Source organism: Vitis vinifera, chromosome 3, assembly GCF_030704535.1.
Source record: "Vitis vinifera cultivar Pinot Noir 40024 chromosome 3, ASM3070453v1".
NCBI classification, from domain to species: Eukaryota; Viridiplantae; Streptophyta; class Magnoliopsida; order Vitales; family Vitaceae; genus Vitis; species Vitis vinifera.
The window spans coordinates 915,454-1,480,334 of record NC_081807.1 but is presented as its reverse complement, the minus strand read 5'-3'; the positions used below and the strand labels follow the sequence as shown (position 1 = coordinate 1,480,334).

The window sequence follows — 564,881 nt, the reverse complement described above, 5'->3', positions numbered from 1 at the left end:
AATTTGAGGGAAAATGTGAGGGAAAGAAAATACAAATGAAAAGTAGAAGGAAAGAAAAAATGAAGGAAAATAAAAAAATAGATTAAAAGTTGATAAATTATTTTTTTTGTTACTTCAAACTCATTTTATTTATTTTAACTCATCAATATAAAGATTAAATAATTTAAAAATACATAAGTTTTTAATTAGTTTTAATTATATTTGATTTTCTTTGATATTTTTCATAGGACAACTAAACATGAGAAAATCATTTTCCTTAACATTTTTTTTCTTTCCTTTGTACTTTCCGGGAACCAAACATAGCCTTAGATTACGGAACATGATACTCAAAACTAATGTAAGATGATTATTTTTTTACCTCAAATTATATTAAAAGTGAGTTTGAAAGTGATTTTGAAAAGTGTTTCTAATATTTCTAATATTTGAATGATAAAAATTTTCAAGTATTAAAAATATTAGAAGTGCTTCTTAGAATCACTAACAAATGAGTTTTAAATCAATTTTATGAACAACAAGATAGGAGGTGTTTATTTCTAGTATAAAGCGATCGAGGGGATAAGATTCTACCATTTTACTTTTTGGGACAAAGCCATTTTCATTTCTCTTTCTTGTCTCCTCTTCAATCCTTGTTCTTCAAAAAGAAACCTGCAATTCTGCATCATGTTGAAGAGAGTGAAAACAACCCCCTTGTTTTTCTCCAAAGGTTCCTGCTATTCCCATTGAATGCATCTGCCTTTTTATACTTTATTGCTCCTAATTATTCATGTTGTTCATCTGCAATTTACATTTGAATTGGGGGGCCTGCAATTTATTTTTTCAACATGAAATTAATAGAATTTTGTAGCCCTAGAATGGGAAATTTTATAAAAATAACATGGTATAAGTTTCCCGTTTAATAGAACAAAGGTTTGATATTATGTTAAACTACTAATTTTATTTCGAAATTTAAATAATTAATAATGATGGACCGATGTAAAGTTAACCTTAAAGAGTAATATCGCAATTAACAACATCATCATCAATCACAAGTTAAAATTATTTGTGTTCAACGGTTACTATATTCTTTTAAATCAAGCATAGAAACTTAGAACTTACATTCCCCTCCCTTTATTGAGATCTTTTTCCCTTAACCATGATGACAAATGATTATGTTGAAGGAAAGGTAAAATAGCACTGTGTTAAGAGTCCTTCCCAAGTTTGAATTTTGTCTTCATTTTGGTGTTTCTTTGTGGAAATGGAAATTCATTTCTCACTTGCAGCAACTGTTTGCAACTCTCTAAGAAAAGACTTGTGGTAGCCCTTGGCATGGCTCTTCTTGAAACAGCCTTTTAGTATTTTTGGCTATCTAATAGTTCTAGGTTTCTGCAATGGGCTTAGTTCAAATTCTATGACTTCGAAGAGAAAAAACTTTGTTTCAAGATTCTTGATTTGGGCTTTAAATCAATCAATACTTTAATGAGATAGATTAATTTTTTAAATATCAATATTTTCAGAACCAGATCGATAATTGAATCGAAAAATTATTGATTTACGGTTCACAGTTCACGATTCATTGATTGGACCGATGGTTGAATCATGATTGAACGAGTGATGTCATAAATAATAATTTATATATTATATAAAATTTTAAATAATTATAAGAAATTAAAATTATATATAATTAAATTTTTTAATAATATTTCATTTTTGTTAAATAGAACATTTATAATATTTAAATATATCTTTATATTTAAAATAAAAAATATAATATTTAATTTTATTTACATGTCTTTTGTATTTTATTATTTTGAAATTATTATACTAATTAATTTATATCATTTTTTAATTACATTATATAATTATTATAAAAATAAATGTGAAAGTGGTTTACACTTTTATACAATAAAAATTTAAAAAAAAAAAAAATTTGTTATATATTTTATTTGCACATATAATACAACGAAGAAACTTCATAACTTAATAGTTAAACTTCAATTTTTACACTTGAAGGTCCCAACTCAAGCTCTCCAACTTGCAAAATTTTTTTCTTACAACTAACTACATCCAAAATAGATAAAAAATATGTAGGGATTATGAGATATAAAAAACATACAAGAATCATTAACTTGTAAGATTAAAAGCTTATTGGGTTTGATGACAAATGGAGTAGATGGACTCCTCAAAGAGTGAACTGGTTCCCTTAGAAAACGTTGTCGTTAAACCGTCCGATACTGAGGGAACCGATCAATTTGCCTAGTTCACTAATCTGACTGTCGGTTCAACCGACATGATTCCAGTTCAACCCTTGGCCGGTTTAATTAGTCAGACCAAAACCGTAACCGACTAGTGGTTGAACTGGTCGGACTGGCTAGGTGTTTAAAACCATGCTTTTTAAGACATCAGGAACTGATTTGATTGAGAGTCGTCCTTAAGTGTCGCCACAGTGTTGCCCTTATCCTAGGCATCTTTAACAATTCCTCCCTTTGATGGTATTAGATATCACATCATTTAAACAAGCAAACGAAATCTTGAGTGACAGCGTCTCAGAAGAATCTCAGACTCAAACAGATCTGATTTCAAACCTTGCAATAAGAAGGTTAAAATGGGCTTAATAATTGATCCAAGCCATCTTCACTTAGAAGCGGCCATTTGGAATCTGTAATCCAAATCAAATCCCCTCAAAGCCAAGGCCCAAAACCCTATCTGGAGACAGACACTAGCAACTGAATTTGCATCAATTCCTGTAGTGTGCAAATATAACAAGAAACAAACTCCTTCTGAGGATCAAATGACGCTACTGTCTTCCCACTTCTCCTAGGACCCATATCATCTTCTACACATTAAATGAGGGTTAAATAGCTGATTAATCATTGAAAACTCGTGTATACAACAAAGAAAAAGAAGCCAAAAAACATTAAAACATTACAGGAAGGTATGTACAAGAGGCTCGTGGCATTACCAATATTATGTGGCCAGCATATTTCCTTGCATTTTAGCTGCAACATCCTTTGCCAGCCCAATGAGGACTGGTACAACAATGGGGTCGTCCAGAAGATGACACCCACCTTTCAGCTAGAGTTTCCGTGGCAATTTCTGAAACTGTTACAAAAATAGCAAGAGGAGCAATAGCGACACCACAATGGAGGCACCATGAGCTATGATTTGCTCTTGAACCCGACCTGGGGATGAAGTGCCACTCGCATATTTTCTTCCTATGTACATCATGGTTTTGTTCACTAGTGGCAGCTCTGCTGCTTCTCTCCGCAACGCCAACACTTTTTGGCTGCACAATTTTCCCAAATTGACACATTTACAGATAATCTAAGTTCTTATTAGCTATTTCACCAATGATAGACTAAAATCTCATTGAAAACCCATATGATCAATGTAGTCCAATGTGATCACATTTAACACCTATATGATGCCATGAGTTCAAATTTAAGAGTAAAAAAACTAGGAATATCCATTTAGTTTGGTATAAGTTGTTTTGAGTCCATTTCTGAGAAACTAGCTATGTCATGCATCACTGAATCCTCGCTGAATTCCTTGAGCCACAGCCCATGACTAGGCCTTCTTCCGAGCCCAGTCCAGCCCAAGGCTCAATGCCCTATTCTATTGACCCACATGTGTGGTTCTTTTTAACAAAAAGATCGAAATTATTGCTTTTGTATAAGTAATTCGGCGTTACTTTTTCAATATTCATCCTTCCAGCACGGTAACATGATAGATTATTAGCTGTATTCATGAATCCTACCGAAATTTCAGTTGTTTTCATGTGCATAGATTTATATATATATATATATATTAAGTATCTAGCGAATTTACCAAGCCACCCTCCAACACAGATGAGTGAAACTATTGAAAAGTGATAATAAAACAAATATATTATAAGGTTTGATTGTAATTTTACCTGGTGAAAGGGGATGGACAAAAGATGATAATGTAATCTGCAGAGGCACAAGTGAAGGTGCTCGTCTTATCATCATACGCGTAGCTATAGGAGCGTGGGCAAGCATGTTTAAAGAACTGAGAGTACACTGATGGTTGACATGTGTCGGGCGTAGAATAAGCCTGACTGCAGCAATACATCGGATCTCCGAAAGCCTCACACGCGCTTTTACACGCGACACTCGCGCCGCGGCTGCCGTTCGTCGCCGAAGCCACCACCCTCAGCTCCTTCGGGCACGCGCCGTTCAGGTCGACGAGACACCCGGTGGCGCTGCAGTCACCGCCGTGGCCACCCCTTGCCACCACCAGCATGGGGAGATTGTACCCATCAACCAAGCTCACGTCGTAAAAGTCCAAACCTTGGTCGCCGTTCAACGTGAACTCCGCCAAAGTCGCCGGCGGTTCGGCGTTGCCTCCATCGCACTCCACCTTCCCGGAGCCACAATCGGCGGTGGCGCAAGAAAACTTCCCGGAATCGTCTTCGGCACAAAGGGTTCGACCCCACATCCGACCGGACCATGATCTGGGCACCGAGATGGTCCTGGATTTGCCACTCTTGAGAACAAAGCCTGTGGAAGCGAGGGGCGCCGTGTTGGCGCCAGACAAAAATCCCGGCCAGATTGTGTGGCGGCACTTGTTGACGAGTCTGAACGTTGCTGAATCAACTTCTGTGATAAAAAAGAAATCACAGCACAAGATTAAAGACAGAAAAAACGAGAGTCAATCAAAGAATTAAGGGTTTTTGAAGGTGGCAAGTGAAAATACCTGAGACACAGAGGAGGGCCAGAATGGTGGCAACAAAGATGACGGGACGATCCATTGAGAGAGATTATGAATTCAAGATGATGATAAAGAGGAACTTGAAGATGGGTTTTTGAGAATTGTAACTACTTTTTCTTTCACTTTCTTTACTTCCTTTCTTTTTTTTTTTTTATTCCCTTACGGAATCGTTTCTGTGTATGCGAAGAGAGCATATTGATTGTTGACAAGCTCATCGGTCGCTGTCTCCTTTTTGCATGGAGGCCACTCGAATTCTATGGAACCCACTTAAAATTGTTCTTTTTATTTTCAATTATTTCTATGTTTTTCCTTTCACTTCTGTAGTTTTGCAGTTCTACACAGTTGGGTAAGACTACAATAGTATCCAATTGCTTTGGATACGAAGAGGAGAAAAAACTGTCTATACCCCTCAAAAATTTCACCAATTGGGGTACACACAGGATGAAGAAAATAGCTCTAATATAAACAAATAGGATTATTATGCAATCTACATAGATCAGTTTTCAAAACATAATATGCATTTTTTTTCACATGCCATGTAACTCTTCAGAAAAATCTAACAATATTCATAATGACAAACTGTTTTCACCAAAAAAAAAAAAAAAAAAATGAAGGTTAAGAGCATGATTGGCAATACTGTTTTTCTGTATGCATTTTGAAGGCAGATAACTGTCGTTCAAAACGTCGCACTCCATAGCAACCATCGGACCGCAAATCATGCAAGTGTTCAAATAATGTACTTGGGTACGGGACCCAGTAATGGACTGTACTGGTGGGAGATTAATCAACATATCTAAGTGTAACATTGCAGATACAAGAAGCTATCTATGAAACCTAACTATAGTATTACCCGTCATTGTTCACCAACCATGACATAAATGCCTGCCAGAGGTCCTCGTCCACATGCACAAACTGCCAGTATCCTCCACGAAACAGTGTGAAAGCTATTTCTGCAATCACAACACATCCAAACATTCCGAGCAAAACATCCTGACCACCCATAAATGTAAAGATGTGGATCTAGAATATGCAACATAAGGACCATGGTAACATATCCATCAACAAAATGCAAGTGAATAATAAGGTTAATCGATTAAAGGAACAATGCCTTTGTGTACACATATATAGAACAGAATATCATCCAGGGCAAAATAAATAAGACTGTATAAAAGAGAATGGAAGTTTCCTGGATTTGTGGATAAGACATGAAATGAAGTGGGCAAGATGGTGTGAATGAGGTTGTTTACTATGTTTGCCATAGAGACCTCAACCAGGTCAACCTCCTTGGTCCTTTAATTGTCATGAAAGCAATTGCATTCTTATCATCTCTAAGGACATTAACAGCCTTTGTAAACTCTGAGTCATCCAACTCTTCTAATCCCTGCAACTCCTCTAAGCACTTCTGGTACATTGTTTGTTCTTTTATTGCATTCCTTTGCAAACATTTGAAACTGGCTGCTGAGAACATCTCATACAAGACATTTTCTAACTTATCTCCAACCCTGTCGCATGCTCTTCTCTTACGACTAGAAGTTACTGGACCAGTAGATTTGCGTTTCTTGGGTTGCACGTCATTTATATGGAATATTGAATCAGAATCAAGGGCACCATCAACGACTTGTGTTGGTAGGTTGCTGGGCTCTGAGGATCGAACCGTTTCTGTGTTGCTATTTTCCTCTTCAGGTTCCAAAAGAACTCCGCTTGGAAATTGGTATCTGCCACTGGGTCTTTCCCCTATAGACAATACAACACATGACACTAATTTTATATTTTTCAAACATATCACACAAATAAAACAATGAGTACCTTCAAAAATAATGGACATCTGTTTATACAGAGGAAAGCTTTTGCGTCGAAAGGGCCTTGCATCACTTCGTACCTATAAATGTACGAGGTAAGCTTAATTCAATGCATTCAAATCAACTGATATAAAATTATTACATACCGCAATATAGCTGTCCCAAATTTTATCATCAGCCACAACCATTTGTCGAATGTCATCCCAGGCAAACCCAGGATGACTAAGTAAGGTTTTAACAATACCGTAATCTTTCTTCATAACGTTGTACCGGTTCTTAATCTGGTTCTCTTCTAGATTCATGCCAAACTTCCTATTAAAATCATTTGTGACTGATTTATACACTTCAACTTTAAATTCATTATACGCGGTTCTTCCACAATTGTGTTGCTCAATAAAAAGTTCAACCAAATAAGCATCTCGGGATGGTGTCCATTCGGCTTTTGGTCGGCCTAGGATTCCATCCTGTGTGGCAGACATGTTGCCTTCAGCTCACTGAAAAGGAAAGAAATAAGTGAGACACTGCCGTTTGTAAACTCAAGCAACAAAGTTGCACAACAAGATGGGTGAAATTCTCTAAATCCATCAACTATGATGAAAAGAGAAACAAACATACAAAATCCATGCATCGAAATATCCCCTGTTCAGAAAAACAAATCTTTCTCAACATCATTTTAAAAAAAAAAAAATGCAATTATAGAGAATAAACAAATTTGGACCACCAAACAAAAAAAAGAAAAAACAAAAAAAATCAAGTTTCATGTCTCTCATTTCATTGACATCCCCTTTAAGTCCAAATATACTCAACTGTAGATTGATGATCGATTGTATAGTGGTGGAATAATCTGTACAGAGATAGAGAGAAAGAGCAGAGTTGATATATTTAACATTATTGGTATCCATCAAGTTTACCTAGCATTGATTTAGACCTAAGTATCATGCCTGCACAATAAACCAACTAGTATTTAGAGAGGGATGGAAGATTCTAGAGACAGTCTCAACGTTCCAAGGAAACTGGTTAGAACCCATTTTGGAGCTTCCTGGAGATGACAGGAACATTCTAAAATCCTTATTCCTAGATTTAAGACTCTTTCAAAGAACAAAGTTGTAATATATTAAGTGGCCACTACATTTCCCTTTTAAGAACTCAAACATTAAATTTATCTACAACCTCTGGCAACCGCTAATCTTCTTATAATCCCCTTAAACAAGAGGTTTTTGTTTATATAATAAAAGAAAGAAAGAAAGAGAGGAAAGCAAAACACCAAAAATAGCTTCCGAAAATAATCAATTTTCTAGTAAATTCCTGCAATTTTTTTTTTCTTTCCTTTCCCTTCCTCCTTTCCCAAATCCAATCTCAGCACAAATTCATGATCTCTCACATTCTTCAGAGCACGAACCTTGATCATATTTAAAGATAAAATTCCATCAGTCACTCCATCCAAATTAGTAATTTCAATAATTGTTCAAGAAGATAGAACTTGAAAATACTTCCACTCTGCTCAAACTGAACCTAAAGTCCTACAAATTCTTATTGTGTTTCCAAGAAAAGCACAGAACTCGTTCGCATTACACACTATCTCACCAAAACTTGACCACAAAGCATGATTATGACTGAAGAGCATGCAAAATCCATACATGAATATTCATGGATCAACTGAAATATATTGATATATATTCAAATTCAATGAAATAACTTCGATAACACATTTCAGAATTTACAGAAAAAGCTCAAGCAGCCTGAAATGGATCCCGAGAATCCATAGCAGCATGAATGCTAATTTTCAAAGAATCTTACCTATTATCAGTAGCTGAGCTTCGTCCGATCACGACGGTGTTGGAGATCTGAGCTGTCCTATCCGGAAAACGGAGCTCCGATGACCGGAGAGAAGCGAAGAGAGAGGTACGGACTTGGCATTTGAGGGCAGCAAGGCGATGGTAAGAAAGGAGAGAAAGGAGATGATTTTGTTGCGCGGGAGTACGGTTTTAAAATACTACGGCACGTGGCGGATGCACAAAGGTACACGTATCCTTCCACTCTTGCTTTATTGTCTCGAAGTATTTTCACTATTTGTAAAAAAAGAAAAGAAAATATAAATAATGTTTTAATTATATTTTAAATTTATATATATATATATATATATATATATTAAATATTGTTTTATTAATTTAAATTTATTTTTTTGTTTTTTTTTTAAATATATTTAATTAATGGGATTAATTAAAATTATTCTAGAAAATGCATATATGATGTCATAATTGCGTAAAATATGGGTCATGGACATGGCCCATTGAAGATATCCATGGCCTAAATGGAGTCTTGATTGTGGGAATTTTATGAAGGCTTGGAGCTATGTATTTCAAAGACACATGGTAGTAAGGCTTATAAAATTAAAGACCCACTCATAATGCCTCATAATTAATTTAGGCACCCATTCCATTCCATTCTCCTAACCACAAATTGAAGTTTGCCACACTATGTATCTTAATTATATCGCTAAGTACTAAAGTTAGTTTGATCACTCGGGTTCTACCAACAATTTAATTAAGAATTTTTTATATTTAATTAGCTTACACATGCAACATATTGATTCTGTTTGGATTTACTTACGAGAAGTCAAAAGTGTTTTTTTTTTTCTTTTTTGAGCTTAATAATAGCTTATACATGTGTTTGATTAATTTTATTTAAAAAAAAACTTTAATATCAAAGGAAGTTCTTTATACTCATTTCCTCGATTATTTTCTTTTCTTTATTCTATTTTTCATTACACTTATAATATACTTAACTTTCAAAAAATTGGACATGGGATTTAGGTGGATTCAAATGGGATTGAAAAAAGAGGGAAAAAAGAACAAAATAAGCTTTAGAGATTACATATTACAACCTAGGGGAATACTTTTGGCTTTCTTTTCCACACTAGCAAGGCTATGCTTTAGTGGGACAAATTCACTTTCAAGATAGGATTCTCTGGTCCTAAATATGGCTCCCAATATAGAGGCCAAAAAGGGAACCCACCATGATGGTGTTTGTTGTTAATTAAAATGAGATGGATTTCAAATTATAATGCACCCATAAATATGAGCAAAATCCAATGCTCTCCTAATGGAGTTGACCATCATTGTATGGATTTCTAGCAAAAGGGTAATGACCCACACTGAGTAATTGCATTCTAGGTCAATGCAGGTTTCAAATTTCATGCCCCTCTTTTGAGTGCCAAATGGCATAAAAAAGAGAAGGGTTTGTTACCAAAAGATTGACCCCCCAACAAGTGAAGCTTTAATCATTTCAAGTGATACCCCTTTGCCCCTTTGCCCCTTTGCCCATATGCCCAAAGGTCCTCTCTTAGTTCCACTTTCACTAAATTTATACCCAAAAGAATGCCCTTAAAAGAAGCGTATCTAAAGAACCCTAATGGAGATATGAGATTGTGGGGTTGTTTCAATTTGTATTCACATCATTGAGATTGAATACCATGATGATGTTGTGCTTTAGAGTTGTTCTTGCATTCCCTCTTGGATTTGGGGTATCATTTTTGAGGAATTATTATTGTTCATCATAGGTTGACTTGGTGTGAAAATTTATCATACCTCCTCTACATGTCCACCGCCCTCTGCCCTCGCGTGATGATTTTTAGACCACGCATAGGATTATTAGTTTGCGAGTTCATTATTAGTATTACTAGCAACATTTGGAAAATTTTCATTCTTTGTTAGTATGAAATACTAAAAGATAAGAAAACTAAAGAAAAAGATCCCCATATGGAGGGCTCCAAGCATTATTGATAGATATAAAATCTACCGCATTACAATGACCCCCATCTATTCACTTTGTCCATGATCATGTCTTCCAATTTTGATATTCAAACTTTATGAACAAAAACAAATCATAGTCATTTTATGAAAGTCATGTTTGTCATTATATTCTTGAGTCGTATTCATATCGTATTAGGATAAAAACATATATTCAAACATGATTAATTATTAAAAAAGTATTATATCATGCAACTTATTTAATAATTAGATCTTATTTAGTAATTAAATTGAGTTAAGTTTTGTTTGAATAAATAAGATAGACTTCCTAATATGATCTTTTTATGACTATTGACTTGTTCATTCAAAATCAGAACTTAAATGAATCAAATATGGTTTAAATAGGTTATGGTTATAATAATGTTAATTAGTAACATGATTAAATAGGTCAAATTCATGTTATAGAGGGAATACAAAATTATATTTGTTAACAGGTCATATAGATTCACAAGAATTTGACCAAAATATAATTATACTTAATTTAAATCTATATATATATAAACAGGTCGAATTTGAGTTGTACTGGTGAATCATTCAAACTTTATCATATTGGGTTCTCACAACTTAAAAAGTTTAAATTACTAAAAAAAAAAAAGATAATATAAAAAAAACTTAATTGGAAAGTATCTATTAAGAAATCTTTCTTTGTCAAAGTGATGAATAGATTAGTTAAAATGATAAGTATATCTTGTCAAACAAGCATTGTGTTCCTAAAAAAAAACGTTTAAGTTTTCGAGTTAAATTGATGGCAAAACATGATATCAAGAGTTTTAGTTAACTTTTGAATAGTAAATTAGTATACATTTTCGGCTCATTATGTAATAGTTTAAGCTTTTAATTAGAAAAAATCTTAAGAGAAGCTTTTTTTCACCAAAGCAACTTCAAAACAAGAGCATGATGAGAATGATAATGCAAAATAGAAAGTGATGGATGGAGGGCATAGGTTAGTTAGAAGAATAAGCATGCAGGAATGTGTTGGGTGTGCAGTGAGGTAGATGCAATGTTAGTCAAGGAGACAGAGGCACAGGGCATGTTTCTGGTCCCAGTGACTGGAAAGCATAGGAGTGGGGATGTGGTCTCCCAACAAACCCCATGAATATGTTGCACTGCAGCAAAGCAAAATTTGCTTTTTAAGTCTTCTCCCCTCCTCCCTCCCCTGAATTTATGTTTTCTATAATAATAATCAATACCGCATACATGGGTTTTCCCTTTGTTTCTTTTCAAAATAAGAACAAACCCATCATACATCATCATCATTATATCAAATATATAATCAATCAACCCTCTTGGTCACACATTCAAATTCAAAAAACAACACCCATTTGGACCCTCATGGCCATGTACATAATAATATAGTTTTTGCTAGTAATTATACCCTTAATTTTGGTTTTAATTAGCGTAGTAAACGATCGATTAAGGAAAAACCCGAAAAGGGTATTATAAAAATATGAAAATGACATGGAATGGAATTAAAATAAGGGGTATCAAGGAGAAGGGTTAGATGGGGTTTCCCAAGGAGCACATGACCTAAAAACTCTCCAATGGCTAATACAAAAATGGGCATGTGAGCAAGGGACTTTGGGAGGGCTTTGGGCTGATTCTCGAGTCCACAAAGCTTTCACCATGTGAGAAAAGCAGCTTTCTTCTTCTTGTAAAGAGACCACGCCCGTTTGGCTGCAATCATGTGGTCTACTTTGTTATAATTTCCTTCACTCCTTCCCTTGCTTATTCTCCCTTTTTTATTACCCAACTCTCCCTTGTTCTTCTACAAAATGCTCTCTCCAATATACCATCTCTCCTCCCCATACTATTCCTTTTGTGGTAAACAACCAACCCATTTTTGGTATATATAGTCTTAAAACCCTAAAACCAACCCAATTAATGGTATGGTAGTTGCAAGTCACAACTCACTAGGAGATGATAAAGGTCATGGTGTACAAGAAGTCATCACCCTTATATGGTTATGTCCATTTTTTGACAATAATATCACACCAAAACAATATTAGCTCAAAAATCATTCTATAAGACCTACTTTACCATCATTTTGAAATTTCTTTTAGTACACTTCAAGTATCTAGGCCTAAAAATGAATAATATTTTGTTCATAAAAGGAGCCAACTTTCCTAGAATAAGATATTTTAAAAGGGTGATAGTGGATTACTAAAGGAAAAATCGATAGTGGTATGGTAGAGAAAAATATTATTGTGATTATGAGCTTGGGAAGTGTGGAGACCCGCTCGTGCACACAAGCCGCTCACGCTCCCTTAATTATTGGATTTTATAGTGGTACAAAATGCAATTATGGGATATTAAATTATGAGCTAAACAACAAAAAAATTAATTACAAAAAGGGGCTCGAAAACCAGTGGTATTCCATCAAACCCACAGACCAAAAAGAAAAAAGAAAAATGAGAGTGGATTTTATTGGCTTCCCCAAAAGGCCAATGCCCTGTAAAATGCCTTTGAAAAACAGCCTTTTCCCACCCTTAAAGGAGTCTCAGTGTCTAGTATAAATACCACTGCACAAGCCATTCATATTCATTTCTAAGAGAAACACACACAAACACAACCAGATAGCTAGCTTTGATTTGGAGAGAGTTATGGCTTCTGATAAGGTGGTGGAGACAGTGATGGTGGGGAATTATGTGGAGATGGAGACTGAAGGCAAGCCCCAGGATGTGAAGACAAGGCTGTCCAAGTTCTTCTGGCATGGTGGCTCTGTGTATGATGCCTGGTTTAGCTGTGCTTCAAACCAGGTCTCACCATGAAAAATTTTGTATTTTGAGTTGAGAAAAAATGAAAAAAAGGAACTTTAGTCACCCACTTCATTTGGGTTTGGTTTGTTTCAGGTGGCTCAGGTTCTGCTGACTTTGCCATACTCATTTTCCCAGCTGGGGATGCTGTCTGGGATTCTATTCCAGCTGTTCTATGGCTTGATGGGAAGCTGGACAGCCTATCTCATCAGCATCCTCTATGTGGAATACAGAACCAGAAAGGAAAGAGAGAAAGCTGATTTCAGAAACCATGTCATTCAGGTCTTGATCAGTACTACTCCCCATTTCTTCTCTCCTACCACTGTTCCATCTTTTTGATCCATTTCCCACATGGGGTTCTCACACTTTCATGTGTTTTCTTGTCAAAAGTGGTTTGAAGTTCTTGATGGGCTGCTTGGCAAACACTGGAGGAACGTGGGGTTGGCTTTCAACTGCACTTTTCTTCTGTTTGGATCCGTGATTCAACTCATAGCTTGTGCCAGGCATCTCCCTCTCTCCCTCCCTATCCTCCTCCTACTACTACTCTCTCTCTCTCTCTCTCTCTTTCTCTGTCTCTTGTTTTTTCTTCACCCACCACATTTTTTTTTCCTTTCTTTACAATAAACAAAGATCTGAGGCATTTTCTGCAACTGGGCATGTCGTTTGTTGCAGCAACATATATTACATAAATGATAATCTGGACAAGAGGACATGGACTTACATCTTCGGAGCCTGCTGTGCCACCACAGTCTTTATTCCTTCATTCCACAACTACAGAATCTGGTCCTTCTTGGGCTTGATCATGACCACTTACACTGCCTGGTACCTCACTGTTGCATCCCTCCTCCATGGCCAGGTACTATACATATATCTCATTCAACCAAATATCCAAAACATATGATATTAAAATTAGTAAATGATTTTATTTATTTATTTATTTATTTATTTGTTAATGGGCAGATGGAAGGAGTGAAACACTCAGGTCCATCCAAGCTGGTGCTATACTTCACAGGGGCTACAAACATTCTCTACACATTCGGGGGACATGCTGTGACTGTGTAAGACACTGCCCTTAACTTACCAAATGGTCCATGTTTTTATTATAGGGTTAATAAATCAGAAGAGGGCAGCGCCCTTAAGCCCCTTTGAAAATGACTGTACAGTCTCTCTCTTTTTTGTCTTTTCTTTTTCTTGATTTGATCTGGGCCATCCGATCTGATGACCAATCTTTGTCTAAAAGCCTATTATTCCCCAGGTACACATCATTCTCATGAAATTTTTTAATCCCCAAACTGCCCTCCCCAGGCGTGGGAGGCAAAAGGTCTTTTATTCTTTAGTTTTTATCTCCTTGGGAACCCCTTTTCTCCCTTTCCATAGTGTAGAAAGCCAACTCTCTTTTTCTTGTCCCCTTTTGCTTTTATCTGAATGGGGTCCATCATCATCAGTGAATCCTAGATTTTGGATTTGTGGGTCAGGCAGGTGTGTCACTTCTTGGGTTTTGTCTCAAAAGCCCATTACCACCACCCAATTACCATTACCTCTTGCTCCATAGCTTAAACTTTTGTATTGATGTTTGATAGAAAAAGCTCAAGGATTTGATGGGTAATAATTTAGAAAAACAGTTTGTTTTGAAAAACAAATCATATTTAAAAACTAAAATATGAAAAACAGTTTCGACTTATTCCCTATATGTAATACATTGCTTATAGCTTAAACTTTTGGATTGGTGTTTGGTGGAAAAAACTTTAAGGGTTTGATGGATAATGATTTCAAAAAACAGTTTTGTTTTGAAAAACAGTTTCCACTTATTCCAAAATTTTAATTATTGTTTAGAAAATTCTAAATCAAGTGTATAAAAACATAAGGTTTTGATTTTTTTTTGCAGAGAGATAATGCATGCAATGTGGAAACCACAGAAATTCAAGGCCATATACCTGCTGGCTACCGTGTATGTGCTGACACTGACACTTCCGTCCGCGGCAGCAGTCTATTGGGCATTTGGTGATGCACTTCTCAGTCACTCCAACGCCTTTGCCCTCCTTCCCAGATCACACTTCAGGGACATGGCTGTCGTGCTGATGCTCATCCACCAGGCAACCACCCTATCAAACCCCCATATTTTCTTTGATCAATTTAATTAAATTAATAATCAGAGTTTTCGAGTTGTATTCCTGTGCGGAATAGTCACAGCATGTTGTGGTGTTGCTGCAGTTCATCACCTTTGGATTCGCATGCACACCTCTGTACTTCGTGTGGGAGAAAGCGATAGGGATGCACGAGTGCAAGAGCCTTTGCAAGCGTGCGGCGGCGAGATTGCCTGTGGTCGTCCCCATCTGGTTTCTTGCCATCATCTTCCCTTTCTTTGGGCCCATCAACTCCACCGTCGGATCTCTCCTTGTGAGTTTCACTGTCTATATCATCCCCGCTCTGGCCCACATCTTCACCTTCAAATCAGCGGCTGCCCGTGAGGTAAAACTCCACTTTCTTATCCTGCTACCTACACACCAGATTGAAAGGCATGCTTTCAATAAGTGCATTTGCTTTTTTTACCATTATTTTTTTTTATTAATTACGGATAAAAAGTCAAATTTTTTTTATTAAATATGAAAAGGTTTTTTAATATTAATATTAAATGTGGTAAATTCCACCATTTGGTGGGAAAATATTACTTTTCAACTTGAAATATTTTCACCATATACAGAAGTTTAGCCAGGAAGAGAAAGGTGGCAGGTAGGACATCTGAGGACACAGCTTTGGCTGATCTCTGGAGGGTGTCAGAAGTTTGACTCAACAGTTGTATTTATTCGTTTATATATTTATTTATTAATTAAAAAAAAAAGGGGGGGGATGGCGTGTGGTCACAGTCTAGCAGACCGCTAGCGGTTATTTCTCCAATACAGAAAAATACTTTTGGGGGTAGAATTGAATGTTGGTGTGTTTTGTGGGTGCAGAACGCAGTGGAGCAACCACCAAAGTACTTGGGAAGATGGGCTGGTGCCTATACAATCAACATCTTTGTGGTGGTTTGGGTGTTTGTGGTTGGTTTTGGGTTTGGTGGGTGGGCCAGTATGATCAATTTTGTACACCAGATTGACACTTTTGGGCTCTTCACCAAGTGTTACCAGTGCCCACCATCATCACCACCGCAACACCCTCTCAACACCACCAGCGCCTCCGTCTCTCCACCGCCTCCTCTCCACCATCTCCACCACCACTGAACTCCTTTGGAAGCCATGGTCAGTACACCACATTTGGGGTGGAATTCAGTGCAGTCAGTAGGTATATACTCAAAAATCTATCTTCCACCCCATACACTCCTTTTATATCTCTTTGTCTCTTTTGAGAAGTTGTTTTTAGGTAGGGGGAGTGAGTCCTTGTACTGCTTTTCAGAAAGGAAAGAAAAGAGAAGGATGTAGTATTATTGAGATATTTGAGAAATTTGTACCTTAGCTATGATGCCAAATGCTTAAATGTTCCCACATAATGGATTTTTCACTTTCTCTGACTTGTGTTAAATCTGCTTCTAATATCTTATTCATACTTTCTTTTTTTCCCTTAGACAAAGGAAAATCCATCCAATTGTCAACAAAGCAAATTATAGGGTAATATCAATATGACTCCTTCTAATTGTTGGCATTACGAAGAACACGAAGAAACATAAATCTTAAGATCAAAATGTACAAGAAGAAAAGTTGTCAAATGAATAGGAACCAACAACTGTCATTGAAGGCGCACTTGATTGTTTCCAACTATTGGTTGGGACAACCCTGATCAAATCTTTAATATGATCATGTGCCACCTTAAAAGCCATAATGTCTCACTAGTGACAGCTATGCCCAATACTTGTGTTTTCAACCAAGGTTGGACGAGCATGGATAGAGCATACTTTGGGACCTCAATAGAGGAGGCATAGTCTCTCCTACACATCAATCAACCGTGATCCCTTGATCCAAGAGTCGATCGATTTTTGATAACTTCCCGTGGAATTTCTACTAACTTCAACCGAGGTACCCTTGTTCATAGGAGCCCACTCCTGAGAAAATGGACGGTTTCACCAGGCAATTGGGCGAGGCTCGAACTCCAGAGCTGTGCTTCATATGCAGTGTCGTTGATACTCAATGCCACTTGTCTTTGTTTAAAAGATTTATGGAATCCAGTGAGAAAGATTGAGGTGTTACATATACGAGGACTTGACATGCACTTCTCTGGCCTGAGGCTGAACTGCTGCTCACAATCCACTCAACCCTCGTTGTATGGTGGTCCCATCATCTTCTCAAAAGACTAGAAGCCAGGAATATCCATAGATTTCAATGCTGTAGAAACCAGAAACTTTGCATTAGGAATTCAGATTCAGCGATCTGTTTACCAGGATCAGGCCCTGCCTAAAACCTTCATAATAATCGCACTGAAACTTCATCATCTATAACCAAGTAAGCCTGAGATGGCAAAAGCAAGACATAACTTCATTTTCATCCCTTCTTGTGAGACTAATCGGCTCCCAATATCTAGGACGACATGGGTGATTGAGTCCTGAAAATGAGAAGTCATGAAACAAAAGCCACCACCACCATATGCAGCAGCAGGAGTAGCAGGAGCAGTAGGCAGAGAATATCAGCAAAGCATCTTTTGCTTTCCATTTCATATGTTCACCACACCCCATTCCATGATTATGAGAGGTGAATTCATGATTAAAGGCCGAGAAGAGAAGCCCAAATGATTAAAGATGAAGAGAAATAAAGGGGGTTGTCTGACGTCAAGCTTGGGGGTTGGTGCTTGGGGGGTGTTTGGCTGAGAAGCCTGCCAGACATTGTCACAGTGATACAATTTTATGAGGGAATCTATACGGGGCATCAAAGGTGTCCGAACCACCCTTTATAAGAGCATGCTATACACCCATTGAAATAAAGCCTTGAATCTTTTCAGGTAAAGCCCCATGGAGTCTGTTATTCGGTTCCCTCCTTTATTCGCTGCACAACAAGACAATGATATCAGCTTGGGAGACATGCTCTTTTGCCATGCTGTGGGTACTAATTCCCAATGTCAACAACAACATTATTACCTGCAACGACTATTGTATCAATGATTAGTGTTCTTCACTCTCTGAATATGCTCACCCAACACTTCAAATCTATATACCAAGTAATCATCCATCAATACAAATTTCTTGGTTCATGTTGGCTGATGAATTCACAACCTCGAGTTCAATAGAAAATGGGTAATCCTTGCTGAGGTTGGCTTCGAAATCCATGTCCTACCTCTGGTTTTGAGATCCATTTTGAACCCAAGTGAGTTTGTTTGCTTGGTTCTGAAGTGACCAAACAGAACCAAGACTGGCGATGGCTGACGGCTTTGGCTCTAATAGAATAGGTTTGAAGAGGTGTAACTAGGTTAAGGGCAGATTTGAATTCTTATTTTAAAAGGGGTGGGATGGGTTCGGGCATTATAAGAAAATTAGATTCAAACTATGCAGATTTGCGGAGGGATTATAACCAAGATCTGCTTAATGTTCAAGTCTGACTGCTTAGTGAGCAAAGGCTGGGTCTTGAAAGCTATTGCAAGCCCAGCCACATTGCACTCAAGGCTCATCACCCCTTGAACCAAAAGGCAGCTTCTAGACCCAACTCCAAGCATTGGGTCAATCAACTGAACTCATTGGAATAGAATGCATTTACATACCCAATTCTACAAACAGAGCTGTGGTCTTCTAGAAGAAGAATTTTTTGGATTAGCGTTGACAATACAGTATTATAGAGGAATTAAAATGCACATACTTCAAAGATCGACTGGGCTTAGTGGGATGCCCATGTGAAAGGCATCACCAAATTACCAAGTCTCTTTGACCGCCATTGGTGAAATGAAATGATCCATTCATAAAAAATCCACAGTTCTCCAAACAAAATACCTTTAGTGCTCAAAGAATCGAGTATTAAGAATGAAGCCACCAAAAAGAACCCAGAAGGCACATTCTGGTTAGGTAGAAGAAGCAAATTTGATTCCGCTGTTACAACACCAAATGTTTCAAAAACATTGGAAACCGGGGAACCCATCTTTGAACACATGGGAACATATTTTTCAAAGCAGCAAATGAGTGGAATGTTCCCCCATCAAGAAAAGCTCAAAAGAAAGCCTCAACGTCCATGGTCTATGCTAGTAGAATATGTTCACATTATAATTGAAATATGTAAAGTAATTGACAAATATGCAAAGGTGGAAAAGGAGCATATTCCTTCCAATGGGGCTACGTAACCACTGGTTGGGTCAATGACACCCCATAACATCAACCAACTTTACCCACGAAAAGATGAAACCACCACCACCACCCATGGTATGGAAGAACATCCAAGAACCATTCTGGGTCATGGTCCCTGGAATGGTGGACCATTCACCAGGCCAAAAAAGACTCAAAAACAGTGAAGGGGGGCTCTTCCCATTACTATTATTGGGTGACTTTAGGTTGCATTATTCAAAGACGCTTCTGCATCAATCAGTTTCAATCTTTTTCAAGAGAAAGGCAAAACCCTTCTGAGCCTGACCCCACCACCACATAACACTATATAGCTGGGGAAAAATCAAAAGCAGAACAGTAACAGGGAGATAAAAGGGAAACCCTAATTCATTGCAATTGAAAACCACAATGTATATATATGTATAGGAACAGACAGAGCTTAATATTTGTGAACAAAAACACCATTCTCTTGCTACTCTGTAACTCAACATAGTAGAAACAACCAACCCCAATGTCAATTCAAGAAAAAGAGGGGGGAGAGAGGGGAAAAGAGAGAGCAAATCACCATATCCGATCCAAGAAAAACCCTATGAAAGATAGGCCCAAACAGTTGCAAAACATAACTTGAAATGAGAAAGGTGGGCTATACGAAGATGACCCACTAAGAAACAAACCATGACAGTAACTGAAAAAGAAGAACGACAGGTATGATGAGAGGAAGGAAAAAAACATGTGAAAATACACGTTTACCCCCCACCAATCATCGCCTTTTTGCTCGCACTTTAACGGGCATTGTTAGGGCACTCGCGAGCGAAATGGCCTGCTTCTCCGCACCTGTAGCAGCCACCGCCACCGCCACCGCCGCCTCCACCGCCTCCGCCTCCGCCACTGTATCGGCCACCGCCTCCTCCGCCGCCGCTACTCTGACTGCAGTCCCTTGCGAGATGGCCCTCCTCTCCGCAGTTGTAACAAGCTCCGCCTCCGCCTCCACCTCCATATCCGCCTCCGCCTCCATATCCGCCGCCGCCATAGCCGCCACTACTCCTTCCACCTCCACCGCCACCGCGGCCTCCTCTACCACCACCGCGTCCTCCACCGCCGTTATAACCATACCCACCGCCCCCGCCGCCGTATCCACCACCACCACCATAACCCCCACCGCCTCGCCCACCTCTTCCGCCACCTCCTCCGCGGCTGCCCTGAACAGGGTTGCCATCCGGTCCAGTAACATCTACCGCCTTGGTCCTCCCGTCGTCGCTGGACTCCACCACGAACTCAACCGCCTCGCCTTCTCCTAAGCTCCGAAAGCCTTCGGATCTGATCGAGGACTGGTGCACAAACAGATCATCGCCGCCGTCGTCGGGGGTGATGAACCCAAACCCCTTCTGGTCATTGAACCACTTCACAGTCCCGGTCACTCTACTCATCTGCTTCGATCTGACGCCTCCAAAACTCCAAAGAAAAAATTAATTTATAAAAACCCAAAAAAAAAAAAAGGAAAATTCAAAACCCTAACCCTAAGAGAGAGAAAACGCTGCTCACTTTCTCTCTCTAAGTATGCTCTCTTAGCGCCGGGGTACGAATACTTATATCCAAAACCTTGCCGAAAATCGAGACCACGTCAGCATAATAAATAAAAATATTACCTTTTTAAGTGTTTTTCTGGGTCCCGCTTTTGTCCAAAAGACGGTTGGCTTATCCTCCTAGCATCCGACGGCTGGGGATTCATCAGACGACGAATACATACCGTCGGATTGGAGACACAGGTTTGGGAATGTGTACCGTTTTCACCCGCTCCCAGCCAAACCAAGGGCAGTTTTGGAATAGGGAAACGAATACATAGTGTGAAATTACCATATCAGCCCTAGTTTGAACACGTGGAGTAATTGGAGGGGGTGGGGGCTCTTTTAACCAATAGACTTAGCAACTTTCCGGTGAAAAGGACTGCCCTTTTAGTGAACAACTTTTTGAATATTTTAATTTAAATATTGGAAAAACTTCAAAAAAAGTAAACAAAATGATTTTTAAAAATAAAAGTGGGAAAAAAAAGATGATTGGTGGAAGTAGTCAAATGGTCAAATGACAGTCAAAGGATGTGTGGGATGGGACTCATCAATGTGTCTTGTCCTTCCAACAAAAAGAAACCAAGGCTTCTACAAATCAAGGCAATATTATTTTTTATAAATTTATTTATTTATTTATTTATTTATCACCACCCAAAAAAAAAAATATTATTTATTATAATTTTAAATCTAAATTATTTTGTCCAATTTCATAATTTTTTGACCGTTTGGATTTCTGTCCAATGCCATCAGCTAGTTTTGCTAATAACTTATTTGGATATTTGTATTAATAAGTCCCTCTAACATTTCGCTTTCTATTTTCTTAATTTATATTTTTATTAAATTATTCCTATATAAAATTATCATTAAGAATATAGACAAATTAATAAAAATCCATTATTTATTTATTTATTTAAAAAATTACTATAATAAATACATTTTTTAATGCTAAAACCCTAATATCTATTTTTTCTTTTTCTTTTTTATTTCTTAAATCCCAAAATGATGGCAAATGGAGTGGTGCAATGACACTTTTGTAAAGGGTTGATGGAAGCTATGATAATGATAATTATTAGATTTTTTTTTTTTTTTTTGTATTATAAAGAAAACTTCTTTGAGATGTTATTTTTTCTCTTCAAGGAAAATGGTTCCTTATGTAATAAGGAATTAAGTTATACGCTTCATTTTTTAAATATTTGAATTTGGTCAAAGGTTAAAATGGAAATTAATGTAACCTATCATTTGAGAAAAGGACTTAAAATTATAAATAAAAAGAATAAAAAAAACAAAAAACAACGCTCATCGAACAAGTTGTAGAGTATACGGGTTCGTTAGGTAAAGGTTTTTGAAAATAATTATAAAAAATAATTTTTTTAGAACAATTTTTGAAAGTTGTTATGTGAGATTTGTAAAACTAAAGTCTATTTGAAAACTTAAAATATTTTTAAAAATAATTTTTAAATCTAATGTTTTATTTTTAATCATTCTATATGTTTATATAATCATTTCTTAAAATAACTATAAAAAAACAAGTGAAAATAATAAAAATCAACTAAAATATGTTATCTGAAAACATCATATTTTTTATTTTAAGACTAGAAAATATAAAACAGTTTTTTATTGTTAAACGAATTTTCTTTATTATTTATTCTAGATAACATAAAACAATTCCAAATAGGCCCTAGGTAATTATTTTTATTTTTATTTCCCACTCTTAAAATTAGAAATATGAAAATATTTTCAAACTTTCAACAAAAGGAAAATTGATTTTTCTTTAGATAAAACATTAGAAGGTCACTTGTTTCAAAAAATAATAATTGAATTATTGAAAATAAAATACTATAAATAATTTATTTTAAAAAAAATTAAAAAATATTTCAATATTCCAAATAGATTTTATTCCAAAAACTATTATAAAATTATCTTTAAAAACTTTTCTAAAAAATTATTTTTAAAAAACCTTGCCACATAGAGTAACACCTTTTATCATTTTCAAATAATAATTTACTAAACTAAAAAAATAATCATTTTAAAAATTAGGATATTATCTAAAATTTTAAAATTTTTAAAGATATAAATTACATTAATTTTTTTATATAAGATTTTCTACAGTTCTACTTTTATGCATATATAAGTTTTTAATTTTAAAATAAACCCAACTTAGTTTTTTTTTTTTTAATTCTATTTAATATTCAATTAAAATCCAACATTTCTCACAAGTCAATAATGTCCCACAGTGGTTAATGAGACAAACTTGGTGGTACCAACAATTGCCCTGGAGACAAACTTGATGGTACCCATAATTGCCCTAGGGACAAACTTGATGGGTACCTGTAATTGCCCTATGATTAGCTTAGAAAGTGTAGCCATTAGACCTAAAGCCTCAACCCCATCTCTTTCACTACATAACCTGCCAACAAAAATGCCCCAACCTACTACTTCTTTTATCATTAATTTTCTTTTCAATTTACTTATTATTATTATTGAACTTTTTTCTTATTTACTAGGATATCCCACATCTATGTATTATACATATGAGTATTTTTAATTTTATTTATTATTTATTATTATTATTATTATTATTATTATTTGAAATATTATTATAAATGATTATTTCTTATTAAAATTTTATGAATAATATTTATATTAATATGCATGCAATTGCATTATATAAATAGTGTCTTTGGTAAACATACAATGACGATAATAACAACAATAATAACAATAATAATAATATTTCGTGGGATGTTAGTGAACACATTGCACATTTATTGTGTATTAAAATACCTTTTATGCATCTAAAAATCATATACACGATAATTATGATACTTGTACAAGGTCAAAACATTACAAATAATATATTCAAGACATTGTTTTCTTGGTGCAAGCTCATACTGGTCCAATGAATTGTATGAAATATGACTATACCTCTATTTTATTTAAATTTTTATTGCATGTCAAAGATATCTTTATGGTTTAAGATATTATTCATATGTGTGCTTAAGTGTTATGTTCAACTTATTTGTATGTGCACACCATGTACAAAGTAGTTGAACTAAATGTAAAACATACACAAGACGACTACTTTTTGCTCTATATAAGGTCGCTCGAACCAAGGGACACATGTCATACTAAGAGGAGTGGGTCGAATTGGGATTGGACTATTTGACAGTGATGCATGTGAGGCTACTATCCCCTCCAAAAGTGATGTCTAGACCAATAGTCATAACATCAAATGCAACAAGACAAACTTTAAATGCGATTAGGCAATACAGAGAAGGAAGACAATGGACAAAGATCACATTTAAATGAAATTGTCCTCACCTTTATAATTACAACATGCATGGCCCCTTACCCCTCAAATCAAGGGTTTTGTAATTATTACTTGATGATATAGTAACAAGGTATAGGATAACATGTGTCGTTCAACAACCAATATGGTCAAACTTACCAAACTAACCAAAACTAACAACTATACAACCATAAGATTGGAGCAAACAAAAATGATCTTAGTTTTTACCCCTTCTTGCACTATTTTTATTTGTTCATTATCTTATTATTTGCTCATCACTGCTTTAATTATTGGAAAATGGTTAGCCACACCAACCTCTTTACTTTAATTAGACTCCTTTTATATCACAAAAAAGGTCACATTTCTGAATAGACCTACTATTTTTTGAAGAGGGCATAATAGATTGGCACTGTTTATGGGAACCATAGAAAAACCTAAAACAATGGTCATAGTGCTCCCTTGCACAAGTAGCAAGCTATTATACGAGGACTTTCCTTCTTCGATACAACATCAAGAGAAGAAAATTACAACAAAAAGATGATGAGTGAAGAAAATAAGGAAACCTTGTTGAGAATAAAAGAGTTAGAGAAATGAAACGAGACATTAGACTAAGAAAATACATGACTCGAAAGGTGAGTAGATTATGTTAGTTGGTAACTTATTTCAGAACCATCCAAGAGAAGTTACTTGTAAGAAAATGAACAACATGAGAGGGAAAGGGATTTCAAAAATTCTAAGTGATCAAAGCACAATTAGAGGTACATGAACCCATAATTATGAAGAGAGGCCTTATTGGGTAATTCGAACATACCTCAACAAGGTCCCTAACTTAATGCAAGGAAGGATTTTAGAGCCTATGACCTTTTGTTCCATACCAGGGATCACCTTGACATTGTTTACTAATGATATCCTCCATGAGAAGGCCCTCAAGGGGTTTGTTATCCTAAAGTTTAATATGGTTAATAGGATTGGTGACCCCTTGAGCATCTAATGCACATCTGCCATATTATGGTATTAGTGCAGTATCATAATCACTTTTCATGCTAAGCCCTCCCCTCAAGCTTAGTATAGTTTCATCGAGTTCATTAGATTTACAACAATAACTATAAGATATTTGTATTGAATGTACAAACAAGGTTATACCCACTAAGATTTGGGTAATTGGACTAGGCTAGGCCCATTCATTAAGGTCCCATGTATCATGGGCATCTGGTCTGTTTTCAACATGTTGTACACCACTTAAAAACCCCCTAAAGGCCCACTAATTTACCTAGCAGGCTCATTGCTGGGCTTGTACCCTTCTTGGGCTCTTTCAGTGGGCCTCAAACATGGATTCAGAATTTGAAATGTTCCCCACCAAAGGCCCAAGACACGATGTCCTTGCCCTCCCTGCTGTTCCCAAAAGATTCCATGGTTCTTTCAGTTACAGTGGTCACAGAGCCCTATGAATTCTGAGTGATATTCCAAGGTAGGGGAGGACCGACACCATCGTTCTCTTTGCCAGAGATGATGAGCTTTGAGTGGAATTCCATCGTGGGCCAGGACCCACATATCAATTTTCATTTCCATATTTGGGCCCAATAACCTAGGAGTCAACTAATTCACAGTTCCTAATGAGTGTGCACTGTTTCCTGAATCCGGATAGGGCTGTTCTCGACTCTTTTAACCCTTCATTATTACCAATCTCCTTTTTCTATTACCCCACCGACTACAACTTCACTCCTAACTAGGGTTTAGCATTTCTCCGTCGCAGCAGAAAAGTACATTGGATCAAAAAAGACCTGGACCTGCAGTATGATAAATGCTACCTCATAAACTATACTTACAAAATTAGTTCGAGTGAACTAATTTAGCCCCGATACTTGCAGATAAGAGTCCTGCTAAGGTACACATCTTTTTCAATATGTTTCGTAAGTGCTCCTTTGCCTTACGTTGTCTATTTCAATCATTATTACCTTCCCTCTTCTTTCATAAAATGTGGACTCTTAGTAACATTTCGATTGGGAAAGTTGTGTTTTCGGAGGCCCATTTGTTAATAATATTATTTTTAAAACCTAAGTTTGCATAACCAAGATATGTCCATTATTTGAAATTTTTTTCCTTTTCATGCACTTTGGTGTGAGGTGTTATTTCATATCAAAAATGTCTTCCTCTTAGGCCAGTTCAGCGTCCGTATCAAAAACCTAAAAAAGTCCAAAAAAAAAAAAAATTAAGCAGGAAAGGAAAATATGAAGGAAAGTCATTTTAGTCTCATTCTCACCCTAACAAACAAACGAGATAACAATCTGGTGCACCAACGATCGCTCGACCTGTTAACATGGAGACCGGTTCATATTTAAATATTTACTAAATACGGTGCTGCTCACAGGAAAAACTAAAGAGCAAATTTGGAATAGCTCATCGAAATAGTATATAGTGCATAGAAAGAATAATAATTTGGTCGACAAAGCCCCATTTTTGTGGGTTGGATTTGCATATTACCTTTAAATGGGCCTCCCGAAACACATCTATACCATTTTGATTTCTCGTCTCTCTTATTTTAGAGGGTCTTTGCCCTGTATGAAACGTTTACCAAGACTATCCTATAATATCCTAGAGGGGTATCTCATTGATGGCTTGGGTCGGCCTTCTTCGTCCTCGACCTAACCCTAGTAGGAATGACCCAGAGCCAATGCCCAGGGAACACCGAAGCATTGTACGCTCCATTGTGCAGAGAAATGGAGGAATAATTTTCCTACGTGTCCAAATTATTTTTCTAAAATGTTATTTATGCGGATCCGGATAGCAAGTTGGAAACGTAAAGATGATGCACAGATGATGATGGTCAATTTATTTTGAGGTGACATGGATGGGACGCCACCTTTTTCTTTGTTATACGTACTAATGCATACATGCATGTGTTTTAGCACTGTCCGTTCAGAAGATTCGTGCGACGAAACATTTTGGAGTGATACATTAACTTAATCACAGTTTGAAAAATCATGACACTTACTGTGTAACTTGAAGATTCATGGCTAGGTACTTAATTTCAACACTTTTCTCATCATCCAAACAAGCTCTCTGATCAACCCCAGAGCAGCAATAGTGCAAACTGCGGAATAAGGATGAAATACAACTTCTAGAGCAAAGAAATATGCTGGAAAGCAACAGGAAAAGGCCACTGAAAACCGGAAAAAGAAAGGGATTTAGATTATTGTCTAAACAATTTGCAAAGCTAACTTTATATACAGTCTAGTGGGAGATTAAACAAAGGAAAAGAAAAGAAAAGAGAAGCAAAGAAAAGAAAAGGGAAAATTTTGTTTTGAGATTCCTCCTGGAAATATTGACATATTGTACAGACGGATGGAATCAGGGGTGTCCTCTTGAAGAGCTGGCTTGATAGAGTTCGAGCCTGCTTTTGGCTTCGTTTATCAGTGTCTCAATCTCTGGATCCTGCATCATACTCCCCTGCTTTGATGCCCACTCCAGAACTATTCGGATCTTTTCCTCTGCCAGTACCTCACTGTCAGGGACATGCATGGCAACATAGCATAGGAGGATCAGTGCAGGAAACTGAACCATTTGTTCCCCAAAGTAGACCAGCTGAATCAGATGCTTAATCCCAGCTGCTTGTATGATTGCTTTGGAGTGATTGAGGTGGAGATAATTCTCAGTGCTGGCAAACTTAATGAGTGCAATGGCTGCCTCCTTTGAAACCTCTGGTTCTCTTTCGTCCAGAAGTCTCACTAATGGTCCAATGATTCTGGTTTCAGTTGCCCTGAAAGTCCTGGCCAAATTCCCAACGGATTTGATGCAGGGGATGAGAAGATCCGAGTCTGCCTTTTCAATTATTTTTAGTAGCTGCTCAACCACAGCTCTTGCAGCTGGGGAGGTGGGCTTGAAGGCAGAGCGCCTCAGGTCAGAGTTTTGCTCAGCAACTGCTGTGATTTCCATCAATGCCATGGCTGAATTGAACTGAACATCATCATGGCCCTTCTCTAGTAAAACTGCAAAGCATAGAAGTGCTTTTGATTCAGTGATTATATGGCATATAGGGGCATTTCCCTCACAGAGGTGCCACAGGGCTCTTGCTGCCATTGCCTTCATTTCAGCCTTGGTGGCTGGATCCTCAAACTCCCTCCCCTTGATGCTTGTCCCAGCTAAAGCATGTTGCTGATGATGGTTGTTCGACTTCGGGTTGCTGTTGTTTGCCTTGGCTTGGTTTGGGTTGTTGTTCATTGCATGGTTTTGCCCCTGCGGTTGCTGTGGCATAGGCGGCGGTTTGGATACTGATCTCATTGCCATGGTGTTAGTAACCACATTTTGCATCTGGCTCGGGTTTTGGTTTCCAGTTGGATGAGGGATGTGGGCGGTGACCTCATCTTCATTTCCCTTGTTACAGTTGGGATTAGGATTGGGATTGGGGTTATTACTTGCCATCACAACTGAATGAATCGACATCGTCTGTTTGCTGGCAATGGCATATTTGCTGTGTTCTTGAACAGTCTCGAATGCTAGATGGCTAACAAGCAACCGGATTATATTGTTTTGTGCGAAGTGATCCTGGCATTTGGGGTGATGGGCAGCCAATTCTGAGACAGCCCAAGCCACCACCGCCTGAACCTTCATCCTACCTTCTTTGAGGATTTTCGCAAACACTGAGCACACACCTGCATTCACAATGTGTTCTACGCTTTCCGGGTCGCGTCCTAGAAGACCAAGAGCCTTTGCAGCACTCTCCTGACCTTCCATCTTTCCCTCCTTGGCCAGTTTTAGAAGGGGTGGAACCCCTCCTTCCTCAATAATGAGCTTTCCATACCGATCATTGTCGCGGGCCAAGGAGACCAGAGACACAGCAGCATCAGACCTATCCTCAAGTGAACCCGTGTGAAGAATAGCAATCTGTTCCCATATCAGGCATAGAATGGGCTCATTGGCAGCGATTGGAGGGAGACCCAGGTACTCATCATCGCGATCATCGGCAGATGCCGACACGCGGAGCAGCCAGGACACGTCACCAATCGAATTCTCCAGCTGCAGTGATGTTTTCCGGAATGCAGCTGCAGGAATGATGGTGAACACCCGCTTCATGAGGCCATTGGCACGACACTTTATCACCAGCGCAAGCGCCTTATCCAGGACCTGCTCAGTATCCTCAATGATGCGGCGCATGGGGCGCTCATACGAGCTAGCACGCGCAGCCTGGCGGAGGAGGACCGCCAACTTATCGGTCTTGGACTTAAGCTCCAAGCAATCCTGTTTAAACGAGTTGGCCCCTTCTGCCGCCTTAGACACCTGCTCTGCCAATTGTATCGGCCTCGTCAAGATTTGCTTAACTATGTCCGCCATGGCCAGTAGCGGACCCAAACCCCCGGAAGCTTCACAACCCCTTCCAATCAAAGAGCCTAAAGCTCAAAGCCCAGGTGCAGAAATGAACTCTGTATCAATGAAGCCTGAAATACAAGGTTAGCTGGCAAATTTTGGTATCATTTTCAATGGGAAGCCTCTTGGAAATTGGAAATGGAAATGTTGCTTCTTTTGTTTTATTCCCATCCACATGGGGGATAGTGGGTGGCGGACCTAGGTGGTGTTTGGTGGTGGTGGTGGTGGTGGTAGTGGTGGAGGGGGTGGGGTTTGGAGGCGGCAGATAATTGGGGAGAGGCTTCTGCAATGGCTCAACGCCTTTTTCTCCAACTTTTGTGTAAACTACATTTCCTATTTATAGGATGTTAATTGGTTGGCCTAAACCATTGAAAACAGGCAGTGGACTCTACGCTCCCAAAATGAGAATGAAAATAGGCTTGAGAATCTTCGAAAATATGATGAGCCAACGTATTTTTCGCATTAGATTTCATTGTCACCAATCCTTTTGGCTCATCCCCACATCCCAATTTTATTTAGTAAATCAAGTGTATTAAAAATCCCAGCAGTTGTTTACAATTTACCATTCTCACGTGCACATTTTGTTTTAGTCCAGAAGCTCACAATCCCACCTCACAAACATCTAAACATCCCTCTTCATACCAAGTTCCTTTCTCTTTTACCTAAACATCATCTGTCCTCTTCCCAATTTCTTGTCGCTCTACTCTATTTTTTCTTCATATTGTTAACTAGCTGAAGTATGAAAAATCTCCAAAAGCGAGATTGTTAACTAGCACTCATTTAGTGCTATTGGCACAATCTTCATGAAAACGATGGATCAGCTTCGTCTGGATTCCTCATTCTACAATGGCATAAAACCTTTTGCGGGCTGATCAAGCTACTGCTTAAAACTAATCATTCTCCAACACTACAAAACACAGTCACCTTACAACTAATGGTGATTTGGATTCGAACCCGGGTTTACTTTCAATAAAGATGAATGGAATGGGGTTGTAGTTTGTTAGGTTTGTCTAATATCACTTCCTTGCATGGAAGATGAAGAAGACTAGGGACCATATGTAAGGGGGCCCTTATCGGTAATGTCTAATGTTGTGGCAGAAGCTTTTGTTTCATACACACAAATGATGGTTACTTAGTCTGTTCACATGGAGATATTAAGTCCAAAGGGCATGCCTATATAGGCCTGCTTGGAGTATTGAAGTTTGATTAGTTTGAAAACCAAGCTAAATCTTAGTTTAAGGGAATCTAAACCACTCTGTGCTTTATTTTTCTGCTTACATTATTGATGAGCATAGTAGTATTTAGCAGTTGAGTGGACGACAAAAGTGAAAAGAGCTATCTGCTAATACAAAAGAAAACAAAGGCGAGAATAGACCATCAAGTCATCAACTACCTGCACTAACGCAAGTAATTATTTCACAAGAAAGTTCAATTAAAGTTGAAGATATCTAACAGTGTGAATGAATGAAAAGTCGAAGAACCTAAAGTAGTACAAATAATTGTGCCAAATAAAGCATGGATTCCGTGCAATGGATGAAAAACGTGAGCAAGATGAAGTAACATAAATTAATCATGCGAGTAACTTTTTTTCCATTTTTTTATTTTTTTTCATTTTTAACTTAAGGGTTATCGTCTTCTCCATACCCCAACTCAATCAGCCATCTTATCACTGGAGGGAAAAAAAAACAAGTATGGATAGATGCTCAAGGCTCTGAGAGGTGGTTCCAAATCAAGGGATATGCTGAAAATTTCTAGGCGAAGAGCATTTTTTTGGGCACTCAATTATCTAAGGTAGGATAAGACTGGTTGCAGTTGCAGGTACTTGAAGCAGAGAAGCATGTCTGTCGGTGAAATTATTGGATGAAAACCTTGTCATAAGGTCCTCCTTCTCATTGGCATGAATAAAATCTACGGCCGAAAAAAATTGAAAAAGCTGAAAAAAGGTCTTTCAACATTGTATTCCTGCAATAGTTAGCAGATGGAATTTCCCCATGAAAAAGCTGGATAGCTTCTAGGAAAGAATCGGGATGAATGTAAGGCAAAAAAATGTCTGTCAATGATGTTACATGCTTAATCATCAAGAATATGCCTACTGCCCATGAATCCAACTCATGTTACTCTACTCTTTGTTCTGATTCAACTGTTTCTCAGTACACTGGGGGAAAAAATCTTGGTTTCTTTGACAGAAACCTTGTAGATTTCAATCTCCATGAATGCAGAGGAGAAAAAAATATGAGGGTCTGGAATGATAATGGAGTTAGGTCCAATCAATTTTCTTTTCACCCTTTCTCCAACTAGCCATCATTTTCCTTTTCCTTCCCTTACTCTTGCAGAGCGTTTATATTAACAACTTGTGATCAATGAATCCCAAAAATTCAAAGATCAAGCTTGATTCTATCTAGTTTTGCTTTGATTTTACGGTTTGAATGTTCCAAAATTTAGCATACATAAATGTTAGCTGCAATTTCCCCTTCAAGGGTCAAATCCAATTGATGAAGTGTTGAAAATCCACACGAAAAAAAGATTTGATGGAGAGTTGAAATGGAGTACTAATGATACAAATTCAACAAGGTGACAGAAGGATTATATTTATGGGTGGTAAGCATCATGGATAGAGCACCTAAAAAAGAAAATGTGGAAATGGTTTTTCTTAAGGTTCCAAATGAACTCAGCGGTATGAGTATAACATTCAAAGAGACTCAATTAGGAAAAGAAAAGTATATTATACTGTGTCTAAATTTAGAGGGGTCTGCACTCCATCTTGTTCCATGCCTTGCACAGTGACATAGGACAAGATTCACTAAAGATTCAAATCGAACGAGGAGGCATGGGACAAAAGGACTTTGATGGGGTGGAAGCAGCTATATCAACTCTATATTCATTACTTTCTCTTTCTTTGAATGAAATGTTTCATCTTTTTGCACCATGGCTGCTAGTAACCAAGGCCTGTCCTATCTCCATATGTACCTTTCAAGTGTTCTTAAAGAAGAAATTTTACAGGCGTAATTGAATCATAATCCAATTCACCCTGACCCCACTTGTAAATTTTGAAGAAAGAAGCACGTGATCATTGTATGATGTAGCCTTTTTCATGTTGTACGGAAGACTTATTATATTTATAAGCTTTCATAAAGAGAATAATAGTGTAAAATGTTATAACACATGTAAAGATTAAGGGAAAAAGCTGAGTTATTGCTTCTCCAAACCGACACTTGCGTACCTTACATGTCATTTGTTGGAAAGGATCGAGTCCAAAAAAGAATTTAAGTTCTTAAAATCTAACATTACTAGGATCTAATAAATTATCTTTGACACTTTGATTTTGTTTCCTTCTTACTTCTGAAATTCAGTCTTTAAGTGATGGAAATGATAAAGAGACAACTGTTCTTGGATGGGAGAATTATAAGTATTGTTTGAAAATGGACACTAGCCTAGCTCCATTGAAGAAGCAACTATTCACCAAGCTAGCATATGACTTATTTCATGAGTTTGTCAAGCCTGCAACTTGCTCAACCGGCGTCATTCCTACGCTCATCGATACTAATTTGATAGTACATACCACCGATCAATGACATAACCTATCTGGTTGGCATGTTTCAAACCCTAATAATGGATGGATGAGCTTGGCCACAGATCATGAAGCCAATAGTACTGTAACACTCTGATGATGCCTGTTATTCTCATTTTGTCGGTCCATGCAAGCATTGAGGGATCAGTGGATGCTTTTGTGAGTATGGTGGAGGTTCTTCAAAGCAGTTGCCTATAATAGTAACTGCCATTTTCTTCCATGTGTGGATTAATGGGTCATGCAGGTACATGCCCCTGCAGGTACATATCAAATGCTGCATATCACATGGGGGGTCCAGATTTTAATTAACCAACAAGTCAGCCTCAGTTCATGTGGTAATTTCAGCTTTGCGAGGACCTTGGTCCCCCAATCTCCCCACCTCTCCACCACCACAAAAATTGTCCTAAGAAAAGAAAAGGACAGGTCAAGACTTGGATGCTAGTTGAGTGAAATACACTGGCCCTCCATCTTGTCTGAAAAAGTCTAGTGCCAGGAAACAACAAGCCAACATAGTTTTTAGTCCCACTGGCATTTTAAGCCTCTTTTACGCTGAAGTTTTGGGGTTTGGGATGGGAATCTAAACTAATCCATCCACCATGTGTCCCACGAAAAAGAAAAAGGTAAAACCAAGGAGTTGAGTATAGCAGCATTTTTCCAACTAAGTGTGGTCAAATTCGGCTAAAGAAGACATGAAATGAAGACCATGAACACGTTCAAATCCACATAAAATATACGTTAAAGATTCGTTTTTGTAAAGAATATTGATTAAGATGGTATATTTTTATAAATATTTTAGATTATAAATGGAAAAAAATTATGAATCATGCATAAGTGGACCATCCACTGTGAAAACCAGAATTTTCCTGAGGGATTGTCACGGGTGTGTTTAGGTGAAGGTAAAAGAAAAGAGGATGATGAAATGAGGATGGTGATGAATGATTCAACTTTGAAAATGGAGATGGAACTTTTCCTGTTTCCCGGATTTGGTTCATTTGTTTTTTTTTATTCTCAACAGGAATCCATGGAAAGTGCAGTGAAGATTCGAAGATAGGACAAAACTAGGATAATCCAACAAGAATTCAATGCCATGGGGTACAAGCGATCCATTTCACCACCTTTCTCCTGCCTTATCTCTAACCTGACTCCATGATTACACACCTCTTAACCCCTCCTTTTCCTGTCATCATGCGTATGGACCAGCTCCGGGTTTACAACTTTTTTCAATTATTCCTTGTAACACCCTTGTCTTAATATCCTCATCACCACGTCACTTTATGATACTTTTCCCTTCCATTTCAAGGCTGTAATAAGTATTAATATTAATTATTTCTCTTGCTTTATTTTCAAAAATATCTGACTTTCAGAGGGAAAGGAAAGAGCAGACATGAGTCAGTGGGTGTACCATCGTGGTCCCCAAGAACATTTTTGAGTTTTCACTGTCTATAGTTTCGAGGTTTTTTTCTCTCTCCATCTTGTTCTTAGGGTTTTGATCAGAGTTTTGTTTGGTTCACTAGAAAGCAAAGAGAAAGCTCCAATGCTTTTACTCCCTTTACTATAGTTTGGCTTGTTTGGAAAGGGGGAGAATTTGTGTGGCTAGGACTTACCAGAAGAAAATGCTTGAAATGCTCCAAACTTTTGCCGAAAAGCCTCCAAACATGGTAAAAGCAATCTTCTAAAATTTTTGTTTCTTTTGCCTTTGTTCTTTAGGGAAAAAAAAACCAATTGTTTCTTGAAGATTTTATTTCTTTTCAACTTAGTATGAAAATGGAAACCAATTGCGTTCTCATTCATTAATGTATTTAGATTATTGTTTTAGAATGAAAATACGAAAAGAAGTTTATCAGTATAGAAACCAAATCTCGTTGTCATAGACACTTTTACTCCTCTCTTTTACATGGTATAGTAATTCACCTTAATTCCTGACCTATTTTCATTCTTATTTCCACGTATCAAATATATCGTTGAAGGTTGAGATAATTAGGAATAAAAAAATTATTTTCTTGAAAATCAAAACTTGGATCTCATTATTAAATTCATATTAATTTCTATTTTTATTCTTGAGAAACCAAAACAGCATAAAGAGCATTACGTCCAATAGCACAATTCAGTGGGCTAAGAGTGAGCCCACTTGGGCAAACCTTACTGGGTCTGTTGATCTGGACTTCAAGTCTCCAGTTCAGGCCCAAATTGCAGCCCTGCTTGTATTGGATTACAAAAAGCCTTGTGAGTTATGACCTTCAAACTTCTTGTAGATTGGGCCATGAATGCCATATTAACATTGAAGGTATGCCCTTTGTACACACTGTATGTCGCTCCTACCAATTGAATGATCCATTGAAGTGTTCGGATTGCAATGACGTGGACAATCTACCGCCACTCCACCCCCAATTTGGGAGGCCCTGAGGACCCCACCCGCCATCGTGCCTCGTGCATGGGTGGAGGACGACTCGTGGCAGAGTTCTCAAGTAAACTTATCGCCTTGGATAAAACATGCTCATGGGTCACAACAAGAGTGGGTCACCACATGCTGGTTGGAGGATGAATTGCTTGATTTTATATATAACAGGAGATGATAAGTTATCTCATCAGTTATTATATTTCATATTCAACTAAATATATAATATAATAAATAATGAAATAATTTATCTAACCTCTTTTTTCATATTTGGGGAGTATAATAATCTTAAGAGATCTAGTGTATACATATCATATCCGTCGTAAATTTATTTCCATCAATTTTTCAAATTATTTATATTACTCCATTTGCAAAACAAATTTTGATTAAAAAATAATTTTTAATTTAAAAAGGAATAAAAAATTTAAAAGTATGTATATTAAGCAATCCAAAATAATTATCAAATTGAACATTTAACATATAGAAAATAATTTTATATATTTAACAACATAAGGGGATTTTTTTTTATTTGCAAATTTTAAATCTTTTAATCATGAATATTATTTAAAAATAAAAAATAAAAATAGACTAACTTCTAAATAATAATAAATATTAGATAGATTTTATATTTTTAATAATAAACATTAGAATACAATATTATTTTATTTTAAAAATATGAAATATTGAAATGTAATATATTTTCTATTTCATTTTTTGTTCCTTCTATAAATTAAATATTAGCATGGTATAACATAATCCATTGAATATAATGCCTTAAGATATCATTTTCATAAAATGTAATATACAAAGATATTATACTATATAGGAGATGATATTTTATGATACATATATCTTATAATATAGCCTAAAAAAAGAAAAAGAAAAAAAACTCTTTTAATGTGATTTAAAGCAACTTTTCTTGATAAAAATTTAGAATTTATGTTAAAAATTCTTTTATGTAAAAATTTGTAATTTTAAAAATATATAAAAAATAATAAAATTATTCATATTTTTTTTTATTTTTAAAATGCATAAAAAATTTAAAATTCTTTTATGTGAAAATGTATAATTTTATAAATTTATAAAATAAAAAACCATTCATTTATTATTTAAAAGTTTCTATAAAAATATGATATCATTTAAAAAAATATATTTTATATGAAATTTTATAGTTCATAAGTTTACAAAATATAAAATTATTCAATTATTTATTTACAAGTTTTTTTATTAAAAAAAAAAAAATATGGCATCCATACATGTAGAAATTTTATATATATATGTTTTTTTTTTTTTTTTTTTTTTTTACCAATAGTCTTTTTTCCAAAGAACAATATTAGAATCCAATGCAACATATCTAAGTCAAATTTCCCTCACGTATCACTAAATCAAGAAAATTGTTACTTGTATCACCTTTTTGTATCATCATTATTATTTATCAACTCCATAAGCTAATGTGAAAACCCAATTAAAATATTCCCTGTTATCATTTAGGCTCAAAAAAATTTAGTAAAAGAAAATAGAAAGAAAAAAAAAAGTAAAAGAAAAAATTATAATTTTTTTATTTGGATTATTGAAGAATGATTTTTTTCTCAAAATTTTCCCAAGAAAAATAGGGAGGAAAATCTTTTATGATTTCACTCTTCATTTTTTAGTATTTTTTTTAATGGTATCTAAATATAAGAAAATAATTCCTTTTTAACATTTTTTTTCTTTTTTTAATACTTCCTAACAACCAAACATAGTATAAACTTTTCTAACAAACCAAACATAACACAAACTTTTTCATAAGAAGCCACACTGTTCTTTTAATAGACTTTCAATGGTGGAACCTTATTTTTTGTTTGGTTCACTAGAAAGGGAGTACTCATTTTTCTAGTTTGGTTTGCTCTTAAAGATGACAAAGTGAAAAAGCCAAGAGAAAGTCTTTGATAGGCACACAGAGACACAGAAGGCCTTAGTTGGATGAGGATCCTCCAATTAGCCCATACTTCTAGATTGTAATGTTTATGATATGGAAAGTGGGCTGGGCTTGTTTTGAACTTGGGTTGAAGCTTTCATTAAGATGGGCCAAAACCCAAATTTTCATGTCGGGCTTGGGTCGGGTTTTGGCATCTGAACAATGGGCTTGATTTTGACAAACAGAAACCAATCATTCTGTGTGATGATAAAAAAAAAAGGCATACAACCACCTCTAGGTGGAGTGAAGCTCAATTGGCGTACAAATCACATACCTAAGGACCATTGAAATGACCCAAATCATGAGTCTCCCACATGTTTTGTTGCAATAAATCAATGAAAATTGGATAACAAGCATCCAAAAGTGCTTAATTTTGTTAAAACCAAGTGCTTTCCCTTTGGGTAATCATCTTAATTTGAAAATTTTGAGTATTGGGTTCACTTTTGGTGAAGACAAACCCATATGCTAACCTCCACCTAAAACTCCAAACCACTGAATTTGGACCCTTTATCTTTATACCGTCTTTTTGAATTTACTTAAAAGCAAGGTTTTAGGTTGATGGATTGATGTGTTGTGAGTTTTTAACTAACAAAGACGAAACAATCCATATGACCATGAACATGATTGAAACACGAATCTCTGTCACGACCTAAAATCATATAAAGATCACCATATTTATATCAATAAAATTATTACTAAAAACTTGAACTTGACGCCTTTAATTAATCACCACCATAAAGTTCAAAGATGGTTAGATGTATGCCAATAAAATTGTTACTTTACCATTGAGCAATAGTTTAAAAGGATCGGTGTATTCCTTTTTGTTGATTTTCATGCAACGATTCCTGACAAAAAATTAAAGAAAAACAAAAACAGAAACATACAGATTTAACTTGGTTTGATAGATTGTCTATATATACGGGAATAAGGAAGAAGACTTTCATGATACTCAAATTAGGGTTACATAAAAGGGTATTTATATTAATCATTCGCTCCGCTCCGCACAAGTATTTGCCCATTTTATCTTCATATATCTTTCACTCAATAAGAGTCACATATTACAACACTTGTCATATAATATGAGGGAGACTAGTAGTTGGTGGCTAAAGGACAAAATTTTGAGAAGATTTTTTTGGTTCTTTGTTATCTTTGAGGTTCACACAAAGTAGGGAGACTATTAGTTATTGGTGGTTACTCTAGCCCGAGAGTGAGACCGTTAGTTGTTTTGTTTGATTTATAAAAAGCCAGTTCATCCCATTAAAGTAACACCCTCTTTAAGGTTTTCAAACATTGCCATGTGACCAGCCTTATCCACAAGCTGTGATAGTGTGATTGCTAGTCATTGTAACCACTCTTTATTTTTTATGGACAATAGATTAAAGAACAAAGGAAATGGAAATCATAGAATGAGATAGTACCAGGAGCGTTTGGTAGTGATTTTGAAAAATGTTTTTAATTTTTTTAATATTTAAAAATTTTTATTTTTTAAATATAAAAAAGACTACAAACACCTATAAAAATTACTGTCAAACGCACTCAAAATTTTTATAAAATTTATCGAGTATTGTAACCACTCTGATTAATCAAGTGCTACTTAAATTTCGGACATATAATTAATTTACAAAGCATATTATAAAAGCGACAAGACAAAGAAAAAGAAACAATTAGACATGCATGCATACACACACGTGAACATGAAAAATAACATTTTTAGAAAGGGTAATAATAAAATTTTACCCTGAACCAAGAAAATTCAACCTTATGACAAAAAGGTTTTCAAATTTTTGAATTTCCTTCTTTTATCTGCTCCATCACTTCTACTATGAACATGGTGATAAAACAAACAAATGATTAAGACAAAAAATAGCCGTGTGCTGCTACCAGCACTGGTCAGTCTCCCAAGTCCGGCGAGAAAAGCCCGAAAAAGAGGAACCGCCGGTTCTCATGGCGGTGGCCATCACCGGCCGGCGCCGCCTGAAAAGATCCTGGTCATAATTTGCTCGCTTATCAGGGTCCGACAAGGTGGAGTAGGCTGCATGTATCTTCATAAACTCGTTAGCTGAAGTCTCCTTCTGGTTCATCGCTACAACATCCGGATGGCACACTCTCGCCAGCCTCCGGTACGCCGCCTTTATCTCGTTCCCGGAGGCGCTCACCGGAATCCCAAGAACCTCATAAAGCGATGAAGACGAAGCCATGAATAGCCCCACAAAAATTATCAGTAGTATGATCAGTTCAGTTACCGGAGCTGAATGTAGAGGTGGACAAAATCTTATGAAGAACCAAGAAATGGGCAATGGGTGGATGAAATCACAGAGAATGGGGAAGTGACGGTGGGTGCTTGAGGCCATGCCTATATATAGGGAGAGAGAAAAAACCAGGGGATAATGAAACTAGCAAGGGATTCCAAATGCTTATCCATTGGATGCTGTACTCTGCTGAGTCACCACACAACTCATGACTTCATGTGGATAGGCTCTTACACTTCTGGCCATGGACCCACCTCCCCAACTTTACGAATCTCTCTGAATGATCATCCATGGTTCCATGGATTTCTATGAAGTTAATTCACTGGTCACCATTGACATATCTACTGCAGCTGTGTCATTCGAAAAGGTTGGATAAGAAGACAAAAGAAAGCAGCTATGTGTAAAGCAGAAAATGACATTGATGGTGGTGACAATACCAATGATTCTCCTCAAGAAAACATTCAAAATTAGATTCATTCAATATTTTGAATTTTGTAATTAACCCAATGTAATATACAAATTTCCTCTAAATAAAAAATTTATTTTATTTTATTAATCTATATAAATAAAAAAACACATTTTAAAAAAGAATTATAAAATATATAATATTTATTTATTTATAAATCATATTTATTTCAACGGGTTAAAATAAGTAGGAAAGATTTTCGATATCCATTTAATTTTTATCTTTTTGGTGGGATTGGGATAAGGTTGACAAGTCTTTGATATTTTCTTACGTCATCTCTTCCGTATGACAGTGTAATAAAATTGATTTAATTTTAATAGCAAAAATACTCAAAAAAAATAAATATATAGGATAAATAGAACAACATGGTATGATTGAGAAAGAGAAAAGGAAACCAATTTAATGTAGGAAAAACAAATTGGAGTTAAAAACATGATCCTTTAGTGGTGACACCTGCATAAATTTTTTTTAATGCCTGTTTTAATTAATTATTTATTTTTATTTTTATTTTTAACTTTTGGGACTTTTAGTTATGGAAGTTAAGACCATGGTGGGACATACCAAATCAATGGAGATCCCATTGTGTAAATGGGAATTTTTTTTTCTTTTATAGAATATTTATCTGATATGACTAGGATCCACATCAACTATTGTAAAAACCTGTCAGTCTTATCTGCAAATGGAGGGATACAAAAGCAGATTTTATTTCAAATATGGGGTCACTTTTTTCTTGATTTCTTATATGGATAAAACATTGAAATAATACCTTTTTTTTTTTTTTTTACAAGAATTTCTTGTTTTTTTGACAAGGAATTCAAACTAAAAACATAACATTTTAGAACAGGGCTGCCAAGTGTAATGTTTTATGCCATAAAAAGTTTGGTCTATCATAATTGACATTTCAAATGAGATGGTAAAAGTCCAATCCTATAATTCTCAATATAACAAATTCTTGAAAAATAATGTTTTTCAAATTAGAGAGCATGTTTGACTTTTTTTTTTTAATAGAAAATAGTTTTCTTCTAATGAATTACTTTTATGAATAAAATTGAGATGTTTTCAAATTTTGTACAACGTCCTGACAAATAATTGAAAAGATGGAGAGTAGTTTGAAGAAAATTGTTTTCCATATTTTGAGTTTTGAAATATAATTTTGTTTTTGAAAATAATTAAAAACTGTTTTTAAAAATCATTTTTAAAGAATGATAAACATTGCCAAACACATAGATAATTAGACCAGAGTACTTTTCAAATAGAACAAGTGGAAAAATCCAACTTAATTTGGGAAGCTATTTTGAGCCCAAAAGCCGAAAAACTCGGCCCAATTCAACCCCAAAGGCAGAAGTAGAACCAAGCTCGAAGAATTTTTTGGGCCCAGGGCTATTCTTGGGCTTGGGCTTGAATATAATTTCTATGCGATAATTTTCAATAACCTCTGGTTTTTCTTACGTTACTTCTCCAGAACAACCTGAAAATTTCAAATATTGGGTGCGAACCGGCCGAAAAATTTGAAAATTTCCCGCTGAGTATCGTCCGGAATTTCCGATTTTCGGTTTGTTACGGTTCGAATCAGAGATGGGTGGCAAGAAGAGGAGGAGAGTGGAGCGGCCGTCGATACATCCCAGAAACAAGTACTCCGAAAACCCGCCCGATTTCGCCCTCTTGGCTTCCCTCTACCCATCCTTCAAGCCCTTCGTTTTCTTGAACCGCGCTGGTCGACCCACAATCGATTGGACCGATTTCAACGCCACCCGAGAGCTGACCCGAGTGCTTCTCCTCCACGACCATGGCCTAAATTGGTAATTTCCCTCAGCTTGTTAAGGTTTTAGGGTAGTAGGGTTTTGATTTGTTTTCCTCATTTCTAGGGTTTTTTAAATCTTGTTTTTCAATCATAAATTTTCGTAAAGTTGTAATTCTTAACCTGTTTGGTTTCTGAGAAAACTGAGGAAGGGAAATGAAAAGTTTTCGATGTTGGGGTTTCATGTTAGTACTAGGTTCACTTACTCAATGCCGAAAGATCTGATTTTAGGGTTATAATTTGTTTTTCCTAATTTTCACATATAGTACCATAAATTATCAAATGGCTAATTGTTTGGAGTGTGTGTTCCATCATTAGAAAACTTTTGCAGGAAACTTTCAAATCGATCTCTTAGTTGTTTGTTTCAATCGATAATGGTGGTTTCCTGAAAAAAAAAAACAAGGACTTTTTTGAGGTTTCGGTTATCTTGATGGTTTTTCCAATTTAATGATAATGGGAAATTTAATGTCTCCTCAGTTCAATACTGAAGTAAGGCATTTATACGCACTTGGTATTAGTCTTTTTGATGGGTGAAATATTCCCTGAAAGTCTTGTCCAATGAAACAAACAGAGTGAAGAACGCATTACCACTAGTGTTTACTTGATAAGGTAAAGTATCTAAAATTCTTGAGAGGGCATGCCTTATTTAGTGTGTCTTGTCTTCTGATGGGCTTCCCTTACATTAAATGTTCTTTCATTTTATTTAATTTTTTTAAACGTTTATATTGAAAATATCATAGGGTTGACAATTTCAGTTTGAAATTTAGAATATTTGGCTTTGAAGAGATGTGTAATCTCATTAAGAGGAGGGCATGATTTTTCAGTTTTGTGATATGAAGATTAGGTCTTTATTATTCGCCAAGCTTTTTGTCATAGAAATTTCCAAAGTTCAGGCTTATGTGTTAATGGGATATGTGTTTGTGGTTGATTTAGTGAAAATATGAGTTGTGCAGGTGGATTCCTGATGGGCAGCTTTGCCCTACAGTTCCAAACAGATCAAACTATATCCATTGGATTGAAGATCTTCTGTCTTCTGACATTATTCCTAAGACAAGCACTGATGGAAATAATGTGAGGGGTTTTGACATTGGAACTGGAGCCAATTGCATTTACCCACTTCTTGGTGCATCTCTTTTGGGATGGAGCTTTGTTGGGACAGGTAGCACTTTTAGTTTCAGTCTTAGTTCTCATATACACAGGTCTTACCAATTTGTTCATTTCTTGCATAAAAATTAGGTATTCAATGTTGCAATCTTGGTTGCAGATGTGACAGATGTAGCGCTGGAGTGGGCAGAGAAGAATGTTAAAAGTAATCCGCATATTTCAGAATTAATTGAAATTAGAAAGGTTGAAAGTGATGGCAGCACCCCTTCTGGGGAGGGGTTGCATATTGGTGAGTCATTCATTGTTGAAGGTGAAAAAGATTTAAGTGGAATTAATGCGGGGGACACAGAGCCTTTGCCCTCATGTTCACTTGATGCAGATTTGGGTTCAAATAAAAGTTATCATGGGCCTCCTGTGCTCCTTGGCATCCTGAAGGATGGTGAGAATCTTGACTTCTGTATGTGTAATCCTCCATTTTTTGAGACCATGGAGGAAGCAGGACTTAACCCAAAAACTTCATGTGGGGGGACCCCAGAGGAGATGGTTTGCCCTGGAGGAGAGAAGGCTTTTATAACACGTATCATTGACGATAGTGTGATTTTGAAGCAATCTTTTCGGTATGATCCTTTTCTACACATGTTTTTGTGTAATGTTGAAGTAATCTTTTCTATCTTATCCTTCCTGCACATGTTTTAGTGTAATGTTGACACAATCTTTCCTATCCTTTCTACACCATGTTTTCACTATATCTCACATTTCAATGTTCGATTCCATGAAATTAGCCCTTATGTATTACAAATTGGTTGTAGGTGGTACACTTCGATGGTTGGGAAGAAAACAAACCTGAAGATCCTTGTATCAAAGCTTCGGAATGTTGGAGTGACCATAGTTAAGACAACTGAATTTGTCCAAGGCCAAACATGTCGTTGGGGGATTGCTTGGTCTTTTGTGCCTTCTGCCAGGAAGTTGATATTGCCTCATGTAGCCAAGAAGAACAATCAGTCTTTCATGCTTGAGGTTTGAATATCATCTTCTCTTAGATTCACCAATCAGGTCACATTTTTTTAACATCTCATTTTTTACGATTTCAAGATCTGCATCTAGGTGGATGTTTTATGTTGGGACTATTGGTAAGATAAATCACCAGTCCATCACAGGCTTCTATTGCATCATTTTATATCTTCACACCCTTCATTTGCTATGCTTGGTCCTGCCAATATGCAATTTCTCACTCTAACCTCTGCTTCTGAAGGGTCTTCAACGCCAATTTAGTGCCATAAATGTGCTACAATCAGTTGAGTCCTTTTTCTGCACTATCGGTGCATCCTGTAAATCCAATGCTTCCTCGTTTACAGTTGATGTAAGATATTTTCACTGTCAATAGATTACAGTTTTGTCATATTGTTGTGTGCTTAATGGAGTACAATCTCATTTTAACAGGTTGCTATATCAAATGATCACTGTAATGCAATCCTGAAGACTGAAGTGCAAGGTTACAATGAACTCAACAATTACCAGTATATGCAAGAGATTTGCGATGGTTCAAGTTTCCCCCCTTCGTTTGAAGAACTATGCTTCCGCATTTTGGTATACCTCCTTGTTGGCTTGAATACAATGCCTTCTATTGTTAGAAACCTAAAACTTACATTGATTGTATCATCTGTTCCCCTTTTTGTTCTTTAGGTTTTTCAGCAAATTCCTGGGACGCTTTTGGTGAGAGGATCATTAAAAGATAGAGAAAGCCCAGGCTCAGGTTCTGATCTGCCTATTTACCATTTCCTACTTAAACTGTATATTCTTTACCATTCTAGACAAATAAAGAATTTTTGATAACTGGTTCGATAAAAAGCTATTGTAACAGACAGCTCTATAGTGTGTGTGTGTGTTTTCTTCTTAGTTTTCAACTCCGAATGTTAACTCTAGAAATATGCCTTTAAACCTAATTCTAGATTCTCAATGACTATATCTTGTCTGGTTGGGGTTTAATGAAAATCATTATCAACAGGAATCCCTAGAACATTGAGAAATTTGTTATGTCATAATACCTATTTAAAATGCTATATTCGTAAATATGGCAAAGATCCTGTATTTACTGCCAGAGCCAACATTATTAAAATCTTGTATTTGCATCTATTCGTACTATTCCTCAGAGCAATTTTATTAAGTTGTGGACTATTTTTGATGCAGGAGTTTTTTGGTCAATATTCCAACAACTAGAGGAAGTACTAAAAAATAAGTTTTGTAGAGAAAAGGCTTCTTAGATTTGTCGTACTCTTATCTGGGAACACAAGTCTGAAGCTTGCGAGCTTGCTCAATTTCTCTTTCCCTTGATAGATTATGCTAGGAGGGTGACTCTTCTATCCACATTTCATCAGTCAAGAGCAACAGCTTCTAAGGAAGATTGCACCATCAATATGGGATATTATTGCCAGCCTAGCTTTGTTATGCCATTCCAAGCTCGCCTCTACAAAAGATCAGCAGATGTTCCAGCTCATTGGGTGGATTCTAAAATCAGATTTTCTCAGACCTCATTTCAGTTTCCTATTTTGGAATTGTGGCTTGCTCTATCATGGTCTCCGATAGGGCCTTAGTCAATTTAGATTGTCGATTTGGGGCAGTACAAGCTTTAAGATAGGGATGAAATGTACCAGCCAATGAAAATGTGATGCATCATGGTCCCAACAAGGCTTGGAGGGTTGCCAATACAAGCTTATTATATAGTGTGTCCAATTTTGAGTCCTATACGTGCCTGAGGATACAGGAACTGTGTTTTCTCGAAACTTTGCAATCACATGGTGGGGTTGCATATTATCTGTGTTTCATGTATTCACAGGTGTTGTGGTCCATTAATAACATGTGGCTATCATGAAATGGACTTGATTGAATTCAGTTTTAATAAGTTGGAATGTGAAAACTCTATCGGCGATATCTTACTGATTTTTTTTTTAAAAATTTTTGGACAAAAAAGTATTCTCTTTCCCTTCCTTTTTGCTCCTCTTTTCAGCTTGATTTTGGAATGAACTCTGAAACTTAGGCCTCAAAGAACATATGCCTAAGTTTATATGATAATATAGATAGAAAGCATGGTGCCTTCTCCTAGCTGGCAGCATACTTGATTCATAGCCCTGTGGACTAACAAAATTTTATGGATCATTTAGCAGAACTAATCTCATTTATATCAATAAGTTTTGAATCTTTCCTGAATTCACAGGTATTTTGATTGCCTCAGATTTCATGCCTGCTGTTGGGCATTGCCCTTGAAGTTTGGAGAATAGGAGCCTTCTCTTGCTCTTCCATCCGGTACTGTATACATTTATTCCCAAAATATATCATCTGCTGCTTCTCTCATGTACTGATCTCTTCTATTTTTTTTTTTTAATTTGTAACATGCAGACAATTGATATTGTTTACTGCTCTTCCAATCTCCACTGAGCAGTGAAATTTGTAACAGTAATGGAACCTGTGAAAAGCGTTGAAATTGAGAAAAGAACGCAGAGATTAACACAAGATTTATTCAAAACAAACGTGCTCTCACCCTTTAATACATATGATGAATCTCTACACATCCTATCTTGCAAGCGAACAAATTTGTGCAACAGCAAACAAATTCACAGAACAACTGCTGAAAACAGAAAGGAAGGAAACTGCTTTCTACAGGGGAGATTCTAGAAAATGAACAAGGCGAAGAAAAACACAGCACTGCAATATCTTCAGGCCTTCCCTTCTATTCTTGCATATGTCAACCCAACACATGCATCAACGAAATCCTCATCAATAAAATCTGTTGAGAAGATCTGCAGCCGATCAGCACAACCTTGAGAGACACATTTAGCTATGAAAAGCCTAGCATATCCATGGATCCGCCTTGTCACAGGTTTGACACACAAGACTGGGTTATCTGCCTGTGGAGTAACTGTATTCTCGACCCTGTAAAAGAATTTCCTGGATGTAACAGGTGCTTGCTCGCTCAAATGCTTTATGTTGCTATCAAATTTTGTGGACGGTAAATCTGTGTCGATCCAGTTATCTTTCAGGTGCCCTGCATTCCATAATGGCCCTCCTGCCTTCGGTTGAGGTGACTTCCTTGGCTTCCATACACAGATAATTCTCTTTGGCAACAGTTCTGCAATTGTCTTTCCGAACACACGATCATCCTGGTGGATTAGAAACTCGCCAAGCTGATCCTCCAAGTACTTCTCGAATTCAGGTGGGTCTTGGTGTCCAAACTCAGTGCGGATCTCCAGGATAATAATCTCTGACTGGGTCTCAGCCAAGAACTTCTTGATGTCTTTGATGACACTATCAATACTATATGTCACAAGGATTCCATGGCAGACCCGGCGATCCTCCTGGACCCGGATGTCAAGAACTCTGGTGCCTCTTACAAGCTGGTGATAGATGGACAAGGATTGGCATTGAGCAAAGGGCCGGCTGACGAGTGGGATTCCAATCTTGTTGGTTGCAGAATCATGGGTCCCTGGCCATACAATCTTGTTTATGTGAACTTTCTCAGGGCCAAGGCCAGACATCCAATTCTTCCGATCAGGAGGATGGTAGTCTGAACCTGGGAACACATCACCACAGGTTTGATTGAGCTCACAGAGAGTTTTCTTCTGAGTGGAGAGTGCCTTCCGTCGTGCCAACTGCTTAGAAGCCTGAGAACCCATTGTTGGAATCAGAGAAGAAGAGGAAGAATTGAGAAGAAGGGGAAGAAGAATTGAGAAGGAGAAGTATTCTCAATTCTTCCTCTTTTTTCTTCTTCTTGTTCTTGTTTCTGGAGTGGGCTTTGCAGAGAACATATATTGCTTTTAATATATGGCATTGTAATGGAGGTTAGACTTTTTTGGATTGTTGGAAAACTGTTGAAAAATTGTTACCCCTTCTCTTCATTTTCTTCTCAATTATCTTCAATTAATTAGTTTTTAGATTGGATTTCCTTGTTTGTCTTCTATCTGGTGGGCCGCCTGGGTAGAATTATTGGTGGAGAGTTATAATCGATTGTTCTCTTTGGCAGGTCCACTTGTGTGGCTGTCCAAAGCTGTCTGGGTAGTTGGGTTTTTGTTTTTTTGGTTTCTCTGTTTTTTTTTTCTTTTCCTTCCCAGATATTTGTACAGAGAGGTATGCCAAGGCCACCAGGCTTAAAAGAGGCTTTTCAAACCTCCAAGGACCCAAGAAGAAGCTGCCACCTGCTATTACCTGGTGTCACCCTCTGGATGTGGCCTATGCAGCATTATGACCTTTTAATGGTGGCTCAACCACCAAGGTGGGTCCAATCTCCTAATCATGCCCATAATTTAAGGAAATTTCCATTATTATTGGCCTTCAGGCCATACTTGATAAAATGTGGGTGAGGCTAACCAAAGTCTTGGGAAGATTTTCCTTTGCCGTGGATGGGTAAAATTTAACCTTGTGTGAATTTTTTTTGTTTGTTATTCGGCAAAAGCCTCTTAACTTTTAGTTGGTAGGGCACATAGAATTTGGTGACTTTGATAACACATGTGCCGGGGTGCTAGAGAGCCTTTGTTCTCAAAATTCTCGATTTGATCACGTTTGAAAAATCAAACACCATCCCCAAATAACAATATTTCTTTTAATAGTGAGTGTGTTTGGAAGAATACAGTTGAATCTAAATTTTTTTGAACAAAAATATACATGAGGTGGGGATCTTTGTGCATGGATGAATGATCGTTATCCTACTTTGGTAAAAATATATTACTCTATTAATAACAAGTTCATTTTAGCTGTATTGGACGACGTTAATAAGTTACTTTTAACTGAATAGAAAAAATTTACTCAGCCAAAAAAAAAATACCATCGAAGTATTTGATTAAACTAACAAGTAAGATATTCCGATGGAGCTCATAATTGCTTGTAAAATAAAATATTCAAAAATTATTAAATTTAAGATGAACCAATAAGAAAATTAACCAAAAAAATGTATTCATTTAGAAATTGTGAAAGTCAAAATTTGTATAAAAAAATTAAAATTAAGTGCTAAAATTATTTGTAAATATTAAAAAATGGAGTGAAATTAAGATAAACATTTCATGAAAATTTTAAAAAAGAAAAAATGAAGACATGAGAAAAGAAAGATGAATATAATATTATGGATCAAACCTTCAAATGATTACAAACTCCAATTCTACAGCATGCATTATGGATAATAACAATGTCCTGCTCTGTGGTTGAAAAGAGGAACCAACCTAAAGAAGATAAGAACCCATGATATAATATGAGTAAATGAGCTGGAAGCCACATGAACAGTACAGGCTGCTGTATTTAGGTCACATTCCCGATCAGAAAACATGACAAGTGTGAAACCGAACAAAGAGCTTGAATCCCAATTTTTCCTGGTCCACCTTAAAGCAATTTTTTTCCCCTTTTTTTCTTGGCAATTCACATTAAGAATAGATAAAAGCCTAAGCATACACTAGAGTGTATTACATGTAGGAATTTGCACCCTATAAAAATCATGACAGAGATTGAGTAATGACATTCCACCGTTTTGTTGAAACTGTAATTTGCAGCAACAAGGGAAAGATCAAGGCATGACAGCTCAGAGAATTGTGAAGTCATACGAGTAGAAATCATTATACAAAGAAAAAGAATGATAAAAATCATGAGAAGTTCAGACAGGCAGCTGCCCCACATAGGGAAAATAGAGACAAATAATCATGCTTCTCATTCATATTATCAATAACATATCAAAGTAATGGCTATGGACAAGTTTATCATAGCCAAACCCAACCTCAATCCTGGTTGGAGTTGTTCATAACCTCATATCGACAAATTATACATACAAATAATACTATTAACTGTGCATGAGAATGGTTTGTGTTAGGTTGTTCGAGGCCTCAATACAAGGCCAGCCTGACTCAAGTTCTGTTAGAATTTTTCAATCCGAGCCCAACTCTGTCTAGAAACTTCAGCTCCATCTTGGTCATTGGTTAAGTTAGGCTTGGGTTAGATTGTGTTGAGCCTGCCAAAGTTGTAGCTTTACATGTTATATGCATCACCCTGTTAGAAGACGCTGTAAATTCTTGTACTACAAATAAATGCCCCATAATTTGGAAAAATGATGAACCAATTTAACAGTTTTATTGGAGAAACAGAGCGGAACAACAATGACTCAAGGAAGAAAAATATCCTCCATAGTCATCTATCAAATATGTGGCTTAAAAACATCCTCCATGTTCATCGTGAAGATCTGGTTCTACAGAATATACACGATGATAAAAAAGGGAAAGAAAAATGTTACAAGCTGCTGAAATTGAATAGAGACATTATTCTTTCAGGCTTCCCTTGATATAACCTGGCAAGGAGAAAAAATGACAAATCTTTACCTTTGAGCGATAAATAATGAAGCATCTTCTTCCATCTGGCCAGCTAACTGTTCCAAAACCGAGTATATTTGTTCTTTCAGAGGGTGTGAACTATCTGATACACTAAAACTATGCACCTTATTTTCAATTTCAAGCCAACTAATGGCTCGCTCTTTCTTGACCTGTCTCTCATTCATAAGCTGTCTAACCTTCTGTACTGACTCCCACCTCCCAAGTACAGCATATATACTTGAAAGTAATACATAGGCTGTGGAGGATTGAGGTTCCAACTCAATAAGGCGTTCAGCTGCTTTTCTTCCCAACTCTATATGTCCATGAATCCTACAAACACCTAGTAAGGCATTCCAAACACGATCATCAGGCTTATAAGGCATCTTCTCAAGCTGGTCCATTACCTCCTCAAAACATCCAGCTCGACCCAACAGATCAATTAAGCATGCATAATGTTCCTGACTGGGAACAATGCCATAATCACAAGACATGGACTCAAAGAAATTAAGCCCTTGCTGCACAAGGCCTGAATGACTACATGCATTAAGAATGACGACAAAGGTAATTTTATCTGGCTTTGCTCCTGATCTTACCATGTCATCAAGCATCTGTATTGCCTCTTCTCCACAACCATGCTGTGCCAAAGCAGATATAATCGTGTTCCACAATACAACATCTAGCTTATTACCCATAAGATCAAAAACCTTCCTTCCAATTCCCAAGCTTCCACATTTTGAGTACATGTCGATGAGTGCGCTAACAACTATGGTATTAGGTTGGAAATTAATTCGTAACAAATAGGCATGAATTTGTTTACCATGCTTAAGTGAAGCTATACTAGCACAAGCACAAAGGCAACTACTGAACGTGAATTGATCAGGTCTAACATGAAACAGCATCATCTTTGTGAACAATTCAAGGGCCTTGTGCCCCATACCATTTCTGGCATACCCAGAAATCAAAGCAGTCCATGAGACTGGATTCTTCTCAGGCATCTCAACAAATAATTCATTAGCTGATTTCATATCACCCCATTTGGCATATCCTGAAACCATGGTAGTCCATGCAAGAACGTCTCTAGCAGACATCTCATCAAACAACTTCCTCGCATCACCCATCAACCCGCATTTCACATAAGCATCGAGAACTGAGCTTGAAAGCACAACATTAGACAAAAACCCAGCTACCAGAATCTGCCCATGAACCTGCCTAGTAAGCCCTACTTCCTTCAACTTTACACAAACAGTCAAGACGCCAGCGAAACTAAACCCGTTACACTGAATACCCAACTGCCGAAACTCACTGTAAAACCTCAATGCTTCATCCCAATAACCACACTGAGCATGGGCGATTACCATAGTATTCCATGACACAACATCCTTCTCAGGCATTTTGTCAAACAACTTCCTAGCTGGCTTTATCATTCCCAATTTAGCATACCCAGAAAGCATATTGTTCCAAGAATACAGATTTCTAGCAGACATTTTATCAAACACTTTACGAGCTTCAACCTCTTTGCCACATTTCGCATACATATTAATTAAATGATTAGATAAAAATGTACCGGGCCTCTTCAGACCCGTAAGCTTCAAATGGAGGTGGACCCTTTTGCCTTCTCTGAGAGCCCTGGAATCCGCGCAGTGTTGCAAGAGGGACGCAAGTGTTCGAGAATCGAGGCGCAGGCCTCGCCGTGCGAGGTTTTCCAGAGACGAAACGGCTTCGTTTAGCTTGTTTTTCTTGCAGAGCTTGACGATGGCTTCTACGAGACAGGGACGGCGTCTGGGCTTCCTGGGATTTGTACGGAACGGTGAGAAATTGAGATTTGGAGAGGAGAGAGAGGGCATTGCAGAAGCGAACCATGGGGTTTTGTGTCTTCATCTATGATGGTTCGTCGGCACCGTGAACAATGGCGGTGGAGTCAGCAGCGGCAGTCATCGCCGGCGGTGATGAATGGCGGCGCGGGCCTGCCTATGGTTTAATGGCTGTGACCGAATTTGGGTGCACCGTACTCCCTTGTAAAGCCTAACTTGATAGCCAATTACATTGTGCCACGACAGCATATAGGCGATTTTAAATCTTAACCGCTGTACAATAACAATATTTAGGAAAAATTTACAGCATAGAAGGAGCTTAAGAAAGGAGAAAAAAATAAAATGTGTTTGAAAAAATTTGCAAATCACTTTTAAAAAATAGAAAAATCATTTTAATGGGTTCTAAAAAAACAATTAATAAGACATCGTCTCAAAATCCAGAAAACTTTTTAATTAAAAGTTAATAAATGATATTAATAAATTTTGTTAAATATATTAGTGTCAGTTTGGTTAAATCTAAAATTTGTTGATAACAAAATAAATTCGGATTTAACATGAGAAGAAAATCAGTTTGAATTAATCAAGAAAAAGCTGAAATCAATGATTAAGCAATCGATTGGTCATTGGGAGATTGACTGATTAATTGGTTCACCTTGATTGATTATTAAAATAATTTAATTTTGGCGGTCTCTAGCGAATGACCTATTAACTAAGCAAGTGGCTGATATATGAATTAAGAGGTTGAGCAAGTTGAGTCTCAATAGCCACATATAATGTAATTAATATTCAACAACTAGTTAGGTCGTTGATCGATTTGTTGATTGGTTCATAGACAATATGTTCCTAATAGCTATATTGTATAAAAATCTCATATAAAATACCCTTGAACCTCATTTATAAATAGATTACCTCTAGCATATCATTACATTGATCAAACCTTGAGTCTTTAATAAACTTTGAATGCAATTACTCTTTAACTTGTAAATCTCATTTATTTCTTTTTGAGATCAACTATCGTTACTATTTTACTTATTAGTGTCAAGCTAGTTCTTATGTTCTTTTGATTCCAAATTCATTATAATATATATGTGAGAAAGTGATTTTAACTTTTAAGTGTTAAAAGAATAATTGTATGGTTGTTGTTAGAAAATTTAGGCTAATCCAATCTATAGTAATCACCCTAGAGGGGGGGGGGGGGGGGGTGAATAGGGTGATGGTCTCTTTTTGCAAATTTAAACTATGCGAAAGTAAGAGACAATTTATATGCAAGTATATAATAACTAATATAACGACAATTGCATATAAATTAAATAGTAGGGAAGAGATAATGCAAACACAAGAGTTTATAATGGTTCGGCGCAACCCGGCCTATGTCCACTCTCCTCTAGCTTCAATTCCAAGCTTGAGGTTCCACTAATTTAAGGCTTCCAAACCAAGCTTTTAAGCAATACAATTGGATTATGGTTCTGATTCACCCTCTTAGAATTTTGGCTCCAAGCACCCTTTACACTTCTTAAGAGATACCACATTCTTGAGAAACTTCCTCTCAAAGGTTTACAAATCAATGATTTCACAAAAATCCTAACACAAGAATTTTAATCTCAAATGATACAAGAAAACTAGGATTAAAAGGTGCACTAAGGATATGCAAGTTTTAGAACAATGGTGCACTCAAAAACACTCTTTCAACGCTCAAATAATATCAAGAAAAGTTTGGGAAGGTTAAGTTCATAAAATAATGAAGATTGAAGCCTTTTTATAGAAAATAAAAGTCAAACTAGCCGTTTGGGGGTTCGACCAGTATAGCTAAGGGTCAACCGGTTGACTAGCCGTCAGCATTTAATGCTTGATAGGTGACCATTGAACCTCAACCGGACCTCAACCGGTTGAGGTTCAACCTTGACTGATTGAACAACCGTTTTGGAAGAAAGAGAAAGTTTTTTGCACCATCGACCGGTTGAGCTGGGGGTCTACCCGGGCCTTGACCAGTTGAGTTGTGGGTCGACTCGGACCTCGACCAATTGAGTTGGGGGTTGACTCGGACCTCGATCGATTGAGCTTGCGGTCGACCAGTTCCTTATCCGGTTCAACCGGCTGAGTCGTTTTTTGGCTCAACAACCAACTTTTTCAACTTAAAACCTTTTAAAACAAGTTTGATAAACATTTAACACAAGGTTTTAGTTGAAAAATATGAAATCATCCAATTTTTAAAATATTTAAAACAAAATAACTCTTGGATGATTTTGGTGCATAAGTAAAGAATGTAATGCATGAAAATCCTAGTGCATCAACAACTTTACAAAGAGATCTTATAAAGTTTGGGTCTTGAAAAACACTTCTTTTTTAGGTGGTCTTCTTCTTCATGATTTCTCGATGACATAATTTGTCTTTGTGATTGCCACTTTGGAAATCATCTTGCCTAATTACACTTGAAATATAATCATTAGTTCTAAACCTTGTTTTGTTATCATCAAAATCAAGATTAACCAAATCTTGGTTTCACAATTGTAAATGTTCATTAATACCTAGAAACAAAGTGTAAAAATTGAATGATTCTTTGGTTTGGAGGATCCTTTACATAGTGAAGCACTTCTAAGCTTGGATTGAAGTTTGAGGTTATGGATGTAGGTGAGATTACGTCGAACCATGTTGGAATCGTTATTTGCATTCTCTAATCTTCACTTTTTACTGCTTGCTTACTTTTATTATTCATCGTTGCATTATGCTGTAATTCTTGTTAAAATATATTACATTTTGACAAATTTTTTTTTAAAAAAAACCATCATCTAATTCATTATTTCTTTTAGGTGATTATCTTAGGTTTGTTAGTCAAATATCTTAAAATTTAGCAAATTTTAACATAATCAATATATGGTTGTAAAAAAAATGATTTTATCATGATTCAATAACTTGCATACGTCTATGTATTCTAGTTGCTCCAGAAGTCTTAAAGTATTTCACTATTTCAAAAGTTTTCTCAATCAGGACTTTCATTGTCTCATTATTATTTCTTACACTTGAATTACTTAACTTTCAATTTTACAACTTCGATTGTCACCCACATTACCCACATACCTTTCTCACAACTTTATAACAATTACAATAAATGAACAATACAAGAAAATTCTCTCAAAGAATAGGTGGGCAAGTTAAGGCTCAAGTATAGGTGCTTTAAAAATATAGGTTCAAAGCACTCTACATATCTTAAAGAAGACTTGCAATGACTTACCAAATATTTATGTGTGTTAGATGTATATTAAATGTGTCTAAGACGTTACATTTATAATTTTTGAAGTCAAACTAATCGCTAGACACCAATTCTTTGTAAGACATCAACCACATGATCAATCACATGCACAAAAAGTCAAACACATGACGAAATGGGACAATTTTTTCCATATTTAGTATGATACAAAGAGATTTGACCTATAGGTTGGTCACATGTATTATGACAATGCTTTTGCTACTATCCAAACTTCATTTGAGAACTTTTGATACCTTAAAACCTCCTAAATTTTGAAGTCATCTTTTAAGGGCTTAAATCAACTTTCTAATACGGTTTTTAAGTTGCAAAGTCTCAATTTAATCTTTTATATTCTCAACAACCATACAATTGATTATTCATAAAAATTAGGTTCAAGGTAGTCTTCTATTACTTAGGTTAGGTGTTGGTCATCCTCATAGAATATGCTATCATTTAGCTTACAAGAACAATGATTAATAAATACTCTTTCTAAAGTTTTCACTTTGATATTTTAAGTCTTGTTAAAAAATTCACCATCTTCTTAAATTACACTTTATTTGATGGGTAGAGATGTGAAAATTACTTGGATTTTGACATATGGAATGATATAATCTTTTTGAGTCTATACACTTAGTAATAAAATCGTTAATATTCTTGATATTTTGTTTTAATTTGTTTATGGATGACAAAAAGGTTGGTTTAAGACTAATCACACTCATCCCAACTTTGTTCCTTTTATGAAAGTCTATTTTCATTCTCATCCCAATTAAAAATTTAAATTGAGTGAGAATGGGATAGGGCAAATAATTTATAGCTATATATGTATATATAATAAATGCATAAATATTAAAATTTTTATAATTTATTTTTTTAAAAAATAGATTTTTTTTTTTTATGTGTCACGAAGGAAAAAATGAAAAAAATAATTTAAGTAATATACATAATTAGCACAAGGTGGAGCCGTATAAACCAATACTCAAACCCACTTACCCTAACTCAAGTTTAAAAAAAAAAACCTTAAATTCGTCCTTAATTTGTTTATCTTCATCCCAAATCTATCTTTTATATATTGGAATGCTCTCGACCTTATTTTATTACATGGAAAGCTACTCTAGAAATGTTGCTGTTGTTGTTGGTTTTTTTATTTTTTCTATTTTTTATGTCCTTATCTTTTAAGGAAAAAAAAATCCATTTTTCAATAAATTTTATTTTTTTAGAATGAAATCAATTAAACTTTTAATTTGAAATTAATGCTTTATTTTTTAATTTTTAATAATATTAATTTAGACATTTATTGTTGTGAAATTAAAGGGACTATTTATTCGCATTGACACTAATCTTGTCTTCTTTATTCATCTTATTGTTGACTACACTTGCAAAGGTTGATAAAAAAAATCAAAAAGTACAAAATACCTTTTATTGTATTTAATAAGACACTGCTTGATAAAATTGAAAATTAAATGTTTTAATAATAAATTATAAGTGTTATATGAAATTTAAGTGCCAATTATTAGATCAAAATTAAAAAAAATTAAAGTCTAGAAATCATCAAAGTCCTTTTCTTTGGACTTTTCTACATGGAATTACTCCAAAAAAATTTCAATTTCTTCAATAAGCAAACTTTTGAAAATTTTCATATCTTCCAACTTTTCCAACACACAATCTTCTCAAATTCCACACCCTTCAACTTCTTTCCATGTTCCCACAACTTTTTAAATTCATTCAAATTAAAAACTATGAGAACATAGAATTAATCACTCAAAACCTCATTCATTGAATCTAGCTCTCATCCTCCCACTTCTATGCCCAATTTATAATACCAAAAAGGGTACTACCATCTTGATGGGATGAGCATACCAATAAATAAATTAAGGGACTTTGATTTAAATAATATTATTTTTAAAAATATGATCCTTTTTAAAATCATTAAAAAAAATTATAATTTTACTTGCAGAAATCTCATTTTTCAAAAATATAATCTTACATTTTTTTTATTAATAGATATCTTGTCTTTCATTTTTTATTCTTTTCTTAGAGGGTATTTATTTTTTTAGTCTTTTTTTATTAAAAACAATTTACTTTTAAATTGTAGGTTGTTTATTTTTCTGTTTTTTTATGACTAATTCTAAAGTTTTGACTGAATAGAAAAAGTTAAAATATTTTACTTTTTTTAAATAGAAAAAGAAACATGTTGACTTTATTTATTTATTTAATATTTAATAAAAATAAAATATTATAAAAACAAATAACCTAATACTTAATACTTAATATGAATGTTAAGTATTAAATTCTATTTAGAATTAACATTATTAAGTAGATACTTATTTATTTTTAGTTTTTTGCTGAAAGTAATTTATTTTTAGATTTTAGGTTGTTTGTTTTTCTAATTTTTTTTTTATGATTTATTATAAATTGTTGACCGAATAGAAAAAGTTAAAATATTTAGTTTTCTTTAAATAGAAAAAGTAATATATTGATTTTTCTTTATTTTTCAATCCTTAATAAAAATAAAATATTATAAAAATATGCAATCTAATATGTAACACTATTTAGTTTTAAATTTAATTTAAAATTAAGTAGAAAAAATAAACACCACCAATTTTAAGTTATATTTAGAATTAAATAAAAAAAAATAAACGCCACCTTAATTAAGATAGTTGTCTTTTCAAAGTGAGATTTTAGTATGAGTGTGGATTTATGAATTTGTATTGAGACGATTTTTTTTAAAGACATTTTTAACATGAATGTGAAGTATCGTATTTTTTAAAATAAATTCATAACTATGTAAAAAAAAAAAAAAAACCAATACATTAAGATACTATATGATATTAATAAGTCCTACCCAACTCAACCTTATATGTGGTGACAAGAGAGGACCACAAATAAGTGACATTACATATAAATGGAGGGAAGTGAAGCCCCATGGGGAAGCTCTACTTCTCATACCCTAGCTAACTTTCATGCACATTGAAAGTGTGGAGATCTACCTAATATTGAAGGGGAAGTGTCTCCTATAGGAGTAGGTTATACCTTAAAAGGAAGAGGAAAATAAATAAATAAATAAATAAATAAATAAATAAAATGAAAAAGAAAAAAGAAAAAAGAAAAAAGAAAAAGAAAAAGAAAAAGAAAGTAGATCTATCACACCCATGAAAGTCCAAAGAAGTGGCCCATCCATCCCATTTAGTAATGTTTACTCAAACTTCTCCTTTGCTTGCTATATATGTTTGTTTTCTTTGCCATTCAAGAATATTCCTCTTGCTCTATGGGGTTGAATGAAAATAATTTATGATTTTGTGAAAGTATTTTTAATTTTTTTTTTTACTCTAATTTCTTATTCATGTTGATTTTGGATAACACTTTGTATGTATTGGTGTGGGTCAAATGTTTTTCCACAATTTATTTTCTAAATTAAGTCTTAATTTTAGATAGTTTGTCGCAAATTTATGTTTAAATGATATTTTAAAGTGATTTTCTATTCAAATATTAACAAAATTAAGAATTATTTTAATATTGTGATTAAAAAAGCAAACATTGCTTAAGTGTGTTCATAATATAGCTTTTAAGTAATAAAAAGAATGGGAAATTATTTTTGGATGATATCATTTTCGATATGAATTTTTATTTATTTATAAAATATAATAAATTAGGAAATAAATGTGATTTGTTTTTAAAAAAAATAAAAAAACTTTAAATTATTTAATTTTAATATAAGATGATTAAAATAAATGTAATGTGTTTAAAATATTATAAAATATAATTTATTAATTTTAAATCTATATTTTTATTTTTTTATTTTTCTTTAGTTTTCCTTTTTAGGAATTAAATACAGCTTAAAAATTAGTTGAGGTTTAAATGGTAATTTTAAACATCGAAAATCTATTAATTTCATAAAATAATATAATTTTTCTTATTTATTTTCAATATTATCATAATTATAAATTTAAAATTATTAAAACCAACGCTCTAGATTTGTCCCGTGATCTTCTGTCACGTGACAGCACGGATCTTCACCGTTGCTGAAAACCCACCAAATCACATCAACGGTCTATTCACCCTCCTTAATCTCTGCACGTGACACCTTGTTAAAACAGGTGACCTTTTTTCCCTTCATTCGACGTCACCATGATTGGCGTTTTCCATGATGAAACCATTACATCCTTCTACGCCGTCCGATCAGAACCCCCTACGACTCTCAGCCGCCCATTCTCCCTTATCTGCATTTCATCTCCTGGTAAGCGAAGAAGATCCTCATTCTACTGCTTGACAACTCTCTCTCTCCTCCTCTCTTTCTCTCTCTAGCGTCCACAAAACCAGGTACGCTTTTTCTGCTTGTTGTTTGTTTACTTAATTATTAGTTATTGCTTTGGTTTTTCTTTTTCACTTTCTGTAAAACCCTAAGACGAAGTATAGAGAACATAGTGAAGATCTGAATTTTTTGTGCATGTTTGTATGTAGTATAAGGATCCATTTCTGGGTTCACTTGTTTTGTGATTTTAGAAGGTGGGTTTTACTTTGATTTTGATTTTGATGGTTATTAGTGGTTTTTCTTGACTAGGGTTTTTGTTGGGTGTGATTGGTTCTAGGGTTTTGAAGCGGTATTCGAGGATTTTGTGATGGAAAATGGGGTGGAAGCTATTGATATAAGCCATTTGGGGGAGATGAAGGGCGTGGATGATAGGGTTTTTGAGGAGAGAGTCGGAGAGGGTGTAGTGTCTGGGTCGGATGAGTCGAAGGATTCGGAAGGGGATGAGATTTTTGAGGAGGCGGTGGATCATCCAATGAAATTGGAATCGGGAAATGTTGTTGTAGATGAAGATGGGGATGGTAAAGTAATTGATGATTCAGAGTCAGTGGGGATTGACGGGAATTTGAATGTAGGGCATGAGGGGGAGACGTTTGAAGAGGCAATTGGGGTTTCTGGTGAAGTTAGGAATAGTGAGCAGGCTGTGGCGGGAGGTGTTGAAGCGGAAGTGGAAGGTTTAGTGGATAGGGAGGGTGTTGATGGGGTTGGGAAGGTAAACAACATTGATCAGGAAAGTATTTCCAAGGAAGTGGTGACAGATGATTTGACTGGGTTGGTGGATAGTGAAGAAGATAAGGGGAAGGAGGTGTCTGATGCAGGTATGGATGGAGGGATGGACCTTTTGAAGGATGGGAATAAGGTGGATGAGGTGTTTAGTGTGGTACTTGAGAAGTCTGAAAACAAGGATTCAGATGATTTGAATTTGGAGGCAAGGCCGGCTTATGAAAACTCTGAAAATGGAGAATCCAATAAGGTGGGTAAAAATGGCATTGATTCTGATCATGAGCATGAAGCCAATGGAGGGTTTCTGCATGAAGATAATAAAAGTGAGGACTTGAAGACGAGCACCTTGAATACTGAACATCAAGATGGTGAGAGCGGGGAGCCAAAAAACACTTCATCTGGCGTCTCTAAGGGGGAAAACCAGAAGGAAGATCAACCTGTCTTAGACATGGAATGTAAAAATGAGGAGAGTGGAGAGCTAAAAGGTGCTTCATCTAATGCTGAATATGTGGATGGTAAGTATCAAGAAGCAAATGATAGTTTGACTAGCTTGGATGCGGATCATCAAGATGATAACAATGTGGAATTGAGGGTTAGCCTTGGTTCAAGGCATGGAGAGGATAAGGGTGAGGAACAGGGGGAAACTTTGGCTAACTTAGTTACAGAACATCAAGATAGCCAGAGTAGGGAGCCGGAAGAGAGTCCTGTGAGGTGGGAATCAGAGCATCACGGTGAAAGTGCTGAACCAAAAGTCATTTCAGCTAATATGTACACTCCTGTGGATGAAGGGGTTTCCGCTTCAGGGACAGGAAGGTCACCTTCTGTAGAAGATTCTGCTATTGAAAAGAGTGAGATGGAGCAATGTGCCATAGAAGATTCTACTATTGAGAAGAGTGAGACAAAGCAAGGTGTCACATCTGAATTGGCAGCAGCCGATAATATAAGTCCTCAGCCGGAGCGTGCTGTGGAAAATGTAGCTGAAGTTAAAAACAAATATGTTGTGTTTGAGGAGCAGGAGACAAAAGAACCAAACATGGAGAAGGAGGATCAAAAAATTCAAGGGAATAGGGAACGAGAAATTCGTCCCGCAGAACAGGTTGCTTCATCATCTGGAAGATCTTCAAATCCTGGTCCTCCTCCTGCTCATCCTGCTGGCCTTGGGCGTGCTGCCCCGCTGTTGGAACCTGCTTCGCGTGTGGTGCAGCAGCCTCGAGTGAATGGAACCACATCCCAGGTACAAGCTCAACTCATTGAAGATGCTGGAAATGGGGAGGCTGAGGAAAATGATGAGACCCGTGAAAAACTCCAGATGATACGGGTGAAGTTTTTGCGGCTTGCTCATAGGCTTGGGCAGACTCCCCATAACGTTGTCGTGGCTCAAGTCTTGTACAGACTTGGATTGGCTGAACAGCTACGAGGGAGGAATGGGGGCCGTGTTGGTGCCTTCAGCTTTGACCGTGCTAGTGCCATGGCTGAGCAGCTTGAGGCAGCAGGGCAAGAGCCCCTCGATTTCTCTTGCACAATCATGGTTCTTGGAAAGACAGGAGTGGGTAAAAGTGCAACTATCAACTCAATATTTGATGAAGTGAAGTTTAGTACTGATGCTTTTCAGGTGGGTACAAAGAAGGTTCAGGATGTTGTGGGAACAGTTCAGGGAATTAAGGTAAGGGTCATTGACACTCCGGGCCTTCTACCATCCTGGTCAGACCAACGCCAGAATGAGAAGATCCTCCACTCTGTTAAAAGGTTTATCAAGAAAACCCCTCCAGATATTGTTCTGTATCTTGATAGGTTGGACATGCAGAGCAGGGATTTTGGTGACATGCCGCTGTTGCGCACAATAACTGAAATATTTGGACCATCAATATGGTTCAATGCAATTGTGGTTCTTACTCATGCAGCATCTGCTCCACCTGATGGCCCAAACGGTACTGCTTCAAGTTATGATATGTTTGTCACTCAGAGGTCTCATGTTGTCCAGCAAGCAATTCGTCAGGCAGCTGGGGATATGCGGCTCATGAACCCTGTGTCCTTGGTAGAGAACCACTCTGCATGCAGAACAAATAGGGCCGGGCAGAGAGTTTTACCAAATGGTCAGATTTGGAAGCCTCATTTGTTATTGCTCTCCTTTGCGTCAAAGATTTTGGCTGAAGCAAACACGCTTCTAAAGTTGCAAGATAGTCCACCTGGAAAGCCTTTTACAACACGATCAAGATCACCTCCTTTACCCTTCCTTCTCTCATCTCTTCTCCAATCAAGACCACAGGTAAGACTGCCAGAGGAGCAGGTTGGTGATGAGGACACTTTAGATGAGGATTTGGATGACTCGTCTGATTCAGATGATGAATCAGAATATGACGAATTGCCACCATTTAGACGATTGACAAAAGCCCAGCTGTCAAAGCTTACTAGAGCTCAGAAGAAGGCTTATTATGATGAGCTGGAATATAGGGAAAAACTTTTTATGAAGAAACAGTTGAAAGAAGAGAAAGAGCGACGGAAGATGATGAAGAAAATGGCAGCTTCTTCTAAGGATTTACCAAGTGACTACAGCGAGAACGCAGAAGAAGAAAGTGGTGGTGCTGCATCTGTGCCAGTTCCCATGCCAGATTGGGCCTTGCCTGCTTCTTTTGATTCTGATAATCCAACTCACCGTTATCGATATCTTGATTCATCCAACCAGTGGCTTGTGAGGCCTGTTCTGGAAACTCATGGTTGGGATCACGACGTTGGTTATGAAGGCATAAATGTGGAAAGAGTGTTTGCTATTAAGGACAAGATACCTGTTTCTTTTTCAGGCCAGGTTACAAAGGATAAAAAGGATGCCAATCTCCAAATGGAAATAGCCAGTTCAGTTAAGCATGGGGAAGGAAAAGCAACTTCTGTAGGTTTTGATATGCAGACGGTTGGAAAGGACATGGCATATACTCTGCGCAGTGAGACAAGATTTTGTAACTTTAGGAAAAATAAGGCAACAGCTGGTCTTTCTATTACTGCCCTGGGTGATGCCATAACAGCTGGATTAAAACTTGAAGACAAATTGATTGTTAACAAACGGATCCGGCTGGTTATGACTGGTGGTGCCATGACTGGCCGTGGTGATGTTGCTTATGGTGGTAGCTTGGAGGCCACCCTAAGAGATAAAGATCATCCTCTGGGTCGTTCGCTATCAACTCTTGGGCTCTCCATCATGGATTGGCATGGAGATCTTGCTATTGGATGCAACATACAGTCCCAGATCCCTATTGGCAGGTTTACAAACATGATTGGTCGTGTCAATTTGAATAATAGGGGAGCGGGGCAGGTCAGCATACGCTTGAATAGCTCAGAACAGCTTCAAATAGCTTTAATTGGTCTGGTTCCTCTACTCCGGAAGCTACTTGGTTATTCTCAACAAGGACAGTTTGGACAATGATGAAAAATAGGTTATATATGGTGCTGCAACAGCTTTGCGGTAATAGGAAAAAGTGTCTACAAAGGTTATCTCCTTATGGTCTGCAACAGATGTGAGTGAAATGAAGCTCTGCAGTTTTCCCCTTCTCACATCCCCACAATGTCTTAGTTTACAGTGATTAGAGTTTCCTTGTTAGATATCTGCAATTTGTGATTTTTGTTCTCTGAAAAGCGTAATGTTTAATGCTTAATGCTGAACCATCTATTTCTAGTTGTTCAATTGTGTCTTCTTCTAAATCATTCAACTCCTATGGGTGAGGAATTGATTTACATTGCAGAAATTGTCAACTGCTTTGCTCTCTTCCCCTCAAAATATATTTTCAGGTTCTGATGATAGCCTTGGCATTCAACTTTTTGCTCCATTAAAAATGAGTTTCCAGTTGAGATGATAGGGGATGGAATATGATGAATTCTACTTTCAATTAGATCATCCTGTTTCCTTATTGTCTATGCTTTTGGGATGAACTGCAAAATTCCTGGTATGTATCAAAAGGGGTTGTCCTTTTTCCTATATTTGTACTCATGGATTACTTCTGCAGGGGCTAATGAAACTTTGGGCTCGATGCTCTTGGGCTATGTAAATATCTGCAATACTTACGAAAGTTTCTCTTGATTTTCATGGTCCATCGATCTTTATGTTTTCTGGGTTTGCTCCCTGGAGTGCCTGTAGTCAACTGGGTCACCATTAGTCCAATTCAATCTGAGATCAACTCACAAACCGCTCTCCTTCTTTAGCTCTCATTTTTTAGAGGTGGGAAAATGCTAAGGTTACCATGGTGCTACTTATCAAGCAAAAAGGTCATTGAATATGTTTAACGAGATTTAGGTAATTGAAGGAGGGTACAAATAAATAAGATGGTAGAAATGAATGGGGCTAAGATTATATAGGTAGAAGCAAATGGACTTCATTATTTAAGATGTATTCTCGACATCACTTAGTTGATGCCTTTTCATTAGATATGGAAAAAGTATGGATCAAGACCATGTCTAATTTTCTTAAAAATTCTGAAGTAGTGATGTTGGGTCATGGAAAGCATATCCACATGTGTGACAAGACCTCCGGCTTGGCGTGTTGTCAATGAATGATATTTTTTCTAAATCACATCCCCAAAATCCGTGTCCACAAAAGTAGAACAGAAGGGTCCAAGGACAACGAACAAATCTCTCTGATGAAGTCAACAACAACTAAACCAAAGGAACCCGGACAAAACCAGATAAAGATGACTCCATCACTATTACTACTCAATAATGAATGGATATAACATTGCACTCAACCCTTGAACGCATACGGCCTTCCGGTTGCAATCCCCATGAGCCCGCGAGGCCCATCAGCCCATGGGCAGCTCTCGGGGCATGTCCATTGCGCCATTGTAACTCTCCAGTCTCCACTAGTGGAGCAGAATTTCGATTTGGTCCAGCCCGGCCAAGGCATAGAGCCCCTGGGCCCGGTCCACTTGCTCAGAAATGAGTTCGGGTCTTTGGGTTAACCAGGTCTCTCATGATCAACAGCATCACATTTATATGGCAAATTCAAATACAAGGAAAAAACACAGGGGAAACAGCAATTGTTGTTCTATTGTGCATCACATGGCAATGATAACGGGTAGCTTATTTTACCTACCAAATATTACCAAAGATTCTTGAATTTGATTCTCTTTGTATGTTTATTTATTCATGAAAGAGTCTTCATTTCAATGACTGATGTTATAGAAATGGAGCCTTCTTCTTTCCTTCTCCTTCCATGTTCGGGAACCAAATCCTAGAACCCCATTTCGTGGATCTACGAACACCCTTGCAAGACTATTATGGGATGATTCTTGGTGGTCCCATGGAGATTGATGTCTACGGAATTGATGAGTTGATTCTCTGCCATAGCTGCTTTATCACCAAAAGGGGATTATCTTAAATAATAAGGTTAAGATTATTTAGTATGTTCTTACATAATATCTTGCTGTTTGGAGAAGCTCATAACAAGGGTCCTAGGGCTGATTTAAGAGAGCCGTCATGGGCTGGACCCCAAGTGGAACTTGGTTGTAGTGTGCAACTTTCCTACATTGATCAGAATTGGTGAGTTTAGATGAAAATGAAAATGGCTTTCTTACCGTTTTGGTATTTGTTGAGTTGAAAATGAAATCAAGTAGTTAATTAACTGCTAGCTGCTAGAGTTCCTAGCCATAATGCTCAGATCTAGAGTGCTACCATTAATGTTGGAGGCCAAACCAACCCAGCTGAGCCATAGAAAGAATGAGAGACACTCAATAAATCAACGGGCTCTTGTTTTAGGAACCTAATAGTTGTATTTGTTTTTGTCTTTTTTAATATTCTTTATAATGTGAACTAATTTTCTCTTATCCATGAATGTAAACATGTTTGTCTTCTTTAATATTCTTTATAATAATTTTCTCTTATCCATAAATGCATACTTTGGCCGAATCTCGTTAAAACTCCATATGCTTTTGTGTGAATTGTTTTATTTTTGTTTTTGCCGACACAACAAACTTAATGTTAATTATGCATCTTTTATGGATGCAGACCCAATTTTCAAAGTATGAATAACTTCAAACATAATTGTCCCTTTAATTAATTGAATATATACAACATAATATTGCTAATCTCTTAATATTGAATCTTATTATAATGAATTATCTTGTGACTCATAGCTAGGTTAGTTGTTATTTTGTTTTGGTTTGAGATCTCGGGGCATTCTATGGACTTGTACCAACGAAAACATGTGGAAAAGGAGGGCATGTGTCTAATCTCTAGTCAATTAGTTAGAAACATCTACTAATTATAAGGGGATAGAAAGGATGATCCTCTACTATAGTAGCCTTCAATGCAAAGTCTATCAAAACATTTAATTAATGCAATACAATAGACATTAAATCTGAGTACAATACTCTCCTATGATTATGACAAGCACAGAACCTTACCCATGCATAAAAATAAAAAGTTGGTATCATTGTTTCACAAAGCATTAATAAGGTTGTAGGGCTGATTTTTGAGAGCCATCATGGAGTAGACCCCAAGTGGGACTTGGCTGTAGTGTGCAAATCCAACATTGATTAGAATTAGGGATTTTAGTTGAAAATGGCTTTCAATAGGTTATGTTTGGTTATGAAAATACGAAAGAAAAAAAATACTAAAAAAAAATTATTTTCTTATGTTTGATTGTTATGTGAAAATACAAAAAAATAAAATAAGAATTCAAATGTAATTAAAACTAGTTAAAAACTTAGATATATTTAAATTATTTAATATTTATATGGATGAATTAAAATAAATGAAATAAAAAATAAAAATTATTTATTGATTTTAAATATATTTCATTTTATTTTATTTTTTTCTCTATTTTTTTCCTTTACATTTTCCTTCAAATATTTCAAAAACGAAATATAGACTTACTGTTTTGGTATTTATTGAGTTGAAAATGAAATCTAATATGTTGTTTAGTAAATCAATTTAATGACTTAAAGTGATTTAATGACTTAGAGTGCGATTCTAGAAAGTGTTTATATCATTTTTAACACTTGAATGATAAAAATTTTCAAGTATAATAAATATTAAAAACGCTTCCTAAGATTACTACCAAACGAGGTCTTAATGACTTAATAACACTTTTATCCTAAAATTATTAAAAACATTAGTTCCAAATATCAACATGTCATCAACATAAAGGCAAATGACTATACATGTGTTATCCTTATACTTGCTATAGATACACTTATCAGCATCATTAATGGAATATCCATTAGTTACTAACACATTATCAAACTTGTTGTGCCACTGTTTGGGAGCTTGTTTTAACCCATATAGTGATTTAACCAACTTACACACCTTTTACTCCTTCCCTAGAACTACACAACCCTTAGGTTGTTCCATATAAATTTCCTTTTCCAAATCCCCATTCAAGAATGCAGTTTTGACATCCATTTGGTGTATCACCAAATTATGAATGAAAACTAGAACGATCAATACTCTAATTGATGCAATTCTAGTCACAAGGGCAAAGGTGTCAAAGTAATCTACATCCTTTCTTTGTTTAAAGTCTTTGACAACTAAACGAGCTTTATACTTCTCTATGAACCCATCTTGTTTTAACTTTCTTTTAAAGATCCATTTACAACCAATAGTATTTGCACTAGGAGGTAAATCTATTAACTTCCATGTATGGTTATGCATGATTGATTCGATTTCACTGTTAATGGCCTCCTTCCAGATTGGTGCATTAGGAGAAGTTATAGTTTCTTTGTAGGATCTAGGGTCCTCATATATTAGGAAGGTGTAGAAACCATCTCCAAGGTTTGTTTCTTTCCTATTTATTTTACTTATTCTAGGTTCAAATTTAGAAGGTTCAATAGACTTGTCTCTACTTGTTTTCTGAACCTGTTGTTCACCATTTAGTTTCATAAGAAAGATGTTTTCAAAGAAATTTGCATTCTTTGTTTCTATTATAGTATTGACATCTACAAGATTGTTTTTTGACTTAGTAACAAGAAACCTATATGTCGCACTATTCTCAACATAGCCAATGAACATTACATCAAAGGTTTTAGGACCTAGTTTTCGTTTTTTAGGTTCAGGGAGAAGAACTTTAGCTAAACACCCCCAAACTTTCAAGTATGCTATATTAGGTGCATAACCCTTCCATAACTCATAAGGAGTTTTACCAGTTTTCTTGTAAGGTATTCTATTTTGAATATGACTTGCGAATAAGATAGCTTCCCCCACAAGTTCAAGGGTACTCGTGAACTTACCAACATTACATTCATCATTTCTTTTAAGGTCCTATTTGTCATTTCTGCTACTCCAACACACTCAGGGGAATAAGGAGGAGTGGTTTCGTGAATGATCCCATGATCTTCACAAAAAGAATTAAAAGGGTTGGATTCATACTCTCCTCCCATATCAGTTCTAAATCTTTTAATTTTCTTACTTAGTTGATTTTCTACTTCATTTTTGTACTTGATGAAAGTATCTCTTGTTTCATCTTTGTTTCTCAAAAGATATACCCTTGTATACATTGAGTAGTCATATATGAAAGTTATGTAGAATCGTTTATCACCTCTAGTCATTGTATTTTTTTGTCTCCTAAGTCACTATATATTAAACTTAGTAGACCTGATTCTCTTTCAACTGATTTGCAAAATTTCTTTGTGGTTTTAGATTCTACACAAGATTCACATTTTCCATGGTTTTCTAAGGACAGTTTAGGGATTAAACTCAATTCAACCATTTTTTTTTTCATATATGAAAAGTTCACATGTCCTAGTCTACTATGATAAATATCACAAGAATCAACTATGTAAGGAGAAGAAGAAGATGCATTATTATTGATAATATTAAAAACATTCAACATAAATAAACCTTGATTACAATAGCCCTTCCTCACAAATGCATCATTCTTGGTTAAAACTATTTTATCAGATTCAAACAAAATCCTCATTCCTACTTTCCTAAGCAAAGATACTGAAACTAGGTTCTAGCAGATATTTGGCATATGAAGAACATCACTGAAGGCAAGTATTTTTCCAGAGGTTAGCTTGAGGAGAACTTTCCCTTTGCCAATCACTGGAATAGATCTAGAATCACCCATGAACACTTGTTCATCTCCTTCCTTTACAGTGGTATAGGAAGTAAATGCACTTCTATTCCCACAGATGTGCCTAGTAGCTCTAGAGTCTACCACCTAGTCCTTCATATTGGTGACCATGCTCACCTCAGAAGAGATTACTACATTAATCACCTCTGCCTCTGCCATATTTTCCTTTGAATTGGACTTCTCAGTTCTCTTCCTGTGGCGACATTGAGCTGCATGGTGTCCAGACTTGCCACAAACAAAGCAATTACCCTGTTTTTTAATAGTTGAGTTCTGGACCTTGTTTGATGCATTGGGCTTGGTCCTAAAGTTTTGTTTCATGGACCTATTGTTTTTGGGTTTAGGTTTTTCTTCTACTACATTAGCCTTAGAAGACAATTTCTTAGCTTTCTCAACATTGTCCCTATTTCGATTTTGTTCCTCAATCCTAATATGGATTATGACATCCTCTAGGGACATTTGTTTCCTTTTATGTTTCATGTTATTTTTGTAGTCTTTCCAAGACTCTGGAAGAGTCTCTACTAAATAACCAACCACAAAAGGTTTGGGTAATTTAATGTCTTCAATAGTTAAATCATTAATCAATAAGTGATAGTCATGAATTTGAGATGATACATCTTTATTCTCGGTCATTTGGAAATTTCTAAAATTCCCTATGACATATTTATGAGTTTTTGCATATTTCAAAATATATTTTTTATTCATTGCATCCCAAATTTCGTTTGCAACTTTAAATTGACAATAAATATCAAAAAGTTCATTAGAAATGGCACTCAGAATAACATGTCTAACTTGTTTATTTCCAGTTTCCTAGGTTGGTAATATATGAGAACCATCTTCTGGTTTTGGGTCAGTCAAAATGTGTCTCAAGTTCACTACATCAATTGCAGAGAAAACCCTTTCATGCTATCTTTTAAAGAATGTCCCATTGAAGGGATCAATTTTAGAGGTGTCAGGATGGGTGTGAACTAGAAAAGCTTCCATTTGGATCTAATTCAAGATTGCTGGTTTTAAGGATATGGAAACAAATGACTAACCCAAAAGACACAAACAAAGAATAGAATTAATAAGAAGAAAAACTTATCGGCTGAGGTGTGACAAACGCTATCCTTGAAATAGATCCATCCTCCTCGAAGACGAATTCGGTTCACTAGGGTACCAGTGGTTTACTTCTAGGATTTAATAGGCAGATCTCACCTTGGGTGCACTTTGTAAGCGAGACGTGTACAACTCGGGTTTTGAAAAAAATCCTCTAGATAGATGTATGAAAAGACTTTGAAAAACTCTCTAAAAAATTGATATTCGTATATAAAGAGTGAAGGGTGACCTGCTTTTATAGGCCATTAAAACAGTTCCAATGGGACTCTATTTGTAATCAGAATATGACTCAAAGTGGAAGGAGATTTTACTTATAAAAAGAATGAGACTTCACTATCACAATCTCAATAGGATTCTTCCAAAAAATATAAGATTAATATAATAAAATAAAATAAAAATAATTCCCAATAGGATTCTTTCCAAAAATGAAATAAAAATAAAAATTATTTACACTCTTCCTACATCTTCTCCATGCCTAGCTAGCTCCTTCTTATGGAAGTTGAAGAGACTATATAGGGGCTTTTATAAGTGCAGAAACTTGAAAAGAAGAGTCCTTAGATGCTCTCCAGAGGAGGCAGGCAGCACATGATCAACAGCATCAAGCTGGAAGAAAACCAAGGAAAAAAGTAGGTATGTGTTGTTCTATTGTCCACAATTTTTGGGTACTGTGGCTGCCATTGATATTGGTAATCTATTTTACCTACCAAATATTTTTCTGCTTGTCTTTGCTATTCTATGCTAATTGCTGTAATAATGTGAATTGGGAACCAATCCAGTTCCTTAATCCAATTCAATTAGAAGGATTCATCATATCATTTGCTATATACTAATTAAAGCTCATTCTAAAATATCCTATTTTCCATGTTATTGGGTGTCCGTATGTGCTGCCCTATCCCACCCTATCCTTAACGGGACGTGTTTAAAAATAAAATAAATATTTCTAATAATATTTATTTTGACAAATAAATACTAATATACAAAATATCTTATACAATATTAGAAATTTGACATACTTTTTAATAAAAAATAATAATAATAATACTAATTATAAAAAATAACAAAAGATAATACTAGCAAAGATGGCTTACAAGCTATCATTCAATTAGAATAGAATTATTATAACCCTAATAATCCCTCCTATGCTCTTGAGAACATTATTATGAATTTCAAGGCATTAGTCATAATTTGAGTAAAAAAAAAAATAAATAAATAAAAGACCCACATGATTTCATAAACCATACAAACAATTATTAACCACTAAATGACAATTATGAATAGGAAAAAATTTGTGGCCCAGAGTTGCCTCAGTTTGTGGCAGCTTTGAAGCAATAGTTCCAATGTAGCTTGGCAGATCCATATGTGGATGGGCGTGCACGTAGGACGTACTGTGGGGAAAATAATTCGTATGATTCTCCAACAAATATTAATTAGTTTATTGTGTAATTTTTACACAAAAAGTATCATTAATAATGTGATGTTGCATTTGTAATCAAATTTTATTGCTTTATAACACATCTAATTTCATTGTCTTGTATCTTGTCTTTATTATTTTGCACTTTAGGCTCATTATTAATGTTTATACCCTCATTCTTTCTTGGTGATGTTGGAGTCTTGAGGACACGAATTTCATATATATAACACAAACTATTATAGGGTAATGTTTTTAATAAAAATTATGTTAAAGTTTTGAAGTATATAATAAAATAAGTGCTAACTGAATGTTCTAATAGACTATTAAGATGATAAAAATAATGTTACTATTGACTAAGAAAATGATTTTTGACATATAAAAGACAATTCATCCACCATAAATAAATGAGACTCAGTTTATCAAGTACTGCAAATTTGTGAATTTGAGTCATTTCGTGTTCCTTGTGGCATGATTCGATGTTAAAATTGTAATGATTCATTCTTAATTATGTAGATGTTAAAATTGTAATGATTCATTCTTAATTATGTAGATGTTATTGATCTGATTAGACTCTTAAAATTTCAAAACCACGATAAATTGTATTTGGAACTTTTTTCAAATAAGACATGAGATTCATCCAAAATAACATGAGACTCTCCTATTTTAGACTACTCTTGAAACAATCAACTAACAACCATCCATGCACTTCACTCGGTACTCAGTAGTGAATAGCCACAACATCAACTTGAACGACAGCTACACCGGCACTAGAATTAAAGAAATATGTCTTGAGAGTCACTACTCCACGGGCCATTCGGAAAACACCAGTGCCACCCACAATGGACATCTCACGGAGGGGATGGGTAGTGGGGTTTCGACCGAGAATGGTTAGAGAGCTGCCATTGTAGTCCCCACTCTTGAAGATTACGTTCCAGGCCATAAGGAGGCTCAACTCATCCAACCCAGATGAGGCATACAGCCCCTGCCCACGACCCACTAGCTTGGAAGTCGCCTCGGGCCCTTCCGTGAGTGGGTCGTCCATCATGTTTATGAGGCCGAAGAAGGTGGGGGATTTGTTAGTTGAAGGGGCTTGAGCTACGCGCCTTGCGCTCGGGTTCTTGCCTGAGGTTGTGTCGTGGAAGTAGAAGTGGAGACGGGTGGTCCTCTCCTTTGCATGCTGGAGGTTACCAAACCATTCATCAACTTCATTGCTGTCGGCCATGGCCATGGATATGGCTAGTGAGAAAAGGATTAGGAAAAGAGGTAGCTTCTCCATCTGATTGATATTCTGGTTGTCTGTGAGGAAAATGGGGGAGTTGATGGTGGGTTTTATAGGGGAGGAAAGGAGAAAAGGAGGGTTGAAAATAGTGGCATTGGCCCATCTCTTTTGAGAAAAATGGTCGATTACTTTTGCGTTGCAGGTGAGTAAGTTTTGAGCTGCAGGTGGGTAATCAATTACCCACTTGCGTGCAGCTTTTCCATTTTCCCAATACACAGTAATGCATACGTGATCATGATTCGAAAGTGAAGTCGGGAAAATAATGAGTTCCCGGAATTAGAATGGCATGTGATTCTCTCTTACAAAATGGAGAATCTTCTGAAATATCCATACCAAAATAAGATTGGGAGAAATGATTGTAGACACAAATTTTTGCTCAAACCCATCTTGAAGAGAAATAGAGATTTTTATCAATTTGAAAAAAAAAAAATAATGTGGTCATAATTTTTTTATTTATTTTATATAACCTCTTGATAATCAAGAGGTTAAAAAGCTTGATGACTTTGAATTATTTTAATTTTGATTTGGGCTCTACTGCAATTTGGACCTTGATTTAATTTGAACCTTGTGGCATGTGGGTCTTGGTGTGAGTTGGATCATGAGATGGCTGAAGTCTTGTTATGATCCCGGTCTCCTTGTGATTTATGTTTTGGCTTGACTCCAATAACATTGATTGAGGGCCTGAGTAGTTTTTTCATCTTAGGTTTTAAAGATTTTCACAATTTGAAGACACTTTGATGAAGTTGGAGATCACTGAGAACATTTTTTAAAATTGTTTCTAAAAAATAGTTTTTAAAAATGATTTTAGATGAAAAGATATTAGACTTGAATGGATGAATGGTTTTATTGGTGTATTTGAAGAGAGTGTAACAATCAATTGAACATTTAAATTAAACCAATGAAAAAGGGCATTCACATTAAAGTTTAAGACTAATCTTATTTGATCCCTTCAAGAGTAGTCTAAAATAGGAGTGACAATTTCCGTGGGTAAGTTATTTGCACGTTTGGTTAAAATCTCAATATTCTACTAAATAGATTAATTCAAGTTCGACATAAATAATAATCATATTAAAAATATAAATTCAAATACTATCTAATTATTAAATAAATAGTAAATTAAGTTAGATATTGTATAAACCAATATCATTGATATCTCAATCAAATCTGTTTATAGTTTAGTTGATATTGTTATTTAAAAATAAATTTAAAATGAGTTAAATTATTAAATAAGTCACGTAAGTTAACAAAAAAACTATCTATTTATTAAATAGATTATGTAAGTTGATGTGAATTTGATCTAAATTCGATTATATTCATCTCAATCCCACGAAAAACTCGCACGAATACTATAATTTCATTTTAAAATGATAATTTTATTTAAGATAAAAAATGTTAAGAATGGAAAAGAAGAATAATTTCTATTAACAAAACATCGTTTTTTTTTTTAAAAAAAAGAAGATTTTCATAAATGTCATGGATGGAAAATTTTCAACCAATAGCATCCCACCATGAGCATCCAATTAAAATTCAACCTTATTCACACCGAAATTTGAGAAATTTTCATCCAAGTACGTACTGAATCAACTCCAATAATGAATCAATAATGAGACTTGTGGGCTGGGAACCGGTGAGAAATAAAAATTCGTAGCAAAAGTCCTCCAATAATTTACTCATGGGTTGGGCCGGTTTCGAGACGCTGCTTTTATGAGCTCGTACATATAAATTAATTCTTATCATCTTTCTATTTTTGACAAATTTAAGAAAAATGTAATATTTTTCAGACTCAGGCCAATTATTGAACCGAAATTTGGTTGGATAATCGTCATAAATATATAAATTATTTAAATTTAAAATACTTATAAAAATAAAAATAATAATTTATATATTATTTAAAAATTAAAAAATTAGTTTCAAATTTAAAATTAAAATTAAAATTATAAGTTTTAAACATTATGAAGTAAAAAATAATGAATATAAAATAAAATAAATAATAGTGATATGAGGTAAAAATAATTTTAAAAAAAAAATCTGGAAGAATGGAGAAGGACGGGCAAAAGGGAATAGCTTTTTCAGCATGGGAGGTTCTAGCGGGGTCGCTGGGAGAGGGGGGAGTTTTCCAGCATGGGGTGGGGACAGGGGGGAGATGGTTTGTGTTTTCTGGCGCGAGGTGGGGGGTTCCAGCGGGGTCGCGGGGGTCTTGCCGAGGGAGGAGGGTTTCCAGCACGGGGTGGGGGCAAGGAGGGGGGTTTGTGTTTTCCTGCGTGGGGTGGGGGTTCCAGTGGGGTCGCGGGGTCTTGCCGGGGTGGGGGTGCAGTGGTAAAAAAAAAAAAAAAAGTTGTGAATCGAAAAATAAAATAAAATAATAAAAAAAAGGTGAGTTTTGAATTGCTAATTTAATTATCCATTTAAAATATTTTAAAATATATATACTTTTTCACAAATTGAAAAATAATTTTTTATTTATTAGATTAATAAAATTAATTGATAATTTTTTTTATTGTGAGAATCAAGTTGAAAGAGCAATAAAATAAGAAATCCTAAAAATTAAAATTAAAAAAATTAAAGTTAAAAAATATATGAAAAGAAAATATTTACTTTCATTTTACTAAATCACCTAATAAAAAAAAATAGATTTGAAAAAGAGTTGGAAATACAAATGAAAGATTTTAAGTGGAATCCAAACACAATAAAATCAATTCCAAAGAATTATTGGTTAATGACTAAGTATTGAACTTGTGATTCTCCACATAAGCTAGAAGTTATCTCAAACCCTAGAATTATAATCAGGTATACATAAACCCCACAAGCCCACGAAAAACAAATATGTCCCAATCAATCACCAAAAGCCCACAAAAAGTTGTTCACTTTTTGACATGCCAACTATTCTTGGACCCTTTTCCTGGACCTAGAAAAGGTGTACAAGAATCCCAAGAAAGTGTGAGAAAAGGAAAGAAAATAAAAATCATAAAGCTTACAACCTTTAATTCAACTTAGTGTAATAATTAATATAACGTTGACACACCGACACGATAGAAAATCATAAAAATGGAAATTAATACAAATACAAATTTAATAATTAATCATCAATAATGAAATACGGTCACATTGTAGGCAACGATAGCGTCACCCGTGGCAGGATCAAACCAGTGAGTCCTCGCCTCCGCAAATCCACGAGCCATCCGGAAGACCCCGGTTCCGCCCACCACCGGCAGCTCCCGGACCGGGTTCAGAGCCTGGTTCAACCCAAGAACGCTAATGGAGCTGCCATTGTAGATTCCATCGCAGAACCCATAACTCAGAGCCATTATCAGACCAAACCCCTCCTGACTCGCCGACCCGTACAGCCCCTGGGCGCGACCCACGAGTTTGGAACTCAGGTCGGGTCCTTCTGTGAGGGGGTCGTCCGCCATTAACAAGGCTCCAAAGAGAGTTGGAGACTTGTCAGTTTGTGAGGCCTGAGCCACGCGAACTGCAGTTGGGGTTTTGCCGCTGAGTGTGTCGTGGAAGTAGAACTGGAGATTGGTGGTGGGTTGGCCGCCGGAGTCGAGCCTCTTGGCCCACTTGAGGTCTTGGGGTTGAGCCCATGGCATGGCCATGGCCATGGAGATGAGCAGCAGAGCCAGAGCTAGCTTTGCCATTTCTTTGTGAAGTTCAGAGCAGAAAGGAGGGCTGTGGAGGGAGGGTTTTATAGGGGTTTTGTCTGTAGCACATGTCCTAGATTTTCAAGGGTGGTTACCTAATCGGAAAGATCATCATGCATTCAAGAGCTGTACCAACCCTGTTGGTGAACAACCTTTGGTCCATTTTTTGAATAGGGAAAGTGGCTCCTTTTTTGCAGGGGAGGAATGGTTGGAGTTGCCTTTTCAATGGCTTTGGTAACATGCAATGATGCAAACCAGGAGACGAATTGGAATAGTTGGAGTTGTCTTTTTAATGGATTTGGTTAAAATGCAAACAAGGAAGTGTTTAAAGGGAGAAAACATCCCATTCCGTTACAAGCAAAAAAGTAATTTACTTTTAGGGTTTAGAGTTTTTTTTTTTTTTTTTTAACTTATTATTTATTTTTTAAAATTTTTAAACGAATATATATAAAAAATAAAAATATTGACTTTTTATAATGCTAAAACATACATACTAATTTTTTTTACTTAGAAATAAAATATTAAAAAAATAAAATAATGCTTAATATTATTAAACGTTATTTAGTTTTAAATTCTATTTAAAATTAAATCCAAAACACAAACATAACCTAAATATAACTAAAATTATTTAAAATTTATATATTCTTAAATTGTTTAATCTTTATATGATTAATATTAAGTATAAAATTTCATATTTTCCCTCATTCTTTTTAAGAATCAAAGGTACTATGCAATTCATTAATATATATATTAATTATTTTGAAATCTAATTTTTTTATAAAATTGACTTTCACGATGTTCTCATGTTTGATTTTTTTTTTTTTTTTAATTCTTATTTCTTCTTTACTCCTTTTCAATGATTTATATTTACTAAATTATTGATTCCCTAAAAACTTAAATTTGCAAGATTTTGGTTGACATTCTTTTAATAGCATGGACCCATACTCATGTGGAAAGATGCGCAAGCCCGAAGGTAAATAATTGCAAATAGCCATTTTTGGACTTACAAACATGCAATTTTTGAAAAGGTAATCGAATAAATGAACTCCAACCAAACAAAGTATTGGATATATATATATATATATATTATGAATCCAAATTCTTTTTGGCAGGACTTCATGTGTTCCTCTTGTGTATTTCTCTATGTACGGGCATGAGACTATGTGTGAGGGAGGGTGTTAAAAAAAATGATATATATAAAACTAAATCTTATAAGTTTAAATTTTTAAGAAATTTGATAGTTTAACAATATTTAGTTGTCTTGTTTGGTTGGTGTAGGAATAAAAATTATATTTTTCAAAATAAATTTATAAAAAATTGAAACTTTTATCAAATTTTATTTTTATTACAACATTAGGTAATTACTCAAGAATTAATGTAAATTTATATAATAAATTTCAACAATATTTGTAAAAATTGGATCTAGTTATAACTATAAATAAATAAAAATAAGCTTTTTATTTTCATTCCTTGGAGCTGAGTTTGTTAACAAGAAAGCAAGGCTTAATAATAGTTTTATGACGGTGATTTTAGGAAACATTTTTAAAAAACAATTCATTAACATCTGAGCTGATCAGTAGAAGAGAGTACTGGACTACTCTCCAATGGCCTCACCTGTAGTCTCATTGAAGTAATACCTTTTAAGCTCTACAAACCCACTGGCCATCCTAAACTTTTCTCTTCCACCAACCGCTGCAAGCTCAGCAAAGTCTGCCGCCACCGGAAACATTGAAGCCACCACAATGGAACTCCCATCAAACTCCCCAGTAGTAATCCCAAAATCCAATTACACAGCAAGGGACAATTCCTTTAGACCTGACAATACTAGAAGACCATGGGCATTTCCAATTACTTTTGATGTGGGTTCTGGGCCTTCTGTCAAGGGCTCATCAAGCACATGCACTGTGCCGAATGGTGACAGCAGGCCATTATTGCCTGTGCTGCTGTTTGCCCCTGCAACAATGACTGAACTGGGTTTACTGCTTTTGAAGGAGTGGTGGAGGAAGAAGTGGAGGCTGGTCTTTTCCTGTGTTTGGCGTAGAGGGATTTCTGTGGTGCTGTGGAATTGGCAATGCACCAGACCTATGGCTGAAAACAGAGTAAAAGCCCAGAGGCAAAGCAACATTGATTTCATGTTTTTCATGTTCCTTTCCTTGAAGAATCCTAGGCCTTCATCTCCATAGAGAAGTGGCTGAGAGGGTTTTTGTAGGCATCAAGGCCACAGGCCCCTGTAATGCTTTGCTCCTTTGGTAAATGAGTGATGATCTCAGGCGAGTTCTTGTCAGTCTATAAAACTACAGGTTGGGAGCCAGAGATGGCTGTGAAAGCCACCAGAGCAGGCAGAATGGTTCATGTGCCAAATGGATTGTCCCTTATTCTTAGAGCACATTAGGCAGGCTGATGAACTGTCATGTGGGTGAACATTTAGGAGAGATATCATCTTGATATTGCCTAAAAATGTTCTATGGAAAGGAAAATTTGTACAGATAACTTGAAAGAGTGTATTTAGTCCTTTCTCTCTTTGGTTACTTATATTTTGAGTTGTTGCATATCAGTATTTATCATCTATTCTCTCTCTGCCTCTCTGAGAAAATGAGTCCCTTTATCAGGCTCTAATGCCTACTTTTCTGTGAGACGTTGAATCAAGAGACTGAAACAAATACTCAAACCCCAACCTTCATTTCCATGTCAAGACGGAGAACCTCATGAGTTGATTTTAGAACACGACAAAACCAGGAAATTTGCTCCATTTTGGATTATAGTCACTTGGTGATAACTGATAACTTCAGGTTGTAAAATCAAAAGCCTTGTTCCCTGTTGTGGGTGGTTTTTCGGGTAAATGTAGATGTTGCTTCTCCACTTGTAGAATCATTGATAATTTGAGCTCAGCCAGCAATACTGTTGCTTCTCCACTTGAATTAACATTTAAGATAAGCGTAGATGTCGGATATTTCTAAATGGTCTACCAAAAACTTCACCTACTTGCCTTTTTTGCAGAAAATTTTCATATATTAGGACATGGCCATCTGAGGTCTGAAACCTAAGTTGTTAAGAGCACAATGGGTGAGCTTGTTTTATTACCTTATTGTGTAGAAATGGAGGTATAATTCAATGAACAGAAACCTTGTAAATGACAACTGGGAACCTCCAAAACAATGCTTATGGAGCTGCCACGAAACTCACCAGTACTAAACCAAAAATATAAGTACTAAACCGAGTCTGTATTTCTTGATTTTTCTTTTTTCAGGGTTCCATGTTTGTTTCTTAATTTATATGCATCCATGGCAGCAATTAGTCTTAGTTTGGCCAGAAGTTATGCCCACTTTCTGACTATTAGTGTGGTTTCTTTTCCGGTTTCATTAGTGCTCCAAAACAGGAGTTAATGTATATTAATTTGCAGGAATAGAGCTGTCTAAATGCAGATTTAAATCTTACAGCTGAAGATCTTCCTTGGCTATGAGTTTCTTCTCCAGTATTTTCTCTGTATTCCATTCCAAAATACCAGCAATCTTCAAAGAGTCTTTGATCTTATTTGATGATCTCTTGATGTTGGAACAAGCAGTGAAACTACAAAGGGAACTCTGTTAAACCTTCAAGGTTTAAATGAAGGAGGCTTCCTAATCTTAGTAGCTTGCTCAAAGCCATATGCGATCTCGATCAGCTTTGGCTCTGAGCCCTTTAGGCCCCCAAAACAAATGCCAAAGGGCACCCCTTTGTAATCATATCCAGCAGGGACACTAATTCCTGGGAACCCCCCTATGGCAAGAACTGGAGCAACATCTGAACCAGGAGTCACCAATGCATCTAGCTTATTCTCTATCATCAATTTCTCGAATCCATCCCTAGTCAGTCTTGCTAAATTCGACAAAGCTTTCTTCTCTACGTCACCAATTCCATTTGTGGCCTGGGCTGCCAGAAAGATGTCTTGTCCAAACTCCTTGATCATTTCCTGTAATGTGATAAAAGTAAGTCATCAGTCATCTTTAAAACTCTGATTCAGCAATCTTATTTGAATCAAGACGAATGGATGTCTGTACTTACCAAATCTGAGAATTTCTGGTTGAAGGCTATGACATCTGCCAGAGATCGGACTGGAGATGCCACCAGATCTTTTAGATAGGAATTCAATGATAGCTTGAACTCAGCCAGCAATGCTGTTGCTTCTCCACTTGAAGTGGCATTTAAGATAACATTGATATTGGCTATTTCCAAATCATCTACCAAAACTGCTCCTTCTTGCCTTATTTTGCAGATATGATCACAGTTGTTAGGTTATGCCCATTGAGTTTGAAGCATTAAGGTTGCTAAGAGTGGTATTTTGAAGCTTGTTTGGTTACCTTAATGTGTAGAAATGGTGCTCAAAAGCTTGAGTAAGGGCAGCTCCACTGCCAGTAGTGAAGAAAGGATTCCTCACTATTCCCAGTCTCTTCCCTTTGAGCCCATATGGCTTGAGAAATTGCTTATACCCACCATATGGTATGTACTTTGATGCTTCTCTGGTTGCTTCAGCATCGTTGTAGTCGAAACCTACAATGGCATCCAGTACCTGAACCGCATCCAACACTGTCCTACAGATAGGCCTGTTCCATATCCAACATCAAGCAAATTTGTAGCAGGAACCTTGCAAGTGAACATACAATTATTTGATAGTATTGAATTGGATGCCATAGAGTAATTTAGTAATGAAAGTTGTATCGCTTACCCAATGGTGTCCTGTCTAGGAGAGACGGGAACAACCCCAGCTCGGCTAGTAAGACCAACGGTTGGTTTGATGCCCACTACTGAATTAAAACTGGCTGGACATAGGATGGAACCATCGGTTTCGGTCCCCAGTGACACTGCTACCAAATTTGCTGCTACTGATATAGCTGAACCACTGCTAGAGCCACAAGGCGTTGCTGATAGAACATAAGGGTTCTGAAAGGATTGCAGCACTAACCTTTAATTTCATAAATTATTCATGCAAATCATTGGAGCCAACCTAAATATTACCTACATATTTACCATATACATGGATTAGGATACTAACTCACCAGGCCTTGGCCACCTCTGGCACTCCAACCAGGTGGTGCATTTAGGGACCGAAAATTAGCCCACTCACTCAGGCTAGCCTTTCCCAGTATGATAGCCCCAGCCTTCCTCAACTTCATCACCACACCTGCATCTCGAGGTACCACTGATTTTAGCAGTGCAAATGACCCTGCAGTCGTGTTTAGCTTATCCTTGGTTCCAATGTTATCCTTGAGCAAAATAGGAATACCATGAAGAACAGACCGCGACACAGGGGACTTAGCCTTCCGCTCCCTGTCTGCCTTATCAGCTTGGTAGAGAGCATCCGGGTTCACCTCTATTACCCCATGAAGAAGTGGACTCAGTCTAAAGATCTCGCCAAGGTAAAACTCAACCAGTTGTCTTGAGGTGAGCTTGTTTTGAAGGAAAGCAGTGTGAAGATCATCCACACTTGCTTCTTTTATATAGAATCCATGGCCTTGGCCTCTGATGGTGTACGATCCAAGAGACAGCAAAGCTAGCAGAAGTATCAAGAAATGGGAATGGGTAGACATAGCTGTAGTACTGGGGAACTGAGTTAGATTCACCAGTAATTCACTTTGGACATGGATTAATAATAAATAGTACTGTGAGCTTTGGCATTGTACTGAATTTGGAAATAAACAAATAGTAGTTGGGGAAGGGTTTTGCCACTTGCTATGAAAATTATTGTTGGCTGCAAGTGATAAGAAGTATAAACACTGGATTCATTGCAAAATACAAAGATATAATTCATGGAAAGAAGCAAAAGCGCCCAAGTATTATATCTCTTGTTTGACTTGTTCCGAGATGGACTTCTGCCTTAGGAATATTCCAACTGAAGCTAACCAGCAGAGATACATAAAGAAATGGTGTATGATCAGTACTTCACCTCCTCTGCCGTCCATTTCCAGTTTCTTTCTCTAATTCCTTCTCATTCTCATTTGAACAAGAAGTATATTTTTAGTAGTACCACCTTTCCACGTACACCCAAACCTTGCTCATACTCATTCTCATTCTCATTTGGATCTTACATACTCAAACCTTGGCTTGCTGTGGGGCACAAACCAGAAGAACACTAAACTGAAAACCAGCCTGCTTGCTCATACTAGTTAGGACTATGTTTCTCCTTACCTTCAGCCTCAACAATTGAATATACTTGAAATTGCATTTGGGGTATGCAGCACTGTAATTAAATTTTTTGCCCCTCTAAAAGCTCACCTAAAATTAGTAATTGGAAATAATTTCAGCGGCTGCATTTAGTTGTGTAAACCATCTTAAGGATAATCAATCTACAGAAAATTTTTTACATTTGTTTTGATATAAATATTTCCATTTTTATTGGGTCTTTGTTGCTCATATATCTCTACATTGATCACTAAGATGTACGTATGAATGCTGCATGTTTGCATAAAGCACACCAGACAGTGAAAGAGAGGAACCAGCCTCCATATCATTTGTCATTCAAAACCTTAAGCAGTTTATTATTTATTATAAACATCCTTGCTAGTGCAGGATTACCAGCTAGAGAGAAGAGTTCTTGATGCTGATACTTGGAGTAGAACTCTGCTAGGACTTGTTCTAAACCTTCAAGGTTTAAATGAAGGTGGCTTCCTAATCTTAGTTGCCTGCTCGAAGCTATATGCAATCTCGATCAGCTTTGGCTCAGAGCCCTTTAGGCCCCCAAAACAAATGCCAAATGGTACTCCTTTTCCATCATATCCAGCTGGAACATCAATTCCTGGGAATCCTCCAATGGCGAGAACATGAATAATATCTGCAGTAGGAGCTACCATTGCGTCCAGCTTATGCTTCTTCATCAACTTCTCGAATCCATTCCTTGAAAATCTTGCTAATTTTAACAAAGTTTTCTTGTTTATTCCTTTTGTGGCTTGGGCTTGCAGAAACAGATCTTGTCCATACTCCTTGACCTTTTCCTGCAGTTACCCAAGTAATTGACTTGGTCATCTTTTCCGAATGTGATTTTAAAAATCTCGAATGAATCTAGAATAGAAAATAAGGGTATCTTTTCAAAAATTGTTTTATGTTCTTAAAAATAAAAAACACAAAAAACTTATTTGGGGAAGGGGGAGTGTTTTTATTTTTTGTGTTTTCCGTGTTCTTAAAAACCATTTTTTTTAGAATAATAAAAAGATATTTTTCACTATTCAAAAATAGATTGTTTTTCGTGTTTTGTTTTCCTTCTTTTTGTATTTTCTTAGATGATTTTTGTGTTTTTATAAAGGTGAACTCTATTCAACCACCATACCCCCACCCGCAAACCCTTTCTTTTTCTTTAAATTATTGAAATTAATATACTTACATATGGTTATAAATTCATAATTTGTTTAATAAAATTATAACTAGTGTAAAAATTTCAAAATTAAATATTTTTTTAAAAATTTAAATGAATTATACATATGAAATTTATTGATATATTTATAATATCAAATTAATGAAAGAAAACACCTTATTAATTAAAAAAATAATTTTCAAATATGTTTTTTGTTTTATTTATTCTAAATTTTTTTATTGACTCAATGAAACATGGTTTTTTTTTAGAACAAAAACTATTTTCCAAAATTCAGTTTCCAAATACAATTTTTTTTTTCCGAAAACACAAAAAACTGTTCTCAAAAACTGTTTTTCAGAACAATTTTAAAAAACAGAAACCAAATAGGCCCTAAGGCTTTATTTGATAACTATTTTTGAAAACAATTTTCTACTCTTTACAATGAAAAAATAAAAAAAATACTTTTAATAGTAAGAAAACAAAGTGTTTTCAGATAGTATCTTTTAAATATTTTTAGTTTTTTCACCTATTTTTATGAGCTGTTTTAAAATGTAATTATACAAATACAGAGAATCATTAAATATAAAGTAATTTCTAAAACATATTTAAAAACCATTTTAGGTTACCAAATAAATTTTTGCTTTACAAAACATTAAATAACGATTTAAAAAATTGTTTAAATTTAGAACTGTTTTCGGAAACGCTTCCTAAACAGAGCCTAAATGATGAAAACAAAAAAACCCCTTCCGATTATACTTACTAAATGTGAGAATTTGTTGTTGAAGGCTATCACATCAGCCAAAGTTCTTACTGGGGATGCTACCAGCTCTTTCAGGTAAGCATTCAAGGATATTTTTAACTCAGCCTCTAGTGCTTCTACTCCGGTGGAGCCAAAGAAAACATCGATGTTTGCTATTTTCAGGTGGTCTACCAAAACCGCACCTCCTTGCCTTGTAGCATGATGAAATGACAATAGGTTAGTTTAGGTTGTAAGAATCATTAGGGCATTAAGCACTGTACTTAGATAGTTTGTTACCTTAGTGTGTGGAAATGATGCTCAAAAACTTGAGGCTGGACAGAGACATTCTCAAACATATAGGGAGGATTCCTCACTATTCCTAATCTCTTCCCCTTGAGCCCATTTGCATTGAGAAATTGCTTGTAGCCACCCCTTGGTATGTACTTGGATGCTGTCCTGGTTGCTTTATCCCTCTTGTCAAAACCTACAATGACATCCAGTACCTCTACAGCGTCGGAGACTGTCCTGCAGATGGGCCTGTTGCATCAAATTGTTTGAGCAGTCTGCCCAACAGATGGGGGTTTCAAATTTGTATTTAGGAAGATGAAACATCACCTACCCAACAGTGTCCTGCCTGGGAGAGATTGGAACCACCCCAGCTCGGCTGGTGAGACCTACTGTTGGTTTGATGCCCACTACTGAATTAAAATGGGATGGACATAAGATGGATCCCATAGTTTCCGTCCCTAATGAAACTGCTGCTAAATTTGCTGCTACTGATATAGCTGATCCACTACTTGACCCACAAGGAGTTGCTGACAGAACATAAGGGTTCTGCACATCATTGAAGCCATATACTTCAGAGTTATAAAACTGTTTATGCGATTGAAACCTATTTAAAAACCAGTGTGAATGCTCACTGGAAAGTGGGTTTCAATCCACACCTCCTTTTCACCTTCTCCTTTGGCAAACATGTCTACGATTTGTTTTTTTCCCTTTTGGCATAAAGCATCATAGTGCAGACTCACGTGTTCAGATTCCAAAATTTTTCATATTTTTTGGCATGTAGCAGAATAAGTACAGATTCAAGAGTTAAAGTTCAAGAGGGGACTGACTCTGACTAGAATGAGAAACTGGAAATTAACAAATTCCATTTTCTACATTTTAATATGCTAGAGATCAAAGAGTTAGCCTGCTTTCCCTGACAACCAAACACAAACATAAATGCAAAGCAATAGAAATTTCCCAGGAGGACACAAGTTCTACTCAGACAGAAAATCTTTTCCCCTTCTGAGAATTTGATTGAAATAATTGAAAATAATTTCCATCCAGCTATATCTGTTCATGTGTGCTGGACTTTTCTGGGGAGGATGAGAACCAAAATGTAAGCTTAAAACCATCAGAAAAATCGAGTTTTGGATCCTAACTTACCCGACCTTGGCCAGTTCTGGCACACCAGCCATAAGGAAAAACAAAGCGCAAACCAGTCCACTCACTCAGGCTAGCCTTTCCCAGTATGATAGCCCCAGCCTTCCTCAACTTCCTCACCACGCCTGCATCCCTTGGCACCACCGATTTAAGCAGTGCAAATGACCCAGCTGTTGTGTTCATCTTGTCCTTGGTTGCAATATTATCCTTAAGCAGAATAGGAATGCCATGCAGCCCCTCCAGCGACCGAAGTGACTTAGCCTTCTTCTCTTTGTCAGCCTTATCTGCTTGGAGGAGTGCATCTGGGTTCACCTCTATCACCCCACGAAGAATTGGGTTGAGTTTGTGAATTTCACCCAGGTAGAACCTAACAAGCTTCCGTGAGGTGAGTTTGTTTTGTTGGAAAGCCATGCGAAAGTCGTGGACAGTTGCTTCTTTGATTGAGAATTCATGGCCTGTGATGGGTATGGATGCAGATAGTAGTAAGGCAAGAAGAAGGAGAAATAGTGTGAAGATATGGGAATGGATGGACATTGTTGTATTGACCTGATTTCACCAGTTATTCAATTTGGATGTAGGCTGGATGAGAGGGTGTGCGTATATATATATAAGGTTGAGTACATTAGTTACTAGGGTTAAGAATTTATTGGTTATAAATTAAATGATTAAATAATAAATGGTCGGTGGATAATTGGGTAAGGTTGAAATATTTGAAAAATAGAAGATTACATTGGCAAATATGAAATTTAATTAATCTAGTAAAATTGTAAGATATATTTATTTAGGATCTAAATTTAATTTGTGAATAATAAATGAAAGATAAAAATATAAATAAAATAAAATAAAATTCATTTGAGAGAAATCAGAAAATTATACATGTGGATTTGAGATTAAAATAAATTGGATAAGTAATGTAGAGATTTAATTGTAGAGATTGGAAATATAAAAAAGAAAGAAGGAAAAGAATAAACGAAGAGGAAAAATGAAAAAATAATTAATTAGTTAAAAGGATGAAATAATATCTAAATTTGTGAATTTAACATTTCTCATATTTTTACTTGAAAAACACCTATTTTGGACATAAATGCCTTTTGCCATTTCTCATATTTTCGTGCTTACTTTGTCGAGGTAAACATAGCTATGGAGTCGGATTTTGAATTTAATGGGTGAATTTTTGGATTTTAGGAGGGTGGTTTGTTCCAAAAATCAGCGAGTATTACTTTTGTAAGCAATACCCACTTATTTCCATGATATTTTGCATCTACTTATGTTTTATGTTTTAACTTATGGGTGATTATGTGAATTTTGTTGTTGATTATTAGTGGAAATAATGCTAGAAAAAAATTTAGTAGTTATTTGTTGATTATATCATTTATATGAATGAAAGAGAAATATTTGTGTAGAATATTGGAAAGATTTTGTTTGAAAGATGAAATTGAAATCTAGGATATGTGAAAAAACAAACTTGTGTGATATACGTGTTTTTCCATTTTGATCGTGTCCTTGTTGCTCATGTTTCTATACATTGATCATAGGATACATGTATGAACTCTGCATGATTCAGTGCAGACAAATGAGTGGTTAGCCAGAGGGCAGTGCACTCTAATGGTACCAAACACACCAGTAAATGGTAGAGGGGAACTTCATAATTTAGATGATTTCCAGGAAACCAGCCTCCATATCATCTTAGTTTATTCAAAACCTTAAAAAGTTTATACTAACATCCTTGCTAGTGCACGATCGCCAGCTAGAGAGAAGAGTTCTTGATCCTGATACATGGAGTAGAACTCTGCAAGGAGCCCTTCAAGGTTTAAATGAAGGCGGCTTCCTAATCTTAGTTGCTTGCTCGAAGCTATATGCAATCTCGATCAGCTTTGGCTCAGAGCCCTTTAGGCCCCCAAATTAAACAAATGCCAAATGGCACTCCTTCGCTATCATATCCAGCTGGAACAGTAATTCCGGGGAATCCTCCAAAACATCTGCACCAGGAGTCACCAATGCATCCAGCTTATGCTCATTCATCAACTTCTTGAATCCATTTCTTGACAATCTTGCTAATTTTAACAAAGTTTTCTTGCTTATTCCTTTTGTGGCTTCGGCTCGCAGAAAGCTGTCTTGTCCATATTCTTTGATTTTCTCCTGAAGTTGCCCAAGAAAATTGGTCATCTTTCCAGAATGTGATTTTGACAATCTTTATTTGAATCTAGAACATCAAATAAATTATGAAAACCCCTTCTGATTGTATTTACCAAATGTGAGAATTTGTTGTTGAAGGCGATCACATCAGCCAAAGTTCTTACTGGGGATGCTACCAGCTCTTTCAGGTAAGCATTCAAGGATATTTTGAACTCCGCCTCTAATGTTGCTTCTTCTCTGGAGGAGCCAAATATAACATCAATGTTGGCTATTTCCAGGTGGTCTACCAAAATAGCACCTCCTTGCCCTGTAGCATGATGTAATAACAATAGGTTAAATTAGGGCCAGCTCCTTAATCTAGAGTCATTAGGCCATTAAGCACTGTACTTAGAAAGCAGGTTTTAGTACCTTAGTGTGTGGAAATGATGCTCAAAAACTTTAGTCAGGACACAGCCATTCTCAAACATATAGAAGGGATTCCTTACTATCCCCAATCTCTTCCCCTTGAGCTAGCCCATTGGCATTGAGAAATTGCATATAGTGGTATGTACTTGGATGCTGTCCTGGTTGCTTCATCCCTCTTCTCAAAACCTACAATGACATCCAGTACCTCTACAGCATCGGAGACTGTCCTACAGATGGGCCTGTTGCATCCAACATGTTAAGAGTCCTTACTAGAATTAACACCATTGTGTTCTGATACCAGTGGATATAACAAAACTACAAAGTTTCTCCAGTCAAAAACCAAGTAGTGAAGCATATGTTGATGATTCAAAAGCAAGCAGATTTATACCAAAACCTACTAATTAACAGAAGCATGTGAAGATCTTGAATTGTATGCAACAGAATCCAGTTACATTCATTGATGCTTGATTGGCTCGTGGATGAAGAGAGGAAATACAGAATTTACTACTGAAAATCATCATTTGAAATCTTAAATAGTTGTATGATCCCAACTTTTCATCGTCATTTCTCCCTTTTCTGTTTGGCAATCAGATGGAGCAGTCTGGTCTCTTTGATTGCTCAACAGATGATAGTTTCATATTTGGATTTAGGAAGATGAAGCATCACCTACCCAACAGTGTCCTGCCTAGGAGAGATTGGAACCACACCAGCTCGGTTGGTGAGACAGTAGTGGTAGTGTTTGTTTTTTGGTTGAATAGAAAAAACCAAAATATTTGGTTTTTCCTATTAAGTTAAAAGTACCTCGTTGATATTAATCAATACAATTAAAGTGAACTTATTATCAATAAATTTAATTTAATTATGTTAGTTGATATCAATGAGTTACTTTTAGTTAAATAGAAAAAACTAAATATTTTGGCTTTTTTTATTCAGCCAAAAAACAAACATTGGTTTGATGCCCACTACTGAATTAATGTGGGATGGATATAAGATGGATCCATCAGTCTCCGTCCCTAGAGACACTGCTGCCAAATTTGCTGCTACTGATATAGCTGATCCACTACTTGAGCCACAAGGAGTTTCTGACAGAACATAAGGGTTCTGCACACCATTGAAATCATATATTTCAGAGTTATAAAACCGTTTATGCAACACGATACAACTGTTATATGTTGTTATGCAAGAAACATATATCGTAAAACAGATTGTTAGACAGAATCAGTGAGCACATTTGAGTGGGGCAGATCAAGAAGAGATACGATTCATATGACGAGTGGCTTGGTTCTTCCACTGATGGTGAGTTATTGATGCAGGACAAATCAATTGCAGATTGAAACCTATTTGAAAACCTTACTGTGAATGATCACTGGAAGGAAGCTTTATTGCTTCTCTAATGGTGACCCTGACCAAATGCTCCACGCATTTTCCACTATCTTGCTGGGTCCATTCTTAATCTAAAAAGTGGGTTTCAATTCACACCTCCTTTTCACCTTCTCCTTTGGCAAATACGTCTAAGATTTGTTTTTTTCCTTCTTTGGCATGCAGCATCATAGTGCAGACTCACGTGGTCAGATTCTAAAATGTTACATCCTTTTTGGCGTGTAGCTACATAAGTACAGATTCAAGTGTTCAAATTCACGGGGACTCTTACTCTGTCTAGATTGAGAAACTGGAAATGAGTACATTCCATTTTCTTCAATTTAATGTGCTAGATATCAAAGAGAAAATGTGCTTCCCTGACAACAGAAATTTCCCAGGAGGACACAAGTTCTACGCATACAGAAAAGCTTTGTCCCTTCTCAGAATTTGATTGAAAATAATTGGGTATAATTTCCATCCTCCTATATCTGTTCATGTTTACAGGACTTTTCTGGGCAGGACGAGAACCAAAATGTAAGCTAACAACCATCAGAAAAATCGAGTTTTGGATCCTAATTTACCCGACCTTGGCCAGCTCTGGCACACCAGCCATAAGGAGTAGCAAAGCGTGAACCAGCCCACTCACTCAGGCTAGCCTTTCCCAGTATGATAGCCCCAACCTTCCTCAACTTCCTCACCACGCCTGCATCCGTAGACAACGACTGATTTAAGCAGTGCAAATGACCCAGCTGTTGTGTTCATCTTGTCCTTGGTTGCATTATTATCCTTAAGCAGAATATGAATGCCATGTAGCCCCAGCAGTGATCCAGGTAACTTAGCCTTCCTGTCCCTGTCAGCCTTGTCGGCTTGGAGGAGTGCATCTGGGTTCACCTCTATTACCCCATGAAGAATTGGGTCGAGTTTGTGCATTTCACCCAGGTAGAACCTAACCATCTACCTTGAGGTGAGTTTGTTTTGTTTGAAAGCCATACGGAAGTCATGGACAGTCGCTTCTTTGATTGAGAATTCAGGGCCTGTGATGGCAGCAGATCCAGATAGAACTAAGGCTGGAAGGAGGAAAAATACTGTGGAGATAGTGGAATGGATGGACATTGTGTATTGATTTGATTTCACCAGTTGTTCAATTTGAAAGTAGGCTGGATGACAGTGCGTGTATATATATGGAGTACACGATGATCTTCTGTGAGAAGTGTTTTCGAAAAATAATTCTAAAAAAGGGTTTATATTTTGATATTTTGTGAAGTAAAAGTTCATTAAGTAATATAAAATATGCTTAACTTGTTTTTTATATTTTTAAAATAAATTCTATATATAGAGTTTTATTTTTAATTGTTCTTCGTATTTATAAAATTATTTTTTAATATGGTCCAAAAAAATAAGTGAAAATAATTGAAAATAATTTAAAAGTATTTTCTAAAAATACCATATTTTTTGTTTTCTGATTCTCAAACATGTTTTCCTATTTTTGTTATTTTAAATAATAGAAAATTATTCTTAAAAATAGTCATCAAACACACCTTAGTTTCTAAGGGCTTTGGGATGATATGATATGAACAAATTATATTAGTGGCCTTAAAGCTTTTGAAAGAGGTAAGCCAAATACTCATCTAGACAAATTATACCTATGTCATGATTGAACTTTTTCGCTCCCACCGAAGCACATCTGAAAATTGGTCATTAGAAGTCATTTGGTGGCCTTCAGAAGTTGTGATTAGCCACCTTATGATTAATTGATCTACAACATTTTTTAGCTTTTCCTTCTATAGGTGTGATTCTGTTTTTTCATGTCCTTGTTCGTCATGGATTCAACATTTGTCACTAGAAGAACATATATGAAAAGAAGATGCTACTGCATACACTTCTAGAGGAAGACTTGATTTATAATCAAAATCAATTGGGGTTAGGCTGGGTTACTTCCCCACTCGACGTAAAGAAGAGATTCCTCACTATATAGCCCAAGCCTTAACCTCCTCAGCACACCTGCATCCCAAGCAACAAGGCAGGTGACCTAGCCTTTTGCTCCCTGTCAGCTTTATCTGCTTGGAGGAGTGCGTCCGGGTTCACCTCTACTACCCCCATGAAGGATTGGGTTCAGTTTGTGAATTTCACTAATGTAGAACTCAACCAGCTGCCTTGAATTGAGTTTATTTTGTTTGAAAGCCTTATGGAAAACATGGAGAGTTGCTTCTTTGATTGAGAATGTATGGCCTGTGATGGTGATGGATACTGCTAGTCATAAGGTTAGAAGAAAGGATAAAAAGTCGGAAGACTTACGAATGGATGTTCATTGTTAACTTAATGGACATTCTAATTTTTTGCCCCATAAAAGGCTAATGAAACTTTTTGGCCCATAAAAGGACATCTGAAATTAGCAACTACAAATAATTTCAGTGCTGGCTGCTGTTAAAAGTTGTGTAAACCAACTTAAGAATAATCAAATCTGCATCTACTTTTACCTTAGTTTTGATACCCGTTTTACATTTTTATCTAGTCCTTTTTGCTCATGTATCTCTACATTGATCATAGGATATATGTATGAATTCTGCATGTTTCATTACAGATAAATGAGTGGTTATTCAGAGGACAGTGCACTGTAATGACACCAATCACAACAGTAAATGGTAGAGGGAAACTTCATAATTTAGATGATTTGGAGAAAACCAACATCCATATCATCTTAGTTTATTCAAAACATTGAGCAGTTTATTATAACATCCTTTCTAGTGCAGGATTACTATCTAGAGTGAAGAGTTCTTGATACTGATATATGTAGTACAGCTCTGATAGGAGTTGTTCTAAACCTTCAAGGTTTAAATGAAGGTGGCTTCCTAATCTTAGTTGCTTGCTCGAAGCTATATGCAATCTCGATCAGCTTTGGCTCAGAGCCCTTTAGGCCCCCAAAACAAATGCCAAATGGTACTCCTTCGCTGTCATATCCAGCTGGAACAGAAATTCCAGGGAATCCTCCAATAGCAAGAATAGTTCTAACATCTGAACCAGGTGTCACCAATGCATCCAGCTTATGCTCCTTCATCAACTTCTCAAACCCATTTCGTGACAATCTCGCTAATTTTAACAAAGTTTTCTTGTTTATCCCATTTGTGGCTTCGGCTTGCAGAAAGATATCTTGTCCATACTCCTTTATCTTTTCCTGCAGTTACCCAAGTAATTAAATTAGTCATCTTTTCAGAATGTGGTTTTAACAATCCTAGCGGAATCTAGAACAACAAGTAAATAATGAAAACCTCTCCTGAATGTACTAACCAAATGTGAGAATTTGTTGTTGAAGGCTATCACATCAGCCAAAGTTCTTACTGGGGATGCTACCAGCTCTTTCAGGTAAGCATTCAAGGATGTTTTGAACTCAGCCTCTAATGCTGCATATTCTCCGGAGGAGCCATAGATAACATCAATGTTGGCTATTTCCAGGTGATCTACCAAAATAGCACCTCCTTGCCTTTGTGGAATGATGTAATAAGAATATGTTAATTTAGTCAAGCACCTTAAGCTAGAGTCATTAGGGTATTAAGCACTGTACTTAGAAAGCAGGTTTTGTTACCTGAGTGTGTGGAAATGATGCTCAAAAACTTGAGGGAGGACAGAGCCATTCCCAAACATATAGAAGGGATTCCTCACTATCCCCAATCTCTTCCCCTTGAGCCCATTTGCATTGAGAAATTGCTTATAGCCACCTTGTGGTATGTACTTGGATGCTGTCCTGGTTGCTTCATCCCTGTAGTCAAAACCAACAATGACATCCAGTACCTCGACAGCATCGGAGACTGTCCTGCAGATGGGCCTGTTGCATCAAATATGTTTGAGCAGTCTGCTATCTTTGGTTGTTCAACAGATGATAGTTTCATATTTGGATTTAGGAAGATGAAGCATCACCTACCCAACAGTGTCCTGCCTAGGAGAGATTGGAACCACGCCAGCTCGGCTGGTGAGACCAAGTGTTGGTTTGATGCCCACTACTGAATTAATGTGGGATGGACATAAGATGGATCCATCAGTCTCCGTCCCTAGAGACACTGCCGCTAAATTTGCTGCTACTGATATAGCTGATCCACTACTTGAGCCACAGGGAGTTGCTGATAGAACATAAGGGTTCTGCACACCAATGAAATCGTAGGCTTAAGATTCATAAAACTGTTTATGCAACACATTGTAGTCCTATTTTCATCCTTAATCTTCTTCCCTTTTGCAATCAACGGTAGTTTGAGGCTTCTTGTTTTTGTTCAATCTCTTATCCCATATACTTAGTATTAGAAACACAAGAATGCTAGAGAAATATGACAACTCGAAACAGAATGTTGGGCAGAATCAATAGACCCTTAAAAAAATAAAATTTCCACACATTTGAGTGGGCAGATAAAAAAGATATGATTGATAGGAAGAATCTTTTGGTACACCCACTGATGGTGAATGATTGTTGTAGGACATAATGACAGACTGAAACCCATTTGACAACCATAGTGTGAATGCTAAATGGAAAGAAGCTTTTTTCCTTTTAATGGCGACTCCGGCCAGATGCTCCACACACTTTTCACTCCTTTGGCAAACGTGTCTAAACTCGTTATCTTTTTTGGCGTGCAGCATCATAGTGCAGATTCATGTATTCAGATTCTAATTTTTTTTTTTTTGATCTTTTTTGGCGTGTATGTTCAAGTTCACGAGGAGACTTACACTGACTGGAATGAGAAATTGGAAATTAGTAAATTCCACTTTCTACATTTAATATGCTATAGAAATCATAGAGTAACTCTGCTTTTCCTGACAAACAAACACAAACTTCTCAGGATAAATGCAAAACAGCAGAAATTTCCAACGAGTACACAAATTCTCCTTAAACAGAAAAGCTTTTCCCCTTCTAAGAATTTGATTAAAAAATTATTGGGTATAATTTCCATCTGCCTATATCTGTTCATATCTTTACCGGGGAGGATGAGAACCAAAATGTAAGCTAACTACCGTCGGAAAATTTGAGTTTTGGATCACAACTTACCTTACCTTGGCCAGTTCTAGCACACCAGCCCGAAGGAGTAGCAGTAGCACGAAAAGCAGCCCACTCGCTGAGGCTAGCCTTTCCCAGTATGATAGCTCCAGCCTTCCTCAACTTCCTCACCACGCCTGCATCCCTTGGCACCACTGATTTAAGCAATGCAAATGATCCTGCTGTTGTGTTCATCTTGTCCTTGGTTGCAATATTATCCTTAAGCAGAATATATAGGAATGCCGTGCAGCCCCAGCAGCGACCCAGGTAACTTAGCCTTCCTCTCCCTGTCGGCCTTATCAGCTTGGAGGAGTGCATCTGGGTTCACCTCTATTACCCCACGAAGAATTGGGTTGAGTTTGTGAATCTTGCCCAGGTAGAACTCAACCAGCTGCCTTGAGGTGAGTTTGTTTTGTTCGAAAGCCATATGGAAGTCATGGACAGTTGCTTCTTCGATTGAAAATGCATGGCCTGTGATGGCAATGGATCCAGACGGTAGTAAGACTAGAGGAAGGAGAAATAGTGTGGAGACATGGAAATGGATGGACATTATTGTATTGACTTGATTTCACCAGTTATTCAACTTGGAAGTAGGCTTGATAAGAGTGTATAAATATATCTAAGGTTGAGTATATTGGTGTCTTGGGGCTTCCGGATGATATGGCACTAACAAATTGTATCTATGGCCTTAAAACTGTTGAAAGTGGCAAAAAAATTCTTATCCAGACATTTAGCTTCAATAATGGAGCACATTAATGATAGCTCCTCTTGAAATTGCATAGCCCACATGTCCCACATGTCGTGACTCAAATTTTTCGTCCCCACACAAGTACATCCAAAAATTGGTCATTTGAAATCATTTTGTGGCCGTTAAGATTAATTGATCTGGTCCACTTCCTAAGTAAGGCTTTGTTTAAATCCACAATTCTATGAATTACAAGGCCCCCCTTTTTCTTATTGGTACAAACCAAGTTCCAATTCATCAAGTGAGATTTTTTTCTCTAAGTCACCACCATCCCACAAAAATAATTCTTAAAAATAGCTTCTGATAACAATATTTTGAAACCCTTTTTTGATATTTTGTAAAACAAAAGTTAATTACGTAACCTAAAATATGCTTAACTTGTTTCTTATACTTGTAAATATGTTTTTAAAATAATTTTTATATACAGAGCTTTATTTTTAATTATTCTTTCTATTTGTATAACTATTTTTTTAATATCGTCCTAAAAAAATAATTAAAAAGTATTATCTAAAAACATCATATCTTTTGTTTTCTGATTATCAAACATGTTTTCTTATTTTTGTTATTCTAAATAATAAAAATTAATTCTTAAAAATAGTCATCAAACATACCTTAGTTTCGTGGGGCTTTTGGATGATATGATATAAACATATTATATCTGTGACCTTGAAGCTTTGGAAAGAGGTAAACCAAATACTCATCTAGACGAATTGTATCTATGTCATGATTGAACTTTTTATCGCTCCTGAAAATTGGTCATTAGAAGTCATTTGGTGGCCTTCAGAAGTTGTGATTAGCCACCTCATGATTAATTGATCTGCAACATTTTTTAGCTTTTCCTTCTATAGGTATAATTTTGTTTTTTCATGTCCTTGTTCGTCATGGATTCAACCTTTGTCACTAGAAGAACATAAATGAAAAGAAGATGCTACTGCATACACTTCTAGAGGAAGTTAAGACTTTATTTATAATCAAAATCAGTTGGGGTTAGGCTGGGTTACTTCCCCACTCAACGTAAAGAAGAGATTCCTCACTATATAGCCCAAGCCTTAACCTCCTCATCACACCTGCATCCCAAGCAACAAGCCGGGTGACCCAGCCTTTTGCTCTCTGTCAGCATTATCTGCTTGGAGGAGTGGGTCCGGGTTCACCTCTACTACCCCCATGAAGGATTGGGTTCAATTTGTGAATTTCACTAATATAGAACTCAACCAGCTGCCTTGAATTGAGTTTATTTTGCTTGAAAGCCTTATGGAAAACATGGAGAGTTGCTTCTTTGATTGAGAATGCATGGCCTGTGATGGTGATGGATACTGCTAGTCATAAGGCTAGAAAAAAGGAGAAAAAGTTGGAAGACGTAGGAGTGGAAGTTCATTGTTAATTTAACGAACGTTCTAATTTTTTGCCCCATAAAAGGCTAATGAAACTTTTTGGCCCATAAAAGGACATCTAAAATTAGTAACTACAAATAATTTCAGTGGCTGGCTGCTGTTAGAAGTTGTGTAAACCAATTTAAGGATAATCAAATTTACAGCTACTTTTATCTTAGTATTGATACCCGTTTTACATTTTTATCTAATCCTTTTTGCTCATGTATCTCTACATTTATCATAGGATATATGTATGAATTCTGCATGTTTTATTGCAAATAAATGAGTGGTTATTCAGAGGGTAGTGCACTGTAATGGCACCAATCACAACAGTAAATGGTAGAGGGAAACTTCATAATTTAGATGATTTGGAGAAAACCAGCCTCTGTACCATCTTAGTTCATTCAAAACATTGAGCACTTTATTATAATATCCTTTCTAGTGCAGGATTACCAACTAGAGAGAAGAGTTCTTGATACTGATACATGTAGTACAACTCTGATAGGAGTTGTTCTAAACCTTCAAGGTTTAAATGAAGGTGGCTTCCTAATCTTAGTTGCTTGCTCGAAGCTATATGCAATCTCGATTAGCTTTGGCTCAGAGCCCTTTAGGCCCCCAAAACAAATGCCAAATGGTACTCCTTTGCTATCATATCCAGCTGGAACAGAAATTCCAGGGAATCCTCCAATAGCAAGAACAGGACTCACATTTGAACCAGGAGTCACCAATGCATCCAGCTTATGCTCCTTCATCAACTTCTCAAATCCATTTCGTGACAATCTTGCTAATTTTAACAAAGTTTTCTTGTTTATCCCATTTGTGGCTTCGGCCTGCAGAAAGGTATCTTGTCCATACTCCTTGATCTTTTCCTGCAGTTACTCAAGTAATTAAATTAGTCATCTTTTCAGAATGTGGTTTTAACAATCCTAGCGGAATCTAGAACAGCAAGTAAATAATTAAAACCCCTCCTGAATGTACTCACCAAATGTGAGAATTTGTTGTTGAAGGCTATCACATCAGCCAAAGTTCTTACTGGGGATGCTACCAGCTCTTTCAGGTAAGCATTCAAGGATATTTTGAACTCAGCCTCTAATGCTGCACCTTCTCCGGAGGAGCCATAGATAACATCAATGTTGGCTATTTCCAGGTGGTCTACCAAAATAGCACCTCCTTGCCTTGAAGCATGATGTAATAAGAATAGGTTAATTTAGTCAAGCACCTTAAGCTAGAGTAATTAGGACATTAAGCACTGTACTTAGAAAGCAGGTTTTGTTACCTTAGTGTGTGGAAATGATGCTCAAAAACTTGAGGCAGGACAGAGCCATTCTCAAACATATAGAAGGGATTCCTCACTATCCCCAATCTCTTCCCCTTGAGTCCATTTGCATTGAGAAATTGCTTATAGCCACCTTGTGGTATGTACTTGGATGATGTCCTGGTTGCTTCATCCCTGTAGTCAAAACCAACAATGACATCCAGTACCTCTACAGCATCGGAGACTGTCCTGCAGATGGGCCTGTTGCATCAAATATGTTTGAGCAGTCTGCTATCTTTGGTTGTTCAACAGATGATAGCTTCATATTTGGATTTAGGAAGATGAAGCATCACCTACCCAACAGTGTCCTGCCTAGGAGAGATTGGAACCACGCCAGCTCGGCTGGTGAGACCAAGTGTTGGTTTGATGCCCACTACTGAATTAACGTGGGATGGACATAAGATGGATCCATCAGTCTCCGTCCCTAGAGACACTGCCGCTAAATTTGCTGCTACTGATATAGCTGATCCACTACTTGAGCCACAGGGAGTTGCTGATAGAACATAAGGGTTCTGCACACCATTGAAATCATAGGCTTAAGATTCATAAAACTGTTTATGCAACACATTGTAGTCCTATTTTCATCCTTAATCTTCTTCCCTTTCGCAATCAACGGTAGCTTGAGGCTTCTTGTTTTTGTTCAATCTCTTATCCCATATACTTAGGATTAGAAACACAAGAATGCTAGAGAAATATGACAACTCGAAACAGAGTGTTGGGCAGAATCAATAGAGGCATGAAAAGGGTCCTTTTTTTTCATAAAAAAGGAGAAAAAAAAAAAAGGTAAAAACAAAATTTCCACACATTTGAGTGGCCAGATAAAAAAAGATATGATTGATAGGAAGAATCTTTTGGTACACCCACTGATGGTGAATGATTGATATAGGACATAATGACAGACAGAAACCGATTTGACAACCATAGTGTGAATGCTCAATGGAAAGAAGCTTTTTTTCCTTTTAATGGCGACCCCGGCCAGATGCTCCACACACTTTTCACTCCTTTGGCAAACATGTCTAAGCTTGTTATCTTTTTTGGCGTGCAGCATCATAGTGAAGATTCATGTATTCAGATTCTATGTTTTTTTTTTTATTATCTTTTTTGGTGTGTATGTTCAAGTTCACGAGGAGACTTACACTGACTGGAATGAGAAATTGGAAATTAATAAATTCCATTTTCTACATTTTACTATGCTATAGAGATCAAGGAGTAACTCTGCTTTTCCTGAAAACCAAACACAAACTTCTTACATGAATGCAAAACAATAGAAATTTCCAACGAGGCCACAAGTTCTCCTCATACAGAAAAGCTTTTCCCCTTCTAAGGATTTGAATGAAAATAATTGGGTATAATTTCCATCTGCCTATATCTGTTCATATCTTTACCGGGGAGGATGAGAACCAAAATGTAAGCTAACTACCGTCGGAAAATTTGAGTTTTGGATCATAACTTACCTTACCTTGGCCAGTTCTAGCACACCAGCCCGAAGGAATAACAGTAGCACGAAAATAAGCCCACTCGCTGAGGCTAGCCTTTCCCAGTATGATAGCTCCAGCCTTCCTCAACTTCCTCACCACGCCTGCATCCCTTGGCACCACTGATTTAAGCAATGCAAATGATCCTGCTGTTGTGTTCATCTTGTCCTTGGTTGCAATATTATCCTTAAGCAGAATAGGAATGCCGTGCAGCCCCAGCAGCGACCCAGGTAACTTAGCCTTCCTCTCCCTGTCGGCCTTATCAGCTTGGAGGAGTGCATCTGGGTTCACCTCTATTACCCCACGAAGAATTGGGTTGAGTTTGTGAATCTTGCCCAGGTAGAACTCAACCAGCTGCCTTGAGGTGAGTTTGTTTTGTTCGAAAGCCATATGGAAGTCATGGACAGTTGCTTCTTCGATTGAAAATGCATGGCCTGTGATGGCAATGGATCCAGACTGTAGTAAGACTAGAGGAAGGAGAAATAGTGTGGAGACATGGGAATGGATGGACATTATTGTATTGACTTGATTTCACCAGTTATTCAACTTGGAAGTAGGCTTGATAAGCGTGTATAAATATATCTAATTTGAGTACATTGGTGTCTTGGGGCTTCTGGATGATATGGCACTAACAAATTGTATCTATGGCCTTAAAACTGTTGAAAGTGGCAAGAAAATTCTTATCCAGACATTCAGCTTCAATAATGGAGCACATTAATGACAGCTCCTCTTGAAATTGCAGAGTCCACATGTCGTGCCTGAAATTTTTCGTCCCCACAAAAGTACATCCAAAAATTGATCATTTGAAATCATTTAGTGGCCGTTAAGATTAAGTGATCGGGAGCAATTTTTAGCTTTGTTTTGGTAGGTGTGATTCAGTTTGATAATGTCCCTGTTGCGTCATGTATTCAGCCTTTGTCACTAGCTAGAAGAACAAACATGAACCATTTCCTCTCTTATTAGTATACAAAAGAAGATGCTACTGCATATACTCCTAGAGGTAGCTAGGAAGGGTTATTTCACCACTTTGATAAGAGTTGAAGAATAACATCAACATTTTCTATTACCATATTTTCTATTAAAGTTGTACCTCTTTGCCTACATGCTGTTTTATTTCACAGTAAACCTAATTGTTAATCGAGATGTAGATGTGTGAATGTTTAGCTCGATTGGTAATTCCATACAAAAATTCCTAAGTTTCTCCTAACTCAAGTTTATCAAATCTTTCCTTGTGCTTCTTGCCTAATGGAGATTAAGATGTTAAAAATGCTTAGAGGCCAAGGAATGTAACTGATGGTGTAGGTGAATGTAAATCAATTGAGTTTTCAAATTGTGTTTTTTTCTTAAACTATTTAAAAAAAAGAAAAAAAAAGAAGAATTGAGGAAGTCAAAACAATGATTTTTTTTTATTAATTGTTTTTGTACCCTGTTCCAGAATTGATTCAAATTTAAGTAAAATCTCATAAATCTAAAATCGAGTAAGATCCCCAAAAAAATCTCTTTTTTTTTTTTTACCACATATATCACACTGCGAGCTTTTCAAATAAGACCAAATAGAATTCGAGTCATCAAACTCTAATAAATAGATAGACTTGAGTTAGGTAAAAGTTTGTATTCAGTTTGTTATTTTTCGTAGTGGAAGCTTTGATCATTGGTGGACCTTTGACTTTTTTTATCTCTTAGAAAATTTTCCACATTAAATGTGTTATTGTCTTTCTCTCATTCTTCTCTTTTGTTCATTTATATTTATTGATCTTAATTTCATACTTGGGCATATATATTGGATGAGTGAAAAATGAGTTGAAATGGGCCTAATTATCCTTTGAAAATATTGAAGAAATGTGTTGAGAAATTAATTGTTCTTATGAATTTAGGTTAAGGAGTGTTGATTATTGAGAGACCACCATTCTTAATTAGTGAAAATTATTCTCATTGGAAAGTAAGAATGCAGTATTTTTCTTAAAATGCAAATGAAAAGTTTGAAATGTTGTTGAATTTGGTTGGTCTTCATCTAAGGGATTGGATAGAGAAAGTAGACTAACAAATGTTATCAAACCTAAATTAGAATAGGATAGAGGTGAAAATGAAACTAATGAGAATAATGTTAAAACCATGTATTCCATTTTTAATGCAATTAGCACGAATGAATTTTGTAAGATTGCTACTCGTACTTTGGCTAAGGAGACTTAAAATATTTTTCAATTGACTCATGAAGGAACCAATGTCATTAAAGTGTCCAAATTTCAAATGATAGTCTTTAGGTTTGAGATTATTAGGATAGTTGATAACGAGAATTTTGAAGAGTTTCATACAAAATTGATGGATATTGTGAATTCTAGCTTTAATATTGATGAACTCATCCCTAATCCTAAAATATTAAGAAAAATTTTAAGGTCTCTCCGAATAGAGCAAAAGTAACCATCATTGAAGTGTCCAAAGATGTGAATTTATTGAAGATAAATGAACTTGTAAACCCTCTCCAAATTTTTGAAATGACATTTGCATCACTTAGGAAAACTAAGGGAATTACTTTAAAAGGTATTAAACAAATTTAGTCGTAACTATTTCTTAGTTATGATATAAAATAATTATTCAAAAATTTTTAATTATTTATTTATACGTATTTAAACACTGTTATTGCAGAAAACAAATTCCAACTCTTACAATGGCTCATAAGGACACAATAAGTTCTTAGGGGAAGCGGGAGGTCTCCGAATCTTTGTGGCTTGTTCAAATCCGTAAGCAACTTCAATAAGCTTTGGCTCCATCCCCTTCAGTCCTCCAAAACATATGCCAAAGGGCATTCCATCTCCATCATACCCAGCTGGAACACTAACTCCGGGGTAACCTCCAATGGCCAGTACAGTGGCCATGCCTGAACCCAGTGTCACCGTTGCATCGAGCTCATTCTCCATCATCAGCTTCTCAAACCCATCACGAGACAGATTTGCCATCATCTCCATTGCCATCCTCTCTTGCTTCCCAATCCCATTTGTCATCTCTGCTGCGATAAAGACTTCCTGGCCATTTTCATCAGTCTTTTCCTGCAATGGCACAAGGCGTAGTTCATATATATACATAACCAATTAGCAAATACCTAAGTTCTCATAACTCATTCCCCACTTGGGGATGTATTTACCAGATCAGAGTTGTTCAAGTTGAAGGCAATTATGCCTGCTAGGGACCTCACTGGAGAATGGGTGAGCTCTTTCAGGTATTCATTTATGTTGAGCTTGAACTCAGCCAACAAGGCCGTTGATTCACCACTTTCATAGGGGTTCAATATGATATCAACATTTTCTATTTCCAAATTGTCCACTAAAATTGCACCTCTTTGCCTGCAGCATTCCTCAAAGAAATTCACATGACAGGACACTAAATCAATGGTATGTTTATTACATGAGTTTAGACTATGTTTATATATATAACAAAGCATATATATCTTCTACCTTAATACGGTGAGATGAGCCTCAAAGGCTGAAATAGCTGTGGATCGGTTGTAAAATCCAGAAAATGGATTCCTCACAACACCCAATCTCTTTCCTGCAATCCCATCTTTGTTGAGAAATTGTTTGTAGCCACCAACAGGTATGAACTTGGATGCTTCTTTTGTTGCCTCACCGTCTCTAGGATCAAAACCCACTATAGCATCAAGCACATAAACTGCGTCCAACACACTCCTGCATATAGGTCTGTGGTAGAGAAACCTCTGATCAATGATATATATAGAACAAGCTCTACTTTCATAATTTATACGCCTGTATAAACATGGAGTTTACTAATAGCATAATGCTTATGTTAGAGATTCAATAATCAATTTCAAAGCTATGTAACTTATAGTACCCGACACTGTCTTGTCGGGGTGAAATTGGGATGACACCTGTCCGACTGGTGAGTCCAACAGTGGGTTTAAACCCAACAACGGAGTTCACATCAGCTGGGCAGATGATGGAACCATCAGTCTCCGTCCCAAGCGAGACAGCCACCATGTTGGCCGCTACAGATACTGCAGATCCGCTGCTTGACCCGCATGGCTCTCCCGATGCTACATATGGATTCTGCATGTCTCACAAGTCACAAAATTTAGACTTAATCTTCAAAATTACGAAACCAAATATAGGAAGAAGGAAAGCAATTAAGCTCACCACACCCTGTCCACTCCTTGGACACCAGCCGTTTCGAGTTTTCAAAGAACGAAACTGATACCACTCACTCATACTAGCCTTTCCCAGTATCACCGCCCCCGCCTTCCTCAGCCTCTCCACCACCGCCGCATCTCCACTCACCTCCGCCCCCAACAATGCATATGACCCAGCAGTTGTATTCAATTTATCTTTAGTATTTATACTGTCCTTCAGCAACACTGGTATGCCATGCAACTCCCCCAACTCCTTCTTGCTTTTAATTTCTGCATCGGCCTTGTCCGCTTGCTCTCGTGCATCTGGGTTCACCTCTATCACGCTGCGAAGCTCCGGATTCAGGGCCTCGATCTGGTGCAGGTAGAAGTCAACGAGCTGTCTGGAGGTGAGCTTGTTTTGAGAGAATGCCCATTGGATGTCCTGGATGTTGGCTTCTTCGATGACAAAGGAGTTGGAAAAGAAGAATCCGCAGAGGAGCAAAAGAGAAAGCATCTTAAACGCCATTGCCATTACCATTGTGTCCATGAGAAGTGAAAATTTTTCAGACTAGAAAGAATCAACCTATAGGAGAAACAATATTTGATTTATCAAGTCGCGTTCAATAAATGGGAGATTTTAATTGATTGAAGAAGCGTGAAGACTTTTTCAATTCAGATTATTCAAGGATTGTAAGATGCAAACAACATGCAATCAGCGAATTAGAAAGAAAAAAAAACCAGCAAAAGAAATGTAAAAATACTGACCAGAGCAAACCTTGAAGCGGAAGAGAGATTCATCTCATTAGCCTCTTTCTGAAACTTCTAAAGAAGCTTTGACGGCTCAAATCTAATACCTTCCCCAAAATCAAACCCACCAATTTTTTGATACTACTCAAATCCCCATAACTATTCTCCATATTTTTCAATGAATCCCTGATTTTTCCATTATCAAACCCGGCAAAACCACATGGACTAGAACCACAAAGAAGCAGAACATCGCCACTGTGCACACCCATTGGAGTAAATCTAGCAGCTTCCTGAAGAACAGAAACCTTGAAAATCTCAAAATGGGTCTCTGAAAAAGCTAGCCTTAGTTCGATCAAGAGCGAAGAAGAGGGTCTCTCTTCACCGGAACCCCGCTTTCCAGAGAACCCATTTACAGACCATTAAAGTAAAACACAGAAAAGCTTCAGGCAAAAAAAAAAAAAACACCAACAAACGAATCAAGATCAACAACAGGAGACTTCTCCAAAACTCAAAATACCCTTTTTCCAGTCCCACACTCCACCACAACTGGAACCCAGATTAGAAGTCAACGCAAAAAAAAAAAAAAAAAAAAATCTAGATGCTTGTGAATAGCGCAAAAGAACAGCTAGAGAGAAATGAAGAACACGTGAATGCACGGAGCTGTGACTTGGATGCTGTGTTCGTAGATTGTCAACGATTTGGATGGAATTTTAACAAATTTATCAACCGACAATTTTAAAAATTTAAAATTTAAAATTGGAATAAATAAATAAATGTATTAGATAAGGGCATGGTTTGAAATATCAAAAAATATCACGAAATTTCGATGAAATTTCATCGTGAAACGATATAGGCCACTAATTATTAATCAAATGAAAAATAGGTGAAAACGGTGAAAAATCATCGGTCTACCTGGTAAAGATCAAGATGCTAAAAATACTTAGAGACCAAAGTATCTAACTGATAGTGTAGATGAATGTGAATCAATTGCTTTTCTGTTTTTTTTTTTTTTTGAACTATTGATTTTTAAAAGGGTTAAGGAAGTTGAGCCAACAATTTTTTTATTAAGTGTTTTTGTACCCTATTCCAGGATTGATCAATATTTAAGAAAGATTAGTCTATCTTTTGTTGGATCTTTTTTTAGTCATTCGATCAAGGTTTCCTCTTCATATTTAACTCAAATGTTTCTAGTTTAGGAAAAAAAAAAACAACCGTTTTTCACTCCATTTGAGCTCTCTTTCTTATTCCAAATTGGAAGTGTTTGTTTTCTTGAGAAAATTTTCTTTTATCTTGATTTTCATATTGTTTTTCAATTGGATTTTCTTAAAAACGGGCTTATTCATTTATTTCATGTATCTATCGTGTTCTTGTTGATTTAGGTTTGAATGAAAACTCATTTTCTTCTTATGTAGATTAAGTTTGGTCTAGATTGTAAATGTGTTCCAAAAGAAGGTGTGAAGTTGAAGTTGGAAGCTACTGATCAAGTAGTTCGAGAATGATATATAAACTTGAGTTAGGTAAAGCATTGTGCTCAGTTTGTTATTTTTCATAGTGTAAACTTATGATCATTGGTAGACCCATAACTTTTTATTTCTTAGGAGATTTTTCACATTAAAATTTGGTGTTATCGTCACTCTCTTATTCTTCTCTCTTGTTTATTGATCTCAATTTCATACTTGAGCATATGTTGGATAGGTGAAAAATGAGTTTAAATGAGTTTGATTTTTGAAAATATTAAATAATTTTTTATTTAATTTGATTATGATATTAAGTAGTAATTAGAAATGTGTTGAGGAGCTAATTATTCTTACGAATTTAGGTTGGGGAATGTTAATTCATTTGCATGTGAATTGCATTCAATTCATCCTCAATTGGTATATGGACGGATTTTTACTATAAAAATCATTTTTCAATTCTTGAATCTTAATCATGAAATCTTATTAAGAAGGAGCTTTCATTAGGAGATCACAATTCTTAACCAGTGAAATTATTCTCATTGGAAAGTACACATGCAATATTTTTTCTCAAAATGCAAACAAAAAGTTTGGAATGCTATTGAATTTGGTTGGTCTCCACCTAAGGTATTTGATAGAGAAGGTAGACTAACAAATATTGTCAAACCTAAATTGGAACGAGATATAGGTGAAAATGAAACTAGTGAAAATAATGTTAGAGCCATATATTCCATTTTTAATGTTATTAGCACATATGAATTTTTTGGTATTGTTACATGTAGGCTAAGGAGGTTTGGGATATCTTCCAAGTGACTCATGAAAGAGCCAATGTCGTTAAAGTATCCAAACTTCAAATGTTAAGCTTTATGTTTGAGACTATTAGGATGGAGGATCATAAGAGTTTTAGAGAGTTCCATACAAAATTGATGGATTTTATGAATCCTACCTTTAATCTTGGTAAACTCATCCCTAACTCTAAAGTGATGAGAAAAATTTAAGGTCTCTACCATGAGTGATCTAGAGCAAAAGTGACTACCACTAAAGAGTCCAAGGATATAGACTTATTAAAGATAGATGAACTTATAGACCCTCACTAAAATTTTTCGGATGACCTTTGGATAACTTAGAAAAACTAAGAGAATTGCTTGAAAAGTTAATAAACAAATTTAGAAACATAACTATTTGTTAGTTATGATAAAAAATAGTTATTCAAAAATTTTAATTATTTATTTATACATATATAACCACTGTTATTGCGGAAAACAAAATCCAACTCTTACAATGGCTCATTAGGACACAATAAGTTATTAGGGGAAGTAGGAGGTCTCCGAATCTTTGTGGCTTGTTCAAATCCGTAAGCAACTTCAATAAGCTTTGGCTCCATCCCCTTCAGTCCTCCAAAACATATGCCAAAGGGCATTCCATCTCCATCATACCCAGCTGGAACACTAACTCCGGGGTAACCTCCAATGGCCAGTACAGTGGCCATGCCTGAACCCAGTGCCACCGTTGCATCAAGCTTATTCTCCATCATCAGTTTCTCAAACCCATCCTGAGACAGATTTGCCATCATTTCCATTGCCATCCTCTCTTGCTTCCCAATCCCATTTGTCATCTCTGCTGCGATAAAGACTTCCTGGCCATATTCATCAGTCTTTTCCTGCAATGGCACAAGGCTTAATTCATATATCTACAAAACCAATTAGCAAATGCCTGAGTTCTCATAACTCATTCCCCACTCTGGGGAGTATTTACCAGATCGGAGTTGTTCAAGTTGAAGGCAATTATGCCTGCTAGGGACCTCACTGGAGAATGGGTGAGCTCTTTCAGGTATTCATTTATGTTGAGCTTGAACTCAGCCAACAAGGCCGTTGATTCACCACTTTCATAGGGGTTCAATATGATATCAACATTTTCTATTTCCAAATTGTCCACTAAAATTGCACCTCTTTGCCTGCAGCATTCCTCAAAGAAATTCACATGACAGGACACTAAATCAATGGTATGTTTATTACATGAGTTTAGACTATGTTTATATATATAACAAAGCATATATATCTTCTACCTTAATACGGTGAGATGAGCTTCAAAGGCTGAAATAGCTGTGGATCGGTTGTAAAATCCAGAAAATGGATTCCTCACAACACCCAATCTCTTTCCTGCAATCCCATCTTTGTTGAGAAATTGTTTGTAGCCACCAACAGGTATGAACTTGGATGCTTCTTTTGTTGCCTCACCGTCTCTAGGATCAAAACCCACTATAGCATCAAGCACATAAACTGCGTCCAGCACACTCCAGCATATAGGTCTGTGGTAGAGAAACATCTGATCAACGCTATATATAGAACAAGCTCTACTTTCATAATTTATAGGCCTGTATAAACATAGAGTTTCCTAATAGCATAATGTTTGTGTTAGAGATTCAATAATCAATTTCAAAGCTATGTAACTTATAGTACCCGACACTGTCTTGTCGGGGTGAAATTGGGATGACACCTGTGTAGACCCTCAATTTTGTCCCTCGACACTGGCATTTATCCTTCGGGTGTCACATCCACCCATCGTTCGCATATGGCACCACTAGGGCCCCTTTTGGGCTTAGTCGGTGTCCGAGCCTCGTGTGGGTTTGTTTGTGGTCCATTGTGGTGTATATGTGGTTCATTTTGGAGGGTCACCATGGCCATTTTCCTAGTCGTTCACATCACGCTATAGGAAGGAAGTGGGGTCATCCCGATGTTTTAGCTTAGTTGGGGTTTATAGGGGCATGTTGAGGTTCGGAGCACTCGGGCTTGTTTTGATCGTATCTCCCTCATCCAAACTCGGAATCAAGAACCGTTTCTTTTTATGGATTCCCTATTCTTCCAAAAACATTCTGTAAAATTTTCAAAATTTTTTGCAACCGGTCGTCTGGTTGGCAGCCGGTTCAGCCGGTTCATCGAGTCAGCCGGTGTAGAACACTGATTTTTGGTAATTGTTTTTATCATATCTCCCTCTTCCGAACTTGGAATCACGCACCGTTTTTTTTTAATGAATTCCTTACTCTACTAGGAACATTCTGTCAAATTTTCAGAATTTTTTTCCATCGGTTCGACCAGTTGGCATCCGGTTCGGCCGGTTCATTGAGTAAACTGAGGTAAAACACTAATTCTAGTAATTTTGAGGCCCAAATCCTACATGGCTCAGGCCCGTAAGCTTCAGATCGGTTTTGGGAAATGTTTTGGGTCCATTTTAGGCCTTGGTTTGGGTTCCTTGCAGCCCACCACGAATCCATATGGATTCTTGGTGGTGAAGTAAGCTGAAAACTGAAGGAGTGAGCTGGTCTTGTAAGTTTAAGAGGAGTAATGAGGGGTGTGGTTCCCATGCTGATGAAAGGGATTTCGGTGCTGAAGGGAAAGGAACCCAGGAGGCTCAAATGCTGAGAGGGGTATGAGTATAAAAGGTGAGAGGATAGGAGAGCAAAATACCTTTTGGCATTTTTGAGAGAGAGGATATTTTGTTGGTGAGAAGAACAGAGGGTGGGGAGCATCTTCTGAGTTGAGAGCGTGGAGGAAAGCTACAACGTCTCGGTTTCTGGAAGTCATCATCAGCGTACATGGATCATATTTGGCGGAGATTCTGAGGTAAGTATGCTGAATTTTTTTTACCTACAGGTCATCTTCATCGTCTTCGTATGCTTTTTCTTCTTTCTCATCCTCTTTTATTTCCTTTGATGTGAAGATTATATTGCTTGGGTGTGGATAATAAAGGTCACACATGTTTGTTGTTGATTGGTTATGAATGGTTGAGGATTACTGTTGAGGATGATTGTTTTCTTGATGTGTTAGAATCACGTTTAGGCTCAAGTTTAATTCATTCATCATTTTCAATTTCGCACCATGGTTGGTTGACTCTGTCAGTCACGAGGAACATCTGACCTTGCTATGTTTGGTTCTCACTCATCCGGGCTCGAAATTGAGAACCATTTCTTTTGTTTGCTTTCTAAATCACTTAGGAACTTTATGACCGAATTTGGGATTTTTTTTACCAACCGGCTGAACCGGTTGGGAACCGGTTCAGCACCATAGCTGGCTGCCTCTGTCAGCCATGAAGAACACCTGCCTTTCTTTGTCCGGTTCTCACTCATCCGGGCTCGGAATTGAGAACCGTCTTTTTTGCCTCCTTAATCACTTAGGAACTTTCTGACCGAATTTGGGATTTTTTACCAACAGGCTAAACCAGTTTGGAACCAATTCAACCGATTCAGCACCATAGCTGGCAGCTTCTGTCAGCCATGAGGAACACTTGCCTTTCTTTGTCTGGTTCTCACTCATCCGGGCTCGAAATTGAGAACCGTCTCTTTTTTTTGCCTCCTTAATCACTTAGAAACTTTCTGACCGAATTTTGGATTTTTTACCAACCGGTTTGGAACCGGTTCAACTGATTCAGCACCATAGCTGGCAGCCTCTATCAGCCATGAGGAACACTTGCCTTTCTTTGTCTGATTCTCACTCATCCGAGCTCGGAATTGAGAATCGTTTCTTTTGTTTGCTTCCTTAATCACTTAGGAACTTTTTGACCGAATTTGGGATTTTTGACCAACCGTCTGAACTGGTTTGGAACCGGTTCAACCGGTTCAGCACCATAGCTGGCAGCCTCTATCAGCCATGAGGAACACTTGCCTTTCTTTGTCTGGTTCTCACTCATCCGGGCTCGGAATTGAGAACCGTTTCTTTTGTTTGCTTCCTTAATCACTTAGGAACTTTCTGACCAAATTTGGGATTTTTTACCAACCGGTTCAACCGGTTCAGCACCATAGCTGGCAGCCTCTATCAGCCATAAGGAACACTTGTCTTTCTTTGTCTGGTTCTCACTCATCCGGGCTCGGAATTGAGAACCGTTTCTTTTGTTCGCTTCCTTAATCACTTAGGAACTTTCTGACCGAATTTGGGATTTTTTATCAACCGGCTGAACTAGTTGGGAACCGGTTCAACCGGTTCAGCACCATAGCTGGCTGCCTCTGTCAGCCATGAGGAACACCTGTCTTTCTTTATCTGGTTCTCACTCGTCCGGGCTCGGGATTGAGTGTTGTTTCTTTTGTTTGAATCCTCACTCATTTAGGAGTTTTCTAGAAAAATTTGGGAATTCTTCTCAATAGTTGTACCAGTTCAACCTGTTCTGCTGGAGGACTTTAGGTAGCCCTCGATTTTGGCATTTTTCGAGCCCTTATCCATGGGGGCTCAAACCCATTTGCTATAGGGCACTTGTGAGCCATCTTGAAGGTTTAAGTCAGTGTTTGATTTCAGTTAGTATGGGCAATTTTGAAGTTATGGGTGGTGTGGTCTAGATGAGTCTAGTTCGATTTGTATGACATTTGGGGAGTCCCTTACCTCATTTCAACCAGCTATCTTCCTTTTTGGCACAAGTTTTGATGCTTGATTTTGAATACATGTTACGTGACTGACTCACCCTCTGCTGCAGCGCTTGGCTAGGGACCACAGGTACACATCGTTGGCTTTGGTTGTTGAATTCATATGCATGCATGGTGCTTAATCTTGAATGTTTGTTATGTGTTTATCTGTGTTTGGCTGACCTTTTATCCAACGCTTGGCTAGGGACCACAGGTACGCATCCATTGTTTTGTTTGGTTGAATTCATATGCATGCCAAATACCAATTAGGATTGTGTGATTCATGACATCTATTTAGCCTAGAGTTTCATTTGACCTTTGACCCATATGCTCCCACATACCCAATTCATTAGTAGAGACCGAGTTTCGGGCCTAGAGGGGTGCTACCTCGCATGAGGTACCTTCCCAACGGGTAACCTGATCCCCGGACCCAGAATCTAGTTTCGTAGACCGCTTTTTCCATATTGGGGTCATTAGGGGTTTTTGTTCTTACTTAATTTTCCCCATTTTAAAAACAAAAATAAAAAGTAAGTGGCGACTCCAAACAACACCGTTCCTCATCGGGGGCGGGTTTTTCAAAACTGGAAAACACCAACTTTTTCATTTCTTTCTTTTCTTTTAAAAGCGAGTCACGTCGGTCCGGTGGATCGGGTGAGGGTCCACAACCTACCCGACTGGTGAGTCCAATAGTGGGTTTAAACCCAACAACGGAGTTCACATCGGCTGGGCAGATGATGGAACCATCAGTCTCAGTCCCAAGCGAGACAGCCACCATGTTGGCCGCTACAGATATTGCAGATCCGCTGTTTGACTCGCATGGATCTCCCGATGGTACATATGGATTCTGCATGTCTCACAAGTCACAAAATTTAGACCTAATCTTCAAAATAACGAAACCAAGTATAGGAAGAAGGAAAGCAATTAAGCTCACCACACCCTGTCCACTCCTTGGACACCAGCCGTTTCGAGTTTTCAAAGAACGAAACTGATACCATTCACTCATACTAGCCTTTCCCAGTATCACCGCCCCTGCCTTCCTCAATCTCTCCACCACCGCCGCGTCTCCACCCACCTTCGCCCCCAACAACGCATATGACCCTACAGTTGTATTCAACTTATCTTTAGTATTTATACTGTCCTTCAACAACACAGTCTTCAGATTGATAAATGGTAGTTTTTTTCATTCATACTTTCATTCGTTCATGTACAGAGTATATATAGAGGGTAATCACCATTCTAAGAATGAGAAAGAATGATACAAGGAAAGAATGATATAAGGAAATAACAACTAATATCCTAATATCTCAACTTTCCTAATATCTCAATTTTCCTAATATCTCAATATTCCTAGTATCTCAATATTCCTAATATCTCAATATTCATAATATCTCAACTTTCCTAATATCTAAACATTTCTAATATCTCAACACTCCCCCTCAAGTTGGTGCATAGATGTCACACATACCCAACTTGTCTAAAAATTTTGAGAACACTTGACTTGAGACAACTTTGGTAAGGTTATCGGCCAATTGATCTTCTGATCGAATCTTAGGCAATTTCACAATCTTATCATCCAATTTTTCCTTAATGAAGAATCTATCCACCTCGACATGCTTTGTACGATCATGTTGTACTGGATTATGAGCAATGTCACATGCGGCTTTATTGTCACAAAAAAATCGGATTGGTTGCTTAGATAGGTAACCTAAATCCTGTAAGAGGAGTCTTAGCCATAATGCCTCACAAAGTCCTAGAGTCATACCTCTAAATTCCGCTTCTGCACTTGAACGAGCGACAACATTCTGCTTCTTACTTTTTCATGTCACAAGATTACCACCTACAAAGGTAAAGTAACCAGATGTAGATCGCCTATCATCCACTACACCAGCCCAATCAGCATCAGTATATACTTTTATACTCTGATGATCAACATTTTTAGCAAACAAAATTCCCTTCCTAGGAGCATTCTTCAAATACCTCAAAATACACATGACTGCATTCATATGTTACTCTCCAGGATTATGCATGTATTGACTCACTACACTCAATGCATAAGCAAGATCTGGTCTTGTATGAGCTAAGTACATTAATCTCCCCACAAGTCTCTAATATCTTCCCTTATCGGTTGATACTTGATTAGGCTTAACACACAATTTCAGACCTTCTTCTATTGGTGTATTAACAGGTTGACATCCCGACATTCCAGTCTCCTGTAAAAGATCTAAGACATACTTTCTTTGAGACAGAAAAATTCTTTCACTTGATCGAGAAACTTCAATCCCAAGAAAGTATTTCAGAGGGCCTAGATCTTTCATTTCAAATTCTCTAGATAGATAATTTTGCAGAGCTTTTCTTTCTTCAGGATCATTTCCTATAACTACCATGTCATCCACATATACGATGAGTGTCGTAATCTTACCATGTTGCTTTTTTAGGAATAAAGTGTGATCTGAATTACTTTGACGATAGCCAAAAGCTCTCATTGACTTTGTGAACCTTCCAAACCATGCTCTCGGGGATTGCTTCAACCCATATAATGACTTCTTCAATTTGCACACCTTCTGACATTGCTTTTCTGACACCATGCATCCTGGTGGAAGATCCATATATACTTCTTCAGATAACTCGCCATGCAGAAAGGCATTTTTCACATCGAATTGTTGTAATGGCCAATCTAGGTTTGCAGCTAAAGACAATAATACTCGAATTGTGTTGATCTTAGCTACAGGTGCAAATGTCTCTGTATAGTCAATTCCATAAGTTTAAATGTACCCTTTTGCTACCAGTCTTGCTTTAAATCGTTCAATACTACCATCTACCTTGTACTTCACAGTATAGATCCAACGACACCCAACTGGCTTCTTTCCTGGTAGACATTCTACGAGTTCCCATGTTTCATTCTTCTGCAATGATTTCATCTCTTCATTCATGGCTGCTTTCCACCTTGGATCAGCTAAGGCTTCCTGCACACTGTTAGGAATAGATACAGTAGATAATTGATTTACAAATGGCTTATTTGATTCAGACAAACGATGGGTAGACACATAGTTGCTCATGGGATATTCGACTATAGTAGACAATTCAGGTTCATATGTGGGTTTAGGAATACCTCTATTATGACGATGTGGTAACTGTTTCATGAAAGGATCAGGTTCCAAATTAAGAACACCCTCAACAGATGACGATTGGTTTGGTATTTTAGTGAAGACATCTTCAGACCCAAATTGTTGACCACCCATATCCAACTCACCCACTTCCTGGTTCACTAGTTCAGATTGTCCAGGTTGTCCAGATTCATCTTCCTCAGAGATATGATAATCATAATCGAGAATCTAAATTTCCTTATGGTACTCCCCCTGAAGTTCAGACTCAGATGAAAAATACATTGAATCTTCATGAAACACCACATCCATTGTAATATACATTTGTCGAGTTGGAGGATGGTAACATCGATATCCCTTTTTGTGCAATGCATATCCAACAAACACACATTGCAATGCATGGGAAGTTAACTTGGTGCGTTGGTGCTTGTGTAGATGCACAAATGCCACGCAACCAAAAACACGAGGAGGTAGATTTGGGACGGTTGGGGCAACTACGACATTAGTAAGAGCTTGGAGAGGTGTTTGAAAGTTAATTGAGTTAGAAGGTACCCGATTGATCAAGTATGCGGTAGATGTGATTGCTTCTTCCCAATAAGATATCGGTGTTTTTGCTGCTATCAAGGAAACACGAACAACCTCTAACAAGTGTCGATTTTTTCGTTCAGCGACTCCATTTTTCTGGGGTGTATTGGAACAAGTAGTCTGATGAATGATGTCATGTCCTTCCAAATACTTTTGAAGATCAGAACTTTGATATTCTCCACCATTATCACTACGCAGAACCCGAACCTTTGCATTGTACTGAGTTTCAATCATTTTATGAAAATTTTTAAACAACAAGTTCACTTCATCTTTGGTCTTCATCAAGCATAACCATCTCATTCTGGTACAATCATCAATAAAAGTAACAAACCAACGTGAGCCACTCAAAGTTGGGACTTTGGATGGGTCCCAAACATTAGAATGTATAACCATAAAAGGAAACGGACTTTTATTCAAAATTAACGAAAACGAAGCACGATGGCTTTTAGCCAATTCACAAATATCATAACGGAAACCAGAAATATCACTCTTTGCAAACAAACTAGGAAACAATTTTTTTAAATAACCAAAGGAAGCATGTCCCAGACGTCGATGCCACAACCAAATTTCAAACTTTTTCTTCTCCCCCTCAGATCCATCTGCCATCAAGGCTTGTTGCAACTTATTTGAATCCTTTGATTGCAAGTCCAAGTAATAGAGTTTTCCCCGTTTAATACCACAATCAATCGTCTGTCTTGTTTGGATGTCCTTAATCACACAAATTCAGGCCAAAAAATGACAATACAAGATAAGGTTGTAGTGATTTGAGAAACTGACAAAAGATTGTAATCTAAAGATGGAACAACTAAAACAGAATCCAAATTCAAAGTATCAGTAAGAGTTAAGGATCCTTCCCCAATGACTGGGGTTGTGTTACCATTGGCTGTGGAAATAATTTTTTGTGAGGAAGGTCTAAGGGGTGAAACCTGTCTAGAATCAAAAGTCATATGATCTGTAGCACCAGAATCAATTATCCATGCACTATTAATAACAGGTGTAAAAGTATTTAAAAACTTACCACCATGATCAGTAGCGGCTACCAATGCAGAGGCTTTCTCAGCAACATTAGCCTCTGTTTTTATTTCGGCAATAGTTGCAGTCAAGGTTTTCTTGGGATCCTTCTTCTGTTGATCACGATTATTATAATTAATAACAAAGTGTTGATAGCCTAAACATGATCTAAAGGTCCATGGTTCAAACCCTCGGTTCCTTATTGTTTTCCTGGTCATACCAAGAGTCGTTGCTTTAAAATTGTGGGATATCCAGACTGGTGGGACCAGTCTTATTGAAGTGAGTGCATTTGAAGGTTGACTTATCAATATTAGGGCTTGTCTTAGGATGGTTGATCGCTGTCGGACTACCATAGTGACAAAATATCCAGGATTTCAATTCCATGGCTCTGATACCATCTTCAAATTGATAAATGGTAGTTTTTTTCATTCATACTTTCATTCGTTCATGTACAGAGTATATATAGAGGGTAATCACCATTCTAAGAATGAGAAAGAATGATACAAGGAAAGAATGATATAAGGAAATAACAACTAATATCCTAATATCTCAACTTTCCTAATATCTCAATATTCCTAGTATCTCAATATTCCTAATATCTCAATATTCATAATATCTCAACTTTCCTAATATCTAAACATTCCTAATATCTCAACACTAAATGATATAAGGAAAGAATGATATAAGGAAAGCATTCCTAATATCTCAACACACAAGTACCCCATGCAGCTCCCCCAACTCCTTATTGCTTTTAATCTCTGCATTGGCCTTGTCCGTTTGCTCTCGTGCATCTGGGTTCACCTCTATGACGTTGCAAAGCTCTGGATTCAGGGCCTCGATCTGGTGCAAGTAGAAGTCAACGAGCTGTCTGGACACGAGCTTGTTTTGAGAGAATGTCCATTGGATGTCCTTGATGTTGGCTTCTTCGATGACAAAGGAGTTGGAAAAGAAGCATCCGCAGAGGAGCAAAAGAGAAAGCATCTTAAACGCCATTGCCATTGCCATTGTGTCCATGAGAAGTGCAAATTTTTCAGACTAGAAAGTATCAACCTATAGGAGAAACAATATTGGATTTATCAAGTCCACGTTTAATAAATGGGAGATTTTAATTGATCGAAGAAGAGCGAAGACTTTTTCAATTCACAGTATTAAGGATTGTAAGATGCATGCAACAGGCAATAAGCGAATTAGGGAAAGAGAAAAAAAAAAAAAAAACCCAGAAAAAGAAAAGTAAAAATACTGACCGAAGCAAGCCGGGGCTTTCTGCATCCAAAACGGTGTTGTAGCCTTGAAGCAGAAGAGATTCATCTCATCAGCCTGTCTCTGAAACTTCGGAATAAGCTTTGATGGCTCAAATCTAATACCTTCCCCAAAATCAAACCCACCAATATTCTTGATAAAACTCAAATCCCCACAACTATTCTCCCCTGATTTTTCCATTATCCCGGCAAAACCATATGGAAGAAGCTTAACATAGCCTCTGTGCACACCCATTGGAGCTAATCTAGTAGCTTCCTGAAGAACAAAATGTCAAAATACCCCTACTATATCATTTATTTTTATCTTTCCTCGATTTTATAACTTTCCTAATTATTTTTATTATTCAAATGTAACATCCATTTATTTAATACCACAAAACCATACAATCTTTACTATTATTTGTGTAACATTAACATTCAAATTGAATTTTTTTTTTTTTGGACTTTATCATTCACATATTTTATTTCTCTTATTTTCATTATAGTGGGGTGGGAAATCTTTGTCGATGTTTCCTCCTATAGTCAAATTATTGAACTATCTTTATAAAATAAATTCTTTTCACATATATTTTATCTTCCCGCTATTTAAAATTTATTATTATTTGACTCAACTTATTATCATTCTTATTATTACATGTGTTTTTTTTTTTCATCAAGCATAAAAATCCTTCAAATTGTTATCATTAAATATTCAAATATTAATGAAAAAAATATATCATATATAGTGTGTATCCAATGTTTTTTAATATAATGGTCATTAAACCGAAAAAGTTATTGTTCACGGTTCAGTAATCGAATCGGTAGTCGAACTAATGACGTCATAAAAATATAATTTATATTATTTAAAATAAAAAAAATTAAAAATTAAAATATATATATATATATATAATCAATATATTAATTTTTTATCTTTGATATTATAAAAAATAAGTATAAATGTATTAATATTTTGAATTTTATTAAATGAAATATGTATAATATTTAAATGTCAATATATTCAAAATGAAAAAAAATTAATTATTTAATTTTAACTAATTTTAGAAAATATTATATTATTTTTTTAATACTATAAATATTTTATAAACATATACATTTTTTTATTTGCATTGTAAGTGATAAAGTGCATGCAGCCTTAGCGGGTGTTTTGCTCGGTTGTAGGTCACATGGGATGTGGATTTCTAACTCAACAAGTCATGTCTACAACACGTGAATTAAGGTATGACACGTTAAGAGGTGTTTGGGTTGGGATTTTACTAAATATTAAATCCTTTAGGTGAGTTTTAATTCATTCATTTTTCTTATACTTCAAGTCATGAATCCCACATGAGACGTGGATTGCTAACTCAATAAGTCATGTCTAAATCAAGGTATGGCACATTAAGGGGTAATCGGGTTGAGTTTTTATCGAATATCATTAAATGGAAGACGGCTAGGTGTTTTTTTCTTAAAAGTCTGAGAGGAGGTGGGTTTTAAATTAGGCTCATTTAATGAAAGGAAGAGCAGAGGAGTTGAACTGTTCAATTCATATGGAATCACCCGGTCCAACAGTTCACCATTCTAACCATCGGTTCAATGCCTTTGGGGTTGGTTCAAATATCTGATTTAATAGAGAGAACCAAACCAGAAAATCCAATATGATTTTCAAAACAGTATATAGTAATTAAAAAGATTAAACAATATAAATACAATTTTAAATTGAAACAATTATGTAAGATTAATAACATGTTTGTTGGAATTTTTAAAAACAGTTTTAAAAATATAAAAAACAACTTTTAATTTATTTTTTTTTACATGTTTGGCAATTGTTTTGAAATTATAAATTTTTAAAACAAGATTGAAAAAAAAAAAAGACACAAGATTCAGAGAACAACCTCTATATTGTTTTTAAAAACAAAAGGATCTGAAGCTGATGAGAAGTAATGAAAGCATGGCAAAATTTGAAGACACCATTGCTTCTCTCTGCTTTGTCTGCTTTCTTAATCAGCTGTTTGTGCTGAGCTCAAGTGTTTGCAGTCTTATTTTTGTACAGAGAGGCCTGGTCACAGACTCACGTCTACTTGTGCTAATGCAAACGTCATTTTTGGACACACAGGCCTGGTGTTTCTGAGATCAATCAAGAAATAAATTGTAAAAAAGAATACTCATAATTAATTAAAAAGTTCAATCAAAACCCATTTGATCAGAATTTCAAAAAATAATTAGAAACACTTTTTATAATCACGAGCATGTTAACATCAATTATCACTAGAATTAACAACATATACGAACCATTCCTCTATTATTATCATCGGAAACAAAATACCCTTCATTAGGCCACCAGACATTACTTGAGAAAGACCTAATTTATGGCTAAATGATCATTTGGAGCTAAGCAGGAGGCCTCCGAATCATTGTAGGTTGTTCGAAACCGTAAGCAACTTCGATAAGCTTCGGCTCCATCCCCCTTAGTCCTCCAAAACATATGCCAAAGGGCATTCCATCCTCATCATACCCAGCTCGAACAGTAATTCCTGGGTAACCTCCAATGGTCAGCACAGGGGCCATGCCCGGACCCAGTGTCACAGTCGCATCAAGCTCATTCTCCTTCATCAGTTTCTCAAAGCCGTCACGTGACAGAATTGCCAGCATCTCCATTGTCGTCCTCTCTTCCTCCCCAATCCCATTTGTCATCTCTGATGCCATAAAGACTTCCTGTCCATATTCATCAGTCTTCTCTTGCAATGACACAAAGCTTATATAATGCATTAATTTATAACCTTCATAACTTGGAATAACACAATAATCCATTTTTCAGGTGTCTTTACTAGATCAGAGCTGTTCAAGTTGAAGGCAATAATGTCTGCTAAGGACCTCACTGGAGAGCTGGTGAGCTCTCTTAGATACCCATTTATGTTGAGCTTCAACTCAGCCAACAAGGCCGTTGATTCACCACATTCATTCGGGTCCATGATGATATCAATATTTTCTTTTTCCAGATTGTCCACTAAAATTGCACCCCTTTGCCTGCAATTTCCAAGAGAAAATTCTCGTGATCACTGGATGCCAAATCAATGTATGTTTATTACATGAGATCAGACTTTGTTTATATATGGAACAAAGCATATGTATCTTCTACCTTAATGTGTTCAGATGAGCCTCAAAGGCTAGAATAGCAGTGGATTCATTGTAAAAGTAAGAAAATGGATTCCTCACAACACCCAATCTCTTTCCAGTAAGCCCATCTTTGTTGAAAAATTGTTTGTAGCCACCATTCGGTATGAACTTTGATGCTTCTTCTATTGCCTGGCTATCTCTAGGGTCGAAACCTACTATAGCATCCAGCACATAAACCGCATCCGACACAGTCCTGCATGTAGGGACCCCCCCGACGACACGTGGCACGCACCGCTGTCCAGATCAACTCTATTTGTACCCCCCAAGAGGATACGTGGCGCGCACCCCTATCCGGGTCCCCTAGGGGGGGGGGGGCATATGGCACTCTCAAATATCATACCCGGGTGATGCTCTATCCTATCCGGATATATTGTCCGAATCATTGACTGCAAGGAGCAAGCCTTGTTGAGTCATCCCAGACAGCCTGTCACAACCCACGTTCCGTCGCCTGCAGAGCGAAAAGACAGGGGTGATGGCAAGTCACCTCTCACGAGCTTTGGCAGCCGCCTGCAAGGTGATGATGACTGTGTCACCACCTTGAGGACATCATGACAAGCCAAAAAGTCTTCCCACCATTAAAGAGGGGAGCAGAGCTTCTAACATTATATAAAAGGGTCTTCACACAAAGAAAAAGGTAAGTATGATATCCCAGAAAAATGACAATAGCTTGATCTCTGAAGCCATGACTAACAAAACCACCGGACATCTTTTGTAGGATCGATTGAGTCAAAACTCATTTTTGGTTGAAAGCGCGCATCCACTTGGCAGCAGCGTGGATCCCTGGGACGCGAGACATCAACACTGCATATGGGCCTACAGTAGAGAAATGTCTTACTAACTATTGAACAAAATTCATTTGACATAATATCCGACATATCCTCTGATTTAGGCCAAAGAAGCAATTGTTATAGTAGGTGTAGTAATCTACTTCTAATCATGTAAATATTATCTATTTAAATATTATTTGCTCTAAACTCATAGACCCATATGGATATTGTTTGTTGGTTTAATCGTATAGATATCGTCTATTTTGGATTCAAATAATTCATAAGATCTATGAGCTTAAAAAGAGAATGAATTCTTACACCCATGTGTAAGATCGTCTATAATAACATTTGTAACAATTCATTTTCAATCATATAGATATTATCCAAAAAATTCATACAACTCTAAAACATGTTTACGAGATTAAAAAAACCCATCATACACATACACCCATACAAACTTTTTTCACTATTTGACGTGGAATATAACTTATAAACATGTACCATACAAATGGCATAATGAATGTATTTGAGATTTTAATAAATTAATGATATCAGACATGAGGTAGCTTACAGTTACCCAACACTGTCTTGCCGGGGTGAAATAGGGATGACGCCTGCCCGACTGGTGAGTCCAACGGTGGGCTTAAACCCTATAACGGAGTTATGATCAGCTGGGCAGATGATGGAACCATTGGTCTCAGTCCCAAGCGAGACGGCCACCATGTTGGATGCCACTGATATTGCAGATCCGCTACTTGACCCATATGGATCTCCGGAATCAACATATGGATTCTGCACGTAATTCAGTAGTCACAGAGTAAATATTGGCTAAGAATCTGAGGCATTCTTTTTTTTTTCTTTTCTTTGAAATTTTTTTGAATTATTACTTCAACTTCTGGCCTAAATCACTCAAGAAGGGTTCTTGCGCCTCTAATCCTTTCAAATCGATCGTTAACTCCAACTTCTGATCGAAATTTAGCAAACTTTCTTTTGAACAAGATCAATAATAGTTTTGTCGAAATTCTTTAGAATCTACTTTAGAGTAGAAACAAATTTAAAAGGAGAAAATAGTGAAACCAAGATATGGAAAGAAATAAAGAAAGAAAGGAAATATGCAAGCTCACGACGCCTAGCTTGTCCACCTCTTGTGCACCAACCTCGGGGAATTTTCAAAGAACGAAACTAACACCACTCACTCATACTAGCCTTCCCCAGTATCAATGCTCCGGCGTTCCTCAACTTCTTCACCACCGTCGCATCTCCACTCACCTCCACCCCCAACAATGCGTATGACCCAGCAATTGAATTCAACATATCTTTGGTATTTATACTGTCCTTCAGCAACACCGGTATCCCATTCAACTCTCCCACCTTCGTCTTGCTTTTCATTCTTGAATCGGCTTTGTCAGCTTTGTGAGTGTTTAGCTAGGTTGGCAATTCCGGACAAAATTCCTAAGTGTCCCCTAACTCGGCTTTCCTATTCCTATTCGGACTACTTGACTTTGAAGACTAAGACTTTGCTAAGAGGTCGAGGTATGTAGTCGAGTTTGGGTGTTAATCAACCCGGTTTTTAATCTTTAAATGTGTTAGAAAGTTGGGAAGAATGGTTTTTGGTGCAAGGATTTCATTCCTCTGTTTCTGGATCGATCTAAGTGTAGGGGTGGATCTATCCAACTAATGTTTTTTTGATCAAATCTCAGCCATTAGATTAAGGGTTTCTTTTTACACTTTAAAAACCAATCTTCTCTCATTTTCTAAGTAGAGTGACTGCAGAAAATGGGGGAGAGCAGCCACACTCCAAGTGTTCTTCATTTCTCGTTTTTGCTTTCCTAAGTTGGGGTTTTTTATTGCAAAGAAAATCCATTTCTCTTAATGTTTTCCAAACTGGTTTTTAATGGATTTTCTTGAGCAACAAATGGGTTGATTCCTTTCTTCCTTCATATCTCAATCTCTCATTCTATTTGGGTTTGTGCAAAAACCCATTTTCTTCTTGTGTGGATTCAAGAAGAGGCCGAGATTGAGCTTGGTGCGGACTCCAAGTGTGCTTCAAAAGGAGAAGCTGAAAATGAAGGTACTAGTCAAGTATTCCAGGAAGGATTGGTTGGCTTGAGCTAGGTAAAACCTTGTACTCAGTTTTTATTCTTCATAGTGGAGTTTTCAATCGGTGATAGGCCCGTGGTTTTTGATCTCTTCGGAGGTTTTCCACGTTAAAAATCTGGTGTTCATTGTCTCTTTCTCTCACTTTATATTTTGATATTCTTGTCTTTCTTTTTGTCTTTTACATTTGATTTTCCCATTGAATTATTCCATTTTCTAGCATCTTCATTGGACTTCTTCTTATATTTCCTGAACTTCATGTATTTTTTGAATTTTCTAGGAAATTTAGCAACCTCTCCATCCAACATTTTCTCATTACCCTCACCTTTGAAACCTAAGGACTCCTCTTTAATGGCATTCAAGGCAATGCCCTTTGATTTCCTAGGTGATCCAAGAGTCATTTCAAAGGTTTGGAGTGAACCCACAAGTTCATCCACTTTCAAGGAATCCACATCCTTGGACTCTTCAATGGCAGTGACTTTTGCTCTAAATCTCTCCGGAAGAGATCTTAGAATTTTTCTAACCACTTTGGAATTAGGGATGGGCTCACCTAGATTAAAACTAGAATTCACTATGTCCATCAGTTTTGCATAGAACTCTCCAAAGTTCTCATGATCATCCATCCTAATGGTCTCAAACCTAGATGTCAACATTTGAAGCTTGGACACTTTCACGGCATTAGTTCCTTCATGAGTCACTTGGAGAATATCCCAAGCCTCCTTAGCCGAAGTACATGTGGCTATCCTACGAAATTCATCCGTGCTAATGGCATTAAAGATAGAATACATGGCTCTAGCATTGTTCTCACTAGCTTCATTGTCACCTCTATCCCATTCCAACTTAGGCTTGATAACATTAGTTGGTCTTCCTTCTCTATCCAACACCTTAGGTGGAGACCAACCAAATTCAACAGCATTGGATTTTTTTTCACTAGATTGACATGATTCTGAGTCACTCCAAGTGACTTGCATGGCTTTCTTTCCTTTTTTCTTTGAAGGACATTCGAATTTTTAAATTGTTCTACAACACCTATTCACCCCCCTCTAGGTGTAGTTCATTATTGAGATTCACATTTTCAAGCTTCATCTCCTGCATCTGGGTTCACCTCTATCACGCCATGAAGCTTGGGATTCAAGGCCTGGATCTGGTGCAGGTAGAAGTCGACGAGCTGTCTGGAGGTCAGTTGGTTTTGAGAGAATGCGTGTTGGATGTCCTTGATGGTGGCTTCTTGGATGACAAAGGAGTTGGCAAAGAAGAATCCGCAGAGCATGAATAAAGATTGCATTCTAAGCGCCATTGCCATTGCCATTGTAAGTGATGAAACATAGATCTGCAAATAAATTTTGTTTAGTTATTAAAGAGATTGTTCAAAATTTACATCTTGAATTTTGAACTCAAGGTCAAACACTTCCCTCAAATGAAATCCAATCATGGATGTACTGAAAGAGACATCCTACTGTAAGAGTTAGGCCCATTCGAATGTTTTTACATCCATTGGCCTTAGGAAGTTGGAAAAAGAGAAGAAAAGGTTCATTATTTATTGTGGGTGGAGAAATAGAGAAGAAACCATAGCTAGGTTCATGACTGGCTTTAGAGTATGGACAGATATTAGAGAGTTCTCCACCTGCACCATAACTTTTTCATTTTTAGGAAATCATTTACCAATTCATTTTTTTTTATTTGCCCACTAACCTTAATTTTTTTCACCAACCCAATCCTAAATTTCTCATTTTCTCAGCTACCCACTTAAATCAATAATCATTTGAAAGCCCTTTTAGGTCATTTAGATCTTCTTTTTCCCCTTGATGCTTCTTTCGATCTATCTACATTTATTTCAACCCTAAAAGCACATCTTTTTATCCATCAAAAACACTCATTGAAGTCTCCACAAAAACATCTGTCCATATTCCCACACATTTTGACTTTCAAATTTTTGGTTGAAAAATGAATGATCTTTCTTTTCACTATTAAAGTAGGCTTAGCAAGGTGGTGTACCGGTTTCTCCAAGAGAAACCGAAGAGGATCATTATTGTGCCTAGAGAAAAAAAGATGCGGCTAAATTCAAGATTGGCTTGATAGTATAGACATTAGTAGTTGGCCCTCCATCCTTTTTAATTCGAAACGCTTATATTTTAAATAAGGATGGGGCCCCAACTACTGAAAACCCTACCACTAGTCATCAAATTAGCATACTTTCTGTCACCCAAAGCCAAAAACAATATCAAATGTTCTACATATGGACTGCTAAAATCCTACAAATACTATAATAATTGATCATAATATGGAGACGTCAGTCAATTCAATACAAATACTAGTATACCCAAGAAGTAGAAATAAGGAAATAGCATACATATATATATATATATATATATATATAATATAGAGAGAGGATTGAAATAGGTCTAGCAATGGATGAATCACTTGCAGGCAGTGAACTTGCAGGTGAGGTTGCCGGAGCCAGAATTTGCCCTCTTGAAGCGTAGAGCTGTGAGGAGGACATTCTGTTGGGACCCCATCAAGGCCAAACTCATATGCTGGATGACACCAAGGGTATGGTATGGGAAGAGAAGACTATTGTAGGAGTTGAGCAGTGAAGTTATGGCCTCTCTGAGGAGGGTCCTGTAAGGGTCTCCTCTCCCTTGCAGGCCTTCCCGCAGGGTCATGTCTGTCCCATACTTCTGTGCTGCTAGCAGTCCAAACACAGATGCTACTTTCATATCTGGGTTCACCACCTTCCAGTAGCATTTGTACTCTGGAGCTGTCCATATCCTGGAAAAAGACAACCATTTAGTAATAGGAAACAGAGGATATGGACTATATTTGAAAGTTTCAGTGTTCTTCTATGGGAAGTTCTTCGTAATTTCCTTGACTTACTCGTGTGAACAGGCTGAGGCTTCCAGGAAGGGCACTGGTGGTGCTGGAGGCAATGGAGGCAATGGAGGCATTGGTGGCATTCGTGGAACTGGCGGAAGCTGAAATGATGGAGGCCTAGATGGAGTTCCTGGAGTAGGAACTGGGGTAGAGGATCTTGAGCAAAAGGACATGGGCTGAGCAGGCTGAGAAAGCAAGGAATCCACTGCATACATCTCCATATCAAACATCCTGAACATAAGTCTAACAGACTGGGCAGGACCAGCAGCTGCTCTACAACCTGTTGACCCCTGTCCACTGCCTGAAATTTGTGCATAACAACCAGTCAAATCTGGGGCACCATCAAACCTCATTGCATAGGTTCCAAACCAATTTGTAGTCTCTTCCCTCCACATTGTGATTTGTCCATTACTGTTGGCACATGCCATGGTAACCTTTATTCCTGCAGAAAAGGTAGCTGTTAAATTCTTTTGAACCCTAATCCATTCTTTCATCTCCCTGTTTGATTGCTAAGAAATTGAAGGAAACAGAAACAAATTCTTCTAATGGATTTTGGCATATGATAGGTAAACATGAACAACTGTATACAGTGAGGATGTTGGGGTAATCACCGTGAAAGTACTATCTACATTATGAGAGACAACATCCAAGGAACAAAACTTTGAAAAAAGAAAATGTAGTTGATCAAGGATCATACCATAGAGGGGATAATCGAAGAGGGATCTCTGTCCATCCTTGCATTGGTCGCAGAAGACGGTGCCCGTGACCATGGCATCTGCATGAGCCCCATCAATGGCTGCAGCAAGAATGAGAAAAGCTGTGAATAGGAGGTTGAGGGGCAAATCCATGAGAGGCCTGGGAGCAGTGGGAAAACCAAGCAAGAAAGTAGAACACTAAAAGAGAGAAAAGCTGGTGTGGATCAGAATGTGAATGAGCACAAACAAGATTCATAAGAAGTAAATAAGGAGTGTTGTCTTTTAACTCTCAACTGCCTCCATTTATGAGGTGTGGAAAGAAAAGGCTTGAAGACTCTGTTCTCCATGACCCAGTACGGTACATTCATTTAAGGCTGTCTAGAAGGCTCTGTCCTCCATTGCCATTTCTCCGCATTTGTTACAGAACTATTATACAGGTAATATTTAAGGAGTTAGGATATTACATAGGATTAAAAAAAAAAAAAAAAAGATCAAGAGGGTGGTGCCATGGATGCCCTTGACTGGCAAATAAACCATGGAGTTCAGCAGGCATGACGGAGGACTCTCTCATGCCACTGATTCAATGGAAGTTCGTCTAAGCTTTTGATCAAGAATTTCACTGGAATTAAGAGATGGGTATGAAAGAAGCATTCTGACAATAGATTGATTTTCAATTTAAAATTTTGTATTATTCATAAGTGAATAATTTTTTTGAAAGCGTCAATAAATGGAAGTCTGGTGGTAGAAGCAACTAGCTCCACAACATTAACAATCTACAACTTCGATTATGCGGATATGCCATCCAACTTTGAGACCAGCATATATTTTTTGAAATATTCCTCTCCGCTAAAAATCTACATATTTTGTTTACTGTTTGTTCACGGACCATATCAGAAATCAGAACCCATTCAACTTCGGCAGAAAAAGCATCATTCATATTAACTGAGCCATGGGCCATCCCCATTGACTGATATTACTTCACATCACCAAGACAATGAGACATAAACTAGTTTTTAGCTGGTTTTATGCTTCGTTTTGGAGAGAGATGTGAAGCGTATCTCACCTAACATCTTTAAAGCAAATGTTCCACATGGCTTTCGTACAGCTTCATAGCCGTTATATTTGAAGCTTCTGACAGTCTCAGTACCAATCTCTCACCTACAGCAAGGCAGAAGCAGAAGCAATCCAATTTTTGTCAAATGTTTCAGACCATATGGCCGTTATATTCGAACTTCTGGAAAGATGGCTCCACAAGCATTGATGAAGCCATGTGAAGAAGCAACAATTTGGGTTAGAGTAGAAAAATGATTGATAGCATCTAACAGATGATCCTCTATCAACCAAGATGCTGCATGTGCAATTCTCCGCTCTCTTTTTGACTGGTAAAAAGAGGTGAATGAGAAGAAATTACTGGAAAAGGGGATATATAACCATGAGCCATACTCTCCCTCAACAACATTATAATTCAAATACGTGGTTGGTTACACAATTTCTGTGACCATAACTCTATAAATTTAGGGATGCAGCAATCGCCTGCCACCAATGTTTACAGCCCCCATATGGAGATCTGCTTCCACCCTAGCCCCCTCATTTTAGGCTCATTCGGGAGCCTGCCTGTGATTTTCCTTTCTCTAAACTTAGTGAAAACAAAATCAATGAAAACAATCTCAAGGGGTGACTAGAAAAAAGGGATTAAATTGAGTCTTCCTACAACAAATAGTCATCCACTATCCCGTGAACCCGACCACCAACACCAGCACAAGGCAACGATGTATGGAAACAAATGAATATTGAAATGGTAGCAAGCCCTACCCATAATGAAAAGCATTAAAACAATACACAAGGTAAAGTCTCTTATTTATTTGTCACAAATTTATAGATTCCAAAATCTGCACTCGGATCAACATAAGAGAAAGAATTCGATGTCAAAAATAATAATAGAAATAGCACAGAATCCTGTGTGGCGATATCCATTACAAACAAAAGCCATTTAGGCCTAAAAACTGCAACTACTGAGAATGCCTACCAAAATTGTCTCCATACTGCATCATAGAAATAACAGTTAGGGCAAAACACTGAAAAGAAAACAGAGAAACCAATATAATCTCATCAATTCAACATCTTAGTCTTTAATAGGTTGATACTTTTCTTTCTTTTCTTTTTTTTCTTTTTTTTTTTTTTGAAATGTTCCTGTCAACCATCAGCATGCATCTCAATCTTGAGTTTTCTCTTCATGTTCATCCTCAGTTTTTGCAGCTCTACACCCAAAAGAAGAAAAACAAATTAGTTTCACAAAAAGAAATCAGCAGGGCCATCCAATTGAGCATAGCCACAACTTTCCCCCTGAAAGCTAACAGGATATTTTTTGCTACAATTTGTAATCTAACAACGATTAACAAGTGAGCTGCACCAATGAACAATCCAAAGCTTAGTCATTTTACAAACTTACAAATAAAGACATAAAACTTATTCATAGAAAATTATCATGCTTACAACAAATAAGCTCATATAATTTTGTTTTCAAGAGGGAATGCAAATAGAAACAACAATTCACAGACAGAAATAAATAGAACCTATTGAACAGAAATCTATTCACTAGTTACATCATGCCTTGCCCTATAAAAATTCACCACCAGACAAAACTTATGACATTTTAGGTGAAAGAATCTTGCAATCAAATAAAACCACTACTTCTAAGTTCAATGCTTATGAGGGATCCAATTTACATAAACTTCAACCAAACCCATCTCAATCATATCCCAAATAACAACCAGGGGTAGTGGAATAAGAAAATTTTTCTTTTGACCCTTCCCACTTATGAAGATGCTTATATAAATGCAACCTTCTAACACCCAAAGATCCACTGGCCAGTTAAACCTAATATCCATTTACTAATAGTATAATGAAGATTCAAATATGGTACAGGCATGTCAATTTTTTGGCCAAGATCCCACCTTTTCTTCACCAAGGAAGAGAATGGAATATTAAGCACTGATCAAAAACCACATTTTTTAAACAAAGCGAGTATTCCCATGAGGCAGCCGCATTAACATAGGTGGTGTTTATTAAAAGATTGATGCTTTAATAGAAGATTCAAAAGTGCTAATCAAGTATGAGTTTCCTTCTGTGGTTTAATCAAAGAAACTTGGAAGTGTTTAGTCAATAAAGATACACAAGCAAAGATATGCTAATCAAACTAAGCAGTTCAATGCTAATCAAACTAAGCAGTTCAATAATTGAAATATAAAACAACTAAGCGTTTGCCATTCGGATAATTAGATCAATCAAACAGCTGATTTCACAAACCTCACATCTTCAGATTCTGGCTTCCTCCAACTCTTCTCACTCCTACTTTCAGGCAAACTCGCCCTCGCATTACCACTTCCAAAACTCCTCTTCCCAAACGATGGCCCATCTGTTTGCCCCACGCCTGGCGAACCCACGTCCTTAAGCTTCACAGACTCCAGCTTCTCCTCAATTTCCTTCCAATCCTGCCCTTTCTCAGCCAATACCTCCTCCCTCGGCCGGGCCTCTCCAAAAGGATTTGGACCCTTGGGCTTCGCAACCGACCCAGACCCTGGTTGTTGTCCATCGTTCACCGGCACTGTCCGAGGCTGCAAAATAAGCTTTGGCCTCGATCCCGCACTGCCATTAGCATTCCCACTTCCCTCTTCCTTTTTCCGTCCCCAGGACTCGGAATCAGCACCACCACCACCATCCGAGGCAGAATCAAAACCCCCTCTTCTCTCTCTGAGACTCTCAAAGCCGCCGCCGCCGCCAAATCTTCGTCCCTCCGACGGAGTGAAGCTTTTATTCGACACCCAACTGGCCGATTCATCTGCTCGAGACTGCGAATCAAAGAACCCTCCTCTATCCCTCCTCTCAAACCCATTGCCCACCGTCGATTTCTTCGCCGCACCCCAATCGTCGATCTCATCAGCCCTAGAAGGCGCCAATTCCCTGCTCGAATCCCTCCCAAAGCCTCCCTGTCTCCTCTCCTCCGAACCCCTAGGACCCCATCTAGGGTTCGCCGAATCCTCGCCGCCCCCATACCGACTCCGCCCGCCTTCATACGAACCATTCGAACCGTACGACCTGAACCCTCCGCCGAGTCGGCCACGGTCCAGCTCCTCCGCGCTCCGCTGCCGCGGCCCAGTAGGCAGCATCATCAAATCCTCATGAGTCAGCCCCTTGGTTTGGCTTGGCTGAGCCGATTTCCCAGCGCCGAAGGCCGAAAACTCCGACAGCGACAAGGTCTGACCTTTCTTCTTCTTGGATTTCGTAGCGGCCGCCGTTGCCAAAGTCGGAAAATCTGCCGAAGCCTCCGGCGCCTGCCGTCCCTCACCGCCGGAAAATTCTCCATTAACTTTATCATCTCGTTGCTGTTGTAGAAGCTCGTCTTCATGCTCCTCTGAATCTAGGGCCCACGCGCCGGCCTTCCCCCACGGAGACACTGTTGCCGCCATTGTTTCTCTCTAAAACTCTCTCCCTTTCTCTCTCTATCGCAAAATCGCTAGGTTGAGGTTTGCGTCTGTTGGCAGCGGAGGTGGGGCCTTATATAGAGAAACGGGGACGTGATCCGACGGTTGGATTTCGATGGATCAAGCTCAACCCGACGGTGGTGATGAGGCTTGGTGGTTTCCTAATCAGAGTTTACTTTACGTTGTAAGCACGATCAACGGTTGTGATGGACGCTGGTATTTTAATTACAATAAGCGAGAAAGTTAACTCTTGTTGAAGTATGTTTGATGGATGGTGTATGGAGAGCGGAGCTTTTATAGGAAGTGGAAGGCCGTACCGTATTAGGAAGCACCTGGACTAAGGAAAAGTGATTGTCATGATACGGAGAAGTAATCTAAAAGAGCTTCTTATCACAAATCTGAAAAGTTATTTTCCTTTTTGAGAAGAGAAAATATGATAAAATTTATTAAAAGATTATGCATCTAATTTTTTTATTGATCCGATCTTCATAGACAAGCTTGGGATTTGCCATCCCCAAGTAATATCGATTCAAGATCATGGGATCCTTTTCTATCATATAGGAAAGGTCATTGCACAAAATGTACTTTTAAGTAATTGTCTCATAAATCTTATATCTATCTATATAAAGAAGAAATCGTTTTTATCTTTTTAAAAAAAAGAATATAATTTTGCGAATAAAAAATTTGTAAGGTATGTTAAAAAATGAATATTATTGTAAGAATATTCTTGCTTGGTAATAAAGGGATGGACATCTTAAAAAGGTGATTTAGGGAGAAAAAAATAACTAGATTATTATCTTTAAATTCTAAAAATAAAATTTTTCATGTATTTTATAATAAAAAAATACTTTAAAAAACATATTTTAGTTGATTTCTAAATATTATCTCTTCATGATAAAAATATATTAACCTAAACACCATTTCAGCATTTTACAATATTCACTTCCAAACTAGTCATTAGACTTGCAAATTTATATCAAAGAACACAAATTTGGCTGATCAATCATGGGCAACCATGCAAGGCCAAAAGTCTCTTCAAAGTTCAAACAGACTTAACTTAAACGTTAAGGCAATAGAATTCATGGGCAGTCAGGAACTCGATGCTTTCTCTATAGTCCATCAGGCACAATCACAAACCAAGGCAACCCCATTTGGTATAGAAAATAATATGTTTCCAAAAAATGCTTTTGGTAAAAAATTATCAAATATGTTTCATTAATTAGAAAACTGTTTTCAAGGCAACTACTGATGACTAAACATGAAGACTGAACTTGAAATCACACCATGAAAGCACACACAAGCAAAGATGATTCCATGTTTCTGCAGATCAGTGTTCATACAATTGATCTTTTTCAACTCTACAAGAGTATGTATCCACACCGATGATTTAGTGATTGACAAAACGAGTCAGTAATAATCTATGTACTACTACAATTCAACTAAAGAATAAACCCTATACTCAAATTATCATTGAATGGAAGCATGTGGATAAATATGTACAAATTTGAAGGCAATTATCGGACCAGCCATGAATGATAGGGAACTGCAGCCTCCTTTCCTAATTTCAAATGGTTTGGCAATTCCCATCTTCCAACCATCTTGCCCTGCAGCTTGTCAACAGGGTTGCATAGAAAAGAAATCGTCTGGAAAAATCCTGAATCTCCAAGTTTGTGAAGAGAAAGAGAGGAACTCTTTCACCCTGCAAATGCACTAGTGTAATGCTACATCACAGCATTGTGTTGCTTCATTGCCGGGGATCATTTTCTTTGTCCATCCATTTCAAAGCAAAAATTCATTGCTCAAAATAATCAGAATGGTGTAAAGTGATAAAATGTTCATCTTCAACACCCTTCATTGCATCCCCACTTAGATACCATGTTATGGTTCCTGCATTGAATAGGAAAGGTGTTAGCAATGTAAGTATAATTGAATAGTTTTTTTTATAGGTAAAAGCAAATATATTAAAAGCACAAAAAAAGGAGCACTAGACAAAGAGACAACCAACCATCCCACAACAAGGGGCCCTAGACAAAGACAAAGCCCTGTGAGACAAAGAAGCAGGCTCCCAAACCATAACCTTGTCCAATATCCACATAACCTTGCTTCACCAAGGCCCCTTGCAAAACAAACCAAAGTACAAAAACCTTACAAGCAACAGACAGAAACTCTTCTTCTCCACCTTCCAACCTAATAAATTGCAAGGTGTGTACAACCTAATAAATTGCATTATTCACCGGAAGAATAATCAGATTCAAAGGATTAGCACATTCGAGTAAAGCTCAACTATGTTAAAAGGAGGAAAGGCTCTCTCTCTCTCTCTGGAGTTAAATGCACAAGTGTACCTTATGATTTCATAGACGCCAGTTCTACAAGTAGTTTGATCAACAAAAAAAAAACTAGTACAAAACTCACTAATGATTCTGTTATTTCAGCTAGACCATCTGTGTCAAAGAGTCTGCCTATCATCCAATCTGAAGACCATTCAGTATAATGATCATTCTATTTCCAAACTTCCAGAATAAAGTGGGCTTAGATGGCTGTGTCCATCTTTTCATATGACTTGGATTGACGATAATGTTCACTAGCTGGACAACATGGAGGTGAATCCACAACTAGCCAGAATCTAGCCCTGGTTTAATACTCAGGCTTGAACCAGAACTGCCTGGTAAGCAAAGATGGAGAAAGAAATGAGACAAGTGTCTTTACCCCCATCTTTTGGAGGAAATACTTGTATGAATATTCTCTGGGCATAATTCCCCAGGCCAATCTGAGAAATTATTCAATACCTGAAAAGGCCCTTGCCTCAGCCCAAAAAATCATTTAAGAAATAAAAGAACAAAGCGAAGAGAACTCATATCTAAACAAACCACGTATCATTCTTTCAAGGAAAACATTTATGGACAGTTCCACAAAAAGGGGGGGGAAAGACGAAAAAAGAAAAGAATAAGGAGGAGAAGAAAATGCCCAACTAAAATCAGAACAGCCACACCAACTAAGACCTCAGGTAAAAAGACCAAAAAAAATACGGCACAAACTTGCAGTTTCTTCTCCATTAGATAGCATTTCTAGTGAGATATGCATGGTATAGTCATCCCAAAGGCATGCTTATGTGGTTAAAAATCCTTCATTAATTTCCTTCTCAAAAGAAAATAAGGAACTGTCCTTGTATGGAATTTTGTAATTTTTCAATTTCTTTTATCAGTACTACGGTTCCCATCAAAAGGAAAGTAGTTTTGCAACCTGAATTGGACCAAGCAGGTTGAAAGAATGAACTCAGCATCGATATTTTAGTCAACAGGCTAATTTGACAATGAACTCAGCTTGAAATTGTGCTGCACTCTGCTACCTCATTTGTAACTTATGTTCATAACTGCTTTATGAGAATGGCTTACAGATCTAACAGATAGATGCGTAAGAATTAGGCTGATCTGTATTTGGAGGATAAATATTTGGACTAACAAAGGACAATCCTTGGGACTAAAATCTTGGGTCTGTAAGATAAAAATAATAATAATAATAAAAATAAATTGGTCAATTTGTACCTGATGCAGTAGCTGGTTCCTGTTCCCTTGTTGCATGCAGTATGATTGTTCCTGAAAGGACAGTGATGAATCCACATATCTCTGAAGCTATGCTGCTTGCATTCTGACCTGACCAATCCTGCAGAGCACATGCAAAGAATAAGATTTATGCTCATTATTTCTTGTAATCATAAGAACCCGATAATGCAGCTTCAGAAACAACACCAAGTAAATAGATTCAGCAATCTACCTTGAACATTATTGCACTTGCACTTATAGTCAGAGTTGTGAACATGACATAATAAATTGGAGAAACAATTGCTGCATTAAATGTATCCAGCGCCTGGAACAAAGAAGCTATAAACATCAGCCAACACGAGAATTGCAAGAGCCTGTTCACTTAAACTACATTCACCAAATAGCTAACAAACCAATTAGGAGAAATGGCACACAACATAATCATTCAAGCTTGTGTAAGTTACACATCTCAGCTCAATAAAGTGGAATCACAGCTTTCAGATTTTTGTCAACATTAAGGGAGCTAGGGAAAGTTCAATCACAATGACTGAAAAGTTTTGCAGATTCCTAGATAAAATTTTAATTATGACTATTGCAAATGAAGTATCATGATGGTCATCAAGCACTTCTAGGTTCAAAATATTGTAAGCTTGAGAAATATATTTAATTAACATGGTGGTATTGAAAACTGGAAGTTGAAAACCAAAATGCATCAATCTTCTGTAAAGCCCTACAGGCTTGCAATATAATCAACAGGGTACAAAAATTGAATTAAATTGGATGGGCAAGCAAGAAGCAAATGGATTGGAAGTTTTTTGCTTTGTTAAGTTTCAGGAGATTTGGCAGTGCTAGAGATTGCAATCCTCTATACAACAATACATCATATATGGCATATAGTAGTCTCCTGGGAATGACTATTGCCTGCAACAATGCATAGGGTTCTTTGACCTAATTGTTCACTTGTTGTAAGTTTCCAAAACATGTCCAAAATCCAAGGAAAATATTTTAAATACAGCAATACGCTAACTAGCAAGCATGAGATGCATCCCAAGTATTTTTTTGACTTTGGACACATTGAAATCATCTATACCTTATATAATCAATGTAACTAACCCAAAATCTCAAAACATGATATATGATTTTTCATGTGTTAAATAGTGCGGGTAAGCATGCAACATAGCAGATAGGCATTTTAAGGCATGATTGTCAAGGTTTAATGAAAAATAATATGCTAAGTTGAGAATTAATGTCTTATAGAGAGACAGTCAAGTCATGATTCTCTGATAAGACTGCAGCTAGTCTAAGACGCAAATTGAGTATTGTGTAGTTCAATAGCAATTTAGTCCTAACTCGAATACGAATCACTCATCTTGGCTCACTCATGATAAAACTTGATGTAACAACTCAATTTGGATCCAATGCAAATGAGAGGGGGTAAAAATCCCGAGAATCTTTGCATTTCTCATAGAATCTCCACATTAATCAAGGAAAATGTCTCAATCCTTGACTAGGAACAAGAAAAAACACTTCAACAAATTATTATGAACAAGAAATTCATAATTACTTATTTTCAGACAATTATCAAGTTGTTATTAAACACATTTCTTTCTATTTTTTATCTTCTTTTTTTGACAGCACAAACTAATTTTTTTTTCAGCAAGTTAAAATTTCAATGTGTTGATATAACAGTAATCAAAAATCAGTATTGGGTGTAAAACTGGGATAACAGATGCTTTTATAACTATTGAATCAATCAAATATGATAGATGGTTTCTTTGCTATTAGTTGTCGAGTCAATCAAATTGTAATTATTTTTCTAAGAATTTTCACTACTCTTTTTATAAGTTTTTGAGCTTTTAACTAACATATTGCACATATAGCTCAATATAATCTGCCTTGGGACCTACTAAGTCAGTGAAAATACTGTAACTTTGAACCATAGGTCAAATACTCAAAAACAAGAAAGCAATGACTTACTAAAGAATAGAAATAAACATTATTAAAATCATAACACTTCCAGCATTGATAATGCTAGACTTGCCTTATTCAGATAGTTTAACTGCGTGATGACACAGACTGCTGCAACAGTAAGGAAAAACCAAGTTTGAGGATAAGCAACTTGACTTATCCCCTCCAGAGTAAGCTTTATAGCAATTCCAATAGCCTTTATGCTTACAACCTGCAGAACAGCAAGAGAAATGTTCCAAAGACTGAGCACCGAACAGAGTAGCAAATGTTACAATGAAATGAAAAGCCATAAACCTCCAAAAAACAGAGTGCCCCTAGCTACTTGGAGACTTAAAAAGGCAACATAATTACCGTAAGTGAACCCATTAATGAACAAATGCCCAAGTAAACCAGTATATTTGTCTGTCCATATCGAGGTTCAAAATACAAGATCAAAGCCAATACTGCGGATAATGTAGCTGCTACATATATTAGAAATGCTGTCAACAGAAAAAGAAAAGCAACAAAAGCATTAGTTATTTCTTCAACTAATAAGGTGAAAAAAAAGAGTAGAACTTAAGATAAAAAGAAATGTCTAAACCCGGAACCTGGTTGAGTTGCCAGAGCCCAGATTTCTTGTACCGAATTTGGAGTGTGTTCTTGAGGTGCATGGATTACAATCACTACTGATCCCACAATGCATGAAACACATCCCAGAACACCCATTTTCTGTAGCCGTTCCTTCAACATGAAATGCGCCAAAATGGCACTATTCACATATATCAAACATGTTAGTTCTAAAATAAAAGAGAAAAAGAAAATTCCACTTTTATTTTAATAATTTAGCACAAACAAGACCTTTGAAGCACCTGCATTATTACCTAATAATTATACTCAACGCACCAAGGGGGGTCACCAGAACTGCTGGAGCATAAACGTAGGCAACAAAGTTTGCAACCTCTCCAACAATCACTATTTGACAAGAAATTTCACAATCCAAGATTAATATACATTGACCGACTATCATTTCAGAGAATTTTTTTTCTTGATAGGCAAATAAGAGAGTATGTGTGTGTATATATATATATATATATAAAGAGTGTCAAACTAAAGTGGTGAACATAGTATACCGGAAGTATACAAGTAAGAAACAAAAAACCAGCTACAGAGATATAGTGGCAAACACAGTGCACCGGAAGTATCATTATCATTTAAGTGATATGATAATTGGAAGGGAAAAAAGAATTAACTAGCAGTGATGTTCAATATACTTACTCAAAACCATTCCTGCCCACCAAAGAGGCTCAAGCAAGTAAGTGTAACCTCCAACTCCTACATTATTAAAAAATGAAAGTTCATTATATGAACAAAAAGAAGCATGCAGCATTCAAATAAAATGATCCATTCGGTTCATAAACAAAGTAATTAATTTTAAACCAACATACTAAGTGCAAAACTTATTCATGTGTCAATTGATTTAGAAAGGCAGATATGACCTTATTGTATATGGTACTGAGAGTGGCCAAAATGGAACCCTCCCACCATCATGAAATCTTGAACCATCACAAAAATTTAAGATTCAAGTTTTGGGTAGTTTTAATTATCCAGCATTTCTCTAAAATGAAAATAAGGTTTCAATTGTCTTAGGGTACTTCTATATCGATAGAAACCAATCCTAGCTTCAGCTTGCTCAGAAGGAACACTTTTTTTTTTCCACTTTTCCTTTATTTTTTGAAGCGGAAGAATTACCCAGATACACACTAGTATTTCTAATTGACATAATGGACCCGATTAATAAACCAGATTGTGCCCCTGAACAAGAAAACAGTAAATATGAACACAATATTTGCCTTCAAATCAGTGAGTTTAGAATTATGTAGATTCCAATTTTCATTTCCTTCCTCGTCTTTCCCCATCTTACTGATAATAATGAAGGGAGCAACAACATTTTCATTTTCCTCCAATTCCCCAGTGAATGAGCTCCGGGAAGGTAGATTAGAAATTCGTATGATAAAATCCAACATCATAGACACATAGAACAACTGATATCACAATTGAATTACATAATCACAATCAAGCTCACCTGCGCGTGTACCGGAATCAGCAGCGCGCTTGAGACCCTTCTTCTTCAAGATGAAGCTGGAGCCAATGAAAGCGCTCGACGCCATTGCCAGTATCAATCCTCTCGTATTGTCCGACACCCCCATTTCTTTCTCCCACTCCCCAAAACCCCACCAATTCAAATAGTTGAGATCACCGACAACCACAGTTCTCCAAAAATAAGAAGCTGAAAATCCGATAAGAATTCCCGCCAAAACCGCAGTAACGTCGGCCGGCGGGTTCAGAATTAGCAGATACAGAGAGAGAGAGAGAGACAGACAGACAGACAGACAGAGAAAGAGAGAGTGTGCGTGTGTGGATGGGGATCTCAAATGGCGGAAGCGCCCTCTCTCTCTTCACCAAACACACGCAGTGGCAGTCGTCGTCATCGTCGTCTTGTTCGGAAGTTTCTCGCGTCCGTACAGTGATGCAGGTTGGGCTAGGGCGGGATCGCCTCCTTCGCGGCGTCGCTTAACTATGTTGCTACCGGATCCCTTGTCGTTCACTGTTTAACGCCCACGTGGCAATGTGGAGTCTGCTCCCGGTGGAATGTCAAAAACACCCTTAACAGATTGTAACAATAGACCAAATATAGGGTCAAATATGTAATTTCATAGAAGATTAGGATTCTAGAGCCATAATGGGACAACCAGGATGCCAACGAATGCAAAAACAAAAAAAAAAAAAAAAGAAAAAAAAAATGGGTGAGTAATGTCTGTCTTTAATTTTTTTTTTAAAAGAAAAAAATTTAAAGGTTTTCATTTTAATTTATTTATTTATTTAATTTTATTATTATTGAAAAAAATAAGAGTATTTTAAAAAACGTTTTTAATATTTAAATAATAATTTTTTAAATATTATAAATATTTTCTAAAATTATTATCGAGTCTAAATTTTTTTATTTTAAATAATTTATTAATTTTATATTTTATGTATTTATTTTTATATTTTATGTTTTTGAAAAAAAAAAAGTAATAATTATGTTAAATTTATACGATGGCTTGATTTGTTGTCAAATGATGTCGCTTGTTCCAGACGTTACTCTTTTTATCCCCGTGAGTGCGTCCTTCGGTTCTTTTAACCCAAAACTTAAAATAAATATATTAAAAAAAAAAAAATCTCCCATGTAATTGAAAAGAAAAAGAAAAAGGGTTTTTTTTTTTTTTTTCTCTACATTTTCTTCTACTACCCCATTTTGTTCTTTTCAACTTTCAAACGAGAACTTAATGATTAAGAATTAAGAAAGTGTTTGTTTTATTCGACTAGAAAATCTGCTTGAAAGTTTCTGGCTTTGACCCGAAGAATAGTTTTGTAGGTATACAACTATGACCTAAAATCCAATCTAAAACATCTAATCTGATGGAAAATCCAAATACCAAAACCAAAACCAAATGAAGCTTCCTTCTCCATTCTTTTTACTTATCCTTTGTTCTTTGTCAAGGGATTAGAGGAAGCTTCCCATGAAATACAGGCCTTGTGGTTGATTTTAAGTCTTTAACCATGTCTCAGACTTTGTGTAAAGATTTATCCGTGTGGGTCCACCATCGCAGGTGGTGCGCCACATTTATCCTTTCCGCCTTGATTTGATGGCCTGATCCTCCAAAAGGATTTTCGCCTCCATTTTTGTTTTATTTTCATTTGCTTCATTTTTCTAAAATTTTTATTTTGGATCATGCGAGAGAAGACAAGACAAGACGAGAGTTTTGTTACAAGTAGACCAAATGCACTAGCTTATTGAGGAGTTCACTGCAATACATAGAGATATGGAGGTTTGTGCAACCTACCAAACGACAGGGACAGACACATGAAACGTAAGGTGACAACCAGGACTCAGAGGCTAGACGAGACAGGCTAATACCGCAGAAATAGTAAAGAGAGTAGGGGATGAGGAACAGCATTTCAAGAGAGCTGACCACAGTCCTCGATCTTCACGGTCTTGGCGGTCCTTCCGGAGCCTGAGCCTACCTTCTCAACGGCCTTCACCACATCCATCCCCTCTACCACCTGGCCGAACACCACGTGCTTCCCATCCAGCCACTCCGTCTTATCCGTACATATGAAGAACTGCGATCCGTTTGTTCCAGGACCGGCGTTCGCCATCGACAGTATGCCGGGACCGGTGTGCTTCTTGATGAAGTTCTCGTCCTCGAACTTGGCACCGTAGATGGACTCGCCGCCGGTGCCGTCGCCCCTGGTGAAGTCGCCGCCCTGGCACATGAAACTTGGGATCACTCTGTGGAAGATTGAGCCTTTGAAGTGCAGAGGCTTGCCGCTCCGGCCGACGCCTTTCTCGCCGGTGCAGAGGGCGCGGAAGTTCTCGGCGGTTCGTGGAGTTGTGTCAGCGTACAACTCCATCACAATCCTACCGGCGGGAGCACCGCCGATGGAGACATCGAAGAAGACCCTAGGGTTCGTCATTTTTGCTGAGCTACGATTCTCTCTCTCTCTCCCTCTCTAAAACTGCGTCTAGAGCAACCTGGTCTGTTGGAGAAGGTGAGATTCATTATATAGTGGCCTTCCATTGGCAATATCTGCAGGGGGCGAATCGTGGCCGTTGGGTTTGGACACGTGTCCATATATTAAGATTAAGAAAGGTGGATTATTACAGCAACTATGGTCAACCTTTTTTTTTTTAACTCTGGTTAGTTGCGGATGAGGCGGTAGCATATATATATATGGGCACGTGGTATATGCTTTTGGATTATTCGGTGCCTACGTGGATTAGATCCAGATAATGAAAACGACGTCGTTGTACGGTTACAATTAAAGGTACTGACTGTTGTTTGTCGATCACGTGCTATCTAGGCCCAATTTAGTTCAGATTGGAGACATGGGTGCCATACTCGGGACCCATCTCATGAACCCAATATTCCACTTATATACATTCTTATCGAAGCAATTTAGAAATTGGGCTCCTACTTATATTATCAAACAATAAAATTCAATTGACTTATGAGGAAGCTCTGTTTGAATATTGGAGCTGTCTTTTTTTATTTCTTTATTTTTAAAATCATCCTTCATGCCAAGGTTTTTCATGAGAATTCTATTCAACCAGAACAAAAAGTATACACACAGGGCAGTGATTGAGATCGAAATCCTAGCTCCTGCAAACAAACAAAGAAAGGGGCAATTTGAAATTTTGGATTTGTTTAAAGATGAAACATGGGCCTTAATGGAGGGGAAATAATTATTACAAAAAAACAAAGCTGTGCAAGTGGTTTGACTGAAGAAAGATGTCTCCAACTGGAAATGGATTCATGGGTGGCTAGAGAGCTTACAGACCCCACTGGAGGGCATATGCTCGTTGTGGAAAAGAGCTCTTTATGAATTGGAATCACAAAAAGAAAGGCTGGGAAAGGGTCCAAAATTCATAAAGGGAAAAGGAATCTTTACACATTTTACATGAGTTTTTAAAGCTACAGAGTTCACCTAGATCTACAGGGGCACCTGACAGCTCACAAGAGGCCCTCAGTTTGTAATAGTCCAGGATACACAAGTGATATAATCTGCTTCAAGGACTTTACTGCTGCTTTCAAAAAGGAATGTCCTTCCGTTGCTGCAAAACATCCAAAAACAATCAAGATTTTAAGATCATGTTGAGGCATGGGAGTTTGAAAATTACATTATTATGATTGTTAGAAGTTAGCAGAATGAAAATTATGGTGTTACCTCTAATTAACAGGACGACTTCCTTGGAAAAATCCTCAACGCGTCCTAAAACAGGTCTGATTCCACAAATCTGTGAAACGCATTGTTCCAAGTACAAGGCCATTTCCATTATTTGCAGTAATAAGAGGCATGTGCTCTGGACTTCAGGCTCGATCTTCTTTAATTTGTTGGCCTCACAGAGTTCAGTGACAATGGCAATGGCTTGATCCTGCATCAGAGGAATAAGAACTCAACATAAGACTAACAATAAAGGTTTAATCCTTAATCCATTTACTGACTTTCAATCATTTCTTGGATTAAAATTTGGAAGACCAGATGTTTTTGCCCTGAGGAGGTGCTGGTAAGCCAGGCTTCAAATGTAAAACACTAACAAATCTATAAACATCCCATAATTTAGTAGGGTGGACATAATCCTAGTACAAGAATAAATGCTATCATTGTACCTGTAAGCCGTGCAAAATCTCAGGCATTGGAAGTTCAGGAAAATGAGCAAGATCTACAAATCCCACTTCCTCGGCCCTCCTAGCAGCACCCTCAGCTTGTAAACAGAGAAATTTCAATAGAAGAAATGTAATTCTATAGATCTGCAAGGCTACTATATCTGAGAAGTGTGTCTGAGAAACATCTAAATTTTCAGATGATTGATCCTTGACTACAAGAGCAGTTGACTTGATTGAGACAGATGAGAACTTAGATTTTGATAAACAACCACGAGGAGAAAGAGCAAACCATCCATTTTGGCTGTTAACAAATGCTGGTTTCTTGTAAAAATCAAAATCCTCTTTGAGCATAGGAGGACACAAGAGAGGTGGAATCCTGCTGGGTGATTCTCCATGGCGTTGAGTTCCCCGGCTAATGAAGGCCAAAAGATGAATACTTCTCTCCCTTAGCTCTGTATCCATTTCTTTCACAGCCTTAACCCATGAGTTCCAGTGCTTTGCTAGCACGCACATTAACATTAGAGTATGCTCTGTTTCCTTAAGAGCAGCAAGAGATGTCCTTGTCCTTTGAGCCCGAGCTCTTTTCTTGTCATGATCATCAGATGGGAAGTCTGGTGCATTAAGATAATATGATATCAAATAAGCTTTCTCAGAGAAGAAGTAAGGAATTACATTCTCAACAGTATTGACACACAAGGAACTGCCTCCCAAAGAATGAATAATTGCTGTGACTACAGCCAAGCCTAGACCCCAAACATGCTGAGGCTTTTCAAAATTCTCAGATGAGTTGGAGTGACTTGTACCATTTTGAATAACTGAAAATGGCCTACCAGCTGATAAGTCAGCAAACAACACTCTCAGAGATGAGAAAAAGCCAGCAGTAAGAAGCATCTCAGCACCTCCTCTCACACGTGCAAGGGTCAAAAGAAATCTCAAAATTATGGGAATGGAAGCAAGAGAGCTTTTATCTTGAAGTTTCAGAACAATATGCTGCAACTGGAGATGTTCTTGTATGATGGGGAACCAAGTGTTAGGTGTCAAGAAGCCTTTCAGTATTAAGTCAATAGTTGTCAGGGAGAGGACACAATTCTCAGCAGTTCCGATGCAGTTGCAGAGAATAGGTAATAGCCCCAAACTCACACTAGATGCTTCAGCTAAGTCTTCAACAGATTTCTTATCTGACAACCCACCTAAAAGTGAACTGAGAGAGCTGAACTCAAGTGATGAGAGAAGCAACATGAGTAAGAGCTTCATTGTTGTTCTAACCTCAGGAACAGATGGCTTAAAGTTACCCAACACTTTAAGGCCATGACCTGAGGTTTTTAAAACAAGTACACAAACAGGTAAAGGCAGACTTTTGTTTACAAATCTAATGAGACGGAGAAGTAGTTCAGCTTGGGCTGCAAGGAAATCAAGCATATCTTCAGGAGCATCGAGAACTGGAGCTAATGATTCTAGTGTGCCATGGAAACATTGGCACACATGATCTATGCACGATAGAATGAGTTGCTCAGGGATCGCCCCACCTATTGTAGTCTTTCTCTCACTTAACTGCACAAGGACCTTAAATCAATATTATATAATAATAAGACATTCAGAAAAAACAAAAATGCTTATGGTCCTTCAGACTGATAAGTTCAAAATATGACCAGCATACAAAGAGCTAAATCCAATCTGAGAACTTACATCTTCTTCATACATGGTCAAGATGGTTATCAATGCTTTCAATGAACAAAGCTTTGATCCAGTGAGCAACACCATTGAGTTAGCTTCCTTCATGCAAAGCAACATTGTTTCTGCAATTTCTTTAGTTGCTTTCCACTGTGAATGATCCCACATAGCTAATCCTAAATCTGCTTGTAAATGACTGGTGTCAAACAAGTGAACATCTTTAGCAGGTGCAAAAAGGTCACCATCATACTCATGTCGATAATTTTGCAAAAATTGTGAATCCAGTAGATACTGGGCAAGTTCTTTGAATGGCCCAGGATCAATTTTACGGCCTTTAAGCTCTCCTTGAAGATGATAATAAAGATCACTGAGTATTAAAATATTCAGCTCCTTCCCTTCACTGAAATTAAAAAGAAACGATGATTTGCCAACAGCACAAAATGAAAAGTTGTTTTAAAAATTACTACCAGGAAAAGCATTTCCTTCCTGAGAACTAAAATAATTTACTAAGGCACCAGCAGATGCAACAAAATGAATACACAGACTAATGAGGCTGAATAAACAAACAGAATCCACTGTATAAGCATTATGCCAGATGAATGCCTAGATAATTTGTCACTTATCAACAAAAAAAGCTTTGACAATTTGTCAGTCCAAGCATATGGCAGAGTGCCAAACAACTTTGCAGGGTAGCACATGACAAATAGAAATTAAGCATGAGGAATATAAGCTGCAACAATGTCTATCATCAGCAACAAAAGGCAAATAATATACAAAAATAAAATTAAATACACACGTGACTGCTAGGTGCACAAGAAACAATATGACATGAGAGAATAACAGAAACAACTCTAGATAACAAAAGGTAATTCCACTAGTCAGTGGATCATGGATATAATCATACTTTATAACCATTAAGCTGACTATTTTCCATGTGCTGCTTTACAAAGCAATGGATCATATATCACTCACCTAGCCTCAGGATTTAATGCAAAATCATTGACTTAGATCACTATAAGCAAAAGGAAATACTGTTTTATGACAGCTTTAAAAGGAAAAGGAAAAGGAAATTTCAATCAGGGGTAGAATATACTTCGCATGGAGGGGGATGAAGACCACATGGGGATTTGAGATAGTACTTTTTCAAAGGCCTAGTTGTTGATTTGGGTGAACTCATGGGTGTCTTATTTAGAAGTGACACACCAAAATAAAATACTGCACTAGAACATGAAAATATTATGTACATTGTACCTGTAACCCCGCTGGGAATATTGAGATAACAATTCAGAGAAAGCAGGCTGATTGCCCAGCTGCAAGCAGAAATACAACCAAATGCTGGAGTAAGATAAGATGTGACTTCAAAAGAGTATTGTCAAAATCAACAGAGAGAAGTTACAGGAAATAACAAAGTAACAGATTAGAGATAGGATTACACCTTTTTATTCATACTATGTAGCTTTTCAAGTAATGAGACAGACAAACTCCCCGCATCACCTGTTGCTAATTTTCCCATCACATGCACAATGAATAAACTGGCAGCAATCTACAAAGTTGTTCATCACTAGATATGATTATTACTTTTAGAATATGGAAAAGACAATAGTCAAGAGGAAACAACTAGCAATAATCCACAACAATGCTCATCAATAAAGAATGCAGTGTGCTTGCTAAGTAAAGAGAGGCACAGAGAACCCTAAGAGAGCACCTAGTAGGCACCCACTCACCCAGTCATGGAAAAGATCCCAGACAAGCCTAGTGACTTCCTAGGCTAGAACTTGACAACATTTGTTTGAATGAATCTAATAAATAGCGTTAATTCTAGACATTAGAAAAACAGTTTAATATATATTTCCCAGTAACTTGAAACACTTCAACAATATTCCATGAGAAATAGTTCACAATGGCCAACTAAAAATGGACCATCTTATATAACAAAATTAGTAGTGAAATATATAAAACATCAGAAATGGCAACCAAATGTCAAGACCTTGCACAAATAATGGGGCAGATGGATGGAAACTATTTGACCCATAGGGAAGAAGAACTGGTGCTAGGGATGAAAGTAAAAAGAAAGTTCTTCCTTTGTGGTTGTAGCTAAAAAAAGCAGCACCCATAAGTGGCTGTTTTGTGCACATACAGTGATACAAGCACCAATTTACTAGAAAACAGAAGTCTAATCCAGCAAGCAAAAGGAAAAACAATAAGGGGGCCAATACATATCAGCTAGGGAGGAATTCAAAGGAAATGATTGGAATCTGGAACCTGACATGGATGGTTTGGTATCATGAAAGTGCATGGGTACTTTCAGCCTATCAGCTTCAAAACAAAATACAAGAGCCATCTGCTCATCCTCATCACAACCCTTAATCTCAACAACCTGGGTCAGCAATGAGAGTCCATTTTTTCCATTCAATTATAATCATCAAGCCTTACAGACTACCAGTTAATGCATTTAAATAAAGGAGTATTCTGGCATTAATGTACACTATATCGAATAACCATGAAGTTGGTTTCAGCATTCTGATGTTAAGTTAAAGATCAAATTATTCGATTCTATGTAATGCAGTTTTTATATGATCAAAAGTGATTAACCCAAGAAAGGGAATAGCAGAGACTCATCCGAACAGCAATAGTGTTTAGTTATTGTTACTAGTAGCATTTATAGCTATAAAGAAAAGACGAGATAAAATTCACCTTTGCACGGAGATATATTTCAGTGTCATATTGACAAGATGCATATGACTTGATCAGGTCAACCAACACTGAATTCTCACACCAGGATGACAAAACATCCTTAAGATGGTGTAAATTTTCAGATCTTGATTTTTCCAAACCAACTGTGGTTCCTGTCTTTTCCTTTGATGATTCAGCAGCAAGTTTTACAAGAAATTCAGCATGCAGTAACTTCTTCTGCAGGAACAAGTCTTCTGCCATTATTTCCAATACAGCTGTTTGACACTGGTATTTGTATGCCAAGCTTAGAGCCTCCATTTCAGTAAGATTTTCAGGCAGGGGAGCTTTCATTCTAGCAATTAGAGAAATGGAGTTGCAAAATAGTTTCCAGAACTTTTCAGAGTTTTTCAGCCATTCCAAAATATCTGCATATTGAGCAGCCCCTTGCCACAATGCTTTCAGTAAGTTAAGCACATTCAGTAGTAAACGGGGATTGCTGGAAATAAAGGAAATTCACCAAATTAAAATATGTAACCTTTCAGATAGAGAAACTAGATTAAGCACACCAAACAAACATTCACAAAATCAGATGAAGCACAATTACAATGAAATACTAACAAATAGGCCATACTCATTAGACAATATACCTATTGATAAGATCATCAGATCTTTCAATAACTTGCAAGAGTGCATCCACCAAACTTGGTTTGACAGACCCCAGTGTTCCAAAGGAAGCTTCATTTACTGGCTGCTTCAAACCTAGATTGTCTTTGGCAGCAATTATGGCAACAAGAAAAGCAGGCTGCGCTAAGAAACCATTAGTATGGAAACAATGACTGGAAGTAGAAATTAATAACATTATTCACTTAACAAACATAAGGTTGAGAGGAAAAGACAATCTAAGTGGTCCTCAAACAGGAACAGATGCATGCCATAAGAAGGCTGAGCTTGGCTGCATTGTGCTTTCAAGTTAAAGGATTGAACCAAGTTGCCCTTGGATCATTTAGTATTCTCACAAAAAAAACTCACACAAGCAAACAAACTGTATAAAGCCTACAAAAATAGAAGCCCAAAACTAGAGAACCATACATAGTACTAACAGAATAATGTTTACTTCAGAAACCTGAAGCTATCATTGCTTTTGTGAATCCGCAAAGGTTGAAACCTCATTAAGAATATCATAAACACAAACTAATACATATTTGTGGCCCAAAAATTAATGTTTTCTCTGAGCTAATATCACCAGAATATTATTTGACATCATATTCAAGAGCCGGTCACTGAAAAATCAGAAAGAATACTTGCAATCTCAATTTATTTGGAAAATTTAAGCAGCAGTCTTAAGAGATGGCATATGAAAAAACAAACCTGATGAAGTGCAGCAGAAGTAAGCAATTTGACTGTAGCAACAAAGAGATCTTCATTCCAAGAAGACTGGTCACTTAGAATCTTATCAATAGAATGCCTTAAATCTGTAATCTGAAAACAAAGTAGTCAATCAAAGAACAAGAAAACTTAAAGAATAAGCTCAAAGACCAAAATACCATACCTGTTTATCATCCAAACCAAAGCATCTATTCCCAAATAAATATGGTTGTGAAGAATCTGCTATAATGAATAACATAGATAGTACTCTACTAGCACCCACTTGTATTCTCTGCACAGAAACACAATAGGCTTTTAGAAAGAAACTCAAGTCAATGAAGTTCCATCCGAACTACTGTGTATGGAAACCAGAAAAGAAAGAACTACAAAGATATATTAGACCATCTTCGTCGGGCTCAACAGAGGCATGTACAAGAACCCCAATATCGGAGACAACTACATAATGTACATGAAAATTTACATGAATTTACCATTTGTATAGTCTATCAGCATCACAAACATATAACATGTGTACAATTTATATTTCTCATAACTCCACAATCAGCAACCGACAAACCTAGTTACCATTGCACATCATGTTGTTCACTCTATTTAAAGTTGATGGTTGCAACTTAAGTCCAGTGATGCATGAAGAAATATAAATATTTAAGGATAGATATCATTCGGCATTCTCCTATACAAGCACCCACCAAACCACCCACAGAAACAGCCTCTGTAATTTCTATAAACAATGACATGATCACGTACAATAACACCCACACATTGGAACAGAAGCAATGCATTAAGAATCACTTACAAATGGCGGCGGAACCAAGAATTAAATTCAGGAAGGGCAACCTAATCCATGATAAATCTAACAAAAACTTTAAACTAATAATTAATACAACATTTTTTTTTACCTATTTTCATATTTTCATGTTTTGGAACTCTCAAATGATAACCTCCTTATCAATCAATAATTACATGTTTAAACATAGTAAAACATATTAAGCACATATGTTATACATGAAACAAGTAATTACAGTAAGATATTAATAGAGAATAATTTAAAGAAAAGTAAATAGTAAATACATTTGTCGTATACCAATTGCAAGTAATCAAAATAATAAGCAATTTTAGTATAAAAAAAAAATTAAATTTGATCAAAAACAATTTTAGAAAAATATTATAAATATAAATCTTATGAATTTTAGTAATTTTAAAAAGGAAATCAGCAAAAAAATTTAATAGAGCTTTTCGAAAAGTAGTTAGAACTTTTAATTAAAGAATTTGACAATTTCAACAATAAAATTTATAAATGTAGGTCTTTATTAATGTCTCTATTTTAAAAAGATAAATAAAAGTTTTAAAAGAGTTTTAAAAATAGCAATTACAATTTTTATTAAAAAAAAAGTTGGTAATTTCATCAATCCTTTTACCATAAAGGTCCTAGAAAAATTTAATATTTAATTGAAATCTCAAGATTTTTTACTCACAATAACTGAATGATAAAACAAATTAAAAAGATAAAAAAGAAATTGAAAAGGTAAGCATATTTGTTTAAGAGTTATATATGGTTTGAGAAACATTTTTTTAGGTCCTTAATTTTTATGGACTCTATAGATTTTCTTTACTAACAGTTTGTCTTGAGGTTACATCTTATTGATATATTCTTTTTCAGTTTTAGAGGGGTGGGTGGGGGTGTTGCACTTCCCCCCCTAAGCCCCTACTGGCTCTGCCAGTGCTTCCAAATCATCAAAAAACTTTTAGTAATTCCTAAAATACTAAGTCTGCATTTGTTAATGCAGCCCACAAATTGATTTCTTATTAATAAAATGACATTAAGTAAAAATATTATTTTACCTTGTCCAAACATTTTTAAATGGATGCAGAAGCATGAAAAGAGAAAAAAAAACAACAAACAATGAACAATTTAGGCTCTGCAGAAACATAAAAACATGCAGAAAACCAAACTAATTATATCAACAAAGGCAAGTAGGTGCTAACTGAAAAGGAAATTAAAAGAAAGTCATAATTCAAGCACGATAATTTGCAATTTGAATGTGGAAAAAGCCCATACAGGATTGTGGAAGTATGATATCAAGGATATCACAGCTGCAATAACAGAAATGGGTTTGGTTGTAGTTGACAGCACTGCTTGGTCAAAAACAGGCAGGCTTGATGTAATATCCTGAAAAATTAACACAGCAGAATAGTAACATTTTTAGTTCCTCACAAAATATATAACAAAATCTACCACAGTACATTATGCCATGGATGCATACTATCAGCAGATAAATATCCAAAAATAACATGGGTGTCTGAAAGCATGGAGTGAAATTGAGACTCTCAAACAACAATGGTGGAGGGAGAGAGAGAGAGAGAAGGTGGAGAGATAAAGAGAAAGGAAAAGAGGGGGGAGGGGGGCTGGAAGAGAGAGCATGAAAACCGACTTTTTGCACTACTCGTTAGAGCAATCCATATGTTCAATCAAATATAAAGGTTCATTGTGTGAAACTAACGGTCATGACAAGATGTACATCTGGCATGCCGCATCCACTTAACATTAAACCAAAAAATATAACATATTCCAACTTGAATATTCCTTCAAATTTAGCCTACCATAAGAACACAAATTTAAACCTCAGCACTTCCAGAAGATACCTTTGAAAGCTTGGATAGCATAGTGAAAAGAATGTCAAAAACAGAACATATTGCAAGTTCTAATCCTTCAATCTCCATTGCTTCACAAAGACGGCTCATGTAGAGTTTCTGTTAAAAAAATAATCTGCACTTTAAGAGGGAAAACAATGGTTTCTGATAGTTATACAATCAACAGGAAAGGAAGAATCCAAAGATAGCTGACCTCCAAGGCCTGTTTAGTTGTACAAATAATTCGAAAGAGTGCATTGTGGATAGAAGAATCACGGAGTAAAATATCCTGGACAATCTCACCCACTTTCTGAGAGTATGGGATTGTCATGATGCATTTTTTCATTACTTCAAGCACCTGAAAAACAAATAACATCAAAGGAATTGGTAGATCTAGCATTACTGCATCCATAACCATCACTTTCAAATCACCACAAGGCCAAAAGAAAAACTCGTCAATTTCAGTAGTTGTATGGAAAGATCAGAAAATAGAGATGTGAAAATTTTGAGGTGAATCAACAAAAAGAGTGCATAAAACCTACTTACCCAGTCTAGAACCAGATTTCAGACATCATAAACCCCATCAGATCCAAATAAGTAGTCTATGAAGCTACATTGGGTTGGAAATGTGCAAACATCAGGAATGTTTACCATGCACGTAATACATGACAACTAAGGTTACTTTCTCATTCATAAAAGTTGCCGACTTTCTCACTAGATTCTTTTATAGCATTTGGCAGCCAAGCCAATAACTAACAAAAGTAAAAAAGATAAAATGGAGCTAAAGATTACAATGCCATATGATCCCATCCACAGGAGTAGCATTTGGTTTGAGAAATAAGAGAATAATCAGAATAATACAGTTCTCACCTTCACTCACATGCATGCATGTGAAATCTGCTTCATTTATCATCTGATTTTATTTGATAGGCTTCATTTATCATTTGATTATAGAAAGATGATTCTTATTAGTGGGAAAAAGTACACATGATAGGATAACAATAAACGAGGCTCAATGTTCACTACAATAAATCAAAACTATAAACTTTAATTAGCCAGAGCGCACAAAAAACAGCCCATAAAGCATTATTCCATTTATAAACAAAACTAATTTCTAAGAAAAAATTCATCTTTAATATCCATATTCCAGAAATAATAAAAAAGAAATCCTCTGGTATTGAAAACTTTAACACTGTTTGTGATTTTTTTATGCTGTAGCAGTCTTAGTCAATTCACTTCCCTTGCCTTTGCTTTTATCTTCTTCATTTCAATGCTTAAGCTTGTCACTAACAATAAAAACGCAAATCAAAGCAAATCAATAATTTCCAACATTTCACAATGTTATAAACATTTCTAAAGTTAAAATAAAGCAGGATAGGAACAAATTTGTAGAAGCAGTGGGAAAGCAATATGCACCTTCAATGTTACTTTCCAGCGAACATGCTTCACCTTGTATTTCCAGTACTCATGATTGACTAAAACATACTGGAGGGAGAAAACAACAAGAGCCAGGGCAAAATCATTTTCTTCTCCAGTTTCCACAAGCTGTTTGGTAAAATCCAGCACTGCAAGATTCAAAACTACGCAAATTAGGATAACAGTACATAAATATAAATATTAAAGCATGTCTAAACAGAGAAAGTTAGAACCAAATTCCTGGGGGTTCCTCATACCCCAAGTCTCCCCCCATCTGGGAGCAGTTCTCAATGCAAAACAGCAAGCCATCAGAGGCTTTATTAGAAAGAGACTTTATAATCCCAATCCTCACAGTAAGTGGGCTTAGTCCTTTCCCAAATATATGCAGGCACACTGTCAAACCATTTCAATCTTCTTTGAGTTTTTACTAGTGTTGCCTGATTTATTGCTTTAGCACCTTCATTGTTTAAAACATGCCTAGAATCTGCCGGTTCTGGTTAGCAATAACCAATCAACAACAAGATCTAGGATCATGTGCCCTACTGGTCACAAGTTCTTTGGAAGGTGGATATAGTCTGAACAGGTATTTGGCGAAGAAACTTCCCACTAGAAAAACTGGTGAAAATTCTGAGAACATAGCAAATACGAAAAATGCTGACAACCATGCAGAATTATTACAGATAAAAGGTGTATTGCAATGAAAAAAACCATTAATAATAAGAAAATAAAAATAAAAAGGAAGCCACTGGTATACAAAAAGGCCTTAATAATGGTTAGCAAACAAATAAAAATGCAAAAGAAAAGATAACAGGGTAACAACAAAATTCAGGAAGATATTATTTAATATACCTGAAATTGTCAACTGGCAGCAGTTGTCATTTTGCTCACAGTCAATTAAGAGCATTTTTGCAAGTTTCCCAGATAGCAACCATGATCCACTGTAAGAGATAAACAGGGACAAAGAATAATTAGATGAACAGTTCATCAATGGAAATCAAACTATAATACAGCTCCACCTGCATATGTGGCACAAAACATCTAGTCAACACAGTATCCAGTACAAAGACACAAGAATTAAGCAGCAGATTAATGCAGAGATGAGTTGATTTGTTATGGAAACAGCAAAAATGAAAAAAAAGCCTCTAAAGCAGAATAGCTAGAAACAGTATGCATACCCATTAACAAATAGTACTTATAGGGACCTGAGGAGTGCATTTGTGCACACCCACACACCTTCTCTTTCTCCATTGAAAGGCTTTTTGGCTCTTAAGGTTGGTACAGCCTTTTGCTGCTATTAACTCTCTCTCCCTCTCTCTGTATGTGTGTGTGTGTGTGTGTGTGTGTGTGTGTGTCTGTGTGTGTGTGAGAGAGAGAGAGAGAGAGAAGCAGTAAAAGAAAAAGAAAACAATGCGTGGTAAGTTTAATTTCCATGTAATTACTATAATCAGAATCTTCTAATATGATGCCTGAATAAGAAAAGATGACCATAGAAAATCAGCTTCACAAAACATACAAATGAATAAGTAAAAGGTCTACACATCTGATAATTTAAATAAAAGCTTTTTAACCTAAACAAGTATGTAGTTTTCCTAATTTCTCAGAAATGTAGTTGGATAGTTTAATATACAACTGTAGAATTTCACCTTGTTGAACCAGTAAAGAGAGTTTCAAATGTACTTGTCTTAGAAGCCAAATCAAATATGTTTGCCTTCAGAGCCACGGCTGTAACATGAGATGGAGAACTGGAGCAACAAAACAAAAAGAAGTCATAAAACAAAACATACTAAAAACATCACACACAAAAGGAATAAGAAAATAAACCTTTAAACAAGGGAAGAGAAAGTTTTGGGTTAACTAAAAGCACCATATGTAATAGTTAGATTGACAATTTGGTTTCAAAAATGCATTGATTCAGAACTGTCTAATTTCCAATAAGACGTATCCTCCTCAAAAACAAATTAAAGACTTTCAAGATGGAGGCACAGGTAAGTAAGTTTTGACTTTAAATTTAGGTCAAAGTAATGGCAAATTGAAGTTCAATTTAAGTTGAGAAAGGACTAAAAAGTACACTAAGAATGAATGAACACTGATTAGAGTGTCAAAGCCAACTTATGGGGCAAAATTAAGGAAATTAGGATAGGACATTTGAATATCCAACTAGTGATGCTCGAGTGTCCTGAAGGGCACTTAAGCACTCCACTAGAGGACATTTAAGCTCCCCAGACTTTTTGTTCAGAAAAATTATTTTTAAAATTCCAAAAAGAAAACTTCTATTTTTCATATCAAGTGGTATCCTAATACAACTTGACCACAAAACTTAGTGATTTCCTACCAAATACCTAAAGCTGATTCTCTAGAAGTTGTCAAGAGAGTCCTAGAAAAAGAACGATCTTTAATGGTAGGCGCTTCAATTCTCTTTAGCCTCAGCACTGAGTTGAGTTGATCTACTAAGGAGCACAAGGGAATGTTGCATCAAGGACATGAAGAAGAAACGTAGGTGTTGGTCAATGTAAATCTATTGAGGATTGGTAGCCTCCACACCAAGTAAAACTATGTACTTTTCTTTCACATTTAGTAGAACTTGTTCTATGATCAATAAACTCATAGTTTTTATACCTGCAAAGGTTTTGGTTGAGGCTCTATAAGTGGTTTTCCATGTATATCTGGTGTCTTGTTGTATGTAATTGTTAATTTTCTGTACTTTTTTATATTTCTAAATACTAAGTTAAATCAATTAATTGAGAAATTAAGATCTTAGAAAATTAAATTTAGGGCCATAAAAGTAGGCAAAAGTTCAACTCCCTATTGCTGCGCACCCCCCCCCCCTCTTTCTCTCTCTCTCTCTCTCTCTCTCTCTCTCTCTCTCGGTAGTATTGTGAATCAAGAACAAAGAACCAACAAGTCCTACCAAAAACTCTTCACAAGCCATAGGTTAGTAAAAATACAATAATCAATAATATATAACTTCACCAAACTAACAGGAAAATCCAAGCATGTTACACCCATTGTGTTATTGTAACCACCACAAAAGACTAACTGCAAAATGTAAAATTTAATATAGCAAAGAACCACCACATATCTAGATACAAAACAATTCTTTCAAAAGCCATGACTAGATTCCATCATCATAAAAATGTCAAACCCACAATTAGTAAACAAACGCCTACTAATGCACATAATCCACCCAATGAAATTTTACCATTTTAACATTTTTTCTAAAATGCTGACACCCATGGCCATCATTGAAGAACTGCTCCAATTAGGGGATAAATTTCTTATCAAAGTGCAAATGATCTCCACCATATTAACCCTGCAGTCATAACAAGGAATGGATATGAAAAACTAAAGATAACTAAAAGCCACTGAAGTAAAAATAAAAAAATCAATAAAAAATGAACTTGTCTGGAAGGAAGAGATAAAGAGTTTGAATCAGTATATTACTGCATTTCCATGTGTGCATTCATGCGAGTTGCTTGAACATGCAGGGAGTTTCCAATGTCCATCAAAGCAAAAGAAACAGCCTAGACATCATAAATTCCACTTTGGTTAGACAAAATTGTCACAAGAAAATCAAGTTATCTATATATTAGGGGTAAAAAAGAATCTCCAACCCATTTGCCAGGTCAACCATAAAGAAGATAATTATGGCAGAAGGCATCCATATGGTAGCAGGTAAGAACAAGAATATTTATCCTTCACCATTTCCACATATGTTTGACAGCATCTTGTCACGAACTTAGTCTTTTCCTAAGCTCGTGCGGCACTTAGACAAGCCAAACCCTTGATCTTGCTAAGTTAGCCTTACTCAAAGGAAGCTTTTATTTCTCAAAGAAAGCTATAAGTCAACTCTAGTTAGATGGAGGAGAGAGAAAGACCTAGAGAGAGAGTGCGTGAGAGAGACGGTGAAGAGAGCTGGTTCCAAGGCGCGAATGGGGTCTCAGAGGGTTACCTCCATGTAGGGGGTCGGAAAAGGAGTTTTGGGGTTGAGTCAAAAACCTTTGAGGTCGAGACAGAGAAGAAGAAGGGCAGGACGCATATCTTCATAATGGAGAGAAAAGGAGGTGTCTCTTCTTGGATTAAGCTGGGGCCGGCAAGTTTGGGGCCACTCATTGAAGGCCTGGTCTTTTGCTCAAAGGACATGAGGACTGGCCATTGGGAGAAACGCTGGCAAGAGAATGGGAGATATTTCTCTTTAGTGCGCGGCGAAAACAAAGGGGGATGTTTCCTTCGACTGGGGGTTATAGATCGGGAAAAAAAGAGGTTTAATATCTTTGTTCCCAGGGGCAGAGGAGCAAAAGGGGGCTGGACTCTCTTGGTGGAGGCGCTGCGAGAGATGGAGTCATTTTCAGGCCGGCAAGCGAGACAGAAGGACAAGGATAAATGTTGGTCACCCATGAGGGGAAAGTCCTTTGCGGAGGTGGTAAAGCAGAACCACAGCACCGGAGAAGAGGTGGCTAGGGTGAAAGTGGATAACAGTGCCTTATGGGTGAACTTGGAGAAGCTAGCCCACTGCCTTGTCGGTTGCTAGAACCCAATGAGAGGAGGGGGGGAAGACTTAAGAAGTTGGGGGACCCAAATGGCAAAATTATGGGGGCTAAAGGGCAATTTAGGCTTGGCCAAATTGGAAGATGGCAAGGCATTATTGGAATTTGAGTTGATAACAGAAGCTGTGAAAGCCCTAGATATGGCGGAAATATCAGTCGGTGGCTTCGTCATACAACTGGAGAAATGGAGCCCAATGTCGGGATGTTTGATGGAGGAAGAGAAAGAAAGAGAGGCCTGGGTAAGGATAGTGGGTCTTCCCATTTCTTTATGGAATCGGGACATTTTGAGCAAGATAGGAGAGGTGGGCGGGGGTTTTTTGGGCATAGATGTTAAAACGGAGAGGATGGAGGAGCTACAGTGGGCTAGAATTCGGGTAAGGAGAGTCGAGGAGAAAACTCCTAATATGGTGGAAATATGGGTTGAGAATATGTGCTATTCCCTAACCTTGTGGTGGGAGACCAGGCCGACGCTGCGTGTGTTGCCGACGGGTGGGAAAGGAAAATCCCTTGTAACAGAGGGAGAGGTAAAGGGTGAGCCCCAGCCACGCGAGGGCAAGCGCGTGAGGGAGGCCGAAGGGGGCTCGAGGCTTGAGGTGCAGACGCAATCTGCGGATGTGACGCGAAGACTGACCTATGGGTCGGGGCGCCCCATGGAGTGCTATCGTGGGCTTAATGGGCCGCAGTTAAAGCCCCAGGGAGCAGAGATCGTGCAGAGTGGACCTGTAGAGTTGGGCTTTTTGGTGAAGCCTCGTGGGTCTAAGGGCTCTAATCCTTCCTCCTCCTCTATGGGCTCTTTTGGGCCAAAGGAAAAGGAGGACCTTAGACGGATCGAGGCTTGGAAGCCCACGGTGGAGGCGGGACTGATAGCTGATGGTCAAAATCCAATGAAGGTGCCCAGTGACCAACTTGCTGAGGCCCAGAGTTGCGGCCCAAGCCACGCGGGAAGCCCACTCTCTGATATGTCCCTGTTTTGGGAGAAGGATGGGATGCGTTGGCTGAGTGAGGCAGAGCTCCTCCACATAGAGCGATCGAAGACTGATCTCGCCCTTGTGGAGGAAGTGACGAGGTATGATATGGTCCCTTTTCAGTCCGATTGCTTGATCCCTGTGCCTCCTTCTTCCCCTCTTTCTTTTTTCGGTCGGACTCCAGTGGGGGAGTATTGCGACCTTTCTGGGCTTGAAGAGAAGCGTGACGAGGTTGAAAATCCGCTTCAAATGCTCATGGGCATGGAGCCACCCTTGAGTGAGAATGTCGAATGCTGGGATTTGGTGGAGGCCAGCAAGAGCAGAATTGATGATAATGGAAAGGAATTGGGATCTGATCAAATCGTGCCACATGGTAATAAGGCAGGAGGGGAGCTAAGCTGGGAGAAGAGTGATCTGGCCAAGCTTAGTAAATTCTTGGGGTTTTCAACAGAAGGTCTGGAAAAGGACATGATGGAATTCCTGGTTAAAATTCGTAAGAGAAGGGAAAGTGTCCATAGCAAAACCTTTCTGGAGAAATCCAAATTTGAGAGAGAGTTGAAAAGATTAGAGTGTTCCATCAACTATGAAAGGGGGAAAAAGCAAAATGGTAGTGTGCAAGTAAGGGGGTGCCAAATTACGGAATTTAAATGAAGCTAAGAATCATAAGTTGGAATGTTCGTGGAGCCAATGACAACTCCAAAAGAAGGGTTATTAAGGCAGTTATCAGAAGTCAGAGGGTGGACCTTTTTTGTATTCAGGAGACCAAAATTCAGACTTTGTCGGAGGGGTTGGTGAGAAGTTTGGGTTCTGGAAGGTGGTCTAATTGGGTGGCTTTAGACGCCTTGGGCTCTGCGAGAAGGATTCTGGTGTGTTGGGACAAAAGGTCTTTGGAGGTGATGGAGACGGAGGTAGGAAAGTTTTCAGTCTCCTGTAGGTTTAGGAATGTGGAAGATGGGATGTCCTGGATTTTTACTGGTGTGTATGGGCCTTTCTCCAAAGAAGATAGAGATTGTCTGTGGGAAGAGCTAGGGGCGATCAGAGGCTTGTGGGAAGATCCCTGGTGCTTAGGGGGGGACTTCAATGTCATATTGTCCCAGCGAGAAAGGAGTAGACAGGGAAGGTTGTCTGGTGCCATGAGAAGTTTTGCCCAAACTATTGATGATTTAGAACTCATTGATCTCCCTATGCAAGGGGGTATTGCCACTTGGAATGGGGGCAGGAATAACCAATCCTGGGCTAGACTAGATAGGTTTCTGGTGACTCAGCAGTGGCTAGATATGTTCAGTGGGGTAGCCCAATGCAGAATGCATAGACCCACTTCTGATCATTTTCCTATCTTGCTGATGGGTGGGGGGATAAGGAGGGGCCCCACTCCGTTTAGATTCGAGAATATGTGGCTGAAAGTGGATGGGTTCATTGACCTTCTCCGAGGGTGGTGGCAAGGGATTGAGGTGAGAGGAAGGGCCAATTTCAGATTGGCCTATAAGATGAAGGTTTTGAAACATAATATTAAAGTTTGGAATAGGGAGGTGTTTGGAAGGCTGAAAGTCAACAAAAATTCTGCCCTTCAGTATCTGGAGTATTGGGATGGAGTGGAGAGTGTAAGGAGCTTGACTTTAGCTGAAGCTGAGCAGAAAAAAGAAGCCAAGGATGCCTTCCATAAATGGGTGCAAATGGAAGAAGTTCATTGGAGGCAGAAATCTAGGGAGCTGTGGCTCAAGGAAGGGGATAGGAATACGGGTTATTTTCACCGTATGGCAAATGCCCACCGTAGGAATAACTCCCTGGACAGGATTATGATTAATGGGGAGTTGTTGACCGAGGATCAAGAGGTGGGATAGTGAATGAATTCCAGAAATTACTCTCAGAAGAGCAGGGGTGGAGAGCGGATATTGAGGGGCTGCAGCTCAACCAACTTAGTCCCAGGGATGCTGATGATCTGGAGGTGCCTTTCTCTGTGGAGGAAATCCATTTCGCTTTGATGGAGATGAGGGGTGACAAAGCTCCTGGCTCGGATGGTTTTTCAGTAGCCTTTTGGCAAGGTTGTTGGGATTTTGTGAAGGAGGAGGTGGTGGATCTGTTTAAGGAATTCTTTGCGCATGGGTCCTTTGCCAAGTCTCTCAATACCACTTTTTTGGTCCTTATTCCTAAGAAAGGAGGAGCCGAAGACTTGAGGGACTTCAGGCCAATCAGCTTGCTTGGGGGTTTGTATAAACTTTTAGCCAAAGTCCTAGCAAATAGGCTAAAGAAAGTGCTGGATAGGGTGGTCTCAGTTGACCAGAATGCCTTTGTGAGAGGGAGACAGATTTTGGATGCTTCTTTAGTAGCTAATGAGGTGATTGATTATTGGTATAAAAGAAAAGAGAAAGGGTTAAAATGCAAGTTGGACATTGAAAAAGCCTATGATAGCATCAACTGGAAGTTTCTTATGAAGGTTCTTCGGAAGATGGGCTTTGGGTCCCGCTGGATGGATTGGATGTGGTGGTGTATTTCTACTGCCAAATTCTCCATATTAATCAATGGGGTTCCAGCTGGCTTCTTTTCGAATTCAAAGGGGTTGAGGCAAGGAGACCCCCTCTCTCCATACCTTTTTGTCTTGGGTATGGAAGTGCTTAGCACTCTTATTAGACGGGTTGGTGAGGAGGGCTTCATTTCAGGCTGTAGACTGAGGGGGAGAGGGGGGGAAGAGCTGGCTGTCTCTCACCTTCTCTTCGCTGACGACACACTCATCTTTTGCAAAGCTAGAAGTGAGCAACTTACCAATCTAAGCTGGATTTTGGCGTGGTTTGAGGCGGCCTCCGGCCTCAGAATTAATCTGGCTAAGAGTGTTCTAATTCCTGTGGGGGAAGTGGATGAGCTGGAGGAGTTGGCGGCTGAGCTAGGATGCAGATTGGGGGCTTTACCCACTGTTTACTTGGGGCTGCCCCTTGGAGCCCACCATAAAACCTCTTCTTCTTGGGATGGGGTGAAAGAGAGAATGAGAAGAAGATTAGCCCAGTGGAAAAGGCAATATATTTCGAAGGGGGGAAGAATACCTCTTATCAAGAGCACTTTGGCCAGCATACCCATCTATCTTCTCTCCCTTATTCGCATTCCTAAGGCTGTGGCAAAAAGGATTGAAAAAATTCAAAGAGACTTCTTGTGGGGGGGGGGAAGCTTGGAGGGGAAAGTTCACTTGATTAATTGGAAGGTGGTCTGCAGCCCTAAGGAGGAGGAGGAGGGTTAAGGCATCCGAAAGATAGACTTGTTGAACAAAGCCTTGCTGGGCAAATGGGTTTGGAGATATGCCTATGAGAAGGATAACCTTTGGAAAACAGTGATAGGGGTGAAATATGGTCAAGAGGGATGCGGGTGGAAGACTAAGGAAGTGTGTGGGCCTTTTGGGGTGGGTTTGTGGAAAGAGATTATGAAGGAGGCGGATTGGTGCTGGGAGAGCATTATTTTTAAGGTTGGGAAGGGGAATAGAGTTATGTTTTGGACGGATAAGTGGTGTGGCAATGAGGCGCTTGCTCAATCTTATCCGCAGTTGTTTACTTTGGCGGGTCACAAGAATGCCAAAGTTTGTGAAGTGTGGGATTCTAGTATGGGTCAAGGAGGTTGGAATCTCAGGTTGGCTAGAGATTTCAATGATTGGGAGATGGATCAGATAGGAGATATGCTGAATCTTCTGAAGGACTTCAGGATTTCTCTTGAAGAGGACTCAGTGAGATGGAAGAGGGAAGGCAATGGAGTTTTTGGAGCCAAGGGGGCCTACAAAATTTTGAGTGGCTCTTCAGCCGGGGTTTTCCCGAATAGGCGCATTTGGATGGATAAGGTTCCAACAAAAGTGTCTTTTTTTGCTTGGGAAGCCTCGTGGGGGAAGATCCTTACTTTGGATAAGCTTCAGAGAAGGGGGTGGCAGCTCCCTAATCGGTGCTTCTTATACGGCTATGAAGAGGAAAGTGCGAATCATATTCTCTTACATTGTACAATGGTTAAAACTATTTGGGAGATTACCCTTGCCATTTTTGGAGTTCAATGGGTGTTCCCAGAGACAGTTATAGAGGTGTTACTTAGTTGGAGGGGTTCCTTTGTGGGGAAAAAAAGAAAAAAGATATGGAATTCCATTCCGGTGTGCATATTTTGGACGGTTTGGAAGGAAAGGAATAGGTTAGCTTTTAGGGGAGGGTCTTTAGATATTCAGAAATTCAAAAATTCTTTTGTATGTAACTTGTGGAGTTGGGCTAGGGTGTACAATGGTGAGGAAACCTACTCTCTTTTAGGTTTTTTGGAGTGGCTTGGGACCACATGAGGGTGGGTGAGGTTTTTTCCCTCTTTTTTTTTTTTGTTTTCTTCAGCCTTGTGTAGGGCTGTTCAGTATACCCCCTGTATACGTGCGGCTTTTTAGCCTTTTCTAATATATTTGGTTGTTTATCTATCAAAAAAAAAAAAAAAAAAGAAAGCTTTACAAGTGCTTTGGGAACTCACTTGCTTGGTACCTTGGCCAAATGAGGTCTCACCTATTTATAGGCACCAATGGAACTCTCTGGAACCTTGGAAGGTTCCTTACAAATCAAGAATATTCTAGAACACCCTACACAATTCTATGTACAAGCCTATGTACAAGAATATACAAGAGATCTCTAGAATTCTCTAGAAAGCCTTGGACTCCTCTCATGCCTTCCACCATAGTGTAAAGATGTGTGGACTTCTTTAGGCATCTCTAGAACCTTCCACACTCTCCCTACTAATGGCTAAGTGTAGGAGTCTCCAAAAGCTTCCCGGGCTCTATATAAACCCATGGGGAGGCTCATTTGAAACATCTTGTGACAATCTGCTCCCCTAGGAACAGTTAAAAGGTTGAATACTTTACCAAATGAATGGCTTGACAGTCAACACTTTATGCAGCTTCCCACCAGGGGCCTGGTTAGCTAGAGCAGATTATCTTTCACAAGTTGGCAGATATAATTGTTTTTTTGTTTTTTTTTTTTTTTTTGTGTAAGTGGTGGGAAATGGTTAATAGAAACACCTACAAAAATGAAGACAACTGCAAGAAGTTGAGCTTACTGGAGCATTCATAGCATCCAGGAGAAACCTAAGCAAAAAGGGTCTCAAGTGTCAAGATCAAACAGCTTGAGATTAGTTGAAGTATGCAGCCTGTTATACTTTAAACTTGGATCCAAGTAATGCAGGATCTAGTTCTAGCACACAGCAGTTAATGAAGGTGACATAAATGCATTTAAAGCTGATTAATTACAATGAGAAGAAACTCATCCAGGAATTAAAGAAAAAAAACTTTGGGAAAGAGAAGTTGAGGACAGTAGCCAATTTAACACACCAGAAACTGAGGCACAGTGGCAGCACAATTGGCACAAGGATCAATGGTAACAGAAATAAAAGTTTCAAAAACTTGATTCCATTTGAATAGACAAGCTACAAGTCTCATTTAGAATGCAAGGGAAATGGCAATTTAAGAAGATGACTTCCTTCAATTGAGTCTTTCCAAGTCAACTTGGTTACAGATGAGAAAATAGATGAAAACAAGGGGCATAACAGATTGAATTAATGTGTGTTAGCTCAATATGGAAAACTAGAATTAGAGGAAGGAGGTTGTTCACCCCATGGCAACACCATGTTATCCAATAGGAAAGGAATAATTATAACATAAAAATTAGGCTGCAAGTCTATTATAATCAAGCTAAGTAATGTATGACAGTTTTACATTTTTTTTTTTTTTTTGTGATAGGTGCATATGACAAGTTAATAAGAAGACTGGAATTAAACATTTAAGGAATGTTATTTGAGATTTTAAGCTGTTTTGGTCATTTGAGCAACCATCAAATGCAGTCCATTGCACACTTCCATATAAAACACTCAGAGTGCAATCATGTAGCTCTAGGATAGTTCTCAACATTTATAAGAGGATGATACATCCAAAAAATAACTAATCTTAATCCAAATCAAATCCACTGGTAGAGTAAGATATATTAGGCCCCATGGCCCCATAAGCAGCATAAAGTTGATAAATATAAAGTTATCATGCAAATGTTAAGGGAAGTTATAGCTCAATAATTTATGGAGTATTAATCGCATAAATCAATACAGAAGCAACATTAAGCAGAATAAATTGTTCAACTGCAAGCTCCGTATCACACTTGTGTATCTGTGCTTGTGTGGAGTTGGGGGCAAGTGATGAGATTAAAGCATTGATCCAAGAAATTGACAAGTGAGAAAATAATGCCAAAAGGAACTTCAATAACATATTACCGTGTTAAAGGATACCAGTCGACAGAGCAGATCCAGGGTAACAAGGACTTCTTCATTGCAATCTAAATACAACCTCTGGGCTAAACGCAGAAGCAACACCAACACCCCAGATTGTGTGTACTACAAAAAAACGATTCACATTATGAAATAAAGAGGATTGTTTAAAAAAATTCAAATGGAACACTCAATAATAAGCATATCACACTTTGTGTTGCTAGAGTAATGACTTTCATAATATATTAAAAGTGTATGAGCTGAGTTAGTGACTCAAATCATCACAACCAAGCATTGTCCTACTGAGGTCACCTTCACCAATAAAAATACACATGTTGAACCAATAATAGAAACACATTTTGAGATGTGGAATAACTGAATAAATAATCTGGAAGGGAAAGAACCTCCCCTATTCCAGTTAAAACTTCCAGGTATGATTTACCAAGGAAAAGTCCATAACTTTTAAACACAGAATTCAACATGGCAGGACAAAAATGAAGTGCTGAAAAAATAATTTAAAAAAAAAAAAAAAAAAATCACATGCAAGATGGTGTAAAATCCATCTTATTCATTAATACATGAACAAAGCTGCCAGAAGGAAAAGAGATGAAACCAATATCATTCTTTGTGAAATCACAGAACATTTCTGGTCAACACAAAAAACTAGCAAAAAACAGAATTGCTTATATCAATAGATGACATAAAACTTAGTTTAAAAGGATAGATTGCACCATGATGCACAATTGACACAATGAAATCAACGACTTCATGTAAATCAGAAAGTATCTTATACAAATTTCCCTTGACCCGATTCACAGGGAAACAATCAATAAACTTTAAGAGGGGCTCAGATTTCAACATCATACAACATAATACCATAAAAATATGAACAAAATCCTAGACCATTCAGCAGGATGGATCCTATAACTATTTGCATGAGCATCTCTACAGAATCATTGCATGCCTTCCACAAACAACCCCAACCACCCCCCAACCCACAACTACACAAGGAAGGTAGAAGAATAACAAAATATTGAAGACCAAAGAAGAAATGCAATGCACTAGAGTACTCACATCAAAGAGTACCTTTTAATTTCTATAAATGCACTCAAGAATATTTAAATGCATAGTATGAACAAATCTCCTTGCCAAGAAGAACAAAGGAATCAACATACAGAAATAAACAAATAATAAGTCATAAAGGTGAAAACTTCTGCCTATTTACCTCCCACCGTACTAGAGCAGTATTGCCATCAATCACTTTCAAAACATGACCACGTGTTTGACTAGGAATAATTAATCCTTCAACCCCAGGAACATGCAGTGGCACCCGTGTTTCAATAATCTGAGAAATGTTATCCACCAAGGAATCACTAGTAATCTCTAACAAGGATGATATGCCAACAGATTTATCAAGGAAATTATACCTGTGAACAAAATAAAGACAAAAAATGAGGACTACATATTAACAAATTATAAAATAACAGACCTTATTCCACATGTTGCTTGGGAAAATAGCCAAAGAAAGAGGTATGAAAAAAATTGGAAGTCTTATATGGAGAGGTTTGAGAATCCACACTAGAAAATCCATGCACCCAAGATCCAATGACCTCAATAGTTCATTCATTTTGCATAATATTTACTACTAGAAGTATGTAATATTACCATCAGCATTGAGCTGATTTATAGCCCCCTCAATAATCAATAGTGGGACGCATGGTTTATTGTGGATTACATAGCATAACAACTAATCCCAAATCCTCTGGTGACAAAAGGAAAATGATAACAGAAATGTGATTCTCATTTACTTTACTTTTTCCACTTTTTTACTATGAGATTTTACAATGTCTCACAGAATTTAACATACATTAAATAGTAGATAGTAGATAGTAGATGCAGCAAATCATCTAATCATAAATGCAAAAAAAACAAGGAATCTTATATATACACAGTCAATTCAACTCAGCATGCCTTTTATCCCAACCAAGGATGAAAATATCAGTTTTGACAGATATATTGGTAACTATTGGTGGATATTTTAACATAAAATATCGGTGAGTAAAAATTGATCAAAACTCGTGGAAATGTTGGAAAAACTCAATGATAAAACAAATAATAATAGACATTTTGAAATTATTTTTTTGAAAAAATTGATATATCTGATATAATTTGTCATATTCGAAAATAATATCTTATGCATTGATAAGAAATATGAATTTTGTAAATATAGATTTATTATTAAACTATATTTTAAATATTATTCAATAATAATATTATGATATTTGATAATTATATATCCAACTTGAAAATATATTTAACATTAAAATAACGATCTATTTAATTCAAATATATTCAATGGTGTAAAATAAAATGATGATATATGTATCATGTCATGATTTATAGTTTTTTATTCTTAACAACCAATTAAAAGAAATTTAAAAATAAAATAATTAAAATTAACATTTTATTATCTTGTTTTTCCATATATATATATATATATATCAAAGCTAAATCCTATAAAGAATAATATGATTTATATTTAAATTGTTACAAAAGGACTAAACTGCCCAGTTGGTTAACTACTTGGGAACTTGGCATGCAAACCGGGATTCAATTCCTCTCAATTCATTTTTGGGCATTTGACTGGATTTGAATGGTGTTGGCCCATGTTGACCGGTCAAAGCAGCGATAATTTCACCAAAAAATCCCAATAAATCAGGATAAAATCGATAAATTTGGAAACATCGCCAACAATTCTGGAAAAAAACTGAAATATCCACCAATCAATATATCCTTCTTGATATCATGTTGGGCTCCACCGCAGCACGATATTTCATGGAAATATCGCTGAATATCGACAACATTTTCATCCATGATCCCAACAAGGAAGGAGAAGATTGAAGGGGCGTTCTTCAGGGAGTGAAGCCTTTGAGAATAAGTCTCATTTGGTGAGATAGTTGATTCCTTGCATGGATGAGAAAAGAGAAGAGTTTGGCATTAGAGACTTATTTGTCTTTAACGAGGCTCTTCCTGGCAAATAGTGTTGGAGGTTTGCAGCAAAAAATGAGCCCTTGTGGAAGCAGGTCATTATGGGAAAGTTCGAGGAAGAACAGGTAGTCGGAGTTCACACGAAGTGAGGATGGGTATGGTTGTGTTGGGTTGTGGAAGGCCATAAAGGAAGGACAGGAGGTCTTTAAAAGCAGAACTAATTTTGCTGTGAAGGATAGTAGAAGAGTGAAGCTCTGGAAAGATATTTGGTATGGTGAATCTTGCTTAAGTGTCTCCTTCCCCTTTCTGTTGCCAATTGCCAACTCTAAGGATGATTGGACTGTGAATGTTTGAAAAGAACCAAGCAGAGAATATCCAGTATCAATTTAAGTGTATTGTCAAGTAGTATAAATAATATTGTTGTTTGTCTATCAAAAAGGAGGGAAAAAAAAAAAGATCCATGTAGATTACATTTCACCAAGTCATAGAAATAAGGGGGAGACCACAAGTCACACAACAATAGAAACTGACGCCCAAATCACTTATCTATAGGTAAAAAAAAATATAATTAAGACGCCAAAAGGGAACAAACCCCTAGTACATGGGAGGTCGACAAGTAACTACACAGAAATAAATAGCATTGATATCAAGTATAAACCGAATACAATCCAATGGGGAAAGAATTAGATGCCTAAGCTACATGGCATAACGCACATGCATAAACCCAAAGCAATGAGCTCCTGTAAAATATTTATTTTAAGGCTCAATTGCAGTCACAAGCTTTGAAAGACTAGTAAGGCAAAAGTCAAGACATCCCACCATAAACATATCAAAATTTCTGTTTAAATGTGTATGTGTGTGTGTGTGTATTGGAGTTTACAAAGTTAAATACCCCACCTCACCCTCCAGAAAACAAAAAAAAAAAGGGTTTCATGTCAGACAAGTTAGCATGGATGAAGCCAAGAGGCTCAAAAACCAAAGAAAAAAAAAATGTTTCATGGCAGACAAGTTAGCATGAATGAAGCCGAGAGGATGACCAATAAAATCATAACAAATTCTACTTACACGCATTCTGCTGGCCAAGTTCCTTCACAAAGAGCTGATAAAAAGCCAACAAGCTCCACAGTCCTGATCGGGAATTCACCTTCCAAGTTGCAAAGAAGACACCGAATAGGACCATCAACAAAACTCTCCCTATCCCAGAACTGATTGCAGAGAGATTCCTACATCATTCACAGAAAAGAATCTCCAATGGCTGAAAGATAAGCAGAAGATATAATGATGAAAGAAGCTTCTCTGAAATATCAACAGAAAAACATTGCACATCCAAACCTCTCCTCGATAAATTTTGCAAAGAATATCCAGTATCAATTTAAGTGTATTGTCCTCTAGCTGCACCGTAAACAGGTGGGATAAATTAGGAGATGTTTGATGAATTCTTTACAAGCTAAAGATGCATAATACAGCTACCTGAACATTTATCTCATAAGATGCAATAAATGCAGAGACAAAAGTTCTCAAGACACTCCTATAACCAGCAACAGGTCCCTGAAAAAAGACCAACAATAGAGAGAGAAATGAAATTTAAAACTGAAGATATGAAAATACCATTATATTATCACAATTGCAACAGCAAGCATCAGCATTATTCTTAGTCTAGGCAACAAATTGCATGCTTTAGCATGAGCAGAAGCATAAGCCAAACCGTAAACAAAATAAATAAATAAATAAAACTATTAACCAGTCACCACAAAAATTTAGAACTATCAACTGAGAATAACTTACATCTGAATCCTTCAATATGTCACTTTGAAGAAGTTCAAGAAAATAACTCAATGATGCAGCCTCAAAGGCTTGACGAACATAACCGACATGATCAATATCCTGGAAAACAAAATTAAAACAAAAAATGAAAAACATATTTATATTCTTTATACAATCCAGAATAGGAAACAAAAAGCCACATACCATTAGCACACTATTTTCCTGTTTTCCAGGAAGTGATGAAATAAGGCAGAGAAACACAGCCCATGTAAGAATTAGTGGGCCTGCTTCCTTTGTTTCAAAAGCATTGAAACCTGATATTATTGCATCTATTTCTTGGACATCAGTCAAGGAAAACAAAGTGCAACCCTCCCTGAGAAACAGTGCAACAGTGCAATCCACTTATCAATAGATTATCAATTACCACAAAGCAGTTTATTGCAATGAAACAATTGTTCCCTACAATTAGTAAAAATAAAATCCACAAAAATGAAAAAAAAATTAATTAATTAAACAAGGCCATCAAATTGCTAATATCATTTTTACAAGAATATGCAAAAGTGAAAATAATAAATAAATTAAACAAGGCCATCAAAGTGCAAGTATCTTTTTGCATATTCTTGTTTAACTTATTGCTAAGATTAAACCTCTCTCCAGTGAAAACAGTTCTTTAAATTTTTGAGGAATGTCTCAGTTTACTGAAGTAGTGGATTGGAATTCTAAAATCAAAGGTCAAGCACCACAAATAAAACCATACAAATAACAATTATGAAATGCTGAAAATATTTATGAGCAATGGTCAATGTAAAATGAAGTGCCAAAAGATCTTTTAGACATTTTAGCATATTAATAAAAATCAAGAAAAGGCAAACCACAAGGCATGAAGCATCTGCTTCACAAGTGGCTCATATTACAAGACATGAGTTTCAAGGCATTTCAACCTTGAGCCCTATGCCACAAAGGGTTTTCCCTGAGTTAAAAACCAAGGTAGCCCCACTCCCTTCAACAGTTTGATAAACTGTCAAACAAATGAGGTCTTCAAATATCATCTTACTGCTTAGTGGGTTTGAAGATTGCGTTGTAATGAATACCACCTTTTTTCCTTCTTCCTTTTTTTTTTTTTTCTTTATTTGGTTCTTTTGAGAAAATAAACAATCATTACTAGGATGAAAGAATGAACAAAAAGGAACAAGGAACATACTTTGAGACAAAAATAAAATAAGAACAAGGAATTCTTCATTTCAGAGATAAGAAAGATGCGTATAAAGTAATTTAGACATTTTCATGTAGCCAATCCATTTCACTATAAAGACAAACACAGACAACAAGAAAAGGAACTAACAACTTGCTTAAAACCTGAAAGGCATTTCATCATGAATCAATTGAAGAAGATTTTCCAGGTCCAGGGTTTCTATAAGGATGAGTAGCAGCTGAACTTTAGCGTGATAAAAAGAATGTGTTGCTTCAGGTGAAATTGCCAGCTTTCCGAAGTTAAAAGACCCAGAAATGATTCCCTGGAACACAGTGTCCTTCAGGAATGAATTGGATAAGAAAAGAAAATAGAAACCAACATCTACATAAGGATGACAAAATACCTTGTAAAGCAAGCACAATTTTTTCCACTGTGCACCATTACAAACACAAAATGACTCATAATAGGCAAGGAAAAGAATGTCCAAGATCAAATTGTCTTCAATAAGTGTCTCTTCAGCCCATAAAGTGAATAGGTCAATATCCTGAAGAGAATTGTCCATGATAGAAATTAAAAGTTATGAATAAAATGGAAGAACAAGTATCAGTGAAGTAACAATGATAACCAAATGGAAATTAAATTAGTCATAACTCCTTGTTTTCAAATAAGATGCACCTATATTCTTGAACCATATAATGTACACAATACGAGACAAAATAATTTATAACAAGAAAATGATGAAAGTCCAGTATTCCATGAAACCTTAACAGTTCTGTACCCAACAAACAGACACAAGACTTTTTTTATAACAGATGCATGTTCAGTCTATTGGAATAATTGAATCTTGCTGATGCACCAATATGTATATGCTTAAATATATCTACAATAATCTCAATGCGCTATCATTTCTGGGATGGAAAACCTTCAGGTGGGCCCTTTCTGGTGACAACATAAAATGGCATATACTTTGTTGGGATTTAGGCATCTAATATCCATTATCATATATTTCTAATTTTCCTACAATCACTTGTGCAGCAACATTAATTATATTATGGTTACAATGTCCTTTCCATTTCTCCTTTCTCATGATACCAAGTTCAACAGTAATGATTCAAAAAAGACCAGAACTGATGCTCAAACAGTTTTTTAATAATCCCCAGTTACTCAAGCCAATAAGTGTAGTTCCATTATAGTTGTTACTACTTGCTTTTCCTCAATTAGGTAGCTCTCCTCTACAAAATTTAACTATGTTAACACATGCTCAATAGTTCACTTCTTTGGCCAGGAGAAAACCTTTTTCTCGAAGGAGTTGAAGCCTCAGCATAACCTATTCTCAACTTTAACTACAGTGCCCAATAGCTCAAATAAATCAAATGCCATAAGTCTAGTTAGATTAAATGACAGGACACAATGGTAGACATCCTTAACTCCTTATCACATCCCTAAGGCGGCAAAATGTAACCATATTCCATTGTTTTTTTTTTTTCTTTTTTCTTTTTTGATAGATCCATATTCCATAGTTATCCTTCATAGTACTGTTAATATATTTTATTTTAACTATCCTTGATTGCAAACTTATGGTTGGACAGGACACACCGCACAGCAAAACTGTACGATGCTGAGAGTATTGTGGTTCAGCAAATGCTCAAAATATCAATATCAATGGAAATATCAATGATTGGATTTTACAGAAATATGAATGGCAATTTTGATATCAATGGAAATATCTGTAAAAGGTGAAAAAAAAAATGATGGAACTTTATCAAAAAAGAAACATAGAAATTTTGAATGAAACTTTAAAAATGATAAAAACAAGCAATACTTCATATGCTAAACTAGTTTTTTCAATAAAGTAATACATATGTGATAAAATTAGAGTGCATTGACAACAAATATGATTTTCAAACTAAATTGTGATTTATTTATTTTTTATAGGTGAAGAAAAGTCATATAAAAAATAAAGAGGAACACAAAAAACAGTGCCTTCAAAGTATATAGGAAGTATATAAAAGAAGCTTAAAGACTCAAACCAAAGGGGGAAGGAAAGAAGCAAAAAACATCACATGTCCTTACTTAGAGTTTAACCAATCAATGAAACTTACAAGAGAAATAGGACTCATATCTACAAACACCCTAGACCAAGACCACAGGTTACAAACAAAAGAATCTTTCAATCTTTGGATCGATAACTCCTCATTGTCAAATGCTATCAAATTCTTTTCCTTCCACACTGTCCAAAATATACATAAAGGGGTCGTTTGTCAAGCCTTTTTACGAACTTTACCCACAAACGACCCATGCCACCCAAGAAGAGTTTCCTTCACTGAATAAGAAAGAATCCAAGATAGACCAAAGAGGGAGAAAAGAATATTCCAAAACACTCGAGTCTTTGCACAGTGAAGAAGAAGGTGATTAACCGTCTCTGCTTCAAAGAGGCAAAGGAAACACCTATTTGCCAAAAAGTACCCCTTCCTTTGAAGTTGGTCTAGAGTTAAAACTTTCCCCCAAAAAGACTCCCAAGCAAAGAAAGCCACCTAAGGAGGCGCGCTCAATCTCTACATACTACCACTAGGGAACCAAGGAGGATCTCCGAGCTCCAAGATAGAATAGAGAGATTTAACTAAAAAGATCGCACACCTCGAAGCTGTTCAAACCACTCTATCTTCCGCATCCCTATGAACCCTAATTGCTTGAATCTTTTGCAGAAAACGCTCCACCAAATCCAACTCTCAATCATTAAAGGCTTTTGAGAAAAGAGGAGTCCATCCATCCCCTTCACCTTCAGGGTTCCAAACACCTGTCGCCCAAGCTTCCTTAGACAAAGAAGGGGTAAATAAGGAAGGAAATGATTCACAAAGTAGCTTATCTCCACACCACTTGTCTATCTAGAATCTCACTCTCTGCCCATTGCCCACATGGAAGGCCATCCTGCCACTCAAATAATTTCACTCCTTCCTAATAGTTTTCCACAACCCCACACCAAACCTCTCACTCACCTCGCGGGAACTCCACCCCCCATCATCTTCACCATACTTTTGATTGATGACATGTTTCCAAAATGCCTCCCTTTCATTGGCATACCGCCAACTCCACTTGCATTGCATAAAATGGTTGTAGTCATCAGAGAGAGATTTCTCACACCCAAACCACCTTTCCTTTTCTCCAAACAAGTCGTTTTCCACCTTACAAGATGCAGTTTTTGCACAAGAGCCCCACCACCCCAAAGAAAATCCCTCTGTATCTTTTCCAATCTCAACCTCACTTTTCTTGGCATGCAAAAGAGAGACATGAAATAGATAGGCATGCTAGACAAGTCATTCAAAGGACTCAACAGGTAACTTTGTTCCCCCCCTCCCATGCAATCACCAACAATATATACCAAACCTAGCAAAAAGTTCATCAAAGCAGACAGGAGCTATACAGAGGATGTCACGAGGCACTCAACAGGTAACTTAGTAAATCCAGCTGAACATCCTTTTTTTTTTTTTTATCAGAAACAATAAGGATGAGCTACCTTTCCACTGAAAGCACAGAACAGCATTGCGCAACAAAAGTTGAAAAGTATAGAATATGATTTCAAATCACCAAAATGAGTATCTTTCCTATCATACATACCATGTGCTCTGGATGGCTGGATGATAGAAGGTCATGGAGGACAGATAATAATTTGCTCTCTAATCCATCAGAAATCAGGCTTTGCGCCTCCTGCCTAATGGCATTACCCTCTTCAGAGCCACTTCCAACATATACTGCAACAGACCAAAGATGTATAATCATTAGGGGAACTGAACAATAAATGAATCAATGACCACCTCAAAAAGACCTCAAGCATCCATGTTACAATTATCTAAGCATGCAAGAAAATTTAATCTAGGATCCAGGAAATGCAACGAAACAGGTGAAGCAGATTTAGATTACGTCAGAGCTCACTCCAGTGGTAGCAACCTTAGCCTAGATTGAGGTCAGGTTGAGCTCAGAAGGAAACATGGAAGCCCAAATTGTAGGTACCCAGAACTATTTACTTAGTAAACTGATACTGTCCTTCAAGCATTGGTCAGCTCCCATCTGTTCAAGAAAATAAGGTCGACTAAGGTCCAACAAACTTTAACTTCTAACTTAAAACAACCATGGTAGCTCTAAAGGGAACTTCTGGATTAAAGCAATCCACAAGGCAAGAAACTTTACATGAACCAAGGATATATTTAATAAGAAGGGGTATATGGAATGGTTTCAGAACATAAGCCAATATAGTGGGAAGAGCTCACGAATCCCTTTCAGATGGAGAATATGCTGTTTAGCTTGGGACTAGGGTTTGTGATCCTTCTCTTAACGGTAGAACAAAAATAACAAAGGAGCTCCCCTAAACAAGCTGCGGAGTGGTAGACCATTGCTTGCTTTAAAGACGGGATGGTAATTTCCTAGGTCAAGATGGGTTCAGTGACCGAGGGTATCAATCTAAAGTAAAGAGCGCTTTCTTATCACAGTAGATTCGACTAGCTTTTACTTTCTTTCACGTCCTTCAACGCTTGTTGAAATGCTTTATTCTTTTCTTGCTCTACAGCCTTTCTTTCCTTGGTTCGCTATATCAGTCCACTAGGGTCTTCGAAGACCAATGCCTATAATATATAGTACGCCCCTTCCCTGCTCTTTCCAAGAATCTTTCTAGGAGCTAGTGGCATATCGGATAATATGAATATGTCTCGCCTCGAAGATAAAGGAAGAAAAATCCAATCCCTAAAGCAATTCATGTAAGAAGAGCTATCGGCATTACCACCGGGCTATTGGAGCTGTTAGCGCAATTGAATCAGAATATGCTCTGACTGTTGGAGAATACCCTGAAATAAGACTTTCTCGCATCCGGAGTTCAAATAGGCTAGGCCTCCTCGCACATAGAATGGAAGAATCCACTGTTAGGCCAAATGCCCTCTTTGTTGAAGGAATTGAATCAGTTGTCGGAAGCATTATCTTTTTCTTAAGTAAGCCTATAGTCCCCTATTTCTCCCTTGTACTATAAGACATCAGCCTATATTAAATGTTTGACCGGCAAAGCATTGAACGAAGAAAGACATGCCCTACTAGATCGAAGTTGAGCATGGTCAGTTTCATCTTGCCACCCATACAAGTCACAAGCCATCTCCGGACATTAGTCTTATATGGGAATGGATTTGACTAAGTAGTCGCAATTCCTCAATTAGTTAGACATGCTACCTTATCCATCTCTCGAGATAAACCACCTTTGTATACCACCCAAAGGGAATAAGAATATATTACAATGAATGTAAATGCATTCACCGCTGACGTCCACTTGTTATTTACTGTTGCTTTCCCACGTCCGGGCCTCCTTTGTTAAGAACCTAAATAGTCAATTTTATCCCTTTCCTAATATTGAAACTCCTCTTATTCTACTCATAAGAACCAGAACAGGCACTCGTAACCGTCCCTAACCTCTGTCTCTAACCTATTCCCTTTCCTATGTCCTTTTACCCTTTGAACAGCAACCGGAAACAGGCATACAAGCAGGTCAGCTGGTCACGTCACTTCTTTGGTCTGCTCTGGTCAGGAACACAATCAAAGGAAGAGGCAAAAAGCTCGAGTACGGTCACTGGTCTATTGTATGTAGTGAACAGGGCCCAGCGCAAGCAAGCTATTTTATAACCTCTCTCTTGTCCGGCAAGCAATCGCCATCTCCTACTGAAAGAACTGGATTGTACTAGTATCGATAAGTAGATTCGGGATGGGAATAGAGAATGCATTTTTTCCCTTAGAGCACATCGTTACCTACATCGAACTCCAAGTGTTAAGCAAATAGCCTTTCCAGCTGGTAACAGCTTATAGCACTTACAGCCGTTAAAGCAGTTATAGCTGAGAAGGCTATATTCATTCTGTTAAGGACCCGGACTGATCTTCGAGCGCTTCTTGATAATATTGACTATGAAGCCCATAGATATTCACATTTTCCCAGATTCCCTTTAGTGTGGGTATATCATTGGTCTTGTTGTTGTTATGGACCTGATTCATCACGTACGGAATTGTATAGCCTTCAGGCAAGTGTTGAAGTCCCTTCTCTTTGAGTAGAAATTCGAATCTATCAGAGAGTTGTCCCCTGAGAGTCTCGGTGCTTTAATCTGCATCTCCCTTAGTCTTTTCACTTCTACCTAGGATAGTAACAGGTTTAGGATCAAGCCCAACCTCAGCTATGGTCTCCCTGCACACTAGAGACTGTTCTCGATGAGCCGCAACCTCAGCATCAAAGAGGTTCTCACTCCCTTCCAACAAAGTTCAGCTTGATCAGAAATAGACCAAGAATGACCCAAGGGTCCGCCCATAACTTTAAGATATCTTGCTGGCCGACAACCTTTCATCCACAGCATTCACCACCAAAGGTTCAGCAAGAACAGTCCCAGAGTTTACATGGGTCTGCCTAGAGCTGGGATAAGAAAGAGACCCAACAAGATCACCTTGGGACTGCCCAGACCGAGAAGAGATCAAATGCTGTCCAACAATCTAACAGCAGCACTTTCCTCCTCAACTTTATTTTCAGGACTAGAAACTGGAATCTCAGTTGCAGTAATTGGATCAAGCAACCCAGAACCGCAATTTCTACCCCCCCCCCCCCCCCCCCATTATCCTCCTCTTCTAAGCTTTCCAGGACAGCAAACTTATTGGCACCTGATTTCTGCACTTTATCACGGTTCCCCGGAAGAATATCAAGGTTGTGAACAACATTAATCTCAGCAAAACTGTTAGGGGAGTCCCCATTACCATTTGGCCTTGTCCGTCCCAACAAGCAAGAAAGAGAAAGAACACCCATAACACTGTGTAATAACTCTGGAAGCAAGCTGTCCGATAGACCTTGACGTGACGCTGTCCTTTATGTAGGGACGGCTTGGACTAACCAGGGTTGTAGACCCTGTGTAGGGCTATATTATAAATAAATAAGAACTAATGAAACTCTTCCGACTTAATATGATAAAGCCTATAAAACAACGAGCTACTATCATTTCTTCATTATAGATTGAGATCTTCTTCGAACTTGATGCACAAATAGATGGAATAGCAGCAAATAGCATCTTTCTAGCCTGCATATTCGTGGAACTCAATCTCATTTAGAAAGCTTATCTCTATCTTTCAGAAACTGAACGGGAAGTGGTTTAGGAAAGGACTTTAGAATCGGATGTGCTCGCCCAGCGAGAAAGGCCCTGCCAACCAAGTCCAAATCAAAAAGAAAGAAGAGAACGAAAGGGGAAGAGAACTTCGTATTTTGGTAATTCTCTATCGAACTTCTTAATAGCATTATCTATTATAAATGCATTTTATAGCATTTGACTCCGTACCACTGAAGGATTTAGTCGCACACTTGAAAGATAGCCCAGAAAGTCGAGGGAATGCTTGGATAATTGGTTTATATGGATCCTTACTGGTTGAGACCACACGTAAAAATGACATTGCCAGAAATTGACAAGGTAATATTTCCATTTATTCATCAGAAGAGGCGCCCCTTTTGAAGCCAGAATGGATTTTCCTTGATACCTAACATAATGCATGAAAGGATTCTTGAACAACCATAAGATTGTCTGAAAATCATTAGCAAAGACTTCGACAAAATGCTCTATTTTTCCATAGAAAAATATTCGCCCAAGAAGGGCTCCATAAGATGTTGATCGTAAATGATAAGATTGATTGCGGATAAAAATGAAGATAGAGTCGTATTCACATACATGAAAATTATATAGGAATAAGAAAAATCTTTGATTCCTTTTTGAAAAAATGGAAATGGATTTCTTTGGAGTAATCATACTATTCCAATTATGATACTCGTGTAGAAAGAATCGTAATAAATGCAAAGAAGAGGTTTGGGGAACATGTGAAGTTGTTTCAAACATCATGAAAAAAAGGAAAGCATTGGTTCCTCAAAAACAATACCGACCCTGTATTTCCACCTCAGTTTATTTTTATATAAATCCCAATCTCCAAAAATTGGAGAGTGTCAAGGTAATCATGCAAGAGAAGACTGGAAAATACCCTGAAACAGTCCATGGATTCATGATATTAAATTCCAAAAGTTTCTTATGAACATCCAAGGCAATTCCAAATTTCTTCAGAAGAAAATCCACATGTAAATTTGAAATAGTATTGTTTCCATTCAATGGTGCATTCCAATTGACCTAAATTAGAAATTCTCAAAATAGATGCAGGTCATCCTCATTAGTTTTTTTGGTAGACAGGTCACAGCATCGTATGATGAGCATTGATATTATTTGCATAAGGTGATCATAGAGAATAAAGTTTTCAGTTCATTCATGGATTCTTATCATTATAAATTTTTTTGATAACATTTGTATCTTCATAAATTTCACATCACTGTCTAAGATAAAGTATCCTTCAAATTATTTATAAGGCATTAACTATAACATAAATAAACAAGTATATATACATACACACACAGATGTGTGTGTGTGTGTAAGCTGTTGCACTAATGTTATCAAAAACAAAAGCAGAAATAAATAGCATAATGCATATAGCATAGGACTAGAGAAAAATTTCAACACCTACTTAATAAAAGAAATTTCCACGAAATTTTTCAGAATTGCAGCCCACAAAAGGAAAATAGAATAAACAGGATTACAATATGTCATGATTGACTTACGAGCATGCATGAAAATCTGTCTGGTACACTTCAGCAAGCACTGTCGTTCAATGTAGTATTGAAACAATATCTTCATCACAGGAAAAGAAAAAGAAAGTAGAAGATGAGGCCAGATGATGGACTAGCAACAAAGAAGTGCACTGATAAATAACAATAATAGAATTTTGAACACCTATATTAATAGAGTGGCTACGTGATAAATAAAATAAAAAAAGATAAGAAAGCTAGAAACAAACAGTAATAGCTAACCTAGTGCCTAGAAGAAATGAAAGAAGTAAAAGAAAGGAAATAAATAAAAGAAAAATATTACTGATAAATATTATTTTCTTTTCTAGGAAATGGCATTCCTCATTTGTTTTGCTCTCATTTATGTTCCAATACAAATCATTTGCAGCCAATCCCTTTTAAAGATAGAATCAGAGGTGACCAAGAGGGAAGTCCCCAATAAAAGAAATTTGGGGAACATCAACTTCCACAGAAGTGCCTTTATTTGAGTAGAAATATGGGAAAGGATTTTCACAGTTAACCAATTTATGGGGATAGAGGATCCTAAAAAATTGGTGTTTTACCAAGACAGTCAATCACTATACTATCCCGTGTATTATTTTGCCAATGATCTTCACTCTATTGGGGGTCATGTGGACAATTCCAGAAATGTTTAGGGTTTTGCTAGCCAGCCATCATATGTCAAGTTCTCTTGAGGTGATAGAAAAAAGGCATAGAGGCAGCTCTACCTTGTGTCGCTTGGTTATATTGACTGAACTCAATGGAAGGATCTTTGAGGGGTTGAAGTATTTGATTGAAAGCTTAAAACAGATTGTTCTATAATCATTATACGTATGGGAAATAGACACAACAGTGGGTATGAGAGTTCCATTTTCAGATTCTATTGATAGAGCAGATGTAAACAAGATGACAGAGTGATTCTGTTCCTTATATTTTGCTTTTCTATCCAACCTCAGTTGGGTTTAGCTTGTATCCCCATGTTACTTGGGTCACCTCCCCTTTTGCTGTATTTTAACATATCATTGCATTTTAATGAAAAAAAAAAAAGTGTAGTATACGAAGGCTAAAAATATATGCATGGAACCAGGAGGGTAAAACAACATCAAAGATAAAGAACTATTATTATCATTGGGATTAATTCAATAATGGACTTTGATGGAAGAAAATCATATCGTGATGATAGCTATAACAAAAACAACATATACTGTTAAAATACCAACTCCCTATAAATGACTACATGAATCTAACATATCATGACAAGAACGTTCTTTAGACTACTAAGAGATCAACAATTTAAAAAATGATAGGTAGAGTGTGATTGTGGAATGAACAGTAAAAAGGATTAATATTACTAACCACATGAAGAAATTCTTGAACCATTAAATTAACAGCTACATTGTTGTGCTCAACAAACCTTTCGACAAGAAGGTATGACTGCACCTCATCTAAACACTGAAACAAGCAAGAAGTTACTTAACCAAAAGTCTTGTTACATTATATCCTTAAACAGGAATCAATACAAAAAATGAATATCAAGAAGAATAATAGCAGCATTTTCTTTATTATTCATATAGCGATTTCCTAAACTACATTTTTAAATGACAACAATATTTGGTTATACATGCCACACAATGTCAAAAAACATCACAGATGTTAATGCATTTTTACTGAAAAATCACTTTTCATTGTCAAGTTGAAAATGCATTATTGGATACTGAATCTCCAATCCATACAAAATTCCACAGTTTATACACACAAGCTTTTTGTTGCTTTGTATTGTCAACTTTGTAGCCCAGTGGTAACTTGTAGTCCTCACTAGCCGAATGAGTCCAACAAGAAGCCAAAAACAGTACTTATCAAAATTACAAAGAATGACAGCACTTATCAAAATTATGAAGAATGACTTATGGAGTTAATTTTCCACTAATAGAGTGAAAACCCAGAAGAATACTCACGGAGCTAATTTTCCACTAATCAAGTGAAAAGCCAAAAGAATACTCACCTAAGTCAAGCGAATTCTTTTGGTAAAGACACCAATACCACCATGGCTACACTAACATACCACCATTACCATCATTTTTTTTTTTTTTTTGATAGGTAAAATCAGAATAAAACATATAAATATGGAAAAAGGAAGCCCATAAGACATCCCAAGGCATATAGGAAGTATACAGTAGGCACCATAAGGCAAAGAAGAACAAGAAAAAAGGGGATACAAAAAACCTCACTCGCCCTCACCTAGAACCCAACCAATCAAAAAAGTCAATTAAAGGTAAAGGTCCAACATCTATATACAACTTTGTCCAAGGCCAAAAACTACACACAAAGAATTCTTCAACCTATGAACTGAAAACTCTTCATTGTCAAAAGTTATCATGTTTTTTTCCTTTCACACCGTCCAAAAAAGACATAAAGGAGTCAGCTTTTTTGCGCTTCTTGCCAACAAAGGACCCATACCAAGCAAGGAGAGCCTCCCTTGCCGAACAAGGGAGAACCCAAGTCACACCAAAAAGAGCAAATAATAACTCCCACAAAACCCTAATCTTCGTATAGTGGATTAAGATGTGATTAGTAGACTCTCCTTTGGTGAGACAAAAAAAACATCTATTAGCTAGGGTCCAGCCCCTATTCTTTAGCTGATACAATTTTAAAACTTTCCCTCACGAGGCTTCCCAAGCAAAAAAAAAACCCACTTTGGGAGGAACATAAGGACTCCAAATGATGTTCCTCGGAAACCAGACTGCATTTCCCGGCTCTACTGCACTGAAAAGGGCCTTAACTGAAAAAATCCCATTTTTTGTCTTTTTCCATAACACCCTATCCTCCAATTCTGTGCTAACCCTCTTCCCTTGAATTGTCATGAGCAGCCATTCCACCAAGACCACCTCTCAATCGTTGAAAACCCTAGAAAAACAAGGACTCCAACTCCCCCCCACCCAAAGGGTCCCAAACCTCTGCCACTCACTCCTCTTTTGAAACCGCCAAAGCATACAAAGAGGGAAAAGAGTTGCAAAAAGCCTCATCACCACACCAAGAATCCTTCCAAAATCTAACTCTTCTACCATTACCCACGGAAAACACAATATTGTTGTTCAACAATGAGCCTTCCTTCCTAATCTCTTTCCACAACCCCACTCCAAATCCCTCTCTTCCTTCGTGGGTATACCACCCCCCATCTTCTACTTCATACTTCCTACTAATGACTTGTTTCCAAAGAACTTCCCTTTCTTCCATAAAGCATCAACTCCATTTACACAAGAGGGCTTTATTAAGTGTATAAAGGCATCTAACACCCAATCCACCCTTACTTTTATTTGAGCATACAACCATCCATTTGACAAGATGAGTCTTCCACTCCAAAGCCCGCCCACCCCAAAGGAAATCTTTGGATTTCCTCGACACCAATACCACCATCCCTGCTGGCATGGCCATCATTGCCACTATTTTTGCTGCTAAAATTACAATAAGCCTCATAACTAAACTGACTTCCAGCTGAAGTACCGACATTTTGAACGCAGCCACAACTAACAGAAAAACATGTACCCTGCCCTATATAGTGCAAACAAAAGGACCACAATTCTCAAAATTTTACAGCTCATTTGAATTCATCAACATCTTTTCCTTCACCTTCACAAGCCACAATAATAAAGTGGCACCCTCAACAAATTCTAGGTTTCTACTCTGCTAGTCTTGACCTAAAACTCTCATTCCAAATCACCTACTTCAACCATTAAAGAAGAAAAAAATGGCAACCAAGATAGGAAGCTGGAAGAGTACTAATGCTAGTATTCAAATTGAATACTTGAAAACGCTCTAAAGCAACCACAATAGATCGGCAACCATTCCACAATATACCATAAACAAGATATAGCCTCTCCTGTAAGCCCACCCATCTTAACCAAAACCTTTGAAAATACCACAAACAGCCATAATAGTATAAAGAAGGGGAAAGAAAGAGGATCACCTTATCGATGACTCAAGCAACTAAACAACCCTAAAAGACAAATGTCAACCAAAAATTTCAAGTCTCCCTCAAATTTAAATGTCTCCTTTTTTGTGCCAGCCGTATTTTCTTTTCTTTATTTAGTTAAAATACATACATACATGCACGCGCACGCGCACAATATATATATATGAATATGTATGCACATGGATATCAGCCTTCTCAATGTCTGGTTTACCAACAACAAATGGCTCCTCCTGTTCAACCTAGGGTATAATCATTTATTAGCATCCAGGGATGGCACCCAAGAGTGGTCCACCTTCCATAAGTACAGTTTTTATGGATAGAAATAGAGACCATCATACCCACCACATTCTTCAATCTAAGAGCCATTATCCGAGCTAATGACTTATACATGTTTCCCTACAAAAATTATAGGCCTAAAATTCTCCAAAATCCATCCATCCGCCACTTTAAGGAGGAATCAAAAAATGAATTGGCAAGTACAAAGAAGAATGATGAGAAATCTTTTCAAAATACATGAATGTCAATCAAAAAGTAGAAAAATACACTAATCCATAGAAAACAAAACTATCTGCACAAACTGAGGGCGGAAAAAGCAGCATACAAACAATATAACCACTATACTCACAGAAGGTAAAAGGCCTCCACAAAAGAAAGCAGATTCTTTGATCTCCCTAGTAAAACTCCCCTCATAGAGGGTAAAAAGTCTCTACAAAAGAAAGCGGCTTCTTTGATCTCCCAAGTAAAAATCCCTGATGGAACTTTATTCTTTTAAGGAGATCCCAAATAACTGTAAATCCCGTTGGGCTTGCTCACAATGATTTCTTCCTTCATCATAATCATCATTGTATGACATTTTTTTTTCTTCTTTTTTTTTTGATAGGTAAAGAAAAATAAAAAGAATAAAAATAATAAAAATAAAAAACTATCAAAAAAGAGGCGTCAAAAGAGCAACTCAAGGTATAAATTACCTATACACCCACCATCATCATCATTGTATGACTATATTGCAAATAAGATTAATCTTTCCATGATAATTAGCAAGCCCATGGAAGAGCCTAATCGTCTTGCTCCCCTCAGCCACATATGTTCCAAACTAACTTCTCCATCTAGCCTCCTCCATCTCCCCAACCTCAAAAACTCAGTTTCTCCTCATCTCAACAGACAACCACAAGGGCCCATATATTCATGGACACAAAAATGACTATTAGCATTGCAGATGCTGATAGCACACTCAGCAGTTAGTCAGTTACCCAGACTCATGAGGATATCTCGAACCATCACTCAGAGGTTGCTGACCGCTTCGCAGCAACAGCCTGAACTCCCATGAGCACATTCATTGCCACTGCTACATCATACCATAAAATTGTCTATTGTTAGTGACTCTTCCGCAGCCTCACAGTCCATGGCAGGCCAGTGTCTCATGAGTCATGGCAGACAAACTATTCATTTTCTTCACTTTTAATAAGTTTATTCTTGCTTTAGATTTTTAATTTTTAACCTGTGATTTTATATTAAACTAATGTACCTTGCCTACCAGACTCTTGCAAAAAAATATCTAATACTATTGATACAGTGAAAATCTAAAATTAAATTCCAACCAGCACAAAGAACCCACAAAATCAGCCAAAGAACACTACAATCTCACCAACGAATTGCTGACTTTCAAAGCAGCCTCCTTCAACTCAGGCTGTACAGTCAATTGACGAGTTCCAATTTTCACTTGCTTAGAATCCAAAGCCTCCCTCGACTTCTTGTTGGGAGGCTTAAACAAAGAAAACATGTCCACAAACCACGCATGATTATCCTTCACCTTCTTCACCTAAACAAACACATCAATGGATTCAAATTAGAGAAGTTGCTAGAAAGAAGTTTCCAGAAGAGAACTAGGGTTTTACCAGAAATGGAGGGAGATCCGAGGAAGGGGAAACGCTCTCGAGCTCGGTGAGTAAGAGACTGAAGGAGTCCCACCAGAGCAAGCCATCGACGGAGCTAGGGTTTGGCGCTAGATCGACGGCGGAGGCGGAGGCGGAGGCCGCCATTGGAGGAGGAGATTGGGAGTTGAAACCCTAGCAGTCAAGCTCCGAACATGAGCTTGATCCCGCGCTTTTGTTGTTACAAATTTGACACCAAGAGGGCCACTGAAGTAGGGGAGAAGCAAACTCCTAAGCTGGTTTTGAATCTTTTGATTGTTTTTTTTTTTTTTTTTTTTTAACCTTAATAATTCTTTTTGAATTTTTTTTTTCCCAAAACCATTCAAAAAAATAGATGTGAATTATTTTTAGAAAAAAAATTCCAAAAAATAGTTAAAATTTATTTTTCAAAATGTTTATTTTGTAAAATAAAAGCATATTTAGCTATTTGAAATACTTTTAACTTATTTTTACGTTTTAAAAATAATTTTTAACTTTTAAAAATCTCAAATTCTTTTTATTATCAAACATATTTTTTTATTATTTTATTTCAAAAAATAAAAAAACTATTTTTAAAAACCAGTTACAAACCGGATTTATAATTTTATTTAGTTTTTTTAATTTTCCTAAATTTATCATTTTTTTAGGAAATAAAAATTTTAAAATAATAATTAAAATTTTCAATTAATTTGGAAGGATTAAAAACTGTTCAAAAATTGACTATTTACATCATTGTTTTATACCACCTTATTCATGTACGTTATTTTATTATTAATAAATTTTTTCATTTTAAAGCCAATTACATACCCTTAATTATTTTCATATGTTTTTTAAGAGAATGTTGAGTGAATATTGAGTGTATTTGAATTTATTTCATGATTTTTTCTTTTTTTTTGTAATATATTATTTAACAAAAAATAAGAATATTTTTGAAAAACTAATTTAAATTGATTTTTAAAAAAAATTCAAGGGAGGAAGTGCTTATAAACTATACATGTTATGGTTCAGGTTAGGCCAGGTTTACTCGGATGACTGGCCCTACCCCGACTTGAATTGAGTTTACATTCATCTTCTGATTTCTAGTCCATCAAAAGCGAGAGTGATGTAAATTTCAAACTCAGAGAGGACTATAACAGTCATGGAAAGAAAATCAAACCAGTAGAACAGAAAATGAAATGAATGCTTGGGTCCTTATTTTCCATAGTTTTCATCTGAAATTGTTTATACATAGAAAATTCAAGCAACTGATCACTCACAAGAATACGCTCAATTCAATCGATTGTGACCCATGTTTTTTCAAGGTTTTTCTCCGTCCACCATGAAGGCATATAAGCTTAGGAAGCTAGTATGGCAGCTTAAGGATGAGGGATATAAGGTGGTATAGGAGGATTGGGTCCAAACTTGGGGAGGGGGAAGTGCTTTGGAGGAAGCTTAGGAAGATAATGAGGAGGCTTAAGAATGGGTGGACATGGCTTCTTGTAAAGTGGAGGGATTGGAGGAAGAAGTTTGTAGACTGGTGGTATTATCTTGTGAATTGACCATTTATAGAATGGTGGTGGATTTGGCTTATTGTAGATTGGAGTGGGAGGCAGAAGCGGCTTTTTGTATATGGGGACATGGGGTGGAAGCAACTTCTTAGCTATGGGAACAGGCGGTGGACAAGGCTTCTGGAACACCGGAACTGGTGGTGGCAACCGTTTCTGATAAACGGGCGTAGGGGGCGGAGGAAGTCTCTTGTATACTGGAACAGGTGGTGGGATTGGTTTCTTAAAAACCGGTACAGATGGAGGAAAAGGCTTCTTGTAAACTGGCGAAGGTGGTGGGAATGGCTTATTGGGTTTCAGTACTTTTGGTGGAAGAGGCTTCTTGTGTATGAGTACCTTGGGTGGAAGCAGCTTCTTGTGGACTGGAGATGGGAGGGGCTTTTTGTATATTGGTATTGATGGTGGAAGTGGTTTCTTGTAGACATGGCCAAATTTCTTCCAAGGTGGAGGATAGGCCTTGGGGAAGGGCAGTGGCAGCTTGGGCAGGGGAGGATGCTTGTAGAAAGACCACCAAAGGGCTGAAGTGCAAGTTAGAGAAGAGAATTTTAGATTTTCGATTGGGCCAAAGTCGTTTTTCTTCCCAATAGTTTTCGCCTTCAAGACAATCTTGGAGGCCTTTAGGCCGCTCTGTGCATCAGAACATGGTGCTGCTGAGGCACTGTGAAGCTGTGCAAAGCATTCTTCTTTCAACTGATATCCATCCTTCACCATCTCCTCAGGGAGAGACACCTTGAATTTTCCTTCATTGCTGACCACTCCAAATGCCCTTGTTTTGAACTCTCCATTTGCTAGCTTGCAGTCAATGGTCACACCAAGTCCTGCTCAAGAGTAACGGCTATTAATCAATTAATGGTCTTGTGATCTTGTTTCTATGATGCAAATACTGAAAAGCCAACATACCTGAAAAGGCTTGGCTAGCCTTAATATGACTCTCAGAACAGTCTGCACATTCTACAATTCCAACTACCTGAACTTGATCAGCATTGCCATAGCAGAAGCTCACAGAAAAAAGCAAGAACACCCAGAAGCCCAGGTGTGATCCTTCACAGATGTGAAGTGATCCCATCAGGAAAATCGAAAATTAAACCTCCCCTCTATGCTTCCCAAGGAAAGTGAGAAAATAAAGCCAAGGTTCAGGAGTTGTGAAGCTACAAGCTTCTATGGTCTGATTCAAGGCTTGAGTGACTAGAGTCCTTCAGACCCTGTTATATAATGATCGCGAGGAGGCAGTTTAGGAGGCTTGCCTACGCCACATTTAAGAGCTCCATGTGAGGCTAAGGATCAGTTTAATTGGGTGATTTAATCTTGGGGGGGAAGAAATTAAGACTGCAATAGGGCTCAACTGTTTTGTTGATCAAAATGCCATAAACTACATTGAATGAGCTCTCCAATGCACAGCTGCATCTTTGGTGATCTCTTTATCTGTGAACCTACTTACCAATTCACCCATACAACCTTGCTTCTGTAAAGATGTAGGTTGAATTTCTGAAAAGCTCATGCTTCTTGTAAAACTATGAGTAATGTTTCATTGTTGATCTTTACGTTACATTGGGAAAGCTTGAAAGGAAGCCATAATATGGAAACCAAGATGAAAGTCGTTTGGATCACTAGTATTTCAAGTATTTTTCCCTTCTTTTTCCTTGAAATCAATAATGTTTTAGATCAATCCAACTTAATATAAATTATTGACCCATTACCTAACAACTTAAATTTTTTTTTTTTTTACCATATTGTCTTAAGGATTTTAGTTTATATAAGAAATCATGAGATAAAAGCCTCACCGATGTGGTCAATTGGACATTACCAATGTCACACCCCACCACTTTCTTCACTAATAGTACTTATATATACTTTTAAATGAGGTTGTAGGCCTAAAATCTTTAAGATACACCTTCCACCTCCTACGTGGGGAAACACCTTTCCAACTCATTTATAGGCATTATTGGATTAATTTCTCATTTTCTTTTTCTTTTTAAAAAAAAATTATATTATCGAATTAAGATGGGGGTGAAGTTTAACTTTCTTTGAATTTGTCATATGCTTTAATTGGATCATTAGGTTAACCATATACATCTAGGTAATTTGGACTATAACTTTAGTCTTTTACTAACAATTCAAATTCTCTAAGTTATTTTTATAGTAATATGTTTGAAGTTTAGAAATATTTATTTCTCAATTGACCGATAAAGAACATGCATATGAATCACTAGTTGATTTTTAGTGGCTTAATCAAGGTTGAAACGAGGGAATTAAAACAATGTTAATTGACTTGCTCTTCCTTGAGTTCAAAGCAACCTCTTTTATTTACTCTGTTATAACCCTATTATTGATACCGGACAACATTTATGTTTCTTCATTTTTCTATTTAAGTGTGAATCATAAAAGAACGATAATGTTTCTTTTTTTCTTTTTCCCTTAATCATGCCATTTTTATCAATACAATGCCGGATAGAGCTCTATTTTTTATACTATATGGTATGTGTGCTAAAAACAAACAATAAGAAGTATATCCAAATTAGAAGAATCACTTACAATGACTTGTTAAAGAATCACTTTAAATAATTCTTTAAAAATGATTTTTTTTAAATTTATTCATTACTTATACATTTTTTTTAAAGCTTTCAAACATTAAAAAGAGCTTATAGCAAGCCTCGAAATTATTCCCAGCCAGCTTTTAACAATATAAATTATGTAGGTTATGGTTCAGCTAAGGCCCGAGTTTCTCGCCTAGCCTAACTTGAATTGAGTTCATTCATCCTCTGATTTCTAGTCCACAAAAGCCTTTGAGGGTGATGGGAGAGTTCAAACCAGGGAGTATAACAGTCATGGAAAAAAAATCGAACCAGTAGAACATAAAATGAAATGAATGCTTGCTTCCTTCTTATTTTCCATACTTCTCCATCTGAAATTGTTTACACATAAAATTTACGAAAACAGATCACTGACAACTCTCAAGAATACGCTCAATTCAATTCATTTTGACCCATGTTTTTTCAATGGATTTCTCTGTCTACCATGAAGGCATTGTGCTTAGGAAGCTAGTATGGCAGCTTAAGGATGAGGGAAATAAGGTTGTATAGGAGGATAGGGTCCGAACTTGGGGAAGGGAAAGAGCTTTGGAGGAAGCTTAGGAAGATAATGAGGAGGCTTAAGAATGGGTGGACATGGCTTCTTGTAAAGTGGAGGGATTGGAGGAAGAAGTTTGTAGACTGGTGGTATTGGCTTGTGAATTGACCATTTATAGAATGGTGGTGGATTTGGCTTATTGTAGATTGGAGTGGGAGGCAGAAGCGGCTTTTTGTATATGGGGACATGGGGTGGAAGCAACTTCTTAGCTATGGGAACAGGCGGTGGACAAGGCTTCTTGAACACCGGAACTGGTGGCGGCAACCGTTTCTGATAAACGGGCGCAGGGGGCGGAGGAAGTCTTTTGTACACTGGAACAGGTGGTGGGATTGGTTTCTTAAAAACTGGTACAGATGGAGGAAAAGGCTTCTTGTAAACTGGCGAAGGTGGTGGGAATGGCTTATTGGGTTTCAGTACTTTTGGTGGAAGAGGCTTCTTGTGTATGAGTACCTTGGGTGGAAGCAGCTTCTTGTGGACTGGAGATGGGAGGGGCTTTTTGTATATTGGTATTGATGGTGGAAGTGGCTTCTTGTAGACATGGCCAAATTTCTTCCAAGGTGGAGGATAGGCCTTGGGAAAGGGCAGTGGCAGCTTGGGCAGGGGAGGATGCTTGTAGAAAGACCACCAAAGGGCTGAAGTGCAAGTTAGAGAAGAGAATTTTAGATTTGCGATTGGGCCAAATACGTTTTTCTTCCCAATAGTTTTCGCCTTCAAGACTATCTTGGAGGCCTCTAGGCCGCTCTGTGCATCAGGACATGGTGCTGCTGAGGCACTGTGAAGCTGTGCAAAGCATTCTTCTTTCAACTGATATCCATCCTTCACCATCTCCTCAGGGAGAGACACCTTGAATTTTCCTTCATTGCTGACATCTCCAACTGCCCTTGTTTTGAACTCTCCATTTGCTAGCTTGCAGTCAATGGTCACACCAAGCCCTGCTCAAGAGTAATGGATATTAATTAATCAATGGTCTTGTGATCTTGTTTCTATGATGCCAATACTGAAAAACCAACATACCTGAAAAGGCTGGGCTAGCCTTAATACGACTCTCAGAACAGTCTGCACATTCTACAACTCCAACTACCTCAAATTGATCAGCACTGCCATAGCAGAAGATCACAGAAAAAAGCAGGAACACCCAGAAGCCCAGAAGTGTTCCTCCACAAATGGGAGGTGATCCCATTAGGAAAACAGAAAATTAAACCTCCCCCTATGCTTCACAAAGAAAATGAGAAAACAAAGGCAAGGTTAAGGGATTTGGGAAGCTACAAGCTTTTATAGTTTGATCGAAGGCTTGAGTGACTAGAGTCCTTCAGACCCTGTTATATAATGATCATGAGGAGGCAGTTTAGGAGGCTCACCGACGCCACATTTAAGAGCTCCATGTGAGGTTAAGGATCGGTTTAATTAGGTGATTTATGCTAGAGGGGTAAGAAATTAAGACTGTAATAGAGCTCAACTGTTTTGTTGATCAAAATGCCATAAACTACATTGAATAAGCTCTCCAATGCACAGCTGCATCTTTGGTGATCTCCTTTATCTATCAACCTACTTACCAACACCCATAAAACTCTCAGTAATGCTTCATTGTTGATGTTTGTTACAGTTGGAAAGCCTCAAAGGACTGCATGATATGTAAACCAAGATGAAAGTAGTTTGGATCAATAGTATTTTAAGTATTTTCCTTGGCGTTTCCTCTAATTAGTAAGATTTCAGCCGCTAGACTCTGTACACATTATTTATCTATTATCTAAGGTGGTATTTGTTGTTTAACTGAATAGAAAAAGCCAAAATATTTTTTTTTTTCTATCAACTAAAAGTAACATGTTGACATCGTCCAACACAACTAAAATGAACTTGTTATTAATAGGTTCAATTTAGTTATGTTGGACGATGTCAGTAAGTTGCTTTTAGCTGAATAGAAAAAGCCAAATATTTTGGTTTTTTCTATTCAGTCAAAAAACAAACACCACCTAATACTTTAAAACTTTTGGATGAATTGGGTATATGAATCCCCTTTTGAAAACCATTCTTAGAAGCAGTTTTATGCTCTTTAAAACATAAAATATGTTTTGACAAACTTTTGATAGAATATAATTATTTTGAAATTTTGTTATGAAAATATGCTATATTTTAGAATAAATTTTAGATGTTTTCAATTGATTTTTTTTTTAATGCTATAATCAATGATTGAAAATATAGATAATGTTTTGAAAACTTTTGTATTATACATAAATGTATGAAACCATCAGGATGAATAAGTCATAGCATGCTAGAGCATAGTTAATTTTCTTTAATGAAGTATTTAGTCAAACTTCATAACTGAGTTCTAAAAGAGTTACAGTGTGTTTGGCAATGATTTTAGGAAATGTTTATAATCTTTCTAACACTTGAAAATTTTTATATTTCAAATATTAAAGATGTTAGAAACACTTCTTAGAATCACTGTCAAACATACTCTTAGGTGGTGTTTGTTTTTTTGGCTTTTTGCTGAAAGCAATTTAATTTTAGAATTTAGGTTATTTGTTTTTCTACTTTTTCATGACTTATTATAAACTTTTTACTAAATAGAAAAAGCCAAAATATGTAGCTTTTTCTAAATAGAAAAAATAACATATTGGTTTTTTTTACTTTTTAATACTTAATAGAAATAAAATACTACAAAAACAAACAATCTAATATTTAACACTATTAAGCATTAAGGTTCTATTTAGAATTAAGTAAAAAAACAAACACCACCTTAGTATTATAGGTTTATTAATCAATCTGACCTCAGCTCAGTTGGTAGAGTGGAGGACTATAGTGGGCTTAACTTAATTATAATCCTAAGGTAACTAGTTCGAATCCAATAGGTCGCAAGGAAATTGTTGTTTTTTTATATTTAAAATTTCGAATAGAATATTCCAAGGACTTATTATATATTTAAGTTTTCAAATAGAATATTCTAAGGGCTTTTTATGAAAAACCACTTTTTAAGAATTGTATATGAAAACATGGCTTAATTCACATGAGTGAGATCAAACCATTGATGTAGTTTTATCGGTTGAGCATTACCAATGTAACAACTTATTGGAGCCAAAATATGTACTCTAATGACACGTATTCGATATGATTTATGTACCATAAGACACTCAAATCATCCAACTTGATCAAAATTGTTGTTAATGCCTTAGTCATGAGTTTAACTTGCATTTTAAAGATTTATCTAAGGTTTAAGGAAGGAAAAAAGTGTAAGTTGAATCACTTTAGAATTTAAAAGATTAAGATAATGTTTAAATGAGGAAATGGACATGTCAAGACTCATGGACTATGAGGAAAGGCAAGCGAACATGGATAACGAGGCATGAAGCAATTTCATCAAGTTGAATGGGAATTTGGAATGCAAAATATGGTGGAAATATGTACTCCAACTTTGAAATAAAAATTGGAGCACTTTCTGAAGTCCATTTTAGGCAATCTATATATCGTTTCGAAACTCTAAAAGTCAGATCCAACGCTTTAAATGGTGTACAAATCGGAGCAAAAACAAAGAAGTTATGATTATTTGAAGATAACTATGCAGAGTTGAAAGATTATTTCGAAATGATTTTGAAATTCAACTCATGAATTAAAAATCCAATTTGAAATGACCCCAATTTCAGATTCACACATTGCCACATTGACATTTCGTCTCATCTACTTTGGGAATTGCATCTTGGGCACTTCATCCGCCCTGAGTGGGCCCCACACGACTAGAAATCACGATTTTATTATTTTTAGTCATTTTAGGTAATTATTTGTAAAATAAGTGGTTAATAGGAACATGCCACATGTTAAGTTTTTTGGAGGAAACTATAAAAACTCAATATTTAGGTTTTCTAGGGAGTTCTTGATTTTTTTTTTTTTTTTTTTATAGGAGTAGAGATGACTTGACGATCATAGGGAAATAGAAGAAGACCTTGAAGGTTTTTCTTGGTATGTTTTCTTTCTTCTTTTTATTATTGAATAAATTATTGTTTTTAATTTTTTTGAAATCAAGAATGATTCTTTCTTATTCTTTTATGGCCTATATATGTGAGGACATGCCCATAAGAGGCTAAAAAGTCATCTTGGGGTGAAACATGAAAACTTAGGGTTAGATCCAAAGGGAAACAATGGGTGAAATCGAATTAATAATAGAATGAATGAAAGGTTAGAGCACTAATATTAAAATCAAAATACTCTCTAAAGTTAGTTTGACTTAGGAAATGATACAATCCCATATTTCTTGATACTAAGGATTCTTGGTAATTCTTGATCTCTAGTTATCAAAGGTTTTGTCATTGTTATCTACCCTAAGGCAAATCTACATAGAGTGGTAAAAACCTAAAAACCTTAGACCTAAACTTAGATTTCATGTTCATTCATCTATTAGGTAATTTAATGAAATAAAATATTAAAAGTTAGGATATAGATCAACTCTGAGGTGTATAACTCAGGTTGATCTCGTTAAACCATGCATTTTGATTACCCTAAGATTATTAAATTATATAGCCTTGTTTTGCCTAAAAGTTTATACTTGATGTTGGATTGTGGAACCCCAATCTTGATTAATTAATTGAAGTAAAAATCAATAATTATTTTATAATTTCAATAGGTTTATTTAGGAAATTTTTCTTCCATGTTTTATTTTGATTTATTTGAATTAGATATTTTTTACCTTTAATAAATAATTAATCTTTTGAATCTAAGAACAAATAAAAGTATTACAACTAATCCTAGAGGACGACAACCCGGAATACTACAAAGTTGTGGTAACTCTATTTTTGGTTTTTTCTTGGTCAGAGTTATCATGTATTTAGGTTTTAGTATTTTATTTACAATAGAGATTTGCGATCAACAACCACCATTTTTATTCAATAATAACATAATTTGATCCATGTAGTTTGGTTGGTTGGGTATCACCAATGTAACATCCCACTACTTTTATTCACTTGTAACATAGGAAGTTCCAGTGAACCTGTAGACCTAAAATCTTTAAAACACAACTTCCACCACTTAAGGAATCAAATAGACAAATAAGGTTTCAAGTTTCTTTGATTTTATCATATGTTTTAATATGAATTGGGTTCTAAAGAAGCTAGTATTTTCATATGAGTCTAGTGGCACTCATATTCACAATCTTAGTTGCTATAAAGGTTTGATGAAAATTAGAGATTCAATCGTATGTGTGCATAAAAACGTTTAGATAAAAACATAAGGTTGTACAAAAGGTTATAGTTATTTATTTTAGTTAATACGTTTATATATTAATTATAGGCTTATTAATCAATCCGACCTTAGCTCAGTTGGTAGAGCGGAGGACTGTAGTGGGTTTAACCTTATAGTAATCCTTAGGTCACTGGTTCGAATCCGGTAGGTCGGATGGAAATTATTGTTTTTTTTAATAAATTTAAAATTTCAAATAGAATCTACTAAAGATCTATTACTCTGAAAACTAAAAACCATTGATGTGGTTTTGTTAGTTAGAAGTACCAATGTAACACCCCACCACTTTTATTCACTAATAACACAGGCAATTCCAATGAATTTGTAGGCGTAAAATCTTTTAAACACACCTTTCACCACTTTAGAAATCAAAGAGAAAGATAGGGTTTCAACTTTCGTTGACTTTATCATATGTTCTTTTATGGTCTAATACATATGAACGGGTTCTGAAGTAGCTATAGTTTTCCTATGGGTTTAGTGGTCCACTCTTGAAGTCACAATCTTTGTTGGCAGAAAGGTTTAAGAAAAATTGGAGATTTAATCATATGTGTGCATTGTAAACTAGATAGCAGTTTGAATTCAAGAGATTGAATCAGCAGACAAGAAAATGAAACCAATGGTTGCTTCATCAGCCTCCATAATTACCCATCACAGATGGGTTACAGGCCTTGAAGATTTAGTCACTGTCTAATGTAAAGGCACAATCAAGTAAAAAAAAAAAAAAAAAAAAGAATCGACACACACCCACATCCATTTTTCTTGTTCTTTTGACTGTTTTTTTATCTGCGATGGATGCTTAATTTATTGCAGAACCATTGTTTATTCCTAATTACACCTGGGAAGGACACTATGGTGACCTACGGATGAGATGAACTAGGTGGTTTGGCGTTACCCAGTCCATACTTTGGGTGGTAGAAGTACTTCGGAGGAGTTTTGGGCAGAGGAGGAAGCTTAGGAAGAGCGGGGGCTTTGGGAATGGGTGGAAGTGGCTTCTTGTAAACTGGAGGAGGATTTTGGGCTGCTGGTACTGGTTTTTGAATGGGAACAGGTGGTGGAAGTGGCTTTTTGGTTATGGGTACTGGCTGTGGTGGTGGTAGGACTTTTGGCTTTGGAGTAGGGTTGAGGATTGGAGGTTTTGGACTGTAAATTGGAGGTGGAGCAGGAAGGACCTCTGGAGTTGGGGCAGGCTTGGAGATTGGAGGAATTGGTTTGTGAATTGGAATTGGAGGTGGAAGTGGCTTCTCTACTATCGGAAGAGGCGGTGGATATGGCTTCTTGAAGGCTGGAACTGGAGGAGGCAATGGTTCCCCATAGACTGGAACAGGTGGTGGAGGTGGGGGAAGTGGCGGCTTCTTGTAGACAGGAACCGGGGGTGGAAGTGCTGGCTTCTTGAATATTGGCACAGGTGGTGGCAGTGGTTTCTCAACAATAGGTGGAATAGGCTTCTTGAGAACTGGAACTGGAGAAGGAGGAAGTGGTTCATTATACACTGGACTAGGTGGTGGGAGTGGCTCCTGAGAAACTGGAACTGGTGGTGGAAGTGGTGGTTTCTTGTATATTGGTACTGGTGGTGGAAGCGGTTGCTCAGGAAAAGGAGGTGGATAAGGCGTTTCATATACTGGAACTGGTGGAGGAAGTGACTTCTTATGAACTGGCACAGGTGGTGGAAGTGATGGAAGAGGCGGCTTCTTGTATATGGGCACTGGCGGTGGAAGTGGCTTCTTGTATACTGGCACTGGCGATGGAAATGGTTGTCCATACACTCGTACTGGTGGAGGAAGGGGCTTATGGTATATGGGCACTGGTGGTGGATGTGGCTCGTAGTATACTGGTTGTGGACTTGGTTGATCATAGACTTGAGGTGGAGATGGGGCTGTGTATGGTGGCACACTTGGTGGAATTTGTTGTTTATAGACTGGTGGGGGTGGGGGATGAGAGACTGGAGGATCAGCTTCTGGTGCAGGGTATGTAATTGGAGTAGGGACTGGAGAGAAAGGTGGAAGGTAGAACTTGGGCAGAGGCTTGGGCCAATGTGGAAGTGTGGGAAGAGGCGGGTACTTGTAGAAAGGCCATAAGAAGGCTGAAGTGCATGTCACTGGCGAGAATTTTAGTTTCCCAGCCGGGGCAAACACCTGTTTGCCATTGTTTGTGGTCTTCAAAATTATCTTGGAAGCCTCTGGGCCATTTCTGATTGGGCAAGGTTTTGCCGAGGCACTGTGAAGCTGTGCAAAGCATTCCTCCTTCAACTTTCCACCTTTTACTATCTCCTTAGGAAGAGGAAGTTTGAACTCCCCTTCTTCATCAAGCTCTCCAACTGCCCTTGTTTTGAACTCCCCGCTTTCTAGCTTGCATTCAATGGTTACACCGAGGCCTGCACAAAATAATCCACAAGTTCACTGTTATGATCTTCAGCATTAGTTGTTTATTCAGATCATGGCATTATAGAAAAAATCTGACGTGAAACTAGACAGTAAGAGAAGCCCAATTGAGTAGGTAGTAAAAAGATGACTGACTACCTGAAAATGCTTGGCTAGTCTTAATGTTACTGTGATCACAGTCTGCACATTCTCCTGTCCCAACGACCATGACTTCCTGGTTGTTGCCATGGCAGAAGCTCACAGCAAACAGCAGGGATATAAAGAAGCCTAGACCTGCCCATTGAAATATGGGAAGAACCTGCATTGGGAACCCTGCCCCTTATGGCTCACAATAAGAGAAGACAATGGCAAAATCTTAGTTGAGAGGCTACAAGCTTTACAAGCTTCTGTTGTTTGATACAGACCTTGAGTGACTTGAGTCCTACACTTGTTATATAATGATAGTAAATAACCGGTTTTGGAGGCTTACTGACATCTCTTTAAAAGCATCACATGGAGCTCTAGATGAATTGAGAAGGTTTGTGTTTGCAGGGAAAGAAAAGACTGTGACAAAGCCTACTAAGTTTGTACATCAAATAGCATTAACCTCATTGAATGAACCGTCCACTTGGCAGCTGCATTTTGGTGTTCTTGTATCAGTAAACCTACTCACCAAGCACTCATAAAACTCTGCTTCAATGAAAATAGTAGGTTGAGTTGCTGAAATGCCCATGCTCTAGTAAAACTCTTCCTAGCAATCCAACCTTATCATTTAGGTCCCATACCCCAAGTTTGATACAACAAAAACCTCTAATTCAAATTTTCCAACTTGGATTGAGCTTGGGCTAGGATCAAATCAGTTGAATTGATTGCACTCATCGTAGGAGGCTTGGTCAGGTCACTAAGCACAAATTCAAAGACTCATATGAGTTATGATCTAAATCCAAATATTTAGTTGCTCAGAAAGGTGAGAAAAAGAGTAGAGAAATCCAAACTTTAACCCAGATAATTATCTGGGTTTTTTTTTTCTCAACAATGATTTAGATAATCTTTCCATTTTGAAGGAGAAATTTATTGAAAACTTAGGTAAAAGCACTTAATGCAGATTATTAGAAGACCTCCACAAGAAAAATATATTCAGAACTGCTAGTAGCTATAGCAAAGACTACATCTAGGAAATTTTTGCTTCTAAAACTAATATGCAACTATATGTAATAGACTACATTTTTAAACCCAATTCACCCTAAACCAGGGACACCTTAAGTTTGAGCACAGGAATAAAGCCAGTCCATAGAAATAAACAAACAAATAAATAAATAAATAAGATCATTACATAAACAGAAATGGAGACCTGGGTTGGCCGATAAATGCCAAAACTGGGTTTCCCAAAATGCCACAAAAATCAAAACTTAAGCCCTACAAGATCGATCACAACACCAATTCTGACCTTCATGAATGCATAATTTGTTTACACATGCATGTTGTTATTATGGTTCACCTGCCTCCAAACCACCAGGCATCTTTGTGGGACTGCTTTGGATAACACCTTTCAAGTGCCACTTTTGTAGTGAAGATAAGTCCATTCTAATTCTTTTCATTTGCTGTTTCCTATCTGATTATTTATTTTAGCCACAAAGGTGTCATGAATGCAAATTAATGAGGGTTTTTCAAAATCATTGTAAAAATATTAATAGGGTAATGAACAGAAAGATCAAGCTCACATCTACCTTACCCTTGTAGCTAAGAGGCTTATACTAGTATATGAACCCAATTGAGACCAATCAGGATGCTAATAGTAGTTTATGCCCCTGTTGAAGATTGCTTATTTTGCTGCAGATAAAACAAGACTTTGGCCTTGGTTATATTAGCTAATTTTCTGATCGAGAAGGATCTTTCGTGGATAGGGGTGGCAGAAAATAAATGCCCAACTATCTCACCAAGATAAAATGTGGTCATTTATTGGTTCTACTCCACCAAACCTCTTCATTATTCTCTTGTACAACAAAAGGTGGTGAATTTTTCTGACTAATCAAATATTTATGTCATTCAGGATGATGGTTTTCATGCAGTGAATTAGGTTACTGATCAAAAGCAGAACCTGGGATCAGGGATCAGCACTCTGGAGAGTTTTATACCTGAAATTTCCTGCATGTATGGTTTTGCCATGCTAGAGATATGAGGCCTAATTCATGCTAAAACAAAAGGGGAGAAGGAGGGTGGATGGATTTTGGAGAGAGGAAATGGGCATTCATACTTGGGGGAGTAGAAAGCAGTCATATCTGATAAAATCAAACCAGTAATGAAGGAAAAAGAAAGAAATGATTGGTTGCTTCCCTCCCATTTTCCCTAGTTTTCCATCTGAAATTCTTTGCATATATAGAAATTGGTTATGCAGTCTTGATCCATTACTTTGACTTGGGGGTTCATATTTGTATAAATGAAAGTTAGATGTACCATCATTTGGATAGGTCCAGGCATATTAACTCAGAACATCCACCAGGTCCAAAAGTCACAGTGAAACAACCAGAACAATCCATACAGGTCTGATTGGTTCCCAAATATGCACTTCTAGAGATGGTAAATCACGTAGACACGACATGGGGCACTCACTACCTTTTTTAGGGTTGAAAAAATTAGAGATACAGAGAAAGATATTATACTATTATCCTTGATACTTCTGAAATTTGCTCTTTACTTCTCATTTTGCAATACATATAGATCTTTGTTTTCTTATAGTTTCTGTGAGTGAAAACCTGACTATTAGAAGCTAAGACCTTTCCATCTGGAATTATAGCATGAAGATAGAAGAGCAGGACAAGGAGGAGCAATGAGTGCCATAAAGTTAAATAAAAGGATTAGGGTTTACGTTTGATTTAATGGACAGAATAAATTCTCTGTATCCTTTGGATTAGAATACAATACGGTAGATATCTATTAGGTTGCTAGTGATGTTTAGTAATTCCTTGATCACTAGTCAATCAAATCTACTATGATCTATTTGAAACCTGAATCTACAAGATAGATGGCAGGTTTGACATATGAACCAAAAGCCTAATTGATTTATGTATTTGATTTAGTGATCAGAACAGGAAAGGATAAAACTAGGTTTCAAATGCAAATTTGTCTTAAGGATAGATTTGATCCTAAACTTCAGATCTTTGGATTGCTCACTCTCTGAATTCTAAAATTGGGTTTTTGAAAATTCTAGGATTTTAACTATAAATTTCCTTAAGTCAATTTTCCCTAGCTACTCAGTCTTCATTCAACGATTTGGAATATATTTAATCAAATATAGGGTTAGAGAGGTTTAGGAAGAAAATGGCTTCATATAAACTGGGGGGAGTGGAGGAAGAGGTTTATAGAAAGCTGGTATTGGTTTGTGAATTGGAAGGGGAAAGGAAAGTGGCTTCTTGTATATGGGAACAGAAGATGGAAGTGGCTTCTTAACAACAGGGACAGGAGGTGGCCAGGGCTTCTTGAATACTGGCTTTGCAGGAGGATGTGATTTCTTATGAACCATAACAGGTGGTGAAGGTGTTTTCTTATGAATTGGAACAGGTGATGAAAGTGGTTTCTTATGAACTGGAACAGACAGTGAAAGTGGTTTCTTATAAACTGAAATGTGGTGGAAGGGGCTTCTTGTATATTATTGCTGCTGGTGGTAGTGGCTTCTTGTACACTGGTAGTGGAAGTGGTTTCTTGTAGACCAGTGTTTGTTTGAGGATGAACCTTGGGCAAGGGCTTAAACCATGGGTGATTTTTGGGGAAAGGATGGCAACTTGGGCCAAGGTGGCAGCTTAGGTAGAGGTGGGTACTTATAGAAAGGCCATAAGAATGCAGAAGTGCATGTTTTTCATGAGAACTTCAGTTTCCAGCCAGGCCAAATATGTGTTTGCCTTCAATTTTGGACTTCAAAATTACCTTGGAGGCCTGCAGGCCACTCTGGGCAGGGCATGGTGCGGCTGATGCACTGAGAAACTGTGTAAGGTATTCCTCTTTGAACTGTCTTTTTACAGTCTCCTTAGGAAGAAAAACTTACAATTTCCCTTCTTGGTTGATGTCTCCAACTTTCCTTGTTTTAAACTCTCCATTTTCTAGCTTGCAGTCAATGGTTAAGCCAAGGCCTACAGAAAACAATGGATAAGTTCTTCAATATTAATTGTTCAGACCTGGGCTCGTATTAGATTTGGGCATTGCAGCCTTAGATGTTAACAACAGCTTTCAATGTCAAACATTCACTGGCTTGAGGAGCAGGTTTGGAGCGGTGAATTTCTTACTTTCAACCATCCTATTTTCATACAAAAACTGCTGAAATTGACAGAGGAAGGATAATGGGACTTGTAGAGCATTTGGATCATGAATATAAATACAGTATATTGCCATTGTCATTGTCACATCCTTGGAACATAAAAGACCACAAGGCCTTCATATCTGCGTTAGGAATCTTAAAGACAGGCCCATGGATCAACTATGCCCAAGGAAATGATATTTGGAAGTCTTGAAAGAATTGTATGCAGGAAAACATGGCATAGCATTGCAGCATATGGCAAGGACAACCCTAGACACTTAAAATTGACCATGTGCCCATCACAGGACAAGACAAATCTGTATATGGTAGCTTGAAAATAACATACCTGATAAGGCTTGGCTGGTGTTAATATTACTCTCTGCACAATCTGCACATTGCAATGGCAGAAGCTCACAGAAAATAGCAGTGCCACCCAGAGGCCGAGAAGTGCCCCTTTCACATATAGGTTGTGTCCATATTGGGAATCCTAGCCCCCTTATGATCCCCTATTATAATGACAAACAAAAAAATTGAAAAGACAATGAAATGAAGAAGCCATGAGCTTCTATAGGTTGATGTTAAGCTTCATTGACTTAGGCCCTTGAGATTTAAAGACCTTGTTGTATAATGATCTTGAGGAATCGATTTAATGGGCTCACCAACACCATGCTTTAGGGCCATACATGAGGTTAGATACCCTTTATTATGATTTGTGTAATAGGGGAGAGAAAAACAGTAACAGCCTCACCAGTTTTTTTTAATCAATTTAAGGCCATTCACTTCTTTGAATCAGCTCTCCACTGCACATCTGCAGTTTATATTATCTGTAAACCTACTTACCAGCATACTTTAAATTTTGCTTTTATAGAAAGCTGAATTGCTGAAATGCTTATGCTTTTGGTAAAACTCTGGACTGTACTTTACTGTTGATTTTTGTTACCATTGTTCCTTGACAGATCTCATGTTGCTTGTTCCATGAACACATAATTAATTTGCCTAACAAATGCTGCTATATGAACCACACAGCTATGTTGTGAACATGTAAAATTTCTGTTGTTGTCATAATGTTTCACCAGCCATTCTGGTGGGAGGACACTCTTTTGGTCACTCTCTTTCATGTGTTGTAAGGACGAATTTGTTCTATTCTTTCTGTTATTGTATCCAAGGTAAGTTGAGCTTTCCCCTGAGAAGCCTACACTTAGGTTGGACTGCTTATTAATTTTTCCATAAGGGTTTGCTCAGTATTCGGTTTCAGATTTGGTGCAACTAATAAAAGTATCACCAGGGCAATCTAATGGGTATTTCAAATCATTCTGCAATTTTAACAGAGCAATTAATGAACAGGCAAAAGAAAACAAGGATTATCACCACATTTAATTGTCAACCTGCCATTTTTAATTCACAACATGAGATCTAATTGTGATTTTTTTCAATAAAAGAAAAGCTTAATGAGTACAAACATTCTGGGGTCCATATATGAACCCAATTAAGGGCCTTGTAGAGAAAAAATCCCAAGATGCTAATATCATAACTGGGTTGCCCGTTGTTAGTCGGTCGTGGTGAGAGTTTGCTTACCTTACTAGACAAAACAACCTCTGTATTCTGACTAGCTTCTTTGGTAAATGGAAAAATGGCAGGTTGATGAATTGGTTTATCAGGTGCCCAAGGATAACCTTCAGTCTATCAAAGCTCTTTTATATTATTATTCTCTTCTTGTGAATATTCTTGAGAGTCTTGTAAATCAATAAGAAAATTACGATTTCTGCAGAATACATTCATGAATATGGAGATCAAAACAAAGTGGTAATGCATTTTTTAAAGTGAAATTTTCAGATGAAATGAAAGTGAAAATACTATTGTTTTCATTTAAGTGAACATATTAATATTCCATAGATGCATTCACAGACCATAGAACATTTACAAGGTTCAGAGGCCATAATGTGATAATAAGAACAATCCACACATACATATTCATTTCATTACTGGAAATAATTAACAACGATTCAGGTTTTGTCTTTCTCCCACTCTCAAGTACTCTCTACCATGGAGGCTTAACTTATTCTAGTACCAACAATGCATGCCAACCTCTTCCTTATGAAACAATGATCATGAAAAGTAAACTAGGATAACCTATGGATGAGAAGAATAAGGTGGTACAGGAGAACCAAATCCAAACTTGGGGTGGTGGAAGTACTTTGGAGGAAACTTGTGGACAGGAGGAAATTTAGGAAGAGGGACTTGAGGAATGGGTGGCCATGGCTTCTTATAAATTGGAGGAAATGGAGGAAGAGGTTTGGAGATAGGTGGAATTGGCTTGTAGATTGGAACAAAAGGTGGAAGCGGCTTTTTGTATATTGGTATTGGTGGTGGAAGGATCTTAGGAATTTCTGGAGGACACGGCTTCTTATATACTGGGACTGGCGGAGGAAGTGGCTTCTTATAAACTGGAACAGGTGGAGGAAGTGGCTTCTTATAAACTGGAACAGGTGGGGGAAGCGGCTTCTTGTACACTGGCACTGGGGGTGGTAGTGGCTTCTTGTATATTGGCACTGGGGGTGGTAGTGGCTTCTTGTATATTGGCACTGGGGGTGGGAGCGGCTTCTTGTATACTGGCACTGGGGGTGGGAGCGGCTTCTTGTATACTGGCACTGGGGGTGGGAGCGGCTTCTTGTATACTGGCACTGGGGGTGGGAGCGGCTTCTTGTATATTGGCACTGGGGGTGGGAGCGGCTTCTTGTATATTGGCACTGGGGGTGGGAGCGGCTTCTTGTATATTGGCACTGGGGGTGGGAGCGGCTTCTTGTATATTGGCACTGGGGGTGGAAGCGGCTTCTTGTATATTGGCACTGGGGGTGGAAGCGGCTTCTTGTATACTGGTACGGGGGGTGGTAACGGCTTCTTGTATACTGGTACTGGGGGTGGTAATGGCTTCTTGTACACTGGCACAGGGGGTGGTAGCGGTTTCTTATAGATTGGCACTGGTGGAGGGAAGACTTTTGGAGGGAGTGGAGGAAATGTGAAAGGAGGATAGACCTTTGGCGGGAGTGGAGGAAATTTGATAGGTGGAAGGTAGATCTTGGGCATGGGCTTATACCATGGATGAGATTTGGAATAGGGTGGCAATTTGGGCCATGAGACTTTGGGAAGCTGCGGGTGCTTGTAGTAAGGCCATAAGAAGGCTGAAGTGCAGGTAGCTGGTGAGAACTTCAGTTTTCCAGCAGGGCCAAATGTATGCTTGCCATCAACTTTAGTCTTCAAGATCAGCTTGGAGCTCTCTAGGCCATTGTGGGCAGGGCATGGTGTAGCTGATGCGCTGTGAAGCTGTGCAAAGCATTCCTCTTTTAACTCTCCATCTTTTACAATCTCCTCAGGGAGGGAGACCTTGAATTTTCCTTCTTCATCAAGCTCCCCAACTGCCCTTGTTTTGAACTCTCCATTTGCTAGCTTGCAGTCAATTGTAACACGAAGACCTGCACAAAAAATTCATGCAAAAGCTCATGGTTATGCTCTTCAGTATTAGTTGTATGTTTGGACTGTTGCAGTATAAGTAATTCACAGGGGGATTAACCAAATTCAACTATAGATATCATTCTTCCACCAGAAATTATGCTGGACTCCTAACCTGGAAGGACAAACCTAAAAGCCTTACATGTTACCATCAGGTGTTAGTATCACATTTTTCATATACTTGAATACAAACCAGGCAACATGGAGTATACTTCGGACTGGCCAAGATCTGAATGGAAGTAACTTTAAGTTGGCTTTTCTGTTAAGTTTCTGGCATGCCATTTTCATGCCAGAACTGTACTGATTTTGAATGTGAAAGGATAATGGGGACCATGAAGAAGTTATAGAGGTCATAATGCCTTCCATCTCTGTAGAATGCACAGCATGGAAGCTATCAAGCAAAGAACCAGCAAAACCCATTTGAAACCAAGCCATTCATTGGCTCTTTCCAAGGTTGAGGGCAAGAAATGCAATACATCATGAAGCTAAAGTTGGAGACTCAAAAAAGTATTACCATGTACCCATCTTAGGACAAGACTAATTTACATGGAAACCATAAGAAAAATTGTACCTGAAAAGGCTTGGCTAGTCTTAATATTCCTCTGCTTACAGTCTGCACATTCTCCAATTCCAACTACCTCAACTTTCTGAACACTTCCATGGCAGAAGCTTGCAGAAAATAGCAAGGACACCCAGAAGCACAGAAGTGCCCCTCGAGAAATGGGGAGAACCTGCATTGGAACCTCCTTATGGCTCCCAATGATTACAGGTATATAGAGAAGATAATGAAATTGAGAAGCTACAAGCTTCTCTAGTCTGATCGAAGGCTTGAGTGGTTTCAGTCCATTAGACCTTGTTATATAAAGATCATAGGAGGATGGTTTAAGAGGCTCACCGACATTGCACTTAAGGGCCTCACATGAGGCTAGGGTCCCATTGTGATGACTTGTGTATGAGGGGAGAGAAAGATAGTAACAACCCTCACCGGTTTTCTTGATAAAAGGCCATTATCCTCATTGAATGAGCTCTCAACTGCACAGCTGCATCTTTTGTGTTCTCTTTATCCGTAAACCTACTTACCAGCACTCATAAATACAAAGCTTTTACGAAACTAAGGGATGAATTACTCGAATTTTCATGGTTTTGGTATAACTGTACATGGTACTTACTGATCTTTCATTCCTTTCAGTTGTTAAAGTCCCAAAGAAAGGCATATGAAAGCACTGCACGTGAATCAACTCTACATGTCAACTGAAATTTATCCCAAAGCCCCTTATACATACTAAGATTGCTCATATGGTATATTCACGTGCTCTAGCCTCCAGACCAGGGATCATACCCCACCCCCACCCAACCCTGAGGCTGCTTAAAGCCCTTCACTCTGCTATTAACCAGATTTTTAGTTCACTAAGAAACCAATACAGTTTCCCAGGGTTAAAAAGACATTTCCTCAACTTCAAACGAATTTAAGACATGGGGTCAGAAAAAATCATTCAAAATTTCAAAACAAAGAGGAAAGAAAAGAATACCTGCACAAAAACTTGAAATGGGCTCTATTCTAAATTCAACTAGAAGTCTGCAACTCCAAATAGTATATATTTATGGTCTCAAAAGTTCAAAAGAATGAAAATTAGGAGTAGTAGGTAAAAATTTCCTAAAGTATAGGCGTCTCAGGTCATGTAAAAGAGCCTAAGTTCATAAAGTAGAACGGTTTTGCGCTTCTTTCCTAATTAGACTAATTTGGTTTTTATGGATCATAAGTACTCATTCTCTTTCAACCCATTTTGTTCTAATAGCTCTGCTGATCTTAATTATGTTGATTAGTTTGAAAACAATACAACCCCAAGTGAAGGTTTTGTCAATCTTGGGCAGTTTTCTTTGTCAAAAGTTAATAGTCCTTAAGTCTCCCAACCAACCCCACTGATTCAAAGACTACTGATCTTTTCATATTTCCTAATCAAAAGGTTTTTAAGGGGCAGAGTGATGTTGTGATGTTGTAGAAGCTACAACAGAAAGCTTTGTCCAAGACAACTTGTAGAGACTGATGTGGCACATCAGAAACCCTTCAGCTTCAAAACAGTATAGTTATCATTATCACTCTCAAATAAAATGGGTTCATTTTCAGCATACCAAATAAATCCATAATTCTTAAATGAAATGCATGCTAAAACAAAAAATTAAAAGGTGATTGGGATATTATGATTTGACCCCTATGATATCACACTCTCCAGCTTTTCTTTTGATGGAGAGTTGTTATCAAAGATAAGTTTGTCCTAATTCATGTCTAATAGATTTGTTTTTCTTCAATTATTTTGTCTTACTTAAATGTCCATATCCATTACTGAGATCCTTGGTAGTCGGTATAGAAAATCAAACACCTAGACACATACCCAGATCTGAAAACCACTTTCAACACCTATGCTTTAGTAAATGTGAAACAAATTACCCTGTTAACCAAAAGTGGAAGCAAGCAAAAATCAGCATTCAAATGATTTGATTTGTAACCATCCAAAGAATTTGCATCAAGTCACATAGCAAAAATGCATGAAAACCCAACATTTTTTTATCATCATTGTGCAGTGGCAACAAGTATGGCAGTTGAAATTTTCCATTTGAATCCTCCCCAACAAACCGTCCTTATCAGTCTACCCTTTGATTAAAGGGTTGATAGGGATTTTTCATAAAACAGAAGGCAAAAATGCAACCCAACCCACATCGCAGAAATGATGTTGCCTTTTTAGTGAAATAAAAAATAAAAAAAATCCCTATTTTAATGTTGGGCATTAGAATAAGATGTCCAATATTCTCAAACAGATTCAGATATGAAATTCTAATGTGAATGGTTGTCTGAGTTGAAGGTGATTTTTTGTGTGGGAATGTGTGGATGATAGCTCTCCAGAGATGCCCATGGTGGCCAGCAAAGCCCATGCTGTTTGGAGGTGGCTTTTGTCAAAAAGTATTAATGAAGCAACTTTAGTGGGTGATGGAGTTGATGCGCTGAAAATGCTGGTTTTATTGATGTCATTACCTTACACATTACATGCCCATAAAGGAATTGTGGTCACAATCCAATAAGGCAATCAGTTGAAAATGGAGCATTTCTAGGTTTGAAAATGGAGCATTTTTTGAGACCTATTTGAACGCTAAAAGTGAGACAATTTTGAAGATATTTGAATAAAAAATTTTAAAATTTGTCATCATAAATATAATTTTTAAAAATGTTTAAATCAAACTTAATTTACATCTAACAAAAATCAGAAAAACCCTCCTCCCCTCGACTGTGACCTCAAAATAGATTTTAACTTAAATTGTAAAAGCAGGCGATTACTTTCTTTGATTGCTAAAAGCTTTCTAAAATTGTGAACATCTTTTCCTATTTTTAGAATTAGAGTAATACAAGCATTTTTTTTTGCATATTAATCGAATTAATACTCATTTTAAGTGTATGATTTAATCCAATTGCATCATACCTAACGTACATCCCTTTTTTTAGTCTCATTTATTTGTATCATAATCATATATATTCATACCTTCATTCAATGACTTAAATTTCACCATGGTCGAAATTACAAGTTCAGTAGCCACCCTTCAGTCAACTGAATTCCTAATTCAGTCAACGTTAGCAGTCAAAAGAAGAAAAAAATATCAAACAAATGGCCCTAGGAAAAACCTGTTATTAGGTCGGATTTTTAATTTCGGGAGTCCTTAAATTGGTGAATTCAATCCCCATCCCACATTGTTCCCACTTGCTTCCCAGTTGAGGGGTTGGAACAGAAGGGAAGAGTTTCAACCAAATGGCTTCTCCAATCGGTCCCATCCTCGCCTAGTTTCTCAGCAAATCCGAACAAACGGGTTCTGGGATTTGTCCTGATGATAGTACCTTGAGGGCAAGGCCAAATCTTCTATCAGTCCCTGCTACAATGGGGTGACTGGGCAACAATACAATTTTCATTGCTTGCTTCTCCTATATCTGAAAGGGATATCCGGGGGGCTTTTTTTTCTGGCTTTAACAGCCTACCTTATAAATTCTAGGCACTGGCAATAACTATATGCCCGTATGCAAGACAACGAACCAGCCATACGTTGAACCAGGGCCTGAAGCACAGTGTGTATTTATGGTGCTGGTCCATACAATAGAGTGAAGAGTAAAGAGTAACATCAGAAATAAATGGAAGAGGCAGAAGCTAATCCATCCAACCCAAGAAGTACGGAGCAACATCTGGCACATAAACACAATTGAGTCTTGACATCACTGAGGCAAATGAGATTCGTCCAACATGGGAAGTATAGGGCAACAATGGCACCTAACACAGTCGAGCAATGACAATAGAGGATAAAGCAAACAAATAACAGCTTGTGATATTTATCATTACTATATAACAGAAAAACTGAAAAAGAACGAGCTTGCACTTGATCCTAAAGAACAGAATATGACCTGTCGATAAAAGGGCATTTTAACCTTACAAGAAAACCAACAACTACCTTGATTTTACTAAATTCCATGAACCAACCAAGGGTAAATGCAATTCTGGAGAAGACATGTTCCCTAATTATAATGGATAAATGTTCTTACCAGAATCATATGGATTCTGAACTTCCCTGTGAAAACACTCCTAAATAAAAATGGAAGTCTTCTTGAAAGAGGTGGGTGGCTTTTAACAGATTATAACAGGTATCACTCACTCTAATGAGTGGTCCTGCATCAGGTAAAACCATCTGCACCTGGGAAACAATTGAAATGTGCTATAGACACCCTCATTGAAAAAAATTGAAAGGTAAAAGCGCGTCTTATGAGTTATATGACACATCAAATGCAGTAAAAGCTGCAGCATTAATCAAAATAACATGTATCCTTCTTGGGCATTCTCAAAAAACAACTTTGCAGCTTCCAATTCATCAAGATAACAAGCCAATAATTATCAAATTGGAACAGAAGAATTAAGCACGATCTAAAAAAAAATTCCTATGTTCTAAGGAATCTGTGACATTTCTACCTCAAATATCCGTTAGTTTTTCTTCAAAAAAGGCTCAACTTTCAGTATCTCCAACAAAAATTTAAATGCAAAGTTTTGTCGACATGCTACAACAGCAAGGCAGGTCTTTTCTAGTCTAATTTCCCAAAACTATTTAAACCTTTGGGATAACTTAAAGATCTTCAAATGACTAATGTGAGTTACAGAAGTCCGCATTTTGGTGTAGTGAGCACATTCACTTCTTTTTCTTTGATTTGCTGGACAATGATTGAGTATACGCAGTCCCCTGAACAGTGAAAAGAAGGGAAAAAAATAAGATACCAGCAACAATTGTTCTCATCTCATTCTCGGCAATAATTTCATGATAATTAAACCTAACTTTTGTACCTAAAAGACAAAAAGGATTTTCATCCTCACTCCTTGCCAGCAGAAGGAAACTCAAAAAAATAACAAAGTAGAAATGCAAATCATGGAAAGAATGAAATGACAAAACAGTGGGGAATGATTCGTGTATGATGATGATGATGCAGAAACTACACACCTGAAGCCACTCATCCAGTGAGGCATCTGTAGTCCCAGTTCCAACTTCTACCTTTGGCGCCCTCTTAGTTTTCTTACGAATCAAACCATACACATTAAAGCAGAAAAGAATTAGAGATTTTTCTGAAGGAAAATGGAAAAGTAAGTGGACAAATAAAATAAATGAAAAGTCACAGGCAAATATCAAATAAGCTGTCTGCTTCTTTCTCATGTGTGTGTAGGCTTCTCTTGTACATGCAAGCATAGGGTGTGTGTGTGGTCGCCGGGGGGAGTCTAGGGAGAAATGCATGTCAAAGAATTCACAGAAACAGCAACCAAACTTGCTAAAACAAATAGGCAGTTTCCCATTCCTCAAATTAAAATCTCCATAATGAGGTAAATTCCAAATTCCACTGAACAGAGATCTCAACACAGGCAATTGCAATAGGACTGTTTCAAGCCAAAACTGGGATTGTCAAATTGGACAGGTACAATCATGAATATCAAATGAAGGTTAAATGAATCATAAATATGCCAGTTTGTATGACATGTAATGGAGTACATTGTTTACAATAAATGCATGTTAGAAAGAAAATACCTTGGATAAGTTTTGTATTTGGCCACGTATCCATACTCCAAAAAAGACAAGTAGGGCAATTCCAAGGAAGACAAGGAAAACAGACTCAATGCTGACAAAACCGCCAGCCTCAACAACTTCAATGGTTCCATTGTAGAAAACGCTTTGATAGGGATGCTGGTCTATCTCATAAACAATGGTGCCCACAAGATCAAATGTTCCGGGCTGAAAGAAGAAACGATATTATGCTTAAGGTCAACTATGTTTTTATTATTTCTATAGAGTTAAGGCTGAAATATTTATTTAAACAAACATGAAAAACTTCCATGTTAATGCTGGTACCTGCAAGTACTTGCTAACAGCAAATATGTATGGGAAAGTAGCCTGAGCTGAGGCTGGAACTGATGCATTGTTAAAACCCTACAATTTAGAACATGTGTAAATAAGTAATAACAAACCAGAGAAAAAAAAAAGAATAAAACAAGTTAGACAGTAGTTTTTATTCCTAAGCTGTGATAAAGGACAATTTCACAATGATATCAGATTGAATGATGAAGAATCAAAAAACCCTTCCCAGATATAGACAAACCAATGCAGTTTTAAATATAAGAATATTAAAAAAAGCTTAAGATGCATGGAAGATTCATATCAACCGTGAGCTAATGAGTGGTTCACTACTAAGATAATTGGAAATAACTATCCATGACATAATTAGGAGCAGATAATAATGGTTGTATAGCATGGGACACTTTTAGAAAATCTACACTGCATTACAAGCAGTTTCTTCAAAAGATTATCTGGAAGATGCAGATCCCAAACAAATCACAAAGTCAACAAGTGTTAGGCAGGAAATATGATCTTTTAAGCTCATATCAATACAAAAGACATCAGGCGGACTGTAATTTCAACTAAGCAACAGAATCATCAGACAAAAAATGAGCATACTGAAGATATTTTTCATCTCCACATTTTTAGTTTTATTTTTTTGATAGGTATATTTTTCATCTCCACATGTTTGAAAGCATCTAACAAAGCTGAGATTTTTGTGACATTAGAACTGGCTATTGGCAGATCTTTCACAGTCATTCAGGGGATCCAAAAGGTAGACATTCCTTGGTATAATTTCAGGCAATTAAACATCAAAATCAAGCCATGATGAAGTTTGATGGTGTTGGTCATAATGTCAGGATTGCTGATACTGTTTTGCAATGGTGGTGTTGCTGGAGATAACAGCAACAAAGGAGTTGATGGATTGATAGGTGGTTATGGTGGTGGCAGAGTGGTTCATAGCATTGGTGGTGACACCTTTACCATTTACCCATTTAAATTCACTTTGGTGAGATATTTTCATGGTTTTTTTCCACTTCAATATGAAAGAAGCAGAATTAAGTTCTCTAAATCATTCTCATAATTGCCAGAAATAACACTATTACCACATGTGAAAATTACAGAGATCCAATGAACCAAAGATAACTTACTCCAATGTTGCACCATAGACTAAAAAACCAACCACAATATTCATAGAATGTGTAGAACCAATCACAATATGTTTCCACAATGCAAAACAGAGTAATGTGATATCTTTAATAAAACAAACAAAAGCAAAAGCTAAGTAGAGGCAGTTCTTATATGTGATTGGGCACAAAATATAGGATTTAATTGATTTGGCGAAATTAGTAGCTGATTTAGACATCAGGAATGCACCAACATGACATGCCAAAGTAAGTAAACGTCTAGTTACCTGTGTAGAAAGGTTCTGGACCAGCAGCTGGTGATTAAAAGGAAGATGGACACTGGCCTTAACTGCAATTACATTCAAGCTAGACTCTCCTGTTTTTTAATCCAAAAGCAGAAAGTGAACTACTACCTTAATGATTTACAACCCACAAATGCAAAAATCAAGAAAACGATGGAAGAACAAGAAAATGGATAGGCACACTGAGTGACAAAATCACAAAAATAAGATTATAATCAGAGTTTCATACAGAACATAGGCATTGAACAATAAGAAATTGACTTAACTAGAACACGGCAATGCAAAACCAACCAATAGCTCTATAAACTAAGAATTTTACCATCATTTTTCATTCCAACTAATAGCTCAGCCTCTTCCCCTGCTGTCACCACTGCAAAAGGAGAGACAAACAAAATCAACCCACATCTTGTAAAGGAAGCAAGTTCACAAACATAAAATGATTGTTCCGTTCACTATAGAAAATATTCTTACATCGTGCCGAATTTTTGGGGAAAACACAGACTGTATCCACTCCCGGTGCCGGACTGAAACTCCCATCACCAAAGTCCTGGGCATCCTCGCCAACAATGCCAAGATCACCTCCTTCTTCAGCAGCTTCGGAAACTTCCACCTCCGATTGACATCTAGCAACTGCCAAGTAAAAGAACAGTTAATTACAAGGGGAAAAAAACCTCACAGAACTCATCCATAAGATCCCAACCACAAAGTCAAATCAAATTCACTAAGCAAGTGAATTCAATATAACACGACTCAGTATAGGACCTAGCCCATAAAGTCAACGAATTTCAAAACCTACGGCCCCGATTGCCTGCTGAGAAGACAAAAACAAATACAATCAAAGCAAATAATTCAACTATTATCTTCAGTTGACTTCAGTTTTCATATCTAACAGACAATAACAAGAGCCTCTATATCATTTTTGATAGCGAAAACTAATTTTTGCCTCGTATTCTAGTCATTCAGAATCAAACAATCAGATCCCATTTAGAGAGACCTCGTGTGATGAGAAAAGAAAACCCTAGGCAATGGATTCAGGCCCCCGATCTCAGGCAGCCAGGGAATCAAGAAGTTGTAAGGCGTGATTAATGGAAATGGATCTAGATCTGAAAATTGAGAAAGAAGAGAAGAGAACCTTGAAGGAAGGGAGAGCAGAGGAGGAGGAAAGCCAGAAAGAAAACCCTAATCGCCATTGAGAGAGAGCGCACGAAAGGAAAGGGACCCAAGGCGCTCGTACAAAAGGCCCGATAGCTGGCTATGGTTTTAAATCTCGGCTCTTGGGTCAATGGATATTCGAATTTTCGTATTTAATTTTTATTTATTGTTTTTTATCACATACCTCTAAACCTCACACATGTTTTTTTTTTCTTAATTAACATATAAATTACAACCACAATTTTGCAAGTTTAAATTAATATTAGTTTTTCATTTCTTCTATTATTTTTTTTTATAAAAAAGTCATGTGTCACGACGCGCCCAAATACAAAGGAATGGTAAAATTATTAAAAAATTTCAATTTTTTTTAAATAAAGCTTTATTAAAAATAAGCAATGGTAAAATTTAGGCGAATGGACAAATAATAAAAATTAAATTAAATTTTGGAAAAAAAAAAAAGAAGAAAAGAAAATTAATTGGAAATTTGAGGGAAATTCGGAAAATGAGACATGGGGTTTGAGGAAAATTTTGATCTGGTATTTATTTTTATTTTTATTTTTAATTCTTCAGCATTGAATTATTGAAACCTAGTGTCAAGTAAGCATCTTCAAAGTGAAAAGGGATGTGAAAGTTGGGATGAGACATGCCCAAAAAAGTTAGGACTTTTCTTTCTTTAAAGGGAAAATTGGATGCATGAATCAAAATAACAATTAAATCCTAAAAAGAAGCCCTCACTTTAATTTTGTAGAAAAATGGCTTTCTTTCTAGTCTTTTACACGCCAACTACACTAGAGTTAAAAATTGTTTTACAAAACAAAAAAATAAAAATAAATAAATAAACTAAATCATAATTAAGTTTAATTTATGAACTACGCTTAGACATCTGTAGAAGTATTCAAGAATCACACAACATTCTATCAACTAGGCTTTCCTCGTCGACTAGAATGGATAAATGTACCTATATAGATTAAAAGGTTATAAACAACAATGAGATTACCCCAGAGTCATCAATCTAAGCACTCTTTAATTAGTACAGAGAAGCCGGTATCTGATGAGGAAATAGACTTTAGCAAGTTGTAAGAAACATGTTACAGATACGCCAAATAATGTAAATATTTGTCTAGTAGATGATAATCAATCTCCATGGATGGTGTAGCGCTCCCATTTCTTCGTGGGGTCGTATATCTGCATTAAATAGAGTAGAAAAACTGTGATTAGAGAGAACATACAGAGAGGTATGGTTCCTGTTGAGAATGCTTTAACTTGAATGTTAATGATGATGAGTTCCATGGAAGAGGGAGAGAAGAAAGAGATGGCACCTCCCATCTTGAAGCAGGAAAGATGTGTTTGTTCTTTTCGTACCAGTGCCTTTCGACAACTTTCCCAGCATGGGACTGTAGAAGGTTGGAGACAAGATGAGTATTTAAGTTGATAAGAGAGACAGAAATTCAAGAAATATAAATAAATTCAGATATAATAAGGAACATCCTGACTAAATACCCAGTCTCAAGACATCAATAAACAGAATAAGAAAATCCCACCGTGTGTGTGTTTCTCGTTCAATCTAAATCCATAGGAAAAACCTCATCTGATAAAAGAATTCAAATCAACTATGAAATAAATTCATCAGATTATCATTTTCCTTGAAAATTTTCCTGAACTGTCAAAATCAATCACACCAATCAAGTGCTAAAAGACTTGAGATACTTGAGGATCCATATTTCATGGTTAAGTTTCTGATGCAAGCTGCTAGGAAGTAAAATGTGTAAAATCACAACCTTTTTTGTTTGAGGGGAAAATATCTTTCAAGAGAAGAATAAGTTTCAGGTGTAAAAGTTTATCACTGAAGTTCTGATTAATTTTACCTAAGTGAGTAAGATAACCACTAAAATAAATGGGTCCTTAAAGAACCAAGCAAGCCATGGTAGTCCATTGTGAACACCAATCTGCATTGGTGAAAGTAGCACTTTTGGATTCTCATGTTGGATTACATGAGCAAGCAAGCTTAAAATCAAACAGGGTTGTAAACACACTCCAACCAGCTTGGGAACAAGCTTGAATACAGCTAGACCTACAGAAAGAAAGATTCATCAGAACTTGACCTAGGGTCAAGCTCAAGCAGGACTGAAGAGCAACCAAGCAGGTCCAATATCAGATTGGCCTGTATGCAGTACTAAATGCTTAAATGCACAGAAAGATACATATACATACAATTGGATATATGTAGGTGATGGTAATATGAAACTTTTTATTTTTGGGTGAAAAAGAACAATGTGAAATTTAAAGTATGCTTCAGAAAGGCAATTTAATGCACTATATACGAATTAGTTTTAGCCACTCCGAACTTGCTTCTAAAATTCAGTCTTAAAGGTTGCTTAGCTTCTTCAAATATCTTCACAGAATTATATAATGATAAAGAATTAAGTTAAGGTAGGAAATGTACCTCATCCTTCTCTATTGTTGCATCAGCAATTGTTCGCACATCCTCATGCACATCGAAGTGGAAGAGCTAAGTAGAATAAAAGGAACACATAGCAAAATGCATTAGTCTAGCATATCTTGAGAGAGAGAGAGAGAGATAAAGAGAGATTTTAATCCTTTAATTGGTCTAAGTGAAAGGATGGGAGGAAGGAGTGAGAATGGCGGACCATGGCCCAGTCCGAAAACTGGCTTAGTTAAATTGACTTTTTCATTTTCTAGATAACCAAATAGAGGAAACACACATTTGTTTTTTTCTCTCTTCTTGTGTTATCTTGAGTGGGGAACCATAGACCAGGCAGAAAACAGGCTCAGTTAAGTTGACTCTTTCATCCTCTGGATAATCAAACAATGGTAATGCAAATTTCTTTTATTCTTCCCATGTAATCTTTGCTAACCAGATGAAGCATTGGAGAAAATACCACCAATATGATTAAAAGAAATACAAAGGATTGAACATTACCGGTCCACTTTTGCCCCTGGCCTTGTTAATGATTAGTTCATAGAAACTGTGTTGCTGAGCGTCCACAGGTATGAAAAAAGCAAAGCAGAATTAGTTAGCAGATACTCAGGAGAGAGAACAAAATTATTTAGCATATATTCAGGACAGAAAATAAAATAAGTTTAATTAAATCAAGTCATCTTACATGAGGAATGATAAGATCTTCTTTCACATAAAGCAGATTCTCCACAGAGGTGGTACGAATTTCCCTAAACTCTGGTGCAAGTTGCTGCTGAACAGCCCGAAGAAACTCCCCTATGGAATCACCTTTGCGTACCTAAATAGAAAGTGAAACAAACATAAATGCCAAGAAAAATCAAAGAATGAAGATAAATACATTATTTAATGAAAGAGACCTGAGAAAGACAAAATCAAGAGTGAAATATATTGATTAAGTGCAACAAAGGTAGTCTTTCCTTACTTGGATTACTCGCCTATGACCTGCCCCATCCCAGTAGCTGTAAGTGATCTCAAGTGGCTCATCTGAAATACAGGGGAAACTTATTGTTACAGGATAAAATACTATATCATGCATTGAAATCACACAGAAGAGGATCAGAATGTAGAATTACTTCGAATCTGTTCCTGCTCGCGAAGCCACAGTTTCCTTAACCTTTCCCTCTCAGCTTGTTCCTCTGCCTCTCGCTCACTGAAAGAGTATCCTCAGCACCCCTAAGCTCAGATGTTAACCCCAAGACCAGAGAGAGAGAGAGAGAGAGAGAGAGAGGGGAAGAGAGAGAGGGGGAGAGTGAGAGAGACAAGAAGAAGAGGGGGCGGGGGAGAGAGAGATTGATGCCACACCTGTCTGGTAGAAAGCTTGTTTCTACTGTGGGATCTTTTCCAAATTTTCCAAACTTCTTTGATTCTTTGCCTTCTGCAGATAACATAGGAGACACCCAGACTGCTTATATGGGAGAAGAGAGAATCAGCACTACAAGTTCTGATCATACTACACAACTACATCATTTTTAAAGTTGACTAGAAATCTGAATATGTGAAAGCTTCCTTCCGTTCATGTATGTATACACCATGAACAACTACTAAACTGAAAGTAATGCTATTAATCATGGAGAGCCTCTTGGAAGTGCATCTCAAATAGATACAGTGGCTGTTGGTTTTGTACAAAACCACTTATCACGCTACTGAGCATGTCAAAAAGGCAAATTGGAGTGTGTTCATGACACAAATCATTTTTCTTGAGCTAGAACCACAATCAAGGATTTGGAAGTTGAAACAATTACACTCAGCAGAGGGTTGAACAAATTTGTATAATTTCAGGCGGATGAAAAGGTTTAAATCCGTGCTAAAGAAATATGCTTACCGTTTTCTCCATCTTCCTCTTCACTTCCATTCTCAATATCATCAGAAAAAGACAATCGAGAATTTCCCTTTATTTTCCTCTTTTTTCGTTTTTGTAATTGCAGCTCCTCCTCCCTATAATCCAAGGGGCAAGTTAAAAAGAAAAAATCCAATCAATAAATAGAATATACCCCATGAAGGCAATCAGATTTAGAAACATAAATATGTTTAACTGAAATTTTAACTTACTCCTGTTGCAGCTTCTGCAATTTCTCCTTTTCTTCCTCTTCAATTTTATTCCGGATATTAACCCTCTATGGTAAATATAACCAAGATCACCAGCAAGATATCCATTATTAGGTCCATCAAGGTTTTGCAATGCAGATTAAGAAAAAAAAATCTATTATGCTTAATAGGCTCTTTTACCTTCTCAACATATTCCTCTCTAGTCACAAGACCAACAGTTTCCTTCTTAAATGCAGTATCAAGGATCTGGACAATGCATTCAAAAAATAAATTAACAAATAACACAAGTATGGAATCCTTTAAACACACAACTGATGAGGTATATTTATTCACACAATCATCATTCTACATATATTAATTCTCTGTTTGGTTGACAAAAAAAATACATGAAAATAATACAAAACCTCACAAACCCTATCCTTATCATTGTTTAAATCCAAGAAAACCAAACCTACCACCTTTGATGATTTTCAGAACTCAAATTCATATTTTCTTTTCCTTTCACTCAACTTATTGCCAAAAATAATAACCAAGTCTTGATTCTTCTAGAAACATAACTACTCCATTAGAATGAATTATGCAGTTCACAAGAGAGAATGCATTCAAACAACAAAATCCTAATTCACTGTTGTTTGGAAAATAATAAAAGTTGTTGAATATAATGTATTTATAGTATATTATCTTTCCTTGTTAATATAGGACACATGTATGGTAGTTAGGACTCCTAGCCTTGTATATATATATCTCTCAATTGTAAGTAGAAAATATATGAATGAGAATAAGGTTTTTCTCTTTTCTCTCTCTCTCTCAACATGGTATCAGAGCCAAAGGAGAAAACCTAATTTTTTTTTCGGTTTAGCCGTGTAATCAATTTCCGGCGAACCGTCCAGTGACCGTGTTTCACTCCGGTCCCCTCATTTTCTTCCCGACCCACTCCGAACAACCTCATCGTCGTCGGATCTCCACCACGCCGGCAACCTTTTCCGGCGAACTTTTCCGGCGACGTCTTTTTCCGACACCGACCACACCAAGAGGAGCGCCTGGAGGAGATCTCCAACTTCTTCAAAAGCATCGGAGCCAGAAAACCCTCCACGCGCCGGCCACGCGCACTTCTCCTGCCGGCGCGTGAGGACGCGTGAGACATTTTCCGGCGACGCGCCTCCTCCTCCAGACTCGCCTGACGCCGACCAGCATCCCTACCTACCTGGTTCTCCCATCCGAGCCCTGCACGTACCTCTTTTGGGGATTTTTGTCTCCGTCAGCCCTCCAAACAGCCTTTCCGGCGAAGTTCCGGTTACTTTTTCTCCACCCCAATCCCTGCACGTGCCTTGGGAAGTGTTCTTCTACCCTTCTGGTGGTACCACGTCGCGATCTGAGGCCGTCTCCCTTTTTCGGTGGTGCCACGCCGCAATCTGAAGCCGTATTAGGGCTCTCTTCGATCCAAATACGTGAATATGACCACCAAAAATCAGATCTTTACCTCTGTTATCTCTGGATCTCCTATGATTACCTCAGAGAAATTGGTTGGCAGTGAGAATTATCGCTCCTGGTCTGCCTCTGTTGAACTTTGGTTTATGGGTCAAGGATATGAGGATCACTTGGTTACCCAGGAGGCAGATATCCCTGAGGTTGACCGCGTACAATGGAGGAAGATAGATGCACAGTTATGTAGTGTATTATGGCAATCGGTTGATCCCAGGATTCTCCTTCATCTTCAGGCCTATAAAACTTGTTTTAAATTTTGGACTCAGGCCAAAGGATTATACACGAATGATATCCAACGTCTTTATAAGGTGGCTTCTGCTATTGTCCATCTCAGCCAACAGGACTTGGATCTATCTACTTATATTGGTCAGATTGCCTCTCTTAAGGAGGAGTTCTTGATTGTGATGCCTCTTACTCCTGATGTTGGGGCTCAACAAACACAGCTTGACAAGTTCTTCATGGTCCTTACTCTTATTGGCCTCCGTCCGGATCTTGAGTCTATTCGTGATCACATTCTTGGAAGTTCATCAATTCCGTCCTTGGATGATGTGTTTGCTCGCCTCCTCCGTATTTCGTCCACTCAGACTTTGTCATCTGATAGCGCTTCAGATTCTTCTGTGTTAGTTTCTCAAACTACCTCTCGAGGAGGACGCAGTGGTACCCGAGGTAGAGGCCAATGTCCTCATTGCACCTATTGCAATAAACTTGGCCACACTCGCGATCGTTGCTATCAGTTACATGGAAGACCTCCTCGCACTGCCCATATGGCCCAGTCCTCTGATTCTCCGCTGCCTCAGCCTCCGAGCTCCTCCGCATCTCAGACATCTCAGGCTTCTATTGCCTCTGTTGCCCAGCCTAGTAATGCCTCTGCCTGCCTTACCCACACATCTTCTCTTGGACCCTGAATTCTAGATTCTGGAGCATCTGATCACCTATCTGGTAATAAGGATCTTTTCTCCTCTATTACTACTACCTCTGATTTACCTACTGTTACCTTAGCTAATGGTTCTCAAACTGTGGCTAAAGGTATTGGTTTGGCCCTTCCTCTGCCTTCTCTACCTCTCACTTCTGTCCTTTATACTCCTGAATGTCCTTTTAATCTTATTTCCATCAGCAAAATCACTCGTACTCTTAATTGTTCTATTACCTTTTCTGATAAATTTGTGACCTTGCAGGACCGGAGTACGGGGAAGACGATTGGCATAGGACGTGAGTCTCAAGGCCTCTATCACCTCACCTCAGATTCATCTCCTGCAGTTTGCATTTCCACTGATGCTCCTCTCCTCATTCACAATCGTCTGGGCCACCCTAGTCTCTCCAAGTTCCAGAAGATGGTTCCTCGTTTTTCCACTTTGTCGTCGCTTCCGTGTGAGACATGTCAGCTTGGGAAACATACTCGTGTCTCGTTCCCAAAGCGTTTGAATAATCGGGCAAAGTCTCCTTTTGAGCTTGTCCACACTGATGTTTGGGCTCCTTGTCGGACTGCGTCTACTTTAGGATTTCAGTATTTTGTCACTTTCATTGATGACTATTCTCGATGTACTTGGTTATTCTTAATGAAAAATCAAGCTGAGTTATTCTCTATTTTCCAGAAATTTTATGCTGAAATCCAAACCCAATTCAATGTTTCTATTCGTGTGTTACGCAGTGACAATGTCAGGGAATATTTTTCAGCCCCATTTACTTCGTTTATGTCTCATCATGGGATTCTTCATTAGTCTTCTTGTGCTCATACTCCTCAACAAAATGGGGTAGTTGAACGCAAGAATCGACATCTTGTTGAGACAGCTCGTACTATCCTCCTCCATAGTAATGTTCCTTTTCGTTTTTGGGGGGACGCTGTTCTTACCGCTTGTTATTTGATTAATCGTATGCCCTCCTCTGTCTTACACAATCAGATTTCTCACTTCCTTCTCTTCCCTGACCAACCACTTTATTTCCTTCCTCCTCGTGTCTTTGGTTGTACTTGCTTTGTTCATATTCTCACTCCTGGACAGGACAAGCTTTCCGCCAAAGCCATGAAGTGCCTCTTCTTGGGATATTCTAGACTTCAAAAGGGTTATCGTTGTTATTCCCTTGAGACTCATCGATACTTTATCTCCACTGATGTCACCTTCTTTGAGGACTCACCATTCTTTTCCACCACTTCTGAGTCTCTTCCTGCTTCTGAAGTCTTGCCCATTCCCATTGTCTCCCCACCTGATGTTATGCCTCCTCGACCACTTCAGGTTTATCATTGTCGTCCTCGTGTCGTTGCTCCTCTCCCTTTTGCTGAGGCACCTGCTGACTCACTTCCTATCCCTTCGGCTTCACCTGCCCCGGCTCTGCCTTCTCCTAATGACTTACCCATTGCTGTTCGGAAAGGTACTCGCTCTACTCGTAATCCTCATCCTATTTACAATTTTTTGAGTTATCATCGATTATCTTCACCCTATTCTGCTTTTGTTTTTGCTATATCCTCTGTTTCTCTTTCAAAGAGCACCCATGAAGCTCTTTCCCATCCAGGCTGGCGACAGGCAATGGTGGATGAAATGGCTGCTCTGCACTCTAATGGCACTTGGGATCTTGTTGTTTTACCCTCTGGTAAATCTACCGTTGGCTGTCGTTGGGTCTACGCAGTTAAGGTTGGTCCTGATGGTCAGGTTGATCGCCTTAAGGCCCGCTTAGTTGCTAAAGGCTATAGTCAGTTTTATGGTTCTGATTATGGTGACACATTCTCCCCTGTTGCCAAGATTGCTTCTGTCCGTCTGCTTCTCTCCATGGCTGCTATGTGTTCTTGGCCTCTTTATCAGTTGGATATTAAAAATGCCTTCCTTCATGGTGATCTTGCCGAGGAAGTTTATATGGAACAACCTCCTGGTTTTGTTGCTCAGGGGGAGTCTGGTTTAGTGTGCAGGTTACGCCGTTCTCTATATGGCTTGAAACAATCTCCTCGAGCATGGTTTGGCCGTTTTAGTTCTGTTGTTCAAGAGTTTGGCATGCTTCGCAGTACATCAGACCATTCAGTTTTCTATCATCATAACTCCTTGGGGCAGTGTATTTATCTGGTTGTTTATGTGGACGACATCGTCATTACAGGTAGTGATCAGGATGGTATTCAGAAACTAAAGCAACATCTTTTTACCCACTTTCAGACCAAAGACTTGGGGAAACTCAAGTATTTCTTGGGAATTGAGATAGCTCAATCCAGTTCTGGTGTGGTCCTTTCCCAAAGGAAGTATGCTTTAGACATCCTGGAAGAAACCGGTATGTTAGACTGTAAACCGGTAGACACACCTATGGATCCGAATGTCAAACTTGTACCAGGACAGGGGGAGCCTTTAGGAGACCCCGGGAGATATCGACGGCTCGTAGGTAAATTGAACTATCTCACCATTACTCGTCCAGACATTTCTTTTCCTGTGAGTGTTGTTAGTCAATTCCTACAGTCACCATGTGATAGCCATTGGGATGCCGTAATCTGCATTCTTCGATATATCAAAAGTACACTAGGCCAAGGTGTGTTGTACGAGAACAGAGGTCATACTCAGGTTGTTGGTTACACAGATGCAGATTGGGCTGGCTCACCCACAGATAGACGTTCCACTTCAGGGTACTATGTTTTTATTGGAGGTAATCTAATATCTTGGAAGAGTAAGAAACAAGATGTAGTGGCCAGATCTAGCGCTGAAGCCGAGTATCGAGCTATGGCTTTGGCAACATGTGAACTCATATGGTTGAGACATCTTCTTCAGGAGTTGAGATTTGGAAAGGATGAACAGATGAAACTCATCTGTGATAACCAGGCCGCATTACATATTGCATCCAATCCAGTCTTTCATGAAAGGACCAAGCATATTGAAGTTGACTATCATTTCATTAGAGAGAAGATCGCATCAGGATGTGTTGCTACAAGTTTTGTTAATTCAAATGATCAACTAGCAAACATCTTCACTAAATCTCTCAGAGGTCCTAGGATTAAATATATTTGTAACAAGCTTGGTGCATATGACGTATATGCTCCAGCTTGAGGGGGAGTGTTGAATATAATGTATTTATAGTATATTATCTTTCCTTGTTAATATAGGTCACATGTATGGTAGTTAGGACTCCTAGCCTTGTATATATATATATATCTCTCAATTGTAAGTAGAAAATATATGAATGAGAATAAGGTTTTTCTCTTTTCTCTCTCTCTCTCAACAAAAGTAAAGCCCACCAACTCTTAATTTTCACATTTCATTTTTTTCCTTATATATTAGGAATTCCACTGCAAAGCAAATCACCAGTAATATGAGTCCACTCCTCTACCCTACACCACTTTTGGTGGGTTGCACCAAGGACCTATGGATCATTGCCAGAGGGCACCGCCATTGAGCAACATCTCTGTTGGCATTTTGGATTTGTATTTTTGTGCTTTTCTACTCATTTTCTCAGTGTCCAATAAATGGATAATAAAACAAGGGAAAATGAGCAATCAAGAAATAAATTAATAGACAACACAAAAGGCCCCATTTCTCTAAAAACACAACTAGTTGGTCCTATCAAAGAAAAAAAAAACACAGCTAGTTGATTATATATATTCACACAACAATCACCCTATGCGCATCAATCCTCTGTTTGATTGATGAGAAACAGCATAAAAATAGAATAAAACCAATCATCAATCCTATAATGAAAACCCACCAACTTTTAATTTTACATTTCAAATTTGTATTATCACGCTCTTTTATTCATTTCCTCAGCAACTAAAGGAGTTGATAAGAAAATAAAGGAAACTGAACCACAAGAACCCTAAAGGCATTCAAGCAACAAAGTGTAAAAAAGAAAAAAAACAAGGAGACACGGCTCCATTCCCCTAAAAACACAACTAATCCATTATATATATTCACACAATTATTATTCTGTACACATGAATCCTCTGCTTGATTGACTACAAAATGCATGAGAATAGCATAAAATTGAACAATCAATCCAACAACCAAACCCACCAAAAGCTAATTTTCACATTCGAAATTTGTATTTTCTTGATGTTTGACTAATTTCTCAAAAATAAATTAATAAAAAACACACAAGGCTTCATTCCTAAAAAAGCACAACTAAACCAATTGGCTATATTCCCACAACTATCATTCTACACACAACAATACTCTCCTTGATTGAAGAGGAACTGCATGAACACAACATAACCAAACTACCAATCTATGGTAAAGCTTGCCAACTGCTTATTTTCACATCCAAAATTGTATTTTCTTGATCTGTCACTAATTCTCTCAACAACCAAACAAATGGTTATGGAAAACGAGGAAAAATGGGCAATAAACAACCCTAAAAAATAAATATGACATTCAGGTAACAAAATAACAAACAATATCAAACATCCAGCGTTCCATCCTCTAAAAACAGAACTAAACCATTATACATATCTGATAAAATTATCATTCTACATTCATCAATCCTCTTTTTGATTGACAAAAAAGTGCATGATAGAAACATAAGACTCAATCACCAATCCTCTAATGGAACCTACCAACTGTTGATTTTCACATTCCAAATTCATACCTTTTTGTTGTTTCACTAATTTTATCAGATAACACCGCTAACCTATCATACATATTCAATTGAGTAGCGAGAAAATGCCTGAAAATGGTATAAAACCGAAACACTAATCCTATAACAAAAACCCGCCAACTGTCAGTTCTCACATTTCAAACCTACGTTCCCTGAAACGAAAGCAAAAAGAGGAACAATAAACCCTAGATTGGTGGAAACGTAAGGATTGGGCGAACAGAGAAATGGAAAACCCTATAGATAGAAAAAAAGGACCTCGGAGGTGCCGGAGCCGAACTGAAGGAGACCGGTCTGGCCTTTGGAAGAAGCGGACTTGTTCTTGAGCTCTTGGATTTTCCTCCTCTCCACCTCTCTCTGCTTCTCCAGTCTCCGGATCCTCACTGCATCCTGGGCCGTGCCCACGTACCCATCTCCCATGCCCGACATCTTTCTCTTCCCTCTTCAGTTTCTCCCAATCCACGATGCTCTGAAAAATTTGTGTGAAACGGAAGGCGGCTTATATTTATACTAGAGTCGGCATGGAATGTATCATGGATCATCCACCAAAATCCATATTGGTTTCGTAAGACTTTGTTAAAAAAATTAAAAAATAAAATAAAATTATATATTCCTTGGAAAAAGTATTTTTGTGTGTTTGAAAAAAAAAAAGTTCTTTGTATTTACAATAAGGGTTAATTTTTGGTGTAAATACTTCTCATCGTCATTGATTTCACATTTCATCGGACTATAATAAGTTTATTTTAGTTATAAAATTTAATTTTTAGAGGGATTTTAGGTTAACAAATTTTAGGTAGGCGTCTTTAATCATTCTTTAAAAAATAAATTTTATATTTAAAATAAATTTATAAGAATTCTAATTGATAAAATTTTAGGTAGCCTCATAAGACATGAAGGAAATTAATTCTATAATCAATAAAAAAAAATGTTAGTATCCTTGTATGTTTTTTAATACCCAAATTATTAGATTAAATAAAGTATGGTCAGATTGTTATTATCTATGAGAAAAACAATTTGGTATAATGTGAAATAGTAATAAGTTGTAAATGCATCATACTTAATGGGTCACATGGAATTTGTAGGTGTTTGATGGGTCATTCCACCAATTGATTCACCTCTTAAGCAAAATTGTGGTTAGATTTAGTGATATGCCATTATAATTGACCCACCTTCTTAACCCTTAGAAAGCATTGGATGTGAAATAAACAACCCATTAGATGAGATAAAGAGGTAACCTATGTTGCCCTGGAGCTAGGGTAATTGCCTACCCTTGGACTAAGAAACTCCAAGGAGATGATCTAGATCAACGACATGTACAAGTACCTTACTTCTCTCATATTTTTATAGATTTTGTGAGTTTTGATATAAGACACCTCGACCTTAATTAATGAGACAATAAAGAACCATATTCATATTTATTTTTGTCATAAAAATATGGATAAATTTGTTGTTAATATTGTGGGTACCAAACCCAATATAAACAAAATAATATTCCAATAATGATGGCAATGGAAGTAAGACTAATTTTAAAATACTACATTGAAGCATGATACTCCCTACTAATCACACAACCCACTTTTTTGGTATTGCATTAGTTGATAGAGAAAGGGATGCGAAAATCCCTAATCATCTAAGGGACACCGACCTTTGAGCTAGTTATGGAAAGCAAGTGATACCTTTGGAAAGGAAAGGAATGTGAAGAGAGATAAACTCAAAAAAATTTAAGAAATAAGAAAGGTAAGATCCAAATATTTTATATTAAATGTGTATTAAATGTTTTTAAGACACTTTGAATCACCTATAATCAACATTAGGATGCAAAATTTGGCAGGACAAGGGACATCTTTCTAGTATTTTGACCGGAACTTATTTGGACAAAGGAATTGGAAGGAAAGTTTATAGGTGCAATCTACAACGGTGACAAGGCACTTGTGGCCTTAGAAGTGGCCACCCCAACAATTGCTAGAACCATTAAGTAAAATAATTATAAATTGATCATTGTTGTAAAATAAGGACAAATACAATGCAAATCAAGGTAGTAGAGATGAAATATATCTTATTTTGATATATATATAATAGGGAAGAAGAAATCAGAGAAGAGAATTGATAAAGTTGAGAGAATGAGAGGAAGAGAATTTCTTTCTTTTTCTCAGGCTGTATATTATAGGAGACGGAAAGCCCTTTTATAGGCTTTCCAAATGGCTTCCATTAATATCCCCATTAATGAATATTAATGAAACTCATAAACAACATTAATGATTTCCATTAATGAGTGTTAATGAAAGTCATAAATAATACTTAATTAACATTAATGTGGTGGCATTCATTACTACAATTATAACACTCCCCCTTGGATGCCCACCACATTGAAAGAATATGTCTCATTAAAATCTTGCTAGTAAAAAACCCTATAGGAAAAACCTAGCAAAGGAAAAAGAGTACAATATTCTTTTCTTGGTATATTAGGACTGCCTCGTTAAAAACCTTGCCAGTAAAACCCAATAGGACAAAATCTAGACGAAGGAAAAAAGAGTACAGTACATTAACACCTTTTTACAAGCATACTCCCCCTCATGTCGATATCCTTGAGTTGACGCATTCCAATCCTATGTATTAACTTCTTGAATGTTGAGATTGACAATGATTTTATGAATAAATCTGCTAGATTATCACTTGAGTGTATTTGTTGCACATCAATTTCATCGCTTTTCTGGAGTTCATGTGTATAAAAGAATTTTGGTGAAATGTGTTTAGTTCTATCTCCTTTAATATAACCCCCTATTATTTGTGCAATGCATGCAGCATTATCTTCAAATAATATTGTCGGGTCACCTTTGATAGAGGAGAGTCCACATGATTCCCGAATATGCTGGATCATAGATCTTAGTCATATACATTCACGACTTGCTTCATGAATTGCCAGTATTTTTGAATGATTTGATGATGTGACCACCATTGTTTGTTTGACAGATCTCCATGAAATAGCAGTACCATTGCAATTAAACACATACCCTGTTTGTGACCTACCTTTATGTGGATTTGAAAGATATCCTGCATCTGCATATCCAAGCAATTGTTGTTTTGATTCCCTTGAGTAAAATAAACTCATATCAGTAGTTCCGCGAAGATAACACAATATATGTTTGATACCATTCCAATATCTTCAAGTTGGAGTGAAACTGTATCTTGCTAATAAATTGACAGAAAAAGCAATCTCTGGACGTGTACAATTGGCAAGATACATAAGTGCACCAATAACACTAAAATATGGTACTTCAGTTTCAAGTAACTCTTCATTTTTTTCGCAAGGACAAAATGAGTCTTTTTTCACATCAAGTGACCGGACAACCATTGGAGAACTTAAAGGATGTGCTTTATCCATATAAAAACACTTCAAAACTTTCTTAATGTATGTTGATTGATGTACTAAAACTCCATTTGGAAAATACTCGATCTGCAGGGCGAGACAAAATTTTGTTTTTCCAAGATCTTTCATCTCAAATTCCTTTTTCAAGTAATTTGTTGTTCTTGTGAGCTCTTCAGGAGTTCCAACAATATTTAAGTCATCAACATACACTGCAATAATTGCAAATCCGGTTTCTGATTTCTTAATGAAGATGCATGGGCATATAAGGTTATTCACATACCCTTTTTTTAGCAAGTATTCGCTAAGGCGATTGTACCACATGCATCCAAATTGCTTTAATCCATACAAGGATCGTTGTAACTTGATTGAGTACATGTTATGAGGCTTTGTACTATTTGCTCCAGGCAATTTAAATATTTTAGGGATTTTCATATACATATATATATATATCATTATCTATGGATCCGTATAAATATACTGTAATAACATCCATGAGATGCATATCCAATCCTTCTGAGACTGGCAAACTAATTAAGAAACGAAATGTGATTGCGTCCAAGACGAGAAAATATGTTTTCTCGTAGTCAATACCAGGTCTCTACGAGAAACCTTCTGCTAATCACGTTTTATATCTTATGATCTCATTATTCTCATTGCGCTTTCGTACAAATACCCATTTGTACCCAATAGGCTTTACATCTTCAGGTGTTTAGACTATAGGTCCAAAAACTTTTCGTTTTGTTAATGAGTTTAACTCTGCCTATATAGCTTCTTTCCATTTTGGCCAATCATTTCTATGTTCACATTCTTCCACATTTCGTGGTTCGGGATCTTCATCATTTCTTATGACTTTAGAGGCCACTTGGAAAGCAAAAATATTGTTAATAACAATATTATTTCGATTCCATTTTTCTCTCATGTGTACATAACTTATTGAGATCTCACAATTTTCGGGTACCTGTGCCTTTTCAGGGGCTTCTTGTTCAATATGTACCTCTTCGGAGGTTTCTTATTCAATATGTGCCTCTTCAGGGGCTTTTTGCATTATTTGTGCCTCTTCTAAGGGCTATCGATTTATCAATTTTAAACTGATCAGTCATTTTGATGGTCTCTTCTAGAGTGCCAAGTTTTTCTTGGGTTCTCTTATTCCGGGGAGTTACATCCTTTGAGCCGATAGGTCTACCATGCTTCAGGTGTATCTTAAATTTATTTGTTAACTGTCCTATAGGGACATCAATCCGTGCTGGAGTATTTGCAGCCGGGATATGTGACTTTGTCACTTTCTTTGTATCAATGAATGCATCTGGTAATTGATTTGCAAGATTTTGCAAATGAATGATCATTTGAACTTCTAGTTCACATTGATTTGTACGAGGATTAAGATGGGTCATAGTAGATGCCTTCCAACTAATTTCTCGTCGTTCTTCAGGTCTCCCCCTAATGACGGGAAAACACTCTCATTAAAATGACAATCCGTAAAGTGGCCTGTAAAAACATCGTCTGTCAAAGGTTCAAGATATCTTATAATAGATGGAGAATCAAAACCTACATAAATCTCAAGTCTTCGTTGGGGACCCATTTTAGTGCATTGTGTAGGTGCAATTAATATATATACTACAAAACCAAAGATTCATAAGTGAGAGATATTTGGTTGTTTTCCAAGCACAAGTTGTGAAAGGGAGTATTCATGGTGAGCTGTAGGTCGAATACGGACTAAAGTTGCAATATGCATAATAGCATGTCCCCAGGCGGAAGTAGGTAATTTGGTTTTCATTAGTAATGGTCGAGCTATTAATTGGAGATGTTTGATGAAGGATTTTGCTAAACCATTTTGGGTATGAGTATGAGCAACAAGATGCTCAATATTTATCCCTACTGACATGCAATAGTCAATGAATGTTTGAGAAGTAAATTCACCAGCATTATCAAGATGTATTGTCTTAATTGGATAATCTGGAAATTGTGCTCGTAATTTGATTATTTGTGCAAGAAGTCTAGCAAAGGCAACGTTACGTGTAAAAAGGAGACAAACATGTGACCACCTAGTATAAACATCTATTAAGATCATAAAATAACGAAATGGTCCACATGGTGGATGGATAGGCCCACATATGTCCCTATGTATTCTTTCTAAAAAGATTGGTGACTCAGATATGACTTTAGTAAAAGATGGTTTGATTATCAATTTACCTTGTGAGCAGGTAGCACAGGAGTATTCAATGGGTGAAAGAATCTTTTGGTTCTTTAGTGGATGCCCATGTGAGTGTTCGATTATTCGACGCATCATTGAAGACCCTGGGTGACCTAGCCTGTCATGCCAAAGAACAAAAACTTTTGGGTCGTTGAACTTCTGGTTCACGACAACATATGATTCAATAGGTTTTATAGTTGTATGATACAACCTAGAGGAGAAAGCCGAGAGTTTTTCCATTATAAGCTTTTGGCCATATATAATGGAAGTAATGTAAAAATATTCTACATTATCTTCATTCATAGTTTCAATATGATATCCATTTCTGCGGATATCTTTAAAGCTGAGCAAATTTCTTCTGGATTTGCTAGAATATAACGCGTCATTTATATGGAATCTAGTTCCATTTGGCAACGTTATGTTTGCTCTTCCAGAGCCTTCAACTAAGTTTGTAGTACCATATATGGTACTTAAATTAGCTTTTATTAATGTCAATTCGATGAAATATCTTTTACCTCGAAGAATTGTGTGCGTGGTCGCACAGTGTGCGTGGTCGCACAGTCTGCAAGACATACATCATCCTCATTCATCTTAAGACCAAATAACACATGGATTTTAGATATAACTAAAAAAAAACAAGGCATAATGTAAATAACAAAGTAAATTAGATGTAAATATAAGACATAATAATATGTTATTTCATATATAAAGTAACATCAATCAATGTTAATTTTCTCATCATTTATCAAATGGTCTGTTTTTTCATTGGGACCTCTAAAGAAATCAATGTCATAGTAGATTAGGTCCAATCCATCACCATCTGTAAAGTTCATCTCGATCTCTTTTCCTTTTGCTTTTATTGATGCTTGGTAAAGGTCGACCAAATATTTGGGCGTACGACAGGTACGTGACCAATGCCCCTTCATACCACATTTATAACAATTATTCTCATGGTTCTTATGAGGTTTATCTTGTAAACGCTTCCCATTTTCTTATTTTGCCTTAGTATTGTTCCACTTCTGGTGGTGCAATGAGGCTTTCATTTTTTAAGAATTTGATGAATTATTATTATAAGAACCATGGTATCGAGGATTTCTTCCACGACCACAACCACGTCTTCATCCACGTCCACGAGTTTGGGACGATATTGCATTCACTTTAGGGAATGATTTAGATCCAGTTGGACGAGACTGATGATTTCTTATCAATAACTCTTTTTTTTTTTAAAACTTTCATGGAGATAATGACGAAGTAAAATCAATGTTTTTACGCGATCCTGCAGGGATGCTTGATTTCCTTCTTTGATCATATCTCCAAGATTCATTGCATCAAGATGTATTTTAGTATCAAGGATCCAAGATAGATAATTCTTTCCCGAAATGTCATGTGCCACAAATTCGAGTTTGGTGATATTCGACATTGTCAAATAACTTCATATATATGACAAAACAATATTATTAGAATCAATTATAATAACTTGATAGCATTGGTATAACTTTGATTATAAACAAAATCAAATAATTTGTTTATAACTTTTAACAATATGTAACAAAACAAATCAACAATAATATAAATATGTAAAATTTAATTCTATATAAATAACTTCAAGTTCAAGATACAAGAATTACCTTCAGAGCAATTCGTGCTGATAACGTTTTGTAAAATAAGGACAAATACAATGCAAATCAAAGTAGTAAAGATGAAATATATTTTACTTTGATATATAATAGGAAAGAAGAAATCAGAGAAGAGAATTGAGAAAGTTGAGAGAATGAAAAACAGAGAGAATGAGAGAAAGAGAATTTCTTTCTTTTTCTCGGGATGTATATTATAGGAAACGGAAAGCCCTTTTATAGGCTTTCCAAATGGCTTCCATTAACATCCCCATTAATGAGTATTAATGGAAGTCATAAATAATACTTAATTAACATTAATGTGGTGACATTCATTACTACAATTATAACAATCATCAAGAAGCGTAGTAGTCCACTAGGTTTTAGTGAAATGGAAGACCGATCACAAGGAGCCAACCAAGAAGGAATCAAGCAATCATAGCAACATACTTAAAACTAAAATGCGTTGTATGCATGTTAACACAAAGATTCAAGATGATATTCTATAAACATTTTTGCATTTAATTAAATATGACATCGAATGCATAACATCACATCATTAGACACAACCAATGACGAGTATTGGGTTTGGGTGGTGAGGAAGTGAAGAGAGAGAGACAGAGATGTAACCAAAATTTCAAAGATCCATATTTTTTTTTTGTTTTTTCTTTAAACAACGCGTTAATATGGCGGCTGATACAAAGATTAGTGAGGGCATTTTGGGCAAAGAAAAAGGAGTAAGTAGCACAAAAGTCATATTATTTTTCACATTAAAGGGGAATATGAGATTCCCAAATCTTGGGTTTTGAAAAGCAATTATTTCCAGAACCCAATTATTTTCAAATGGACCTCCCAAACCTAAGTTACGCCAAAAATAAATAAAACCCAGGTAGAAAGAAACGGTTCAATTTTCATGAAAAAAAAGTGCAAGGTATCACAATTCTGTTCCATAGGAAGACTGGATCATGGCTTACAGATAAGCCTGGAGCCGGATCAAAAGCCAAGTATCATGCGGCCGCCATGGATCATCAGAACCCCGAAGCTTTCTGCCAGTCCACTCACTACCCACCTCCTGACCCGCGTGTCTCCTCCACTCGCTCACACCCAGACTCCAGGTTCGTCTGATGCCACAGTTCTACTGTGAGTTTATGTTGTATAAACAGAAATTTGCATCGTGGGTTGTATAAATTCTTGATTTTTTTTCCTTATGCTCCCACCCCAATTATTTTTTGAATGATTTGGGTATATTTTGTTTATGAGCAGCAAGAGGTCTGAGGGGGAATTCAAGGATTTTGTTACTGCAAGGAAGGTTCAGAAGGCTGATAGGGAGAAATTGAGGAGGGATCGGTTGAATGAGCAGTTTATAGAGTTGGGAAATGCCTTAGGTGAAGTGAAATAGCTTGTCTTTGTATAATACTGAACAGAATTTTCCCTTTCCTTTATGAGTTTTAGTTTCTGTGTTCCTCTTATTGAATTTTGGATTGAAATTATCTTACAATAGTTTTCTACGTCCAGTTCTGCAACCATGGGTCGTCTCCTATCATGCTACATTTGTAGAATTGACGACAATTTCTGCAGCTAAGAGGAATTTGATATATTGGGTTAATTATAGGAGATGTGTTCATTGTTCTAGCTCATTGTTCTCAGGAGATTTCACCATGGAGCCATGCTTCACTGTTAAAATGTTTTCCTAATTGGGTTCTGTTCTATTATGGCTAGTGCATGTAATTTATGTAATGGCTACATTTGTAGATAGATTGGATTGTTTGACGTGCTAAAATAATAATTGAATGAATAATTGGTGGCCAATTATCTGTTCTAAGTATCCACATTCAAAAAGTAGTTTGTTAAGTCTCATAACAAGGTATAATTGCTTGGCCTTCATTGGCTAGTTTTATCTTTCTCTTGTTCTTTATTGGTATTCCACAAGTGGACAGTAGCGGTAGTACAAGCAACAGATGTTGGTAGCTTACTTTCCTCCTTGCCGAGCTAACAGAAGATTTTGTAAACTGATTTTCGACTTGTCTATGTCATCACCCATCCTTTCATTTTTAGTAGGGACAAATTCCTTCCCTTTTTTGTTACTGATTTGCTGGTACAAGTGTTCCATTGAATTCCATTAGCCATCATAACCATGAGTTCTTTTGTTATTTTCAGGATATTCAAACCTTGTAGGCTTGGAATAATCTTGAACCTCCTGCTCTATTATGCTAGCCAAATAATTTTCATTGTGCTCCTTTATGGTTTTATGATTTATTTCTTTAAATACTTCTGTAAGTGGCATTGACATATGCACCCTCTGTGCATAATTGCTAATTGGTAAATTAGGCTTTAGTAGAAATATGCTATGTATCATGTTTACAATGTCTAGTGGTGTAATGGATAACAGTAAAAAATTCAAGCCAAGTTTGTTTTTCTTGTTTTTGGTTCTTTCAGTATTCTTTGATTGGTGATTGTTCTTTCAAGTATTTACTGTAATGCTTTCATTTGATCCCAAGCATCCCTTTTCTATTGATCTCTACAATTTCTTACCACCAAGTTATAGCTTTATCTTCCTTCATATGTTTTCAGGCTAATCTTTCTTCATTGTCTACAATTTTGTATCTTCTTCTTGGTCTTCTTATGCTATCACCCAAAGGGATCTCATAAAATGAGTGTAGGTGGGTAAGTTTTTACAGAAGCTGTGAATAGTTATCAAGTTGGGAACTAGATAAATGGGGCATCTGGTTAGGATTTTAGAAAACTTCGTGGAACTTCCTTTATGTGATTTGCACATTTGACTCATAATCAGTGTATGCATAATGACTCTTAGATCATTGTGAGAGCATTATTCTGTGACTCATTTCCTTTTGATGCTCAAAACATGAAACTAATTTTATTGAAAAGAATTATTAACCACCCATCAATTTGATCATGCAGATCCTGATAGGCCCAAAAATGATAAAGCAACCATTCTTTCTGATACAATTCAATTGCTCAAGGACTTGACAGCCCAAGTTGAGAAACTGAAAGCTGAGAATGCATCACTAAATGAAGAATCCCGTGAGGTGATTTTTTTTTTTTGTTAATTAATAGTGGACATTCAAGTTTGTGGGGCATTTTTTGACATGGTATATAATCATTTATTTTTGCTTTGATGCAGTTAACTCAGGAGAAGAATGATCTCAGAGAAGAGAAGGCATCCCTCAAATCGGCTACTGAGAACCTTAATGTTCAGTATCAACAGAGACTCAGAGCTATGTTCCCATGGTCTGCCATTGATCCCTCAGTTGTTGTAAGTCCACCTTCTTACCCGTTTCCAGTGCCAGTCCCAGTGCCTATCCCTACAGGTTCAATTCCCATGCATCCATCTATGCAGCCATATCCTTTCTTTGGAAGTCAGAACACTGGGATCATTCCTAACCCCTGTTCGACTTTTGTTCCATACTTTACTCCAAATACCCTGATTGAACCACAGTCAACACAACATGTATCTCCACCTATGCAACCAGGCAGTACGTCCAACATTTCAAGCAAACAGGATTCCAAGAATGAGTCACCAGGGGAGAGCAAGAGTGAAAAAGGTGAAGATTCTACTGATGTTGCAACAGACCTGCAGCTCAAGACACCTGGATCTAAATCTGATCAGGTCAAACATAACCTTCCTTATATGTTGCTCTCATGAAAGAAATAAAGCTTTTGTAAACCCTTGTACAAAACTACAATAACTATCTTTTCAAGGCATAACTGGAATTAAAATTTTTCATTCTTTCAGGAAGTATCATCAGGGCAACAGCAACACAAACCCAAGAGATCTCTGAGTAAGGAAAAGAACAGTACAGAAGGGAGCTCTTCAAGTAGGTGTTCTTCGTCTCCTAGTGTACAGGATAGCTCCTCAAATAGTGTAGTTGGTGGCAGAAAGGCTGACGACTGAGCAAGAAAATAATCGAAAAGAAAAAAATCCAGCCTCTTTTCTCTTCTGTATCTCCATTATTGATTTTGCACATTTTGTTTCCTGGAGTTGCTTTTCAGTTGCATTAATTTCTGATATACCTTCTAACCAAATCACTCCTAATATAACTAATAAGGAATGATTATGGTTGGATTTAGTCTTTATTGTCTTCTTTTAGTAGGTCAGAAAGAAAAATTCTTGGCTTGGGATTTAAATACATGCGAGTCTAAGCTTGTTGGTAGAGATGAAGAAAATGTTTGTGGAGTTCATTGATCTGTAATTTGTGTATCAGTGTATCTATGGTTCACCAAAAATAAAAATCTTTTACATAGCAGAGATGGATATAGCAATGTTAAAAAAAATGCCCACTGGTAGATCAGAGGAACCTTTTGTTTGCAGGGGATGATTAGCTATAATCCTCTTACCATGTTAAATGTCTATGGTTTTGTCAAGTTTTGAGTTTATTGTAAATTGTTGCCTGACAGTTACTGCAGATGACATTTTGATCAATGATTTGACTTCTAGTGCTTGTAGTTCACATGAATTGACAATTTTTATCATGCATTGTTCATTGTCAAAAACTCCTTGTTAAAGTTTTGTAGGATGAGAGATGCAATAGAGGATCTGGTGACAAACTACGTATCAGTAGGGAGAATATTTGACCTATTTTCCATCTTTTTCTAAACAAGGTTAAAATTAGTGCAATGTGAGGGAACCTGGAAATAACTCTGTCATGTGAGTTAAATGAGAATGGTTATAAACTAGATTTTTCAAGCCAGAGGTCTAAACAACATAGGAGACTAATACCTAATCCATATGAGTCATCAGGAGAAGGTAACATGCTGTTGGGAGTGAGAGTCTTGAGAGGCAGCCAATTTGTGTCGTGAGTTAATGAGGATCCTACCATTCAGGCTGTAGCTATCAGCCCTCTGGCCAGGGGTGCAACTAAAATGTCAATGAAGGTCAAGTGTGATACCACTGATTTGAGTAAGAGATCCAGAGGACTCAAATGAAGAAAAAGACTTTTGGGTAGGGAACTAACAAATGGCTAGGTATGGCAACGGCATCAAAATAATGTCAAAGATGGGCTCTGACCGGAAGATAGTGTCTGCAGGATTTGAATGCCAGAGGATAGGACTAGAAGAGCATTAGAAAGAGTCTTGAATGGTTTGTCTTTATGCTTATGGTTAGTATTCATCTTCCCGTGTGCCCTGGTCCATGTACATGTCAAAATGTGTGGGTTGCCTCCCAACCCACCACATCCCTTCCTCTTTACCATCACCATAATCAAGGTTTGGAACCTTGCAGCCCTAGCAGCTCCGTAGGAGGAGAAGCTCACTACTATAACCTTCGATTGAGAATGTAGAACTCAAAAGAAACACCTACTCCCCTCTGTAGGAATGCCAATTGTTTTCTATCTGGGGTGGCAGAGTAATATGAGGACTGTGTCAGTCTAAAATCTCGTAACACCCAAAGCTTACACAACTTGCCTGACTATGTTCAAGCTTGGCCACCATGAATCATTCTGGTGCCATGATTCTCCCCCAGGGCTCATCTGTTGAACAAGATATCATCTTGTAAACTAGGACCACCCACCAATTGGTTGTCATAGAAAGATCCATATCTGTATCATATGTGCCATTTCCATCAGGAAAGGAAACTGAAATCCAAATGTTGTTGTAGATGCAGTTAGGTCATGGGTGTGGTTCACAATAAAGATGCTGAAAGGAGAGACAAGGAAAGAGGTTAATGTGACTTCACTATCTCAACCATCTCAGCTGTTTTCTTGGACTTGTCTTGGAATCTTCAATGACAGTACAAGTGAACCCAATCTGCCTGTCCTCTTACAAATCTGTTTGGAAACTCTTCTTGAGAACAAGTTTTGGTTTTTTATCAGAAAATAGTTCATAATTCAAAAAATACTTCTGACAAATTTGAGAATATTTAAGTTCTCAAATAATATTTGCTTTCTAAAAACAAGTAAAAAATATTTTCAAGAATTATTCTCCCAAAAGTATTTTCAAAAACATTCCCCAACATCTTTGCCTGACCTTTTTGCTTGGTTTGAAGGAGTCTAGGATTGAAGGGTGAGAAGGTATAGATTTAGTTGTAGCTTACAAATAGAAGCTTGGATTTTATTAAACAAGAAAAAAATGTTGAAACATCAAATCAAAATGCATAGAAAATTTTGATTTATGTGACAAGTGCCTGTCCTTTTTGCCATTGGCATCAAATAGGAGTCACCAAACTTTGGTATATTTTTCATAAGATTAGGTGGACCACCTACTCATCAAAACTCCCTCTTCCTTTCTTCCTAAGACTGCCCAATCTGTTAGGTGCAACACTATTTTTATTCTTATTTAATTTTTGTTTTTTTTTTATCGAGTAGGAATGAAGGAAAATCAAATCCTTGTCTGTAGACCTTAATGGTCCAATCGAAAAAAGCAATTGGACCATGTTATTGATATCATACTTAGGTGACGTTTATTTTTTTGGCTTTTTGCTTAAAGTAATTTATTTTCAGAATTTAGGTTATTTGTTTTTTTTATTTTTTTCATGATTTATTATAAACTTTTTACTAAATAGAAAAAGTCAAAATATATAACTTTTTCTAAATAGAAAAAATAACATATTGGATTTTTTTTATTTTTTAATACTTAATAAAAATAAAATACTATAAAAACAAACAACCTAATATGTAACATTATTAAACATTATAGAATTAAGTAAAAAAACAAATACTACGTTAGTCTTTTAGATTTAAGGGTGATTTTAAGAAATGTTTTTAAATTTTTTTTAATATTAAGAATTTTTTTTTCAAAATATTATAAAAGTTTTTATAGAATCATTGTTAGACATATTCTTAATAAATTTATTTTATTTTTTAGGATCACATGAGAAATGTGTTTTTAGATTTGATAATGTTGTTTTCTATTTTGTAAAAAAATTACAACAAATTGCAAAACAAATTTTTTAAAAATTTGCTTTTAAACTATGTTTAATGAAATTATTAAAGAAAGAACAATATGTTTGGTTCGGAATGAAAAACAATTTTATTTTGATTCTGATTTTTATGTATTTTTAAATTATTAATATTTAAATGGAATAAAAAAGAAATTTTCTTTAAATTTTCCAAGAAATTTCCTTCAAATTAATATTTATTTTTATTTTTTATTTTTTATTTTTAAAGAACTCCATAAAAATTAATGTACCAAGGAATTTCTAGATTGCCTAATATCCTTAGATATTAATCCTATGATGGATAAGAGGGACCACGCGTACGGTCTACTTTTATCTTCACCACAGACTCCGTGATGTGCTGGGTCACTTTATCCACAACCACTCTTTTTCATGTTAGTCCACGTGGCGGCGCGGAGCCACACCCAGTATAATCTCCAGTAGAAAAAATAAAGAAAAGACGGTTGGTGTGGGGAAGGCGAAACGACGCCGTTTTGATAGGTTGTCACGCTCGTAGCGAAAGATTATCATCGCCCAAAATGTCTTTCCGTTGAAGGACAGCGACAACAACAATAACCACGAGTTTCGATATTTTTGGTAAGGAGAAACGATAACCCCATCGCCTTTAAAGCGCGTGAATAGACCTCTCCTAAAACCATCGAATTTAATTGTTAAATTTAATTACATGTATATTATTAAGAATTTAATAACTATTTAGAAGCCCGAATTTTTTTCTACTTTTATATTTTAAAAATAATTTTAATCTTTAAAAATTTTATTTATCTTTTTAATAATTTCTATTATAATGAGATTGCATTATTTTTTAGAAAGTTCATATGCCGTAAGGTGCAGTACACGCGCTATATGTAGGCATGAGTCAGTAATTTCATCGGTCCAAACCCACAAAAACCTCATCATAAAACAGGCGGCTAGACGTCCAAGGAGAAGCAGAAGCAGAAGCTAAGCTAGCCAGAAACTAGGCGATGGCGGCAGTGACCTCAACATCACTCGCATCTCAATTGTCGACCCCCAAGGCCACAACTCCCTCCTATTCCTATTCCTCCGCCACTCAATTTTCAGGCCTCCGCCGATCCTTCTCCAACCTCGACCACTCTCCCCAGCCTTTCTTCTCTTCCAATCTCCGAATCTCCTCCTCTCCCCGCAAGCCCTGCAGAGGCATCGTCGCCATGGCCGGCTCGGGAAAAGTAAGGGTTTTTTTTTTTTTTTAATTAGATACTTTGGATCTAGTGTGGAGGTTGAAGTTGTGTTTTATTTTATTTTAATTTTCTGGTGGATGGTTATGCGGTAGGTTTGGGCGGTGAGAGAATGTGGGATGGAGAATGAGAGCGCGGTGAGGCTTTTTTCGTTTTTTTTTGAGATGCGTTGGGAGTCGGGAATGGAAGTTGGTGATGTTTCATTTTCGTTTGGTTGGTGAGAAAATGCGGGAAAATAAAAAGGAAAGTGTTGGGATTGTTTGGCGGCGGATATGAAAATTGTATCTTTAGAAAATATATTATAATCTTTTAAAATAAAGTAGTGAAATCTTCTTTTTTTGCATTAGTTTTAATTGTTAAAACGGTTACATTCTTTTGAGCATCTTTCAAGAATTTGGTTTTGGATTTTCCTTTTTATTCTCAGGAATCAACTATTTAGCTCGTTAAATTCAGAATTATGGTGTCATTTTCTTTCTCTCAGTTTGCTTAGACTATAGTCTTTGTTTATGGCTATGCAACTTGGTTTGATGATTAGGAACCCTTTATGGAAGTTTTATACTGTGACTTTGATGAATGGTTGGAATCTCTGCGCTTTTCTGTTCGGTTGTGATTAGTTCTTGGGGAGAAAAAATGGGGTTGGTGGGTGGATGCATTACCTATGACTATGTTTAATGCACTTCCAAAAACATGTTTATAGCAATTATGCATATTTGAAACAACCTCCGTGCTGATCAAAATCAAGCTTCTGACTGCATTCAAAGTCATGTGTTGTTTGGGTAATTAGCAATTTGGCCGATGCTGTTTACCTGAATAATTATGAAAAGAAAACTTTACTACCACGTTTGTCTTTTCCTGATCAGCTTTTGCCAATGGTTACCTCACCATGTACAACATTGCCCTGTCAACTTGAGCCCTATGCCTGCTCCATCCAAATAACTCTATAGTTGACTTTCCTTGGTGGGGGTGAGGTGGTGTGGAGCCAGTGCAGTGTCCCTAAAATCTGTGACTTCGCGTATGTTGCTCAGCAAGACCTTATCCATTTTCCTTTTCATTTTTGGGTAATATGGGGCCTCATCAATTTTGAGCTCCTTTTGGTTTTCCAAGTGGCTGAAATCCTTTTTGGGGTTTTTGATGGTGACCCTTGTGAGTCCAGATCTACAGCTTCATTATTTTGGGTAAGTCTGGCTTATGTGTAACAAAATTTTGTAATTGAAACATCCTCTTTAGGATTTCTGAAGCTATAACTTCTAAACAGGTTAATGGTATCCCTAACCTTTTTAGAATGATGATTTGCTGCTTCAGATACCATGTCTACCTCCAATATCTAGCTGACCTCTCCAAATTATGTTTTGTTTTTCTTCACATCATTTTGAGAAAAGTGTGATTATAATGGGAGATTTTTTTACAATGAAATTTGGTAAGGCCATTTTATTTCCTTGAGATGGATGTGAAGCTAATGTGCTTATAACCTTGGTTATTTTGTTGTGCATTTAATGTTTCTGCCTCACTCTGTTTCTCTTCCTCTTTTGTTGATGTTCTAAGATGGTTGGCTTGAATTCATTCATTCACAAAAGTGTCATATGCTTCATCACAAAATCTGATCTCTAGAAATGAACTGGTTCATTACTCATAAAGTACAGACTGAATCTGATGAGATTTCTCAAAATTGTTTGCATACATATTTTACTTCATATGCATATTTTTTTGTTCCTTCACTTTACAAATTTTCACATTTAAACATTTATAATTTTTATCTTTTCTCTTGTGTTTGCAGTTCTTTGTCGGAGGAAATTGGAAGTGTGTAAGTACTTTTATTTTTTTGTTGATAATGTTGTGTTATGTTTTTCCCTTGTCATCAATGTTCTTCTTAATGATTTCTTGTCTCATCTATTATTTATTTTTACAGCTTCCAGAAATCCTTTCACTCTGCTGATAGAACTTTAGTTTTTAAGAGAATTATCATTTGATAGGCATATATAGGCTAGTATCCATGTTGCCCTGCTGTTGATGCAATCAACAAGTAAATAATTTCTATTTAAAATAAAAATCAGACTCCATAAAAAATTATTTCTCCTTATAAAAAAAGTGTTTTTAGGTATACATAATTGGGGGTAGTGGTATTTTTGAATTTATTACTTCATCTTACGGTATCTTCTTAAGTTAATATTATTTATTTATTTATTTTTTTGTGAGGGATCCTCTTTTTGGTACTTTTTAGTTTTAATCATAATTTCAGTGCAGTATTTGAGAATAACTTGAAGATAGAATGATGGAAGTACAAAGGAGGGGGAAGTCAAATCTGACATCTTTAATGGGAACACACCAAACCCTAAAATATGGTTAAAAAAGCTAGAGAAGAAAAGCTCAAATAGGTTCAACTGGCTACAGGTGTAAAAAAAGGATAATCTTTAAATGCAAAATATTTAACTGAGAGAGGAAAGAAAATTGTACTCTTTAAATTTCATCAGTTACTGAATTTCTCTTTTTTCTCTTATACCGACACCCAAAAAATGTGTCAGAGGCTAAACAGCCCCTGTCACTCAGTCCTAATCCCCTGTGATATGTAAACCGAGTTCAGAAGAAGAACAAGAAGTATGCTCTTCAAAAGCAAAATGTAAACCAACTAATTGCCAGGAGAAAGAAAAACAGAAAAAAAATCTATAAATTGTAACATTTTTCCAAACTCTCTTTTTGGCCCTTATCTCATATTTAATCAAATAGGTTTGTGAGCTCAACTACTTCCCATATTGTTACATTTCATTTTCCATGACACCATTTACACGAGCCCTTTGTTATGTTTGCAACTCCTCTATTCTTGAAATACATTCTTTCTTGAAGATGTCGACACCAACTTTCTTTAACTAGATCCATTTCCTTTACAAAGTAAAGGAGTTGATTTTGACTTAAAAGAATTTCTCACAACATATATCAAGATTAAAGTTTTAATTCATTAATCCTCCTAAAAAATGTGAACATCATTTTTATCGTATAGAAATTTGTTGCTTGGTTTGTCCATATGTGTGAAGAAAATAATGAGTGTTTATCATCCTTCTTGTTGACTAGAGACATTTTCAAACTTAAATTCTGCTCTGACCTATCGACCTTCCTATTAGAGTTGGAGACAACCATAACAAGAGAAATTGCTACCACCTTGTTAATTGATAAATTATTTTCTGTTGATAATATCTTCATTATTAACTGATGACTTCTTAGCCAAATGTTAAATGTGAGCAATGCTTGCCAAACCTCTCCTCATTATGATCGTTAGCCTTGCTGATCTCAACCTATTTACCTTTCATATCATACTGGAAGAACCCTCTTCCTTAATTCTAAAACTCCTGCACACCTTAATGCATCTCTATTTAGGTAAAACTGTGCATTTCTTTCACTTATCATACATTTTGCATATCAACTGTGTTACAGCAATAATGCTGCAAACTTCAATTCTGTCCCCTTCTGTTGCTTTTCTGCTTAAAACTGCAAATGCTGTACAGATATTTTTTGCCCTTTGCATGTCGTTTTAGTTTGTTATAATTGACATTTTTCATTTTTGTTTCATTTAGAATGGGACAAAAGACTCCATCAGTAAGCTTGTTTCTGACTTGAACAGTGCAAAATTGGAGGCTGATGTCGGTAAGATAAATTTTCTGTATTCACTATCATGTTTACCTGCTGGAATTTGCTGTAGAACTTCTGCTATTGGGTTTTACTTGCTTTTTCCTAAAAGTTTTAAATTATTTGGCAAGAATTTGGTAGGAGGCCAAATGTTTTGATGTTCTCATTTAGTTCTGCTTCTAGTTTTAGTTTGAGTTGCATAACGGTTTGAAACCTAAAAGTAAAGTCATTAGCTTATCAATTATCTATCGAGCCGTGAAAAAGATTCAACAAAAGACAAAAACAAATTAAATTATTTGGCAAGAGTTTGGTAGGAGGCCAAGCTTTTTGATGTTCTCATCTAGTTCTACTTCTACTTTTAGTTTGACTTGCATGATGGTTTGAAACTTTGTAGCTGTTAGAATTATGGGTCCATTTGCAAGAGCTTTTTTGTGTTTTTGATGTTTTGCATCTTGAGCAACAAATTTGAGCAGGGTCTCACCTTAAACGTGTGGGATTTGAATTTCTGAACTTCTGAGGAGTTGAATTATCTATCTTCTTCTTGTTAACCCATATGTTGTTAAATGGTTTTGATAAGGTTAGATGGCACTTTGGAAAGTGAAACCTTGTTCAAACAAAGAGAATTTGATTTAAGTTGTGATAACTGTGAAAATTATACATACATATCTGTTCATTGGCCATTTAAAATGAGTGCTTCCTTTTTTCCTTTTATGAACATGATAGAAGTTTAGCAATCACAAATTGTTGAGTTGGTTTCTTAAAAAAAATGTCTTTACTCATTATTTGTCACAAAAAGAAAAAGAAAAAGAAAAAGAGAAGTAGGATTACTGCCGATTTACTGCATTATGTTGTATGCTTCATCTAAAAGAACATGAACTGCTCAGTTACTACTCAATTTGTAGTAAGAGTTCAACTAGAAATAGTAGGTAAGCCAGTGTCTGGATTGTTGTTAGGAATACATATGGACAATCTAAGAAGGAAATTGATATGAGTTGTGGTGACCTCAAAACGAATTCAACTGGAATCAGTAAATGGAGGCCCAAATTGTGATTGAAATGTATGTTTTGGTCTGACATGGCTAGAAATTTTTAGATCAGGTGTTCACTTGTTACATTGAATGTAGGTTTTCTTGAAAATTTTGTTTGCTCTTCTGAATAGGAAATCCTGATGTGTTAGACATGGGGCTTTGTTTGAGCTTTAGTAAAACTCAGATTTTCCCTATTGATGAAGAGTGATTCCTCTTCTATTAGAGTCAATACCAGAATATAGTGAATGCAAGGTCTTTATGATTACACAGCTACAGCCCAATATTGCATTGTACACAACTTTTTCTGAAGTTTTAGAAGTGTGGCTATGATCTGTGGATTTGGACACAAGTTGTTGATATGTGTCAGATGTGATGATCCCTCAGTCCAGATGCTAGGTAATGCTGTATATTTGTGTGTGGGAATGGACTAAATCGAATAGATACACATGTATTATCTGTCTTTAAATCTGTTTACATATGCATAAGAACTATAGGGAATGCAAACAATGATAAAAGTATATCTATATATTCTTTAGCAAAAAGACATGATACCCACTCTTTTATGGGCAAAGTTGGCCCCTTTGTTAAGTTGTCCAATGCACTGATCTTTGATATGGAGAAGTTCCCTTTATATCCTATACCTTTGTTGATTTATTTCTATCTTATACTTTTGTTGATTTGTTTCCTATATCCTCTACACCTTCTTTGATTTATTTTTATTTTTATTTTTATTTACATAAATCAATCATTAAATCACGATGTTCCTAATATTTCTACTTTCCCTTGAATTATACAGATGTTGTTGTAGCACCTCCATTTGTTTACCTTGACCAGGTAAAGAATTCATTAACAGATCGGATTGAGATATCTGCTCAGAACTCTTGGGTTGGGAAAGGTGGTGCTTTCACAGGAGAAATCAGGTTAGTTTGCTCCTTCTTGTTAATTACCAAAAAAGAACAAAGTTGTTTCACAGTTTTCTAATACTTAAAAGAATTTAGCTTTTCCTTTTTTCTTGTGCTACTTAAAATATCAATCTTTGTTTGCATGAAGTATTTTCTTAATATGGCTAACCTTAAATTTCACAGACAATGGTTTATATGGAGAATGATTAAGAAATTAAGGGGGTTAAATTCTTAAGAGTTAGCAAGTCCCATGCTTTTTTGTTTGATTAATTTTCAATTTGAATGTTCTTGTAAGTTTATTCTTTGTAAAGACGCTTTTTTGAATGTCTTTTCTCAAGATTTAGCATCTCCCATGTTTTTTTTGTTTGATTAATTTTCATTGGGAATGTTTTTCTTACAATTTTATTATATTTGGAAAGATGCTTTTTTGAAGGTCTTTTTAGATATTTGCACCCGATTTCCAAATTGGGCTGACTCTAGTGCATGAGAACATCAATGAGATTTCTTCTTGTTTATCCTTTCAAGCTTGGCATTGAATCCTAAAGATCTTATCTTGGTAATTCATCGAAGCATTACTTCTGTCTGTTTATTGAACTAGTCTTATTGGGAACTGTCCTGTTTATAATGGTTGTGAAGCCAATCTAGTTTTAGTTAATGGTTTAACTTTCCTTAAAAGTAAGTTGAAATTGACATATGGGATTGGATGCATGTAGTTATCATGAACACGAGCACTACTTTGCGGCCCCAACTTCAATACCTTTTAAAATGATTCATAAATAGTGTCGTTAATGATCTTTTGGACTGTGGTTCTAGTTTTAGTTAATGGTTTAACTTTCCTTAAAAGTAAGTTGAAATTGACATATGGGATTGGATGCATGTAGTTATCATGAACACGAGCACTACTTTGCGGCCCCAACTTCAATACCTTTTAAAATGATTCATAAATAGTGTCGTTAATGATCTTTTGGACTGTGGTTCCCTGGACTAGCTTTTTTTGAGAATTGCAAATGTAAGTTTGTTGATAATGAATTTGTTGTTTAAGTGGTGTTTATTGACTTAAGACACCAATACAGAATTTGTCTTTCCAATTGGGAATAGGCACTGAGAACATTGTGGATTTTGTCATTTTTGATCCTTATTATGAAGATTTTTTAGACAATACCTTGAGAGTCGAAGTCTCTAGTTCAATCTTGACACCTAAAAGTAGTTTTACATTTTGAAATGTAATTTAACGAAGAAGTTCAAAAAATCATATGGTAGAATAGAATTCATTATTTATGTTTTTTTTTTATTGATAGGTAATTACTTTTTTTTTGCATATTTTCTTCCCATTGGGACTCATACCTGGAACGTCACTCAAACCCAAACCCACCCTCTACTACTTGAGGCCATGCCTCAAGGGCAGAATACTTTATTTACCTGGGAGTGGTTTTAGAGAACTTTGTTTATTCTTCTCTAATTGCGCATGCTAGGTCCTTAAGCTGCATCATCTTTATGATGTGCCATTTCTTCTTATTGGCTTAATATTAGGAATTCATTTATATTCTTGTTTATGAGCTTGTCCTGTTTTTCTTTTTCGTTGAATTCTATAACATATGGCCCATCTTCGGAAACATTATTTTTTCCAAGTGGATGTGGCTTCTGGCTCTAAATGAATTTTGAGACTGCATTCTTGAGAATGTGCAGTTCTTGCCATGAAAATACTGCATGGATTTCTGTACCTTATCGGACTTTTGTATTGTGGTTCTTTGCCCTCCAAATGGCTCTTGATACACATGTATGTTTTTATGTGTGTTTTAAAGTCTCTGTTCAGGATATGAGTTTCGGGCAGATGCCATCTTTTGTTCTTTGTAATTTGACATTATGGAAGCTTTCTGTTCACCTTTGCCTTTTCTAGTTTCTAATGCAATGAATCATGACTACCATGTTCCGATTACAGTTTTTTGCTTGCATTATTGCACTTCTCCCATGTCTTCACTCTAATGTTCTTGTACAGTTATCAATTTACCTTTATCCTGATGTAGTGTGGAACAATTGAAAGATATTGGCTGCAACTGGGTTATCCTTGGGCACTCTGAGAGGAGACATGTTATTGGTGAAGATGATCAGGTGAAAAACTCTAATATTAGATTGTTACTATTTATGTGAAACGTGAAGCTATATTCAGAACTTTTTTTTTTTGGATAAGTGAAGCTATATTCAGAACTTGACTGTGGGTCTGAAATTTTCAGTTCATAGGAAAGAAAGCTGCTTATGCCTTGAGCCAGGGTCTTAAAGTAATAGCTTGTATTGGAGAACTGTTACAAGAAAGGGAAGCAGGAAAAACTTTTGATGTCTGTTTTCAGCAAATGAAGGCTTTTGCAGGCAAGTTCTCTTGCTGATGTTCTCTTTCTCATGGAATGTACTGTCGTTTTGTGGTCCTCTTGTGAAAAGAGAACTTGTTGACTCTTTTGTAACATCGCTCTTGTTCAATCATGCGCAGATGCTGTACCCAGTTGGGATGATGTAGTTATTGCATATGAGCCGGTTTGGGCTATTGGAACTGGTAAAGTGGCCACACCCCTGCAGGCACAGGAAGTACACATAGCTGTTCGTGATTGGCTTAAAAAGAATGTCTCAGCTGAAGTTGCTTCTAAAACACGAATTATTTATGGAGGTATTTTATTTCTACTGCAGTTTTCTGAGTGGTAACTGCATGTACTTGAAATATTGATAATTTTTTATGTTCTTTCAAATACTTATTATATTACCTGTTATAGTGTGTGGTGGATCTCAATTAAGATAAGAAGACTCACCTCCCCATGTCTGCTTTGGATCACTGATCCATATTACAGTGTTCACTATCGCAATGTGGGCCTGATTATTATCTGCTTTTAACAGAAAAGCATGCCTGCATTTTCCTGGAAATAGGTGAATGAGATCATTTTTTACTTTCTAGACTGAGAAAGGAGTGGCATGGTGCCATGGTTGCTGGTTGAGTTGGGGCTGTTTCATGTCAACATGTGTTGGGAACTCTGTAACTTGGGGCAATACTAGCCTTTAGAGTTAGCAATATTAGCATCCTTCATTAGGCCATTATTGAAATCCTGCAATTGTAACAGAACCTGATTGAACCACAGTTTTGACCAGCATTGACCTTTTTGTTATTGGATGTCAAATGTAGTTTTATACTCTGTGTCTGAATGTTCTGGTTTTCTGGAGATGCTGTCCAGTGCATGCTGCATCTGATCAAACTCTCTTTTGCAGGTTCAGTGAATGGGAGCAATTGTTCAGAGCTCGCCAAACAAGAGGATATTGATGGATTTCTTGTTGGCGGTGCTTCCTTAAAGGTATATTTTTACTGTTGGGCTTAAAAATTAATAACTAGTTTGACTAAAAGTAATAAAGAAAAACTTATGATAAAAAACTTACAAAAAAATTTTAGGAGCTATTGGAAGTAATGAAGAAACTTTCTCGAAACTTTCTCTATTATTTGATATAATCCTTCTTTGTTTTGCCTATTAAAAAACCTTTTATATTATTATTATTTTCAAATTACAAATATAAGTGATAATCGGTGCTTGCTTTTAGTATATTTTTTCTTACTCTTTTTCCCCTTTCTGTTTGTGCGGGAGATTCTTGGGATGCTAAATCTGCCTTGTGATATTGGGGTTCCTTTTTTTCTGTTCATGATTACATTTGGATTTGGAGGTCCTAGTTGGAAACATTAAATCTGCCCTTGAAAACACTCACAATCTAAGGCTGTGTTTGGTTTAAAAAACCTTTTCTGGTTTTCATTTTCCATTTCATTTTATAAAAAATATTTTTATAAAATAAAGATTTAATATAGTTATTATTAATAAAAGAAATTATTTTAATATAAAGATATTTTCACTTGTACCATTCCATGATTCAGTAAATAAATGAAATATTTACGTCTTACTTTTAAGATAATATTTGATTTCAAATATATATGAAATAATGTTTTGTTCATATATATATTTGTATTTGTAATATTTGTATTCCTCTTATATAGTAGGTGTCACTAGGTTTATGTGATTTTATTTCCTTTTTTGTTTTCAAATTTTTTTGTCCAATTTTCTTAAGAAAAAATTGAAAAAATCAAATTGGTGTTTTGGCTTTTTCTTTTTTTTGAGTTCAGTTTTAAAAAAGAAAATGAAAATGGAAAAATGCATTCCAAACATGTTTTATCTGAAAGTGAACAGATAGCAGGGCCTAAATGTCTCACATTCTATGAAAAATTACAATATCACCTGACTGTTAGTGATGCTATTAAATGGCACAATTTGGTTTCCCAAGCAGTTTCGATAAAGATATTAATGTTTCTTTTTGGTGTTGATGATTACAACTTAGTATTCGGTGGTGCAGGGTCCTGAATTTGCTGTGATTGTCAATTCTGTAACATCCAAGAAAGTTGCTGCTTGATCACTCACACTGGTTTTTGCACTGGAAGAAAATAAAAGGCCGAGAGGAGTTTCTTCAGCTTCAAGCATAATATAATCAAGCTATGAGCCAGCTAGTTATGTTGGGATTTTGATCATTTTCCAGTTTTTTTGGCCTTCTAGGACTTACTCATTTTTAATGAGTTAAAACTTCTTGTGGTGGAAACCAGACCAGTGTAAGTCATTTTAATGGCATAGTGCATTTTCTAGATAAAGGAGTCTGTGTTGAAGAATTTGAAATTCATAATCTCATATTAATGATAAGCTTTTAATTATTTTCCGTGTTAAGCATTTGGATTGGTGCCGACGCATTGAATTAATTGGTCATTGTGTGCCACAAGAATTGTCCAACAAAACAAAGTAAGATGACCCATGTCCATGTGTAGATAGACATTTGGATTGGTGCCGACGCCTCGTCCATGTCCAGATAGGCATTTGAATTGGTGCGGACAACTTGAATTGATAGGTCATTGTGTGCCATGAGAATTGTCCAATAGATGGCCCATGTCCATGTGTGGATAGGCATTTAGATTGGTCCCGACACCTTGAATTAATTGGTCATTGTGTGCCATGGGAATTGTCCAATAGAGCAAAGCAAGATGGGCCATGTGTAGATAGGCATTTAGATCGCTGCCGACATCTTGAATTGATTGTTCATTGTGTGCCATAAGAATTGTTCAACTTTTATATAACTTTTTCTCATCCTTTGATTGAAGGGAAGCTCAAACAATATGCAACTATCCATTTGCATAATTTTCTCATCCCATTCAAATTTATCTTTTATATGAAAGGCAACTTCACTCACCTGAGTCCAACTGAACCCCTATACACTCGTATAATTTGGTTGGTTTACTGATTCGAAGATAATCTCTTTCTTTCTTTCTCCATGGAAGCAATAGTTTTTGAGATCATCATTTACCAGAGGATTGATGTCGTCATATCCAATTATCTTGGATAAATCAGTTGAAAAGCCCTGGCCAGGTGCATGAATGATTCTTAAATCTAGAGGCCCACACAAAGAACAGAACAAAGTAAGATGACCCATATGTAGATAAGCATTGGATTGGTGTGGACCAGGCCATTAATTTCATGATCGTTGTGCGCCACAAGAATTGTCCAGCTTTTGTTTTACTTTATCTCATCCTATAATTGTAGGTAATCTCATATAGTATGAAACTGTTCCAGTTGCATAATTTTTCTGACAGGCAATTACGAGTAATTGGCATTGAAAAGATGAAGCTTTTCTTTTCTAGGTGGCCTTCTCCAAAACCAGAAACGAAGCTCCGTGTTAGTTTTTAAAGGAAGGTGTTACCTGGGGGTTTGATAGCACCAAAACTTGAGTAGTTCCTTCTTGAGAGAATCAGTTCCATCCAGAGTTAAGAAAGGGTCAGTGAGAGAACACTACAATGGCGACAGAGGCTGTTGTTTCCTTTGCGGTTGAAAGGTTCGGTGACATGCTCATTCAAGAAGCAATTTTCTTGAAGGGGGTACGGAGGAAAGTTGAGAGGCTGAATAAAGATCTAGGGGCCATGAAATGCTTCTTGGAAGAAGCGGAGAAGAAGCAAGAAGAAGATTTAAGAGTGCGCAAGTGGGTTTCTGAAATCCGTGATGCGGTTTATGATGTTGAGGACATCATAGACATGTTCATTCTGAATGCAGAGTCCCTGAGAACAGACTACTTTCTCAAGCGTGTCTTCAAGAAGTTGATAAACCGCCATAAGGTTGGCAACAAAATTGAAGACATCCAACTTACCCTCCAAGACATCTCAAATAGGCGGGAGGCTCTCGGAATAAAAAATATTGGAGAAGTAACAAGCGGTTCGGGTCGAATGTTGCAGGATCTAAGACGCTCCTCTCCTCGTGCAGAAGAACGTGTCATCGTGGGCCTTACAGAGGAGGCAGATAAGCTAGTGAAGCAGCTCACCGTAGGAGACCAAAGGCGCCGCGTGATTTCTTTGGTAGGAATGGGCGGCATAGGCAAAACCACCCTTGCCAAGAAGGTCTATAATCATGAAAAATTGTGGAACACTTTCCAGATTGTCGTGCCTGGATTTATGTATCCCAAGATTGTAGACCCAGAGAGGTTTATATGCAAATTATTAACCAGGTTTCTGCACCAACTAAAGAGCAAGCAGAAATGATAGAGAAGTATGGAGAGAACGAGTTGGGGGATTTCCTTAATGATCATTTGAAGGAGAAAAGATATTTGATAGTTCTGGATGATGTATGGAAATGTGCCCATTGGAATATTCTTGCAAAAGTGAGCAGCAACGATCCTGATTGCCCTGGAAATGTTTTTCCCGATGGGAGTAACGGCAGCAGATTACTTCTTACAACTCGATATAAGGATGTTGCTTTGCATGCAGATGCTCGAAATATTCCCCATGAAATGCGGCTTCTTTCGAAACAACAGAGCTGGGACTTGTTTTGTAGGAAGGCGTTCCTTGATGCTGATAGCGAGAGCTATCCTCCAGATTTGAAGGAACTTGGGGAAGAGATGGTGGACAAATGTAATGGTTTGCCATTGGCCATCGTTGTACTGGGGGGTTTGCTGTCAAGAAATATGTCACATACAGAATGGAAGCAGGTGCACGATAACATTAGTGCATACCTTGCTAAAGAAGGCGAAATGGGAGTAATGGCAATGCTAAACCTGAGCTACATCGACTTGCCCCATTACTTGAAACCGTGCTTTCTTCATTTAAGCCTCTTCCCAGAAGATTATGTGGTCTCCTCGAGAAAATTGCTCCTTTTATGGACTGCTGAGGGTTTTGTGCCAGAACAAGATGACCGAAGAATGAAAGACGTGGCTGAGGTTTACTTGAATGAGTTAATCAATAGAAATTTGATTCTAGTAGTGAGAATGAGTGTTAATGCAAGGGTTACGAAATGTCGGGTTCATGACCTTGTACGAGAGTTGGCTATTGAAAAGGCAAAAGAACAAAACTTCATTGGAACTAATATTGCAGATCCTCCACCCTCCTCCACCAGTTCATCTCTCTTTTCATCTAAATCCCGAAGAATTTATTCTGACTTTGAGAGGTGCGCTTCCATTGAACATTTAACTCCATATCTTCGCTCTCTCTTATTTTTCAATTTGGGGAAAAATTGTAGAGCATCACAACTAGATTTCATTGTCAAATGCTTCAAAGTGCTTAGAGTGTTAGATTTGGAAGGTTTAGAAATTGAATGCATACCCAGTATGATTGGGGAACTGATTCATTTAAGGTACTTGGGATTAAGGCATACTGGTCTAAAAATGCTCCCACCATCTATAGGCAACCTGAGGAGTTTGCAGACTCTGGAGATAAACAATCTTAGACAAGTGCCAAATGTGATATGGAAGATTAAAAACATGAGATATCTTTACATGGAGAGGCAAGAGGGAGATGTTCCACTGCAAATCGATACATTGCAAAATCTTCAAATTCTATCAGGCATAACCTTCAACCAATGGATCAAGAACGATTCAAGCAACTTAACTTGTCTTGAGAAATTGAAATTAGAAGGAAGGTGTGAGGTAGAAGGGGCTATGTTTTCAAACTCCATTGCCAAGCTACCTAGTCTTAAATCCTTGTACCTTAAGGCATCAGATGATTCCAGCATTCCACCCTTTGCCATAAACTATTGCCTCCATCTTTCTAAGTTGGACATAAAGGGACACATGCAAAAATTGCCTGAAATTATTGAGTTCTCACCAAATCTCACACAATTGACATTGGAGGCATCTAGGCTAAATCATGATCCTATGGTCGTTTTGGAGAAGCTGCCAAAATTGTTGACTCTCAGATTGAGGGCTAAGTCATATCTTGAAAAGGAAATGCATGTATCTGCAAATGGGTTTCCTCAACTCAAAGTTCTTCAACTTTTTGGGTTGAGGGAATTGAACAAATTGAACATAGAGAAAGGCACGATGCCATGGCTTATGCAACTACAATTTTATTCTAAAACGAAGTTCTCGGGACTTGATGAGCTGCTAAATTTGGTAGAGGTAAAAATTAGGCTTCCCAGGTTCCAGCTTCTTCTCATGTTCAGAAGGTCTAGAATTCCTCTTTGGGATTATACATGGTAACTACCTTCACCTATCTGCTTTGGATCCCTTCAATTACCAATTTTGTTATACCTTAATATATTGGTTATTTAATTAACAGATAAGGAGTTCTTATACTGAAATTTTTTATATATCACTGATCACTCCCCCCCTTCCTATATAAATGAATGTAAAAAATGCAATAAACATAAAAAAGTGATAGAATATATGTTTATAAAAGTCTAGAATTACTACCTATCACTTATTTCTTGAATTAACATGTAAGACCAATATAATTACTCATGCTACATTTTTTAATTATAATTTTTTTTAAAAGAAATTTATAGCATATTTGAAAATGAAATACATGTTGGGAATCTTTAAGACCATACTCCCACTTCTCTAATTTGTACACATTGAGCCCTATGTCGTTCTCTCTCTCTCTCTCACACACATTTTTTTAGTTTCATCACTTTTGCACATGTAGTAATCTTAATTGCATCGACCGATTTAAAAAGTAAAACAAATGCAAATGTTATTTTATATATCCAATCCATACTAGGAAAATAGCACTAACATTAACTTTCCAAATATAAAGTAAGAAGTTCAAATAACTCAAATTATAACGATGATTTTTTTTTAAAATTCTTTTTATTGTTCTTTTTATTCAGCTAACATGTCTTATTTGGTTTTCTATTTATTTCACTTTAATCATTGGAAGCGGTTCCGATGGAATTCAGTTATGCCGTAAAAAAGGTAAGCCTGGAACCCCCTCTTACCCTGGATGATTGTTGGGTGTGTATATATGTTTTTATTCCCTTAGTTGGATGTGATTTCAATCAACCCAGCCTAGTAATTCATGGCCAAGTATTATTCGTTGTTCTTTAATTTGCATAACAATGATGCTAGAGAGAAGCCCAAGCTCCTATACTTACTATTAGATTCCTAGTTCATGTACGCATGTTTACTTCAATTACATAAAAAGGTGGACTTCCGATACTCAGACATGTGCTGCAACAGGTCAAACATCAGCGAGCTCTAGGCAGGCTGTCGAAGAGTTAGCTGCCTTCCTAAGCTACCTTTAGTGGTGAGAGGAAAGCTGCATCATGGCCACTGATTACACATGGTTAAATGAGGACCAGGCAAGTACTTGTGAAATACTAATACCCAAAAACCACACGTATGGCTAAAACTTGTTGGCTCTCTATTTTTCAAATACCATTGTTTGTAATGGGAGGATAGCAGAAGGATTATAATGCATGTTTGATCTCTGCAAACTGAGCATGACTGAATCAAGCTACACCATCCATTTATGATTGTAAAACTCCTGCTACAAATTGTGTTTGCCAATGAATAGTTGTTTTGGGATACATCCAGAACATGAAATCCCTTCATGGCACAAAGAGCTCTGCTTGGAGTTGCACGTAGTTGAAGAAACTCTTGAATGAACGTACTGAATTATTATATATTCTTATATATGGCTTTTATTATATATAGTATCTTCTGAGTTTCTTATATATAGTTTTTTTTGTTTGATTAATTTTCATTGTGAATGTTTTTCTTGCAAGTTTACTATATTTGGAAAGATGCTTTTTTGAAGGTCTTTTTAGATATTTGCACCCGATTTCCAATTTGGGCTGATTGTAGTGCTTGAAAACATCAATGAGATTTCTTCTTGTTTAAGCTTGGCATTGAATCCTAAAGATCTTGTCTCGGTAATTCATCTAAGCATTATTTCCATGTGTTTATTGAACTAGTCTTATTGGGAACTGTCCTGTTTGTAATGGTTGTGAAGCCAATCTTGTTTTAGTCAATGGTTTAACTTTCCTTAAAAGTAAGTCAAATAGTGCCGTTAATGATCTTTTGGACTGTGCATGGTTCCCTGGACTAGCTTTTTGAGCATTGCAAATGTAAGTTTGTAGATAATGAATTTGTTGTTTAAGTCGTGTTTATTGACTTGAGATACCAATACAGAATTTGTCTTTCCAATTGGGAATAGGCACTGAGAACATTCTGGATTTTTTTCATTTTTGATCCTTATTGCAAAGATTTTTTTTAGACAATACCTTGAGAGTTGAAGTCTCTAGTTCAATCTTGACACCTAAAAGCAGTTTTACAGTTTGAAATGTAATGTAATGAAGAAGTTCAAAAAATCGTATGGTAGAATCAAATTCTGTATTTCCCAAAGATTTTTTTTTAATTTTCAAATTACAAATCTAAGTGATGATAAAAAATTGCTTTTCGTATATTTTTTCTTACTTTTTTCCCTTTTTTGTTTGTGCGGAAGATTCTTGGGATGCTAAATCTGCCTTGTGATATAGTCAAAAAAATATATATTGGGGTATTTATGATTACATTTGGACTTGGAAGTCCTAGTTGGAAACATTAGATCTACCCTTGAAAACAATCACAATCTAAGGTTGTTTTTTTCCCTATTTGTAATATTTGTATTCCTCTTATGTTGTAGGTGTCACTAGGTTTATGTGATTTTATTTCTTTTTTTGTTTTCAATTTTTTTTTGTTCGGTTTTCTTGAGAAAAAAATTGAAAAATTCAAATTGGTGTTTTGGCTTTTTCTATTTTTTGAGTTCAGTTTTCCAGAAAATGAAAATGGAAAAATGCATTCCGAACATGTTTTCTCTGAAAGTGAAAACAGATAGCAGTCTAAATAAACAGGGCCTAAATGTCTCACATTCTATGAAAAATTATAATATCATCTGACTGTTAGTGAGGCTATTAAGTGGCACAATTTGGTTTCCCCAGCAGTTTCGATAAAGATATTAATGTTTCTTTTTGGAGTTGATGATTACAACTTAGTATTCGGTGGTGCAGGGTCCTGAATTTGCTGTGATTGTCAATTCTGTAACATCCAAGAAAGTTGCTGCTTGATCACTCATACTGGTTTTTGCACTGAAAGAAAATAAAGGGCCGAGAGGAGTTCCTTCAGTTTCAAGCATAATACAATCAAGCTATGAGCCAGCTAGTTAAGTTGGGATTTTGATCATTTTCCAGTTTTTTTGCCTCCCAGAAGGATTTATTCATTTTTAATGAGTTCAAAACTTCTTGTGGTGGAAACCAGACCAGTTTAAGTCATTTTAATGGCACAGTGCATTTTCTAGATTAAGGAGCCTGTGGTGAAGAATTTGAAATTCATAATCTTGTATTGATGTTAAGCTTTTAATTATTTTCTGTGTTATCGCATATCATGGTTCAGTTATTGATAATTCAAATTGGTAATGGGTTTAAGGGATTCCCTTTTTCTCTAAGGATGCGTAAAGGTCCATACAGCTGAATGGAATCCAAAGAAACTTGTGCTGATGAATGTTGACGGATTACAGGGATTCCCTTCTTCAGCACCCTTTGATGCCAAGTTTTCTAGAGTATCATGTGCTTAAACTCAAGCAGACGTTCTCTTCTCCAGGCCTACTTTTTCTTTTGCAAAAGGTAAGGTATACCTCTAGGCTTGATATCAATGGCAAGCAAATCCGACTAGTTGCGCAAGCAAGGTGTTTGATTCCAAGACAAGAAAGGAACCCCACAATGTTTGTATTAAAGGAAAGTGTCATGACCTTCGGTTTGAGCACAAAAACTTTCAAGTAAGCTGAGTAGCTCCTTGTTGAGTGTATCAGTTCAATTCAAGGAGGGTGTGCGGGCGAGCATTACAATGGCGACAGAGGCTGTGATTTCCTTTGCTGTCGAAAGGATCGGTGACATGCTCATTCAAGAAGCAATTTTCTTGAAGGGGGTACGGGGGAAAGTCGAGAGGCTGAACAAAGATCTAGGGGCCATGAAATGCTTCTTGGAAGAAGCGGAGAAGAAGCAAGAAGAAGATTTAAGAGTGCACAAGTGGGTTTCTAAAATCCGTGATGCGGTTTATGATGTTGAGGACATCATAGACATGTTCATCCTGAAGGCAGAGTCCCGGAGAACAGATTACTTTCTCAAGCGTGTCTTCAAGAAGTTGATAAACCGCCATAAGGTTGGCAAGAAAATTGAAGCCATCCAACTCAACCTCCAAGACATCTCAAATAGGCGGGAGGCTCTGGGAATAAAAAATATTGGAGAAGGAACAAGCGGTTCGGGTCAAATGTTGCAGTATCTAATAAAGGGAATTAAGTCGAATTCCCAACCTGTGAGAAACAAAAAATAGAGAAAACACAAGCCAAAGAAAAACAATCACACGCACAAGACAGTATTTACGTGGTTTGATAATTTGCCTACGTCCACGGAGTTGCAGGGATATCACTATTATCAGGGAAGAATACAGAGTATAACTCTCGGCTACAATATTTTTCTCTCTATATATAACACAACAACCACACCACACTAAAAAATCCTAATTACAAAAGGCGGTTCCACAATGGGCTAAATGGGCTTATCGGCCCAAGCCTTCACTCCATAGACTAAGCCTCAGTAAATCTCCCATTAAAAAACCACGCAATATTATTCGGGTAGGGTCGTCAAACCAGATCAAACAAAATTAGGCTCCACAAAGCCCAACAAATCTCCCACTTAGAGACTAGTTTAATCACCAACATCAAACCGCTATCCTCCAAGAGACAATCCCTCATCCCTGCAACTCATCCTCATGTCCTCAAGCTAGAAGACCAATTGAAGCTGCGCACAACTTCAACTTCTCAATAGTGACACCCTTAGTCAACATGTCTGCCGGGTTCTTAGATCCACAAATCTTCTCAAGTATTACCGGTTTATCTTCAACAAGGTAACAGATAAAGTGGTATTTTGTTTGTATATGCTTCTATTTTGAATGAAAAGTCGAATTTTTAGCAAGAAAAATTGCACTTTGACTGTCACTGTGTAGAATGCCCATCTCCTGCTTCTTACCCAATTCATCTAAGAAACCATGTAGCCAAATCATCTCCTTACCAAAATCACCTACAACATAATTCTGTATGATTTCTCGGTGTGGAGTGGTATGAAACAAAGCTCCTGAATCCAAAACCCAATCATCAAGTGGACTGTCTACTGCAAGAAGTAATGCATCTTGTACCTTTTCTGTTACAACATTAGCAGAATCTTCTTCATTCTTCTTCTTAGGACTTTTGCATTGCCTTATAAAGTGACCTATTTTCCTATAGTTATAGCATTGTACTTGTTGGCCTGATCTAGATTTGCTTCTGTTTCGATTAGAATTTCTGGATTTTCATCTACCCTGGTTTGAATTTCTGTCATTACCTCTGCCTCTTGTCTCAAGGTTTAGGGTAGAACCAAATCATGAGGTTTCACCTGCATCTCTTCGGCGAATCTCCTTAGCCAGAATTAAATCTCGTATATCATTGTACTTGAGCTTTTCTTTTCTTGTAGAATTGCTTATTGCCATCCTCATTGCCTCCCAACTGTTTGGCAAAGAAGCCAAGACGATCAGAGCACGAATCTCATAATCAAAATCAATTTTTACAGACGACAATTGATTTGTGATTGTATTAAATTCATTTAGATGTTGTGCTACTGATGCATTCTCTGCCATCTTCAAATTGAACAATTTCTTCATCAAATGCACCTTATTGTTTGCGGACGACTTTTCATACATACCGGACAAAGCCTTCATCATATCTGCTGTGGTCTTCTCCTTTACAACATTGTGTGCAACAGACCTAGACAAAGTTAACCTAATAACTCCTAGAACCTGTCTGTCAAGAGGCGTCCATTCCTCAGCCTTCATACTCTCAGGTTTTGTCTATAAAAGAGGTAGATGCAATTTCCTCCCATAGAGATAATCTTCAATCTGCATCCTTCAATACGCAAAGTCTGTGCCATCAAACTTTTCTATTCCAGACGCCTTTCCTGCTTCCTCTACCATTGCTCTCACTCAAACCTAACCTTAGGCTTTGATACCAGTTGAAGGGAATTAAGTCGAATTCCCAACCTGTGAGAAACAAAAAATAGAGAAAACACACGCCAAAGAAAAACAATCACACGCACAAGACAGTATTTACGTGATTCGGCAATTTGCCTACGTCCACGGAGTTGTAGAGATATCATTATTATCAGGGAAGAATACATAGTACAACTATCGGCTACAATATTTTTCTCTCTATATATAAAACAGCAACCACACCACACTAAAAAAATCCTAATTACAAAAGGCGGTTCCACAATTGGCTAAACGGGCCTATCGGCTCAAGCCTTCGCTCCATAGACTAAGCCTCAGTAAATCTCCCATTAAAAAACCATGCAATATTGTTCGGGTCAAGTCGTCAAACCGGATCAAACAAAACTAGGCTCCACAAAGCCCAACATCTAAGACGCTCCTCTCCTCGTGTAGAAGAACGTGTCATTGTGAGCCTTACAGAGGAGGCAGATAAGCTAGTGATGCAGCTCATCGTAGGAGACCAAAGGCACCGCGTGATTTCTTTGGTAGGAATGGGCGGCATAGGCAAAACCACCCTTGCCAAAAAGGTCTATAATCATGAAAAAAATTGTGGAACACTTTCCAAATTATCGTGCCTGGATTTATGTATCCCAAGATTGTAGACCTAGAGAGGTTTATATGCAAATTATTAACTAGGTTTCTGGACTAACTAAAGAGCAAGCAGAAATGATAGAGAAGTATGGAGAGAATGAGTTGGGGGATTTCCTTCATGATGATTTGAAGGAGAAAAGATATTTGATAGTTCTGGATGGTGTATGGAGCTGTGCCGATTGGGATTTTCTTGCAATAGTGAGCAGTAACGATCCTAATTGCCTTGGAAATGTTTTTCTCGATGGGAGTAACGATAGCAGATTACTTCTTACAACTCGATATAAGGATGTTGCTTTGCATGTAGATGCTCGAACTATTCCCTATGAAATGCGGCTTCTTTCGAAACAATAGAGCTGGGACTTGTTTTGTCGAAAGGTGTTCCTTGATGCTGATAGAGAGAGGTATCCTCCAGATTTGAAGGAACTTGGGGAAGAGATGGTGGACAAATGTAAAGGTTTGCCATTGGCCATCGTTGTATTGAGGGGTTTGTTGTCAAGAAATATGTCACATACAGAATGGAAGCAGGTGCACGATAACATTAGTGCATACCTTGCTAAAGAAGGCGAAATGGGAGTAATGGCAATGCTAAACCTGAGCTACATCGACTTGCCCCATTACTTGAAACCGTGCTTTCTTCATTTAAGCCTCTTCCCAGAAGATTATGTGATCTCCTCAAGAAAACTGCTCCTTTTATGGACTGCTGAGGGTTTTGTGCTTGAACAAGATGACCAAAGAATGAAATATGTGGCTGAGGTTTACTTGAATGAGTTAATCAATAGAAAATGGATTCAAGTAGTGAGAATGAGTGTTAACGCAAAGGTTATGGAATGTCGGGTTCATGACCTTGTACGAGAGTTGGCTATTGAAAAGGCAAAAGAACAAAACTTCATTGGAACTAATATTGCAGATCCTCCACCCTCCTCCACCAGTTCATCTCTCTTTTCATCTAAATCCCGTCGACGAAGTATTTATTCTGACTTTGAGAGGTGCGCTTCCATTGAACATTTAACTCCATATCTTCGATCTCTTTTATTTTTCAATTTGGGGAAAAATTGTAGAGCATCACAACTAGATTTCATTGCCAAATGCTTCAAAGTGCTTAGAGTGTTAGATTTGGAAGGTTTAAAAATTGAATGCCTACCTAGTATGATTGGGGAACTGATTCATTTAAGGTACTTGGGATTAAGGCATACTGGTCTAAAAATGCTTCCACCATCTATAGGCAACCTAAGGAGTTTTCAGACTTTGGAGATAAACAATCTTAGACAAGTGTCAAATGTGATACGGAAGATTAAGAACATGAGATATCTTTACATGGAGGGGCAAGAGGAAGATGTTCCACTGCAAATTCATACGTTGCAAAATCTTCAAATTCTATCAGGCATAACCTTCAACCAATGGATCAAGAACGATTCAAGCAACTTAACTTGTCTTGAGAAATTGAAATTAGAAGGAAAGTGTGAGGTAGAAGGGGCTGTGTTTTCAAACTCCATTTCCAAGCTACCTAGTCTTAAATCCTTGTACCTTAAGGCATCAGATGAGTTGAGCATTCCACCCCTTGCCATAAACTCTTGCCTCCATCTTTCTAAGTTGGACATAAAGGGACACATGCAAAAATTGCTTGAAACCGTTGAATTCTCACCAAATCTTACACAATTGACATTGGAAGCATCTAGGCTAGGTTGTGATCCTATGCCTGTTTTAGAGAAGCAACCAAAATTGTTGATTCTTAGATTAAGGGCAAACGCACACCTTGGAATGAAAATGCAAGTGTCTGCAAATGGGTTTCCTCAACTCAAAGTACTTCAACTTTCAGAGTTACAAGGATTGACTGAGTTGAATATAGGGAAAGGCGCAATGCCATGGCTTAAGCAATTGCAAATTCATAAACGAGTGAATATCTTAGGATTTATTGGGCTTCTAAAGCTAGTGGAGCTAAACATTATAGGTCAACCATTTCCTATTATGATGTATGGCTTCTGGCCAGATTGGCACCTCATCCTTGGCATCAAAGAAGGTACCTAAATTCATCTATCTACTTAGATCCCTTGAACTATCAATTTTTACTACTCGTCACTTCTTGAATTAACTTATAAGACCAATATAATTACTCTTTCTATATTTTTAATATTATTTTATTTAATTTATAGCGTACTTGAAAATGAAATACATGTTAGGATTCTGTATTTTCTCTTTTTATAAATTTGGAAAGTAACCTTTTCTTCTATTAAAACAAATCCATCTAGTGGCCTGATGACCATACTTCATCTTTCTTTGTAGACACATTGAGCCCTATGCATCGCTATTTCTCACATGTTTTTCAATTTCATCACTTTTGCACATTTGATAGGTTTTAAATGCATGTGCAGAACAATTATATATTTGAAAAAAAAATAAAACAGATGCAAATATTTTTCTATATATATTCAATTCATACTAGGATAATAGCAGTACCATTAAATGGTTACCCAACTCCATTGCTTTTGAACAAACTAGAACTTTAATTTTAAATATACAGTGGAAAGTTAAAACAACTCAAATTATCTCTCTTCAACATTGTAAGGATGATTTTTTTTTTAAATTTTTTTATTGTTCTTTTTATTCCGCTAACATGCTTTGTTTGATTTTTCTATTCATTTCAGAATCTTTATAAATGGTGAGATTGGAGGTCAATTTTACCGCGAAAAAGGTATGCCTGGAAGTTTGGAATTCACTTTTACCCTGGATTATTGTTGGGGTGTATAAATGCATGTTTTGTTCCTTTACTTGAATGTGATTTCTACCAAGCCAGCCTAGTAATTCATGGCCAAGTATTATTCCTTATTCTTCTGCATAACAATTAGTGACGCCAGAGAGAAGCCAAGATCTTTTCACTGAAATTTCTATTTAGCTAATGAATCCCACTTCAGAACCTATTATTAGATTCAACAAAACAAGTTTTTTTTTTTGTCAAATTAAATAACTTCAGCTTTTATTGAAGAGAAATCAATTACTTCTATAGTTTTCAGTTTCTTAACAAATCTATATTACTTCTTATGATTTTACTCTAAACGCATAAACCAATTGAAAAATGAAATTGCCAGTCTGGTGAAATTTTTTTCATTATATATGAACTAATGCTGAGATCCTTGCTACAACTTTGTACATATATGCATGTTTAGTTTAGGTACCTAAAAGTTGGCCATGTGATACTCAGATTTGTGTTGCAACAAGTCAAACAGCAGAAAGCTCTAGGAAAGCAGTTGAAATATTAGCCAACTTTCTCAACATTCTAAGAAGTCTTCTTGACCGAAATTACATGTATGACAAGTGAAAGGTTAAAACTTTTTGGCTATTTTTTTTTTTTTTTTTTGTCTATTGTCATTGTTTATAATGTATGTTTGATCTTTGCAAACAGATTCGATGACCGAAAGATTATACTGCCGTAGATTTGCCAGGGGCTTCTACCTCATGCTTGATTCCATAATGGAGTGATTGAAAGGAAACATAATGCCATGCTATTAAAATCTCATGTATTATAGTTAGCAATGTCTACTTTCAGTGATGGTCATACCAAGGTTGAACATATTTATATTGTATCTAAACTAAAACCAATGTGCTTATAAGTTTGTTGAATCAAATTATTAGATGTTTGTTTGTACAATTATATGTGTATTAAGTGACAATTAGGATGATGTATTTGAAGGCTTTGCTTGGCATGCAAAAGTGTTATTGTTATTGGTTTGAAAGTGGTAGGTTTGGGCTTTTTGCAGGGTGATATTATTTTTAAAAAAATCAATCCATTAATAGAATTTGTCTTCTAAAAAAAGTAATTAGTATAAAAATGAAAAATACAAGTTCACCGGTAAAGAAGTGGACTTAACCTTTGGAAAATGAGTTTAGTATAAAACTTTTCAATGTAAAAAAGTGAATTTATCTCTTCAAAAAAGTGAATTGCCCATTCTATCCAGAACATGAACTCCATTCACTGAACAGAGAGCTCTGCTTGTCCATCGTTGTATTGGGGGGTTTGCTGTAAAGAAATATGTCACATACAGAATGGAAGTAGGTGCACGATAACATTAGTGCATACCTTGCTAAAGAAGGCCAAATGGGAGTAATGGCAATGCTAAACCTCAGCTACATCGACTTGCCCCATTACTTGAAACCGTGCTTTCTTCATTTAAGCCTCTTCCCTGAAGATTATGTGATCTCCTCCAGAAAACTGCTCTTTTTATGGACTGTTGAGGGTTTTGTGCCATAACAAGATGACCGAAGAATGAAAGACATGGCTGAGGTTTACTTGAATGAGTTAATCAATAGAAATTTGATTCAAGTAGTGAGAAAGAGTGTTAATGCAAGGGTCACGGAATGTCAGGTTCATGACCTTGTATGAGAGTTGGCCATTAAAAAGGCAAAAGAGCAAAACTTCATCATAGATCCTCTATTCTCCTCCACCAGTTTATCTTTCTTTGGATCTAAATCCCATAAGTTTATCTCTCTTTTCATCTAAATCCCGTTGACGAAGTATTTATTCTGACATTGAGAGGTATGCTTCCATTGAAAATTTAACTCCATATCTTTGCTCTCTCTTATTTTTCAATTTGGGGAAAAATTGTAAAGCATCGCAACTAGATTTCATTGCCAAATGCTTCAAAGTGCTTAGAGTGTTGGATTTGGAAGGTTTAGAAATTGAATGCCTGCCAACTATAATTGGGAAATTAATTCATTTAAGGTACCTGGGATTAAGGCATACTGGTCTAAAAATGCTTCCACCATTTATAGGCAACCTAAGGAGTTTGCAGACTTTGGATATAAACAATCTTAAACAAGTGCCAAATGTGATATGGAAGATAAAAAACATGAGATATCTTTACATGGAAAGAGGAACTGATTTGGAAGATTAAAAACATGAGATATGGAAGATTTCATTGCCAAATGCTGCAAAGTGCTTAGAGTGTTAGATTTGGAAGGTTTAGAAATTGAATGCCTACCAAGTATAATTGGGGAACTGTTTCATTTAAGGTACCTGGGATTAAGGCATATTGGTCTAAAAAGGCTTCCAACCATTTATAGGTAACCTAAGGAGTTTGCAGACTTTGGATATAAACAATCTTAAACAAGTGCTAAATGTGATATGGAAGATTAAAAACATGAGACATCTTTACATTGAGGGGCAAGAGGAAGATGTTCCATTGCAAATTGATACGTTGCAAAATCTTCAAATTCTATCAGGCATAACCTTCAACCAATGGATCCAGAATAATTCAAGCAAGTTAACTTGTCTTGAGAGATTGAAATTATAAGGAAAGTGTGAGGTAGAAGGGGTTAAGTTTTCAAACTCCATTGCCAAGTTATGTAGTCTTAAATCCTTGTACCTCAAGGCATCAGATGAGTCCTACGTTCCATCCCTTGCCATGAACTCTTGCCTCCATCTCTCTAAGTTGGACATAAAGAGACACATGCAAAAATTGCTTGAAACTGTTGAATTCTCACCAAGTCTCACACAATTGACATTGGAAGCATCTAGGCTAGATTGTGATCCTATGCCTGTTTTAGAGAAGCAGCCAAACTTGTTGATTCTTAGATTAAGGATAAACTCATACCTTGGAAAGAAAATGGAAGTGTTTGCAAATGGGTTTCCTCAACTCAAAGTACTTCAACTTTCAGAGTTAACAAGATTGACCAAGTTGAATATAGGGCAAAATGCAATGTCATGGCTTATGCAATTAGAAATTCATCAACGAGTGAAAATCTTACGATTTAGTGGACTCCTAAATCTAGTGGATCTAAATATCATTTTTGATGATTGAGTATGAAATTGGCTCACAAAATCTGGTTAGCTATCTCCACTGGCAAACTACTTCCTTGGGATTTTACATGGTACCTACATTAATCTATTTACTCTAGATCCCTTGAACTACCAATTTTTACTACTTGTCACTTACTTCTTGAATTAACTTATAAGACCAATATAATTACTTTTGCTACATTTTTTTTAATGTTGTTTAATTTAATTTATAACATACTTGAAAATGAAATACATGTTAGGATTCTACATTTTCTCTTTCCATAAATTTGGAAAGCAACCTTTTCTTTTATCAAACGAATCCATCTAGTGGCCTGATGACCATACTCCACCTGTCTTTGTAGACACGTTGAGCCCTATGCATTGTTATTTCTCTCACATGTTTTTCAATTTAATCACTTTTGCACATTTGATAGGTTTTAGATGCATGTATAGAACCAATATATATTTGAAAAAGAAAAAACAAAACAAATGCAAATATTTTTCTATATTCAATCCATATTAGGAAAATAGTAGTAACATTAATGGTTACTCAACTCCATTACTTTCGAACTAATTTGAACTTTAATTTTAAATATACAGTGGAAAGTTAAAAGAACATAAATTATATCTCTTCAACATTGTAAGGACGATTTTCTTTTTCTTTTTATTGTTTTTTTTTTTATTCCACTAACATGCTTTGTTTGATTTTTCTATTCATTTCAGGATCAATATAAATGATGAGATTGGATTTCACTTGTACCGTAAAAAAGGTAAGCCTGAAGGCCTAGAATTCACTTTTACCCTAGGCGATTGGTGCGGTGAATACATAAATGCATGTTTTTGTTCCTTTACTTGGATGTGATTTCTACCAAGCCAGCCTAGTAATTCATGGCCAAGTATTATTCCTTGTTCTTTTGCATAACAATTATTGATGGCAGAGAGAAGCCCAAGATCTTTTCACTGGAATTTTTCTTTAGCTAATGAACCCCACTTCAGAACCTATTATTAGATTCAACAAAACAATTTTTTTTTTTGCCAAATTAAATAACTTCATCTATTTATTGAAGAGAAATTAATTACTCCTATAGTTTTTGGTTTCTTAACAATCATATATTACTTCTTACAATTTTACTCTAAATACATAAAACAATAGAAAAATGAAAATTGCCAGTTTGGCAATTTTTTTTTCATTATATATATATGAATTAATGTTGAGGTCCTTGCTACAACTTTGTACATATATTCATGTTTAGTTTAGGTACCTAAAATTTGGCCATGTGATACTCAGACGTGTGTTGCAACAGGTCAAACACCAGAAAGCTCTAGGCAAGCAGTTGAAGAATTAGCCACCTTTCTTATATATTGAAGAAATCCTCATGCCCAAAATGACAACATGTATGACTAGTGAAATGCTAAAACTTGTTGGCTCTCTTTTTGTCTATTATCATTAATGTATGTTTGGTCTTTGCAAACAGATAATCTGAGCATGCCAAACATGTCCGATAACCTGAAGATTATGCTGCAGCAGAATTGCCAGGAGCTTCTACATTCATGCTGGAGTCATTGAAAGGAAACATAAGGCCATGCAATTAAAATCTCATGTATTATAGTTAGCAATGTCTACTTTCAATAATGGTCATGCTAAGCTTGGACAATATTTATATTGTATCTAAATTAAACTAAGACCAGTGTGCTTTTAAATTTGTTGAACCAGATTATTAGATGTTTGTTTGTATAATTATATGTATATTAACTGACAATTAGGATGATGTATTTGATGGCTATGCATGGCCTGCAAAAGTGTTATTCTTATTGGTTTAAAAGTGGTAGGTTTGGGCTTTTTGCACTAGGTGATATAATTTTTTTAAAAATCAACCCATTAATAGAACTGTCTTTCAAAAAATAAAAAATAAAATGCAAGTTCAGCAGTAAAGAAGTGAACTTATCTTGTATAAAACTTTTCAATGTAAAAAAAAAGAACTTAAATTTTTAAAAAACAACTTTAATGTAAAAGTGATTTTTCATTTTTTCAAAATACAAGATCAATATAAAAAGTAAATTTGTTTTAAAGAAACAAATTTGATGCAAAAAAAAAAAAAATGATAAAAAGACTATTTTTATATTTATTTTTTAAATAATAATTTTGAATAATATATATATATATACATTTAAAAAAAATTGGTAGGTTTGGGATCTAAATAACCATGGTGGTGCCAATTTAAATAATTTTCTGGCGATATTGCTTATAAATTTTAGTATAGGGCATATGAAAATCAATTACTATTCCCAATACAGATATAAATTTTGTTCGTCATGAATGAGTAGTTTCAAATAATGGCAAATAATTGTTTTTGGACATGCTTCAAAAATTGAAGTCATTCACACATTTTTTCATTTTTTGTAATAATTTTTGCAAGTACATTTTGGCAGATGCTTCAAAGTACTTAGGGTGCTAGATTTGGAAGGTTGGGAAATTGAAAGCCTACCTAGTATAGTTGGGACACTAATTCATTTAAGGTACTTGAGATTAATGCATTATGGTTTAAAAATGCTTCCACCATCTATAGGCAACCTAAGGAGTTTGTAGTCTTTGGAGATAAATAATCTTAGACAAGTGCCAAATGTGATACTGAAGATTAAAAACATGAGATATCTTTATATTGAGGGTCAAAAGGAAGATGTTCCACTACAAATTGATACATTGCAAGATCTTCAAATTCTATTAGGCATAACCTCCAACCAATGGATCAAGAATGATTCAAGCAACTTAACTTGTCTTGAGAAATTGAAATTAGAAGAAAGGTGTGAGGTAGAAGGGGCTGTGTTTTCAGAACTCCATTGCCAAGCTACCTAGTCTTAAATCCTTGTACCTTAAGGCATCAGATGAGTCCAACATTCCACCTTTTGCCATAAACTCTTGCCTCCATCTCTCTAAGTTGGACATAAAGGGACACATGCAAAAATTGCCTGAAACCGTTGAATTCTCACCAAATCTTACACAATTGACATTGGAAGCATCTAGGCTAGGTTGTGATCCTATGCCTATATTGGAGAAGCTGCCAAAATTGTTGACTCTCAGATTAAGGGCTAAGTCATATCTTGGAAAGAAAATGCATGTATCTGCAAATGGATTTCCTCAACTCAAAGTACTTCAACTTTTAGAGTTACAAGGATTGACCAAGTTGAATATAGGGCAAGGCGCAATGCCATGGCTTATGCAATTACAAATTCATGGTAAGGTGAATATCTTAGGACTTAATGGGCTGCTAAATCTAGTGGAGCTAAACATTAAGGGTGGAACATTTCTTAACATGAGAATTGTGAAGTTGCTCTTATTGAATAGTGTACCTCATCCTTGGCATAGTACAAGGTACCTACATTCAACTATCTACTTAGATCCATTGAACTATCAATTTTTACTACTTGTCACTTCTTGAATTAACTTATAAGACCAATATAGTTACTCTTGCTACATTTTTTTAATATTATTTTATTTAATTTATAGTGTACTTGAAAATGAAATACATGTTAGGATTCTGTATTTTCTCCTTTTGTAAATTTGGAAAGCAACATTTTCTTCTATTAAAACGAATCCATCTAGTGGCCTGATGACCGTACTTCATCTTGCTTTGTAGACACATTGACCCCTATGCATCGCTATTTCTTTCACATGTTTTTTCAATTTCATCACTTTTGTACATTTGATAGGTTTTAAATGCATGTGCAAAACCAATATATATTTGAAAAATAAAATAAAATAGATGCAAATATTTTTCTATATATATTCAATCCATACTAGGAAAATAGCAGTACCATTAAATGGTTACCCAACTCCTTTTCTTTTGAACTAACTAGAACTTAAATTTTAAATATATAGTGGAAAGTTAAAACAACTCAAATTATCTCTCTTCAACATTGTAAGGATGATTTATTTTTCAATTTATTATTTTTTTTTATGCCGCTAACATGCTTTGTTTGATTTTTCTATTCATTTCAAACTCTTTATAACTTATGAGACTAGATTTCAAATTTGCCGCAAAAAAGGTAAGCCTGGAAGTCTAGAATTCACTTTTACCCTGGATGATTGTTGGGGTGTATAAATGCATGTTTTTGTTCCTTTACGTGGATGTGATTTCTACCAATTCAGCCTAGTAATTCATGGAAGTATTATTTGACTCGTCCCTAGCAGTGGAAGTGGCAATGGCACCATCTGATTCGGGGTTCGATCCTCGGCAACGGCGCCATTTGATTCGTGCCCAATTGGTGTCTCAGCTGATTCGTGTCCAGCTGGTGCTCCTTGATTGAGGGAGTAATCAACAAAATTTATAACCTATTACACCATATACTAGGGTAGCAAAGACAAAGCTACTATAGCATAGTGGCTCTAGGATCGTTCACTGGGATGAGTTTTCACTTCACAAATGATATTAATTCAAAGTTGAATTGATGCCTTTTCATTTCAAGGTTAGCTTTAAAAGAAAACATAAACTTGAGTTGGAAAAGGTTTGGTTTTAAACTAACCACAAATAGTAACAAATTTTACTTACAAAAAAAAAGATGTTTCTTGGAGTTCAGATCACTAGGCTCAGATTCCTCATACAAAAAGGGAGTTCCGGTCACTTGTTTCTTTTCCTCGCATTAGAGAATTAACATATAGTTAATTCTCTAACCGGTGTTGTACAGATACTTCCCATTAATGGGTTCAAACACTAAATCCCTCTCACTGATGCATCTTGCAATGACTCATGCCTCTCACCTAGCATTTGTCATTCAAGGTGATCTTTAACCTTGGATTACCCGTCAAAAGCTCGCAAGAGATAACTAATGGATGTCTCCTTGGAGTCCAAAAGCTTACCAAGTGTTGGCTATTCTAGAAAATCCTACCTTGAAGTCACCTCCCAGAGGCTCGCAAGGGGTAAACTAGTGAATCTCCATGGACGGAGATCACTTGCCTTACCAAGTGTTGGCCCAGGTGATTTAAAGGCGTTTTAAGTTAATTAAAAAGATAAAAACCATTAACGGGTCACACTTTCTCTTCATTAAAAACTAAAACAACAAAACTTCCAAATTATGCATGTGGAAACTTACCCGGCTTTCCTCACTCCAAGAGACAAAAAGCTTAGCTTCTCATCATCTGTGGAAAAATCCTCAGAGTTTGGTTGGCTAGAAAGAAAACTAACGAGAAAACAAGAATATATATGAAAAACAGAGCAAGTGCTCTGTTCGTTGATTCTATATATTAGATTACATTACATCCCCCCGAGCGTCTCCTGAGAGTGTTTACAAGAGAGTTTATATAGGAAGGTAATTTACCCTTCCTTGGATACTTCCTAGCTAAGGAATTACATGAGTGGTTGAATACAAGGAGAAAATGGAAATTATACAAAAATATCTAAAGAAAAGATCTAAAAGAGTCGGTGCAAAAATATCGGGAAGCTCCAGGAACATTTCGCAGGTGAAAAATGGTGTCTGCGAGATTTCGCAGGCACTCAAGAAGGCTGCGAAATATTTTCGCAATAACAAGTTAAACTCGCAGGGCTGTGAAATTGGCTTCCACCTTGAGGTTCTCAGCGTTCCAGCTTGCGGCATGTATCGGGTAGCTTCAGGAGGAATTCCATAGCACTGTACAAAAAGGCTGCGAAATTCTCGCAACAAAAGGCTGATTTCGCAACACTTTGGAGTGATCTGCTTGCAATGGCTGTAACTCCTTTGTTTCAACTCCAAATCGCGCACCATTTGAAGCATTGGATTCTTGACTTCCTGAGCTTTGAAATGGTATATAGAATGTAGAAAATGGACTTCGGGAAGTGCTCCAAAAGTGCAAAAGAAGACTGCAGCTAGCTTTCCTCTGTTTTCTTCACTCTGTTTTTCCTCTGTCCTTGCTTCTCTCCTTGCATACTTTGAACGACTTTGGCAAAGGGCTATGGAGCTCCAAAGCTTGGTTCTTCATGAATTTGAGCTCTTCATTGCTTTGCCATGGATTCCAAATAACTCTCCTCAATCTTGGATTGTTTTGGTGATCAAATTACTAACAAAAACACCAAAACTTACACAATTTGATTAGAAATGATTGCAAGGGTCCTTAACATGTTAATTGGGTTAAAAGGCAATAACTACTACTCAAAAGTGTTTAAAAGAGTTAATTACAAGCTATGAAATAGCACTTTTTGAGTAGTAATCATTATTCATTGTTCTTTTGCATAACAATTAGTGATGCCATAGAGAAGCCCAAGATCTTTTCACTGAAATTTCTCTTTAGCTAATGAATCCCACTTCAAAACCTATTATTAAATTCAACAAAACAAGTTTTTTTTTTTTTTTTGCCAAATTAAATAACTTCAGCTTTTATTGAAGAGAAATCAATTACTTCTATAGTTTTCAGTTTCTTAACAAACATATATTACTTCTTATGATTTTACTCTAAATGCATAAATCAATTGAAAAATGAAAATTGCCAGTCTAGTGATTTTTTTTTTTCATTATATATGAACTAATGCTTAGATTCATGCTACAACTTTGTACATATATGCATGTTTAGTTTAGGAACCTAAAAGTTGGCCATGTGATACTCAGATCTGTGTTGCAACAAGTCAAACAACAGAAAGCTCCTGACAAGCAGTTGAAAAATTAGCCGCCGTCCTCAGGCATCCAAGAAATTGTTAGGTCAAAAATGACAACATGTATGACAAGTGAAAGGCTAAAACTTGTTGGCTTTTTTTTTTTTTTTTTTCTATTGTCATTGTTTATAATGTATGTTTGATCTTTGCAAACAGATAATTTGAGCATGCCAAACATGTTCGATAACCTGAAGATTATGCTGCAGCAGATTTGCCAGGGGCTTCCACCTCGTGCTTGATTCCATGAAGTGATTGAAAAGAAACATAAGGCCATGCTATTAAAATCTCATGTATTATAGTTAGCAATGTCTACTTTCAGTGATGGTCAGACTAAGGTTGAACATATTTATATTGTATCTAAACTAAAACCAATGTGCTTATAAGTTTGTTGAATCAAATTATTAGATGTTTGTTTGTACAATTATATGTATATTAAGTGACAATTAGGATGATGTATTTGAAGGCTTAGCTTGGCATGCAAAAGTGTTATTGTTATTGGTTTGAAAGTGGTAGGTTTGGGCTTTTTGCACTAGGTGATATAATTTTTTTAAAAATCAATCCATTAATAGAATTGTCTTTCAAAAATAAAAATAAAAATGCAAGTTCAACAGTAAAGAAGTGAACTTATCTTGTATAAAACTTTTCAAAGTAAAAAAAATGAACTTATCTTTGAAAATGGCGATTTTGCATTTTTAATGCAAAAGTGATTTTGCATTTTTTTTCAAAATACGAGATCAATATAAAAAGTAAATTTTGTTCATCATGAATGAGTAGTTTCAAATAATGGCAAATAATTGTTTTGGGACATGCTATCTTGGCATTCAGAAATTGAAGTCATTCACCCATTTTTTCATTTTTGGTAATAATTTTTTTGCAAGTACATTTTGGCATATGCTTCAAAGTGCTTAGGGTGCTAGATTTGGAAGGTTTGGAAATTGAAAGCCTACCTAGTATAGTTGGGACACTAATTCATTTAAGGTACTTGAGATTAAGGCATTCAGGTTTAAAAATGCTTCCAACATCTATAGGCAACCTAAGGAGTTTAAAGACTTTGGATATGAACAATCTCAATGAAGTGACAAATATGATAAGGAAAATGGAAAACCTGCGATATCTTTATATAGAGGGGCAAGGGGATGATGCCCCATTGCAAATTGATACCCTATAAAATCTTTAGACTATATTAAGCATAAGGTTCAAGCAATGGAGCCAAAATGATTCAACCAAGTTAAATACCTGTTTTGAGAAGTTGAAATTAGAAGGAAGATATGTTATAGAAGAGGTTAGGTTTTCAAACTCCACTGCCAAGCTACATTGTCTTAAATCCTTTGTTCCTTAAGAAATCGGAAGGATCTATCATTCCATCATTTGCTATGAACTCTTGGCTCTATATCTCTAAGTTGAAAATGAAGGGACACATGCAAAAATTGCCTGAAGCCCTTCAATTCCCTCCAAGTCCCATCACTAGAATGTGATCCTATGCTTGTTTAGGAGAAGCTTTCGAAATTATTGATTCTTAGATTAAGGGCAAACTAATACCTTGGAAAGGAAATGCAAGTGTCAGTAAATGGGTTTTCTCGACTCAAGGTATTTCAACATTTGAAGTTAAAAAGATTGACCAAATTGAATATAGGGCGAGGTGCGATGTCATGGCTTACACAGTTACAAATTCTCTCAAAAGTGTAGATATTGGGATTTAAGGGGCTTCTAAATCTATTAGAGCTAAACTTTATGATTATAGCTATTTTTTCATTGGCATGGTTTTTGAGAATAAAGGGGGTTATCTCCACTCACAAGCTTTTTCCTTGGATGTTACAAGGTACTTGCATTCATCGATCTATTTTGAATTCCTTGAACTACCAATTTTGTTAGGATTAATTTCACCCTCTTCCTTTCAAGTTTTGATTAGATATGTTTGACTCTTCATTGATTTTAAATTTCATTAAATATCCACCTTATTTTGAGTGATAAGAAAAGTGAGTAAAATAATAAAAAGGATAAGGGAGTTATTTGATAAAATTTTAAGCCAATAAAAATTAAATGTATTTAACCAAAATCTCAAAAGAAGTGAATGATATTAACTTGTCTTATTATACGAAGATATTAATTATTTAGTACTCAACACGTAAGAAAGAGCTCTTGAGCAAAACATTTTTATATATCATTGGCCACTCTCTCTTTTTTTTTTTTTACATCAATGGATGTAAAAAATGTGGTAAACACAAAAAAGTAATAAAATTTGCTCATAAAATTAGTAGCATTACTATCACTTATTTCCTGAATTATCTTGTAAGGTTAATATGATTACTCTTGTTGAGTCTGAAGGGGTGATCTTTAGATACAACAAGAGGCAACAAGTTGTTAAGGGGAATTTTTCTCCATTAACGTGCAGTGCTTTAGGGAATGTGTAGAGCATTTGAAGTCATCATACCATGCATCCTTGGCACCATTATTGAACATCCTACTGGAATTTTTGGTGGAGGGTGGCCCATGCTTGTGTGAAAGAGTTAAGTTAATTCTTTTTATTTAAGTTTTGATTCATGAATATCAGTTTCAATTCATAGTTGTTCTAGAATTGTAGTTATTTAATTTAATTAATTCCAATGTCAATATATTCATGTTGTCAAGTTGTTAAGTTTAGTTTTAAATTATTCCCATTTAGCCTATGTGCTTTAAAATTTTTAATTGTTTCTTAGTTTAATTAATCCTATGTGGTTATATTCGTGTTTTCAAGTCTTTAAATTTAGTTTTGATTGCTTCTATTTAGTTCAAAAGTTTTGAGGTTTCTTTTTTTAGTTTATTAGGTTATTTGTTCCCTCATGAATAAGTTGATGAATTTCTATGTGAATGTTAAGAATTATGAAATGTTACTATATATTAAGATATAGTGGTTTGAATTAAAAAATAAAAATAAAAATAATAAGGGAACATAATTGTTGATATATATTAACTTAGTGGTTTGAATAAAAAAGAAAAAAAAAAGAAAAAAAAATCCTTGAATTGAAACAATCTGTGCTGCCATGGATAGCTTGGTGTTGGAGGCCTAGTTTGATTGAATAAAAAATAAAAATTTATAAACGGAAACAATACAATTACTCATGTAAAGAAATGCTTGGATGTATGCTTGAATAAAATAAAGTTAATGGGACTGAACATATGCAACCATGTAATGAGTATTTGGTGTTAGCATTTTAAAAAATAAAAATATTAAGCACATTGAGAAGAGCTAATTGTTGCTTTTTTATTTTTCTATTTAGTTAATAATTTAATTCTTTTTTTTAAAAAAAGAAAAAAATTATTTGTTGTTAATTTTGAATACCCAGGTTAGTGTGCGCATTTCATAAAATCATTTGTTATTAACTTTGAATATTCATATTAATTTATGTTGCTCCTTAAATTGTTAGTTTTTGGTTTTGATTGATCCATAAATTTGTGTTGTCCTTAAAATTAAAAATTGTTATTTTGATTGATCCATGTTGATTTTCATTTTTCTCAGAATCCTTAGTTGTTGGTTTTAAAGATCTATGTTAATTTATGTTTGTCTCTGAGTAGTTAGTTATTGATTTGTGATAGTCTATACCAGTTTATGTTGTTCTTTAAATTATTAGATGTTGTTTTGATGATCCCGACGATGTTTATTATTTATTTGAAACTTAGTTGGCAATTTGTAATAATCCCATATTATTAGTCTCATTTTAAAACTCATTTATTGGCTCTTGATTGATTTATCTTAAATCTAAATGCTTTTAAAGTTTCAGTGGTTAGTTCTTGATTGGTATCTTGTGATCTTGCTTAAGGCCATTGGAAACCCATGATGGTTGAGCCTACTCTCACCATATTGGTTTGCTTGGTTATAAAAAATTTTTACATTGTGATTTTGTTTTCTTTAGTCTTGCTTGGTATCTTGTTTCTTATGTTTTATTGTTTTCAAATTTATTTCTTTTATTTTAAAACAAAACACTTTTCTCAAAAGATCCATTTGAAAATCTATTTTAAAAAATTCATTTAGAGTCCTTAGAAACAAAATCTCATTTTCTTAAATAATATGCAACCATGTTTTGATCGGTTCGCATCTTTCTCAGTTTTCAATAAAAACTACGGTTTTGAGTAAGACATGAATCCAAGCTTGTGGTCTCAAATAAATGGAATTTGTGTATATCAATTGGGGAATTGTTGAAACCCCTATATAAAATCATTTTTTCAAAACTCATCTTTGCTGCCACCTTTACTACTTGTTGTAATTATATCTATCTATATATTTTTTAGGAATTGTATACAAGATGTATGAGATAATTGGTGTTTTGTATACTCTTGATAATTTTTTCTATGTTATTTAGATACCAAACATGTTAAGATTCTTTCCTTTACTAATTATTATTATAACTATGATCTAACCCCCATGTCTTGTGGAAGCGCATTATAAGTTAGTTTGCTATCCAAGTACGCTCCTTCTCACTTATTTTCAAGAATTCTATGAACACGTATACTATTGATGACTATACCCATGCTTGATATAATCCTTGGATGCCTAGAAGTATGCTTGATTTGCTTGGATAAAACACATGTTGTGTATTATATTTCTATACTAACTTTGATGTTTTATGATAGTGCTTGCGAAGTAGTTCAGGTACACACTTTGACTCTTTTTTATGACCATGATTTGATTTTCTAACTTGACATGCTAATTCTGAAATCACCCTAGCCTACCTAGGTACCATAAATCAATTAATTAATTGTTACATTCCCTTCAACTTAGTCATTAGAGACCTCTTTAGGGCTTAGAGGGATGCTACATTTTAAAGGTACCTTTCTAATAGGTAACCTGATCCCCTAACCAAGACTCGGGTTTTTCAAAGACACGTTTTTCCGAAAACTATGGAGTTACTTCTTTAAGGATTTTATTTCTTGTTTTATTTTCCCTTTTAAAAATAAAATAAAATAAGTGGCGACTCCGACTTTTCCAAAACTAATTTTTCACCAAAATAAAAGCGAGTCTCTCCGATTGAGTGGGGACGCACATGAAAAATGCGGGTCCACAACTATGCATCGCTATTTCTCTCACATGTTTTTTCAATTTCATCACTCTTGCACATTTGATAGGTGTTAAATGCATGTGAAGAACCAATATATATTTGAAAAATAAAATAAAACCCATACTACGAAAATAGCAGTACCATTAAATGGCTGCCCTACTCCATTGCTTTTGAACTAACTAGAACTTTAAGTTTAAATATATAGTGGAAAGTTAAAACAATTCAAATTATCTCTCTTCAACATTGTAAGGATGATTTTTTTTTTCCAAATTTTTTATTGTTCTTTTTATTCCACTAACATGATTTGTTTGATTTTTCTATTCATTTTAGTATCTCTATAAATGGTGAGATTAGATTTCAAATTTATCACGAAAAAGGTAAGTCTAGAAGTCTGGAATTCACTTTTACCCTGCTTGATTGTTGGGGTGTATAAATGCATGTTTTGTTCCCTTACTTGGATGTGATTTCTACCAAGCCAGCGTAGTAATTATGGCCAAGTATAATTGCTTATGCTTCTGCATAACAATTAGGGATGCTAGAGAGAAATCCAAGATCTTCACTTAAATTTCTCTTTAGCTAATGAATCCCACCTCAGAACCTATTATTAGATTCAACAAAGCAAGGTTTTTTTTTTTTTTTTTTTTTTTTTTTTTTTTTTTGCCAAATTAAATAACTTCAGCTTTTATTGAAGAGAAATCAATTACTTCTATAGTTTTTAGTTTCCTAACAAACATATATTACTTCTTGTGCTTTTACTCTAATCGCATAAACCAATTGAAAAATGAAAATTGCCAGTTTAGTGAAATTTTTTTCATTATATATGAGATCCTTGCTACAACTTTGTACATTTATGGATGTTTAGTTTAGGTACCTAAAAGTTGGCCATGTGATACTTTGATTTGTGTTGCAACAGGTTAAACAACAGAAAGTTCCAGGCAAGTAGTTGAAAAATTAGCCAAGTTTTTCAATGATCTAAGACATCCTTGTGGCTAAAATCACATGATGTATGCCAAGTGAAAGGCTAAAACTTGTTGGCTCTCTTTTTGTCTATTGTCATTGTTTATAATGTATGTTTGATATTTGCAAATAGATAATTTCAGCATGCCAAACATGTTCGATAACCTGAAGATTATGTTGCAGCAGATTTGCCTAGGGCTTCTACCTCATGCTTGATTCCATGATAGAGTGATTGAAAGGAAACATAAGGCCATGCTATTAAAATCTCATGTATTATAGTTAGCAATGTCTACTTTCAGTGATGGTCATACTAAGGTTGAACATATTTATATTGTATCTAAACTAAAACCAATTTGCTTATAAGTTTGTTGAATCAAATTATGAGATCTTTTTTTGTACAATTATATGTATATTAAGGGACAATTAGGATGACGTATTTGAAGGCTTTGCTTGGCATGCAAAAGTGTTATTGTCATTGGTTTGAAAGTGGTAGGTTTGGGCTTTTTGCACTAGGTGATATAATTTTTTTAAAAATCAATCCATTAATATAATTGTCTTTTTTAAAAAAAGAAAAAAAATGTAAGTTCAACAGTAAAGAAGTGAACTTATCTTGTATAACTTTTCAAAGTAAAAAAAATGAACTCATCTTTTTAAATGACAATTTTAATGTAAAAGTGATTTTTCATTTTTTCAAAATATGAGATCAATATAAAAAGTAAATTTTGTTCATCATGAATGAGTAGTTTCATATAATGGAAAATAATTGTTTTGGGATATGCTATCTTGGAATTCAGAAATTGAAGTCATTCACCATTTTTTTCATTTTTGGTAATAATTTTTGCTAGTACATTTTGGCAAATGCTTCAAAGTGCTTAGGGTGCTAGATTTGGAAGGTTCGGAAATTGAAAGCCTACTAAGTATAGTTGGGACACTAATTCATTTAAGGTACTTGAGATTAAGGCATTTTGGTTTAAAAATGCTTCCACCATCTATAGGCAACCTAAGGAGTTTGAAGACTTTGGATATGAACAATCTCAATTAAGTGAGAAATGTGATATGGAAAATGAAAAACCTGCGATATCTTTATACAGAGGGGCAAAGGGATGATGGCCCATTGCAAATTGATACCTGTAAAATCTTTAGACAATATTAAGCATAAGGTTCAAGCAATAGAGCCAAAATGATTCAAGCAAGTTAAGTACTTGTCTTGAGAAGTTGAAATTAGAAGGAAGATATGGTATAGAAGAGGTTAGGTTTTCAAATTCCATTGCCAAGCTACATTGTCTTAAATCCTTTGTTCCTTAAGACATCGGAAGGGACATCGGAAGGGTCTATCATTCCATCATTTGCTATGAACTCTTGGCTCCATTTCTCTAAGTTGGAAATGAAGGGACACATGCAAAAATTGCTTGAAGCCCTTCAATTCCCTCCAAGTCTCATCACTAGAATGTGATTCTATGCTCGTTTAGGAGAAACTTCTAAAATTATTGATTCTTAGATTAAGGGCAAACTAATACCTTGGAAAGGAAATGCAAGTGTTAGTAAATGGGTTTTCTTGACTCAAGGTACTCAACTTTTGAAGTTAAAAAGATTGACCAAATTGAATATAGGGCAAAGTGTGATGTCATGGCTTACACAGTTATAAATTCTCTCAAAAGTGCAGATATAGGGATTTAAGGGGCTTCTAAATCTATTAGAGCTAAACTTTATGATTATAGCTATTTTTTCATTGGCATGGTTTTCGAGAATCAAGGGGGTTATCTCCACTCACAAGCTTCTTCCTTGGATGTTACAAGGTACCTGCATTCATCAATCTATTTTGAATCCCTTGAACTACCAATTTTGTTAGGGTTAATTTCACCCTCTTCCCTTAAGGTTTTGATTAAATATATTTGACTCTTCATTGATTTGAAATTTCATTAAATATCCCCCTTATTTTGAGTGATAAGAAAAGTGAGTAAAATAATAAAAATGATAAGGGAGTTATTTGATAAAATTTCAAACCAATAAAAATTAAATGTATTTAATCAAAATCTCAAAAGAAGTGAATGATATTAACCTGTCTTATTATACAAAGACATTAATTATTTAGTACTCAACACGTAAGAAAGAGCTCTTGAGCAAAACTTTTTTTATATATCATTGGCACTCTCCTTTTTTTTTTTTTTTTTTTTACATCAATGGATGTAAAAAATGTGGTAAACATAAAAAAGTAATAAAATTTGCTCATAAAAGTAGTAGCATTACTGTCACTTATTTCTTGAATTATCTTGTAAGGTTAATATGATTACTCATGCTTCATTTTCTAATACTATTTTTATTTTATAATTTATAGTATACTTGAAAATGAAATACTTGTTAGGATTTTGTATTTTCTTCTTGACATTTGGAAGGATTTTTTTTAATTTTTTTTTATTCTTTTTCATTCAACTATTTTTTTAATTTTATTTTTTTTTCAGCATTATTGACAATGAAAATATCCCTGGATTTTGGATATACTGTGAAAAAGGTAAGCTTGAAACTCCCTTTTACCTTAGATGATTGTGGGGGCGTATGCATGTTTTCGTTCCCTTACTTGGATGTGATTTCGATCAAACCAGCCTAGTAAATGATGGCCGAGTATCATTCCTAGTTCTTCTGCATAACCCTAATGATGCCAGAGGGGAGCCCAAGATTCCTTTTTTATTTATTTATTTATTTTTTTTATTGAACTTTCTCTTCAGAACCTAATATTAGATTCAACAATTTTTTTTGGTGGTGAAATATTTAAATAACGTCACCTATTGATCAAAGAGAAGTTAATAACTGCTATAGTTTTGAGTATAATTTCTTTAACAATCGTATATTACTTCTTATTTATGATTATACTCTAAACGCACAAAACAATTGAAAATTGCCAGTTTAGTGAAATTTTTGTTTCAGTATAAATGTGTACTAATGGCTGAGATCCTTGCTACAACTTTGTACATATATTGTCACGACCCAAATTCCGGGCGACCCAAAATTTGACCCATGACCCCAGATCAAAGGTTTGACCCTAAGGGTTCCTACTATTCCACGTTGGCAGTTAACCAAAACACTCTGGATTTTTTTTTTTTTTACATCCCACTAGAATTCTCATAAACCTCAATATCCCCAAACTACTCAAAACAACAAGATTAAATAAATATTCATTATAGTCCAAAATAAAGTTCACAATTAACAACTTTATCAAAATAAAGCTTCATAACAAGCCCATGAGTCATAATTACTAAAACAAATCCCAAAATCCAAAAAGAAACACAATAATAAAAAAATGTCAAGCTCCACTAGGCCGCTCCAAGAGTATCCTGAAGTTCTCCCTGCCCCACCTGTGGATCCTCAGGAGAGATATCTGCATCTAAAAATGTATAACAAGGAAGGGGTGAGCATTTCCACATTGCTCAGTAGGGTGCCTAGCACCCAAGGGGTTAAGGGGATTACTATGTTTCAAAGAATACGGAAAGGACACTTCAACACAAAAGGAACAATTCAACAATATCAATCAATCACATAGTTTAATATATGATATTATACACAATTTCACAATATTCAACAATTACATGAATGCACATGAACGTGTGACACACAATCATACAGTGCACTATTGTTCTCGGGCTTTCACCGAAGGATACGCGTCCGCACCCAAATACACTCCCCATTCGGAGTCTTCCCGGGGTAAACTTTTGGGTCTTTCACCCTAGGGATCTCTCTCCCTTCTTAATTTGCCCCACACGGGCTTCCACTTCTCATCTCTATTTCATTCATTTATTTATCTTTTTCACATAACCATGATGCAAATGAATGCCACAATTCTAATGTTCCTCAATAATTCAACAATCTCAACATTCCCCAATAGTCCAAAAAAATAATTTCACACATTACAATTTCCGATAATATCCCAAATAAATATTCAAAAAAAATTGCATATCAAAATCTTGAGATTTTACCACACTTACAAAATTTTTCAACCATTATAACAATTTCTAATATCCAAAATTAACTAACTATTTACCCTAAAATTTTCAAAAATATTCTAACCAATGCCTAAAAATTCACAAATCATTATATTTTAAATTTAACCCAAATTTTGGAATTTTCCAACCCATCTAATAATTTTTTTACATTTCAAAACAATTAATTATCAATCAAAATCAATTTCCCGAAATTCCAAAAATTCCAAACAAATTCCAAATATTCTAGAAAAATTCATACAACACCTATAATTCCTAATTAACTCAAAATGACAATATCTACAATTTTTTCTCAAGGGAAAAACATAAAAATTTAAGTTTTAGGGTTAGGGTCCCCTACCTCAGATCTGAAAATTTAGCCGTTAAAAACAAAATCAGCCACCGCAGGGTTGTTCGTCTAGTCGAATAGAGTACTTCCTCCGAATTTGGGCGGAAACAGAGATCGTTTGGCCGTCCAAACGGCCGATCAAAATTCCGGCGAGTGCCCTAATTTATGCACAGTAACCTCTCTCTCTCTCACCGCCCCTGCGTGCTGCAATTCTCCTCCTTTTCCTTTTTTTTTTTTTTTTCTTTTTACTAACCATCCAGCCACACAAGCCTGGCCCAAACTTCAAAAGCCCAACCCATTTTTTTCTTTCTTTTTATTAACAGCCCACTAGGCTTTTAAAAGCCACCAGCCACTTAAGCCCAACTCCATTAAATTTTTTTTCTTTTACAACCCATTACCTTAACAACCCATATTCAAAGCCCATTGAATATATTTATTTTATTTCTTTTATTTTATTCTAATTGTTTTATTTAATTTTCAATTCATTTTTTTTTCATTTTAACACACAATTTTATTTATTAACACCAAATAAAAACTAATTTTCTCAATATTATTATTCATCAATTTAATTTAATTAATTAATTTATTTTTCTTAATTAATTCTAATTAATCTTAATTTATTTATTTTTCATTTTCGTTTTTGTTTTTCGTTCCCGGAAATTTCCAATTTCTAAAATCCTAAGAATTTTCTATCCTAAGGCTGACATGGCATAAAATTTTCAACTCGTTTAATTGACCGACACAATAAAACGAACTTTACCAATCCGAAATTGACACGTGTTCTCCAAACACTTTTCTTTTTGACTTTTCAACCATCACACAAAATAAGAATTTTTAGACTAAAATTGCTAACGTGGCATAAAATACCCGGTCATTACATCCTACCCCCCTAAAAGAAATTTTGTCCCGAAATTTAAACTAGCTTACCTTTAAATTCGTAGAAGAGTTGCGGATAATGTCGTCTCATTTCTTCCTCAGGTTCCCAAGTGGCTTCTTCTATCCCATGGTGTTGCCACCACACTTTGACTGCAGGAATCACCTTGTTCCTGAACCTATGCTCTCCAGCTTCCAGAATTCGTAAAGGTTCCTCCACATAAGAAGTATCTTCACTAATCTGAACATCTTGCAAGTCCACTACCCAAGTTGGATTTGGAGTACATTTCCTTAGCATCAACACATGGAAAACATCATGCACAAGGGACAACTGTTGAGGCAAAATTAACTTGTATGCCACTGGGCCAACTCTCTTATCAATCTGAAATGGTCCCACAAACCTAGGGGCTAACTTCCTCTTCTTCCCAAATCGAAATATGCCTCTTCGAGGGGACACTTTTACAAACACCAAATCCCCTTCCTCAAACTCCAAGGGCCTTCTCCTTTTGTCTGCATAACTTTTCTGTCTATCTTGGGCAGTCTTAAGTTTTTCCTTGATGAGTTGTATCTTCTTTGTAGTCTCTTGGACAATCTCAGGTCCCAACAAATGACTCTCACCCATCTCTATCCAACATAAGGGCGATCTACAAGGTCTCCCATAGAGTGCTTCATAAGGTGCCATGCCAATACTAGATTGGTAACTGTTGTTATAAGCAAACTCTGCCAAAGGTAAGTAATCTGCCCAATTTCTTCCAAAATCCAAAACACAAGCCCTTAACATGTCTTCTAAGATCTGGATCACTCTCTCTGATTGACCATCTGTCTGAGGGTGAAAAGCGGTGCTAAAATTCAGTTGGGTGCCCAAAGCCCTTTGTAAACTCTGCCAAAACTGAGAAGTAAACTTAGGGTCCCTATCAGACACTATAGATACAGGTATCCCATGCAATCTCACAATCTCTTGTATATACAACTTAGCCAAAGAGTTCATGGAATCAGTAGTTTTCATGGCTAGAAAATGAGCTGACTTAGTAAGATGGTCCACAATCACCCAAACCCCATTTTTCTTGCTTCTAGTTCTTGGCAACCCTATCACAAAGTCCATAGTGATATTATCCCACTTCCACTCAGGTATAGGTAAAGGTTGCAATAACCCTGCAGGCCTCTGGTGTTTAGCCTTCACTTGCTGACAAATCTGACAGTTGGCTACAAACTGAGCAATATCTCTCTTCATCCTACTCCACCAAAACTGTCTCTTTAAGTCTTGATACATCTTAGTATTCCCAGGGTGGATGGTATACTTCGCCCTATGAGCATCTGCTAGAAGTTCATTTCTCAACTCCACATCTTTTGGCACACACAATCTCCCTTTGAACCTCACACTCCCATCTTCATACATAGACCAATTTTCATCTATCTCACCTACTACCAACTGGGTTTTAACCTTTTCTAAAAACTCATCATGAACTTGGGCCTCCACTATTCTCTGGATAACCATTGGTCTAGCTGATATGCTGTACAAGCATGAACCACGTCCTTCCTGACTAAGACATAGCTCAAAGTCCTCAATAACTGCATGCATCTCAAACTCTCTCAACCCCAAGCTAGACAACTGGCCATAGCTCTTTCTACTCAAAGCATCTGCTACAACATTCGCCTTCTCAGGATGGTAATGAAGGGCAAAATCATAATCTTCCAATGTCTCCATCCATCTCCTCTGCCTAGAGTTCAGATCCTTTTGAGTGAAAATGTATTTCAAACTCTTATGATCAGAGTACACCTCAAACTTCTCTCCATACAAATAGTGTCTCCAAGTCTTAAGGGCAAACACCACTGCTGCAAGCTCCAAATCATGTGCTGGATAATTCCGCTCATGCTGCTTTAATTGTCTTGAGGCATAAGCTACCACCTTGCCTTGCTGCATTAGCACACACCCTAACCCCACTGTGGAAGCATCACAATAAATTGTAAACAACTCTCCACTAATAGGAGCAGTTAACACTGGAGTAGTGGTCAATTTCCGCTTCAACTCTTGGAAAGCATTCTCACACTCCTCATTCCAATCAAACTTCACCCCTTTTCTAGTCAACCGAGTCATTGGTGCTGCAATTCTAGAGAAGTCTTCCACAAACCTCCTATAATATCCAGCCAACCCCAAGAAACTTCTAACCTCAAATACATTGGTAGGCCTTTGCCACTCCTGTACAGCTTCCACCTTTGAATGGTCTACTGCTAAAACTGATGCCTTCTCAAAGTTCCAAGGGTGATCACCAAATGCTGCTTATGCTCCTCCAAACTCCTAGAGTAGATCAAGATGTCATCCACAAAGACAATCACAAACTGATCCAAGTAAGCACGAAATACCCTGTTCATTAAATCCATGAAAGCAGCAGGGGCATTAGTTAGCCCAAAAGGCATGACTAAGAACTCATAATGCCCATATCTCGTTCTAAAAGCAGTTTTAGAAACATCTTCTTCCCTAACCCTCAATTGATGATACCCAGTTCTCAAGTCAATCTTACTAAAATACTTTGCACCCTTCAACTGATCAAACAAGTCATCTATCCTTGGAAGAGGATACTTGTTCTTCATAGTAACTCTATTCAACTTCCTATAGTCAATACATAACCTTAGTATACCATCATTCTTCTTCACAAACAACACTGGGGCTCCCCATGGCGATGTACTTGGACGAATAAAACCCTTACCCAACAATTCATCTAACTGAGTTTTCAATTCTTTCAACTCAAGAGGGGCCATCCTATAAGGGGATACTGAAATAGGATCAGTTCCTGGGTATACTTCAATAGAGAAATCAAACTCTCTATGCGGTGGTAAACCTGGTAACTCATCTGGGAATACATCCTGAAACTTCCTCACCACTGGAATTTCTGTAATGTCCTTCTGGGCTTTCTCCTTACCACGAAGGCAAGCTAGGAAATTTATTGATCCCTTCCTCAACACATACTGATAGCACGGATCGGACTGCGAAAAAGGCAAACTAACACACTTCCCTCCAACAAAACAAACCTTAAATCCCTTTGGCAAACAAAATATTATCCTGCGGCGATGACAATCAATAACCGCTCTATACACTGCCAACCAATCCATTCCCAAAATAACATCATACCTAATCATATCCAAAATCCTCAAATCCACATTTAGTGCTCTATCTGCCAAGGTAATAACACACCCCTTGCATATTCTATCAACTCTAGAGTTCGTACCCATAGGAGACTCAATAAGTAACAAATTCTCTACCCTTTCCGATTTCAACCCCAATGCATTAGCACAAGATGCAGAAATGAAAGAATGAGTTGCACCAGTATCAAACAAAACACGCACCCAAGTACTATATACCAAAATCATACCTTCCACCAAAAGGGCGTTCTCATCTGGCTCTGTTGGGGTCAAGGCAAAAACTCTTCCTGCTGCCGGCCTTCCCCTACCTCTAGCATTCGACCCTTGAGAAGAACGGGTCTGACTCGTAGTAGTTGTCCTGGTTCCCTGCGCTGCTGGGGGTAATTGTGGCATCTGATAGTAAGGCAACTGAAACTGAGGAGGCTGGAAAGACACTACTGACTGTTGCTGAGAACTTCCCTGAGACTGAGGTCGAGCCTGCTGTGTGCCTCGCAATGGGCAAGCCCTCCATAAATGGTCTCCTGCTCCACAACCATAACATACTCTATTAGCAGCCACCCTCTGAGCAATCTGCCCCTCTCCTGCATAGAACGAGGGACGCCTCTCAAACTGCTGAGTCCTCTACCTCTGCTGTGGCCCCTGGGAACTTTCCCCCATTCTTTGTTTCCCTTTTTTGTCCCCCTTTTGCTCTCGAATTTGGTTGGTTTCGTCAATGTCCTGCTCCACCAACAAAGCCCTCTTAACCAACTCAGAATAATCTCTTATTGCCAGTGGGACTAATCTGTTCCTAATAGCAGGCCTCAACCCCTACTGGAACCTCCTAGCCTTTTCTCCTTCCTCACTGATCATCCCCAAAGCAAAACGAGACAACTCTGAGAAACGTGACTCATACTCCAGCACTGACATGGTTCCTTGGATGAGGTGCTCAAACTCCATCCTCTTGGCATGCTTAGCCACTTCCCCAAAATACTTGCCTAGGAAGATTCTCTCAAATTCCTCCCAGGTCATAACCTCAGTGTCATACACCCTTTTCATTGATTCCCACCAGAAATCAGCTTTGTCCACAAGCATATATGTTGCCAGACCTACCCTTCTTTCCTCAGGTATGTCCAGTCCCACCATTTCAAGTTTAACAAACCCTAATCCAACCACATTACCAAGGTGAGCAAAAATAAATTTCCCATATACACACTTAACAACTTCAACAATTATCAAAACTTTCACTTTCATACGCTCTCAATACATAATTCAATTAATCATCAACTTGATAATTAACACATACAAAAATCATAACATCACGACACACATAAACACCCACAAACATTGATCCCAAGGTATTATTGCAACCTTGGCTCTGATACCACGCTGTCACGACCCAAATTCCGGGCGACCCAAAATTTGACCCGTGACCCCAGGTCAAAGGTTTGACCCTAAGGGTTCCTACTATTCCACGTTGGCAGTCAACCAAAACACTCTGGATTTTTTTTTTTTTTTTTTACATCCCACTAGAATTCTCATAAACCTCAATATCCCCAAACTACTCAAAACAACAAGATTAAATAAATATTCATTATAGTCCAAAATAAAGTTCACAATTAACAACTTAATCAAAATAAAGCTTCATAACAAGCCCATGAGTCATAATTACTAAAACAAATCCCAAAATCCAAAAAGAAACACAATAATAAAAAAAATGTCAAGCTCCACTAGGCCGCTCCAAGAGTGTCCTGAAGTTCTCCCTGCCCCACCTGTGGATCCTCAGGAGAGATATCTGCATCTAAAAATGTATAACAAGGAAGGGGTGAGCATTTCCACAATGCTCAGTAGGGTGCCTAGCACCCAAGGGGTTAAGGGGATTACTATGTTTCAAAGAATACGGAAAGGACACTTCAACACAAAAGGAACAATTCAACAATATCAATCAATCACATAGTTTAATATATGATATTATACACAATTTCACAATATTCAACAATTACATGAATGCACATGAACGTGTGACACACAGTCATACAATGCACTATTGTTCTCGGGCTTTCACCGAAGGATACGCGTCCGCACCCAAATACACTCCCCATTCGGAGTCTTCCCGGGGTAAACTTTTGGGTCTTTCACCCTAGGGATCTCTCTCCCTTCTTAATTTGCCCCACACGGGCTTCCACTTCTCATCTCTATTTCATTCATTTATTTATCTTTTTCACATAACCATGATGCAAATGAATGCCACAATTCTAATGTTCCTCAATAATTCAACAATCTCAACATTCCCCAATAGTCCAAAAAAATAATTTCACACATTACAATTTCCGATAATATCCCAAATAAATATTCAAAAAAAATTGCATATCAAAATCTTGAGATTTTACCACACTTACAAAATTTTTCAACCATTATAACAATTTCTAATATCCAAAATTAACTAACTATTTACCCTAAAATTTTCAAAAATATTCTAACCAATGCCTAAAATTTCACAAATCATTATATTTGAAATTTAACCCAAATTTTGGAATTTTCCAACCCATCTAATAATTTTTTTACATTTCAAAACAATTAATTATCAATCAAAATCAATTTCCCGAAATTCAAAAAATTCCAAACAAATTCCAAATATTCTAGAAAAATTCATACAACACCTATAATTCCTAATTAACTCAAAATGACAATATCTACAATTTTTTCTCAAGGAAAAAACATAAAAATTTAAGTTTTAGGGTTAGGGTCCCCTACCTCAGATCTGAAAATTTGGCCGTTAAAAACAAAATCAGCCACCGCAGGGTTGTTCGTCTAGTCGAATAGAGTACTTCCTCCGAATTGGGCCGAAACAGAGATCGTTTGGCCGTCCAAACGGCCGATCAAAATTCCGGCGAGTGCCCTAATTTATGCACAGTAACCTCTCTCTCTCTCACCGCCCCCGCGTGCTGCAATTCTCCCCCTTTTCCTTTTTTTTTTTTTTTTTTTCTTTTTACTAACCATCCAGCCACACAAGCCTGGCCCAAACTTCAAAAGCCCAACCCATTTTTTTCTTTCTTTTTATTAACAGCCCACTAGGCTTTTAAAAGCCACCAGCCACTTAAGCCCAACTCCATTAAATTTTTTTTCTTTTACAACCCATTACCTTAACAACCCATATTCAAAGCCCATTGAATATATTTATTTTATTTCTTTTATTTTATTCTAATTGTTTTATTTAATTTTCAATTCATTTTTTTTTCATTTTAACACACAATTTTATTTATTAACACCAAATAAAAACTAATTTTCTCAATATTATTATTCATCAATTTAATTTAATTAATTAATTTATTTTTCTTAATTAATTCTAATTAATCTTAATTTATTTATTTTTCATTTTCGTTTTTGTTTTTCGTTCCCGGAAATTTCCAATTTCTAAAATCCTAAGAATTTTCTATCCTAAGGCTGACATGACATAAAATTTTCAACTCGTTTAATTGACCGACACAATAAAACGAACTTTACCAATCCGAAATTGACATGTGTTCTCCAAACACTTTTCTTTTTGACTTTTCAACCATCACACAAAATAAGAATTTTTAGACTAAAATTGCTAACGTGGCATAAAATACCCGGTCATTACATATATGCTTGCTTACTTCTAAAAGTTGGGTTAGTGATACTCATGACCTGTGCTGCAGTAGGTCAAACATTAGAATCCTCTAGACAGGCAGTTGAAAATTTAGCTTCCTGCCTAGAACGTGTCAAGAAACTTACGCAGATAGAGAGAAGCTGAATCATGGCCACTGATCACACATGGTTAAATGAAGACCATGCAAACCCTTATACACCACTCATCCAAGGCATGCAAGCACTTGTCAAATACTCAAGCCCGAAATCACATGATGTATGACAAGTGACAGGCTAGCTTGTTGACTTTTTTTTTTTCAATTATCATTGTTTGTAACGCTGAAGGATTATGATGCATATGTTTGATCTCTGCAAGCAGAGCATGACTCCTACTACAATTTGTGTTTGTGAATGAATAGTTTCGAATAATGGTAAGTAGTTGTTTTGGGATATAAGACTAGAATTCTCCTATTTGTGTTTGTGAATGAATAGTTTCGAACATGGTTCTTTTTTTCAAGTATTGCTTACTTGCCCAATGACACCAAAACACAGGGAATTTAGAGAGTTAAAAAACAGGGGATTTTGGCACTGGGTTGAGTTTGACTAACTGAAACACTTGATGAAGATGCTACTTCTTTCCAAAAAACAGTTTTCTTGAAGGGGATGCAGTGCTTTCTACAAGATGCAATGCAAGGCAACACAACCAAAGAGAAAAAATGATGGGTGGTTTTTAATGCAGGACTTGGGGCATCGGCAAAACTACTCTTGCCAACAGGGTGTGCAATGACATTATTTATTGCCATGTTGCTGTATATTATATTATGGGTAAATGCTCATCAAAATTAAGTCCAGTTCATGCATCTCTGCCCTTCACATAAATTACTTTTTCCCATCCTTTGATTTAAGGAATCTCAAACAATCTGCATAACTTTTCCAATTCCCCAAATGCTATGTAAGAACACATTATTGCGCAAGAAAGGTGTTTGATTCCCAAAATGAAAGGAAGCTCCATGTTAGTATTAAAGGAAAGTGCTACCTAGGGGTTCGATGACTCAATCAATTAAGAGAAGGTCAATATGTGGTTTTTTAGAATCACTATTAATCAGACTCCTAGTACTAATTGAAAATATTGATAATCAAACTTGGTGTTGGGTTAGATTTAGTATTAATTGAAAATATTGATAATCAAACTTGGTGTGATTGGCTTCTAATCTACTCAACCCATCCAAATTGCAACCCCAAGTCTTAATTTTTTCAAGTAAAATATTTATTTCATTAATTTTACTAGTGAATATTAACCAATTAGATCTAAAGTTGGTTCTTTTTTCATTATTGTAAGATGATATGGTAGTTAAAAAAAAGGGCTTTTATTTCGGTATATATATATATGTATATAAAATATAAAATAGAAAATAGAAAATAATATACTTTCATTTGCAATTTTTCGAATTTGGGGTCAAAATGACCCTTTTATTAAAAAAATTGTAACATATGGGCACTTATTGAAACTTATGTTCAAAATGGCTTCTTTAGTGCCACGTAGGTGCCATGTTATTGAATTTTTTTTTTTTTTTTTTGTCATTTTAGTTGAAGTCGCAATTGGCAAATGAGACTTCATTTTTGAACTAAAGCCGCAGTTGGCAAATGAGACCTCATTTTTGAACTGAAGCCTCATTTGCCAACTGCAGTTTCAGTTAAAAATGAAGCCTCATTTGCCAACCGCGGCTTCAGTTCAAAAATAAAGTCTCATTTGCCAACTGAGGCTTTAGTTAATTTTTTTTTAAATTTAAAATTTATTTAAAAATTATTAAATTATAAATTGAAATTTAAAAAATATACTTAAATAATAAATTATTTATATTTAAACTTAAAAATCTACTATTACTTCAACAAACATAAATTGATAAATAGAAGATATTATAAATAAATATTTTTATTTATTAATAAATTAATAAATTTTAAAAAATAATGAAGTGCTAATATTTTATAACTTAAAATTAATTTGATTAGATAAATTGTTAATAATTTTAATTATTTAAAGAAATTGTGGCTCAACCTATAATCACTTTGTTATGGGTTTCTAAATGAAATTGTGGATCATCCATGTTCACATTCGATCCTAATGCTTTCGGGACCCCCATGTGAACATGTGAACATAGAAGATAAATATAATATCTTCTATTTATCAATTTATGTTTGTTGAAGTAATAGTAGATTTTTAAGTTTAAGTATAAATAATTTATTATTTAAGTATATTTTTAAAATTTCAATTTATAATTTAATATTTTTTAATTAAATTTTAAATTAAAAAATAATTAATTAAAACCTTAGTTGGCAAATGAGATTTCATTTTTGAACTAAAGTCGTAGTTGGAAAATGAGGCTTCATTAGTTCAAAAATGAAGCCTCATTTGGCAATTGAGGCTTCAGTTCAAAAATGAAGCCTCATTTGCCAACTGCAGCTTCAACTAAAATGATGAAAAAAAATATTTTTTAATGACACAATGCCTACGTGTCACTAAAGAGGTCATTTTGAACATAAGTTTCAATAAGTGCCTAGATGTTACAATTTTTTTTTAATAAAGGGCCATTTTGACCCCAAATTCCAATTTTTCTATCACCTTTGTAGCATAATAATAAGAATGATGATAATAATAATAATAAGTTTTCAATTATTTGAATGATTATTTATGGGAACATGAATAACCAAATGATCTTGAAAACTACTAGCTAATGATGTTGCTGCATATTATATTATGGATGATAATAATAATTATTAAATTTCAATTACGTGAATGATTGTTTATTGGAACGTGATGCAACCAAATGATGTTGAAAACTATTAGTCAATGATGTTGCTGCATATTATATAATGGGCGATGACTTAATCAAAATAAAGTCCAGCTCATGCATCTCTGGCATTCCTCTATAACATGGTTTTGTCAAACCTAGAAAACTTGATCTGCATGGGCACTTTCTCCTTGTCATTCCCCTAGAGATTGTCATTCATCAAGGGGAGTAAGAAACTGTGCATCACGATGGAAATTAAGGGTTGCAGTTTCTTTAATTTTCTGTAAGAAGAATTAGTAACCAAATTGAGTGGTTATGATAAATCAAGATAATGACTTAATAATTTAATTCAAGTTATTAAATAGATTATGTATATTTTGGTAAAATACGGGTTAACTTCATTCATCTTTTATGAGATTTTAGTTAAATATACTTGGATTTCATTGGTTTGAAATTTCATTCGATATCTTCCTTATTTTGAGTGATAGAGAAGATAAGTAAAAATAACAAATGAAAATGATAAATTAAATATTTGATAAAATTTCAAACCAATGATAATTTTGTGTATTTAGTCAAAAACTCAAGTGAGGTGAATCAAATTAATTTGAAAAAATAACTTAATATCATGACTTAAAACTAAAAATAAATTTAAGTATTCAGTCAAAATATTTAACTTATTCTTAAGTTTGAAATGTTTTTTTTTTTAATTACCTCAATTGCATATATTTAGTAAAAATATATTTTACAATTATGACTTCACATCCATGGTAAATTTTTTATGGCAAATATTTTGTGATTATCTTATGCACATACAAACATTTTCAAAATGAGGGAAGTGACTTCAAAAAATACACTTTTAATTTTTGTTTGGAAAGTGATTTTAATAATAGTTTTGAAAGAAATTATTGTTCTTTAATATTTTATAAAGCGAATCTATTTGAGAATTTGAAATATGCTTACCATATTTTTAAAATTTTTAAATATATTTTAAAAATAAATTTTATCCGTCATGTTTTATTTTTAATCACTCTCTATATTTATATAATTATTTTTTAAAATATTTATTTAAAAATTAATAAATAAAAATAAGTAAAAAAATGCTCTTTTAAAAACATTATATTTTTTGTTTTTAAGAATAGAAAACGCTTTCTATTATTTGATTGTTTTGTTTTGTTTTAGTTTGGATAATAAAAAATTGTTTTTAAAAACATTTGCTTCTTGGAAGAAGCGGAGAAGAAGCAAGAAGAAGATTTAAGAGTGCGCAACTGGGTTTCCGAAATCCGTGATGCGATTTATGATGTTGAGGACATCATAGACATGTTCATCCTGAAGGCATAGTCCCTGAGAACAGACTACTTTCTCAAGCGTGTCTTCAAGAAGTTGATAAACCGCCATAAAGTTGGCAAGAAAATTGAAGACATCCAACTGACCCTCCAAGACATCTCAAATAGGCGGGAGGCTCTCGGAATAAAAAATACTGGAGAAGGAAGAAGCGGTTCGGGTCCAATGTTGCAGAATCTAAGACGCTCCTCTCCTGGTGCAGAAGAACGTGTCATCGTGGGCCTTACAGAGGAGGCAGATAAGCTAGTGAAGCAGCTCACCGCAGGAGACCAAAGGCGCCGCGTGATTTCTTTGGTAGGAATGGGCGGCATAGGCAAAACCACCCTTGCCAAGAAGGTCTATAATCATGAAAAAATTGTGGAACACTTTCCAGATTGTCGTGCCTGGATTTATGTATCCCAAGATTGTGGACCCAGAGAGGTTTATATGCAAATTATTAACCAGGTTTCTGCACCAACTAAAGAGCAAGCAGAAATGATAGAGAAGTATGGAGAGAACGAGTTGGGGGATTTCCTTCACGATCATTTGAAGGAGAAAAGATATATTTGATAGTTCTGGATGATGTATGGAGGTGTGCTGATTGGGATTTTCTTGCAAAAGTGAGCAGCAACGATCCTGATTGCCTTGGAAATGTTTTTCCCGATGGGAGTAACGGCAGCAGATTACTTCTTACAACTCGATATAAGGATGTTGCTTTGCATGCCGATGCTCGAACTATTCCCCATGAAATGCGGCTTCTTTCGAAACAACAGAGCTGGGACTTGTTTTGTAGGAAGGCGTTCCTTGATGCTGATACCGAGTGCTATCCTCCAGATTTGAAGGAACTTGGGGAAGAGATGGTGGACAAATGTAATGGTTTGCCATTGGCCATCGTTGTATTGGGGGGTTTGGTGTCAAGAAATACGTCACATACAGAATGGAAGCAGGTGCACGATAACATTAGTGCATACCTTGCTAAAGAAGGCCAAATGGGAGTAAAGGCAATGCTAAACCTGAGCTACATCGACTTGCCCCATTACTTGAAACCGTGCTTTCTTCATTTAAGCCTCTTCCCAGAAGATTATGTGATCTCCTCAAGAAAACTGCTCCTTTTATGGACTGCTGAGGGTTTTGTGCCAGAACAAGATGACCGAAGAATGAAAGACATGGCTGAGGTTTGCTTGAATGAGTTAATCAATAGAAACTTGATTCAAGTAGTGAGAATGAGTGTTAACGCAAGGGTTATGGAATGTCGGGTTCATGACCTTGTACGAGAGTTGGCTATTGAAAAGGCAAAAGAGCAAAACTTCATTGGAACTAATATCGCAGATCCTCTATCCCCCTCCACCAGTTTATCTCTCTTTTCACCTAAATCCCGTCGACGAAGTATTTATTCCGAATTTGAGAGGTATGCTTGCATTGAACATTTAACTCCATATCTTCGCTCTCTCTTATTTTTCAATTTGGGGAAAAATTGTAGAGCATCACAACTAGATTTCATTGCCAAATGCTTCAAAGTGCTTAGAGTGTTAGATTTGGAAGGTTTAGAAATTGAATGCCTACCCAGTATGATTGGAGAACTGATTCATTTAAGGTACTTGGGATTAAGGCATACTGGTCTAAAAATGCTTCTACCATCTATAGGCAACCTAAGGAGTTTACAGACTTTGGATATAAACAATCTTAAACAAGTGCCAAATGTGTTATGGAAGATTAAAAACATGAGATATCTTTATATTGAGGGGCAAAAGGAGGATGTTCCACTGCAAATTGATACGTTGCAAAATCTTCAAATTCTATCTGGCATAACCTTCAACCAATGGATCAAGAACAATTCCGGCAACTTAACTTGTCTTGGGAAATTGAAATTAGAAGGAAGGTGTGAGGTAGAAGGAGTTGAGTTTTCAAACTCCATTGCTAAGCTACTTAGTCTTAAATCCTTGTACCTTACGACATCAGGTGAGTCCAGCATTCCACCCCTTGCCATCAACTCTTGCCTCCATCTCTCTAAGTTGGACATAAAGGGATACATGCAAAAATTCCCTAAAATCCATGAATTCTCACAAAGTCTGACACAATTGACATTGGAAGCATCCAGGCTAGATCGTGATCCTATGGTTGTTTTGGAGAAGTTGCCAAAATTGTTGACTCTTAGATTAAGGGCTAAGTCATATCTTGGAAAGGAAATGCATGTATTTGCAAATGGGTTCCCTCAACTCAAAGTACTTCAACTTTTTGAGTTGAGGGAATTGAACAAGTTGAATATAGAGAAAGGCTCAATGCCATGGCTTATGCAACTACAATTGTATTTTGAAACAAAGTTCTCGGGACTTGATGAGCTGCAAAATTTGGTGGAGGTAAAAATTGCGGTTTCCTTGTTGAAAACTCTTTTCTGGCACGAAATGGCTAGAATTCGTCTTTGGGATCGTACATGGTAAATAACTTCACCTATCTACTTTGGCTCCCTTCAGTTACCAATTTTGTTATACCTCAATATATTGGTTATATAATTAACATATAAGGAGTTCTTATACTGAATTTTTTTATGTCACTGATCACTCCCCCCCCTTCCTATATGAATGAATGTAAAAAATGAGTAAGTATAAAAAAGTGATAGAATATATGTTTGTAAAAGTCTAGAATTACTACCTATCACTTATTTATTGAATTAACATGTAAGACCGATATTATTATTCATGCCACATTTTTTAATTATAATTTTTTTAAAATAAATTTATAGCATATTTGAAAATGAAATACATGTTGGGGATCTTTAAGACCATATTCCCGCCTCTTTAATTTGTACACATTGAGCCCTATGCCGTTCTCTCTCTCTCTCACATTTTTTTAGTTTCATCACTTTTGCACATGTAATAATCTTAATTGCATCTACCAATTTAAAAAGCAAAACAAATGCAAATGTTTTTTTATATATCCAATCCATACTAGAAAAATAGCACTGACATTAACTTTCCAAATATAAAGTAAAAAGTTCAAATAACTCAAATTATATCTGTTCAACATTGTAACGTTGATTTTTTCTTTTTAAATTATTATTATTTTGTTCTTTTTATTCAGCTAACATGTCTTATTTGGTTTTCCATTTATTTCAGGTTATTCGGTACAAATATGGTTGAAATTCAGTTTTGCCGTCAAAAAGGTGAGCCTGGAACCCCCTCTTACCCTGGATGATTTTTGGGTGTGTATATATGTTTTTATTCCCTTAGTTGGATGTGATTTCAATCAACCCAGCCGAGTAGTTCATGGCCAAGTATTATTCGTAGTTCTTTAATTTGCATAACAATGATGCCAGAGAGAAGCCCAAGCTCGTATACTTACTATTAGATTCCTAGTACATGTACGCGTGTTTACTTCAGTTACATAAAAAGTTGGACTAGTGATACTCAGACATGTGCTGCAACAGGTCAAACATCAGCGAGCTATAGACAGGCTGTCAAAGAGTTAGGTTCCTTCCTAGAACGTGGAATCCACAAGAAACCTATGGGCCGGGAAAGAGGAAAGCTGAATCATGGCCACTGATCACACATGGTTAAATGAAGACCAGGCAAGTACTTGTGAAATACTAATGCCCAAAAATTATTGGATGGCTAAAATTTGATTGGCTCTATTTTTCTCAAATACCATTGTTTGTAATGGGAGGATAGCAGAAGGATTATAATGCATGTTTGATCTCGGCAAACCGAGCATGACTGAATCAAGCTATACCATCCATTTATGATTGTAAAACCCCTACTACAAATTGTATTTGCCAATGAATAGTTTCGAATAATGGCGAGTAGTTGTTTTGGGATACATCCAGAACATGAAATCCCTTCACGGCACAGAGAGCTCTGCTTGGAGTTCTACTTAGTTGAAGAAACTCTTGAATGAACGTACTGAATTATTATATATTCTTATTTATGACTTTTATTATATGTAGTATCTTCCTGCAAGTTTATTATATTTGGAAAGATGCTTTTTTGAAGGTCTTTTTAGATATTTGCACCCGATTTCCAAATTGGGCTGATTGTAGTGCTTGAAAACATCAATGAGATTTCTTCTTGTTTATCCTTTCAAGCTTGGCATTGAATCCTAAAGATCTTGTCTCAGTAATTCATCTAAGCATTATTTCCATGTGTTTAATGCAGTAGTCTTATTGGAAAGTGTCCTGCTTGTAATGGTTGTGAAGCCAATCTTGTTTTAGTCAATGGTTTAACTTTCCTTAAAAATAAGTCAAATAGCTAGTGTCGTTACTTATCTTTTGGACCCCTGTTCCCTGGACTAGCTTTTTTGGGTATTGCAAATGTAAGTTTTTAGATAAGTCATATTTTTTATATTTTTAAATATATTTTAAAAATAAATTTTATTAATAATATTTTATTTTTAATCACTCTCTATATTTATATAATTATTTTTTAAAATAGTTATTTAAAAATTTAAAAATAAAAATAACTAAAAAAATGCTCTTTTAAAAACATTATATATATATATATTTTTTAAGAATATAAAACCGCTTTCTATTATTTGATTGTTTTGTTTTGTTTTAGTTTGGATAATAAAAAATTGTTTTTAAAAACATTTGTGTAGATTGATGTTTTTCATTTTATTAAATTTCAAAGGGCATGCATTTGGAAAAAAGTGGTGAGTTGGAGAAAAATCAATATCGTTCTTGATGAATATAACATTAGAAATTAAAAGCGGTGCATGTGATGAATCTAAACGCGGAGGGAAGGTAATGTAAATTAAAAAAACATCCGAAGTCCTTTGCATCTCCCATACCTAACGAGTAAAAACCCCACTTGGCCAGCTGTGGCTTTCTTTGCTGGCAGGTGAATTGTCAGTTATTGACTTATTATGTATGGGAATAAATGACGTTATTTATTGCCATGTTGCTGTATATTATATTATGGATGATTGCTGATCAAAATGAAGTCCAGCTCATGCATCTCTGCCATTCACTTCCCATCCTTTGATTCAAGGGAATCTCAAACAATCTCCATAATTTTTCTAATTCCCTAAATGCTATGTAACAACAAATTATTGCGCAATCAAGGTGTTTGATTCCCATAGTGAAAGGAAGCTCCATGCTAGTATTAAAGGAAGTTCGATAGCTCCAAAACTTGAGTATTTCCTTCTTGAGAGAATCAGTTCCATCCAAAGTTAAGAGGGTCGGTGAGAGAACACTACAATGGCGACACAGGCTGTGGTTTCCTTTGCCGTTGAAAAGATCGGTGACATGCTCATTCAAGAAGCAATTTTCTTGAAGGGGGTCCGGGGGAAAGTCGATAGGCTGCAGAAAGATCTAGGGGCCATGAAATGCTTCTTGGAAGAAGCGGAGAAGAAGCAAGAAGAAGATTTAAGAGTGCGCAACTGGGTTTCCGAAATCCGTGATGCGATTTATGATGTTGAGGACATCATAGACATGTTCATCCTGAAGGCATAGTCCCTGAGAACAGACTACTTTCTCAAGCGTGTCTTCAAGAAGTTGATAAACCGCCATAAAGTTGGCAAGAAAATTGAAGACATCCAACTGACCCTCCAAGACATCTCAAATAGGCGGGAGGCTCTCGGAATAAAAAATACTGGAGAAGGAAGAAGCGGTTCGGGTCCAATGTTGCAGAATCTAAGACGCTCCTCTCCTGGTGCAGAAGAACGTGTCATCGTGGGCCTTACAGAGGAGGCAGATAAGCTAGTGAAGCAGCTCACCGCAGGAGACCAAAGGCGCCGCGTGATTTCTTTGGTAGGAATGGGCGGCATAGGCAAAACCACCCTTGCCAAGAAGGTCTATAATCATGAAGAAATTGTGAAACACTTTCCAGATTGTCGTGCCTGGGTTTATGTATCCCAAGATTGTAGACCCAGAGAGGTTTATATGCAAATTATTAACCAGGTTTCTGCACCAACTAAAGAGCAAGCAGAAATGATAGAGAAGTATGGAGAGAACGAGTTGGGGGATTTCCTTCATGATCATTTGAAGGAGAAAAGATATTTGATAGTTCTGGATGATGTATGGAGGTGTGCCGATTGGGATTTTCTTGCAAAAGTGAGCAGCAACGATCCTGACTGCCCTGGAAATGTTTTTCCCGATGGGAGTAACGGCAGCAGATTACTTCTTACAACTCGATATAAGGATGTTGCTTTTCATGCAGATGCTCGAACTATTGCCCATGAAATGCGGCTTCTTTAGAAACAACAGAGCTGGGACTTGTTTAGTCGAAAGGCTTTCCTTGATGTTGATGTTAAGAGCTATCCTCCAGATTTGAAGGAACTTGGGGAAGAGATGGTGGACAAATGTAATGGTTTGCCATTGGCCATCGTTGTATTGGGGGGTTTGCTGTCAAGAAATATGTCACATACAGAATGGGAGAAGGTGCACGATAACATTACTGCATACCTTGCTAAAGAAGGCCAAATGGGAGTAATGGCAATGCTAAACCTTACCTACATCGACTTGCCCCAAATGGGAGTAATGGCCAAATGGGAGTAATAGATCTGTCTTAAAAAAAAAAAAAAAAATGCAAGTTCAGTGATAAAGAAGTGAACTTATTTTGTATAAAACTTTTCAATGTAAAAAAAATGAACCTATCTTTTTAAAAAACAATTTAATGTAAAAGTGATTTTTCATTTTTTCAAAATAAGAGATCAATATAAAAAGTAAATTTGTTTTAAAGAAACAAATTTGATGCAAAAATAAAACAAATGATAAAAAAGACTCCATTTTTATATTTATTTTTTAAATAATCATTTATATATATATATATATATATATATATATATATATATATATATATATATATATATATATTAAAAAGATTGGTAGGTTTGGGAGCTAAATAACCATGGTGGTGCCAATTTAAATAATTTTTCGGCCATATTGCTTTCAAATTTTTGTATGGGGCTTATGAAAAACAATTACTATTCCCAATACAGATATAAATTTTGTTCGTCATGAATGAGTAGTTTCAAATAATGGCAAATAATTGTTTTGGGACACGCTATCTTGGAATTTAGAAATTAAAGTCATTCACCCATTTTTTTCATTTTTTGTAATAATTTTTGCAAGTACATTTTGGCAGATGCTTCAAAGTGCTTTGGGTGCTAGATTTGGAAGGTTTGGAAATTGAAAGCCTACCAAGTATAGTTAGGACACTAATTCATTTAAGGTACTTGAGATTAAGGCATTCTGGTTTAAAAATGCTTCCACCATCTATAGGCAACCTAATGATATGGAAAATGAAAAACTTGCGATATCTTTATATAGAGGGGCAAGAGGATGATGCCCCATTGCAAATTGATACCTTGTAAAATCTTTAGACAATATCAAGCATAAGGTTCAAGCAATGGAGCCAAAATGATTCAAGCAAGTTAAATACTTGTCTTGAGAAGTTGAAATTAGAAGGAAGATATGGTATAGAAGAGGTTAGGTTTTCAAACTCCATTGCCAAGTTACATTGTCTTAAATCCTTTGTTCCTTAAGACATCGGAAGGGTCTACCATTCCATCCTTTGCTATGAACTTTGGGCTCTATTTCTCTACGTTGGAAATGAAGGGACACATGCAAAAATTGCCTGACGCCCTTCAATTCCCTCCAAGTCCCATCACTAGAATGTGATCCTATGCCCGTTTTGGAGAAGCTTCCGAAATTATTGATTCTTGGATTAAGGGCAAACTAATACCTTGGAAAGGAAATGCAAGTGTCAGTAAATGGGTTTTCTCGACTCAAGGTACTTCAACTTTTGAAGTTAAAAAGATTGACCAAATTGAATATAGGGCAAGGTGTGATGTCATGGCTTACACATTTACAAATTCTATCAAAAGTGAAAATATTGGGATTTAAGAGGCTTCTAAATCTATTAGAGCTAAACTTTATGATTCTATCTATTTTTTCATAGGCATGGTTTTTGAGAATCAAGGGGGTTATCTCCACTCACAAACTTCTTCCTTGGATGTTACAAGGTACTTGCATTCATCGATCTATTTTGAATCCCTTGAACTACCAATTTTGTTAGGGTTAATTTAACCCTCTTCCCTTAAGGTTTTGATTAAATATATTTGACTCTTCATTGATTTGAAATTTCATCAAATATCCTCCTTATTTTGAGTGATAAGAAAAGTGAGTAAAATAATAAGTAAAAATGATAAAAGAGTTATTTGATAAAATTTCAAACCAATAAAAATTAAATATATTTAACCAAAATTTCAAAAGAAGTGAATGATATTAACCTATCTTATTATACGAAGATATTAATTATTTAGTACTCAACACGTAAGAAAGAGCTCTTGAGCAAAACATTTTTATATATCATTGGTCACTCTCTCCTTTTTTTACATCAATGGATGTAAAAAATGTGGTAAACATGAAAAAGGAATAAAATTTTCTCATAAAAGTAATAGCATTACTGCCACTTATTTCTTGAATTATCTTGTAAGGTTAATGTTGAAAGAGAGAGAGAGAGAAAACCTTAATTCTCATTCATATTGTTAGCTTCTTACAATAGAGAAATATATATATACAAGGTTAGGTTGAACTAACTACCATATATGTGACCTATATTAAGAAAGGAAAGAAACTTGTACACTAAAAATGCATTATATTCAACACTCCCCCTCAAGCTAGAGCATATATGTCATATGCACCAAGCTTGTTACAAATGTATTTAATCCTAGGACCTCTGAGAGATTTAGTGAAGATGTTTGCTAGTTGATCATTTGAATTAACAAAACTTGTAGCAACACACTCTGATGCGATCTTCTCTCTAATGAAGTGACAGTCAACTTCAATATGTTTGGTCCTTTCATGAAAGACTGGATTTGATGCAATATGTAATGTGGCCTGATTGTCACAGACTAGCTTTATCTGTTCATCTTTTCCAAATCTCAATTCCTGAAGGAGTTGCCTCAACCATATGAGTTCACATGTTGCCAAAGCCATAGCTCGATACTCAGTTTCGACGCTTGATCTGGCCACTACATCTTGTTTCTTATTCTTCCAGGATATTAAGTTACCTCCAATAAAAACACAATACCTTGAGGTGGAACGCCAATTTGAGGGTGAACCAGCCCAGTCTGCATCTGTGTAACCAACAATTTGGGTATGACCCCTGTCTTCATATAGAGAGCGGCGTAACTTGCACACTAAACTAGACTCCCCTTGAGCAACAAAACCAAGTGGTTGCTCCATATACACTTCCTCGAGAAGTTCACCATGAAGGAAAGCATTCTTAATATCCAATTGATAAAAAGGCCAATGACACATAGCAGCCATGGAGAGAAATAAGCGAACAAAAGCAATCTTGGCAACAGGAGAGAAGGTGTCACCATAGTCACAACCATAAATCTGAGTATAACCTTTAGCAACCAAGCGGGCCTTAAGGCGATCAACCTGACCATCAGGACCAACTTTAACAGTGTAGACCCAATGACATCCAACTATAGATTTACTAGGAGGTAAAGAAACAAGATCCCATGTGCCATTGGAGTACAGAGCAACCATTTCATCAACCATTGCCTATCGCCACCTAGGATGAGAAAGTGCCTCACTAGTACTCTTAGGAAGAGAAACAGAGGATAAAGTAGAGACAAAGGCAGAATAGGATGAAGATAATCGATGGTAGCTCAAAAAATTATAAATAGGATGAGAATTACAAGTAGATTGATTACCTTTCTGAAGAGCAATAGTCAAATGGTTAGTAGATGACAGGGCCGGGGTAGGAGAAATCGGTGGGACAGGAGGTGAGTCATCAGGTACCTCAGCTGAAGAGAGAGGAAGAGCAACAACACGATGTTGACGATGATAAACCCGAAGAGGATGAGAGAGCACACCGGAAGAGGGAGATATATAGGGAAGTGGCAATACTTCAGAAATGGGAAGAGATTCAAAGGATAAGAAAAATAGAGAGTCCTTAAAGAAGGTGACATCAGCGGAGAGAATAATGATGAGTGTTAGGGGAATAACAACGATAACCCTTCTAAATTCAAGAGTATCCCAAGAAATGCATTTCGTAACCTTGGCAGAGAGCTTGTCTTGTCTAGGTGTGAGAGTATGAACAAAACAAGTACAACCAAAGACACGAGGAAGAAGGAAATAAAGAGGTTGGGTAGGAAAAAGGAGGGAATGAGGGATTTGGTCATGTAATATAGATGAGGGCATACAATTAATCAAATAACAGGTTGTAAGAACAACATCCCCCCAAAAACGAAAAGGAACATGACTATGGAGAAGGAGGGTACAAGTTGTTTCAACAAGATGTCGATTTTTACATTCAACAACCCCATTTTGTTGAGGAGTATGAGCACAAGATGACTGATGGAGGATCCCATGTTGGGACATAAAAGAAGTAAAGGGTGTAAAAAAATATTCCCGAGCATTGTCACTGCGTAACACTTGAATAGAAACATTGAATTGTGTTTGGATTTCAGCATAAAATTTCTGAAAAATAGAGAATAACTTAAATATATTTTTCATTAAAAATAACCAAGTACATCTTAAATAGTCATCAATGAAAGTGACAAAATACTGAAATCCTAAAGTAGACGTGGTCTGACATGGACCCCAAACATCAGTGTGGACAAGTTCAAAATGAGACTTTGCCCGATTATTCAAATGCTTTGGGAACGAGACACGAGTATGTTTCCCAAGCTTACACGACTCACACGCAAGCGATGACAAAGTGGAAAAATAAGGGACCATCTTTTGGAACTTGGAGAGACTAGGATGACCCAGACAACTATGAATGAGAAGAGGAACATCGATGGAAATGCAAGCTGTAGGAGATGAAGGTGAAGTGAGGTGATAGAGGCCTTGAGACTCACACCCTATGCCAATCGTCTTCCCTGTGCTCTGGTCCTACAAGATCACAGATTTATCAAAAAAAGTGATAGAACAATTAAGAGTGTGAGTTATTTTGTTGATGGAAATAATATTAAAAGGACACTCAGGGGCATAAAGGACAAAATGGAGAGGTAGGGAAGGGAGATGATGAGCCAAACCAATACCTTTAGCCATAGTTTGGGAACCATTAGCTAAAATAATAGTAGGTAAGGCAGAGGTAGTAGTAATAGATGAGAAAATGTGTTTATTACCAGAGATATGATTAGATGCTCCAGAATTTAGAATCCATGGGCCAAGAGAAGGAGACTAAGTAAAGAAGACTAAGACATTACCGGTTTGGGCAACAGAAGCAACAAAAACTGATGTGGCTGCCTAATATCGGAGATAGACATCATAATCACTACTAGTAAGGGTGATACTCTGAGATGTGGAGCTCGTAGTGGAGTTAGGTTGAGATAGCAAAGGATCAGATGACTGAGCAATGTGGGCAGTCCGAAGAGGCCGCCCATGTAACTGATAACAATGATTTCGAGTGTGACCAAGCTTATTCCAATAGGTGCACTAAGGACATTGTCCTCGACCCCGATTGCCACTATGTTTTCCTCGAGAGTTAGTTTGAGAGGCTAACACAGATGAATCTGAAGGACCATCAGTCGACAAGAGGCATAAGAGACGAGCAAACACATCATCCAAAGATGGAACTGATGGACTAGCAAGAATATGATCTCGAACAGATTCAAGATCTAGACGGAGACCAATGAGGGTTAACACCATAAAGAACTTGTCATTCTGTATTTGTTGAGCTTCAGCACCATTAGTGAAGGGCATCAAAGTTAAGAACTCTTCCTTAAGAAACGCAATCCGACCATGATATAAGTAGACAGATCCATGTCCTGTTGTCTCACATGAACAATATCAGAAACCACCTTATAAAATCGTTGAATATCATTCGTGTATAATCCTTTAGCTTGAGTCCAAAATTTAAAGCAAGTTTTGTAGGCACGAAGATGATGGAAAATTTTGGGATCAACAGATTGCTATAATACGCTGCATAATTGTGCATCGATCTTCTTCCATTGCACTTTGTCAACATCAGGTATAACATCCTTAGGTGTAACAAGATGATCCTCATAACCTTGTCCCATAAACCAGAGTTCCACGAACATTGACCAAGAGAGATAATTCTCACTACCAATCAATTTTTTTCTATGTGATAGTAGGAGATCCAGAGATGACGGATGTAAATATGGGATTTTTAGTTGCCATATCCACTTCACTTGAAATTGAATCACGTTTGGATCGAAGAGAGCCCTAAAGGGAGGTCGGATCATAGTTGTGGAAGAAGAACCTGGTATGTCAGGACCCAAACAAAGGAGAAAAGTGACTGGGGATGAAGAAGAGGCCTTCCCAAGGCACACACAGGTCTCGGCCAAGGAAGGGAATTGCCGTCAGAGGCTGAAAGAAGACCCGCGGAGGCTGAAATGCCAAAAAAATGGAGAAGTAGGGTTCGGAGAGGACTGACAGAGGCCTAGAAGTGCAAGACGGCACCGGATGAGCCTATTGGAAAAAGCTCAGCACCAGAAAGTGGGCCACGTGCCCTTACGCGCCGTCGCGTGGGGCTGGAGAAGAGTGGCGTGTGGGTGGGTTTTTGGCTCCAGTGGTTTGAGAAAAGTTGCAGATCTCCTCTTTGTGCTCCTAATGACGTGGTCGGTGTCGAAAAATATCGCCGAAAAAATGTTGACGGTGATGAGGATTTTCTGACCACGATATGGCTGACCAGAAAGCTTTGGGAAATGAAAAAGGTGACCGGAATGAAACACAGTCACTGGACGGATTCCCGGAATTAATTATACGGGTAAACCAGAAAGAATAAAGTTTTCCCCCTTGGCTTTGATACCATGTTGAAAGAGAGAGAGAGAGAGAAAACCTTAATTCTCATTCATATTATTAACTTCTTACAATAGAGAAATATATATACAAGGCTAGGTTGAACTAACTACCATATATGTGACCTATATTAAGAAAGGAAAGAAACTTGTACACTAAAAATACATTATATTCAACAGTTAATATGATTACTCATGCTTCATTTTCTAATATTATTTTTATTTTATAATTTAGAGTATACTTGAAAATGAAATAGCTGTTAGGATTTTGTATTTTCTTCTTCTATACATTTGGAAGGATTTTTATTTTTTATTTTTTTTTATTGTTCTTTTTCATTCAACTAATTTTTTATTTTATTTATTTCAGCATAATCGACAATGAAAATATCCCTGGATTTTGGATATACTGTGAAAAAGGTAAGCTTGAAACTCCCTTTTACCTTAGATGATTGTGGGGGTGTATGCATGTTTGCGTTCCCTCACTTGGATGTGATTTCGGTCAAACCAGCCTAGTAATTGATGGCCAAGTATCATTCTTAGTTCTTCGCATAACCCTAATGATGCTAGAGGGAAGCCCAAGATCCTTTTTTTTTTATTATTATTGAAATTTCTCTTCGGAACCTAATATTAGATTCAACAATTTTTTTTGGTGGTGAAATATTTGAATAACGTCACCTATTGATTAAAGAGAAGTTAATAACTGCTATTGTTTTGAGTATAATTTCTTAACGATCATATATTACTTCTTATTTATGATTATACTCTAAACGCACAAAAACAATTGAAAATTGCCAGTTTAGTGAAATTTTTTTTCAGTATATATGTGTACTAATGGCTGCGATCCTTGCTACAACTTTGTACATATATGCTTGCTTACTTCTAAAAGTTGGGTTAGTGATACTCAAGACCTGTGCTGCAACAGGTCAAACATTAGAATCCTCTAGACAGGCAGTTGAAAATTTAGCTTCCTGCCTAGAACGTGTCAAGAAACTTACGCAGATAGAGAGAAGCTGAATCATGGACACTGATCACACATGGTTAAATGAAGACCATGCAAACCCTTATACACCACTCATCCAAGGCATGCAAGCACTTGTCAAATACTCAAGCCCGAAATCACATGATGTATGACAAGTGACAGGCTAGCTTGTTGACTCTCTTTTTGTCAATTATCATTGTTTGTAACGCTAAAGGATTATGATGCATATGTTTGATCTCTGCAAGCAGAGCATGACTCCTACTACAATTTGTGTCTGTGAATGAATAGTTTCGAATAATGGTAAGTAGTTGTTTTGGGATATAAGACTAGAATTCTCCTTTTTTTTCCTTCTTGTAAATGAAGAAACATGGTTCTTTTTTTCAAGTATTGCTTACTTGCCCAATGACACCAAAACACAGGGAATTTAGAGAGTTAAAAAACAGGGGATTTTGGCACTGGGTTGAGTTTGACTAACTGAAACACTTGATGAAGATGCTACTTCTTGCCAAAAAACAGTTTTCTTGAAGGGGATGGGTGGTTTTTAATGCAGGACTTGGGGCATCGGCAAAACTAGTCTTGCCAAAAGGGTGTGCAATGATATTATTTATTGCCATGTTGCTGTATGGGTGAATGCTCATCAAAATTAAGTCCAGTTTATGCATCTCTGCCCTTCACATAAAATACTTTTTCCCATCCTTTGATTTAAGGGAATCTCAAACAATCCCCAAATGCTATGTAAGAACAAATTATTGCGCAAGAAAGGTGTTTTATTCCCAAAATGAAAGGAAGCTCCATGTTAGTATTAAAGTAAAGTGCTACCTAGGGGTTCGATTACTCCATCAATTAAGGGAAGGTCAGTATGTGCTGTTTTAGAATTACTATTAAACGGACTCCTAATACTAATTAAAAATATTGAGATTCAAACTTGGTGTTGGGTTCGATTTAGCATTAATTGAAAATATTGATAATCAAACTAGGTGTGATTGGCTTCTAATCTACTCAACCCATCCAAATTGCAACCCCAAATCTTAATTTTTTCAAATGAAATATTTATTTCATTAATTTTACTAGTGAATAATATCCAATTAGATCTAAAGTTGGTTCTTTTTTCGTTATTGTAACATGATATGGTAGTTAAAAAAAGGGCTTTTCTTTCCGTATATATATGTTATAAAACATAAAATAGGAAATAATATACTTTCATTTGCGATTTTTCCATCACCTTTGTAGCATAATAATAAGAACGATGATAATAATAATAATAATAAGTTTTCAATTATTTGAATGATTATTTATGGGAACATGAAGAACCAAATGGTCTTGAAAACTACTAACTAATGATGTTGCTGCATATTATATTATGGATGATAATAATAATTACAAAATATCAATTATGTGAATGATTGTTTATTGGAACATGATGCAACCAAATGATGTTGAAAACTATTAGTCAAGGATGTTGCTGCATATTATATAATGGGCGATGACTTAATCAAAATAAAGTCCAGCTCATGCATCTCTGGCATTCTTCTAGAACATGGTTTTTTTTTAATTACCTCATTTGCATGTATTTAGTAAAAATATATTTTATGATTATGACTCTACATCCATGACAATTTTTTTATGGCAAATATTATGTGATTATCTTTCGTACATACGAACATTTTCAAAATGAGGGAAGTGACTTCGAAAAATACACTTTTAATTTTTGTTTAGAAAGTGATTTTAATAATAGTTTTGAAAGAAATTATTATTCTTTAATATTTTATAGAGCGAATCTATTTGAAAATTTAAAATATGCTTAACATATTTTTTATATTTTTAAAAATAAATTTTATCAATAATGTTTATTTTTAATCACTCTCTATATTTATATAATTATTTAAAAATTAATAAATAAAAATAACTAAAAAATATTCTTTTAAAAATATTATATTTTTTATTTTTAAGAATAAAAAACTGTTTTTTATTATTTGATTGATAAACATATTTTCTTGTTTTGTTTTGTTTTGTTTTAGTTTGGATAATAAAAAATTGTTTTTAAAAGCATTTGGAAAAAGGTGGTGAGTTGGAGAAAAAGCAATATAGTTCTTTGCATCCCCATACCTAACGACTATGGGTGAGGAAGTTATTAATTAAAACCCCCCTTGGCCAGCTGTGGCTTTCTTGGCTGGCAGTTGAATTGTCAGTTATTGACTTATTATTTATGAGAACATGAAAGCAACTAAATGATATCATTTATTGCATGCCATGTTGCTGTATATTATATTATGGATGATTGCTGATCAAAATGAAGTCCAGCTCATGCATCTCTGCCATTCACTTAAAATACTTTGATTGAAGGGAATCTCAAACAATCTCCATAATTGTTGCGCAATCAAGGTGTTTGATTCCCAAAGTCAAAGGAAGCTCCATGCTAGTATTAAAGGAAGTTCGATAGCTCCAAAACTTGAGTATTTCCTTCTTGAGAGAATCAGTTTCATCCAGAGTTAAGAGAGGGTCGGTGAGAGAACACTTCAATGGCGACAGACGCTGTGGTTTCCTTTGCGGTTGAAAGGATCGGTGACATGCTCATTCAAGAAGCAATTTTCTTGAAGGGGGTACGGGGGAAAGTGGAGAGGCTGCAGAAAGATCTAAGGGCGATGAAATGCTTCTTGGAAGAAGCGGAGAAGAAGCAAGAAGAAGATTTAAGAGTGCGCAAGTGGGTTTCCGAAATCCGTGATGTGGTTTATGATGTTGAGGACATCATAGACATGTTCATCCTGAATGCAGAGTCCCTGAGAACAGACTACTTTCTCAAGCGTGTCTTCAAGAAGTTGATAAACCGCCATAAGGTTGGCAAGAAAATTGAAGACATCCAACTGACCCTCCAAGACATCTCAAATAGGCGGGAGGCTCTAGGAATAAAAAATATTGGAGAAGGAACAAGCGGTTCGGGTCAAATGTTGCAGGATCTAAGACGCTCCTCTCCTCGTGCAGAAGAGCGTGTCATCGTGGGCCTTACACAGGAGGCACATAAGCTAGTGGAGCAGCTGATCGGAGGAGGCCAAAGACGCCGCGTGATTTCTTTGGTAGGAATGGGCGGCATAGGCAAAACCACCCTTGCCAAGAAGGTCTATAATCATGAAAAAATTGTGGAACACTTTCCAGAATTTCGTGCCTGGATTTATGTATCCCAAGATTGTAGACCCAGAGAGGTTTATATGCAAATTATTAACCAGGTTTCTGAACCGACTAAAGAGCAAGCAGAAATGATAGAGAAGTATGGTGAGAACGAGTTGGGGGATTTCCTTCATGATCATTTGAAGGAGAAAAAATATTTGATAGTTCTGGATGATGTATGGAGGTGTGCCGATTGGGATTTTCTTGCAAAAGTGAGCAGCAACGATCCTGATTGCCTTGGAAATGTTTTTCCCGATGGGAGTAACGGCAGCAGATTACTTCTTACAACTCGATATAAGGATGTTGCTTTGCATGCAGATGCTCGAACTATTCCCCTTGAAATGCGGCTTCTTTCGAAACAAGAGAGCTGGGACTTGTTTTGTCGGAAGGCGTTCCTTGATGCTGATAGCGAGAGGTATCCTCCAGATTTGAAGGAACTTGGGGAAGAGATGGTGGGCAAATGTAAAGGTTTGCCATTGGCCATCGTTGTATTGGGGGGTTTGCTGTCAAGAAATATGTCACATACAGAATGGAAGCAGGTGCATGATAACATTAGTGCACACCTTGATAAAGAAGGCCAAATGGGAGTAATGACAATGCTAAACCTGAGCTACATCGACTTGCCCCATTACTTGAAACCGTGCTTTCTTCATTTAAGTCTCTTCCCAGAAGATTACGTGATCTCCTCAAGAAAACTGCTCCTTTTATGGACTGCTGAGGGTTTTGTGCGAGAACAAGATGACCGAAGAATGAAAGACATGGCTGAGGTTTACTTGAATGAGTTAATCAATAGAAACTTGATTCAAGTAGTGAGAATGAGTGTTAATGCAAGGGTTATGAAATGTCGAGTTCATGACCTTATACGAGAGTTGGCTATTGAAAAGGCAAAAGAGCAAAACTTCATGGGAACTAGTATTGCAGATCCTCTATCCCCCTCCGCCAATTTATCTCTCTTTTCATCTAAATCCCGTCGACGAAGTATTTATTCTGACTTTGAGAGGTATGCTTCCATTGAACATTTAACCCCATACCTTCGCTCTCTCTTATTTTTCAATTTGGGGAAAAATTGTAGAGCATCACAATTGGATTTCATTGCCAAATGCTTCAGAGTGCTTAGAGTGTTAGATTTGGAAGGTTTAGAAATTGAATGTCTACCCAGTATAATTGGGGAAATGATTCATTTAAGGTACTTGGGATTAAGGCATACTCGTCTAAAAATGCTTCCACCATCTATAGGCAACCTAAGGAGTTTGCAGACTTTGGAGATAAACAATCTTAGACAAGTGCCAAATGTGATATGGAAGATTAAAAACATGAGATATCTTTATATCGAGGGGCAAGAGGAAGATGTTCCACTGCAAATTGATACATTGCAAAATCTTCAAATTCTGTCAGGCACAACCTTCAACCAATGGATCAAGAACGATTCAAGCAACTTAACTTGCCTTGAGAAATTGAAATTAGAAGGAAGGTGTGAGGTAGAAGGGGCTGTGTTTTCAAACTCCATTGCCAAGCTACCTAGTCTTAAATCCTTGTACCTTAAGGCATCAGATGATTCCAGCATTCCACCCTTTGCCATAAACTCTTGCCTCCATCTTTCTAAGTTGGACATAAAGGGACACATGCAAAAATTGCCTGAAACCATTGAATTCTCACCAAATCTTACACAATTGACATTGGAAGCATCTAGGCTAGGTTGTGATCATATGGTCGTTTTAGAGAAGCTGCCAAAATTGTTGACTCTCATATTAAGGGCAAACGCATACCATGGAATTAAAATGCAAGTGTTTGCAAATGGGTTTCCTCAACTCAAAGTACTTCAACTTTCAGAGTTAAAAGGATTGACTGAGTTGAACATAGGGCAAGGCGCAATGCCATGGCTTATGCAATTACAAATTCATAGACGAGTGAATATCGTAGGATTTAATGGGCTTCTAAATCTAGTGGGGCTAAACATTATGGGTGGACTACATCTTGCCATAGATTTGCTCTTGAATCCAAGAAATCGTCATTGGCATGGAACAAGGTACCTACATTCATCTATCTACTTAGATCTCTTGAACTATCAATTTTTACTACTTGTCACTTCTTGAATTAACTTATATCACCAATATAGTTACTCTTGCTATATTTTTTAATATTATTTTATTTAAATTATAGCGTGCTTGAAAATGAAATACATGTTAGGATTGTGTATTTTCTCCTTTTATAAATTTGGAAAGCAACCTTTTCTTCTATTAAAACGAATCCATCTAGTGGCCTGATGACCATACTTCATCTTTCTTTGTAGACACATTAAGCCCTATGCATCGCTATTTCTCTCATATGTTTTTTCAATTTCATCACTTTTGTACATTTGATAGGTTTTAAATGCATGTGCAGAATCAATATATATTTGAAAAATAAAATAAAACAAATGCAAATATTTTTCTATATATATTCAATCCATATTAGGAAAATAGCAGTACCATTAAATGGTTACCCAACTCCATTGCTTTTGAACTAACTAGAACTTTAATTTTAAATATACAGTGGAAAGTTAAAACAACTCAGATTATCTCTCTTCAACATTGTAAGGATGATTTTTTTTTTCAATTTTTTTTATTGTTCTTTTTATTCCACTAACATGTTTTGTTTGATTTTTCTATTCATTTCAGAATCTTTATAAATGGTCGGATTGGATTGCAAGTTTGCCGCGAAAAAGGTAAGCCTGGAAGTTTGGAATTTACTTTTACCCTGGATGATTGTTGGGGTGTATAAATACATGTTTTCGTTCCTCTACGTGGATGTGATTTCTGCCAATTCAGCCTAGTAATTCATGGAAGTATTAGTCATTGTTCTTCTGCATAACAGTTAGTGATGCCAGAGAGAAGCCCAAGATCTTTTCACTGAAATTTCTCTTTAAATAATGAATCCCACTTCAGAACCTATTATTAGATTCAACAAAACAAGTTTATTTATTTTTTTATTTTATTTTTTTGCCAAATTAAATAACTTCAGCTTTTATTGAAGGGAAATCAATTACTTCTTTAGTTTTCAGTTTCTTAACAAACATATATTACTTCTTATGATTTTACTCTAAACGCATAAACCAATTGAAAAATGAAAATTGCCAGGTGAAATTTTTTTCATTATATATGAACTAATGCTGAGATCCTTGCTACAACTTTGTACATATATGCATGTTTAGTTTAGGTACCTAAAAGTTGGCCATGTGATACTCAGACCTGTGTTGTAATAGGTCAAACAGCAGAGCGCTCCAGGCAAGCAGTTGAAGAATTAGCCGCCGTTCTCAGATATCCAAGAAAAACTCGTGGCCAAAATCACATGTATGACAAGTGAAAGGCTAAAACTTGTTGGCTCTCTTTTTGTCTATTTTCATTGTTTATAATGTATGTTTGATCTTTCCAAACAGATAATTTGAGCATGCCAAACATGTTCGATAACCTGAAGATTATGCTGCAGCAGATTTTCCAGGGGCTTCTACCTCATGCTTGATTCCATGATGGAGTGATTGAAAGGAAACATAAGGCCATGCTATTAAAATCTCATGTATTTTAGTTAGCAATCTCTACTTTCAGTGATGGTCATACTACGGTTGAACATATTTATACTGTATCTAAACCAAAACCAGTGTGCTTATAAGTTTGTTGAATCAAATTATTAGATATTTGTTTGTACAATTATATGTCTATTAAGTGACAATTAGGATGATGTATTTGAAGGCTTTGCTTGGCATGCAAAAGTGTTATTGTTATTGGTTTGAAAGTGGTAGGTTTGGGCTTTTTGCAGGGTGATTTTATTTTTTAAAAAATCAATCCATTAATAGAACTTGTCTTTTAAAAAAGTGAACTTAACCTTTGGAAAATGAGGTCAGTATAAAACTTTTCAATGTCAAAAAAGACAATTTTAAAAAAGTGAATTGTCCATTCTATCCAGAATATGAACTCCATTCACCGAACAGAGAGCTCTGCTTGGGGTATTGCTGCCTAGGTGGTGGTATCTTTGATTAAGGTATCTTTTGATTTTCTTTACGGGACTGTTGAATTAGAATCAGTGTGCCTAGGTGGTGGTGTATCCATATAATACAAGGAAAGACAAAGTAACAAAAAACAGAAGGACAAACATAAAACTTTGGGCTACAGAGTTTCCCATGTATGATACGAGGTTTTCTGTGTTTTTTGAGTATCAGCTCTTGCTTTTTCGCATCCATTGAAGGTGGGGCCAGAGAGCAAATTAGGATGGTAGAGTCAGCTGAAAGGTTGGGTGACTTCCTCATTCAAAATGCTGTTTCCTTCGAAGGAGTGCACCAACAAGTTATACGTTTGCCGGCTGAGCTAATGCGGATGCAGTGCATCCTAAATGATGCAGATACAAGGCATGAAGATAATGCTGGAGTGCACAAATGTATTCCTGAAATTCAAAATGCTGCCTCTGTTGCTGAAGATACCTAGACCTGAGAGTCCCAACCAGTCAATTAAGAGGATTGTGTTTACTCCATAGGAACTCCAGTTCTTCTCCTTAGTCCCATCCAAAAATTAAGGTCTTATCTTTCTCCAGCCTACACCCCAACCTCAGGGCCATAATATCATAGCTCATTTGAAAACCTCCCTTTCGCGCACTCTAGACTTGTTCTACCCACTCAGCCGGCCGCCTTGGCAAACGACCACAATACCATTTGTTTCTTCATCAACTGCAATGGAGCCAGAGCTGAGTTTATCTATGCAGCTGCTCATGGCGTCACTGTGGTCGAAATCCTTGGGCCTGCCTACGTTCCTCCGATTGTCCATTATTTTTTCCTACACAATGGAACTCAGAACTACAGTGGCGTTTCAGAGCATTTGCTCGCAGTGCAAGTGATTGAGCTCCTTGATGGCATCTTTATTGGTTGCATTATCAATCACATGATTGTGGACTGCACGGCACATCCTTCTGGCATTTCTTCAATTCATGGTTGGAAATATCTCGGGGTTCCAATGAAATAACCCTATCTCCTGTTCTCTATCGCTGGTTTGTTGATGTTACCCAATACCAATTCGTCGGTCACTATCATTGAATACAGAGACAAAGCACAAGCCGCCCTCTATATTCAAAAAGTGGATGAATCTGTGTAAGCTTGGCAGGGAAATTGAAGCAATCCAAATCTGAGTGCAGGTGAAGAATTAATAACCAAATTAGGGTGCTTGTGATAACTCAACTTAATGATTTAATAATTTAATTCAAGTTATTAAATAGGTTAAGTATGTTTTGATAAGATACAGGTTAACTTCATTAATCTCCCATGAGATTTTGGTTAAATATACTTGAATTTCATTAGTTTGAAATTTTATCAAATCCCTTTCTTATTTTAAGTGATAGAGAAGACGAGTAAAAATAAAAAATGAAAATAGTAGAAGAGATATTTGATAAAAGTTCAAAACAATGAGAGGTATGTGTAATTTAGTCAAAAGCTCAACTAGGTGAATCAAATTAATTTAATAAAATATCTTAATATCATAACTTAAAATTATAAATAAATTTAAATATTCAGTCAAAATAAATAACTTATTCTTAAATTTAATTTTTTTTACCTTATTTGCATATATTTAGTAAAAATATATTTTATAATTATAACTCTATATCCATGATTAATTTTTTATAACAAATACTTTATGATTATCTTATATATATATATACACCTTATTTGCACATATTTAGTAAAAGTATATTTTACAATTATAACTCCACATTCATGATTATTTTTTTTTATAGCAAATATATATGTAATACTTGCATTTTCAAAATGGGGAAATGACTTCAAAAAATATGCTTTTAAATTTTGCTTAGAAAATGTTTTTTCAAAAAATATACTTTTAATTTTTGTTTAGAAAATGTTTGTAAAAATCGTTTTGAAAAACAATTTTTGATAACTATTACTCTCTAATGTTCTATAAAATAAAATTCTATTTAAGAATTTGAAATATTCTTAACATATTTTTATATTTTAAAAATAAATTTTATTTTATTTTTAATTATTCTCTATATTTATATAATTTTTTTTTAAAATAGTCATTATAAAATTAATAAGTTAAAACAACTAAAAGGATATTTTATGAAAACATTATATTTTATGGTTTTAAGAGTGAAAAACTATTTTCTATCTTAATTATCAAAAATATTTTCTTGTTTTGTTTTGTTTTTTTTCAATGGATAACAAATTATTTTTAAAAACACTTGTGTACCTTACTGTTTTTCCTTCTATTAACTTTCAAACGGCATGTCTTTCGGAAAAAGTGGTAACTCGGAAAAAATGCATTATTATTCTTGAAGACGAGAGAAAGATTCTGTGTCCCATTTTTTTTTTTCCTTTTTCATGTTTTTCTTTCGTTATCTCTCCCTCCTTTTTTATATTTTAGCGTTTGGATGGTTGAACAAAAGTCTTAGACTATGACGTGGCTGTCACGTGAAGGTGCAACTTTTTCCCTAAACGTTAAGAGTTAGTAGCTTACCCTTTTATGGATAAGAATTTGTCTTTGCAATTGGGAATAGGCACTGAGTACATTCTGGATTTTGTCATTTTTGATCCTTATTACAATACCTTGAGAGTTGAAGTCTCTAGTTCAATCTTGACACCTAAAAGCAGTTTTACATTTGGAAATGTAATGTAATGAAGAAGTTCAAAAAATCATATGGTAGAATCAAATTCTTTATTCACCTTTTTTTATTGATAGGTAATTACCTTTTTATTCATATTTTCTTCCCATGGGGACTCTTACCTGGAACCTCACTCAAACCCAAACCCATCCTCTACCATTTGATCCATGCAAAGGGCAGAATATTTTATTTACCTTGGAGTGGTTTTAGAGAACTTTGTTTATTCTTCTCTATTTGTGCATGCTAGGTTCTTAAGTTGGAGTTGTTTCATGTCATCATGTGTTGGGAACTCTGTAACCTGGGGCAATACTATAGCCTTAAGAGTTAGCAATATTATCATCCTTGATTAGGCCATTATAGAAATCCTGCAATCGTAACATAACCTGATTGAACCATAATTTTGACCAGCATCGACTTTTTTGTTATTGGATGTCAAATGTAGTTTTGTACTCTCTGCCTGAATGTTTTGGTTTTTTGAAGGTATTGTCCAATGAATGCTGCATTTGATAAAACCGTCTTTTTTGCAGGTTCAGTGATTGGGAGCAATTCTTCAGAGCTTCCCAAACAAGGTATGCTCTTACTGTTGGGCTTAAAAATTAATCATTAGTTTGACTAAAAGTAATAAAGAAAAACTCCTGACAAAAAACTTACAAAAATTTTTAGGAGCTATTGGAAGCAATAAAGAAACTTTCTTTATTAATTGATGTAATCCTTCTTTGTTTTGCCTATAAAAAACCCTTTTGTATTATTATTATTATTTATTTATTTTCAAATTAAAAATATATGTGATAATCGGTGCTTGCTTTCGTATATTTTTTCTTACTCTTTTTCCCCTTTGTGTTTGTGTGGGAGATTCTTGGAATGCTAAATCTGCCTTGCCAGAGTCAATATATATATAATGAGAAAGAGGAAAGCTGATTCTTAGATGGGAAATAGAACATCCATGAATGATGGAAGTCCTAGTTGGATTTGGATTTGGAGGTCCTAGTTGGAAACATTAGATTTGCCCTTGAAAACACTCACAATCTAAGGTTGTGTTTGGTTTAAAAAACGTTTTCTGGTGTTCATTTTATAAAATAAAGATTTAATATAGTTATTATTAATAAAATAAATTATTTAATATAAAAATATTTTTACTTATACTATTTTATGATTCAGTAAATAAATAAAATATTTACGTCTTACTTTTAAGATAATATTTGATTTCAAATATATATGAAATAATGTTTTATTCATATGTATATTTTTTTTTTCATATTTGTAATATTTGTATTCCTCTTATGTCGTAGGTGTCACTAGGTTTATGTGATTTTATTTCCTTTTTTGTTTTCAATTTTTTTTGTCCAGTTTTCTGAAGAAAAAATTGAAAAAATCAAATTGGTGTTTTGGCTTTTTCTATTTTTTGAGTTTAGTTTTCTAGAAAATGAAAATGGAAAAAATGAATTCATGAGTTAATATGAGACATGCACCATTGAATTTTTCTGAAGATAAAATCTAGCAGGATGCACTTTCCACCACCCTTGGAGCCTCCATCATGCACAGTTGAGAGGAGGATTTTCATGGGTAATCCATAAGCATCGTTTAGAAAAGGGAAGGTATGGAAGGTGTGCATGGTAACATTGAGATTGATATTTGGAATATGGGATTTCCTTGGATGCATGGTAATTGGAGATGGGATGGATACCATATTGAGATTGAAAGGTAGGTGTGGATGTTTTGGGAGAGTTTAAGGAATAAACACAATTCTTTTTTTTTTTTTTTTTTTAAAAAGAAGTGGAAAAAGAAAAATGAATATTGAGGGGATTCTTAGGAGATGAAGACACTGTTTGAAAGGAGATTTCACATGGGATTTTTTTAAGTGGGTTGCATCCATATATAGGCGACTTCTTTTCAGCAACACACATGGGAAGGTGGGAGTCTCCATTGGATTAAAAAAAGGCATCACCTCTTTGAAGAGGCTTCAAGGCAGCTACCACGGAAAGGATTTCTCTCAACCATGGACAACCTACACCATCGACAAGGGATCCACAACACGCACAAGCTTGTAAGTGAAGAGAGCAACGACCACACCACCATAGAGGAATTCTAGAGGAGGTAAGTTAGAATTTTTAGATTTTAGTTTTAATTTTTTGAAAGTAGAGTTTTTCTTATTAGTTTTGATTAATTGATACAATTTTCATTTTGTATTTCAATTTTTTTTTATAGAAATTTTAATAAGTTAGTATAGTCGACCCAAAGTTGTTTATTCATTTTTTAGTATGTTAACTTTGATTCTTGTTTGGTCCAATTTCAATTTGTGCGTTTTTAGGAGTTTTAGGTGATTAGTTTAATTGATCCTATAAGATAAAGTTTATACTTTTTTTAATTCCGAATTAGTTTAGTTTTAACCTATCTTTTAGTTTAAGTATGTTTGTGGTTTTAATTCATTAGTTTAATTAATCCTATTAGATAAAGTTTATATTTTTTTAATTTCGAATTAGTTTAGTTTTAATCTATCTTTTAGTTCAAGTGTGTTAGTGATTTTAATCCAATAGTTTAGTTAATCATGTTAGATAAAGTTCATGTTTTTAATTCCAATTTAGTTCAATTTTTATTTATTTATTTTAGTCTAGATGTGTTTGTATGTTTAGTTGATCATGTGCTAGTTCTTGATTTGTTATTCTCAATTTAGGCCTTTCTTAAATCCTAGTTGTTAATTCTTGATGAATATTTTCATTGACTTGTATGACCTAAGTTCTAATAGTTTATTGCTTTGGTAGTCCCTTGTCAAATTTACTTTTCAGAAGCCATAAAAAAATAGTGAAGATTAGCCTCCATTCTCACCACTTTAGTTTGCTTGGTTGTAAAAAAATTTACTTTGTGATTTTGTTTTCTTTTGTTTGCTTGGTATTTTGTTTCTTATGTTTTGTTGCTTTCAGATTAATTTCTTTTATTTTAAAATAAAATACTTTTCTCAAAAGATCCCTTTGAAAATCCATTTAAAAAAAAATACATTTAGAGTCCTTAGAATCAAAATATCATTTTCTTAAATAATATGCAACCATGTTTTGATTGATTTACATCTTTCTCAGTTTTCAATAAAAGTTATGGTTTTGAGTAAGACACGAATCCAACCTTGTGGTCCCAAATAAATGGGATAATTCTACGCTAGATTTGTGTATATCAATTGGGGAGTCACTACAAGAAAATTGACTTTCAGTGATAAAATATTTTGTCACTAAAAGTCTAAATTTCGTCTGCAAAAATATTTCCCAACGAAAAATGTTTCGTGTCACATTCGTCGCCCTAGACCCGTCGCTAAAAGTATCCCGACAAAAATCCTATTTCGTCGCCCAATATTTTCCCTGATGAAATAAAAATTTTGTTACTAAATATTTTCCCCAACGAAATTTTTCATTAACAAAAGTAAGAATTTTTGCCACTAAAAAATATAAATTTTTGTCCTCAAAGTCGTCAATACTTAGTGCTGACGAATTTATTTTGCTACCAAATATTTTTTGTAACAATTTAATTTCGTCTCCCTAGGCTTTGCAATCCCAACGAAAGTTCCATTTTGTCACTAAAAGTTTTTCTTGATGAAATAGATATTTCATTGCTAAAGGATTTTTTCAACTAAAATATTTATCATTAATACTGACAAATTCATTTCGTTGCTAAATTCTTTTATTTACAAAATGATTTCGTCCCTAAAACGTATGCCAGTGAATTATAAATTAGTTGTGGATGATACAACAATCTTCAGCAACAAAAATATTTCATCGGGAAATATCTTTAGTAATAATTTTTTTTTGTTAGGAAATGTATTTACATTTTTTATTTTTCATATTACAAATGTATGGTATTTGGTATTTAAAACATTAATTATAATAGAAAAGTTAATTCTGAAACCTGCTTACAAAAATCAAAATATATATCACATAACTTCATTGGTAATTAATATATGTAACCATAACATGTGATCATAGTAGTATAATATCTATGCTAATATAACTAACAAAATAAAGTATTAGTTTAACAAAGTGTCTCTCACAAAAAACTATATTAGCATAGGCAAAAAAAGGAAATGAACGTCCATCATATGCACATCATAAAAAAAGGGATCATGAGGACCCTTGGCTTGATCGTAGATGACGCAATATTTCTTCAAATTGTTGATGATGTTGTTGGTTTTGTTTTTGTACCAAGGCCTCCAATTGGTCAATTCGATCTTGTTGAGTCTCAAGTTGTTGTTGTTGAGTCTCCACAAGTAGTTGAGTCTCAACAAGTCTATGCTCCAACTCAATTTCATGCTCAGAAGATGATGGTCTAGATTTAGAAAATGAGATTGGTTTAGGGCCAAAACCAAGGCCCTTGACATATCCTGATTTTTGTCCCAAAACTCTCTCACAAATTTCTGCCTCAGTCATAGCCACAGCTCCTTCTGCAATAGGCTGGCGTTGGAGCTCCAACATCTTCTCCTATATATGCAAAATAAAAAATAAAACAAAAAAAAAAAAGAACCAAAACATAATTAATAAGTTAGTAAATTAAAATTTCCATTAAATTTGGGCATGATCTCCCATATTTAGTAGATATTTTTTAAATTATACCTACTATATATAATAAATATAAGCATTGGAATTTCAAATTAGTTAATAATCAAATTGATTTTTAGCACAACAAAACATCCAAGTGCCTTAATTTGTTATTATATGGCAAATAATAGTAGATTTCAAACAAGAATATAGTATTTTTATACAAACATTGTAACATCCCATAAGCACACATAATCCTAAACTTAATTTTAAGCTAAGAAATGCCTAAAAAAGTGTTTATAAACATGTTATCACATAAACAAGAATAATATATACATACTAAAATGGTGAAAATTCAAAAGTAGTTAGAATCTTAACTTAATTTTAAGTAAAGAAAATTATAACAAGAAGTTAGTAAGTTAAAAATCCTATTTAAATTTCAGCATAGTCCCTTAATATTATATTTCAAACAAGAATATGGTATGTTTATACAAACATTGTAACACCCCACAAACACACATAATCCTAAACTTAATTTTAAGCAAAGAAATGCCTAAAAAATTATCTAAACTTGTTATCACATAAGCAAGATTCCTATATACATACTAAAATGGTAAAAATTGAAAATTAGTTAGAATCTCAACTTAATTATAAGTAAAGAAAATTATAACAAGTAGTTATAAAGTTAAAAATCCTATTTAAATTTTGGCATAGTCCCTTAATATTAGATTTCAAATAAGAATATGGTATTTTTATACAAACATTGTAACACTCTACAAGCACACATAATCCTAAACTTAATTTTAAGCAAAGAAATGCCTAAAAAAGTATCTAAACTTGTTATCACATAAACAAGATTCTTATATACATACTAAAATGATAAAAATTGAAAAGTAGTTAGAATCTCAACTTAATTATAAGTAAAGAAAATTATAACAAGAAGTTGACAAGTTAAAAATCCTAATTAAATTTTGGAATAGTCCTTTAATATTAGATTTCAAATAAGGATATGATATTTTTATACAAATATTATAACACCCCACAAGCACATATAATCCTAAACTTCATTTTGAGCAAAGAAATTCCTAAAAAAGTATCTAAACTTGTTATCACATAAACAAGATTCATATATACATATTAAAATGATAAAAATTGAAAAGTAGTTAGAATCTCAACTTAATTATAAGTAAAGAAAATTACAACAAGAAGTTAATAAGTTAAAAATCCTAATTAAATTTTGGAATAATCCCTTAATATTAGATTTCAAATAAGGATATGATATTTTTTATACAAATATTGTAACACCCCACAAGCACATATAATCCTAAACTTCATTTTAAGCAAAGAAATGGCTAAAAAAAGTATCTAAACTTGTTATCACGTAAACAAGATTCTTATATACATAATAAAATGGTAAAAATTGAAAAGTACTTAGAATCTCAACTTAATTTTAAGCAAGGAAAATTATAACAAGAAGTTAACAAGTTAAAAATCCTATTTAAATTTTGGCATATTCTCTTATATTTCTTAGTTTTTTTCCAAAATTTGACCTATTATATATTCAAGTTAATAATATACTAATCCCTCTTTAATTCTTTACTATTTCCACAAATTTTTACCAACCACATAATAAAATATTTAACAATAAAGATTTATGATTAGTTAATGCCCAAACAAAAGTTTACTTCAAGGATTCTACCTAAGAAGAACCTAATTAGCTTGTAATCACACATTAAATAATATAAAAATTGAAATAAGAATCTAGTATACAAGTTGATATAATAATACTTTACAAGTACTAATAATCTTAAATGTAATTTTGAGTAAGAAAAGTTATAATAATAAGTTGGTAAGATAAAATTTCAATAGAAATTTTGGCATAGTCTCCCCTAATTTTTAGACTTTGCCAAATTTTCCCTGCTATTAATCAATTTAACAACATTGAACACCCAAGCAATCAATAACCAAATCAAAATTTAAAGATTTATGAAAACTACCAAGGAAGTGCCTTATTTATCATCACATGGTAAATAAACTATCATGATGACACTTCCACAAAGATTCATAATCCCAAACATGATTTAAACATAGAAAGCTATCAAAATAATCTTACATAATAATCTCTAGCCTCTTGATTTATCCATCCATCTTGACTTTTCCAATGAACTAGTTTGAATAGTTCAATTTGGCCAACCATCTCTCCATTCTCTGTTGACTGTCAAGTATTATGCATTAATATTAAGAATTATCAGTTATATGAATAACTAAAGAACCTTAGTTTTATATTTTACCACTTGTAGACCATGTTGGATAAATGAACGAGAGCCTCCTCGATGCTGAAAAGGCATCTTTGATCTATTTACTGAATTGATTGCTGAACGACGCTGTAATAATAGTTATTATTGAAAATAATATAAATATAGTTAGTAGAATATTCAATAAGAAATAGGTTTGAATGATTATTCATTGAAAACTTTACCTTAAATTCTTCACTTGAAAATCTATCACAAAGATAGTCCCAATCTTCTTGATTTGACACAGATTCATGAGGATTTCGTTTAGCCTCCACCACAGTTGGGAACTTTTTGAAGTGCTTGTGCAAATCGCATCTCCAATTTCTAAACCGGTCAGATAATTGTTTTTCTAAACTTTTCTTCACATGCTCTTGTGTCAAATCTAGGGCAAACTTTTCCTTCATAGTCAAACAAGGGAAGAACTAATATGAGATAAAGTAAGTTTAGAGATAACCAACAATTAGTTATAATTACAAGCTAAAAAAAATATATATTTCAAGCAACTTTACCTTGATTCGATCAAGCATTGTATTGATCTCAGCTCGAGGCATTTGCTTCCATTTTTCCACTCTAATAGGTGCATGTTGTCTCACTGTTAACCCAATCTCATTTGACAATTTCTCACAATATTTTCCTGTTTGCTTCCCATCTGATGGCTTGATTGTGATCGGAAGAGGTTTGCCCCCATTAGCTTCAATAAGTTTGTCAAGAATGACACCTCTAGTTTTGCCTCTTACATTTCTTTTATTAGGTGCTACCATGAAATTATTGATTAAACTTTAACAATTAATAAGAGTTAATAAAAAGACTAAAAATAAATTACATCTCATTACAATTTAAAATTTAAAAAAATAAAATAAAATATCTTACAAAATTATAATAAGTAAAATATATAATGTAAGAACAATTGGCCACATGCTATAACTATTACTCATGCTCCCAAATGGATTGAAACCATCTGTTGCAAGCCCTAATCGAACATTTCGAGGTTCTTGCGAAAACCAAGGGAATTGGGTGTCCATATCCTTCCAAGCTTCAGAATCTGCTGGATGCCTTAGGACTCCCTCCTCACTGATTCGTTTTTCTTTATGCCACCTCATATCTGATGCTGTATGCCTTGACATGAATAACCTTTGTAGCCTTGATTTTAGTGGAAAATGACGCAATACTTTTTGAGGAATTTTTTTACCTTTTCCATTACAGAACTTATATCGTGGCTCATCACACACTGGACATTTATCAAGAGTCTCATTCTCCTTCCAAAACAATGCACAATCATACTTGCATGCATGGATTGAATCATATCCTAAGCCCAAATCTCTTAACATCTTCTTAGCATCATAGTATGTCTTTGGAATGTTTGATCTTTCTGGAAAAGCATCAACTAAAACTTGGAGTAACATGTCAAAAGACTTGTCACTCCAACGATTGAGGACTTTAATATGCATTAACTTCACAAGGAATGTCAAAGCAGAAAACTTTTTACAACCCGGATACAATTCTTTATTAGCTTCACCAAGTAAGTAATCAAATTTTCCATGAGTAGTGGATTCCTCTAAGTTAATATCATTGTCTATGTGTCCACATGCATCATTTAATGCATCCACAACTTCATTAAGGATATCAGCATCAGTAGCGTCAACAATTTCTGTATCAACACCAATATCATTTTGCTCATTAGGTTGAGATTCATGTTCTTCCCCATGAAAAATCCATTTTTGATAACTTCTAGAAAACCCAAACCTAATCAAATGACGTTCAATTGTCAACAAATCATTGAATCGTGCATTTTGACAATCTCGACATGGACAACGTGTCTTGTTATCCCATCGCAAGTGTTCTTTTGCAACTTGAATGAATGACTTGACCCCTTCAACATAATCTCTAGATAACCTATTTGGCAACCACATCCAATCCCTATCCATTCTTATTATCCTGTAAATTAAAAATGAATCTCATATTCAATAAAGATAAAATATTGATTTCTATTTCTCAATCTTACATTGTTTTTCTCATATTATTTCATATGCCCAATATTGAATTCCATGAAATGTCATTTTCCCCAATATTGCACTAAAATTCAATTACCCAAGTCATTGGCTTGTTTTGAATAAGATGGAAACTTGGGCTTAACCAACATAAAACTCTAACTCACCTTACATATTTTGTTATATACATGTAAATGTTAAAATCTAATGCATGAGTTGTACTTCCTACATAAATTAGGTGGTGGTTCCTATCCCATTTAGGATTGCATAATATCTAAGAGTCAATCACCAAGTTGCTTCGATCCATTTTGAGAAAAAATCGGCAGCATTTCCCCATAGTTCTCCAAGTACACGACTTGGCCAAGGCACAAACAAACTATTAGTTAGCTTAATTAAGCAACTAACAATATGTCACCTTGTCCAAATATGCACCCAGAGAACAATAGGAATAACTGTCATAATCTTTCAATATGGACAAAGCACCAATCAGTGATTGAATAAATATTATGCATTCCTAAACTGTCCAAACGGACAATTCAAGCATTATTTGAAGACAAATCACTAATCATATGCTAGACATATAAGTTGTCAACTTGAATTTGGCTCAAAGAGAGTCATTTTCATAATTTTACAACTTATTTGTCTTTAAGTATATGATAAGATACACTTGTCCTACACTAATACTTGAACGAGATATCTAAGGTTTCATGCATGTAGTTTCATTATTAATAAAAAGATGTTTGTTGTTTTTCCTAAACTTATTTTATCAAGTTTAGTTCTTCTAACTTATATTGTCTTAATATGAAAAAAAATTATAATTACAAGATAAAGATAATGGTATAATTAACATTCCAAGATATAATACATAATAAATAAAATAATTAAAAATGATTTTTTTTAATTACAAATTATAAAGGGAATTATGTAATGTACCATTTTAACATAAGTTGTAGAAACTCTAAATAATTCATTTTGTGATAATAAAAATGTAAATGAAAAGCACTACATTTTTACCTAATCCTTGAAGCAAATCTAGGCAACAATGTGGTAAAGCACAAATAAATAAAATTATATAAACATGTCATTTATAAATTTAATTGATAGAACATATAGATGATATATAATATTAATCCATTATATAATATCTAATATATTGAAATGGATAGGTCAAAGGTAACAAATCAAATTTTATTTATTAGCTTAAAATTCTATTTTCTTATCAAAATGTATTTTCCTTAATTAAATTAACTTTAAAAAAATAACAATTTTATTTTAAATATTATTCTTTTGATTGAAATTACTTAATCCATGCAAAAATTACTCCTCCCTAATAACTACTTTATTATTTCGTATTATTTTACTAATAAAGTGAAATTAAATAAATTAATTAAAATGATGACTTTTATTTATTAATATAATGTTTGGATTAACTCACAAAAATTATTTCATTTTTTTAATATTCTTTTTTTCATTGAAATTACTTAATCCATGCAAAATTACCCTTCCCTAATAACTACTTTATTATTTTTTATTATTTTACTAATAAAGTGAAACTAAATAAATTAATTCAAATGATGACTATTTATTTATTAATATAATGTTTGGATTAACTCACAAAATTATTTCAGTTTTTTAAACTACCATAAACTAGCATTATTTTAACTAATTTTCTATAAACTAATTTTTAATAACCTAATTTATATTCTCTCACATCTAGTTTTTTCTATATAATTTGCTTGTTTCCACTCGTCAAAAATTTTATTCTACTCTAAAAACCTGAATTTTAACTAAAATTATTTTTACATTAGTTTACATTTTCAATTTCAAATTATTTTTAGCTCAACTCAAACCAAATTATTAGAAAATTTTGTTAAGAAATTAAGTCCATTGGAGAGAAAGAAAAATAAATACTTATTAAATTTAAACACAAATTATTTCAACATTTTAAGTGAAATAAAGAGAATAATCAAGTATTAACAAACATGTAAACAAATAAAAAAAAACCAATAAAAATTATAAGGGGAACATACCGGTGGTAGATTTCTGTAGTATAACAGACCTATGAAAATGGCAGATAAGAAGCTTTGCCGGCTCGGTAAACTTTGGTGGAGAATGGTGGATATGGCTTGTAAGTGGGAAACGATTTTTTAAGAAGGTAGATGAGATGGTGAAAATGGTGGAAGGTTCAGGAGGTTATGGTAGATGTTAGAGATGTGGTGGGAAGTGATGCTCTTTTTCATTTTCAAAGTTGCAGGCAAATGATGGAGAGTTGGTGAGAAAGTCTTCTCATTTTTCAAAGTCCTAGTGCTACGTGGGTGCTTGGGAGATTTGTTTTTTTCTTTTTTATTTCACTTTCTTTTCATTTCATTTCCCAACCAATACTCCACACCATCCATTGTGCCGTCTCTGCAACCAAATCTCAGAAGCTTGCTGCTACAACTCGGCGCATTTAATGCATTTCATGATGTTTTATGTTTTATATTATTTAAAATTTAGAATTTAAAATTTTTAAAATTAAAAATATAAATTAAAAATTAGATTAAAAATAAAATTGAAACTTTATTATTTGCCTATTATTGGGACTATTTATTATTTAAAATTTAGAAAATAAAAAAATAAAAAAATTAGAATTTATAAATTACAAATTTGACTAAAAATAAAATGTAAGATTTATGAGTTTTGTATTATTTAAAATTTAGAAATTTAAAATTTAAAATTTTTAAATCAGAATTCATATATTCGAAATTAGAGTAAAATAAAAATTGAAATTTAAAGTAAGGAATAAAAATCATAGATTAAATATTTTATTAAAAAACATATAAAAGTGTAAAACAATCCTTAACAAATTAGTAGCTATAATAATTGCTACTTTTGTGGCATAATTTATTATCTTATTTTAGTAGTTAAGCTAAAGATCATTAATAAATCATAAAATTATTTAAAAATTAAACTAATCAATTGTTAATTAAGAAGTGGTTAGATACCTTACATTTTTTTTTTTTATGTATATAATATATTACTAATATAAAATACATTTTTTATTTTCTAAAATAATAATATAGTAGTTATGCATATGGTACAATGTATATGATATTTAACTTACAATCATATATTCATTAATGATATATGATATCTTTATAAACATAAACCATATTTGGAATTTACGTCAATAGAATATCTTGACAAAAATTAGGTTATTATTTGATAATTTCTAATATTAACAATTATTTAAAAACTAAACAATAATTAAAAAAAATATTTTTATTAGGTTAATCTAGGTAATTAAATATTAATATAAATTTACTTTCAAAGTGAATAAGCCTAAGTGCAACGATTCGTGTCAACAAGTCATCTTTATCTTTTTTTCATTTTCTTTCTCTTATATTTCAAACAAAAATATCAAATGCAATAAAACACTATAAATATAAATGATATACTATTTTATGATATGTTACAATTATTTAGATAACTATATTTGTTTTACATGTTTTATTAAAAAATTGTATACAAATATAAAAACTTCTTTACAAGTTAGTATACAACATTTACTATTTTGTGATATAATTTATGATTTTATTTTTAATAAGTAATCATTTATGATAAATTAATATTTAACAATTAAAAATAAAAATTTATAATGAGATCAATAAAGTGTTCATACTTCCCAAGCTTACGAAGTTAACTATACACCACTAGGATAGTCATTTATTTGAGTTATTAAAGTGTCTACATTATATATAATTATGTTTACACCTAAATTTTATATACATTTTAAATATTAAAATATTAAGATAAAGTTTTAATAAATCTATTAATTTTAAATGTTTGATTTTATTTTCCATTTAATTTATTATTGAAAGCACAAAAATCATGAATGAAATAAAAATATAATAATTATTCACATATTATAAAGTAAATAAATTATCATTTTAACATTAAATATGCTTTCAAATACTGTTGATTATTATAAAATATTACAATTTATATCATTCATATATTAATTTCTTCATATACCCATTATAATATGTGTGTGTATATATATATGACACATTTTTTATTTTGTTATTAATATTATAGTAGTTAGGCATATAATGCCATATATCATATCATATAATATTTAACTGCAATCATATATGTATTGATAATATATGATATTTTTTATACACACAAGTATTATTTGAAATTCTATGCAAATATAATGTCTTTATAGACATTAGGTAATTTATTTGATAATTTCAATTATGAAAAACTATTTAAAAACCAAGTAATAATTATAAAAATCTATTAATTTAAACTAGGTAGTTAAATATTAGTATAAATTTACTTTAGACGACATGATTTTGAATGAGAACAAATTAGAGGATCATTACTTATTCATAGCTAATTTAAGTTCAATACTACTATATTAAACTTGCAAAAATAACTTTTACATTGTATAATAAAAAAGATTTAAAATTATTTATGTTTGGTTAACATCATATAATAATATTGAAATTTAAATAAATTTATATTATATCTTGGATTATTTGTTATTATCTATATAAAAAAAATATAACATATATATTACACTATAAAAATTAATTGCTTAAATAATTTACCTTTTTATTATTTCATAACAATACTATTATTACATAAAAAAACATTTAAATTTCTATAAATCTATATTCTAGTATTTAATTTTATGAATCTTTAATTAGTATTATTATTATATATATAAATAAAATATTATAATTTAAATATCAAGTCTCAAAAAATACGTATTATATTATTTTATAGCATAAACCTTTTATCTATTTGTCAATATGACTTATTACTATTACAATTTAGCAACACTATTCAGTGACAAAATTACTCATTTTGTCAGAAAATAATATATTTACTGATGAAACCATTTTGTAAGCAAATATGGATAAAAATTTGTAACTTTTAGTAAGGAAATTATTTTCGTCACAAAAAAATTGTATTTAGTAACAAATATTTTCGTTGGCAAATAGTTTTTTTTTCATCACAATAACGTTTGCGCCAAAAAAAAGCCGCCAAATTTTCCCGCCATGTCTTTTGGCGACGAAAAATTCAAATTCGTTACCAAAAGTTTTCAGAAATTTGACATTAGCAACGATATCTAAAATTTCATCGGTAAAAGTTCCTTTTAGCGACAAAATTACAATTCGCCCCTAAATTTTTGTCAGGAAAAATAAGTTTTCTTGTAGTGAGTTGGTAGAACCTCGACATAAAATCATTTTTCAAAACTCTTCCTTGTTGCCAGTTTTCACTCAATCACTGATCCTTTTAGATTTAAAATTCATTTTAGTAACTTTAGATTATTTTAAAAAAAATTCTAAAACTTGTATGATTTTCCTTACTTCTTGAACTTGAATTTAAAATTTCGTTTGAGTTAGAAAGTAATTCTGGAATAGAAGATATAAATGAGTTTTTTAGAGGGCTCTATTTTCACCTAGTTTTAGACACCTGAAATATTTTTGTAAAAATAAAATAACAGATGACTTTTTGAATTTGATTCGATACTTTTCCTTAATTCTAGACTTCTTGAAATTGATCTTAGTCATATAAAATATTAAAAAATATGCTTTTTTTGAGGGAGATATGATTTTTCAAAGCCGTACCTACTGTATATAATGGATTCTAGACATCTGATTATCTGGAGTGTTTTAAAAATGTTTTTGAGTACTACCCGACTCTAAATTTGTTTTTCTTGTGATTAGACACTTTGAATGATGAGTATGATTTTTTGTATGATTTTATGTGATCTCTTATTATTTTTTAAAAAAATTTGTATATGCATGCCACTTTTTTTTTACCTAATCTGGACTTTATAGAACTTGTAGGTGTCTTTGCTGAAATATTTCATTTGAATGAGTGTTTGGATTTTGGTATGTTGTTCTAGATGTATGGGAGTTGTTTCTTGAATTTTTTGTAATTAAATTACGTACCAAGACCTTTTTTTAGAAATTGTTTTATGATGCTCCCTTTTCTAATTGCATGTTGATGATCTTGTACATTGCTTGAATTGGTTATTTATTTTTGGAGTGACTCGACTTACCTTGGCTCAATTTTGGATTTGATACTGTATATTAGACATAATAAAGATTTTATATAATTTATACTTGTCCTAATCACTTTAACATTTTTGGAGGAATCTTATAAATTATGCATGCTATCCAGGTACGTTCTCTATCTCTTACTTTTCAGAATTTTATGAACATGCATGTTGTTGTGAGCCTTATTTGTGTTTGATTCCGTCCTTGGGTGTCTAGATGCCTGTTCGATTTTGCTCTGATAAGATACATGTCATATGCTATATTTCTATGCTAACTTTAATGTCTTATGATAGCGCTTGAGAGGCAGTCCAGGTACATATCCTAACCTTCCTTGGCGATTGTGATTTGATTTCTTTTTTGGCATTCTAGTTTCGAAATCACCTTAACCTACCTAGGTACATTCAATTAATTGATTAATTTCCATTTCTCCCTCGACTTAGCTAGTAGAGACCTCTTTAGGGCTTAGAGGGGTGCTACCTATTTGAGGTACATTCCCAATAAGTAACTTGATCATTGGACCTAGACTTGGGTTTTTCAAGACTTGTTTTTCCAAAACTATGAAGTCACTTCTTTAGGGTTTTCTTTCTTGTTTTATTTTCCTTTTTAAAATAAAATAAAATAAGTGGCGACTCCAACTTTTCTAAAACTAATTTTTCACTAATAAAAATGAGTCTCACCTTTTGAGTGGGAATGCACGTGAAAAATACAGGTCCACAGAGAGTAATGGCAATGCTAAACCTGAGCTACATCGATTTGCCTCATTATTTGAAAGTGTGCTTTCCTCATTTAAGACTCTTCCCAGAAGATTATGTGATCTCCTAAATAAAACTGCTTCTTTTATGGACTGTTGAGGGTTTTGTGCCTGAATAAGATGACCAAAGAAAGAAAGACGTGGCTAAGGTTTACTTGAATGAGTTAATCGATCAATAGAAACTTGATTCAAGTAGTGAGAATAAGTGTTAATGAAAGGGTAATGGAATGTCGGGTTCATGACTTTGTATGAGAGTTGGCTATTGAAAAGGCAAAAGAACAAAACTTCATTGGAACTAATATTACAGATCATCAACCCCCGTCCACCAGTTCATCTCTCTTTTAATCTAAATCCCGTCGACGAAGTATTTATTCTCACTTTGAGAGGTGCGGTTCCATTGAACATTTAACTCTATATCTTCACTCTCTCTTATTTTTCAATTTGGGGGAAACTTGTAAAGCATCACAACTAGATTTCATTTCCAAATGCTTCAAAGTGCTTAGAGTGTTGGATTTGGAAGGTTTAGAAATTGAATGCCTGCCAAGTATAATTGGGGGATTGATTCATTTAAGATACTTGGGATTAAGGAATACTAGTCTGAAAATGCTCCCACCATCTATAAGCAACCTAAGGAGTTTGCAGACTTTGGAGATAAACAATCTTAAACAAGTGCCAAAAGTGATATGGAAGATTGAAAACATGAGATATCTTTACATTGAGGGGTAAGAGGAAGATGTTTCACTACAAATTGATACATTGCAAAATCATCAAATCCTGTCAGGCATAACCTTCAACCAATGGATCGAGAACAATTCAAGAAAGTTAACTTGTCTTGGGAAATTGAAATTAGAAGGAAGGTGTGAGGTAGAAGGGGCTGTGTTTTCAAACTCCATTACCAAGCTACCTAGTCTTAAATCCTTGTACCTTAAGGCATCAAATGAGTCTAGCATTCCATCCCTTGCCATAAGCTTTTGTCTCCATCTTTGTAAGTTGGACATAAAGGGACACATGCAAAAATTGCCTGAAACCGTTGAATTCTCACCAAATCTTACACAATTGACATTGGAAGCTTCTAGGCTAGGTTGTAATCCTATGCCTGTTTTAGAGAAGCAACCAAAATTGTTGATTCTTAGATTAAGGCCAAACGTATACCTTGGAAAGAAAATGCAAGTGTTTGCAAATGGGTTTCCTCAACTCAAAGTACTTCAACTTTCAAAGTTACAAGGATTGACCGAGTGGAATATAGGGCAAGGTGTAATGCCATGGCTTATGCAATTACAAATTCATGGTAATGTGAGGATCTTAGGATTTAATGGGCTCCTAAATCTAGTGGAGCTAAACATTATGGGTGGATTATTTCTTAAAGTGAGAACCATGCATTTGCTTTTGTTGAATGGCGAACTTCGTCATTGGGATCTTACAAGGTACCTACATTCATCTATCTACTTAGATCTCTTGAACTATCAACTTTTACTACTTGTCACTTCTTGAATCAACTTATAAGACCAATATAATTACTCTTGCTACATTTTTTGTAATATTATTTAATTTAATTTATAGCATACTTGAAAATGAAATACATGTTAGGATTCTGTATTTTCTTCTTTTATAAATTTGGAAAACAACCTTTTCTTCTATTAAAACGAATCCATCTGGTTGCCTGATGACCATACTTAACCTTTCTTTGTAGACACATTGAGCCCTATGCATTGCTATTTCTCTCACATGTTTTTCAATTTCATCATTTTTGCACATTTGATAGGTTTTAAATGCATGTGCAAATCCTATATATGTTTGAAAAATAAAATAAAATGGATGCAAATATTTTTCTATATATATTCAATCCATACTAGGAAAATAGTAGTACCATTAAATGGTTACCCAACTCCATTGCTTTTGGACTAACTAGAACTTTAATTTTAAATATACAGTGGAAAGTTAAAACAACACAAATTATCTCTCTTCAACAATGTATGGATGATTTTTTTTTCAATTTTGTTATTGTTATTTTTTTTTAGCTGACATGCTTTGTTTTATTTTTCTATTCGCTTCAGGGTTTATAGAAATGGTGTCTTTAGATGTTGGATTTATCATGAAAAAGGTAAGCCTGGAAATCTGGAACTCGCTTTTATCATGGATGATTGTTGGGGTGTACAAATGAATGTTTTTGTTCCATTACTTGGGTGTGATTTCTACCAAGCAAGCTAGTAATTCATGGCCAAGTATTATTCCTTCTTCTTCTGCATAACAATTATTGATGCCAGAAAGAAGCCCAAGATATTTTAACTGAAATTTCTCTTTAGCTAATGAATACCACTTCAGAACATATTTTTAAATTCAACAAAACAATTTTTTTTGCCAAATTAAATAACTTCAGATATTTGTTGAAGAGAAATTAATTACTTCTATAGTTTTCAATTTCTTAACAAACATATATTACTTCTTATGATTTTACTCTAAACGTATAAAACAATTGAAAAATGAAAATTGCCAGTCTGATGAGTTTTTTTTCATTATTTGAACAAATGCTGAGATCCTTGCTACAACTTTGTACATTTATGCATGTTTAGTTTAGGTGCCTAGGCCATATGATACTCAAACGTGTGTTGCAACAGGTCAAACAGCAGAAAGCTCCATGCAAGTAGTTGAAAAATTAGCCAACTTTCTCAAAGATCTAAGACATCGTTGTGGCCTAAATCACAACATGTATGACAAGTGAAAGGCTAAAACTTGTTGGCTCTCTTTTTGTCTATTGTCATTGTTTATAATGTATGTTTGATATTTGCAAACAAATAAATTGAGCATGCCAAACATGTTCGATAACTTGAAGATTATGTTGCAGCAGATTTGCCAAGGGCTTCTACCTCATGCTTGATTCCATGATCGAGTGGTTGAAAGGAAACATAAGGCCATGCAATTAAAATCTCATGTATTATAGTTAGAATGTCTACTTTTAGTGATGGTCATGCTAAGGTTGGACAATATTTATACTGTATCTAAACTAAAACCAGTGTGCTTTTAAATTTGTTGAATCAAATTATTAGATGTTTGCTTGTACAAGTATATATATATATATATGGTCTGTCAATCTGCTATTAAGCTCTAGATTAAAACCTTAAAATGAGTTCGATTTTTAGAACCATGTCTAGGAAATCTACTGATTCTCAAGATACTGTTGTAAACAGTGAAGAGGTCAATTATCCTAAGATCCAAAATAATTTAGATGATTAGAAGTTACCCAAGGTATCTAATCAAGAAATTTATAAGAAAGAAACCTTTAGGTTCTTTACAGACTACACCATTAGAACCTCTTAAATGTCAGTAAGTTTAGAACAAGACGATCAAGTCATAAGACTCTTGGATAGTAAGTCCGTAGAGAAGCATAAGAAAGACCACTACAACTTCATACACTTTGGTATGATTCAAGTTGCAGCTAAGCCTTTGACAAGATTAGGTTTAAACACCTTTATTGTCATGTGTCTAAGAGATAATAGACATCTCGACTATCGAGATTCTATTATAGGTGCAATCCAAACTGGACTGCATGATGGCCCTATTTACTTCCAGTGTTTCCCTAACTTCACAGTTAGACTAAGAGATGCCAACATCTTAGATTTGGTTGTCCTTCATATTAAAACCCATGGTTTTAAGTTCAAGAAAGGAAACAATCTTGTTTCCATCATCACCAGATTTGCCTATAAGAGCATGACCACAAGCGTTGGATCTGGAGCTCTGTGCACCAGTCCTAAGGGTAAGACTACTCTCTTCCACTCTGATATGCTAGACAAGTCAAACTTCATAATCCCCAAAAAGATCAAGTGGAGAGTTTCTTGAAAATTGGCATTTTGCTAATGTCGTTCCAGCCATAGAGTAGAGATCTGAAATGATTGAACAGATTATTCAATATCCTGATGAAGGAGGTGATCCGATTTTCTCCAACTCTTTCTGTCATTCTAGCAGCCTTAGAATTTTAGATTTTGAGCCCTCTAAAGCTTCAAGCTCATCTATCCCAGTAAGGACTAGTAGGGTAAAAAAAGGTTCTAGTTCAACAAATCCTAAGAATATTAAGTTAACAGGTGTTAGAAGTCACACCAACTTGGCCAGACCATTTTACACAAAGAAAAATGAGTCTACACAAGAATCACATCAAGATGAGTCCCCTAATATGTCTCCTACGTATTCCCAGATGATTAACACTATAAGCTTTGACGATAAGGACTTTGAGATCAACAAGGATCTTTTAAGAAATGACTTTTATTCTGAAGCCAATAAGGAAAGAAAAGATTGGTTCTTTAGCACTATCCCTAAAGACATTAGAACCCTCTAGTAAGAAGAATTCTATGTGTACTTAAGACAAGAAAAGAAATCATTAATGATTACTACTCAAAAAGTGCTCTTTGATAGCTTGTAATTAATCATTTTAAACACTTTTGAGTAGTAGTTTTGGCCTTTTAACTCAATTGGCATGTTAAGGACCCTTGCAATCAATTTTAATCACTTTGTGTAAGTTTTGGTGTTTTTGTTAGTAATTTGATCACCAAAGCAATCCAAGATTGAGGCTATTCTTTGGAATCTTGGGAAAAGCAATTGGAAGCTCAGAAAAATGAAGAACTAAAGCTTTGAAGCCCTTTTCCAAGAGTTGATCCGGAATGCAAGGAGAAAAAGTAAAGAGAATCTGCCATGAAGCATATTCTTGATGACAGTCGTGGCAGCCACTTTTGGAGCAATTTATGAGGTCCAATTGATGCATTCTATATACCATTTCAAAGCTTAGGAAGTCAAAAATCCAATGCTTCAAACGGTGCGCAATTTGGAGTTGAAACGAAGAAGTTATAGCCATTGCAAGTCAATCACTCTAAGCTGAAGGAAGCATTTTGCAAAGTGTTGCGAAATCACCCTTTTGTTGCGAAGTGATTTCGCAGCCTTTTTGTACAGTGTGGTGGATTTCCTCCTGAAGTTGCCCAATATATGCGACAAGTTGGAAGCTGAGAACCTCAAGATGGAAGCCAACTTCGCAGCCTTGCGAGAATAGCCTTTTGTTGCGAAGTGATTTCGCAGCCCTTTTTGAGTGTCTGCGAAATCTCACAGACATCATTTTCTCTTGTGAAATGGTCCGTAGTGCTTCACGATATTTGCTATCGACATTGGGAGATATTTTCCATCAGATTTTTGTTGTCTAAATCCCAAAATACTCCTTGTAAGCCACCAATTACAAGATTCCTTAGCTTTTAAGTTAGTAAAAAGAGAAAATATCCATGTAATAATTAGTTTTATATTATGTTCATATAAATACCTCTCGAGAGCCTGTTCTCAGGAGAGGAGACCTTTTGTAAAGTTTTGGGAAAGCAAGTAAAGTTCAGGTCCTTTGTTTTGCCTTACCTTCTCACTTTGTATTTTTTATTTCTTACTAAGTTATGCACTCTCTGAGGAATTTTCCCCAGAGAATGAGTAACTAAACCTTTAGTTCCTTGGAGCTAAGGTTGCCGGGGAAGGTTCCAAGTGCAAGAATGCAAAGCTTTGTGGTTTCAGCCATTAATGAAGAGGAAGTGAAATCCTTTAGTGATTTTTATGTTTTTAGTTAACTTAAAACACCTTAGAGTCACTTGGGCCAACACTTGGTAAGGCAAGTGATTTCCAACCATGGAGATGCACTAGTTTACCCCTTGCGAGCCTCTGGGAGGTGACTTTAGGGTAGGATTTTCTGGAATTGCCAACACTTGGTAAGCTTTTGGACTCCAATGAGACATCCATTAGTTATCTCTTGCGAGCTTGAGAAGGGAAGTCCAAGGTTAAAGATCACCTTGAATGGTTAAGGCTTAGTGAGAGGCTTGAACCATTGCAAGTTGCATCAGTGAGAGAATTAAAGTTGAAATCTAATCAAAGGATGTATCTGTACAACACCGGTTAGAGAATTGACTATAGGTTGAATCTCTAACGCGAGGAAATGAACCATCTGACCGGAGCTATGTCTTTTGCATGAGAAACCACCCCAGTGAACCTAACTCTCCAAGGAATGTTTTTCTTCCTAAGTTATTCCCATTACTTGTTTTGTTAGTTAGTTTAAATCTAAATCTTTACCAATCAAAGTTTGTGTTTTATTTCTTAAGCTAACCTTGAAATGAAACAAGACCAATTCACTTTGAATTGGTATCATTGATAACTTACTAATCCTTCCCAGTGAACGATCCTAGAGCAGCTATACTATAGTAGCTTTTTCTTTGCTACCCTAGTATATGGTGTAATAGGTTATAAATTTTGTTGATTACTCCCTTATCCAAGGAGCACCAGCTGGACGTGAATCAGCTGAGACACCAATTGGGCATGAATCAAATGGCGCTGTTGCCGGGGAAGGTGTCAAGTTTATAGTGATACTATTTTAGAGCACTTGTGATTTTCATCACAAGTTGGTAACGTTTCTTTCACTTTACTAATTCTCATTCTTTCTTTATTTATTCATAATCCAAGTTTATCTTTTAAAATTTAGCCTAGTTTAATTTTGTTGTTGTAGCCCTGTTTCCTTTTGTTGTCCTTTATTTTCATTTAAGTTGCAGATAGATACTAGTTGTGTATGCCAAAGTGGATACGAGACAGTGGAGGAAGGCTTGTTAAGTGTGATACACCTCATAACAAAGAATTCGAATTGAGCTTGAATATCATGGAAGCTACACTTGAAGATCAACATAGTCACCAAGGTCGTCAAGACAATCTCAATGAATTCAGATCAATGAGGGACCGCATGCATCCACCTCGTATGAGTGCACCATCATGTATAGTGCCCCCTACAGAGCAGCTAGTGATCAGACCGTATCTTGTTCCACTTCTACCAACTTTCCATGAGATGGAAAGTGAGAATCCCTATGCACACATCAAGGAATTTGAAGATGTTTGTAATACATTCCAAGAGGGAGGAGCTTCAATTGATTTGATGAAGCTTAAGTTATTTCCTTTTACTTTAAAGGATAAGGCCAAAATTTGGGTTAATTCTTTAAGGCCAAGGAGTATCCGTTCTTGGACTGACTTACAAGCTGAATTCCTCAAGAAATATTTTCCCACTCATAGAACAAATGGCTTGAAAAGGCAAATTTCAAACTTCTCAGCTAAAGAGAATGAGAAATTCTATGAGTGTTGGGAAAGATATATGGAAGCTATAAATGCTTGCCCTCACCATGGCTTTGATACTTGGCTATTGGTGAGTTATTTTTATGATGGGATGTCCTCCTCAATGAAGCAACTCCTCGAGACAATGTGTGGAGGAGATTTCATGAGCAAAAATCCAGAGGAAGCTATGGATTTCTTGAGCTATGTAGCTGAAGTTTCAAGGGGATGGGATGAACCAACCAAAGGAGAAGTGGGTAAGATGAAGTCTCAACTGAGTGCTTTCAATGCAAAGGCTGGGATGTATACTTTGAAAGAAGAAGATGATATGAAAGCAAAGTTGGCAGCTATGACAAGAAGATTGGAGGAGCTGGAGCTAAAAAGAATACATGAAGTGCAAGCTGTTGCTGAAGCACCAGTGCAAGTGAAGCTGTGTCCCAATTGTCAATCATATGAACATTTGGTGGAGGAATGCCCTGCAATTTCAGCTGAAAGGGAAATGTTTAGAGATCAAGCAAATGTTGTTGGACAATTCAAGCCCAATAACAATGCGCCTTATGGAAATACTTACAACTCAAGTTGGAGGAATCATCCAAATTTCTCATGGAAGGCCAGAGCAACTCAGTACCAACAGCCGGATCCACCATCTCAACAATTTTCAAGTCTTGAACAAGCAATGACTAATCTCAGCAAGGTAGTGGGAGATTTTGTTGGAAACCAAGAAGCCACCAATGCTCAAATCAATCAAAGAATTGACAGAGTGGATAGTACTTTGGATAAAAGGATGGATGGAATGCAAAATGATATAACCCAAAAGTTTGATAACATCCAATATTCAATTTCAAGGCTTGCAAATTTGAACACACTGCAAGAAAAGGGAAGATTTCCTTCTCAACCCCACCAAAACCCCAAAGGTGTCCATGAAGTGGAAAGCCAAGAGGAAGAATCATCACAGATGAAAGATGTCAAAGCCTTGATCACTCTAAGGAATGGTAAAAAAATTGAGAAGCCAACACCCGAGCCACATGTTGAGAAAGAAGAACAGATAAAGAAAGGGAATGAAATGGAAGATAAAGAGAGTGAGATCAGTGAAGAAAAGTAGGACTCTGATTCAACAATGAATGCAATTCCAGAGAAGGAACTTCTGAAGGAAGAAATGCTGAAGAAATCAACTTCTCCACCTTTTCCTCAAGCATTACATGGGAAAAAGGGGATTAGAAATGCAGCTGAAATCCTTGAAGTATTAAGACAAGTGAAAGTAAATATCCCATTGCTGGATATGATTAAACAAGTTCCAACGTATGCAAATTCCTAAAGGACTTATGTACTATCAAAAGAGGGTTGACTGTAAACAAGAAAGCCTTCTTGACTGAGCAAGTAAGTGCAATCTTACAATGTAAATCTCCTTTGAAGTACAAAGACCCGAGAAGTCCTACCATTTCAGTCATGATTGGAGGAAAGGTAGTGGAGAAAGCTTTGTTAGATTTGGGAGCAAGTGTGAATTTGCTTCCATATTCCGTCTACAAGCAATTGGGACTTGGAGAATTGAAGCCAACATCAATCACTCTATCTCTAGCAGATAGATCAGTGAAAATTCCAAGGGGGGTAATTGAGGATGTCTTGGTTCAAGTGGATAATTTCTACTATCCAGTAGATTTTATTGTTCTTGATACAGATCCTACTGTAAATGAAGCTAATTTAGTTCCTATCATCCTTGGAAGGTCATTTCTTGCTACCTCAAATGCTATCATCAACTGCAGGAATGGGCTGATGCAACTCACTTTTGGCAACATGACACTTGATCTCAATATTTTCTATATGTCTAAAAAGCAAACCACTCCGGAAGAAGAAGAGGGTCCAGAAGAGCTGTGCATTATTGACACTCTGGTGGAGGAGCACTGTAATCAAAATATGCAAGACAAGTTGAATGAAAGTCTTGTGGATTTTGAGGAAGGTTTGTCTGAATCCCCTATTGTGCTTGCTACTCTACAAAGTTGGAGAAAGATAGAAGAGATTCTACCTTTGTTCAATAAAGAAGAAGAGGCAACTGCTGAAAAAGAAACTCCAAAACTCAATCTGAAGCCTCTACCTGTGGAGCTGAAATATACATATCTTGAAGAAAATAATCAATGTCCTGTTGTGATATCTTCATCTCTGACCAGTCATCAAGAGAATTGTTTAATGGAAGTTCTCAAGAGGTGTAAGAAGGCAATAGGATGGCAAATATCTGACTTGAAAGGCATTAGTCCTTTAGTTTGTACTCATCATATATATATGGAGGAGGAAGCAAAGCCAATTTGTCAACTTCAAAGAAGATTGAATCCTCATTTACAAGAGGTGGTGCGAGCTGAGGTGCTGAAGCTACTTCAAGCAGAAATTATTTACCCTATATCTAATAGCCCTTGGGTAAGTCCTACTCAAGTGGTACCAAAGAAGTTAGGGATCACAGTGGTTCAGAATGAAAAAGGAGAAGAAATTACTACACGCCTCACTTCAGGTTGGAGGGTGTGTATTGATTATAGAAAGTTGAATGCTGTAACCAGGAAAGATCATTTTCCATTGCCATTTATTGACCAAGTGCTGGAGAGAGTCTCTGGACATCCGTTCTATTGCTTCTTGGACGGGTATTCAGGGTATTTTCAGATTGAAATTGATGTGGCAGATCAGGAAAAGACCACTTTTACATGTCCATTTGGAACATATGCTTACAGGAGAATGCCTTTTGGTTTATGCAATGCACCTGCTACATTTCAAAGATGTATGTTGAGTATTTTCAGTGATATGGTGGAGCGAATTATGGAGGTTTTCATGGATGACATCACCGTATATGGAGGTACATTTGAGGAATGCTTAGTTAATTTGGAAGCAGTTCTTCACAGATGCATTGAAAAAGACTTGGTGCTCAACTGGGAGAAATGCCATTTTATGGTACGTCAAGGAATTGTCCTTGGCCATATTATCTCTGAAAAAGGCATCGAAGTCGATAAAGCAAAGGTGGAGCTTATTGTCAAATTACCATCCCCAACAAATGTAAAAGGAGTAAGGCAGTTCCTTGGCCATGCAGGGTTCTATAGGAGGTTTATAAAAGGTTTTTCAAGTCTTTCAAAACCTCTTTGTGAGCTGTTAGCTAAGGATGCTAAGTTTATATGGGATGAAAGGTGTCAAAACAGCTTTGATCAGCTGAAGAAATTTTTAACAACAACTCCAATAGTGAGAGCCCCTAACTCGCAACTACCCTTTGACCTGATGTGTGACGCTAGTGACTTTGCTATAGGAGTTATGCTTGGCCAAAGAGAAGATGGGAAGCCCTATGTGATCTACTATGCAAGCAAAACACTGAATGAAACTCAAAGGAACTACACAACTACCGAGAAAGAATTGTTAGCTGTGGTATTTGCTTTGGACAAATTTCGTGCTTATTTAGTGGGGTCTTTCATCATTGTCTTCACTGACCATTCAGCCTTGAAGTATTTATTGACAAAGCAAGATGCAAAAGCAAGGTTGATTAGATGGATTCTTTTGTTACAAGAATTCGATCTCCAAATCAAAGATAAGAAAGAAGTGGAGAATGTGATAGCTGACCACCTTTCAAGGTTAGTTATAGCACATAATTCCCATCCCTTGCCTATTAATGATGATTTTCCTGAAGAATCACTCATGTTCCTAGTGAAAACTCCTTGGTATGCTCATATTGCTAATTATTTAGTAACTGGTGAAATTCCAAGTGAGTGGAATGCACAGGACAGGAAACACTTCTTTGCAAAAATTCATGCTTATTATTGGGAAGAGCCCTTTCTTTTTAAGTATTGTGCAGATCAGATCATAAGGAAGTGTGTCCCTGAAGATGAGCAGCAAGGGATTCTATCTCATTGTCATGAGAATGCATGTGGAGGCCACTTTGCCTCTCAGAAAACAGCCATGAAGGTGTTGCAATAAGGGTTTACTTGGCCATCTCTTTTCAAAGATGCCCACATCATGTGTAGGAGTTGTGATAGATGCCAAAGGCTTGGAAAGCTAACAAAAAGAAATCAAATGCCTATGAACCCCATTCTAATAGTTGAGCTATTTGATGTATGGGGCATTGACTTCATGGGACCTTTCCCAATGTCTTTTGGTAATTCTTACATCTTGGTGGGGGTGGATTATGTTTCTAAATGGGTTGAGGCAATCCCCTATAAACAAAATGATCACAGGGTGGTTCTCAAGTTTCTTAAAGAGAACATTTTCTCGAGATTTGGGGTGCCCAAAGCCATAATCAGTGATGGAGGTGCTCATTTTTGCAACAAACCTTTTGAAGCTCTGTTATCCAGGTATGGAGTGAAGCATAAGGTAGCTACACCTTATCATCCTCAGACTTCCGGGCAAGTTGAGCTAGCTAACAGGGAAATAAAGAACATATTGATGAAAGTGGTGAATTCCAGCAGAAAAGATTGGTCTATTAGGCTTCATGATTCATTGTGGGCATATAGAACAGCTTATAAGACTATTCTTGGCATGTCTCCCTATCGTCTTGTCTATGGCAAAGCATGCCATCTCCCTATGGAAGTTGAATACAAAGCTTGGTGGGCAATAAAGAAGCTGAACATGGACTTGATCAGAGCCGGAGAAAAGAGTTATCTAGACCTTAATGAGATGGAGGAATTAAGAAATGATGCTTATATCAATTCCAAAGTTGCAAAACAGAGGATGAAGAAGTGGCATGATCAACTAATCTCCAACAAGGAATTTCAGAAAGGGTAAAGAGTTTTACTGTATGACACAAGACTCCATATCTTTCCTGGGAAGCTCAAGTTAAGGTGGATAGGCCCGTTCATTATTCACAGAGTATATGCCAATGGAGTGGTGGAATTATTGAATTCCAATGGCAAAGACACCTTTAGAGTCAATGGATATCGTCTCAAGCCGTTCATGGAGCCATTCAAACCAGAAAAGGAGGAAATCAACCTCCTTGAGCCACAAAAAGCCTAAGCAAAGAAGGGTTTGGTGGACGTGGTTTTACCACAGTCCAAAATTTTTGTAAATTTTGTAATTTTCCAAGTTTTTTTCCACACTTTTGATCTTAAATCATGTTTTTAGGTGTGTTTTAATCTTTTTGAATGATCCCAGGTGGAAGAGATTGCAAAGAAATTGAAAGAAAAAAAATCGGAGCGAAATCGGAGTGAAATCGGAGCAAAATCGGAGCAAAAACAGAGCAAAAACAGGGCTCTACGAGATTTCGTAGCCTAAAGAAAACTTCTGCGAAATTAGCACTTTGTTGCCAAACCATTTCGCAACACATTGGAATTCTCTGCGAGAATTTTCGCAGCTGCGAAGTCAATTTTGGCACACGAGTGCCACTTCGCAGCACAGGAGCCCCCATTTCGCAGCTGCGAAATGGCTGCGAAGCGATAAAGCGTGAAAATCCCTGATTTCGCAGCCAAAGTTCCATTCCGCAGGGTATTTCGCAATTGCGAAAGCGATTTTGGCACACGTGTGCCACTTCGCAGCACAGTGACACTCAATTCGTAGTTGCGAAACGGAAGCGAAGTGGCTGCGAAAATGACTTTTTGCTGCGAAAATGACTTTTTGCTGCGAAATTGGCCTTTTTCTGCGAAACTCAAAATGACCCTTAATCTTCCGTTATTTTTATATATACCGGTCATTTGAGCTGCGAAAGGGTTTCAAAAATAGAGCGCGCCATTCTTGCAGATTGTTCATCTCCTTCCTCGAGCCCGACACCGCACAAACCTCCGTTTATCTTCTCTGGTCATCAATTCCGGCCAAATTTCGGCAACCCGAAATGGCGCGAACCAGAGGAGCCAAGTCTTCCTCTCCTTCAAGCCGCAAGAAAGTCCCGCGAGAGGAGCCCGTTCCAGATCCCATTTATGAGCCTCCGCGGCCAAAAGCAGTTTCTCCTCCGGTGGAGCCCGCGCCGCCAAAGCCTCCGGCGAGGCGTTATCTCACCAGGTCAGGGGGTCGGCCACTGCAAAAGAGAGCCAGGGTTGAAAGCTCAGAGCCCATTGACTTGACGGAGCAGTCTCCAGAACCCTCGCCGGTTCCATCTTCAGTTCCATCTCTGGTGCCATCTCCGGCGCCGCCAGCAGAACCTCAAGAGCCTCAGCCGCCACTTCCCGAGCCCCAAATTCCAGCTGAAATAGCTCCGGAAGAAATAATCAGGCGGCCGATGCTAACTCAGCTTCCAATTGAGGGGAATTTGGACTGTAGAGCTCGGTCATTCCACTCCGAGCTGTGCTTTGACATAGCTACATTCCAATTGTGGCCGGAGCTTGCACAATCATTCCACCTGTTGTGAAGATACCACATGGAGCACCTGCTGACTCCAAGAGACTTTTTCTACCCCAGAGTAGCCATGGATTTTTATCAGTCCATGACTACCAAACAGGTCAGGGATCCAACTCTAATTCATTTTACCATTGATGGGAGGCATGACATATTGGGAGCTCGCCATATAGCTGAGGCCTTGCAAATACCCTATGAGCCGAGCCATTTTGATGATTTTAGAGAGTGGACCAGTGCTACTGAGCTGGAAATGGTGCATATCCTATCCAGAGGAGCTTCTACACGATCACATCTGTTGAGGGGGGAGCTTCCTCCAATCATGTTTCTTATTGATGCATTTTTGCGTCATAACCTCTACCCACTGCAGCATTGGACTCAAAGGAGAGGAGTCCTGTTAGAGGCCCTGTTCAAGATGTCTGAGGGATATTTCTTCGGCCCTCAACATCTAATTATGGTTGCACTTCTCTATTTTGAAGAGAAAGTGAATAAAAAGAAGCTGCAGAGAGCTGATACCATTCCTCTTCTCTTTCCAAGGCTGCTGTGCCAAATTCTGGAGCACCTGGGGTATCCTTCTGAGCCTCAGTTGGAGCGCAAGCGCATTTGCCGAGAGGTATTTACTCTCGACAAATGGAACAACATGACAGCCTATAGAGTTGACCAGCCAGAGCGCCCACAGCCAGCTGCTAGGAGAGCATCCCCACGACACATACTTGAGGGTATAACTATTGCTGCTCCTGCCATTCCCAGAGCTCCACCAGTTACTCCAACTTCATCTCAGCCATCCACTTCAACTGAACCAAGGATGGCCATTCCCATTTCTGAATACAGAGAGTTATGCCGTTCATTGGAGACCTTCACAGCATCTCAGAGCAGCCTTGCTCATGAGATGGCAGCCATTCGAGCATGCCAAGAGCAGATGTTGGCCACCCAGGCTCAACACACTGCCATCTTAAGGCAGCTCTAGCATCATTTCGATCTGCCACCAGCTGCTGAGCCCTCCACCTTTACCACAGCAGTGCCACACTCTCATCCCACAGAGCCTCAAGCCCCATCTGGAGCAGCTACTGAAGAGGCAGACCCATCTGCCTAGCCCCAGCACCACCCACTCATCATATCAATATATATATATACTGCCTATGTTTTTTTTTTTATGTATTTCATTTTTTAGTTTGTAAGAAATCCCATTATTTTGGTACCATATTTGGGATTGCTTGTATTGCCTTTTTTTTTCATTGTACTCAAATGGATTCAAAGTAATACAAGTCTAATATTTTTTTTTTTGTTAACCTTTAGCATTAATTTATTCTTATTTCCTTTTCTCACATTTTTTATTCGTTTTGAAACATATGGTTTCTCCAATCAGTATCCGAAATTGATATCACTCAGGAGGTACCACTTCCTCCCTTTAATTGCAATCACCCATATCACATTCAGGACAATGCTTAGTTCGGTTGGGGGGGGGGGGGGGGGAGAGAGAGAGAGAGAGAGAGAGAGAGAAATAAGGAAGGAAGTATGCTAAGTTAAAGGAAGTATGCTAAGTCATTTTGGTAATACAATTATATTGGTAAATCAGCTGTAGTTTTTGTTTTTTTTTTTTTTTTTTTTACTCTTTTTACTCTAATCTCCATGGATTTTGAGGAAAAATTTTCAAATTAAAACATGAGAAATTGAACTGTTGTTTTTCACTTGACTTAGAGTATGGATTATGCTCACTAAAGTGGTTCAATTGTTGAAGCTTCTATTGAAATTGAATTTAGTTCTTCCACTTTAAGCTATTCACACATTGTGCACAATAGATTCCGATTATAAGATGAAAAGCTATTTCCCTCTTGACTTAGGATAATTTTGGGACTTGGTACATTTGACCTTATTTGATAAAGTTGAGACACCTTATGAAAGGCCAATGAGCCTTTGAAATAAAGAAAGAAAGTTGTTTACTTGCCTTGAAACCCGAGCAAGGTCTGAGGGGTATATGGTGAAAATCTTTAAAGCCTGGTGCCCTAAGCCTTAATTGGTTGGGAGTCACCGACTTCAATGCTCGTTACAAGGGTGAATAGGTAGAGTTAGCATATGGTAGGTGCTTGGGTATTAGAAATTCATTCTCAAAAGTCCGGGGAAAAATCCGAGGAGTTAGTGGTTGAAAGATCCTTAAAGCTTGATGCCCTAAACCTTAATTGGTTGGGAGTCATCGATGGACCCCCATTACATGGACAATTCAGAAAAAGTACCCCATTAAGCCTCCTTAAAAAAAAAAAAAAAAAAAAAAAAAAAAAAAAAAAAAAAGTGTTTTTTTCTTATTGATTTTGGTCAGTTTGCTAAGTGTTGAAAAGAGATAGGTTGGGGGGAGAGATTAGTTTAGCATATTATTTTCGGAAGCTAAGAAACCAATACACATAGATTTTTGAGGAAGAATAAAGTTTGGTTCTTTGAAAGTGGAAATGATTTTTAAAACTTCAGTTTGCATAATGCATTCCCTTGATTGACAGTGTTTAGCATAGTTTGTTATAACTCTTGTTGAAATTTGGGTTTGTATTTCTTTAATGTTCCATGTGAGAGTTAGATCATCATGCCACTTGAAAATTGTTTTTTTTTATCAGCATGATGTTGTAAATTATAGTACATTTTATTTTTATTTTTCTCTCCTTTATTGCTAAGGGACTAGCAATATGTCGGTTGGGGAGAGTGATTAATACTCAAAAAGTGCTCTTTGATAGCTTGTAATTAATCCTTTTAAACACTTTTGAGTAGTAGTTTTGGCCTTTTAACTCAATTGGCATGTTAAGGACCCTTGCAATCAATTTTAATCACTTTGTGTAAGTTTTGGTGTTTTTGTTAGTAATTTGATCACCAAAGCAATCCAAGATTGAGGAGAATTCTTTGGAATCTTGGGCAAAGCAATTGGAAGCTCAGAAACATGAAGAACTAAAGCTTTGAAGCCCTTTTCCAAGAGTTGATCCGGAATGCAAGGAGAAAAAGTAAAGAGAATCTACCATGAAGCATATTCTTGATGACAGTCGTGGCAGCCACTTTTGGAGCACTTTCTGAAGTCCAATTGATGCATTCTATATACCATTTCAAAGATCAGGAAGTCAACAATCCAATGCTTCAAACGGTACACAATTTGGAGTTGAAACGAAGAAGTTATAGCCATTGCAAGTCAATCACTCTAAGCTGAAGGAAGCATTTTGCAAAGTGTTGCGAAATCACCCTTTTGTTGCGAAGTGATTTCGCAGCCTTTTTGTACAGTGTGGTGGATTTCCTCCTGAAGTTGCCTGATATATGCGACAAGTTGGAAGCTGAGAACCTCAAGATGGAAGCCAACTTCGCAGCCCTGCGAGAATAGCCTTTTGTTGTGAAGTGATTTCACAGCCCTTTTTGAGTGTCTGCGAAATCTCGCAGACATCATTTTCTCTTGCGAAATGGTCTGTAGTGCTTCCCGATATTTGCTACCGACATTGGGAGATATTTTCCATCAGATTTTTGTTGTCTAAATCCCAAATACTCCTTGTAAGCCACCAATTACAAGATTCCTTAGCTTTTAAGTTAGTAAAAAGAGAAAATATCCATGTAATAATTAGTTTTATATTATGTTCATATAAATACCTCTCGAGAGCCTGTTCTCAGGAGAGGAGACCTTTTGTAAAGTTTTGGGAAAGCAAGTAAAGTTCAGGTCCTTTGTTTTGCCTTACCTTCTCACTTTGTATTTTTTATTTCTTACTAAGTTATGCACTCTCTGAGGAATTTTCCCCAGAGAATGAGTAACTAAACTTTTAGTTCCTTGGAGCTAAGGTTGCCAGGGAAGGTTCCAAGTGCAAGAATGCAAAGCTTTGTGGTTTCAGCCATTAATGAAGAGGAAGTGAAATCCTTTAGTGATTTCTATGTTTTTAGTTAACTTAAAACACCTTAGAGTCACCTGGGCCAACACTTGGTAAGGCAAGTGATTTCCAACCATGGAGATGCACTAGTTTACCCCTTGCGAGCCTCTGGGAGGTGACTTTAGGGTAGGATTTTCTGGAATTGCCAACACTTGGTAAGCTTTTGGACTCCAATAAGACATCCATTAGTTATCTCTTGCGAGCTTGAGAAGGGAAGTCCAAGGTTAAATATCACCTTGAATGGTTAAGGCTTAGTGAGAGGCTTGAACCATTGCAAGTTGCATCAGTGAGAGAATTAAAGTTGAAATCTAATCAAAGGATGTATCTGTACAACACCGGTTAGAGAATTGACTATATGTTGAATCTCTAACGCGAGGAAATGAACCATCTGACCGGAGCTATGTCTTTTGCATGAGGAACCACCCCAGTGAACCTGACTCTCCAAGGAATGTTTTTCTTCCTAAGTTATTCCCATTACTTGTTTTGTTAGTTAGTTTAAATCTAAATCTTTACCAATCAAAGTTTGTGTTTTATTTCTTAAGCTAACCTTGAAATGAAACAAGACCAATTCACTTTGAATTGGTATCATTGATAACTTACTAATCCTTCCCAGTGAACGATCCTAGAGCCGCTATACTATAGTAGCTTTTTCTTTGCTACCCTAGTATATGGTGTAATAGGTTATAAATTTTGTTGATTACTCCCTCATCCAAGGAGCACCAGCTGGACGTGAATTAGCTGAGACACCAATTGGGCATGAGTCAATTAAGTTTTGGATCTGGTTTGAACTCTTCAAACAAGAGGAATATCCATACTATCCCCGTAAGTGTATTAATGACACTAAAATATGGGTTACTAGTGATAGCACTGATAAGAAAAATATCAAGCCGTATGAATTCTCTAAAGAATTCCAGGAAAATCCCCAAATTAACTAAGCTTTTGTTGATAGAATTAACTAGAATATTAAGGATAATCTTGTTATCCTTCTGACCATTCAGCCTCATAAGAGAATCAATATGATTAAGGGTGACATTAGTTCAGAAGAAGAGACTGATGAACTAATCAAAAAGTTTGAGGAACCCCATAATCAAACTATTTTAAAAAATATCAACAATTTAGAAGCCCATAAGACTAGGAATCACTACCCTAGACCTACTTTTCCTGATATGCAGTTTGAGGAAATAAACCAGTATACTCAAGCTTCATACACTAGTGGTACTATCTATGAATGGAACATAGATGGTATGACCGAGCATAACATACTCACTAAGCTTCAAGAAATAACCATGGTTAGTATAGCCTATAAGTTAAACAATAGACTACCTGACCATGCTGTAGCTCAGACAATTGTTGCTGGGTTTACAGGTCAACTTAAGGGTTGGTGGGATAACTGTCTCACTTTTGATGACAGGAATGGTATCCTAAAAGCCTATAGGATTAATGAGAATAATGAAGTTCTTAAGGACGAAAATGGACAAGATATAGAGGATGCAGTGGCTACTCTAATATATTCAATATCCAAGCACTTCATTGGAGATCCTGTAAAAATTAAGGATAAGACTGTAGATCTCTCAACCAACCTTAAGTGTCCCAAGTTTCATGACTTTAGATGGTATAAGGAAGTTTTCCTAACCAAAGTCATGCTAAGATCAGACTGTAACCAGTCTTTTTGGAAAGAAAAATTCATCTCAGGACTATCTAGACTTTTATCTGAGAATTAGGATTAAGATAAGGGAACAATATAATGGTCAAATCCCTTATGATAAACTAACCTATGGTGAGATTATAAGCATTGTCACAACTGAAGGAATTAAGTTGTGCAATGACTTTAAGCTTAAGCAACAAATGAAGAATGAACAAAGGATCTACAAGAATGAATTTGGGTCATTCTGTAGCCAATTTGGTTTCAGCCAAAAAGAAACTAAGCCTCCCTTTAAGCAATGAACAAACAAAAAGCCTAGCAAAGATAAGTTTTATCATAGCAAGAGAGGAACTCACGGGAACTATAGGATGAATGAAACCAAGCATTCTAGACACGTCCAAAGAAGGATAAACAAAGAAGCCCAGAAAAAAATAGAGGCCCCTTTAGAATCCAAGCCAATCATTTGTTTTAAGTGTGGCAAGGTTAGCCACTATAAGAAAGATTGTAAGGTTAGAAAAAAGATTAATAATCTTAATGTCTCAGAAGACTTAAAAAATATGCTCTGCGAAGTTTTATTAAAAACCTCAGAATCTGAATCAAAGATTGATTCAGATAATGAGATGATATTAATCAACTAGATAGTAGTGGTGAAGTTTCTAGCCAAACTTCTAGTGACCAAGAAGAATGCGTTAAGGGTAATTGTAATTGTCGTCCTAAGACCATAAATTTCATAAGCCAAGATCAAGAACTTGTCCTAGATATTTTAAGGAAAATTGAAGATGAAAAGACTAAGCAAGATCTTTATGAAGTGTTTAAGAAATTAGTTGTTAAGCCGAAAGTTAAAAAGACTGTAAATCCTTATAACCTTAGTGAAATCTTAAACAGGTTTGACCAAGAGTCTCCTAAAGAAGTAAGCATTAAGGAGCTTCATGATGAAGTAAGACAGTATATGAAGGAAATTAAGAATTTAAGACAATTCACAAGTTTAGGCTTTTCAGACCTTTAAGGACAAATCAATAGGATTACTAATGACCAAGAAAATCTTGTGGATGTTCCAGAATCTTCACATGCTAATAATGAAGAGACAAATGCTTTTTTGAATACTATTAGTAGGGTTATCTTCCAGAGGTGGGAAGTCTCCCTTACTATAGTAATCAAAGATAAATTTGCCTTTGACATTGTTGCTTTAATTGATTCAGATGCAGCCGAAAATTGCCTTCAAGAAGGCCTTGTACCTATTCCTTTATGTGAAGAGACTAGTTAGTCTTTATTTGGAGCCAATGGCAAAAGACTTGCCATTAAGTATAAATTAACAAATGTTCATATCTGTAACCATGACATCTGTATTAAGCAAACCTTCATTCTTGTTAAGGACCTTAAAGAGAAAGCCTTCCTAGGGATCCCCTTTTTAAGTTCTATATATCCCATGTGGGTAGATAATCAAGGTATAAGAACAAAGCTCTTTGATAAGGAAATTCTTTTTGAATTTGCCAATCCACCTGTTATAAGCAAACCTTGATTCTTGTTAAGGACCTTAAGGAGAAAGCCCTCCTAGGGATCCCCTTTTTAAGCTCTATTTATCCCATGTGGGTAGATAACCAAGGTATAAGAACAAAGCTCTTTGATAAGGAAATTCTTTTTGAATTTTCCAATCCACCTATTATAAACATCACTCCTTGTGACCAAGAAATTAATCTTGTGGGAATAGATGTTCCACCTAAGATAATAAGTACCCAACTCATTCATAATCTCATTAAAAAGGATATTTTAAGCATTTCTTTAACATTTCAAAATTTCAAATTGATATTTTGAACCAAGGTTTTTATATATTAAGAATCGTTTTCTCATCTACGAAAACAATTAAGCATATAGTTTTTAAGCATGATTTAACTGATTGGCAAATTATTTTAAACCCTAATTTTAAAATGAAGTCTATTAAAGGAGAAAAATTCCATTCCTGATTACTTAACTCGTGAAATTTGCAGGGTTCACAAGACCATGGCCCCTAAAAAGAATACCCAAGCTCCTGACCCACAAAATCCCAATCTAGTCAAGCTCCTTCTCCCCATAAAATGCTTTGGAGCCAACAAGTTGAACTTGAAAAAGAAGCAAGGCTTCATTCTTCTAACCTTATGCCCAACAAGATGATGACCTTGTACTATGATCCTTTGAATCCATTTAAACCAGTCAAGGCTACCCAATACCCAACTATTTCAGGGTCTCAGACCTTTAAGCAGGTGACTAAGGCTAATCTCTCTCATCAAGAATTAGCACTAAGCTCGTCTTTTTCAAACAAGCAAATTGTGGTGCCTACCAACCCCACACACCTTTTTGCAAAATCAAGACATTGGCAAAAAGATTTCAATCAACCAATTTTAGTGATTGAAAGAGAATTATTTTCTGAAAACCCCAGAGAGATAGCAGTAAAAGTTTTTCATGAAAATTTTCATTATCCATCTGGTGATCTTTTAAAAACAAGAGATTTTTATGAGACAATCCTGGTAGAAACTGGTTCTGTTAAAATTAAGCATAACACTGATAAATACAACAATCTAGATTTGACATTTTCCACTAGCCATATCTATAAGATTCTTACTGTTAAGCAATGGGGTGGAAATCCCAAATTTTCAAGGGAGTTCTCTGAACCCTCAAAACCAAGATTTTTCAACTATTGGGATTATCAGAGAGCATGGTTCAATGCTTTTCTGATCCAAAATAGGGACTTCCATCATTCATGGATGTTCTATTTTCCATATAAGCATCAACTTTCTTCCTTCACATTTTGGTTCCACAATTGGTGGATCTATTTTGGTCCATCCATTAAGATTCTTCCTAAGCCCATCTTGGATGGCTTTGAACTATTCAACAATTCTTTTGTTATCCCCAAAGAACTTTCAGCTTTCCCTCCTTTATTATTCTTTTTCAATAAATTTGGCCTTACTTGGATAGTCCAGTGGGACTACATTATCATTACAGATGCATAAACAACATTTCCAACTATTGGAAGGACTTTTAAGACTAAATGGTGGGACGCTTTGAAAAATGATGCATCCCTAGAAGTAGTTAAGCAAGATTTCCTCAAGCATCCCACACAAGCTTCAACTGGTGATGATATGTCACAGTTTCTTCTCAAGAAACAATAGCTCCAAGCCATGCTCGCAGCAGCAAAAACCCCTTAAGAATTCCAGAAAATCCTTGGTGAAGGAAGCTCAAGTTTTTCCCAAGAAAACTCTTATGCAGAATCTAAAGATTCAACAAGCTACTTTCCCGATAATGGTGATGACTGTGAAGGTATTCTTCCTCCAATAAGAAAATCCAAGTAATCATCAACTTCATGACTTTCCACCTGCAAGATTGTTCTCTCCAGCAAGCTCATTTTAGCACCAAAAGCAGTCTTGTCTTCCAGCATGTTCGTTCACAGTTCAAGAAATGGCCTGCCAACCATTATTTCTAGCCGAAAGAAAGATTCTTTGCTAAAAAGTCTAAAGTGCTACAGTAAAATGTTACTGTTCACTTTTATTATTCATGTACAGGTTAACTATTCACAGCAGCTGGTCAAAAAACAAATAGTACTTATTTGCCACTTTGTACTATTTTAAGATTCTTTCTTCAGTTATTTAAGGAGGCTTGATCCTCAGTTGTAAGCATGAAAATTTTTTCCCCTTTCAAATACACTTAAGCTCTCCCTTCTCTCTTCGTTCTCTCTCATCATGTAAGCCCTCAAGCCAAAAGCTTTCTTCAAAGCTTTCCTCCCTTCTCCCATTGTAAGATATTCATCTCCTTATCTAAGTATGTTTTATGTTTTTATTATACCTCCTATTATGGATGGTTTTCAAATTATGTAAATAAAAGTTTGTGGTTCCTTCTCTTTAAATTTTTTGTTAAATATCTTGTGTATTTTCTAATTTCTCTTCTTTGTTTTGAATTTTGACATAATTTATGTTCTCATCGCATATAACCTTGTCCTGAGTGTCTATGGTATTAGAGCCACGAGAAGGGAAGTCGGGTTTGTTTTGGGTGTTTTGAGCTATCCTAAGATAAGTAGCAGTGTGTCGAGGAGTGCGATATATATATATATATATATATATATATATATATATATGTATATATATATTAACTGACAATTAGGATGATGTGTGCTTGAAAGCCATGCTTAGCCTGCAAAAGTGTTATCATTGTATAGGTTAGGGATTTTTGCATGGGTAGTGTTATATATTTAAAAGATGAGTTTGACATAAAAAAGTGAACTCATATTTTAAAAAGATATGTTTAATATTAAGAAAGTGAACTCATCTTTTAAAAAAATAAACTCAATATAAAACCTCTCAATGTAAAAAAGTGAATTCATCTTTTCAAAAAGCGAGATTAGTATAAAAAGTAAATTTATTTTAAAAAGATGAATTTTGTGTAAAAATAAAACAAATGATCAGAAGTACGACATTTTTGTAGTTAATTTTCAATAATCAGTTTTTAATAATATTTTTTTTGAAACAAATTCAGTAGGTTCGGGAGCTGAAGAAACTATGGTTGTGTCAAATTTAAATGATTTTTGGGCCATGTTGCGTTTAAATTTTAGTATATTGCTTATGACAAACAATTACTCTGCTGCTTTCACCTTTTAATTCCCAATGCAAATTTTGTTTGTCAGTGAACAGTTTCAAATAATGGCAAGTACCTGTTTTGGGATGTACTACCCTAGAATCCTGAAACTGAACCATTCACTCCTTTTTTCCCTTTTGTAAATCAAACAAAATCCTCTTCTAAATTTGCTTATTAAAATGCTGATCTTCGAGAAGTGTTTGACTATCAAACATGATACATATTTGGGGGAAGGGATTATTCCATGTTGCTGTGGTAGATTGTGGATATTCTGTGATCACCCCCTTGTGTGGGTTGGGTCTAACCTCTAAGATGAACAAAATTAACCAAAAGCAAAAATACGCCACATTTTCCTAATACTTTCCCCTGAGGCCGGCCTGGACGTTTGGAATATTGTTTTCATATCCAAATACATTGGGCATTGACTCAGGTGAAAAAGGCTAGCCAGGTACATGAATGATTCCCAACTTCAGAGGCAGGCCGACACGAAGAACACAACAAAGTAAGATGACTCAGATGTAGATAGGCATTGAATTGATTGGCCATCCTCTGATTTCTTTATTTCTTTTTGTCATCCTGTGATTGAAGGGATCTCAAACAGCATGCAAATGTTCCAGTTATCTGTACAATAAGTTTATTAGGACGGCAGGTTTTCTTGGTCATTACATGATCTACTCGTCCTACATCATATCCTTTTCACTGCCATTGAATCTGAAGTTTAAAATTGTCAATTTGTCAATTCAGAAATTGACTTGAATTTGTTTCCTCTTTTCTAATTAAACTGGCTTAAAAAGACGACATTTGTTTCCTTCTTTTTTTTTTTTACTCTAAATAAAGGTTACATCATGACAGCAAACAAGAAAGGAACCTTTATGTTAGTATTAAAGTGTGTTTGACAGTGATTCTAAAAAGTGTTTTAATACCTGCAACACTTGGAAATTTTCATCCTTCAAGTATTAAAAATGTTAAAAACACTTTCTATAATTACTACTAAATGCACTCTTAATCAAAGGCAAGTGTTACCTGGGTTTGACCACCAAAGCTTGAGAGATTGAGTAGTTCCTTATCTTATAGTTAATTATTTATTTAGTTATTATATTAGAATTTTTTTTTTTAGAATAAGGGTAAGTTAGTCTTTATTTTCTTTTATTAAGTCTATTTAAACTCTAATGATGTTGTACCTATTTTTAAGAGTGTTCATAATAAGGAACTCTACATTTTTTTCTTACTTTTTTTTTTGAATTTTTTTTGGATATCACATGGTATCATACCATGGTTTGGCATAAGGCCTCGCGTTTGAGCAATCTCTCCACAATTTGTTTTTTTTCTATTTTTTTTTGTTGGATACGAATCCAAATTATTGAATCAATTGAATTAAAAATTAATATTCATTTTGTTATTAATTTAGTTTTTTTTACTTAGTTTCAGTTCATAAAAGTTTACTTCACATATTGTTTTCCTCTTTAGGATTTAAATAAAAGCGATTCATTTATCTTAATATTGACAAATTCCATAAGTTAGTCCTTAAGGACGATGCCCGGATTACTACAAAAATCGTAGTGACTCTTTCTCTGATTTTTCTTGACCAGAGTTCCTACGTAAAAAGGCTTAATATTTTAGACAACAAAGAAGATCGGTTGATGGGTATCACTATAATACCTTAAAATTGTCCAATATGTTGGGAATACGGAAGCTTTGATAACAATTTGGTTGGAGTAATGAGGTTGATAGCTAGAGAAAACACATAATTACAAAGAAGATAAATTTGGGAGAATTAAAAAATTATTGTATTCTACCACACTCACTCTTCAATTATTCAACTAGTACATAATTTCATATTTATAACTAGAGGTGTCCAATGGGTCGGACCGCCTATTTTGGCCTATGGCCCGACACGATTCAATACCATAACACAATTACAAAGAAGATAAATTTGGGAGAATTAAAAAATTATTGTATTCTACCACACTCACTCTTCAATTATTCAACTATTACATAATTTCATATTTATAACTAGAGGTGTCCAATGGGTCGGACCGCCTATTTTGGCCTATGGCCCGACACGATTCAATACCGTAGTGGTCGTGGGTCGCACAAGGCCTAAGGAAACAGTTCGTCGACCCACTTAGGCTTTTTAAATTTCACTTTTTACTTTTTCCTTTTTATTACATGTCAAATGTGTATAATACCCCTCTCAATAACTATATAAAGGCTAGTTTGAGGGGTTAAAAAGTAATTCTCACCTTTTTTTCTCCTTAATTGTTTTATGTAATTTGTTGAAATATTGAATGAAAGAATGATTTTTTTATATTTCATTTCCTTTTATATTCCATCATTTTAAATTTATAGTTATTTTGATAAAAAAATTAACAAATTCAAATATAATTTTTTTACTATTTTTAAAAACAAAAAACTAACATTTCTATAAATTTTATAATTACAAACTTGATAAATATAAATATAAAAAATAAAAGTATAATTATTAGAGGTGTATAAAAAATAAAAAGTATAATTATTAGAAGTGTTTAAAGTAATGAAAAGAAATTTTATTTAATAATGAAAAAAACTTAAAGACAAAATGACTTAAAAAAATTAAATTGTAATTTTTAATAAAGTGGCCCATGGGCCGTGCCCCACGGCCCATTGGCACGACACAGAACAACACGATTAGCCCACGAGCTTATGGGCTATGTCGGGCCACCTATATTGGCTTGCATAGGCCGGCTCGCCCGACAAGATTTTTAAGTGGGTCGTGATGGTTCGGCATGTTGGCCCGTAATGGCTCGATAAATATCAGACGTCTGTGCCAGACACCTCTATTTATAACTACTCAAGTTAAATAAAATAGAAACTTCTAATTATAACCTATAGAAACTTTCTAATACATGGAAACTCAAAAAATAGAAACTAGAATAACTATTCAAAAATAAAATATTCTTCTTACCCTTTAAGAAACTAAATCTAATTATCATAATAGTTTCTAAATCAAGTTTAGTTTCCAACACAATCTAACAAAATCCTCTTTGAAGTTTACTTATTATAATCATGATTTTTCGAGGAGTGATTGGCTAGCAAACATGATGCCCCATGGGAACTTTCTTGTGAAGTAGAATAGGGGGAAGGGATTATTCCATGTTGCTGCTGTAGATAGTGGATATTCTGTGATCATCCCCTCATGTGGGTTGGACTTGGGTCTGACCTCTAAGTTCATCTCTGCCGTCAAATAAAATAATGCTTTTTCCAAACAAAATTAACCAAAAGAGAAAATAGGCCATATTTTCCAAGTACTTTTTCCTGACGCCGGCCTGCATGTTTGGAATATTATTGTCATATTCAAATACATTGGGCATTGACTCGGGTGAAAGAGCCTAGGCAGGTACACGAATGGTTTTCCCAACTTCAGCGGCCGGCCAACACGAAGAACACAACAAAGTAAGATGACACAGATAGGCATTGAATTAATCGATTGGCCATCCTCTGATTTCTGTATTTCTTTTTGTCATCCTCTGATTGAAGGGATCTCAAACAGTGAACAAGAAAGGTCACACATGGATTACAGCAAACAAGGAAGGAAGCTCCATGCTAGTATTAATTAGAGGCAAGTGTTACCTGGGGTTTGACCACCAAAACTTGAGTAACCTGGGTAGTTACTTCTTGAGAGAATCAGTTCCATCCAGAGTTAAGGGAGGGTCAGTGGGAGAACACTACTATGGCGATAGACTCTGTGATTTCCTTTGCTGTTAAAAGGATCGGTGACACGCTCATTCAAGAGGCAACTTTGTTGAAGGGGGTGCGCGGGGAAGTCGAGAGGCTGCAGAAAGATCTAAGGGCGATGGAATGCTTCTTGGAAGAAGCGGAGAAGAAGCAAGAAGAAGATGTAGGAGTGCGCAACTGGGTTTCTGAAATCCGGGAAGCTGTTTATGAAGCTGAGGACATCATAGACATGTTCATCGTGAATGCAGAGTCCCTGAGACCAAGCTATTTTCAAAAGTTGACAAAGCGCCATCAGGTTGGCAAGAAAATTGAAGCCATCCGACTCAACCTCCAAGACATCTCAAATAGGCGGGAGGCTCTCCAGATAACAAATACTAGAGAAGGAACAAGCAGTTCGGATCAAATGTTGCAGGTTCGAAGATGCAACCTTGCTAATCAAGCAGAAGAACATGTCGTGGGCCTCACAATGGTGGCAGATAAGCTAGTGAAGCAGCTCACCGTAGGAGACCAAAGGTGCCGCGTGATTTCTTTAGTAGGAATGGGCGGCATAGGCAAAACCACCCTTGCCAAGACGGTTTATAAAAATGAAGAAATTGCGAAACACTTTCCAGATTGTTGTGCCTGGGTTTATGTGTCCCAACCTTGTAGACCTAAAGACGTTTATATGCAAATTATTAAACAGGTTTCTACATCCACTCAAGAGGAAGTAGAGAGGATGCAGAAATGGGAAGAGCGCGCGTTGGGGGATTTCCTTTATGAACATCTGACGAATAAAAGATATTTAATAGTTCTGGATGATGTATGGAGCTGTGACGATTGGTATTGTCTTGCAAAAGTGAGCCACAGAAATCGCCATGGAAGCGTGTTCCCTGATAGCTGTAATGGTAGTAGATTACTTCTTACAACTCGAGATGCGAATGTTGCTTCTGTTGCAGATGCTCATACTACTCCCTTTGAAATGCAGTTGCTTTCCAAACCACAGAGCTGGGACTTGTTTTATCGGGAGGCGTTCGGTGTTGCTAAAGACAAGAGCTATCCTCCAGATTTGATGGAACTTGGGGAAAAGATAGTGGAGAAATGTCAAGGGTTACCGTTGGCCATTGTGATATTGGCAGGTTTGTTGAAAAACACGCCATATACGGAATGGAAGAAGGCGCACGATGACGTTAGTGCATACCTTTCTGACAAAGACCACGTGGGAGTAATGGAAATGCTAAATTTGAGCTACATCAGTTTGCCCCATTACTTGAAACCGTGCTTTCTTTATTTAAGCCTTTTCCCAGAAAATTATGTGATTTCCAAAAGAAAACTGCTCCTTCTATGGATCGCTGAGGGTTTTGTCCTAGGGCAAAATCAACAAAGCATGAAAGGCATGGCTGAGAATTCCTTGGACGAGTTAATCCATAGAAACTTGATTCAAGTCGTCAGAAAAAGTGTTAATGCGAGGGTTATGGAATGTCGAGTTCATTACTATGTACGAGACTTGGCTATTCGAAAGGCAAAAGAGCAAAACTTCATTGGAACTAATGCAGATCCTCTATCCGCCTCAACTAGTTCATCTCTCTCTTCATACAAATCCCGTCGGCAAAGTATTTATTCCGACTTTGAGAGGTATGCTGCCATTGAACACTCAACTCCATATCTTCGCTCTCTCTTATTTTTCAATTTGGGGCATGGAACTAGTAGAACATTGCAACTAGAGTTTATTGGCAAATGCTTCAAAGTGCTTAGGGTGCTAGATTTGGAAGGTTTAGAGATCAAAAGCCTACCAAGTATAGTTGGGAAACTGATTCATTTAAGGTACTTGGGGTTAAGGCTTATGGGTGTGAAAATGCTTCCATCATCTATAGGCAACTTAAGGAGTTTGCAGACTTTGGATGTGAAAAATCTCAAACGAGTCCCAAATGTGATATGGAAGATGATAAACTTGCGATATGTTTATATAGAGGGGCAAGAGGATGATGTGCCATTGAAAATTGATACTCTGCAAAATCTTCGGATTCTATCAGGCATAAGCTTCAAGCAGTGGAGCCAGAATGATTCAAGCAAGTTAACTTGTCTTGAGAAATTGAAATTAGAAGCAAGATGTGATATAGAACGGGATGAGTTTTCAAACTCCATTGCCAGGTTGCTTAATCTTACATCCTTGTACCTTAAGGCATCGGAAGAGTCCATCATTCCAGCCGGCCTTATCATGAACTCTTGGCTCAAACTCTCTAAGCTCGAAATAAAAGGACGTATGTTGTTGTCCGAAGCCGGTCAATTCCCTCCAAATCTCATACAATTGACATTGGAAGCGTCTAAGTTAAATTATGATGTTGTGCCCATTTTGGGGAAACTTCCAAAGTTGTTGAATCTTAGATTAAGGGCAGAGTCATATCTTGGAGAGGAAATGCATGTGTCTGCAAGCTGGTTTGTTCGACTCAAAGTACTTCAAATTGATGAGTTAACTGGATTGACCAGGTTGAATATAGACGAAGGTGCACTGCCATGGCTTAAGCAATTACAAGCTTACTATGGAACGAAAATCTTGGGCATTAATAATCTCCTAAATCTGGTGGATTCAAGAGTCTTGATTGAACGAGATCATTTGTTAGTGCCTATCCAGATGCCTTACCCCAACAGCCCCATACATTTTCCTTGGGATTGTGCATGGTAAATACATTCACCCATCTACTTTGAATACCTTGAGCTACCAATTTTGTTACTCACCAATCTATTAGTTATTTAATCAACACATAACATAGAGTTCTTATTTTATATATCACTAATCAGTACTCTCTCCCTTTTTACATTAAAGGATGTAAAAAATATGTTAAGACATAGTAAAGTGATAAAATATATGTTTATAAAAGTAGTAAAATTGCTTCCTCTCACTTATTTCTGAATTAACTTGTAAAACAAATATAATTACTCATACTACATTTGGATTCTGTATGAACATATACTCCCTATTTTTGTCATATTTTTTAATTTCATCACTTTTGCATCTGCATGAGCAGAACCAATAGAAAAAATATAAAATAAGTGCAAATATTTTTCTATATTCAATCCATTTTAGGAAGCCGTCAGCAGTAACACTAAATACTTATACTCTACTCTATTACTTTTAAACTAATTAGAACTTTCTAAATATATTAATATTATAAGGATAAAACTTTTTATTTTATTTATTTATTTTTGATATATTTATAATTGTTTTTTATTTGTTTTATTCAACTAACATGTTTTGTTTGATTTTTCTATTTATTTCAGGATAAGGGGTAGAAATGGTACGTCTGGACTTCGGTTTTACCGTGAAGAAGGTAAGCCTGGACCTTCCTTTTACTCTGGGTGGTTGTTGGGGATGTATACATGCATGTTTCCGTTCCCTTGCTTAGATGTGATTTCGATCAAGCAAGCCTATTAATTCATGGCCAAGTATGATTCCAAGTCCTTCTTCATAACACTAATAATGCCAGAGAGAAGCCCAAGATTCTTTTCCCTGAAATTTCTCTTTAGCAAATGAATCCCACATCGAAATCTAGTACTAGATTTCTAGTAGATATATGCATGTTTGTTTTAGCTTCCCAGTTGATTGGCTAGTGATACTCAGACATATGCTGCAACAGGTTTAACTTCAGCAAGCTCTACAGAAGCTCTCGCCTGTTTAGGCGCCCTTGAAATGGGTGCTATTAAGATTCCAAGCTAACTCTTGGAGCCCTTGCCCGACTGTTGTCCATCTTGGAATTAAGGAGTTAAAAAACAGGGGTTTTTGGCACTGAAGATCCTGCTTCTTGCCGTACATGTTGGAGCTGAGTTCCTTGTCTCCTGGCTTCTTCTTGTCCCGCGCTATCCTGCAATGTAAGGTTCGCCCGGTAATGTCCGGGCAGACCCCTCCGATGGTAAAGTCAGTTGGAGCTCAAAGAAAAGATCAAAAACAGTCTTTACTACCCTTTTTCTTTCAATGCTAGGGTCCTTATAATCATTTTTCAGCTATTGATGAGAGCGGAAATAATGGGAGTGTCTCCAAACATTCTGTCACCCACTTCGCCTCTTACACATGATTCCTCATTTTTGGGCTAACCGTTCCCACTACTTAGGATGGTTACCTTCCAGTGCTGCCCTTCGCGTTTTCACCACGTTTCTTTCTGGGTCAAACACTCTGACCAGGCCCCCTGATAAGGCCCACAGTTCCAGGCCCCATGGTGAGGCCCATAATTCCAGGTCCACATGGGGTACCTACAGTACACGTAGAGATTATCCTATAATTAGGATGGTCGCTGCAATTTTCTTGGCTATCCTAAGGATGGGTGACCTGCTCATTCAGAAAGCAGTTTTCTTGAAGGGGATGCAGTGCTTTCCGCAAGAAGCAATGCAAGGCAACACAACCAAAGAGATCAAAGATGATGGATGGTTTTTATTGTAGGATTGGGGAGCTTCCGTAACATGGTTCAAAGTTGTGGTATCGGTCACTAACTTGGAAGATCCTGAGGCACATCGGTCTCGATATCTAGAATCGGTATCGGGTGATACATAAAAAATTATAATTTAAGATCTCAAAACAATTTTAAAAAATTATGAAAATTATTATAAAAATAAATACAAATAAGTAGAGTAAAAAATTATTAAATAAACTTACATTATAGTAAAATTATTCAATTTATAATAAAAGCATATTTTGGGATGATTTATAATAATATTAAAAATCTCTAAAAATATTTTTATTTAATCACTTGATGGTAAATGTTTCTTATTGAAGATGAAAATAATAAAAAGTAATTTTTTTTTTATAAAAAAATGTTTAAATTAAATATTTTGATTTTTTAAAAAATATTTTTAATTATTAAAAAAATAAAACCTTGATCCATCTTTAAAAAAATAAACACCATTTTTCCTATCAAATATATTCATTAATTTTAATTTTTATATAAATATTCATTTCCTATTTATTTGATGTAAACCCAATATTCATTATTCATTTTATATCATTCTAATTTTCATCAAATATAAAACAAAACAAATGTCCACCAAATATTGATTATCTACATAAAAACAAATACCCATTATTTAAAACCCAAATCCCCAATTATGCTACATACCCATAACCCCATTTATCGGTCAAACGCCTATCTCTCCCAAAATACCCATTTCTCTTCTAAACTCACAACTCCCTATTTCTCTACACAATACCCATTTTTGAAGAGTGTTTAGACCAAAGACAAAATATCTTTATGAAGATACAAAAGGATGAAGATGCATATAGGGATGAAGATGCAGGGTCTGAACTCTCTATATTTTTCATTTTCGTGGGTTCTGATCCTTTCTTCTCTACTATTTCTACTCCAATATTACTTTTCTTTTTTCCATTACCAATTACCCAAATAGCTTAGTCTCAATATGATCTTGGAGTTGTATCAAAGTTTCCATGGGATTCACTTCGAGATTGCTTATTTATCTTCAATTCAACCGAGTTTGTTCACAAATTAACAAAATATCCAACTCGGGCCGATCTCAACCAAGATTTTGAACCCTGATCCACAAAGCTACTCTTGCCAAAAGAGTGTGCAATGATAGCATAATTTCCAATCATTTCCCACATAAAGATTCTAATCAAAATCAAATCCAATCGTAAATGACTTATGCTTAGTTCTCTAAAATCTTGAAATTCTTGTTTTGGAAAATCTTCTCATTTATGTCTTCCCAAGCATTTAGTTAAAATCAAAAATTTATTTTTCAATGTTTTCATCCTGACAAACACGCTTTGCATGATTTTTTTTTCCTTCCATTTTAGGAAGAATGAAGGATGGTCAACTTTTTATTATGAGAATCCATATGTGACTGATCACTTGACTGTCTGAGCTTCTTATTATCATGAGAATGGTTACTGACTAAAGACTACATAGTCTCTTTTGATTGTCAGTCTCCAACCAGTTACACCATACAACCACCAATTTCTATCCGTACCTCGGTTTTTTGCCCATTCTATCCAGAACATGAACTCCATTCACTCAACTGAGAGCTCTGCTTTTATTACTGCCTTGGTGGTGACACTTTGATTAAAGGATATTTTGATTTTCTTTAAGGAATTGTTGAATTTAGGATCAGTGTGTCCATATAATACAAGGTATCACAAAGTAACGAAAAACAAAAAGACAAACGAAAAACTTTGGACTACAGAGTTTCCCATGTATGATACTGTTAATGTATATTATGTTATGGGCTTTAGGCCCAGTTAGGTTACTTGTGTAGTACACTTTACTTGTACCGCACACATATTACTTGTACCGCACACATATGCCTCCTATATAAAGGCACTGATGTATATTCTTTGAAAAAAAAAAAAGATAATACAATTATTCCGTATTTCTAACATGGTATCAGAGCCATTGCTCTGACATTTTCTTAGCAGTCTTGTCTTCATTAGTGTGACTTCCTTTCTTTTACTAAACGCTTCCGCCATCACAATTGCAGCCGTAGCCTCTTGCCGTTGAACCTCCGACGACATCCAGCCGTCGTCCTTGGGTTCCGAACCTGCAGCCGTCGTCGTTTAGGAGTTTCACACTGCACAGACCACTGCTCTTTGCATCACCGCTGCGAATATTGCTCCGATTTCATTTTTGAAGGTACCATTGAGATCGTCCAGCGCCGATCTACACATTCGTGGAATCCTCGCCGCCATTGGAGACCGCACGCACCCCCACGCGCCGCTCAAAGATTCTGCGACGCTGATCACGCGCTACTCGCGCCTCCACGCGCCGGGGCCTGGTCTGCTGACGTCATCATCTCTACCATGTTAGCCCTAGCTGCGTCAGCATCCACTAATCTGCTGACGTCATCTCCACGTCATCCTGTGGCTTCATCCGTTGACCGTTGACTGTTGACCATCGACTAGCCGTTGACCGTTGACTTTGACCATTGACTTTTCTAGGGTTGACTTTTTCTGTCCAGGTTCTCCTTACCCAGTTTTTCGTGTAGATTTCATTTTTGCAGTCTGTTTTTGCATATTGTGTCTCTAAATGGATAAAAATGATGTTTTTCTTCCTCGCCCCATCAATACTGTATTGGAGGAGAATAAAAATTACTTATCCTGGTCTCAAGCTATGCGCAGTTTTCTTAAGAGTCGCATGCTCTGACATTATTGTACTGGTGAAATGACTATTCCTGTCAAGGGAGCAAGTGAAGAAGATGATGCCTTTCTTAGTCGCATGATTGAATGGGATAGTCATAACCACATGATCCTCACATGGATTCGGAACACTTCCATTCCCTCTATTTCCAATCTATTGGGCAGCTTTGATGATGCAAAATCTGCATGGGATATGTTGGCCAAAAGGTACTCCACTACTCATGGATCCATGAAATATCAGTTAGTGGTTGAATTGCATCAACTCAGGCAAGAACCAGGGCAATCCATCAATGACTATTATGATCAGCTTCGCTTCATTTGGGACCAAATTGACCTTTCTGATCCAACTTGGGCATGCTCAAAAGATGCTCAGCAATATGCTTCCATCAGAGATGAATTTCGCCTCTATGAATTCTTGATGTCACTTCACAAGGACTTTGAGCCCATTCGTGGTCAGCTGCTAAATAGCAGTCCTGCTCCCTCTCTTGATACTGATGTGAATGAGTTGGTTAGAGAAGAAGCTCATCTTGCAACCCTTCAAGCCCAGAATAAGCTCAATGTTTTGGCTATTACTCCATCTACTCCACTCATAGAGCAACCTCAGCAATCAGGTGATTTTTTTGGCTCTAGCAATCGTCGCAAACAGACCAACAAAAAGTTCTGCAACTATTGCAAGTGTCCTGGCCACACCATTGAGACTTGTTACCGTCGTAACGAATCTACTACTGCTGTTGCTAATACTGAGCCTACTCCACCAACGGCTTCCACCTCAGCTGAGTCCCAGTCTTCTGGATCTACTATCAACCTCTCCTCCACTGAATTACAGGAGATCATAGCTCAGGCTATTCGTATGGCTGGTAATGCATATCTTTCCACTGCCTTATCTGTTCTACCTGGTAAGTCTCAAACTTGGCTTTTTGATTCTGCCTGCTGCAATCACATGACACCTCACTCATCCCTATTCTCCAACCTTGACCCTGCACCACATCCTCTAAATATTCATATAGCTGATGGTTCCACCATGCATGGGAATAGTCTAGGTTTTGTTTCAACCTCTAATCTTTCTGTTCCTAGAGTCTTCCATGTACCTGACCTATCCTATAATTTGTGCTCTGTGGGACAATTAGTTGAACTAGGTTATCGCCTTATTTTTTACTATTCTGGGTGTATTGTGTAGGATCCGAGGACGGGACAGGAGCTTGGGACCAGTCCTAGAGTTGGGCGTATGTTTCCCGTGAACAATCTTCATCTTCCACCTGTTGCTCCTGTTTCTGTTGCTGCTGCAGCTGCTGCAGTTTCTTCCTTACCTTCTCTTGCACTTTGGCATTCTCATCTTGGTCATGCACCATCTTCTCGGGTACAACAGTTAGTGTCTAGGGGTCTGTTGGGTTCTGTGTCTAAAGACAATTTTGAATGCACTTCATGTCAGTTAGGAAAATAGCCAGCTTTGCCTTTTAATAACAGTGAATCCATTTCTAATAGTATTTTTGAGTTAATTCATTCTGATGTTTGGGGACCTTCTCCTGTTGCTAGTATTGGTGGATCTCGATATTTTGTTATTTTTATTGATGATTATTCTCGTTATAGTTGGATTTTTCCTATGAAATCTCGTTCCGAAATTTTACCAATATATAGCAATTTTGCAAAAATGGTTGAAACTCAATTCTCCAAACGTATCAAAACCTTTCGATCTGATAATGCTCTTGAATATACTCAATATGCGTTTCAAGCTCTGTTACATTCCTATGGCACTGTACATCATCTAACTTGTCCAGGTACCTCTCAGCAAAATGGTCGAGCCGAAAGAAAACTTCGTCATATTCTTGACACTGTTCATGCTCTACTTCTTTATGCCAAAGTTCCTGCCCCATTTTGGGGTGAAGCTGGTCTTCATGCTGTTCATGCAATTAACCGCATTCCAAGTGCTGTCATCCATAATCAGATTCCGTATGAGCGTCTCTTTGGGTCACCCCCTGACTATCATCACCTTCGCTCATTTGGATCTGCTTGTTTCGTTCTTCTTCAGCCTCATGAGCACAACAAACTTGAGCCTCGATCTACACTCTGTTGTTTCCTTGGTTATGGCGAAACTCAAAAGGGGTATAGGTGTTATGATCTTGTCTCTCATCGTCTTCGTGTTTCTCGTAATGTTGTCTTTTGGGAACACCGATTGTTTGTTGAACTCTCTCACTTTCGTTCTTCCTTGACTAACTCCTCTGTTTTAGAAATCTTTCCAAATGAGTCTCTTGTTCCTTCTACAAATAATTTTGATCCTCCTTTGGATTTCTCTCTAGATATTTTTTATGCTTCTCCTAGACAGGTTGCAGATGAACAGATTGATGACGAGCTACCTCACTTTAAGCCTGGGTCCCCCTGCTCCTGCTCTACCTGAAGATCCTCCACAAGACATTCCACCTCGCCACTTAACCCGGGTAAGATCCATTCCTCCACACCTACTTGACTATCATTGTTACATTGCCTTTGCTACACTTCACGAGCCTCAAACCTATCGTGAGGCCTCTATTGACCCTTTATGGCAGATTGCAATGAAAGAGGAACTTGATGCATTAACCAAAAACCATACTTGGGACCTGGTTACTCTCCCTCCTAGACAGTCTGTGGTTGGTTGTAAGTGGATCTATAAGATCAAGACTCTCTCTGATGGATCCGTTGAGCGCTACAAGGCATGTCTTGTTGCCAAAGGTTTTACACAGGAGTATGGGATTGATTCTGAAGAGACTTTTGCTCCAGTTGCTCGTATCTCATCTGTTCGTGCTCTCTTAGCTGTTGCTGCTGCTCGTAAATGGGATCTTTTTCAGATGGATGTTAAAAATGCCTTCCTTAATGGGGATCTGAGTGAAGAAGTCTATATGCAACCTCCTCCTGGTCTCTCTGTTGAATCAAACAAGGTTTGTCATCTTCGACGTGCACTTTATGGTCTTAAACAAGCCCCACGAGCTTGGTTTACCAAGTTTAGCTCCACTATTTTTCGCTTGGGTTACACTGCCAGTCCGTATGATTCTGCCTTATTTCTTCGTTGTACTGATAAAGGCACTATTTTGCTTCTTCTATATGTGGATGATATGATCATAACTGGTGATGACCTTAGTGGCATTCAAGAACTCAAGGATTTTCTCAGTTAACAGTTTGAGATGAAAGATCTTGGACATCTCAACTATTTCTTGGGTCTTGAAATTACTCATTCCACAGATGGTCTTTATATTACTCAAGCCAAGTATGCTTCTGACCTGTTGTCTCAAGCTGGACTCACTAACAACAAGACTGTTGACACTCCAGTTGAACTTAATGCGCATCTGACACCCTCGGGGGGGAAACCATTATCTAATCCTTCTCTTTACAGACGATTGGTTGGCAGCTTAGTTTATCTCACAGTTACTCGTCCAGACATCTCCTATGTTGTTCATCAGGTGAGCCAGTATTTGTCTGCTCCACGATCAACTCACTATTCTGCTGTTCTGCGCATTCTTCGATACCTGAAGGGTACCCTTTTTCATGGCCTTTTCTACTCAACTCAGTTTCCTCTTGTACTCCGTGCATTCTCTGATGCTGATTAGGCAGGAGATCCTACTGATCGCAGGTCCACTACAGGTTATTGCTTCCTCCTTGGTTCTTCTTTGATTTCTTGGAGAAGTAAGAAACAAACTTTTGTGGCCTGTTCCAGTACTGAAGCAGAATATCGTGCCCTTGCTGATACCACATCTGAGCTCCTTTGGCTAAGATGGCTTCTTAAGGATTTGGGTGTGTCCACCACCTCTGCTACTCCTCTTTATTGTGACAACTAGAGTGCCATTCATATTGCTCACAATGATGTCTTTCATGAACGGACTAAACACATCGAGATTGATTGTCATTTTATCTGTTATCATCTTGTCCATGGTGCTCTTAAGCTTTTCTCCGTCTCCTCCAAAGATCAACTTGCAGATATCTTCACCAAGTCACTTCCTAAGAGACGCACTCGTGATTTAGTTGACAACCTCAAGTTGGTCTCACATCCACCTTGAATTTAAGGGGGGCTGTTAATGTATATTATGTTATGGGATTTAGGCCCAGTTTACTTGTATAGTACACTTTACTTGTACCGCACACATATTACTTGTACCGCACACATATGCCTCCTATATAAAGGCACTGATGTATATTCTTTGAAAAAAAAAAAGATAATACTATTATTCCATATTTCTAACAGATACAGTTCCATAGCATTGGGTGGAGTGGATCACGAGCTTTTCTGTGTTTTTTGAGTATCAGCTCTTGCTTTTTCCTATCCATTGAAGGTCGGGGCAAGAGGGCAAATTAGGATGGCAGAGTCTGTAGTTTTCTTTGCAGTTGAAAGGATGGGTGACCTCCTCATCCAAAATGCAGTTTCCTTCAAGGCAGTGCACAATTGGTTTTCTGAAATTCAAAATGCTGCTTATGATGCTGAAGATGTTCACCTGGAATACAGAGACAATGCTCAAGCCCTCTATCTTTATGTGGAAGCTAAGAAAATCTAATCCTCCTGTGGAAAAACAGGGTATTGTGGCCCTTGAGAGTGAGACAGATGAGCTAGTGCTGCAGAATTAAGGGAACTTGGCGAAGAGATGGTGAGAAAATGTACTGGTTTACCACTGGCCACTGTTGTATTGGAAGGCTTGCCATCAAGGAAAAAGAAGTTACCTAGTGGGTGGGCAGAGGTGCTCAATAACATTGCCATGCATCTTTCAAGAGGCAACGAGGTGGTAGATGCAATGTTAAGACGAGTAGGAGATTGTTCTATGAGAAAGGCAAAAAAGAACTTTTTTGAGATTGAAAAGGACATAGCTTCTCTCCCATTGACCAGTTCATCTTTCCTTTCATTCAAAGCACAATGAGGTACAAAACAATTGAACATTCAACGTCTTGCCTTTGCTCTCTCCTCTTTTTGGGATGATACAAGTTCTTCATATCTCCTTTCACCAAAACCTTGGTATCACATTCGTTCACCTCAAGGTGGTTAGCTTCATCTCCACCCATTTGTTCTCTCTATTTTATCAGCAAATGTTTAAAATTGCTGAGAGTACTAACTTTAGATGGTTTAGGAATTGGAAGCTTACAAATTTCATAAGACAGGAAATGAGAATATATCTGCAGACTGATTTCCTCAGCTCAAGATCCTTCAAATTTCAAACTCAAGACAATTGAATTGGATGGAAATAGAGAAGAGTTGCATGCCTAGGCTTACTCAGTTAAGAAGTTATGAGGATTTATGGTCCATCTATGCACTTAATAAGTTCTTACATCTATGTCAGATAGATATGATTGGTGGGTTTTCAGATAGATATGGCAACAAATTCTTTCTCTGCTTTCCCTCATTCTATAGATTTTTTCCTAATGTAAACATTGAGGCCTAGTTCTAAGTAGCTTAGTGTCACAACATTAAATTTTCAACAATAATTTTTATTTAGGTAGAGGCTTATAGACAGAAAAAAAAAAAGAAGAAAACGAGCTCCCTCAAAACTGCAAGGAATTTAATCATATTTTTTTCCTTTCCTTTTTTCCCTTTTCCAGTTTAGGTTTACAGAAGGAAATGGGACGTCTTGCATTTATTGCTGCAAATGATTGCTGAATGCACAGCAACTTGAGAAGATAGTTTTTGAATAAAAGATCTGATTGTATGACAAATTGTGTCCTTATTGATGTTAAGTAATCAGTGCTTGAGACTTTGAATCTCTTTAGGCTGTTATGGACTCAATTATAATTGCTTTTATAATATGTAGTGTGCTCAATCACCTGAGTCCAACTCAACTTTTATATACTCTTATTATTGGGTTACAGAATAGTTTTTGAATACCAATGAGTACATGAATTGATGTTGTCATATCTAAATATCTTGGCTAATGATTCAGATGAAAAAGGCTAGCTGGGTACGTGAATGACTCCCACAAATTTAGAAGCCCACACACAGAACAGAACAAAGTAAGACGACCCACGTCCATGCGAAGATCGTCATTTGGATTGGTGCCGACGCCTTGTCCAGGTGTAGATGGGCATTTGGATGGTGCTGATGCCTTGAATTGATGGGTCGCTGTGTGCCATAAGAATTGTCCAACTCTTGTTTCGCTTCTTCTAATCCTTTGATTGAAGGGAAGCTCAAACAATATGCAATTATAATCTTTCTGATTCCATTCAAATTTGTCTTTTCTAAGGCAATTTCACTCACCTGAGTCCAACTGAACCCTATACACCCATATAATTTGGTTTGTTTACTGATTCAAAGACAACTTCTTTCTTTCTTTCTCCATAGAAGCAATACTTTTTTAATACCAATGGATCATGGTTTGCCATAGAGGATTGATGTTGTCATATCCAAATGTCTTGGAAATTAACTCAGACGAAAGGGCCTAGCTAGGTGCATGAATGATTTCCAAATTAAGAGGCCCACACAAAGAGCAGAATAAAATAATTAAGATGATCCATATGTAGATAAGCATTGGATAAGTGCGAACCAGGCCCCTTGATTGAGCTGATCAGTGTGCCCCACAAGAATTGTCCAGTTTTTGTATTACTTTATCTCATCCTATAATTGTAGGGGATCTCAAATAGTACGGAACTGTTCCCGTTGCATAACAGAGATCTCAAAAAGTTTATCATGATAGTGAAGTTGTTCATCGTTACACGCTTGGGTTTACGTGTCCCAAGATTGCAGACCCAAGATTGCGTTCCACCAAGCCTCACACAGTTGACCTTGGAAGAGTCTTCCTTATGCCATGATGCCATAGCCATTTAGAGAAGTTGCCAAAACTATTGACTCTTAGATTAAGAAAGAATTCATAAATTAGACAGGAAATGAGAGTATCTACAAATGGATTTCCTCAACTCAAGATCCTTCAAATTTCAAATTTAAGACAATTGAATTGGATAAAAATAGATAAGGATGGCATGCCTAGGCTTACCCAATTACACTTTATAAGGATTTATGGTTCATCTGTGGACTTAATGTGCTCCTAATGTCAGATAGATGTGGTTGGTGGGTTTTCAAGTTCTCCTGACTGGATGCACCCCTTTGATTCTTCCAGAAATGTCCACAAAGGTAACAAATTCTTTCTCATTTTTCCCTCATTCGACAAAATTTTTTCCTACTGTAAATATCGAGGCCTTGTTGTAAGTGGCTTGGCATTACAAACATTAAATTTTCAAAACTGATATTTGTTAGGGTAGAAGATTACAGACAAATAAAAGAGAAACAAATGAACTCCTTTGAAACTGCAAGGAATGTAATTTGATTGTTTCATTTCATTCCATTTTTCCCCTCCTTTTTCTACTATGGGTTCCCAGAAGGAGATGACGATATGCAGAAACACCAGATGTTGAAGCAATCTGGGAAGATAGTGTTCAATAATTGATATTATGATTGTGATCCTATGGTTAAGATAATCAGTGCTTGAGACTATGTATTTGTTTCAGCTGTTATGGACTCAATCATAATTACTTTTATAATATGTACACTATAAATGACTGACAATTTTTATATACAAAAATAATATTGGATCTTAAGGAATAAATGAGATAGTATTAATACAAGAAGAAAAGTATATATTCTTATCAAAGTAAAACATATTTTAAATAAAGCTAGAAACCAATAGTTTAAGTTACTCCTAAATCTGGCAGTCTATTGGAATCACTAATTCAAATTTAACTTTTAGAAAAGGCAACTATACTTAATAAAAAGTAAATGAGTAGAGAATTCTTATGGGGCTGCTTCATCTTCTTTCAAAGGGCATACAGAAAAAGTGGTGACCTCGAAAACAAAAAGGGAAAAAGCAGTGGGGTTTGATACTGATTATCAGCTTCACTCCACATGGCAAGAAAATTTGATGAACAATTGTTGCACTTATCCAAAAGGGTATAGGCTTTAATTTAGTGTTGATATGATGGCCATGCAGGCAAGCAACAAGCGAGGAAGCTTACCACGGCAGAGTTTGCAGTTTTTATTGTTGTAGAAAAGATTGGTTATATTCTCCTTCACATAGCAATGCCAGATGGGGAAAAATGGGGTACGAATTCTCTATAGCCAAACTGGAGATTGTTAAGAGTAAATCAATTAGCTTCGGTTTAGTAAGAGCTAAACCACCTTACCTGTAACACATTGTATCTCATTCTGTTAAAACAACCCACTTGTATCAGTTACAAATCTTGAAGACTAAAACCACTCAAATGTAAAGGTATAAATACATAATGAGAAATGAAAATTCTTATATTACCTTTTCATCATTTCTTTCCTTTCTTGAATCTCTTATTCCTTAACATGGTATTAGAGATGGTTCTACCCTAAGCCATGGAAACTTCATCGACAACCTCCTTGGAGAACACTGCAAGAACCACCAGTCTCCTTCCAGTTTCTTTTCCTCATCCAATCTCATCCAAATTGGACAACAAAAACTTTCTCAAATACTAACAACGTTAAGAGGTCATAAACTTCAACATTTTCTTTCTCAATCAACAGGTCATAAAATTCCTATCAATCCTAAGTTTCAAGATTGGGAGCAATAGAACCAACTCACCATGTTAAGGATTCTTGCATCCATATCAGATGCCTTTCTAACACGTATGGTTAACTGCGATACTTCAGCTCAAGTATGGAAGACTCTTGAACAATATTTTGCCACTCAAGTATGAGCCAAAATAACCCAGTTCAAGACTCAGTTGCACATCACAAAGAAATATGATTTGTCCATGGGCGATTATTTTCTCAAGATCAGAAATATTGTTGATCACTTAGCTTTAGTTGGCCAAAATCTTTCTGTTACGACGACGGAAGCTTTGATGCAAACATCGTTAATCAATAACACAAAGATAAAATAATCAATATAAAAGGTACATGGAGTTTTAATGTGGTTTGGCTAACCATGCCTATGTCCATGGATGAGAGAAAATCATTCCATTATACAATAGAGAACATTACAGAGGATAGAACCGGATATAACTATTGGGTTCCCGAAACGTCCCATGTTTTCCCACTCTTCATATCCATACCCTACCATGAGCCATCTTGCACCACCGGGTATCACTCGTTCTTCGTCACATCTTTATCCACTTTTTATAGTCTTTACTGACTCATTTCCATCTCATAATTCTATCTTCATCTCATAATTTTTCTTCTTATGATGTAGAATATTTATAGAGATATCTCTAACAACCTTCTTTATAAAATAAGAAAGTCTAATATTACAATAATATATCAACCTTTCTTATCACATATATTTAATGATTTAGATTTCTTATTTAATTGATAACATTATAGCACGATAAAATCTTCCAAAGAAGATCAAAAGGAAAGTGATAAAATAGACCGATTAATGATTAATTTTAAATTATAAAAAGCAATGGCTCTTGCCTGGATTGTCAACTATTGAATTACGTGAAACAACCAAATGATATCTAGAAACCATAGGTTGATTGCTCAATCGAAATCAAGTGCAGCTCATGCATGACGTAAAATACAGCCTCCTCCACCAAATCACAAAAGAATTGAGTAAGAAAGAGCTGAGTATCATCTCTTTTGCTTCTAGCCACGAGTAACAAATTATTTTTTAAAACCATCATTATAAAAGAAAAAAATAATTAAAATATATTTTTTGAAATGCCAATATTTTTTCATTTTTAATAACAAAAAACTGATTTTTGTCTTCTAATTACTAAATACATTTCCTACTCTTTTTTTTTTTGTTTTGAAAAACAAAAAATTTGTTTTAAAAAATAATTGTCCAACAGAACCTTTAGACTTTAAGATCGTATAGACTCTAAATTATATATTTACACATTAAAAAAATGGGTCCATGAGATTTAAATTATGAAAGTGTATGAAAGTAGAAGCATGAATTGAGAGCAAACTTTATGAGTTAGCTTTACTTATCCTATTGTTTGCTTGACTTGGTCTAATTAATGAGAAGACCTGATCAAAGTAAACTCTTTCTTCTTGCCAAGCAAATGATAAGAATTAGATAGAACTGTAGTAAAATTGTTTTGATTTTTACCACCATGAATGTGAGAGGCCATTAATTATAAAACCTTTGGTACATTTTTTTCAACACCTAACACATTTGAAAGATGATAAAAAGTAAAAACATAAGGGATAAGATAGACTAATATTGGATGAACAAATTCTACATTATAAATAGCAGGTTCGAGACTTCTTGGCTGCTAGCTGAATTTCAACTTCTAAATTATGTATTGCCGAATTAACTAAATGATATTTAGAAGCTATTAGCTGATATATTGCTTTCATATTATTGGTCGTTGGTGGATCGAAATCAAGTCCAGGTCATGCATATCTGGCATTTACATAAAATACTCTTCTCAGTCCTCTCCACCAAATAACAAAAGCACTATAATGTAATGGTTTTGCATATCAAGATACCTTCATCAACGTTATAAGCTCTTGCCTCTTGCCATTACTCCTAAAGATTATCCAAAACTTGAGTATTTCCTTCTTGAGAGAATCAGTTCCATCCAGAGTTAAGGGAAGGTCAGTGAGAGAACACTACAATGGCGACAGAGGTTGTGGTTTCCTTTGCGATTAAAAGGTTCGGTGACATGCTCATTCAAGAAGCAATTTTCTTGAAGGGGGTACGGGGGAAAGTCGAGAGGCTGAAGAAAGATCTAGGGGCCATGAAATGCTTCTTGGAAGAAGCGGAGATAAAGCAAGAAGAAGATTTAAGAGTGCGCAACTGGGTTTCTGAAATCCGTGATGCGGTTTATGATGTTGAGGACATCATAGACATGTTCATCCTGAATGCAGAGTCCCTGAGAACAGACTACTTTCACAAGCGTGTCTTCAAGAAGTTGATAAACCGCCATAAGGTTGGCAAGAAAATTGAAGACATCCAACTTACCCTCCAATACATCTCAAATAGGCGGGAGGCTCTCGGAATAAAAAATATTGGAGAAGGAACAAGCGGTTCGGGTCAAATGTTGCAGGATCTAAGACGCTCCTCTCCTCGTGCAGAAGAACGTGTCATCGTGGGCCTTACACAGGAGGCAGATAAGCTAGTGAAGCAGCTCACCGTAGGAGACCAAAGGCGCCGCGTGATTTCTATGGTAGGAATGGGCGGCATAGGCAAAACCACCCTTGCCAAGAAGGTCTATAATCATGAAAAAATTGTGAAACACTTTCCAGATTGTCGTGCCTGGATTTATGTATCCCAAGATTGTAGACCCAGAGAGGCTTATATGCAAATTATTAACCAGGTTTCTGCACCAACTAAAGAGCAAGCAGAAATGATAGAGAAGTATGGAGAGAACGAGTTGGGGGATTTCCTTCATGATCATTTGAAGGAGAAAAGATATTTGATAGTTCTGGATGACGTATGGACCTGTGCCGATTGGGATTTTCTTGCAAAAGTGAGCAGCAACGATCCTGATTGCCCTGGAAATGTTTTTCCCGATGGGAGTAACGGCAGCAGATTACTTCTTACAACTCGATATAAGGATGTTGCTTTGCATGCAGATGCTCGAACTATTCCCCATGAAATGCGGCTTCTATCCAAACAACAGAGCTGGAACTTGTTTTTTCGGAAGGCGTTCCTTGATACTGATAGCGAGAGATATCCTCCAGATTTGAAGGAACTTGGGGAAGAGATGGTGGACAAATGTAATGGTTTGCCATTGGCCATCGTTGTATTGGGGGGTTTGCTGTCAAGAAATATGTCACATACAGAATGGAAGCAAGTGCATGATAACATTAGTGCATACCTTGCTAAAGAAGGCCAAATGGGAGTAATGGCAATGCTAAACCTGAGCTACATCGACTTGCCCCATTACTTGAAACCGTGCTTTCTTCATTTAAGCCACTTCCCAGAAGATTATTTGATCTCCTCAAGAAAACTGCTCCTTTTATGGACTGCTGAGGGTTTTGTGCCAGAACAAGATGACGGAAGAATGAAAGACATGGCTGAGGTTTACTTGAATGAGTTAAGCAATAGAAATTTGATTCAAGTAGTGAGAAGGAGTGTTAATGCAAGGGTTACGAAATGTCAGGTTCATGACCTTGTACGAGAGTTGGCCATTGAAAAGGCAAAAGAGCAAAACTTCATTGGAACTAATATCGCAGATCCTCTATCCCCCTCCACCAGTTTATCTCTCTTTTCACCTAAATCCCGCCGTCGAAGTATTTATTCTGACTTTGAGAGTTATGCTTCCATTGAACATTTAACTCCATATCTTCGTTCTCTCTTATTTTTCAATTTGGGGAAAAATTGTAGAGCATCACAACTAGATTTCATTGCCAAATGCTTCAAAGTGCTTAGAGTGTTAGATTTGGAAGGTTTAGAAATTGAATGCCTACCCAGTATAATTGGGGAACTGATTCATTTAAGGTACTTGGGATTAAGGCATACTGGTCTAAAAATGCTTCCACCATCTATAGGCAACCTGAGGAGTTTGCAGACTTTGGAGATAAACAATCTTAGACAAGTGCCAAATGTGATATGGAAGATGAAAAACATGAGATATCTTTACATGGAGGGGCAAGAGGAAGATGTTCCACTGCAAATTGATACGTTGCAAAATCTTCAAATTCTATCGGGCATAACCTTCGACCAATGGATCAAGAACGATTCAAGCAACTTAACTTGTCTTGGGAAATTGAAATTAGAAGGAAGGTGTGACGTAGAAGGAGTTGAGTTTTTAAACTCCATTGCCAAGCTACTTAGTCTTAAATCCTTGTACCTTAAGGCATCAGATGAGTCCAACATTCCACCCTTTGCCATAAACTCTTGCCTCCATCTCTCTAAGTTGGACATAAAGGGACACATGCAAAAATTCCCTGAAATCCATGAATTCTCACAAAGTCTCACACAATTGACATTGGAAGCATCCAGGCTAGATTGTGATCATATGGTCTTTTTGGAGAAGCTACCAAAATTGTTGACTCTTAGATTAAGGGCTAAGTCATATCTTGGAAAGGAAATGCATGTATCTGCAAATGGGTTTCCTCAACTCAAAGTACTTCAACTTTTTGAGTTGAGGGAATTGAAGAAGTTGAATATAGAGAAAGGCGCGATGCCATGGCTTATGCAACTACAATTTTATTTTAAAACAAAGTTCTCGGGACTTGATGAGTTGCTAAATTTGGTGGAGGTAAAAATTACGCTTCCCTATTTGCGGCTTGTTCTCGGGTCCAAAATGGCTAGAATTCCTCTTTGGGATCATACATGGTAACTAATTTCACCTCTCTACTTTGGATCCCTTCAATTACCAATTTTGTTATACCTCAATATATTGGTTATTTAATTAACATATAAGGAGTTCTTATACTGAAACTTTTTATATATCATTGATCACTCCTCACTCCCCCCCTTCCTATATGAGTGAATGTAAAAAATGCAGTAAGCATCAAAAAGTGATAGAATATATGTTTATAAAAGTCTAGAATTACTACCTATCACTTATTTCTTGAATTAACATATAAGACCAATATAATTACTCATACAACATTTTTTAATTATAATTTTTTTAAAAGAAATTTATAGCATATTTGAAAATGAAATACATGTCGGGAATCTTTAAGACCATACTCCCACCTCTTTAATTTGTACACATTGAGCCCTATGCCGTTCTCTCTCTCTCACACACACATTTTTTTAGTTTCATCACTTTTGCACATGTAATAATCTTAATTGCATCTACCAATTGAAAAAGTAAAACAAATGCAAATGTTTTTTTTTATATATCCAATCCATACTAGGAAAATAGTACTAACATTAACTTTCCAATATAAAGTAAAAAGTTCAAATAACTCAAATTATATCTCTTCAACATTGTAACAATGATTTTTTTTAAAATTCTTTTTATTGTTCTTTTTATTTAGCTAACATGTCTTATTTGGTTTTCTATTTATTTCACTTTAATCATTGGAAGCGGCTCCGATGGAATTCAGTTATGTCATCAAAAAGGTAAGCCTGGAACCCCCTCTTACTTGGATGATTGTTGGGTGTGTATTTATGTTTTTATTCCCTTAGTTGGATGTGATTTCAATCAACCCAGCCTAGTAATTCATGGCCAAGTATTATTCGTAGTTCTTTAATTTGCATAACAACGATGCCAGAGAGAAGCCCAAGCTCCTATACTTACTATTAGATTCCTAGTACATGTGCGCATGTTTACTTCAGTTACATAAAAAGTTGGACTAGTGATACTCAGGTATGTGCTGCAACAGGTCAAACATCAGCGAGCTGTAGGAAGGCTGTCGAAGGGTTAGCTGCCTTTCTAGAATACTATAAGTGGTGAGAGGAAAGCTGCATCATGGCCACTAATCACACATGGTTAAATGAAGACCAGGCAAGTACTTGTGAAATACTAATGCCCAAAAATCACATGGATGGCTAAAACTTGATAGGCTCTCTTTTTCTCAAATACCATTGTTTGTAATGGGAGGATAGTAGAAGGATTATAATGCATGTTTGATCTCTGCAAACCGAGCATGACTGAATCAAGCTACACCATCCATTTATGATTGTAAAACCCCTACTACAAATTGTGTTTGCCAATGAATAGTTTCGAATAATGGCGACTAGTTGTTTTGGGATACATCCAGAATATGAAATCCATTCACGGCGTAGAGAGCTCTACTTGGAGTTCTACTTAGTTGAAGAAACTCTTGAACGAACGTACTGAATTATTATATATTCTTATATATGGCTTTTATTATATGTAGTATCTTCTAAGTTTCTTATATATGGCTTTTTTTGTTTGATTAATTTTCATTGTGAATGTTTTTGTTGCAAGTTTACCATATTTGGAAAATGCTTTTTTGAAGGTGTTTTTAGATATTTGCACCCGATTTCCGGATTGGGCTGATTGTAGTGCTTGAGAACATCAATGAGATTTCTTCTTGTTTATCCTTTCAAGCTTGGCATTGAATCCTAAAGATCTTGTTTCGGTAATTCATATGAGCATTATTTCCATATGTTTATTGAACTAGTCGTGTTAAGAACTGTCCTGTTTGTAATGGTTGTGAAGCCAATCTTGTTTTAGTCCATGGTTTAACTTTCCTTAAAAGTAAGTCAAATAGTGTCGTTAATGATCTTTTGGACTGTGCATGGTTCCCTGGACTAGCTTTTTTGAGCATTGCAAATGTAAGTTTGTAGATAATAAATTTGTTGTTTAAGTGGTGTTTATTGACTTAAGATACCAATACCGAATTTGTCTTTCCAATTGGGAATAGGCACTGAGAACATTCTGGATTTTGTCATTTTTGATCCTTATTGTGAAGATTTTTTTTAGACAATACCTTGAGAGTTGAAGTCTCTAGTTCAATCTTGAAACATAAAAGCAGTTTTACATTTTGAAATGTAATGTAATGAAGAAGTTCAAAAAATCATATGGTAGAATCAAATTCTTTATTTACCTTTTTTTATTGATAGGTAATTACCTTTTTATTCATATTTTCTTTCCATTGGGACTCTTACCTGGAACCTCACTCAAAGCTAAACGGTAGAATACTTTATTTATCTTGGAGTGGTTTTAGAGAACTTTGTTTATTCTTCTCTATTTGTGCATGCTAGGTCCTTAAGTTGGGGCTGTTTCATGTCAACATGTGTTGGGAACTCTATAACTTGGGGCAATACTATAGCCTTAAGAGTTAGCAATATTATCATCCTTGATTAGGCCATTATAGAAATCCTGCAATCGTAACAGAACCTGATTGAACCACAATTTTGACTAGCATCGACTTTTTGTTATTGGATGTCAAATGTAGTTTTGTACTCTCTGCCTGAATGTTCTGGTTTTCTGAAGGTACTGTCCAGTGAATGCTGCATCTGATAAAATCGTCTCTTCTGTAGCTTCAGTGATTGGGAGCAATTCTTCAGAGCTTCCCAAACAAAGTATGCACTTACTGTTGGGCTTAAAAATTAATCACTAGTTTGACTAAAAGTAATAAAGAAGAACTCATGATAAAAAAACTTACAAAAATTTTTAGGGGCTATTGGAAGCAATAAATTAAGAAACTTTCTTTATTAATTGATCCTTCTTTGTTTTGCCTATAAAAAACCCTTTTGTATTATTATTATTTTTTTATTTTCAAATTACAAACATAAGTGATAATCGGTGCTTGCTTTTCGTATATTTTTTCCTACTCTTTTTCCTTTTTCTGTTTGTGCGGAAAATTCTTGGTATGCTAAATCTACCTTGTGATATAGTAAAAAATATATATATATATATATTGGGGTTCCTTTTTTCTGTTCATGATTACATTTGGATTTGGAGGTCCTAGTTGGAAACATTAGATCTGCCCTTGAAAACAAATCACAATCTAAGGTTGTGTTTGGTTTCAAAAAGGTTTTCTGGTTTTCATTTTCCATTTCATTTTATAAAATAAAGATTTAATATAGTTATTATTAATAAAATAAATTATTTTAATATAAAAATATTTTCACTTATACCATTCCATGATTAAGTAAATAAATAAAAAATTTAAGTCTTACTTTTAAGATAATATTTGATTTCAAATATATATGAAATAATGTTTTATTCATATGAATATATTTTTTTTCATATTTGTAACATTTGTATTCCTCTTATGTCGTAGGTGTCACTAGGTTTATGTGATATTATTTCCTTTTTTGTTTTCATTTTTTTTTTGTCCAGTTTTCTTAAGAAAATTTTGAAAAAATCAAATTGGTGTTTTGGCTTTTTCTATTTTTTGAGTTCAGTTTTCCAGAAAATGAAAATGGAAAAATGCATTCCAAACATGTTTTCTGTGAAAGTGAAAACAGATAGCAGTCTAAATAAACAGGGCCTAAATATCTCACATTCTATGAAAAATTACAATATCACCTGACTGTGAGTGAGGCTATTAAGTGGCACAATTTGGTTTCCCCAGCAGTTTCGATAAAGATATTAATGTTTCTATTTGGTGTTGATGATTATAACTTAGTATTCTGTAGTGCAGGGTCCTGATTTTGCTGTGATTGTCAATTCTGTAACATCCAAGAAAGTTGCTGCTTTGATCACTCTCACTGGTTTTTGCACTGAAAGAAAATAAAGGGCCGAGAGGAGTTTCTTCAGCTTCAAGCATAATACAATCAAGCTATGAGCCAACTAGTTATGTTGGGATTTTGATCATTTTCCAGTTTTTTTGCCTCCCAGAAGGATTTATTCATTTTTAATGAGTTCAAAACTTCTTGTGGTGGAAACCAGACCAGTTTAAGTCATTTTAATGGCACGGCGCATTTTCTAGATTAAGGAGCCTGTGGTGAAGAATTTGAAATTCATAATCTTGTATTAATGTTAAGCTTTTAATTATTTTCTGTGTTATCGCATATCATGATTCAGTTATTGATAATTCAATTTGGTAATGGGTTAAAGGGATTCCCTTTTTCTCTAAGGATGCGTAAAGGTCTATACAGCTGAATGGAATCCAAATAAACTTGTGCTGATGAATGTTAATGGATTACAGGGATTCCCTTCTTCAGAACCCTTTGATGCCAAGTTTTCTAGAGTATCATGTGCTTAAACTCTATAAAGACAGATTGCAAGGATCAAGGCAATGATTGAACATGTTCATCCTGAATGCAGAGGCCCTGAGAACAAACTGCCTTCTCAAGCGTGCCTTCAAAAAGTTGATGAGCCTCTACGATGTTGGCAAGAAAATTGAAGCCATCCAACATAGCCTCCAAGACATCTCAAAGAGGCGGGAAGCTCTCGTAATAAAAAATGTTGGAGACGGAACAAGCCATTCAGCTCAGATGCTGCAGGATCTTAGACGGTCCTCTCCTCATGCAGAAGAACATGTTATTGTGGGCCTGAAAGAAGAAGCAGATAATTAAGCTAGTGGAGCAGCTGATCGGAGGAGACCAAAGCCACCGCGTGATTTTCATAGTAGGAATGGGCGGCATAGGCAAAACCACCCTTGCCAAGAAAGTCTATACTCATACAGAAGTTGTGCAGCACTTTCCAGATTGTCGTGCCTGGGCTTATGTATCCCAAGATTGTAGACCTATAGAGGTTTATATGCAAATTATTAACCAGGTTTCTACACCAACTAAAGAGCAGGTAGAGATGATGGAGAAATTTCAAGAGAACCAGTTGGGGGATTTCCGTCATGATCATTTGAAGGGGAAAAGATATTTGATAGTTCTAGATGATGTCTGGAGCCATGCCGATTGGGATTGTCTTGCAAGAGTGAGCAGCAGCAATTCTGATTGCCTTGGAAATGTGTTCCCTGATGGGGGTAAGAGCAGCAGATTACTTCTTACAACTTGATTTAAGGATGTTGCTTTGCACGCGGATGCTTGAACTAAGCCCTAGGAAATGCAACTTCTTTCCAAACGAGAGAGCTGGGACTTGATTTGTCGGAAGGCTTTCCTTGATGTTGATGCTGAGAGCTATCCCCCATATTTGAAGGAACTTGGGGAAGAGATGGTGGATAAATGTAATGGTTTACCATTGGCCATTATAGTATTGGGAGGTTTGCTGTCGAAAAATATGTCACATATAGAATGGAAGAAGGTGCACGATAACATTAGTGCATACCTTGCTAAAGAAGACCAAAAGGGAGTAATGACAGTTCTGAACTTGAGCTACATCGATTTGCCCTCTTACCTGAAACCGTGCTTTCTTCACTTAAGCCTCTTCCCAGAAGATTATGTGATCTCCACAAGAAAACTGCTCCTTTGGTGGATTGCTGAAGGTTTTGTGTTGGAGCAAGATCAACAAAGCATGAAAGACATGGCCGAGGTTTACTTTAATGAGTTAATCAATAGAAACTTGATTCAAGTGGTGAGAATGAGTGCTAATGCAAGGGTTATGGCATGTCGAGTTCATGACCTTGTATGAGAGTTGGCTGTTGAAAAGGCAAAAGAGAAAAACTTCATTGGAACTAATATTGGAGATCCTCCATCCCCCTCCACCAATTCATCTAAATCCCGTAGGCAAAGTATTAATTCTGACATTGAGAGGTATGCTTCCATTGACCATTTAACCCCATATCTTCGCTCTCTCTTATTTTTCAATTTGGGGTATGGAACTTGTAGAATATCGCAACTAGATTTCATTGCCAAATCCTGCAAAGTACTTAAGAGTGTTAGATTTGGAAGGTTTAGAAATGGAATACCTGCCAAGTATAATTGGGGAACTGATTAAGGTACTTGGGATTAAGGCATACTGGTCTAAAAATGCTTCAACCATCTATAGGCAACCTGAGGAGTTTGCAGACTTTGGAGACAAACAATCTTAAACAAGTGCCAAATGTGATATGGAAGATGAAAAACATGAGATATCTTTACATCGAGGGACAAGAGGAAGATGTTCCACTGCAAATTGATACATTGCAAAATCTTCAAATTCTGTCGGGCATAACCTTCAACCAATGGATTCAAAACAATTCAATTGAGTTAACTTGTCTTGAGAAATTGAAATTAGAAGGAAGGTGTGAGGTTGAAGGGGTTAAGTTTTCAAACTCCATTGCCAAGTTACTTAGTCTTAAATCCTTGCACCTTAAGGCATCAGATGAGTCCTGCATTCCATCCCTTGCCATGAACTCTTGCCACTATCTCTCCTAGTTGGACGTAAAGGGACACATACAAAAATTGCCTGAAATTGTTGAATTCTCACCAAGTCTCACAGAATTGACATTGGAAGCATCCAGGCTAGATTGTGATCCTATGCCTATTTTAGAGAAACAACCAAAATTGTTGATTCTTAGATTAAGGGTAGACGCATATACCTTGGAGATGAAATGAAAGTGTCTGCAAATGGGTTTCCTCAACTCAAAGCACTTCAACTTTCAGAGTTAACAAGATTGACCAAGTTGAATATAGGGCAAAATGCGATGCCATGGCTTATGCAATTAGAAATTCATCCACGAGTGAAGATATTAGGATTTAGCGGACTCCTAAATCTAGTGGATCTAAAGATCATTTTTGATGGATTGAGTCTGAAATTGGCTCTCGGAATTTGGTTAGCTATCTCCACTAGCAAACTTCTTCCTTGGGATTTTACACGGTATCTACATTCATCTATCTACTCTAGATCCCTTGAACTACCAATTTTTTTACTACTTGTCACTTACTTCTTGAATTAACTTATAAGACCAATATAATTATTTTTGCTACATTTTTTAATGTTATTTTATTTAATTTATAGCATACTTGAAAATGAAATACATGTTAGGATTCTATATTTTGTCCTTCCATAAATTTGGAAAGCAACCTTTTCTTCTATCAAAACGAATCCATCTAGTGGCCCGATGACCCTACTCCACCTGTCTTTGTAGACACATTGAGACCTATGCATTGTTATTTCTCTCATTGTTTTTCAATTTCATCACTTTTGCACATTTGATAGGTTTTAGATGCATGTATAGAACCAATATATATTTGAAAAAAACAAAACAAAACAAATGCAAATATTTTTCTATATTCAATCCATATTAGGAAAATAGTAGTAACATTAATGGTTACTCAACTCCATTGCTTTTGAACTAATTAGAACTTTAATTCTAAATATACAGTGGAAAGTTAAAAGAACTTAAGTTGTGGCTTTCTTGGCTGGCAGTTGAATTGTCAGTTATTGACTTATTATGTATGGGAACATGAAAGCAAATAAATGATATTATTTATTATATTATGGAGGATTGCTGATCAAAATGAAGTCCAGCTCATGCATCTCTGCCATTCACTTAAAATACTTTTTCCCATCCTTTGATTGAAGGGGAATCTCAAACAATCTCCATAATTTTTCTAATTCCCAATCAAGGTGTTTGATTCCCAAAGTCAAAGGAAGCTCCATGCTAGTATTAAAGCAATTTCGATAGCTCCAAATCTTGAGTATTTCCTTCTTGACAGAATCAGTTCCATCCAGAGTTAAGAGAGGGTCAGTGAGAGAACACTACAATGGCGACAGAGGCTGTGGTTTCCTTTGCGGTTGAAAGGTTTGGTGACATGCTCATTCAAGAAGCAATTTTCTTGAAGGGGGTACGGGGGAAAGTCGAGAGGCTGAATAAAGATCTAGGGGCCATGAAATGCTTCTTGGAAGAAGCGGAGAAGAAGCAAGAAGAAGATGTAAGAGTGCGCAACTGGGTTTCTGAAATCCGTGATGCGGTTTATGATGTTGAGGACACCATAGACATGTTCATCCTGAATGCAGAATCCCTGAGAACAGACTACTTTCTCAAGGGTGTCTTCAAGAAGTTGATAAACCGCCATAAGGTTGGCAAGAAAATTGAAGACATCCAACTTACCCTCCAGGACATCTCAAATAGGCGGGAGGCTCTCGGAATAAAAAATATTGGAGAAGGAACAAGCGGTTCGGGTCAAATGTTGCGGGATCTAAGACGCTCCTCTCCTCGTGCAGAAGAACTTGTCATCGTGGGCCTTACACAGGAGGCAGATAAGCTAGTGAAGCAGCTCACCGTAGGAGACCAAAGGCGCCGCGTGATTTCTTTGGTAGGAATGGGCGGCATAGGCAAAAGCACCCTTGCCAAGAAGGTCTATAATCATGAACAAATTGTGGAACACTTTCCAGATTGTCGTGCCTGGATTTATGTATCCCAAGATTGTAGACCCAGAGAGGTTTATATGCAAATTATTAACCAGGTTTCTGCACCAACTAAAGAACAAGCAGAAATGATAGAGAAGTATGGAGAGAACGAGTTGGGGGATTTCCTTCATGATCATTTGAAGGAGAAAAGATATTTGATAGTTCTGGATGATGTATGGAGGTGTGCCGATTGGGATTTTATTGCAAAAGTGAGCAGCAACGATCCTGATTGCCTTGGAAATGTTTTTCCCGATGGGAGTAACGGCAGCAGATTACTTCTTACAACTCGATATAAGGATGTTGCTTTGCATGCAGATGCTCGAACTATTCCCCGTGAAATGAGGCTTCTTTCGAAAAAACAGAGATGGGACTTGTTTTGTCGGAAGGCGTTCCTTGATGCTGATAGCGAGAGCTATCCTCCAGATTTGAAGGAACTTGGGGAAGAGATGGTGGACAAATGTAATGGCTTGCCATTGGCCATCGTTGTATTGGGGGGTTTGCTGTCAAGAAATATGTCACATACAGAATGGAAGAAGGTGCACGATAACATTAGTGCATACCTTGCTAAAGAAGGCCAAATGGGAGTAATGGCAATGCTAAACCTGAGCTACATCGACTTGCCCCATTACTTGAAACCGTGCTTTCTTCATTTAAGCCTCTTCCCAGAAGATTATGTGATCTCCTCGAGAAAACTGCTCCTTTTATGGACTGCTGAGGGTTTTGTGCCAGAACAAAATGAACGAAGAATGAAAGACATGGCTGAGGTTTACTTGAATGAGTTAATCAATAGAAATTTGATTCAAGTAGTGAGAATGAGTGTTAATGCAAGGGTTACGAAATGTCGGGTTCATGACCTTGTATGAGAGTTGGCCATTGAAAAGGCAAAAGAGCAAAACTTCATTGGAACTAATATCGCAGATCCTCTATCCCCCTCCACCAGTTTATCTCTCTTTTCATCTAAATCCCGTCGACGAAGTATTTATTCTGAATTTGAGAGGTATGCTTCCATTGAACATTTAACTCCATATCTTCGCACTCTCTTATTTTTCAATCTGGGGAAAAATTGTAGAGCATCACAACTAGATTTCATTGCCAAATGCTTCAAAGTGCTTAGAGTGTTGGATTTGGAAGGTTTAGAAATTGAATGCCTACCAAGTATAATTGGGGAACTGATTCATTTAAGGTACTTGGGATTAAGGCATAATGGTCTAAAAATGCTTCCACCATCTATAGGCAACCTAAAGAGTTTGCAGACTTTGGATATAAACAATCTTAAAGAAGTGCCAAATGTGATATGGAAGATGAAAAACATGAGGTATCTTTATATTGAGGGGCAAGAGGAAGATGTTCCACTGCAAATTGATACATTGCAAAATCTTGAAATTCTATCTTGCATAACCTTCAACCAATGGATCAAGAATGATTCAAGCAACTTGACTTGTCTTGAGAAATTGAAATTAGAAGGAAGATGTGAGGTAGAAGGGGTTGTGTTTTCAAACTCCATTGCCAAGCTACCTAGTCTTAAATCCTTGTACCTTAAGGCATCAGATGAGTCTAACATTCCACCCCTTGCCATAAACTCTTGCCTCCATCTTTCTAAGTTGGACATAAAGGGACACATGCAAAAATTGCCTGAAACCGTTGAATTCTCACCAAATCTTACACAATTGACAATGGAAGCATCTAGGCTAGGTTGTGATCCTATGCCTATTTTAGAGAAGCAACCAAAATTGTTGATTCTTAGATTAAGGGCAAACACATACCTTGGAAAGAAAATGCAAGTGTCTGCAAATGGGTTTCCTCAACTCAAAATACTTCAACTTTCAGAGTTAAAAGAATTGACCAAGTTGAATATAGGGCAAGGTGCATTGCCATGGCTTATGCAATTACAAATTCGTGATAAGGTGAAGATCTTAGGATTTAATGGGCTTCTAAATCTAGTGGAGCTAAACATTATGGGTGGATCATTTCTTAACATGAGAATCGCGAAGTCGCTCTTTTCGAATGGTGTACCTCATCCTTGGCATAGTACAAGGTACCTACATTCATCTATCTACTTAGATCCCTTGAACTATCAATTTTTACTACTTGTCACTTCTTGAATTAACTTATAAGACCAATATAGTTACTCTTGCTACATTTTTTTAATATTAATTTATTTAATTTATAGCATACTTGAAAATGAAACACATGTTAGGATTTTGTATTTTCTTTGGAAATCAACATTTTCTTCTATTGAAACGAATCCATCTAGTGGCCTAATAACCGTACTTCATCTTTCTTTGTAGACACATTGAGCCCTACGCATCGCTATTTCTCTCACATGTTTTTTCAATTTCATCACTTTTGCGCATTTGATAGGTTTTAAATGCATGTGCAGAACCAATATATATTTGAAAAATAAAATAAAAAAGATGCAAATATTTTTCTATATATATTCAATCCATACTAGGAAAATAGCAGTACCATTAAATGGTTACCCAACTCCATTGCTTTTGAACTAACTAGAACTTTAATTTTAAATATACAGTGGAAAGTTAAAAAAACTCAAATTATCTCTCTTCAACATTGTAAGGATGATTTTTTTTTTCAATTTTTTTATTGTTCTTTTTATTCCGCTAACATGCTTTGTTTGATTTTTCTATTCATTTCAGTACCTCTAAGATTGGAGTTAGAATTTACCGCGAAAAAGGTAAGCTTGGAAGTCTGGAATTCACTTTTACCCTTGGTGATTGTTGGGGTGTATAAATGCATGTTTTTGTTCCTTTACGTGGATGTGATTTCTACCAATTCAGCCTAGTCACTCACGGAAGTATTATTCATTGTTCTTCTTCATAACAATTAGAGATGCCAGAGAGAAGACCAAGATCTTTTCACTGAAATTTCTCTTTAGCTAATGAATCCCACTTCATAACCTATTATTAGATTCAACAAAACAAGTTTTTTTTTTTAGCCAAATTAAATAACTTCAGCTTTTATTAAATCAATTACTTCTATAGTTTTCAGTTTCTTAACAAACATATATTACTTCTTATGATTTACTCTAAACGCATAAACCAATTGAAAAATTAAAATTGCCAGTCTGGTGAAATTTTTTTCATTATATATGAACTAATGCTGAGATCCTTGCTACAACTTTGTACATATATGGATGTTTAGTTTAGGTACCTAAAAGTTGGCCATGTGATACTCAGATCTGTGTTGCAACAGGTCAAACAACAGAAAGCTCCAGGCAAGCAGTTGAAAAATTAGCCAGATTTCTCAACTATCCAAGACATCCTCGTGGCCAAAATCACTACATGTATGACAAGTGAAAGGCTAAAACTTGTTGGCTCTCTTTTTTGTCTATTGTCATTGTTTATAATGTATGTTTGATCTTTGCAAACAGATAATTTGAGCATGCCAAACATGTTCGATAACCTGAAGATTATGCTGCAGCAGATTTTCCAGGGGCTTCTACCTCATGCTTGATTCCATGATGGAGTGATTGAAAGGAAACATAAGGCCATGCTATTAAAATCTCATGTATTTTAGTTAGCAATGTCTACTTTCAGTGATGGTCATACTAAGGATGATGTATTTGAAGGCTTTGCTTGGCATGCAAAAGTGTTATTGCTATTGGTTTGACAGTGGTAGGTTTGGGCTTTTTGCAGGGTGATGTTATTTTTTAAAAAATCAATCCATTAATAGAACTTGTCTTCTAAAAAAAAGAAACTAGTATAAAAATGAAAAATACAAGTTCATCGGTAAAGAAGTGAACTTAACCTTTGGAAAATGAGTTCTGTGTAAAACTTTTCAATGTCAAAAAGTGAATTTATCTTTACAAAAAAGACAATCTAAAAAAAGTGAATAGCCCATTCTATCCAGAACATGAACTCCATTCACCGAACAGAGAGCTCTGCTTGGGGCATTGCTGCCTAGGTGGTGATACTTTGATTAAGGTATCTTTTGATTTTCTTTAAGGGACTGTTGAATTAGAATCAGTGTGCCTAGGTGGTGGTGTATCCATATAATACAAGGTATGATTAAAAAACAAAAAACAGAAGGACAAACATAAAACTTTGGACTACAGAGTTTCCCATGTATGATACAGTTCCTTAGCATTGGGTGGAGTGGATCGCGAGGTTTTCTGTGTTTTTTGAGTATCAGCTCTTGCTTTTTCGCATCCATTTAAGGTGGGGCCAGAGAGCAAATTAGGATGGTAGAGTCTGTAGTTTTCTTTGCAGCTGAAAGGTTGGGTGACTTCATCATTCAAAATGCTGTTTCCTTCGAAGGAGTGCACCAACAAGTTGTACGTTTGAGGGCTGAGCTAATGCGGATGCAGTGTATCCTAAATGATGCAGATACAAGGCAAGAAGATAATGCTGGAGTGCACAAATGTGTTTATGAAATTCAAAATGCTGCTTCTGATGCTGAAGATACCGTAGACCTGAGAGTCCGAACCAGTCAACTAAGAGGATTGGGTTTACTCCATAGGAACTCCAGTTCTTCTCCTTAGTCCCATCCAAAAATTAAGGTCTTATCTTTCTCCAGCCTACACCCCAACCTCAGGACCATAGTATCATAGCTCATTTGAAAACCCCCCTTTCTCGCACTCTAGACTTGTTCAACCCACTCAGACGGCCGCCTTGGAAAACGACCACAATACCATTTGTTTCTTCATCAACTGCAATGGAGCCAGAGCTCAGTTTATCTATGCGTCACTGTGGTCGAAATCCTTGAGCCTTCCTACGCTCCTCCGATTGTCCATTCATTTTTCCTACACAATGGAACTCAGAACTGCAGTGGCGTTTCAGAGCAGTTGCTCGCAGTGCAAGTGACTGAGCTCCTTGATTGCATCTTTATTGGTTGCACTGTCAATCACATGATTGTGGACGGAACGGCACATCCTTCGGGCATTTCTTCAATTAATGGTTGGAAATATCTTGGGGTTCCAATGAAATAACCCTATCTCCTGTTCTCTATCGCTGGTTTGTTGATGTTACCCAATACCAATTCGTCGGTCACTATCATTGAATACAGAGACAAAGCAATCCAAATTAAAACAAAAGACATCTCAAGAAGTAGAGAAGCGTATGGGATGAATAATATTGGAGTAGGAACTAATGCAACTGAGAGGCTGTGGAAACTAAGAAAATCTAATCCTCCTGTAGAAAAACAGGGTATTATGGGAATGGCTGGCATAGGCCAAACTACTCTTGCCGAACAAGTTTATCATGATAGTAAAGTTGTTCATTGCTTTGCATTCCACGCTTGGAATGTCTCTGATGACGACTTGTCTTTTGGGACTGGCTGGCATAGGCCAAATTTCAAAGTGTTGACAACTCCAAATAAGGATGTTGCTTTGCAACGGTCAAAGTGTTTCCGATGAAATGGAACTTCTTTTAAGCAATGAGAGTCCGGAATTGTCCTGTAGGACCACATTTTTCGATAGTGTCACTCAAAGTTGTCCTCTAGAGTTGAGGGAGCTTGGTGAAGAGATGGTGAGGAAATGTACTGGTTTACCAGATGCCATTGTTGTATTGGGAGGCCTGTTGTCAAGGAATAAGTTACCTACTGAGTGGGCAAAGATGCTCAATTACATTGGTATGCATCTTTCAAGGGGCAAAGAGGTGGTAGATGCCATGTTAAGCCTAAGCTACATGGATTCACCCCCCTACCTAAAATCATGCTTTCTTCATCTAGGCCTCTTCCCAAAAGACCAAGCAGTATCCACAAGAAAATTACTCTTACTATGGATTGCAGAGGGTTTTGTTATACAACAAGATCAACAAAGAATGGAGGCTGTAGCTGAAGATTATCTAAATGAGTTAATAAACAGAAACTTGTTCGAGTAGTGAGAATGAGCGTTAATGGGAGGGTTAGAGAATGCCAAACTCATGATGATCTAATATGAGGGTGGTCTATGAGAAGGGTGGCAGGCCTAGGCTTTCTCAGTTGAGAGTTTATAAGGATTTATGGTTCATCTATGGACTTAATGAGCTCCTACATCCCTATGGCAGATAAATGTGGTTGGTGGATTTCCAAATTCTCCTAACTGGATACACTCTTTTGATTCTTCCTACCAAAAATGTCCACAAGGGTAACAAATTGTTTCACGGATTCCCTCATTCTACAACATTTTTTTTCCTGCTATAAGCATTGAGGCCTAGTTCCCCTCCTTGAATTCGAAACACTAACATTTATTTGGGTAGAAGATTACAGACAAATAAAAGAGAAAAAAATGAACTCCTTTGAAATTGCAAGGAGTGTAATTAGATCTTTTCATTCCATTTCATTTTCTCCCCTCCTTTCTCACTACAGGTTTTCAGAAAGAGATGAGGATGTCTGGCGCTATTGCAGCAAATGATTGCCGATCGAGAAGATAGTGTTGGAATATTTGATATTATGATTGTGATCATATGGTTAAAATGATGAGTGCCTGAGCCTGTGTATTTGTTTAGGCTGCCATGGACTCGATTATAATTACTTTTATAATATGTCCACTGCAAGAAACGAGATTGTATTCATACAATAAGAAAATATACGTTCTTATCAAAGCATAATATGTTTTAAGTAAATTTAGAATGCAATAGCTTGAATTTCTCCCTATGGAATCACAAATATTGGGGAAGCAACCAACAGCGCAAGTCAGATGCTGATGAAGCTCAGGCAATCATCTCCTCGAATAGAGGATCAGGGTATCGTCGGCCTCCAGAATGATACAATTCAGCTAGTGGAGCGGCTGCTGAGAAAGGACCAAAGGCGAACTGTGGTTTCAATTGTGGGAATGGGAGGGATAGGCAAAACTACTCTTGCCAAGAAAGTCTATAACGATAGAAGAGTGGTGAATCATTTTCAGTATTGTCGAGCTTGGGTATATGTGTCTCTAGACTGTAAACCCAGAGACATTTTTCAGAGAATTATAAACCAAATTTCTTTGTCAAGTGAATGTGAGGCGGAGAGGACCGAGAAATTGCAAGAGGATGAGCTGCGGGATTTCCTCCATGACTATCTGAAGGAGAAAAGATACTTCGTAGTTTTTGATGATTTATGGAAGAGTGAAGATTGGAAATATGTTCCAAATGCGTTTCCTAGGGAGAGAAATGGCAGCAGGTTACTTCTCACAACTCGAAATAAGGATGTTGCTCTGCATGCTGATCCCCTAAGTGTTCAGCATACAATTCAACTTCTTTCTGCAAACGAGAGCTGGAGGCTGTTTTGTAGGACTGCATTCCCAGGAGATGACCCTGAGAGTTGTCCTCCAGAGTTAAGTGGATGCTATTCTTCTTGAAAGATGCAGATGCAAGGCAGCAAGAAGATGAGAGGATGCGCAACTGGGTTTCCGAGATCTGGGATCTTGCTTATTGTTACGAAAAAACAAGAACATAAGGACACACAAATTTATGTGGAAAATCCTAAATGGGAAAAATTAGGGGTAGAGGAAAAGAAAATCAATTATGTCAAAAATTAGTACAAAAGGGGAGAGAATCAAGCAGCTAATGCATAAATAAATGAAGTCCATATTGCCAGGGCAAAAAATCCATAATTTTTCTTCATCACATATGTCGCATGGCAAACTTTTCAAGTTGGACAAAAAAAGAATTCAGGTTGCCAAGCTCTAACACTTATGATGCTGAGGACACTATAGATGTTTTCATCTTCAATGAAGAGTCTTGAAGGACAAAGTTCTTCCCCTGGCGCATGTTCAAAAAGCTGGTGAGTCCTTATAAGGTTGGCGAGGCAATTGAAGCCATCCAAATTAAGATCTAGGACATCTCAAAGAGTCGGGAAACTTATGGAATCAAAAGCATTGGAGAAGCAACTAGCAGTAAAGCAAGTTGAGGCTCCAGAGACTAAGATATGCCTCTCCTCGTGTCATAGAAGAGGTTGTTGTGGGCCTAAAGGAAGAGACAGAGAATGTAGTGATGCAGCTTGTGGAAGGGGATGAAAGGAGCCGTGCCGTTTCTATAGTAGGAATGGGCAGCATAGGCAAAACAACTCTTGCCAAAAAAGTCTATAATGATAGCAGAGTTGTTCATCGTTTTCAAGATAATAGAGCATGAGTTTATGCACCGCTAGACTGCAAACCGAGAGACATATTTCAGCGGATTATAAACCAAGTTTCTAAACTAACTAAAGAAGAAGCAGAGAGGATAGAGGGATTGCAAGAAAATGAGTTGGGGGATTTCCTTTATGACCAATTGAAGGAAAGATGTTAGAATTTGAGAATTTTATAGATACTTTAAGAAATATTTTGTATCTTTTGTTAACAGTAGGATTAGTTGTAAAGGTGTGAAGATCCGTATTTTGTTGAATTTGTTTTTGAAAAAGCTAGATGTTAGTTCGGTTTGGTATTGACTCAACAGTAATGTGCCTAAAATTGTAATATTTATATATCAGCATATGAATGAAATTGTGTGTTCGCATGGTATCAGAGCACCAAAAAGATCTTAATAGGACCTATGAGTGGAAAAAAAAAAACCACCAGCAAGGCTTTCTCTAAAAACCCTCATGGCTTCCAACAATACGTCTGCTCTTTCAACCCCAGTTTTCAATGGTGAAAACTATCAAGTTTGGGCTGTTAAGATGAAAGCTTACCTGAGAGGTCTTGGTTTGTGGCAGTGGGTTGAAACTGAAAGACAAATAGAGCCTTTGGGAAACAATCCAACCCTCAATCAAATCGGGGCTCATGAAGAAGAAGAAGCTAAAACTCCAAGAGCTTTATCTTACATCCATGCTGCTGTCTCAGAACCAATTTTCACAAGGATTATGGCTTGCGAAACACCAAAAGAGGCATGGGACAAGCTCAAGGAGATGTATTTGGGGAGTGACAGAACTAGGCAAATGCAGATTCTGAATCTGAAGAGGCAATTTGAAGTTTTGAGGATGAAAGACAATGAGTTCATCAAAGAATATGTAGACAAGCTCATGGAAGTTGTTAACAAAATCCGGCTTCTTGGTGAGGAACTAACAAACCAAAGGGTTGTAGAGAAAGTTCTAGTGAGCTTGCCTGAAAGATTTGAGTCCAAGATCTCTTCACTTGAAAACTCAAAGGATTTAACCAAAATTTCCTTGGCTGAGCTTGTTCATGCTTTTCAAGCTCAAGAACAGAGGAGATCAATGAGACAGGAAGAAAGCAATGAAGAAGCTTTTCTTGCACTGCAAAAAAGAAAAGCTTCTCAAGGCAGAGATAAAAAGCAATCTGGTGAGAAAAAAAGATAAAGAGAAGAATGAGGGCCAAGGAAGGAAAAGTGGTGGCAAGAAGAGATATCCTCCATGTCCTCACTGCAAGAAATAGAGTCATTCAGAGAATTTTTGTTGGTATAAGCCTAGTGTACAATGTAGATCATGCAAGCAATTTGGTCATGTAGAGAAGGTATGCAAGAATAAAAATGATCAGCAAGGGGAGCAAGGACAACAAGCACAAATGGCTGAAAATCAACAACAACAAGAGCAATTGTTTATTATTACAAGTCATGCAACGAGTAGCTATACAGAAACTTAGCTTATTGACAATGGTTGTACAAACCAAATGACTCCTGAATTGAGTTATTTCAAGGAGTTGGATCAGTCATATAAGTCGAAAGTGAAGATTGGAAATGGAGATTTGGTTGATGTCAAGGGCAAGGGAGTTGTTGCTGTTGAGACTCCAACAGATATTAAATATATCTCATATGTGCTGTTTGTGCCTGAAATTAGTCAAAGCTTATTAAGTGTGGGTCAAATGCTAGAGAAGAATTATTCTTTGCATTTTCAAAAAATGTCCTGCACCGTTGTTGATAATGTTGGTTGTAAGTTGATGACTGTGAAAATGAGAGACAAAAGCTTTCCAATTAAGTGGAAAGAGACTAATTTGCATGCCTATACCACTGTTGTTGATGAGTCTGTGTTGTGGCACAAGAGATTTGGCCATTTTCATTATGCTGCACTTAAACACTTGCATCAGAAAGGCTTAACACAAGGCCTACCTGTCATTTGTGATGAAAAAAATGTGTGTCAAGTCTGTCAATTTGGGAAGCAAAGTAGATTGTCATTTCCTGTAAACAAGGCCTAGAGAGCTTCAGAAAGGTTGCAATTGATCCATACTGATGTGTGTAGACCAATGAAGACACCCTCGCTGAATGGAAACAGGTATTTCATCCTGTTCATAGATGATAAAACAAGGATGTGTTAGGTTTTCTTTATGAAGCAAAAATCAAAAGTGGCTAGTGTGTTTCAGAATTTCAAGGCCTTGGTAGAAAATCAAGCAAATTGCAGCATTAAGGTAATAAGATCAGATAATGGGACTGAATATACATCAGACAAGTTTGACAGGTTTTGTGTTGAAGTTGGAATTGTACATTAGTTGACTGTCACTTACTCCCCTCAACAAAATGGAGTGAGTGAGAGGAAGAATAGAACCATTATGGAGATGACAAGGTGTCTGCTATTTGAAAAGAAAATGCCCAAGTGTTTCTAGACAGAAGCTGTTAACACAGCTGTGTATTTGTTGAACAGACTTCCAACCAAAGCTATGAAGAATAAAACTTCATTTGAGGCTTGGTATGGAGTTAAACCAGCTGTGGAGCACTTGAAAGTATTTGGGAGTTTGTGTTACACTCATGTGCCAGATGTGAAAAGAGAGAAGTTGGACTACAAAGCTGAAATGGGAATCTTCCTGGGATATAGCTCAACCTCCAAGGGCTATAGAGTTTTCAATTTGAAAACAAAAAAAATAATGGTTAGCAGGGACATCAAAGTTGATGAAGCGGCAGTATGGAACTGGGAGAAAAATGAGATAGAAGTAGAAGATGTTGATCAAATCGGAGTAACCATTCCCCAAATTCCAGAAGAAACTGAAGATGAAGTTGGTGCTGATAACTTAGATGATGTTCCAGTAAGAGGAACAAGGTTACTTGATGAAATATATGAGTGATGTGATGTAGCATTACAGGAGCCTACATGTTATGATGAAGCTGCTAAACAAAATGGGTGGAGAGTTGCAATGGAGGATGAGCTAAAAATGATAAAGAAAAATGGAACTTGGGAGCTGGTTGATAGACCCAAAAATCAAAAGATAATTGGAGTTAAGTGGGTTTTCAGAATCAAATATAACTCAAATCATTCTGTAAACAAACTTAAGGCCAAATTGGTTGTAAAGGGCTATTCTCAAGAGTATGGTGTTGATTTTTCAAATACTTTTGCTCCAGTGGCTAGGCATGATACTATAAGGCTTCTGGTGGCTTTAGCTGCAAAGATGGGCTGGAAAATTCATCATCTTGATGTGAAGTCTGCCTTTCTAAATGGTGTGCTTGAAGAAGATATTTATGTTGAGCAACCAGAAGGATTTCAAGTTTCAGGTTGTGAAGACAAAGTTTACAAGCTCCGCAAAGCTCTCTATGGCTTGAAACAAGCACCAAGAGCTTGGTATAGTAGAATTGATGCCTATCTACTGCAGCAAGGATTTAAAAGAAGTGAAAGTGAAGCCACTCTATATGTGTTGAAGGTTCAAGAAGAAGTTCAGCTTATTGTCTCTTTGTATGTAGATGACTTGCTGGTTACAGGTTGTAATTCAAAAATCTTGAAGCAATTCATGATGCAGATGGAAAGTGAGTTTGAAATGTCCAATTTGGGTGAGATGAAATATTTGTTGGGCATCAAAATTCACCAATGTGAAGCTGGAATCTTCATCTCACAACAGAAGTATGCTATGAAGGTTTTGAAGAAGTTTCATATGGAAAGATCCAAATCTGTAGCAACTCCTTTGGTTGTGAATGAGAAATTATCAAATAATGAAGTTAACATCAAAGCAGATGCCTCTGTTTACAGAAGCCTAATAGGTAGTCTGCTCTACTTATCTGCTACAAGGCCAAGTTTAATGTTCTCAGCAAGCCTACTCTCAAGGTTTATGCACTCACCTAGTAAAATTCATTTTGGGGTAGCTAAGAGAGTTCTAAGGTGCATTAGAGGTACTTTTGACTATGGTTTGTGGTTTGTTAAGAAAGAAAGTAAAGAACTCCAAGGATATGCAGACAGTGACTGGGTAGGAAGTTTAGATGATTCCAAAAGCACTTCTGGTTATGCTTTCTCGTTTGGTAGTGGAGTTTTTTCATAGAATTCAAAAAAACAAGAGGTCGTGGCTCAATCCTCAGCAGAAGCTGAGTATATTTCTACAGCAGCAACTGCAAACCAAGCTATTTAGCTAAGGAAACTGCTGAGTGATTTGGGGCAAAGCCAAGTAGATGCTACTGTAATTTGGGTTGACAACAAGTCAACCATTGCTATTACAAAAAACCCTGTGCAGCATGGAAGAACCAAACACATAAATGTGAAGTTTCATGCAATTAGAGAAGCTGAGAAGAATGGTGAAGTCAATATGGTGCATTGTTGCTCAGAAAATCAGATTGCTGACATATTAACTAAGGCACTTTCCAAAGCCAAGTTCGAAGAGCTAAGATCAAGGCTTGGAGTCTCTAAGAAAATTCTCAAGGAGAAGTGTTAGAATTTGAGAATTTTATAGATACTTTAAGAAATCTTTTGTATCTTTTGTTAACAGTAGGATTAGTTGTAAAGGTGTGAAAATCCGTATTTTGTGGAATTTGTTTTTGAAAAAGCTAGATGTGTTAGTTGGGTTTGGTATTGACTCAATAGTAATGTGCCTAAAATTGTAATATTTATATATCAGCATATGAATGAAATCGTGTGTTCACAAAAGAACATACTTGGTAGTTTTGGATGACCTATGGAACGTTGAAGATTGGAAATTTCTCACAAACGTCTTCCCAAAGGAAAGCAATGGCAGTAGATTACTTCTTACAACTTGAAATAGGGATGTTGCTTTGCAAGCAAATATTCAGAGTGTTCCCTATGAAATGCATGCCACTTCTCTGTGAAGCAGAGTGTTGGAAGTTGTTTTGTAGAACTGCAATCCCTGACAATGATACTGGGAGTTGTCCTCCAGAGTTAAAGGAATATGGGGAGAAGATGGTGAAGAAATGTGTTGGTTTACCATTGGCCATTGTTGTATTGGGAGGCTTGTTATCGTCCAAAAATCAATCACCGACTGAATGGGAAAATGTGCTCAACAACTTACAGGCACACTTCTCCAGAGACAAAGGAGTAGATGCAATATTGAGTTTAAGCTACATTGAGCTGCCCCACAACTAGAGATCATGCTTTCTTTATCTAGGCCTCCTCCCAGAAGACCAGGTGATCCCCACAAGGAAATTACTCCTATGGATGGCAGAGGGTTTTGTTCCACAAAAGATAGACAAAGAATTGGAGGACATGGCTGATGATTACCTTAAGAGTTAATTGATAGAAACTTGGTTCAAGTTGTAACGGTCAGTACCATTGAGAAAATTAAAAAATTCAGGATTCATGATATAGTACGGGATTTGTCCATAAAAAAGGCGAATGAGGAAAACTTTTTTGATATTAACATAGTTTCTCCTCCCTCAACTAGTTAATTTCTTCTTTCAACCAAACCCTGTCAACAAGGTATTTATTTCGACTTGAAGAGGTACGCTTCCATGGAACATTCAACTCCATACATTCGCACTTTCCTCTTTTCAAATTAAAATATGAATACTCTAGTATAATACAACTAGATTTTGTTTACAAGTATTTCAAATTGCTTAGAGTGTGAGACTTGAAAGCACAAAAAGAGATAGGCCTGCCAAGTTCAATTGGGAAATTGATTCATTTAAGATACTTAAGATTACATCCGAGGTCCTTCCTTTATCTTCCAAGCTCCTTGGGCAATTTAAGAAGTTTGCAGACATTGGATATCGATTGGGTTGTGGAAGTACCAACAATGATACTGAAAATGGAAAATCTACAACACCTTTTCCTCCTATATGAAAGACAAGATGGAATGCCTTTGTGAATTAACACTCTTAAGTAATCTCCAAACTCTGTCCAGCATATGGTTTAGTGATTGGCACCAAAATGATACAAGTAAGCTAACTAGCCTTCAAAAATTAAAACTACAGGGGGAATTTGCCTTAGAAGTGCCTGAGTTCTCAAACTCCATTGCTAAGCTAGAGAATCTTCGCTCCTTGTATCTTTTGGCAATTGATTTCTCCAATATTTCATTATGTGTCATGAACTCTTGGCTCAAGGTATCCAAGCTAAACATAAACACGCCCATAAGGCAATTATGCAATCCACATGAATTTCTGCCAAATCTAACACAATTGACCTTGGAAAGGACCCGGGTTGGAACATGACCTATGGTGATTTTGGAGAAGCTGCCAAAATTGAGGACTCTAAAATTAAGGGAGGACTCATATCTTGGAAAGAAAATGCAAGTATCTACAAGTGGCTTTCCTCAACTCGAAGTTCTCCAACTTTCTAGTTTAGGCAACTGGAAGAGGTTGATTATAGAGAAGGGTGGCATGTCAAAGCTAACTCACTTGCAGATTTTTGAAAGTGTCTTGGACATGATGGACTTGTTGAGCTCTTCCATCTGCAGAAGGCAGATTTCATTGATTCACATCCATATCATCCTAGCTGGATTTCTTCCTTGCCTTGGTGCACCCAATTGGCGTTATGCAGAAAGGTACCCAACTCTTTTATGCTCAATTTCATTTTTCCTCGCTCATACTGTCATACATCAACTTCTAAAAACGGGTCCTAGAGGATGGTTAATTGCTCTTAACACTTGCTATTTTTTTCATGGCACTTTTTCCACATATGACCAATTATATTATTGGAAATCCCTTCATAACGAAATCCATATTGAACTCCTATACTGCATATCTTTTTTATTAATTTTGTAATAAAACTAGAGAGTAGCCTTTTTCCCACATGAGATTCTATCCAAACAAAATCAACAATAACCCTACTCACTGACCCTCTATAAAAATCAAAATTTTAAGGATCTACTCTTTTCTTTTTTCTTGGCCTAATACTCTAGTATATGTTGCTCTTGATTTTTATATCCATTTCAGGACGCCTGAATTTGGTCTCAGGAGATGGCACTTGATGCGTGTTGGGGTTACAAGCAACAGTACAAGAAGATCATATAATGAATATACAGACTCTGTTTTCTATTATATTTGGAAGTGAAAATGCATGCCTTATCAAGACCTTGTCAGGTCAGCGACTGTCTGAACTTGTTATTAGAATAATTATTTGTGACAGAGATTGTATTCGATGCAGATTGTCATCAACTCAATTATAATTGTTTTTACAGCATGTGACAGTGTATGATTTGTTTATTGTTTATTGTTCTTGTATTTTGGTGTGATTTAGATCCAGCCCTGTAATTCATCTCCCTTCACTTCTAGTTCTGATACATAATGGAAAAGCTGTTCTAATGCGTTTGACAGTGAAATTTATAACATGAATTGCTAATCTGCAGAGAATTCTGTTATATTCATGGAACAGATTAATTGAATAACTTTCCGAACCCAACTCACTTACATCATACATGTTCTGAATTCACGAAAATGAACTATGCCATACTATGCCATTCACACAGACTAGTCAAGCATGATCAATTAGTAGAATTAGTCACTCCACAAAAGAAGACAAAAACAACTGTACCTCCAATGTGAATTGGAATTGAGTTGATAACAACAAAGAGATGCATAAAGTCTTAATCACAATTAATCTGATGAGAGGCTTGGATGGTCAAGTGAGTTGGCCAAGTTCTCAGACTCCAATGCCGAGCTCAAGAATCTCATACCGTTGACATTAGAAGGATATGGCCTGCACTGCAACACCATAGCAATTTTGGTGAAGCTATCAAAATTGTTAACTCTCAAAAATTAAGAAAAGACTCGTATGTTAGAGAAGACATGCAAAATTGAGCCAGCTGTATTGCGATTTTTATCATTCTTCCAGTATTTTTTTAGCCTCCCAGGAGAGGATTCATGAGTTATATTTTTCGGGGTGGAAACTAAACCAATACAGGGCAGTTTGATGGCATGATGCTTGCTAGAGCCAAGGAATCTGCATTAAAGAGACAAGTGAAAATTAATGGACTAGTCCTAGATTCTTTCCTTCCAAGGGCCAAAAATTAGATGTTCTTAAACTCAAGCTGAGGCTCCTTTTTCTTTTTTAAAGAGACGAAGCACACCTTTAGGTTTTAGTTTTGATACTAGCAGAAGGAAAGCACAAAGAGATGAGAAACAACTGAAGGATTGGTATCAATCTTACGGACGAGGAAAGCAATTGGCTCCCTAACAACAAATCGAGGAGGCTAAATTGCAGTGTAAGGGGAAAGTGTAATCTGGGGTTTGGCACCAAAACTTTGACAAAACATAAGCTACTGTTCCTTTGAGAGTATCAAATCTATTTTCATGGCCGAGTCTGCAGTTTCCTTCGCTGTCGAAAGGATTGGTGACGCACTCCTTCAAAAAGCAATTTTCTTGAAAGGGGTGCATGAGCAAGTCGATCGGATGCAGAGAGAGCTGAAGCGGATGCAATGCTTCTTGAAAGATGCGGATGCAAAGCAGCAAGAAGATGAGAGGGTGCGCCACTGGGTTTCTGAGATCCAGGATGTTGCTTATGATGCTGAGGACGCTATAGATGCCTTTATCTTCAATGTAGAGTCTGGAAGGACAAAGTTCTTCCCCTGCCGCATGTTCAAAAAGCTGGTGAGTTCTTGTAAGGTTGGCAAGGAAATTGAAGCCATCCAAATTAAGATCCAGGACATCTCGAAGAGTCGGGAAACGTACGGAATCAATAGCATTGGAGAAGCAACTAGTCAAGCAGGTCAGAGGCTACAAAAGCTAAGATATATCTCTCCTCTTGTAAAAGAAGAGATTATTGTGGGCCTCAAGGAAGACACTGATAAGCTCGTGGAGCAGCTTGTGAAAGGGGATGAAAGACGCCGTGCCGTTTCTATAGTAGGAATGGGCGGCATAGGCAAAACTACTCTTGCCAAAAAAGTCTACAACGATAGCCAAGTCATGGGTTATTTTCGGTTTTGTCGTGCCTGGGCTTATGTATCCCAAGATTGTAGACCCAGAGACGTTTTCCAGAATATTCTAAACCAAATTCCCTATAAACCAAATGAAGATGAAGCAAAGAAGATAGAGAAAATGCAAGAGCACGAGTTCGGGGATTTCCTTCACGAGCGTCTGAAGGAGAAAAGATTTTTGGTAGTTTTGGATGACATATGGGAAAGTGACGATTGGAAATGCCTTGCAAAGGCGTTCCCAGAGGAGAACAATGGCAGCAGATTACTTCTTACAACTAGAAACAAGAATGTTGCTTTGCAAGCAGATGCTCAAAGTGTTCCCTACGAAGTGAAACTTCTCTCCGAAGAAGAGAGTTGGAAGTTGTTTTGTAGAAGTGCAATCCCTGGCAATGTTACCGAGAGTTGTCCTCCAGAGTTAAAGGAACTTGGGGAAAAGATGGTGAAGAAATGCGCTGGTTTACCATTGGCTATTGTTGTATTGGGAGGCTTGCTATCATCCAGAACGCAGTTACTGACTGTGTGGGAAGAAGTGTTCAACAAACTCCGGGCGCACTTCGCAGTAAGCAATGGAGTAGATGCAATATTGAGCTTAAGCTACATCGATCTGCCCCACAACTTGAAATCCTGCTTTCTTTATCTAGGCCTCTTTCCAGAAGATAAGGTTATCTCCAAGAGACGTTTACTCCTTCTATGGATTGCGGAGGGTTTTATTACACAACAAGATGAACAGAGACTGGAGGACACCGCTGAGGATTATTTGAATCAGTTAATCAACAGAAACTTGGTTCAAGTGGTGTCAGTGAGTGTTAATGAGAGAGTCACACGATGTCGGATTCATGATCTAGTACGGGATTTATGCATAAAAAAGGCGAAGGAGCAAAACTTTTTTGAGATTAAAAATGACATAGTTTCTCCTTCCTCAACTAGTTCATCTCTCCCTTCAACCAAATCCCGTCGACTAGGTATCTATTTAGACTTCAAGAGGTATGCTTCCAAACAAAATTCAACTTCATACGTTCGTTCTCTCCTCTTTTTTGGAGACCGACCTCTATCCTCAAATTTTATTTATAAGTATTTCAAATTGCTTAGAGTGTTGGACTTGGAAGCAGTAGGTATCATAAGCCAACCAAATTCACTTGGGAAACTAGTTCATTTAAGATACTTGACATTAAAGAGGGTTGAAAATTTCAATGACCCATACCTTTTGAGCTTCTTAGGTAAGTTAAAAGGTTTACAAACTCTGGGTGTAGAATTTTCCACAGAAGTACCAATTCTGATACAAAAAATGGAAAATCTACGATACCTTTTCCTCTCGTATTATAAAAAAGTTGGCAAACCATTACAAATTGATACCCTGAGAAATCTTCAAACTCTCTCAGGCATATATTTTAGTGATTGGCAACAAAATGACACAAGCGAGTTCACTAGCCTTCGAAAATTGAAAATAGAAGTGGATGATGTGACAGTGGCTGAGTTTTCAAACTCCATTGCTAAGCTTGCGAATCTTCGCTCCTTGTATCTTGAGGCAGTATCACCTAACTTTATTCCATGCTTTGTCATGAATTCTTGGCTTCATCTATCTAAGTTGCTGTTGAAAGGATCAATACCGATGTTACCTAAAGCAGATGAGTTCCCGCCAAGTTTAACACAATTGACGTTGGAAAATATTAGGCTAGGCCATGGCCATATGATGATTTTAGAGAAGTTGCCAAAATTGTTGATTTTCAGATTAAGAAGAATGTCCAAATACCTTGAAGAGGAAATGCAAGTATCTGCAGATGGCTTTCCTCAACTCAAAATCCTTCAACTTTCTGGCTTACGAACATCACCAAGGTTGTTGATTATAAATAAGGGTGGCATGCCAAAACTTACTCACTTGCAGATTTTTGAATGTTACTTCAACATCGATGGACTTGGTGAGCTCTTACATCTAAGGAAGGTAGATGTCAATGTTGCATATCATCGTTGGATTTCTTCCTTGCCATATCCTTCTGAATGGCATAAAATTAGAAGGTAACTAACTCTTTTATGCTCAAATATCATTTTTGATTACTCATACATTTGATTAGTTGAGTCACAGAGTTCTTAAAAAAAGGGGCCCTAGAACATGGTTCCTCTGTAACACTTTTCTTCATTGCTTATTTCCACATATGACTGATATGATTACAAATGCAATATTATTCTATATTCATTTATTCTATTCATAATGCATTTAAAATGAAATCTATGTTGAACTCTTGTACTGCATAATTTTTCATTTTCTAATAAAACTAGAGACCAGCCTTTTCCTAAATAAGATTCTATCGGAACAAAATTATTTAATAACATTTCTCTCTCTCTCTCTCTCTCTCTCTCTCTCTCTCTCTCTCTCTCTCACTCGCTCTCTCTCTCTTACTCTAATGGGTTGTGCTTGATTTTCATCTCCATTTCAGCAAGACAGAAGAGGGAAAAGAAGGCCACATTATATGGCATTTTTACCGTTGATGATTGCTGGGGTTATAAGCAGTAGCACAAGAAGATTGGTGAATCCATACCTGATCAAGACCTAGTCGGGTCAGTGACTGTCTGAGCTTATTATTAGAATTAGAGATTGAGATTGTTTGCATTAGTCTAGATTGTTTGTACAACATGTATTCTTGATTTGTTCTTGATTTGGACCCAACCCTGTAATTCTTGGTCATGTACACATGATACAAAGAACCATATAGTGTTCACAGAAAAAAGATAAAAAAAAATTAAAAAAAAAAAAGCCAGAACATTAGTTGATCAATCTCTGTTCAAAAATGTAATGATGATTGCTATTATTGAGCTGACTAGCTTTGCTTGATTTTTCATTTCATGTCAGGCACACTGGATTGAATAAGGGTGCAATTCACTTTCATTACAGATGATTGCTGAGGCCTATGCAGCAATATGAGAAAATTGTTTGTGCATGGTGTGTTTGGTTGCATGAAAATTTGTATAATTCTTTTGTATATTACTGTAAATTATGCGAGTTGATAAGTGATTAAGACCTATCAAAGTGTGTGTTTTTCTGTTCCTGTTATTGTAATAATTTGTTACTGAGATTGTATGCATTTATCTATTCTTATGAATAGCAATGAGAGCGGATTTTCTATGGCCAAGACCAAAATGATCCATCTATTGAATTGTGAAGCTTGAATCAGTCCTATTGCGATATGCAGGGGATATCAGAAGTTGAACTCCCAGTTAAGATTCTTATCCACTAAAATTACTCTTATAAAGAGGCAAAAGATTTTCATGTAATCATATAGTTTTGGTAACAAATCCCACATTTGGAACCAATTATTTGTACTTATTAGTCTACAAAAATGATAAATTTAGTGATAAGAAGTATAATCAATTCTTATTTACTGAAAATGATTTTATATATATTTTTTTCGTTATCATGACTGTTAATTGTAAAATTGGTAACGACAATTTGGACGAGGAGAACTTGAAAAGATATAAGACTTTCAAATAGATTCTATACTTAATGCATGTATGCCAAAACCTAACCTAATATAATCAAGCAAACCCACTCCATGATCACTTACATAAGCCCATTTACTTATTGCAGATGAACTAAGGTAGAGACTGAGAAAACAATGGAGTGGTTTTTCCACAAGAGAAGGGGATCAGGGATTTAGAAACCAATGAAATGGTTTTACACAAGCTACAAGGCCCAGTTGCACCAATTAGTAGAATTAGTCACACAGACTAGTCAAGCATGATCAATTAGTAGAATTAGTCACTCCACAAAAGAAGACAAAAACAACTGTACCTCCAATGTGAATTGGAATTGAGTTGATAACAACAAAGAGATGCATAAAGTCTTAATCACAATTAATCTGATGAGAGGCTTGGATGGTCAAGTGAGTTGGCCGAGTTCTCAGAGTCCAATGCCAAGCTCAAGAATTTCATACCGTTGACATTAGAAGGATATGGCCTGCACTGCAACACCATAGCCATTTTGGTGAAGCTATCAAAATTGTTAACTCTCAAAAATTAAGAAAAGACTCGTATGTTAGAGAAGACATGCAAAATTAAGCCAGCTGTATTGCGATTTTTATCATTCTTCCAGTATTTTTTTAGCCTCCCAGGAGAGGATTCATGAGTTATATTTTTCGGGGTGGAAACTAAACCAATACAGGGCAGTTTGATGGCATGATGCTTGCTAGAGCCAAGGAATCTGCATTAAAGAGACAAGTGAAAATTAATGGACTAGTCCTAGATTCTTTCCTTCCAAGGGCCAAAAATTAGATGTTCTTAAACTCAAGCTGAGGCTCCTTTTTCTTTTTTAAAGAGACGAAGCACACCTTTAGGTTTTAGTTTTGATACTAGCAGAAGGAAAGCACAAAGAGATGAGAAACAACTGAAGGATTGGTATCAATCTTACGGACGAGGAAAGCAATTGGCTCCCTAACAACAAATCGAGGAGGCTAAATTGCAGTGTAAGGGGAAAGTGTAATCTGGGGTTTGGCACCAAAACTTTGACAAAACATAAGCTACTGTTCCTTTGAGAGTATCAAATCTATTTTCATGGCCGAGTCTGCAGTTTCCTTCGCTGTCGAAAGAATTGGCGACGCACTCCTTCAAAAAGCAATTTTCTTGAAAGGGGTGCATGAGCAAGTCGATCGGATGCAGAGAGAGCTGAAGCGGATGCAATGCTTCTTGAAAGATGCGGATGCAAAGCAGCAAGAAGATGAGAGGGTGCGCCACTGGGTTTCTGAGATCCGGGATGTTGCTTATGATGCTGAGGACGCTATAGATGCCTTTATCTTCAATGTAGAGTCTGGAAGGACAAAGTTCTTCCCCTGCCGCATGTTCAAAAAGCTGGTGAGTTCTTGTAAGGTTGGCAAGGAAATTGAAGCCATCCAAATTAAGATCCAGGACATCTCGAAGAGTCGGGAAACGTACGGAATCAATAGCATTGGAGAAGCAATTAGCCAAGCAGGTCAGAGGCTACAAAAGCTAAGATATATCTCTCCTCTTGTAAAAGAAGAGATTATTGTGGGCCTCAAGGAAGACACTGATAAGCTCGTGGAGGAGCTTGTGAAAGGGGATGAAAGACGCCGTGCCGTTTCTATGGTAGGAATGGGTGGCATAGGCAAAACTACTCTAGCCAAAAAAGTCTACAACGATAGCCGAGTCATGGATCATTTTCGGTTTTGTCGTGCCTGGGCTTATGTATCCCAAGATTGTAGACCCAGAGACGTTTTCCAGAATATCCTAAACCAAATTCCCTATAACCCAACTGGAGATGAAGCAAGGAAGATAGAGAAAATGCAAGAGCACGAGTTCGGGGATTTCCTTCACGAGCTTCTGAAGGAGCAAAGATTTTTGGTAGTTTTGGATGACGTATGGGAAAGTGACGATTGGGAACGTCTTGCAAAGGCGTTCCCAAAGGAGAGCAATGGCAGCAGATTACTTCTTACAACTAGAAAGAACGATGTTGCTTTGCAAGCAGATGCTCAAAGTGTTCCCTACGAAGTGCAACTTCTCTCAGAAGCAGAGAGTTGGAAGTTGTTTTGTAGAAGTGCAATCCCTGGCAATTTTACCGAGATTTGTCCTCCAGAGTTAAAGGAACTTGGGGAAAAGATGGTGAAGAAATGTGCTGGTTTACCATTGGCTATTGTTGTATTGGGAGGCTTGTTGTCATCCAAAAAGCAGTTGCCGACTATGTGGGAAGAAGTGTTCAACAAACTCCGGGCGCACTTCGCAGAAAGCAATGGAGTAGATGCAATATTGAGCTTAATAGCCAATCGCCTTTTTTATGCATAAATCCCGTACTAGATCATGAATCCGACATCGTGTAACTCTCTCATTAACACTCACTGACACCACTTGAACCAAGTTTCTATTGATTAACTCATTCAAATAATCCTCAGCGGTGTCCTCCATTCTCTGTTCATCTTGTTGTGGAATAAAACCCTCCGCAATCCATATATATTAGTGATTGGCAACGAAATGACACAAGTGAGTTCACTAGCCTTCGAAAATTGAAAATAGTTGCGGATGGTAAGATAGTGGTCGAGTTTTCAAACTCCATTGCTAAGCTTGCGAATCTTTGCTCCTTGTATCTTACGGTAGTATCACCTACCAACATTATTCCATGCTTTGTCATGAATTCTTGGCTTCATCTATCTAAGCTGCTGAGGGCAGGATACATACCGATGTTACCTGAAGCACATGAGTTCCCGCCAAGTTTAACACAATTGACCTTGGAACGTGCTAAACTAAACTATGGCCACATGATGATTTTGGAGAAGCTGCCAAAATTGTTGATTTTCAGATTAAGATTCGGGGCCAAATACCTTGAAGAGGAAATGCAAGTATCTGCAAATGGCTTTCCTCAACTCAAAATCCTTCAACTTTCTGGCTTACGAGAATCACCAAGGTTGTTGATTATAAATAAGGGTGGCATGCCAAAACTTACTCACTTGCAGATTTTTGGATGTGACTTCAACATCAATGGACTTGGTGAGCTCTTACATCTGAGGAAGGTAGATGTCAATGCATGTCATCGTTGGATTTCTTCCTTGCCATATGCTTCTGAATGGCATAAAATTAGAAGGTACCTAACTCATTTATGCTCAAATTTCATTTTTGATTACTCATACATTCAAGATTAGTCGAGGTACAGAGTTCTTAAAAAAAGGAGCCCTAGAACATGGTTCCTCTGTAACACTTTTCTTCATTGCTTATTTCCACATATGACTGATATGATTACTCATGCTATATTATTCTATATTCATTTATTCTATTCATAATGCATTTAAAATGAAATCCATGTTGAACTCTTGTACTGCATAATTTTTCATTTTCTAATAAAACTAGAGAGCAGCCTTTTCCTAAATAAGATTCTATCAGAACAAAATCATTTAATAACATTTCTCTCTCTCTCTCACTCTAATGGGTTGTGCTTGATTTTCATCTCCATTTTCAGCGAGACAGAAGAAGGCGAAATTATATGGCATTTTTACCGCTGATGATTGCTGGGGTTGTAAGCAGTAGCACAAGAAGATTGGTGAATCCATACCTGATCAAGACCTAGTCGGGTCAGTGACTGTCTGAGCTTATTATTAGAATTAGAGATTGAGATTGTTTGCATTAGTCTAGATTGTTTGTACAACATGTATTCTTGATTTGTTCTTGATTTGGACCCAACCCCGTAATTCTTGGCCATGTACACATGATACAAAGAACCATATAATGTTCACAGAAAAAAAGATTAAAAAAAAAAAAAAAGCAATAAAGATAAAAACAAAAAACAAAAAGCCAGAACATCAGCCAATCAATCTCTGTTAGAAATTGTAATGATGATTGTTGCTATTATTGAGCTGACTAGCTGTGCTTGATTTTTCATTTCATTTCAGGCACACAGGATCGAATAAGGGTGCAATTCACTTTCATCACAGATGATTGCTGAGGCCTATGCAGCAGTACGAGAAAATTGTTTATGCATAGTGTGTTTGGTTCCATGGAAATTTGTATAATTCTTTTGTATATTACTGTAAATTATGTGAGTTGATAAGTGATTAAGACCTAGCAAAGCGTGTGCTTTTCTGTTCCTATTATTGTAATAATTTGCTACCAAGATTGTATGCATTTATCTATTCTTATGAATAGCAACGAGTGCGGGTTTTCTACGGCCAAGCCCGAAATGGTCCATCTATTGAATTGTGAAGTTTGAATCAGTCCTATTACGTTATGCAGGGGATGTCAGAAGTTGAACTCCCTGTTAAGGATCTTATCCACTAAAATTACTCTTATAAAGAGGCAAAAGATTTTCATGTAATCATATAGTTTTGGTAACAAATCCCACATTTGGAACCAATTATTTGTATTGATTAGTCTACAACAATGATAAATTTAAAGATAAGAAGTATAATCAATTCTTATTTACTGAAAATGATTTTATAATTTTTTTTTTTTTTTTTTCGTTATCATGACTCTGACTCTGTTAATTGTAAAATTGGTAACGACAATTTGGACGTGCAGAACTTGAAAAGATATAAGACTTTCAAATAGATTCTATACTCAATGCATTTATGCCAAAACCTAACCTAATATAATCAAGCAAACCCACTCCATGATCACTTGCATACATGGATTGCAAAATCTGATTTTATCGGCGATATTTCACCGATATATCGGATATCGGGCCGCCTCGAAACGAAATTCAACACCGATTATCAATCGAAAGGAATATCGGTGAAAAATCGGCGAGAAATCGGCAAAATCGGCGATATATAGACGAAATATCGGCTTAGAACCGATAAATCGTGAGTGGAGCTGACGCGTGAAGCAGCCGGAGGAGGATTTCAAAAAATGGCCGAAAATATCGCCGGTATTTGCAGGCAAAGGTTGTGTTTTTCAGCCTGGCTCAAAAATCGTGTATTTAGGGTTCGTGAAATTGAAATCCAATGGCACAACAGCAAAAAGACCCCTAAAACAGATCCAGAAAACACAGGGAGCAAAAGAAAAGCAATTTTTTTGGTTTTCCTTGGGGGTTTTGCATGGATTTTCTCGGAAATCAAACGAGGATGAATTTTCCCGGAAATCGAATGGGGGATGGATTTTCTTGGGAATCAAACGGGGGTTGCAAAAAAATAAATAATAACATGATTAGATTAGTACCTGCGAGGATTGAGAGTGGCAGAGGAAAATAGGGCTTTTTTAGGGATTCTCTCGTCTTCAGAAAAGGGCTTCTTGATGCCCGACAGCCCGAGTGAGTGTGAGAGAAGAGGGTGGCCCATTTGATTTTTAGATTTAGTAGAGATAAAAAAAATAAATAAATAAACAAATCATGAGAACAATTTTCCTCCCACTATATAAATAATTATTAATTATCCAACTTTATTTTGATTAAATCACTAATCATGGATTGAAATTTTGATTTTTATGTATTTTATAAATTAAAATTAATTTAATAAAATAAATTATTAATAATTTTAATTATTTAAATAAATTAATGTTACATATCTTTAATAAAATTTAAAAAATTAAATCTCAAATAAAATATTTTATATAAATTAATTTAATTTTTTAATTAAAATATAATAAAATATGTTTTAATAAAAGTATTTTAAAATTTTTAAAATAAATATCGTCTTCAACAAAATAAGCTCCCTTTATCTAACAATATAATGGAACCACATCAATCTTCCTTTTAATACTAAACACTATTACAATGTCATATGTATTGTATTTATGTATAAATTATTTTTATTCAATAAGATCAAATATTTATTAACTCAATTCTAACTTTATACACTTTCAAAATTTATTTTTATTATTTTTAAAATTCAAATATCGAATCTATCGATATATCTGTTTACGATGTTTTTCTTCTTGATTATATATATGTCAATTATATTTACAAGATAACTTTAAAATATGTATTTTTACTTATTTTATCATTTTTTTTTAGTTTTTCCAAACATTCATATGAATTTTAAATAATTTTTGTTTTACTAATATTTGTGAAAAAATATTCACCGATATTTCCGATATATCCATAAAATCGAAGTACCGATATATCCGTAAAATTCGAAATTTCAATTCATGCGTAATAAGCCTATTTACTTCTTGCAGATGAACTAAGGTAGAGACTGAAAAAACAATAGAGTGGTTTTTCCACAAGAGAAGGGGATCAGGGATTGAGAAACCAATGAATTGGTTTTACACAAGCTACAAGGCCCAGTTACACCAAGCTACAATGAATTGGTCTTCATCTTCTTCATGGCTTCCTTCTCCACCAACGAGGGGCTTAGTTTTCAGCTTCCACATCCACAGCATGAGTCCAATCACAGAGCTGGGAGCTTTCCTTGGGGTGTTACTATCCTAATGAGGGGTGTGCTTCTTGTGTTGGTCTCTTACCAATCTGCATTTCAATCAAAGTGGTTTGGAGCTCTTCTTTGTTAAAGAAACTCTGATAATTTCTATATATGAATATAAGGATGTCTTACTCGTCATTCTAAGGCAAGAGAATGTGCATATTTTTGCTTTGATTATTGTATCGATCGAGTTTCTTGTTTTTGGGGTTTTGTATTATGATTCATATGTCTGTGTGGCATGAATGGGCAGCATGGTGGCACAAATTAAAATGGTGGCTCTTGTACATTTCTTGTTTTGTGTACGACAGGACATGCATAAAAATGAATGGTCTCTTACAACGAGTGCTCTATGACAATTTTGTAGAAGCTGCCAAAATCGTTGACTAGCTCTCAGATTAAGGACTCATACCATGGAGATGGAAAAGCAAGTATCTGCAAATGGCTTTTCTCAACTAAAAATTCTCTATCCTTCTAACTTAACAGTATGGAAGAGGATGAATATACAGAAAGGTGGCATGTCAAAGCTTAATTGCAGATTTTTGCAAGTTTCGTGGAAATCGTTAAGCTTAATGAGCTCTCACATCTACAAAAGGTAAATGTGACTAATACATTTCTATTTCCAAATTATAACCCTACTCCTGACCCACTCTGTACACATCAAAACTGTAAGCATCTGCTCAATTTTTTTTCTTGGGCTAAGATGTTGTTCTTGATTTTCATATCCATCTCAGGAAATTAGGTCTCAAGATATGACACTATTACCATTGATGATTGTCCGGGTTATAAGCCGCAGTACAAGAAGATTGTCATTAGATAATGAATATACAAATTGGGTTTTCTTTTGTATGTGATTGTAAAATCCATGCCTGATCAAGACCTTTTAGGTCAGTGACTGTCAGAACTTTAATGAGTAAGTATTAGAGACTGAGATTGTATGCATAGGATGCAGATTGTTATCAACTCAATCATAATAGTTTTTTCAACAGGTCTCAGTGTATAATTTGTTTATTGTTCTTGTATTTTTCTGTGATTTGGATCCATCCCTGTGATTTACATCCATTTACTTCCAGATTCCATGCTGATTTTCATCTACATAATTAAGGGCATCTGATTAATTTCTATGTTTCTATCTTCACCTAGCAACACAATATCTGTTTCTTCTTTAGAGGCATCAAACAAAGTTTCAGGATTCCTCCATCCTCTTCTATGGATTCCTCTGTTTCCTCCACTTTTCTCATGCTGCACATGCCAATTTCTCTCACTTAGTTCCCTATATTTCAACCCCAGTTGATCAAACGTGCCCGTAGTGCCCCACTCTATTCATCTTCTTCATTGGAATTGTTGCTGTCTTGGTATCCATTGGGTACATTGTTGAATCAAAATTATCTGTCTGCTTATACCGCTTGACAAGTCTGTACAGCAAGGTGGAAGCATGCATGTGGGCACTGCCAAAATGATGCACCGTTTTGGCTTCCCCTGTTGTTCATTCAAATTGCAGAAGCCAAGATTATTCAAATTTCATATTCCATTCAGTGTTTGCTTGACTTGGTCTAATTAATGAGAAGTCTGGATCAAAGCAAACCTACAACTTTCACAAAATTGTTTTGATTTTTACCACCACGAATGTGAGAGGCCATTAATTATAAAACTTTCTGTACATTTTTTCGACACCTAACACATTTGAAAGAGAATAAAAAATAAAACCAAAAGGGATAAAATAGACTAATGGATGAACAAATTTTAAATTATGAATAGAAGGTGAGAGACTTCTTTGATTGCTAGCTGAATTTCAACTTCTGAATTAAATATTGCCTTCATATGATGGGTCGTTGGTCGATCAAAATCAAGTCCAGCTCATGCATTTCTGGCATTTACATAAAATACTCTTCTCAGTCCTTTCCACCAAAAAAACAAAAACACAATAATGCAATGGTTTGGTCAATGAAGATACCTTGATCGACATGATAAGGTCTTGCTTCTTGGCATTCCTGCTAAAGATTTATCATCTCCGTTCGACTGTTTAAGGGGAGTAATAAGGAGAAGATTAAGATGGAAAGGGCTGTAATCTCCTTTGTCGTAAACAGGATTGGTGACCAACTCATTGAAGAAGCAGTTTTCTTGAAGGATGTGCGCCCACGAATTGAGAGGCTGCATAGAGATCTGAGGGCGATCAACTGCTTCTTGGAAGCAGCCGATGCAAAGCAAGAGGAAGACCCAAGGGTGCGTAACTGGGTTTCAGACATCCGAGATGTTGCTTATGATGCTGAAGACGTGGTCGACATGTTCATCCTCAAGGCTGAGGCCCTGAGGAGAAAAATCTTTGTCAAGCGCGTTTTCCAAAAGCCGAGGTGTCTGCATAACCTTGGCAAGAAAATCGATGACGTCCAAACTAACCTCCAAGACATCTCAAAGAGGCGGGAAATCCTGGGAATAAAAAATATTGGTGAAGGAACAAGCACTTCAACTCAGATGCTGCAGAATCTAAGACGGACCACTCCTCGTGCAGAAAAACATGTCATTGTAGGCCTGAATGAAGAAGCCAAAGAGCTTGTGAAGCAGCTGACCAAAGGAGACCCAAGGCGCCGTGTGATTTCTATTGTAGGAATGGGCGGCATCGGCAAAACTACTCTTGCCAAGAAAATCTATAATCATAGCAGAGTTGTGGATCATTTTCAGTCTTGTCGTGCGTTGGTTTATGTATCCCAAGATTGTAGACCCAGAGACATCTTTCAACAAATTCTAAACCAATTTCCTTATACACCAACGGGAGATGAAGCAAGGAAGATAGAGAAATTGCAGGAGAACGAGTTGGGGGATTTCCTTCATAAACGCCTGAAGGAGAAAAGGTTTTTGGTAGTTTTGGATGACATATGGGGAAGTGATGATTGGAAATGTCTTGCTAATGCATTCCCAGAGGAGAGTGATGGCAGTAGATTACTTCTTACAACTAGAAATAAGGATGTTTCTTTGCTAGCAGATGCTCAAAGCGTTCCCTACGAAGTGAAACTCCTCTCGGACACGGAAAGTTGGACGTTGTTTTGTAGAAGTGCAATCCCTGACAATGTTACTGAGAGTTGTCCTCCAGAGTTGAAGGAATTCGGGGAAAGGATGGTGAAAAAATGTGCTGGTTTACCATTGGCCATTGTTGTATTGGGAGGCTTGTTATCATCCAAAAAGCAATTGCCTACTGAGTGGGAAAAGGTGCTCAAGAACCTACAGGCGCACTTCTCCAGTGACAAAGGAGTAGATGCAGTATTGAGTTTAAGCTACATTGACTTGCCCCACAACTTGAGATCATGCTTTCTTTATCTAGGCCTCTTCCCAGAAGATCAGATAATCCCCACAAGAAAATTGCTCCTCCTATGGATGGCAGAGGGTTTTATCCCACAGAAAGATGAACGAAGAATGGAGGACACCGCTGAGGATTATTTGAATGAGTTAATCAGTAGAAACTTGGTTCAAGTAGTAACAGTGAGTGTTAATGAGAGAGCAACAAAATGCCAAATTCATGATCTAGTACGGGATTTATGCATCAAAAGGGCGAAAGAGCAGACCCTTTTTGAGATAAAAAAGAGCGTGAGTTCATCTTTTCCTTCAACCAAATCCCATCGACAGGGTATTTATTTTGACTTGGAGAGGTATGCTTCCACAAAACATTCAACTCCATACATTTGCTCTCTCTTCTTCTTCACATTAAAAGGTCATTGGTGCCGTCTACAACAATTAGATTTTATTTGCAAATATTTCAAACTGCTTAGGGTGCTAGACTTGGAAGGTTTATTCGTTGAAATACCGAGAGCATTTGGGAAACTGATTCATTTGAGGTATTTGAGAGTAAATTTCCTGCTTAGAACTTATTCTCCAACATATTGAGGTAATTTAAGGAGTTTGCAGACATTGGATATAAATAATTTTAGGAAGGTATCAACTATGATGCAGAACATGGAAAATCTTCAACACCTTTTCATCTCGTATGAAAGACAAGATGGCAAGCCATTACGAATTGACAATCTAAGAAATCTCCAAACTCTATCCGGCATATGGTTTAGTGATTGGCAACAAAATGATACGAGTAAGTTACCTAACCTTCATAAATTGAAAATCAACGTGGGATTTGACTTGGAAGTGTCCCAGTTCTCAAACTCTATTGCCAAGCATGTGAATCTTCGCTCATTGTATCTTAATCAATATGAACGTGATGATCGTGACATATCAGATCTATTAGATCCCTTCCCGCAGCTTGAGACATCATCATATACCTTCAGTCTTTATCACTCATTATCAAGTCACTACAGTTTTTTGGATTCAGATCCCCGTAGCATTCCATCTTTTGTCATGAACTCTTGGCTCCATCTATCTAAGCTGCACATGAAGGGAAACATAAAGCAATTGCCTAGAGCACATGAATTCTCACCAAATCTAACACAGTTGACCTTAGATAGGATTATACTGGACTATGACCCTATGGCGATTTTGGAGAAGCTGCCAAAATTGTTGATTTTAAGATTGAGGATGATCTCAAAACTCAGACAAGGAGTACTGCAAGTATCTGCAAATGGCTTTCCTCAACTCAAAATCCTTCAACTTGCTAGCTTAGACCAAATGAAGATGAAAATGTGAATCTCAATAATGAACCACACCCAGAGGGGGGTGAATAGGTGTTGTAAAACAATTTAAAAATTCTCCCAACAAAGATTACCTAACCTTAGACTATCTTAATGTCAAGAATTTTTTCTTCCAATAACTTTTCAACAAAGCAAAACATCCGCAAGCAATAATGTATGCATCAACACTCTCCCAACAATTTATAAATGCAAAACACATGCAAATACTTCAACACTCCTCAAAAATAAATCAAAATATAGAGTGAGAGAAAGAGACAATGAACACCGGATTTTTAACGTGGAAAACCTCCGAAGAGATCAAAAACCACGGACCTATCACCGATTGAAAACTCCATTATGAGGAATAAAAACTGAGTACAAGGTTTTACCTAGCTCAAGCCAACCAATCCTTCCCAGAATACTTGACTAGTACCTTCATTTTCAGCTTCTCCTTTTGAAGCACACTTGGAGTCCGCACCAAGTTCAATCTCGGCCTCTTCTTGAATCCACACAAGAAGAAAATGGGTTTTTGCACAAACCCAAATAGAATGAAAGATTGAGATGTGAATGAAGTAATGAATCAACCCATTTATTGCTCAAGAAAATCCATTGAAAACTAGTTTGGAAAACATTAAGAGAAGTGGATTTTCTTTGCAATCAAAAACCCCAAATTAGGAAAGCAAAAATGAGAAAATGAAGAACACTTGGAGTGTGGCTGCTCTCCCCACATTTTCAGCAGTCTCTCTTCCAGAAAATGAGAGAAGATTGGTTTTTATAGTGTAAAAAGAAACCCTTAATCTAATGGCCGAGATTTGATCAAAAAAACATTAGTTCGATAGATCCACCCCTACACTTGGATCGATCCAGAAACAGAGGAATGAAAGCCTTGCACCAAAAATCATTTTTCCCAACTTTCTAACACATTTAAAGATTAAAAACCGGGTTGATTCACACCCAATCACTCTACACTCGACTACATACCTCGGCCTCTTAGCAAAGTCTTAGTCTTCAAAGTCAAGTAGTCCGAATAGGAATAGGAAAGCCGAGTTAGGGGACACTTAGGAATTTTGTCCGGAATTGCCAACCTAGCTAAACACTCACAATCTCCCCCTTTAGCAATTCTGGGACAAAACCCTTTACAACACGAATGAGTATAAGTAAGTAAACCCCACCCAACACTCATACAAGGCCACTCGCTCACTCAAAACCACAACCTAGGTACTACAATACCTGCAAAAAAAATCTCAAGAAAAACATTAGTAGCACCTGTACATATTCCAAGGCACTTCCACAAGATTTGAATGAATTAACACATAGATATCCACATATATCCAATCACCAAAATAATAACTACAATGTCTCTCCCCCTTTTTGTCCCAGAAAGAGACAAAGGGCCACAATCTCTCCCTTTCTATCCAAGAAAAAAGACAAATGGATGACAATTCAATTAGCAGAATATCTCACATCCAAATCAACAAACATCCACATTTCAACAAAATGTCAAATACTCAAAAATCAAGTATTCACATATTACCAAGTATCCATATCAACATCCCAAAAAAACTATAGGATACAAGAATCTCCCCCTAACTCCCATCATAAGATATACGAAACTCCTCCTAAATCTCATCACATGGTTTCATTTAAAAACTTTCAAAAAATGCTTTATCACCATGAAAATAGATTCCAAGCATGAAAATGTATAGAGGGCACTCACAATGAGCAAACAAAGCCTAGGATTAACATTGCTAGAAAGCAAAAACAATCCAAGGCAAAAATGAAACCCCAAAAAAATATGTTGTGAAAGGATTCCACACAAAGAAAGCATCTAGATTAAGCTAATGGTGGAGAGAAAGATGGACAAACCGAACACCTAAGGTTCCCGAAAAAGATAGCTTAAGCTAAGAAACCTGTGAATGAGCCACTCCGGAAAAGAAATGGCGCCAATGAAACATTGATGTAGAGATTTCCAATGTTGAAAAGAATGATGAGGGAGGAGGACTTCATCATAAATAAATTTCAGCAACCTTGGTGGTGGAAGCTTATGCAATGAAGAAGAGAAGAAGAAGAAGATGAAGACCCTTTTTGAAAGATTTTGAAATTAGGGCTCAATTGAGAATGGAAGAGGGGTTTTTAAAGATTGGGGATTTTGATTTTTTTTTTTTTTTTACACGGAATGACATATGGAACAGTGAAGATTGGAAATGTCTTGAAAATGTGTTTCCAAAGAAGAACAATGGCAGTAGATTACTTCTTACAACTCGAAATAGGGATGTTGCTTTGCAAGCAGATATTCAGAGTGTCCCCTTGGAAATGCAACTTCTCTCTGAAGCAGAGAGTTGGAAGCTGTTTTGTAGAACTGCAATCCCCAATAATGTTATTGACAATTGTCCTCCAGAGTTAAAGGTATTTGGGGAGAAGATGGTGAAGAAATGTGCTGGTTTGCCATTGGCCATTGTTGTATTGGGAGGCTTGTTATCATCCAAAAAGCAGTTGCCGACTGTGTGGGAACAGGTGCTCAACAAGCTCCAGGTGCCCTTCTCTGAAGGCAATGGTGTAGATGCAATATTGAGCTTAAGTTTCATCGATTTGCCCCACAACTTGAAATCATGCTTTCTTTATCTAGGCCTCTTTCCAGAAGATTGGGTCATCCCCAAGAGAGAATTACTCCTTTTATGGATTACAGAGGGTTTTATTCCACAACAAGATGAACAAAGAATGGAGGACACTGCTGAGGATTATTTGAATGAGTTAATCAATAGAAATTTGATTCAAGTAGTAGCAGTGAGTATTAATGAGAGAAGTAAAAAATGTCGGGTTCATGATCTAGTAAGGGATTTATGCATAAAGAAGGCAAAAAAGCAAAAGCTGTTTGAGATTCAAAATAACATAGTTCATGTTCCCTCATCTTGTTCATCTCACCCTTCAACCAAATGTCGTCGACAAGGTATCCATTTTGGCTCGGGGGGTATGTTTCAACTACATATCTTCGCACCCTTCACTCTTTCGACCCAAAAACTGACAATTTGATATTATTTCTCCCACCTCATTTCCGTTATAGGCATTTTAAATTGCATAGTGTTAAACTTGGAAGGTATAGAGTTTCGCAATAGACTATCAAGTTCAGTTGGGAGACTAATTCATTTAACGTACTTGAGTATAAAGCTTCCATTCACATTCCGTGAGAGTAATTCGTTCTTTTCAAAGCTTCCAACCTCTTTAGGTAATTTAAGGAGGTGGCAAACTTTGGATATTGGTATTGTTATATTGGAAAAGCCAACTGTGATACAAAAAATGAAAAATCTACGACATCTCTTCCTCTTCTATCATAGTCAAGATGGCAAGCCATTGCTAATTGACACTTCTCCAAACTCTGTCTAACATATGGGTCAGTGATTGGCAACAAAATGATACAAGTAAGTTAACTAGCCTTGGGAAACTGAAAATTCAAGGGAAATTTGACTTGGAAATGGTTGAGTTCTCAAACTCCATTGCCAAACTGGAGAATCTTCGATCCTTGTATCTTGAGGCATATCCCCCCGGCATGCCATCCTTTGTCATGAACTCTTGGCTACATCTATCTAAGCTGCAAATAAAGGGACGCATACCACAGTTACCTAATGCACGTCAGTTCCCACCAAGTCTAACACAATTAACCTTAGAAGAGACTGAGTTGGACTATGACCCTATGGCAATTTTGGAGAAGCTGCAAAAATTGTTGACTCTAAGATTAAGGAAGGACTCATATCTTGGAGAGGAAATGCAAGTATCTGCACATGGCTTTCCTAGACTCAAAGTAATTCAACTTTTTGGGTTAAACCGCACGAGGAGGTTGAATATAGAAAAGGGTGGCATGTCAAAGCTTACTCAGTTGCAGGTTTTTGAAAGCGTCTTGGACATCAATGGACTTAGCAAGCTCTTACTTCTGCAGAAGGTAGATGTCATTACTACATCTCTAGATCATCATCCTTGAATTTCCTCCTTGCCCTGTTCGTCCGACTGGCGTGATGTAAGAAGGTACTTGGCTCTTTTGTGCTTAATCTCATATTTTATCACTCATACATCTAGTATTACTCCAGGCAGAGTTCTTAAAAATGGGCCACAGAGCATTGTTTAACACCATTTTTTCATTGTTCTTTCTCCACGTACATATGACTGATATGATCACTCTTGCTATATTATTCAATATTCATTTATTCTATTCATAATGCACTTGAAATGAAATCGATGTTAAACTCTTGTACTCCATAATTTTTCATTTTCTATTAATAAAACTAGAGGGCATCATTTTCCCAAATGAGACTATCCAAACAAAATCAACTATAGCCTTACTCCCTCATCTTCTTTTTCCTTTTTTTTCCCTTATCTAATAGGCTGTGCTGTGCTTGATTTTCATCTCCATTTCAGCAAGACAGGAAATGGTGACAGTATATGGCACTTATACTGCTGATGATTGCTGGGGTTATAAGCAGCAACACAAGAAGACTGGTTTCAGGTAATGAAGTTATAAATGGTGTTTTTCTTTTACATATGATTGTAAAGGATGCGAATCCGTGCTTGGTCAAGACCTAGTCAGGCTGGTGACTGTTTGAGCTTGTCACTTTTGTTTCACCTGCAAGCATATCTTCAAGTCCTCCATTTGTAATTTATGTAAATTGGAATAGTCTCCTTCTTTCTGAATACCATGTTGATTTAGCCATAAATAATGAAGGTTATCCTATTAATTTCTATGTTTTTGTCTTGTCCTAGCAGCACAATATCTGTCTCTTCTTCAGGGCCATCAAACAAAGCTTCAGGATTCCTTCACACTCTTCTTTGGATTCCTCTGTTTCCTCAACTTTTCTTTTGTTGCACACTCCAATTGCTGTCATTTGGTTCGATCCCCCCTATTATAAAACCAGCTGAAAGAACTGTTCCCACTTCCCATAGTTCCCCATTCTGTTCATCTTCTTCACCGGGTGTTGCTGTCTTGATCTCTATTGGGGTTTGTTGAATTCTGCTTATTTTGCTTGATGACTCTGTACAATAGGCGGTAGCCTGCTTGTGGGCACTGTGATCAGAGTAATGGGCTTTGTATGCTTGAATAGGAGGAATGGGAAATCCATTCCAGTTCTCATTCATTACCGTTTTTGGATTATTTCTAACAAATGAGAATGGGAATAGAAAATTCATTTTAATGGGAATTAAAACCTACCTCACCTTGTCTAGTTTTTTATTCCGCTCTTCCACATGTTTGATTCCCCTTCATTCCCATTCTTATACCCCTACCAAACACAACCTAAAGGTATACCACTCCCCATGGATCTAAATCCAATTATGTCACACTGTAGTTCAGATAGGCCAGCTTCAAGAACAGACATGGCCATGCAAGCATCAACCTGCGGCCATCCAACATTTTCAGCCTAAATTTAATTATCCAGGCATGCATATCCAATTTCAGAAAACCGAGGCAGATTCTTCTCAAAACTGACTTCTAATTTGTAACTACTACTCTTATTTTATCTTCATTTATTTTGGGTTCAATACATCTTTCCTTGGATGGGCAAGAAGACGACATGCCATTGCGTCTCCACGCTCTTTCACGCTGAATGAGTGGAAACAGAATAACTCAAGCTAGTTAACTAGCCTTGGGAGAAATCTTCAGTCCTCCAACTTTTTAGGCATCATGTAAACACCAAAGCCTATATGGGATGTGGTTAATCAAAATTAAGTCATCTCTTCTGCGTTCACACGAAAGTTCATTTCTTTATCACACGATAACAAGAATAAAAGAAGGGGTTTAGTCAAATATAGAAATGTATTTTTTCAATACCTACCAAAAAATCATCATTTATCAAACGGTGTCCTGTAATGCCTTAATCTCATTTGTTTATATTCTTATATCTTGATCTTATTCCTTTATACCCTTATTCAATTGTCAAGATCTCACCACATATATTCAATGATCCAGATTTCATATTCGGTAGGTATCACGTTTTTGTTTTTTTTAGCACCACGAATGTGAGGGACCGTTGATTATAGAACATGGTGTACATTTTTTCTAACATTAACTAGCTGACACATTTTGAAAAATAATTTAGAAAACAAGAAGTGATAAAATAGACTGATGGATGAAAAATTTATTTTGCAGTGAAGCAACCAAATGATATCTAGAAACCATTGGCGGATATGTTACTCTCAATTGTGGGTAGTTGCTCAATTGAAATCAAGTCCAGCTCATGCATGACGTAAAATACATTCCTCTCCACCAAATCACAAAAGAACTGTAGTGTTTGAATGATCAACACGATAAGCTCTTGCTTCTAGCCCCTCCTATTCAGGATTATCATCTCCGTTCAGCTGTTTAAGGGGAGTAATAAGGAGAAGATTAAGATGGAAAGGGCTGTAATCTCCTTTGTCGTAAACAGGATTGGTGACCAACTCATGGAAGAAGCAATTTTCTTGAAGGAGGTGCGCCCACGAATTGAGAGGCTGCATAGAGATCTGAAGGCGATCAACTGCTTCTTAGAAGCAGCAGATGCGAAGCAAGAGGAAGACCCAAGAGTGCGTAACTGGGTTTCGGACATCCGAGATGTTGCTTATGATGCTGAGGACGTTGTCGACATGTTCATCCTTAAGGCTGAGGCCCTGAGGAGAAAAATCTTTGTCAAGCGCATTTTCCAAAAGCCCGTGTATCTGCATAATCTTGGCAAGAAAATTGATGAGATCCAAACCAACCTCCATGACATCTCAAGGAGGCGAGAAATCCTGGGAATAAAAAATATTGGAGTAGGAACAAGTACTTCAAGTCAGATGCTGCAGAATCTAAGACGGACCACTCCTCGCGCCGAAAAACATGTCATTGTGGGCCTGAATGAAGAAGCAAATAAGCTAGTGGAGCAGCTGACCACGGGGGACCCAAGGCGCCGCGTGGTTTCTATAGTAGGAATGGGCGGCATCGGCAAAACTACTCTTGCCAAGAAAGTCTATAATCATAGCAGAGTTATGGATCATTTTCAGTCTTGTCGTGTCTGGGTTTATGTATCTGAAGATTGTAGACCCAGGAATATTTTTCAGCAAATTCTAAACCAACTTCTTCATAACCCAAAGCAGATAGAGAAATTGCAGGAGAACGAGTTGGAGGATTTACTTCACGAGCACCTAGAGGAGAAAAGATTTTTGGTAGTTTTGGATGACATATGGAAAAGTGACGATTGGAAGTGTCTTGCAAGGGTGTTCCCAGAGGAGAGTAATGGCAGCAGATTACTTCTTACAACTCGAAATAAGGATGTTGCTTTGCAAGCAGATGCTCGAAGTGTTCCACATGACATGCAGCTTCTCTCGGAAGAAGAGGGTTGGAAGTTGTTTTGTAGAACTGCAATCCCTGACAATGTTACTGACGGTTGTCCTCCAGAGTTGAAGGAATTTGGGGAAAAAATGGTGAAGAAATGTGCTGGTTTACCATTGGCTATTGTTGTATTGGGAGGCTTGTTGTCTTCCAAAAAGCAGTTGCCGACTATGTGGGAAGAAGTGTTCAACAAACTCCGGGTGCACTTTGCCGCACGCAATGGAGTAGATGCAATATTGAGCTTAAGCTACATCGATCTGCCCCACAACTTGAAATCGTGCTTTCTTTATCTAGGCCTCTTTCCAGAAGATCAGGTAATCTCCAAGAGAACATTACTGCTTCTATGGATGGCTGAGGGTTTTGTTCCACAGCAAGATGAACAAAGACTGGAGGACACTGCTGAGGATTATTTGAATGAGTTAATCAATAGAAACTTGGTTCAAGCGGTAGCAGTGAGTGTTAATGAGAGAGTTACAGAATGCCGGATTCATGATCTAGTACGGGATTTATGCATAAAAAAAGCCAAGGAGCAAAACTTTGTTGAGATTCAAAAGGACATAGTTTCTCTTCCCTCAACTACTTCATCTTTTCCTTTCACCAAATCCCGTCGACTAGGTATTTATTTGGACTTGGAGAGGTATGCTTCCAGAGAACATTCAACCCCATATATTCGGTCTCTCTTCTTTTTTTTACTCCAACGTAGTCCCCATAGTCGATATTATGGGATACTATCATGGTTAGATTTTATTTACAAATATTACAAATTACTTAGAGTGTTAGACTTGGGAAATGTAAAGATCTATGAGCCACCAAATTCATTTGGGAAACTAGTTCATTTAAGGTACTTGAGATTAACAGCGCATAGGTATTCAAACTGTCCACCTTCTTGTTTGGGGAGTTTGCAGGACTGTGTAAACTTTCCAACCTCCTTAGATGAGCTAAGGAGTTTACAGACTTTGGATATATGTATTTCTAAAGGAACACCAACTATGATAGAGAAAATGAAAAATCTACGACACCTTTTCCTCTCGTATGATAGAGAAGATGACAAGCCATTACGGATTGACAATCTAAGAAATCTCCAAACTCTGTCCGGAATATGGTTTAGTGATTGGCAACAAAATGACACAAGTGACTTAACTAGCCTTCGGAAACTGAAAATAAAAATGGATGACGCGATAGTGGTCGAGTTTTCAAACTCCATTGCTAAGCTTGAGAATCTTCGCTCCTTGTATCTTAAGGCATCACATTTCTCCGGGGTTCCATCCTTTGACATGAGCTCTTTGCTACATCTATCTAAGCTGCATATGGAAAGATCCATAGGGCAATTACACGAGTTCCCACCAAATCTAACACAGCTGACCTTAGAAGATACTGAGCTAGACTATGACCCAATGGTGATTTTGGAGAAGCTGCCAAAATTGTTGACTTTAAGATTAAGAATGTGGTCATACCGTGGATGGGAAATGCAAGTATCTGCAGATGGCTTTCCTCAACTCAAAATCCTTCAACTTTCTGACTTATACGGACCGACGAAGTTGTTGATTATAGAGAAGGGTGGCATGTCAAACCTTACTCAGTTACAGATTTTTAGAAGTGTCTTGGACATCTATGGACTTGGTGAGCTCTTACATCTGAAGAGGATAGATGTCATTGATATATCTCCACATTCTCATCGCTGGATTTCTTCTTTACCCTGTTCTTCTGAATGGCAAGATATAAGAAGGTACCTAAAACTTTTGTTCTCAAATTTCATTTTTGATTACTCATCTATTAAGGATTACTCTAAGCAGAGAGTTCTTAAGAAAAGGGCCTTAGAACATGGTTCCTCTCTAACACTTCGTTTTTTTCATTGCTCATTTTCGTAAAATGATCACTCATGCTATATTATTTGAGATTCATTTATTCTATTCATATCTTGTACCGCATAAATTTGTATTTACTAATAAAACTAGAAAGCAGCCCTTTCATAAAATTCTATCCAAACAAAATCAACTATAGCCCTACCCCCTGACCTTCTATAAACATCAAAACTGTAAGGATGCTCTTGCTTTTTCCTCTCTTGATCTATTAGGTTGTGCTTGATTTTCATCTCCATTTCAGCAAGACGGAAGAAGGCAAGGATATATGGCACTTATACCGCCAATGATTCTTGGGGTTATATGCAGCAGCACAAGAAGATTGATTTTAGATAATGAAGTCAAATGGTATGTGTTTTCTTTCATATATGATTGTAAAGGATGTGAATCCATGCCTGATCAAGACCTAGTTAGATCAGTGACTGTCTGAGCCTAATTATTATTATTATTGTTGTACCCCTCTAGAGAAAATTTCTGGCTCCAATCTGTAATTGTAAATTTGGTAAATACGGCTCGAACTGGATGAGAATAACTTCAAAAGAAAGAAGACTTCCAAATAGATTCTACACTCAAAGCATTTATGCCAAGACCAAACCCCATATCAAAGCAAACCCACTCCATCGTTACTTACATAAACCCATTTACTTCTTGCAGATAAACCAAGGTAGCTACAGATTGAGAATCCAATGGAGTGGTTTTTCCACAAAAGAAGGGGACCAGAGTGGAAACATGGGTGGACAGGCCAGACCCTCAACAACATCTCCACACCACCTCTTCCATTGCTAGCCATTTTTGCCATTGTCATTCTCTTGTGGTCCCTCTCCAATTACACAAGCTACAAGGGCCAACTATACCAAACTACCAACAACTTCCAGCTATTCCTCTTCTTGTTGCCCATCCTCTTCATCTTCCTCATTGCCTCCTCCTCTGATGGGAGGCCTAGTTTCCAGGCTCCAAATCCACATCATGAGTCCAATCACAGAGCTGGGAGCTTTCCTTGGGGTGTTGCTGTCCTGGTGGGGGTGCTTCTTGTCTTGGTCTCTTACCAATCTGTATTTCAATCAAAGTGGTTTGGAGCTCTCAGGAGTTCTGTTTAACAAAAGAAACTCCGGTACTTTCTACATATGACAATAAGGATGCCTTACTTGTCATTGTAAGGCAAGTGAATGTACATAATTTGGGTTTGATTATGGTATCTATTGAGTTTCTCTTTTGGGTTTTGTAATATGATTCATATTTAAGTCCTGTGTGGTATGATTTGTAGCATGGTGGCACAAAGTTCAAGTGATGGGTTTTGTATATTTCTTGTTTTCTCTTCAACAAGACATACATAAAAGTGACTAATCCATCTTCTTCTTCTTCTTTTAACATATTTCTTATCTTATAATAAAATTTAAAATCGAGATCGTTATAGAGGATTAAAAAAAAATATATGTTTTCATATACACATATTGAAAAATTATAAAATAGAAACTCAAATTTGTAAAATTCAAATTTGACATGTAAATTTAAAAATATTTAGAATTTTATATATTTTTCGATAAAAATTACGATATTTGACTATTATCTTTTTATGATATTGATACTACATTCAAGTATTTCAACTTATGAAAATTAAAGGGTTTTTATTTTGTGATTTTTTTTAAATGAATGTTGTAGCCTATATTGCATGGGCAAGCAGCAGGTTATCTTATACCAAACACTGTATCATTAAAGTTTTGGGAGGGGTAGGTTTGATTATTAGCTACCTGGTGTTGTCAGGTCTAAATTACTCTTGGGCCATGACTCTTGAGGGGAGAAAAAGTCTTCAGGTCTAAATTACTCTTGGGCCATGACTCTTGAGGGTCTCTCTCTCTCTCTCTCTCTCTCTCTCTCTCTCTCTTCAGAAACCCATCCAAGGGACTCAGCCAAGTGAGGGTGGCCATTGTGTGATTGCGTTTGATCGGCGTGTGGACTCTTTTGGTTTATTTATTATTACCCATCATGATACTTTGGGTTTTGGATTAAATCTAAGCTATTTTGTTGCTGAAAACCTTGAACCCTTTGGGTAGATTAATCATTGCATGCCTCAAATTATTGGGATGCTTTTTGTTATTTTATTGAATTGGGGGAATGACCTACAATATCCACTTATTTCAGCAACCCTTAACAGATTTTCTGGGAGTGTGTTTGGTTCTGAGGAATGTTAAAGCAGAGACGAAGAAGGAAGAGAAAATAAAATAGAAAAAAACACTATTTTGAATTCAATTCTTCCACTCTTTGAACTTCGATTATTTTTTTGTCTTGGTCACATTCCTATTTCTCATCAACCAAACAACTGAAAGTGATGGTTTTTCAGTAATTCCTTTCCCCCTGTCTTATAGCTTCTGACATTCAAATATACCTCAAATGTGTTGAGAAATGGCTTTCATTCATGCGTGTGAATTCCTACAAAAAAAACCCTAATTAAAAGCCTTTACTCAACTACATCACATGAGAGCTGTCTCATCAAACTTCGAAAATGCAAAGAGTTGAAAATTTTCTGTCATTTTTTCCAGGAAAAATTACAGATCAGTTGACTCATGAATGATTTAGATAGCTTCAAACTTAATAAAGTGTTTGATAGCTTCTCTTTTGGAAGAAAGATCGATTCCATGGAAATAAAAGAAGCAAAATAACCATAGAAGTAATCAAAAGCATCAAACGTCTGCAATTAGACCAGATTCATAAGCCAAGAATCCAAACCCTAAAAACAGATAATTTAACTCACTATAGTCATATTATACACAAAACCCAGTTATTCAAATCACATATTTCAACCTAAACACATCATACTCAGTAACAATTAACATACTAAACAAGCCAGCTATCATGGAACACAGACTGGTATTGCACCATAATAAGCAACAACACAATTAAAGCAGCCACGCCCCATGGAGAGCTGCCTTCCTGAGGACTATGGTAGCTGCGGCGGCGATAACCATAGGGCGAGGAAGCAGAGAAGAGGTCAGAATTTTCCATGGATGACACCAAGTGGACTGCCATTAGAAGTAGTATAGGAATGGCTAATAGCGCCCAACTCATCTGCACTTCTGCAGCTTCTATAATTGAGTCATAAGAGACATACCATGATATAGAAAAGAAGATTAAGATCACTGCTAGAATAAGGAGAACTGGGTATGGCAGAGGACTTATAGTAAAGACATCTGCAATAGATGAGGCTATGCTTCTTCTTCTGTAGGCCATGAAGGGCCTTTTGGCCACTGCACCAGTTCTAAGAGGCCCCTTGATGAAAGCAGAGCAGTTATTTATAGCAATCAAGAGAGTTTGATTTGGTAGGTGGGAACCTATTGAATTATGCTTGGAAAATGCTTTAATCTTAGTAACAAGTTACTTTATTTACTTATCGTATAAATTCAGTAATATGTCATATATATCAAGTTATGTTCTTAATGTTACTTCTAGAAAATGACTAGCATAAATATAATTTATATCAAGTTTTAGGTACATCAACTCATGGGAAGGCTAACTTGCATCTTGGCTCCATGTGGGCTAAGTAAGATATATATCATGTTAAATTATCAATTTTAATCCCGAAACTTTAAGACATCCAGTGATACGCTAACAATTATCAAAATATACTTCTCAACAGAAAAAATAAACAAATTTTGACAACTTTTAAAAACAATTTTTAATTATTTTTGGGAACAGAATTTTATTTGAGAACTCAATTTTTCTAGCTTATTCTTCATAAAAACATTCTTCACTTATGTATAATATAAAAATTCCTAAACTATTCTTCATATTCTCTTGTTTTTTTGAAGTTACAAAACTGGTTTATATTCTAAAGAAAAAGGGTTGTTTTCAAAACTAGTTTTCAAATAAATGCTAAAAATGATGGATAATGAACAACAATGTACCCACTGAGTCATCACACTAGGTCAAAGTTTATCCTCTCAGGAAGACAGTCTAATAATGATGAGACTGAAATTCCACTAAAATTGTATTAAAGATACCTAAAAAAATGCTACATATATAATAGAGCCCATCCAAATTTATATGATAGATGACATGTGACTGAGACCTATTGGTGGATACCAGATTTTTTATTTTTCAGCTCACAGTGAGTGCTTATCCCACTGCTAAAAATCCCACTAAACACACTAATTTACTAGTTTTTCTATCATTTCATAGTCACATGAAACCCTAAATCATTGATGTCCATATCACATCTCTTGCATTCAATGTTTCTTGTTTAGATTTTTGTGGTTGATGACTGATGGTAGGTACAAGTTAACACCTGCCTAGCATACGTGGCCCTTCATTAAATAAAGATGGGGCTCCCTTGCTCCTTTGGCTTTTTCTTGGGCAACCAAAATCTGGGTAGGGTCTCTAACTAATCAATCATCTGGATCCAGAAAAGACTGCACCTTTTTCGAGAAAAATCCAAGGTTGATTAACACAAGTTACCGATAATTACAATTATCAATCCATCAGAAGATAAGGATTAAACAAGAATTGAGCACACATCATCTAAGAAAAGGAAACTTCGATCTATAAAAATCAGGGTTGCATTACTAGAATGTTGATGATGTCAGTGAATACATGAAATGTAAAAGACACCAATAAAATTAAATTTGCATTGTTGAAAAACCAAGATATATAGTATGTATTCTTTGTCTACATATATATACACACATGGAACTTACAAAATGAGCTGAATATTGGTTGCAGAATGAGAAAGATATCGCTTTTTTTCTTGATTCCTTGTCTACAGCTTCAGCTGGATCTCATTTACAAAGGCCACAACTGAGCAAATGTCAATATCATAACCCAGAACAACTGTGGAACCATCCAATGTCACAACCCAGACATGCCACTTCGAACTTCCACAGGGGATTTGGGGCATGGAGAATCATGATCATCATGCTTCCATGATATTTTAGGATCATATTATGCTATCTCCAGGGTATTGTTACCACTTGGTTCCCTCATTATGTTATAAGAATTGCTGGGAACAAATAAATACGATTTCTTGGCACGGGGAAAGAACTTAGGTCAAACTTTTCCTTCATATTGGAAGTTCAGCTTGTAATCATGCTGCAAAGTTGCTAGAGTGCTTCGACAAGGACCCTCTACAAGAATTAATAACATCCAAAGCAAAGTGAGACTTGAAGCAGATGTCACCAAGAGTCCGATTTTACACCTTAGAATAGTCAAGATTGCATACCTCCAAACACAGTATGAAGATATTGAAGATCATCTGCTGAGCAAGCATCTATTAAGGCATAAACTCCTGGTCTCAGAGCATCGTCAATTTCCCTGCAAATTGATTAACCAAATGATTCATTTGTGACTGCATAAGGTCTATGCAAAGTTGAACATGAAAGACCTAAGCATAAAAGTCATAATACGTAATTAATAGCAATAATCAAGTTGCATATGAGATGCTGAATATCACCTTCTGATGCCTGTTTTAAGGGGGCCATATCCTGAATAAATCCATATGTAATTGGATAAAAACTTAAAACAGTGCTGCCTAAAGACATCCTTTTGCTGTCTCATCTGCAAAATCACAAAGCATACTTTAATAATTGCATATCTTGGAAGAATTTTTCCAAATATGACACATACAATGTTTACTGTTGGTATCACTCCTCCATTCCTATAGTTTATTTTATTTAAAACTCTTATTCATGAAAGCAAAAGAGCCATATTCTAATGTCCATTCAGTTTCCGATCATTAAGGAGGAAAATTGGGTTGAAATTTTATCATTAACAAAGGAATGAGGATGTCAAAACCACTGAAGCTCACTAATTGAGCCTGTCACCTCACCTGCATGTATCAGAAGCCCTCCCTAATTGGAGACTCTATCTATAACCTTTGAATAAAAATTAAATTCCAAAAAAGAGACTAATTATGCAGGTGATTTTTACTACTCTAAATATCATCTGGAAACTCGAACAACGGAGATACATTTTCAAAGTATTACCAAGTTCATGATAAAATTACACACCTCTTCATAAATCCTTCGAAGAAAACAAGCACACTTTACTCCCTCTTCTACTTCCCATGAAAAATAACCTTTTCGGACCACTGAATCAGCATCCACCGTCTCTAAACAACGAAGGAGAACACAAACCGAATCTTCAAGAAGAGCAATGCATTGCTCACACTCACTACAATACCACAACAATTATATGTTCTCTTTACAGAACAGAATAAATTAAAGGGAGAGAAGAAAGAATAAACATGTAAAGTGAGAAATTAGGAAATAAAATAACAAATCTGATGTGCATGCTGCTAATGATCAAACTATGGAGAGAGAAGAGAGAGGGGAAAGTAGAAAACAAAAACAAAACAAGCCTAACACTTAACATGATTGAGATGAGAAATTATTATATCAGCATTAACAACAAACATCAAGACAACATAAACATCTAGATGTTCCTACAATCATAGAATTATTAATGAACTAGTATATTTGTCTGGACATTAGTTGAACAGCCTTTGGCATTAGAGCAAACCTGAAATGCTTCCAACATAAAAGAAGAAAAGAAAATAGTAGCATAACTTGATATCAAGAAAAGAAATAAAAACTTGAATATTGGTCCACAATGGGGCAACCTTCTCTCAATCTATAAGAAGCCCCAGGAAGTATGATGTTATTACTGCATCCTTACCAATGGAGCACAAATTAAAAGTGTTTCAGGATCTATGGCATAAGCTTTGGGATGATATCGCCATCTTCACCCACCATCATCTAAGACAATCAAGGATCAAAGAACTCTCTCATCTTTCCATTCTACCGAGCGTAGATCCTTGCATTTCAGATCCTTAGATGAAACTTAAACTGTTTCATCTTAGCCTTCCTCTTTTTCAAAAGCCAATAAAATGCACAAGATGGTCAAACAGATGATCTAAGATGCAATCAAAATATGGTAGAGTTCTTAAGCACCTAAGAATGTGCGCTATGTTGCATGGGTTCAGGTTGGAGTGTCGAATGCAGGTATGTGTCTAAGTGTCCGATTCTTCACAACTCAAATTTTAGGACATGGGAACTCAACCAAAAAGGATCCAAAAATTGGGGACAGGTACTGGGATATGGCATAAGAAAACAAAAATCAATTAAAAATAAATTGGAAATGAAGATATCCTTTTTAAGAACTCTCATTTTTTCCCTCTTATCACTAAATATTCTTACAAAAATTCACTTTTCAACTAACTCTTTTTTTCTCTAATGTAATTATTAGTCATTGCTAAAAAAGTAGATAGAATAAAAGGATATCAATGAAAAAAAATCAAATAGTCACACCTGAAGTAAAATAGGAGTATCCAACAAGAATCTCATACCCACACCCATGCCATGTCGTGTTGACACGGGTATGTTAGGTTAAATTGGGATGGTTTGGGCCTTGTGTGGGAAAGGAAATGAAGAAAGTGTGGTTTTCAGCTCCCTTGTGCCTTTTTTGGATTGTTTGGAAGGAAAGAAACAGTAGAGCGTTTGAAAATGAGGAGCATTCGATTCATGGGTGTAAATCGTTTTTCCTTTGTAATCTGTGGGCCTGGACTAGGGGGTTATTTGGCTCTTGTCCCCCTTTTGTTGTAGATTTTGTAGATTGGTTAAGCCCTGGTTAAGGGTTCTCTTCTCTCTTCTTTGTTTTCTACCTTTGTATACTACCTGTATACTCTGGGGTACTTCTTTGATGTGCCTCTTTTCTTTTAATATATTTCTCTTTATTCATAAAAAAAAATAGAATGTACAAAAGTTTTAGGATTTCACGAAAGAAAATGCTCGATTTGTTCTATTCTAAAATGCATAAACTATTAAGTACATCAAATATTGAAGTTCTAATCAAAATATGAAATGAGATTTACCGCATGCAAAAATAGCCATTCTAACTTCAACTCATGTTTTCCAAATCACATACTCCGAATTGCCCCTTCATCTTGCATGTTTGAAAGCTCTTATTAACCAGGATATAACTAACAATGGTCCTGGATAGTGTGGTACGGCACTGAACTCAAATTGTCAGGCTGTATCAAATAGTCAGGCAGAGGTCTTGTCGAGATCAGTATTAAAGTTTCCATCTGAGCTTAATGTGAAAGATACATACATTCACCCACAATCAAAGTAGAATATTCAAGCAGGAGAAAGGAAGGAAGAGACACATAGCATTGTAAATCTTAATAGAGAAAAACCAAGATGAAATATTTGACAAAGTTAAAAATAAAATAGTAAAATAATAAAAAAATAAGAATTATGTCCTGCCGACAGAATAAATGAACCATAACATTTAGGAACCCATATCAATGTATAAAGAGGCCAAGTATACCTTTTATGATGCTTAAGAACGGTATTCAATAATCTGCAGCATGCAGCAAATAGATCTATTGTGAATTGTCGATCCACAGTACAAGAATCCATGCTTTCCAGAGAACCATTATCTTGGTTGTCAGAAAACATAAAAAAATTATATGAAGCTGGAGCATCAGAAAGTCTAAGCCCACGGAAAGATTGAAAAAGTGCTGCAGGTATCCGCAAACACTGCTGTAGATGGCAAGGATCCATTTGGAACAGAGCATGCTTTCCAGAAATTCTTGTCAGTACCTCAATGCACATAAGAATAACTGAGCCAGGATCTGGATCAGTCTGACCTTTATTATGGATCAATTTCCTATAGAATATAAAAGGGCTCTGCAAGTGCAAAACTATGTTGAACAGGCCAGCAATTAAGCTCTTTAAGTGTCTTTTAACCACACTCAATCGTTTGCGTCCTAGAAAGAAAGTAACAGTTAGAACAAATCTGTCCAAAACAGCTACAGCAAATATGCAATTATATTAATAAACAGAAATTGAAGTAAAATTCTTAAGTGCAAAAATCCAGATGTGCTGTCAGTAAATCAGTTATGTAGCAAGATTCATCATTTTGTTCAGAATTCCGATATCCTGAAAGCATCAAAGCATCCATTCCTGACAAATCAAATTTCCATTGTTTAAAAATCAGCTTCCACCTTTCCCTTTCTTTTCACAAAGTGAAATAATTCTATTTAGAAATTATAGCCAAATAGGGCCTTGATATGCTAATAAAACCTTACCTGAAACAAATTCAAGCACCAAATCCAAGCAGTCAATGCCAGCTGCAGTGATTGAGGAAACCTTTCCCCCATGTGCACTTCCAGTATTTACATCATAGATCACCATGCAGCCTTCCTGTACTCCAACTAGTGCTCTCTCTAAAGCCTGTATAGCAGATAATAAATGCAACTCTGATGGCTTCTTTATAAACACTTTGAATGACATCCTCAACCTTGATTTAAATTCATCGAAGCAATATGGCCCATGAGAAAGAGATGCATCAGATAATCCTACATGACTGTCGAGTGTCTTGGTACTTGACTCTGCGTCATGGGATGCTAGAGTAGCTCTTTTCCCCTGCAAAGAAATGCATTTTCCTATGGCCTTCAAGTGAAGATCTATCAGCTTGGCATAAACATCTCTGTACAAGGTAGGATTAGTTAAAGGAAATTGATTCCCTAATTCCTCCAGATATTTTAAAACACCGTCTAACCACACCAAAGAAATTGGCTGTGGCACATCAGCCATGTTTGCCAATTCCAATAACAAAAGTTGTGAAATGCCATTAAAAATAGGCACAAAGCATGATGATAAGGGAATACAGTTGATCTGCAAATTTAGCCTCAGAATAGCTGAAGAAGCTATAAATAACTCTCTGAGAAAAAAAGCTGCTTCAGGATTATCACCTTTTAACAAGCTTCGCAGCAAAGGCCTATTTAATCGTCGTAGCTCAAACAAATCAACATCAGACAGGAAATTGGTAGCACAGACTGCACTGTCCAACTGCAACCTCATTTCTTGACCACCAGTATTTTCAGAATCATTGTCGATGTGCAATGATCCTGAGCTCCTTGCAGTTTTGGATTTCTGTTGCTTGTTAGCACATGAAATATCATTCTCACCACCATAGGGTTCAAGTGAACAGTCATTTTTCTGGTCCAACCCAGAAAGATTTTGAGCACCACCTAAACCTTCAGGCTGTTGATCATCCTCAATAAGAAACATGCATAAGGAAAAATCAATAAAATCTGTGAAGACATTTATACAAAGGTTGAGTTTGGAGAAAGGTTCATTCTTCCATTTCAACAATTTCATTTCATCATCACACTCCTTCACATCTATATGGTTCATGGCAGATGCAAGGCCCCACATAAACCCTTGAAAGCATGACACTAGAGAAGATAATCTATTTAAATCCACAGTTCCAACTTCCACCCTCTTGTTACAAAGGGCATCCTTTAGAGAGATGAGAAGATTTTCTGTCTGTTCCTTTAAGGCTTCAGCAACAAGGACCACATTTTTCCATGCATCAACAGCTTTTGAGGAATCCGAACAAGGATCAGTTTCAGTTAAATGACTCTCCTCATGGACAAGATCAGAATTAAGTTGTTCTGCACAAGACTTCTTCACATTCATACTGAAGTGAACCACATGACTAAACTGACTTTTGCTAAACATCAAAAACACATATGAGGTTTGATCCATCAATGAGAAGGACATATATCTAAATTGGCTAGCTCTATCCTCTGAAAATGTGTGTTGAAGCCCAACCATCACAGATACTGACTTTAAAAGCCATAAAACAGGAAATGAAACCTCAGGAAATATTGAAGTAAGTGAGGATTGACTAGCTTCCATTTTCTCCTCACAAAATGCCATTATCAGATGTTTCAAGGTCCTCCGGCAAGACAAAAACAATCTGTAAAGCTCATAATGATTATGGGAACATAATGCACAATGACACTTTATTAACCTGCAAACCACAAACCTGAAACACAAAGGAAGAAAAAAAAAAAAAAGTCATCCATACTATTAGTACAGGATGCCACCAATTCATGTTCTACACCTTTCTCAAGGAGTAAAATATCTTAAACAATTCCATCTTATTCCTTCACAAGAAAAATTAATATATTTTAACCTTCTTTACTTTTTTTATCATCTCACAGATTTTCCTCTATTTTAACCTCTTCTCTCTGACAATTTACTCCCCCTTTTAGTTCATTTCCTTACAATTCCATGCATCATTAATGAAAACGTCCTGTTATAAAGTTTAAGAGCAAGTGTACACTCCATCAGAATCCTTCAGAACCAAAAGAAAAACAAACCACTATAATATAAAAATTCACATTATTCGCTTTCACAAGGCTCCAACAAGAGGGGAAGAGAGAGAGAGAGAGAGAGAGAGTTCATATCATGCATGTGGTTGGCTAGCTATATATTATGTCATAACAAGATCTTGGTCATCAGTATAATGATCCGAGCCTTGTCCATGATTTTTAAGGAAATTTCCACTACTTAAACCACATCTTTCATTATTTTGTCATCTTTCAAGATTTCTTTTATTTTTTCTCCAATTTCTACAAGAGTTTTCCACTGATCCCTTCATACTTTCCATACTGTTGCCAGTAACAACACTCCTCGCTGGTGGTGTCAGACATTTCTGCAGTATAGAATTTTGCTCATTACCAAAAAAATACTTATTTCCAAGCCTCATGTAGGGCCAAAAGTTTTCATTTCCCATCTCATGGAAAATCCTTTTAGCTCATTATGGTTAACACTCCCTCATCTAATTGGATTTGAGGCATAGTCCTTATTTAACTAATACAGCGATTCCCAACTTGGTTGATCCTAGCTTATGCACACCAATGATCCATTTTGGATTGCCAAAAGGCAAGTAAGACATTGCTAAGGTAACAAAGTGCAGGAAAGATCGTAAACGAAAACTGATGCTTCAAAAACACAGGTATTTCTAAAAGTGAATATCTCAAATCCCTCCATAGTAGGGTCCAGTAAGATCGTCAGAAGATCCACATACTAATTTAGAAAAGTCAAGTACTTAATGGGAGAACAATTAAATTGCACATATCATACTAAATTGCAACTTTTTAAGATTTTCTTTATTTTTTCTCATTTTAAGAATATTTTTTCAACAAATTCAAAAAAGTATAATACATGTGTATATATATATATATATATATATATATATATATATAGAGAGAGAGAGAGAGAGAGAGAGAGAGAGAGAGAGAGAACACTTCTCACTGGTTCATTTATTTCTAGTAATTTTAGATGCAACAATCTCCATTTGAAGGAGGGCAGGGCATTTTATGAACAGGCAGGTCATTGTAATATAAAAGATCAGATGAAAAGTGACAGAATTTACCTTTCAAGGTTGAGAATACAAGTTGTATAAAGGGAGAATGATCTAGAATTTAAATATCCTTTTGGCATCCAGCACAATAGATTAAGCGAACTTTGACAAGCTGTAAATTCCATGCTCTGTAAAAGAAAGGCTTTCTTTTCCTCATTAAATTCTGTAGGCAGCCTATTAGATAGATGAGAAGTCAGTTCTGCCACTGAAGCACAATCATTAGTTACATACTTGGCGCCTGAAACAACCACTGATAAGTTGTCAAAGGCACTTAAAACCTCTTGCCAATTGGGTGATGAATTGAAGTCAAAATCTCTGTATGCTGCATCACTAAGTAATGGTGATAATGACTTCTCCAGATTACGGCAAAACCTTGATGCAATGTGCCTGCAAACAAACTAGTACAAGAGATAGTACAAACATCATTTGATGCAATAACTTCCAACAAAACCATAAAATAGCAATAAAAGTTAAAAGCAGAACCACAAAAGAAAAGTACAGAAGAAAATGAGTCATTCATGTAAAACATACATGCACAAGAATAAAATTTGACATATATAAATATCATTACTTTTGGGGTGTGCATGCACACAAGAGAAAAAGAGTATTTGGTTCATAATATTGTCTTACTTTTTGTTCATACAGAGTGGTGTCACTTAGAAGTTCCATCGAGATTTGCCCCACCGATACTTTCCTCTGATAGCCAGGTTCATTGGTGTTGTGTTTTTTAACCTCTCCAAAACTGCTTCCAATATGAGGAAGAGAAGTACATATTAAAAGTGAGAGGAACGTCTTCAACTTCTTCTTAGCAGCATGAGTGCACCAAATATCAATATTTTGGCAAAGAACCCACCAAATTGCAGTGGGCAATGTTATCTCATTCACAGCACAAACACCCAAATCCCATGCATCATCCTCATGAAGAGCTTTGGCGCATGTATCCTTACAAGTTGTATCATCAAAACTGGAGAAACACTGTTGCTTTTTGGTCACTAATGAGACAGATCCCATCATGAAATCAGTAAGGCCCGTCGCCTCTTCCCTCAAAACAGCAATAAAACGTTTCCACTTTCTGCTTTTCTTTTTATTAGACTTTATGTCTTTTTCATGACACTGTGATAAGCCATCATCATCCATTAACTTTTCTTGGACTAACTTATTATTACTCTGCAGTAAATACTCAAATGATTTAATCTGCCTATTCAAATCAACAAGCCTCTGAAGAGCCATGGTGTGCAACACATAAACCAGAGGAGAGCAAGTTACAACTCTATCCTGAGGATAAAGGTCTAAAATAGATTGTATAATATTAGGAAGGGAAGCAGAAGGTTGGACAATCCAAGAAAAATAGCCTTGTTCCGTCCAATCAGTTTTCTCCACCCAATCCCTTCCAGTGTGTGCTATATAGAAGTCCCCCATTACTGCAGACATCTTTTTTGCTGAAGTTGGAGGCACAAGGCTGATTGATTGCCTGTATAAGCTTCGACAGGACATGTACAAACGAAAGAATAAAACAAAGATCCACTGAGTGGATGCTCTTAATTTTCTGAAATCATTTTTGCATTCAGCCACCCTGTTGTAGAAGATTCTTTCTGTGACAGCAGAAATGAACTCATTGACACCATCTAGCTGTAGTGCAACCAGACTACTCATGCCAGGGCGCATAACTGTCATTAGGCCCTCTATAGAAACTCCTAAGAGACTACTATTACCTGTTGTGACATTCAGAGAATCTAGCACCAGTGTATATATTTCTGCCAAACCTTTTCCCAGAAGTTCCACTTGCAGATCAAAACCCAGTAGGCTACCACTTTGCTTTGCGTTTCCAGATTCTTTTCCAGAAGCCACAGAGCAACTTGTTTTCATCCACTTCAGTGAATCTGAAATATCTGTTGTTAATTGTCGAACACATTCACTTGCTTGCCCTTCTGGTATAGATCTAATAGCATTATAAATGGCAAATTTGAACTCTTGCGAGCACAATAACATTTCCACTGATTTTGCACATGCTTCATAGGATGCAGAATTTGTGCAGGACATAAATCCAGAATAATTCAGTTCACAATCACTATCATGTGATACCAAAAGCCTCACTGCTTTACAGAGTGCAAAAATAGCATTATTCACCTACATTAGTTCAGAAGTATAAGAACAAGGCATGAGCCATCTAATCCAAAACAAACATCATTTCAACCCTCACAGATCCTGGGGACTGATAAACAGATACAAGAAAACATGGATAAATTGAACATGACTGTAGAATAAGCTAAGAAAAGCTGATGGTAAAATGTGTCATGAAGGATATTATGGGCCAGTCAACACTAGAAAAGGAAATGATACTTATCAAAAAAAAACACTACAAAAGAAATGATGTAAGAGCATGTCATTAAAGACAAGACTGAAGTTGTATAGGCTGACATTAATAGCTTATGGTATTTGGAGGAAAATGTGAAATTAGGGAGCATGGAAAAGATATGGATTAATTGGCTGACCTTCAAAGTGTAATGGGCTAAAATTAAAAAGGAAGATAATGGAATTTCTACACTGCAAGGGAATTTTTGGATTTTAGGGTCAAGGTGGTGGACTAAAAGTAGGTTCAGTATTTCTGATCAAAGGGTAGAATTTTGAGAGAAATTTAGGAATATGGGAGCGGTAGCCAGTGTGATAGTGTGCACAGAATCAAAGAGAGTAAAATAAAGAATAAAAAAAAGAAAGATAGATAAACCTTAGAGTTTCAAGAAGGTTTTCTAGTAGTTTCAATACATACATATACATATTATGTGCATGTGTGTGGAGAGTGTTTTTTCTTTTTTTTTCTTTTTTTGATAGGCAAAAGAGCAGTATATTATTATCATTATTTTTATTTTTTTTTATAAGTGAAAGGGCAATATATTAATAAGCCCCAAAAATGGCAGCACAAAGCAAATAGGAAGTATATAAGTCTGCAGCAAAGCAAAGAAGTGTTGTGGAAAGAGAATTTCAAAATAAGAAACTTCCATCCCAAAAAAAATAAATAAGTAAACTATTAAGCTTTAAAAAACCCAAATTTAGGAAAACACAACCACATAAGTACGGCAAGGCTGATGGACTTAAAAGCTTCACATAAAGCCTAGTTTCTAAATTACACAATCTTAAGAAATTTCACAACAATGACAGGACTTTACTAAGACTAAATAACCCCACATAAGAATGAGAACAAATAACTTATAACCAAACACCTAATCTGTAAAACTACCCAAGCAGACATGAACAATACATATTCAAATTTCTCCAAATCCAAGGATGCTAGAAACTATATATTGAACACTAGAAGGTGCAAAACTTTAAAAAAAAATTAAAAAAAAATTATTGTTCTACATTGTGCACAAGGCCAAAACAGGTCAAAAACATAGTGACTACATGAGAATATAATGATTTTGTCTTAGTAAAAATAAATAAATAAACAAATACAGTAAGAAACAACAATACTAGTAATGTTTGTGCGTGAATGTATTTGATGGACTTCTTCCAACATATGCAATTGTCAATAAATTTTGATCAATTAATCATAACACAGTATATTTCATATATATTACATTAATATACAAGAACATAACCATATAGTCATCATGCCCCCATCCTACTTATTCAGAATTTGCTACATAAGGATATCTGGGTCATGGTTTTACCCCTTCATATATCCAGCATCATGGTACATAGACTAGAAACAAGTAGGTCAAGCCATACCTATCAACCATCTATTATGTGACATCTTTGGTGTGACCTACTAGGCCCCACCAGGCATTTTCCCTCTTTTGCTTTTCCTTCATAGATTATAAGTTTAAGGGAGCCGGTTCCCAACAGCAGTGTTTAAAAATAATAGAAAAGAAGATATACTTTAGAAGATGTAATAACATAAACCACTTGATGCTAGACATTACACTCTATACAGAAGTCAAAAAGCAAAGCATACATGTGCAAATCAAAGGATTTCACTAACCTGTCGAAGTTCACTATAGAGGTTTATCAGCTGGCAACCAACATCCACCATCTTTGAAGATAAAGAAGATTGATCTGACATGTCCATTGAAGAAAGGCCAATGGCCAAGAATGAAAGCATCATGAGCCATAAGCTTACTAAATCATTACCAATAACCTCATAATCAATTTCCAAGAAATAACCTAATGCAGCAATAAGCTCCTTGCCTATTAAATTTAAAGTATCAACATGTATCCCCTTGTCTGCATCAACCGTTGACAGCCACATTTGATTTATTTCGACCGAAAATGACATGATCCTATCGTAAACCACCTTCAAGAAATTAAGACAAGCTCCTTCATGGGTATCTTCTGTTTGTACATAAACCTTCTCATGCATAAAGCTAGCAAGTAACTTATTGGTAGATTTGAGAGTACAATGAACATCCAATAATGCAGGTCCCACTTCCAGTTTGGTTTGGAGATAGCCTTTTATCTGAAACAGCAAAGGCTCCATAATCTGTACAAAAAAATCAAAAAGAGACTTCCTTGTCTCTGAATTCAAACTACTTGACAAATAACTGTTTTCAGAAAGCACACTATGGTTCCCAGCAAACATCATAGACATATGACCAGAAAAATAATCTTCCGAGTGAATGAAACCTACCGTCTTCCCTACAATCTTGGTACCTTCTGACAACACCAAGGCTCCTTTTTGCTTTTTTACTTGAACAACAAGCAAATGAAATAGTTCTCCTATGCCACTCAATGGTAATACCTTCTTGGCAGCCACAATTTTTTCCAGTTTATCAAACAAATGTCTGTGATAACTTTTAACAACCATTTTTGGCTCTTCTGATTGCCCATCATATTCTTTTCCATGCTTTTCTTTACCATGTAAGCTGAGAAACCCATCAATGTGGGCTGGATGAAACAGCCCATGGGATAAAACCTCTTCAACCAACTTCAACAGGTCTCTTGTCCATCCAGGATTATTTCCATCAGCCTGAAGATTTAAGACACCCAACAAATGCAGTAGCAGCTCAAGAAGTTTATCCACGAAATCATGAAAACCATTTTTACGACATGGATGGACCCTCAAAAACTTGCTGAATGGCTCAAGTACTAAACATGAGAACTGCAGGACAAATTTGCCCGCGTTGCCACCTGCTATGTTGTCGGTGTAAATTTTGTGAACAAGCTCAAGCACGGCATCAACAGTTGAAATCCACAAGTCTAAATTTTCATTTGACAAACCATTATGAGATGAGAACACCAGTGAAACACAACTAAGAACAGTACCATACAATTCAAACCCTTCAACAATAAAAAATGACTCCTTTGCATGCAAAGATGCATCATTCAGTTGGGATAATGCATTCCTTGCAATGCAATGAATAGCTTTTAACAAGTTTCGTGAGATGTTTAGTGGAACATGCCGTTCCAAAGACTCCTCTAAACAGAACTTAAAAATCTCCCAGCATCTAAAATCCAAACATGTCCCAACAACTTGGAACTGAGTTTTGTCCAAATCAACCTTACTTTTCTTTTCCGAAGAAATCAACAATGACTGGATCCAATCATTCAGGAAAATAATTACTCGTGAAAGGCTCACTGTTTCAAAACCTTGCTCAGTGTCCTCCTCTTCTTCTGTGGCTCTTGTAGCAACAAAATCATATGCAAGCTGGACCTTCCTGCATTTAAAGTCACTCATTTGTCATAGACACCTTAATGCTGCAAATTTGGTTGCTGAGAGGGTCTAGGAGGACACCAAAAATCAAAAATTATAAAAATAAAATAAAAAATAAAAAACCCTTGAACATTTTAAGTATAAGATTTCTCATTATTTGGAAGAATAGAAAGCAATACCTCCACTCAACCAAGGGTAAATACAACTTTGTGGTCAAGTGGAGGTAACTTCCTCTACTATTTCGAAAACAAACAGAATATAAATCATAAGTTTCTTTTATTTCTGACATTTTTCATCATTTATCTTGGCAGTGTAAGTTTGCCTTTTTTCATCATTTGTCTTGGCAGCCAAACAGTTGGTAAGGAAAAAACTACGTGTAATACTAATTTCAGCAAACAAAACATGGTGGTTTAGAGAGGCTGACTAACAATGATAATACCCTGCTACACTACATTTCCTCATTGATCAAAGCATAACCTTATTACCTTAATCCTCCTCTTAATTAATGATAAAAGGTAGAAAAGTAAAATAAATTGAAATCCAAATATTTGGACTTTTGGATACCTGTTGCCAGAGAAATCACTAACAAACACTCCACATAACTTAAAACAACTATTTGTGTTAGCTGAGTTGAATTCTGCATTTTTGCATGTATGGGCATTCCATTTTATCTCTTTTTCTCCAGTTTTCTCAGCAACCGAACACATGGTAAGAAAGAATAATGCAGGATTTTGAGCCTAACGGATAGCAAATAGTGCATTATAGAGAGTTAATAACTTTTGGGAATCCAATTCTTTACCCTGCTTGTTCCTGAGAAAAAAGGAAAGGTTGGAATATACATACATACATATATATACTTGTGTCTAATCAGTTAACAGAAACACACTTAAAACTTTCATTTTCCTTTCTTATAGCCCCCAACTTTCTTCGCAACCAAACAGATTGCCAATCAAAAGATTTTTAATAAAATACAATGCCTAATTTAATAAAGTCAAAAAATAGCGAGAGCGACTAACTCTTGAAGAAGAATTTCTTTGTTCTGTAATGATAAAATCAGCTGCAGATTCCCCCACGGACGACCTTCTTCTGGCCTCCGAATCGGGCGTTCTTCTTTTGCATCTTTCTCTTTCTCTTTCTCTAGAAAATCGAAACGCTGCGTTTTGGAAGGTCTTCGATCATCCTCTGGGACTTTTAACTTTCTCTTCTTCTTTGTGTGTTTCTGTTTCGGCTTCGAATCTGAATCCGCCATGGGAGGGTTTGACAGCTCTTCCTCGGTGGGGTTTTAGGTTTGGGTTTTGAATTTTTCTTCCCTTGTCGTTTTGGAGATGGGCTTGTAAGTTGGCCGGCCCAGATCGCACTAGCCCATCATGTAAAATCTATAATATTAAAAAATAAGAAAATAAATGTTATTGGGAAAGTTGTGTTTATAGGCTTCCATACGACAAATATATGGTTTTGGAAACCATATAATTGAAATATAGGTTTTGAAATTACCCTTAAAGCCTCTACCGGAAAATAATTTTCTTTCTCTTGGGGGTTAAGTGTCACCCTACCGGAATTTTTTTTTTTTTTTCTCTTGGGGGCGCACGGCAGATCCAAGATCCAAAAAATGGGGAGCAAAAAAACAACAATTTTTTTGGTTTTCCTTGGGGGTTTTGCAAGAATTTTCTCGGAAAGCAAACGAGGATGGGGCGGGGCGGCGACAGAAAACGAATGCCGGAGGGGGGGACGGCGGCAGCAGATCCAGAAAACACAGGAGCAAAAAACGGGAGAAGCAATCATCCCAGAAAACGAATGCCGGGGGAGAGGGGGGGGGGGGGGGGGGGGGGAAGGAGAGGGCGGCGGCGACGGAGTTGAAAACACGGAAGCAAAAAAAAAAGCAATTTTTTTTTGTTTTCCTTGGGGGTTTTTGTATGGATTTTCTCGGAAATCAAACGAGGGTGAATTTTCCAGGAAAAAGAATGAGGGAGGAGATCCAGAAAACACAGGAGCCAAAAAAAAAAAGCAATTTTTTTGGTTTGCATGGTTCCCGGAAAACGAACGGGGGAGCGGCGACGGCGGCAGCAGCGGCAGCAGCGGCGGCAGATAAGGGAGAAAAAAAAAAAAAAGCAAAAAAAATATATATAATATTTCATAAATTTAAAAAATAAAAGGTAATTTTGAAAATTAAAATATAAACAATAAATAGTACATGAAATCTATAATATTTTTTTTATTACTAGATAAAACCTATATTTCAATTATATGGTTTCAAAAATCATATATGTCTCTTGAAGCCTATAAACATAACTTTCCCAATGTTATTTATAGTAGTAACATATCCTCTATATTTCTTGTTAAATACTAATGGTACTTAGAATGTGTTTTCAGAGTAATTCTAAAAAGTGTTTTTAATATTTAAAATTTTTTATATTTTAAATATTAAAAATAATATAAATATTTCTTAAAATCACTCTCAAACACACTCTTAATCACTATCAAATGAACTCTAATATAATTTTATAGAGTAATTCTAAAAGGTATTTTTAATATTTAAAATTTTAAAAATAATATAAATATTTTTCAAAATTACTATCAAACACACTATTAATCACTGTCAAATGAACTCTAATATAATTTTACGAGAATAAGTAGTTTGTAAATTGGGAAACCTCCGACAATAAAAAATGATAATTTTCTATTTAGTAAATTTTTTTTTTTTTTTAAAAAAAAACATTGTCTAAGACTCTAAGGTCATTGCTTGAGAAAATAACTTCCTTTTCTCTTTTTCCAAGTGACAAATTCCCTATTAAAATAATTATAAGTTATATTAAATTTATCTCTATAATTCATATGTAATTTATATTTTCAAAAAGATGATTAATTTATTTTCTCCTCATCTTTATTATTGAACTCAATACTTTTTTTTTTTTTCCTTCAAAAAAAAAACCTGAAATTTTGAAAAAAAAATGTATAAAAGAAATGATTTGATCCTTTGACGACTCAAATCCAACAATGCATAATCAACATAACTCTACCATCAAATCAAGTCAGATACCAGGTGCAAGAACAAGGGAGACATGGAGCGGCTGATGCGCAATGAAGAATATCACGTGGTGGCAACCCTTGGAGTATCTGTCTGATATGCATGTGATCATGGAGGGGAAGGCATGAAAGAAACGAACTTGTGGCTGCATTGCTTGGAGTATTCGATGCATGGATCATGGATAGAGGATGAAAGAGTCGTACGTACTGATCAAAGGCCAAAATGAACGAAAATACAGAGAGCACCATGTGGGAAAATTAATGTGGAGGCTGCTTGGGGATTCAGCTGAAGGCTAGCTGCCTAGAAAAGGGCTCTTTCAGCAGTTTCTTGGGAGGGGCTCAGAGAGATTGTCGCTCTCTTTTCAGCTAGGGGTCAGAGGGAGAATGAGTACTGTTTGGTTATAAAGGAAATGCAGTGGATTGTTAGAGGGAGGGGTGGCTCTAGTTTTGGTTTGGAAGGCTTTTTTGAGCAGAAAAGTTTGAAGAAAAAGGGAAACCAGAGTTCCGGCAGCTGTGAACAGGAGTTGGGAAGAGCGGAAAATAGAGAAGTGGAGAAGAAAAGGAGCTAGCTACCTGCAAATATATGTACACGGGGCTGCAAAAGTCAGAAAAGGGCGGGGCTCTCACTGGGACTTGGAATTTTCCTTTCTGCAGGAAATAAGGAAGGAGGAAGAACTCAATGGAAGCACTGTGAAGGTTTAGTGGGGCTGCTAGTAAGGTATCACGGGGGGTTTTTGAGGTGAGGGCCCGGAAGAGAGGGACAGCTAGAAAACAGTGGTGGTTGGGGGTTGGCTTCAATTGTGACTAATTGTGAGAGGTCTCTCTGGTACAGTTAAATTTTGGCAGGTGAAAGGAAACAGAGAAGGCTAGCTTTTTGGGAGAATCTGTAGAAAAAGCGGCAGAGAAACCCAAGCTGAAAGGAGGAGAGTAAGTCAGGCTGCAGCGGTCATATCTGGCCACCTTGCTGCTACCATAGCGGATTCCTTGGTATAAATATATTTGACAATTAAAAACTTTAAAATAGAAAACATGTTATTTTTAAAAAAAAATTTTTAGTTGTTTTTAATTGTTTGTAGAATTGTTTTAAAAAATAATTATATAAATATTGATGATAATTAAAAATAAAACATTAGATATAAAAAATATTTTTTAAAATATATTTAACAATATTAAAAACATTTGATGTCTCTAAATAATTTTTTTTATAAAATATTAAGGTTCCGATTGATAACCGTTTTCATAAAATTGTTCTATAGTGTTTTATAAAATAAAAGTATGTTTGAAAACCTAAAATGTTTTAAACCGTTTTTAATGTTTTTAAATATATTTTAAAAATAATTTTTACAATCAATATTTTATTTTTAATCATTTTATATATTTATATAATTATTTTCTAAAACAAATTTTAGAAAACAATATAAAAAAATTAAAATATATTCTTTGAAACCATTATTTAAATAGTTTTTAATTATCAAACATTTTTTTTTTTAAGAATAAAAAATTGTTGTTGAAAATAGTCTTCAAACATAACTAAAAAAACTGCTTTTGAAAACAGTTATAATTTGTCGAGGGCAATGAGTTAAATACTTGCTTAATTAAATACAAACTTTGGCACATAATAAATCGGGTCACGGGTTAGTGCATGAACTGCCCCCACCTAATTTCTATGTTTAACTAATCAAATTAAATAAATCTTTTATTTTATTTTATTCAATATTTTATTTTATTTTTGGCAGAGAAAAAGCCACAATCATGTGTGTGAAAAGGTATTTAAAAATTGAGGTTTTGTTGGAAAGCTGCAATGGCCCCAATGAGTAACTTTACCTGCACATGGGCATAACTCAGATTACTTTTGATTTTTTTTTTTTTTTTTCCTCCATCAATGATTAAAAACAACCCTTATTTATTTATTTATTTTTAATTTTAACTTGAAGTTGATATTGAATAGGAATTTTGAAATGATAATTTTGATATTATGAAATATTTGTTAACCCTTCATTTGAAGTTTTTTTTTTTCGAGTTAAATTATTATTTTTATTTTAATAAAATTAAATAAAAAAATATTAGCCCAATTTAGATAAAGATTTAGACATTAATTACTAAAAGTCAAAAAAAAAAATTGAGCTCTATCTATTTATGTAATTGTATGAAAGACACATTCAAAAAAATTAATACGAAAATTGAAGAATGAGGAATAGTGTTATTTTTTAAAGATGTTTATTTAGAAGTTATTTAATAAATTAATTTAATGACTTAATTGACTTAATAATTTATATTTGATAAATAATTTAATATTACAATTTAAAGTAAAAATAATAATTTAAAATATTAAATCAAAATAATTAATTTATTCTTAATTTTAAATTATTTTTTGCTTCATTTGCCTATCCCAATAAGAATATAATATACTCAAGAATTATAATTCTAAATTTATGATTTATTTTTTATAATAAATTTTTTAGGGTTATCTTATATATTTAAATTTTAAATATTAATGTTTTATTATTTAAAATTAATAAAAATAAATATGAGTTTAAATTAATGAGGTTAATTATTAATTAAAATTATTGAAGATAAATGTGTTAATTTGAATTTGATATTTAAAAATAAATAATAAATTTTAAGTTAATAACTTAAATATAATTTAATTTAAATGATTAAATAATAAGTATTTTATCAAGAGTCATACCAACAAGCAAAAAAAATCTGAATGTAGAAAAGAAAAGAGTCAAAAGAGACACGACAGCCATCTCAGTGGAATGGCAGCTTGCGACAGATTCACACAACCAAAGAAAGCCGATAGAAATTGTAAAAATAAAACAAAACCCTAAAAAGTTTTTTAAAAAAAAAAAAAAAAAAAGGGAAAAAAAGAAGAAGAGGGTAAGAGAAAGAGAGAGTTCTCAAACACTCACCTAACTTTTACCGGCGGTGTTATCGGGATTTTCTAACCGTACACGTGCACAATGTGGACAGGAGTCACAGGATCGCCTGCGGGACGTCACATTATTGAGTGACCGAACCCCAATGCATTGACCGATGAGGTTCCTCCACGTCACTTTCCACTTTCTCCTGTGCGGTTGTACCCTTTTGACGTCGGTGTACTCTGTGGCCCGCAGTCACAGAGGATCTTGAATTGGGACGGTGCCCCTCTCGTTCCCTTTCTAAATTTAATTTGTTTTTTTTTTTTTATAATTAAAGGAGCTAATAATTTTTAATTTTTTTTATAAAAAAGAATGATTAATAAAAATATTTATAAATTTTAAGTAATTTTATTTTTAATAATAATAATAATAAATGAGATGTTTTCGCGAGTCAAAGTGGGTTTTAGAACATAAAAGACAAAATAATAATAAAACAATAAATAATAATTTTCTTAACAAATTTAGCAAATAATTAAATAATTTCCAAAAAAATTAATTATACGTGTTGTATGTCCCGGAAAAAGTGAATCTCTTGTCCTGGTAATAAGAATTGAAATCCATGCAAAATAAATTTCAGATCTAAAATTTTGAATTTCATTTTTTTTTTTTTTTTCGATTCAAACTCTGAGAGAGAATTTGGATGGTCAGATCAATGGCGGCCAGATAGACGGTTGGGCTCCACCCTCCGATCGGGTCTTCTTGCATGACGCACCTGCCGGTCACCCTCTACCAATCTTACACAGCAGTTTACCGGCTCCTCAGGTCGCCTGTCGCCTGTCACCTGTCACCTGGTACCTTATAAAGTTACACGTGAGCAGTGGTTAATGTTTCTTTCATTTCATTTATTATTAATTTCTGTAAATTTTTTAAGGTTTGTTCTTTGATCTTTAATGCACTGTTGAAGTTGAAGAATCAAGGTAAATGGGATTTTTTTTTTTTTTTTAATTGTTGGTGTTTTTTTTTTTTGAATGATGTTGCATTTTATGGGTTTGTTTAATGGTGGTGATTCATGTTCGGTTGATGAGAAAATCCTGGAATATGAAGTGGGAATGGTTTTAGAGAAAGCAAAGAAGCTTAATTTTGCTAAATATTTGCACTGGGTTGGTTGGGTTTTTTGTTTTTGAAGATTATGCATTAATGTTTTTGTTCAGCTTCCATCCAGCTGTTTCATGTTTGGTTCCCGAGGAATTTTGGAAAAGAAAATGGGCTGAATTTATGGTTTTATAATTCTGGGAATGGGTTGGAAGAGAAAAGCAAAAGAGCTCGATTGAGTTGGTTTTCTTAGTTTTTCGCGAGATCCTTCGTTAACGTTTCTGTTCAATTCTGCGGATTCATGTTTGGGTCCTGGGAAAAATCTGGAAATCAAAACGAGTGGAATTTGAAGTTCTGCTCTTCTAAAGTAAGGTTTTTAAAGAGGGCTAAAAAGGAAAAACCTCACTGCGGGCCAGCACAGGGGCTGATTGGGTAGTATTGTTTTGTTGATTTTGTTTCTGGCTGTTGGAAGGATGAGGAAAAGGATAGCGAAAGGTTTGGATTTGGTTTCTTTTCCAGAGTGTTTTCTAGCATTTTCTTTTCAGTTTTACCACTAATTCTGAAACCCAAGTAGAGGCATGAGGTTAAATTATCATTTGTTTTGTTCTCTAATTTTCTTCCTGGTTCTTGGAGACCAAACATAGGACTTATGTAATGCCTGTATCTCTCAAATTTCAGATGTTATATGTTTCAATTTAATTGGAGTTGGAGTGTGGTCAGTTCCGTACTTTTCCTGTCCAAACAGAAGCTATTCTGGCTGCTCAGTTCTTCACTTCCTTGAGCTGCTTCAAACCTGTGACTCTGTGAGTACTTGTGTATTGGATGTTTTATTCAATGTCTGAAAAGCTTTGTCTATAATTTTTATATTTGTACTTGTAATTTTTTTTTGACTGATTCAATTATATTCATCAAATACCAGATAGTTGAACACTGAATCAGCCCGGATCACCCTTTCTCTGTGATTGAGAATTTTAGAAATGTCTGAGCTTTCCCCTAAATTGGGTCAGAATGGAACTATAAAAAACATTGATTCTTCAAGTACAGTGGCTGAAACTGAAGACATTGATTTCTCTAAACTTTCTGAAAGGCCAAGGCCTTTGACTATGGAGAGACAGAGATCGTACGATGAAAGGTCATTCTTGAGCGAATTATCTGTTGGAATGTCACCCCGGCTCTCCATCAGAAATATTGATAGTTATTCCCGAAATATAGATCATCTTGATACCGTATTTTCTCCATGTAGACGGTCTGGGTTTAACACACCAAGGTCAGCGATGGACTTTGAGCCGCACCCAATGTTTGCCGAAGCTTGGGAAGGTTTAAGGCGTTCATTGGTTTTTTTCCGTGGTAAACCAGTTGGCACCATTGCTGCTTTAGATAATTCTGACGAAGAACTTAACTATGATCAGGTGATGGCTCTATATCCCTCTTATCCCATGTTTGATAGATTCTCGGTTCGACTATTCTAGTATACTACAAGCAGCATTGTTCTTTATTTCCTATGCACTAACAAGCTTGGTAGCTGACATGTTCATCTGGTTTATAGAATTATGGTATAATCCTGTATAAATAATGTTTTCCCTTGATTGTTCTTCTCTTTGAGCTTGTACATGTGTAAGGGAGAGGCTCCTTCTCTTTCTTGGTTAATTACCGATCCATGCCCCAAGTTTCAGAGGCAGTGAAGTTGGAAAATGTGATTTATTAACTTTCTCTAATCTCATAGGTGTTTGTGAGAGACTTTGTCCCAAGCGCATTGGCTTTTCTGATGAATGGGGAACCTGAAATTGTAAGGAACTTTCTCGTAAAGACTCTTCGCCTTCAATCTTGGGAGAAAAAGGTAGATCGTTTCCAGCTTGGAGAGGGTGTAATGCCAGCCAGTTTTAAAGTACTCCATGATCCAGTCAGGAACTCCGATACTTTAATAGCTGATTTTGGTGAAAGTGCAATAGGAAGAGTGGCTCCTGTTGATTCTGGATTTTGGTGGATTATACTGCTTCGGGCATACACAAAGTCTACAGGAGACTCTACCCTAGCTGAACTGCCTGAATGCCAGAAGGGTATGCGCCTTATTCTGACTTTATGCCTTTCTGAGGGGTTCGACACATTTCCTACTCTTCTCTGTGCTGATGGGTGCTGTATGATTGATCGAAGAATGGTGAGCTCTGCCATTTTTTATTTACTACATAGTTATTGGTTGATAATTATATGATCTTTCACTAGCTTAAACACTTTTAGTTTGTAGCACTTCCATTAGAAACGCTTTTGAGGAGAAGCACAGTGTTTGGATGTAAATTAAAAAAAGTGCTCTGATAGTGTTTTTAGTAATGTGTTGTATAATAATAAAACAAAAAAATAATTTTTGAAAGAATCACCTACTAAGCGATTCTCTAGATGTTTTAAAGTGATTTCCATAAGTTTGTCGAACACCTAATTTCCATCATAAAGCCTTTTCAAAATCACTTTCAAACAAGCTCTTAATCTTATGAGAGCAATTACTCTATATGAGAAGGAAGTTGTATGGATGCATTGGTAGGACAGTCATCTCCATTCAACTCAATGAAGTTTTGTCCAAATTAATTGGACCCAAACTATGATAGGATGCAACCGCAAACATTTCGGGTATTGGAAAGAAAGATTAACTAAAAATTAAGACTGAAATGTATAGAAAACATGTAGGACATTGTTAATACCATGATGCAGATCAATCAACCACATGACTATTTGGACCAAGTAATTGTGAAACTCAAGGTCATGTATAGAACCTTAAAGATTATTAACAAGAAGAGAGGACGCTGCAAGCATTTTTGTCATTGACATGAAAACATCCATTTCATCAAGAAACAAAAATTTAAGGATCAAATATGTCTTGGGTTTCCTACAATTGGTATCAAATATTCTAGGGCATGCCCCTGCTTCGGGCTCTCTTAACAATTAAACTTCCATATTCGCAGTAACTGTGGAACTGTAATTTGGAGTAATCTTCTGTGCTGATTATCAGTTTTTTTCCCCTTCTGTTTTGTTTAAATTTTGTTTGTCTTATTGTTTTTTTTTTGCTATATGTTTATGTTCAGGGTGTTTACGGGTATCCCATTGAAATACAAGCACTTTTCTTTATGGCGTTAAGATGTGCTTTGCTTTTACTTAAGCAAGATGACCAGGGTAAGGAGTTCATAGAACGGATAGTTAAACGTCTGCATGCCTTAAGCTATCACATGAGGAGTTATTTTTGGCTTGATATGAAGCAACTTAATGATATTTATCGATACAAAACGGAAGAGTACTCTCACACTGCTGTCAACAAGTTCAATGTAATACCTGATTCTATTCCTGAATGGATTTTTGATTTTATGCCAACTTATGGTGGCTACTTCATCGGGAATGTAAGCCCTGCCAGGATGGACTTCCGTTGGTTTTGCTTGGGTAACTGTGTTGCAATCCTCTCATCATTGGCAACCCCTGAACAATCCACTGCAATTATGGATCTTATCGAATCACGTTGGGAGGAATTGGTTGGAGACATGCCATTAAAGGTTTGTTATCCTGCCATAGAAGGCCATGAATGGCGAATTGTAACAGGGTGTGATCCAAAAAATACAAGGTGGAGTTACCACAATGGAGGATCTTGGCCAGGTATGTTTCTTCTTTCTTGGTCCTCTTGGCACAAAATCAGCATACAACAAACTGCGGATGCCCGGTTTTGGAAACTGCAAAAGTCTAGTTCATTTTGCAGTTCATAATGAATTATCATACTAGAGGGAAAAACTCATTACATTTTCTCGTAGAATTCATATATTTTTGTCCAAACATACACCTGCTGAGAATAGTGAACATGACAGTTCAACAGTCTGGTTCTAGTTTTCATTTTTGTCATAAATTCCTGGCCAGAAGTATTTATATTGCATTTCTTTAATGGATGCAGTGCTTCTATGGCTCCTCACTGCTGCCTGCATCAAAACTGGACGCCCCCAGATTGCGAGACGGGCCATTGAGCTTGCTGAGAGCAGGTTGGTGAAAGATAGCTGGCCAGAATACTATGATGGAAAGCTCGGTCGATTCATTGGGAAGCAGGCACGAAAATTCCAAACCTGGTCGGTTGCTGGTTACTTGGTGGCCAAAATGATGCTGGAGGACCCTTCCCATCTGGGCATGATCTCACTGGAGGAAGACAAACAGATGAAGCCCCTCATCAAAAGATCAGCCTCATGGACCTTCTGATACTATTTCTCCTTGTTTCCTCTCTACCTTAGCCTCAGTTTCAAGTTGAGAAGTGAGAACACACTTCTTCCAAATTCCAATAAGATATCTTAGCATGTAGTTTGTATTCTGTATTCTGTATTCTGTATTCTGTATTCTGTTTATATATGGGAAATCACATTTATTCTTTCTCCCATTTTTTCTTTTTGCTGTTCTGGTGGTTTTCATTTTCTCTGAAAATGGAAAAAGAAGTTGCTGGGACAGAAAATTGGAAGAGATTTTCATTGATTTTCTACAATAAGTTAGGCTGTGGGAATATAAATTCCAGAGGCTGAATGCAGCAGATTGATGGGAAATTAAAAGCGCATCGTCCCAGGCTCAGATTTGCTCGGGGCCCACAATCAAACAAGGACAGGGGGCCACTGTTCTTGGTCTGCAACTCTTTTAATTTTTGTAGCTATCTGGGTTATGAAAAAAGCATCAGTGCCTGTGACCAGCCTTTATGGGTTTTTACTTTTTATTAAAGCATAGATGCATACAAAGGTCTGTTTGGATTGGTACTCAGAAGTCAAAAACTCTTTTCGAGTGTTTTGGGGTCTGTTTGGGTTCTCATAATTGTCGCATTTGCAAATTAATAATTAAATTTGAACGGGAGGAAATCTCTGATGATAGCTACCGAGAAATTCTCTGAATCCACGAAGATGTAGAGGATTTTATAATAATTTTGCAACAGTCATTCACCAAACGACGTCGTTGAAGCGAGAGAAGTCTACTGAACAATTAAACGACGTCGTTTCAATGCCGCCAAGTCCACCTACAATTTTTCTATTTCCACACTGATTTTGGAAGCTTTGACGACAAAGCGAAAGTGCTTTCAGCCTTTCACACTCATCACACATCCAAATCAAAATCTCATTTTTTTTACCCGGACGCCCCACTGATTCTCCGTCCTCGCCCTTTTTTTTTTCCCTCACTTTCTCGCCGGCCAAACAAGGGCAAAAACAGAAAACAAAGGGACCACCGCCATGAGGCCTCCACGAAGACCGATCCACACCGTGTCCGCATGGGTTCGGCGGCAACCGCCCAAGGTCAAGGCCTTCCTGGCCGTCGTCTCCGGCATGGCTGCGCTGGCGCTGCTCCGCATCGTCGTTCATGATCACGATAATCTATTTGTCGCAGCTGAGGCCGTTCACTCTATCGGAATCTGTGTTCTCATCTACAAGCTCATGAAGGAGAAAACTTGTGCTGGTAATTGAAAATTTCTAGGGTTTCTGTTTTTCTGTGTATTTCGTGAGATTGGATTTAGCAAGATTTTGAATTTTCTTTTCCCTGCAGTCAATGCGATTGATTGCCCTTTTTAAATTAGGGTTGGAGTTTATTAGGGATTCCGGATTGGAATTTTGATAAAACAGACGTTGTTACCTATTTTTTTTAATGAGTTGAATATTTGATTTTTCTTTTTGGTATGGTAAGCATTTTTCTTTATTTTGGGGAAAGAAGAATTTTTTATTATTATTTTTGGGTTTTTTCCCCTTCTCTGTTGGGTTGCCGTGGGAATGAAAATAAAAGAAATTAGATTTTCCATTGTTTGGGAACCAACAAAAACTAAAGCCCGTTTCTACTTAACAGAGTTCAACTATCTTGCTTAGTTGAGTTGAAGTTTCCGTTTTGGAAACTAAAACAGCGTAACTCAAAACTTTTGATGCAGTATATAAATTTGTTTTTGGCGTGTATTTTGAGTTAGTGGGTTTATCACTGCATAAAGAGTAATCTATTGAGTTATTAATTAGGATTTGATATGATTTGAAGTGCGGTCTATAGTATTGTTTGTGATACCCTGATCATTGATCACTTTTAAATTTTTATTAGAAGTTATTTTTGAGGGTTTTGGGGAGGTGTAAGCTATTTTCTTTGGTTGCATTTTTGTGATTTTTAAGGATTCATATGGTCTTCATTTCCATAAAGGCCATATTGAAGGTTTTGATTTTGTTAAAAGGTCCTCCTTTTTATTAGCAAGTACCAGTAAGGTCAGTTATCATGATCTGATAAATTCAAAGCCTCAAAAAAGTGCTTGTGCATGAGTGTGCACAAAGTGAATTGGTTCTTATGCTATGGTACTGTTTCCCCTGCATCACCGCCATTAAATCCCAATGCTGTTGCACATTATTGCAATTTGAATAAACATGATACTTACATCAAGTAAATGGAATATGAGGAATTAGTTACATTAGGAATTAGTTGTTCTTATGCTAAATTATTCATTCATTTGAAGAGTTAAAGGGTCTTCACATGGCTAGGAATTAGTAATCATGTGCTCAAACAAGATCAACAATGAGATTTTACCATTTTCCTTCAAATCATGTGCTCAGAAAGGGTTCGAATGAAATTTTACTCATGTTGAGAAATACAGGGAAAAAAACGCTATTACTTAATTCCCCTTCTCCTGTTTTTATTAAAATGTTTATCTTCCATAAGTTCATCTGTGATACTTCTATGTAGCTAGAATTGCTTTGCTTCGGATGATATCTTTCTTGTAGCCCATCAACTTGATTATTTATCAGCAATTTTCTTCTTGATTTAAGTTATAGAGGTTTCCCTTATGCTAAGAACATTTCTTTCTTTAAATTTTCCTGACAGTAGCTAATGCCTTTCCATCATCCTATCCTTTTTTACTTTGGATTATTTGCAGGACTTTCACTCAAATCCCAGGAATTAACAGCTATATTCTTGGCTGTGAGATTGTACTGTAGTTTTGTGATGGAATATGACATACACACTCTACTTGATTCAGCTACATTGGGCACAACCTTGTGGGTTATTTATATGATTCGCTTTAGGTTAAAGTCCAGTTACATGGAGGATAAAGACAACTTTGCAATATATTATGTGGTGAGTTTTCAATTATTTCTATGTTAAACTTATCCTGTGTTTAATCCAAATATTGTGGGTTAAAATTTGACTCTGTAACTTATCTGGACAATCTCATTTGGTTAAAGAAGCAGTCTAATGGGTTTGTCCTGGTAGCTTGTAAAGCAAAGATATTTGATTCCAGAGTTGATTTTTTTTTTCTTAAATAAGAATTTTATTTAACTGCATCAATCAAATAGGATCCAACCCAGGCGATGATAATCCTTTTAAATAAAGAAGGTATAAACTTCCCTATAAACATACTCATAAATAACATGATTATCACTTGAGTGAAATATCTTTAGGGCATTTCTCTGGGGCATGACACTACACATCGGTGTTCTCTCATCCATGCATTACATTTAATTCGATCCTTATCACTCCTTACTAGTGTAACCATTTTCTTGATATCTTATGGTCAGATAATGTCAATTGACTTCCCCTTCATTTTTTCCAAAGTTAGTACTAGCTTTTCATCAATATATCCTACATATCACTTTCCCTTTTTTTTTTTTTTAGTCTTGCCAATCATTTATTTCAGCATTTTCCTTTTTGACTATGCATTTTATCAACATGTTGTTCTGGAATCCTAGTACTATAGACAAAGCACAGTTGGTTTTATATCTGTTTGGTTAGACTTTTCCTTCAATTAAGTCTTTGCATCTGTTCAGTAGCCAAATCCATATGGGAGGAGGATGCCCCTTAGATCTGCTTGTTGAATGATGGGAAGTGAGCATAATGTGGGTCAATGGGGAGATCAATTTTTGCAAGACCATTGGTTGGCTGTGGATTCTATGGATAAGGTTGTCTAATCAGGTGTACCACCTGCTTTTCTTACCGTTTGAAACATTGTGTTTTTTGGGTGAAGTCCGCTCAAGATGCAAATCCCACATGTGCAGGCTGCTAAAACAGAATAATTTTAGATTTATATTTATGATGCTTTTCAATTATATGCACACATATATGCATTTTAACACCTGGAGAAGGAATGGATGTGTGAATAATCTTCAAGATTTGGCAACGTCAGGATGTTCCTAACTTGGAATAACCTTTCTCTTCCCCTAGTTTTTTTACTTTTCTGATATTAGATACTTAGTGTGCATGGGCCCCTTTGTTGTATAATATTATTAAAAAGATATTTAGATTTATTTTAAATTAGAGTACTTAGTAAATAAAGAACAGAATGCTCTGGTGCTGTGTTATGTTCTATGCTGTTCTTAAATTGCTGTTCATACTTATGCTTTTGCTGTATGCTATTATGTCTTAGGTATGTGTTGATTTAGATGCATAATTACTTTCCTCTATCCTCTGCTGAATCATATTTTAGTTAACAATGTATTTTGTGTTTTGTTTTCCCTTTTCTTTCTGAAGTAATTTTTTTGTTCTTCAATTGGGTTGCAGGTGGGACCCTGTGCTCTGTTAGCTTTGGTTATTCATCCATCTACATCGCATCATTTTGTGAACAGGATTTTCTGGGCTTTCTGTGTGTATCTGGAGGCTGTTTCTGTCCTACCTCAGTTGCGAGTCATGCAGAACACAAAGGTAGTATCCAATGGACTGGAAGACAGTTAATTATGGGTGGTTATTTCTTTCTTGTTTTCTTTCTATTTGGGGCGTCAAAGATTAATGCTTTTCTCAATAATTTGGTCTTATTTTGTTATTTTCAGATTGTTGAACCATTCACTGCTCATTATGTATTTGCATTGGGTGTTGCGAGGTTCTTGAGCTGTGCCCATTGGGTTCTCCAGGTTTGATCTTGCAAATTAAATTTATGTGGCTGATGAATTAGTTTATGATTAGTTTCCTGCGATTGGGGGTTGAATACTTCATTTGAAATTGGCCCTAGTAGTCATTTTGACTTGCTCACTCTATGGAAGCAGCAATCTAGCAATGGGATTTAAGCAACTAAGATGGCATGATCCCTGCTTTTTAATGCAGTTTGATGCATCTAATGGGTCAGTCACATGGTGCAGAAGCACCACTATTACTATTGGAAATGCATCTTGATCAAATATGTGCCAAATGCTCGAGGGCACATGATCTTAAAAATATTCTTGGTTTTTTTTTTTTTTTTTTTTTTTTTTTTTTGCCAATGATATTGCAATTTATATAACATTTTAGATTCTTAAGTGCATTTCATTATAATGTGCCTCCATGTCATATCATAAATGTGAGCAAGAAAGACATGCCTCTAATTGAGCCCAAAATGCGTTTTGAAGTGAAATGTAGTACGTACCTGTAGGTGTTTGGTTCAGATTTATGGCCTTATGATTTACTTTTACATGTTCATATATGAACTTGTTCATTCATTGTGGTCTGTCAATGCCTTGTTATTACTCTCAACAGGTCTTGGATACCCGTGGACACTTGCTAGTAGCTCTCGGCTATGGATTGTGGCCTTCCATGGTTCTTATTTCAGAAATTGTCCAAACATTCATTTTAGCAGACTTCTGTTACTACTATATCAAAAGGTTGGTTGCAGATTTTTAAGGTTGTGTTGTTACAAAAGTGCTCAACTCTCTTAATATTCTTGTTAACAATTATTCTCTGCATTGCAGTGTTGTTGGAGGACAGCTTGTGCTGCGGCTTCCCTCGGGAGTGGTGTGACCAGTGATCTCTTGTGCTATACCATATGAGCATACTGCCCCGAAAATTAACTTAAGAATATAGGCCATGCGGCTGGATGCTCTTCTTTTTAAGTACCTCCTTCCTGCTCTACACGACGGTTCATGTTAGTATCTGGTTCTCTCTTGCATTCATGACTGAAAATCAAATGAGTCGATTGTAAAGTTGGGGAATGCATGAATTGGGGTGGATGTTTGAATTCAAAAACACAGTTGATTTTATCACAGTTGGGTTAACTTATTTTGTGTCAACACTAATCTTGAGCTTAAATCAAATCTGGTTTAAGTGATTTCAGAATTGAATAATTGTTTTCTCCTTCCCAGATGAATGGTCAAACGAAGAAGCAAGAACCCAACTGGTGTCATGCTTGTATGAATGGTTTGAACATGAGAATGTTTTAGGCTTTTAGGATTAAAAAATATATAGATGGGATCAAATGGTATACGCTTCTTAGCCTCTTGTTCATTGTGGGTGGTGGGTTTCCACTTTCCAATAAGCATGCCACAGCCACCACCCCTTTACGACAAAGTGCTGTGACTGTTTATTGCTCCACCAGCCACAACCATCCGATAGTCCACCATACCCTCGTTTCTCCATCCACTACCTGTCATTCAATGGTTCTTTACAATTTATGAAACATGAATAATCTTTCATTAGTTAAAATAAAACTTATATAAAAAATAACATAGTTTTTATTTTTATATTATGTCTAATGTGGGCACATGACGAGTAATTACAATGAAGACGACAATCGACATCCAATTACACGAACCATCTGTGCAGAAGAGAACTCGAAACGGTCATATGATTTTTACAAGTATATGACTTTTTAAGAATAAATTTAAGGTATTTTTGATAATATTTTAAGAAATAATTAAAAATATAATAAATGCTTAGAATTTTAAAAAGCTTAAAAAAATGTACTTTTAACATTTCGGAAGTCAATCAATTAGGGCTTAAATATATGTCAATGAGTGATATGTGATGTTTTTTTGATCGTTGAATTGGATAGTTTTGGGTGGGTTGAGTTAGAATTCTAGGTAACCAAACAGGGTGGAAAATAATTTTAATTACCTCTATTTTAATGTTCGAGTTAGGACCTTGAAACGACGTCGTTTAGTTTTCCTCTCTTTCTTTGTTCTCGACGGGCAATCGAATCGACACCGTTTTTCCTCCGTTTTTTTCTCCTCCAGTTCTCGTCTTGATGCCGAAATTCACTCCATTTTCTCCGTTTGACTACGAAAACGACGCCGTTGGATGTTTTGACGTTTGACCTCAGATTCAGAGTCCAAAACGACACTTGACCTCAGATTCAAATTTCCGTTTCTGCTTTATTTTCACCTGGTTTTCTCGGCAACCAAACAGGGCCTCGGAAAATTTTGAATGCAGTCTCATCATCGTCTTCGTTGATAATAGCATAGCGCTTTTCGCGAATTTCTCATGCAATGAAGATATTGCATGATCTTTGGAGAGGAACAAGGGTGTGCGATTCTGAATGGTTCTCGTGAGATTATTTTTCTTCTAACCATTTTCGTCCTGTGCCTTCAAGGTTTAATAGTTTTCTGTTCTGTCTTCTTCTGTTGATGGATTCACCTAATTGAAAGATGGAGTCAATTTGATACTAGAAACTTACCCTATCAGCGCAGTGAAGTTAGGATTTTGTTCTTGGGGTCAGAAAACCTAGTGATGCAATGCTCATTATTTCTCTTACAAGTCCATTCTGATATTTCTGATAATTCATGAAACCTAGTTCGCCAAATGATAGCGATGAGTCCTCGTTTTGATTCCTTTGAAGAATTGACATTATACGTTAATGGATTCTGTAAAGAGAATGAAACGAGCTTCGAGTTTATAATTTCCCGTTTCGATTCCTCTGAAGACATGAAAAGAACTTTCATTCTGGATTAATTGATTGCAATTTGTGTTAAAAAAAAAAAAGGCGTTTGGACAGAAAAAATCCAAGCATAGGTCTTGGATGAGAATGGTAGTATGCTAGTAGAAGACTAAATTGTGAGAGGTGTAAAGCAGGAGATTATTCTTAGACAGTGAGGTTCCTTGCAAGGATTCCCTCGAAGGTAATCCCGGGACCAAAAGCCAGAATCAATCCCCACTCACCATCTCCCTGGTCTTGCCTCTTCGTCTTTGAGCTCTCTTCTAACATGTACTCCAGCACATACACAATGGTATTGCTGCTAGCATTTCCGTAGTCTGCCAGTGCTCGCCTACTAGCATTCAGCTTCTCTGGCAGCAAGTCAAGCCTCTTTTCCATCCTATTCAAGATTGCAGGCCCGCCTGGATGGACTGCCCAGAAGATCTTGTTGTAGTCTTCATCAGAAAATCCAACATTTCGAATCAGTTTATCACAGAATGCCTCGATGTGATCTTCAATTATCTGAGGGAGTTCCCTTGCTAGCTTGAAGCTAATCCCTTCTTCCGTGAGTCGTCCATCAATGGTCTTCTCAGTGTCTGGCAAGAAATTCTGGATGGCTGTGTGGAGCTCAAAGAGAGGCCTTTCAGTGCTTGGAATTGGGTCAGAGCCTATTATCATGGCTCCAGCTCCATCCCCAAAGAGTGCAACCCCTACTAGATCATATGGACGGTCTGCACTTGGTGGTTTGAACCCAATAATAGTAGTTTCTGAAGTGGCAAGCAGAACTCGACTCTCAGGATTGTTCTCAGCAATGTCTTTTGCAACACGGAGGCCAGCCACACCTCCTGAGCAGCCCATGAAGTAGAGCTGGACCCGATGAGTCTCAGGGCTCAGCCCTAGTCCTTTTGCTAGGTAGAGGTCACCCCCTGGCAGCCGGGCCTCACTTGAGGACACATAGACCAAGTGAGTTATCTCTGAAACAGACCTGCCCCATTTCTTGATGCAAGCTTTTGAAGCGTCTATTGCCATCTGTGTGACAGCCTTGTTGCATATATCTAATCGCTGCTTTACCGTCGGTTGGCCCTCAATGACAAGCTCTGGGTACTTCCTTAGGATCTCTTCTGACATGACCACATACCTTGTTTTAACTGTCGTTGTCTTGCCTGTAAAGAAACAGTGCAGAATGAGATGACAGTTATTTTAGTTATAAGCCTTCAGAGGAGCTGCATTTACCATATGAACTGTCACGTTACTTTTCAACACTCACCACGCTGGATGTATCAAAATCCATCACAACCAAATTGTGATGATCCTTGAAAGGATCCTAAGAATTGACCATCCATGATTTTCTGTTTGGGGCTTGCTATATCATTGGTCGACTCGTATTTAGATTGAAAAATAGTCTGAAGCCACCGAGTTGTTAGTTTTCAATATAATTTGCTTCTCTATTCATCATTTAGTTATATAAATCAATTATACCCTGACATGGGTTGCTGTGGTTGGTGGCAGGTTTGCAATGGCAACAAATTGAGATGAGCCTAACCTTGTTTATTGCCACATTCTAATAAGAAAGAAATGCAAAAGAAGGTTAGAGGTATTACAGAGTCTAGCTAGCTTCTCCTTGAGGTCTGGATCATCACAGTTTGTGTTCCTGAAATACCCATCAACCAGAAACTCTTGCATGACAAGCTGATGAGGGAAGGCCTTGCCCAGAGCCAGAATCGTGGCTTTGCCAGGGTTAGCCTTCTTCAATGAGCCCACTTGCTCAACTGTCCCACTCCCCATGTCCCCTCTTTTTCAAAAGGAATGCTGAATATTTTGCCTGCAGAAGAGGTTGTAGAGACTCTTCTCCCTTGCAATGAAATCTAGCATTGAACTGCTGATTTATATATATATTGTGGCATTGCATGGTTTTGATATTTAAATAAGCTGAAGGGTGTTATGACTTTATCATTTCATGTGAAGGGTGACACCCAAGTCTTCTATTGTTATGTATAGAGGTTTAATGGATTAGCTGAGAAGCATGGACTTCATGGGTCTCAAGTTTAAAGATGTAGCTAGAGGTTAGGTGAAGGGTTTGGGCATGGGCTGTATCAGCGGCATTGATTGATTTGTTTAGATGGTGCATTTTGTTAATCAATCATCACCATCTGATCTTGAGTCTTGTTGAGAAAACTCCTCTGGACGTGAAATTGCTATTCTGATGAAGGGGTGACCCATGAATTTATGGTCCATTCATAGGATTCTGAAGTAGAATAGACCTGTGGGGCTGACCATGTCCCCCCCCCCTCTTACCACCAAATACCAAGTTCAGTTACAAAACCACGTGATGTAAGGTAAAATGATGGAAGAGGAAAAGAAAATAGATTGGAAAAATAAAAAAATAAAATATAGAAAATAAGAAAAGAAGTAAAGAAATTTTATAAAAATAAAAAATAAAAAATTCTCTGGATAATTAAATTATTGACAACTATATATTTTCCTCAAATTTTCCTTTATCTAAGGAAAATCGAAATGAAAATTTTTTAGTATTTTAAAACTAAGGAAAGTCTTTTACTAAACAAAAATATCAAGGAAAAGATAATTAGATTATTGGAAACTGCATTTTTCTTTATTTAAGGAAAATTGAAAGGAAATTTTTTTAGTATTTTAAAATTGAAAAGAAAATATTTAAGTATTTTACTTGCTCTTTTCCCAAATGCATTTTTTCTTTCTTTCATATATTAAAAAATATATTTTTATTTTTGGTTTGTTTTTTTCCTAAGACCCAAACATAGTCTTATTATTTTGGTTGGGCAGGGGCCCAGTCCGCCCATTGTTTGAAGCTCAAATGCGTCCGTTTTAAGCGGATGTGTTAACTAGGAAATGGAGATCAATTTCATTCATCAAATCACCAACTTTGTAACTTCAGAACTTTTATTTTCGGGCATGAGATTCCTTCAACCTCTGTACGTATTATGGGGTGAAGTTAGAGCGCTACACCATTTCAACACTCCGCCAGACCTCCAACCCTAGAGAGAATCCATTGTTGGTTCTAGAAATTGAATGATTAAAATCAAGCGCAACACCTCCCCGTTAGTGAGACTCTGAAATCATCAACAATGATAATCAAACCAAATTTTCAAAGTGATGCCCTAGATCATTTCCTGTTGTTACACTAACAGTTTAAAAAAGGACTGGACCGGTAAGACATGAGTAACTATACAATGCTCAGAAGAAAAGGTAGTATGCAATTGACTAGGAAGATGTCAATTTGCAGATAATCCATAGATTTCATTAGATGAGACTCAGACCAGTAAAGTGAAACATAAGCCTAACCAAACTGGGAACTTTGGCTGTTTTTAACTTTTAAATTACACATTTTCAATCATTCATATGATATTTTTAATGAAACAGAGGTGTTTATGAGATACCTCCATGTTTATCTTTATAGAAACCTGCAAGTTGAGACCCCACCGGATCGGTCGTCAAAGTTCAGAAATGCACTTCCCGTTGATGAAATCAACAACTTTGGTGACTGACTGATCGAGTGCAGCAGTTACAGCCGCCAAATTCTGCAAAAATTCTTCGGCTGTTGGTTTTTCACCATCCACGATATCAGTCACTGCCTTTATGAATATCACAGGGACTTTTAGAAGATCTGCTACATAGGCAACGGCCGCTCCCTGAAACCCAAATTTAGAAATCAATAATGGAGAGGCTTGCTGCAATTGAAGCATAAGGAACATTCATATCATCTAAAGTAAGCTTCTTCTTTGTGAGGAAAGCTTGTTAGGGAAAGGTTTTGACTCTGATTAATAAATGCTTCTTTTGTTAAGTCAAAGAAGAATCAATAAATTACATTTTATTGCATTGTATCAAGACAAGGGTTCTCTAGGAGTTGCTTTTTCTCTTAGTTTGACGTTTCTTGGGTTTCGTCTCCCACACTTAGAGAGACTTGTCTAGGTTGACATGGCTTCTTCCTAGTAAGAAGACGAAGAAAGGTATGGTAAGCTGCAGCATAACAAATTTTTTGAATAGTTTGGAAAGCGAGGAATCAAAGGTCATTTGAAAATGAGGAGCAATCAGTCCATGTTCTTAAGAGTCTGTTCCTTGGTGCCCTTTTTTGGTGGGTAAAGTTGTATTGAAGGCTCAAAGTCTTTACTAGATTTTGTTGGTTGGTTGAGCTCTTGCTAAGAGAGGGGGACTTTTGTTGATCCTTTAGCACTCTTTGTATATGTCCTATATATGTTGGACTGCTGTGTTTTTTTTGGTGCTTGTTAATACAATATATTATTCTTATTGCCCGTTAAAAAGAAAATAGATCCTGGTAACTCCCACAACCCACATGTTCAAAGCAGAACAAAGTAAGTACTTTGATGAAACCAATGGCTGATCCACTAAAGTGAAGGCAGAAAAGAAATATGCTAGTAGCTAGCTCAAGAATGATAAAAAGGTTACCTCCATGTCTTTGACTGTAGCACCATTTGCCAAAATTGATGATTCATCATGTGGAGACATATCTAAAGAATCCCCGGTGGACAATGCACCAATCTGAAACATGCAAACTAGCATAATTGAGACTTAAGAGGTCTTTGCAGTTATAAAAGAAGAAACAATACCATGTCATTTTTATTCAGAGAAGCCAAAAACCTACATCATATCAATGCTACAACTTAATCACAATAACAACTTACATACTACAAGAAAGCATCTTAAACATAATAGATGTGCACAAAAACCTACATCATATCAATGTATCAACATCCAACCACGAAGAAATGTTCCCTAGTGTATAGGTAAAGCCATGATTACCTGAAGCATTGACATTGTTTACATTATGAACACCATAGGGGCGGAAACTTATTCATTTTAACTAGTCAGTACAAACAGAAGCAATATCTGTAAATTAAATTTATCTGTTATCCTACTAAAGACCCATATTTTTTCACTCTTAAAACAGAAATTTGTTAACACAAAGAGAAGATATACATACGCATCTGCATGCTCTACAAAAATGAGATACAGAGGACCTAGACTGAATGCAAAACTATGCTCTCATTAACCTCCTGAATATATCTCTACAAAGAAGCTGATGCTTTCTTTCCATACACTTAAAAGAAAATTCCAATAAATTGTATCGAAAGCTTAGGTATCTAGAATAGCAGTCATGACCAATCATCCAACAAGACAAAAAAGTAAGGCGACCAAAATCAAAACAGGAAAAAACAAGAGCACTTTTTGAGCAGTTAAAAAACTGAGAATTTAATGCCCTTAAACAGTTAGCTAAGAGTTCTGCATAGAGGTGGTTCTAAAATAAAACAACTTGAATTGCTGATGATATTACAATGGGCTTAAATTGTCAAATAGATGTGTCAAACCATTCCAAACAAGAAAGCATTCAAAAAACTTCGCACAAAGATGGACTTGAATAACTATTAATCCAAGCATTTTTACTGCCCAGTAAACACCTTTAGGTTAAGCTCCTTTAAAAGATTGGGTGCTGAGCAGGCCTTCCTTAAACCAATTCCATACTGATCAAAGACCTGCAAAAGAAACTTGGAGCAGATGAAAATTGACTGAACAGTGCTACTAAAAGGGTTGACAAGAAAGAGAAAGCAACTAATTTGTATTGTTTGGCAGGTTAATAGTTCATTTCACAAATGCAATCATCAACCATTCCATCATCTAAGAAGAACAAATAGGAACTGTCAATAAGTAAAAATGGCCATTTTTGGTACGAAACAGAAAAATCTGATCCAGAACTCCAGCGATGGACTACATACCTATATACAGTTTATTCTTGTAAGCTCATCCAGACCTATCTATGCATATTGATGATCCATAAATGTTACATTGCTTAATCTACATTATAAATTTGGTTGTACTCTACAATATTGTTTAAATATGAATCTATATCCAAGAATATCATTATTATATTTGAACCCTGGTAACACAGCACAAAAACATCCAGCTTAGGTTTTGCTTGAACAGGTGAATAGAAGAAAATTTTACAACTTCTGCAATTTGAATATCTCCCTTATGCTCCATAGTGCAGATTAAGGACAAATTCATGGATAACCACTCTTCAAGGTGCCTTGCCACATTAACAAGATATCAGAAAGATGAGAACTGAATACAAGAAAAACTTACAGGAATAGGTATCCGCCTATCATGGAAAGCAACATCAGTCGCAAGAACAACATCACCAACACATGCTCCTTTGGCCTGAAAACATCTAAGAATAAATCTCAAAATATACAAATAAATGGACAACTCATAAAGAAAAATTATAAAATTGTACACAATTTTCATGGAAAATAAGTCTACAAAATGCAATAAAGGGTTTAGTTCCTTCTCTAAGAGGGCATAGCTCTATTATTAATTATAGTCCAAGATAACAAGCCTCAAGGAAAAAGAAAGAAAGAAAGAAAGACAAATCCTATGGTTGAGGATTACTAGAACTTCCATAGTTGAGGACTACTATAGTAAACCTAAAACAATGACAGACAATTTCACAGTTTATCAGCTTAAGGATCTCAACCACTATAAGAGATGGAAAAGAAAAACAGAAATAGCTCTAGATGAGTTCAGATACTTTAAACAAGAAAAGCAATGAGATTTTCTGGTTCAATGAGAGACAGCATGTTATGATAAGCCCACTAGTGGCTTGAGTACTAGAAGCATTTCACTCCTTAATAAAGCTTGTTGGTATCTAAAGCAGGTAAGGGAGATTATGAGGTGAATCTCTGGAAAGTAATTGGAAAAGGTTGGAATAGCTTTCTTCTAGACCTCGCGTCTTGGTGGAGTACAATCTTTGAACCAAATTTTGGCATGATGGTTGGTGTGCAGAGGTCCTATGCAAGTCCATTTCTTGCGTTATTTAATATAGCAGTTGGCAAAGATGCTTCTTTAGGGGAATCAGGATTATCCGGTTGAGGGAGTAGCACACCAGGGCAGTGCATCATGGAGAGGTTTCTTTGATTAGAAGTGGGAGCTCGCAGACCTACTTATGGAGCTTTTAGACACAGTGGTAGTAGCAGCAGCAGCATTTAGGATAAGTTGGTATACAAGGCTTCTCTGAAGGGCGTCTCCTCAGTCATGTCTTCCTACAAGACTGTCTTCAGGTGCAGCCTTAACATTTCCAATCAAAGAGATTTGGGACCCTAAATTGTTGTCCAAGATTGGTTCAGAAAATGGCTCCTATATGCCCTTGAGGCCTAACTCAAGTGATAAGGAGTTGGATTGGGGATATAGCAGGTTCCAAGTTTGAGTCCCAATAGGGACAAAAAGAAAAGAAAAATGTTACCTATTTTAAAAAAAGTCTTTGTGTCTACATTGGACAAATTGGAAAGAAAAGAAAAAGAGATCTTTTGATGGTTAAGAGCAGTCTTTACTGGTCATGAAAAATCAATTTCTCAAAACATTCTTATTTAGTCCAAGGGGCTGGTGGTGGATACCAATATCACCTTGCTAAATTTTGAGGATAATTTGGCTTCATGTTAATCCATGAGGTGTCATGTAATTCTTTGTTTTCTTAAGCCTAGGTGCACCTTGTATATTTAATGTACTTGGGTTGCACCACCTTTCTCTAATTATAGTTTATTTGCCTCCAACTCTCTCTCTCTATACATACATACATACATACATATATATCTATATATATAATGGTTCTTTGCAGCAGGGAACATACCTTAAAACCACCAGCTGTGCCTGCATTTATGACAAGGTCAGGTTGTAATGCTTGGATAGAAGCATAGGTCACAAGAGATGCAGAAACAGTGCCCACGTTATCAACCCCTGAAGAAATGGTGGAGGAGTCAACAAAAAGGAATCCAGAATTAAGCCACATGAAATATGCAGTACATTGAAAACAGTGATGGTATTCCAAGAACTAGAGAGCCCAATAGAAACATGCATATAATAAACTTACAAGTAGTGATATAGTCAATGGATATATCAAAGTTGCAACTGACATTAAATGAATCAAACTTTATTCAACGCAAAATTAACAGCTTTCTAGGCAATTAAGAGATATTTGTACAGACATCGAAAAGAATACAGATTTGTAGTATTTTCTCAGGCACAAACGCATGCACACAGATTAAAGTCACAATTCACACATTACAGTAAACATATATGGGAATTATTAGGCTACCAATTTGACCAAAAGACTTAAGTTGTTAGATAATAGACCCACAATGAATAACAAACTATCACAGATCATAACCACAGATGGGGGAATAAAAAAAGACTCAAGCTTTGGGCCCATAATGCATACCGGGCTAATATGGATTAAAAACTGAAGTTAAATAGATGAGGCTTTGTCCTGTGAAAGATGAAAAACATTTTAGGTTAACAAGGCATAACATATAAAGACAATGATAAACACCAAAAACCAACTCTCTTTTGTGGGCAACCATTTTTTAATCCCTTCTGTGACTTAAACCTCAAACTTCGAACCTTGAACCTCTCACATCCCCATCCAACCCTTTGCCACTAGGGCCACGCCTCAAGTGCACTCACAACCAACTCATCATTGAGTAACTCAAATTAAGATAAATACTACTTGTGGATGATTACATGGTTGTCACATGTTTGTCTATTATGCTCCTTGATCCATTCTCCTAACACTGAATAGAACTAATTCCCAAAGTTCCATAGCATAGCGTTGGAATGGGTGGTCTTGAAGTTTCCAATAAAAGCAATCTAGCACATTTGTCCCTGCTTAGAGGTGGTCAATATCCACTACATTTCTAACATTATGTTGAGCATAACCTGGAGAATTCTCAGTGTTTACAATTATGGAATCAAGCATAAAAAAAGATCCAGTAGAAAAGCATCATGGAAAATAACCAAACGGGTTCCAATGAAAAAAGGACAGTGGGAATGAAATTCCCTCACCACAAAAGAAAGATAATATGAGAAACCTCAACCAGAGAGAATGAATCACTTAACATCTATGAATTGGGGATATTTCACCAGCCAAGCAAGTTTTTGCTCAACTCTTAGGAAATTGCTCAATGGCCAACAAGACAGCTCCAGCATTTCTTTCACATAAGATACTAAGTAGGATATAGCCAAGCATTAAAAAAAAAAAAATTCCAAGGACAAACGACATAGAATCTTCTAAGTCACTAAAAATTGAACAGGGTGACATTTTGTAGCTAGAGACTAGTTCTAGACGGAGTAATTGAAAAAATAGCTTCAACAAGATGGTGGGTGCAAGAGCATTCCTAACCATGGGAAAATGTCTTTAGAGTCTTGGATATAGCAGCTCGGAGGTCAGTGGACTCCCTGTGCTATCTGGAACTGATGCAAGTGTGACAAGGTAGGCTAGTTGGGCTACGGCCGTGGTTCCACCCACCCTACCCTAACTTGGACCAATGTAAGGATGAGATATCATTCTCTAAAAAGAACAGATGCACACTACCTTGAATACAAACGTCAAGGCATGTACAGTAACTGGATACAGTCATACGGAACATTTGCTTTGATAAGATTTGAAATTTGAAACAAATAAAGATTGTTTGCAAAGTCTCCAAAGCAGAAATTTTCGAGCTATGGATAATAAAGGAAATAACTGCATAATTACCAAATCACATAATCCACAACTTGAAAAATTCAAGAATGAAAAGAAAAAATGTTTCCAATATCTTGAAAGCATCCTTTCCTGATAGGTGATTGATATAAAAATAAAGGAAAGAAAAAAAAATATAATGTGGGGCTCTGGGGCTCGTACCAAAGTGTTTTTTTCACATGGGAATTCTAACTATGAACCAACTCAAAGGGAGATGATGGTTTTTGGCGGATTATTATTGTATGTGTAAAAAAGCATAAGAATCAGTAGACTATCTCATCCATTTTGCGAAAGCTAGCGGGCTGTGACCATTCAGTGAAGGACTTGGAGATCAGCTCCCATTTGCCTTTTCTAGACAATTTGGAAGGAACACAATTGAAGAACCTTTGAAGGGCCGCAACACACTAACCAATCTTTTAAGGACTCCCTTATATCTAATCTATACGTGTGCTCCAGTTTGTAGGTTGTTTCTTTTTGTTTTCTCACATGTATACTTCTTGCATATTATGTTTCTCATATGTGTACACATGTGTGTGTATATATATATTCTTATTTGCATATCAAAAAAATAAAAATAAAGAAAAAGAATAGACACACAAGTGACAAAGCATGTACTCAATGATCTGAATGGATTAAGAAAAAATAAATAAATAGCAGAACCATATATTTACCCAAAACTAAATCTTTTCCTGGCCAGATTATACTGATATGCAGATCTTTATAGATACCATGATACCGCACCCAAGGAACTCCTCTTGGGAACCTGAACAATTGAGCATTAGCATACCAAACCAGCAACCAAATCAGAGAGATACATGGCACTCCCGGAGAATCTCAGTCACAGAGAATCTAACTTTAAAGGTTTAGTTACCCAATAATCATCACTAATTATCTATGAAATAAACTAAGTTTTTTGTAATTAAAAAAAAAAAGATTTTTTTTTAAAAAAAAGATTTTTTTTTTTAAAAAATCTAAACTGTTTGAAATATACCACAGTTATATGAAGTTTTAAGTTACAAGAACAGAGTATGTGTTTCAAAAAAGCGATCACATTTCAAATCCCCAAACAATACAAAGGATTAAGTTCAGTAAAGCAATTTCTCTTTTTTCCTTTGAAAGACAGTTCGTAAAACAATTTTCCAACCAAACTGACAGTTCAGTAAAACAATTTTCCAACCAAACTAACAGCCCAACTCAATAATCCAGTGGAAGATTGTCCTGCTGCCATGAGAAAAATCAATCATTGACCCACAGATAAAAGGAATTTCTGTCGATGAATCCATTCTTGTTCTGTCCAATGATAGCAGTAAATAAAAAATAAAAAAATAGAAAAAGAAAATAGCTCTATCTTCCTAGGTTTAATTATTCTCGTGTGATATTAACGAATACAGAAAAAAATACTGTGGATACCCTGTTTGGCTGCTGATGGGAAACTGAAGGCATAAGAAATAAAAGAATTAAAATTTTCAATGTTTCATTTCCAAGAAAACAAAAAACCTCCATTCAAGCAGGTCTAAAACACCCATCTTCTTATTTAATGTGAATTTTTCATTTTCATTTCTTGAATATTAGAAACATATTTCATGCATTTTCATTTCAAACAGATTAAAAAACAACATCGTTGCAAATTTAAAATTAAAAACAAAAAGGAAAGGAAAAAATAAAAAAAAACACTATTGAACTTGATGATATAGTAACATCCGATACTAGATTCAGCGATAGTAATCCCAAAACCATAAAATCAGCAACAAAAGAGTACACTCACACAGAGTCGAGATCCTCCGTCAGCTGGAACCTGTTCACCAGCGGAAGCGCCTCAGTCTGCATAGCTGAAACTCCAAACAAAAACCAGAAAATCAATCAAATCACCAATCCGATAAAATAACATCGCGTTTGGAATCCGAGACAACACAAGAATAAAAGATACAATCTCTGAATCTCGAATCTGAAAACTAAGCCAAAAAGCCGTAATTTGCTCAGTTTACAGACCTTCACACCGTAAACAATAATAAAAACTATTTTAAGATTCAAGCAGCTTTCAATTTTCTCTCTTAGTTTCCTTCTTTTCCTCATTAACCAAAAAAACAATAGAGCGAGAGTGAGAACCGATGATGATGACGATGGTGGCGATGGGACGCTTCTCGGCTTCGGCAACCATGGCCTCCTCGGCAACGTCGGATCTGTCGTCGTGAGGAGCCATCGCCGGCGGTGACTCTCCGGAAAACTGGTGAGAGCGTTGTGGTGATTCAAAAAACTTTCCAGGAAAATCTAGAGAGAGATGAAATTACTTCTTTCAATTATTCTTCTGTTACTAAATGCTGTTATGTTAGGCCATTCGTTGACGGCGGCCTCTTAGGATTTACAACTTTTTCTTTTTCCTTTTTAATTTCTTTTATCTTTTTTCAATTATGAAGAATTTTAGTGGAAGAATAAAACGACAAAGTATAGTAATAAAAAATATCTAATCCGAACAAATTTCATAATTTAGTAATTAAAATTTAAAAGTCAAAATTTATAAAAATAGAGTGAGAACGCATCATCGAAAATACGATATCCATATTTGTGTTTTAATCGTATTTCCTATTTCAATCCTTTTTTTAATTGATAATTACTTTTGAAGAAGCGTGATCAAACAGAGAAACTTTTTATCACTATATTATAGGTGAAAAATAAGTCAAAAAGATCATTATCTTAACCCAAACTACCTAACAAAAAATAAAAATAAAAATATGAAAATTTATATAAAAATTTCGTGGAAATGCATCGCGCAAAAATACGGGATCACGGTAGGGGTAGAAAATAAGCGAAACCCATAAGAAAAACTTTCTATTTTTTAATGATATGTATTATTAGAAAGGTGCAAAAAGTAGACTCTCCAAAATCCTTACTTGAAATGATGAATAAACCCAATTTCTAGAATTGCCATACAAGACTTCCAATGAACCAAAACGTCATTAGTGATAAATGAAGCATAGAGGCCCACCCAAAAAAGGAAATTTTAGCAAGAATGAGACGAGGCAATTGGAGATAGGAGGAAGGACGGTGTCTTGTTCCTGTTGGGGTTACCAATTAAACAAGGCTCTCTTGGCTGGTTGGCTGGTCTCTAGTCTCTTGTTTCTAGACTCTCTACCACATGGCAAGTCCTCTGTGAGTTGATGAAAAGCAACTTTTTTTTTTTCAATAGCACTCCCTTCGAAAGGTGAGAGGAAAACCTTTCTTGTATTTAATTTTCTTTTGTTGTTATTGCAAAGTCAGAGGGAAAGTATAATGAAATAACTAAATAAATAATATTTTTTAAAATTTTATTTTACTTATTTTTTTTTCATTTTTATATAAAAATTAAATAATTCAAAATATATATTTTTTACTTATTTTTCAAGATAAATCAAAAGAAAATAATTTTTTTTTTTTGCTATGATGGATGATAGTAAGATGGCTTTTCTAAGTACTTGTCCACTCTTAATGACACAGGTTTGAAATTAAAATAAATAAGTTATTGGTCGGTTTGGGATTTTCTTTTTTTAAACCTTCGGGATTTAGTTTAAACATTGCATTGTCCAATCCACCTCGTTTGGATTATATTTAAAATAAAATTTTAAAAATAATTTAATTTAAAATTTTGTATTTTTTTATTTTTAATGTATATAAAAATAAAAATGATAAGATTTTAATTCTTTCTAAAATATGTATTTTTTTTTAATATAATTAAAATGTTAAAAATTTAATTTAAAAAAAAGTTTTGAAAATTTTAAAAAGAAAAGAAGTTCAACAAGGTCAAAAAGGCCAAGTGAGTACGAGAAATTTCCACACCTACCTTGTCTGGCCTCGTTTAATTTTATTAATAGGGTGTAGATGAGAATTATTTTGAATAAAAGTTGAAGCGGGACGACCGTGAAATACGGTAAATGCATGAATGTCCCTTCACCAGCCAAAGAGCCAAATACTGATCTTCTCATTTTTTTCTTCTTTGCAATTCTTCTCTACAACCTACTCTTTTACAAGTATGTGTGAAGCTACCTTAAATAAATGAGTGGACATGTGGGCTTCATAGGTTTAATCACATCCCAAACTGAGGAACATGAATGATGAAACCAGGAATTTGTGTCCTTGTTTGGGGCCCCAACTCTCTGTCTTCATGTGGGTGGACTGTGGACTGTGGACAGCAGCTTCACTGATACATCTTAATTCAAAGCAACAACAAACCCTTCTCAGATGTTAAGAAAAAGAGAATGGAAAATTTTTTTTCTTTTTCTTTTTTCTCCCAAATTTGGATAGAAATGCAATGGAAAGAATTCACAGTTCAGCTTCATGGGAAGCAGGATTGGCATAAATGCATTCAGTTCTTAGAGTGTTAGGTAAAAACAGAGCAATCCATACACCATTTTCTGTGGAATCATGTACATCTAACAGCAACTTGAGAATATAGGGGGTGCAAAACTTATTCGTCAAAGCCAAATAGCTAGAACTTTGACAGTTAAACAGAGTAGGAGAAGGAAGAACTGGGGATGAGTAAGCTTCTGAGTTGAGGAACCGTTTGGCAGCATAGGGTAAGTGTCTGGAAGAGGCATTTCACAGTTCTCACCATTGAAATATATTCTTCGAGGGAAGGCCCACCCGCCGTTTAATGTGAATGAGTTTGAGTCCTTGCCCAGAAGTATCTCTGTTGTCACTGAGCCCAGTTTCTTGTCATCAGCATGCAAAAGCTCATTGTTGTAGAAGGTTACTCCCCAGAAGAGAGCAATCTCATCTGCAAGAGCTCCCATCATTTAAAAACAGATAAAAAAAAAATAGAGAAACTATCACAACAGAGAATATAAAGCAGTCCTGTTCTTCTGATTCCCATGATGCCAACCTCTTATGATTAGAATTTATTGCATATTGATATGATACGGGTTATTGTGTGTTGACATATTGTGTGGTTCTAAGGAAAAGAAGCCCTCAATGTAAGGCGGCATAGTGCTAAATTTAGAGTACTTAAGTGAAAGTACCTGCAAACCCAACAGTGGGAAGTGCTGTGCTGTTGAAGCTGTATGTTGTTGTATTCTGGCTGAAACCAGGGTGCTGAACCAATATGTTCCAATCTGAGTAGTTTTTCGCGAGGTTGTAGTTTGAGATTGTCAGTTTCACCCTCCAGTGGGACATGTAGTTGTTCTTAACATGCCAGTGGACTCGAATGGGGCACATATGGTCAGTGCATTGGACTATGTCAAGTTTACCAGAAGAACTCAACTGTGATAGCGAGGAACCTTCTCTGCTTTCATGAATATAGACAGAAGGAGAGAGAGGATTAAACTCTAAAAACTAGGTGGATAACAAACAATCACAAAGCTAGAAACACGCCTTGAACTGCAGGTTCTCAGAATTAAGGATGTGATTTGTAATTAGGACACACCTAATACATGAATCTGTACTGGGGTTTGCATCTCTGCATCCACAGCTGCATTGAGGGCATGTGGTTATGGTGGGACTGTAAAATGTTGAGAGTGAAACACAGCAAACTGGCACTTTGTTGGACAGAAAGGTAGAGTAAGTGCAAGTTGATTTCCATGTCCCTACAAACCCGAATAGACATATATTCTTAGATTGCTTCCATCAATAAACCAGTCGTCAGGTGTTAAGAACATTAATCTATTTTCAAATGGGGCTAAACTTTTATGGAGTACTTACTGAAAACTTGGATTTCTCTTCTACCCCCAATAACTAAAGAAACTGTGGGATCAGTATCCTCAATTGGGCTACAAGTGTAACCAGGACCTGGTGCCATTAGAGTAAGATTTAGAGGCTTGTTGCCATGAGTATTCCCCTCCAAGTTTCCTACCATAATCTCAAAGGATGAGAATGAATTGGAAGGAATGATAGCCCAAGCAGAAAGAATGCCACCATGGCAGCAGTCCTCGGTCATGTTTTCTGGTGCAGCAGTCGGCTCCAGATCAACTATGACAGGGTTTTTCAAGCATGAGTGTGGGGTCTGGACTATGAAGGATGAGCAATTCCCTTGCTGGGTCGCAAAGGCTCCACTCATTGACCAGATCACCTCATCCTTGGCCCATGTCCATCCTAGCTTCCAACCCTGTTTCTCCACATGGCGATACTGATAGTAGTTTTGGATAGTTACCCTTGCCTGCAACAAACAATTGCCTTGATGAATAAGACAACTGGATAACAAAAAATACAGTGCAGTGGAACTTCAATTCAGTCTTGCAATTCCCCTTGTTTTCACTTCTCATAGTTTCTCTCAAATTCTTAATTACTTAAATCGTTTTAGTTCTTGAATACAATCCATAATTCACTTCTGCCTAAGAGACCACAAAAACTCTATATTTAGATATGAAACCCGGGATTGGCATTAACAATAATGGTGATGATGAAGATGACACAAAAATATATTTTTATTTTGCCTGCATTTTTACTTGGTTCACTGATGTTTGTATGATGTACCATTGCATATTCATTTTAGAAGTTTGTTTTATGCGTGCAATTTGATTCTACTATATGAACAGTCAATGCAAATTGATCATCCTTTTGCAGACATTTTTTTCCTCCTTTGGTTCAAATTAAATCTTTTAGCATTATATTTACTTCCTCGTGTGGCAATCTAGTTCAGTATGATTGTTGGTCTGTTAACTTTCTCTGATAAAACCCAAGTTCTGGTCACCCTATAGTCAGAGATATTGTGGGCTACTTAGTATGTGTAGATAAGCTATCATTTCCAACTTCCTGGAATCTCTAGCTAACATGAATATAAATGCCAAATAAAGAAACAGATTAGTTCAAGGCCAGTTCAATGACCCTTAATTCTATTAAATCAAACCAGCAACTAGGGTTTCAATAAATAACAAATCAATTAATGGATTTCTCATTGAAATCTAAAATGGTTTCCAACAATCATTCTAGTGCCCAAACACCTCCTTGCATGTTTACTATTCATTGATACTGAATATCAAACACAAGCAAGTCGATATTCTTTTCAACATACAATTCAACCATAATGAAATTCATAGAAATTTGAAGCAACTACTGAGCCTGAGCCAAAACAATAACCACATAGCCATCATCTGTCCATTTATGAGTATCAAAAGTAATTGTGATGTTCCCATTGGGATCCAGAGGGTCATAGCAATCTGCAAAAACAGAGAAAGAGTAAAACAACTTGTTAAAAAACATAATCAGTGAAGTAACAAAAGGAAAAGTATCTGTATAAATGATGCCTGATAAACTGGACATGCCGACTAATAATAATGTCAACTTCAAAGCAAAAGCCCACGTGGGAGAAAAGATCAACTCCATTTTCCTTTAGAAGATGTGCTGGTGGAGATGGATGACAGGAGTTGTTACAGTGGAATGAGACAGACAGGGCCACCATGAACTTTGCTAACAAGGAAGGGAATGTTCTGGTTCCAAACCTAAAAAAAACCCAGTTTCTGTTCATCCACACCAAGGCAGAAAGAACAAGAGGCATTGGAAATTTCAACTGGGAATGAAGAGACAAAACCCATTTGAGCAAGTCATATAAGAGTCCAAGCAGGGGATTCTATGGTGGTCTAGACTTAGCAGCAGAATATGAAAATTTGGGAGGCTTCCTTTGTCCTTTTATCCATCTCCTGTTTGGTGGGCTTCATGGGGCGGCCTGAACACTCACTTGCTGCCACCTGGCAAAAAGATGAGTCAAGTGGATAAAGATCATGCTTAAACAAATGGCTTTTAAAGTATGGTGTCATTGCAAGAGAAGCATTTGCTGCAATTAGCTGCTTAGATGATTGACTGATAATGGATGGCAAACCAATATAGGCTAAAACCCTATCTCAAAGGTTTTATTGTTCATATGTTTGGCAACAAATCTTATTTGTTTGACAAGGTTTCTCATTAATTGTTCATATGATGTCTCAAATATTCCATGGTCAAATGAAATGCATGGAATATATCATTACCAAAGGGCAAACTCAAAAGGCCAAAATTGGAGTAATAAAATTCATAGGTAACCCCTATATGGAAATTTAAATCATCCAATAGTTCTAAGTCAAAGAAAACCATCTAGAAGTGACTATGAATTGTTCTTGGACAGATTCCATAAGTTTTCCTAGGATTTTCAACAATTTGACGCTACAGATGATTATTTTTGTTCAATCACTTCGATTTATCCTAGAGCCCAATGCTATCACTAACCTGCAGGCTCCAATACACCACATAGACAAAGCTGAAGATGGAATCTCCATAAAATCATCATAAAAGGTAGAGGCAAGTGCTAAGATACAAAACCCATTTGACTAATATCATAAGGTGACCAGAAATCGGCTGAGAGGCCATTTTCAAGGAAACCCAATTTACCCATCTAAGTCAACATGCCAATCAAGCAATGAAATACACCAATGATGTAGGCACAGGCGTGTTCCCAGTTAAACTACCCACATAAAAATAATCATATTATTTGCTTTATAACTATTGGTTGTTCCGGTTTTAAAACATGTTTATATAGATATTAAATGAGTATAAGAAAACGTCACTGCTTTACGCCCAAAGGGTCCCAAGGGATAGCATAATTATCTTTCATACAGAAACAATATCATCTCCGTATCTCACAAGATTATAGGATTAAATAAACAAATGTCCCGTTCTCAACGTATATAATCCTATTATACTCAAAAGATTATCACGACTACGTTTGTATAAAAGTAAAAGAGTTCATACATATAATCTCAATAACTTTTTTCACCTATTTGATATGAAATATTTTAATATAAATGTATTTTCAAACTATAAGAACTCGTAAGTCCAAAACAAGTAATATCATAATGTGATTATTATTATAAACCTATTATTTGTACTACCTATTAATGTTTGTCACTTTTTTATTTCCAAAAATATATTTATTAATACTAATAATTAACTTACCGTTTCTCGATAAAAAGAAGATAAAAACGGTGGAAAAAATAATAATATTTTTTTTCTTGGTTTTGCAATTATTTGGAAGAAAACTCCATTCATGGATACGGCAGCTTGGATACGGTAGAGCCCATCTTGTTCAACATCCCATGTTCTTTTTGTGTGGCCTTGGATACTGAAGAGCCCATCTTGAACAGTGTAATGGGCCAGTTTCAAGGCCTATTTCGCCTTTTCTCATTTAATGGCCCATGGTGTTAGTTCAAACGTCAAAGCCCATGTGTGTTTGTTTCCTGCCAAAACTCAAAAGTCAACCAGCTCTCTTGGGCCCACCACCACTTGATTAATAATAAAGCATGGAGCTGATCTTATCGGTGAATGACGCTGCATATCCTTTAATGGGCCCATCCCCATCCGTTAAAATTAATGCCCATCGGCCCAGTTGCTGGACATGGATTGACCACTTTCCCATTTATTACTCTTTCCTAACCTAGTTGGCCCAATTAAATTTGAACCACCGCTGTGTACGGATGATCGTATCTTATACGTGGTATGCATACAATGGCATCAACATCTATCAATTGAAAGGTCGGAAGATCAACTCTGCATCATTTATTGAGTTATTCTATTAACTCAATGACTTGATTTATTCATTATTTCTCTTGAATTTATACGAATTTCTATTTCTTGATAAATAAGATTCATAATTATGAGTTTAAAATTTAAGGTTTAGAATGTAAGTATACTCAAATAAAATATTAAATAATTCAAATCACGACTTAAAAATTAGATATTTTTATTTTAATTTCACTTTAATTTATGAACCTATTGATCTTTGATTGATTGGTACTCGAGAAATAAAAAAGGGTTTACTTTGATTAAATTTACCTTATTATTTAACTTGCATGTGATTATATATTTATGCAAATCAAATGTATTACTCATAATACTATCTAAATTGATTTTATCCCAAAATTTGGCTAATCTTTTTATTTTAAATGTTTACATTGATTCCAATGTTGCGTTTCGTTGATGAATGAATTTGATAAATTTATTTGATATCTAAAATATCTTTTAATTATAAAATGTAGTGTTAATTCAATATGTATTGAAAAATGAGATCAATTAGATCATATTTTATATACACTTTAGATTTTATTTCTTTGTATTTAAATTCGATATCATTATTTTATACCTTAATCTTATATTTGTTAATCAAACCCACACACATATATATGAGTAAAAAAATAAAGAAAACACGAGATTTTTAACATAATTCGACGATCAATATGATCCCTACGTCCATGAAATGCACCAACACTCACAAATCCACTAATCAAAACCTCGATCTCTACATACACAGAGTACACCCATGCTCGATCCTTATGAGCTCAATGAAGAGTTTGACCTTTAATATTTTGAGCGAACTGTGACAAAACTAATTTAAATTTCATAATCCAACAATTTTTTTATATGTTGATATGATTTATTTGTTTTAGATCTTATTTATACTTTAATCTTATATCATTATCTTCTACGTTCAATGGTTGGAATTATATTTTCGATAGGTATCGATTTGATAACCTTATACCAAAAGTAAGAATGGAGGGTGGTGATTATTGAGCCACTGTACATTGGTGACCTAGGTCATTGAACCACATATTTAGGTTCTTATGATGTGAAAATTCACATGCCATAAAGGCACATACCCATTAAAATAATTCTACAAAAAGAAGCCCAATGTCAACGCCCAGATATTTTGGGACACTATATATATATATATATATATAAAGTATATCCATCTTCCAACCCATGAAGAAATTGATTGGATAACGATTTGGTCTCATAAACTCACAACCACTTGGTTGCTTCCTTTGACCTTTTTCCGTGTCTCATTTCCACACTAATGGCCATGAAAATAAAGCTGGCTAACCCACATGCATTTGGATTTATGAGAAATTTTTTTCTTCCTTTTTTTATTATTAATTTGTATGCAATTGCTTGCGGGATGTGGGAAGTATATGGATTTTTAAAGGAAAATGTGGATGGTTTGTTTTGTTTTTTGATGTATTGGAAGCTAAGCATGGTGCATGAGATGTGTAAGACCGATGATCAGCGTGATAGGAGGCATCTTGCTTAGATAAGGGGGGTATTTTAGATCCCACATCGCCAGAGAAGAGATATTATTGAGATGATTATTTTATTTTACTTTATTATTATATTTTTGGAGACAAATGGTTGAAGATGTTATTTGTAATCGTAAATTTTTGGACGTCGGCAGATTAAAGAGACGATAAAAAATTGATTCAAGAAATGATATGTATGAAAATATTGCTTTTTAGGGTCGAAGATAAGCATAATGAGTATGGATAAGAAAATTATAAATACATCAATTAAAATTCTTTTTACATTATCTTATTTATATATCCATTTAAAAATTTAAAATCTAGTAACATATCTACCTCATAATTTTAAAAATACTCAAAACATTCTTCCCGGTATTTTCTCCCTAAACCCATTTTTTTTTCTCTTAACTTATTTCTCCCTGACCACAAACCCTGCTTACAAAGAATATATAACATGAAAATCTTTTAAGACTTATTTATATCTAATTTTTGAAAAAAAAAAAAAAAAACTTGTTGTAAAAAAAGCAATTAAAAAGAATGTAGAGGAGATTTAGAAGTGAGAAATTGTGAAAAATTATAATGTAAATGAAAGAAAAATGAACATGTTGTGTTTGGAGGTATAAGGCTAAACATCCTTTAAGAACATCCATAGGTATGAAGCCGGACTACAACAAAATGTTCAACCCTGAAACTCCAAATAATAATCGTAAGACTTCCTTCTTTTAATCCAAAAAATGCGATAAGAAATGCTAAAAATGTATAAAAACCATATTTGTACACTTGTAAGGTCATTGAATATGATTATTTACTCATCCATTGGTGAGAACCACAACTCTCTTGTTAAATTTTATTAGGTTTATGGAGGGATTATAAGAGAATGAATGAAGGAAAAAGAAGAGGAAAATGGATGCATTTTTATGTTAAAAGGTATTTTAGGAATTCCAAGAAGGGTGCTTATGTCGTAAAATTTTTTGTTAAAATGGTAGATGTAAAAAGAGTTTTAATAGACACATTTATAATTTCCCTTAAGGTTATGAATTTTGACCGAATGGAGGTGTATGTTGGAAGACATAGTTATTATAGAGAAGCAAATTAATGTCTAAGTAATTTTTATTGGATTTGTTAAATATTTTTCTCCAATAAAAGGGTATTTTTTTTAATTGAATTTGCTAAATATTTTCCTTCAAACAAAGTATCAAAGTATTAGTTATCACATCTTATCAAGTACTATTATAATGAAAGTTCGAGAAAGTAAATTTGGATGATTTCTGTTTTTAAAATTAAAATTTTAAAATAATTTTGAAAATCATGTTTTGTAAATTCTTTTAAGTAAAACAAAGGTGTAAATTTTTTTTTTATTCTAAACACTTTGTAAATAGATTTTATAATTAGCACCTTATTCTCTTTCTTCTATTATGAAACCAATAATATTAGATAGTATTTATTTTTTGGTTGAATAAAAAAAGTAAAATGTTGATACCAATCAACATAATTAAAATAAATTTTTTATTAATAAATTCGTTTTAATTATGATGGATATCAATAGGTTACTTCTAATTTTTAAAAAAACAAAATATTGATTTTTTCTATTCAACAAAGCATTTTTATTGGTCAAGGGCATTGAATCAGATGCTACTATGAAAGGACTACAAATATCCTTCTTCAATAATTTACAGTGAAAATTATTGAAAAGAAACTAAATTTCAATTGGATCGAATTTAAAAGGCTAGTAATTTTCCTCTTAGGATCAAAGCATTTTTATTTGGTCCCAACTGTCACAAGATTATATTGAATCAGATGCTTCCAAAAACAATGGAATCACGGAAGGACCAAGAAGAAATGACAAATCACCATGGCAAAGAAGTTCCATAAAGAACTCCAAGAAAAACCGTTGAAGAGTGGAGTGATGAAGACTTGGAAGGCCAGAAGTGGATTGGCAGCCATTAATAAGTAGCTGGCAGCCCATATATTTTTATATCAAAGCTTTGAGTGAGATAGAGAGGACGTGTAGTGCTACTCTTCAATTACACCCTCTCTTTCTCCCAACTTTTCCTAGTAGCAAAAGGCCATAACTCCAACCAAGAGAGAGGCCAATTAAGAAGCTTGTTCCAGCTTCCAAATGGGTTCACACAATGGGGTTGTGGGTGATGAAGAAAACCCTCATAATGGAATCAGAATTCAACCTGTTCTTTCTACTCCAATGCAAGTTTTTTTCCCCCGTCACTTTCTTGCAGTTTCTGTATTGTAATGCAAGTTTCTCACGGTTTTGAAATCATTTTGCAGGGCTGAGCAGTGGAAAAGTGAGGAAGGGAAGAAGATGAACACTACAATGGGTGAGAGATTGGGTTTGAATGAGCTGTTTTCTCCCCAGGTCGGTATGAGTTTTTACTTTTTAGCAGAAAATACGACAACCGCTGAACAGCAGGCTGTTCATCAACTCAAGTTCATGGCTAATGATTTTACAATACTTATCTGTGTTAATAGGTCTGGAGAGCATCGTTGGCAGAGCTGCTTGGGACGGCGCTGCTGGTTTTTCTCTTAGACACTATAGTTATCTCATCAATCCAGACTCAAACCAAGACACCAAACCTTATCATGTCGGTTGTTGTTGCCATCACAATCGCTATTCTCCTGCTGGCCACCATCCCGGTTTCTGGCGGCCATATCAACCCTGTGATCACCTTCTCTGCTGCTCTGCTGGGACTTATCTCTTTCTCACGCGCTGCTGTGTACTTTTTGGCTCAATGTCTAGGTGGTGTGCTGGGTGCACTGGCACTGAAAGCAGTGGTGAATAATACAATTGAGGAAACATTCTCCCTTGGAGGGTGCACTCTCAGTATTGTTGAGCCAGGCCCAAAAGGGCCCATAACAATAGGCCTCGAGACGGGGCAGGGCCTTTGGATGGAGGTGATCTGCACCTTCATCTTCCTCTTCGCCTCAGTTTGGATTGCATTTGATGAACGCCAAGCCAAGGTTCATGGGGCGGTTGTTGTTTGCTCGATCATTGGGACGGTGCTGGGCCTGCTGGTGTTTGTGTCGACAACGGTGACAGCAACAAAGGGCTATGCAGGCGCTGGGATGAACCCCGCCCGGTGCTTGGGCCCAGCCTTGATCAGAGGAGGCCACCTCTGGGATGGGCATTGGGTGTTCTGGGCTGGTCCTGCTATCGCCTGCATGGCATTCTATCTGTACATTAAGATAATTCCAGATCACCATTTCAAGGGCAAAGAGCACAAGCATGATTTATTGAATATATTGAGGCATTCATTGAAGTAGGAAAGGATCTACATGTTCAATACTTTTTATTGTGTTCTAATTTCTATTTAACGTGTAATTGTGGGCTTCATTGTGCATCAATGAAGGCCTTTTGTGGGTGGCAAATGTTGTATCTACCTTGTTTTACCTGTAATTTAGTCTGGGTAGCTGGCTACTACTGGTGGTCCTATATGCTTCAAATGTGTAACATGGACTTGGAAGAAGAAACTAATATGATTGTGAGACCATTTCATTAGATTTCATATGCTTAGCAAAAACTTTTCAGAAACGTATGAGAACCAAATAATCATGCCTACAGTGCTGAGAAAATTTTGGAGTTCCATCTTTCAATCTATAAAGATTTGTGTATCAGAAATCAAGGTTGATACCCTCAGGAAAGTATATTACACCTACTCAGGTCGGGAACAAGACTGTAATGGGCTTAGAACAGCTCATGATAGGCCTTGAACTTCCCATGACTGGGTTCCTAGGACATATTGAGGGTCTTGGTTTCATGGATGGAGCAAGAGGCTTGTCGAGGTAGACCTACCTTGACGAGATTGAAAGGTGAAAGGAGGTGGGCATGTCGCCATTGAGAGACTCAACATCCTAAAATGTCACATGTCATCACAACTATAGGGGTACTGGTACAAGCGCTAATTGGTACAAGTTTATAGAGGTCACCTATTGGTTGGGACTTGACCATTGAGGTTCAATCTTAGGCCTTAGTGTAGGACACAAAAGGTTCATTCTTATAAAGAGCAAGAATGATATAAAGATCATTCTCTGGGTTTGAGTGCATTCAGAGCTCTGGAGCCCATCCCCAGGGGTCTCCTCCTACATGCTCCCAGGTGTTCTGTCCCCACTTCGTGACCACTACACAATTTAGTCTCTGTACTCTCCTCTCCACTCTACTCCCACTTTGAGCTTTGACACCTCGCCATCCCTATGGCTCTCATCCTACTTACAAAGAACCCTCCATCAACACCATGTTTACCTCATTTCTAGATCATGATAATCATGAAAGATTTCTGTTTTATGAGCCCTTGAATTCAATACATTTGGTTTTCATACTCTTGCCATCTTGTGATTTCCTGAACTGATACAAATTCTGTTTTCCTTTCCTCAGGTTTAGGTCACAGTGCCTAATTATTGTCATTGTGTTGCTCATTTGGTACATGTCTTTCCCCAGAACCTTAGGTAGAAGTTTTGGCTGAGGAAACAAACATTTTCTCTTGTCATGCCAGAAAGGATCATTTTGATCTTTTCCTCCTAAAAGGGGCTTATGCCCAAAATTGATTCTTATAAAGGTGAGCAAGCACATAGCAGACATGGGTTATGAGAACGATAGAACTCCCAATATTTCCACTTGTTCACTATAATAGCCTCAGGCACAGAATGGAAGATCCCCATGTTGACAACTAACTATATTCCACATATAAAGCCAACCAGTTTTCAAATTAATGAAGACATGCTGCGCATATTCTCCTCCTAGTGCATTCATTCTCCATCATTCAGGAATAAGTTCACATTTTCTTTTAGTATTCCTAATTCAGTTAGTGCAAATACATAAACAAATGGGAAATATAGGCTGAAACTATATCCTCAAGCAACTTTGTCTTGAATGCTTACAATGCAATAGAGGACAAGGACCAAATAAAAGAAAGTAACCTATACTCCACATGAAAGTATGAAGAGAAATATGGTTGAAAGAAGTTACATCTAGCTGATATGCATACCAGTAACTGTAATGGGATGGGAAGTAGGTCCTTGATGAGAAACTTCAAATAAGAATACCATCTGTGCTTTGCCTTCTAGATCAGTAAGATGAATAGAATTTCCACCCCTTTGATTAAGAACAGATTTCTGAAGAACTGACAAATCCCACTCTGATCCCTTCCTTGTCCTCTTCTCTGCTCCAGTTCTTAGCTTCCCTGCATAACATTGGTCTACGATCGTTGACACATCCCAATATCCATCATTTGTTTTTGCCTCCCTTGTTGAAAAGACTGCTTAGTATATGTGTCCTGTAAAATAAACACAAATGAAAAAACAGAAATATTTTCCATATGCTAAAATGGGTTATGATTCAGGGTGTATCTAAAGGAAATGAGAGTGTGGGTTTCTGCAAGCAGGGCTTACTATCAATATGGTAATGGAGAAGGATGAAGTTGCAATGGAACAATAAGTGAATCTGAAGATGAACAACCAACACAATAGGGAAGAGAATTTGCATTTGTTTAAGATAATTAACAATTTCTGATTACCATTCTTCATTCATCCACCAAAAATGGAGGAAAGAAACCATCACATTAGAAGCATGATGATCTCGCCCAGAGTTTGATGGAATGCACTTGCTGGACTTTGTAGAAATCCTCTCCTCCAACTTTCAGTCTGTTTAGAAATCCATTTGGCATCTCTATGATCTCCAATTCCCGGAGGGTGGTGACTAATCTCAATCCATCAGGAAGCTTCTTCAATTGTTCACATCTTCTAATCTGCAACTCTAAAAGACTGGGCATGGCTGTGTCATATATCTTCCACTTCTCTAGCTTTGGAAAGTTAGAAATGAATAAATATTTGAGCCGTGGAAAACTTTCTGTCAAGCAAACGATTTCCTTCCCAAAGTATGTATGTGGTAATCTTAGGAATTGTAAGTGTGGTAGCTTCCCCAATGTTGGCATTGGGTCTTCCACAAGTCTAGATCCCCATAATGTTAACTTGATGAGATTAGGAGGAAATGAGTTGTATTCAGGTAACTTGCTAAGCGCTGCACCAAGAGATAGTCTATAAAAATCGTGATGACAATCTGAAAATAATTGTCTTAAATCTTTTTCTTCAACTCTCTCACCCCAGATCTGCAAGGACAATAACCAAAGGCTGTTTAAGATGGGGCTTGGGTGTTTGAGGATTACCTTCAACTCTTCATAGCTTTTCACAGAATGCATTCCTAATTTAGAGAGATTCGTCAATTTGACCAGATCTTTTATACAACATTTTCTTGCATCAACATTTCTCAGAGTCTTTAGGTTGTTCAAACTATCCAATCGCAACTTGTCTGCACCATTTATAGTAAAGCTTTTAGGAAGATACAGATGGCTTAACTGTTCCATCTTCCATATCACATTTGGAATTTCCCCTCTTTGCAGACCATCAAGTAAGTCAAATGATAAATCTAGGTTATGCAGGCACACCAAATTACCTATAGATGATGGCAACACTCTCACTTTACTATTCCTTAGATTTAAGTATCTCAAGTGAACAAGTTTCCGTATTGCTTTGGGTAAATGTTCTGTTATCTTAAACCCTTCTAGATCCAAGACTCTAAGTAACTTGAAGTTATTGAACACTGGCTTTAGTTGCTCCCAATTGATCATCCCAACTTCTTTTGCATAGAAAAATAAAAGAGAGCGGAGATGAGAAGACTTTTCATATTCTGAGGAGATACATCTATTGACACCTTCATCCAAATAGATGGCGAGTCTGCGAATTTTAGCCATTGGTGTTACTATGGGCACCATGGAAGAAGATGCTGCAACTGGGTCATTTTTGTGCCTAAGATGAGTAGCTTGCAGAAAATTTTCCTCTTTTGCTTTTGACAAGCATAAGTCTCGCATAAGGTCATGGAGGCGACAAGTTTTTACCCTACCAATAAAGTTCCTTCTTCCAACCTGAACCATACACCTCTCTATAAGCTCATCCAAATAACGTTCTGCGACATCTTCTGCTGTTTCCCCCTGCACAGATGACACTATTCCTTCTGCCACCCACATTCGCATCAATTTTTTGGTGGGTATCTCAAAATCCTCTGGAAAATGACCCAAATAAAGGAAACACGGTTTCAGTTGGTATGGAAGATCATAATAGCTTGAAGCTAGCACCTCTGATACTCCTCCAAATTCTTGTTCATGGCCTTTACCCCTTCTTAAATAAGAATTAATATTCCGGTATACCATCTCCCAGTCTTTCAATGTGTGTTTTGTCGCCAAAAGTCCTCCGAGCACAATTATGGCCACTGGCAAACCCCCACAGTGTCTGACCATTTTCATCCCTAACCTCTCCCAAGTGAAGTCTAGAAGACAACAAAAAGACCAAATTAAAAGTAATATTCTAAATAAACTAGAATATGGAAAAGAAAAGTTTAAATCACCTTTTTGAAAACAAAAGGGCCTCAAATGGTTCAAACAAAAATGGTTAGCACTTTGAAATTGAGATCCAGATCTACTAAAATTTGTTGATATGGTATCAAAGTTAAGAAAGATTTCTAAAGACTTAAGATTAACAGTTAATAACAGTATAGTGGAATGGAGTGGGGAGAGAAACTACCTATACCATGTCCTCCTGGTAACATTGCTTTCTTCTGTAGCAGCTCCCAACTCATTTCTTCAGTTAGACACTGAACTTCATGGATAAGGGCTTTAGGATCTACATAGGTAGCCACGTCCTTGTTGCGAGTGGTAAGCAATATTTTGCTTCTCGATTTTCCAATTGGGAAGGCGGGTCTTAGACTGTTCCAAGCTTGCATGGTCCAAAGGTCATCAAGTATCACCAAGCATTTCTTCTCCCATTGGATTTGATATAACTTCCTCTCTCAGCTGTAAAATTCGCTCTTTCTCCTCTTTGGTAGGGGAAGTCAGATTGATTAAGACCCCTTGGAAGACATCCCTTGCTTGGCATTGTTGAGATATATAGGCCCAAGCAAAAGAATCAAAATGGCGCCTAACTTCGCTTTGATGGTAGACCTTCCTAGCAAGAGTGGTTTTCCCCAAACCACCCATACCACAAATAGAAATAACTTGATACCTCTCTTCTTTCACCAAAAGTGTCACCAATTCTTTTGTCTTGTCTTCTAATCCAACCACATCATCCTCAACAAGGTGAGAATAAGTTCGCCTCAGCTGTTGTCGACCTTCATATGCAAATCTCGAATCATCACCTTCTCTTATAGGCCTTATCCCATAAGTTTCTAAACTCCTGGTGAGGTTGGAGATCTTGGCTTTGATATCTTCAATCTCTGATCCAACCTCCCAAGTAGCAAGCATGTTGCCGATAGTATGGATGGATCTTCCCCTCCTAAACACAACCTTGAGGATATAAGATTCTACCACATCCTCTGCATCATATGCAACATCTCTGATTTCCGCAACCCAGTTCCGGATTTTCTGGTCTTCTTCTTGTCGTGCACTCGCATCTTTTAGGAAGCACTGCATCCTCCTCAGTTCAGTTTGCAACAGTTGAACATCATCGCCGACCTTCCCCAAGAAATCTGCCTGTTGAATGAGCAAGTCACCAATCCTTTCCAAGGCACAGAAGAGAATTGCTTCTGCCATTTTTTCTTCACTAATTGAACAGAAAGTAAGATTTTCGTTGGCAAAATGCTGGAGCTTTGCCTACAATCAATTCTTTCATCTCTTTATATCATATTAACAACTTCATTATCAGCATACTGCAACTGCATTCCCGGAAAGTCAAACAGCAAACAAGTTGCATTATATTATAATCTCTTAAACATATCATGTTAACAACCACATCATCCCTTTGCTGCAAACCCAGAAAGTCAAATAACAATATGAGTTGCATAGCATTAGAATAAGTCACATAACAGCACAAGTTGCATAAAATTGTATAATATAATATACAGTACATACAACAACTATACTAACCATTCAATTAATTGAATAAAAATTTGAAATATTCATGCCTTGAAACATATATAAACAGAGCAAGATTAAGGAAAACACCTAAGAAGCAACCAACAGATAGACAAAAAAAAAGAGGGAGGATTGGACTGACCTATTCAGAGGAACTATCTGCTAAGTCATTTATCACCTCAAAACCTCTCTCAACAGGCAACTTTCTTGGCCTCCTACTGCTCTCTCCTTTCAAGCCGGGACCAATCAAATCTTGGGATGAAATCCCACCTTCATTTCCGTTTCTGTTACAGGCAAGGGGAAAATTTTAGGATTTTAAGGAAAATGTGTGTGCTTGAAACCAAACATTCTTTCTTTCTTTCTTTCTTATTTTTTCTGCCATTTTTTTAGGAAGAAAAAATATATGATATCAACCTCTACAGAGCTGTAGCGCTTCTGGTGAAAACAATCAGAGGTGTTAGCCAAGAAAATGGCATGAGTAACCCCAAATCACTGTTTTAATTTTTAAAGAAAACCCATTTGAAACTTCTCTTTCTGGGAAAACCCATTTAAATTTTCTTGAAACTCAAGCACTCAAGGGTGCAAGTGCAACAACACTAAATACCCAGTAAGACTCAAAAACCATATCGAAAGAAAGCCTTCCGTAACAGACCAAATGGAAAGGCACACAGAGTGTCTACCACAGAACATGGTTTCAACATCCATCTCTCGTCAATGAAAGATGATTTTGAATATTGTGACAGGAAAAACAAGCGTTGTGAGAGAATTTTGCAAAGCTTATTATCACCATCATTAAATTTTGGTCTAATGAAACCTCTAGGATGTGAATCGAAGACTTCTATGGCATAAATATCTCATTTCCATCCTCCATTCCGATGATTTTACTTGTATTTTTTTCTATCTGTTACCTGTAACATCTTCTTTAATGGTTTGAAGGTTTATTAAAAAAACAAACACGTTTACTATGTTGTTCTTATTTTTTTAATCATGGTCACGTTTCTATGCATTTGTAAATTAGGGGCCTATCTTGATTCTCAGTCATGACTTTTTCCTAGGGGACAATTGTAAATCACCATTGTCGGGTATTGTAATTGGCCTGTGTATATGTATGAATTTAAGGGATTTATTTATTTTTATCAAAAACAACATTTTTATAAAATATCTTATTTTAATAAGAATCACTCCAGACGAGCTCTAACGGTATTAGGAGCTGATCACATCCGTCGTCCTTATCCTTGATTTGAAGTACGAATATTCTTTAGTGAGCTAGCCTAAGAGCACCTTTACTTTCGAGTTGAACGCCCAATTAAGCACCAAAGTATTGGCTGCATAGGGCATATTCTTTACAACTGCTTCCACTAAGCCCATCGATTTCAAATAGTGGAAAGCTATTGACCAAAGTGCTTTTAACTGCATCTTGTCTTCAATGGAAACTTCATTCATCTCAATCTCATTACTTTCTCCCATTCTTCCTTTTCATATACTTCAGACCCTCCTCCGGATTTAGAGAAAGAAATGGATCCCGTTGTCATGAATATTGTTGGCCAGGATTCCCCCAGAAAGGTGGAGGAAAGCAAGGCAACTTCTTTAGAAGGAAAGGACTCTTCAAGGACAGCATTTCTCCCCTGCATTATTTCCCATGAATTCTTCTCACCAGAGGTAAGATTCATCTATATAATTCTGTGTTATATGTATGGCACCCAAAATTTTTTTGGTCTGAGCTTGGTTTCCTCAGGTCTGGAGAGCATCCGTTGCAGAGCTTCTTGGGACAGCAGTGCTTGTGTTTGTGCTTGACACCATAGTTATCTCCTCCTACCAAACCAAAACTGAAACACCAAACCTTGTGATATCATTCTTCATTTTCCCCACACTCACAATTCTTCTCCTTGCCACCTTTCCCATTTCTGGTGGTCACATCAACCCTATAATCACCTTCTCTGCTGCACTAGTTGGTGTGATCTCTCATTCACGGGCATGCGTCTATGTCTTGGCTCAATGTGCAGGCGCTGTGCTAGGTGCACTGGCACTCAAAGCTGTGGTAAATAGCAACATTGAAGAAACATTCTCCCTTGGAGGCTGCACCCTCAGTGTCATTGTTCCAGGCCCTGATGGGGCTATCACTGTAGGTATCAACACAGGGCAGGCTTTATGGCTTGAGATAATATGCACATTTGTGTTATTGTTTGCTTCAGTATGGATTGGATTTGATGATCGCCAAGCGAAGGCGCTGGGGCTGGTTCTGGTTTGCTCGATCATTGGAGCTGTGGCTGGGGTTCTGGTATTTGTGTCGACAACAGTTACAGCAACCAAAGGTTATGCTGGTGCTGGGATGAACCCTGCTAGATGTTTGGGGGCAGCACTGGTTAGAGGGGGTCAACTCTGGAATGGCCTCTGGGTTTTCTGGGTTGGTCCTGCTATTGCTTGCTTGCTATTCCATGTGTATGTGAAGACCATTCGAGATCTGCCACCATGGACAGAGTTCCTAAGTAAGAATGAACTGCCATGATTTTTTTCACAGCATATGCAAACATGCTTACTGTCTCTAACTTTGATTCAGGTGTGTAGAGCTCCTTCCTTGCCTCTTTGAAGGCCTTTCTGGGTGGGAAATGTTGTATGATTGCATCCATCTTTTTGTATATGTATCTACTACCTATCAATAATCCTAGATTGAAGAGTTGCTAATGCTTGAGGAGAATTTAGATCTAAGAAATCATAGAAAAGGAAAGACTGCCTCAATTGTACCTTATGGCTTAGTGTCTTCTATTCAACGACCTAGATAACTGTAACAGGGAACCTGGTGCATAAGCTCCAATAGTTGCAAGGTCTGTCCTGGGAAGGGCAATTGGTTACTAAAAGCAAGTTTTGGTGAGGGTAGATGAAGAACACGAGTTTTCCTGAGGTTGGCAGGGGCATGTTTGAACATTTTATCACCATTTCTCTGAGTAAGTTGAAGAAGAGAGCAGTAGTTTGAACTTGTTTAGTCATGAGCAGAAATGAAGAACAGCAAAGATGAAAAACAATTAACCCCATACAAAGTGAATTCCATTATGTCTTGCAAGTACAACTATCCAACAATCCATCTTTTATTCATATACTAATAAGATTTTTAGTTTTAGCTTGAACTCTTGGAAGATCATGACAATCCTTTCATCTCTTGGGTTCAATCATACAAAAGTTGCAGTCCACTGACCAGTACAAGAGTGAGTTCATCTTCTATCGCATTTGTAAATCACTCCATGGACACAATCGAGTGGACTGCACAGTACATCACTCAAACTAGTGATCACTTCTGATCATGAGATTTTATATGGCTCTTTTATTTTTCATTCCCTTCATTTGCAGTACCAAAGTTACATACATGAAATTATGAAGATGGTGACAAAAGTGTTGAAGAAGTAAGGGGCTCATGCACGACCGAGTTTGAAGAAACTGAGATAGGACTGCCCTCTAATTGCAACATGATACTTCCCAGGATTTCAGTCAGCAACTTCTTGAACTCATCTTCTTTAACAACCTTCCCATCATCAGCATTCACCATATTGAACACATCAGTCACTACCTTGTCCATCTGTAGAATTACAAGATCAAATTCATTAAAAAGTTTAATAATTATAAAAGTCCTGGCAAACAAAAACTTTAGCTAAAATTCCTCAAAGCTAGTATGCCCAAGATAAACAGCTTTTCCTGAGCCTAAGTAAAGCTTTACACCAACCATGCCAAGCTAGCCCGTCTTGTAGTTGGATGTGAATAGAGATATGGAAGGGTTTTTCCATTGATAGCTAAATGACTGTCTATTGTTCTTCGGAGGTTATCTAATAATGCAGCCAAATCATAAACAACAAATTCACTGATTGCTGGATCATAATGCATGATGTGTTCATTGAATCCATGAGACTTCGGTTTAGTGAGATCATTAACAATACCTCTTCAAGCCCACCATATGGGGGTAAACCTGCTGATGGGCCCACAACATCCAATGCCACACGGAGATACTCCTTAGACATTTTCCCATTGCGATCTTTTGGCACTGTCTTTAATGCTGCTTCCAATGACTGAACAAAAACCAGTTTCAATGAGAGTCAGATGCATGATCCACTTGCTCACTACTTTGTCTTCGGTAATGAAAGAGAGAGTTTCATTCATTAATACTTCAGATAATGTCAATAAAGTTTCATGACTAATGAAAATCATGATAACTACTAACCTTATCTAATTCAAATTTGTTGGCCAATAGTCTCTTAATACCACTTCCATCAAACGTGTTTTCACTGTGGGCAACAATCACTGGCTGCTCTGCCAGATGTTGAGCCACACTTTCTGCAACCTTTTTGAATTCCGCTAGGAAAGTATCTTGAGAGATGGGTTGCTCATGAGCACAGCCAGCAACAGTTTGCAGAGCAGGCTCCACAATGTTACTCATGACCTACAAAAGAAAGCCAAGAATTATAATAAACAGTATGGATTTGGGCTTGTCAATCAATATATGTGAGTCAGTCCAAAATTCATCCAGAAAAAATTAGTATGGCCCATGATTTGAGGTCCCCCCTCTTTTTTCAAGAACACGCTCATTCCCTTTTAATTAGGGGCATATGAAGCCAAATTGCCTTCATTCTTGCACATTTAGGCTAGTTGTGTTCTAGTTATAAGAACAAAAGAAGCATGTCTTTATTGATGACTTCCTATGGCCATGCTTGATTAATTTAAGATGAAAGTAAGCTAAATTCATCAGATCAACTTATCTAAGACAATGAGCAAAACTCAGTTTCAAAAGCATACAAGAGACTTTGCTTTAAAAGACTAGGAGTTCGAGCCAATCAAGATAGTACTAATTAGTAACAATCAGTAATTACCCAAGAATCTGTTGAAGGTGGCATTCCTTGTTCAACAGTAAGTTGTTGCAAAGCCTTGGTAATGTAATCGCGAAGTGATCCTTCAGGCAAATCAAACTCTGAGAAGATGGAAATCATCTCTGGTTCAAAACTTGGGCTGTTGATGAACTCCCCCAGGTCTTCCCCATCAATACGGAGGATCACAATAGGGTCTCGCTTCAAACCAGCAGCCATGCCTAATAGAATATCTGAGAGAACCTCTTTAAACTCAGTCTTGCTTACTTGTTCTTGTTTGCCATGGGTGAATTCATTCAAAACCTATACCATATCAAACCAAAGGTCATTTCCAAGTAAACACTAAGAAAATACTGACAGGGCCATGGCAAAAGTCAATATGCTCAATGCACAGCAATAACTAATTGCTTGCCCTGAAATTTGCATCAATCATTGATTTCTTTGATTTTAGAATTAGGTAAGAAAGGACTATCAGGGCCCAGAGGTCACATGAGCTGATCAGACTAGAGGACCATCATTGTCCCCTCATTTATCATGTGTCATATAATTGGAAGAACTATTCTAGAAACATATTTCCAATCAATAATAACAATTAACAATAAGCTCTGCCACATCATTAGCAGATTAAATACGCAATTAAGATCACTTTCTCCACCAACAAAGCCATTAAAAAATGGTGTTGCCCTGCTCCTATCAAACACTGCTTCAGTCCATTAATGTTAAACATATAAGATTGACTTTGGCCACAACTAAAAAACTTTCCTGCAAGTTATTGAATTCCATTAGTATAGGTAGCTTTCACAGCATTGACAAAGATTCCTCCTCCTATAAAAGATAAAGAAGCAAAGAAAAAAAAAGGTGAATAGGATGACAATGGCAGCTGGAAAGCAAAGTCCAACAATACCGACAAAGCTGATTCATAGTTTGGATGTTTCTCGGGCCAGCTAGAAATGGAAAATTGAAAATTTGACTCTCTGGGTACCCACAAAAAGGCAAGTGCAATCAATTGTATCTTAGAACTTAAGACGTCAAGAAACTAAATAACAAATCAGATTCCAGACACCAGTTATAATCATAGCAACAAATAAACATTGCTACTGTATTTCATTGAAGTTTAAGAACTACTAGATCCAAGAATACTAGAAATTAAAATCTAATTTTTAAAATGAAGACTAATCAAACTTTTATTTTGATGCAAAGTTTATGACTTCCCACCACAAAGAAGGCATATTTTTAATTTGACTTGTACACCAAACTTCTTTGCAAACAGCCAAACAGTCTACAAAAGCGATATCAGATAGAACAGTATCCTCCCTCTTTCAAAGAGGCAGATGGCTCAAGGTTCAACTCAAGCAAATACACACAATGGACTCAAACCCATAATCTTCTGTGGTCCGTTAGGTTTACCAGAGAAGTAGGAAAAGGGTCCCGAACATTCCTTTCTTTCCCCCACCATTTCTCAGGAAACAAACACACCCATCCCCATCTCCTCTCCAAATCCCAAACGAAATAAAAATGTAAAACAATAGATAAGAAATCAAAACAGCTAGCAAATACATCAGACTAGATCTCCCAAAAGAAAGGAATCCAATTGTTTCCTTTCTTCTCCTATTAATTCCCAGAAATCAAATACACAGTTAGAAAACCGACATATACAAAGTAATACATAACCATTTCCTCCCAGGTTTCTTGCTTTTCAAAACCTCTCTTTCTTTTCCCACTAATTTTCTCAGAGACCCCAAATAGCCCCCTCAACGCCCCAAATTAGCGAAAAGTGAAAGAGCAACTCAATTAGCAAACACTTACAAGTGAGGGACGAACTCATTTCCTCTCATGTTGATCCTTTGCCTTCCTTTTCCCCCTATTTCTCACACACCCACCAAAAAACAACCCCTCACCACAAATCAAATAGGCGAAGTGAAAACACAACTCAGATAGCAAACCCATACGACTGACGCATACCCATGTCTTCTCATGCAGATCCCTTGCCTTTCAAAAACACTCCCTCTCTTTTTCCATCTATTTCTCAAGCACCCGCCAAAAAACCTAAGGGCAACAAACCCTCCTCCGCACCAAACCAAAGATATAAAGGTGAAAACAACTTAGAAAACAAAACAAAAAAGTGAAAAAGAAAAGAAATTAAGCAAGCAAGCTAGCAAAGTACCTCAGAATAGATATGGTCAGAATCAGCAGAAGTACCCTGAGCAGGCAGGCCAAGAGCAGCGCCTATATCAGCCACAGCAGGTTCCAGCTCTTTCACGGACAACTTACCATCACAATCCCTATCCAGTTCCTGAAACTTATGATCCACAAAACTGCTAAACACTTCTTCATTCTCAACCAACTCCATTATATCTGAACCGTCCAGCACCTGACCAGCACCTCCTCCTCCCCCTACAGCCTTGTTCTTTGCACTGCCACTTGCCATTTTCCCGAGAAAATATTAATTACCCTTCAACTTTCTCAGCACTCTCGTGAACTGCACCACCTTTAAAGCTACCGAATCAGAGACTTCCTCCCTCAGTTCTCTCCTCCTCCTGCCTGTGGCTACCCTCTTCTTATGAATTTGTGGTTGGGACACGTGGGGCGGTTTGGGTAGGGCAGGCCCAATGGGCTTGGACTTTTCTACTCTGAGGGGCCAGCACTTTTTAGCCACGTGGCAGACAGGGGAGGTGGGAGAGGTGAGGTGGTTGGATGAGGTTTTGAGGCTTGAGTGTTAATCAAGGAGGCTGCTGCTAGTGTTCAAGGTTTTGATGGTTCTAGCTTGGCTTTTTATGATTAGAAGAGAAAAAAGGCAAGATGAAGAGGGATTGGAAAATGCCTTTTTTGACAAACGAGTCTCATATGATTTCAGCAATTTTAATATTTTTTTCTTCTCTTTGCTATGATTTCCCTCATGTGAACCCAAGTTAAAATTATACAACCGACTACACTGGAAAGGTTCTCTCATCCATGCACATGTTTGAAATGAGAGATTCAATTATGAGTCTATGACCGACCCCAACACTTGTTTGAAGAGATCATTAAAAATATTAATCCTACTCTTTCTCCTAAAACATGGTATACAATAATATTTAATAAATAATAATGAAGATATATGATTAAGAGATTCTATAAAATATTATAAAACAGTTTTTAAAATATATTTTTCAGAACATTTTCAAAAACAATTATTAAACAAGATCTTAGTCTTCTTCTAGATATAATTTCTAACTTTTATTTATATAAATTAAAACTTTTATATAAATTAGTTTTTAGAAGACTATTTTAAAAAATAATTATACAAACATTAAAAATAAAACATAAAATCTAAAAATTATTTTTAATACATATTTAAAAATATTTATATTCTCAAATAATTTTTTATTCTACAAAATATTATAAATACAGTTTTTAAAAATAATTATCAAGATCTTAATTTTTTTAGATATAATTTCTAATTTTTATTTTTATAAATTAAACTTTTATATAAAAACTAAAACTCTTATAAAAAAGAATAGCTGTACCTTCTATGTTACTATTGTTTTTTATTTAAAAAAAAATAAAGAATAAGAACGGCATTAAATTCCTTCAAGAAATTAAAAATAATAATAATAATAATACGTGGCTGCAGTGCCTCGAAGAATGTTAAGTAATGGCTGATCGGTGTCGCTTTAATGAGCATGCTGCGGCAGGACCACAGGCTTTTCCATCGACCTTTTACACGTGTTACACGTGGAACGCTGCATAGAATGTGCGTGTTATCTTTTCAGACATATGCTGTTTCCAGTTTTTTCTTCAACCTTCCTGTAATTTTATCCTTTCATCCTGGAACTCTGCAACAATATTCCAAGGCATTTACACTAAAGAGAACCAGAAGCAGATACCAGTATTAAGGATTAGAATTAATTCATCCATTGTTAAGAATATGGTATCAGCAAGATTAAATGTGCTCTTTGTATATGAATTGTAATGTAATGCTACTACTGATTAGCTGAGCCCCGGATTTTCCTCAGTTTTTCACAGGTTACCCGGACAGCTCCCTCAATGACACTCACTTTCTGAGGAGAATTTGCATTTGCATTTGCATTTTCTGCCTCCAGTTTACTTGATATTGGCTTGCTACTGGCTTCTGCAGCAGATTCTTCAAAACTAGATTCATGGTGAGGTAGAAAAGAAGCAAGGGGTTGGCCATCTCTGGCATGCTGTTGTTGCTGCAAATTTCAAGAAGAATCAAAATGAGGGTCTCATTCATGATGTAAATGAATCAGAGAAATATGTAAATAGCATGTTTGTTGAATACGCAAGTGCTATTGGGTTTATTATCTTATGGAGCTTGCCTATTGTGTCCATGTCAGTTCTAACTTTTTCATATTCCAAACATAGTTAGTAACCCTTGTCATATTTGCCTTGATCACTCCTTTTTCATGTGAACTAATTGAGAAGACGCGAACAAAAGGATCACTATCTTCCCACACAATGAACAAAAGATCGCCATCTGCCAGAAACTTCTCAGGGCCCTCTTCTAACCTTCCATAAACTTACAAGCTTGAAGTTATCCTAGCTGCTAATGTTCTTTATCCTGAAGGCACCCACCTAATGATAAGCATTTGTCCTCTAATATAATTCATCTTCGATTTTGCATTAGAAAGGGGCTCTTCTCAGTTCCAGAACAAGAGGCAGGCAAGTAAGATATGAATGATATACAAATCACCAAATTAAATTGAGATAAACAGGGTTTATGTTCTGTTACTTCTCCAACTTTTTACACAGAATCTTCACACTGAAGGGAAGAAAGCAATCAACTTCCCTGTCCCCTTTGTTGTCTGGAAAGATGTCATTTTTTTTGGATAGCCTTTGAATAAGTCCTATTCTATTCCTTTATTATGTAAAACTTGACATGTGCTATGAACACAAATCTGAGTAGATATTTGGGCAAGGCGAGTCTTGCTGTCAGAATCTATTCCATATTTAAATTCAGTGCATACTTAAGGGAGAAATTAATACACAAACTAACCGAACCTTTCTGTTTTTGCTTCTCTAGTGACCAAGAAGGAAACACTGAACAAGAAAAATGAACACCCACAACCCCATGGCAACCTAAAGCATGAGGGGAATTTCCTTTTATCCTAAGTAGAATGTTATGATTAGGGGTATGCAGCACAGAAAGCACTGAAAGAAGAATAAATCCAGTACCGCAAAACAGAATATACTTCTTATCCATGGATAAGATACCTGAGCAGGTTGAGGCTGTGTTAAAGAAACATACTGCAGAATCTTGAAAAACATTGTCTGCCCATGGCAGACAGCCTTTTGCCAATACACAACTGCAATCTCCCTGGCCTTAACCCTTAACTCCAACAAATTTCGGTCTATTTCAGTCTCATGCTTTGCTAAGTAAGGCCGTAAAAAGGAATTATAAATGTATGTCGTTCCCTGTAAGAGTAATAGTAAACAAAATTATGTGAGAAGGATTCCAATGGTAAAACGTCATAAATATCCAGACTCCAGATGTTGAATGCATACTTTTGTTTTAGGATACCGAAGATATATGAAAAGGGCCAACTTGGCTTCCCCATACAATGGTAACCTGCAAAAAAAAAATAGGATCACACAATCATGATAGAAACAGAAGCATCATGCTTTGCTCAAAGGGAGATTTCATACCATGAAATGAAAGCATCACTCACTCTCTCACAAATGGTAAGCAAGGCAATTAAAACCCTACAAAATTCGAACAAAAAAAAAATGTTTTAATGTTGCAGTTCACTTATTAGCAGTAGGAGAAGCAGAGGGTCACAGAGCATACCAATACTGGCACCAAAGCACGAGTTGCTCGATCTCTGGCTTATTCTTGTCCACAGTTTTGAAGCATTCATATGCAGGATAAGCATAACCAAAAGTCAGCCTGTCAAAATATACCAGAACATTTTAGTTTTCTCACTAAATAAGGAACTGCTGGAGAAGCAAATGGGTGTTAAATTTCATTCAGATATACAGACATGAGAGCTCTTGAAAGAAAAGACCCCATCATTTTGAGTCCCTAAACACGTAGAAAAGGAAACGACTTCAGGTGCCTCTCTGCCAGTTAAACAAGCCTGAAATCATAAAAAAGATCACTTCCTGGTGAGTCTTAAGGAGAATGGGAAATAAAAAAAAATGTTAAATGAATTCAGAACTACATTTTCTTCTGTTTTCCTTGGTTTTCTTGGCAGCCAAACTGTGGCTAACGAGAAACTGATGGTGAAACACATGATAGATACAAAATAATAAAAAATGGCATGCATTAAGGTATCGAAAAGTAGAAGTGGAGATCACTATCAAATTTAATCAAATCTCCATCAAGGAAAAAAATGTTCACGTAGGATAAAAAACACTGAGAAACTATACTTAGGACCACATCTAGTACCATACCAATGAAAAAATATTTCAAAATGCCTACAAGAGGAAAAATGTAAATCAGGAGAAACAGAGACCGAAAGGAAAACAACCAGAACTCTAACAATCTGTTTGGTTGCTGAGAAAATGAAGGGGTCCGTAAAAGCACTGTTCTCTAATGATCCCAAAGAGTCAGTCAAGTGCAATTTTCTATTTTCTCATATCTCAAACGGTGGAAAATATTAACAATTTCTATTTTTTTTTTCTTGTCTGATCTTTTCTTTCCCTACACTTTCTCGGCAACCAAACAAAACGTAACTTTCACAATACAGAAAATTCACAAATCCAAAAGCAAGGAGAAATCTCCAGACCTGCAAAGGGATTTCTCAGACAGCGCTTTCAGAGGAATCCCAAAGTCATCCCGAAACCGGATATTTTGAAGGTTCTAGTTCCGTCCAATCGGCAGTTTCGGGTCCGAAACGGTACGAGTAACGCTGCGTTTGGTGATTCCATTTTATTTTATTTTGAAAATAAATTTTACTATTTTCGTTAGTAATATTTATGCCAAAAATAAAAATAAAAATATTCACTTTCAAATCGTAAACAAATAAGATTATAATACAAACGGTAAGACCTATAATATATATACATATACATATGATACCTGATTGGCAATGTTTTTTCACTTAGTAACAAAAAATCATTTATATAAATTTTGATATAGAAATTATATCAAATGGTTTAAAAAGATTTGGTCATGCTCGATTATCATTGATGGTGTTTGTTTTTTTGACTTTTTATTGAAATCAATTTGTTTTAAGAATTTAGGTTGTTTATTTTTTTATTTTTTCATAATTTATTATAAATTTTTTACTAAATAGAAAAAAACTAAAATATGTAACTTTTTTTAAATAGAAAAAATAATATATTAGTTTTTCTTTACTTTTTTATACTTACTAGAAATAAAATATTACAAAAACAAACAACCTAATATTTAATACTATTAAATATTAAGGTTTTATTTAGAATTAAGTAAAAAAACACAAATACCACAATTTTTTTAAATAATATCCAGAATTTTCTTTTCAGGGGTCAACTGTGAAGCAAGTGGAGAATATAAAACAAAAGACCAACCAACCACCTTTGCAGGGAAAAGAAACCAATGTTCAAAATTACACAGCAAGTAGCAACTAAGATCAGTGGATATACAGACCAGTCCCAAATCAACTAATAATAATAAGGGCAATTGAATCCTTTTTGGTATTATTGTATTCACAAAAAGCATATGAACTATGACTTCTGATTAAATTGTATAGAAACATGACATTCATGGACGTAAGCTAATAGAATTAGCATTAACAAAATAGCCAACAACTACAGCAAGAGCAATGCGCCAACCTAGGTAACCTAATCCAAGTGTATCTATCATGTTAGAATAAGATACGAGTCGCTGCGTCAAACTAAAATAGGGGAAGCATTTTTACATTTTCCTTGCAACCATGCTAATCGCTTCTCACATTTAAGAGACAAGAATATCTCCCTTTGATTGGAGTTGTCGAACAGATCCAATGCGGCAAAGTACAGGCTCTGATCAATGCCTCGAATCTCATCCAATGCCTTGATACAATTGGTGATGGAAAATTGGTTGTTATCCTGAGTTCTTGCAACTACCCTTAACTTTGAAGCTGAAATCATCTCTAACATAGCTTCTGCAATGATCCCATTCAATCTTTCCTGGTCTTTTGCATGATGTCGTGGACTGAGATGTGTCTCAGATGGGCGCTTCTTTAGTCCATTTGCCGATGCATTCACGTTGACACCTGCTGCTGGTGATGGAGCATTATCTTGACGAGGCATGGTTTGTGCAACAGTTCCAACAAGCATACTTGCACTTCTAGGAGATGATTTCAAGCCTGTATTCTGGAGTGCTTCCATGTTCTTTTCCAAACCTTCATAGTGACTAGACTGAGCATATCTCCCATCCAACCCTGGCTCATTGAATATCAAGCACAGCTGGTCATATATGTGACAATCCTTGATTTTCAGCATCTCAGGCTTACTGTGTTCCTGTTAGTACAATTGTCAGAAGATCATGAGGTCAAGATTTGCTGAAAACCTATGTAACAAGGGGCATGGTTGTAAGAGGCAGACAAAATAAACACAGCAACAACACAGGATGCTTCAATGGAAAGACATACCTCAGTGAGGTCTTCCAATAGTTCAAACTCAGGCATTATCATATGATTAGATTGGTCCAAATAAAAGCCACTTTGCTCAAAAGCTGGCTTAAGATTATAATACCGTGTCCTGAGAACATCTAGGTGTTTCCTCAATTGTTTTTTGTTGAAGTTGAGACCTGTTTGTGCATTGAACTGATCGCGGATATGCTTCCAAGCTTTCTGGTCAAAACCATTGTTTGATCGGTTCCCCAGCTGAATTTGCTCAACCACCAAGTCTGCAAATATCTTATCTTGAGATGCTGTCCACCTTGTCCTCAAACGTTCTTGCTTTCGTTCAAATTGATTGGATTCACCATCCATCTACAGTAACAAGTGTCCAGAGTTAAGGTGAGGCTTTAAAAATAAAAAGCTTGAAACATTGAGAGCCAATGTCTTCTCCTGACAAGGAAATAATAAAGGACAACAAAAGGCTCAAAGAATGTGTTCATAATGCAACTTCAAACAAGAACTACTTTTAGGCCTTCTAACATGAAACAGGAAATCACCGTTGAATATTCTGTCAGAAGTCCTTCCTTGAAACTGCTTCCAAACATACACGAAGTCATTGTACACAAATCCAACTTATCCCAAACCCAACCCCTGAAATATGCTAAATTTCAATATAAGACTGATACCTAAAATTGGGCGATTGATAAATGAATAAGGCTCATAACCTCAAGTTGGATTTAAGCTACATGGATTCCTCCAAGGCATGTAACAGGCTCATTGGTAGAGAAAATATAAGATTCACACAAGTGAAACTTTCATTATTATTTTGATTAAACTGCAGCAATTTTCCAGAGAGATATTTTTCAAAAATTATCATTTAGGCACTGTTAACTTCAATGAGAACTAAATCAAGTAACAACAAGTGTCTGTACAGGGATGGATAAGGCATCTACTATTATTGTTGCAGTATTTATCTGTGTAATAAACACTGAATAAGGAATGAGATGTGAAAAGCTAGCATGTCCATAGAAAGCAAGATGCCATAAAATATAACGTAAACCACTTCCTTTCACTTGGAGGACCATGATCTGTTTGGTTGCTGCCAAGAGATAAGCAAGAAAAAAAAACAGAATCCTTCTACTTGAAAAGAGTTTGTTCTATTAGGAAGGAAAGCGCATTTTTGAAGCATCACCCCATATGGACAAAACATCACCATCACAAATGTACTAAGATTTTGTTGTGGAGATTCACTGAAGCAAAAGTTATCATCAGTAAATATGACACTGCTTACGAAAATGTCTCCTTGTTTTCTACAGAAAACTAATCAAATACACAATCAACGATCTGCAGTCCCTTCCAAGATTCCTGTGCAACTCCCACCCCATGCCCTAAAATCACATTTCGAGGGCCATGAAACAAACTTTACCACCTCAGCCTGTACTACCGAAAATTTAACATAAATGAAACCTATACAAAGAATGACTCGTCTCCCGGGTTTCTTGACCAAATAATTCTCTGACGGACATAGGGCATGCTATGCTTCTGCTTCCCCTCCCAAATCAAGGGCATTATCTCTGTATCTACCCAGACAATAACTTCGGGTGGGCGGTTGGGAAAACATTGTAGTACCCCTCTCCGAATAGACCACATAACAGCACAAGGTTACCAAATAAAATTTGCTGTGGCCTGAAGATTCAGAGGCGGTTCTTTGTAAACAACTCATTGGTAAAAAAATATCTAAATGTAATATCATTTTTGGATTCCAAACATGGTTTAGCCATCACGCCAAAAGGTGACACATTTTCATCGACAAACTCCAATTACCAAATTCCCTTTATTCTAACAGAGCTTACAGAAAATTAAACAAGCTTGATCATGATTTAAAGGCCACATGGTATAACAAAATTCAGATAAAACATAAAACAATAAAATAGAATCAAACACAAATAGCGAGAAAAAAAGTAAGGGAAAACAATGGTATTACAATCCTATTAAATTCTGAGAAACGGCGGGGAAAAAAATGAAGAATCAGAATCCTCCACTGATTGGGGTTGAATCGGATGTATAAGATTCCACCTTCTCGTTTCTTTTCTCCACCTTTCCCACCATTTCTCAGCAACCAAACCGCACATGAGGGAAAATAAAAAGCATGACAAAACGCACCGTTTTGAAGATCAATTTCTCCGTTCTGAGAATCTGGGATAATGTAATTGGGTACGATCGCTAATATCCATGAAAAGGAAATGAGAATTGTGTGAAAGAAACTAGAGAAGAGGAGGAAGACGAAGAGGGGCCGGAAATGAATAAACCCTAGGGCGACGAGAAGGGGCGGAAATAAAGCTAACGGGCATAACGACTATAACGGTGTGGGCCCTCTTGGTATGATTTTATTTGGAGGCATTTTTCATCCTTTTGCCATCTCAGCCTTGCCACGTCAGTTGGTCCCCACATCAAGATGCTGATATGGCAAGATTGTGGCATAATGCAATCCTTGGAAATAAAATATATGTGCAAATTTTTTTTTTTCGTAATTTGCGATTTTTAAGTTTAAAATTGAATGGAATTATTCAATCCATCGTTTCTCCTTCCAAAAATTAAAAATAAATTGCATAAAATCGATATTTTTTACATAGATGTATTTATTGACTTCTTTATAAAAAATAATTTATTTATTTTATAATATTTATTTATGTCAAATAGTTTTTTATTTCATTTAATATGATTTTTTTATGGTCCAAATTTAGATCCCATTCAAACAATATGATATATTTTAAAATTTATATTGCAATTAAAGAAATAGAATAAAATTTATTTTTCTAAAATTTGCATTTTTAAAAAGGAATTTCTTTAATTTAATTTATTTTTTAAAATTAAAAATATTTGTTATAATTATGCTTTTGAAGAATTCATGATTTTTACCCTATTTCTTCTAAAAAAATTTCCCGTATATGCAAATATTTATTTTAATGGTTTTTAATATTTTTTTTCACTATTTCAATATTTATTTTAAGTATTTAAACCTTTATTTAAAAATATTTTAGGATCAATGGAAGAAACATTTATGTAATTGGGATGGAGAAAATTTTGATTCTCAACTCTTGAAATTCATTTCTTTGTCTTTGAAGGAGAATCTCATTACTGTATTAAGAGGAATGCTAAAGTTTCGGAGGGTTGAACTTAAACTTTTAGCCATGCTGAATTGGTTTTTTTAAGGTTAAGTTTAATTTGGTAAGATAAAATATGATAAGATATGTATATCCAGAAATATCATATTTCAAAGTAAATAATATATTAGAATATCATTGTAGACCCCATTTTGGGTATCTTTTTGGCAGGTTAATTTTGGCCATAGTCACAATTTTGGGTAGCCACGTGTCGATTCCTGATTGGTCTTTAGAGAATCACATTAGTGGTTTGAAGGATGCAATGGGGAAAAGACATGTGTTGAAGGAATATTCAGCAAAGGAACGTATTTTTGGCTATAGAGAAAGATAGAGAGGTTGTTAGGGTGGAGATGTTGTTTTTTGCTTGGGAGGCAAGACAGAAAAGAAGGGGGTAGAGATATTTTTGTAAAAAAAAGATAAGGAAGCTTGAGGAAAAAGATAGCTAGAGAAACGTGAGAAATCAGTCGGTTCTTCTTGGTGTGAGGACCTTGAGGGTTGTGAAAAGAGAAGGAAGCTTGAGGAAAAAGATAGCTGAGAGGAAGAGGGAAGATGAGAGGAGAGAAAAATCATCTGGTGAGAAAGAGAAAAACAGTTGAGAGAAAAAGAGATCCAAGAGGAGAGGTTTCTGGAAAAGAGTCTTTACAGAGGAAACGAAGAATAGAGGAGGGTGATTACAACTTGTTGTAAACCAAGCAACATTTGCTCGAGGGGAATCGTTCAGGTTTAACTAACTCACACCTTAGGTTCTCCATTTTTCACAGTCATGCCATGCTTCTTGATGATATTTGAATGTTTATTTTGACGCTTGAATGTGTTGAGCCTGTTATTCATTTCTATTTGCTTGGTCTCTGTTTCACTTGTATGAGTTGTATGATGGTTATGCCATTGTTCATGTTAAACCACTCAAAACTTCCTACCAGCTTTTAAATCTCATTGATCTTCATGAAAGAGAGCTAGATTTAACAGTATTACTTCCTCTTGTGCATGCTCTATTTTCTTTCATTGTATCCTTCGTTTCTAGTGTTTTTGGAGTGAGTATCATGTTTGGGTTGGTCGTCTAGATTGGAGCACTTCTGAAGGAGCTTAACATCAGAGTCTTCGGGAGATACTTGGACAAGGAATACAGTTTCAGACGGAAATTCTGCTCAATTTATCATGCTAATAATCCTGATTTGGTGCCCATCATCATGAGAAGCAAAGAGCTTGAGCTGTATAGAAATGGATGTACTTAGAGAATTCGGGCACCTGAAAGGAACTTGCCGAATGGAGAATTGCCTCATAAAAATATGGCTAATTAGTACTCCCTCATAAAGAATGAATCAGTCATTGAAGCAAATGGAAAAGGTGAAGGATTACATATTATACCCTCTTTCAAGGCCAAGAATATGGATAGAATAAAGAACCTAGTTGAGTTAGAAGATGAAAAGAAACTAAATGGTAGCAGTAATGAGGATCAACCTGTTAACGTTATTTGGAGGCTTTGGAGAAGAAGAATTCGATATGGGATTGGAAAAACAATGGTTGAGTATTTTGGGCACCAATTATCGGGTTTTGACTCCACTATCAATGAGCGAGTCCAATCTTATGGGTCCCGTTATGCCAAGTCACCTATCATATATGGTGTTGTGAGTCGACCCAAGGCTTTGATTGTTCTCTGGTTCTCAATGGTTTAGAGCATGACTAAGCACTCAACGAAGGAAATGCTAACTGAACCTGGTCACCATTTTCTCAACACCCACTAGTTTGTCATATATTTTTACTTACCCCACCTGCTGCCCGTTACCCACTCATGCACACAACAATCGTGCTCCCATCACCATACCCATGTTCTTACTACCCACCTCATCCTTCATAAGCCCCCATGCGTATTACCATTTCTTTAATACCTATAAACCCACTTCTCAATCACTTTTTTCATTCATTCCACTGTAAAACCCATCACTACGCTCTCACCTTTAACCTCATACCGAACATACCCATCAAACCCACAATGTCCATATTCCACATCACGTACCCTTCATACCCACTTTCCAATACCCATTAAACTCATTCCCCCACTTTTGCATGGCCATGCATGGCCACACGAACCTTTGCAAACGTTTCTACCATTCCATTCCATCTCTCATATTCTGATACCCATCACCATGCCCATTTTCTCACATCTCATGCCCATTGTACCCATCATCATCCATGCTCACCACCTATATCCTCATCTTCCCCAACCACCCCACTAACCCATTTCTCATACTACCCCCCATCATCCGTTCCACCCATGAACAAGATCACTAACCTATTTTTATCACTTTCTCTCACTACCCATGGCTCTACTCAACACCAATCCCCCTATGCATGGTCATCCTCATTTCTCTCACACCTTTACCCATCATACCCATTTCTCTCACTAATACTCATTTTTGGCTCATTTCCTTCCTTTTCCTACATACATAAAGTCCCATGCACACAATCACCCTCAATGGTCCCCACATAACTACCCACTTTTACCTTACCCTCTACCCGATCTCCTTGTCATCTTTTCCATTCCCTCATCTGCATGGCGCGTATGCCATTTTCTAGCATGGACTGAAATGAATGGAGACATTTGGAAGCCTTATTGCTGTGTTTTTTTCTCCTCCACTTCCCCATTACTCTGTCATTCTTCAGACTTCACCATGAAACCCGTTGCCACAAAGCATTGGATAGTTTTGTCTATGGAGTCCTTTGTTGGGTATAAGCAAAAACGGTAATGATGAGTAATGAAGTTGCAGTCTAGTTTGAAAATTTGAAGGAAATTCCAAAGTCAACTCTTTTACTTCAGTTAATAGCAAGGTTCAATAAACGTTCTTCGTCCTAGCAATGAATCCTCACATTCTTCGTACCCTTCCAATTCTCCACTTCTTTGGAGTTTTTAAAATTTTGTGGGACTTCATATGACTTGGATATTGTTTAAATGGGTTCATTACACTTAGGAGGTGGTGAAATGATTTCCGAAAAAATCCAAATCCAAAATTACTCAAAAATTCACAATCCTCACATTCTTTGTACCCTCCCAATTCTCCACTTCTTTGGACTTTTTAAAATTTTTTGGGACATCATATGGCTTGGGTATTGTTTAAATAGGTTCGTTACACTTAGGAAGTGGTGAAATGATTTCCGGAAAAATCCAAATCCAAAAATACTAAAAAATTCACAAGAGCACGAAGAATGTGAGGAATCCTCACATTCTTCGTACCCTCCCAATTCTCCACTTCTTTGGAGTTTTTAAAATTTTTTGGGACATCATATGGCTTGGATGTGCTTTAAATAGGTTTGTTACACTTGGGAGGTGGTCAAATGATATCCGGAAAAATTCAAATCCAAAAATACTAAAAAATTCACAAGTGTACGAAGAATGTGAAGAATCCTCACATTCTTTGTACCCTCCCAATTCTCCCATTCTTTGGACTTTTTAAAATTTTTTGAGACATCATATGGGTTGGGTGTTGTTTAAATAGGTTTATTACACTTAGTAGGTGGTGAAATGATTTCTGAAAAAATTCAAATCCAAAAATACTAAAAAATTCACAGGGGTACGAAGAATATGAAAAATTCTCACATTCTTCGTACCCTCCCAATTGTCCACTTGTATAAAGTATTGAAATTTTTTTGGGACATCATATGGTTTGGATGTTGTTTAAATAGGTTTGTTACACTTAAAAGGTGGTCAAATGATATCCGAAGAAATCCAAATCCAAAAATACTCAAAAATTCACAAGGGTACGAAGAATGTAAGGAATCCTCACATTCTTCGTAACCTCCCAATTCTCCTTTTCTTTGGACTTTTTAAAATTTTTTGGGACATCATATGGATTGGGTATTGTTTAAATAGGTTCGTTACACTTAGGAAGTTGTGAAATGATTTCCAGAAAAATCCAAATCCAAAAATACTAAAAAATTCACAAGGGTACGAAGAATGTGAGGAATCCTCACATTCTTCGTACCCTCCCAATTCTGCACCTCTTTGGATTTTTAAAAAATTTTTGGGACATCATATGGATTGGGTATTGTTTAAATAGGTTCGTTACACTTAGGAAGTTGTGAAATGATTTCCGAAAAAATCTAAATCCAAAAATATTAAAAAATTCACAAGTGTACGAAGAATGTGAGGAATCCTCACATTCTTCGTACCCTCCCAATTCTCCACTTCTTTGGAGTTTTTAAAATTTTTTGGGACTTCATATGACTTGGATATTGTTTAAACTGGTTCATTACACTTAGGAGGTGGTGAAATGATTTTCGGAAGAATCCAAATCCAAAAATATTCAAAAATTTACAAGGGTACGAAGAATGTGAGGAATATCCCAATTCTCCACTTCTTTGGAGTTTTTAAAATTTTTTGGGATATCATATTATTTGGATGTTGTTTAAATAGGTTCATTACACTTAGAAGGTGGTGAAATGATATCCGAAAAAATTCAAATCCAAAAATACTAAAAATTTCAAAAGGGTACGAAGAATGTGAGGAATTCTCAAATTCTTCGTATCCTCCCAATTCTCCACTTGTTTGAAGTTTTTAAAATTTTTTGGAACTTCATATGACTTGGATATTTTTTAAATATGTTCATTACACTCAGGAGGTGGTGAAATGATTTCCGGAGAAATCCAAATCCAAAAATGCTCAAAAATTCATAAGGGTACGAAATGGCTTGGATATTGTTTAAATTAGTTTGTTACACTTGGGAGGTAATCAAATGATATCCGGAAAAATCCAAATCCAAAAATACTAAAAAATTCATAAGGGTACGAAGAATGTGAGGAATTCTCACATGCTTTGTACCCTCCCAATTCTTCACTTGTTTGAAGTTTTTAAACTTTTTTGGGACTTAATATGACTTGGATATAGTTTAAATAAGTTCATTACACTTAGGAAATGATCAAATGATTTGCGGAAAAATCCAAATCCAAAAATACTCAGAAATTCAGTACATTTTGAGGGTGTGAAATGGATCGAAAAATTCCAAATGAAAAAATCTGTGAGGGGTGTGGATTTCCATATTGTTAGTAATTATAACTTTTTCGTATTTTCAATATTTCAACCAATTTTTTTGAAAAGCTAAGAAATAATTTAATCATATATTCTCAATTAATAATTAGTACACAACTAATTTAATTTTAATTTAATATATATTTTATAAAATTTAATTCTAGTTTTCCCATTTTTTTTACTTCATAAACCAATTATATTGCTTTTCACACTTCAAATATTCGTCAAATTTTGTCAACAAATTATTTGATGTTAAAATAAACTAAATTTACTTTTCCTTAATTTATAAATTATATCACCAAATTCTTTATAATTTTTTTTAATTTATTTTAAATTTAATTTTTATGTGGGGTTTAATCACTTTATAGTACAAAAATAAATAAACTGTAATTTATTTTTTCAAAATTTTCTTTATTTTTCTGTTTCATAAAAAAGATTTCCTAAACAAAATAATTACATTAAACAAATTTATTATTGGTTAATGTAATAAATGTAACAATGTGTGTTGCATGGGATTATTTCCCATGGCAATTGGGTGACCTGAAGAAGTGGTTTTGTTTATTTTTTTTTAATTTAGCATGCCATGTGTCTCTACCCTATTAGCCCAAAAAAATGGGTATGGTACCAAAAAGTGCTATTCGGTACCGTAGCATAACCCATATATATTTATATAAATATAAGAAACAGTCAACGACAGAACAAGTAGAAGGATATATCTTATTGCGTGGCCCTCTATATATCCATAGAAACCATTTCCTAAACATCCAAGCTGAAGGATTTTTACCAGTATCATTCTTCCCTTTCCTTTTTCTCTCTTCAAAAGGCAACAATGAAGGTCCAGATGCTGTCTACCAAGCTGATAAAACCATCATCTCCCACGCCATCTCACCTCCGGACCTTGAAACTATCCCCTATTGACCAACTATTTACATATACGGCCAAGCCGTCTGCTATTTACTACTACTCTGCCGAGAGCAGCAGCAGCAGCAGAAGTGAAGATGTTGAAAGACGAAACCGCTTGGAGACATCACTGTCAGAGACCCTGACTCTTTTCTACCCGCTAGCAGGAAGATACATCAAAGATAGTCACTCGGTTGATTGTAACGACGAAGGGGCTGAGTATTTGGAGGCCAAAGTAGAGGGCCAACTCAGTCAACTTCTAAGCAGGAGAGATGAGATGATCTACCAACTGGTTCATTTATCAGGCGGACAATCAACAAGTCCCGTAGCATCGATTCAGATCACCAGGTTTGATTGCGGAGGACTAGTCATTGGAGTTCGCATTCATCACATCGTTGTTGATGGATTCACTGCGGCTAGCTTTGTCACCGCTTGGGCTACTGCAAGCAGAGAAGGCGTAGGTAAATTAATTTTTCCGACTTTCGGCTTGACTTCTTTCTTCCCGGAGAATGATTTACCTATGCTGAAGCCAAGGCCTCCCCCGAAAATCTCTGAAACGAATAAGGTCGTGACCAGGAGGTTTGTGTTTGATGGGGCCAAAATATCGTCCCTCAAGGCCAGAGCTCATGACCCCAGCTTCCAACGGGAGCCTTCACGGGTGGCGGTGGTGACAGCCCTGATATGGAGAGCTCTCATGGGTGTAAGCAAGGCAAAACATGGACGCTTGAGGACTTCTCTAGCCTCCCACAGCATAAACTTGCGCCCAAAAATCGTCCCACCATTACCGCCCTTGTGCTGTGGAAACCTCACTACAAGGTATAAAGCCAGATTCACGGCGGACGATAGCAACGGGGAGTTGCCTGATTTGAAGGAGTTGGTGGGTTTACTAAGAGATGCCACAAAATCCAATGCAGCAATGCCTCGCGAGGATATGTACTCGACGGTGATAAAATCCAGGAATGAGTTACACGAAGATATGGAGGACGAAGAAGTAGATGTGTTTCTGTTCAGTAGCTGGAGTAGGCTGTCTTTCCACGAAGCCGATTTTGGTTGGGGGAAGCCAGTTTGGGTGAGTAAAATTCATTTTCCTGCTGACCAAATTTTTCTGTTGGACGGTGAAGGTGGTGATGGAATTGACGCATGGGTGGGCTTGAACAAACAAGACATGCTTCAGCTCCAGCAAGATGGCGACATTTTGGCCTTCACTTCCTCTGTCTAGTTTTCCATCTTAGTTTTAGGCGTGCATTGTGCTTGTTTTCCAAGTTGTCTAGATTTTGGGTGGATGGATCCGTGGTGTTTGGGTTTCCATTTGAAATAATAATAAATATGAATTGAACTAGTATTATGTTTTGTTCTTTAAAAATAAAATATTAATAATTAAAATAAAAAAAGAGACCCGCTTTTCTCTGCTGAAACAAAGCATGCTAATGAAGAACCCTAAAAAAGGGAGGTAACCCCACAAGAACATCTCATTTTGAAGATGAGAAGATGAGAGTGTGTGGCCAAATGGTTTGAGGTTCATCACAACCCTTAGAGATTATATGGATTTCATAAACAACATTAATGTAGTATGAGCACTCAGTGTACTGTTCACAACTACCACTCTCATTCTCTATAATATCAAATGAATATAATATTATTATAATAAAAATGAATCTATTACTAATTATTTATTATAAAAGATAATTAATTTATTTACCATCAAAGTTATACAAATATAAATATGATTTACTATTAATTTATTTATTATCAACAATACATGACATGAATTTATTAATTTCAAGATAAACCTTTTTTTTCAAATTTTTTCTTTATAAAATATTAAAAAAATATTTTGCATATAAATTTATTATTAATTTATTTATTATCAAAGATGCACGAATGTAAATTTATTAATCTCTATTCTTTCAAACATATGTTAATATTTTATAATCAAATGTAAATAAACGAAAAGTCATAAGAAAAGAACTTATAGGAAATTTTATTTTCCTTTGTGTCAAACAAATATTAATATTATGTAAATAAATGAAAGCCATTGATTTAAAATAGAACCTATATTTTTTAAATACATGAATATGAAATTATTAATAAAATACAAGATAATAAATATTAATATTTTGTAATCAAACGAGAAAATACAAAGAATTACTTATTATCAAAGATACATGCATATATTTATATATTTATATATTTATAAAATTTCTTTATTCTTAGAAAAAAAAAAAGATAATACTTTGAGTTTTCATTCTAATTAATTTATCCAATAAAAATTAATTTAGATATTGTTTTTCCTTTTACCATAAATAAAAGGAAAGGTAAAATTATATTCACATTTCTTTGAGAAAAATAAGAAATTTATTGTAAAAAAATGAAAACAAAGAGGCTAAAACTTGTTATTGGTTAATTTTAATAAATTTATTTTCAAACATGCAAATTCAAATAGTTCATATTTTTTGGGGGGTATGGTACCTCTAAGATCCTGTGGAATTATCCTTCTTTAATACATTGGTGTTTTGGGTAATTAGTGTTCAAAACACATGATAAGATATTAAAAATAACTTATTTACCAATAACAAATAATCTATTTGCGTATGCTATGCATGTTATTGGAATAGTCAACAATAAATATTCTATTTATACTTTTTAAGGCTAGTGGAAAGACATCTCATCATTCTTATTTCAAAATTTCCTTCTTTTTTTCTCTTCCAAAAGAAGACAACTTGCAATAATGGAGGTGTAGATGTTGTCTACCCCAATGGTAGGGACGCAAGTTAAATTATGAACCCTAGTTTATGGGAAGTGTGCGGATTGTGGATAGTAGGTATTGGGCACAAGTTCTAGCATTTTGTTTTAATATCATCGGATACATACTAAGGTGTAATCAACTCTTTATAATGGGATTTTGGGTTAATTTCAGAATTAGATTTTAAGGAAACCACTATTTTTCTATAGTTGCAAGGGGTCCTTGCTCGAACTTATATTATTTGGTAATACATTTGTTAAGATATAATTGAATTCTTTATTCATATGTGCACATAATGATATTTTAGTAAATATGCAAGATTACATAAAAACTTGTGAATGATTTTTCTAGATTAAGTTAATTAATTAATTCAAACCTAATAGGTCTACTTAATTAATTAGGTCCTAATGGACTAGATTAAGTAACTCAAACTTAAGACGAATTCAAGTCACTTAAGCTTATAGACAAGCCTATATAAATCATCTTAAGGCTGAGGGCTTTATACTCTAACCCTTGTTATTCACTCTTTCAAATAGAGAAACCCTAGCCTTTATTCCAATTTTTCATTTGCCAAAATTTAAGGAACAAAGCCATCGAATGGAAAATCTACTAGTTTTCAAGATCTGCATTGACTCTTCATTGGTTGAAATTGTGAACATTTAGATCGCATGCATAACATTATTCTCTAAATTTATTGTTTTAATATGTAGATGCTTCCACTATGTAAATTTAGAGAGCCTCTATGATTGTCTTTGCATGCACCCTATTGATCCAAGGCTAGTAATGAAGTAATCCAAGTATTCTTACTACACGAGCTTTATATTGGAGATATATTAATTAACAGTATATAATTTAATTAGTATATAATTTCATTTTTTTTCTATTATTTCAAAATATTTAAGCATAATGTGCAAAATAAATATGAAAATAAGTCCAATAACTTATTTTTAAATGATACTTTTAATTCCATCTTAGCACTTATCACACATCATATGAGCTTAAAAAATGTCAACAATCAAGAAAAATACAAGGATGCTTACACTTTTTCTTGGCGCTTTTACAGGGTCAATGTTGAGCAAGAGTTCAAGCAATGGGGCTTGTACAATGATCATTTATAGAAAATGTCAAGGTTGATGCTAGTAAACAATGACACTTCTAGAAGCGTCATTGTTGTTAAAAAAACCCATTAAAAATGACATTTTTAACAACTGTCAATAAAACAACCCTTAAAAGGATGAAGTTTTTAGCAAGCAACAATGGTTTTTTCGATGATGATTCTTAGAAGTGTGGACCCCGTATTTTCGCTCGATGCGTTTCCACTTGATGGCGAAACTCGTTTTTTTTTATTTATTTGGTGAAAATTTGATTTTTTTTAGGAAAGACTTGGAGTCGCCACTTATTTTTGTTTTATTTTTAAAGGGTAAAGAAAATAAGAAAGAAAACCCTAAATGTGACTCCTTATTTGGAAAAGACAATCTGTCGTGAATTTTGGTACTATGAACCCTTTTGAGGGCTCATAGTTAATAATGTGAGGGTCGAACGACTTGGAGAGCATGTCATCCAATCGCTGGCTGATGGAATCGGGTGGAGCCCGATCTGCTGGGGTCCCAGCTTGCCGCTATTTTGGCCGATGGGAGGGCCACTTCGACATGATTGCTGTGTTTGATGGACCCAGACAGACCTCTAGGGTTTCTATTATGCATATTTTTCCCTCTACGCCAGGTGTTTGAGGTCCCAACCAGGCTCGCATTGCGTCAGATAGACGTGACCTCCTGTCGCGCCTCCTCTTTGTTGACACTCGGGTAGATTCGGAGCTTTCGTCCAACTGCACTTGGCGGGTTGGTGAAAGCTCCTCCTCATCCCGCATCGTGTGATTGCCAGAGGGGAATTCTATGTTCCCATGGAAAGACACCTCATCAGTATGTCTTGAGGCCATTCACTGGCTTTGGGGTTGTCGGCTTTGAGAGGGGCTCGCAGATGACATTTGGGCACGCAATTCTTCATTTTCTTTCTTGAGTCACCTTGTTTGGTGGATTAGAGACTACATCTACCAATCATTCTTGCGCTGGCGTATTTCCATGCCCTCTCACCAATCAAAGTAGCCTTCGTTACCTATAGCTAATGATAAACTTTTAGAGGGTGTTGACATCCTCAGTCGTTCCCACAGATGATGTCAATGTTGGTTCTAAGCCAACTAGAGTCAAGTTCATCCAACTTTATGGAGGTTAGACAACTTTCCTCCATTTTTTGTGCTTCTCAAAGAATCCACCTAGAAATAATGGAACTAGGTGGACTTCTTCTTACACAAAAGAATGTCCGGACAGGTGGTCAGGGCACGTCCCTCCGAAGCTTAAGTCATACAAGAATATCTCAAGCTGTTTAGTGAGAGAGGGTCAATGCATATATATTTTTATACCTCATTTGTGCTTTTTAGAGGGTTTTTATAGTGTTGATGAGTCTACCACTATAGTATTGACTTGGCACCTTGACTTTCTTCTATAATGATGATTGCCCAGCTACTTGTAGGACAATCATTATAGTTTTGGGTTGTTGGTAGGTGTCATCAATTGACGTGCCATGCTGTTGGACTGTGCAACCGCCTATCTTCTCAACCTGTTGATGGTCTGGGGTTATGTGCAGCAATTAATTGACATGGACTTGAGGGTTAGAAGACGTCTCATCAGCCGTTCACATATCAGATGTGAATGATCACGCATGCTTGCAAGTCTTGAAGACTTGATTGGATAGCCCTATCTGTTTCAGGGGTCCGACCCCCCTTGCCGTCTGACCTTGTAAGGGGAAATGGCCTTCTTTTGCCTGGTGTCAGATGGAATTGGTCGTAGTCCGGACAAAATGATCTGAATAGGTTGCACACTTGTACTAGATGGTCAAGGTGTCCAGGTCGGAAAAGGGACATGAGGAGGGGAGCCCCTCACAATCAGGCCCCTTTTATGTGTTCATGAACTTAGGATAAGAAATTTGGAGAAACTCAAACCTGCTTTTCAAAATTTTAAGTTACTCGAAGTCTTGGACTTTAAAGGATTTGAGATAACGCAAGGCCAATTTCCTACAACAATAGGGAATCTTATCCACCTGAGGTACTTGAATTTAAGTAACAGTAGAATAAGAGTGTTGCCATCATCTATAGCCAATTTGAGGTGCCTGAATACCTTAGACCTATCCCAAGATTTTTCATACATTATGAAGATAAGAAGCAGGGAAGAAATCCCAAATGTTCTATGAAAGATGCAACAATTGAGACATCTATATCTTCCTTGGAGATACAAAATAATCCATGCTAAGAAGTTGCGGCTGCACATGTTGACCAACTTGGAGATTCTGAGGTACATTGATCCAAACAAATGTTGTGTAGAAGGTCTTATCAAATTGAAAAATCTTCGCAAATTGCATATTCATGCTATAAAAAGCATTGAACAATTGGAGGTAATCTTCAAACCCTTGTGCCCCGTCTTAAGTGTCGTTTCATTTCTTCAGTGGGAGGAGATTTAAGGCAACTGCTCTCGGGTTGTCATCATGATCTTTATAGACTGTATCTCGCTGCAGGCATCACCAGGTTACCAGAGCACAATGCTTTCCACACTTAACATTGAAGCATGCCCAGTCTCTGCCATTTGAGGATCATGAAGTGTCAACAACTGAAGGCAGTTCCCGATGGATTGAGAGGTTCATTGTCACCCTCCGGAAAATGAAGGTAAGTGGGATTCTAGACACATTCCTGGACAGACTTAGAGAAGGAGGAGAGGATTTTCACAAAGTCCAGCACATTCCTTCCATTGAATTCATGGAGTTAGAATCATGAATATTTGACAATTTTTAATAAAAAATTAATGTTCATTATTTGATATTATTTGTTAATTTTAATATTGTGTAAACAAACAAGAATCATAAGTTTAAGAGTTAATTTCAATGATACTTCCTAAGGTTTAAGATTTAATGTAAATACACCTAACCACCGTTGATTTCAAATTTTTATGGATTAGTACCCTATAAATTTATTCAGGTTATCAAATTTATTTTAGAAAGATTTTAAATAAAAATATTTTAGATGAGAAAATTTAATAATTCTTTAAAAACTAAATTTTAATTCTTAAAAAATAAAATTTATATATGAAATACACTTATAAGGGTACCGGTTGATGAAATTTAAAACTTGTGGTGACTCGATGTATTTACACTAGGGTCTCAATAAAATTAGCCCTAAATTTAAATACAACTTATATTTTTTTAATCCTTGAAAAAATTAGTTAAAGATACATTAATTATATTATTTATTTAATAAATACATGAAATGAATTTATTATCAGTTTATTTATATATGAGTTTATTATTAATTTATTTATTATTAACTTTTCAGTAATTTATTAATATAAATTCTTTTCTTTTTTAAATTTTTTAATAAAAAATACATTAATATTAATTTATCAATCTCCTCAATATCAAACAAGAATTAATGTTATGTAAATAGAGAAAATTATTTTTAAAACCGAATGATAATAGACTTTTCATAAAATTTAACGGAAACTAGCTATCACACTTAAAGATTTCCCATTTTCCAAGAAGATAACAAAACTGAGCTCACAAATATCTCACAACGGCGCTTCTTTTCCGTTAACTTACACAAACGGAGAAAACGTTTTAAAAAAAATTGAAAAAAAGGCAGCAATGCCACGTCAGCAAGTCTGGATTAGCAAAACGGACATCATCTTCGTTTCTCTCGCCACACTTCACATAACCACCACTTCATCTTCTTCTTCGCTCTATCCTCATCACACTCTCTCTCTCTACACTTCCATGGATGTGAACTTCTCCGCAAAATCTCAAGCTCTGACCCTAATCTCATGCACTCCACTCTACTCTTCTCCTTCTCCTTCTTCTTCTTTCTCCACTCTCCGCCGTGAATTTCTCGGTTGCGGCCATAATTTGAGGCCTCCGGGTCTCCGATCTCCCAAGAAATGTAAAAATATACGTTTTCGGATCCAGTCGCCTTCCAGGTTCTACTTCAAGGCTTCCTTGGGCTCGCAGCCGGTTCTCGTCGTTGTTGCTGTGGCGGCTGTTTTTGCTTTCAGTGTTGTGTTTCTCAGCTATTCAAGGCGGAGGAAGAACTCCAGAGAGGTGCGGTTTGTTTTCTTTTAGAAATTAAAGACTTATTTTAAAGACTAATTCATGCTATAGTAAAAGATTTAGAAATTTGGACGGAAATGACGTTGGGGAGAATACGTTGAGATGGACCAGTAGTGAGATAATTTTGTTTTCTGGAACCGAGATTTGAGGTTTGAAGTTATGGTGCGGTCGGAGGTTGTGGATTTTGGAAGTGGAGATTACTTTTTATTGGTTAGAATTATGGTTTATTTGACGATGTTTTTTAAATGTAGAAACTCTGTTAGGTTCCTGAGAAAATTTCGGTAAAGAAAAGAAAATTTGCATTTTTATTTTTTTTTATTGTTTGGAAACTGAGAAAACATGGACCTCTATGGAACAATGCCTGGTACAATTATGACGTTTGGTCCAGTCTGATTTTTTTCATTTATTGGGAACAGTGATGAAGATAACAGCCTATAAACACAACTTCCTTCTCTTTTTGATTTTTCCCCTCTTCTTGTCAGTTTTCTCTGGCAACACATTTATGTGGTGAATTTTGGATGTTATGGTTAACTTCCTAATACTTATGCTAATCTTATAGGTCTCAGGTCCCTCAGGTTTTGCAATATCCCAACTGAGCAGAGATGTTATGAACCAATTTATGGAGAGTGCAATTCTGGGTTTTGGAGATCTTCACAAGGAGACCTCTGAAAAAGAAAGCAGAGCTACAATGGACATAGTGGAAGAAGTCAGCCATGCTTCCAAAGATAAAGAGGCTCCATGGCAAGAAATTGCCTTGATGCAGGAAGAAACTCATGTCACTAATACATCAGAGTCATCTAGGTTGGATGTTCTTTCATCTAATGCTAAAAATTGTGTATCTGTAAGAGAAACTGAAGAGGCAGGCCCATCGATCCTGCCTCCTCTGCTCTCTGAGTCAGGCTTGCTGCAACCTCTAGTGTTTGCAACTGAAATGCCAGAATTGCAATTGGAAGAACGTCAAATGGAAACCGAGTTTGGTTATGACTTGTCCACACCGGTGGTTCAAACCAAGTCCATTGCTGCTTCTGTTCCGGACATCATTGCACTTGAAGGAGTGAATGAACGTAAGAATAGAGGCGGTAGACCTGGTGAAGAGAGTGAAATCATTTCCTTTACTGGCATTTTCAGAGATACCATTAGAGAAGAGCTTTACACATTTTATGAGGCAAAACAGTCAGTGATGAAACCTATGCCAAACTTCAATGGTATAAAAACATTAGCTTCAAATGCCTCCCTTTTGGATGGGAATGGTGTTTCTTTTCAAATGAGGAATGCTACATCAAAGGAAGCAGAATTATCAGCCCAAAACTCACATTCTTCTGCAGGTTATGCAATTCAAAAGTTTTTAATTATCTGTAGATTACTGTGGACTTTTTTCCTTCTTGTTTTGCCCTGTAATATAGCAAGAAATCCTTGATTTTTTAGTTCCCCATTGTTCTGACTTTATAAAAGGATGTTTCTTCCAGACTATGTTGAAGGAAAAATGTCTCTTTCTTGTTATAAAGAAGGTTCTTCTGGTAAAAGGAATGACCTAGTAAAAGGCAAGGGATTTCCCAGAGACAAGAACGGAAGGCTTCCACCTCTGAGCGACCATAGAAATCTGTCCCAGTTCCCTTTGTCTAATGGCATGACTGTCAAAGAAAAATATCATGATTCTGAGAAATTCAGTGCTTACAACCGATTATTAAGTGAAGGGAGGTAAATCTCATCTTTGATGTGTTTTTCATGAAACAAATGATTTGATTTGAATGAACATTGAAGCAAACTGTTTTTTCTCTGTGTATTTGATCAGGCACTGTTAGATCGTACGTCGTTGCATTATGTGTTTTGAGCTTTTGCTTTCCAAAATTATCTCTAAAATTTCTCTTGTCATTGAATAGCTCTTTGTTTTATTAGGTTATCTGACTGCATACAATTGCTTGAAGATATGGAAAAAATGGGCTTGTTGGATATGGATAAGGTGAAGTTGTATCCTTTCATTTGTCATCTGTAATTGCCATTGTGCAAATTTGACTTATATTTGTTGTTTCAAGTCATAACTTATTACATTTTCTGGTTTCAGGTTTATCATGCAAAGTTTTTCAAAATCTGCAGAAGTCAAAAGGCTGTTACAGAAGCTTTTCGTTTTGCCAAGTTGATCCCAACTCCAACGTTGAGTACATTTAATATGCTTATGTCTGTGTGTGCAACTTCTCAAGATTCAGCTGGTAATTTCATGTGTCGTCTTGCCTTCTTTTCCTTTTTTTACTTTCTGGGTTGGGGGAGGATTGGATGGTGAGGTGGTTTGGGGTTCTGTTACCACAACAGAATCTGTCATTTCTGTGTATAAATATTCTTCAAATTTCTTATATCTCAATTGTATCTATAGGAGCATTCCAAGTTCTACAACTTGTACGGGAGGCCGGACTGAAAGCTGATTGCAAACTTTATACTACTTTGATATCAACTTGTGCTAAAAGTGGAAAAGTTGATGCAATGTTTGAAGTATGTTTATTTCCTTGCCAGTTTGTTATAGTTTAGATCACTGTCAATATTTGTGGTTTTTGACTGAGATTTCCTCACTAGTTTTACTACTTTTTTTTTTCTCATCCTCATGCAGTTACCTTCTATACATCCCCTCAACAGTGCAGCCTGCTTTATATGGTAGAAAAAAAATTTATTTTGTTAAAAAACTTGAAGCCGACCTAATGCAATCAATTAATTACCATACGACAGGATTCTTTTAGTTATGAACCTTAGGGAATATGGTGTGGACAGTGGTTAGCTACGGTCTGGGTTGGGATTGGCCCTGATTTTCATAGCCTTAGCTGGCTTGAAAGATAACCTGGGCTGTACAGGTTTTATTACTCTTAAGTTGATCAGCCTAGACATGGTTTTAAATATACTGGGCTGCAAGTGTGCCTTGTATGGCCTTAAAATTAGGATGTCACTGTAGGGAATGTCCACATTACATGGGTTTGGGTGCAAGTTTCAAGTGCAGGTGTATTTCTTGGTGTTTGATCCTTCACATCTCTATTTTTAGGATATAGGGGAGTGGCTGAAAAGGATCTTGAATGATACTTGAATATGACATAATAAAAGAAAAAATCAATTAAAGTAAGTTGGAAGCAAAAGTTAACACATTCTTGATAAAAGAAAAAAAAAAAAAACTCTTTCCTTTCTCTTTTGTTTCTATTTAAAAAGTATCAAAATAGTCAATATTAGAAGCCCAATGGGAATATCTGACAAGGATCTCACACTCACACCGCTGGCATATCTGGTTGATGTGGGTATGCTGGGTAAAGTTGAAGAATCCAGGTATGACTAGAAAATTTAATAGAAATGTGAGCTTAGGAGAGGCTTTGGAGGGCTAGATTACCTTAGGAAATTGGATGGGACTTGATTTCTTGGTATTTAAAGTAAGCAAATGGAAAAACCATTTGACTCTAAAGATCCAAAGCCCATAGTCTTGAAAGTTGGATGTAGGTAAATTTGAGATTTTTGAGGTCCAGTGATTGGACTTAAATGATCATATCCCTATGAAAATTGAAAGTTCCATAAGGAACGGCTGATCGAGGATAGAGGGGCAGTATAAGTGAACAATGTTATTTGGATAGCCACTCTCCATCATCTTCTAAAGTCTGTTTGGGAGGACCGAAATTGAATGCTCTTTCAGAATGTATGGGGCTTCCATTTTCAAAAAAAAGTGCTCTTATCAATTCCATGCTTCAAGGGGCTTCAACTTCAGGCTATATTGGTGTTTCTCCATTTCTTGGATAAGATTTGTTTTGTCTTGATTGATTTTGTTACCCTTTCCTTCTTCGGTACACAATGCATGTATTTGAGTTTTGCCTTCATTTATATTGTAAGTGCTTAATAAAACATTTGTTCATGGAAAAAGTTTGTACTTCTCTCCAGTTCAACTGCATCTTATGTAAAAATGATTTTTAGGTTTGATAAAGTTTCAATACTCATTGATAGTTTATATTATATATTTTTGTCTATATTATCTGCAGCTTATCAATGTCCTAGTGTGAAATTGTCATCCTCTATTTCGTATAGATCTTGCCTAAAACATGCTATTTTCTTATATTGTTGGTTTCCCATATGAATTGCTTTGAAGTTGCATCTATAGGTGTTTCATGAAATGGTTAATGCTGAAGTGGAACCAAATGTTCATACATATGGTGCACTTATTGATGGTTGTGGTAGAGCTGGACAAGTTGCTAAGGCATTTGGTGCTTATGGAATAATGAGGTCCAAGGTATGATTTTAGTCATAGATTTTCTAATCTCCTTTGTTAGCACTTTTCTTTTTCGTTCCAATGATTTCATGTCTATGGTAGTTTGTACAAGAACATCCCAGCTTGTTCATTTTTGCTTCTGCATTTTGAATATTAAATAAGTTTCAAACTGATAAGATGTTGATATGCAGTAGAAAGTGGAGCCAGATCGAGTTGTATTCAATGCACTTATCACTGCATGTGGTCAATCAGGAGCTGTGGATCGTGCTTTTGATGTGTTAGCAGAAATGAGGGCCGAGACACAACCAATAGACCCTGATCACATCACTGTTGGTGCATTGATAAAGGCATGCACAAATGCTGGTCAGGTAATGCTTGTCTGTCTGTTTTTTTTCTCCTTTTTTTGTTTTTTTTTTCTCTTTCAGAAACTGCTGCATTACTTTCTTCTCCATTATTATGCATTTAGTATCAGTTTTCCTATTGTCTTGTTGGTGGTCTGTTTTAGTTAACTCAATAATGGATCTCTTAGGTTGATAGGGCACGAGAAGTATACAAGATGATTGATCAATATAACATTAAGGGCACTCCAGAGGTTTACACCATTGCTGTTAGTAGTCACAGCCAGATTGGTGATTGGGAGTTTGCATACAGTGTGTACACTGACATGACGAGGAAAGGCGTGGTTCCTGATGAGGTATTTCTTTGACATTAGACTTTTGATGTGACATGTAAAGTTGGATTTTTATTTTTTGTGTATTGGTTTGTCATCAACAATGCTGCATATGAGATTTAATCTTTTAAGAGTAGTCAAATTGTGATAATTTTAGTGATTTCAGTTGATTTAGTCAGTTTAGATTATCAAGTGTTTATGGAAGAATGGAAAAAACTGTGCCCTGCTGTGCTCTCTGTCTCAAATGGTTGTAATTTCTGTGGTTTGGGTAGCCTAACCTATGAATAAAATTAAGAATAATATAGCCATCTTCACCAATTATATACCATGTGACCAGAAAATCCTGATGATCCTCAAATTGATACTTGCATATCATAAATGCCTAACATGCCTAAGGTAAAGCATGAACTTGCACTTACAATCTCATATAGAACTGGAAATTGACCTAGAATCCATCCATTCTTTGATAAAAGAAATTTCTAAAATATATTTCAGCCTTACCTATTGGTCTTTTTGGTGGGAACAAGGAACTCCTTCAAAAGCATTTTTAGCCAAGTGAACCTTCATGTTCTCCATTTTGGTCCAACATGATAGGATGCCCCTATTATAACTTCAATAAGCATTTCATCCATATTCTCTTATAACATTGTGTGCTCTTACAATGAAATCCAGACTACATTGGCTACATCAGAATTGCAATTTTCCTATGGAAGTGCTTCATTGATGAAGTATGGTTCCCTTGGTTTTGCTTTTATGCTCATTTGCACACAACAATGCTGAAACTCTCTAGCCAGGCTATATTGGAGGCTGCTTAATCCATATAAATCCTCTCGTTTGAGGCTAAGGGGTACTTAAACCAGGGAGTCTATTCACAAAAAGTTCTTGACTTTGTCTCGGAAGGGATTTTCCCTTCTAATTGGTGTCTAGATTTGGTGCAAAAGAGAGTAGTACAGACTACAAAATGGAATTTCTGTTTGCCAAATAGCACCACTAACTGGTTCCATGCCAGTAACTGGTACTACCAACCTTGTAGTTTTAATTTGATCATTTGGCTCACTTATCTGACTTACTGGTTTTTTCTTCATACATGGCTTAGACACTTGTGGTACTAGTAAATAACACATGACTGCAGCAACATCACATGCCTTCAAAACCATCATTAAAATTAACAGTCATTTATGTCAAACATCTTCCAACATTATTCATTTCATTCCAAATAATAAACCACATCAGAAGTATCATGTGTGAATCTCACAAAATACCACCAAAATGTCAAATACCTCCATGTCCAACCCACCATAGGAAGGAAAATACATGTTAAAAACTAATTTGAATCATCATGTTTAAAAGAAACAATGCCAACTGCTTACCCATATGTCATAGGTCAGATTACAGCTGAAAAGGCTAATCAAATTTACTCTGAACTCAACTACCCTTGATTAATAAGTTCTACTGGGCCAGCTTTTATAGTTATCCCTAGAGGCCTAGAAACCCTCAAATGTGAAAATTAATAGAAGGTTCTGTGTATGTCAAGTTCCCAGAATGGTTGGTACCATTGCCATGTAGATGTTGTCTTTAGCATGGTCACAGTGTCCCCTCCTCTACACTGGTAAAACTGTAAAGCTTGGGCATTGTGGGATTTTCTATTCTCTATTTTTGGCTTCTCATTAGTGTTTTGGGGTTGATAAAGTAGGTTTTGGTAGGTTGTCATTGAATTTTATTGGGAAAGAAGTGAAGAAAAAGTTTGGAGGTCTCCGTTGTGCTTGTTTTGGACCACTAGCAAGAGCATAATTGCACAACTTTTGAAGGTTTGGAACTCTCTGATCAGTCTTTAAAAGAATATTTCATTATTCTATTTTCCAGTTTCCTTTGGTCTAGGAAGTCGATCAGGGACAGTCTTTCATCTGTGTTAAACTTTGTCATGGTTTGGGATGTGTTAGTTTTGTGATGGTTTTTTGGGTTTCTCTTTGTGCCTTTTAGCGTCCTTTAGATACTTGCTCTGTATTTGGGGTACACACTCGTGTTGCTAGGCCATTTTTAGTAGACTAATATTAATATTTACCTACTGAAAAAATAACAAACAAAAAGAAGATGAAGAACACAAGGATTGGCCCCAAGTATAGGAATATTTTTATTTACTGCTAAAAATGTCAGAAGGTGATTATCTTTTAATGCTTGTTGGGTAAATATGGAAATTAAATAGGCTTATGCATTTATATCTATATTTTGTTATGTAAAATCCTGCTTCTCACTTGTTCCTAGTTCAACTTTTGTTTCATTGTTTAGCATATTTGACAAACTCTGGGTTCCGTTAATGCTATGGTTCAGCATGGCTCTTTGGTGGCTCCTTTTCTAGTTGTCTTAAAATTTACAAATTGAAGAAATAGAAGAAGTCTACTTGTATTGGCTTTTTCACATTAATAGATTTCATCCATTATCAAAGAAGAAAAAGAAGATGAAGGATACATATTGGCCCCAAATTAGGAATTTTTTCATTTACTGCCAAAATGTCAGAATGGAATTACCTTGTAATGCTTTTTGGATAACTATACAAATTAGATATGCTTGTATGTTTATATCAATACTTAGGATGGGAAAAGGTCCATTATTCCAGTTCTCATTTGGTTTTGGTTTGTCTTCTATTTTATTGTTTAGCATATGTCAAAAACCCATGTGAAAAATGTCACATGGATTTTAAAACCTATGCTTGTCTGACACATCCAAAACTGCCGGCAAGAGAGAAAAGTTTATCTGATATCTACTGCTTTCAAATAGGATTTTATTTATGCCAGCTTATCCAAGGTCTTCTTCCTGTTGCACAACCTTCAACTTTAGTAAATTATTTAGGTGAAGTTTCAAAAATGCATTGGTTCCATTTCATGTGTCATACCACAATAAGGAGGTTGCTTACTCAAGTATCAAATCTCTCATGCAGATGTTTCTCAGTGCATTGATAGATGTTGCTGGGCATGCTGGAAAGCTGGATGCTGCCTTTGAGGTCATACAAGAAGCCAGGATTCAAGGAATACCTCTTGGAATTGTATCATATAGCTCATTGATGGGGGCTTGTAGCAATGTATGTTCCATCTACTTAGTTCTAAGTAAAGTTGTTTTGATATGTTGATGTGTATGGATATTTCACTTGTGGATTTCAAGTGATGGTCTTGAAATATGCCTAACCACAATAGCAATTTTAGGATCCTCCAACCAGCTCCCAAATCATCTCTGGGTTTAGCTTGCCTTTGTAGCCCCTAAATTCACCTTGTTCAAGGATTTTAGTTACGGTTAACAAATTTTCATGGTTTAATTTTGACATCTAGATTTATGATCATAGGAATTTCATATTTAGCAATAAAATCTTTTTTTTTGACTAATATTTTCCTAATGTTTTTTTTAATTACTTTTTTCTGAAGTGATTAATGCTAGTTCAAAATAGATGTTGGAATTTTTTATTTTTTTTCTTTTACCCTTCTTGGTATTGTTTCATTGCTAGTTTATGAAATCTACCAGTAAGTATTACAAGAAAATTTTTCATATTAGAAGACACAAGCAAATAAAAAGAAATTTGGAAGTTAAATAATACGCATTAGGCTCTTCACAGATTCACAATTTATTGATTAATAACCCACATAAAGGTCCAAGCCAATCCTGGTTCCATCAATCTCAGCTCAGCCCAAGTTAAAGTTCCAGCGTGAGATTTATGAACCAATATTAGCTTATGATCTCTACAAGGTCGATTAAAGGTCTGAAATCTCCCTGGCTTAAACTTAATACTACTGTTTTCTATAATTTAAAACACTGCCACCAAACATGAATTGAATCAAGCACAAGACATCTTGGTTGAGAACAAACCTATTTTGGATCTTGTTTCATTTTGTGGTTTTTCTATATCTTGTATTTATAACCTTTTATAAAGAAATTTTAAATACCGATGTACTTCAAGCACAGACGTGTTTCCTTGCTCAGCTGGGGACAGTCCAAGATCAGCTCAACCCTGCTGCACATCAGGTCCCAAAATTTTTTACTGGGTTGGTGCTAGTTGAGCCCAAGTTGTGACCTTATCCCCACTAGATTAATTTTTTTCTTTAACCATGTACAAGAAATAGGCCCTTCTGTGCATGCTTTTGATCTTTGATGTGTGTTGTGAAAGGGAATTGTGATATTTAGTAGCATTATTCTAAACAAAAGATGTTGATTAAATTTGTTGGGTTTTGTACTAGAGACGTTGGCTCAAGCGTCTGCTAGCCTAAAAATAAGAAAAGATATATATATATATATATATATATATTAAAATTTGTACACTTCGGTTGAAATTATTATCCTGGTTTTGTCAAGAACTCATTATGGGTATCAAAGTTTTGTTCTTGATGTATTCCTAACTCACACCATGATTGGGTTGCTGAAAGCAGATTCTCTTGCTCAGATTTTGAAAATATTTCCTTCATCTATATAGAAAGTAGATTTATCCTGCTTTATTCCTTTGAAAATGATTTAATCATGTAATTGCATTATGCTATTGAACCTTCTGTGTTGATGATATCATTACCTAATCCTTGTTTCAGGCCAAAAACTGGCAGAAGGCACTGGAGCTGTATGTGGATATTAAGTCCATGAAATTGAATCCAACGGTATCAACTATGAATGCCTTGATTACTGCCTTGTGTAAGTCTATTTCTCTTCCATAAATTTTTCTGGTAGTATGATAATAGGAATACTGTTAAAAGTCCAATTTTCTTCTAGAGTCATGGTGCATGTGGTATCCCAATTGATCATATGACTCAGCATTATTTCAAAACTTGGTTGGACCACTGGATTGGGTTAAGGGGATTGATCAAAAGTCCAATCCTCTACAATTCCTTGGAGCATCAAGTACAATCCTCTGGAAATTCTTAGAGCATTGAGTATAATCCTCTTGAAATCCTTAGAGCATCAGGCCCAAGAAATTGTATATACCAAGGGTTAATCTCAGCAAGCTGGCTACATTCTTCCTCTGTCTTGGGCTACTTATTCATATATGAAAAGGAGACATGAACTCTCAATGTCCTTCTTTTGGGAAGGGATCAACTGTTGGGAGGATTTTTAGTTTCTCAACGATGAACCATGAAACTGACGCCCTACTGCATTATGGGTTTCCTTAATTCTCCATTCTTTTGTATATGTTTCTGTGATTTTTGATGAGCCTATATAGGTACTTGACCAAAATCTGGTCAGAGATGATTGGACGATGGATTTAGACCAAGCTTTTAATGCTTTGTAGGACCAGAGTAGTGCTTGTGGGTTCTAGGATTCACTCCAAAACTGCCCAGCTACTTTGGTGATGATGCGTGAAGCTACTAAACTCTTACATAATGGCATAGGATTTCCAGATTTATGATAAACTTTTGGACCAGGATTTTGACAAACAGCAGAAACTGGCATATAAATATTTCTTACATTTTAAACATGCGTAAATTTTACTTTGTTTTATTTAATGCAGTATTTCCTTCTTCTGTTAAAAAAAAAAAGGAACTTAAATAATTTTGAGAATATTATGTTGATTTGCTTTGTCTGAAATGAATTATTATAGCAAAAATTGGATTGAGAAATCACATGAACAGCTCCACCACAGGTGAAGGCGAACAACTGGAGAAGGCTATGGAAGTTCTATCTGACATGAAGAGAGCGGGCTTGTGTCCAAACACTATCACATACTCCATTCTTTTAGTGGCCAGTGAAAAGTAATTTCTCTAAATTTTGATTATTTAAATTTTGGCTTTCAATTTTCCTTTTTAGCCTATAGCTTTTGACAAGATGTACTTAATTTTATTTTTTTCATCTTTGCAGAAAAGATGATATAGATGTAGGCCTCATGATACTTTCTCAGGCGAGAAAAGACAGTGTAGCCCCTAATCTTGTTATGTGCAGATGCCTGGTTGGTAAGTTCAATTGGTTTTGCTTTTCAATAGCTTCTATGCATTTTCCCTACATGAATCTTTGGTTTTTGAGCATCCCAAGGAAGTGGATTCTTCCATCATGTTCCATGTGGCATTCTAAATGTGTATATTTCATTAATGACAACTTTCAAGATTCTATTTCTATTATGTATTTGGATCTGACAAGAAAAATAAGAGAATGATGATTTCTCATTGAACAAAATAATTGGTACACAACAATATATATACTATTCGAGGAATAAACTAATTTAGAGAAGTCGAACCTATAAATCCCATGATTGAAGGGGTAATTTTCCTAACTAAATATATACACACTGATTTGTCAATTAGGCTATAACAACTGTACAATTCAACAGGATCACTTTTAGTGTTTATAAGAGAGCTTAATTTTGTCATAATTTTTGAAAAAGATTGGAAATTTTTGTAATAACAATTTTTTTCTTTTTTTATTTGGCTTTCCCATCTAAAAATGGTTTTATGCACTAAAATGCTGCAGATAAAAAGGTTTTTGAGTTTTACTTCTTTGGCCAATATCCCCTTAATAATTAAGAAAATTTGCAAGATTACAAGAAGTATCAAATATGTGAGGTCCTTATGTCTCACCTAGTTCGGAAGTTTAGACCTATTCTAGCTTCATTTTAGTCTGGAGAGTGGTGTCCTCTCATAAATTAAATTGTTGCTAATATCAATAGTGGAAAGCCAATATGGAAAATACAACTTTTTGACAGCTGAGCAACAGTTAGCTATTACCCTTTGTTTCAATAAAGATCAAGCATTAATCATTTACTAGATTGAGCTGCTAAAGAAAACTTTATCAGAAAATTAAGTGTCAGTTTACCAGTTTATCTTAATCTATTCATGAGATACTTTCAGCATAGGTCGATTCCTTTTTCCAGAAGAGCAAAATAAAATAAGAATAAAATGCAAGCTGATCCAAGAGAGCCAAATGGACTAGACATTTTTAGTCAGATCCAAAATGAGCATTCTACTCATCTGAATTCTTTGAAATTGATCACACCATGAACGAGAAGAAGTATTTCTGCCTGTTAATTTTGAAATACCTCCTGATTTTTAAAAACTATCCTTAGTTGAGAATAGAGTTATTTCTTGCATGGATTCTGGCTACTTAGTAATGTAAATCTTCTTTTAGAGAAGTTAGGAACTGAATTTTAACTTTTCATCAGTCCAATGAAACCAGTTCCCACTTTTCCATGAGTTGAACGAAATCATTTTACATCTTATGTTATTCATAATGTTTAGTAGCTTCCTTTTTGTGGCTTTGATCCTCACTCATATTTCTTTGGGCTCTGAAGGAAGTGGTGATGAAGATTGTTTCTTCCCTGTCTTCTGACCTGTCCAAACTTCCTAATTTTATATGGTAGCCTCTGGGTTTTTTTTATGAGTTTTGATAATCCATTAACTTTGATCTCTTTTAAGGCATGTGCTTACGAAGATTCGAGAAGGCTTGTGCACTTGGTGAACCTGTTTTGTCTTTCAACTCAGGAAGGCCACAGATTGACAATAAATGGTATTTGATTCTTTTGCAAATCCAAATTTTCTACTATGCATGCTTTCTTATTACAGGTTTTCAAATGCAAAATACATGCTTCAAAATATAGTAAGTGAAATATTGAAAAATAGATTTCCTAATTTTTCTTTTTCCTTTTCCCCGTGAAATTTCACCTTGTACATCAAAGTTTACTGCAGTTTTTATAAAATGTTTCATAGTCATGAAATGATGCCCTTATACAGTTATTATGAATGAATAATGCATTTGTTCACTACATCTTTTTCTCTAATGTAAGTGTTCTCTTAAAAAGGGAAGAAATAATTTTGAACTTACCTCCCTCTAAAGAAAAGAGAATTTTCAATTCCTCGATTTAAGATCAGTTTCTGTATTCCATTCAAATAATTTGAAGGGCACTTTTAAACACTTATAGAAACTAATCCCACATCCTATGTTTACCCTGAAAATGTTTCAAAGATTGGCTATTTTCATGAATAATTATGCTGGATTGTCTTTTTCCTAAAATGAGTTCTTTTCCCAACAAATTTCCTGTAGGACCTCATCGGCCTTAATGGTCTACCGTGAAACAGTTTCAGCTGGAGTAATACCCACTATGGAACTTCTTTCACAAGTTTTGGGATGCCTGCAGTTTCCCCGTGATGTTTCCTTGAGAAATAGACTCATTGAGAATCTGGGAGTGAGTGCTGATGCTTCAAGACGCTCAAACCTATGTTCATTGATAGATGGATTTGGCGAATATGACTCTCGTGCTTTTTCATTACTTGAGGTCAGTACACAACTAAAATAATTTCCCTTTTTCCTAAACTTGTGCTTTATCATGAAAATTACTGGACGGATCATAGGAAATTGTTCCCAAATTTTAGGAAGCTGCTTCACTTGGAGTTGTGTCATGTGTATCCTTCAAGAAAAGTCCTGTCATTGTTGATACAAGGAGATTGCAGATCCGAATTGCTGAGGTGAGCCTGTTTGTAACATGGAAATTTCATATGATAGTGTTTAATTTCTCATACAATTTGTTCATGTGTAATATATAACTGTCCGGTTTGTGTTATCAATTCAAGTTCTTTGCTTCTGTCATGAACATTGGGAACTTTCAGCTCACTTAAGTTTGTTGATTTAATTGGAGGTTTGAGTTGTAACTTCCCAATTTTCTATAACCTCTTAAAAAACTTCTGGAGATGCCACATATTGACGCTTACAGCAACAAAACCTTGCTTCAAGATATATTCTTGCTTCATTATCTTCATTATCCTTATCATTGACACATCCAGCAATAAAAACTTGCTCTGAGATATGTTCTCGCTTATTTATTAATATTTCATCATCATTATCAACAACATAATTTTGCTTTAATATAGTAAAAAGTGAAACTCAGCAATCTTATGTGCTATTCATAAATTTATGCTTACTGATTTCTTACTGAAAACTGTCCAGGTGTACCTCTTAACAGTTTTGAAAGGTCTCAAGCATCGACTTGCTGCTGGTAATACTATCTCCATTGATCTTTATTTTTTTCAGTAAGATATGCTCCTAAGTTTGCTTCTGCGTTACTTGAAGGGCTGAAGTTAACTCTTTAATGAAGAAGGATGTGTAATTGAATATATTTACAAACTGTTGAAAGAACAAACAGTAAATTATAGTGAAAGTTTGTTTGTTTGTTTTGAATCCTTTAAAGAAAGTATGTGTTCTATCCAGTTATCACCCCTCGTTTCTCAAAATTGAAAGAAAAAACAAAAAAGAATTATTTCAACCATAATAGTTGAGTGATTATACTTATAGCTATCCTGTTTTCTAGTAAACTCAGGTTGATATATGGCATTTTATGTGATTGCTATTGTTATAGAATGAATAATAAAGTATTTTATAGAAGCAGAAAAATATTACATCTGAGTTATTGAATTTGTTCCAAGGCCAACATGACTATTAAGAAAAACTTAGCTCAATTTCACTTTGTCAACTTAACTCAAATTTCATCAGTATTAAATTTTGACAAGTTTTATGGAGTTCACTTGAAATTTGGTCAAGTTGCTTTATTTGTCAACCTTTAAATTTTTGTTTCCTTCTTTCATCATTTCACTTCAGTGCCCATGGTGGAGTCTTTTGATATTTTGGCAGTCTGGTTAATGTTTGATATTCTTCAAATACTTAGGTAACTGCTTCCAACTGTTGAATATCTAAAAAGACTCAACTCTTTATAATCTCATCTTGAAATGTGATTTGCAAAATGAAAATTATGTGGTATTGTTCAAAGTCAAAATGCTCCTTGTTCATTGTCATAATGACAATATTGTTCAGGGAGAGCATTATTTGTCACAATGATCATTCATAAGCACAGAAAAACTGTTGGGCTTAATGATTACTTGATAGCAAGGCATTACTAGGCGGTGTATTACATCTTTACATCTTTACCTCTATACCACTACTTGAAAAGGTCCCATTTATGAATTGATGCACTGGGAAATTGAAGAAACCACCTTGAAGAGCAAATTTTCCATATAAACTGGAATGCTCTCTTTTTATCATCATTGATTAGGGTTCACCCTGCAGAAAATAAAATCTTTTTGCTGCTTCCAATGTCAAAATCATTATTTTCCAATATGCTTAGGTCATCTAGAGCCAATGGACATCCTTAAGAGTGTCATTGATATGTGTGATAATGCCATTAGAAGGAACCTGGGATCCCATGTTATTGTGGAGCTGCTTGCTTAAAACCTTGACTAGCATAATTATTAAGAGCAAATGTGGTAAACCTTGGTAAGGGATTAACTTGTCTCTATCCTCTAGTTGGTTTAAAAGATTGCTCAAAATCATTTGTATTAGGCATATGATGCTACGTATATAGAAGTTTACCTCTTCCTATTACCTCAAAATCAAATCTCATGAGATGATGGGACAGTCCCTTTTTTCTCCCCCTTTCAATAGAATATAGGCTTCTTTTTTATCGATTTTCCATGATGCACTTCTGTAACTGTTTCCGTTTTTTTTCTTTATCACTAAATTTTTTGTTTTGAGCATGTCTTAATCCTCATTTTAATACTTCCAGGTACATTGGATAGAGGGCCTTGTTCTCATGATACTTGCAGATATATCATGTATGCACACTATTTGTGCATAGATTGATGGAGTTTTTCATGTAATCTTGTGGAATACAACTTGTTTTTTATTGCATATTTCTTTTTCTAACTTTTATCTATTAATACCCTGGTCTTCCAGGAAATATTTGCCAATATATTCTGGAGAAGCCATTGTTTTTGGCATTTTGCAAAAACACTTTAACCTTGCATGCATTTGAACCAGTTTAAAAAGTTAAGTAGCTCTTTGTAATCCTCTATCAAATAGTTGGTTAGTGCACACCCATTGTGGTGCGTTTCTTGATCCTTTTCCATCTTACTTTTTGATGGGTTATACTAGGAGTCATTTTTCTGAAGTAGATTGCAGTAAAACTTCAGAAATATAGAAATTATGAAAGGAGAACCATCAATTGAATAGATAATGATGTAAGATATCCTTTTGCTTGGACATCCTAATGGCTAATGGCTAACCCGTTTGGTTTGTTCTCTTGCTTTTGAATTTGTTATATATATATACATATAAGTGTAAGAAGAATGCCAAACTAAAGTGGCTAACCGGTTTGGTTTGTCTCTTCCTTTTGAATTTGTTTGCAGGAGCAAAGTTACCTAGCATGACCATTTTGCTACCTACGGAGACAACACAAGTTCTCGCTCCCAAGGGTGAGAAAGCAATTAACCTTGCAGGAAGGTGAGGAGCTTCTTGATTATTTTAACAAGGGTATCACCTCACCAGTGCTCTACATATTGAAAAAACATATTGGTATTAATTTCTTTGTCTTTTATGGATATTGGTTATTATAGGTGGTTATCAATTAATACTATATTTGTCAATCTAATATTTAGAAAGAAAATTATGAGATAATGATGAAGTTGGCTGGGTGTCTGATAAAAAAATTGAAGTTGGCTGAGTGCTGCTGTCTGAGTGATAAATTTAAGGTAAGGCAAATGAAGAATGCTCAAATATCCAATCAGTGATTGAAATGTCAATTTCCAACAATTCTAACTCCTAGAGGTATTACTTCTAGCATTAGTTCAAAATCATGGAAACCTGAAAATTTATAGAAAATTAAAAGAAAACGTATGCTTCCAATGAAGTCTTGGAAAATGTCATGAGAAACATTAACATACATCGATAAGTCATAGCACAAGGAAAACAACACACAAGTATGCTGAGTTTCACGAGAGCATTGGCCATTAATGTGATAATGTTAATTATAAAAATAAAGAAAGCCATCGTGGACAATTGTAAAATTCATTATTGAGAAAGTTGGTAGGTTTTTGCTACTCTTTCGAATATTTTCAGGGTCTACCTCTCCAAAGATCTTTGACATAACTATATTGTCAACCATATAGCTTCTGTGTCCTAATTTTGGTAGACATTTTTGTTCCGGAAAGAGATGAGTATGCAAACTCTGTCCATCTACTGCCATTTTATTCAATGCTGAATCCTAAAGCGCATGCATGTGCAGGATCAAACCTTTAGACTATCAGTATGTAGTCATAGTTTTTCAGATTTATCTATAGGTAGAGATGTGATTTTCCCTTAAAAAAACTTTATAATGCCTACTCTTAGTCACTAGGTCCTATGTATGCTTCAAGTGCAATGGCTACTCTTGGATTGTTGTGAATGGTAGAATCATTTTGGTTGACAGGATTAGCCAGGCAGTTGCATCCATGTTGAGGAGGCTAGGACTACCTTACCAAGGGAATGAATCACGCGGGAAAATCAGAATCAATGGTCTTGCCACGAGAAGGTGGTTTCAGCCAAAGCTTGCTGGTCCTTTCAGTGGAAAAGTGGACGAGTTGAGCTCTTCTCAATCGCGGCTGGGAACAGGGATCAGTCTTCAGCAGCGCAAAATTCGAACAGGCAATCTCTCTTTGGACTAGGAGGGGGAGGCACATCTTTTGATTCTCAGCAAGGGCCTGCACCTACAATGCTGATGCCTGCACTAAGCTCAACTTGCTGCCTTGTCCTTGGTACCTTTGAGGAAATATAATATGAGGTGAGAAAAAATAAAGTAGAGCTTTAGGGTTTAGAGATCAGTTTTTGAAAGATCTTATGATCCGTTTATATTAATAAAGAGAGATGTTCCTTTCATCATCATAAGGTTTAAACATCCATTTTTTGAGATACCAAAACAATGCCGTTTCTTCTCTTCCATGAATCAACACCCAGTTGCTGTAGTTTCTCTGTTTCTGTCATAGGTTTAAACATCCAGAACAACATTGTTCTGCCTCCAGCCATAATGTGACGACATTTCCTTGCTTTAGCAATCAAAACTCGATTATGATGAAAATATCGATTATTTGATTTTACAAAACTATCAATGTCAAAATATTTTTGTAAAAATAAAAAAATCTATCAAAATTGATTAAAAGATATAAAAAATTCATATCAATCTTTTACAAATAATAAATATATTTATAGAAGAACATAGTTAATATCCAACGTAATTTCGTAAATTATGAATATTTTTACAAAATATGGGGAATATGGTTATGATTTGAAATATCGATAAACACAAACATATTGGTATTGGATTTTACAGGTATTTTGCAAATATTGGTAAAATATCAATGGATGTTTTGATATAAAAAAAATATCATTAAAGCAAAAATTATTCAAAATTCATGGAAATCTTTGAATTTTTTTTTAAAAAAAAGATAAAATAAATAAATAAATATATATTAAAGTTATTTATAAATATGGTCAAGGAGAAAGATATCAATAAGCTAATTTATCATTTATCTTATCAAATTAATTTAATTTATAAAATATTTTAGTTATTTTTTTGAATAATTTTATATTTTTAATATTTTAAAATAAAAGCATTCAAAATTAAATAACATTAAAAGGATAAATATAAAAAATTTAAAAGTAAAATTATAGTAATTTTTTAAAATATGATTAATGAGATAAATGACTATACATTTAATATTAAAATTATAATTTATTTAAAGATAAATAATAATGCATATATGTTTTTTTTTTTAATATTTATGTTTTTTATATTTAATTATCATATAAATGATATAAAAAGAGAATCATTAAGAAAATTATAATGATGGTTTTTATATTTTTATTAATCAATTAAATAAAATTTAAAATAAAATAATTAGGATTAATATATTTATTCTTTTAATAATAAAATTTAACGTATTAACATATTTATTATGAACAAATATATATTTACGAACATCCAATTCGGAGGCTATCCGGGCTTCAACCCAAGCCTTTTGGCCTCCCCTGGCTGCAGCGACGAAAAATTTGAAGTCTGAAACATGAATAGAGCGGATATTTTCATCAATCCACTTCAAGATTCTCGGTTGGCCAGTTAAAACGGCGTCGGTTGGGATAATCAATTAGTTACTGTCAAGACTAAAACGACGTCGTTTGTATGGCGGCGTCAGTTACTGTCTCCGTTTCTCGGGTCTGGAGCATCAGAAAATTGCGTTTAATCCTCTGTTTGTTTCCCAAGAAAACTGAGAAAAAGAAAACGAAAATGTAGTGGAATTCGTGGTAGCATGGTCATGTGCCACATACAATATTTTTCTTCTTTCAAACCTGGGCGCTTCATTTTCTTCCCTCGGTAAGACGATATCATCATTCCGATAAGCTGCAAAATGGCCTTTTGTGTCATTTGTTTTGGCTGCTGATACCGATGATTGTAGTTTTAGAAACCGTTGAGGGCAATCGGGATTCTCTGGCTCCCCTTTGAAAGCATTGGGAAAATGATAATGAGCTTGATACAGAATGAGAATGGAAATTTGGGAGAAAGACTTGGAGATGAATGGATGACTAGATGTATATGAAAATGTAGAGAAGGGATGTCAGTGTGCAGTTGAATGGTCCCAAAAGAGGCAATTGGGTGATATCACATGCCCTTGTAGGCCTACTTGTTTGTTTGAAATCTTTATCGTAGTAAATATGGGGCTTTTTGTGCTACTAGTACAACCAAGTTGTCGAAGAGAAGTCGGGGAAAAAACCAATCCATGTGATGTTGCTGGTACTGATAAATGCAACCTGATGAAGGTGATAACAACTTGAGAGCTACTAACCAGGTTGAAACGAAAAGGAAGGTTTCAGACGGGGGTAGTAAATGTATGTCTCATCTCATCATGGACAAGATTTTGGTAGATGGAAGACAGGCTGATCATAGTTGGATTTTGTGCTGCTATCTCATTCTAATATCAGATTTCTCGATCATTAATTACAACCCTTCAGGAAGAAGTATATGGTGAAGTTGTTGATTATTATAGCATTGAAGATGGTCTGATTCAATGGTCTTATCATTTTGATTTGAACTCAACCCAAGGGGTTCAAGCTTAAGAGGGCATACGACTCTGTAATAGTTACAGTTATTGCGAGGAAGGATGATATTATGCTGGTTTTGTTGGCTAATTACTACTATATTGGATGGTTGCTCCTGAATGTGAGAGTCAGTTATCAACTTGGGCATTCTACTTTACAATGTTGCAGATAAGATATTTAGTTTTGTCCATTTGTTTAAGAATCATAGAGCCTAAAGATCGGACTAGAACGATCATTGGAGAACAAATTGAGTAGTCTGTGTATGCTTCTTGGAAGTTGTAAATGCTGCACCATAAGGCCAAAGTGACTACCAAGAGTAAATATTTTGCGGGTAAGTTTTCCCCTGTCCAGGACCATGGTGAAATATCAGAGGATAAGAACATTTTCAGAGACAGAGACTTTGGCTAAATTGTTGTATCAACAGCATGGGAGCATGTTAATAGTGAGAGTAGTCTATTTTGGCTTCTCTCAAATTTCAGGCTGTTTATGGTTTTGTTCAGTCTTTTGATAATTCTTATTTCTTGTAATGTCTTCTGTGTTCAATCAAACCAATCCCTTTTAGTCCAGTGCCATGGAAAAAAGAGAATGAGCTTTGGGGAGAATATCAGAAAAGAATTAAGATCATCTGGATGAATTACAGAGTTGAGAAGTGAACAGAGGATTGCTCTGCACTTCTCATTTACATGGCGAAAGAAAATTTTTATACATGGCCTTATGCAACTCTCATATCCCAATGGGAAAGGAAACAGAGGAAGAAGAAAAAGAAAAGTCAAAATTGCAGAGGCTGCTCTTAATTTTACATCACTGACATCGCATTCAATCGAGAAGTGAGATCAATGAAGGCATCTTCTTCGCATGGAATCGTGAGACCGCCCATCGGATGATCAAAGCCAAACTCTTCCTCCGCTAGATGCAACAAATCTTGAAAGGCAGGATGATTCAAATAAGATATCGGAACCACAAATCTCTTCTTCTGGATTTCTCCCACATATACTGCACAATGGCCTTTTGGCACACTGGACTGGTTTCTACTAAGAAGTGACTGCAGTTTCAGAATCTGCTTGGCATTATGAATCTTGGACGGCAAACGGATACCCATCACTCTATCTGCAGAAAAAATGGCAAGAAAATGATCTTTGCTTCAAGAATTCAAATGGGTACTGAAAAAAGCAGCTCCAGCACCAGAATGAATGCTTGTACTTTGGAGTTGGACGGTGGCTTTGGTTCATATATTTATAGGGAATGGTTTACTAAAAATAGAGTCAAGGGGGTGTGTGGGATCATGAGATGGGCAGTTAGGCAATGCTGAGAGTGACCCACCTTTTCAGGACTCACATGGCATAGCTCATACTCAGCTCTTTTGCTCACAAGGAATACCTGAGGCTGCTGTTACTACTCGTTGTTGGAAACAAATGCCCGTACACTGGAAAAAATGGAGAGCAACAGATCCATGTGAGCTTCTTATGTGAAGACAAACACAGTGGAAATGATGACATGAGTTTTGGGCCCCCTGAGCCGGTAAGTGCATGCACAGACCGATAAGCAATTGGTGTTGATTCTGGAACCTACTTTCTAACGGCTGGCCTTCACCGTCTTTCCTCAGAGCTCAGTTCTCAACGATTCAGTACCAATTTGACCTGTCTCCTTGAACATCAGTGCATGAACCTGTCATTTTAATGACAGAAAATTGATCAGAAATATTACAGTGGAGGCCGAATTCTCCAACAAGGACTTAATTGAGTTGGGAGACATGGTTCATGGGGCTGCGAGAGCTATTTGAATTTGGCCATTTTAGCTTCAAATTGAAAAGGACTCTCACCAATCTAGTGCCGGCCAAACAATTTCCAGTGATTCATGTCCTCTGATCACTGTGGCAGATTTGTGTTCATGTCCTCTGATCGATTGGAAGGTACTCTTTAGATAACCACAATTAGCAAGTCAAGAAAGTTTTAGTGTTTCCTTATTTAGATGTTGACTTTTGAGCTTGGCCTAACTCCTGCTTAAGTTAAAGACAATTTGCAAATTTTGGAACTAAGTTTTGTCTCAAATGAACGGTGATTATTGATTGATAAACTCACACCCTACAACCATACATTTATGCTATGGTCGGTCTCAAGAAAGTATTAAAAAAAAAACTAAAAAAATTAAAATAAATGAAATAAATTTGAAGTAATATACAAAAATAACTTATTAATTTTAAAATTATTTAGTCGTGTTTTTATTTAAATTTTACGACGACCATATATAGTATTAATATTTAGTTGTTGTGAGGCCAAATTTGGATGAGGTAGGGTTCAGTTTGAGGGATAAGGGGACTTATCTTCGATTCGTAGTGATGTCAAGTAACATGCATTAAGGTTAAATTCAATGGCCGCACTCTCTGGTTGGCATGGGGGCCATAGCAAGGGAGCACGGTCGACATGATAAGGGTTACATGGTAAGATATATGTAAGAAAGGAAATACTTGAACTTCAAAAATATATTTCATAAGCCAAGTTATTGTGTAGAATATATTTAAAGTCCGTTTGGCAGTGATTTTTGGAAGTGTTTTTAAACTTTTTAACATTTTAAAAATTATATAATTTAAGTATTAGAAATATTAGAATCATTTTCTAAAATCACTATCAAATACATTTTTAAAGTATTTTTAGTTGTTTTTTTTTTATAATAATTATATTTTAAATGAAATAGGGTTTTATATTTGTCGATATTTGTATTGGGTATATTTTTCATATCATTCTCATATTTTTTATATTTTTGTGTCCATCTTATTCCAAATGAGATTAGGCTGACATTCAAAGAACCAAAGATAAGCTTGAAACAATTCCAACTGTGGCACGTCTTCATAGACAAATCATGATTCACCAAACTATAGGGTTCAGTTAGGCAATTGCTTTCCTCCATATGCACCACATGCTCAAAACGACAACCTCCTCTCCTCAATAAAACCCCAACATGCTGCCTGCCCTTTTTCACCCAATCACACCTTTCTTTATCATCCTTGGGCCAAAAAAACAAAAAGTGACAACAAATAATTAAAAGGTGACCGAAAACATTAAACCTGTTTCACAATCGATTCCGATAATTTCAAAAAACATATTTTAATTGTTTTCAATTTTTTTCTAAGGGATGTTTTGTAAAATAATCATGCAGATAGAAAGAATGATTAAAAATAAAAATAAAAAATTGGACTTTTGTTTTATGAAATATTAGAAACAAGTTTTTTAAAATTGTTTTTAAAAACTATTGTTTACAACTGTTTTAAAAAACAATTATCGACTTAGGGTTAAAACTTGGTCCAAGAGAGAAATGAGATCGAGGAAGTAATGTTCCATGCATGGAATTGTTAGACGACTCATTTGATGATCAAATCCAAATTCTTCATCTGCCCTACTCGATAACTCTTGAAAAAGATGGTGCTTCAAGAATGATATATTGGAACCACAAACCTCTTCTTCTCTCCTAATTAGCCAACTCGTATACCACAAAGTGGCCTTTAGGGACATGTAGCGTGGTGGAATGATTTGTTTGACCTGAAAAACAACAATATGTGGGATGATATGAATTGTCATTTTGCTTTGATCTATGATAAGGGTCTTGGAAGGATGATTCTCTTATATGAAGAGAGGGGAGGGGGGTCCCAAAAGGAGAGGCAGTGAGGGTGATACTTCTGCATGGGAGGGGAATAGAATACATGCAGTGTAGGACGTTGGTCCTACATCAATTTGTAGGGGCTAGCCGGGTAGGGGCGGCCCCATTTCACAATGGACACCCAATCAAAACATGTACCTTGTCGTCCTTGCATTATTCACACATCACACGCCCAACTGGGCATTAAAGAAAGATGACACATTTATATGCCCTGTTAGCCCGCTGGTTTCCACATACAAAGCCCATCAACAAAGGGTTGTACCTGGATCAAGAGTTCAGTATTCTTTCAGATTCATGTGGCCTTTTGAAAACAGCTTTTTTTTTTTTTTTTGAAGAATATAAAATATTTTTTTTTTAATTTAAAAACCACAAAAATTATTTGACAACCTTTTTCAAGAATATTTTTATGTTCTCCATAATAAAACACAAGGAAAATACATTTGATAATAAAAAAACATTTTTTGTTTTTTGTTTTTATTTTTAAGAATAGAAGATGAAATGTTTTCAGATAATAGTTTTTAATTGTTTTTTAATGATTATTTTAAAAAATAAAATAAAACATTAGATATAAAAATTATTTTTAAAACATATTTAAAAATATGTTAAAAACATTTTAGGTTTTCAAACATATTTTTGTTTTATAAAACATCATAAATTAATTTTTAAAATTTGTTTTCAAAAACAGTTACTAAACATGTCCTAAACTTTTGAGTTTTTTTTTTTTTTTTAAATGTTTTGAAAATAAGTTATTTAATTTTCTAAAATAAATTTGAAATGTTTTTATTTATCTTTTTTAGATTTTTTTAAATAATAATTGAAAATATGATAAACACTTAACACTTTAATATTTTGTGTAACACCTAATTATATAATCATTTTACAAAAATTAAGAATGTGTTTGGTAATGATTTTATAAAGCATTTTTAATCTTTTTTTTTTAACACTTTGAAAATTTTCATTCTTCAAGTAAAATGGTAAAAACATTTCTTATAATTACTGTCAATGACGCTCTGAGTTAAGATTCAATTTTGATACAAGTTTTTCCATTTTTAAAAAACAAAAAAATAATAATAACGCTAGTATAAAATGTAACAGGTAATAGTTCCTTCCTTTTAAAAGAGTTATTATAGACAAATCCATAACTTAAGATGTAAAAGATTCAATTGAGGTATTAATATATATATATATATATATATTTAAAATAATTTTTAATAATATAAGACAAATCCATAACTTAATTTGATACAAGAGTTATTATAGAAATTAAGAACAGAAAATAAGAAAAATATTCAAATAAAGTAATAAGAAAACTATTTTTTTGCATTTAAATTTTTAAAAATAAATTTTAAAAATTATTCTTCAAAACCATTTTTTGAGGACAAAAACCATTGTGTCTGTCCTAGAATTGGAACACTGAATGGCCTTTTGTGTTGCTCATGGGACTGTGCCCATGCATGGGTGTGGGCCTGTGGGGGGTCCAGCAGCTGAGTATGTGCTGATTTCTGAGTCCAGAGGCACATGTGCTCAGCCCTTTTGGTTAAAGGCCATGGGTGGTGCACATGCAGAGTCAGTCCATGTGCCCACGAAATCATTATCCAGATAAATGGCTATTGCAGCTGCCACTACTTTTAGCAAATCGGCTTTAGGGTACCCTACAAATTATCTCAATCATTGAGTTCTATTTCCTCTGTTTCATACTTTTTTGACCTCTTCTCGTACCAATCCGCCTCCTCAGTCCTCCCCTCTCCACCAGTACTGCCCCTAACTTCAGATTTCCACTATCATCTGTGCCCCTTCAACCTCCAAGAAAAAAGAAAAAGTAAAGAAAAGATTTGGGGTAGACTGTACTAGATCTTAGTTTATATGTTGATCAACTTTCCAAAAGATGTTAATGATCCATTGGCTTTAGTATCATATGGCATATCATCTACTTTATTGTCCCAAAAAAAAATAAAAAATAAAAAATTAAAGAATAAATTTAAAAATTGAATGACTAAAAACCCAGTGAGTACTAAAAATTTTTGGTTCTGTTTCATGGTTAAGGTTATGTGTGGCTTGTTGTTGGAAGAACTGTGGAATTGGAAATGATATTCCATTCCCTCAAATCTTAGGCTGAGATGAGACATTTTTTACTTTTTTAATAAAATAAAATAATTAAAAAAAAAGAAGTATTTTGAAATCAAAGATAGTAATTAAGGCCTATTTTATACTTAAAAGTACATAAAAACAATAAATATTATGAGATTGTATGATATAATTTGAAATATGAAAAAATGAGTTCATATGCTAAGCATATATTTAAATCAGCATATGAAAATACACTTTTTCTGATTGGGATAACTTATTTGAGCTTATTCTATACCTGTAAATAGACCCGGGAATTAGAATTCTCAAATCATATCTCACCTTCTTATCTTACCAACCAAGCATAACCTAAATGAAATTCATTAAATGATAGTCTTCCATCATTTTCAACAGTTAGTGAATTTTGGCAAACAGTGTGTTTTCAGGTTTTCTGTCTGGCCTATTTATACACAAGCAGCATTCTCATGACACTGACTCCTCTTGTAACTTGACAGCAGACCAAGGCCCCATTTGCAGAGAGGTGTGTTGAGTGTCATAGATCAATAATGTTCACAAGTGATATACAAATTTAAAAGCATTCAATACTGAGATATAGTTCACTGTCTGCCGTCTTGTGGGATGTAAGCAGTTTTGGATCTTATGGTAGCACAAGTACTCCAGCTAAGATGCTAATAAAATCATGAGATTAGAAAAAATTTATTGATGGACAATTCATTTACAGATTCCAGCAAAGAAGCATCCGAATAGGAAGGATTTAGGAAAAACCCCCCCACATTACAAAATTGCTGAGACTGGCTTGATTGTCTCAGTTTCTGCTGTTTTCAGACTTGGGAGAAAGGTAAGAAATGGCCTAAAGGCATGAAGCAGAGCCAGGTTACAAGGCTGCCGCCACCATCTATGAACAACTCAAATGGGAAGTGAGGCTGATGAAGTAGTCTTCACTGCATGGAATTGTTAGTCCACCCATTGGATGGTCGAATCCGAATTCCTCCTCGGCTCGATGTAACAAGTCTTGGAATAGAGGATGGTTCAAGTAAGATATGGGGATCACAAACCGCTTCTTCTGCGATTCTCCAACGTACACTGCAAAGTGGCCTTTGGGAACATTTGCAGTGGCTGAAATCGCTCCGGTGATTCTTGATGAGAGAGTTCGCTGGAGCTTTTGCTTGGCATGAGTTATTCCCATCATCCGTCCCATCTTTAGAAGAAAATCTTCAGAGGAGGAATCCTGAAAGGTTTAAGGAGAAAAAGAAAGCTTTGGTAAGAGAAGATGGAAGACTTGAGTTGAATGGTATATCCTCAGCACCTGAATGCGTGTATATATAGGGGACACCCCCAATACTTTGAAACAGAGAAAATAGTAAATGCTTATCGAAGTGAGAATGTTGAGAAAACATAGCAGGTGAAGCTCTTGGTGAAGGAGCACATGGTTTTGCCTATTACGTGGCATGACAGTGTGCCCTACCACCTCTAGGAGCCAACAAAGGGTGGTGCAAGTTGAGAGATTATGCGCGGTTACATGCCTACTGTTTCAACAAATAAAGGACTGACCCCTATGATACTAGACATGTTCTTGACATCAGAGACCCTTCTATACACTAACTTTCATTTCTCTTATTTTCTGAAGCATTGAACTTAGACTACTATTAGTCAGTGCTCTTTTTTTTTGGTTCAAACTGACCACACCCACCTTGTGTGGTTTGGGGGTCACAAACATTTATTCAATACAAGACCTCAATTTGCAAATTGCAAGTTTTGGATCAGCTCTTGACTCAGAATCTTGGACATATGAGGACTGAACTTCATTGAGTCAAGCTATGAGCCCCATATTCACTTATTTCCATTTGTTGTTTAAAGTTCCCTTACAAAAATGGAAGTATTTTTTACTAATGTTGTGGTTTCAATAATTAAGTATTGACAGGTGGATTAGTTTCTATACCACTTCAAAGTGGAAGCCAACCGACAAATGTTTCCCTTGTGTTCATTCGAACATGGGCATGGTGTTGCCTCCTGATGTGATTCATGTTCCTTATGGACTCCATGGAGCTCCAATGAGGATCTGCTAAGAGGCTAACGGGTAAATTTGAGGGGTTTCTTTGGGAAACTAAGCAATTTTCCGGGAGAAGTGGGATGTGTTTCCAGGGAGATGTCAATGGATCATTCTCTCATCTGATATGCATGTTGACAAAGATGTAATGTTGAATGATTAGGGCTCCATATGATGTTCTCTTTGATCTATAAGATGTAATTTTCACTGGTCTAATGGTGGGTCACTGGATATTTTTCATAAGTTTGGTTCTCAAATGTGTGCATGAACCATCAATTCTCTGATCTATTGTGTTCAATCCGTGGGACCATGAACTATATTTTCATTCAGTTCAACAGCAAAATCCATAAAAGCATCACTCAACAGAATTTTCTACCAAGTTCAGTTTAAAAAAAAAAAAAACCCACATTCAGATTGTTGGGGAATACGTGGGTTGTCTTCTCAGTAGGCTAAATCAGAAGTTGATTCAACAGTCACCCATTTCAGATCACCTGATTATTGGCTATATTTTCAACAGCATGCAGAATAGGAAAGGATTATAATAGGAGATATTCAACTATAATTTGACAGTTAACCTTATACTCATTATCCCTCTCTTGTTTCTACTCAGTGATAAGAACTCCATGCAAGATTACAGTGCAACTAAAATTTTTATGAGTAACTTTTTCGATTCCACAAGTTGAACAAACAAGAAGATGAAATCAAGAGGTTAGACGTCTCAAACTTTAGATTAAGCACTATGTTACAACTAAATATGAGAAAAAAAAAAAAAGAATGTGATTGATATTTATATTGCCAAAGAGAGAATCAGTTCCCTGTTGCTTTGCAGAAAATACATATACAAACAAATAGTCAACTCCCCACTATGCAAAATTGGGGGGAATAGTGTGATAATCATGACCTCCTTTCGTAGCCATTCAAGTGAAAACTGAGACCACTGGAGGTCTCTTTAGTGCATAGAAGAGTAATATTGGATGGCCAAACTCAAATTCTTTCTCAGCATGATTACAAGATCCTGGAGCTAGTGGTGGTTCAAGTACAATTATAGGGACTATGGGTGGCTTTTCTGTTTCTCTTCAATGTAGACAGCCAACTGGCCCTCCACAATTTTATTTTATCACCATATTTGATTGGATTGCAGGAAAAAGCCACTTCATAATGGCTGGGAATCTGGCTTTCATTGCCTCTATGGAGTGTCATGCCTAAGAAAACAAGGGGAATTGAAATAGATGAACCCTCCATATAGTTGAAAAAGAATAAGTAAAGCTATGACAATGGAGGATGCAAGGTCTTGTGCTGATTAAAATTATTCCCTTAGCATATGTTTGACTATATATATAGATATAGAACATATGGTGCATACTTGAAAAAGCATCACAGGGATCTTCACAGGGATTCTGTCCTCCAACTAATATTCATAGATTGAGTGGGCACACTGTGTATATGTGCTGAATGCCCTACCACTTGTGCATATAACTGAAAATAAAACAAGCCACATGTGTGTTGAATACATGTCCAACCTTGGTATCAGAAGCATTATTTTGACCCTAAAAGGAACGAAATCATCAATTTATCCGGGTTCCTTTGTTCCTATCGTTTAGAGAGCCACTTGACCAAGAAGAACTCATCATGCTCAAAGAGGTTACAATATTGGTTGACCTATGCATAGATGATTATTTCATACCGTCAATAGATAAGGAAACATGAATTTTTTGTCCCTAAAATCAAACTTGAGGACCTTCAAATATCATATATATCAGAAGGACTCTTGGTCTCTGAAACATGTTGCAAGTTAAGACAGTGAGGCAGTTAGCTATATGAGAGACTAAGCATAACCAATAAATGTCTAGGATATTGGGGAGCATTTGTTGCAAAACAACTCATCGTACCCACTTTTCTGATATTCATGCTTTGCATTTAGACTTGGACTTCCTGCACTTCATCTTTTCAAAGTCCACGACCTTGGCTTTGAATTATTCATATAAAGCTTTAAACGCACTATATCAAAAAGTACATTGAGAGGAAAACAACTGTTCTGGCTCAAAGCATCTTATTGTAGCATATTTATATCCCCACATCTGCATGAAAGTTATCATGTCATTTCCAAGTTTGACTCTTCAATCTAGATGTTCTATCAAAACCTTCAATGATTCTTACCCAGATAATTGTATATAAATTCTACAAGGCTATAGTTTTCCTATTCACATGCCAAGCAGTAAAGTTTTTCTTCCTTTCTCAAGAAAAACTTATGATTGTGATTCTTCTAGAAGTTGTTAAATCATCAACAGATGACTAGCTTTGTTCTTCATAGGGTATTGACTAGTGATATGTGAGGCACCATCTAATCAAACTTATCTTTTGGAGAATATGATGTGATGGGTTTGGCAATTTGTACCCAAAGATATATAGGCCTCTAATAATTTATTGTTTGACATTAACTTTAGTCATTAAGATTCCTTAATTATTGAATTTTCAAATAATTAGGATGCAAGTGGTGATATATGGTATAAAAATAGGAATATTTGAGTTGACAATCAAAATGAAAGACTCCTTTATATGATTCATGCTTTCCTGGGGTCTTGTGAATCTGGTTGATTTTGGGTCTAGATATCAGCATGTATGTTATGCTGGTCCATTCAAACTTTCATCCATTTCATAGCAGCACTGAATCCTCACTTGCATGTAACAAGAAACATCATCCTATGAGAAGATAATTCCTTGTTAATTCCAATATTCAGTAGCATACTAACCTAAAAGATATGTAGTACAGGCACGGCGAAGGATATTTAGAAGCACTTTATACTTGAATATGATAGATCTGGTCCGTGTATCAGTCCCTGCAATAGGCTATTATATTTATATCCAAATGATCCATTTGGATATACATTACAATCAATTGAATGGCATACAAAGATAATTAATAAGCTCAAGTGGGTCTCGGTTGTCTAATCCAATAAGTGGTAGGCCATGATGAACTGATCAATGTATTACAGTGTGAATGCTGTATCAAAACCTTATTATTAGGTGGGAGGCACAACCATGTGCTCACTTGTGGTACATCTCCTTGAAGGGACCCCATTTCAGAAGTCCTTTTCCCACTCATTCCATTTGATGATAATACTGGTCATGGGGCATTTTGCTCTATAAATATACCTATTCTAAAGGCATACACCCACCAACTCTCAAAGCTTTTCTTATTCCCAAACTCTAAGAGATCCATTGCTCAGCATCACTTCTCAAAGAATTAAGTTCGACATGGCTATCCGTTTTCAGAGGATTATTCGTGCTAAGCAGTTTCCCCGATGCATTCTTCCTTCTCTAGAGACCACAGATGTGCCTAAAGGCCACTTTCCTGTCTATGTTGGAGAAACTCAAAAAAAGAGATTTGTGATTCCAATCTCATACTTGAAGCATCCTTCATTCCAGAAATTACTAAGCCAGGCTGAAGAAGAGTTTGGGTTTGATCATCCACAGGGTGGCCTCACAATCCCATGCAGAGAAGAAGTGTTCATCAATCTAACTTGCAGCTTGAATTGCTCATGAGTAAGGAGGAAAATCCCAAAATGACTAGCCTGAAGGATACCAAATCTCTAACACCATCGACCACAAAACCCCATTCCAGCAATTTTGAATTCCAAGAGTTAGGTCTTTTGTAGTGAGAACAATGTAAATTTCTTATATATATTTTTTCTGTAAAACAAGTTGACAGCAAAGTCTATTCATCCAAATTGATAGCTTTACTTTTTCCTTATATTGCCATGAGTTTGCAGAAGTCATTTGCAGATGATCAACCAAACCAAATCTCCACAATCCTTGCACTATCAAACCCAACAATATAAATTCTAGCATTCTAATTTCTGTCATATATCTTCTAATTCAATGTCTAAGCCAGCACTATACAACTTGGAATGTCAGAAACTGACGTTAAATTCAATGATCAATGAGTAATTCTTATATGAAAAGAGATAGAAAAAGGGTTTATCTTCGAATCAACAAACCCACTCATGCGTGCATATAAATTTCTGCTGGAGTCATATGAATTAATGGAGGTTTCAGATTTCTGGGGTCCCCAAAATAATAATCCAAAGAATTTTCTTATATTTTCTCAGCAACCAAACATGGTAGAATTGATTGAATTATGCAGAAAAAGAAAAAGGCAACACAAATTCAAAGCAGAATTAGAATCAAGATCTTGAATCAATTCCAGTGACATTCTCTAGAGAAAATTAGAAAGAAAAACAGGGGGTAAAAGTAGGAGATTAGACCTGAAAAAATGCTATAAATCTTGTGGAAATTGGAATCAGATCATCCCTGAATTGGCCATCTTTTCCATGAAATTTAGATTCTCTGTTTGTTTCATTTTCTGGGTTTGGAAGGAAAAATTGAATTTTGTCATGAATCTCAACTCAACTTTTGTATAATATGATCAACACACGTTTCATTTCTATAATAGGGAGGAATAGAACAATAGAAACGACGCCGTTTTAGGTAGAGGCATCATTAGGGAAGCAAAACGACGTGGTCTGATTCTTTTTTAAAAGGAAGCGGAAAAACCAAAACAACGTCGTTTCGATGGATCTACAAACACAATCAAATTTGAAACCAAAACGATGCCGTTTTACTGACTCACTGCTGTTAACGAGTCAAACGGTGTCGTTTGGTTTTCTCCGGTTTATAACATTTAATCCAACAAAAACGACGTCGTTTCTTTCTCCTTCCACCTGTGAAATCATTTTCTACCTTATATAATCCATTGCCCAAATTGAATTTGGGACCAAGCTTTAAAAAAAATCAAATCAGGATATAAAGGAAAAATAATTTCCATTTTTTAATATGTTTTTTCTTATATAATGTAATGGCCCCCATACAAAATAATATTGGCAATATCAAAATGGATTGTAAAATTTGTAAGTATGGTGGGAAAAAGGTTGGTAAAGTCTAGAGTATAAAAAAGATAGGGTCCCATTAGGGTTTTTAAGTACATTTAGAATTAAGAAACATCATCACCTAAGCTGATAATTTGTGTTCCTTCTTAGTATAGTAATTTTCTGGTAGTGTTTGTGCTTATACATAAGAACCCCACTACCATAATCCATGGTGAGTAGCATGAACACAGTCCCTACATGCTGCTGCATTATCCAAATCCATACTAGGATTTCTCAGCAGACACTAAATCAGCACTAGGCCATAATGAATCCCAGAAATTAAGTTTCAGAAAGAGCACCACCCATATTTGATATTAGTCTGGAGGCAAACCCATGTCAACCCTTCTTGTTGAATGTCCATAGATTGGATCCTCTCACAGACTCCATTTGTGAATACTGGCCATACAGAATTTTTGCTTTCTCTATGTATATCTCTACTCATCCTATGGATATGGCATCATTCTACAGCCAAAGTTTTCTTGTTCTAAGAGATATAAGAGTACCATTTTCCTTACAATTACTTGTCTGAATTCATAGAAGTCATGGGTTTTCGTTTGCCTGGGATATTTACTGCTGAACAGGGTGCAGAGGCCAGAAATGTGCCAAAAGGCTATTTGGCTGTTTATGTGGGAGAAGCCCAGAAGCAGAGGTTCGTGGTTCCAATCTCATACTTGAAGAACCCTTCATTCCAGAAGTTGTTGAGTCAGGCTGAAGAAGAGTTTGGATTTGATCATCCAATGGGTGGTATCACAATCCCATGTACAGAGGAGGCCTTCATTGATGCAATTACTAGTAGTTTGAACAGCTCATGAGAGGAAAATGTGAAATCTCTTAACACCATTGACTTGTAAACCAGTCTCCATTTTTGGATTAGGAGAACTGGGTTTTTTTTTCATCTCCACTTATTGTACAATTTCTTCATTTCTACATAGTTCCATAGAGAGAGTTGAGTGCCAATTATCTCCATGCAAAATGACCAAATGGAATCTCTTGCTTTCCCTTTGATTAAATTTTGTTTCCTCTAGTCTCCTGTGTACTATGAGTAACTGCCTTAAAATTTGAGCTGAGCACCCAAAAACCTAAAAAAATTTGAGCAAAGGGTTGATAAATAAACCACTTGGGAATCATTTAATGTTTAGTTTACTAATCAAAGTGAAGCTAAAGCTAAAACTTCAATCAAGGGTTGCTTTTCAATTACCATATATAGATAATAAATAAAGCAGAAGCAGGTCCTGATCTTTTCATTCTTCCTTTCTTTCTGTTTTTGATCTTCTCATTTTTCACATTCCAAGAGACCATCTAAAAGGCCCAGAATGCCTTACCATGTATAGCTGTTCTCCACGGAGTTGTCAAACTTTCTATATTGAGTAGGCTGCAGGACTGGTAATAAATCATAAGCCTCTAAATAAGGCTTCAAAATGGATCAGGTATCCAATTCTGAGCAAGAAAGACTTATTAGATTGACTTCATAATGCCACAATATTCTCAAAATTTGACATGGAGCAAATCCAGGTGGCAGAAGAGGATAACAATATAACAACATTCACACTGTCTCTTGGACATTATGTTTAGAATTTGATGCCATTTGGATTGAAAAAAATGCCCCATTAAAATTCCAAAATACTATAAATGATTTTAATCCATTTACATTCTCTGCAATTGTTTATATTGATGATGTCCTTATTGTTTTCTGACTTTTGTTGGTTAATATTGAAGGTATTTGAATGTGTTTGTCAAAGTAGTTATATGGATATTTACCATATTTACATGATCTTCATGGGCTAAGCCTGTTCCTTAGTTTCATTCAAAAAAATGGAAGAGAGATAGATGGGGAAAGGGCCATATTATGATTCACCTTTTCCAATTCAATACTGTAACTAATGATCATGTGTTTTAAAAAGGATTCTACTGCCTTGGGCCCTAGTAGGAGGCACTTCATGTGCTCTTCATGAGAGTGTCCCTTGCAAGTTGGTGAACTAAAGTATCTCACTGCCAGTTATTTTTGTTGAGGACATGCTAACTTCTGTTCTCCTTTTGCTATTCCTGGAATATACCTTCTACTTCTCATATGGATGACAGCTTATGCCTTTCATGTTTGTCTGAAATTTTAATTCAATGTCAGAGCTGAGTGTTTTACAAATTGGAATAATGGTGCTTTAGACAAGAGGGAGAAGCCACCTGTTGCATGGATGTGATAGAAAGACCGAAAATTGAGAAAATGAACCGACATATTTTTGGCTAGGAAGAAATCACAAGCGAGAAAAGAAATTAAACAACATGCTTTCTTTTGAAAAGAGAGAAAGGAACATAGTTATTTAACAGTGATTAACATGAAGACATTTGATTGTCAGCTAATTGCTTTACAAAAAAAATTGAAGAAATTTACTTTGTTGTTACTTCAAAAAGACCTATTTCTCAGTGATACAAAATTGTTGGGATTGGATTTTGGTGTCAGTGGTGTTAGAGATGAGAGTGCTTGAGGCCGGCCATTTTGAGATTTTTCTCCTTGCTCATGAGCAATTCAAACTGCAAGTTAGATCAATGAAGGCTTCTTCTCTGCACGGGATTGTGAGACCACCAAGTGGATGATCAAACCCGAACTCTTCCTCAGCCTGACTTAGCAAGTTTTGGAATGAAGGATGCTTCAAGTATGAAATTGGAATCACAAATCTCTTCTTCTGAGTTTCTCCAACATAGACAGGAACATGGCCTTTCGGCACATTCGTGGACTCCGGAGATGGAAGAATGCGTCTCAGGATCTGCTTGGCAGGAATAATCCTCTGAAAACGGATTGCCATGAGTTTCAAATTTAGTTTCTCAAACAGTGATGGTGAGAAAGGATTTCAAAGAGTTCGGAATAAAAGAAAGCTTTGAAACTTGATGGGTGTATACCCATAGAGTAGGTATATTTATAGAGCAAATGTTGTATGGTCAGTATTCTTAAGTGGAATGAGTGATGAAGAGACTCCTGCAACGGGGTCCCTTCAAGGAGATAACTCACAAGGGGTCACATGGTTTTGCCTCCCAACGAATAATAAGATTTTGATAGCATTCATACTGTGATATACTTTCTGGTTCATTATGGCCTACCACTTAACAGAACAAACAACAGAGTCCCACTTGAAATTATTATTTTTGAAATGCATCCGACTGATTGCAATGTATATCCCACTGATAATTTGGATAAAAGCCGAACTTCAGGGACTAACTTACAGACCAGATTTCTCATATTCAAGGACGAAATGCTTCAAACTATAGTAGGCCACCCCTGCTGTATATCAAAGCGGACAAATTATCTCCTCATGCCATAATGTTTCTTGTTACTTACAAGGGAGGCATTGGTGCCGAGAACGAGCTTCAGCCAGAATTTGGGAGGATGAAAGATTGAGCAGAGGCACCACACCAACATATCATATGGTATTGTTCTATGATGTCTATGTCTAGACCCAAATCAAGCAGATTCACCAAATCCCAGAAAACCATGAATCGGATTAAGTCTTTCATTACAGTGGTCCAACCCAAAGGTTTTGATTATGAGGCAGCACACAACTGTCTGCAACCTAAATATTTGGTGACTGAGATGAGGAATCCTAGTGACACTTTTCAAATGATAAATGATTTGAAGCCTAGATATTCCTGCCTTTGAGTTAATTGTATGGCCATCACATTATATCCTTCGAAAGATGGCTTATCCATTAGATGGTGTAGGATATATAATTGGGGATTTGTTTCACTGTGATGTTGAAGGACAACATAAGCTGTCTACTGAAGAGTTAGAAACTTTTAGAAGAATTAATGCTATCGGTATTTCTTGGAAATGGAAAGAGAGAACAACGCATTTGGTAGGTAATTAGGGAAACTACAGGCTTATAGCACTTATATGCTCATAGATCTTCAGGAATTCCTAGTCCAAATGCGAAGTATCTGTTATTCATTAAGTGTGCATACTTGGTTTGAAATATATTCTCACCAAAATCCCAAACAAATTTATTTGTTGTTCGTTGTTCGTTGTTCGTTGTTTTGTGCACCCAACTGCCTCATGTGTTGACTTGCTGCATATTGCAGGCACACCAAGAGCCTTAGGCCTTAAGTTTAACCTGAGGGAACAAAAAGATTCATTTTTCCCAATGTAGAGAGCTTTTCAGTGTTGTAACTTGTTTTCATCCCACCCCTCAAATGACTAGCTTTCAGCTTCCCAAGTTCTTCTGGTAAGAGTTGGTCAAGAGGTTCTTTAAGAGATGAGAAGAAAGGAAGTTAAAGGGGTTCTTTAAATTGATAATTTTGTTCTTCAATTCAGAAGTGTGTCTCTGACCCTCTATTTG

General features: G+C 36.2%; 66 protein-coding genes, 5 long non-coding RNA genes, 1 other non-coding gene and 2 pseudogenes across 96 annotated transcripts; 30 read left to right on the top strand and 44 right to left on the bottom strand.

Annotated features, from left to right (window-relative positions):
- Positions 1 to 2,824: 2,824 nt before the first annotated feature.
- LOC100232855 (thaumatin-like protein 1b) lies at positions 2,825 to 5,069 on the bottom strand. Its single transcript, XM_002277426.4, has 3 exons — positions 4,693 to 5,069; positions 3,890 to 4,595; positions 2,825 to 3,262 (listed from the first exon to the last, which is right to left on the bottom strand). The coding sequence occupies exons 1-3, from the start codon at positions 4,745 to 4,747 to the stop codon at positions 3,082 to 3,084; spliced, it is 942 nt and encodes a 313-aa protein (XP_002277462.1). The 5' UTR covers positions 4,748 to 5,069; the 3' UTR covers positions 2,825 to 3,081.
- Positions 5,070 to 5,780: 711 nt separating this feature from the next.
- On the bottom strand, positions 5,781 to 8,455 carry LOC100248720 (uncharacterized protein At2g29880). Of its 2 annotated transcripts, XM_010648717.3 has the most exons (4): positions 8,304 to 8,455; positions 6,653 to 7,000; positions 6,514 to 6,586; positions 5,781 to 6,441 (listed from the first exon to the last, which is right to left on the bottom strand). In XM_010648717.3, the coding sequence occupies exons 2-4, from the start codon at positions 6,983 to 6,985 to the stop codon at positions 5,954 to 5,956; spliced, it is 894 nt and encodes a 297-aa protein (XP_010647019.1). In that variant the 5' UTR covers positions 6,986 to 7,000; positions 8,304 to 8,455; the 3' UTR covers positions 5,781 to 5,953. The 2 variants fall into 2 exon arrangements, with proteins under 2 accessions (XP_010647019.1, XP_059591753.1); XM_059735770.1 differs by having other exon boundaries at positions 5,781 to 6,586.
- Positions 8,456 to 12,746: 4,291 nt separating this feature from the next.
- On the top strand, positions 12,747 to 16,584 carry LOC100253820 (auxin transporter-like protein 2). Its single transcript, XM_002277381.4, has 8 exons — positions 12,747 to 13,071; positions 13,165 to 13,350; positions 13,459 to 13,571; positions 13,741 to 13,924; positions 14,029 to 14,126; positions 14,954 to 15,161; positions 15,280 to 15,537; positions 16,020 to 16,584. Exons 1-8 carry the CDS (start codon positions 12,916 to 12,918, stop codon positions 16,284 to 16,286), a joined length of 1,470 nt encoding a protein of 489 aa, XP_002277417.1. The 5' UTR covers positions 12,747 to 12,915; the 3' UTR covers positions 16,287 to 16,584.
- Positions 16,585 to 19,659: 3,075 nt separating this feature from the next.
- On the bottom strand, positions 19,660 to 20,866 carry LOC100259004 (glycine-rich protein 2). The gene has a single exon (XM_002277592.5). The coding sequence runs from the start codon at positions 20,719 to 20,721 to the stop codon at positions 20,077 to 20,079; it is 645 nt and encodes a 214-aa protein (XP_002277628.1). The 5' UTR covers positions 20,722 to 20,866; the 3' UTR covers positions 19,660 to 20,076.
- Positions 20,867 to 27,309: 6,443 nt separating this feature from the next.
- LOC100264182 (ARO1-like protein 1) lies at positions 27,310 to 29,828 on the bottom strand. Its single transcript, XM_002277574.4, has one exon. It carries the CDS (start codon positions 29,474 to 29,476, stop codon positions 27,497 to 27,499), a length of 1,980 nt encoding a protein of 659 aa, XP_002277610.1. The 5' UTR covers positions 29,477 to 29,828; the 3' UTR covers positions 27,310 to 27,496.
- Positions 29,829 to 39,124: 9,296 nt separating this feature from the next.
- Positions 39,125 to 39,863, bottom strand: LOC100241895 (chaperone protein dnaJ 11, chloroplastic). Its single transcript, XM_002277554.5, has one exon. It carries the CDS (start codon positions 39,778 to 39,780, stop codon positions 39,307 to 39,309), a length of 474 nt encoding a protein of 157 aa, XP_002277590.3. The 5' UTR covers positions 39,781 to 39,863; the 3' UTR covers positions 39,125 to 39,306.
- A 1,565-nt stretch (positions 39,864 to 41,428) lies between these two features.
- Positions 41,429 to 47,982, top strand: LOC100247029 (uncharacterized). 7 transcript variants are annotated; one of them, XR_009465377.1, is made up of 9 exons: positions 41,429 to 41,943; positions 42,896 to 43,101; positions 43,207 to 43,663; positions 43,856 to 44,063; positions 44,299 to 44,406; positions 44,487 to 44,633; positions 44,730 to 44,799; positions 45,234 to 46,346; positions 46,440 to 47,982. XR_009465377.1 is itself a non-coding variant. In XM_059735769.1 (9 exons), exons 1-8 carry the CDS (start codon positions 41,720 to 41,722, stop codon positions 46,305 to 46,307), a joined length of 1,404 nt encoding a protein of 467 aa, XP_059591752.1. In that variant the 5' UTR covers positions 41,579 to 41,719; the 3' UTR covers positions 46,308 to 46,346; positions 46,440 to 46,668. The 7 variants fall into 7 exon arrangements, 4 of the variants coding, with proteins under 4 accessions (XP_059591752.1, XP_059591751.1, XP_019074500.1 ...); XR_009465378.1 differs by having other exon boundaries at positions 41,579 to 41,943; positions 44,299 to 44,340; XM_059735769.1 differs by having other exon boundaries at positions 41,579 to 41,943; positions 44,299 to 44,340; positions 46,258 to 46,346; positions 46,440 to 46,668.
- Positions 46,541 to 47,713, bottom strand: LOC100258966 (uncharacterized). The gene has a single exon (XM_002277109.5). It carries the CDS (start codon positions 47,711 to 47,713, stop codon positions 46,757 to 46,759), a length of 957 nt encoding a protein of 318 aa, XP_002277145.1. The 3' UTR covers positions 46,541 to 46,756.
- Positions 47,983 to 50,125: 2,143 nt separating the features above from the next.
- LOC100252156 (pentatricopeptide repeat-containing protein At2g21090) lies at positions 50,126 to 52,406 on the bottom strand. The gene has a single exon (XM_002277513.4). The coding sequence runs from the start codon at positions 52,222 to 52,224 to the stop codon at positions 50,386 to 50,388; it is 1,839 nt and encodes a 612-aa protein (XP_002277549.1). The 5' UTR covers positions 52,225 to 52,406; the 3' UTR covers positions 50,126 to 50,385.
- Positions 52,407 to 59,622: 7,216 nt separating this feature from the next.
- LOC100262391 (translocase of chloroplast 120, chloroplastic) lies at positions 59,623 to 64,187 on the top strand. Of its 2 annotated transcripts, none has more exons than XM_010648794.3 (2): positions 59,623 to 59,752; positions 60,022 to 64,187. In XM_010648794.3, exon 2 carries the CDS (start codon positions 60,052 to 60,054, stop codon positions 63,877 to 63,879), a length of 3,828 nt encoding a protein of 1,275 aa, XP_010647096.1. In that variant the 5' UTR covers positions 59,623 to 59,752; positions 60,022 to 60,051; the 3' UTR covers positions 63,880 to 64,187. The 2 variants fall into 2 exon arrangements, with proteins under 2 accessions (XP_010647096.1, XP_010647103.1); XM_010648801.3 differs by having other exon boundaries at positions 59,629 to 59,752; positions 59,994 to 64,187.
- Positions 64,188 to 72,601: 8,414 nt separating this feature from the next.
- On the bottom strand, positions 72,602 to 73,338 carry LOC100264136 (dirigent protein 23). The gene has a single exon (XM_002276705.5). It carries the CDS (start codon positions 73,296 to 73,298, stop codon positions 72,741 to 72,743), a length of 558 nt encoding a protein of 185 aa, XP_002276741.3. The 5' UTR covers positions 73,299 to 73,338; the 3' UTR covers positions 72,602 to 72,740.
- A 2,919-nt stretch (positions 73,339 to 76,257) lies between these two features.
- On the bottom strand, positions 76,258 to 77,167 carry LOC100241853 (dirigent protein 23). The gene has a single exon (XM_002276686.4). It carries the CDS (start codon positions 76,937 to 76,939, stop codon positions 76,385 to 76,387), a length of 555 nt encoding a protein of 184 aa, XP_002276722.1. The 5' UTR covers positions 76,940 to 77,167; the 3' UTR covers positions 76,258 to 76,384.
- Positions 77,168 to 78,536: 1,369 nt separating this feature from the next.
- On the bottom strand, positions 78,537 to 79,076 carry LOC100267552 (dirigent protein 4). Its single transcript, XM_010649402.1, has 2 exons — positions 78,795 to 79,076; positions 78,537 to 78,701 (listed from the first exon to the last, which is right to left on the bottom strand). Exons 1-2 carry the CDS (start codon positions 79,074 to 79,076, stop codon positions 78,537 to 78,539), a joined length of 447 nt encoding a protein of 148 aa, XP_010647704.1.
- Positions 79,077 to 80,427: 1,351 nt separating this feature from the next.
- On the bottom strand, positions 80,428 to 82,761 carry LOC100245248 (probable amidase At4g34880). Its single transcript, XM_019218906.2, has 5 exons — positions 81,976 to 82,761; positions 81,645 to 81,859; positions 81,280 to 81,522; positions 80,984 to 81,182; positions 80,428 to 80,891 (listed from the first exon to the last, which is right to left on the bottom strand). The coding sequence occupies exons 1-5, from the start codon at positions 82,504 to 82,506 to the stop codon at positions 80,535 to 80,537; spliced, it is 1,545 nt and encodes a 514-aa protein (XP_019074451.1). The 5' UTR covers positions 82,507 to 82,761; the 3' UTR covers positions 80,428 to 80,534.
- A 632-nt stretch (positions 82,762 to 83,393) lies between these two features.
- LOC100250374 (probable amidase At4g34880) lies at positions 83,394 to 87,010 on the bottom strand. The gene is made up of 5 exons (XM_010648874.3): positions 86,434 to 87,010; positions 85,622 to 85,836; positions 85,300 to 85,539; positions 85,024 to 85,213; positions 83,394 to 83,907 (listed from the first exon to the last, which is right to left on the bottom strand). Exons 1-5 carry the CDS (start codon positions 86,962 to 86,964, stop codon positions 83,560 to 83,562), a joined length of 1,524 nt encoding a protein of 507 aa, XP_010647176.1. The 5' UTR covers positions 86,965 to 87,010; the 3' UTR covers positions 83,394 to 83,559.
- Positions 87,011 to 88,088: 1,078 nt separating this feature from the next.
- LOC100255556 (probable amidase At4g34880) lies at positions 88,089 to 91,469 on the bottom strand (annotated as a pseudogene).
- Positions 91,470 to 92,984: 1,515 nt separating this feature from the next.
- LOC100246978 (probable amidase At4g34880) lies at positions 92,985 to 96,035 on the bottom strand (annotated as a pseudogene).
- Positions 96,036 to 97,858: 1,823 nt separating this feature from the next.
- On the bottom strand, positions 97,859 to 100,894 carry LOC100252118 (probable amidase At4g34880). Its single transcript, XM_003631524.4, has 5 exons — positions 100,229 to 100,894; positions 99,072 to 99,286; positions 98,736 to 98,975; positions 98,442 to 98,634; positions 97,859 to 98,328 (listed from the first exon to the last, which is right to left on the bottom strand). Exons 1-5 carry the CDS (start codon positions 100,760 to 100,762, stop codon positions 97,981 to 97,983), a joined length of 1,530 nt encoding a protein of 509 aa, XP_003631572.1. The 5' UTR covers positions 100,763 to 100,894; the 3' UTR covers positions 97,859 to 97,980.
- Positions 100,895 to 102,837: 1,943 nt separating this feature from the next.
- On the bottom strand, positions 102,838 to 105,812 carry LOC100260628 (probable amidase At4g34880). Its single transcript, XM_010648850.3, has 6 exons — positions 105,132 to 105,812; positions 104,395 to 104,949; positions 104,093 to 104,307; positions 103,699 to 103,941; positions 103,389 to 103,587; positions 102,838 to 103,293 (listed from the first exon to the last, which is right to left on the bottom strand). Exons 2-6 carry the CDS (start codon positions 104,911 to 104,913, stop codon positions 102,910 to 102,912), a joined length of 1,560 nt encoding a protein of 519 aa, XP_010647152.1. The 5' UTR covers positions 104,914 to 104,949; positions 105,132 to 105,812; the 3' UTR covers positions 102,838 to 102,909.
- Positions 105,813 to 107,809: 1,997 nt separating this feature from the next.
- On the bottom strand, positions 107,810 to 112,992 carry LOC100265841 (probable amidase At4g34880). The gene is made up of 5 exons (XM_059735765.1): positions 112,620 to 112,992; positions 109,027 to 109,063; positions 108,633 to 108,875; positions 108,323 to 108,521; positions 107,810 to 108,227 (listed from the first exon to the last, which is right to left on the bottom strand). Exons 1-5 carry the CDS (start codon positions 112,801 to 112,803, stop codon positions 107,844 to 107,846), a joined length of 1,047 nt encoding a protein of 348 aa, XP_059591748.1. The 5' UTR covers positions 112,804 to 112,992; the 3' UTR covers positions 107,810 to 107,843.
- A 4,063-nt stretch (positions 112,993 to 117,055) lies between these two features.
- Positions 117,056 to 118,149, bottom strand: LOC109122362 (uncharacterized). The gene is made up of 2 exons (XR_002029754.2): positions 117,895 to 118,149; positions 117,056 to 117,700 (listed from the first exon to the last, which is right to left on the bottom strand). It is a non-coding gene; the product is annotated as an uncharacterized LOC109122362 (long non-coding RNA).
- A 2,044-nt stretch (positions 118,150 to 120,193) lies between these two features.
- Positions 120,194 to 121,247, bottom strand: LOC100248659 (probable amidase At4g34880). Its single transcript, XM_059735766.1, has one exon. The coding sequence runs from the start codon at positions 120,694 to 120,696 to the stop codon at positions 120,277 to 120,279; it is 420 nt and encodes a 139-aa protein (XP_059591749.1). The 5' UTR covers positions 120,697 to 121,247; the 3' UTR covers positions 120,194 to 120,276.
- Positions 121,248 to 126,176: 4,929 nt separating this feature from the next.
- On the bottom strand, positions 126,177 to 129,198 carry LOC100257238 (uncharacterized). Its single transcript, XM_002275981.4, has 3 exons — positions 127,495 to 129,198; positions 126,801 to 127,239; positions 126,177 to 126,695 (listed from the first exon to the last, which is right to left on the bottom strand). Exons 1-3 carry the CDS (start codon positions 127,643 to 127,645, stop codon positions 126,344 to 126,346), a joined length of 942 nt encoding a protein of 313 aa, XP_002276017.1. The 5' UTR covers positions 127,646 to 129,198; the 3' UTR covers positions 126,177 to 126,343.
- Positions 129,199 to 129,319: 121 nt separating this feature from the next.
- LOC100262348 (eukaryotic translation initiation factor 4B3) lies at positions 129,320 to 132,237 on the bottom strand. Its single transcript, XM_002275863.4, has 2 exons — positions 130,799 to 132,237; positions 129,320 to 129,750 (listed from the first exon to the last, which is right to left on the bottom strand). Exons 1-2 carry the CDS (start codon positions 131,956 to 131,958, stop codon positions 129,705 to 129,707), a joined length of 1,206 nt encoding a protein of 401 aa, XP_002275899.1. The 5' UTR covers positions 131,959 to 132,237; the 3' UTR covers positions 129,320 to 129,704.
- Positions 132,238 to 133,262: 1,025 nt separating this feature from the next.
- Positions 133,263 to 140,333, bottom strand: LOC100253753 (probable magnesium transporter NIPA6). Its single transcript, XM_002277279.5, has 9 exons — positions 139,543 to 140,333; positions 138,735 to 138,791; positions 138,341 to 138,431; positions 138,068 to 138,228; positions 137,832 to 137,959; positions 137,554 to 137,691; positions 135,745 to 135,837; positions 135,516 to 135,633; positions 133,263 to 133,860 (listed from the first exon to the last, which is right to left on the bottom strand). Exons 1-9 carry the CDS (start codon positions 139,664 to 139,666, stop codon positions 133,766 to 133,768), a joined length of 1,005 nt encoding a protein of 334 aa, XP_002277315.1. The 5' UTR covers positions 139,667 to 140,333; the 3' UTR covers positions 133,263 to 133,765.
- Positions 140,334 to 141,260: 927 nt separating this feature from the next.
- LOC100267506 (peptidyl-prolyl cis-trans isomerase-like) lies at positions 141,261 to 141,977 on the bottom strand. The gene has a single exon (XM_003631525.4). It carries the CDS (start codon positions 141,975 to 141,977, stop codon positions 141,459 to 141,461), a length of 519 nt encoding a protein of 172 aa, XP_003631573.1. The 3' UTR covers positions 141,261 to 141,458.
- Positions 141,978 to 142,703: 726 nt separating this feature from the next.
- Positions 142,704 to 185,940, bottom strand: LOC100264071 (uncharacterized). The gene is made up of 32 exons (XM_002277253.5): positions 185,657 to 185,940; positions 185,407 to 185,580; positions 181,148 to 181,243; positions 179,786 to 179,855; positions 174,754 to 174,887; positions 171,542 to 171,682; positions 171,303 to 171,460; positions 170,151 to 170,319; positions 169,968 to 170,066; positions 169,653 to 169,730; positions 169,515 to 169,574; positions 169,248 to 169,405; positions 166,420 to 166,621; positions 165,201 to 165,320; positions 156,887 to 156,966; positions 156,645 to 156,755; positions 155,089 to 155,187; positions 154,295 to 154,383; positions 153,446 to 153,594; positions 152,244 to 152,387; positions 152,042 to 152,149; positions 151,458 to 151,568; positions 149,562 to 149,669; positions 149,381 to 149,491; positions 148,660 to 148,814; positions 148,034 to 148,508; positions 146,775 to 146,882; positions 146,591 to 146,649; positions 145,355 to 145,739; positions 143,672 to 145,219; positions 143,229 to 143,436; positions 142,704 to 143,115 (listed from the first exon to the last, which is right to left on the bottom strand). Exons 1-32 carry the CDS (start codon positions 185,798 to 185,800, stop codon positions 143,015 to 143,017), a joined length of 5,952 nt encoding a protein of 1,983 aa, XP_002277289.2. The 5' UTR covers positions 185,801 to 185,940; the 3' UTR covers positions 142,704 to 143,014.
- A 902-nt stretch (positions 185,941 to 186,842) lies between these two features.
- Positions 186,843 to 188,379, bottom strand: LOC100241790 (proline-rich protein 4). The gene is made up of 2 exons (XM_010648907.2): positions 188,116 to 188,379; positions 186,843 to 188,033 (listed from the first exon to the last, which is right to left on the bottom strand). The coding sequence occupies exons 1-2, from the start codon at positions 188,279 to 188,281 to the stop codon at positions 187,027 to 187,029; spliced, it is 1,173 nt and encodes a 390-aa protein (XP_010647209.1). The 5' UTR covers positions 188,282 to 188,379; the 3' UTR covers positions 186,843 to 187,026.
- Positions 188,380 to 190,073: 1,694 nt separating this feature from the next.
- On the bottom strand, positions 190,074 to 191,621 carry LOC100246920 (proline-rich protein 4). Its single transcript, XM_010648911.3, has 2 exons — positions 191,356 to 191,621; positions 190,074 to 191,273 (listed from the first exon to the last, which is right to left on the bottom strand). Exons 1-2 carry the CDS (start codon positions 191,519 to 191,521, stop codon positions 190,267 to 190,269), a joined length of 1,173 nt encoding a protein of 390 aa, XP_010647213.1. The 5' UTR covers positions 191,522 to 191,621; the 3' UTR covers positions 190,074 to 190,266.
- Positions 191,622 to 195,629: 4,008 nt separating this feature from the next.
- Positions 195,630 to 195,721, top strand: TRNAY-GUA (transfer RNA tyrosine (anticodon GUA)). Its single transcript is given in 2 exon segments — positions 195,630 to 195,666; positions 195,686 to 195,721. It is a non-coding gene; the product is annotated as a tRNA-Tyr (tRNA).
- A 451-nt stretch (positions 195,722 to 196,172) lies between these two features.
- Positions 196,173 to 198,365, bottom strand: LOC100252056 (proline-rich protein 4). Its single transcript, XM_010648917.3, has 2 exons — positions 198,081 to 198,365; positions 196,173 to 197,935 (listed from the first exon to the last, which is right to left on the bottom strand). Exons 1-2 carry the CDS (start codon positions 198,244 to 198,246, stop codon positions 196,422 to 196,424), a joined length of 1,680 nt encoding a protein of 559 aa, XP_010647219.1. The 5' UTR covers positions 198,247 to 198,365; the 3' UTR covers positions 196,173 to 196,421.
- A 5,683-nt stretch (positions 198,366 to 204,048) lies between these two features.
- On the bottom strand, positions 204,049 to 206,567 carry LOC100245206 (proline-rich protein 4). Its single transcript, XM_003631526.4, has 2 exons — positions 206,288 to 206,567; positions 204,049 to 205,679 (listed from the first exon to the last, which is right to left on the bottom strand). Exons 1-2 carry the CDS (start codon positions 206,451 to 206,453, stop codon positions 204,340 to 204,342), a joined length of 1,506 nt encoding a protein of 501 aa, XP_003631574.1. The 5' UTR covers positions 206,454 to 206,567; the 3' UTR covers positions 204,049 to 204,339.
- Positions 206,568 to 210,547: 3,980 nt separating this feature from the next.
- Positions 210,548 to 214,853, bottom strand: LOC100250330 (translocon-associated protein subunit alpha). Its single transcript, XM_002275180.5, has 8 exons — positions 214,674 to 214,853; positions 214,013 to 214,171; positions 213,861 to 213,911; positions 213,527 to 213,615; positions 212,128 to 212,205; positions 211,807 to 212,010; positions 211,231 to 211,302; positions 210,548 to 210,975 (listed from the first exon to the last, which is right to left on the bottom strand). Exons 1-8 carry the CDS (start codon positions 214,729 to 214,731, stop codon positions 210,925 to 210,927), a joined length of 762 nt encoding a protein of 253 aa, XP_002275216.3. The 5' UTR covers positions 214,732 to 214,853; the 3' UTR covers positions 210,548 to 210,924.
- A 734-nt stretch (positions 214,854 to 215,587) lies between these two features.
- LOC100255509 (protein XAP5 CIRCADIAN TIMEKEEPER) lies at positions 215,588 to 226,816 on the bottom strand. 2 transcript variants are annotated; one of them, XM_003631527.3, is made up of 12 exons: positions 226,509 to 226,816; positions 219,399 to 219,464; positions 219,222 to 219,286; positions 218,995 to 219,107; positions 218,475 to 218,574; positions 218,246 to 218,322; positions 218,095 to 218,156; positions 217,819 to 217,950; positions 217,635 to 217,688; positions 217,137 to 217,202; positions 216,013 to 216,087; positions 215,588 to 215,878 (listed from the first exon to the last, which is right to left on the bottom strand). In XM_003631527.3, exons 1-12 carry the CDS (start codon positions 226,677 to 226,679, stop codon positions 215,828 to 215,830), a joined length of 1,032 nt encoding a protein of 343 aa, XP_003631575.1. In that variant the 5' UTR covers positions 226,680 to 226,816; the 3' UTR covers positions 215,588 to 215,827. The 2 variants fall into 2 exon arrangements, with proteins under 2 accessions (XP_003631575.1, XP_002275138.2); XM_002275102.5 differs by having other exon boundaries at positions 218,475 to 218,547; positions 226,509 to 226,801.
- A 7,394-nt stretch (positions 226,817 to 234,210) lies between these two features.
- Positions 234,211 to 237,688, top strand: LOC100257183 (transcription factor bHLH121). The gene is made up of 5 exons (XM_002277170.5): positions 234,211 to 234,536; positions 234,685 to 234,806; positions 236,341 to 236,468; positions 236,564 to 237,049; positions 237,176 to 237,688. The coding sequence occupies exons 1-5, from the start codon at positions 234,442 to 234,444 to the stop codon at positions 237,332 to 237,334; spliced, it is 990 nt and encodes a 329-aa protein (XP_002277206.2). The 5' UTR covers positions 234,211 to 234,441; the 3' UTR covers positions 237,335 to 237,688.
- Positions 237,689 to 241,122: 3,434 nt separating this feature from the next.
- On the top strand, positions 241,123 to 251,785 carry LOC100260576 (triosephosphate isomerase, chloroplastic). Its single transcript, XM_002274835.5, has 9 exons — positions 241,123 to 241,515; positions 243,299 to 243,325; positions 245,088 to 245,157; positions 246,963 to 247,086; positions 249,093 to 249,177; positions 249,300 to 249,432; positions 249,551 to 249,724; positions 250,315 to 250,397; positions 251,437 to 251,785. The coding sequence occupies exons 1-9, from the start codon at positions 241,294 to 241,296 to the stop codon at positions 251,491 to 251,493; spliced, it is 975 nt and encodes a 324-aa protein (XP_002274871.1). The 5' UTR covers positions 241,123 to 241,293; the 3' UTR covers positions 251,494 to 251,785.
- Positions 251,786 to 252,094: 309 nt separating this feature from the next.
- Positions 252,095 to 387,134, top strand: LOC100262288 (probable disease resistance RPP8-like protein 2). Of its 6 annotated transcripts, none has more exons than XM_059735715.1 (5): positions 252,095 to 252,661; positions 252,764 to 255,578; positions 256,262 to 256,296; positions 256,561 to 256,682; positions 258,372 to 258,740. In XM_059735715.1, the coding sequence occupies exons 2-4, from the start codon at positions 253,600 to 253,602 to the stop codon at positions 256,623 to 256,625; spliced, it is 2,079 nt and encodes a 692-aa protein (XP_059591698.1). In that variant the 5' UTR covers positions 252,095 to 252,661; positions 252,764 to 253,599; the 3' UTR covers positions 256,626 to 256,682; positions 258,372 to 258,740. The 6 variants fall into 6 exon arrangements, with proteins under 6 accessions (XP_059591698.1, XP_019074472.1, XP_059591697.1 ...); XM_019218927.2 differs by lacking the exon at positions 258,372 to 258,740 and adding exons at positions 320,444 to 320,485; positions 386,765 to 387,134 and having other exon boundaries at positions 252,195 to 255,578; XM_059735714.1 differs by having other exon boundaries at positions 252,196 to 252,665.
- Positions 259,204 to 262,374, top strand: LOC100267449 (putative disease resistance protein At1g50180). The gene is made up of 2 exons (XM_010649406.1): positions 259,204 to 259,518; positions 262,069 to 262,374. Exons 1-2 carry the CDS (start codon positions 259,204 to 259,206, stop codon positions 262,372 to 262,374), a joined length of 621 nt encoding a protein of 206 aa, XP_010647708.1.
- On the top strand, positions 260,896 to 264,907 carry LOC109122360 (putative disease resistance RPP13-like protein 3). The gene is made up of 2 exons (XM_019218929.2): positions 260,896 to 263,009; positions 264,666 to 264,907. Exons 1-2 carry the CDS (start codon positions 262,459 to 262,461, stop codon positions 264,766 to 264,768), a joined length of 654 nt encoding a protein of 217 aa, XP_019074474.2. The 5' UTR covers positions 260,896 to 262,458; the 3' UTR covers positions 264,769 to 264,907.
- Positions 283,542 to 284,961, bottom strand: LOC109122361 (uncharacterized). Its single transcript, XR_002029753.2, has 2 exons — positions 284,733 to 284,961; positions 283,542 to 283,779 (listed from the first exon to the last, which is right to left on the bottom strand). It is a non-coding gene; the product is annotated as an uncharacterized LOC109122361 (long non-coding RNA).
- Positions 285,634 to 289,853, bottom strand: LOC132253551 (uncharacterized). Its single transcript, XM_059735755.1, has 5 exons — positions 289,549 to 289,853; positions 289,357 to 289,448; positions 287,955 to 289,252; positions 286,745 to 287,835; positions 285,634 to 286,504 (listed from the first exon to the last, which is right to left on the bottom strand). Exons 1-5 carry the CDS (start codon positions 289,851 to 289,853, stop codon positions 285,634 to 285,636), a joined length of 3,657 nt encoding a protein of 1,218 aa, XP_059591738.1.
- LOC132253530 (uncharacterized) lies at positions 290,270 to 291,544 on the bottom strand. The gene is made up of 2 exons (XR_009465359.1): positions 291,462 to 291,544; positions 290,270 to 290,508 (listed from the first exon to the last, which is right to left on the bottom strand). It is a non-coding gene; the product is annotated as an uncharacterized LOC132253530 (long non-coding RNA).
- LOC100852508 (putative disease resistance RPP13-like protein 3) lies at positions 296,612 to 299,617 on the top strand. Its single transcript, XM_010649407.1, has 3 exons — positions 296,612 to 296,931; positions 297,054 to 297,833; positions 299,539 to 299,617. The coding sequence occupies exons 1-3, from the start codon at positions 296,612 to 296,614 to the stop codon at positions 299,615 to 299,617; spliced, it is 1,179 nt and encodes a 392-aa protein (XP_010647709.1).
- LOC132253550 (putative disease resistance protein At1g50180) lies at positions 312,641 to 314,733 on the top strand. The gene is made up of 2 exons (XM_059735753.1): positions 312,641 to 314,283; positions 314,679 to 314,733. Exons 1-2 carry the CDS (start codon positions 312,641 to 312,643, stop codon positions 314,731 to 314,733), a joined length of 1,698 nt encoding a protein of 565 aa, XP_059591736.1.
- LOC104877365 (uncharacterized) lies at positions 315,938 to 317,051 on the top strand. Its single transcript, XR_009465358.1, has 2 exons — positions 315,938 to 315,987; positions 316,525 to 317,051. It is a non-coding gene; the product is annotated as an uncharacterized LOC104877365 (long non-coding RNA).
- LOC109121502 (disease resistance protein RPP13) lies at positions 362,722 to 369,582 on the top strand. The gene is made up of 4 exons (XM_019218814.1): positions 362,722 to 365,381; positions 365,982 to 366,031; positions 366,809 to 367,121; positions 369,180 to 369,582. The coding sequence occupies exons 1-4, from the start codon at positions 362,722 to 362,724 to the stop codon at positions 369,580 to 369,582; spliced, it is 3,426 nt and encodes a 1,141-aa protein (XP_019074359.1).
- Positions 380,359 to 387,641, top strand: LOC132253549 (putative disease resistance protein At1g50180). The gene is made up of 5 exons (XM_059735750.1): positions 380,359 to 381,849; positions 384,013 to 384,095; positions 385,609 to 385,697; positions 386,760 to 386,834; positions 387,391 to 387,641. The coding sequence occupies exons 1-5, from the start codon at positions 380,359 to 380,361 to the stop codon at positions 387,639 to 387,641; spliced, it is 1,989 nt and encodes a 662-aa protein (XP_059591733.1).
- Positions 387,642 to 387,699: 58 nt separating this feature from the next.
- On the top strand, positions 387,700 to 388,077 carry LOC132253548 (disease resistance protein RPP13-like). The gene has a single exon (XM_059735749.1). The coding sequence runs from the start codon at positions 387,700 to 387,702 to the stop codon at positions 388,075 to 388,077; it is 378 nt and encodes a 125-aa protein (XP_059591732.1).
- Positions 388,078 to 390,707: 2,630 nt separating this feature from the next.
- On the top strand, positions 390,708 to 392,216 carry LOC100241898 (putative disease resistance protein At1g50180). Its single transcript, XM_019218812.1, has one exon. It carries the CDS (start codon positions 390,708 to 390,710, stop codon positions 392,214 to 392,216), a length of 1,509 nt encoding a protein of 502 aa, XP_019074357.1.
- Positions 392,217 to 397,993: 5,777 nt separating this feature from the next.
- LOC104878768 (putative disease resistance protein At1g50180) lies at positions 397,994 to 398,626 on the top strand. The gene has a single exon (XM_010649411.2). It carries the CDS (start codon positions 397,994 to 397,996, stop codon positions 398,624 to 398,626), a length of 633 nt encoding a protein of 210 aa, XP_010647713.2.
- An 8,837-nt stretch (positions 398,627 to 407,463) lies between these two features.
- Positions 407,464 to 411,542, top strand: LOC100852849 (disease resistance protein RPP13-like). 2 transcript variants are annotated; one of them, XR_002029659.2, is made up of 3 exons: positions 407,464 to 410,260; positions 410,680 to 410,800; positions 411,093 to 411,542. XR_002029659.2 is itself a non-coding variant. In XM_059735764.1 (2 exons), exons 1-2 carry the CDS (start codon positions 407,625 to 407,627, stop codon positions 410,729 to 410,731), a joined length of 2,688 nt encoding a protein of 895 aa, XP_059591747.1. In that variant the 5' UTR covers positions 407,464 to 407,624; the 3' UTR covers positions 410,732 to 410,976. The 2 variants fall into 2 exon arrangements, 1 of the variants encoding a protein (XP_059591747.1); XM_059735764.1 differs by lacking the exon at positions 411,093 to 411,542 and having other exon boundaries at positions 410,680 to 410,976.
- Positions 411,543 to 412,789: 1,247 nt separating this feature from the next.
- On the top strand, positions 412,790 to 414,031 carry LOC109121494 (putative disease resistance protein At1g50180). The gene has a single exon (XM_019218810.1). It carries the CDS (start codon positions 412,790 to 412,792, stop codon positions 414,029 to 414,031), a length of 1,242 nt encoding a protein of 413 aa, XP_019074355.1.
- Positions 414,032 to 414,334: 303 nt separating this feature from the next.
- LOC104878485 (probable disease resistance RPP8-like protein 4) lies at positions 414,335 to 415,899 on the top strand. 2 transcript variants are annotated; one of them, XR_009465356.1, is made up of 3 exons: positions 414,335 to 414,824; positions 415,197 to 415,308; positions 415,627 to 415,899. XR_009465356.1 is itself a non-coding variant. In XM_019218644.2 (2 exons), exons 1-2 carry the CDS (start codon positions 414,373 to 414,375, stop codon positions 415,237 to 415,239), a joined length of 495 nt encoding a protein of 164 aa, XP_019074189.1. In that variant the 5' UTR covers positions 414,335 to 414,372; the 3' UTR covers positions 415,240 to 415,506. The 2 variants fall into 2 exon arrangements, 1 of the variants encoding a protein (XP_019074189.1); XM_019218644.2 differs by lacking the exon at positions 415,627 to 415,899 and having other exon boundaries at positions 415,197 to 415,506.
- Positions 414,966 to 417,005, bottom strand: LOC104878483 (uncharacterized). Its single transcript, XR_785322.3, has 2 exons — positions 416,891 to 417,005; positions 414,966 to 415,289 (listed from the first exon to the last, which is right to left on the bottom strand). It is a non-coding gene; the product is annotated as an uncharacterized LOC104878483 (long non-coding RNA).
- A 3,133-nt stretch (positions 417,006 to 420,138) lies between these two features.
- On the top strand, positions 420,139 to 427,192 carry LOC109122296 (disease resistance protein RPP13). The gene is made up of 4 exons (XM_019218809.2): positions 420,139 to 421,727; positions 424,886 to 425,640; positions 426,146 to 426,627; positions 427,067 to 427,192. The coding sequence occupies exons 1-4, from the start codon at positions 420,139 to 420,141 to the stop codon at positions 427,190 to 427,192; spliced, it is 2,952 nt and encodes a 983-aa protein (XP_019074354.2).
- On the top strand, positions 422,861 to 433,241 carry LOC100260633 (disease resistance protein RPP13). Its single transcript, XM_010648973.3, has 5 exons — positions 422,861 to 426,710; positions 427,101 to 427,188; positions 428,824 to 431,746; positions 432,124 to 432,227; positions 432,534 to 433,241. The coding sequence occupies exons 3-4, from the start codon at positions 429,066 to 429,068 to the stop codon at positions 432,167 to 432,169; spliced, it is 2,727 nt and encodes a 908-aa protein (XP_010647275.1). The 5' UTR covers positions 422,861 to 426,710; positions 427,101 to 427,188; positions 428,824 to 429,065; the 3' UTR covers positions 432,170 to 432,227; positions 432,534 to 433,241.
- Positions 432,566 to 432,976, top strand: LOC104878769 (uncharacterized). The gene has a single exon (XM_010649413.1). It carries the CDS (start codon positions 432,566 to 432,568, stop codon positions 432,974 to 432,976), a length of 411 nt encoding a protein of 136 aa, XP_010647715.1.
- A 1,304-nt stretch (positions 433,242 to 434,545) lies between the features above and the next one.
- LOC100248664 (uncharacterized) lies at positions 434,546 to 452,098 on the bottom strand. 2 transcript variants are annotated; one of them, XM_010649002.3, is made up of 10 exons: positions 450,753 to 452,098; positions 448,069 to 449,740; positions 444,720 to 446,216; positions 444,102 to 444,487; positions 440,959 to 442,706; positions 440,196 to 440,637; positions 437,876 to 438,038; positions 437,320 to 437,423; positions 437,089 to 437,180; positions 434,546 to 436,993 (listed from the first exon to the last, which is right to left on the bottom strand). In XM_010649002.3, exons 1-10 carry the CDS (start codon positions 450,983 to 450,985, stop codon positions 436,917 to 436,919), a joined length of 6,414 nt encoding a protein of 2,137 aa, XP_010647304.1. In that variant the 5' UTR covers positions 450,986 to 452,098; the 3' UTR covers positions 434,546 to 436,916. The 2 variants fall into 2 exon arrangements, with proteins under 2 accessions (XP_010647304.1, XP_010647308.1); XM_010649006.3 differs by lacking the exons at positions 434,546 to 436,993; positions 437,089 to 437,180; positions 437,320 to 437,423; positions 437,876 to 438,038 and adding an exon at positions 438,045 to 439,896.
- Positions 434,712 to 435,104, bottom strand: LOC100243519 (uncharacterized). Its single transcript, XM_003631529.4, has one exon. The coding sequence runs from the start codon at positions 435,102 to 435,104 to the stop codon at positions 434,712 to 434,714; it is 393 nt and encodes a 130-aa protein (XP_003631577.1).
- A 4,115-nt stretch (positions 452,099 to 456,213) lies between the features above and the next one.
- LOC100253759 (probable alkaline/neutral invertase B) lies at positions 456,214 to 461,103 on the top strand. 3 transcript variants are annotated; one of them, XM_010649021.3, is made up of 6 exons: positions 456,214 to 456,491; positions 457,392 to 457,516; positions 457,633 to 458,122; positions 458,437 to 458,868; positions 459,785 to 460,343; positions 460,633 to 461,103. In XM_010649021.3, the coding sequence occupies exons 3-6, from the start codon at positions 457,691 to 457,693 to the stop codon at positions 460,926 to 460,928; spliced, it is 1,719 nt and encodes a 572-aa protein (XP_010647323.1). In that variant the 5' UTR covers positions 456,214 to 456,491; positions 457,392 to 457,516; positions 457,633 to 457,690; the 3' UTR covers positions 460,929 to 461,103. The 3 variants fall into 3 exon arrangements, with proteins under 3 accessions (XP_010647323.1, XP_002276670.1, XP_010647321.1); XM_002276634.4 differs by having other exon boundaries at positions 456,224 to 456,598; XM_010649019.3 differs by lacking the exon at positions 456,214 to 456,491 and adding an exon at positions 456,634 to 457,208.
- Positions 461,104 to 461,523: 420 nt separating this feature from the next.
- Positions 461,524 to 466,690, top strand: LOC100265794 (uncharacterized). The gene is made up of 6 exons (XM_002273297.5): positions 461,524 to 462,155; positions 463,597 to 463,796; positions 465,216 to 465,356; positions 465,482 to 465,562; positions 466,161 to 466,285; positions 466,373 to 466,690. Exons 1-6 carry the CDS (start codon positions 461,933 to 461,935, stop codon positions 466,419 to 466,421), a joined length of 819 nt encoding a protein of 272 aa, XP_002273333.1. The 5' UTR covers positions 461,524 to 461,932; the 3' UTR covers positions 466,422 to 466,690.
- Positions 466,691 to 468,266: 1,576 nt separating this feature from the next.
- Positions 468,267 to 471,435, bottom strand: LOC100258906 (type III polyketide synthase B). The gene is made up of 2 exons (XM_002276617.4): positions 469,911 to 471,435; positions 468,267 to 469,472 (listed from the first exon to the last, which is right to left on the bottom strand). The coding sequence occupies exons 1-2, from the start codon at positions 470,092 to 470,094 to the stop codon at positions 468,478 to 468,480; spliced, it is 1,179 nt and encodes a 392-aa protein (XP_002276653.1). The 5' UTR covers positions 470,095 to 471,435; the 3' UTR covers positions 468,267 to 468,477.
- Positions 471,436 to 471,535: 100 nt separating this feature from the next.
- On the bottom strand, positions 471,536 to 480,294 carry GRIP58 (ripening-related protein-like). 2 transcript variants are annotated; one of them, NM_001281155.1, is given in 8 exon segments: positions 471,536 to 471,974; positions 472,750 to 472,842; positions 473,760 to 473,846; positions 474,442 to 474,516; positions 475,982 to 476,088; positions 478,540 to 478,631; positions 479,634 to 479,697; positions 479,975 to 480,171. In NM_001281155.1, coding segments are annotated over 8 exon segments (810 nt in total). In that variant the 5' UTR covers positions 480,069 to 480,171; the 3' UTR covers positions 471,536 to 471,776.
- Positions 480,295 to 482,151: 1,857 nt separating this feature from the next.
- On the bottom strand, positions 482,152 to 485,409 carry LOC100264075 (COBRA-like protein 1). Its single transcript, XM_059735722.1, has 5 exons — positions 484,910 to 485,409; positions 483,536 to 483,989; positions 483,261 to 483,420; positions 482,857 to 483,119; positions 482,152 to 482,615 (listed from the first exon to the last, which is right to left on the bottom strand). The coding sequence occupies exons 1-5, from the start codon at positions 485,153 to 485,155 to the stop codon at positions 482,314 to 482,316; spliced, it is 1,425 nt and encodes a 474-aa protein (XP_059591705.1). The 5' UTR covers positions 485,156 to 485,409; the 3' UTR covers positions 482,152 to 482,313.
- A 5,367-nt stretch (positions 485,410 to 490,776) lies between these two features.
- On the top strand, positions 490,777 to 492,382 carry LOC100241797 (probable aquaporin TIP3-2). Its single transcript, XM_010649040.3, has 3 exons — positions 490,777 to 491,073; positions 491,155 to 491,242; positions 491,356 to 492,382. The coding sequence occupies exons 1-3, from the start codon at positions 490,991 to 490,993 to the stop codon at positions 492,145 to 492,147; spliced, it is 963 nt and encodes a 320-aa protein (XP_010647342.1). The 5' UTR covers positions 490,777 to 490,990; the 3' UTR covers positions 492,148 to 492,382.
- Positions 492,383 to 499,165: 6,783 nt separating this feature from the next.
- LOC104878514 (uncharacterized) lies at positions 499,166 to 500,442 on the top strand. Its single transcript, XM_010649062.3, has 2 exons — positions 499,166 to 499,436; positions 499,513 to 500,442. Exons 1-2 carry the CDS (start codon positions 499,293 to 499,295, stop codon positions 500,281 to 500,283), a joined length of 915 nt encoding a protein of 304 aa, XP_010647364.1. The 5' UTR covers positions 499,166 to 499,292; the 3' UTR covers positions 500,284 to 500,442.
- A 400-nt stretch (positions 500,443 to 500,842) lies between these two features.
- Positions 500,843 to 506,397, bottom strand: LOC109122358 (uncharacterized). The gene is made up of 5 exons (XM_019218920.2): positions 504,786 to 506,397; positions 502,628 to 502,924; positions 501,982 to 502,200; positions 501,701 to 501,829; positions 500,843 to 501,345 (listed from the first exon to the last, which is right to left on the bottom strand). Exons 1-5 carry the CDS (start codon positions 505,047 to 505,049, stop codon positions 501,142 to 501,144), a joined length of 1,113 nt encoding a protein of 370 aa, XP_019074465.1. The 5' UTR covers positions 505,050 to 506,397; the 3' UTR covers positions 500,843 to 501,141.
- Positions 506,398 to 506,492: 95 nt separating this feature from the next.
- On the bottom strand, positions 506,493 to 509,491 carry LOC100257186 (putative HVA22-like protein g). 2 transcript variants are annotated; one of them, XM_019218924.2, is made up of 7 exons: positions 509,350 to 509,489; positions 508,603 to 508,698; positions 508,410 to 508,508; positions 508,268 to 508,324; positions 508,127 to 508,190; positions 507,836 to 508,036; positions 506,493 to 506,814 (listed from the first exon to the last, which is right to left on the bottom strand). In XM_019218924.2, the coding sequence occupies exons 2-7, from the start codon at positions 508,632 to 508,634 to the stop codon at positions 506,584 to 506,586; spliced, it is 684 nt and encodes a 227-aa protein (XP_019074469.1). In that variant the 5' UTR covers positions 508,635 to 508,698; positions 509,350 to 509,489; the 3' UTR covers positions 506,493 to 506,583. The 2 variants fall into 2 exon arrangements, with proteins under 2 accessions (XP_019074469.1, XP_019074470.1); XM_019218925.2 differs by lacking the exon at positions 508,268 to 508,324 and having other exon boundaries at positions 509,350 to 509,491.
- Positions 509,492 to 510,215: 724 nt separating this feature from the next.
- Positions 510,216 to 513,524, bottom strand: LOC104878521 (L10-interacting MYB domain-containing protein). Of its 3 annotated transcripts, XM_010649066.3 has the most exons (4): positions 513,310 to 513,504; positions 511,704 to 511,797; positions 511,177 to 511,518; positions 510,216 to 511,045 (listed from the first exon to the last, which is right to left on the bottom strand). In XM_010649066.3, the coding sequence occupies exons 2-4, from the start codon at positions 511,761 to 511,763 to the stop codon at positions 510,434 to 510,436; spliced, it is 1,014 nt and encodes a 337-aa protein (XP_010647368.1). In that variant the 5' UTR covers positions 511,764 to 511,797; positions 513,310 to 513,504; the 3' UTR covers positions 510,216 to 510,433. The 3 variants fall into 3 exon arrangements, with proteins under 3 accessions (XP_010647368.1, XP_010647374.1, XP_010647380.1); XM_010649072.3 differs by lacking the exon at positions 511,704 to 511,797 and having other exon boundaries at positions 513,310 to 513,524; XM_010649078.3 differs by lacking the exons at positions 511,704 to 511,797; positions 513,310 to 513,504 and adding an exon at positions 513,131 to 513,303.
- Positions 513,525 to 520,070: 6,546 nt separating this feature from the next.
- Positions 520,071 to 521,575, top strand: LOC104878534 (stemmadenine O-acetyltransferase). Its single transcript, XM_010649089.3, has one exon. The coding sequence runs from the start codon at positions 520,160 to 520,162 to the stop codon at positions 521,447 to 521,449; it is 1,290 nt and encodes a 429-aa protein (XP_010647391.1). The 5' UTR covers positions 520,071 to 520,159; the 3' UTR covers positions 521,450 to 521,575.
- A 6,079-nt stretch (positions 521,576 to 527,654) lies between these two features.
- LOC100250266 (pentatricopeptide repeat-containing protein MRL1, chloroplastic) lies at positions 527,655 to 545,640 on the top strand. 2 transcript variants are annotated; one of them, XM_002276396.5, is made up of 19 exons: positions 527,655 to 528,106; positions 528,675 to 529,440; positions 529,582 to 529,813; positions 530,012 to 530,075; positions 530,178 to 530,322; positions 530,484 to 530,599; positions 532,230 to 532,358; positions 532,532 to 532,705; positions 532,867 to 533,031; positions 535,943 to 536,083; positions 537,570 to 537,669; positions 538,616 to 538,724; positions 538,831 to 538,922; positions 540,378 to 540,468; positions 541,003 to 541,234; positions 541,332 to 541,424; positions 541,903 to 541,951; positions 544,134 to 544,227; positions 545,192 to 545,640. In XM_002276396.5, exons 1-19 carry the CDS (start codon positions 527,657 to 527,659, stop codon positions 545,424 to 545,426), a joined length of 3,477 nt encoding a protein of 1,158 aa, XP_002276432.3. In that variant the 5' UTR covers positions 527,655 to 527,656; the 3' UTR covers positions 545,427 to 545,640. The 2 variants fall into 2 exon arrangements, with proteins under 2 accessions (XP_002276432.3, XP_019074462.2); XM_019218917.2 differs by lacking the exon at positions 545,192 to 545,640 and adding an exon at positions 543,512 to 543,601.
- Positions 545,641 to 548,647: 3,007 nt separating this feature from the next.
- On the bottom strand, positions 548,648 to 548,950 carry LOC100255446 (auxin-induced protein X10A-like). The gene has a single exon (XM_002276376.4). The coding sequence runs from the start codon at positions 548,948 to 548,950 to the stop codon at positions 548,648 to 548,650; it is 303 nt and encodes a 100-aa protein (XP_002276412.1).
- Positions 548,951 to 554,248: 5,298 nt separating this feature from the next.
- LOC100253710 (auxin-responsive protein SAUR24) lies at positions 554,249 to 560,081 on the bottom strand. Its single transcript, XM_002272351.4, has 2 exons — positions 559,900 to 560,081; positions 554,249 to 554,815 (listed from the first exon to the last, which is right to left on the bottom strand). Exon 2 carries the CDS (start codon positions 554,783 to 554,785, stop codon positions 554,483 to 554,485), a length of 303 nt encoding a protein of 100 aa, XP_002272387.1. The 5' UTR covers positions 554,786 to 554,815; positions 559,900 to 560,081; the 3' UTR covers positions 554,249 to 554,482.
- LOC132253546 (auxin-induced protein 10A5-like) lies at positions 558,827 to 561,371 on the top strand. Its single transcript, XM_059735746.1, has 2 exons — positions 558,827 to 559,160; positions 561,100 to 561,371. The coding sequence occupies exons 1-2, from the start codon at positions 558,890 to 558,892 to the stop codon at positions 561,369 to 561,371; spliced, it is 543 nt and encodes a 180-aa protein (XP_059591729.1). The 5' UTR covers positions 558,827 to 558,889.
- Positions 561,372 to 564,881: the final 3,510 nt, after the last annotated feature.

Coding starts and splice junctions, on each gene's coding strand:
- LOC100232855 (XM_002277426.4), bottom strand. CDS start 4,747: ATGGATCGTCCCGTCATCTTTGTTGCCACCATTCTGGCCCTCCTCTGT. Junction 4,596..4,692: donor GGCCCTCCTCTGTGTCTCAG/GTATTTTCACTT, acceptor TTTTTATCACAG/AAGTTGATTCAGCAACGTTC. Junction 3,263..3,889: donor TGTCCATCCCCTTTCACCAG/GTAAAATTACAA, acceptor AAAATTGTGCAG/CCAAAAAGTGTTGGCGTTGC.
- LOC100248720 (XM_059735770.1), bottom strand. CDS start 6,985: ATGTCTGCCACACAGGATGGAATCCTAGGCCGACCAAAAGCCGAATGG. Junction 6,587..6,652: donor TTTGGGACAGCTATATTGCG/GTATGTAATAAT, acceptor GTACATTTATAG/GTACGAAGTGATGCAAGGCC.
- LOC100253820 (XM_002277381.4), top strand. CDS start 12,916: ATGGCTTCTGATAAGGTGGTGGAGACAGTGATGGTGGGGAATTATGTG. Junction 13,572..13,740: donor CAACTCATAGCTTGTGCCAG/GCATCTCCCTCT, acceptor CGTTTGTTGCAG/CAACATATATTACATAAATG. Junction 13,925..14,028: donor CATCCCTCCTCCATGGCCAG/GTACTATACATA, acceptor GTTAATGGGCAG/ATGGAAGGAGTGAAACACTC.
- LOC100259004 (XM_002277592.5), bottom strand. CDS start 20,721: ATGAGTAGAGTGACCGGGACTGTGAAGTGGTTCAATGACCAGAAGGGG.
- LOC100264182 (XM_002277574.4), bottom strand. CDS start 29,476: ATGGCGGACATAGTTAAGCAAATCTTGACGAGGCCGATACAATTGGCA.
- LOC100241895 (XM_002277554.5), bottom strand. CDS start 39,780: ATGGCCTCAAGCACCCACCGTCACTTCCCCATTCTCTGTGATTTCATC.
- LOC100247029 (XM_059735767.1), top strand. CDS start 41,720: ATGGGTGGCAAGAAGAGGAGGAGAGTGGAGCGGCCGTCGATACATCCC. Junction 41,944..42,895: donor CACGACCATGGCCTAAATTG/GTAATTTCCCTC, acceptor TGAGTTGTGCAG/GTGGATTCCTGATGGGCAGC. Junction 44,407..44,486: donor CTTCCTCGTTTACAGTTGAT/GTAAGATATTTT, acceptor TCATTTTAACAG/GTTGCTATATCAAATGATCA.
- LOC100258966 (XM_002277109.5), bottom strand. CDS start 47,713: ATGGGTTCTCAGGCTTCTAAGCAGTTGGCACGACGGAAGGCACTCTCC.
- LOC100252156 (XM_002277513.4), bottom strand. CDS start 52,224: ATGCCCTCTCTCTCCTCTCCAAATCTCAATTTCTCACCGTTCCGTACA.
- LOC100262391 (XM_010648794.3), top strand. CDS start 60,052: ATGGAAAATGGGGTGGAAGCTATTGATATAAGCCATTTGGGGGAGATG.
- LOC100264136 (XM_002276705.5), bottom strand. CDS start 73,298: ATGGAGAAGCTACCTCTTTTCCTAATCCTTTTCTCACTAGCCATATCC.
- LOC100241853 (XM_002276686.4), bottom strand. CDS start 76,939: ATGGCAAAGCTAGCTCTGGCTCTGCTGCTCATCTCCATGGCCATGGCC.
- LOC100267552 (XM_010649402.1), bottom strand. CDS start 79,076: ATGAAATCAATGTTGCTTTGCCTCTGGGCTTTTACTCTGTTTTCAGCC. Junction 78,702..78,794: donor GCCCAGAACCCACATCAAAA/GTAATTGGAAAT, acceptor ACTACTGGGGAG/TTTGATGGGAGTTCCATTGT.
- LOC100245248 (XM_019218906.2), bottom strand. CDS start 82,506: ATGTCTACCCATTCCCATTTCTTGATACTTCTGCTAGCTTTGCTGTCT. Junction 81,523..81,644: donor CCTAGACAGGACACCATTGG/GTAAGCGATACA, acceptor GATATGGAACAG/GCCTATCTGTAGGACAGTGT. Junction 81,183..81,279: donor CACCATTTCTACACATTAAG/GTAACCAAACAA, acceptor CTGCAAAATAAG/GCAAGAAGGAGCAGTTTTGG.
- LOC100250374 (XM_010648874.3), bottom strand. CDS start 86,964: ATGTCCATCCATTCCCATATCTTCACACTATTTCTCCTTCTTCTTGCC. Junction 85,837..86,433: donor CCAGAACTGGCCAAGGTCGG/GTAAGTTAGGAT, acceptor AATGATGTGCAG/AACCCTTATGTTCTGTCAGC. Junction 85,540..85,621: donor CCCAGGCAGGACACTGTTGG/GTAGGTGATGTT, acceptor TTGATGCAACAG/GCCCATCTGCAGGACAGTCT.
- LOC100252118 (XM_003631524.4), bottom strand. CDS start 100,762: ATGTCCATCCATTCCCATGTCTCCACACTATTTCTCCTTCCTCTAGTC. Junction 98,635..98,735: donor CATCATTTCCACACACTAAG/GTAACAAAACCT, acceptor TCATGCTTCAAG/GCAAGGAGGTGCTATTTTGG. Junction 98,329..98,441: donor ACAACAAATTCTCACATTTG/GTGAGTACATTC, acceptor GAGTAACTGCAG/GAAAAGATCAAGGAGTATGG.
- LOC100260628 (XM_010648850.3), bottom strand. CDS start 104,913: ATGGACACAATGGTAATGGCAATGGCGTTTAAGATGCTTTCTCTTTTG. Junction 104,308..104,394: donor CAAGGAGTGGACAGGGTGTG/GTGAGCTTAATT, acceptor TGAGACATGCAG/AATCCATATGTAGCATCGGG. Junction 103,588..103,698: donor GCTCATCTCACCGTATTAAG/GTAGAAGATATA, acceptor GGAATGCTGCAG/GCAAAGAGGTGCAATTTTAG.
- LOC100265841 (XM_059735765.1), bottom strand. CDS start 112,803: ATGCAGAATCCATATGTACCATCGGGAGATCCATGCGAGTCAAACAGC. Junction 109,064..112,619: donor TGGACTCACCAGTCGGGTAG/GTTGTGGACCCT, acceptor GGGTCTACACAG/GTGTCATCCCAATTTCACCC. Junction 108,522..108,632: donor GCTCATCTCACCGTATTAAG/GTAGAAGATATA, acceptor GGAATGCTGCAG/GCAAAGAGGTGCAATTTTAG.
- LOC100248659 (XM_059735766.1), bottom strand. CDS start 120,696: ATGGATTATTGTGTTATTCCAAGTTATGAAGGTTATAAATTAATGCAT.
- LOC100257238 (XM_002275981.4), bottom strand. CDS start 127,645: ATGGATTTGCCCCTCAACCTCCTATTCACAGCTTTTCTCATTCTTGCT. Junction 127,240..127,494: donor CTTCGATTATCCCCTCTATG/GTATGATCCTTG, acceptor CCTTTTCTGCAG/GAATAAAGGTTACCATGGCA. Junction 126,696..126,800: donor GCCTCAGCCTGTTCACACGA/GTAAGTCAAGGA, acceptor GTCTTTTTCCAG/GATATGGACAGCTCCAGAGT.
- LOC100262348 (XM_002275863.4), bottom strand. CDS start 131,958: ATGGCGGCAACAGTGTCTCCGTGGGGGAAGGCCGGCGCGTGGGCCCTA. Junction 129,751..130,798: donor CCAGAATCTGAAGATGTGAG/GTTTGTGAAATC, acceptor TTTTGGGTGTAG/AGCTGCAAAAACTGAGGATG.
- LOC100253753 (XM_002277279.5), bottom strand. CDS start 139,666: ATGGGGGTGTCGGACAATACGAGAGGATTGATACTGGCAATGGCGTCG. Junction 138,792..139,542: donor TGATTCCGGTACACGCGCAG/GTGAGCTTGATT, acceptor TTAATAATGTAG/GAGTTGGAGGTTACACTTAC. Junction 138,229..138,340: donor GCGTTGAGTATAATTATTAG/GTAATAATGCAG, acceptor ATATGTGAATAG/TGCCATTTTGGCGCATTTCA.
- LOC100267506 (XM_003631525.4), bottom strand. CDS start 141,977: ATGACGAACCCTAGGGTCTTCTTCGATGTCTCCATCGGCGGTGCTCCC.
- LOC100264071 (XM_002277253.5), bottom strand. CDS start 185,800: ATGGCGGCCTCCGCCTCCGCCTCCGCCGTCGATCTAGCGCCAAACCCT. Junction 170,320..171,302: donor CATGATGAAATGCCTTTCAG/GTTTTAAGCAAG, acceptor ACTGTTTCTCAG/GGAGGGTTGCACTTTGTTTT. Junction 155,188..156,644: donor TTAGAAAAAATGTTAAAATG/GTAAAATTTCAT, acceptor TTGTTGCTCCAG/TTCTCCATCTCATGTTACAG.
- LOC100241790 (XM_010648907.2), bottom strand. CDS start 188,281: ATGGGATCACTTCACATCTGTGAAGGATCACACCTGGGCTTCTGGGTG. Junction 188,034..188,115: donor GGCTAGCCAAGCCTTTTCAG/GTATGTTGGCTT, acceptor ACTCTTGAGCAG/GACTTGGTGTGACCATTGAC.
- LOC100246920 (XM_010648911.3), bottom strand. CDS start 191,521: ATGGGATCACCTCCCATTTGTGGAGGAACACTTCTGGGCTTCTGGGTG. Junction 191,274..191,355: donor GGCTAGCCCAGCCTTTTCAG/GTATGTTGGTTT, acceptor ACTCTTGAGCAG/GGCTTGGTGTGACCATTGAC.
- LOC100252056 (XM_010648917.3), bottom strand. CDS start 198,246: ATGCAGGTTCTTCCCATATTTCAATGGGCAGGTCTAGGCTTCTTTATA. Junction 197,936..198,080: donor GACTAGCCAAGCATTTTCAG/GTAGTCAGTCAT, acceptor TATTTTGTGCAG/GCCTCGGTGTAACCATTGAA.
- LOC100245206 (XM_003631526.4), bottom strand. CDS start 206,453: ATGCAGGTTCTCCCCATTTCTCGAGGGGCACTTCTGTGCTTCTGGGTG. Junction 205,680..206,287: donor GACTAGCCAAGCCTTTTCAG/GTACAATTTTTC, acceptor TTTTTTGTGCAG/GTCTTCGTGTTACAATTGAC.
- LOC100250330 (XM_002275180.5), bottom strand. CDS start 214,731: ATGGCGATTAGGGTTTTCTTTCTGGCTTTCCTCCTCCTCTGCTCTCCC. Junction 213,912..214,012: donor CCCCAAAAATTCGGCACGAT/GTAAGAATATTT, acceptor CTCCTTTTGCAG/TGGTGACAGCAGGGGAAGAG. Junction 210,976..211,230: donor CACTGGATGAGTGGCTTCAG/GTGTGTAGTTTC, acceptor TTCACTGTTCAG/GGGACTGCGTATACTCAATC.
- LOC100255509 (XM_003631527.3), bottom strand. CDS start 226,679: ATGTCGGGCATGGGAGATGGGTACGTGGGCACGGCCCAGGATGCAGTG. Junction 218,575..218,994: donor AGAGGAAGATGGAGAAAACG/GTAAGCATATTT, acceptor CCATATAAGCAG/TCTGGGTGTCTCCTATGTTA. Junction 217,951..218,094: donor GTCATAGGCGAGTAATCCAA/GTAAGGAAAGAC, acceptor CTTTCTATTTAG/GTACGCAAAGGTGATTCCAT.
- LOC100257183 (XM_002277170.5), top strand. CDS start 234,442: ATGGATCATCAGAACCCCGAAGCTTTCTGCCAGTCCACTCACTACCCA. Junction 234,807..236,340: donor AGAGTTGGGAAATGCCTTAG/GTGAAGTGAAAT, acceptor TTGATCATGCAG/ATCCTGATAGGCCCAAAAAT. Junction 237,050..237,175: donor CTGGATCTAAATCTGATCAG/GTCAAACATAAC, acceptor TCATTCTTTCAG/GAAGTATCATCAGGGCAACA.
- LOC100260576 (XM_002274835.5), top strand. CDS start 241,294: ATGGCGGCAGTGACCTCAACATCACTCGCATCTCAATTGTCGACCCCC. Junction 245,158..246,962: donor AAAATTGGAGGCTGATGTCG/GTAAGATAAATT, acceptor TGAATTATACAG/ATGTTGTTGTAGCACCTCCA. Junction 249,178..249,299: donor TTATTGGTGAAGATGATCAG/GTGAAAAACTCT, acceptor TGAAATTTTCAG/TTCATAGGAAAGAAAGCTGC.
- LOC100262288 (XM_019218927.2), top strand. CDS start 253,600: ATGCAAATTATTAACCAGGTTTCTGCACCAACTAAAGAGCAAGCAGAA. Junction 255,579..256,261: donor CCTCTTTGGGATTATACATG/GTAACTACCTTC, acceptor AATCATTGGAAG/CGGTTCCGATGGAATTCAGT. Junction 256,297..256,560: donor TCAGTTATGCCGTAAAAAAG/GTAAGCCTGGAA, acceptor GTGCTGCAACAG/GTCAAACATCAGCGAGCTCT.
- LOC100267449 (XM_010649406.1), top strand. CDS start 259,204: ATGGCGACAGAGGCTGTGATTTCCTTTGCTGTCGAAAGGATCGGTGAC. Junction 259,519..262,068: donor AGTTGATAAACCGCCATAAG/GTTGGCAAGAAA, acceptor ATTATTAACTAG/GTTTCTGGACTAACTAAAGA.
- LOC109122360 (XM_019218929.2), top strand. CDS start 262,459: ATGGTGGACAAATGTAAAGGTTTGCCATTGGCCATCGTTGTATTGAGG. Junction 263,010..264,665: donor ATTTATTCTGACTTTGAGAG/GTGCGCTTCCAT, acceptor TATTCATTTCAG/AATCTTTATAAATGGTGAGA.
- LOC132253551 (XM_059735755.1), bottom strand. CDS start 289,853: ATGGTGGGACTGGACATACCTGAGGAAAGAAGGGTAGGTCTGGCAACA. Junction 289,449..289,548: donor GAAGGAGAAAAGGCTAGGAG/GTTCCAGTAGGG, acceptor TTGGTGGAGCAG/GACATTGACGAAACCAACCA. Junction 286,505..286,744: donor AAACACCAGAGGCCTGCAGG/GTTATTGCAACC, acceptor AGTGTCTGATAG/GGACCCTAAGTTTACTTCTC.
- LOC100852508 (XM_010649407.1), top strand. CDS start 296,612: ATGTTGCAGAATCTAAGACGCTCCTCTCCTGGTGCAGAAGAACGTGTC. Junction 296,932..297,053: donor CAAGCAGAAATGATAGAGAA/GTATGGAGAGAA, acceptor AAAAGTGAGCAG/CAACGATCCTGATTGCCTTG. Junction 297,834..299,538: donor ATTTATTCCGAATTTGAGAG/GTATGCTTGCAT, acceptor CATTTATTTCAG/GTTATTCGGTACAAATATGG.
- LOC132253550 (XM_059735753.1), top strand. CDS start 312,641: ATGGCGACAGACGCTGTGGTTTCCTTTGCGGTTGAAAGGATCGGTGAC. Junction 314,284..314,678: donor ATTTATTCTGACTTTGAGAG/GTATGCTTCCAT, acceptor AAATTCTGTCAG/GCACAACCTTCAACCAATGG.
- LOC109121502 (XM_019218814.1), top strand. CDS start 362,722: ATGGCGATAGACTCTGTGATTTCCTTTGCTGTTAAAAGGATCGGTGAC. Junction 366,032..366,808: donor TCGGTTTTACCGTGAAGAAG/GTAAGCCTGGAC, acceptor CCCACTACTTAG/GATGGTTACCTTCCAGTGCT. Junction 367,122..369,179: donor GAGATCAAAGATGATGGATG/GTTTTTATTGTA, acceptor TCACAATTGCAG/CCGTAGCCTCTTGCCGTTGA.
- LOC132253549 (XM_059735750.1), top strand. CDS start 380,359: ATGGCGACAGAGGTTGTGGTTTCCTTTGCGATTAAAAGGTTCGGTGAC. Junction 381,850..384,012: donor CAAGGGTTACGAAATGTCAG/GTTCATGACCTT, acceptor AGTGATACTCAG/GTATGTGCTGCAACAGGTCA. Junction 386,835..387,390: donor TGCTTTGATCACTCTCACTG/GTTTTTGCACTG, acceptor TCCTGAATGCAG/AGGCCCTGAGAACAAACTGC.
- LOC132253548 (XM_059735749.1), top strand. CDS start 387,700: ATGGGCGGCATAGGCAAAACCACCCTTGCCAAGAAAGTCTATACTCAT.
- LOC100241898 (XM_019218812.1), top strand. CDS start 390,708: ATGGCGACAGAGGCTGTGGTTTCCTTTGCGGTTGAAAGGTTTGGTGAC.
- LOC104878768 (XM_010649411.2), top strand. CDS start 397,994: ATGAAGCTCAGGCAATCATCTCCTCGAATAGAGGATCAGGGTATCGTC.
- LOC100852849 (XM_059735764.1), top strand. CDS start 407,625: ATGGCCGAGTCTGCAGTTTCCTTCGCTGTCGAAAGGATTGGTGACGCA. Junction 410,261..410,679: donor GAATGGCATAAAATTAGAAG/GTAACTAACTCT, acceptor TCTCCATTTCAG/CAAGACAGAAGAGGGAAAAG.
- LOC109121494 (XM_019218810.1), top strand. CDS start 412,790: ATGGCCGAGTCTGCAGTTTCCTTCGCTGTCGAAAGAATTGGCGACGCA.
- LOC104878485 (XM_019218644.2), top strand. CDS start 414,373: ATGAATTCTTGGCTTCATCTATCTAAGCTGCTGAGGGCAGGATACATA. Junction 414,825..415,196: donor GAATGGCATAAAATTAGAAG/GTACCTAACTCA, acceptor CTCCATTTTCAG/CGAGACAGAAGAAGGCGAAA.
- LOC109122296 (XM_019218809.2), top strand. CDS start 420,139: ATGGAAAGGGCTGTAATCTCCTTTGTCGTAAACAGGATTGGTGACCAA. Junction 421,728..424,885: donor ATTTATTTTGACTTGGAGAG/GTATGCTTCCAC, acceptor CATATGGAACAG/TGAAGATTGGAAATGTCTTG. Junction 426,628..427,066: donor AGCTCTTACTTCTGCAGAAG/GTAGATGTCATT, acceptor CTTATCTAATAG/GCTGTGCTGTGCTTGATTTT.
- LOC100260633 (XM_010648973.3), top strand. CDS start 429,066: ATGGAAAGGGCTGTAATCTCCTTTGTCGTAAACAGGATTGGTGACCAA. Junction 431,747..432,123: donor GAATGGCAAGATATAAGAAG/GTACCTAAAACT, acceptor TCTCCATTTCAG/CAAGACGGAAGAAGGCAAGG.
- LOC104878769 (XM_010649413.1), top strand. CDS start 432,566: ATGGAGTGGTTTTTCCACAAAAGAAGGGGACCAGAGTGGAAACATGGG.
- LOC100243519 (XM_003631529.4), bottom strand. CDS start 435,104: ATGGCCTACAGAAGAAGAAGCATAGCCTCATCTATTGCAGATGTCTTT.
- LOC100248664 (XM_010649002.3), bottom strand. CDS start 450,985: ATGGCGGATTCAGATTCGAAGCCGAAACAGAAACACACAAAGAAGAAG. Junction 449,741..450,752: donor AAAGAAATTCTTCTTCAAGA/GTTAGTCGCTCT, acceptor CTTTAAATGCAG/GAAGGTCCAGCTTGCATATG. Junction 444,488..444,719: donor CCACTCTGTATGAACAAAAA/GTAAGACAATAT, acceptor CTCTTGTACTAG/TTTGTTTGCAGGCACATTGC.
- LOC100253759 (XM_010649021.3), top strand. CDS start 457,691: ATGTCTGAGCTTTCCCCTAAATTGGGTCAGAATGGAACTATAAAAAAC. Junction 458,123..458,436: donor AAGAACTTAACTATGATCAG/GTGATGGCTCTA, acceptor CTAATCTCATAG/GTGTTTGTGAGAGACTTTGT. Junction 460,344..460,632: donor CAATGGAGGATCTTGGCCAG/GTATGTTTCTTC, acceptor TAATGGATGCAG/TGCTTCTATGGCTCCTCACT.
- LOC100265794 (XM_002273297.5), top strand. CDS start 461,933: ATGAGGCCTCCACGAAGACCGATCCACACCGTGTCCGCATGGGTTCGG. Junction 463,797..465,215: donor ACTTTGCAATATATTATGTG/GTGAGTTTTCAA, acceptor ATTGGGTTGCAG/GTGGGACCCTGTGCTCTGTT. Junction 466,286..466,372: donor TGTTACTACTATATCAAAAG/GTTGGTTGCAGA, acceptor TCTGCATTGCAG/TGTTGTTGGAGGACAGCTTG.
- LOC100258906 (XM_002276617.4), bottom strand. CDS start 470,094: ATGGGGAGTGGGACAGTTGAGCAAGTGGGCTCATTGAAGAAGGCTAAC. Junction 469,473..469,910: donor GGAGAAGCTAGCTAGACTCT/GTAATACCTCTA, acceptor GTTTCTTTACAG/GCAAGACAACGACAGTTAAA.
- GRIP58 (XM_010646747.3), bottom strand. CDS start 480,068: ATGGCTCCTCACGACGACAGATCCGACGTTGCCGAGGAGGCCATGGTT. Junction 476,089..478,539: donor AGGAAAAGATTTAGTTTTGG/GTAAATATATGG, acceptor CCATTTCTTCAG/GGGTTGATAACGTGGGCACT. Junction 473,835..474,441: donor ATAGGCGGATACCTATTCCT/GTAAGTTTTTCT, acceptor TTTCTTTTGCAG/GTCTTTGATCAGTATGGAAT.
- LOC100264075 (XM_059735722.1), bottom strand. CDS start 485,155: ATGGAGTTGATCTTTTCTCCCACGTGGGCTTTTGCTTTGAAGTTGACA. Junction 483,120..483,260: donor AGTACAGATTCATGTATTAG/GTGTGTCCTAAT, acceptor TCATGAAAGCAG/AGAAGGTTCCTCGCTATCAC. Junction 482,616..482,856: donor TCCCACTGTTGGGTTTGCAG/GTACTTTCACTT, acceptor GAGCTCTTGCAG/ATGAGATTGCTCTCTTCTGG.
- LOC100241797 (XM_010649040.3), top strand. CDS start 490,991: ATGGGTTCACACAATGGGGTTGTGGGTGATGAAGAAAACCCTCATAAT. Junction 491,074..491,154: donor CCTGTTCTTTCTACTCCAAT/GCAAGTTTTTTT, acceptor ATCATTTTGCAG/GGCTGAGCAGTGGAAAAGTG. Junction 491,243..491,355: donor ATGAGCTGTTTTCTCCCCAG/GTCGGTATGAGT, acceptor CTGTGTTAATAG/GTCTGGAGAGCATCGTTGGC.
- LOC104878514 (XM_010649062.3), top strand. CDS start 499,293: ATGGATCCCGTTGTCATGAATATTGTTGGCCAGGATTCCCCCAGAAAG. Junction 499,437..499,512: donor ATGAATTCTTCTCACCAGAG/GTAAGATTCATC, acceptor TGGTTTCCTCAG/GTCTGGAGAGCATCCGTTGC.
- LOC109122358 (XM_019218920.2), bottom strand. CDS start 505,049: ATGGCAAGTGGCAGTGCAAAGAACAAGGCTGTAGGGGGAGGAGGAGGT. Junction 502,925..504,785: donor CTGACCATATCTATTCTGAG/GTACTTTGCTAG, acceptor GATATGGTATAG/GTTTTGAATGAATTCACCCA. Junction 502,201..502,627: donor CACCTTCAACAGATTCTTGG/GTAATTACTGAT, acceptor TTTCTTTTGTAG/GTCATGAGTAACATTGTGGA.
- LOC100257186 (XM_019218924.2), bottom strand. CDS start 508,634: ATGATGGGGTCTTTTCTTTCAAGAGCTCTCAT. Junction 508,037..508,126: donor TTCGGTATCCTAAAACAAAA/GTATGCATTCAA, acceptor TTACTCTTACAG/GGAACGACATACATTTATAA. Junction 506,815..507,835: donor CACAGCCTCAACCTGCTCAG/GTATCTTATCCA, acceptor TGAAATTTGCAG/CAACAACAGCATGCCAGAGA.
- LOC104878521 (XM_010649066.3), bottom strand. CDS start 511,763: ATGACTTCGTGTATGTTTGGAAGCAGTTTCAAGGAAGGACTTCTGACA. Junction 511,519..511,703: donor TTCTGACAGAATATTCAACG/GTGATTTCCTGT, acceptor TTGTTACTGTAG/ATGGATGGTGAATCCAATCA. Junction 511,046..511,176: donor TATTGGAAGACCTCACTGAG/GTATGTCTTTCC, acceptor TTGTACTAACAG/GAACACAGTAAGCCTGAGAT.
- LOC104878534 (XM_010649089.3), top strand. CDS start 520,160: ATGAAGGTCCAGATGCTGTCTACCAAGCTGATAAAACCATCATCTCCC.
- LOC100250266 (XM_002276396.5), top strand. CDS start 527,657: ATGCCACGTCAGCAAGTCTGGATTAGCAAAACGGACATCATCTTCGTT. Junction 536,084..537,569: donor TGATGGGGGCTTGTAGCAAT/GTATGTTCCATC, acceptor TCCTTGTTTCAG/GCCAAAAACTGGCAGAAGGC. Junction 538,923..540,377: donor TATGTGCAGATGCCTGGTTG/GTAAGTTCAATT, acceptor ATCTCTTTTAAG/GCATGTGCTTACGAAGATTC.
- LOC100255446 (XM_002276376.4), bottom strand. CDS start 548,950: ATGGGTATCCGTTTGCCGTCCAAGATTCATAATGCCAAGCAGATTCTG.
- LOC100253710 (XM_002272351.4), bottom strand. CDS start 554,785: ATGGGACGGATGATGGGAATAACTCATGCCAAGCAAAAGCTCCAGCGA.
- LOC132253546 (XM_059735746.1), top strand. CDS start 558,890: ATGGCTATCCGTTTTCAGAGGATTATTCGTGCTAAGCAGTTTCCCCGA. Junction 559,161..561,099: donor GTTCATCAATCTAACTTGCA/GCTTGAATTGCT, acceptor AATTCATAGAAG/TCATGGGTTTTCGTTTGCCT.